Source organism: Delphinus delphis, chromosome 10 (assembly GCF_949987515.2).
Source record: "Delphinus delphis chromosome 10, mDelDel1.2, whole genome shotgun sequence".
In the NCBI taxonomy this organism is placed as follows: Eukaryota; Metazoa; Chordata; class Mammalia; order Artiodactyla; family Delphinidae; genus Delphinus; species Delphinus delphis.
The window spans coordinates 51,775,092-52,351,807 of NC_082692.2; the positions used below are offsets into that span (position 1 = coordinate 51,775,092).

Sequence of the window (576,716 nt, forward strand, 5' to 3'; positions counted from 1 at the left end):
ATACATCCAGATATACTTTTAATATAAAAAAAGATTAATATATTTTAATCTTTTTTTCTTTTTCCTTTTTATTTAACTTTTATTTTATATTGCAGTATAGTTGATTTACAATGTTGTGTTAGTTTCAGGTGTACAGCAAAGTGATTCAGTTATACATATATTCATTCTTTTTCAGATTCTCTTCCCAGATAGGTTATTTTAAACTTTGGTTTTTCAGTAGCAGATCTTGTTAAATAAAAAGATTCTGAGATAACAAGGTCCTACTGTATAGCACAGGGAACGACATTCAGTATTCTGTAATAGACTATAATGGAAAAGAATATATCTGTATATCTATATATCTATATATACATATATATACACATACATACATACATATATATACACACACACATACGAATCACTTTGCTGTACACCAGAAACTAACACAACATTGTAAATCAACTATACTTCAATTAAAAGGAAAAACAGATTCTGGGGTCATTTCTATATTTAGAACACTCCCTGGCTTTTGCTCATGTTCATCTCCTTTGTTTTCCACTGCCTGGTATATTGTTGTAACTCTATCATTTATTTTTTTCTTTTCCCAGCATGCTAATGGCCAGTTGCTGGTTAGCTAATGGGCTCCAGCACAATTCAGTAAATAGAATGAAATCATTAACACTGGGCTTAGTCCATCTACCTCAGTAGGAAATATCAGTCCTTTGGTGACTGGAAGTTAATCATTCAGTAAACAATTGATAGTCTTTGTAGGGAGACACCTTTACCAAACATGACCTGCAGTAGAATTAGGGTGACCAGGTAAGTTATCCTCAAGGTGGGACAGTTCTGAGAGTCAGAGAAGACACTTTTTTTTCTTTTTTTTTGGCTGCGCAGCTTGTGAGATCTCAGTTCCCCGACCAGGGATTGAACTCGGGCCGAAGCAGTGAAAGCCCAGAATCCTAACCACTAGGCCACCAGGGAACTCCCAGAGAAGATACTATTGGGTTGGCCAGAAAGTTCCTTCGGTTTTTAAAAAAATATTTATTTATTTATTTTGTCTGCGCTGGGTCTTTGTTGTAGCACGCGGGATCTTTAGTTGTGGCATGCGGACTTCTTAGTTGCGGCATGCGAACTCTTAGTTGCAGCATGTATTTGGGATCTAGTTCCCCAACCAGGGATCGAACCCAGGCCCCCTGCATTGGGGGCTCAGAGTCTTAGACACTACACCACCAGGGAAGTCCCCCTTCGGTTTTTGAGTAAAAATAAAAGACACAATTTTCATTTTCTCCAAGAACTTTATTGAACAACGTATTCATTGTTTTGTTCCACTACCTTCTGCCATTTTTCAGGCAACTTCATAGCTCCATCTTCCCAAAACTTTTTGAGCAAAGAACTCTTCCAGTTGCCTTTTACAGTCTTCCAGGGAATTGAAATTTTTTCCAGTAAGAGAATTTTGTAAAGACTGAAATAAATGGAAATCCTAAGGTGCAATGTCTGGTGCCTAAGGTGTATGAATCAGAACTTCCCAGCCAAGCTGTAACAGTTTTTGCCTGTTACAAAGGCAAAGAAACATGTGGTCTTGCGTTATCCTGATCGAAGATTATGCGTTTTCTGTTGTCGCTTTTTGTCGAGTGCTGCTTTCAGTGGGTCTAATTTGGAGCAGTACTTGTTGGAATTAATCATTTGGTTTTCCGGAAGGAGCTCATACTAGACGACTACCTTCCAATCCCACCATATACACAACATCACCTTCTTTGGATGAAGACTGGCCTTTGGTGTGGTCGGTGGTGGTTCCTTTCGCTTGCCCCATGATCTCTTCGGTTCGACATTGTTGTATAGTATCCACTTTCATCACCCGTCACAATTTGTTTTAAAAACAGAACGTTTGGGTTTCCCTGGTGGTGCAGTGGTTGATAGTCTGCCTGCCGATGCAGGAGACACGGGTTCGTGCCCCGGTCCGGGAAGATCCCACATGCCGCGGAGTGGCTAGGCCCGTGAGTCATGGCCGCTGAGCCTGCGTGTCCGGAGCCTGTGCTCTGCAACGGGAGAGGCCACAACAGTGAGAGGCCCGCGTGCCGCAAAAAAAACAAAAAATACAAAAAAAAACCCAGAACGTGTTTGTTATGCTTCAGTAGAGAATCGCATGCGGAAATATGGTCAAGGAGGCTGTATTCACTTAACTTATGTGGAACCCAAACATCAAAGCGATTCACATAACAGAGCTGGTGCAAATGATTTTCAGCGATTGATTTGGATATTTTGAGTATGTCGGTCGTGTGGTATAACGTTGATTGGTCTCAGTGAATGTCTCGATTTGATCGCTATCGAACTGGATTGATCAAATCCAACTGATTTGATCAATTTCAACTGGTCTACCTGACCCTGGAGCATCGTCCAGCGAGAAATCTCTAGCATGAAACTTCGCAAACCACTTTTGACATGTTCGATCAGTCATAGCACCTTCTCCATACACTGCACAAATCTTTTTTTTTTTTTGCGTTTCACTTGCGTTTTTACCTTTCTTGAAATAATAAAGCATAATATGCCAAAAATGTTGCTTTTTTTCTTCTGTCCTCAATATTAAAATGGCTACACAAAAATTCACCAATTGATAAGTTTTTTTTCTAAATGCACGCTAATATGACAGCTGTCACAATACAATCTAACAAAATTGTTTCGAATGAAGTTAAAGACAACTAAGTGCTACTAGAGCCATCGTAGGGGAAAAAACGAACGAACTTTTTGGCCAACCAATATTACCGTGAGACCTAGACAAGATACGTAAACTCACACGGGCTGAAAAAACAAAACAACTGAAATAAAAATTACCATCCATTTCAGATCCCTTAGTACTTTAAAGTTATGCTTTGAAAAATCATGTGCAATTAAGTTATTTAACTTGTGAAGAACTTTTTTTTTTTTTTAATAAATTTACTTATTTATCCTTGGCTGTATTCGGTCTTCGTTGCTGCCCGTGGGCTTTCTCTAGTTGTGGCGAGCAGAGGCTATTCTTCGTTGTGGTGTGCGGGTTTCTCATTGCGGTGGCTCCTCTTGTTGAGAAGCATGGGCTCTAGGCACGTGAGCTTCAGTAGTTGCAGCATGCAGGGTCAGTAGTTGTGGCTCTCGGGCTCTAGAGCACAGGCTCAGTAGTTGTGGTGCACGGGCTTAGTTGCTCCACGCCATGTGGAATCTTCCCAGACCAGGGCTCGAACCTATGTCCCCTGCATTGGCAGGCGGATTCTTAACCTCTGTGCCACCAGGGAAGCCCCGAATTTTTATTCAAAAGACTATTGTATAAAAGGCAGTGGGTTTTTTTGCCTCACCACAGGACATGTGGGATCTTAGCTCCCCAACCAGGGATGAAACCCATGCCCCCTGCAGTGGAAGCGAGGATTCCTAACCACTGGACTACCAGCACATGGGCTCGTTAGTTGTGGCTCATGGGCTCTGGAGCACGGGCCCAGTAGTTGTGGCGCACGGGCTTTGTTGTTCCATGGCATGTGGGATCTTCCTGGACCAGGGCTCGAACCCGTGTCTCCTGCATCGGCAGGCGGATTCTTAACCATTGCGCCACCAGGAAGTCTCTCAAGACATTTTGTTTTTGTTTTTGTTTTTTTGCGGTACGCGGGCCTCTCACTGTTGTGGCCTCTCCCGTTGCAGAGCACAGGCTCCGGATGCACAGGCTCGGCGGCCATGGCTCACGGGCCTAGCCGCTCCGCGGCACGTGAGATCTTCCCAGACCGGGGCACGAACCCGTGTCCCCTGCATCGGCAGGCGGACTCTCAACCATTGCGCCAGCAGGGAAGCCCCCTTCAAGGCATTTTTAAAAGCAAAATTGCCCAGCATAATTTTTGAAAGTTCTGTGGGCATTTGGATACATGGAGAAGGTTAAAGAAAATTTGTTCCTGGAACGAGTATGCCATTGATATATTAATTTAATACCAAAGTTAATAAACCAGCTCTAATGGAATAATTATTTGAAAGCTCCTATCCAAATCTTTCCTTTTTCACCCACTGCTATTCCCAGCACTCTTTAAAACTGCAATCCTAGCCACAGCAGATAATTATATATGCTGTCTGGCTTAAGGAGTAAATTAATTTTGCATGTAATTCCCCCCAGAATCTACATGACAGGCAATTCTATTTTATACGTTTTTTTTTCAGAATGGCAATAAATAGCACAAGATAACTGATATGAAACCAACCATTTAAAATCTACTTCCTTAGATATTCCCAGTCCAAAAAGCAAAAGTTTTTCTAGAGGGACTTAGAACCTGTAAAATAAAATTCCTGCATGGGTCTTTAATGGCCGTGACCATTGATAAATATGTTTGTTTTCCCAAGTCAGCTGCGTGGGGTGAGGTGGGCTGCACACACTCTGTGTACAGAGGCATTTAAAGGGAGCAAAGTCTTGTTTGCCATCCAAAGAGGCCACTCCCTAGGGGCCGGTTAGAAATTATATTTGCATGTGTATTGCAGATACCTGAGCAGTAGGTACATTGTGAAAAAAACACCTGAATACTTGTTACATGATATTTTGACAAATATGGGTTGTCCCCTCTCTGGATGCTGGATCCAGGCCGCTATAGGGAAGAGTATTGAATTCAGGTCCTAGTTTTGAGCACCCTGGGTTGCTCTTGTGTGTGTGAAATGAGGGTTTGGAGCCCTATGGTCTCCAGGCCCCCTTCTCACCAAAAGAGTCCAAGCCCAGTCCACAGCCTTAAGGGAATGAATCAGGTGGAGCAGCTGATGCAAACAATTTTCTTTTTGACAGCTTTTAGGCTTAACTAGATGGCACAGTGTGCCAAAGGGGATGGGGGAGGTGACAAAGGAAGAGATGCTCTAATTCCTATTTGGATCCACAAGGCTCTGCACCTGGCCTGTGAGTCCACCAGGGATGGCCTTCTTTGGGATACTTAAAGGAATAGATATTCAGAGTAATAACATAAGACCTCAGAAGTCTTATTCAAGTCTACAACATTGCCTCATTTCCCAACAAATGATAATGATTATTATCACCCAAATAATAATTATTACTAGTAATAAACAGTAAGAAGGCAGACTTGGGACTTCCCTGGTGGTCCAGTGGCTAAGACTCCGTGCTCCCAGTGCAGGGTTCGATCCCTGGTCAGGGAAGTAGATCCCACATGCCACAACTAAAGATCCTGCATGCCTCAACTGAAAGATCCCGCATGCCGCACCTAAAGATCCCACCTGCCACAACGAAGATCCCACACGCAGCAATGAATATCGCGTGTGCTGCAACTCAGAGCCAGTGCAGCCAAATAAATAAATAAATATTTTTTAAAGAAGAAAAAAAAGAAGGCAGACTCAGGTTTTGTGGGGTTTTCAGGCTCAGGCTTCTGCAGTTTTGAGGGCCCTCTTGAAGAAAGAGAATACACAATTATGAGCACAAAATTAGGCAAGAAATGAAAAGGCATTGGTAGGGGCCCCCATAGAGCCTTTGGAAGGGCCTGTGCAGTTGAGGGGCCTGTAGCCTTGAACTTCATGGTAAGTCTACCTTTGATGTCTACGACCAACAGTGTTAGAATGTCAGCTCCAGAGGGTCAGGGATTTTTTTTCTTTATTGACATATAGTTGATTTACAGTATTTCAAGCGAACAGCAAAGTGATTCAGTCATATATATATATATATATATATATATATATATATATATATATGACTAAATATATTCCTTATATATATATAAGTAATCCAAGGCGCAGAGAGGTTAAGTTAGTTGCCAATGGTCACACAGCTAGAAATGGCAGACCTGCGTGTTCTGGCTTTAGGATCTGTGCTTCTGGCTACACTCCTGCCTCCCAGATACGGCTCAGAGAGATCCAGGGACCAGCAATAGTTAAAAACGAGCCGGCTTTTATTCATGCCTGAAGTAGTTCCAAGCCTCTGGCATTTGCCTATGGTATGCAGTCCTTAGATACCGCAAATAATGACTGCTCACTAGCAAGGGAGACCAACGTGTCTCAGTTTAGTCTTTATTAGAACCCAGACTTAGCTGAAACATATGAGAAAAGGAAGAACGGAGTTAAGTCACACTGTAAACCTAGTTGGAAAAATGGGAAAAATGTTGGGTGCCTTTCCATTCAAAACCAGTGATTTCCAGGGTTCGAGGGAGTTACCGAATCACTGTCACCCTGCTGTCAGCCCAGCCCTAGACCCAGCCCAGTGAGAGAAACATTTTCCCAAGGAGACTACCTGATATTGGGGAATTCCCTGGCAGTCCAGTGATTAGCGCTGCATGCTTTCACTGCAAGGCCACAGGTTCAATCCCTGGTTGGGGAACTAGGATCCCACAAGCCTTGCTGTACGGCAAAAAAAAAACAAAGCAAAAAAACCAACCTAATTGACATAAATATGATTTAAAAGAAGATTCAAATATATTTAGGTTGCATCCCATTCCCTCCACCACCAAAACAATTTTAAAAATCTTGCTCTGATATTAGCAAGGAACTTGCATTCAAAGACATATTTATAAGGAGAATAACTAGGCCATCCCTCCAGGGAGCGCCATCCATTTCCTTGTATCCTTGGGAAAGTGATTTAATCTTTTTTGAGCCTTTATGGTTTTTCCCCTGAAAATTCAATCAAGACACTGATGCTGAGCTGGAGGACTTCCATTTGCCCCTGTAGTCTCCTCTCTACCCTTTCCCATCCTGCTCTGGTACCAAACTGCCCTGGAGGCTGCTCTCTTTAGCCACTCGGGAGCCTCAGCAGGAGATTGGAGGGAGGGGAGGGGAGGCCCTTGCAAGGCTGGCACAGGCTGATTGCTTCATCTTCTGTACGATGGCAGCAGAATGTTGTGAGAATCAGGGATTAAGGGAATTGGGAAGCCTGTTTCCCCTACTGGCAGTTAAAGTGAGCCCCCTGGCCTTGGATGAGGCCAGGGAAAGGGTTGGGGAATGGGTACCCATCTGCCACAAGCCCCTGCCTCCCAAAGCCCAAAAAAATACCACCTGTGGCAGGTGAAGAACTAAACCTCTGGGAGAGGAATTAGTCTCAGAACTGAAACTGCTTAAAAGGACCCTGTTGGAAAGCCAGCTGTGTTGGTTATTAAACATCTCTTTAAGATCACAAGTTCAGTGCTTGGCCCTGCCAGTAAGAACTCTAGAGAAAGTATTCCTTGGGCAATTACTACGTGCCAGGCACAAATCCCTTAACTTACACTCACAAAAACCCAGCTAGACCGCATGTACGACTATTATCATCCCCATTTTTCAGGTAAGCGATCTGAAAGTTCAAGTAGCATGCACAAGGTAAAAAAGTTAATCATGGCTGTTCTGGTTAGCTACTACTATGCAGCAAACCATCCCAAAACTTAGTGATGTAAAACAACCACCATGTTATCATGTCAGGGATTCACACATGGACTCAACAAATATTTATTGAATGACAGCTGTGTGCCACCTTCTGTGCAAGTCCATGGGGAAGAGGAGCTTGACTCGGTTTGGAAGAAAGACTGCCAGGTAAATGCCCGTCTCCAATAAGGTCATTCCAACAGTGGAAGGTTGTTCACAGTCCAGTGATGGCACGAGGGAGGCCATAACTAAGTCTTCTAGGAAGAACCCACAGAGAAGGACAAGTCTGAATTGGGTCTTTTAAAATAATTTTTTTTTTTCAGATGTTGGGGGTAGGAGTTTTATTAATTAATTTATTTATTTTTGCTGTGTTGGGTCTTCGTTTCTGCGTGAGGACTTTCTCTAGTCGTGGCAAGTGGGGGCCACTCTTCATCGCGGTGCGCGGGCGTCTCACTATCGCGGGCTCTCTTGTTGCGGAGCACAGGCTCCAGATGCGCAGGCTCAGTAGATGTGGCTCATGGGCCTAGCTGCTCCGCGGCATGTGGGATCCTCCCAGACCAGGGCTCGAACCCGTGTCCCCTGCATTAAGCAGGCAGATTCTCAACCACTGCGCCACCAGGGAAGCTCTGAATTGGGTCTTGAAGCGCGAGTAGGAGTTTGTCTAGCAGAGACCAGGGAGAAGGGGCAATCAATCCAGGCAGAGGATCAAAAAGCTCCACAGCATCCACAAAGAGAAAGCTACCTATTTGTTCTAAAAGTTCGACTTGAACAAAACTGTCTTAGCTTAGATTTCCCCCAGAAGCAGACATGAGATGAGGATTTGAGTACAAGTAGTTTATTCTGGGATCTGAAGGGAACACGAGAAAAGCGCTGGGAAGTGATAAGGGGAAGGGAAGGCGGCCAATAAAGGGAGCATTGTTAAGTCAGTTACAGACTCTGGGCCCCTAAGCTTAATCCCTCGGGAAGCTCTCAGAAGTGGGGTGGAACACACGCCGCAGATTTCTCCCGACCCAGGGATGAGGACGCTGGGCTGCATATGCGCTGACTCCTCAGGGCCACGTTGAGGGGCGCATCTCTGCTTTTTAGCTCAGTGATCCTCCCTCGTGTAGGCTTGGTCCTCAGTCCAGCTTCCCTTCACAGTATTGAGAAAGGCTTCTCTTTCAACCAATCAGGATGCAGGGGTAGGAGTATCCCGACAGCCTTGAACCAATCAGGGACCAGCCAAGGGGCTGGGGGTGGGGTCAGGCTCATTCTCCCACCTTGTCAACCCCACAATGATGGAGGGGTATGATTGATGTTAGAGAGGCAAACTCAAAGTCCAACAAACCCATCCTGTCACACTGGAAGTTACCCTTCGACTTCAAGACCTGGTTCAGGAAGATCTAAGGAACCGTGGCATATTTTCATAGTTCCAGGTGGCTGCTTCTTGGAGCCAGGTATCGGGGAGATGACCCAGTTCCCTGTTCGTTCAGTTTTGTCTCTACTCTGCCGTATTTCATCGGTCACTAGTGCTCCTGAAATCCTACAGATTTAAGTTCTTTGGTTTTGAGTTTCAACATCTGCCTCAACCCTTTTTAGGAAACGTGATTCTTTCCCAAGAAAAGAAAAACTACGGAGTTGGGGAGATTGAAAGATGACAAAGAAAAGCCCAGGATTGGGGAGATGGGCATTCGGGGGAGAGCACAGACCCTTTCCTGTGAGGCTAATTTGGAGAATAATAAAACAAAAGAGTCCCCTCCCCCAGCGAAGGTCACCTTGTATAAAAGGACAATTGTTCTGCTATGGTTTTCCATTATTTCCCTCCCAAGCTGTCTGCCCCGCTTGATGGACTCTGGAGTGCTTTTCAGTTCAGCTGCTCAGAGCAGGGCAAAGCATAAACTGAGCAGCCCACTTAAAAAAAAAAAGAAAGAAAGAAAGAAAAAAACTCTCTCCTGTGTTGTGGACACCAAAGTGTTTGGAAGCCTAATATTTATTCCCCCTTCCCCTGCCCTCAAGCAGTGGCTTGGAGAGAACTCCAGGCTGACACCTAGGGGTACGGCTCTGGAGAGGGAAAGGGTAGAGAGTTGGACAGGCATACGGTCTCCAAATCAATTCTTGTAAAAGTTTAAGTCGAATCTTTAGGGCTGTATTTTTGCCTGGAGCTGTTTACCATCCTTAAGCCTACAGCAAATTGTACAAAGCAGGAAAACTGCTTTCTTGGAATTCAGCATCCTAACAGAGTAGGATCTTCAGTACTGACTCCCCTACTTGTTTTTTGGCGGGGCGGGTGCGGGGTTGGGAAACAGGGCGAGAAGCGGGGTGGGGAATGTGGGAAGGGAAGACTCTTAAGGCCATAGTTCTCAAATTTTGCTGCCTATTACCGTCATCTGGGGAGCTCTTCAAAATCCCAATACCCAGGCTGTTCTTCAGCCCAGTTAAATCAGAATCCCTGGGGGTAGGGCCTGGCCTCAGTAGTTTTTAATATTCCCCAGGTGACTCCAATGTGCAGCCAGGTTTGAGAACCAGGGGCTTAAAGCAGTGCTTCTAATATGCACGGAAGCAACCAGGATTTTGTTAAAATGCAGAGTCTAGTCCAGCAGGTCTGAGCAGGGCCCGAGGTTCTGCAGTGCCACTGCTGCAGCGGCTGGTCTAGGGACCACTCTTCACGTAGCAAGATCTTCCGACGTTTCTTTAACGTAAGAGAGGAATGGAGCCACTGACAAATCAAAGCAAACAGCTTTTCAGAACACACAGCTTCCTGCTTAAAAATCTTCCTGAAAATGTTCCTCTTTGCTGTTAAGATACATTGCAAATGCCCTACTATGGCTACAAAGAGTCACCTGGGGAACTTTCCCCAAAACACTGATGCCAGGATTCCATACTCCATCTCATTCAGACCAGTTAAATCAAAGTTTCTGGAGGTGGGGATTGGACTTGGACAGTTTTTTAAGTTCCTCAGATGACTGATGTGCAGCTAGATTTGAGGACCCCTTGTACTAAGTCATCTGGCCACTGCTGTTTCCATGGGAATGCCCCCCCACTCCCAATCCACAGGGTTGTGGTGCATCGGCCATCGTTGATTGTATGAGGGGGCAGGCAGTGGGCTTAAACTACACTCTTGGACCCCTTCCCTGGGAATTTGGGTGGGAGATGCAGATTCCAGCGTGGTCTGGCTGCCCTTGTTAACCCAGGAGAAATGGAGTAGAGAAGTTTTGGCTACCATATCCCCACAGACAGACCAGGAACAGAGAAAGCTGGTTTCCTGCACGAAACAGGAGAAGAGGCAAAGTGGTACTGAGGACCCCGGGGTCCCCAGGTCTCCCATCTTGAGGCTCTCTATGACCAGAATGAGTGAGACCCTCGGTGACCACCTCCTTTGTCTCTAGAAGAGGGCCAGCTTCTGGGTTGGGGGGTCTTTATGTAATTGTCCCCCGCAACTCAGAAGGTCTGATGTGACCAACAAACCTTGAATAGTCAAATAGGAAAAAATCTGTAAAACTCATACTAAACACAGCACTTCTGTATCATCAGCAACTGACCTTCTATCCCCCACCATTAAAATTCCTGAAAAATGAGAAGACACTTCACAAGTTTAAAAATAAGGACTGCTAGCTTCTCAAATTTGTTCTCTTTATAGAGGAATCATCAGCCTTGAATTTCTGCAGCTGTGGCTTCTAAATCTAGCCCTCTGTGGATGTTGGGGGTATAATTGCTTGTCTTGCCTGTTTTCTCATCTACAGCATGGAACTAAGAGCACCAATCTGATCAGATTGCTTTGAGGAGTAACTCATAAAAGGGTATTGATCACATTACAGATGTTGTAGAAATGCATCTTATAAATGAGTCAACTTTTCCCAGAGCATCACTGTGGAACAGTGGAAAGAGGCCTTTGGAGAAGGTTTCTTGAAATCTCAGCCCATCCATCTATGAGCTGTGTGGTCTTAGGCAAGTTTCTTACCTACTCTGAGCCTCAGATTCCTCGTTCCAAATATGGGCTAACAATGCCTATTTGCAGAACTTCTGTGGGGAATGAATGAGACAATGTGTGAAGACAGTAGGTGCTCCAAGACATGTTTCCCTTCCCTCCATGACTTCACTCTTGACCTAAGGTGGATTCGTTAGGTTATGTTCTTACAGTGTTACTGTAACGAAGACTACCTAACCCTAACCCTTCTCTCCCCAAATAGCAATGGTTAAAATCAGATAAAGATTTCTTTCTCTCTCCTCTAACACGCAGAGCATAAGGCATCAGGCTGATGGGTTCTGTGGTGTTGGGTACCCATCCTTTCATCTTGTCCCGCCATCTTCAACAGGTGGCTTCCATCTTGTGGCTTAAGATGGCAATTTCCCACTGGTAGGAAGGAGAGACAGGGCGATGGGGAGTGAGCCTCTCCCCTTTGAAGGCAGGCCTGGAAGTTCTACTCACATTCCACTGGGCTGAATGTGAGCTAGATTTTGGGGTTGAAATCCCAGTTCTACCACTTACCATCTGTGGTCTTGGCCAAGCCAGTTAATTTCTTTGCACCTCTGTTTCCTAATCCTTCATGGGGTTATTGTGAAAATTAAATGGGTTGGTATATCTAAAGCACTTAGAATAGTTACCTGAAACATATGAGACTGTAAGTTGTTATTGTTATTATTATTATTTGTTTAGCTACATGGCCACACTTAACTTTGAGGGAGGCTGGGAAATGTCCTTAACTAGGTGACAGTGTGCCCTGCTAAAACTCTAGAGTTCTATTATTAAAGGAAGGAGGGGACATCTGAAGACAGCTAGAGTCTCTGTCATGTCAGAGTTGCTAAAATCAGTCCTGTAAAAAGACTTCTGATGAGAAGCGACTGTAATCTCCAATTTGGGCCTAGAAACCCTATGTCAACTCTTCCTTGTGTGATGGGGTGGACATGATCCATTCCTAGAGATGGAGACAATCATCATAACAATAATAACGTGAGAATTCCCTGGTGGTCCAGTGGTTAGGATTTGGCGCTTTCACTGCCCTGGTCTGGGTTCAGTCCCTGGTCAGGGAACTGAGATTCTGCAAGCTGTGCGGCGAGGCCAAAATAATAATAATTAAAAATAAGAATAACGTATGAGGCTCTGTGCCGAGCGCTGTCTCAACTGTCTGTGACAACCTGTTTAGAGGTCCCACAGTACTGTGGTTTTATGAAAAGTACTTCTTTTTACTCTATTCCCGCCTCAGATCTTGTTGCGTGCTTATCAGCTTCCACGCACGAGGCTAGGAGTCCGTGGTGAATTCCATTCTCGAGGTCAGTGAGTTTATAATACATTCCGAAGCTCTCACAGGATGCTCCCCTCTGAAAAGCACAGATCCCACAGTCAGCCCCCACCCCTGACTGTGCCAGGAGACCTAACTGGCTTTTCTGGTTACAGATTCACCAGGTCGAGGGAGGGGAGAAACCCAAGTGCAGTTTGTCATCCATCCGTTAATAAGCCTGATGCTAATATGACTTGGGCTTGTGCAAATGTGGACGTGCTACCCAGGCTTGGAGCCTCTCCCCCACCATCCAAGGCAAGTACATGCTGCGGGCAAAGAAATAGCAACTTACCTGTGAACAAAGTGGATTTGACGTGGGAATTCCAAGACAAATACACAAGGGGGTGATTCTTGGCATTATAAACAGGCAACCCCATAATACATTTTACCTTTTATTTGCCAGCAACTCTTCAAGAATGCATTTAAATGTATCTCTTTGTACAAATGGGGTGTTTCATTGGTGCTTCTCGGACTCTTTGGCTAAAGATCCTAGCTGCCTTTAAATTTCTCAGCATCCTCTCTCTTCAGTCAAACAGTTAATCATCTATAAACAAACCCTCCAATTAATTCTTTCTAAAGCAAAGGTAGTTGGTAAGCAAACACCCACTCCGTAAATTGCTTGCTTAATGTGTACCTCTCCAGAGTCTTCTGGAGAGACACTTGTGGGTATAATGGCTCTGATCTTTATCTCTGCCATCCAGTTTTTGGATGTGCTTCTGATTTCATTTGGGAAGGTTCCTGGTGCTTCTTTGGGTGTGGTCAGCTATGTGGGGACAGGTCTTTGCTCATCCAGTACCTGGGTCAGAGGAATTTGCTCGTGGGCACCTAATTAACGCTATTCATTAGCATTAATTAACTTTTATTCATTAAAAGGTGTTGGCAACAGGACCCTCAAATTCACCTCTGTTTCCGATTGTTATAAGAGCCTAGAATTTTTTTCAGTCCTACAAAGCAAAGTCTGTAGGTGAGGCCCATGGAGCCTCCGCAAAGCGATATTCACAAGCACAGGGCATTTTTAGCAGCGGCTGCTTCCGATTTCCCACCGCTTTTGGAACTTCTAGGGCGGCTCCTCCAAACGCACTGGGTCTCCTTTCTGAATCCAGTGCCCAGCCGCGTGGGCCTCATTCTGACACGTTCCAGAGTTTCCATTTGCTTGTGATTGATGCTGTTATATTGTTTGAATGTGATAAATGGGCCCCTGCAAGGTGCTGCAGGAAAACTTGCCCTTCCTTCCACAAACCTCAGTCATTTTCCACTCTAGGACCTGGTGTGAGGGGTCAACTAAGCTGCCCCTCGGGAGGGAGTGAACGGTACCCACCCCCCCACCTCCCAGTCCTCTTCTTTTTTTTTTTTTTTTGCGGTACGCGGGCCTCTCACTGTTGTGGCCTCTCCCGTTGCGGAGCACAGGCTCCGGACGCGCAGGCTCAGCGGCCATGGCTCACGGGCCCAGCCGCTCCGCGACATGTGTGATCTTCCCGGACCGGGGCATGAACCCGTGTCCCCTGCATCGGCAGGCGGACTCTCAACCACTGCGCCACCAGGGAAGCCCCCAGTCCTCTTCTTGAGCTTTGGTTTGGTGGAAATGTTATATGTATCGTCAATTGAATTTTCTACTTGCTTGTAAAGTACTTGCAGAAAAAGTAAAAAGCTTGACGATCACGAGAGCCTCAAGTACCTGACCTTGACTTTATTCACTCCTCTAGGAAGATGATAACATACACACACACACATGCACCCCTGCAGCTCTCAGTGGCTCGAACAGGAGCCGGTATGGTATGATAACGAGTTTCATAAATGCTCATTGATGGAATTTCTCCCCATCTCCCCCTTTGACCAAGCACAGTGTAATTAATGTTTATGGACCAAATGGAGAGGGAGCAGGCCCATTGCTTTTTACCCTGGACAGCCAGGTGGGCTGAAAACCCAACTCACCATATATCTCAGCAAACACACCGATCCAGTGCTTCCTGATGGGGGAATTGTGTCCTTCCTCTGGAATTTCCTCCTCTATCCGATTCTTTGCTTAGTTAACTTCGAATGGCCCTTGAAAACAGTTAAATGTCTGCTGCTGGAAGAAACAGTCCCTGGTCCCCAGGATGACCATGCTGCCTTCCCACTGTGCAGGCTGACCTTGGGCCCACCCCTGGCCTGGCAGGGATCCCACTCATCACTCATTTACTGCTCTCTCCCCGTTTCTGATGACATATTCAGTAAAGGAAGGGACAGTCGTACAGAGCTGTGTAGTCCAATAGAGCACAGCACATTGTAGATATTAGATCAATGTTTTTTGAGCCAATGGCTGCAGCTAAGAACTCTGGGGAGCCCATCTTTTTCATTGAGATCAAGACCCTTAAGATTTTTATTTTTTATTTTTATTTTTCATTTTATTTTATTTTGGCTCTGCCCAGCTTGTGGGATCTTAGTTCCTTGACCAGGGATCGAACCCGGGCCCTCAGCAGTGAAAGCGCCGAGTCCTAACCACTGGACTGTCAGGGAAGTCCCAAGAAGATTTTTAAAAAATCAAATAGAATTCAACTTAAGGCAGTGCTTGACCCAAAATAAGCCAATGATAAATTAATTACTACTTAGTTATTATTATTACACCTTCTAAACACCTAGTTCTAAATCAGCTGACTCTTAACCCCTCTAAATTTTCCCACTCTTAACCTTCCTCGGCTCCAGAGAACCCTGGTCAACCCTAAGTACCCCTCCACTGATTTCACGTTTCACTCACCTCTCTCTCCTCAGTAGTTCCTCCAGCCCCTCCACCCTCAGAGTCACCCTCAGAGTCACCCTCTCAGACTTCTAGAGGGCCTCCCAGGGGGAGGGAGAGGGAGAGGGGGCTGGGAAGGGAGAAGAGAGCCTTCCCCCTTTGCCTGAATCAGGTGATGCCAACTGATGGTTTCTCAGATTCGTTGTTCAGCCCACAAAGGTGACACATACAGTCTTTTAAAATAATGGACGTTAACTGGCAATATTTAAAAACTGGTATTTTAGTGGTTAGGACTCCAAGCTGTCACTGCCGAGGGCCTAGGGTCGATCTCTGGTCGGGGAACTAAGATCCCACAAGCTGCGCTGTGTGGCTGAAAAGAAATAAACTGGGATTTCTAGCAATACTAGGCCCAAAGTTTTGCAAGGTAGCAATCAGGTGGGGTAGAAAGCCAGGTGGCCATTTTAGAGCATTCGTGCTCTTGTTCACCACAGACCCCACCATTCTCTATTACATGTCCCTCAACTGAGTTTGAATGTTGGGCTGATTTCACTGCATTTCCAGGTTCCCAAATGTGGATTTATGGTAAGAGGAAAGTGAAATATTTCTGGTCCCTGTTTCTAAAACTAAAACACAAAAATAAAGTGTGACCCAGGTGATCATATGTTTCAAGAAAATGGGAGTGAATGGACTCCTTCGTGTGAGGTAAGAACCTTCTACAAAGTTAATATTTTAAGCCCAAGTGTATCTGGTTAGAAGACCACAATTCAAGAAGCCGTTCTGAAACAAAACTGGCTGATACATTTACTTGTTTGACCTTATCTGCTAACCCCAGAGGACTTAAGGCCTCTGGTCAAACTGAGAGAGCATCTTGGAACACAAACAAACAAACCTACAGCTTCATTGGTGAATGGATTTGGGCCTCATGTCTGCCTGTTTTCAAGTTGAGGACAGACCAGACTGACTGGTAGCTTTCAGGACTGAGTGAAAGAACATTCTCACTTCTAAGTCAAACTCCTGCTTTCCCTACAAGACACATTAATAACAAGAGGAGGGGAGACAGGAAGTTCTGGGGTGGATAAACTACAAAATCAAATGTGCTTGGAGAATCTGAACTACAGTTGGAACTAGAGAACCCTATTTGTGATCAACTATAAATAATTATTTTTATTTTCTTAACTTTTGGAAATAATTTCAGACTAACCAAAAAAATTGCAAAAAAAAAAAAAAAAGATTTTCTGTAAACTTTCACCCAGATGCCACAAATATTAACATTTTACATAACAAGAGTATCAAGATTGAAATCATGGGATTAACACTGATACAATGCTGTTATCTAATCTACAAAATTTATTCAGATTTCCCCCACTGTCTCACTGAGGTGTTTTTTTTTTTTAATTGTATATTTTTGAATTCACATGTATTTTATTCTATTTTTTAATTTTTTGGCCGAGCGGCATGTGGGATCTTAGTTCCCCAACCAGGAATCGAACCCGAACCCTCTGCATTGGAAGCATGGAGTCTTAACCACCGGACGCCAGGGAAGTCCCCTGAGGTTCTTTTTCCAACTCATCTAGGATTTTACCTTGCACTTGGCTCTCAAGTGTGGAACAATTCCTCAGTGTTTCTTTGTCTTTTATGACCTTGATACTTAACAAAATGTCCTTTGATTTTGGTCTGTCTATTCTTTCCTTATGACTGAAGTCAGGTTATTCATTTTGATAAGAAGACCACAGAAGTGATGTTGCCTTCTCCTTGATGCGTCAGATCAGGAGGTACACGCTATCTGATAATACTGACTTTGACATCTGGTGGTGTCTCACAGGTCTCCCTACTGCAGAGTTACTTATGAATTCATAAGTATTCAAAGGGAAAACTGTATCTTCTGGGGAGACACTTAGAGATGATGTAAATATCCTTTTTTCTCATCATACTTCCACTCACTAATTCTAACATCCATTGATGATTCTTGCCTGAAATTAATTAATTTTAAACTAGAATAATAATGAAGAGAAACGAGTGTTAGAGGAATCTATAAAAAATTCTTATAAATGAGAATGTCCCTTGGTCCTCTTTCAGATAGTAGGTAAAAGTCACAAGGTGTCCACTTTTTCACTGAATTACTGATGAGCCTTGGGTCCCTATGGAATGGCCTGGGCTCCACGGATTCTTGGCAATGCTACATCTCATAGCTTTTTTCTTGGGTAATATGGCCTAGTGGAAACCATATTTCAGACTCTGTATAAACCCTCAACAACCCACACGAGAACCTTCTTCCATGCAAACAGATCTCCTTAGATTTCTCTGTATCTGTTTGTACCTGGCCTACTCATGCTGGCACTTGTGGTGTCGCTTCGCCTGTTCCTATAGGCTGGGTGATGTCTTTCTTACCTGTCCACCTTCTCCTCCCTTTTAGTGAATTAGATACCTCCTACAAGTCTAAGCTCAAGGCTCTGTTCTGCTTGAAGTCTTTTATAGGAGGGCAGGGCCTACCTTTTCTTCCTCTGATATTTTTCTGCATTTAAGAATAAAGTTTGGGGGACTTCCCTGGTAGGGCAGTGGTTAAGAATCCACCTGCCAATGCAGGGGACATGGGTTCGAGCCCTGGTCTGGGAAGATCCCACATGCCACAGAGCAACTGAGCCTGTGCGCCACAACTACTGAAGCCAGTGCGCCTAAAGCCTGTGCTCAGCAACAGGAGAAGCCACCACAATGAGAAGCCTGCGCACTGCAACGAAGAGTGGCCCTGCTCACAACTAGAGAGGGCCCGCACGCAGCAACGAAGACCCAATGCAGCCAAAAATAAATTAATTAATCAACTAAAAAAAAAACACAGGTGTGAATTTTCATGACTTTGGATTTGGCAATGGAGTCTTAGATATAAAATCCAAAGCATGAGCAACAAAAGAAAATAAGCTAGACTTCATCATTAAAAAAAAAGAATAAAGTTGGGGTTTCAGCATTCATTCAATACCTCCTCTGGTGGGGAGGGAGATAAAGAAGGGTAGTTCATAGTCCCTCAAGAAGTGGTAAAGAGAGGTGCATAAAATGAATGAATTCTAAAGCAAAGAAGAAAAGAATAAGCTTTATGGAAATCTAATGGAAATCACAGAAAAGGTGGCTTTTGAAATGGGCCCAAAGGATGTAGATTTGAGCTGTGGGTGAAGGTAGGAGGCTTTCTAGGCTGAGAAGAGCTGGTTATGGACATAAAGTGGTCACACCTACAGAGACATGTGAAAATGTATTTGGAGTTGGAATGGGAAGCATTCTAGAGCAGTTTGGGAAAAGGGCTGGAAGCATGAGGTGTGCCACCTCCTAGTGGCTTTTATAGTGTTCATAGTGGGACATTAACCCAGATCTGAGCCTGGGGTTTCAGGACAATAATTCTTGCAAGTAGATGAAGGGTGGACTGTATAAACATGTCATTGGAGGAATGGACATCCCATCAGGAGGCTTCCAGGCAGAAGATGAGCACCTGAATTTAGGCAGCAGTTGGAAAGGAGCAGCCCATTTGTCAACAACCAGTGTATAATTGCTTCTTTGTAATTCTGAAATCTAAGAAGCTGAAAACCAAAAGTTTCAAGTTTGCAGAAAATGTATTTGGTAGAAACATACGACTTAACCTGGTGTGAAGTTATGCTGTGAAGTTATTCATTGTCTTTTTTTATCCCACTTAATGGATTAAAAAATGAAAGGCCGTGGATTAAAAGCAAAGGCCACAGTCCTTTGCTGCTTCTCTCATCCAGACATGGTGTCTGTTTCCTCTCTGTTTGAATCAGGCTGCCCTTATCACTGGCTTTGACCAATAGAATGCGGCAGAAATGATGCTCTGTAGATTTCAAGGCTGGATCTTAAGAGATCTGCAGCTTCTGCTTATTTTTTCCCCTCTTGGAAGCCAACTACTGTGTAGAAGTCCAACTACTCTGAACCCACCATGCTATGAGGAAGCCTAATAAGCTTCATGGAGAGAGAGAGAGGCCAGGTAGAGGGGCACTGAAGTGCCAGAAAGGGAGTGAACAGAATGTGAGTGAAGGCTTTTCAGCCTTTCCACACCTGCCCTGCCGCCGGCGGAAAACAGCTGAGTTAATGACTCCAACCAACACCCTGCGGAGCAGAAGACTCTGCCAGCCAAACCCCGCCCAAATTCCTGACCCACAGATTCATGAGTAAGATGGTTGCTATTTTATTATTTTTATTTTTTTTGCGGTACGCGGGCCTCTCACTGCTGTGGCCTCTCCTGTTGCGGAGCACAGGCTCCGGACGCGCAGGCTCAGCGGCCATGGCTCACGGGCCCAGCCGCTCCGCGGCATGTGGGATCCTCCCAGACCGGGGCACGAACCCGTGTCCCCTGCATCGGCAGGTGGACTGTCAACCACTGCGCCACCAGGGAAGCCCTAGATGGTTGTTAGTTTAAACCACTGATGTTTGGGAGCATTTATCACACTGCAGTAGATAAGCCAAACACACACTTAATTCATTCACGTATTTTCATTGCCGAAAACTAGTGTATTTGATGAAAGTACCACTCCAGACCTCACTGAAGGTGTTATATGGTGTATGGTATATGTACTTTTTTTTTTTTTTTTTTTTTTTTTTTTTTTTTTTTTGCGGTACGTGGGCCTCTCACTGTTGTGGCCTCTCCCGTTGTGGAGCACAGGCTCCAGACGCGCAGGCTCAGCGGCCATGGCTCACAAGCCTAGCCGCTCCGCAGCATGTAGGATCCTCCTGGACCGGGGCACGAACCCGTGTCCCCTGCATCGGCAGGCGGACTCTCAACCACTGCGCCACCAGGGAAGCCCTATATGTACATTTTTACCTTTCTAAATTAAAGATCTGAGTTTTGAAATCCATTTGGCCTCTGAGAAGGGCTTGCCCTTTGTAATACAGAAATAGAGCTGTTTCGACTTCCTTCCTGCCTTCGTTAAATGTCCTGCATGATGCCACAGACAGCTTCTCCAGCCATTCCATGTGTGTATCTTATTTCCACAGCTGCAAAATTGGTTTCTCTAAACCAGTAGCTCTCAAACTTCAGTATGTATCAGAGTCTCCTGGAAGGCTGGTTCAAAAACAGCTTCCTGGCGTCTGCCCTCAGAGTTTCTGATTCAGTGGGTCTAGGGGCTTGAGAACTTGCATTTCTGAGAGTTCCTGGTTGATACTGATGCTGCTGGTCCGGGTACCACACGTTGGGAACCGCTGCTCTCGGAGAAAGGGCTATATTTCTTATTCTCTTTACCCACCAGCCCAAGATGCTTAGCAAATGCTCATAGATGGAATTTCTCTAAATCGTCGTCTTTGTAATGCTTTTGAAGCCTTAACTTTTTACTCCCTGAGGTCCTCCTGAGTAGGCCCTAGACTAAAAGAAACGAATTCCTTGTTTTGTTTTATTAGATCGTATGCAATAGTTTTTGCTTTCTCTGCTCAGCTGATAGGACATTGTGGCAAAAAATGTCCCTTCTGATCTTTTTTAAACGTGTCTTGGGACGGATAAGACAGATGCGGTGACTCCAGAGCGACGCTTTATTTGTGAACAAGGATTATTTCCTTTCCTTTTAGGGGTTTCTGAATAAAATAGAACGTTTCTTGCCATCCTTTCACAATACAAAAGGAGAGAGCGCCATGAAGATGCTTTTGTTGGCAAGGCGCCCATGTACGCATTTTACAGATGGCACCACTGAGGCACAGAGAGGTGGAGGCCCTTGCTCCTGGTCACACAGCTGAGAAATGCAAGTGCCGGTGTTGGAGCTCGGGTCAGCCCGACCAGAGCTAACAAGCTGCCTCACTGTGTGGGGCTCCCTCATCCTCTCCCGCACCCCAGGAAAATACAGCCCGTTAGTCAGAAACTTCAGTTTGCACAACACACACACCGTTCAAGCTTTCCTCCAACATTTCCTCCCGAGGGTTATGGGACACTGATTCATCATGACCAGGGATCCCAAATATCTCCCCGCTCTTATCTCCGGGCCAGGTGCCGGCCCCGAGGCTCCACGGATCCCGGCGATCGAGCCACTGCGAGCGCCAAGAAGCATCTCGCTTTCCAAACCCGGCGAAAAAGTTGGTTCCTCAAATTTGTTCCTGGCAGGAGGGGCAAGAAATCACGCCGGGCTTCGGCAGCGGAAGCGGCGGCAGGGGGAGAAGCTCTGGTTGGACCGTCCCGGCGGCCTCGCATCGATCTCGGGTCTAAGGTCCGGCCGGATCGTAATTCCAGCCGCTCTTACGCCCCTAGAGTCACCGCCCCTCCCCACACCCTCCATTCCCGGAGCCGCAGGGCCCGGAGGCCTGGCTCTCCCCGGGGTCCAAGGACCCAGGGCTGGCCGCCGCCAGGTGGAAGGAGACAGGTTAACGGCAGCCCGCCCCCGGGAGGCGGGGCCTGGCGGAGCGGCCGCGACCCCCGCCCTCCCTTCCCCCACTCCCCGCGCCCTCCCTCCCTCCCGCAACTCCCCGCGCCCTCCTGCCCCAACTCTCCGTGCAGCCTGCCGCCCCGCGCGCGCTAGCGCGCCCTCCGTCCGTGAGCCCCGCAACAGGTGAAGCGGCCGCCGCTCCTCGGCGCCTCCGCGGGGCGGTCTCTCCCCGCCACCGCGCGCCCGCCCCTCTCCACGCCCCCTCCCCTCCGCCCGGCCTTCGCCGCCTCCCTTGGCTGCAGGCGGCCTCCCCTCGCCCGGTCTCCTGCTCCGGGGCCCCCGCGCAGGCCGAGAGCCCGCGCGCCTAGGAGCAGGGGAGGCCGCGCACTCTACGGACACGCACTGCGGCCGGACGGATCCAGGCGGTGCCCCCTGCGCGCCCTGGGCCCCGCGCCGCCGCGCTCCCCTCCCCCCCCCCCCGCCGGTGTCCCGGGCTCAGGGCCGCGCGGCCAGCCCCGACGCGCCGGGGGTCCCCGAGGCGGGGCCGGCCCGGCCGGGGCGCGACGATGGAGGAGCCGCAGCGCGCCCGCTCGCACACTGTCACCACCACCGCCAGCTCCTTCGCGGAGAACTTCTCCACCACCAGCAGCAGCTTCGCCTACGACCGCGAGTTCCTCCGCACCCTGCCCGGACTCCTCATCGTGGCGGAGATCGTGAGTGCCTCCGGGCGGGCTGGGCTGGGGGCAGGGGCGCAGGTGGGCCCCGCGCCGTGCTCCTCGCCAGGGAGCTTGTTCACATGCTCGGGAGGGCTTCGAAGGAATCATTTTTGCTCAGCCTCTTCTTCATCCCCAGGTGCCGAACTCAGAGACCCCCTCTCTGAACGAGGTCTCATCACCTTGGGCTCTTTTGGGGGAGACGGTCGTGACCCTTGGGAGGTCCGTTGGAGAGAAACTCGACTTGCTGGGTCCTCTTTGTGGTCGTGGTGTGTTCTGAGAGCAGGATGCTTGGTGGGCATTGAGTTTGTGTTAATGAGTGTCAGGGACACCTGGCGCCTCCCTTATCTGCTCTCTACCTGGGTGGCCTTTTCCCTAAAAGAAAAACTTTACGAAGATCAGAGGAGAGGAGAAGACTTTTTCTTTTTTTAAATTTATCTCCCTGGTAGTAAAATCGAGGTGAATCAGGAGACATTTACTGAATAAAATCTGAGGGTCTCCTGTCTGGTGCTCTTTGAAGAGCAAAGGGTCTCCTGTTTGGTGCTGTGCACATCCTGGTTTAAGACTCAGAACGTTCCTGGGGAGGAGGCCGGACATGTGCCTTCTCCTCTCCATAGGAAGACATGGAGGCTGAGAGGTCGAGTGATCGCCCCTTAGGTCCCATCGTGGCTGAGAAAGGACGCCGGCCGTGTTAACAGCTAGTGGTTGCCACTATTGTCTTCATCCTGTGCCAGGGTCTCGCTTTAGATGCCTTCGTGCTCTCATGTACCACACAACAACCCTATCCTGTGAATGTAGCTTTAATTATTATCTCATTTTACATGTGAAGAGACTGAGACTCGTAGGTCGCACCTGGGGGTGGTGGAGGTGGGATTCAAACCCAGGCCTGCCTTACTCCAGAGTCCTGCTCTTAACTGCCAAGGGGCATCCCTTGCAGCTGTCTAAGCAGCGCCCCTTTTGCTGTATCTCGTATACTTTCACTTAAACATTTGTGGGATTGAAATCTAGCCTATATGGGGCCATGATGGTGCCGAAGTGACTGAGGACCCCAGTGGTTCCTCTGAGAAACCTTCAGCAAAACCTGTGCACATCAAGTAGCTTGCTTGCTCCTCCGGAGCCTCAGAGCCCAACCCAGACCAACTGAATCAATCCCAGGTGTATCCAGTGCACGAGGAGTTTGAAGTGTTGGCTTAGCCCATGCCCCAGCTGGTTCCCCCAGCTGGCATTGAGGCCTTCAGGAGATCCAAAAAAAAGCTGGGTATTGGAATCACTGTGCAGGGCCTGGCTTATAGGAATTCAACAAATATTTGCTGTGTGAATGAAGGAGTTGGCAGGCTCCCCTGCTCCAGCAGAAAGAGCAGAAGCTAAAATGACAGAGATGGGGCTTCTACCCTGTGGTGGATGTGGACCAGGCTTAAAGTAAAACACCTCTTGTTTTCTGATTTATGGTCAATAAACTCCATGTTACATACTTTTTCCGAAAGTTGGAAAGTGAAAGAAAAAATGTAAATGGTCCACAATCGCGTTACTAGAAATAACCACTGTTGATATGTTGGCATGTATACTTTACGATTTCAATACTTTTTTTAAAATTTGTTTGTTTTTTGCGGTACGCGGGCCTCTCACTGTTGTGGGCTCTCCCGTTGCGGAGCACAGGCTCCGGACACGCAGGCCCAGTGGCCATGGCTCACGGGCCCAGCCGCTCCGCGGGATGTGGGATCTTCCCGGACCGGGGCACGAACCCGTGTCCCCTGCATCGGCAGGCGGACTCTCAACCACTGCGCCACCAGGGAAGCCCCTCAATACGTTTTTTGAAAAAAATGGAAAAATATGTAAGAAAAATTGTCCTTATTACTACTAGAGTTGGGTTTTTATTTTTTTTTATTTTTTTATTTTTTATTTTTTTTGCGGTACGCGGGCCTCTCACTGCTGTGGCCTCTCCTGTTGAGGAGCACAAGCTCCGGACGCGCAAGCTCAGCGGCCATGGCTCACGGGCCCAGCCACTCCGCGGCATGTGGGATCTTCCCGGACCGGGGCACGAACCCGTGTCCCCAGCATCGGCAGGCGGACTCTCAACCACTGCGCCACCAGGGAAGCCCGGGTTTTTATTTTTAACACGTCTATATATGCACAAGTTTTAAAGAGTCATGGTTCTACGGGTAAAAATGTAAGTTTCCCCCACCATCGCTGGTTCTTGATTCCCCCCGCCCCCCCCCCAAATTGTAGATGTTATTCAGTGGCTTCCCATTCTGAAAGATGAGGCTTTAGCTCTCTTGGACCACCTCTTCCCCACCCCCATTATACATACACCTTTCCTGTCTTTGGGTTACATCACTAACCAGTGCTACCTTAGGATACAGGAAACACTGTTCACGGAGCCACTGAGTGGTCTGTGAGTGCTTTTCCTTTTCTGCCCAATTTCTTGTTTTCCCTGCAGTTTGTAATTCTATTTCCGTGTTTTAGTTCTCTAGATATTTAGACACTAACTTTACCTTAGTTGTTTGAATCCCCTCTCTGGAACCTGAGACACAGCAGGTACTCAGTCAGGGTCATCCTTCTGACCAATCCTCTCTGGGAGCTACTCACCTCCTCCCACCCAGCCTGCTCACCTGGGCACAGCTAATGGCCTGGGATCTCCTGCGTGTCACCCTGGAGATTCTCTTCCCCTCTCTCCTGGGTTGGACCCCCTCCTTCCCATGACCTGTGCCCTTCTCTGTCTTGACTCGCTGCCGCTGGGGGAATACACAGCCTCTGGTAGTCTCCTGAGAAAGGATGCGTGTGTAAATCGAGATTTGCATCTTTCAAAATATCTTGATTCCACTGTTACACATAATTAATAGGTTGACTATGTAAAGAATGGTAGATTGGAAATTGTTTTCCCTCAGAATTTTGAAAGTATTCCTCTGTTATCTTCTAGCTCTTATACTTCTTTAAAAAAAATTCCAATTCTTGATCCCCAGCCCCCCACCCTTTCTGGAAGCTTGTAGAATCTTCTTTCTCCCCAGAGATCTGTAACATAATGATGTGCCTTCATAGGAGGCACTAAGGACCTGGTGTGTTCTCTCAATCAGGAAAACTCATGGACGTTTAAGGAGATTTTTTTAAATTTGATTTTTTATCTTTCCATTTTCTTAGTTTTTTTTCTGAAATTCCTTTTATACTTTTTTTCCCCTACGCATGTATTTTCTTATAATTTTTCTCATGGATTTGTTAACTGCTGTGTTTACTTACCATGAACATTTTTCAGGGTCTTGGATCTCTTGCATTATTACAGTTTTCTGTCATATAGAAGTACTATATTTGATTTCCTCAGCTTTCTGTTTTAAAACTAACATGTTCTAGGTTTTACTAGTATAGCCAGTGGTGTAGCAATCTTCCCGTTTTTCCCTCTCTTTCCACACCTTTCCAGTGACTTTCTTTTCTTTTTTTTAATTAATTAATTTTATTTATGTATTTATTTTTGGCTGTGTTGGATCTTCGTTGCTGCGCACGGGCTTTCTCTAGCTGCAGCGAGCGGTTGCTACTCTTCATTGTGGTCCGTGGGCTTCTCACCGCGGTGGCTTCTCGTTGCAGAGCATGGGCTCTAGGCACGCAGGCTTCAGTAGTTGTGGCACATGGGCTCAGTAGTTGTGGCTCGCGGGCTCTAGAGTTCAGGCTCAGTAGTTGTGATGCACAGGTTAGCTGCTCCGCGGCATGTGGGATCTTCCCAGACCAGGGCTCAAACCCTTGTCCCCTGCATTGGCAGGCGGATTCTTAACCACTGTGCCACCAGGGAAACCCTCCAGTTGACTTTATTGAGGGAAAGTTCCTTAAAGTATATATTGATGTGTCAAAGGGTATACAAATTTACATATTCTGTTTTGATATATATCCTGAAGTTATCTTTCCCCAAAGCTGTATTAATTTAAACTGTCATCAGTAATGTGAGCCCATTAAACTAAAAATATTTTTTTACGTTAGAAGAACTTTTAAAATTAAAAATGCTAAGGATCACCCTAAATGGTATACTATGTTTTATTGACCCAAGATCGTTTTTTGTTCATCTTTTAATATCTGGGTCAGGATGCAGCTTACAATGGATGGTTTCTTGAACTTAGTGAAAAATTGTACCACTGCTTCTTTATCCCAGGATGGCGGCAGGGCGGTTTCAAACTATTACTCTTCCAGCCCTGAGATTAAGTTAGACCTGCCCCCAGAAGAATGCTACTTTCTGCCTTGAAAATACAAAATACTGAGACAAAGAATTGCTAAGAACCTGACTCCCTGCTTGAGCCTGGGGGAAGTAATAGAGAACAAAACACAATGTTTCCCCAAATCTGTTGTCAAAATCCCTTGCCCTGGCTTTCTCACAGGGGTGAGTGGTAATAGGTAAACCTGCTAAAATACTCTAGGCTGTGCCAATGTAGCATCGTGTAGAAACCAAATTGTAATGGTTTCCTTCCTTTTAAAGTTTTATAACAAGCTGGAAGCAATCTAGTACTTGACCTGTGACTCGTAGGACGCTGTGATCTCATAACAGTTATGAGTATATGAAGAAAAAAGTGATTTGTCAGAAGGTGAGTTAATCTCACCCTTCCTATTATTGGTGACTTCAAAATGAGTTATGTCATCCGTGTAATAATGTCAGATCGCCTTTCATTTACTTACTGTCATGAGCAAAGTTAGGGGAAGGACAAAATAGGGTTTCCCGAGAGCTGGAATCTAAATTATTCTATCCTGTTGAGTTCTTTTTAAAGAATAGTGAACATATTTTTTTCTGCTTCACAAAAACAATACCTAGTCTTGGTAGAAAAATTATAAAAATGCAGGTAAGAAAAAAAAACACCCTTTAATTCTCGCCCTCACGGTGGTTACTATCAGGCATGGTACCAACCCATGTCTGGGAGGGGGGAGGCTTTTCAAAAATTTTTGGTTATTGTAATGCCTGAGGTTTCTATTGGTGTTTAGTGCCCTGGGGGCCAGGGAGGCTAATGTCCTAAAGTGCCTGGGGCAGTACCCAACCATGAAGAATTGCTTTGCCAGCTGCCAACAGCACCACCGTTGAGGAACTCTGGGTGAACCACTGTTTACCCCTTGGAGTAAGCCATTCTAGAGTTTCTTAAGTGGTTGTATGTTACTTATCTTTATTTTTTTTTAAAGGTAGTCACTTGTAAACTACTCCTTGTTTACTGCTGTGACCATCTGTGCTGGACATCTTCCATTTGTCACTTGGATGCACTCTCCACCCGGCTCTCCACCCTGCAGGCTGACTTGCACAGATCGTGTCCAGGGTCCCCTCTGATGTCCCACTGGATTCCGATGTCCTCCGGGCACCCGCAGGAGGCTGTAAGGTGGGAGGGGAGCAGGTTCCTGGGATTCCTCCCTGCTGGGGCTCAGCAGCCTGGCTGTGTCCCTCCGTGCTGGGCGGGCCGTCTGGCAGCCCTCTGCACTCGGCTGTTTTCCCTGGCTCTGATGACTGGTCACTCCCAGCCGCTTCCTCTTGCCAGGCACTGCGCTATGGCTTGTGGTCTTCTGCACCCTGCTTTCTAAATAAGACCTTTATTAAACTCTGCTCAGATTACCCAATCTAAATGTGCCAGTTTCTGGGGAGACCTGATAAGTTACCTTTCCCCATCAGTGATTAATTTCTTCTGGCATTCTTTTTTTTTTTTTTTAATTTATTTATTTTTGGCTGATTGGGTCTTTGTTGCTGCACCGCAGACTTTCTTCTAGTTGCGGCGAGTGGGGGCTGCTCTTCATTGCGGTGCACGGGCTTCTCTTGTTGTGGAACATGGGTTGTAGGCGCGCAGGCTTCAGTAGTTGTGGCGCACGGACTTAGTTTCTCTGCGGCATGTGGGATCTTCCTGGACCAGGGCTCAAACCTGTGTCCCCTGCATTGGCAGGTGAATTCTTAACCATTGCGCCACCAGGGAAGCTCTCTTCTAGCATTCTTAAAGACCACCTAGTATTCCATAAATATCCAGGTTCCTGCTGCTCAGTTTAGGTTTCTTTCTTTTCTGTGACAGTGTTGTAACAAACATTCTTTAAGCTACATCTTTCTGGGTGGTCTTTAATATTTTCTACAGATGAGTACTTAGAATTGAGTAACAGGGTATATGAATCTTCTTTAAAGTCAAATTTATAGAGGTATACAGTAACATTTACCTTTTTTAGTGTAGAGTTCTATGAGTTTGGGCATAGCCGTGTTTAAAAAGCAGCTTTTTATTTTTCTTTTTTTTGACGATGTTGGGGGTAGGAGTTAATTAATTAATTAATTAATTAATTATTGCTGTGTTGGGTCTTCGTTTCTGTGCGAGGGCTTTCTGTAGTTGTGGCAAGCAGGGGCCACTCTTCATCGCCATGCGCGGGCCTCTCACTATCGCGGCCTCTCTTGTTTCGGAGCACAGGCTCCAGACGCGCAGGCTCAGTAGTTGTGGCTCACGGGCCTTGTGGCTCACGGGCCTAGTTGCTCCGCAGCATGTGGGATCCTCCCAGACCAGGGCTCGAACCCGTGTCCCCTGCATTAGCAGGCAGATTCTCAACCACTGCGCCACCAGGGAAGCCCTAAAAAGCAGCTTTATTGAGATATCATTCACAAAAAGTTGATCTTTTAAAAGTGTACAGTTTAGGGATTTTTAGGATATTCACATTTGTACAGCTTTCACTTCTGATTTTAGAACATTTCTGTCACTGCAAAAAGAAACCTCTACCTGTTAGCAGTCACTCCTTGGTCTCCCCTGGCCTCAGCCCTTGGTGACCACTAATCTACTTTCTACCTCTATGGATTTGTCTATCCTGGTCATTTCTTTATAAATGGAATCCTACAATATGTGGCCCTTTCTGTCTGGCTTCTTTTACTTAGCATAATGTTTTCAAGGGTCATCCAGGCTGTAGTATGTCTCGGTACTTCATTCCTTTAGTTGCCAAATAATATTTCATTGTATTATATATATATAACATTTTCTTTATTCATTTGTCAGTTGATGGACATTTGGGTTGTTTCCACATTTTGACTATTACGAATATGCTACTGTGAACCTTCACGTGTAAGTTTTTCTGTGGACATAGTTTTCAGTTCTCTTGGGCATTTACCTAGGAAGGGATGGCTGGATCATATGGTAACTCTTTGTTTAATATTTCGAGGCACTGCTAGACTGCTTCCAAAGTGGCTGCACTGATTTACAATCCCAACAGCAATATGAGTGTTCCAGTTTCTCCACATCCTCACCAAGATTTAGTTTCTTTTTGATTCTAATCATCCTACAAGGTATGAAGTGGTATCTCATAGTGGTTTTGGTTTGTATTTCCAAATACAAGCCCTTGAATTTTAGTATCACGTTGCCAATTTCTGCAAAAAGGGCGGCTGGGATTTTTTTTTAACAAATTTTTCTTTTTTTATATATATAAATTTATTTTATTTATTTATTTTTGGCTGCATTGGGTCTTTGTTGCTGTGCACGGGCTTTCTCTAGTTGTGGTGAGTGAGGGCTACTCTTTGTTGAGGTGCGTAGGCTTCTTATTGCGGTGGCTTCTCTTTTTGTGGAGCGTGGACTCTAGGCGTGCGGGCTTCGGTAGTTGTGGCACACAGGCTCAGTAGTTGTGGCTCGCAGGCTTTAGAGCACAGGCTCAGTAGTTGTGGCACACGGGCTTAGTTGCTCCGCGGCATGTGGGATCATCCCGGACCAGGGCTCAAACCCGTGTCCCCTGCATTGGCAGGCAGATTCTTAACCACTGCGCCACCAGGGAAGCCCTGGCAGCTGGGATTTTAATACAGATTGTGTTCAACCTGTAGATCAATTTGAGGAGTATTGCCGCCTTAAAAAAATTGTTTTCCGATTCATGAACATGGGATGTCTTTCCATTTATTCAGATCTACTCTAATTTCTTTGCCAATGTTTTATAGTCTTCTGCATACATGTCTTGCATTTCTTTTGTTAAATTTATTCCTAAGTATTTTATTCTTTTTGATGCTATTGAAGATGGAATTATTTTCTTAATTTCATTTTCAAATTGTTCATTGCTAGATCATAGAAATCCAACTGAGTTCTGTATCCTTGACCTTGTATCCTACAACTTTGCTGACCTCATTTATTAGTTCTAATAGTTTTGTGTGTGTTTGTGTGTGTGTAGGGGGTGGGGTGGGGTTGGCCTATGTGTGTTTAAGGCTTTTGTTATTACTGCCAAGTTGTACAGAAAGGTTTAAACTGATTTGCATTCCCTCTAGTGGTGTTTCAGTGTTTGACAGGGTTTGTTTCTGCAAATGCTCAAACTTTTAATATTTGCCCGTTTTCTTGGGGTGGGAGATGTTCAGATTCATAAAAACTGACTTGGCATAAACACCCACCAGGCAGACCATCAGCTAATATTCAGGGGAGCCCTGCACATGTGTAAAAAAGCAAACTTTAAAAAAAAATTTTATTGGAGTAGAGTTGATTTACAATGTTGTGTTAATTTCAGGTGTACAACCAAGTGAATCAGTTATACATATCTCCACTCTTTTTTAGATTCTTTTCCCATATAGGTCATTAGAGAGTATTGAGTAGAGTTGGCTGTGCTACACAGTAGGTCCTTATTAGTTACCTATTTTATATATAGTAGTGCATATATGTCAATCCCAAACTCCCAATTTATACCCCACCCCAACCATAAGTTTGTTTTCTACATCTGTGACTCTATTTCTGTTTTGTAAATAAGTTCATTTGTACTATTTTTTTAGATTCCACATATAAGTGATATCATATATTTGTCTTTGTCTGATTTCACACAGAAAGCAAATGGTTTTTGTTTGTGTCCCTGTGATTATTAAAATTGAACATTTTAAATATGCTTATTAGCCATTTATTTTTTCTTTTAGTAACTACCTGTTGTTGTTTTTTTTTCCTTCACCCATTTAAAAAAATAGGGCTTTTTTTTTTTTTTGGCCGGCTGCATGGCTTCTGGGATCTTAGTTTCCTGACCAGGGATTGAACCCAGCCCCTTGGCAGTGAAAGCCTGGAGTCCTAACTACTGGACCACCAGGGAAATCCCGGGGCTCTTTCTTTCTTTAAAAAATGTTTTTAGAGGGCTTCTCTGGTGGCACAGTGGTTGGGAGTCCGCCTGCCGATGCAGGGGACACGGGTTCGTGCCCCGGTCTGGGAGGATCCCACATGCCACGGAGCGGCTGGGCCCGTGAGCCATGGCCACTGAGCCTGCGCGTCCGGAGCCTGTGCTCCGCAACGGGAGAGGCCACAACAGTGAGGGGCCCACGTACCGCAAAAAAAAAAAATGTTTTAGAGATATAAAAGGGAGCAAAGACGTTAATGAAAATTATTTCCAGGAGGGAAATAAGATTGGTTTGGGGGATGTGTTTGAATAGGGAGTTTTGCTTTTTAACTCCTTATCTTTTGTATGGTTTAAATTTTTTATAGTGAATATATTTATACATTAATGTAATTAGAGAAGCTTAAAGCAGTGTGTTCGTTGTACAAATAAATTTAAAATCATGTATCTATAAAGTGAAAACTGAATGTCTCTGGTCTCCGCCCACCTACCTCCTTCACTCCACATTTCTTTCTTTTTCTTTTTTTTGGCTGCGCCCTGCGGCGTGCAGGATCTTAGTTCCCTGACCAGGGATAGAATCCGGGCCCCCTGCAGTGGAAGCACCAAGTCCTAACCACTGGACTGCCAGGGAAGTCCCTACCATTCACATTTTTGTGTACACTTGTTCTGTACACTTGCAAATACACATGTAGTATAAAACAAATACACACGAATGAGTGTATTACATATTCTGCAATTTATTTTTCATTTAATAATATCTTGATATTTTTCCATATCGCTTTTTGTTGATTTATGTTTCCTGTGTGTTATGAGTATTAATTTTCTTTAGTCATTTGTTATTAGTATCATTCATGACATTTTTCCTCAAAATAAGTTTCTAATTTGCATGAAATCTAGAGTGTTACCTTTATTTAGCCTTGCGGGGTTTAGTTTGCTTAAACACGGCTTCCTTATCCCCAGGATTATACAAATATTTGAAGAAAATATAGTTTCTTTAAATGCTAAAAATATTTACCAGTGGGAGTTCTCTGGTGCTCCAGTGGTTAGGATTCAGTGCTTTCACTGCCATGGCCTGGGTTCAATCCCTGGTTGGGGAACTGAGATCCCGCACGCCGCACAGGGTGTATTGATAAATACAAATTATACAATAAATACATAAATTAAAAAAATATTTTTTTAAAAAAGTTTCCATCTAAAGCTGTAAGTTCTTTCTGTGTGGATAAGAATGTAATCTCACTGTTTTCCCCCAAATGCATAGCTAGTTGTCTCACCATTAATCATATTATATTCCCACATACGTGAAACTATTTCTTGACCCTGTTCTATTTCTGAGTCATTCCAAATTGACTATAGCTTTATCATGCATTTTAATATTCAGTAGGGTAAATCATACAAATTTTTCTCTTTCTTGCTGTGCTTGTATACTTACACTAACACTTAGAGGTGTTTTTTTTTTTAAACATCTTTATTGGGGTATAATTGCTTTACAATGGTGTGTTAGTTTCTGCTTTATAACAAAGTGAATCAGTTATACATATACATATGTTCCCATATCTCTTCCCTCTTGCGTCTCCCTCCCTCCCACCCAGAGGTGATTTTTAAAATCAGTGTTCCTTACATTCCACTACAACTTTGATTGAGATTGCATTAAATTTATAAATTAATTTGAAGAGATGTCCTTATAATATTGACTCTTATCACCTAGGGATATTGTATCTCTCTATTTATTTAAGGTCATTTTATGCTCTTGAAGTCGTAAGTTTTTTCCAGATGAGTTGTATGTACTTCTTACTATATTTGATAAATAGGATTTATAAAAAATGAATTGGATTTGGCAATTTCTGACTATTTGTGGTTTGTAAGAAAGCTGTTGATTATCTTGTTTTACTCTTGTGTGTAGCCATTTTGTTTGAGTAATTAGTTCTAATAGTTTTATTATTTAATAAGTAAATTATAGTAATATCTGTGAAACAATGATGATCTTCTTTTCCTTTTTATATTTATACTTTTTTTTTTCATTATTACATAGGTTAGGACTGCCGGTGTAATGTTGAATGATTGGGATGAGATGGGTATCCTTGGTGGACTCATAACTTTAATTGTGGTGTTTCTAATGCTTTAATGATAATACAGGTTTTACTGTAGGTTCTGGTAGATATTCTTTATTGAATTAAGGAAGGTAGGTTTAACGGTGTAACTAGTTTAATCAGGAATGGTTGTTGAATTGGGGAGATAGGATTTGGCTGGGGGGGTGCCTTTTTATTAGGTGATCATATAGGTTTTTGTTTTTTTCTATTTGCTAATGGAGTGAGTTGTATTAGGAGATCTAATGTTGAATCATTCTTGTACTCCTAGGATAATCTCTATTTAGTTATAAGGTATTCTTTTAATAAACTAGTGGATTTTAAGACTTTTTTTTAACTCTTGGGTTTGATTTGTTAGTATCATATCTGAGGGTTTTGTGTCTATGTTCATATGTAAGACCAGCCTTGTAGATCACTTTGCTGTGTTCTATTTTGTCTGATTTTAATACTGCCACTCACCGCAGCTTTTTTTGGCTAGCATTTATCTGATGTGTTCTTGTCCTTTTTTAATTGAAGTGAGATTCACATAACATACCTCAGAGATATTGTGGTTTCAGACCACCACAATAAAGCAAATATCAAAGCTACTCACATGAATTCTTGAGTTTCCAAGTGCATATAAAAGTTATGTTTACATTATACTGTATGCTATTATGTGTATAATAACATTACATCTCAAAAAACAAATGTACATACCTTAACTAAAAATACCTTGTTGCTAAAAAATGCTACCCATCACCTGAGCCTTCAGTGAGTCCTAATCTTTTCGCTGGTGGAGGGTCTTGCCTGGATGTTGATGCTGCTGACTGATCAGGGCGGTGGCTGCTGAAGGTTGGGGAGGCTGCGGCAGTTTCCTAAAACAAGACAGCAGTGAAGTCTGCCACCCAAATTGACTCTTCCTTTCATGAATGATTTCTCTATAGCATGCAGTGCTGTTTGATAGCATTTGACCCGCAGTAGAACTTCTTTCAAAATTGGAGTCAGTCCTCACAAACACCGCCACTGCTTTATCAACTAAGTTTATGTAATATTCTAAATCCTCTGTTGTCATTTCAGCAGTCGATTAAGTTCACCATCTTACATGGACCAGGTTCATGGCGCCCCAAAGCAATTAAAATAGTATCATCAGAGATCACTGATCACAGATGACCATAACAAATGTAGTAATAATGAAAAAGATTGGGACTTCCCTGGTGGTGCAGTGGTTAAGAATATGCCTGCCAATGCAGGGGACACGGGTTCGAACCCTGGTCTGGGAAGATCCCACATGCCATGGAGCAGCTAAGCCCGTGTGCCACAACTACTGAGCCTGCGCTCTAGAGCCCGCGAGCCACAACTACTGAGCCCACATGCTGCAACTACTGAAGCCTGCGTACCTACAGCCCATGCTCCACAACAAGAGAAGCCACCACAATGAGAAGTCCGCGCACTGCAATGAAGAGTATCCCCTGCTCGCCACAACTAGAAAAAAGCCCTCGCGCAGCAACAAAGATCCAATGCAGCCAAAAAAATAAAATTAATTAATTAATTAAAAAAAAAACCAGAAAATACCCTACTTAACATAATGAAAAAGTTTGAAACATTGTGAGAATTAACAAATGTGACAGACACGAAGTGAGCAAATGCTATTAGAAAAATGGTGCCAATAAGACTTTTTTGATGCAGGGTTGCCCCAAGCCTTCAATTTGTAAAAAACACAATATCTTTGAAGTGCATTAAATCAAAGTGCAATGAAATGAGGTATGTCTATAAAATTAACTATTTTAAAATGAACAATTGAATGGCATTTAGTACATTCACAATGTTGTGTGATCACTTCTTTCTAGTTCTGGAACATTTTTATCTCCTCAAAGGAAACCCTACCTTTAATTTTCTTCCTTTTTGTCATCTGGTTATATCTTCTGTATTGATCATATAACTAGATTTTAGTTCTATACTGAGTCTGAGAATTTGTCTTTCGATGTGGAAATTTTTAACACATATTTATTGTGATAACTTATTTAGAATTTTTGGTTTTCCTTATTTTTTCCTCTAGTGATTGAAAGTTATAAATTCCATTTCTATTTTGTTTGGAGTTACTTTTAAAAATCTACCCAAAATATTTATACATATTTTTCTAACTACCCAGAGAATTAAGATGTGTAACCACATTCCATTCAAGAGATAACACTTAACCTATTCCTCACCATGCACTTTGTGTTAGACAATTTTTTGTTTTTTTTAATAACCTTTATTGAGATATAATTCGTATACCATACAGTTTACCCACTTAAAGTGTACAACTCAGTGGCTTTTGGAATATTCACAGAGTTGTGCAACCATCACCATAATCAATTTTAGAATATTTTCATTGTCCCAGAAAGAAACCCCATACCCATTAGCAGTCATTCTCCATTTCCCCACAACTCTCCCTATGCTATCACTAATTCTGCATTCTGTCTCTATAAAATTTGCCTATTTTGGACATCTCATATAAATGGAATCCCACAATATGTGATCTTTTCTGACTCTCTTCTTTCACTTAGCCTAATATTTTCAAGGTTCATCCATGTTGAAGCATGAATCAGTACTTCATTTCTTTTTATTGACAAATATTATTTCATTGTATGGCTTCATTTTATCTATCCATTCATGAGTTCATGGACATTTGGGTTGTTTTCACCTTTTAGCTATTGGTAATGCTGTTAAGAACATTTATGTACAAGTTTTTATGTAGACATATATTTTCGTTTCTCTTGGATGTATTCCTAGGAGTGGAATTGCTGGATTGTGTGATAACTTTATATTTAACTGTACGAGGAACTACCAGACTGGTTTCCAAAGTGAATGCATCATTTTACAATCCCTGGGCTACTTTTTTAAAAAATGATTTCTTAGGAGTAATTACTTGCCAGCTGTCTGAAGCTTTCCACCCATATTACCAAACAACTATTTTGACGACTACAGGTTTAATTTTTTTCATGCCGTTTTTTGTGTTATTTGCTTTCTTGGTTTATTTTTCACTTTTGAAGTACCTCCTTGAGTAATTCTTTTAGCAAGTGTTTGAAGGTGTTGAATTTTTTGAATCCTTGCACATCTAATAACATCTTTCTTTTACCTTTATACTTGAATAATTTGGTTGGTATAAAATTGTAGGTCTTAAAATTTCTTTTCATTAATTCTTTGAAGATGTTGCTTCACTGTCTTCTAGCATCCAGTGGTGTTAATAAGAGACCTGATGGTCTGGTAGTCCCTGGACAGGCCTGTAAGGTTCAGTCCCCCCCCACCCCCCTTGGTCTCATGATTGCCATTCCCACAGATTTAGTTGCAGTACAACCTTACATGAATGATGCCTTGCACATTAAATTACCTATGAGAATGTAGAAAGCTGGTGTTGATGGTGTAGCAAGAAATTGTAGGTGGAATGTGGTTACTGTATCAGGGTGAAATGGCTCATGAAAGGCAGTTTTGCAACCATATGAGGTAATTATACTGGAGCATCAGGTTGATGTGGTTGGGAGTAAAAGATTGTTAAGCTTCCACCTGGAGTTTCCTGAGTCCTGGTGGGATCTGTGCCTGGGCAGGCTGAACGCCCTCATTCCAGCCTGGGAGAAATCAGGAAGACCTTGAAACCCCTCTCTCAGGACAGCTCTAGCCAGATGTTCCCGGCTGAGAACATGTCCTTTGCATCAGTTGCAGTAAACTGTGAGCTTTATAGTATTTAAGTCAAAGGCTTGTTTTACTAGGCTTCAAACCCACTCTTCTGGGGGAATTAGGTTCTCACTTCCTTTTTTTTTTTTTTTTAATTTCCTTTTAAGTAACCAAATTAAAAAAAAAAATCTCCCTGAATGCTTTTGGAATTTTCTCCCCTTCCTTAGATGCTTTACCACTATGAATCCAGAAGGGCATTTTAAAATTCATCTTTCCCAGTACTCGTTGGGCCCTTTATAACTAATATTCAAATCTGTCTTCAGTGCAGGGAAATTCCTTGTATTTCCTGCATCTTTTTTTTTTCTGTTTTTTCTTTCAAAAAATAATCTTCATTCAAAAGAAGTCCCAGAAGAGATTAAAATGTCTTCAATATCTCCTAACTTTTCTTTTATACTTTCCGTTTCTTTGTTCTTTTGCAGAGTTCCAGGACAATAACACTTCCAGCCCAAATTCAGGTGGTTTTCAGTTGAGTATGTTCTGCTCTTCAGCCCAACTGCTGAATTTTTATTTTGGCTTTGATAGTTTTTTTTTTTTTTTTTTTTTCCGGTACGCGGGCTTCTTACTGTTGTGGCATCCCCTGTTGCAGAGCACAGGCTCCGGACGCGCAGGCTTAGCGGCCATGGCTCACGGGCCTAACCGCTCCGCGGTATGTGGGATCTTCCCGGACCGGGGCACGAACCCGTGTCCCCTGCATCGGCAGGCGGACTCTCAACCACTGCACCACCAGGGAAGCCTGGCTTTGATAGTTTTAATTCCCAACATTTTGTCATTCTTTTACTTTGTAGTCTGATTGCTTTTTTACTGAACCACTTTAAGACTCTTGGGTATACAGTTGACCCTTGAACAACACAGGTTTGAATTGCCTGGTTCCATTTACAGGTGGGTTATTTTCAATAGCAAATACTGCAGTATCACATGATCCGAGTTTGGCTGACTATAAGTTATACTCGGATTTTCAACCGCAGAGGTTCAGAGGTGGTCCTAACCCCTGTGTTGTTCAGAGGTCAATCGTATTTAAGCTTCTCTTAGTTTACAAAGGGACCACTTCTGCTTGTTGAGTCTGTTGCTTCTGTACGGCTGTTTTCCTCAGTCATTTGGTGATTCATGATTGTCGATTTGTAATTGTAGATGAGATGGTTGGAGACTGTTTGCTCAGCTTAAGTGAGAGTCCCTGTGCCCCCAGCAGCGAATGCAGGTTTTCACCACATGACCTGCATCTAGTGTCTTTTACTCAGAGGAAAGGAATTATTAATGGGGTAGAAGGGGCACTGGGGGCAGTGTGGCTGCTCGGGCGTTGTTATGAGGTGTCCACATAGCTTGTTGAAGCATCTGGAAGTCTTGAGGCTTTATCTTGGAGACTGTTTCCAGAAGTAACTGCTAGAGGGGATGTGGAGAGAATGACTGACAGCTCTCTAAGTATTTAAATTTAGTCCTTATCAGATTACCCTTGGCTCATTCCTTTTCCCACTTCTGCTGTTACCTTTAATCTTTGAATTTTTCTGAGCGTCTGCTTGGAAATTTCCCTTTTTGATGGTCCTCTGTTTTCCTCTCCAGGGCTGAAGACTGGAAAGCCCATTGCTTACCCTTAGTTTGTTCCCACATGCCTCCCAGGAATCCCTCATGGCTACAGATTGCTGCTGTTGCTCTTTGCAGCTTCTCAGCACTACTGTGTATTTTAAAATTATTTGCATGTGTGTGGTGTTTTTTGTTTTTGGTCATTTCAGTGGAATTTGGGAAGGATGGAGAGATAAACATACAGGTCTGGTCAGCTGCCTTGAGAGAGAAGTTCTGCTATTTTGTTATTCATATAAAGGCATTTTTTATGTATATAGAGTATTGACCTCTTTTCTGTGTTGCAGACATTTTTTCTAGCTTTTCATGCCTTGACTTTATTTACACAATGTAAAGCTTATCTTTAAATTTATCCGTCATGTTTTTTCCTCATGTCTGGTTCATTAGAAAATTCTACTTCTCTAACAAAACTAAATATAATTAATTATACATTAATTTTTAACCTGTGTTTTTCTTATAGTACTTTTTAATGTTTAACCTTAATTATTTTAGCTGAAGGTAGAAAGTTGGGCTTTAACTTTGCTTTTAGATATTTTCTCGGTCGTCCCAATATGATATAATGATAATCTATAAATCTATTTTTCATTCAGTCATCTGGGTTGCTCTCTTTTTTCATTTATTTGGTTCTTGTATCGACTTGGGCTCAATTCTGTACTTTCTAGTCTATTTCCAGTCTTTGTTCCCAAGTTTTAAAATCTGTCATTCTAGGATACATTTTACCATCTGATAACGTAAACCACCCCAGCCATAAGTTTTAGAATTTTTTAAAGAGTCATTCACTGCTGTGTCCCCTCTCCTCTGTCAAATTATCTTGGCTTTTGATTGGGCTATTATGTAATACATAGATTAATTTTTGGAAAAGGGATTTATACTACTTTATAGTTCCTAAGAAGAAGACTCCTCAGCTGTTCCCTTGTCTTCTGTTACATCTTCTTATTGATTCTTAAGCTCCTCAAGGTCTTTTCCAGTCTATAATGCTGTGAGTTTTACAGTGTAAATTAATAATGCTTATCTTATTTATTCAGTCATCAAATATGTGTTGAATAGTTATTGTGTTCCAGAAGCTTTGTCTAGCATTTAAAATATAGTGGTATAGCACCTTTTTTTTTTTTTTTTTTTTTGCGTTTCGCGGACCTCTCACTGTTGTGGCCTCTCCCGTCGCGGAGCACAGGCTCTGGACGCGCAGACTCAGTGGCCATGGCTCACGGGTCCAGCCGCTCCGCGGCATGTGGGATCTTCCCGGACCGGGGCACGAACCCGTGTCCCCTGTATCGGCAGGCGGACTCTCAACCACTGCACCACCAGGGAAGCCCGCACCTTTCTATTTTTATTTAAAGGAATGATCAATGATAGGATGTAAGACATGAAAAGAAAAATATGCTTAGGATGATATCGAAGGGTAGTTTTTTAAAAATCCTCAAATTTTCAAATTTGAGCAGAAACTCAAGAGGCATTTATTCCTTGCTGGCCTTTGGTCTTTTATTCGTCTCAAGGACTTAAATCTGAAATTTAACACATGCAGAATACAATTTATTTCCTTTTTTTGCTAAGATTTATGGCTAGAGTTATTCCCAGGAAGGTAGTAGTACTTTTCCTTAGATGAGCATTTTACCATTCATTTTCATTTAAAAGTAAATGAATTTCCATGTTTATTATCTCACTTGATATGAAGCCAGCCCCAGGTTTTGGGGAATCCGTTCTTTCATTCCCATTTCTAGTTGAGCCATGATTTGAGGAAACAGTTCTCAAATTATATGTGAATGAGTCAACCACACCTTTGTGGGATGCAAGGTGAAACAGTTCCATTGGTTGCTTCTCCCTCTTCCATACCTACCCATGAGATTCATGGTAACCAGCCCAGTGGAATCTCCCTTCTGCGGGAACGTACTATATGCACTGTCTCAGTCAAGGTTCAGTTGCAGACGACAGCATCCACTTTAGCTAGTGGGAGCATCAGGAGACTTATTATAAATCACTAGATGGCTTCCAAGGTTTTTGATAGGGCTGGGGGAGCAGGCTCTAGGCTGAGCTTCCAGCAACACCTCCCAGTATAACACCACAGAACTGGCCTATCCTAGGAAGGCAAGGAAGCAGGATCTCCTCACTGCTGCTGGATCTTGGACCTCCATTGTGACACACGGCCCCACGTGCCCCCTGACTTATCTGTCAACACTCTGAAGCTAGGGATGGGACACTGGGGTTTCAGTTACGGCTGCCACCAAAAAACAAACGCTGCCTCGGCTGCGTCTGCCAGTGGGAATGCAGAAGTTGCTGAATCCTGTCTCCTGGCCCCACGATGTGGTCTTTGGCTTCTAAATCCTGCATGGGTGTGTCTGCCAGAGCTCCATCATGTGTGGGACCTGAGCTGCAGCGGTCTGGCTTTCCAGCATCTCGTGAGAGTAAGCAGCGCTGCGAGGGGAGGGGAGGGGAGTGGAGCTGAGTGGCTCCACGTGCAGTGCTTGCTACAGCCACCTTCACTGGATTCTACCAGGGTCACTGTGTTGGAGGTGGAAGACCTCCTGTGATTTATCACACTTCTAGAAGATTCTAAGGACTTGCCCTTTTTCCATTTAGATGTGCATTTTCTTTTCTTTTTTTTTCTTTTTTTGGACATGCGGCTTGCGGGATCTTTGTTCCCCGACCAGGGATTGAACCTGTCCGTTCTGCCAGAGAATTCCCTCTAGATGTGCGTTTGATTTCTAGCTCTGTGACCTTGCATGACCAACCTAAGATTTCTTAAACTTCCATTTATAATAATGAGAAGGGTGATGATGACTTCACAGGTTAGCAGATGAAGTGAGCTAAAATATACGTAAGCCCTGTCTCAGATGGAAATATTAGTTTATTTCTTGGGTAAATGTAGGTTCATTTCTTCCCTCAGTAGGTCCAGACTCTGTAGATTAATCCTCCTTGAACAGGGCTGCGTTTAGAATGAGTGGCCGAATCTTAGTTTCTTGTGAGTTCTCATGCACCCAGCAATGAGCATGAATATAGAATTTAGCCTCTGTGGTGTGTAGTGGGGTTAGGGTTAGGATTAGAATTTTAACTAAAGAAAGCTTAAAAGTTACATTGAGAACCACAAAGACCTGCTTATTTTAACTTTCAACACAATTAGTTCATTTAGACTGTGAAAGATCAGTAGAGTGATCTAGCCACAATTATGAGTGATGCCAGGTTTGTAGGTGCAGTGGAAAGATTTCATCTATTTGTGTTCCTGTGTAGACTTTACTCAGAGAAGGTCTAAAAAGCCACGGGGCGGGTCTGTTTTCCAAAAGTCTGAGTTTAGTGCGGTGTTTTGGAAAACATGCAAGGCATTGACCTTGCTTCTTCTCTTGCCTCCCCCTTTTCCTTCATCTATCCCACATCTAATTATCAGAAGTGCCACTTTCTGGGGGAAAAATAATTCAGAGGAGAAAGACATGTTTATCGTTGATTTATAACCTGCCTTGTTTCCAGAAAGGACTTGAGGCAGGACAAAAATCTTTGAATTGAGGTTTTTAAAGGATGCAACAAGAAATCTATATCAGTCATGGATTGGTAGGCATCAAAGATCACTTTAGAAAAAGAAACACTTTATCTGAAGCACTAAACTTTGAACAGACTCTAAGGGACATTCTTGAATAAGACTTTTGGAGGCACAAAGCCACTGTGTTGCCTGACACCGTGTGCGGCCGTCGAGGGGAGAAAGTATGGAAGATTTGTCAGCCAATCTTCCTTCAGCTTTAGGTTTACTTTAGGGAGAACAAAGTCTGTGTGCTTTGAGGCCCTGCCTTTCTTCGGATTTCACAGGCCCAGAAGTTTCTTTAGAGATGGATGTTTGAGGAGATCTAAAGTAGCTGTATTTAATATTCTCCTAGCTTATAGTTTGGAAGTCATGGCTAAGGTTCCTTTAACTGTGACATGAATCTTGAGCGGTTTCCTTTTCATTCACATTTCAAATCATGAGCTGATGTTCACACTGCCCTGGGAGGCAAATGTTGGATTTTTTAACTTCCCTTTATGTGATTAGGTTGATTTAGCGACAGGTGCAAGACCAGAGCTCAGGTTAACTAGGCCACTCGTTAAGATCAGGCTGGCTTAAATGCCAGCTGTGGAACGAAGCTCGGGTGGGAGTTGGCGCTCGCATTTCCCAGCTCCCGAGGCACTTAAAAAAGGTGGAGCCACAGTCTTTTCATGGCTGACATATAATTGAGAAGTGGGGAGGTGTGTCCTCTGCAGACTTTATCATGCCCCCAGAACTAAGATTCCTTCAAACTTTTTTGTGTGAAATAACATACATCACTAAACCCATATATAATTTAAAGAATAATAAAACAAGTAATCATATGCTATCCACTCAGTGTAAGAAATAGAACATGACCTTATCTTAGAGGCTCCTGGTGTGCCCTGCCCACTTCCCCAGAGGTAACCCACCGTCCTGGCTTTGTATTCTGTAAAGTTCATGGTCCGGCCATTCTTTAGCCTTGACTTATTTTGACCGTTAACAGAATATAGTATCACGTGATATTTTCTTCTACGACTTGCTACTTTCATTCATCACTCAGCATCTTCCACGTTGCTACATGTGTATTCACTCGCTTTCCAAGTTGTAGTCCATTATATCAATGTACTGTCATCTGCCTCTTCTGTGTTGGTGGCCGCCTGGACTGCCATGTTTTAGACGGATTAAATTCTCTTTTTTGTGTTTCTCTTTTTTTTTTCCTTTCTCCTGTTTGTTTGGAAGTTATGCTGTGTCTGTTAGTTAGGTAGATTCTCTACCTATTGCAACAAGCAGGCTTAGTCTGTCATCCAGGTTAAAATGAATCTGTATTTTCCCCTTTTTCTTACACAGAAACAGAGACCTTGGAACTCTAACTCAGATGACGTCCCTCACAATTTAAAATATGGTTTAGCCATTTAGTTCTGTCCTCTTTTCTACCTACAAGATAGGCATGACACTTGTTGTATGTAATCAACAATTTAGTTTTATCCACAGCCCACGTGGTTGCCTGACATCTTTGCTCACTGTTCCTTCTTCCATCTCAGACCTCCCATCTGTTTTTGTTTTTCTGAAAATCTTTTTCTTCCTCATTCTTGAAAGATTATTAGGCCAAATTCCAAACTGACGGTCATTTTTGTCTCAGTCCATTGAAGGTATTGTTATTTTGTCTTACTGGTTTCCATGGTTGCTGTCAGAGTTGGCAGTCAAAGCGTAATTCATCATTCCTTTTTTTTTTTAAATGAATTTATTTATTTATTTATTTTTGGCTGCGTTGGGTCTTCGTTGCTGCATGTGGGCTTTTCTCTAGCTGCGGCGAGCAGGGGCTACTCTTTGTTGTGGTGCGCAAGCTTCTCATTGCAGTGGCTTCTTTTGTTGCGGAGCACGGGATCTAGGCATGCGGGCTTCAGTACTTGTGGCACGTGGCCTCAGTAGTTGTGGCTCGTGGGCTCTAGAGCATAGGCTCCGTAGCTGTGGCACACGCACTTAGTTGCTCCGTGGCATGTGGGATCTTCCCGGACCAGGGCTCGAACCCGTGTTCCCTGCATTGGCAGGCGGATTCTTAACCACTGCGCCACCAGGGAAGTCCCCATCATTCCTTTTTAACTGAACTGCTTTTGCTTTTAAACTTGTCTTTGTATGTACAGCAATCTCATTATAATAGGTCAAGCTGAGGATTTCTTTTTATATATCTTTGGGTTTAATTGGGATTCGTGAATCCAGTGATTGATCTTTCAACAATATTGGAAAACCCTCAGCCATTATCTCTTGAAATGTTGAAAGTATTACCTTTCTCATTTTATTTCATCTCCTTCTGAAACTCTAACTAAATATGTGTTAGATCCTCAGACTCTATCTGCCATGTCTTTTATTTATTTATTTATTTTTTCTGGCCACACTGCGAGGCTTGTGGGATTTCAGTTCCCTGACCAGGGATTGAACTCAGGCCCTCGGCGGTGAGAGTGCCGAGTCCTAACCCAGGACCACCAGGGAATTCCTTGCCATGTCTTTTAAATTAATAATTTCCAACTCTGTGTTCTGATATACATATGTATCAATGTTATTGCTGTATCTTCCATTTTAATAATTCTTTCTTTAGTTTAATTCATATACTCAAATTTTAATTTCAATTCTCTTACGTTTCTAGAAATTCTTTACCTTTTTCCTATCTACTATGCCTATCACAGTCTTCACAGACTCGGACCCAACCCAAAGGAGAGACTGCATATGGCTCTAAATTGAAAGGCAGATTTTCCCCCTCTACCATTGCCAAGGGTATTGGTGAAATGGCTCAGAACCTCAGTATCCCTGTAGATGGAGCCTAAAGGCCCCCTGCCAGTGTTCTCTTGGTCTCCTGCTTCCTCCCCCATCTCCCCTGCCCTTCGTTGTTGCCCGTCTCCCGTGTCCATAAGAAGCCCACCCGCCCAAGTGCTGGGTTTTGGGCACTGACCAGTGATGGGGGCTGGAGCTTGGCCAGTGCAAACTGACCTCTGCCTCCATTCTAGTGTTCTTGTGTCACCCTTCCTTCCTGGTTTAGTCGCCCTCCTCGACTCCAAATCCGTCTGCCTCTGTTATGCATCTTAATCCGGTGAGGGCGCCACAGAACAAGGGTTCTGCAGCAAGCTAGGAACCAGCTCCCCAGAGGGCAGATGGCACTATAAATAGGAACTACTTCTTCTATAACGTGATTGGTTTTGTTTTGTTCATTGTGCTCCTTGAGCAACAGTAATGCCCTGGTATTTCTCCTGTCGTTACATCGGCTCGCGAGGATGTCACGTGGTCTGCACCTGTCTGAGCACCTTGATGGGCGTCATCGCCTCTGGGCAGTGAGAGGAGTTGCCTCTGGTTAACCGTGGACCTTTGCGTGGGTGATTCCCCTGCATTCCTGGGCAGAAGGAGGGCTCAACTGAAGTTGCGTCACCAGGAGATTACTTTTTAGAAGGATCACTTGGGGCCCTGCCCGGCGCCGATACCACTCAGTTGGTGGATGAGCAGTGGATGTCATACCTTCTAGGTCTTCTGCCACCTCCCACTCCTTCTCCAGGGAGCTGTCTGTCTGGGTGAACCTGTTCGGTGAGGCTCCCAGCCCTTCCATAAGAAACTGAGGGATGCCTTTCTCACCACCTATTTTTTTTTTGCACAAATGGGTGACATCTCCAGACACTGCTGTCAATCCCTGTCTCATGAGAAATTGTTTAATCTTGAAAAGAAGGGGGAAGGGAGAGAAAGAAAGGGAAGCGTTCACCCTGGCAGAGGCCACTGGTATCCAGGGAGGCCCTGCATGGTGGGCTGCAGGCGGCCCTGCATGGTGGGCTGCTGCTGCTGCTCTGGGGCTTGGACAGCTGGTGCTCTGGAGGCGGAGTTGCCCTGAGGCCTGTACTGAGTGATAAGAGCTTGTACGAACTCTCTTGTGTGGCCCAAACATTCAGGACTCTGAATGTCTTGTCACTGTTGTCACCCTAAATTGTTATTTATTCTAATGACAAGTCTTTGTTTCAGAGAAGCCCGTGGAACAGAAATGAGCCTGTATAGTGTTGAAAATGAGAATTCATTGCCAATATGTAAAAATCAGCTATTTTAAGAAAATTTAGATTTCCCAGGACTTCCCTGGTGATCCAGTGGTTAGGACTCTGCGCTTCCACTGCAGGGGGCATGGGTTTGATCCCTGGTCGGGGCACTAAGATCCCGCATGCCACACAGCAGCATGGCCAAAAAAAGAAAGAAAGAAAAAAGGAAAAGAAAATCTAGATTTCCCTGTTCTCTTGGAAAATTGGATCAAGGCACAACCTGGGGCCTACAGCCCCTCATGGCAGTCATCCTCTGGAACCAAAAGGTGGCTGGGCTCTAAGAGTACTGGTTAAATGCATGTTTGACTGTTGTGACAAAGACCAAGATACGGAGCTTAAACCAGGCAGGAATGTGTTATTCTTGCATTCAGCAGCCAAAAGGCTAGTTTCCCAGAGCAGATAGGACGGCTCCAAGGTGCCAGGGATCCAGCTGCTTCTGTCTTGTTTTCTCCCTGCCCTGAACAGTGGGTCCATCTGTGGTCCCAGATCCTACTTTGTTTCCCACCGTCACGTCTGCACCAGGCTCCGGTAGGAGGGCAAAGTGGAGGCTGCACCCCTTCAAGACCCAACCTGGAAGTTGCATGTGTCATTTCTTCTCTGTTGGCATGTCCTGTTGGTTTAGCCACATCTGGCTGCAGCTAAGGCTGGGGAAATGTGGTTTCTGTCTCTATGGCCGTGTGAATAACTAAAACCCATTTCTTCATAAAGAGAGAAGGTGAGAGTGGGTCCTGTTTTATGCTACTGCAGGCCCTGTGTTCACCTCGATGCAGCCCTCCACCCCATCCAGATTGCTCACAGCTGAGCCCAAGAGTCATAGCTGTTCATTGCCTTATACGTCATGGGTTTCACTCATTTTGTTACCTGCTTGGTCCCAGTAGACATTTGAGGTTGCTTGCTCAGCTGTACCCTGATCATATCTTTCAACACACCTTCAGGCTTTTATACTTCCGTTACCTCTGTTTAGAGTTCCCTTCCCTCCCTTTCAGGCCTGGCAAACTCCTTCTCAGGATAACTCAACCCCTTCTTCCTTTCCCAAGTTGAGTTCTCTCTGCTTTGTCCCATCCTAATACACAAACTGCTAATTCTACACGATACCTGTTACTTACCTTTATATCCTCGATGCCTGGCAAAGCACCTAGTGCATAACAGGGTAATGATCAGTACCATTTATTGAGTGTTTACTCAGAGAAAGACACTTCGTAGAACTTGTATAAACATTTTTAATGTACCACAATGAAATAGCATGTTAATCGTGGCCTTTCTAGTTGGAGATGATGGAAACTTGACCCAAACCGACTTGAACAACAGCAGAAAGGAGAAGTGCTTATTGGTTCATGTATCTGAGAAATGGAGGTATGGGTTTAGCTTCAGGTATGGCTGGACCTAGGAGCACAAATGATAGCAGAACTCAGTCTTTCTGCATCTCTTGGCCATGCTTTTCTCTGTGTAGAATTTGTTCTCAGGAAGGCTTTCTTTACATGATGACAAAGATGCCACCCACAGTTCAGTATTATTTTTATAGTTACGGATTCCAGGGAAAAAAAAAGAACATGAATCTTTTTCTTCATAGTGGTAACCAAGTGCTGGAGGAGGTCTCGCATTGGCCTACCTTAAGTCGTATGGCCATTCCTGGTCCAGTCAGTATGGACAAGGAGATAGAACACACTGGCCACACCTGGGTCATCTGTCTACTTCTGGTACCAGGAGATGGAGTCATCCCCTCTCAAATTACATTGCAGAAAAGGTAGCTCTCCAAGGAGAGAGAAAACAGGCAAAAGCATGAGCCCACTATATCTGGAACTACCCTTATCCCGTTTCACAGTTGAGGCTAAAAGAAGTTATGGGGATCTGAGATCACAACCAGGAAGTGGCAGAAGTGGGATTCAAACCAGGTCTTTCTGACTCCAAATGGTGGGTGCCTAGTTCACTGCACCCAACTGTTTGGAGAGTGAATGACCCTGGAACTCCTGTCTTTGTTTGGGGAAAACTGAGGTTTGATGCCTTTATGTATGACTGTCAGAATATGGAATTATCTAGTATCCCCACCATGGGAGGATTTTGTGTAGAAGTACACATGTAGCTAGCTATAAGCTCTGCTTTCCCTGGAATACATCTGGTGGCTATACCTGAAAACACTTTCCTTGGCTAGCAAAGAACTCATTTTACATTAATGGAAGTAGGAGGAGTCAGGTAGCTGGATTCTTCTCTTGGAACATTTTGGTTACTTTAGCACATGCATTCCCAACGGAGGCAATATTATCTGCAAGGGAGCGAAAACTGGTTCCCAGTGGGGGGGAACAAAAAAAAAATCTTACTCTTTTCATGTATAAGTGCATATATACGTACAGTACACAAATAGATATATGGTTTATCTGTGGTATTTTAAAAAATAGTTTTATTTAGGTATAATTTACATACCATAAAATTCACCTGTTTTGGGCTTCCCTGGTGGCACAGTGGTTGAGAGTCCACCTGCTGATGCAGGGGACACGGGTTCGTGCCCTGGTCCGGGAAGATCCATCCCACATGCCGCAGAGCGGCTGGGCCCGTGAGCCATGGCTGCTGAGCCTGCGCGTCCGGAGCCTGTGCTCCGCAACGGGACAGGCCACAACAGTGAGAGGCCCGCGTACCGCCAAAAAAAAATAAAATAATAAAATTCACCTGTTTTTAAGTGTACAGTTCATTGTTTTTTAGTAAGTTTACAGTTTTTTAAAAATAAATATAGTTAATTTGCAGTATTGTGTTAGTTTCAGGTATACAGTAATGTGATTCGTATATGTGTGTATATATATACACATATATATATTAGATTCTGTTCCATTATAGATTATTATAAGTTATTAAATATGGCCCCCTATGCTGTACAGTAGGTCCTTGTTGGTTATCTGTTTTGTGTACAGTATATACATATGTGTATATGTTAGTCCCAAACTCCTAATTTCTCCCTGCCCCCCATTTCCCCTTTGCTTACCGTAAGTTTGTTTTCTATGTCTGGGAGTGATTTGTCTGTGCTATTAAAATTGCATGAGGAGACTGTGCTCTCGTGGGACCCCTCTCGAAAACAACAGCAAATTTCTTCAAGATCATATGCACCTCGCGTTATCACTCTTTTCTCTGTTCCTCTTTGCAGTAAAACTTTCTTGCGGATCTCAGTTCCCCGACCAGGGATCAGACCCAGGCCACGGCAGTGACAGCGCTGAATACTAACCACTAGACCACTAGCGAACTCTGCAGCAAAACTTCTTGAAAGACTTGTCTTTATTTCCTAATTCCTCTCATCCCCTTTGCTCTTTTTAAAAACTGAATTATAATTGATACGCAGTATTATATTAGCTTCAGGTGTACGCATAGTGATCACCACCGTAAGTCTAGTAACCATCTGTCACTGTACAAAGTTATTACATTATTATTGACTGTATTCCCTGTGCTGTACATTACATCCCTGTGACTTATTTATTTTATAACTGGAAGTTTATACTTCTTAATCCCCTTTGCCTATTTTGCCCGTCGCCTCTGGCAACCACCAGGTTGTTCTCTGTATCTGTGAGTCTTTTTCTGTTTTGTTTTGTACGTTCATTTGTTTTGTTTGTTATTCCACATATGAGTGAAGTCATATGGCATTTGTATTTCTCTGTCTGACTTATTTCACTTAGCATAACGCTATCTAGATCCATCCATATTGTCACAAAGGGCAAGATTTCATTATTTTATTTATTTTATTTTTTATAAATTTATTTATTTTTATTATTTATTTTTGGCTGCATTGGGTCTTCGTTGCTGCGCATGGGCTTTCTTTACTTGCGGCGAGTAGGGGCTACTCTTCGTTGCAGTGCACGGGCTTCTCATTGCGGTGGCTTCTGTTGTTGTGGATCCCGGGCTCTAGGTGCTCAGGCTTCAGTAGTTGTGGCATGCGGGCTCAGTAGTTGTGGCTCGCAGGCTCTAGAGCACAGGCTCAGTAGTTGTGGCTCACGGGCTTAGTTGCTACATGGCATGTGAGATCTTCCTGGACCAGGGCTCAAACCCGTGTCCCCTGCATTGGCAGGCAGATTCTTAACCACTGTGTCACCAGGGAAGCCCTATTTTATTTTATTTTAAATTCAATTTAATTTATCGCCATGCTGCGCGGCTTGTGGGATCTCAGTTCCCAGACGAGAGGTTGAACCTGGGCCATGGCAGTGAAAGCGCCGAATCCTAACCGCTAAGCCACTAGGGAACTCCCAAGATTTCATTCTTTGTATGGCTAATACTCCACTGTATATGTGTGTATATATGTATATAGACACCACATTTTCTTTATCCATTCATCTGTTGATGGACACTTAGGTTGCTTCCATATGTTGACTATTTTTTAAAAAATCTATCTATTTATTTATGGCTGTGTTGGGTCTTTGTTGCTGCTCACGGACTTTCTCTAGTTGCAGAAAGTGGGGGATACTCTTCATTGCAGTGCACGGGCTTCTTATTGCAGTGGCTTCTCTTGTTGCAGAGCACGGGCTCTAGGCGCGCAGGCTTCAGTAGTTGTGGCGTGCAGGCTCAGTAGTTGTGGTGCGCAGGCTCTAGAGTGCAGGCTCAGTAGTTGTGGCGCATGGGCTTAGTTGCTCCGCGGCATGTGAGATCTTCCTGGGCCAGGGATCGAACCCATGTCCTCTGCATTGGCAGGCAGATTCTTAACCACTGCACCAGTGAAGTCCCTATATGTTGGCTATTGCAATGAACGTAGGGGTACATATATCTTTTCTAATTAGTGTTTTTATTTTTCTTTGCTTAAATACCCATAATTTGAATGCTGGACCATGTGGTAACTCTATTTTTAATTTTTTGGGAAACCTCCATACTATTTTCCACAGTAGCTGCACCAATTTACATTCCCACCAACAGTGCACAGGGGTTCCTTTTTCTCCATATCCTGGCCAACACTTGTTATTGCTTGTCCTTTTGATGATGGCCATTCTGACAGGTGTGAGGTGATATCTCATTGTGGTTTTGATTTGCATTTCCCTGATGGTTAGTGATGTTGAGCATCTTTTCATGTGCCTATTGGTATTCCATATGTCCTCTTTGCAAAAATGTCTATTCAGGTCTTAGCTCATTTTTAAAATTGTTTGTTTGTTTTTTTGATGTTCAGTTGTATGAGTTCTTTGTATATTTTGGGTATCAACCCCTTACTGGATACATCATTTGTAAATACCTTCTCCCATTCAGTAGATTGCCTTTCCATTTTGTTGGTGGTTTCCTGTGCTGTGCAAAAGCTTTTTAGTTCAGTTTAGACCCCCCCCCCTTTTTTTTTTTGTATTTTTGCTTTTGTTGTCCTTGCCTGAGGAGACATATCCAAAAAGATATTGCTAAGACTGATGTCAAAGAGCTTTATTGAGAGTTATCATAAATGGATGTTGAATTTTGTCAAATGCTTCTTCTGCATCTACTGACATGATTTTTATCCTTCATCATAATGTGGTATATCATGTTGATTGATTTGCAGATGTTAAACCATCCTTGCATCCCTGAAATGAATCCTACTAGATCATGGTGTATGATCCCTTTTGTGTATTCTTGAATTTGGTTTGCTAATATTTTATTGAGGATTTTTTGCATCTGTGTTCATCAGGGATCTTGGCCTGTACTTTTCTCATCCCATTCACTCTTGAACCCACTCCAGTCAGCCTGTCACTACCCCACCCAGCCAGCTGTGGTCACCACTGGCATCCACTTTGCCAAACCCAACAGTAAACTTTCAGTCCTCATCTTACTGAAGCTGTGTAATACATTGACACAGTTGACTACTCCTTTTTTCTTTAAATACCTTCTTTTCTTGGATTTGGGGTCATTGTCCTAAATTCATTCTCTTTTATCTCCTTGGATGTGCTCCTCATCTCCCCAACTCTAAACATGGGAGTGCGGGGATTCAGGCCTTACAACATTTTTCTTGTCTGTCTGTGCTTATTGATCTCCAGAATCATGCTTTAAACGCTCTCTCTCAATGTCTGTGACTCCCACTTCCTTTTTTTCTTTTTTGGCCGCACCACGCGGCATGCAGGATCTTAGTTCCCTGACCAGGGATCAAACCCCGTGCCCCCTGCAGTGAAGCGCAGATTCTTAACCACTGTACCGCCAGGGAAGTCCCTATGATTCCCAATTTCTGTCTCCAGCTTGGACCTCTCCCCTGAATCTTCCCAGATTTGTATAGGTCTCTTCTTGTATGTTTCATTGGCAACTCAGTGCTAAGTACCAATTTTCGGGAAATATGGGGGTCAGAGAAACATGTTAAAAGAACTCACAAGAATGCAGTTAGTGGGGGCTTCCCTGGTGGCGCAGTGGTTAAGAATCTGCCTGCCAGTGCAGGGGACACGGGTTCAATCCTTGGTCTGGGAAGATCCCACGTGCCGTGGAGCAACTAAGCCCGTCCGCCACAACTACTGAGCCTGTGCTCTAGAGCCCGCGAGCCACAACTACTGAAGCCCGCGTGCCTAGAGTCCGTGCTCCGCAACAAGAGAAGCCACCGCAATGAGAAGCTTGCGCAGTGCAACGAAGAGTAGCCCCCGCTCGCCACAACTAGAGAAAGCTTGTGCGCAGCAACGAAGACCCAACGCAGCCAAAAATATACAAATAAATTAATTAATTTAAAAAAAAAAAGGGGGGCTTCCCTGGTGGCACAGTGGTTGAGAATCTGCCTGCTAATGCAGGAGACATGAGTTCGAGCCCTGGTCTGGGAGGATCCCACATGCCGTGGAGCAACTAGGCCCGTGAGCCACAACTACTGAGCCTGCGTGTCTGGATCCTATGCTCCGCAACAAGAGAGCCCACGATAGTGAGAGGCCCGCGCACCGCGATGAAGAGTGGCCCCCGTTTGCCACAACTAGAGAAAGCCCTCGCACAGAAACGAAGACGCAACACGGCAAAAATAAAAATTAATTAATTAATAAACTCCTACCCCCAACATCTGAAAAAAAAAAAGAATGCAGTTAGCAAAATCCAGACTGTGTTTATAGGACAAATTACCCAATTTCTTCAAAATACAAATTTTAAAGAAAAAATAAAGTGAGTAATGGGAGAGAAACCTTATAGATTAAGAAAGACTTAAGAGGTAAATGTTCGTGAGTTACATTATAGGGACCTTATTTGGATACTGATTAAACAAGCCAATGGTAAAAACAATTATGAGATAATCAGGGATATTTGAATATTGACTGAGTATTGGTATTAAATAATCACTGTTAATTTTTTTAGCTGTGATGATGGTGATTTGGTTATACTAGAAAAGAAAGTTAAAATCTACCCAGAATGTTACCAGTTCTCCCCACCTCCAGTATTACCACCCTCAGCCAAACCAGCATCCTTTCTTGTCTTATTTTTACAGTTGCCTCTTAACTGATCTCCTTGCTTCTGCCACCCCAGCCCCAGTCTGTTTTCAGCAAAGCAGCCACGGAGATCCTGCTAAGATGTGTCATGTTATGCCCCGTCCATTTCATTTGGAGTAAGAGCCAAAATCTGTTCAGTCTACAAGACCCCACGTCCCACTCCGCTCCCGGGTCAGCCTCTCCAGCTACTCGGCTTCCTTGTACCTGCCTTATTTTTCTCCATAACATGTATCACCATCTGACGATCTGACGTACGTACTTTTGTGGGGCTGATACTCCCACTAGAATGAGCGCGATGTGAGAGTAGGGACTGTTTATATTGCTCACTGCTATACCCCCAGGGCTTGAAATATCTCGTTACACATCATAGGCACTAAATAAATGTTTGTTAAAAGAAAAATGTGTTAGGGAAAAAACGTTTACAAAGGTTCCTTGGGAATGAGGGACAATCATGAAAAAAGGTTGAGAAATGGGCCTTAGCCCAGGTCGTGGGAAAGCTCGTGATGACCTAGGAACTGCCATTACCCTCCTTACTGTATTGTTCTTTGCTCTTTTCCCATGTGGGACAATCTGTGTCATTTTATCCGTGACAGCTACATGTCATGGAGCAGAACTTGGCTCTAATTGACTCTAACAGGGAAAAGCCCACTTGAATTTCTTCTTTCTGGACTGAACCACAATCTCTTGAGCTCATCCTATGTGGCTAATGTTGACCATTGCTTGGGACTCTTCCCCCGTGATAAGATGTTTACTGCCTCTGGCTCCCAGGATTGATCTTGACACCAAAACCATCTTCAGTACATTTCACACACGTGCACATACCCCCATTTGAGAACTGGGGCACAGAGAGCCTTTGAGGAGGAATAACAAAGAAATGAGGCAATCCATGCAGAGACTCCAGTGCACTGTTAGTTTCTGGCCAGAAAATGATGCTCTGGATATTCAGAATGCCTTTGGTGTCTTCTCTGAAACTCCGTTTATAATTATCCACTGGGTATTTTATTTGTAGCCCACTTGTTTCTAAAGAGGATTTGAAGTAGCTTTAGGAGTATATATAAACCCCCACGCAAATATACACTTAAATTTAACAAAAGAAAATGGGAAAAACTCTAGCCCGGGAGAGCAGGAGGAAGCAGGTGAGTGAGCACTGTGGTGGTGGCGGGTAGGAGGGACCCACTATAGGTGGGGGTGTCACCTGCGCCCCGTGCTCTCTGCTGCCCACCCACCAGGAGCTGGGGAGGTGCGCTGCCCCCCACGACTGCCGCACTCTGCTTTGTCACTCATAATTTTTTATTCCTTTTAGTCATCATGTTGTGTTTTTAATTGAAAAATCTAAGTAACTGATTCTATAGCATCATCGAAAAAAGTGTATTTAGGACTTAGAGTAGACATTCTAGATGATTCGTGTGTGCCTCCACCTCTGGCCAAGATCACAGCTCAGAGAGGTCGTGAACTGTGCCTGTTCATCTTGGAACTCTGGTACCTGGAAAGCAGGAGGAACTCGATAAATATTTTATTGAGTAAATGAATGGTACTACAGTTCTCCTTACTGGAACAGAAGCAGCCAGTCAATTGTTTGAGGGATAGTTTGTTTGGTTGCTTGGTTTTCTTCCTGGCTCATTTTGTTTTGTTTCTCTCTTTTTATAAAATTAATTAATTTATTTATTTTTGGCTGCATTGGGTCTTTGTTGCTATATTTTGTCCTCTCCCGTTGCGGAGCACAGACTCCGGACAAGCAGGCTCAGCGGCCGTGGCTCACGGGCCCAGCCACTCCGCGGCATGTAGGATCTTCCCGAACCGGGGCACGAACCCGCGTCCCCTGCATCAGCAGGCGGACTCTCAACCACTGTGCCACCAGGGAAGCCCTTCTTTTCTTTTTTTAATTGAAGTATACTTGATTTACAGTGTCGTGTTAGTTTCAGGTATACAGCACAGTGATTCAGTTATACATATATATATTCTTTTTTTCAGATTCTTTCCCCTTATGAATTATTACAAAGCATTGAATATAGCTCCCTGTGCTGTACAATAAGTTCTTGTTGGTTATCTACTTTATATATACTAGTGTGTATATGTTAATCCCAAACTCCTAATTTATCCCTGCCCCCCTTCCTGGCTCTTTTTGAGAGTTCTCTCATGTGGGCAGTTATATCAGGAATGTTGAGTGGTGTCCTGGATCTTGTCCTCAGAGAAGCTTGGGAGAAACTTCTGACGCAGGGTCCATGCGGCCTTTCCTCGTAGAGGGAAGTTGCAGGTCTGGCATCACAGGGCATTTGAATGAGGGAGCGTTTCAGAGTCTCCAGCGATGCAGTCTAGGCACATCTGACCTGACCCAAGAAGGAAGCTTAGGACCCTCAGGGCACATGGAGAGCAGCCCCTAAATGTTACTGCTTCCGGGGCAGCAGCGGGTACATGCTGGAGGCGGTTCGGTTGGAAGTTAGGTAATATAGTAGTAAAAAGCAGGGACTTTGCACAGAATTATACATAAGCGTATACCCCAAAAAAGTATTTGCAGAAATGGATGAAATCCACATAATTTCTGTAGACTAGTTAAATGTATTGTGCCTGTCTCAATGTATCAGTGTCCTGGTTTTAATAAAGTACTACAGTTAATGTAAGATGGCACTATTGGGAGAAGCTGGGTGATGGGTACCCAAGACCTTTCTGTACTGTTTATGAGTCTATAATTTAAAATAAAAGGTTTGTGTTTTTGGGGTTTTTTTTTTTTGGTTTTTATAGCAGGGACTGGCAACAGAACTGGCTTCCGCCTCACACTACCCTGTGCTGATCGGTGACTTTTCCGTATCCCTTATCCCGACTGATAACTACATACTGCTCTTTGCCTTTCACCCCTTGCGAATATAAAGTCCTTGAAAGCAGAAGCTGCATCCGTTTTGTTCACTGCTAAATTCCCCCCTACTTAGCACAGTGCCTGGCACCTGTTTTTTGTACTCAAATGTTTGAATGAAGGTAGCACAGGTGACTTTGAAGTTGAGGCTGTTCTGGTTTTCTGACAAGGAGAACAATGCCACCTCCTTCGGGCATTGGGAGAATTAAATGTCTGTGATGTGGGTGGAACTCAGGGCCTGCCTGAGAGCAAACACTCAACTCAGGGCTTGGCGCACTTTCCATAAAGAGCCAGAGAAAATGTTTGGGGCTTTGCAGGCCATGCAGCTCTGCACTGCAGTGAGGCAGCCATGGGCAGCCTGTAGCTGAGTGAGCCTGCGTGTGCTCCAGTGCAATTTTATTTGCAGACATTGAAACTTGAATTTCTTTTTTTTTTTTAATTTTATTTATTTTTATTTTTGGCTGTGTTAGTCTTTGTTACTGTGCACAGGCTTTCTCTAGTTTTGGCGAGCAGGGGCTACTCTTCATTGTGGTGCATGGGCTTCTCATTGCGGTGGCTTCTCTTGCTGTGGAGCACAGGCTCTAGGCGCACGGGCTTCAGTAGTTGTGGCACGTGGACTCAGTAGTTGTGGCACGTGGACTCAGTAGTTGTGGCTCGTGGGCTCTAGAGCTCAGGCTCAGTAGTTGTGGTGCATGGGCTTAGTTGCTCCGCGGCATGTGGGATCTTCCCGGACCAGGGCTCGAACCTATATCCCCTGCATTGGCAGGCGGATTCTTAACCAGTGTGCCACCAGGGAAGCCCTGAAACTTGAATTTCATGTAGTTTTCACTTTATGAAGTATTTGTCTTCTTATTTTCCCCCAACCATTTAAAAATACAGAAATCACCCTTAGCTCATGGGCCTGTGGGCCCTGCCTTTTTCCCAAGCTCATTCTCCATGTCACTGGCTACAGGCACACACAGAAACTCTGGAAACTCGAGCCTTTGGGGCAGAGTCAGTGTTCCCCCACACAAGGGGTTAAGTGTAACCGTCCCTCTCTGGGATGGGAGGAAGGCCGCTCCTGGGGCCTCAGCCTGCATTGTCCAGGAAGCCCCATTTCCCGTGTGCAGATTTCACAAAAATCCCGTCAGCCCCAGGCACCTCGCTGTGGACTGTTCTCCAGGTGAACTTGTCTCCTGGAAGGTCAGATTTGAGCTCAGCCTGCCTGAAGAGCCTCTCAGCTCCGGGAGGGCGGCAGGTCCCTCAGTCCCTCTGAAACCCAGTTGCCTCCACGTTAGAATTGGAGTTGTGATGTGCAGTGGAGTCAGATTTGTGGTGCTTCCCATCTTTTATTTTGAGCTGGCTAACATCCACTGAATCCCCTTTTCTGCTTAAGTAGTTACCCTCACCCAATAAATAACGTCAACATGTTGCTTTGAGAACTGACACACAACAATATGTAAGATCCCCAGCACGTAACCACTGTATTTTTTTTCAGTTTTAATATTTTTTTATTGAAGTAGAATTGATTTAGAATGCTGTGTTAATTTCTATTGTCCAGCAAAGTGATTTCAGTTATACGTATATACCTACATTCTTTTTTTTCAAACAATTTCGAGTTGGGTTTTTTTTCTATTAGTGCATTTTTAAAATATTTATCTTTGCCTGTTATTTGATTTTATTATTTATTTATTTATTTATGGCTGCATTGGGTCTTTTTTGCTGTGCACAGGCTTTCTTTAGTTGCGGCAAGCAGGGGCTTCTCTTCGATGCGATGTGCGGGCTTCTCATTGCGGTGACTTCTCTTGTTGTGGAGCATGGGCTCTAGGCATGCGGGCTTCAGTAGTTGTGGCATGTGGGCTCAGTAGTTGTGGCTTGCGGGCTCTAGAGCGCAGGCTCAGTAGTTGTGGCACATGGGCTTAGTTGCTCCACGCCATGTGGGGCCTTCCCGGACCAGGGCTCGAACCCGTGTCCCCTGCATTTGCAGGCGGGTTCTTAACCACTGCACCACCAGGGAAGTCCCAACCTTCTTGTTTACTATTTTATATATATTAGTGTGTATGTGTTAATCTCAACCTCCTAATTTATCCTTCTCCCCCCACCTTTCCCCTTTAGTAACCATAAGTTTTCTAAGTCTGTTTCTGTTTTGTAAATTAGTTCATTTGAATAGATTTTTAGAAAGTGATATCATGATATTTGTCTTTGCCTGACTTTCTTCATTTAGTGTCATAATCTCTAGTTCTATCCGCGTTGCTACAAATGGCATTATTTCATTATTTTTTATGGCTGAGTACTATTCCATTGTATATAGGTACCACATCTTCTTTATCCACTCCTCTGTTGATGGACATTTGGGTTGCTTCCATGACCTGGCTATTGTAAATAGTGCTGCAGTGAACATTGGGGTGCATGTGTCCTTTTGAGTTATGTTTTTCTCAGGGTATTCGCCCAGGAGTGGGATTGCTGGATTATATGGTAATCCTATTTTTAGTTTTCTGAGGAACCTCCGTACTGTTTTCCATGGTGGCTCCACCAATTTACATTCCCACCAACAACATAAGAGGGTTCCCTTTTCTCCATACCCTCTCCAGCACTTGTTATTTGTAGACTTTTTAATGATGGCCATTCTGACCAGGGTGAGGCGGTACCTCATTGTAGTTTTGATTTGCATTTCTCCAGTAATTAGCAATGTTGAGCATCTTTTCATGTGCCTGTTGGCCATCTGTTTTTCTTCTTTGAGGAAATGTCTGTTTAGGTCTTCTGCCCATTTTTGGATTGGGTTGTTTGTTTTTTTTGTCCTTGAGTTGTATGAGCTGTTTGCATATTTTAGAAATTAATCCCTTGCGCATAACTACCATTTTTATTGGGTACCTTCTGTGATATTTGAACCCAGATGAGATAAGGAAGTTCCCAGCTAGAAAGGAATACAGTAAGATTGCCACGATTTTCTTAGACACACACACACACACACACACACACACACCTGCTCAGTTCTCTCGATTTGAAGTTTTTCTTCAATATTTTATCTTTATCAGAATTAGCATGACACATAGTCATGAATTTTTTTTTTCAAAGTTTTACTTAAACTTCCCAGATATTTTGTTCCTAACCAGGTTGAGGACCAATGTGATCATTACTTTTACTCTTAAAATCATGAAATACTTCAGCTGCTAATACTATTAAACTATTACTAGGTGAATTATTTTCTTAGTGTTCAAATAAATTTCAGTGTTAGATTTATTGGGTGCTAGTAAAGTTTTATATTTTGTCATTGTGTATGATAGGAACTACAGTTATTCTACCAAATCAGAATACACTTAAATTAGAACATTGGATTTAGTGTGATATGTTTAGTAGAATATATAATGCATCTTGGGAGGCTTTTAAAGGTTGATTAGATTGATAGAATCTGAATAAATACTTAAGAAAATTAGTCTTTGTATAGAAATCCTCATTGGGCTTCCCTGGTGGTGCAGTGGTTGGGAGTCCGCCTGCCGATGCGGGGGACACGGGTTCGTGCCCTGGTCCGGGAGGATCCCACATGCCGTGGAGCGGCTGGGCCCGTGAGCCATGGCCGCTGAGCCTGCACGTCCGGAGCCTGTGCTCCGCAACGGGACAGGCCACAACAGTGAGAGGCCCCTGTACCGCAAAAAAAAAAATCCTCATTATTTCATGTATCCTCCAACTGTATAGAGATGGCCAAGTCAATTCCATTTCTGTACACAAGCAATAAACAGTTTGCAAATATAATTTTTAAAACTTACTATGTATGACCTTTATAGAACAGAGCTATGAAAGATGAAGATCTAAAAAAATGGAAAGCTATACTGTGTTCGTGAATGGGGAAGCATCAGTATTGTACAGATGTCAACTCTTTCCCAAATAAATTCATTCAAAATAATTACAGTCCAAATCACAAAACCTTTGTGTGGGTAAGTGTAAGGTATGTGTAACTTAAGCTGCTTTTAAAATGTGTTCCTATGTGAAGCAGGATAGTCTGGGGCTAAATTTCGAGTACTTTGGTGCTAGATTATGGAGTTTAGATGTGATCTAATATGGCAGTGTTTCTTAGGCTGGAGTCAGTGTTTGTGTTTTCAGAAATTAAAAAAATGTTTGAGTAACTGTAGTGTTACAAGCAAATTCTGGACATTCTGAGTTTGCCCAAGGGTTGCCAGGCATCTTCAGGGCAGACACTTGTGTTTGTGTTTGCATCACCTTGATGCTGAGCTGTAGTCATCCATCATGGGCTAATGACAAAAGAACAAACAGACTGATTATATAAGGGTCTGATTAGACCAAGTGAGGCCAAGTAATGCCACAGTTCATGAAGGGGCTTGCAGCAGCTGGAGTAAAGTGACTGGAGAATTGTATGTCCACACAGGATATGACATGGCTAGTAAACACAAAACAACTGACACACTTTCAGTACCGTATCTCAGTTACAAAGAGTGTCTGGTTTCATAAAATGTTGCTACTGAAAAATAACTAGTGTTGTTGATTAGAAGTTTATTGGATTTATGGTTTTGTATTCTATTTAATTGCAAGTTTGGTTTGGTTTATCAGTGTGGAGGAACCTACAAGTAAAAGATGTGTGTTTGGGAATTCCCTGGCGGTCCAGTGGTTAGGACTCCATGCTGTCACTGCTGGGGCCCAGGTTCAATCCCTGGTCAGGGAACTAAAATCCTACAAGCCGCGAGGTGTGGCCAAAAAGAAGAAAGAAAGGATGTACGATTAGTTCTCATTTATAGTGACATTACATGGCTTAGCCGTCACTGAGGGTTGTTGTAAGAATTATGTTCACTTTAAAGAGGCCCATGGACTATTGAAGAATGAGAAATACTAAAACAGGCTGAGTAGGGCTGGAATATGATGTAGATCTTATTTTCTTTCTCTGCTGGCAATCTCATGGGACATGAGAGGCAAGGATGAGTTTGGGTGGAGAAGCGTATTTGTTGTAGGTCAACTGTTGACAAGTCTTTAGGCGTTTCACTTAATCACATGAAGAAATGGAGAAAAGTTAAGTGACTTATCGAAAGCCACGTAGCTGGAAGTGAAACAGGGAGGACACCAGTTCAGCCCGCATCCCCTTCTACCAAGCTGTCATGCAGGGATGAGTGGTGGCCTCACTGGGATGGTCACAGTTGGATCCAGGAAAGGAAGAAATCTGGAAACCTTATTTCTTGAATTTTCCTTTTCCCACCTAAAGGTCTGAGGTACCTGGCACCCACCTGGTTTGTGATGAGTTAAGCCAGTGACCTGGGCACAAGTCCTGGGCCCTACATCCTGCCCCCTTACACCTAGTTCCTCCCGTGTGAATTTATTTTTTAGAGGAGGAGGTGGCCTTTGCCGCCACTCTGTGGATGGCTAGTGGGATTTATTTTCCCAGCCTGTATGACTTGGTAATTGAACATATAGGCTATGAATTAGGTGAGATTATATCTCCTTAAATCCCTCCCATGATCTGTAGCTCTCATTTTCTTCTGTCCAGGCTTACCTCGTGGCTTGATTTTTAACAACGTGCTCTGGAAACAGAGAATGTTTCGTGTTTTTCAAGGCGATTATTGGAGAAAATATTCAGAAAAAAAGATCTGAGCATTCCTGAGTTTGAGTTTGTGTGTGGGAGAAATGTCTGCCCCGTCATTCAACCCACATCACCTTGGGTCGTGACCTCCTTGTGGTGCAGGGCAGCTTGGAATTGGAGGAGATTCCCAAGGGACGTGGAGCTCCTCTTACAGAGGTGCCTCGTTTCACAGATGAGGAGACTGGGGTGTGGCAGAGCTGGGCCCCGAGTCCCAGTGTGGAGCCTCTCTTGTTTCACACACATCATGACTTTGTGTTTCTGTTTTCTTAATTGCACTTAGTTTCCAAACAGGCATATACTAGGTAATATGTCTACATGGTTCAAAAGGCAAAATTACGAAAAGCTGTGCACAGAAATATTGCCCCACACCCCGTCATTAACCCCGCCTCTTACACAGGACAGCCTTAGGCTTCTTATTTATCCTTCTGTCATTTCTTTAGGCTGGGGTTCCTCAGCCTCAGCACTGTTGACGTCTGGGGCTGGGTAGTTCCTTGTTGGGGGGCAGGGGGCTGTCCTGTGCATATGCACTAGATGCCAGAAGCACCCACCTGCCTCATGACAATCAGGAATGTCTCCAGACGTCATCAAATGCCTCCGGGGGCAAAACTGTTTCAAAGTTGAGAACTGCTTCTTCAGGCAAATACGAGCAAGTATCTTTATTTCCTACCCCTTTTTACCTTAACAAGCTCTATGCACAGCTCCTCTTCCTGTGATATCTGTCTGCCTGTCTTTCTGTCTGTCTGCCTATTTTTACTTTTCTGTGTACAGACATCCCAGCCACCCCCCGGGTCCGCACACCTGGGCAGCTGCTCGCATCCTTGGTGGTGGCGCCGTGGTGGAGTCAGCGAGTCCCCTGTCGTTGGGCCCTGGCTTGTAGGCTGCTGCTGGTCAGCCGCTTGTTCATGGCCATGGTCCCCTTGTGCAGGTGTATCTGTGGGATAGGTCCCCAGAAGTGGGGCTCCTGGATCAGGGGTAAACTCCTCTCATTTTGGTGGCTCTTGCCAGCTTTCCCCTCCACGAGGGCCGTGCCCTTTGGCAGTCCTGTCAGCTCTTTCCCCACTGCCACACCATCGGTGTTGTAGAAACTTCGGATTCTTGCTGGCTCTGTAGGTGAGCAACGCCACGTGTTTCCTCATCAGCCGGCATTACATCTGTTTAAAAAAATTTTTTTTTAATTTTCTATTTTTTTGGCTGCGCCGCACAGCACGTGGGATCTTAGTTCCCCGACCAGGGATGGTACACGTGCCCCCTGCAGTGGAAGCTCGGAGTGTTAACCGCTGGACCGCCAGGGAAGTCCCAACATCTATTTTAATAACCTTACTCATGTTGAACAAGGCGCTCAGTGAAATGCAGCCTCATCTGCTCTCCCGAGTGGCACGTGTCCTGCACTTGTCCATTTCTGGGTCTTTGCTCTTGCCGTTCCTCCCCCAAGAATGCTATTCCTCCTCGCTTTCAGAATTTTCACTGTCCTTTGAGGCTTCCAAACGCCATCTCCTCTGAGGTAGTTGAAGCATAGGACAGACTGTGGACGCTTGTTCTTGTGTGGCTTTATTCAACCTGGCCCAGTTGGAACCTGTTTTCCTTTGTAGGAATCTGGTTTCCCTTTGCCACTCCCTTGAGACAAGCCTCGTGTTCTGCTTCTGGCCCCATTACTGGCCCAATGACCCTGGGGAGATCACTTGTTCTTCTAGAGCATTTATTAAATGACCTGCTGGGGCTGCAGTGTTGCTTCACTCTGAGGGCTCTGTCGACGTTATTCCATGGGAATGGCGCCCGTAGGGTTGCATAATGTGCTGTGTTGCTTCAGATGTTCCTGCTGGATTTGAGATTCCGTGGGTTGCAGCCTCCGCCTTGCTTACCCAGGTTTTTCTTGGGAAGAGCAGTGCCTCATTCGACCCCAGAGGCACAGGAGGGGTGTGTGTGTGCTCACGTTTGCGTGGGTGCCTTTGTGTGTTGTTGATCCTTGGCCCCGCCGGTACAGGGCAGCAGAGCAGCCCACCTAATGTCCATGTTTTTATCATTTTAATAAGCCTCAGGAGGTTACCTTTTCAGCTCATTCCCTATGTGGTTGCTCTCAAAAGATGGTTGTTTTTCTGGGAGATGGGTGTCCTAGCCCCTGGACAAAGAATCAATCCCCGTATTACGTGTTAGTGTAGAAAGATGGTTTTAGGGAAATTGCCCTCTACTTTGGAAGAGGGATCACACCATTTCCTTGCCTTGAATGGACACAGTCTGAGCTTGAACTTTTAACCAGGCTCTTCTCTTCTATGAAGCAACATTTGTGACTCAAACTCCCCTTGTGGAATAAATGGTTGCCTCACCCAGACAACCCCACAGCTGGTCTCAGCCCTGTCACTGCTGGAGTGGGTGCTCCAGGTTGCTTTGTCTGCCTGAAGTCCCAGTAGTGTCGTTACAGCATCTTGCACAAAATGGTGGTTAAAGATCACTTCTTCTATTGTTCACCGGCCTTATCTGGAGGAATATTTCATTACCAGCTTGTGGTAGTTAAAGAAAATAAAGTTCTTAAACTCAGGGGGCCTTGGCAGTTTAAGATAGGAAAAGAAGATCTGTATGTGGGAAGAATTTGGGGGATAGTTTCGGTACTAATTTAAGGACTTGGAGTGTTTGCTTATGAGGGAGCCCTGGATGAGAATAGCCAGGGAGAAGTCAGAGATGCCAAGGAACCCCAGGGCGAAGGCAAGGAGGCCTGGTCTGTGTTCCCCAGCACATTTCATGGTCATTGGCAGTGTTCCTTGTTCATAGAATCCCACACACTCTCGATAATCTCCTAACTAAAAACTTTGAGTATTGGAAGATCTAAAATATGAGACATGCAATTGGCATGTGACTCATTGCTTTTTGAAATCTTTCCTTAAAAATTTTTTTCAGAATTCTTAGCCTCTTTCCAGAGAAACCTGAGCGGGAATTTTTCTTTACATCCAGCTTTGCTTATAAAATGAAAACAGTCCTGATTTTATATTTCATTTGCTGTCCCCTATCAGCCAGCCCCTCATCACATGGCTAGTTTAAACCCATCGTGGTTGGGTTCATTTTTCAAAGAGTCTGGTGTATTTCCACGGAGAACAGTCCGAAGTCCTAGACAAACAGCCCGAGGTCAGAGGATGTTGCGGCACCATTTTCAAATGTGAGTGTCTCTTCCTTCTACTCCTCCTTTTGGAGATGTGTTCAAAAGGGAGCATTGGTTTAAATCAATGAAAACGTTGGCTTAGGTTACCCTGTATTTTGTAAACACGTTGGAGTACTTCGGTTTAACCATAAGAATGCCAGGATTCTATCTAGCTTGGCTGTTCCTACACTAGACATAGGTTTTTCTTCTACAGGAGTCATTTACTCAAGGGGAGAAACATCAAAAACTGGTGGAAAGATTTAAGAAAAATTTATCCAGAACTTAAAAATACGGCGAAAAGAGATGACCGAGTGCCCTTTCTGTATCCTACTAGAATGTTGTCTAACAAGCCTCCTGAAGATCATCTGATGTTCTAGGGCAGAAGTCAGCAATTTTTTTCTGTAAAGTGCCACATAGTAAATAGTTTAGGCTTTACAGGCTGTTTGATCTCTGTGGTAACTATTGAACTCGTTGTATTGTGAACACAGCCATAAACAATGCATTCAACTGTGTTCCAATAAACCTTTATTTATGAGTGTTGATATTTGAATTTCATGTAATTTTCATGTGTCATAAAATATTTTTCTTTTGATTTTTTTCAATCATTTGAAAATATAAAAATCATTTTTCACTCACAAGCCCTATAAAAACAGGCTGATGTTAATAAGTTGCAAATGATTTTTGTCCAATTAAGATGTGAATGATTTCTCCCAGGTAGGAAAGGCCCATCAAGGCTAAAGCTTTATGCCCTGTAGGACATTAATCAGTTTTTGGGTTTTTTGTTTTGTTTTGTTTTGTTTGGCCACGCCACGCAACTTGTGGGATGTTAGTTCCCTGACCAGGGATCGAAACTGGGACGTCAATAGTGAAAGTACGGAGTCCTAACCACTGGACAGCCAGGGAATTTCCTAACTAGTTTTGTATCAGAATTTCTAGTCTATTCCAGAGTTCGTTTTTTCCATAGATTTTTTTCCTCCACTTCGTTTTTGTGCCCTCCTTTGAGCCAGCTTTGTCATCCTACTGATTCCTTCATCAATGAGTTAAATCTTTGGCATGTCTCCTCTATATTTACATGAGAGGCAAGTGTTTAACTTTTCAAAAAGTATACTTTGACAGCCACATGGATAAAAAGCAGCATGGTACCTTTTAAATAACAATGTAGAAATTTCTGTTCATTTCTGTTTAAAACTAAGAACAAGGCAATTCAATAAATCATTCAATATAAGAGTAAAAGATTTATGCCTTATCTTCCAACCTGCCAGCTGAGTGCAGGAAATGGTCAAGGTAGGGCGGAGGTGGGTGAAGAGGGGCAGAGGGGAGACACAGCTGGGGGGGAATCTCTTGTGCCCACTTGGGCTCAGGGGAGCTGTAGCATTGCTTCTCCAGGCACAGTGGTGACATTGTACTGGAGATTCCTGACAGCTCACACAGTTTTCCAAGAATGCTTTTTGGCTCCAGCCAGAGGTTCTTATTATTGATAGTCTAAAACAAAGAAGGAGGAAAAATATTTTTTTCAGGAGGCATTAATGTGGAGAAGCCAGGTGGTATTCCAGAGAACATTGGACTGGCTTTAGAGGTTCTGAGTTTTGAGTTTGTAGCCAGCTAGCTGTGTGACATTGGATAAATCAGGGTACTTTTGTTTTTGCATATCATATGTAAAATGGAAACCTGGGACTCTCTAGTCATTAATATTCCTTCTGGTGCTGAAAATTTTGTCACAAAAATAGACTCATTCCTTTGGTGGAATTAAGAGTAGTCACTAATTTCTAATTTTTTTCCTACATAAGAATAACATACTCTGTAAACGACAAGGACCTACTGTATAGCACAGGAAACTATACTCAATATCTTATAATAACGTATAATGGAAAAGAATCTGAAAAAGAATATATATATGTGTGTGTGTGTATATATATATATACACACACACACATATATAAAATGAATCACTTTGCTCTGAACACTTGAAACTAACACAACATTGTAAACTAACTATACTTCAATTTAAAAATCAATTAAAAAGAGAATAGCATAGTCTATTTAGAATCTAGACTTCTAGTTTAGACTTCTTATATACAGCATAAAATAATCACTTATAATAAAATAACCTATAAAAGATAAAGATAACCACTTTCAAGTTAATTCTCTCCTTGGAACAAATAATGGTGGAAAAGTACAAAGTGGAATTGTGTTGCCTTTGTTTGCTGTTCAGTTTATGGTGCCAAGTGCCTTTAACAGGATCTTTCTGTTCCCTATACCTTAGGGCCACTTCTGTGTTCAAAGTCAGTTTTTAAGTCTGAGAGCAAAGATTTCCTGGGCCAAGGGAGGAAAAGATGAAACAAAGCTTCAAAAAGGCAGTTTGGCATCCTGACAAGCCAGAACCTTGGGGAGAGAGATGGAAACAGAAAATAAGGAATCAGAGGCTCTTTTGAATTAAAAAGTACTCTTGTGGGGTGCTTGAAGCTCCTTGGGTATTTCAAGCCCAGAGAAGGGATTATAGCAGATCTCAGAAGGCGTTGGCCCTTAACCTTTTGCGGAGGTCAGGGGTCTGTGGAGAACCAGGGAAATCTAAGCTTCCTTTCCTCATAAATGTGTGCACACACACACCAAGTTTTGCCTGTAGCTTCAGGGTCTTTTGAGATCCCAGACAGGAAGATATTGACTCGCTAAGTTTGAACAAAGGAACCAGGGCATTTGGTGCAGAAATTTGTCATCTTTGAAGAAGGAGTTGGTCTTAATATCCAAGCGGCCCTATTAAACGATTTAAAGTAGGGACTTCCCTGGTGGTCCAGGGGTTAAGACTCTGCGCTTCCACTGCAGGGGGCACGGGTTCGATCCCTGGTTGGGGAACTAAGATCCCATATCCCGTGTGCAGGGGTGCGACCAAAAAAAAAATGATTAATTTTCTCTCTCTAACCCCCAACCCTTACAAACAACCATGTGCCCAACTGGGCAGCCTCCTCCTTTTCTCAGCAAATTGTTCTTGGTCACCATTATATGAACTCTCTACTGACTGTCCAAACTGTACGGGTCTCAGAGTCCAAAGTAAATAAATTTGGGTTGTAAATAAGTGAGGTTTTTTAAAGAAAATCTTCGTTGACTTATTCTAAGTTGCTGAGAGTGCACTGCTTGATGGGAAGTGGAGGCCTTTCCTGGCAAGATTTCTATATATTCAGTTTGTTAACATGTTACAAAGATTACTTTAATCTTTGCTTGGGATTCACAATCTTGAAGCCCATTATTGTATCCATGAGAAATTTCTAGGCTTTTTGAGAACTCTGATGCATCAAAACTACTGATTTCAGATCATTCTTTTTGTTTTTTTTGCGGTACGCGGGCCTCTCACTGTTGTGGCTTCTCCCGTTGCGGAGCACAGGCTCCGGACGCGCAGGCTCAGCGGCCATGGCTCATGGGCCCAGCCGCTCCGCGGCATGTGGGATCTTCCCAGACCGGGGCACGAACCCGTGTCCCCTGCATCGGCAGGCGGACTCTCAACCACTGCGCCACCAGAGAAGCCCCAGATCATTCTTTTTATTTATTGATTGATTGATTGATTTCTGCATTGGGTTTTCGTTGCTGCGCGCGGGCTTTCTCTAGTTGCGGTGAGCAGGGGCTACTCTTTATTGTGGTGCGTGTGCTTCTCGTTGTGGTGGCTTCTCTTGTTGTGGAGCACAGGCTCCAGGCACGCTGTAGTTGTGGCACGCATGCTCAGTAGTTGTGGCTCACGGGGCTCTAGAGTGCAGGCTCAGTAGCTGTGGCACTTGGGCTTAGTTGCTCCGTGGCATGTGGGATCTTTCTAGACCAGAGATCAAACCCGTGTCCCCTGCATTGGCAGGCGGATTCTTAACCACTGCACCACCAGGGAAGTCCCTAGACTCCTTCATTTAAATTTCCCATTTAACATTTTGCCACACTTGCTGTATCTCTTTGTGTGTGTGTTTTTTTAAAAAAATACATCTTTTTTGGAATATAATTGCTTTACAATGATGTGTTAGTTTCTGCTTGTGTATTTTATTTTTTGTTCAGTCACCCTGAAGTTGCAGATACGACAGTCCCTAAATACTCCAGTGTATCTCCCAAGAACAAAGATGCTCTTTTCTATAATTGCAATCCCTTTATCACACTGAAGGAATTTAGCATCAGTTCAATACTATATAGTTAATGCAGCCCATATTCGCATTCCCAAGATGTTCTTTAATGTCCCAGTATGTCCCTCTAATGTCCTTTCCCTCCACGTTTTCTGTTCAAGGATTCAATCAGGATCACAAATTGCATTTGGTGGCCATGTCTCTTTAGTCACTTTTAATCTAGGAACGTCCTCAGCCTTTTGTTGTCTTAGGACACTGACATTTTAGGAGTCCAGGCCATTTTCTTCTGGAGTGTTCCACGGCCTGGTTTGTCTGTTTCCTCATGATAAGGTTCAGGTTAAACCGTGTGGGCAAGAATACAAGGTAGGTGGTGCTGTATGTTTCTGACCAGGTCACATCAGGAGGCACATGATCATGGCTTGTTTCCACAGCAGCGTTGCTGAGTGTGGTCTCTGGGTTACAGGGGTATCTGCCAGATCTTGTAAAATGGGGCGCTCTTGTCATAAGTCTGTAGGGGCCTCTTCTGAGACCATGTGAGTGTACTCCTCCCCAAAAGACTTTCACCCACTGATGTTCTTCTTAGCCCTGTTTGATTTGTTGTTGGAGGCTGCAAGGGAAAAAGAAGTAAAAGGAAGGGCGTCCAGTCAGATCTTTGTAGAACCATCCCTGTTGCTCCTTTATTTGTATAATTGCAAGAAATGAATGATGTGAGTGCTCTGTAGTTTCCAGATTGTTTCACTCAGTCTATATGAACAAAAGAAGCTTAGTTGAGCTCTGTCTCCCCATAGAGAGGCCTCCAAGGCAAATATTTGTCTGGAGTCAGTAGCCTGCAGTGATTTCTGAAGGTCTGGGTGAGGTTATTGAAATGCCTGGTGTTTGCCCTGGTGGCGCACACAAGACAAATGAGGCAGAATTATGTGAGCGTGGTTACGCATTGGTTTTCATGTTTAGTTAATAGGACAGAACAGGGATGTCTGCTTCAGCAGCGCTGGCTTAGATAAACAGCCTCTGCAGTGTCATGAGAAAAATCTGCAGCATCTACCGCTGGCTTAAAGGGACATTTAAACTTTGTAAATAAAAAGTTTGACTGTAAAATGGATAACCAACAAGGACCTACTGTATAGCACAGGGAACTACACTCAATATTTTGTAATAACCTATAAGGGAAAAGAATCTGAAAAAAATACGTATAACTGAATCAGTGTGCTGTACACCTAAAACTAACATGATACTATAAATCAACTATACTTTAATTAAAAAGAAAAGAAAAGGTTTGACTAAAAACTTAGAAATATTTCTGCATGGACATGAAAACTCAAGTGCATTTTGTATTGAATATTTCATCTCTCCCCTTAGGGTAGTAAGCGAAGACACTAGTTTTGGGCTACTGGATGAGAACCATCTAAGAAGGAAAAATGTTGGCAATCTGAATCCTCCTGGAGAAGTATTCTGTAGAGTGTGGTATAATTTAGTCATCTTAGACGTTATTTATTTCAAACATGTTCACTGTTTGTAAAGTGCCGGCTCAGAATCGTAGCATCGTGTAGCCCAATCCTTTATGGCAGTGGTCCTCAACCAGGGGGTGGTTTTGATCTGTAAGGAATGTATAGCAACATCTGGAGACTTTCTTTTTTTTTTTCTTTGGCTGCACCTCATGGTTTGAGGGATCTTAGTTCCCCAACCAGGGATGGAACCTGTGCCCCCTGCATTGGGAGCGTGGAGTCTTAACCACTGGACCACCAGGGAAGTCCCTGGAGACATTTTTGATTGTCACAACCGGGAGGGTGCTATTTGGCATCTACTAAGTAGAAGCAGGGGTGCTGCTAAAATATCCTGCAGTAAACAGGACACCGTCCACCACCACACATACATACTACCAACAACAAAGAAATATCAGGTCCAAAATGTCAGTAGTACCAAGGTGGAAAAGCTCCTTTTTACAGGATAAAAGAGTTCTGTTATCAACAAATGTTTGCAGTATGTGAGGCACTGGGTGTTCCAAGAAAATTAAGAGACTGCGCTCAAAGCTGATCATCTCATTAGGAAAACAGACCAGTAGACAATCACCAAACTCTGGTAAATGCACGTTCTTAGTTTACAGGCCACCTTAACTGTTGGAGAGGAACTGGTGCATTAGGCTGAGAACAGGCGCTTCCTCCGAGCTGGAGTTTACAGGATGAGTCAGCGTGGAGGGTTGCAAAATCACTCTTCTGTTCCTACATTAGCATTGACCTCTGCGAGGCCTCTTATTGTTTCCCCTTTATCCTCCTTTTCCTCTACACCATGGCAACCATACTTAGGGTTTAAATATAAGTCTTTGATTTTGCATGTCTTCTTTTTTTGCATAAAATGCGTTTTATTGACTTGTGTGAATATCTTAACACAATTGCATTTGCACAAATCATCTCACTCACCTTTTTTTCCAGTTAGCTCTATGCTGTTAGAGTCAGTTCATTTTGCTACACACCCATCTGTTCTGTTGCTTCTAGTTGCTGCGTAGTACTGCTTGGAGTGTGTGTTATCAGTTAGTTATGCTTAGCGCCAATCCACCACAAACTTAGTGACTTGAAACAACAGTCGTTGAGTTTTCCTGAGTCTGAGTGATTGGTTGAGTGGTTTGGCTGATCTGTGCCTGGCCCTGCCCCTCTCAGCTGGGATCACTCATTCATCTGGGGTCTGCTGGGGACTGGGTAGTTTCAGAGGTCTTGGGTATATTGTGGTCGTCCTCTGTGAGGCTAGCCCAAGCTTGGTCACATGGTGGCAGGACAGGAGTCCAAGAGAGGGAAATGCACAAGGCCTAGACTTGGAACTTGCACACACTCATTGCCATCATATTCTGTTGGCTAAACCAAGTTGCAAGTTCAACCCGTATTCAAAGTGTGGGGAAATGCTCTACCTCTTGAAGGAAGGAGCGGAAAAGTCATATTGCAAAGGGCATGGTAATAGGTTAATTGGGGCCATCAATGCGATTAGTCAACCAGAGTGTGCGTCCATTACCTTTTACCTATCCTGTCTCCCAGGGATGCTTGGCCAAGTTGCTTCCAACCCTGGATGCTGTGATAACCATCCTTGTATATGTCACCCGTGGACCTATGTGAGAATATGGGGGACACAGTCCCAGGAATAAGATTGCTGAGACACAGCATATGCCTACACTTAGTTTGACTACATGCAGACATTCTTCAAGACGCTTGCTTTAGGCCTCACTCAGACCAGCCGTGCTCAGTGTTCTTGTAGTCCCACGCTGCCGCCAACTCTTTGGAAGCACCCCGGGTTAGGCCAGCTGAGACATGATAGGACCAGATGTGAGGCCCTAGAAATGGAGAGAAGAGGTAGAATTGACCTGGCCTGGTAGCCGATTGGATGGGGAAGGTGAGGGAACAGCAGGAGTCTGCGGTGTCACCTGCCCGGCTTGTCCAGGCAGGTGGGGATGTGGTATTGGGGTATGGGAAGAAGGGACCCTGGGGGAGAGAAGAAGTCCTTGGGGTCAGTGTTAGCACACCTGCATGTGTGGATGTGCAGCTGGAAAGAAGTTGAGGTTAGAGGTGAGGATCTGGGCACACACGATGAGGGGAGGTGACTGTGGGCTGGAATTGTCGGGGGCAGCGGCTCTCAAACCTTAGGACCACCAGGAAGATCGCTAAATCTCAACTCGCTGATCCCCCCGCAGGGTTTCTGACTCAGTATGTCTGGAGTGGAGCTTCCAGGTGATGCTGCTCCTGGTCTGGGGACCGCCAGTGTAGGACAAGAGGACAAGTGGAGAAGGCCCTGGAGGACCACGTTCAGGGAATGAGCAAAGGAAAACAAAGCAGCACAAGAATCTGGCAGAGCGTAAGCTCTTAGAAGACAAGATGATACTGCTTTAAGAAGAAACCGAGGTGCAAGTTAAGGCCATTCCCGTTAGGAGCACAATGCAGAAAGAAAAGAGAAAAAAGGGAGATGGAGAGAAGCATATTTTTTTTCTTTTATTATTAGTAGTACTATTATTAACATTAGTATTATTACTATTATTATTATTCCTAATGTTACTACTTCAGGATGGAAGAGACATAAGCTTCCTTTTCAGAAAAATAGAAGAGGAGCCATGGCTCCCTCAGACTCCACCCACCGCTTGTCTCTAATTTGGCCTGGGTAGGAGGATGCCTTCAGGCTAAAGGGTCCTGCTCTCGGCAGCATCAGACAACACAGAAGCAGGTTCATGTCTACAGACTGTTAGGGACCTTAGTGATGTGAAGAAAAAAACAAGCAAGCTGCAGAGTAATCTGTTGAGTTTTCTATATGGGGAGAAACAAACGTATAAAGTTGTCTGCCCATCTCTGTGTGTATATGTGCTCGGAAGAAAACAGACGATTGGCAGGAATGCCCCTTAGCACACACCTGGGCCCCTCCACTGCCCAGGTCCTTCTCCAGAGCCTTGGAGTGTTGGGTGGGACAGTGGGAAGGACACTGATATAGGACACAAGGAGATTGGGCTCTGTCTTTGTTCACGACCTTGGCGTTACTTAACCTCTCTGTGCCTTGGTTCTCCCGTCTGCAGAGCCCGGGCCCCCTGCATTGGGAGTGTGGAGGCTTATCCGCTGTGCCACCAGGGAAATCCCCTAAGTTCAATTCTTATTTATTTATTTATTTATTTGGCTGCGTTGGGTCTTCGTTGCTGCACGCGGGCTTTCTCTAGTTGCGGCGAGCGGGAGCTACTCTTCGTTGTGGTGCTCAGGCTTCTCACTGTGGTGGCTTCTCTTGTTGCGGAGCACGGGCTCTAGGCGCACGGGCTTCAGTAGTTGTGGCTCGTGGGCTCCAGAGCGCAGGCTCAGTAGTTGTGGCGCACGGGCTTAGTTGGCTCCGCGGCATGTGGGATCTTCCTGGATCAGGGCTCAAACCCATGTCCCCTGCATTGACAGGCGATTCTTAACCACTGTGCCACTAGGGAAGTCCCAATTCTCTCTCTCTCTCTTTTTTTTTTCCCCCTAAGTCATAGAATATATGGACTGCTGTGGTTTTTTTTTTTTAATGTCAAACATTTTCCATTTATAAATATTTCAGGGCTCCACGCTCAGCTCACATCCGACTGGTTGTGAGCACAGATTTGGAAGTCTGTTTGCCAATATGGTGGACATTTTCCTCTGATAAGAAAATGCTTTTGTGTATAATTTATTCCCAAAAATGCAGGACAAGCCACTGTTTGAAAACGGAACACCAGACTTACATGTTACTGTTAGAGACCTGGATATTGGGAAGTGGCCTGGAATCTGAATTTATAAGTTTTTCTAACCATCAGAGTGGTGGAGGGAGAGGTGGGGGACCCCTGACATCACCTGTCACTCCCAAGCTGTGTGACCTGGGACGGTCACTCAGTCCGGGCTTCTCTCCTCATCTGAACTGAGACTGGTGATAGAATTGACCTCAAAACTATACAGTGTCTAAGTGTGTGGGTCCACGGAAAGGGCTCGAAGCACCTCCTGGCTCTTAGGGGCTGCTCAGTAAATGTTAGCTTATTTTTATGTAAGGACTTAAAACATAGATTAAACAGTAAGCATGGACAATTGTGATTACTTCTTTAAAGTAAACTCTTCACATCTGGCCTGGTCCATCTCAACTGAAATGACATTTAGTAGGAAAACAAGCATTCATGTCGGAGGAAAGACAATGCTAAAGGGAAGGAGGAAAGAGATGCTCGGAACTTTGTCTGGGTTTTATTTTGAAATTCACATATTGTTGGTGGGAAAGTAACTAAAAGTAAATGGAAGTCTAACCTTTATGAAGGGCAGTTTAACAGCAGGTATTGTAAGGACAGGCACAGGTACTCTTTGACTCAGGAGTTACACTGCTGTATAAATCTACCCCACAGCGAACCCTAACACATACAAAATGGTATTTGTACAAGGTGAGCCTTTGCAGCACTGTTTGCAGAGCAGGAGACCAGAAACAAACCGAAATGTCCACCAATATGGAACTAGCAGAGACACTACACTCGGGAACATTATTTAGCAGTTTAATGAGACATAAGGATGCTTTCTAAGTTCTTGGAAAAGAGCTCCAAAACATATTAAGTCAGGACAGCAAGGGGAGGCGGAGGGGGAGGGTTAAGTTGTAATTTCGGAAGGATGCGCAAGAAACTAATAACAACGTTTGCCTCTGGGCGGAGGGAGGGAGTGGGTGAAGCTGTGGTAGGAGAGACCCAAGAGGGATCCGGTGACCTGGAGACGCCTTGCTCTCTGACTCTTTATACTTTTCCATTTCCGAGCCATGTCAGTATATTACCTGTTTGATGAATTAAAATAATCAGAAGGAATTTCCACCACAACCTTCCACTTTTGATAAAGGTGACAGCAAACTGTTGCCGAACAGTGCTGAGACCCTGGGAATTTCTCTCCGTATTTAGGTCTCGGGAATGTGTAGTTTTATTTTAATTTTATTATGGGAAATTTCAAACTAAGGGTAATAAACTCCCATCTACCCACCGCACAGCTCCAGTCCTTTTTTTTCCTTGCTTTTTATTTATTTTATTCTTTTATACAGCAGGTTCTTATTAGTCATCCATTTTATACACATCAGTGTATACATGTCAATCCCAATCTCCCAATTCATCCCACCGCCACCCCCAGCACCCGCCACTTTCCCCACTTGATGTCCATACGTTTGTTCTCTACACCTGTGTCTCAGTTTCTGCCCTGCAAACCGGTTCATCTGTACCATTTTTCTAGGTTCCACATATATGCGTTAATATACGATATTTGTTTCTCTTTTTCTGACTTACTTCACTCTGTATGACAGTCTCTGGATCCATCCACGTCTCTACAAGTGACCCAATTTCGTTCCTTTTTATGGCTGAGTAATATTACATTGTATATAGGTACCACATCTTCTTTATCCATTCGTCTGTTGATGGGCATTTAGGTTGCTTCCATGACGTGGCTATTGTAAATAGTGCTGCAGTGAACACTGGGGTGCATGTGTCTTTTTGAATTATGGTTTTCTCTGGGTATATGCCCAGTAATGGGATTGCTGGGTCATATGGTAATTCTATTTTTAGTTTTTTAAGGAACCTCTATAGTATTCTCCATAGTGGCTGTATTAATCTACATTCCCACCAACAGTGCAAGAGGGTTCCCTTTTCTCCACACCCTCTCCAGCATTTGTTGTTTGTAGAGTTTCTGATGATGTCCATTCTAACTGGTGTGAGGTGATACCTCATTGTACTTTTGATTTGCATTTTATCTAATGATTAGTGATGTTGAGCATCTTTTCATGTGCCTCTTGGCCATCTGTATATCTTCTTTGGAGAAATGTCTATTTAGGTCTTCTGCCCGTTTTTGGATTGGCTTGTTTGTTTTTTTAATATTGAGCTGCATGAACTATTTATAGATTTTCGAGATTAATCCTTTGTCCGTTGATTCATTTGCAAATATTTTCTCCCATTCTGAGGGTTTTTTCGTCTTGTTTATGGTTTCCTTTGCTGTGCAAAAGAATTTAAGTTTCATTAGGTCCCAGTTGTTTATTTTTGTTTTTATTTCCATTTCTCTAGGAGGTGGATCAAAAAATATCTTGCTGTGATTTATGTCATAGAGTGTTCTTCCTATGTTTTCCTCTAAGAGTTTTATAGTGTCCGGCCTTACATTTAGTTCTCTAATCCATTTTGAGGGTTTTTTGAGGGTTTTGGTGTTAGGGAGTGTTCTAATTTCATTCTTTTACATGTAGCTGTCCAGTTTTCCCAACACCACTTATTGAAGAGACTGTCTTTTCTCCATTGTATATCCTTGCCTCCTTTGTCATAGATTAGTTGACCATAGATGCGTGGGTTTATCTCTGGGCTTTCTATCTTGTTCCATTGATCTATATTTCTGTTTTTGTGCCAGTACCATATTGTCTTGATTACTGTAGCTTTGTAGTATAGTCTGAAGTCAGGGAGTCAGATTCCTCAAGCTCTGTTTTTTTCGCTCAAGACTGCTTTGGCTATTTGGGGTCTTTTGTGTCTGCATACAAATTTTAAGATTTTTTGTTCTAGTTCTGTAAAAAATGTCATTGGTAATTTGATAGGGATTGCATTGAATCTGTAGATTGCTTTGGGTAGTGTAGTCATTTTCACAATGTTGATTCTTCCAATCCAAGAACATGGTATATGTCTCCATCTGTTGGTATCTTTAATTTCTTTCATCACTGTCTTACAGTTTTCTGCATACAGGTCTTTTGTCTCCCTAAGTAGGTTTATTCCTAGGTATTTTATTCTTTTTGTTGCAGTGGTAAATGTTTCCTTAATTTCTCTTTCAGATTTTTCATCATTAGTGTATAGGAATGCCAGAGATTTCTGTGCATTAATTTTGTATCCTGCAACTTTACCAGATTCATTGATTAGCTCTAGTAGTTTTCTGCTGGCATCTTTCGGATTCTCTGTGTATAGTATCATGTCATCTGCAAACAGTGACAGTTTTACTTCTTCTTTTCCGATTTGGATTCCTTTTATTTCTTTTTCTTCTCTGGTTGCCGTGGTTAGGACTTCCAACACTATGTTGAATAACAGTGGTGAGAGTGGACATCTTTGTCTTGTTCCTGATCTTAGAGGAAATGCTTTCAGTTTTTCACCACTGAGAATGATGTTTGCTGTGGGTTTGTCATATATGGCCTTTATTATGTTGAGGTAGGTTCCCTCTATGCCCACTTTCTGGAGAGTTTTTATTATAAATGGGTGTTGAATTTTGTTAAAAGCTTTTTCTGCATCTATTGAGATGATCATATGGTTTTGCTTCTTCAATTTGTTAATATGGTGTATCACATTGATTTATTTGCGTATATTGAAGAATCCTTGCATCCCTGGGATAAATCCCACTTGATCATGGTGTATGATCCTTTTAATGTGTTGTTGGATTCTGTTTGCTAGTATTTTGTTGAGGATTTTTGCATCTATATTCATGAGTGATATTGGTCTGTAATTTTCTTTCTTTGTAGTATCTTTGTCTGGTTTTGGTATCAGGGTGATGGTGGCCTTATAGAATGAGTTTGGGAGTGTTCCTTCCTCTGCAATTTTTTGGAAGAGTTTGAGAAGGATGGGTGTTAGCTCTTCTCTAAATGTTTGATAGAATTCACCTGTGAAGCCATCTGGTCCTGGACTTCTGTTTGTTGGAAGATTTTCAGTCACAGTTTCAATTTCATTACTTGTGATTGGTCTGTTCATATTTTCTATTTCTTCCTGGTTCAGTCTTGGAAGGTTATACCTCCCTACGAATTTGTCCATTTCTTCCAGGTTGTCAATTTTTTTGGCATAGAGTTGCTTGTATAGTCTCTTAGGATGCTTTTGTATTTCTGCGGTGTCTGTTGTAACTTCTTTTTCATTTCTAATTTTATTGATTTGAGTCCTCTCCCTCTTTTCTTGATGAGTCTGGCTAATGGTGTATCAATTTTGTTTATTTCCTCAAAGAACCAGCTTTTAGTTTTATTGATCTTTGCTGTTGTTTTATTGTTTCCATTTCATTTATTTCTGCTCTGATCTCTATGATTTCTTTCCTTCTGCTAACTTTGGGTTTTGTTTGTTCTTCTTTCTCTAGTTCCTTTAGGTGTAAGGTTAGATTGTTTACTTGAGATTTTTCTTGTTTTTGAGGTAGGCTTGTATAGCTATAAACTTCCCTCTTAGAACTTTAGCTGTACTTTAGCTGCACCCCATAGGTTTGGATCATCGTGTTTTCACTGTCAATTGTCTCTAGGTATTTTTTGATTTCCTCTTTGATTTCTTCAGTGATCTCTTGGTTATTTAGTAACGTAGTGTTTAGCCTCCATGTGTTTGTGTTTTTTATGTTTTTTTCCTTGTAATTGATTTCTAATCTCATAGCATTGTCGTCAGAAAAGATGCTTGATATGATTTCAGTTTTCTTAAATTTACTGAGGCTTGATTTGTGACCCAAGATGTGATCTATCCTGGAGAATGTTCTGTGCGCACTTAAGAAGAAAGTGTAATCTGCTGTTTTGGATGGAATGTCCTATAAATATCAATTAAATCTATCTGGTCTATTATGTCATTTAAAGCTTGTGTTTCCTTGTTAATTTTCTCTCTGGATGATCTGTCCATTGGTGTAAGTGAGGTGTTAAAATCCCCCAGTATTATCGTGTTACTGTCGATTTCCCCGTTTATAGCTGTTAGCAGTTGCCTTATGTATTGAGGCGCTCCTATATTGTGTGCATATATATTTAGAATTGTTATATGTTCTTCTTGGATTGATCCCTTGATCATTATGTAGTGTCCTTCCTTGTCTCTTTTAACATTCTTTATTTTAAAGTCTATTTTATCTGCTATGAGTATTGCTACTCCAGCTTTCTTTTGATATCCATTTGCATGGGATATCTTTTTCCATCCCTTTACTTTCAGTCTGCATGTGTCCCTAGGTTTGAAGTGGGTCTCTTGTAGATAGCATATATATGGGTCTTGTTTTTGTATCCATTCAGCAAGCCTGTGTCTTTTGGTTGGAGCATTTAACCCATTCACGTTTAAGGTAATTATCAATATGTATGTTCCTATTACAATTTTCTTAATTGTTTTGGGTTTGTTTTTGTAGATCCTTTTCTTCTCTTGTGTTTCCCACTTAGAGAAGTTAGCATTTGTTGTAGAGCTGGTTTGGTGATGCTGATTCTCTTAGCTTGTGCTTGTCTGTAAAACTTCTGATTTCTCCATTGATTCTGAATGAGATCCTTGCTGGGTAGAGTAACCTTGGTTGTAGGTTCTTCCCTTTCATTACTTTAAGTATATCATGCCATTCCCTTCTGGGTTGTAGAGTTTCTGCTGAGAAATCAGCTGTTAACCTTATGGGAGTTCCTTGTATGTTATTTGTCATTTTTCCCTTGCTGCTTTCAGTAATTTTTCTTTGTCTTTAATTTTTGCCAATTTGATTACTGTGTGTCTTGGTGTGTTTCTCCTTGGGTTTATCCTGTATGGGACTCACTGCGCTTCCTGGACTTGGGTGGCTATTTCCTTTCCCGTGTTAGGGAAGTTTTCGAGTATAATCTCTTCATATATTTTCTCTGGTCCTTTCTCTCTCTCTTCTCCTTCTGGGACTGCTATAATGCAAATGTTTTTGTGTTTAATGTTGTCCCAGAGGTCTCTTAGGTTGTCTTCATTTCTTTTCATTCTTTTTTCTTTATTCTGTTCTGCAGCAGTGAATTCCACTATTCTGTCTTCCAGGTGTCTTATCCATTCTTCTGCCTCAGTTATTCTGCTATTGATTCCTTCTGTTTGTTTGTTCTTTAATTCTTCTAGGTCTTTGTTAAACATTTGTTGCATCTTGTCAATCTTTGACTCCATTCTTTTTCCGAGGTCCTGGATCATCTTCACTATCATTATTCTGAATTATTTTTCTGGAAGGTTGCCTATCTCCACTTCATTTAGTTGTTTTTCTGGGGTTTTATCTTGTTCCTTCATCTGGTACATAGTCCTCTGCCTTTTCATCTTGTCTGTCTTTCTGTGAATGTGGTTTTTGTTCCACAGGCTGAAGGATTGTAGTTCTTGCTTCTGCTGTCTGCCCTCTGGTGGATTAGGCTATCTAAGAAGCTTTTGCAAGTTTCCTGATGGGAGGAGCTGGTGGTGGGTAGAGCTGGCTGTTGCTCTGGTGGGCAGAGCTCAGTAAAACTTTAATCCTCTTGTCTGCTGATGTGTGGGGCTGGGTTCCCTCCCTGTTGGTTGTTTTGCCTGAGGCGACCCAATGCTGGAGCCTACTCGGGCTCTTTGGTGGGGCTAATGACGGACTCTGGGAGGCCATGCCAAGGAATACTTCCCAGAACTTCTGCTGCCAGTGTCTTTGTCCTTACGGTGAGACAAAGCCACCCCTTGTCTCTACAGCTGACCCTCCAACACTATCAGGTAGGTCTGGCTTATTCTCCCATGGGGTCACCACTCCTTCCCCTGGGTCCCGATGCACACACTACTCTGCGTGTACCCTCCAAGAGTGGAGTCTCTGTTTCCCCCATTCCTGTCGACGTCCTGCAATCAAATGCTGCCAGCCTTCAAAGTCTGATTCTCTAGGAATTCCTCCTCCTGTTGCCGGACCCCCAGGTTTGGAAGCCTGACGTGGGGCTCAGAACCTTCACTCCAGTGGGTGGACTTCTGTGGTATAAGTGTTCTCCAGTTTGTGAGTCACCCACCCAGATGTTATGGGATTTGATTTTATTGTGATTGCACCCCTCCTACTGTCTCATTGTGGCTTCTCCTTTGTCTTTGGATGTGGGGTATCTTTTTTGGTGAGTTCCAGTGTCTTCCTGTCGATGATTGTTCAGCAGTTAGTTGTGATTCTGGTGTTCTCGCAAGAGGGAGTGAGAACACGTCCTTCTACTCCATCAACTTGAACCAATCCCAGTCATTATTAATTTATGGTCAGTATTGTTTCCTCCGTATTCCTACCCATTCTTCCTCCAGGAAGATGTTGAAGGAAATGTCATTTCATCCATAAACATTGTGGTGAGTAGCTCTAAAAGATAGGAATTAACTCAATATTTTTTGAAAATATTATATTTTAAAATAGAAAAAAAATTTAAGTCAGCTTCTCTCTACTCCCCCACCCACCATCACAATACTGTCTCATTTGAAAATTGACCATGGTGGGGTTTTTTTGAAATGTTAATTCTCAGTTCATACTTTAAAAGGTTTTACCACTTCACCCATCACTTCACCTTGCGTTTTAGGTGCTCTCCAGAGAGCTACTTCCAGCATTTTCTATGTGTGAAGTTTGTTCTTCTCAGTTGGATGGTCTACTGACTTCCATCCTGTGAACACATAGTTAACGATGCTGTTGCCTGCATCGGTGCTTCCACTGTTCCATTTAACACTCGCTCTAATGAGCTAAGAAGGGGAAAACGCCACAAAATATTCAGATATTGGTGCAAACTAGCTCTGCTGAGAAGGGAGGCATGGCAGAGCTGTCAAAACCATCCTCGAAAAAAACAACCCTTGGTGGAAATAGTGGTTTGTCAGTTCACGTTGGGATACTTGATATAAAAGGCTTTGGGAGCTGCAATCAGCAATGTGCAGAGTGGACTTGAAAGTCAAGGCCCCTGTGGACGTCCTCCTGCACGCGTGCTCTGCTGGAGCAGCTGTGTCGGAGAGGGAGTGCCCCGAGAAACTTCTTCTTCTCACCCGAGATCTGTGAGTCTGTTGTTGAAAACCTAAACTGACCCCAAACGGTGCCACTCCCTCAGGTCCTTAGTCGGTTTCCCTCGTACATCTGAAATCAAATCAGACTTCAAAGAAATGAAAATGTATGTCCACACAAACATTATGATAGTGAATCATAAAAGCCAAAAAGTGGAAAGAACCCAAATTTCCATCAGCTGATAAACAGACAAACACCATGTGGTGTGGTATACAATGGAATGTTATTCAGCCATTGAAAAAAATACATGCTGCAACAAGGAAGCCAGACACAAGGGCTGGGTATCGCATGATTCCATTTATATGAAATGTCCAGAGTAGGCAGCTGTGTAGAGACAGTAGATCAGTGCTTGCTCAGGGCTGAGGGTGGTGATGGTGGGAGGAAAGGGGGAGGGATTGCTGATGGGGAGGGGGTTTCTTTAGGGTGATGAAAATGTTCGAAAATGATGGTGACAGGTATACAGTTCTGTGAATACACTAAAATGCATTCATTGCATTGTGCACTTTAAATGGGTGGGGTTTATAGTATGTAAATTACATCTCAATAAAACTGTTATTAAATAGCATTGGATTAACTTACAATGCCTCAAGATGTACCTGAACCTCTTCCTTGGCATCTGTTTTTGCTTTTTGTCCTGGACTTGGGGTGTGGTGGGTGAGATGAGGGAGGAAGGCGATGTGGTTTCCTTTCATCTCTGAAACTCCACGTAAACTTAGTTTCTCTCCCCGCAAAATCATTGGAAAACAGAAGTGACTTTATTTGACCCTGTGATCTTATTTTACTTCCCGTCCTTCATTCGGGGTTAGGACAGTGGTTCCTTTAGCAGCTAATGGCTTCCTTCCTTCTCTACCCAAGACCCCCCCCAAACTTATTTTAAAGCATTGTTGTACTTCTTGGGCAATAGTCGGTGACTTTCCTTTTCTGGAGTTTTCCTATGTCGGCAGTTACTTTGGTCTTGAGAAGTCAGTGCTGGTATCGGCTAACGACCAGCTGTTTTATTTATATGACCCACAAGGAGACAGGGTTTAAATACAACACCCAAGGGGATTCCCTGGCGGTCCAGTGGTTAGGACTCTGCATTTCTCCTGCTGGGGGCCTGGGTTCAATCCCTGGTCGGGAAACTAAGGTCCCGAAAGCCAAGTGGTGGGGCCAAAACATTAAAAAAATAAATATAAATAAAAGCAACACCCAAGTCAGAGGTGTATTTTCCTGCTGGTGTAAAAGCCATGCCAGCATGCCTCCCAGGGAAACGTGGTGCTATTTAAACGGCATTGGGGACCTAAGTGAGGCTTGGGTCTTGCACCAGCTTGTTCACTTGACAATCTGCTGAAAATAGAAAATTGTATGGGGAGAGGGGGAGGACCACACAGTTGGTGAAAGTGTGCCTGTGGGCCTGCGTGTGCGTGTGTGTGGACTGACTCCTCGGGCCTCCCTCCTGGGACACAAGAGGGAGAGGCACATCCTGTCCTGACATCTTCAGGGGGATGTTCTGGTGAGCAGCAGCGTGCCTCACAGGTAGGGGAGCCCCACCATAGTATCCCAAACTGCTTTTTAGGTGCAGGGAAATTGTGTCTGTCATCTGCTAGATCAGGAGTTGGCAGACTACAGCCTGGGGGCCAAATCTGTGCTGCTGCCAGTTTTCAGGAATCTTGGTTCAAACACAGCCGTGCCTATTTGTTTGCGTATCAGCTGCTCCCAGGCCTCAGCCATAGAGATGAGCTACTGCAACTGTCTGTCCTGCAAAGCCTAAAATATTTACTCTCTGGCCCTTTACAGAAAACGTTTGCTGACTTCAGTGCTCAGTGATGAATTCCCTTCCCATGGGAGTCCGGAAACAGGCCTATATCCATGGTACTTGGAACTTGAGCACTATGTGTGTTTGAGAGGAAAAACCACAGGTCCCAGAGCTAAACTACAGAACCCAAGTTAGCAGGCAGTTCAATCCAGATTATTCTGCACGGCATGTTAGCTCTGTCTTAATCAGATGGCTCGCTCTTTTTTTTTTCCCTTGGAGTTATCAGGTAGGTCATTATTTTTGGTCATCTTGCAAGTGTTCTTTAGTGGTGGGTTTATAACTTATTAGGAGCATTTAAAGTCATTGAGGAGCTGGCATGAAGCTAATTTACATTTTGCATGACATTAAGTTTAATATTTTATCCATGAGGGTTTTAATGTCCTCGTGGATTGGTAACCCAGGTAGCTTGCTTACTGGGCCACTTTTAATGCTGTCCTGGTCCCAGACACCTGTTGAGTTCTTTGCTGACAGGGTTTCTAGGAATTTCCTTCTCTCTACAAATGGTGGCAGTGGAAGAGGCAATGGTGGCAGCCACCTCCCCCCCAACCCAGCCATGGCTACAGTTGGGTGGTCTGGGGATAGGCAGCTGACCCAAGTCGGCCCATCAGTGGTGTTGCCGGATTAGTTTCTTTAAAAAAAATATTTATTTATTTTGGTTGCGCCGGGTATTAGTTGCGGCACGCAGGATCTTCACTGCGGCATGCAAACTCTTAGTTGTGGCATGCATGAGGGATCTAGTTCCCCAACCAGGGATCGAACCCTGGCCCTCTGCATTGGGAGCGGGGAGTCTTACCCACTTGACCACCAAGGAAGTCCCTCCCCAGGAAGTTAGACTTGAGACTTGAGTTGCTGTCATCTCTCCCTAAGTGGCCAGAGCACTGACACTGGCAACATGGGTGGCCTTTTTCTTCTTCGTGGCTGGGTTACAGAGAAATCCAGAGGTGGAGACAGCAGAGGGAGCTTCTTGCCTTCCCCACGGCATCTTGGTTGATCTCGGTTCCAGTTTCTGCCAAGTGGGTGTTTTAGGGGCGGGTGGGGTTGGACCTCCTGGAGAACCACTTGAGCTCTCACCATAAACGCTGGCCCAGGTGCCAGCCCTGGGGCCTGACCTTTCCCATAAGCAGGGAGGCAGTGAGGTCCAGCATAGTGGTTGTCAAACAGCCTGAGGTTGCTGGAGCAGATTCAGGCGGTTTGGTTGGAAGAGGTTTGGTCCTCCCGACTGCACTCTGACAGCTGCTAAGCTCCCGAGGCCGGCAGGGCTGGGGGCAGAGACGGGACTGCGGGCTGGATGTTGTGGACCTGCCCAAGTTCGCTTCCTTGGGATGCATTCATGGGTTTCTGGGAGCGAGCATCAGCAGTAAAACAGCCATTTCCGCTTCTTCCCCTGACTCTCCATCTTCGTCTTAAGTCGTTTACACACACAAGCTCTATGTATAAAAAGTGTGTTTTAAAATTTACACCAGCAGGGCCAGACTTTGACTCTCAAACTTGGTCACTTTCACCCATAATGTAGCTCTGTGGTTTCTACCCCTAATAATCCTCCCACATAAATAGTTCCCCGTAGCTCCTGAACCAGAGGCCGAGTCATCACAAGCTTTTCCTGGTATCCGAGAGACTCCCAAGAGCTCTGAGGCTCTGTCACAGAGCGGTGTCTGTCATCCAAGGGGTCTGACCTGCTACATCCCTTTCCGGCTTTTTGAGCATAACTCCAAAGAGGCGGCCCAAGATCTTCTAAGTGACCACAGCCTCTAGAATCAGAAAAGCAGGTGCAGATCCTACACCTGCTGCTGGCTTTGGGCAGATTGCCATCCTCACTTCTGTCTCTGCATTTTAAAATGTGGACAAAATTGGGCTTCCCTGGTGGCGCAGTGGTTGAGAGTCCGCCTGCCGATGCAGGGGACACGGGTTCGTGCCCCGGTCCGGGAGGATCCCACATGCCGCGGAGCGACTGGGTCCGTGAGCCATGGCCACAGAGCCTGCGCGTCCAGAGCCTGTGCTCAGCAACGGGAGAGGCCCCAACAGTGAGAGGCCCGCGTACCACCAAAAAAAAAAAAAAAAAAAAAAAAAAAAATATGGACAAAATTACCAACATTGTCAAGTTGTTGCCTTGATAGGTGGTGATACTTAGGAATCCCCTAGCCCATAATATGGACTCAAGGAATGCTAGTTGTTTCTTTTTTTTCCCCCCGTGTAAAATGATGCAGACCCAGCCCAAGGCCGATCAGTTCTGCTAGTTGCCAACACATTTGGGTAGACGCAGCAATGAATGGCTTTGAAACTGGCCAAGTGAATTTGGGGTATTTCTGGTGAACTTTGACTCGGATGCCAGCCCCACGTTTCTACAACTCAGTTGGCTGGGCTTTATTTTGCCATCAGGGCCCTTCCCTTCATTTCTGTGTGTTCACTATGATGAGACTTTTCACTGGTGGCTTGCAACACGATCTGTTGGATCATTTACTTAAGAACAGTAAAGTGTGGTGTCGGGGTCCTGGTCGTGAAGCTGTTTGCTTGTAACGTGAAAACATTTCTCCCGTCTAGGAGCCCTACCTTGTGAGTGGTGGAAACGTTCTTCCATCCACAAATACCTTCTAGTTATCCCCTGTGAAAGATGTTCTCTAGGCTCTCCTTTCCAAAAACAACATGGACTTGTTATAAATATTATAAATGCCTATTTGTTAAAATGTTCTGCCCCCAGTGGGCTGCTGCCAATTTAGTGTAATCATCTCAGGTTTATTGGCCTGTGTGTCCTCCTCTTAATGCGAAGCTCTGCCAGGCCTCTCTGCGAGAGCACAGGAAATAGCGGGTGGATGTTTTTTTCTCATTTAAGGAATTATTACTGTTAAGCTCGTCTAAGGGAAAAGGAGGCTGGGGTCTGTCACATCATCTTGCCCAGGAAGGAGCTTGGTGAACTGTTTAAAATTTCAGCTCCTTTGGCAGCAGCATCTTATTCCAGTTTTAATGGGAGCACTGGTTTGTGACCATGCCCGGTGGAGCATCGCCTGCCTAGTTAAATTGTGAAATAAACTAAGGGGTTTCTAGGTGTAACTCAGCTGCAGGGAAGAAGTTCCAGTAATAGAGATGCATTGTTATTGGCAGCCTTAAAAAAACCTCCATGGTCGCCTGTTCTTCAGAGAAAAGTCCAAGCTGAGCCACGGATAATTAGCTTCTCCCAGGGGAGGGGAGGGGAGGGGACTTGTCATTTTTAGACGCTCAGTGGAAGGAAAATGTGACAGTAAGTATGCAAATTAACAAGTCTTGTTTCTATAAGCCTGGGCTTATCAAATTTTTCAACCAAAAATCTCCCCAACCTCTGAGAGTGAACTCAGGGATCTGAGGGTGAGGCTTGATGCTGCCCAGGTGGATTTTTCTTTTTTTTTGGAGTTTTATATTGTATTTTTAAAATTCCTGTGAGCCTTCTCCTCTGTGATATTTCTGGTTTTGATTTTCAGTGGAAAGGTACTGTCTTAGTCCGTTCGGCTGCTTTAACAGCATACCGTAGACTGGGTGGCTTGTAAACCTCAGAGATTTCTCTGTCACGGTTCTGGAGGCGGGAGGTCCAAGGTCAAGGTGCTGGCAGATTTGGTGTCTGGTGAGAGCCTATTTCCTAGTTCATAATTGGCTGATTTCTCACTGTGTCCTCGATGGCAGAAGGGAAGAGGGAACTTTCTGATGACTTTTTTATTTATTTATTTATTTATTTATTTTTATTTATTTATTTATTTATTTATTTATTTTCAGTACGCGGGCCCCTCACTGCTGTGGTCTCTCCAGTTGCAGAGCACAGGCTCCGGACGCGCAGCAGCCATGGCTCATGGGCCCAGCCGCTCCGCGGCATGCGGGATCCTCCCGGACCGGGGCACGAACCCATGTCCCCTGCATCGGCAGGCTGACTCTCAACCACTGCACCACCAGGGAAGCCCCCTGATGACTTTTTTAGAAGGGGCCTAACCCCATTCATGCACTGGCCTCGTGCAAGCTCCACCCTCATGACCTAATCATCTGCCAAAGGCCCCACCTCCAAATACCGTCACATTGGGGGTTAGGTTTCAGCATATGAATTTGGAGGGGACACAAACTTTCAGTCTATAGCAGGTATTAAGTTATTTATCTGTGATAGCACTTTTGCCCTAACTTACCCCCAAATCTTTGGATAAAATTGATGCTAAGATAATGTGGCTTCCCATACAACTGTGCTGCAGTGTTGTTTTCTGTTTGTTTCATCTCCCTGGCCACACTGAGCATTCTTCAAGGGAAAGAGCTGTATCTTTTTTCTTGCATGCGCTGGCCTCGTGTAAGCCCATCTCTTTGGTTGTCCTGGTGTACGGTAACCTTAGTGCCCCTCATTCAGCTGGTGGAAGAAGGAATGTGGCAAAGTGCCATGTCCTCCCCAAGATTAGTCATGTGTACAGTATTCCTGGACAGTCACAAAGGAAGTCCCCAGGGGCCAGTGGCTGACTGTAAAATGCCGGGTTGAGCATCTGAACCCACTGAGTGGAGGGACATTACCCTCCCAGGAGCAGTGGTAGGTGATGTCATCACCTAGGATGCAGACACTTAATGGGAGCCGTGAATAAGCCGGCTCAGGACAGCTGGCTTAGAAACTTCCCTCAGGAACTCAGGTCTGCTCCTAAGATGAAGCAGACGCAGCCAGGTGGTGCAGAGGCCAGCCCGGCAGGGGCCCCGGCACTCCCCCGACCTGCTGGCCGTCCAGGCAACATTACGTTGAAACAGATCCTCCCAATGACGAGCCGTGCTCGATTACATGACCCGTTCACCCCATGCAGCCATTGCCAAAGGAGATTTTGAAGGTGTGCCAACTCAGAAATGCTGATGCCAGAAATATCTGTTTCCAAAAGTGCCTCTGGTCCTGTCATGCCCTCCTGGTGAATAAAATCTGAACTCCTTAACCTGCCATCCTGAACTCTCCACAGTGTGGCCCCAACCACTCTGTCCCTCCCGGTCTCTCGCTACCAACCCTCTGTTTTTGCCCACATCCTTAAAGCGGGTGGGTGCCAAGCCCCCACCTCACCACTGCCTGCCATCCTGGCCTTCCTGAGGCTGTTAGTCCTCTCCGAGCACCCAGAGTCATTTTTTGCTCCTTCTGAATGAACCTCTCAGCATTTCTTGACCTGATTGCACTTCCTAGGCCCTTACCCTGGGCTGTGCTGCAGTTGTTTTCTGTTTGTTTCATCTCCCTGGCCACACTGAGCATTCTTCAAGGGAAAGAGCTGTGTCTTTTCTCTTGCATGCACTGGCCTCGTGCAAGCCCATCTCTTTGGTTGTCCTGGTGTACGGTAATATTAGTGCCCCTCCTTCAGCTGGTGGAAGGAGGAAAAAATGGAGTTTCACACAGATGTGCTATAAATAGATGCAGTCTAGGAAAACTCAAGTTTACGTGGAGTTAGAAGGTAATTATGCTCCCAAACAGAATTTTATGCATCCCCTTGTGAATGGCCCTTCTCTAAGGCTTTTAAAATAAATTTTGATTTACAGCAACTTGATAACATCTTTTAGGAAAAAAGCTAGAGTGAAGTTTGAATTTGAGACTCCGAAACAAGATTGCCAAAATAATCCCATTGCATTTTTCTTAATTACAAAATATCAGATTCAGCACATGAGGGGTTTTTGGAAGGCAATTGGAAGGGTCCATTCCAAATGACCAAATTGTATAAGCTGTGCTGCAGCCTCTCCTTGTCCTTAATGTAGAGAGAACTTTCATTTTTTATATGACAGGTCAAAAAGACTGGCGTGTAGAATATACTGATAATGGAAACTGCCTGGACAGTCTTCAGTAATATGGCAAATCAGCCTCCTTCTCTGTGGATTCTTTTCTGTTGCAGTAATAGGTGAACCTTCAATCAGTGAATATTAAAACCCATGAATATATACCTATATGTGTGCTATAGAGGTATGTGATCCTCACCATCAAGAAAGAAACACTTAATTGGTTTTTTGAAAAGATTCAACAAAATTGACAAATCCTTAGGTAGGCTAACTAAGAAAAGAGAAAAAAAGACTGAAACAAAATAAGAAATGAAAGAGGAAACATTACAACTGACGCCACAGAAATTAAAATGCTCACAAGAGACTGTTGTAAACAATTATACGTCAACAGATTGGGCAATCCAGAAGAAACAGATTAATTTCTAGGAACATATAATCTTCTAAGACTGAATTGTGAAGAAATTAAAAACTTGAACAGACGTATAACTTAGAAAGAGATTAAATCAGTAATCAAAAACCTCCCAAAAAAAGAACCAAGGACAAGATGGCTTCACTGGAGAATTCTACCAAACATTTAAAAGAGAATTAACACCAGTCCTCTCAGACTTCCCAGAAATTGAAGAGGAGGGAGCACTGCCAGACTTATTCTATGAGGTGAGCTGATACCAAAATGAGACAAAGATACTATAAGAAACCTGCAGACCAATATCCCTAATGAACGTAGATGAAAAAATCCTCAACAAAATACTAAGAAACCCAATTCAATGACACATTAAAAAGATTATACATCATAATCAGGTGGAATTTATTACTGGAATGCAAGGATGGTTCACTATATGAAGGTTAATGTATAACACACCACATTAACACATGAGGGACAAAAGCTGCATGATCATTTCAATTGATGCAGAAAAAGCACGTGACAAGATTCTACACCCTTTCAAGATAAAAATGCTCAACAAACTAGGAACAAACTCAACATAAGTAAGGCTATATATGAAAGCCCATAGTTAACAATGTACTCAATGGTGAAAAACTGAAAGCTTTCCCTCTGAGATGAGGAAAAAGGCAAGATGTCCATTCTTACCACTTCTTTCAAAATAGTACTGGAAGTCCTAACCAAACTAAGTAAGCAAGAAAAAGAAATAAATGCAGATAGGAAATGAAGAAGTAAAATTCGCTCTCTTCCCAGATGATACGATCTTGTATGTAGAAAACCCTAAATATTTCACCAAACAAAGCTCCTGTTAGAACAAGTAAATGAATTTAACAAAGTTGCAGGATACAAAATCCACACACAAAAATTAGTTGCATTTCTATACACTGGCAGTGAATAATCTGAAAAGGAAATTAAAAAACAATCCCATTTACAATAGCATCAAAAAGAATAAAATACTTTGGAATAAACTTAAGGAGGCAAAAGACTTGTACAATGAAAACTACAAAGCACTTCTGAAAGAAATTAAAGAAGACAAATAAATGGAAAGACATCTGTGTTTGTGGATTGGAAGACTTAGTGTTGTTAAAATGTCCATACTACACAGAGCAGTCTACAGATTCAATGCAATACTATCAAAATTCCAATGGCATTTTTTGCAAAAGCAGAGAAAAAAAATTTTTTTAATAACATCTTTATTGGAGTATAACTGCTTTAAAATGCTGTGTTAGTTTCTACTTTATAACAAAGTGAATCAGCTATACATATATCCCCATATCTCCTCCCTCTTGCGTCTCCCTCCCTCCCCCGCACCCTATCCCACCCCTCTAGGGGTGGTCACAAAGTACTGAGCTGATCACCCTATGCTATGCGGCTGCTTCCCACTAGCTATCTATTTTACATTTGGTAGTATATATAAGTCCATGCCACTCTGACTTCGTCCCAGCTTACCCTTCCCTCAAGTCCATTCTCTACGTCTGCATCTTTATTCCTGTCCTGCCCCTAGGTTCTTCAGAACCATTTTTTTTTTTTTTAGATTCCATATATATGTGTTACCATATGGTATTTGTTTTTCTCTTTCTGACTTACTTCACTCTGTATGACAGACTCTGTGTCCATCCACGTCACTACAAATAACTCAATTTCATTCCTTTTTATGGCTGAGTAATATTCCATTGTATATATGTGCCACATCTTCTTTATCCATTCATCTGTCGATGGACACTTAGGTTGCTTCCATGACCTGGCTATTGTAAATAGAGCTGCAGTGAACATTGTGGTACATGACTCTTTTTGAATTATGGTTTTCTCAGGGTATATGCCCAGTAGTGGGATTGCTGGGTCATATGGTAGTTCTATTTTTTTTTAGTATTTTAAGGAACCTCCATACTGTTCTCCACAGTGGCTGTATCAATTTACATTCCCACCAACAGTGCAAAAGAGTTCCCTTTTCTCCACACCCTCTCCAGCATTTATTATTTGTAGATTTTTTGATGATGGCCATTCTGACTGGTGTGAGGTGATAACCTCATTGTAGTTTTGATTTGCATTTCTCTAATGATTAATGATGTTGAGCATTCTTTCGTGTGTTTGTTGGCAATCTGTATATCTTTGGAGAAATGTCTATTTAGGTCTTCTGCCCATTTTTGGATTGGGTTGTTTGTTTTTTTGGTATTGAGCTGCATGAGCTGCTTGTAAATTTTGGAGATTAATCCTTTGTCCCGTTGCTTCCTTTGCAAATATTTTCTCTCATTCTGAGGGTTGTCTTTTCGTCTTGTTTATGGTTGCCTTTGCTGTGCAAAAGCTTTTAAGTTTCATTAGGTCCCGTTTGTTTATTTTTGTTTTTATTTCCATTTCTCTAGGAGGTGGGTCAAAAAGGATCTTGCTGTGATTTATGTCATAGAGTGTCCTGCCTATGTTTTCCTCTAAGAGTTTGATAGTGTCTGGCCTTACATTTAGGTCTTTAATCCATTTTGAGTTTATTTTTGTGTATGGTGTTAGAGAGTGTTCTAATTTCATTCTTTTACATGTAGCTGTCCAGTTTTCCCAGCACCAAAGCACAGAAAAATTTTAAAATTCATATAGAATTTCAGAGGATCATGAACATCCAAAAAATCTTGAGAAAGAAAAGTAAAGCTAGAGGCCTCACACTTCCTGATTTCAAAACTCGTTATAAAGTTGCAGTAATCAAAGCAGTATGGAAATGACATAAAGACAGATGTCAAGCTGAGTACCATCACTAGTTTTCAATCCCAAGGGACGCGAACATCTTGAACTGATCACCAATCTCAGGCAGCACTTCAAACACTTCTGCCACTGCACCTTGGAATTGGAGTTACCAAGACAAACACAACTGGATGGGACATCGCTTTACCTAAGTAGAGAAGAGACATCAGTTTCAATAGTAGACATCAGTCCCTCCTCACTAGGCAGCCCCCCTGGTGGCCAACATAGGGCAGTTGGCCTGTGAACACCCTTCTTAAGCCACAGCAGAAAGCCCCCAACGCTTCCCGTTTGGAGTCTGAAAGCTGGGGACATGCCTGAGGGCCATTGTGTACATACTAAAGCAGAACAAAGGAACACTCGTTGCGATTGAAACAGGGAAAGATATTCCCACACAAGGTGATGAACCCTGCACAGGCTCTCTTGGTAATGCTGTGTTCCAGGCCCGAGGCCCATTCTTTTCTTTAAGGGAACTTTATTTTTATTTATTTATTTATTTATTTATTGCTGTGTTGGGTCTTCATTGCTGTGCGGGCTTTCTTTAGTTGTGGTGAGTGGGGGCTACTCTTCATTGCGGTGCGTGGGCTTCTCATTAAAGTGGCTTCTCTTGTTGCGGAGCATGGGCTCTAGGCACATGGGCTTCAGCAGTTGTGGCACGAGGGCTCAGTAGTTGTGGCTCGCAGGCTCTAGAGCGCAGGCTCCACAGTTGTGGCACACAGGCTTAGTTGCTCTGTGGCATGTGAGATCTTCCTGGACCAGGGCTTGAACCTGTGTACCCTGTATTAGCAGGCGGATTCTCAACCACTGCGCTACCAGGGAAGTCCCTGCAAGACGGATTCTTAACCGCTGGACCAGCAGGGGAGCACGTCGCTGGTGCCTTTTCAGCTCCGTGGAAGCAAGACCTGACTGCTGAGGGATCCGAGCCCTCGGCTAAAGATGAAGCACAACCTTATTTCCTGCACTCAGAGTCCCTTAGACACCCAAAGGGCGCGTGGACCGAGGGAAGGACAGACTGCATAGATCAGCAGCCTGGACAGAGAGCTGCAGAGCCCCAAACGTCCAGCACATTGATCCTGCTTCCTCAATGTGAGGGTTCGGCTTTTCACACCGCAGCTGTGGGTCGAGCGCTCGGCATCTTTGGTGGAGGAAAGCGGTTCATGATCCTCCTTGCTTGGTTTTTATTACAGTGCTTTTAAGGTTGACATTAAAGAGCGGCCGTGTGACTTCTGATACTGTACTGTTTACAGTGTCTGAACTGCTTTGTCTGACCTCCTCCTTCTCCTGGTGCCTCAAGGGTGGAGGACAGAGGTGGACCCCCACCCCTGGGGGGATGTGCCCACAGGGGGCCTGCGATGCAGTAGAGTCAGTACACAGGAAGGCTCGTCAGTGTGAGATGCTTCCTTGACCTCAAGCAGAGCTGTGCTCCTGTGGGCGGTGCTGGGAGGTTCTATAGCAGAAATGAGTCCTCAGACCCGGCTTTGTAGACTGTGGATTTGGACCTGACCTTACACTGGGGAGCATGACTCTCTACACCATGCGGCTGTGAGTGGCTGAATGAGATGAGTGATGTAACTGGCAATACCATAGGCAGACACTGATGCTGATGAGAGAGCAAGACAGTTACGTTGTGATGGGATGGAGGGTCTCCCCAGGTCGAAGAGGAAGGTGCTGCTTTGTAGTGATCCCCACTCCCCATAATTCCTTTTTTCTCCTCCTTCATATTGCTTCTTCCCTATAAGCCTTTCATCTCTCTTCTGTTCCTTAAAAAGTATCCCTTTTCCTTCCGCCCTTTGCCTTTTATACCCCAGCGCTTCTCCAAAACGGAAGGAAGCCAGCATTCAAAGAACGTTGCTGAAAGAAGCAAGCAGGGCTGGGAGCCGGGCCGGCGTCTGACCACAAAGGGCTCCCTCAGCCTCAGGGACTGAGGAGGCCTTTGGGTGTCACTGAACCCAATCCTTTCACCCTGAGAGTGCTGCTACCACACAGTTTGTTCTGTTTTCTTGAAGACTCTAAGCTATTTGACCAGGACTGACTGCTCCTTTGCTTACTGGTGACCCAGGACCATGAATCCAGTGTTGTTCACTGATTCATGGAGAATATTGAGATGATGTGTGTCCTTTGTGAGGCCTGAAATCTTTGATCAGGTCATTGTCACCCAAGATCCCTCGTAAGCCCCTGGTGTATGGGGTTTGGGGGAAAGGAGGGAAGGAAGGTGGGCCTTCTCAGAGCTGAGCTGCTGGAGGCTTTCAGAACACGTGGCTGCACCCCTCCCCCAGGGACGTCGATTCAGTGCTGGGTGGCCTGAGAATCTGCGTTTCTTCTTCTTTTTAAAAATATTTATTTATTTGGCTGCGCTGGATCATAGTTGCGGCATGCGGGATCTTTAGTTGCAGCATGCGAACTCTTAGTTGCGGCATGTGGGATCTAGTTCCCTGACCAGGGATCGAGCCCGGGCCCCCTGCATCGGGAGCGTGGAGTCTAAGCCACTGGGCCACCAGGGAAGTCCCAGAGTCTGCATTTCTAACAAGCTCCTTGGAGGTGTGCCTGTTGCTCTGGGGACCACACACTCGGAGAAGCAAGGCTCGAGGGCAGAGGTTGGCAGATGATAGCCTGCCAGCCAATCCAGCCAGCCACTTGTGTTTGTAAATAGTTTTCGTGGAACACGGTTACTCCCATCCTTTTGCATATTGTCTGTGGCTGTTTTCATGCCACAGGGGCAGAATGGAATAGTTGTGATGGAGACCATATGGCCCAGAAAGCCCGAAATACTTACTACGTGGCCCTTCACAGGAAAAGTGTGCCAGCGTGTCCTCTAGCACATCCTTAATGCCCTGAGCCCCATGGTTCTAACTACAGGAATAGACCCCACTTTATTTCCAGGACCCTTACTGCCAAGATGCCAGCTCTGCTAAGCATTGCCTCATGTTTCCTAGAGGAGAAAAGCATGAGACCAGTAATCACTGCTGTTTATGTAGCTCTTTGCAGGTCACAAAACACCTTCAGACCCTGCAGCAACCTAGATGGTGCCACGCCCATCTCATGGAGGCACAGACTGAGGCTTAGAGGGGCCAGAAAGTTAGTGACGAACTTAGGTCTTCGGTCCTCCCTCCCTACCACTCTGCCTCTTGGACACAAGCCCACATTGGATGAACTTCGTGTATTAGTCATCTATAACTGCGTAACAGATTACCCCCAAGCATAACACTTTTAAACAGCAGTAAATATGTATTGTCACTCGCAGTGTCTGTGGATCAGGAATTCAAGATCAATTTAACTGGGCATTTCTGGGTCAGGCATTTTCCTGGGGCTCAGTCAGGTGTCTTCTGGGGCTGCAGTCAGTTAAGGCTTGACTGAGCCTGGAGATCCATTTCACCAAGGCAGTCACTCGCCTGCTGGCAAGTTGGTGGGAGGGCTCTGTTCCTCTCTGTGTGGGCCTCCCCGCAAGACTGCTTGAGTGTCCTCACAAAGTGGCTGCCAGCTTCCCCAGAGCCCAGGAGAAGCTGGATCCTTTTTATGACCTAGCCTCCCAAATCACGTAGCATCATTTCTGCCGCACTCCGTTCAACAGAAATATTTGAGAGGCGCCTGTACTCAAGAGGTGTGTCAAAGAATTTGTAAATATATTTGAAAACCAGCCCAGTATGCAGATTTCCATTCAGTCGCCTGCTGGGACTGTTGAGGTTCTGTGGTTTCCCTGAGAGCAGGCCTTTAATTGATCATAGATGTCACACTAAAGTTCCAAGCGAGAGCAAGGTTAAGTCACAAACTACTAGCATCACGTAGGCCTCAAGCTTTGTTCTGCTCTGCAGCACCCAAAGGTCTCCTGTAATGGTACTTGAGGAGCGGTCAAGCAGGGCCAGAGGGAGACACCCACCCTCATGGTGTGTGAAAGTGGGAAGACGACCAAGAAGAAAGTGGTTTGAAATACCCCTGGGTGACTCACATATGCATCTCCCAGGTGCTGGTCCCCCCACTCCCATTTGAAAACTACTTTCCTAACTCTGTCTTCCCCATTTCCCAGATTGGGAAGCAGAGGCCTGAAGAGGCACAGTTTCTTGTTGAAGAAAGCAGCAGGTATTAAGCATACTTCAGTAAAGCTTAGTCGGGGCACATGGATTAAATTTGCCCTTCCAAGTCTTTGTATTAATTAATCCTTATCGCAAGCCAGCCGAGTACATTTCTTGTCAGATCTGTTTCCAGGCAACATCTGGGTCTAATGGGTGGGTCCCAGACCGAGTTTATTCTTCCACATCCTGCCACCTCTGTGGAATGTGCTTCAAGTGTAGGAACTTATCCAGACAGATGGTAAACTCTGATCTCATTCCACCTTAGAGGGACCGTAGCTCCTAAATCTTTCGTAAGCAGTGTTTGGTCACCCCCTAGTGGGTAAATGGAAAAGTTCGCCATGCTTGCTGAACAGAAGCACTACTGATCTGGAAGGGGCGTGGAGGTGACTCGACAGCACTCAGCAGGTGTAGGGAGCTGTCATCTTGAGTATGATGCAGTTCCTCGGTGGTGCAGGGAAAGGGTGCAGGCTTTTTCCCTATCATCTCCTCTGGCTCAATGTGTTAATAATCTGGTTTATTTGAAACAATGCAGGAAACAAAAATATAACAACTATATGTGCATGTGTGTATATTTCCTGATGCAGAGAGTAAGTGTGACGGTTAACAGGATTGGCTAAATTTTTTCTGTAAAGGTCCAGATAGTAGATATTTTAGGCTTTGCAGCCAAAGGCCATGCATTCTGCTGTTGTAGCATGAAAACAGCCTTAGATAACGCTTAAATGGATGAGCATTGGCCATGTTTGTGGATTGTACATAACAGGCAGCGGGGCTGCGGGTGACCATGGCCCACAGTTGTCAACCCCCATGAAAAAGAAGGAAGTGGATTGTGTTCATCTCTCACACGAGGTGGTAGAGTCCTCAGGGGTGGGGACTCGTGCCCTGCTCACGTTTGGAGCCTGAGCACCCAGCACTGTGTCTGGCTTGTAGCAGGTGCTCACGGCGTGGTTGCTGACCTGAGGTGGCTCTGATGTCAACCTCTGTAATATATCAGCTTTCTTCCAGGATTTCTTGGTCTTCATTGAGTTAAAAACAGCAACTCTCTGAATCGGATGTTTAAAGCATCAGAGCAGATAGGATTTGCAGCCATCCCTGTTTTCTTTCTATTTGTCTCTATTTTAAAGGAACCAAGGTGCCACGTGAAAGGCCAGCAGATAATAGGCTTTGTAACGATGAGCTCGAGCACTGCCTGGTGGCCCAGCATCAGTGGGCAGCTCTGAGGAATTTTGTTTCGCAGAACCAGGCATGGGTTTGCATCAAGGCATCTGCTCATTTTACCAGAGCTTATTTCTGCCCAGAGACTTGCACTTGGGAGGGGTTGGCTGGTGGCATTCTAGGTGATGCTCCGAACCAGCACAGAAAGAAAACAGAGCAGGTGCTGGCCTCTTCAGCCTTGCATGTGGCTGGCCCTCAGGGCAGGTTTGTGGTCTGCCAAACGCTCTGTTTTTGCCATTATTAATCACAATAGTAGTTATCATTTATAGAGCATCTTGTCTCATGTGAATTCTAGAAGATACATTTTATCCCTGGGTACAGATGAAGAAACTGAGGCACAGAGAAATTAACTGATTTGGGGCATGTTATTGATATTTTGTGGCAGCATAGTTAAAAGTCTGGGCTAAGTTATGTAACACTTAGTGCCTGTTTCTCCATTTGTAAAACGGTCCTGATGAAAGTTATTCAGAGGGCAGCTGTGTGGGTTAAAGCGAGGTGAGGCATGTCAAGCTCTTCCTTACTCTCTAGGACATAATATGCTATTACTATTACCTGGGGCCTGGCCACATAGTAAGTGCTCAAAAAATATTGGTTAAGGCTTCCCTGGTGGCGCAGTGGTTGGGAGTCCGCCTGCCGATGCAGGGGACACGGGTTCGTGCCCTGGTCCGGGAAGATCCCACATGCCGCGGAGCGGCTGGGCCCGTGAGCCATGGCCGCTGAGCCTGCGCGTCCGGAGCCTGTGCTCCGCAACGGGAGAGGCCACAACAGTGAGAGGCCCGCGTACCGCAAAAAAAAAAAAAAAAAAAAAATATTGGTTAAAGAGAGAAATGTTATTTGCCCAGTCACACAGCTGGTAAGAATTCAAAGCCTGAATCTTTCTACCAGGCCAGATGGCCTTGGCATTGTACCATTTAACCAAATAGGAACGGAGGACATGGTAACCATGATATTGAGGGTGTCCGCACAGGCAGAGAGGACAGAGCTGAAGGGTCAAACGCTCCTGGTTCACTTAGCCTGGCATCTTGGGCATCTTGCCCATAGGAGAGGCCTCAAGTTCAGTCCATATGTCCGGGAGCTGGACATAGGTAAGACTCCTTGGCTCCATACAGGTGTAAAAATCTTGAAATATAGAGAAGAGGATACTGGGAAAGGAGGAGGGGATGGATTCCCGGGAGTCACTGTCAACCCTGATAATGATACTAGCATAATAGTAATAACTGACCCAGCACCCAGCTGATCCCAGGCACTGCTGTGCATATATTAACTCCCTTTGTCTTCCAACAACCCTATGAGGAAAGTTTCTGTATCCCCATTTTACAGATAAGGAAACAGGCTCAGGTTGGTAACTTGGCCAAGGACAGGTGGAATCTGGAGTACCTGATTTCCCCACTGAGCCAGCTCTGCTTCTCAGTCTGACGTTACCGCGAGTGCTAGCATCGCCCCAGCCAAAGAATGGGGAAGTGGAGAAGGGGAGGAAGACACCAAGATCCAATGCTACCAATTAAAATAACATCAGACTAGATGTTTGGTTCTGCTCTGACCACTAACTAGCTCTAAGCTTGTTGATCCCAAACATCTCCTGAACTTCTCTTCCAACATTCACATTCTTTGGCCCTTGAACCGCTATGGAATGAATCTTGACTTTGAGAAAAGGTGCTCTCTGGAGACTGACATCCGATGCCAAGCCATGGGTCAGTCTCCTCTGGAACTGAACTTCCATCTGACCTTCGTGTGTTAGGTCAGAGCCTGTGGGAGACTCACGTCATCAGATGGGATGTCTTTGAGATCTCAGAGTCTTGGCTTTCCCTCCATCACCCAAATGTTGCCTGGCTAACTCCCATTCACCTACTTAATCTTAAACTGCCTCTGACCATCCAGACCTGGTTGGGTCCTTGTGCTTTACATTCTTGTATCAGCCTGGTTTCCTTTCATAGGACTTAACCACAGTTCATAGTCGAATATCCATTGACGGACCTTTTCCAGAGGCAGAGACCATGTCCGTTTTCCCACATCATTGCACCACCAGTGCACACTCAGTGAGTTTCTTTTTAAATAAATTATTTATTTATTTTTGGCTGCATTGGGTCTTCGTTGCTGCTTGTGGGCTTTCTTTTTAATTGCAGCGAGCAGGGGCTACTCTTTGTTGCGGTGCGCGGGCTTTTCTCATTGCGGTGGCTTCTCTTGTTGCGGAGCACAGGCTCTAGGTGCGTGGGCTTCAGTAGTTGTGGCACACGGGCTTAGTAGTTGTGGCTTGCGGGCTTTAGAACGCAGGCTCAGTAGTTGTGGCGCACGGGCTTAGTTGCTCCGCGGCATGTGAGATCTTCCTGGACTAGGGCTTGAACCCCTTGTCCCCTGAGTTGGCATGAGGATTCTTAACCACTGTGCCACCAGGGAAGCCCTCAGTGAGGTTTTTGAATGTTTGAATGTTGTCACGTGTGTGTGGTATTAAACATGGCAGGAGGAGACAGCCTGGCATGGTCATATTGTTTGGTTCTCTCCTTGCAGGACACAAAAGAGTAAGTCTACAGTAGCCAGTTTTCAACGCCACTTTATTGCAAGGAGTTAATATGGTCAATGATCTAAAGCCCAATGAGGTATCTTGGAGGTGCGCTGAGCTCACACCTGGATCAACACAACTCCTCCGGGGCAAAGCCAGCTGGAAACAGCTGGTGCGTTGTTCCCAGGGTAGCCTAGTTCATTGTCAGTAGTCACCTGTTTTCAAGGCTGAAGGACAGATGGTGCCCATCCCGGTTCCAGGCTATAAAGTCAGAAAGAAATCAGCTAACCCGTAGTGCCTTGAAAAAGCCCTGGCTCATAAGAGATGCTCAGTGTACATTTGAATAAATGAGACCCTTTAAACTCCTCTGAGCAGCAGAACAGCTGTCACAAAGTTCAGAGGCAGGAGAGAACTCACAGACAAACTCAGTGTGTCTTTCAGTGTGATTTTTAAAAATCTAAGGCATCTGTTTCCTTGGTCCACAGGACCCTAGAATAAGGAAGCTGCGTGGGGGCATGTGCATGCGGAGGGTCCAGCAGGGCTGTTGGAATCAGCTCGCTGACGGTCTCAAGACCTTCACGGCGTTGAAGGTTTTCAGTTTTAAAAAACTTTCTTCATAGAAAAAACACAGATATCTGGTACCATTCAGGAAGTGGGGTGGGTGGGGCAATCAATCTCATTCCACAAGGCAGTTAATTGAAATATTCAGTCCATTGCATCATCCCTATTGCTTTCCTCTCCTTGTTATCATTTGTTCAGGTCAATATTCAGTATTTATTATCTCTGTGTAAATATTAGAGTCGTGTTACAGCGAACACTTAACTACAAACAGCTGCTAATAGTTTCTTCTGGTATTTAGTGACATTAATAACGTACATATTTTTTAAGAATTTGCTCACTTTTCTTTGTAGCTAATTCACCTCGTGTTTTTCTAATAGCCTTTCAGTAAAGTTTCCCACAAGCCGTTCCCATCAGATAATGAGTTCTCGTTTTTATCTTGGATGCATTTCTCCTGGGGATCTCCCTTCACCTTGGAATTCCCTTTACCTTTCTGTTGGGCTGACTTTCTGGTTTCCTGGATCCCTTGTCTTCCCCTTTCTTGGCTTCCTCCCTCACTTGGGGTGAAGCAGATTCCCTAATCGACTCACCAGGTTAAGAAGGTAAAGTGACAAAAGGCACGGTGGTGATGGCCTTCACCATGCCTGTCTTTTGTTTTGGGTTTTTTTAAATTATTATTTATTTGGCTGTGCTGGGTCTTAGTTGTGGCACGCAGGATCTTTTAGTTGCGACATGGGGGGGATCTTCCCAGACCAGGGATGGAACCGGGGCCCCCTGCATTGGGAGTGTGAAGTCTTAACCACTGGACCACCAGGGAAGTCCCTGTCTTTTGAGTCACTCGGCTCCGATCTGACCGGGTTATACCTTCTGTGCCTGGATCGTTTGTCATGCCTGGATTTCCCCTCCTTCTGGGGATTACCCTCACCCTTTCTCCCACAGCGTTCTGTTGGTTTACTCAATAGTTCCTCTTTTAGAGTTTATACCCTCATTTTGTTGGGTCATATCCTTCAGTAGATTACTGAGAGAGAATGTGTGGAAGGTGGATTCTTTTTAGATGTTGCATATCTGAAAAAAAAAAAAAGTCTGCCTCTTGCTCTTCACTGATTATTTTCCTGGGTAATTTCTGGGTTAGAAACCACTTTCCAGTTTGAAGGCATTTGCCATTATTTTCTAACATTCTGTCTGCTTCTGGAAAAGGTTAAAAGCCTTTCTGTTTTCTGATCCTTGGTGGTTCTTTGATTGTTCAAAACATCTTCTCTTTGCACCTGAGGTTCTGAGATTTCTGAACCTCCGCTGGGTCTGTTTTCATCCATTATGCTGGGTACTCAGGGGAGCCCCTTCCAAAAATGTGTCACTTTTGTCTCCTTTCCTATTCATCTCATTCTGATGATAATTTTAGAAGGGTTTGGGAAAGGAACAAAGTTAGATTCATGTGTCCATTTTGACATCTTTACCTAAAAGCCTAAAATACATGCTGAAGCTACAGGAATTGGTGCTAACACAGCAGTCAACACAGATGAGTGGAATAAAGGTTCCAGAAACTGACCCAAAATGTGAGACGTCATCAGTAAGTGATAACAGATCACCTGACCGTCTGCTGGAAAAAAATAAAGTTGGACTTTCTTCACCCCATATATAGAATTCAGTTCTAGTTTGTTTAAAGATTTAAGCATACACACAAAACTATCAGAAAATACAGGAGAATATTTTTATAATCTTGTGCTGAGAAAGCCCTTCCTAAGCACATAGGAATAGAAGAAGGCTCAAAGAGCTACCAGTTAACTGTGTAAAAATGTTAAACTCCCATGTGACTAAAGACTGAATTTAAAAAAGCTGGATGGGAAAATATTGCCTCATATGTAGTTTGTTACCATCCCTGTTATGTAAAGATTTCTACAGATCAGTAAGAAAGTGATTTTTTTAAAACGTCAATAAATCAGAACTAGAAGTGGCTAATAAATATTTGAAAAGATGCTCTTCCATCCTCAGGACTGATCAGGAAAATGCAAACTAAAATAAACAAGAAGGATACAGTACATCTGTTCTTAGTGTGTGGTCCCTGAACCAGCGGCATCCCCTGGGAACTTAGAAATGCAGATTCTCAGATCCCTTCCTAGACCTACTGCTAATCACAAACTCTAGGGGGAAGCCTATCCACCTGTAGGTTAACAAGCCCTTCAGTTGATTCTGATGTTTGAGAACCATTGCTGGGCAGCTGAGAGAGTGAACAAATGACGTTCAGTGTCGTGGATGAAACTCACAATGTTGAGTGAGAGAAATCAGACATGGGAGCATGGACGATAGGATTCCATGTCTCTGAAGTTCCAAAACAGGATGACAGAAACCAGGGGGGTTGGGACCCTCAGAGGCGGGAAGGAGTAACTAGGCGTGATGGAACCCCCCGCTCCGCCACAGCAGTGCTAGTCATGTTCTCTTTCTTGAGTGGATGCTGGTGACACAAGTTGGTCCAGTTTGTGAAAATTCATTGAGCTGTTCACTTAGGATTTGTACACTTTTCTCTGTGCTGTACTTCAGTCAAGCAGTGAAGGGCAAAACATGAGATCTCTTTTGTTTTGTTTTTTAGTCAGGTTTTTAATCCTTTAAAACCTGGGCATTTAATGAGGTTGGAAGGGAAGAGCAAACATACTCAGATGAGAGGATGAGTTAGCACAAGTTTTTTGATGAGTAATTTGACATACCTCTAAAGCTTAAAATATTCTAGAAATTCTACTTCTAGAAATCTATCCTGGAATTCATGTTTGCAGAGGTATACATTATATAAGAATGTTCCCTGGGTATTTTTTGTACAAACATAAAGGAGACAACTTAAATTTTTCTCCATAGGGAACTGGTTACATGAATTATGGAAAACTGGGCAGCTGTTAAAATCGACATAGATCTGGTGGCATGGCTGACTGAAAGAAACAAGTTATAGGCACCATATACTGAGTGATCCATATTTTTAAAGGAGAAAGAAAAGGATTTGCAGGTGGTAGTTATAAATGCAAGCGAAAGAAGTTAGGAAGGCTCAATGTAAAATTTTTATATTGGTTTCTCGAGAATTTACAACTGGTGTTTGTAACTTCTTTGTGTGTTTTATGTATAGTTTTTATACTGCTGTGCTTATTTTTACCTGCACTTATCACTTTCGTAAACTTTAAGTCTTAGATTTACCATTCAAAAAAAGGGTTGGCTTAAAATAATGTTTATCAGTGAAAAAACAAACTATTTTTGTAGTCTGAACAAAGATCTACTTACACACACACACACACACAGAGCTGAGTAACATTTTTGTAGAGTGCTTTTCATCAGTATTGGTTATAGTGAGAGACAAAAAGTGTGCTTCTGGATATATTTCACTTACCTAGGAAATTCACTTAGGCAGAGTAATTCTTTTCTTGACAGTTCTTTTCCTGTGTTTGCTGGTAAGATCTTGGGTCAAGGATTCCTGTTTTTTGAGAGACAGCTCAGTTAGCAATATCATGTCTGTGTGTAAAAGATGACTGCCGCTAGCACATTAGACAGCGTCTCTGGATAGTGGACTCCGCTTGCTTTAATAATGAAAACCATTTTCACGTTCAGAGCCAAGAGCTGTTAGCTGAGCCTGTTTAGCTGGCACAGGCTTATGCCGGCAGCTCTTAAACTCTTGCACACTCCTGGAGAGACAGCTGCCACGTTGCCGTGGCTCTTCCTGTGGTTATTTCCTGTGTGAATCAACAGAGGGCCCTTCTGACCTCTTCAGTTTGAATCAGGAAGCCCTTCTTGTTGTTTCAGACCCTGCCATGCTGGATGAGGTGTGTTACCTGTCTTACTGATCCAATGGAATAGCACACCTGTGTGTGTAGATGACCTGTCAGTTGTGATGAATTCCGACCAAAACCCCATGGGTGTTGAGGCTTAGCACTTTCTGGGATTTTATCCTGTTTTGTGCTGCTTCACTTCCAGTCAATTCCGTTGCCACAGATGTAAACACAAAAGTACATCTCCATTAAATGTTCCTTCGGAATTCGTATACGACATCAAGCAGATAAAAGAACATCAACTTTCAGCTCTAAGGAGGGGAAGCAACAGCACTTAGAGTCTGTTCCCTGTTCCCCAGCACAGACATCCAGACCTCGCCAGGGAGGTGGGTTTGTCTCAGTGAACAGTTTAAAAGTTCCCCTGGAAGCCTGTCTGAGGGCTAAGTGATCCTAACACGAAGTCTTTCCTAAAGAGGGGCCTGAACTCTTCCTCCTGGACTGTCCACTTCTAACCCCATCCTGAGGTCTCTGGCTCCCCTAGACTGGATAGGTTGTAAACTGAGCCCAGGTCAGCCCTTTAACCTGTTCCTCTTTCATCTTTCCAGCTGAGGAAGTGACACCCTAATCCACTGGGGAGTCTTTCCAGAAACCTGGGGGTAATTCCACTTTATCCTAATCTAATCTGTCAAATCTGTGAAGGTTCTGTCTCCTTCTGAAATTTCCCTTGAATCACTCACTTCCTAGTATCCACCAGCATCTTGGTGTTGGATGCATCATCTTCTTCCACTTGGATTATTACAGCAGTCTCTGAACTGTTTCCCTACCCCTACCCCCGACTCTGCTTGCCTGTTCTCGCCATGCAGTCAGAGTGATCTTGCAAAAACTTAACCTGATCTTATCATTGTCTGGCTCAGGATCCTCCTGTAGCTCTTAGGATAAAGTACAAAATCCTTAGGTGTCCTGGGCCCACGTAATCTGACCCTCCCCAAGCCCTCTAACATCTTGTACCCATGTCCTAATGTCCTCCACTCTCCTACAGGTTCTAGAAGGCCCCTCCCCTGCAGCCCTCTGCCCATGCCATGCTCTCTGCCTGGGACGGTGTCTTCTGCCCGTCTTACTAGCTCCCAGAGGGTCTTCAGGCCCTTCCTCAGCACGGCCCCCTCGGACATTTGTTGTTCCTGCCTAAAAGGTCACAGCCCCTGTCACAGACCCTTGTCACACCCTTTATTTCCTTCAGAGCATTTTCACAACTGTAACTATTCAGATATTTCCCCCCATGAGACTCTAAGTCATGCATGAGCAGGTCTGTTTGGTTTCTGCCCTGCTGTATCCTCGGGGCCCACGGAGCAGGAAGCCCAGCCTGTGGCATGTGCTCAGGGCAGGTGCTCAGGTGTCAATGCCAAATGACCAGCTTTGTGATCAGAGTCACTTTCATGTCTTGTCCCACATCCCATGGAGAGAGCTGAGACAGGAAGGCAGTCACTTGCCCCGAGTTACACAGCAGCCAGATCTGCTGCCAGAGTCCGTCCCACATGCCTGATGCTGTCTCCTGGGAATAGAGTTTCGATGCCAACTTTCCTGAGTTAGAAATAAAGTCCTCCTGGGCCCTGGAAGGCACACCTCGCCGTGGCCTCCCTCCTTGAGGACCAGAGACTCACACAGCGTAGACCAGCATCCTTCCTTCACTCAGTGGTGATGTGATGGGGCTTCGGGCTTGTCTTGCTCTGTAGCAGCAGTGAAGTTGGGCGACCGTTGTTGGAATAAATGCATAACTTATATCTTGTTCCCTTCACAGGTATCGGGAGCAGATTCCAGCCACAGATGTGTGTTGTTTTGCCCCTCTTTATTAGTGCTGACATTTAAAAATCGAGATCATCATGTACAAACTTGAGTTTCTGTGTTCTCCTGGGGGTGGGGGTGGGAGAAATACCGAGAAAACCAGCCCACAACTGGCCAGAGCTGGGCAGAGACTTACCCCGGAAACAAGGCTTGGGTTTCTTGTTTGTCCTCGTCTCTGCCCTGCCTGTTCTGTTCATTCATTTTACCTTCCTAGCATTTGCAAGAATGTGAGCTTGCGGCCAGATTACATTTGGTACATGTACCCATATATATGAGTAAAAATTGTAATTGACACTTTGTATAATTACTTTTTTCTCTGTCCCCACTTCCTCCTCCTTCTTCATTTTCCCTTCCGCCTCCCTTTTCTTTTCTCTTTTACAGGTTCTGGGACTGCTGGTATGGACACTGATCGCTGGAACTGAGTACTTCCGGGTCCCTGCGTTTGGCTGGGTCATGTTTGTAGCTGTGTTTTACTGGGTCCTCACTGTCTTCTTCCTCATCATCTACATAACGATGACCTACACCAGGATTCCCCAGGTGCCTTGGACCACGGTGGTAAGGAAACCATGGATGTTCTTCCTGTCCACTGCCCATTAGGTAGGACGGAACTTAGTCCTTCTCCAGACAATTCGGGATTGTCTCTGCCAACAAAGCAGAGGGCAAAGCCAGGGAGAACCCAGCACAGGTGTTTTAAACCTGAGTGTGAAACAGCATTGTTGGAAGGTCCAGGAATTCCTTTTAGGCAAAGTAGCAAACCGGTCCTCAGAAGACTGAATCAAGAGATACACTGCGTACACTCTTGTTTTATTAATTCCCTATGAACAGTGTCATCTAGGAACAGGTGTGTCAGGGCATAGCCCCTGCAGATCTTCTGTCCTCCAAACCCCTCCTGGGGCCGTGGCTTTAACCCTTTTTGTACCAGAGTTCTTTGATGTTGAGAGGTGAAGAGTTAGAATGAAAAATGAAAGTCACTGTTAGAGCAACTAGGTGACCTCACATGGGGGAGCAGGAGTGATCAAGAGCGACTGGATTCCTGGGCTTCCCTGGTGGCGCAGTGGTTGAGAGTCCGCCTGCCGATGCAGGGGACACGGGTTCGTGCCCCAGTCCGGGAGGATCCCACATGCCGCAGAGCGGCTGGGCCCGTGAGCCATGGCCGCTGAGCCTGCGCGTCTGGAGCTCCGCGACGGGAGAGGCCTGCATACCGCAAAAAAAAAAAAAAGAGTGACTGGATTCTTGTCCTGACTCCATGCTGGGTGCATGATTACAAAGGAAGTCACAGCCTGGGGGTGGGGCAGGGGGAATAGATAAGAAAATATGTAGATTACAGAACCTGTCTTTGTCTGCTTGGGTGCCAAAACAGAATACTCTAGACGGGAAGCTTCAATGACTGAAATTTCTCTCAGTTCTAGAGGCCAGAAGTCTAAGATCAGGTGTCAGTATAGTTGGTTTCTGGTGAAAGCTCTCCTCCTGGCTTGCAGATGCCTGCTGATCTTGCTGTGTCCTCATATGGCAGAGAGAGAAAGAGAGGATGTGAGCTCCCTTTCGTCTCAGAAGGGTACTAACCCTCTCGGGGGACCCCACTCTCATGAGCTCCTCTAACCCTAATTACCTCAAAGGCCCCGTATCCAAATACTATCATGTTGAGGGTTAGGGCTTCAACATATGAATTTGGGAGGACACATTCAGTCCATAATATTCTGCCCTGGGCCTCCCTGGTGGTGCAGTGGTTAAGAATCCGCCTGTCAATGCTGGGGACACGGGTTCGAGCCCTGGTCCGGGAAGATCCCACGTGCCACGGAGCAACTAAGCCCGTGTGCCACAACTACTGAGCCTGCACTCTAGAGCCCACGAGCCACAACTACTGAGCCCACGCGCCGCATCTACTGAAGCCCACGCACTCTAGAGCCTGTGCTCCTCAACAAGAGAAGCCACCGCAATGAGAAGCCCGCACACCACAACGAAGAGTAGCCCCCACTTGACTCAACTAGAGAAAGCCTGTGTGCAGCAACGAAGACCCAACACAGTCAAAAATAATAAGTAAATAAAAATAAATAAATGTATAAAAAAATACTATACTAATATCAATAAAAATAATAATATATTTTTAAAAATTCTGGCCCCCCCCCAATCTTGACCATCTCACGTGCAAATACATTCGTTCCATCTCAACATCCCCCAAACTCATTCCAGCATCAACTAAAGTCTTGATCCAAAGTCTCCTTTAAGTATCATCTATGTCAGATATGGGTGGGGCTTGAGGTACAGTTCATCCCGAGGCAGAATTCCTCTCCAGCTATGAACCTGTGAAACCAGACAAGTTGAGTGCTTCCAAAATACAGCGGTGAGACGGGTACAGATAGACACTCCCATTTCAAAAGGGAGAAACAGGAAAGAAGGAAGGGGTGACAGGTCCCCAGCAAGCCCAAAAGTTACGAGGCAAATTCCATCTGATCTTAAGGCTCCAGAACAATCCTTTTTTTGGTTCAGTGCTCTGCCTTCCTGGTGCATTGGGGCGGCGTTGTCACCCTAGTGTCTCTGCAGGGCAGCCCTGCCCCTGGGACACTGGGTGGGGACATCCTGACTCAGAAAACCCACCCTTTGAAACTGAGGAGGAACCAGCCTGCCCACTGGGTGGCAGCCCTGATGATCTCGGAATCACCTTCGGGTGATTCATTCTTTTCCTGAAAGATAAAGCTATTTCGCAGTCAAATAGTTCTGTGGTTCATTCTGTCCCATAGAATCCAAGAAGTTCCACAGCCCTCCTTCATTTTGGCCCGTCTGCATCCCCTTCAGTTCAAACTTGTAAAGTTTCTACTGGTATAATCCCTTACCTATTCCTGGCTTCTGCTGAGACTGTCGATTAGATCTGTGGTTTGTACCTGTAATCTCTTTTTCAAAAGGCTGTTTGGCCACACCCTGAGCGTTCTCTTCTGAAAGAGCTTTCTCATTTTTCGCAATATGGCTGAGCTGAGAATTTTTCAAATCTTCAAGTTCTGGTTCTTTTTGGTTTTGTTATTTTTATTTTTTTGGCTGCGCTGCGCGGCATGTGGGATCTTAGTTCCCTGAGCAGGGATCGAACCCATACCCCCTGCATTGGAAGTGCAGAGTCTTAACCACTGGACTGCCAGGGAAGTCCCACTTCTGGTTCTTTTTTGCTTAACAATTCCTTCTTCAGTTCATCTCTCTCCTTTTGCATTTTCCTCCAAGCTGTCGGGGGAACCAGGCCACTCCTTTGGCACTTTGCTAAAAAAACACTAGAACACCTTTCAGACAAGTTCTTTGCCACTTTATAGCAAGGATCACCTTTCGTCCAGTTTCCAATAACATATATTCCTCATTTCCATCTGAGACCTCACCAGAATCTCCTTAAACATCCATGTTTCTAGCATGTGCCTCAGAACTCTGCAGCCGCTCTTCATTAGCCAGTGCCAAAGCCACTTCCATATTTTTAGCTATTTTGTGACAGTTCTGAAGGGACTCGAAGTCTTGGTCTCCTGACTGCTGGTCGGGGTTCTTATTTTGCTGACCTCTGGCCTAGAGCATCTATTAGTCTGTCTCTCCTCCAAACCTAAGCCTCCTTCATTGATTTATTACATTAAGAACTTAAAATATTGCCTTTCATGTTACTTTTTTTTTTTTCTTGTTTCACACTGCTCCCTTCCGAAACTCCCTGGTTTTAAAATGCTCTGATTTGCATTTTCAGAATTTATCATCATGAGCTGTGTCCCCATTTTATAGCTAAGGAAACTGAGGTTTGGAGCCTCCTGACTTTGCACAGGTTCACGCACAATTGGGCCCATGTCTCTCGACTTCCATCCAGCAGTTTTTTCTGATGTCATCCTGCTCTGGGTGCTCCTCTGCCTGAGTAGTGAGTAGAGCCCTGGCCAGCAGTCAGGAGACCCCTCCATGTTGGGGTTCCACACTCACGCGTGTGAAGAGACCAGAAAGTCATGCAAGTGAGCGTAAACTGTTGAATCCTTGCCACCCATATGCACTGACTTAAACAACAGCAGGATATTCTTCACAGAGAAGTAAGCTGGAAATGTGCTCCCAGGATCGCTAGATCTTCTGTTGTTGTTGTTTTTTTCCCTTCCTAAGGGAATCCAGAAATCTGGGTTTCTGTGTAAACTCCCCCAGTTTTAAGATGTTTACAGACAAATTTTGAAAATTTTGCTTGCTGCTGGCAGATGCTAAACGTCAGACGCGTCTGCCTTCTGGTTGGGATATTTTATTTGCTGCTCCAACTGAGGAGCCCCTTTGCAACCCCTCAAAGCGTTGGTAAGCGAGGAAGCAGCGTGCACTGAGTACCCCCAAGGCGCCGAGGAGCTGCCTTCTCATCGCCCTTGTCCCCTGCCCCGCTCACGAGTCCAGGTGGGCCTCTTGGCACAGCCGGGGTGCGCTTCTGGCCGCTTCTGAGGTCCGGGTATGCCCGGACCTTCCCAGGCTCCCTAAACACTCTGCGCCTCTGTCTCCCAGGGTCTGTGCTTTAATGGCAGTGCCTTCGTCTTATACCTCTCAGCCGCTATTGTGGATGCGTCTTCTGTCTCCCCGGAGAGGGACAGTCACAACTTCAACAGCTGGGCAGCCTCGTCGGTGAGTGAGCATTTCATCCCCACGGTCTCCTCCTCCCTCCCCAAGGCCGGCTGAGGATCTGGGCGAGGAGGACAAAGTTATCTGCAGGGCAAAGCATCACCTGTGGGGAGGGACACCTTGGCAGTGAACTTCCTGGTTTGAGCATCATGGGGCCTCCCGATGGCCTGGAGCACAAAGAGGCTGAAAGAGTCCGCTCGAGTGAAAGCCAAATGCTAGAACAAAATAAATGTTTGAGGGAGAAAAAACATTTGAGGGATTCTAAGAATAATTCTGCTGCCTACAGTGTCAGTGGGAGAGGAGGCAGAAAATGAGCACACTAGGATTCTGTTTGTTGAAGTAGAAATGTTTATTCATGCTCTGAGGATGCCTAGGAAGATAGACACCAGCAGAGGCTCCTTCCAGGGACTGTGATGGACCATGAGGAGTGTGGGATGAGGGGCTTCTACTTTTTAATTTATGCGTTTATGTACTGTTTGCATTTTTAAACCATAAGTGTGTATTTTTCAAATTTAAAAAACTAATTTTAAAAGTTTCTCTGAGATGGGCCTTATAATATTCCATCCGCAGTAGAAGTGATGGGGGCGGGAGGCAGGTAGTTAGACAGGAAGACCAACAGTATGATGTTAAAGCTGGTGGGTGATCCATGGGTGTTCATCATATTCTTGACCTATATCTCAATATCTCTATTTAAGGGTAAAGAGCGTGGGTCCACGTGAGATTAAAAGTCACAGGGCTCAAGTTAGCACACAGCAAGGATCAGCTGGGCAGATGCAAACTAGTATATATAGGATGGATAAACAGCAAGGTCCTACTGTATAGCACTGGGAACTATATTCAATATCCTGTGATAAACCATCATGGAAAAGAATATGAAAAGGAACGTACATAGATGTATAACTGAGTCACTTTGCTATACAGCAGAAATTAGCACAACACTGTAAATCAACTGGACATCAATAAAATTTTTTTAAAAATGAAGAATCAGGTGGAACTGGGCTGTGGTTGCCCCAGGAGAGGGCCTGGCGTTTTCCCGCCTCTGCACTCACACCCCATGTGGGCCCCTGGCTTCCTTCCGCCCACTCAGCTTGTTTGTGTAAACTGAGCCTGTGACAGTGTGAGGTTAAGCTTTGGTCTAAAATCACCGATACTAAATTAGAAATACACGGGCTTTTCTCAGATGCACACCACCATATTCACCCCTACGTGAACACCCTGGGCTTATTGGAGTAAGACTACAGGCTTTCCAGATAGGTTCCGAAAAAGAAAAACAGCCTAGCCTGAAATTGTTTCAGAAGGAAGGAAATTGAACCAATAAAGCAGGTTTAGATGAGAAAGCTTGGAGTCAAGGGATGCCATAAGTGCATTATTCAGTAAAGGTGAAATGACAACTTTTGCTAATTAGGATGTGCCCTAAACCCCCTTTCTATTATGCTTTGTTTTCTCCAGTTCTTCGCCTTCCTGGTCACCATCTGCTATGCTGGAAACACATATTTCAGTTTTATAGCTTGGAGATCCAGGACCATACAGTGATTCGCCATTTTGAGAATTAAAAGGGAAAAAAAAAGGAAGAATCTCACTGTAAAAACAGCTGTAGGTATAATGTATATTTCCAGAGAATTGTATTTAACTAATGTTTTTATATACTTAGTTAAATTTGCTCACAGTGGTTTGTTATAATTAAACTGGATACTTATTTGCAAAGTGCTGTAGCTTATAATGAATCTTAAATATCTTGTTGATGTCTTCATAGACCTTATTTTCTTAGGCAATGTATTAGAAATAGATAAATTGCTAATATTAAGAACGCATCAAGTTTGTAAACCTAACTTTTAAAAATGCCAGATTCTTTTGTCATTAAATGTTTCGCAATCCAGGGTAATGTGGCGTCTGACTCAGGAAAGGAGACTTATTGCTGAAGGCTGAAGCTGGGGGCTGTGCGGAATTCTTCATCCTCATGGGGTTGCCTGGGGTGATATTGCCAGGAGACAGTGTCCACAGCCCCCAGGCCAGCGTGGTCAGAGAGACCCATCTCCCCAAGTCTGGGGATTGCTGGCGGCGTGAGTCCCACATGCCAACGGGTTGGCACAGAAAGCATCTAATGAGACACTAGCCTTAGAACTTAGTAATGAGCTCGCCTTGAGTGGTGCTCTGAGCACAGTGGCTGATGTGCTGGTGGTATTTTTTTCTAATACAGATTAAAATAAGCTCATAACCATTAAAAGGATAAATACTTGCATGTTCCTTAAAAACCATCTTGCTGACCATAGAGACACAGGTACCATATTAGGTGGAACATATTGGACCAAAAGGCTCCAAATCTCCAAGCCCTAATATTTTGTAACATTGTTATTAGATATTATGAGACCATGGGAAGAACTGTGTTCCGAAGGCAGATGTGCACTTAGAGGAAGTGTTTTTAGGCAAGATGGTTCTTGCTGGAATGGCAGTGTATCTTGGGTGATTTTTCAAACTGAAAAACAAAAAACCACTGAAACGTTAGTATAGTTGATGATAGGGAGAGGGTTCAGCCGTGCACTCTGTGGACATGGCCCCGTGGCCTCCTCTTTTCTGCTCGTGTGGCAGTGCTGTTTTCTTTCTGTTGTGTGTTGTTTGCGTTGGTTTTCCTGTTCAGCTAATTCCTTAGCCAACAAGCTCTGTTTCCCCCTATAAAGGAGAGTTGGGAGTTCTTCAGTGTCTGATGACACCCACCCCAGACCTTTGAAAGGAACAATGAAGAATGTTCTTGGGCTGTGTGTCCAAAAAGGTAGGGGGGAGGGAACACCAAGAGGGAGAGGTGGGGTGGAGGGTGGGAGTGGGTGGGCGTGGGGAACACGAGAGGCCTCTTTGGGTCCCGCATGTAGCCATGAAGCTTCAGCTTCAGTGACGCAGACCTGCAGGTGACCGGGGCTGCGATCTTTCTGGAGCGGTGTTCCCAGTCATCACCCGGACAGCCTCCGACTTGCTGATTTTGCAAGAAGAGCTGAAATAACTAGTCAGGGTTTGTGTGTTCTGCCTCTCTGTCTATCTCTCCCTTTCACACTCCCAGAAGCATGTTCACCTTGCACGCACCTGGTGGATTTTTTTTTTAATTGAAATATAGTTGATTTACAATGTTGTGTTAGTTTCAGGTGTACAGCAAAGTGATTTAGTTATATATATATGTAGGTACACATATATTCTTTTTTACATTCTCTTTCATTACCTGGTAGATTTTTAAAGTACTTTATATTGCAATCAAGTCTCCATAAGAGGCAGAAAAACTGTAACCTAAGAGGTCTGTTTCTGGAAACAGTCATAAAGAAAGAAGCCTGCTTTTAGGATTGTGTGGGGGTGTGTGTGTGTGAGTGTGATTTCTATAATCATGGACACATATATAGCAAGTAACTTCCGGAATAAAAGATTTCATAAGCCACTTTGAAATGTCTTCCAAATAGACCACAACCAGCCATAGGCCTTTCCTGAACCGGTAGCGCCAAAGAGACCTATTTCAAGAGATCAGTGGTTCATTTGCATCCATGCGGAGGGGACTTGCTGTCGTGTTTTTATATGTGGCTTTTCAAGAGCATGACCCTTTGTGTTGCCTTAAAAGGTCACCCCAAAAAACCACCAAAAAGCCAAAAAACATTTATTTTTGGCTGAAAGGAAATTATTTCTTCTTTTGAATGCTGAGAGACTTTGTTCATGAATAATTTTTAAGTGTGTGTTTTTAGACAACAAAATGATTCTCTGTTATTCAGCTAAAGCTATAAGTTTTGAACTGGGTTTAATTTTTCTCTCGAGAAAGAAGAAAAAAACAAAAGCAAAGCCACATGCAACACAGCCAGCATAACAAGAAGAATAGGTTTCTGGGGTTGAAAAATGTTGTTACAGGGATAGTATAGAGTGTGCTTACGCTCTGCTGTCTGTGCTCGCTGTCTGCATTCACCTCTCAGCCCTTCCAGAACCATCACGTTCTCTTTGATAGAGCCGGGTGGGTTTTAATTTGATGTATTTCCACACTCATGGCAAATCAATGAAATGCTTTAGGCATTTAATCTCTCACCATTGCTATTTCCAACTCATAGCCCCCAAAGGTAAATATTTAGCCAATATTTTAAAACTATAAGAAAATCTAGAGACAAGAATGTTCAGTGTCAGTTGCTTTTGTACATTTTTAAATTGCTCCCTTCATAGGAAAATCCCTTCAGGGTATCAGCACACAAAAGATTTTAAATACATAAAATATCTCTGCGTAGAGGACAGACATTTAAAACCACTAACTGAAGATGCAGCCCTGGGTAGAAAATCAATTTAAAAGTCTGTATTTCTGTTCCCTAGACAATTATTAAATTGAAAAGAGAGATTTTCACAGAAAAAAACAATCCAGGCATACAGGCAGACCTCATTTCATTGCGCTTCACCTTACTGCACTTCACAGATACTGTGTTTTATACAAATTGAAGGTTTGTGGCAACCCTATGTGGAGCAAGGTGCCATTTTTCCAGCAGCATTTTCTCATGTCATGCCTCTGTGTCACATTTTTGTAATTCTCCCAATATTTCAAACTTTCTCATGTTTCTTATGGTGATCTGTGATCAGTGATCTTTGATGTTACTATTGTTCATTGTTTGGGAGCATCACAGGCCATGCCCATACAAGATGACAGACTTAATCAGTAAATGTGTGTGCTCTGACTGCTCCACCAACCAGCCATTCTCCGTCTCTCTCCCTCTCCTCAGGCCTCCCTATTCCCTGAGACATAACAATGTTGAAATTAGGCCAATTAATAACCCAACAATGACCTCGAAGTGTTCAAGTGAAAGGAAGACTCACATGTCTCTCAGTTTAAATCAAAAGCTAGGAATGATTAAACTTAGTGAAGAAGGCATGTCAAAAGCCCAGACAGGCTCAAAGCTCAGCCTTTTGTGCCAAACAGCCAAGCTGTGAATGCAAAGGAAAAGTTCTTGGAGGAAATTAAAAGTGCTCCTCCAGTGAATACACGAATGATAAGAAAGCAAAACAGACTCATTGCTGATATGTAGAAAGTTTTAGGGGTCTGGATGAAAAGAAGATCAAACCAGCTTCAACATTTCCTTAAGCCAAAAAAAAAAAAAAAGCCTAACCTAGAGCCAGGTCCTAAATCTCAATTCTGTGATGGCTAAGGGAGATGAGGAAGGTGCAGAAGAGAAGTTTAAAGCTAGCAGAGGTTGGTTCATGACGTTTAAAGAAAAAAGCCGTCTCAACATAAAAGTGCAAGGTGAAGCAGCAAGTGCTGATGTAGAAGCTTCAGCAAGTTGTGCAGAAGATCAGATAATTCATGAAGGTGGCTACACTAAACAATAGATTTTCAGTGTAGACAAAACAGGCTTCTGGAAGAAGATGCCATCTAGGACTTTCATAGCTAGAGAGGAGAAGTCAGTGCCTGGCTTCAAAGCTTCAAGGGACAGGCTGACTCTGTTGTTAGGGGCTAATGCAGCTGGTGATTTTAAGTTGAATCTAGTGCTCATTTACCATTCTGAAAATCCTAGGGACCTTAAGGGTTAGGCTAAGTCCACCCTGCCTGTGCTCTGTAAGTCGAACAACGAAGCCTGGATGGCAGCACATCTGTTGACAACATGGTTTACTGACTATTTTAAGCCCACTGTTGAGACCTACTGCCCAGAATAAGATTCCTTTCCAAATATTACTGCTCATTGACAAGGCACCAGATCACCCAAGAGCGCTGATGGAGATGTACAATAAGATAATGTTGTTGTCATGCCTGCTAACACGACATCCATTCTGCAGCCCATGGATAAAGGAGTCATTTCAGCTTATTATTTAAGAAATAACGTTTTTCATAAGACTTTGACTGCCATAGATAGTGACTACTCTGACGGATCTGGGCAAAGTCAATTGAAAATCTTCTGGAAGGATTGACTGTTGTAGATACCATTAAGTACATTCTTGATTTATGAGAAGAGGTAAAAAATATCAGCATTGACAGGAGTTTGCAAGAAGTTGATTCCAGCCCTCAGACTTTAGCGGAGGAAGTCACTGCAGATGTGGTGGAAACAGCAAGAGAACTAGAATTAAATATGGAGCCTGAAGATGGGAGTGAATTGCTGCATCTCCTGGTAAAACTTGAACGGAAGAGAGTTTGCTTCTTATAGATGAGCAAAGACAGTGGTTTCTTGAGATGGAGTCTGCTCCTGGTGAAGATGCTGTGAAGCTTGTTGAAATGACAACCGAGGGTTCAGACTGTTAGTTGATAAAACAGTGGCAGGGTTTGAGAGGATTGACTCCAGTTTGGAAAGAAGGTCTATGGGTCAGATGCTATCAAACAGCACTGCAGGCTGCAGAGAAGTCATTTGTGAAAGGCAGAGTCAATTGATGAAGCAGACTTCACTGTTGTCCTATTTTAAGAAACTGCCACAGACGCCCTGGCCTTCAGCAACCGCCTGATCAGCAGCATCAACATCCAGGCAAGACCCTCCACCAGCAAAAAGATTAGGACTCACTGAAGGCTCAGGTGATGGGTAGGATTTTTATTTTTTGCGGTACGCGGGCCTCTCACTGTTGTGGCCTCTCCCGTTGCGGAGCACAGGCTCCGGACGCACAGGCTCAGCGGCCATGGCTCACGGGCCCAGCCGCTCCGCGGCATGTGGGATCTTCCCGGACCGGGGTACGAACCCGTGTCCCCTGCATCGGCAGGCGGACTCTCAACCACTGCGCCACCAGGGAAGCCCTAAACAGAACTTTTATATGCACCAGGAAACCAAAAGATTTTTGTGACTCGCCTTATCGTGGTGGTCTGGGACCAGACCTGCCGTATTTCCGAGGAAAGCCCATATAAGCCTGGGGCAGACGTGTGCACACTTATGCTGAAAAAGGGCAACCTGAGAAGTATTTCCTAACTTGGCCTTACATAAATGTTCTGGCTATGTTCTTGCTGCCAGTTGTAAGCAGACAGCTGTAAAGGAAGGTGAGGTAACTGTTCCAGTGCTGATGACCTAGGATAATGGGGAAGATTAGAATATGTGTTGTTATAAGTAAACTTAGGTGTTCGGTGTATATAAAAGAGGATCAGGTTAGGGGGAAAGTGCTTGGCAATCTAGAGGTGATAATTTTTCAGAAACTTAGGAAGGTGAGTGGCAAGAAAGTTGAAGAGACATTCCATTTGGAAGGTGTGTTTTGAGAAAACTTGTGTCAATGGCAAACTTTTTTCTAGAATATTCGGAATACCTCATCCAGGATGTAGCCGACCTTGTTGCTGCCTCAGCATCCCTTCTCCCCGCCTCTTGTTATCCGACTACCCTAGTTTTTATTGCACATCCATACCACCCGCTTACACCCCAGCAACTTCGGGGAAAGCCAGCTCCACTGTGCTCTAGGGATGGCCTAAGCCAGTCCCACCTCAGCCACAGCGACTGGTTCAGGCAGGGGCACGTGACCAGGCTTGCTGGGGAGTTCTGGGAAAGGAGTTCTGAGGAAATGCGTAGGCAGGAAGTTGTTGGCAAATATCTTGCGACCACGAGGAGAAGCCAGTCGCGGGATGAAGGTGACTGGAAGAGAGATGGAGGGGGAAAGAAACTTCTTAATGATGACATCATTGAGCTTCCAGCTCCTCCAGCGTAGTGGATAGAGAACATCTGTACTGTGAGGAAAGGAACCAGGTGAACACTACATAGGCTGTAGGGATGAAGTGGTACATTTCCAGAAATCTATTTCACTATACATATGAAGAGCCTTAAAAATGATCCATTCCCTTGAACTTGGGGATGTTTCTCTTAGGAGTAAGAGAAGCTCCTTACTCCTGATTCATGCACAAAGATGCTAATCCTGGTCTTATGTATAATACGGGGGGAAAAGAACTAAATTAGCCTAAAACCCTAACAGTAGGAGAATGATTCAATAATTAATTAAATCCATTGAATGAGACTTCAGAAATGAATGCACTACAACCCAAGTTTATTCAGAGTCACCATCATTAATGGTTTAACTTTGTATTTTTAACACATTTTTCAAGCTGTGCTTGAACTGTGGTTGCTAGATTGGTTATTAAAACGAAGAGCAGTTGTTAAAGTGCTGTCTTCCTAAAAATATATAATGGAGAAAAATAAGTTGTACACACACAAAAAATCAATGCTGCCACTAAAAACCCTTTGTGAGTAATTTTTAACAGGAAATGTTTGTGGTATAACTTGCAGTTTACAAAAGGCAGAACAAACCAAACTGTAAAAGGTGGTGGGATCATGGGGTGATTTCAGTTTTCTTTGTTTTTTCTGAATTTCCCCCAATTTTCTACAATGAGCAGGAAATACCTTCATCATCAGGAAATAAATATTTTTAAAAGACAAGAGAAGGCAGTGGTTTCAGCAGGTCAAAAACAGAAAAAGGATCCTTACTATTTGTGGAAAAAATAACATCTTCAAGTTCTCTTATAAAGGTGGGCAGGTGACCAGAGCCATTGCATAAAAACCATTCAGAGGACTATGCCCATTCCTTGGTCTCCTTTTGAAGGGAAGTGTAGTCATCTTTGGTCATCATTTATTTCATTTATGAAAGATTTCATGGATAAAGAAGGAAAAAGAGCCTCCTCTCCTCTCCTCCCTCTCCCCTTCCTTCCCTCCCCTGTCCTGATAACTTCATAGGAATACTGATGCTGATAGAAAACGTTAGCACAAAAAGCTAATTATTCCTTACATTTGTATGTTGCTTTGTTACCTTTGTTAACATTTTCAGATTCATTTGTTTGAACCTCAAAAATGAGCGCTATCAGCCCATTTCACAAATAAGAACCCTGAGGTCCAGATAACTTCACTTGTGGGCAGACCAGCAACCAAAGTCCCATCTCCTCATTCCAAAGGTCAAGCAGATAAAACCAGGACCTTTATGCAGATTGTCCCACTGCTAAAGGAGTTAGGGGTCCTCCATTGCCCCACTCTTGCAAATGTACAGCCCCAAAGCATAGCAAGTCGCAGCCAGTGGAGAGCATTCACAAAGCAGATGGTCTACAGGGAGCCTACAGTCTACTTGGGGAGTCACGGCAACACACAGGAAATTATCAGAAAATGAGAGAAAATTGTCCAAGGTCAGCCCCGCTGCTGATCCATCCAGTGTCACCATGCTCTCATCAACCACTGCCAGACATCAGTCTGCAACGTGACATCCACCATATAGGGTGGGCTTTCCAGAGACACATTGGGCGGGGGGTGGGGTGGTAATTCGGGGACCACCTGTGTGAGTCAGCGCCAAATTCTCAAGTGTAGGCAGGAACCAAGTACAAACATCCTGAGCGGGGCAGCAAGCGTTAGCAATGTTTCGTGTCCCTCAGTTGTTTACAGACGTTTCTTGGGGGTATCGGAGGGACATGGTACAAGGCGTGTAAGCTGGTCAAGGTTTATGAACAAAAAGGGCAGGTCTGAACCAAGGGCAGCCCAGAGGTTTTTGCTTTGTTTGCTTGCTTGGTTTTTGCTAGGTCGTGGCTCAGAATGCTGTTTGCCCGTCTGCCAGTGCCCCAACCTGCCAGACACAGCCGTCCTCCATCCCAGCCTATTTCAGGGTCCACTAACGTGTACCAAATGCCTGAACACGTGTAATCTCATTCACTCCTCACAGCAGCCCTGTGAGTAAGCAGCGCCGCCCCCTGCTTTGCAGATCTGGAGATTCCTGCTCCGAGGCACCTGGATTCCCAGCCAGGTCTTCTAACTCTGAATCCAGTGCTCTTTCCACGCTACTCTTTTCTTGAATCTCCAGATAGGTTTCCCCCCCATTTTCAAGTAGAAGATTATTCCTTATGCAAAACAAATAATGCAAAGTGAGCATTCATGTTCAGACTTAGTTTTAATTTAATAGACCAGTGAAATTGATGTGACCTGTTAGTCACACCTGATAGTCACGATTATTCTTGGGCTTCATGGCAATTAAGCATAAATAAATGGTTCTTCCACTATCAAATTGAAAAGTAATAAAGATGCACCGTTGTGTTCCAGGCATTGTGATTGGTGCCATGGATGTCAGGATAAAGGCCCAGAAGAGCCTGCACACTGTTGAGGACTTGCTATATGCCAGGCACTGTGCTGAGGACTTTCCAGGCCTTAATTTATCTAATCCTCATAGGAGTCATGGCAGGTGGTATTTTCCAAAGATGACTTGACAGTATCACCATGCAACTTCCTAATCAAATGATGGGAGCCCACCAGGGTCACCTTACCCTTACTGGGAAGTGGTGGGAAGTCAGGGAAGGCTTCCTGGAGGAGGAGGGGCCACCTCAACCACACACACTGAAGGATAAAGAGCTGTTAACCAGCCGTCAGTGAGTGGAGAAGGGAGTTCAGACAAACGCTCAGAAGCGTGATATAGCAGAGGGCGTGACGTTCATTCAGGCTTGAGCATGGGGTCCAAAGGAGTGGAAGCTGCTAGATGTGGCTGGAGAGGTGGCAAGACAAGATGGCAAAGGTGGGTGGGCCCCCTCACTCTTTTGAGTGCACCCAGCCCTGCACCCACCAAAGCCCTTCCTCCCCAGGGGGCAGCCCTTCCCGCCAAGAAGTCATCACCCCGTGTAGACACCTCCGTGTACTTGGCCGCAGGTCTGGTCTGTGGAACCTCTTCTTGCACTCCGGGCCAGCACACAGCTCTTGTGCTGCCAAGCCTCTCGCTCGGGCTTTTAAGTGATCATGATAAAATGATTAACACAGAGTGGCCACCAGCAGTGATTATTTCCGATCTAAGCTGGGTGGCACGTGGGCCAACGGCAGTCCGAGAAACCCAGCCAAGTCTCAGCTCCAGTGGACTCCGGACATGCCAGTGGTTCTCAAACTCCGTCATGCATCTGCATCACGTGGGAGGTGGAGGGCCGACCTTGCCAAAACACAGATTGCTGAGCCTCACCCCCAGAGGTTCTGATTCAGCAGGTCTGGGGCGGATGGGGGGGTGGGGCTAAGAATTTGCATTTCTCACTAGTTCCGGGGTGATGCTGGTGCTGCTGGGCTGGGGACCATACATTGAAAATCACTGATTTAGAAGATTGCTGGAGAATTGGATGAAGGCCCCTGGAAGGAGGGGAAATTATCCACTGCTGGGTTTTTCTGCTTTCCTGAAGCCTTCACTTCAACAAAGACCCCCTGTCATCTCCATGATGGGTTCCGAAGCCTTGGAAAAGTACAAAAGTGAAGATGTAAATCTGTATGGAAAACGACATGCATCAGGAGCTGTCACAGAGCGCCTGCACGGCTATCACATTGTCACAGGAGCCCCGAGATGCAATTATCTTTGTTTTATAGAGAACGAAATGGAAGGCACCGTGACTATTATCTAAACAGAAAACATATTAGAGGCAATTTTTTTTGGTCATGAAAACTTTCAAATGTACACACAAGTAGAGAACATGGCATTACGATTCCTGAAATGCCTCAACTTTGGCAATGATGGTGCTCAACTTGAGTGGTCATCAGAATCACCTGGGAGACTTGTCAAAACAGAGATTGCATGATTATCTCCACATTCTGAATTATCAAGACTTTGCCACATTGACAGTCTTCTGATGACAGGACAGCAGTGGCATCCAATGATGTCATGAGGTAGATTTTTTGTGTTATTTCGAAACATTTGGAGATATATCAAGTTTGGCCACAGGGACACTCTGCTCAGAGAGAACACTGATAACATTTCATTTCTGTAGTCCTGCTTGCTCATTTTAAAAGTAACCCGGAAGGAGTGCAATGTAGCATCTCTAACTGTTTGACAGCTTCTACTAGAAGTAAACCTATGTTCACCTTGTGACCCAGCAAACCCACTCATTAAGTATTTTCCCGGGAGAAATGAGAGCTGCTGTCCACCAAAAAAATCTCACCAGAATGTTCACCACAGCTTTATTGGGATTAATCTCGATGCATCTTGTTGAGTGAAAGAAGCCAGACACAAAAGAGAATATTCTGTATTATTTCAAGTACATCAAGTCTGAGAAGAGGCAGAACGAATCTATAGTGACAGAAAGAGGGAAGGAGCACGAGGGAACTTTTTTGGGGGTATCGGCCGGTATTTGTTGCTGTGGGCGGTGGTTACACAGGTGTACATACACATACAGAACAATTAACGGAGCTGAACACGGAAGGTTTGGGCATTTCAGTGTATGTGAGTTATACTTCAATCAAGTACCCTTAGCACATACCCGCAGCCGCACCCAAACCAGATCCCAGGAGGCTGAGACCCAGCTGTGCCCTGGCCTCGCCCATCTCGGAAAGGCCACGGCCCAGGGCGTCCGTTTCCCTCCTCCCTCCAGCCCAACTTTCGCGCCTCCCAGAGGGCGGGGGCTGCCGCCACCTTTCCGGAGAACGCGGGCCAGGCCCTCCTCCGCGCGTCCGGCGGCGGCTGGGTGGGCGTCCTCAGCGCGGGCCGGGGGCGCGGGCCCCGCCCCACCCCAGGACCCCGCCCCTGCGCCACGCCCCCGAGGCCCCACCCAGCCTCTCCGCTTCTGGCCTTCGGCCTCGGCAGCTGCAGGCTGCCGGCCGGCGAGGGCCGCGCGATGTCGCACGGGCCCGGGCTCGTCCGCACCACGTGCAGCAGCGGCAGCGCCCCGGGAGCCGGGGCCGGCGCGGGGCCGCTGGGCGCGAGCTCTTCGGAGGGGCTGCTGGACCCCGTCTACCCCCGCACCCACGCAGCGCTGCTGAAAGTGGCGCAGATGGTAAGAGAGGCCCGGGCGCGAACCACACGGGGTGGCCGCGGAGGGGCCGCTCCCGCGGCGGGAGCATCGCGCCCCGGGCGGGGGTCTCGCCGCCCAAGTCAAGTTGGAGGGGGCTTCCTCGGGCGAGTTGCGCGTGCAGCCGCCGCGCTGGAACTCGGCGCACCCGGCAGGCCTGTTCGCGCCGCCCCCGCTCGGAGGTCCCAAGTTTTTCCAGCCACTCTGCGGAGCCTGCGAGCTGGTGACCGAAACCACGGCCAAAGTTCCTGTGTGTCTTCCTTCCTCTTCTCGGGCAGCGCCGCTTCGGACCCGGGCCGGGGGTGGAGAGCGGCCGGGCGGCGGCGCTCAGGCCGCGGAAGCCGACCTTCTCCCGCCGCCTCTTTCCCCGGACCCCGCGCCGCAGGGCTTCCTGCTCGGGGCTCACCCTCGCCCGAGCGCGGGGTCCGAAGGCCAGGCGTTCACGGGGGTAGAAAGCCCTGGGACCCTTGGGGCAGCCGTCCCCGGCCCTGCCCCTCAAGTTAGGGCGGGCCAGTTCTCGGGGCCGTTGGACGGCAGCGGTCAATGGGGAAGGCCTTTTGGGGAGCCGGTACTTATCTGGGGAGAGCGGGAGTCGCCGGAATGGGGTCACTGTGGAGCGGGCAGGACGAAGGCCTGGGCGCCGAGTGCCACCGGCGCTGCAGGGACCTCCAGCAGCGCAGACCTTGCCCGGCCTGTTCTCCTGTTCCCCACTCTTCTCTGCCTTCCCATGTTTTTCTTCCTTACAATTTTAAAATTTTAAACACCTTTCCCGTTTGTTCGGTAAGTTTTGAAACTGGGCTGGGCTCTTTGTGACTCCACTCCTTGTCATGTTTGCAGCCAGAATGGTGAGGGGGAAGTGGTAGTTTTGAAAGGGGGGTTGAAGGAAGGAATGTGGGTTAGACGCAAGGTCACAGATCCAGAGGCAGGGCCTACCAGGGTGGGCCAGCCCCAGGCCTGGACACGGGGTGAGGGCTACCCAGGCATCCACAGCTCTGTTACTCTGGGTGCTGAGTGTGTGTAGAGGGGGCTCTGGTTTCCTGCTTGGGCCAGACCTGAAGGAAAGAGGGACTTAGTTCCCTTTTCTCAAAGAAGAGCTTCTAGATGGACTAAAAATTAGGAAGTAGAGGCATTTTAGTTACTAACAAAAAAAATCATGCTGAGCTGTGTTGGTTTTGAGCAAGGCATTTTTGGGGTTCAGGCTAAGAGATCTGATCAGCCAAATAGAGGGGACCAGCCTACCTCCCCATCCTTAAAAAAAAATGGGTGGGAGTGGGTCAGGCCTTAACTGAGCATTGGAAAATGTTATCAGGAGCTGAATGATGAGTTTGGTGGAGAAAAATCACGGTCAGATCCTCCGTTTCGGTCCATGAGTTTAATGGACAAAGATTATGGAGAAGAGAAACCTCCGTTTCACTCTAAGCTCCTAAGCTAGCCTCTTACATCAGGCTCTTGTGCCAAGTTGCAGGTGACACTGATGGGCCACTTGTTCCAAAGAGAACAAAGACTTGGAGGATTGCTTCTCTTTGTGCCCAGAGACTCTCACATCTTCCTTCCCTGGGGACTGCCGTGTGGCTGCAGGCTGGTTTGAGCAGAGCCCCTGGGAATGAAGTTGCCCTTGCTGGATGGTCATATTACAACAGCGAGACCACTTAGGACTCTCTGCGTGGGCCCCTTGTCCATCTCTTCCCCATCCACCTCCTTCTCCTCTTTTCTGGGAGTCTCCCCAAGTCCACTACTCGAGGAAGGAATGTCCATCTGGAACTTCACAGAGTGTAAGCTGGAGCTGGGTCTCCTGGCATCACCTGGATCCCTGAGGGGCCTGAGCTGCAGGGATCCAGAGGGCCTTGCTCAGGGCTCCACCAGCACTCCTCGTCAGTTTGTTTGTTCAGCAGACATTTGTGAGTGCCGTGTTCATCTCCATTTCTGCAGAAACAGATGGATTTGACAAAGCCCTTGCCCTCAAGGAATCTTTGGTTCTGAGGAGACACACAAGTCCCCAAACTCCCTGGTTGGGGAGATGAAAGCTCTGTGGTTGACCACATAAGGGAGGAAGGAGGGAGGGAAGACGAAGGTGACATTTGAGTTGAATCTTGAGAGATAAATGTGGGTGTGTCGGGCTGGGCGTGCCCCGTTGGCCTCTCCTTATTCAGTGTGCGTAAGTCAGAGCTGGGTGATGCTGGGGTGGTGGAAAGGAAGGAGGTAGGGCGAGACATGGGCCAGTATTGGGCAGTTCTTCCCCTTCCCACCCTGACACGTAGAAAGAGGCTTCTCTCACTTCTTGAGCATCTGCTCTCTTCTTACCTCTGTGCAAGCGAGGCATGTGGAATACAGCCGTTAACAAGACAGATCCTTTCGGCAGTGACTGGGACATTTGCAGAACCGTAATAGGGAAGGAGAATCAGTGTGTAGTTTCATAAGCAGTAAAGATGGAAATTTAACCTTCCAGGAGGTTCCTTTATTTTATTTTTATTTTTTGGCTGCACCACGGGGCTTGTGGGATCTTAGTTCCTCGACCAGGTATTGAATCCAGGCCCTTGCAGTGAGAGCATGGAGTCCTAACCACTGGACCACCGGGGAATTCCAAGAAGGTTCCTTTACTTAGTAAATATTGAGCACCTACTATATGCTAGGGCAGTGTGGAAAGCAGAGTAAACCAGACAGGTCAGCTCCTGTTCTCTTTATACTGTAATAGGGAAAGTATTAATCAAATGATTTTAAATATAAAATATAAACTGGGACAAAAGCTATGAAAGAGAGGTCCTCAGTGTCATAGAGAATTAACTAGGGGGGTCTTCCCTGTCTGGGAGGTAAGGATGGGCTTCTCTGAGGAAAGGATATTTGAAGGATGAGGGAACAGTGTTACCAAAAGCAGGAAGAGCACAGACAATGGCTCTGAGGCTGGAGGAAGGAGTAGTGATAATGGTTGGAGGGAAGGAGCAAGGCTGGGAGTGATGTGGGTGAGTCTGGAGAAGTATTCCAAGACTAGACCATCTAGGGTCTGCCAGATAGTGCTGAGGATATGGTCCTTATTCTGAGACTATCCCAGAAGTAATCATGTCGATATCAACCCACCATTGAAGTGATGGTTCTCAACCTGGGGCTGTACAGCCCCCTAGGGGTCATTTTGGAACTTTGTGGAAGCTTTGTTTGGTTGTCACAGGGATTAGGCTCATATTCAGGATGCATCTTATTCATTTCAGTATAGAACGAAGGCACTGCAAGTACTTATTTTTGATTCTAAAGAGGTGAATTGTCAGAAATACGATTGAAGGAGCCTAAGTGGGTGTGTGAGTCGGGGGAGAGTGCCTGAGTTTTCTGGCCAGAGAGAGCATCCTAAAGACTTTCTAGGAGGTCGGAGCAAGTATGGTCTTCCCTTGGACATTCACAGCCGGGATTCCAAATGGAGTTAGACTTTGGAGGATCGCAGCCTCCGATATAACCGTGAATAGACCTGTGAGTGGAGAATGAGCTAGCATAGCCCAGAATGGCCCACCCCTCCGTGTTCTGTTTCAGATCATTTGGTTCCCAAATGCAGCCTGCACTCCCATGCCCTGTTTCCTGGAAGCTGCAGAGTTAAGGGCAGCAAAGAACCTCACTGTCTAGAGTCTTTGACCCCAACCCAATCCCGATCCAAGAACAAGAAACTGCTGTCCATCAATGGTCAAACAAATAAAAATGATAAGACATAAGTTATGGACTTTATTCCCAATAACAGAAGTAATACTTGCTCATTGTAGAAACTTTGAGAAACACAGGGAAGAAACTAGAGTCTCCCACTCCCTCTCCCCCAAGATTGATATTTAAAGTAAGATTTTCTACTATTTCATAGGAGAGAGATAATTTGTGGTTGTTGGTTTTGTTTTGGTTTTACAAAAGAAGGGTGATCCTCTACAGTTTGTAAAATGCTTTTTTTGCTTAATACGTGATGAATGATTTCTCGTGTCACTTAAGATTTGTTTGCAATTAGGTTTTCAGTAGCGTTTTTATAGCCAGTCACAAATGTCCCTTAATCTGTGTGACCAGCCCCCTCCCCCTTTTTGTGGCTCAAGAAGCTTCCAGTTCTGCCCATTCACGAACAAGACAGTGATGAACTCCCCTGTAGAGAAGTTTTGGTGTGCAAAGCCGTAAATACTTCCCAGGGATAAATGGCCCTCACCTTTCACAGAGAGAGGAATGGAGCGCCTCTTGCCCTGCTGGGCATGCTGGCATTAAACAACTGTCTAGACTTGTTAACATCTAGAAATCAGTGGTTGTCCCTTTATAGCCAAATGTGATAGTAGTAACATTTTAAGTCATAGTAGTATTTTTGGTGTCTGATGGTTTGGAAAAGGAACAGTGACATGGGTGGACTGGGAAATTTCGTAATGCTTTTATTTTATTTTTTTAGAGGTTAATAAGAAAAGATTTATTTCTTCAGAGTTTATATCAGTCATTGGTTGCTGGTGTGAAAATATATCTTTTTCACAAGTCACATGGTGCAAGGCTGATGGAGTCACCACTGTGACTTTGGGACACCTTCTATGACACATGCCTTCTTCAACTGAAATCAAAGAAGATAATAAGCACATAAGGATCTTACAGGTTCTCTTTTATTCTTTGGCTCAAAGGTGATACCATTGGTCAGAAGCAGCCGCATGTCCTTTCCAAAAGCAAGGGGTCTTGGAGAAATCATCTTCTGTATGTCCAGTATGAAATGAGAACTGTATAACGTCTACTGCAGCCTTTCTTTTCATCAAACACTTTTTTTTTTTGTGGTACGCGGGCCTCTCACTGTTGTGGCCTCTCCCGTTGCGGAGCACAGGCTCCAGACTCGCAGGCTCAGCGGCCATGGCTCACGGGCCCAGCCGCTCCACGGCATGTGGGATCTTCCCAGACCGGGGCACGAACCCGTGTCCCCTGCATCGGCAGGCGGACTCCCAACCACTGCGCCACCAGGGAAGCCCATCATCAAACACTTTTAAAGGCACTTGTATTTAAGCTATGACAATAGCCACGTACACTGGAAGGATGATAGTACCACGCGGGTATGAGGCATTATTTATTCAGGCTGCAGAGTATGTGGATTTCCTAACTGCTGGCAAGAATTCCCCTCCAGGGCACCCCAAATAACTGCCTGTCCCCTCCACCCCCGATTGGGAACCACTGGCCAGAGAAGATGGTCCTGATGCAAACAGCAGCTGAGGGTCCATGAGGCTGGGGGACCAGGGTGGGGATGGGGCTGGTGCATGGTCCCGCCTGAGTCTGGACAGAGTTGCACAGGGTTTCTGGTATTACAGTGCGTCCTGGAGACCCTCCAGGACATTGCAAGGCCTCCCTGTGTGGGTCAGTGCATTGATTTCAGTTCTGTACCAGGGAAGGCCTTCTCTCTGCTCCCTTCCTCCCATCCCTCATCCCCCACTCTCAGTGCTGGCGCTTCCTGCCCGGGCCCCTGGCTGTCCATCTGTTTCCTCCCCCTGCCATCTGCCCGAGGTGCTGCCCCAGGCCTGCTGCCTGGGAGCCTCCCTCTGACCCGCCGCCTGCCAGATGCTCTCCTTCTTTGTCACCAGTTTGGCTCAGCAGTTCCTTTGCCCACTGCTCACTCCCGGGCATTCCTCTCTGGGGTCCTTAGCAACTCCTGGCATCTGTGGCCTGGCTCAGGGCCTGGTGCTGGCGGCTGGTCCTCCAGCCCCGGGTCTTCCTGAGAGATGAGGGCTGGCAAGGAGAACAGGGCCTCTCCCCAGCGCAGCCCTGTCCTGCTCCCTGGCGGAAATCAGCACCGTGAAGCTTCTCAGCGTCCTGCTGAGAAAGCCTTTCACCTGGTTTGTGTTTTACTTCGCAGCGGCAGTGACAAGGCTCTTCCTTTCCCTTGAACAGCCTTTTACTTTACATAAATAGAAGGATAGATTGATTGATAGAGAAAGAGAAATTGTCTATAAAATGATTGCCACACATTACTCACGGAAGGGGTTGCTGTGAAATTTAAGAGTAAAGAGGGTGTCATTTTCATTTTTTAGAGATGGAGAAAGTGAAGGGAATTCAGAAGGGAATGAGAAGGAGGGGGGAGAAATTAAAGGCTTTCGGGTACAGAGTAAATTGGACCTTCTGGAAGGCAGAGGGAGCGATTAAATATAGCATGACCCTCCATATCTCTTTACTCACTTCTTCCTCTTAGGTTTTCTTTATTCCCCTAAGGAGGTGGCAACAATGCTAATATTGTTTATAAAGAAGTCTTTTTTAAACTTTTCCTCTCCAATGATGAAAGTGATACTTAACTAATTGTAATAGCATCTATCACACATTGAGTTCCTGTTAGGTGACAGCCACTGGGCTAGGTGTTTTACATGTGTGACCTCATTTAATCCTCATGATAGGTAGGTCCGATCATTATCTGCACCTTACAGATGAGGAAACACAGAGAAATTAGGTAACTTGCCCAAAGTCACAAAGCCATAAATAGCGAAGCAGTTTGAGTCCAAATCTTGAGCTCATAAAAGGACAATTTGGGGTTATTTTTTTTATTATCAATATGCCATGAGAATTTTTCCATGTGATTAAACCTTATTTGAAAAGGATGCTGTGATAACTACACATGGTAGTTGGTCGGACCATAACTTATCCATTTGTCTCCTCATTGGTGGGCAGACGGTAGCAGAGCTAAAAGGAGGTGCTCTGAGATGTGACAGCAGGTACTAATGACAGTTTCACCTTTTGCCAGAGATGAACTCAGCCAGAGTGGGGAAAACCCCTCACTGGGGTATAGGCCAGACAGTGGGCGTCGTATTTTATAAAGCGTTTCACATGTTACTCTCTGGGCTGCTGGAAGGCTTAAGAGGAAGCCATTAGTATCATCTTTGTGTTTAAGTCCTAAGTTCCTCCTGAGAGGAGAACTAAGGTTCGGGTGTCTGCTTCATTATGTCAGGCAATTTTACATGCAGTTTCCCTTTGTTTAACCCTTAATGACTATTATTTATTTTCCCTTTCTGTTGGTTGAATGAAGGCTGAGAGGGTTTGTAACTTGCCCAAGTTTCAAAAATTCCATTAAATTCTGGAGCCAGCATTTGAGCCTAGGTGTGGCCAAGGCCCAACCCTTCCCCCAATGGTGTGCTGTCTGTCTGTCTGTCTGTGTATGGCAGACAGGCTCCCAGGCTAGCCCACTGTGGCAGACACACCCTAGGGGGACCTCCAATGAGTCACAACCTTATGTAATTCCATCCTCTTGAGTGTGGGCAGGACCTGTGACTTGTTCTAACCAGTAAGAAATAGCAAAGATGATGGGATGTCATTCCCATGGTTATGTCATATGCCAAGGTGAAGGGATGCTGCAGATGTAATTAAGGTTCTAAATCACATGATTCTGAGTTGATCAAAAGGACATTATCTCCAGGTAGGCCTGATCTAATCAGGTGACAGCCCTCAAAAGAGGTACAGTTAAGTCCCCCACATATGAACGAATTCCATTCCGAAAGTGCGTTCGTAAGTCCAGTTTGTTCGTAAGTCCAACAAAGTTAGCCTAGGTACCCAACTAACACAGTCGGCTATATAGTACTATAATGTAATAGGTTTATAATACTTTTCACACAAATAATACATAAAAAACAAACACAAAAAATAAAACATTTTTAATCTTACAGTCCAGTACCTTGAAAAGTACAGTAGTACAGTACAAGAGCTGGTATACAGGGGCTGGCATCAAATGAACAGGCAAGAAGAGTTACTGACTGGAGGAGGGAGAGGAGGTGGGAGATGGTAGAGCTGAGGGATCGTCACCAATAGGAGGAGGGCAAGCTGCAGTTTCACTCACGCCTGACATTGATGGCACAGGTTCTGGTTCCTTGCTGGATTCAATTCTATCTACCCTCTTGAAAAATGATCCAGTGATAGTAGTAGCTATCACTGCTAGTAGCTCCTTTTGTCTCGTCATGGATGACACGGTAGCACTGGATTGCATTTTGAATGGCCGCTGCAACCTTTATGTACCATTCTATGTTCAGGTCCTGTGCTTCAAAAACTAACAGTGCCTCCTCAAATAAAGAAAATCCCCTTGCCATTTCCTGCATTGTGAATCTCTGTGGGTATCCTGGGCTTGAATTAAAGATACTGTACTACTGTACTCTCTACAGTACTGTATAGTAAAGTACACAAAAGCACAACCACTTGTAGAGGATGCACGCACGTGTACGCCAGACATGTGAACTAACTTACGTGATTGGACTTGCGAACACACGTTCGCATCTTTGAAAGTTCGCAACTTGAAGGTTCGTACATAGGGGACCTGCTGTACTGGTTTCTTCCCAAAGGAGAGATGCTCCGGCTGGCCCTGGAGAAGTAAACTGCCTTGCTGGGAGATGGCCTGGCAGAGGAGCATGTGGCGAGCATCTGTAGGTTCTGTCTAGAAGCTGAGAACAACCCTCTGCTGACAGCCAGCCAGAAAACAGAGACCTCATTCCTATAGCTGCAGTAGCATATGAGCTTGGGTGAGGACCCCAAGCCTCAGACGAAACCCCAGTCTGGCCACCACCTACACTGCAGCCTTGAGCAGAAGTCTCTTGCCAGGGCTCCTGACTGGTGGGAACTGTGAGATGATAAGTGAGTACTGTTTTAAGCTACCAACTTGGGATAATGTGTTATGCAGCCGTAGACATCTCACACACCCACAGAAGCCCGGGCCTCCTGCATCAAATCCGGTGGTCTCACGGCTGCTCCTTAGCAAGAAAACATGGGGCAACAGCCGTGCAGGAGACAGGAGGTACAGTGGCCATTTTTACAATAACAGTTATACAAGTTTTTATCTGGGCTGGGGTCACATGTCATTGAATTCCTGTGGAGTAAATCTTTTGGCTGAGTTCTTGCTCTTGGCATTATGCTGAATGCTTTAAATGCAAGAACTCACTCGTCATTACAACATCCCTCAGAGGTGTCAGTACTTCCACTTTACAGATGAGGAAACCGTGTGGGGAATTTAAATACCTTCTGTGCAACTACTAGACATGTTAGAACGGCCTCTACCGCCCAGTGGTCCCACTGTCCTCCAGGGTCACTTCCCAGAGCCACTCTAAAAAATAAAATCCTGATGCAAACAGTAATTATGGTTGTACAGTTGTTAAAATTGTATTTGGTTTTTTTGAACAGATAACATTCACATGATCAAGATTTTAAAAGTTCAAAAAGTCCTCCAATTCTTGCTTTCCCTTCCTGGAGGCTACCAGTGATACTGGTTTCTTGTATATCCTTCAGGAGTTATTTTATGTTTTGATGTGTGTGTGTGTGTGTTTGTGTGTTTGTCCATCTTCTTTCCATCTTGGGGATAATTCCGTACATGTTCAGTGTATTCTCATTCTCCTCATTTTCCTTAACAGCTGCGTTGTGTTCCAGAGAATAGATGTACCATAATTTATTTAATCAGTCCCCTCTCAACAGGCATTTAGGTTATTTCCCATCTTTTGTTATGTCGTAGTGCTGTTGTGGATACCCTTGTACATATCATAGTTCTGTGTGTGTACAAGGTAATCAGAAGGAGAAACTCCTAAAAGTAGAATTCCTGGACCAGATGTTGCCTGCTCTTGGAAATTTGTTCATCTGTCCTGTAATTTAGATTCTCACACATCTCCTGTGATCTTCTCCCAGAGGGTTTCAGGGGTCTTCCACATTCATTGCCATTGAGAGACTCTACTTCGTGTTCAGGGTTCAGAGTTCCACTGCTCTAGACTCCCACTGAACTTTATTTAAGATGTTAAGAACCAGAAAAGTCTAGGGAACAAGAAGACCTGCGTGACCAGCATTTTTCTTAGAATTTCCCAACATCCATCACAGGGAGTGTTGAAGTCAGCTTCCCTAAAAGGAGATCTAGAGATGGGCATTCTTGTGCATCTGGTCCTTGAGTGAGGGCAGCAGTCAAGGGCAAGAGGAGGACTAGACAGATGGGTTTGAGAAGTCTCGCCTCAGCCTGATCCTGCGGGGAGCTCTGGAGAGTGAGGTGCACCACAGAGATGCTCCTCTAGCCGTTAGCGAGTCATAATCTTTTGGCTGGTGGAGGGTCTGGCCTTGGTGTTTGATGGCTGCTGACTGATCAGGGTGGTGAATGCTGGAGGTCGGGGCTGCTGTGGCAATTTCTTAAAATAGGACAACTGAAGTTTGCCGCATAGATCGACTCTTCCTTTCACAAATGATTTCTCTGCGGCCTGCAGTGCTGCTTGATAGCATTTGACCCAGTGGAGAACTTCTTTCAAAATTGGAGTCAATCCTCTCAAACCCTGCTGCCGCTTTATCAACCCAAGTTTTTGTAATATTCTAAATCCTTTGTTGTCATTTCAACACGCTTTATAGCATCTTCACCAGGAGCAGATTCCATCTTAAGAAACAACTTTTTTGCTCATCCATAAGAAGTGACCTCTGTTCTGTTCTAGTTTTATCAGGAGATGCAGCAATTCAGTCCCATCTTCAGGCTTCACGTCTGATTCTAATTCTCTTGCTGTTTCCACCACATCTGCAGTGACTTCCTCCACTGAAGTCTTGAACCCCTCAAGGTCATCCATGAGGGCTGAATCAACTTCTTTCAAACTCCTGTTAATGTTGCTATTTTGACCTCCTCCCATGAATCATGAATGTTCTTCATGGCAGCTAGAATGGTGAATCCTTTGCAGAGGTTTTCAGTTGACTTTGCCCAGATCCATCAGAGGAATTCCTATCTATGGCAGCTATATAGTCTTAACAAAATGTATTTCTTAAATAATAAGACTTGAAGTCAAAATGACTCCTTGATCCACAGGCTGCAGAATGTTGTGTTAGCAGGCTTAAAAACAACATTCACTTTGTACATCTCCGTCAGAGATGTTGGGCGACCACGTGCCTTGTCAACGAGTGGTCATATTTTGAAAGGAATCTTTTTTTCTGAGCAATAGGTCTTACCAGTGGGCTTAACGTGTTCAGTAAACCATGTTGTAAACAGATGTGCTGTCATCCAGGCTTTGTTGTTCCATTTAGAGAGCATAGGCAGGGTAGATTTAGCATAATTCTTAAGGGCCCAGGATTTTCGGAATGTAAGTGAGTATTGGCTTCAACTTAACGTTGCAGTAGCCCCAAACAAGAAAATCAGCCTGTCCTTTGAGGCTTTGAAGCCAGGCATTGACTTCTCTCCAGCTATGAAAGTCCTGGATGGCATCTTCTTCCAATAGAAGGTTGTTTCGTCTACATTGAAAATCTGTGGTTTAGCGTAGCCACCTTCGTCAATTATCTTAGATCTTTTACATAACTTGCTGCAGCTTCTACATCAGCACTTGCTGCTTCACCTTGCACTTTGATGTTATGGACACAGCTTCTTTCCTTAAACCTCATGAACCAACCTCTGCTCGTTTCAGACTTTTCTTCTGCAGCTTCCTCATCTCACTCAGCCTTCATAGAATTGAAGAGAGTTAGGACCTGGATCTGGATTAGGTTTTGACTTAAGGGAATGTTGAGGCTGGTTTGATCCTCTAACCAGGCCCCTAAAACTTCCTGTATATCAGCATTAAGTCTGTTTTGCTTTCTTATCATTCGTGTATTCACTGGAGGAGCACTTTTAATTTCCTCCAAGAACTTTTCCTTTGCATTCACAGCTTGGCTGCTTGGCACAAGAGGCCGAGCTTTCAGCCTGTTGGGGCTTTCGACATGCCTTGCTCACTAAGTTTAATCATTTCTAGCTTTTGATTTAAACTGAGAGACATGTGAGTCTTCCTTTCACTTGAACACTTAGAGGTCGTTGTAGGGTTATTAATTGGCCTAATTTTAATATTGTTGTGTCTCAGAGAATAGGGACACTAGAGAAGAGGGAGAGAGATGGGGAACAGCTGGTCAGTGGAGCAGTCAGAACACACACAACAGGGACTTCCCTGGTGGTCCAGTGGTTAAGTCTCCACGTTTCTGCTGCAGGGGGCATGGGGTCAATCCTGGTCGGGAAACTAAAATCCCACATGCTGTGGGGTGCGGCCAAAAAAACCCCCAGCAAACAAACAAAACCCCACAACACTTACTGGTTAAGCTCACCATCTTTTTATTATTATTATTATTTATCTATTTTTGGCTGTGTTGGGTCTTCGTTGCTGCGTGCGGGCTTTCTCTGGTGTGGCGAGCGGGGGCTACTCTTCGTTGTGGTGCGTGGGCTTCTCATTGTGGCGGCTTCTCTTGTTGCAGAGCACGGGCTCTAGGTGTACAGGCTTCGGTAGTTGTGGCATGCAGGCTCAGTAGTTGTGGCGCACGGGCTCAGTTGCTCCACGGCATGTGGGATCTTCCCGGACCGGGGCTTGAATCTATGTCCCCTGCATTGGCAGGCGGATTCTTAACCTCTGCGCCACCAGGAAACTCCCAGGCTCACCGTCTTTCACGGGCATGGTTTGTGGTGCCCTGAAAGAATTGCGATAGTAACATCACTGATCACTGATCACAGATCACTATAACAAATATAATAATAATGAAAAAGTTTGAAATACTGCAAGGATTACCAAAGTGTGACACAGACATGACATGAGCAAATGCTGCAGGCACCAATAGATACTCCAGGAGGTCAGTGACGCCAGTGCTATTGTAAAAAATGCAATAAAGCAAAATGCAGTAAAACAAGATATGCCTGTATTTAGCGCTGTGATCACCATTTCAACATATAATTGTCTTAGTGTCATTTAGGGATAAAAAATTGATTTCCAGATGTAGTGGGTCATCTGGTCCCCCTCCCCTCAAATTTATATCCCCGTCCTAAACCCAGGGAGCTGTGAATGTTACCTTATTTGGAACAAGGGTCTTTCCAGATTTAATCACGTTAAGGGTCTTTAAATGATTATCTAGATTTTCTGGGTGGGCCCTACATCCCACGACAAGTGTTTTTATAAGAGACTCAACAGCAGGGTTGTGGGGAAGGCGATGGTGATGTGAAGGTGGGGCAGAGCTTGAGTGATGCAGCCATGAGCCAGCACGGCCAGAGCAGCCGTGGAAGCTGGGAGAAGTAAGGAACACACCCTCCTGAAGTCTCCAGAGAGAGCTCAGCCCCGCCAACTCCTTGATTGCAGCCCAGTGATACTGATTTTGGACTTCCGGTCTCCAGAACTGTGAAAGAATACATTTCTGTTGTTCTAAGCCACCAATTTTGTGGTAACTTGTAACAGCAGCCACAGGACACTAATAAACCAATGAAAGGCTGTCAGTTGTGGGCAGACTTTTCAGAGTTTGTCCTTTTAATTGATTATTTATTTTTAATATTTATTTATTTGGCTGTGCCGGGTCTTAGTTACAGCACATAGGATCTTTAGTTGCGGCATGCGTGTGGGATCTAGTTCCCCGACCAGGGATCGAACCCAGGCCCCCTGCATTGGGAGTGTGGAGCCTCAGCCGCTGAACCACCAGGGAAGTCCCTAGTTTGTCCTTTTAGAAGCATGAAGTTTTGGAGAGGTGATGGCCACCCTCTGCCGCTCTGGCTGGCAGTTACGCCTCCATCTTCTTTATTTCAGCACATTTTTTTCCTTAATAGCTTCTTCAGAGAGAGAAGCGGTCCTTGAATTTTTGCTGAGAAAAGCAGAACCATAAAGACAGAGCAGACTTGAAGGGAGAGAGCATGAGAGTCATTCTCAGATGGCAGGGTGGAGGCAAAAGATGAAAAGTGGGTTCCAGAGATGTGCTGTCTGGCCTTCCACAGACAGTAAATGAAGTGTCCCCAATTCCCGCAAACTGTTAGAATGCCAAATAAATTTTACCGCATTCTAGTAGAATCTTTACAGATAAGAGACTGCAGCTCAAATACATCTTAAAATGGTCGAGTGAACCCTGCTTAATTTACTGCTTGTGAAATAGTTGCTGTTTTAAATGTTTGTTGAAGTGCCCAATGATTTGTCTCTAAACTATATATGCTTTTGTAACTTTTTATTTATAAACAATTCCAGATATACAGAAACTTTGCAGGAACAGCACAAGGAACTCCCCACATACCCTTCCCTCAGGTTCTCCGGTCGTTAACATTTTGCCACATTTGTTTAATCATTTTTAATTTATATACACGTTATTACTTTTCTCTGGACCATTTGAGAGTAAGTTGCAGACATGATGCCCTTTTGTCCCCAGTGCTTCAGTGAGCATTTCCTAAGAAGGACCTTCTCTTACAAACTGCATTATGGCTCCCTCCATCTGGAGATCAGTGACACCAGTGCTGTCGTGTCTAATCTATCAGCCTTATTCGGGTTTCACCAGTTGACCCACTAACGTCCTTTTTCTGGTCTAATGTTGCATTCGGTGGTTGTGTCTCTGTAATCTCTTCAACCTGGAAAGGTCTCTCTTATCTTTCGTGACTTTGACATTTGTGAAGAGTCCAGGACAGAGCAGCCCCAGCATTGGATATTGAAGTTGGTTTGGAGGGACCCTCTGATTCTCGTGTTTTGTGGCTACAGCAGAGGGAAAAGAGAAAGAAAGGAAAGAAAAGTGTTTGGATCATGGTGACTTATCTCCCTTTTAGTGCTTTTGTTTTCACAAAAGTCCCTTTTGCAGACTTCCTATCTGGAGGTAATAGCTCAAGTTGAGCTTAACTGCATGTCCTGTTAATAAAAAGAAAAAACAAAAATGGCTTAGCTCAAAGGTAACATCCTTAGGGGACTCCCCTGGTGGTCTAGTGGTTAAGATTCCACGCTTCCACTTCAGGGGGCACAGGTTCGATCCCTGGTCGGGAAACTAAGATCCTGCATGCCGCATGGCTTGACCAAAAAAAAAAAAAAAAAAGGTAATATCCTTGGGACAATGGCTAAAATTGCTTGGGGGATTCCTCACAACAGCCTCTATCATTTAGTTACTGTTATTTTCCTTTCTTTTTTTTTTTTTTTTTTTGCCATGCACCCTAGTTCACAGTAATTTATGCCATCAGATACAGAGTTCAGCTGAAGTATTTAGCTGTTGACCAAAAACCTGTGCTCCCTCTCCCAGGGTGCAGGCTTGTTTCTAGTGGACAGCTGTGCAGCCATGCAGCTAGTTCCCACCCATGGAATGAGCGTAGAAGTGTTATTTGTTGCTTCCTGTTTGAGGCTTTTAAGAGGCAGGATTCTCTACTCTTTTTTCTGTCAGCTGTGTGCAGAGGACTCCAAGGCCGTATTTTTCATATTTATGGTTTTGTTTTGTTTTTTTTGGGCCGCGCCACACGGCTTACAGGATCTTTGTTCCCCGACCAGAGATCAAACCTGGGCCCTCGGCAGTGAAAGCGCTGGGTCCTAACCACTGGACCATGTGGTTTTCCCCTTTTTTTCCTATTTAAAGATAAGGAAACAGAAACAATCCCAGGTCTAGAGACTGCCTGCTTCCCCGTTCTGCCTCTGAAGGACCCCCCCATCTAAAGTAGTCCCCCACAACTCCACCCAGCCACCCCCCCATCACCCTGTTCTGTTGCCCAGTTCTGCTTTCTTCCCAGCACCTCTTTAGCTGAAATCCCCTTGCTCACACCTTCATTACCTGTTGGTGGTGGGTCTTCTCTACCAGGACCTGAACCTGCGTAGGGGCAGTGACCGTCCTGTCTGGGTTCACCACAGGGTGCCTGGAATTTAGAAAGCACTCAGGATCTTTTTTTCTTGTTGTCGTTTTTGTTTGTTTTTGCTTTTTTTAAAATTTATTTTTTATTGAATGTGGTTGATTTACAGTGTTGTGTTAATTACTGCTGTACAGCAGAATGATTCAATTATACATATATATATATATATACGTTCTTTTTAAAAAATATTCTTTTCCATTATGGTTTATCACAGGATACTGAATATAGTTCCCTGTGCTATACAGTAGGACCTTGTTGTTTATCCATTCTGTGTATAATAGTTTGCATCTGCTAACCCCAGCCTCCCTCTCCATCCTTACCCCCGACCCCCTCCCCCTTGGCAACCACCAGTCTGTTCTCTGTGTCCGTGCAGAATCTTTTTTTTTTTTTTTTTTGAATGAAATGAAAGATTTTCTTTGCCAAAGCCTCTGGTAACAGCACTCCTTTCAGAAAAGTCAGCTTGGGTGAAGTGCTTGAGAGACGTGGACCTCCTCAGAAGACCCAGTAATGATAATTATTAATCATGGTCATTAATAGGGATAATGAGGGAGAGGGGAGTGGCCCAGCTGTGGAAGGGCCCGGGGCAGTCGCTTCAGGCCTGCAGGCCAGGAGGCAGGAGCCTGCGGGGAGAAGCTGGATGCTCAATTTTATTTAATTGGGTCAACAGCTTTCCACTGACTTACACACGCAAAACGGGGTTCCAACGCCAAAGCAAGCAGAGATGAGCTGAGGGATGAGAGAAGTGTCTGCTGGTTTGTCAAGCTGTCAGGACGGGGCTCCTAATTTAAAGCAACACCAGCAAACACTGAACAATGGCATCGCTGTAGTGGATTAAAGGCTGAGAGAATAGAAGACCTGACGCAGCCAGCTCACTTTCAGATTTCTAGTTCTGGCTCGAGTGATAAACCTTCGTGTGGTCCTAGTCGTGGCTCTTTGTCGGGCAGAGGCTCTGCTTCAGGTCAGTGCACCAGGTATTTATTTGATGCTTCCTCTGTCCCAGCCCTGTGCCAGATGTTGAGGGGGACAGCGGTGAACAAGGCTGATCAGACCTTTCCCCTTGGGCAGAAGATCTGGACACTATACAGGTGTTGTGTTTCATCACCTCCAAGGCCACATTGTTTTAGGCACTGCTAGGAAAGGAAGCCAATGTTAACTATATGAGGATGCAAATGTCTTTATCATTTAGAAATTTTATTTTATGCTCCTTGAAAGAGTTCCTTTAGACTTAACTAAATGGAGATTTTATATATTCTTGTGAATACATAAAAAGGAAACTTGATGAAGGAAAGTAAATTGGTTAAGATATTCCTAAAGTAGCCCCCTTTTAAATTTTTTTTTTAAGGACTCTTTTTAAAGAAATCCTTTTTAAATATCTTTGCATACTCGGGTCCTCTGTGCCATCCAAAGTGTGAGCAGTGCAGCATTCTTTAGAAGAATCCATGAAAGAACTAACAGCTACTGGTGCTGGGCTCGTAAGCTGGCTTTTGACTCCTGCTTCTGGAAATGATGCTAAATGTGCCTGTTTCACCATCTCACCATCTCAGCGCCACAACCTCTGGTTCCCAGGGCTTCGAAGAGTGCTCCACTCTGGCCTCTGGGATTTTCTTCCACGTGCTGACATCCATTCGCAAGTTTTGATGCTGGCACGTGGCAGGCAATGGTAACTGCTCCACAGGTGCTGTCTGGGCTGGCCAGCAGCAGGCGTAGCTCCGCCTCCGGCTGGAGGGAAGGGATGGTGTGAAAAGACGGGGTGTCTTTGAAGCCTTGAAGTGTGATTAGCATAGGGACCCAGGGTTTTGCAGGAGGGGGCAGAGGGTGCTCTGGGTCCTCCCAGCCTGTGCTCAGACCTTGCCGGCAAAGGCGCCTCCAGGCTGAGACTTGAGCGTGGGATGATGGCGAGGCAGGAGGTAAAGGCGGGAAGAGCGTTCTGGAGGAGGGAACGGCCTGTGCAAAGGCGTAGAGTTTGGAAGAATTCTTGATTGGTTCACAGAATGGGCGTTTTGGTAGTGGTGAGGTATGGAAGCGCTGTCAGCCATAGAAATCAGTTTGCCATGGTTCTATTAGGCTTTGACAGCTTCCCCATCAACTCCCCCTTGTCAGCTTCCCCATCAACTCCCCCTTGTCAACTGCCTCATCAAAATTGCTGGGGGAATTAATCAAGCAGTGAGGGTGTTAATTTACCTGTTTCATCTGGGTCTTTCATTGAAAGTCTAAAGTTTTTATAATGGGGAATTTTCAACATAAAAATATTGAGAATATTATAATGACCCTGCATCCATCATCCAACTAAAACAATTATCAACACACCGTCAATCTTGTTTTATGTCTGTCTCCCATCTACCCCATGGATTGTCTTGAAGCAAATCCTAGATTCCATATTTCAGTATGTATACTTTTTAATAGAGACCACTATTACTATATTATATTGTTATATTACTGTTGTCATAGCTTAAAAAACAAGCCATATCAAATATCCAGTCTGTTAAGGTTTCCCCAGTTGTATGTGTATGTGTCTAAACAGTTGGTTTGTTCAAATCAGGATCCAGATAAAAACCACACACTGTATTTTGTTCATGTGTCTCTCAAGTCTCTTAATCTACGGCTTCCTCCTCTTCCTTCTTTTTCATTACAGTTTATTTCTCGAATAAAGCTGTTCATTCATTCCTGTGGTTCACTCCCATTGAGTAGCTGCGTCTGAGTGCGTCCCTGCAGTGTCCTTAACCAGTTCTTCAGTCCCCAGTATTTCTTACCAGTTGGCAATTAGATCTGCAGGTTCAGTTGATTGTGGTATTGACCTTGAAACCTGTGACATTGCTAAACCCATTTATTAGTTCTAGAATCCTTTTCTGTAGATTCTGTTGGCATTTTCCACATAAATAATCATGTTGTTTACAAATAAAGAAGTTTTGTTTCTTCCTTTTCAATCTACATGCCTTTTATTTCCTTTTCTTACTGCAACCTTGGGAAATACGTTGAATAAGCGTGGTGAGAGAGGACATCCTTGTTCCCTATTTTAGGGGGAAACATGCAGTCTCTCATCACTAAGTACATTGTTAGCTTTAGATTATTTCGTAGATGCCTTTTATCAGGTTAAGGAAGTTCCCTGCTATCCTAGTTTGCTGAAAGCTTTTATCATAAATGGATATTGAATTCTGTCAAATGCTTTTTCTGTATCAGTTGATATGAGTATTTGGGTTTTCTTCTTCTGTCTGTTAATACGGTACATACATTGATTTTCAAATGTTGAACCAGCCGTGCATTCCTGGGACAAACTTTAGTTAATTCTTGAGCATTTATGTTTTTTTATAGATTGTTGGATTCAATATGCCAATATTTTGTTGAGGGTTTTGATAGCCTGGAAAGAGTTGATCCAGCAGCTTACTAATGACCCAGCCCACTTCCAGACCTTCTCTTTGAGACATTCACATACTGATAAGCCAGCGCGGGTTGTTCTGAATCCTTGTCTCTCATTCCTCTTCCTGTGGTTGCTGCTCTTTTGGGCTTTAGCTGTGTCTCACTTCTGCCCACGTGTTAGAACAGCATAATGTAGTGAAACTCAATTCAGAAACAGGATGTAAAAAGAAGCATTTGATTCCAGATCCAAGGTGACTTGTCTCACCTTACTGAGGTCCTGCTCTGTGCCCGGCCCCAGTGCAGCCCTGGGGACAGTGTATTTGTGCTGCATTTATCTGAGTGGTCTGGTTCCCTCTTAGCAGGTGCACGAGAGGGGGCTTTGTTTAGGATGAACCTTATGTCCGTGTCTCTGTCCTTCCTGCTTCCTCCACAGGCATCTAGACCAGGGCAGAGGCAGGGCTGCTCCGTGGGGACCGAAAGGCCCTGTGTCTTACCACCAGGCAGGTTTTACAGCAGCGAGGAGGCTCAGGGTGACCCTGCAGGCCTGGTGAGGGGAAGTGTAGGGAGGGGCCACGTTCTAGCCTTACCCGTTATTTTGTAAGTGAAGGTCAAGGGGGTGGGGAACTTTCTGAAGGAAAGTCTTTGTTTTCACCGGGCACACAGGTGACTCGAAAGTGAGAGAGCAAAGGAGAGCGAGGCATCAGAGAAGGGCCTGCTTTTGGGAGTGATGTCACTGAAGCTAGGGGCGCAGGTCACAGTAACTGTGCCCTTGAACCGAGGACATGGTGGCTGGAGAGGGAAGAAGACAGGGGCGAGGTGTCCATGCCAGCCCCATGGTCTTGTCCTCTCTGGGGAGTTGTTCTCTAGAATTGGGCCAGAGAGCAAGAGAGGGGGCACTGGTGGCCCGCAGGAGGGGGAGCCTGGCACATTTTTCTTTCATGAGTGGCTTTGTGCCAAGGTCTGGACAGATGGGACTGCCGGCTCATTTGGAGCCTGTGGTCAGCAGTCAGGAATCCGAGGCAGCCCCCTCCCGAATGGGCTCGCAGGGGGAGTTTCCTGTTGGCCTCCGCCTGCTGTGATGCGGGGGCTGCTCCCCACGCCACCCCCAAGGGTCCCCGGAACATCTGTGCCGCCTGCCGTCCCCCTGCCACCCACCTTCCCTGCCCACTCCTCTGGCTGAATGTCTGCTTCCGCTCCTTGTCCCCTGCAAGGATGGACAGCCTCCTCCTAACTGACCCCGCACCCCTTCTCCCCCAGCTCCACTAGATTCGTTTTCCAAGCCTGCAGTTCTGTTGTGGTTCTTCCCTGCTCAGTAACCTTCACTGGCTCCCCATTGCCTGCCCGGAATATCTACTTCCTCAGCTTGGAATCAGACGCCCCCCACGCCCCTGCCAGCTTTGCTCCCGTCGCGCACATGTGCGGTTTGCTTACAATGGAGAACAACTCACCTGTCCCCAAATACGCCCCGTGCTTTTCCACCCTACGCCTTCCCACCAGGTTCCCTCAGCTGGAAGCCTCCTTTTCCCTTCCCTGCGTGTTCAGATCCTGCCTCCCGTGGGTCCATGCTGGGCCACACCCGTTCTTCACAGAGGACGTCCCTGGCCTTCCTCTCCTCCAGCATCCTTCCTCACAAATGGTACCTCCCTGATGGCACTCGTCCCCTATTTTCTTTTTAGGTACCTGTGTCTGGGTCTGAGGCTCCTCGCCCTTTGGACAGCATGGATGTCTAAACTGTCCTTACGTTGTGCTCATCTCCTGGTGACAACTGGCTGCACTTAGATGAACCACCACTTAAGTGCTGCTCTGTGCTAAGAGCTTCTTAAACATCATCCTGTTTATTCTTCCCAAAATACCTCTGCAAGGACTTTTTAAAAATTAATTAATTAATTTATTTTTGGCTGCGTTGGGTCTTCATTGCTGCGCGCAGGCTTTCTCTGGTTGGGTGAGCGGGGGCTGCTCTTTGTTGTGGTGCGCGGGCTTCTCATCGCAGTGGCTTGTTGCAGAGCAGGGCTCTAGGCGCACAAGCTTCAGTAGTTGTGGCACGCAGACTCAGTAGGTGTGGCTTGCGGGCTCTAGAGTGCAGGCTCAGTAGTCACGGTGCACAGGCTTAGTCGCTCTGCGGCATGTGGGATCTTCCCAGACCGGGGCTCGAACCCATGTCCCCTGCATTGGCAGGCAGATTCTTAACCACTGCACCACCAGGGAAACCCTATCCCCATTTTAAAGATGAGGAAACTGAGGCCCAGCGAGGTTAACTGGCCCATTAGTAATTGTGTTTGTTAAGTGACTATTTGACCTATCATGGTTGCTGGCCGTTCTTTACTGTTCTCCTTCAGCCTCACTCGTTCTGATTGGAGGTGGCCTTTGGCCAACACTCAGGCGTCCTTCTCCACTCCTCACAGGATACCAGACGACAATCATGCATCCTTAACCACTGTGGTTTTCCATCAGTGACACATGCTTACAATCCTTTAATGGTGCTTAGGTACTTGCTTTGTCATTTTTTAGCCCAGACTAATTTCTTTTTCCCCCAGGCTGGCACTGATTTGGCATCATGCTGCGTGGGTTTTTAATCAAGGTGTCCCACACCCACATTCTCAAATTCAGCAGGCGCTTACTTCTGGCACGTGCCCAGGGCTGGATACCAGGCCTCCTGCTGGGGCCGGCCGCACAGCTTCTTCAAATATTTACTTCCCCAGGATCTGGCCAAAGTACTGAGTGGCATAACCCTTTCTTCTGCATCAAGGTTTCCGTAGGATTGTCTTTGGCAAAGTGGAAACCAGTGTAGCCTTGTGTCCCTCAGCAGGGCTGGGAACATGGTTAGGACTCAATAAATAATCACTGAAAAAATAATTTATTCTTCTTTCCACTTTAAAAACGGGGGTTGCCTGAATGGGAAACCAGGGAAATTCTGAAAACAGATGCATCGGTTAGCTTTTGCTGCATGACAAACAGTCATAAAATCTTGGTGGCATCAACAATGAGTGTTTGTTGCTCACATGACGGAGGTCAGCTGGGGTTGACCCTGCTAATCATGACCCGGGCTGGCTTCCATGTCTCGAGGTTAGTTTCTAGTCTGATCTGAGCTGGGTTCAGCACTATCCACATGTCTGTCACCCTCTGGGAGCCTAGCAGCTTGAGTCTCGTGACATGGTGGGAGGTGGCGTTGTCACAGAGCTCATGGTGGGCAGTACCCGCTCCCCAGACTTAAGGAGCTGCCTGTGCTCAGCACTGTGTAGACAGTTGCCGCCCTGAATTTAAAGAAAATGAATACGTAGATGTATTTGGTAGGAGGATCTTCTTTTCAAGTGAAATCTTACCAGGAAGCATAAATAAGTGGTTCTCACCAGCTGAGCCACTCGGGGTGGGCCGAGAGGATGCTAAGGCAGCTGTCCTGGGCTCCTGCTTTTCCCTCTTAGATGCCACGGCTGCAGGGAAGCCCAGACCGAGAGCTCGAGGATGTAGCCTCTGACTGTCACTGGTATTTTTCATTTTTCTCAATCGAACCCGGAGCCTCCAGGCCCAGCAGTTTTTGCCCCATCAGAGCCTCTCGTCGAGGACGATCCAGGACAAGCATCCTCTCAGATGCGATGTGGGATGGCGGTGGGGATCTATCGAGCCATCCTCTGCCGTCCTCTTTACAGCGGCTTCGTTATGTAATAGTCAGTGACAACGTTCTCGGAGGCGACAGCTGCCTTCCAGCTGAGCTGCCCCAAGAGCATCTCCACAGAGGGGACGTGTCTAAGCCAGAGTGCCAGGTGCGAGACGCAGATGTGATCTCTCACCTGGGCACACCACTGCCCTCTGAGCGGACCTCAACTTCCCCTTGCAAAGAATCAAAACACGAAACCCAGAACAATGCATATGCAACTTTCAAAACAGACCAAGCGGGACCTTTTTTTTTGTTTAAGCGCCTGCTCCAGCTGCTGTGCTTGCACAGCAAATCACGCCCAAGGTTAGTAGCTGTAAAACAGCCACTTACTACGCTCACAGTCTGTGGGTCAGGAGCTTGGGCAGGATGCAGTGAACAGGGCTTGTCTTTGCTCCAGGATGACTGGGCTGCATCTGGGAGACCTCGAGAGCTGGGGCTGGAATGACTTGAAGACTAGCTTTCTCACGTGTGGTGGTTGACACTGGCTGGTGACCAGCCCTTAGCTAGGGTTTTGGCCAGACGCCCACCCGTGACCTCACCAAGTGACCTCTGGTGGGAGAGTTCCAGGGATGTGTCTGCATATGGGGGGGCCACAGGGAAGCTATGTCGGGGCCCCTAACCCAGCTGTGGGAGGCCTGCCCTGTCAATCCCACCACATGCCAGGCGGTGCCAAGGCTGCCCAGATTCAAGGGGAGCGGTTGGATTCTGCTTCTTGGTGGGGAGCAGCAAGGTTCTGGAAGAGCACAGGAGCCTGGAAATGTTGCTGTGGCCGTTTTTGGAAAACATAGTCAGCCACAGTGTGCTAACGGGGGGTCGGATGTTCCCTTTACCCGGCACTGCTGAGGCCGAAGGAATCAGAATATCTGGTTGTAGAGAGTTTAAGCTTCTTGTGCAGCCCGGTCCGGTCCGGTCCCGTCTCCTACCACAGCCCGTTGAGTCTTCAGGGAAAGCTTTACAGTTAAAGCTTTGCTGATGAAGTCATCTGCCCAGTCCCACAGCTTGGGGGAAAAAAAACACATAGAAGAGGCAGGAAGCAGGGTACTGTGGTTAAGAACCGCATTTGGGAACCAGATGGAAAAGACTGAATCCCATCTCTGTGCAAATAGCTCTATGGCCCGGGGCAGGCACCTCTCCACATCTGTTTCCTCATCTGTAGAAGGGGAGTCATAATAGCACAACCCTGTGCCGGGCACGTGGGAGGTACCTAATGAGTAGTAGCCATTCGTGAGAATAATCATCATTATTTCAGCACTTTGTAAAAAGCTCATGTCCCAGCAAGGGCTGTGGACCCTGCCCCTGCTCCCCCTGTCCTGGAGAAGATTCTTGTCAGTCACCCTCTTTTATTTTATTTTTATTATTCATCAGGGAACCTCTGGGAAACACTGGCTCCTACTGAGTCGGACCCTGGCTGCACACAGGGGTCTCATCATCTGATTTTATCCTGATCTTAGAATCTTAAAAAAGAGCATTTAATGTATTTTCTATGTTTCCCCCTGTCCTAAATTAATATTGTGTTTCCTCAATGGAAAACCCACCACTGGGGAATTCCCTGGCGGTGCAATGGTAAGGACTCAGCGCTTTCACTGCCGAGGCCCGGGTTCAGTCCCTGGTTGGGGAACTAAGATTCTGCAAGACTAGAAGACAAACAAAAAAAAAACCCACCACTGTTTCAATAGGATGATTTACTAGAGATGGCATTACTGGGTCAAAGAATACGCATTTTAAAAGATATTTGACGATTTGGTGTTGAGCCCAGCAGTGCCTCCCAAGCCCATGCTCAGTTTGTTTTTTTTTTAATTAATTAATTTTTGGCTACGTCGGGTCTTCGTTGCGGTGCGTGGGCTTCTCACTGCGGTGGCTTCTCCTGTTGCGGAGCACGGGCTCTAGGCGCGCGGGCTTCAGTAGTTGTGGCTCACAGGCTCAGTAATTGTGATGCATGGGCTTAGTTGCTCTGCGGCATGTGGGATCTTCCCGGACCAGGGCTCGAACCCATGTCCCCTGCATTGGCAGGCAGATTCTTAACCACTGCGCCACCAGGGAAGTCCCGCATGCTCAATATTAACCCTCACATGTTAGTTCACTGTTAATATTATTTCATGGTTCATTGCATACTTATTTGGGGTGAAGCACCAGGACTTTCCATGTGTTAACTGAAGTTTCTCATCGCATCCTTAGAGGGTGTACTGTCACCTTCATCACCTGCTGTAACAGTCACCAATTCATGCCCAGTCCCCCTTGAAATACATCCTCATCCCCTTACTCTTCCCATGTTATTTTTAACAGCTTTATTGAGGCATAATGTACATATTGAAAAAGCTACTCATTTTAAGCATACTATTACGTGATTTTGAGTAAACTGACAGGGTTGTGCAGCCATCACTGTAATCCAGTTTTAGAACATTTCCATCATCCCCCAGAGACCCCTCATGCCCACTTGCTCCCATATTATTGTGAAGCAGCTCCTATACTATGTTTTGGCTCATCCATAAATATTTCAGGGTGTGTCTCAATTGCTGGGCACTCCATCTGCTTGTTGTGGTGGCCCCTGCTAAGGCAGCCCCCCTCCTGCTTGTGCCCCCAAAGCAAACCCCTGCGTCCAGTGCTGCCTCCTGTAACCTGAGGGCCAAGGGGACGTGATTGCGGAGCAGAGGCTGCAGTCCACCCACAGGCCATGTTTACTACGGGGTCCCGGTGAGAATCCAGTTTCACCCCAAATGCAGTTCTGCACACGGCACTGAAGGCCTCCTCTGTGCTGGGCCCTGGGAGTACAGCAGGGAATTCGCTCTGGGCCCTGCCCGTGTGCCCACAGCTGACCCATCTCCAATGAGGAACGCAGTGGCCAGCGGTGGCCTCGGCTGGGGTGGCCAGCTTGTCAAAGCGTCACTCTGGCCTGATCCACACCTGAACGTGTGCATGTGTATTTTGCACAGCTTCCCTGGTGACCCCTTGCTTCTGGGGTTAAAGCTCGCAGTTGTTTCAGATGCACAGGAGAACCGCAAACGTACTGGTCTCCTCCCGCGCGTAAAAGGCAGGGCCTGTCCAGGGCGATGCTTTTTCCTTTCTCTATCCCCCTCTCAGCACGAGGCAGCAGGAGCGTGGCCTTGCCCAGTGCCTGGAACGTGGAAGGCCTCACGGGTGCACCGTAAACTATATTCATTCATTCCAGCCACAAATAACTATGGAGAACCCACGCACCATTCAGGGTTCCTGGCTCTGGGGCAACAACAGTGAGCAAAACAGAGCAAAGCCCCCATCATCGGGGGCTCATGTTCGGGAGGTGACAACAAAAATAAACAGGTGAAATACACAGCTTGCTGCGGCTCTAAAGCAGAATAACCGAGTGAGGAGAGACTACAAATGATAAAATCCTTAATCTTTTTACAAAGCAGAGTATAAAACTGTATAGCATGTAATCCAATCTTCAAAAAGGAAAAATAATACATATGTGCTCATAACATCCATATGTGGAAAGAAATACCCCGAAATACCAGGGGTGGTGGTTACCTCTGAGAAGTGGGATTATTGGTGATTTTTGTTTTCTTAAATAGACACCTGTATGAATTAATTTTCTATACTGAATAAGTATTGATTATGTAATTAGAGTAACCCTGTTGTTTGAGCAGGACACTTGACATGACCGCCATTTTTAACGGGCCCACCTTTCTGAGTTGGAGCCCCAGAGCCCTGCCTCCGAGTGTGTGGGACTCTGAATCAGGGTAGGATTCCCTTCTTTTATCTGGGGTCCCACAGGCTGTTCCGTGCCCGCCCCTAGTGGGAACTGGACAGAGAGTTCAAGCCCCTGGCTGAAAACAGAGGCAAGAGCCAGGAAACGGTCCTGGAGAGAAACAAACAGGTCCTGTAGGCAGGGCAGCAGCATGGTGGGGAGCAAGGACATGCAGTCGCATGCCGGGGGCCCAGCGGGCTCTACTTCCCTGCTGTGTGACTTTCAGCAAGTCAGTTAACCTTTCTGTGCCTCATTTTCCTTGTAAAATGATGACAGTAGTATTTACCTTCTAGGACTGCTGTGTGAGGATGAACTTGGTTAAAAATTGTAGAGCACTTAGCCCTGGGCTTGGGTATAGTAAGTGCTCACGAAGGGCTGTCCTTTGTGGAGCATCAAGTCAAGGAGGGCCAGTGTGACAGAAAGGAAATCCACATGTGAAACAAGAGACCGGATGGCAGCTAGGCATTTTGCAGGGCAGCCCCCCACGACAGTGCATCCTCCTGGTCAGTGTCAGTGGTGCCAAGGTTGAGAGACCCTGAGTCCAGTGAAGCCGCAGCTGATTAAAAGGAAAGGGTAGATCTATATATGTGCCATTAAAGAGCTCCAAGACGTGTCATAAGGTGCTTTTTACAACTTGACATGTGATCTTTGTATACAAGAAAGCAAAATAAGTGGATTTTAATAACCAATGAACAATCCTGTGGCACGTGGCTGTTCATGAGATTGCACGGGGCCATTTCCTGGTCCCTAGAGGGGGCTTCACCAGCAGACAGGTGCGTCTCCCCGTGCCCCAGGGCAGAGCTCAGCTGGAACACTGCAGAGTCTCCTGCCTGCCTGCCTGCTGCCAAGCAGAGTCACTAGGGGCCTGCTCGAATCTACAAATGCAGTTTCCCAGCCCTGCATCATCGTCCACATCTCTGACTTTTTGAACAAGCTTGGCTTTCATCTCCTGGGCTTTTCCAGAAAAGCCTCTTAGAGTTGGTCTGAGGCCTTTTGATGTTGCCTTTTATCAGTTACTTTCTCTCCTCCTGCCTGTGTCTCTCACTGAGACATTATCCCAAGGTCAGAATAAAAACGCTGCGAGAGGGTGGGGTGGGTGACCTGCTGGCATCCAGCTCCGGGCTCTCAAACAAAGGTGTCTGGTGCCATCTGCAGCCAGACACAGGCACACTCAGTGCCCCAGACGTGGCAGGGCATCGGGGGACATGCCTGCCGAGGGAGTGTCCCTGGGCACAGGCAGCCGGGACCCTGAGACCACCAGAGGTCATCTCCTGAGCACTGCCTCTGGAGGCTTCTCCAGAACTTGTCCATCTTAGACTTCAAAATTCCATTTCCTCCTTGAGGGAGACCCACCCAGGCCTGGGCCTGCTGCCTGGCACCTGGCCGTGGACTTAGGAACCAGCCTGTTTTAGTTCCAAAATTCTCAGGGGTCGATCGTCTCTTTCAGGTAACATTCAGTGTGCTTCGTCTGCTGTGAAATTGAAACACACTGCTGCTTTCACAAAAATTTTCTCTTCCTTTCACAAAAATTATCTCTTCTTTCTGGTAAGAATTCTGATAGCATGGAGTCAGAAAGGACACAGTTTGAGGGAGAGGAAGTGGTTTCTAGTCTGAGGGAAAGCCAGTGTCTGTAGACAGCGCCACGGGGCGTCTGAGACCCGGCTTTGAGTTGAGGGTTCTTGCAACATGACTTTTAAACCCCTGGACATTTATGTTAGATACCTTATCTTCAACTTTCATGACAGTTCATTATAAAAGAACAGACCTGGGGCTTCCCTGATGGTCCAGTGGTTAAGACTCCTCACTTCCACTGCAGGGGGCATGGGTTTGATCCCTGGTCGGGGCACTAAGCTCCTACAGGCCGCGCAGTGAGGCCAAAAATGATAATAATAAATAAAAAAAGAACAGACCTTTATGAGAGGAGCTAGGAAGCACCCAGAGAAACAATTGAGTCCTTTTAGGTGGTATCACACTGACGTTACTCTAAACAGAGCCAGAACTTCCTTGGTGGTCCAGTGGGTAAGACTCCATGCTCCCAAATGCAGGGGGCTCGGCTTCAATCCCGCATGCATGCTGCAACTAAGAAATCTGCATGCCGCAACTAAAAGATCCCACATGCCACAACGAGGATCCTGAGTACCTCAACGAAGACCCAGCACAGCCAAAAACTAATAATAAATTTTTAAGAAAAAATAAATGAATAAACAGAACCGTATGTGTCTTCCAAAAGCCGCCCAGCCTTCTTCACTTCAGTTTCTCTGAATTCAGGCTTTTCTCACTGAGAACAAGAAAAGGTCCTAATAGATAAACAACAGTGTCCTACTGTACAGCACAGGGAACTATATTCAATGTCTTGTAATATTGAATAATAGAAAAAGAATCTGAAAAAGAACATATATGTATAACTGATATATAGATATGTATACACACATACACACACACACGCACACACACACATAACTGAATTATTTTGCTGTACACCTGAAACTAACACAATATTGTAAATCAACTCTACTTCAAATTTTTAAAAAGGGTGGGGGAAGAAGAGGTCATGAGAGGGCTGGTTGCAGGGGGCGGGGCAGTCACCCACATCCCCGGCCTTTTCTCTCCATTGTCTGTTCTTTCTTCTGCTTCACCTTCCTGGCTGCCCCCTGAGTATTGATCTAGAGGATTCAGGGCACTTGCAGAGGTTACCCACTGGCCCTGGAGGAGTTCTTGGAAAGTTTAGAGTCAATCAAGTCTCTCTTTTTTTCTTAAGTGCACTAGCTAAGATGCTGGCTAGCTAACGTAGTAATAAATGACTGCTTCGGCAAAAGGGACACTTTTGGTAATGTGCACAAGTACACAGCATCCGCTGTCTAAACGAGATTGTCCAAAATTGGGCTCTGCTGGAGAAGAGCACGTGGTAGGCGGCCTGAGACCCAGGGGTCAGAATTCAGGAAGTCTTATTTCACAGTCAGATTTCCCAGAGAGGTCTGAGACAGTTTGGGGTAGAGCAATAATGTACTTCCTGCTGCACGGCGCTCAGCCCCGGGGCTCGGAGGGGAAGACCTGCCCGGGCCCCTTTCGTTGGTTGGGGAAACTCTCACCCACGTGTCTGCAGACTTTGTCACAGATGAAGACTTATAAAAATTATTCTAAGTCTTTGAATCAGGTGCAAAACAGCTTCTCCACCTAGAAATCCACTGCATAATCCTGGGTTATTTGCATTTTAAGGCAGGCCTTGAATTAAAATGCCCCAGTGTGTGTGAGAGGGTCAGTGAAAGGCTGGGGAGACCCCCCAGACTCCCCAGAGAGACGAGGCCTGGAAATGGGGGCTTATAGGGCAGCAGAGCTCTGACCGTCATGCTCACTCCTGAGTGAAGCAAAGCCTCCCTTTGAGGCTTTAAAACAACCTCAAGGTGTGAATCATTGTATCACTGTGGCCGGCTGGCTGGAGAGGAACTGAGAAAATGAAAATCCTCATGCTGCTCATTAGCAAAGGGAAATACGCAAATGTTGAGGGTCCCTGTGTGTCAGGGCCACAGTCTTCTGCTTTGATCTGTTGAGCAGAACACTCTTCACGCCCACTTTAGGCTTAAGCTCAGTGTTCTTTGCTAGCTGGTGTCCCTGTACCCGAGGACCTTGGTAGAATGCTAGCAATGAGGGGCTTTGGAAAATAGAGTTTTTAGCGTTAGCCTCTTTAACCAGCGTTAGATGCATTTCGTGATCTAATTCTCATTGTAGACTCAATTTTCTACAGCGGGGTTTCTCCACAGTAGGACAGTAGTTTGAAGGCTACACTTGAGGCCAGATAGTTCTGTTTTACGGGGCCTGTCCTGTGCATTGTGGAGGGTGGGTAGCATCCCCCCTGCAACTGTGACAACCAGGAGTGTCTCCAGACATTGCCAAATGTCCCATAGGACACGAAATCACACACACACACACCCTTGGAGAATCAGTGTTCTGTAGGAAAGAGGCAGTGTGAAATATTTAACCTTTGTCCTAAATTAGTTGTGCTTTTAAAATAGACCCTGAGACTTTACATACGTTTAACACCTGTGTGTTATTGGTTTATCCCCTGTGTGGGGTGAACAAGACTTTGTTCTCTGTGAGTGGCCTTCCCAGAAACTCAGAATCTTCTCTCCCCTCTTCCAGTCTGCCCTTCCATGGTATTCTTATGTTGCTAATAATTGACCTGATCGTTCGTTCATTACTAGGTGATTAGTTTATTAATTCTGCACACTCATTCATTCATGTAACAGTATGCTTAGCAAGCTCTCACCGCAGGCCCAGGGGGGAGCAAGCACCACCTTGTAGCCAGGATTCCCACACATTTGATGGCGCATCTGATGTGGAGGAACACGATCCCTGGAATCAGATAGACTAAGGTTCAAATCGTGCCTCCGCAGCTTACCGTGGACGTAGCCTTAAGCTGATTATGGAGGCTTGTGTGCCTCCATTTCCCCTTATGAGCATGGGGGTGATCTTGTTGACCTGGCAGAGTTGTGGGGAGTCTCAAGGAGATCATGTACATCAAGCATCAGTAAGTGGTAACGACGAGGAAAACCGTAAATTTTCTATAGCAGGACAAACAAACAGAAAAAAACAAACGAAAACAGCAACAACAAATGACATGCCCCCTTTGTGGTAGGCCTTACCCCATGGGCAGTGTGCATCTGCATTACACATTAACCAGACCTCCTCAAAGCAGGAGGATGAGATCAACCTTTGAGAAAAAGTTGGCCCCTTTCTTCACATGCCAGCATTGTAATTCTATGATGAATATATTTCTTTTTCATCTTCTATAAGGGGTTGCATTGACTAAAAAGATTGTCTCTACATGCATAATTGAAAAAAAAACAAACACTTGAGGAACTGTGTACACAATGCTAACCTGTCAATATGATACATAATTTCTTTGTCTCAAAAATATATAAAACTGGGACTTTCCTGGTGGCACAGTGGTTAAGAATCCGCCTGCCAATGCAGGGGACACAGGTTCGAGCCCTGGTCCGGGAAGATCCCACATGCTGTGGAGCAACTAAGCCCGTGCGCCACAACTACTGAGCCTGCACGCCTAGAGCCCATGCTCCGCGACAAGAGAAGCCACCGCAGTGAGAAGCCCACGCACTGCAACGAAGAGTAGCCCCCGCTCGCCACAACTAGAGAAAGCCCATGGGCAGCAACGAAGACCCAATGCAGCCAAAAAGAAATAAATAAATTTATTTAAAATATATATAAAACTGCATTTCTAACGCCTGATCAATGGAGCAGTTCTCAGAGCTTCTGATAATTTGTTTCCCAGGTTATAGTACTCAGTTTGGCGCGAATACAATTCTCTTTTCTTTCTTCTTAGCTTGCTGGTTATTTGATTTTTCGTTGACAGTAACTTACTGTCTGCCAGCTGGTAGGTTATACGTATGAACTGACATCTTGGTGGGTCAAAAACAATCAAATATTGGCAACTTCCTTCAGTTCAACCTAACATGGAAACCTGGGGTTCAATATCACGCTGACTCAGTGGAGGTCCAGCAAATAAGGGAGGTGGTCCTGCCTGGTTATTTCCAGAATTCCTGCCCTCTCCCTGAGCATGCATCCTGCCGGCACATGGACCTCAGAGAACAGAGAGAACAGACCACTCCCTGCCGTCCTCAGCGTTCACAATGGCTTGTGTTTCAAAAGCTTGTACTGTGGGAAATTGCACTGTTCCAGCCAGTTTGTGATGGGGTAACCTGGATTGTGGCAGCTCCTCGGTCCCCTGTGGTTGTCTGTGTTTCTGTTGTGTTGTTCGTTCCCTGGGTGCCCATCTTGGGTGGGCATTTCTCTGATGTCTCTGTGTTCACGTCCCAGGTCTCGCTGCTGATTGCCTTCATCTGCGTGAGGAGCTCTCTGTGGACCAGCTACAGTGCCTACAGCTACTTTGAAGTGGTCACCATTTGCAACTTGATCATGATTCTCGCCTTTTACCTGGTCCACCTCTTCCGCCTGTACCGCGTGCTCACCTGTATCAGCTGGCCCCTGTCGGTAAGGGAGTGGCCGGGCCTGCTCTCGGCTTGCACGAGTCAGGATGCAGGCTGGGCACTGAGACCTGACGGAGTCCTTCCTGTCTGCCTACCCCGCCTCCTGCACCATCCTTGGCTGCTTCAGCTCTGAATTTCCCACTGTTGGGTGCACGTCTATGCCTCATGTCCCACTGGTTTCTAAAACTCACCTTCCAGCTACTAGAAGGCTGTGCCTCTCACCTCAGTGCTTGTTTTCTCAAGTGACAGAAAATGGGCTGTGTGTGTGTGTGACTTGGAGGAGGAACATAGAAGGAAGAAGCTGATAGGGGTAATGGGTATTTACACTGTGTGAGTATTGATAAGATTTGTCAGCTAAAGTGGACTGGCAGAGTCTGAGGAAACATGTCAGAAGTTGCTAGGGTTTTTTCTTCCCACTATGTTCTTTTTAAAAACAGCTTTATTGATATATAGTTCACATGTCATACAATTACCCATTGAAGTGTACAATTCAATGAATTTTAGTGTATTCCCAGACTTGTGTAACCATTACCTCAGTTATTTTTAGAATGTTTTCATCACCTCAAAAAGAAACTCTGTACCCTTTAGCTGTTACCTACTATCCCTCATCACCTCCAGCCCTGAGCAACTACTAATTGGCTTCCTGCCTCTGTAACTTTTCCTGTTCTGGACATATCATATAAATGGACACATATATTTGGTCTTCTGTGACTAGCTTCTTTCATTTAGTAGAGGGTTTTCATGGTTGATCTATGTTGTAGCATATATCAGTACTTCATTTCGTTTTATAGCTAATATTCCATGGAAAGGATATACCACATTTTGTTTATTCATTCATCATTGATGGACATGTGGCAATTATGAATTTCCACCTTTTGTCAATTATGAATCATGTTGCTATGAACATTTTGTGTACAAATTTTGTGTGTGGACATATTTTCATTTTGCTTGGGAATATACCTAAGAGTGGAATTGCTGGGTCACATGGTAACTATGTTTAATTGTTTGAGGAACTGCCAGACTGTTTTCCAAAGTGGATGTACCACTTTACATTCCTAGCAGTGGTGTATAAAGGTTCGAATTTTTCCACATCCTTGTCAACATTTGTTATTTCGGACTTTGAGATTTTATTCCAGTGAGTGTGAAGTTACAGCTTGTGGTTTTGATTTGCATTTCTCTGATGACTAACGGTGTTAGTCATCTTTCATGTGCTTTTTGGCCATTTGTATATTTTCTTTAGAGAAATGTCTTTTCAGATCCTTTGCCAATTTTTTGATTAAGTTATCTTTTTATTATTGAGTTGTAAGAGTTCTTTGTATATTCTAGTTAAATGTCCTTTATCAGATATTTTCTCCCATAATTTTTTCTTTTTCTTTTCTTTTTGTCTTTACTTTCTTGATAGTATCTGTTAAAGGACAAGTTTTTTATTTTGATGAAATCTAATTTATATTTTTCTTTTGTTGTTTATGGTTTTGGTATAATATCTAAAAAGCCATTGCCAATTCAAGATCATGAAGATTCACCTCTGTGTTTTCTTTTAAGCCTTCCATACTTTTAACTCTTACATTTAGGTGTTGGATCCATTTTGAGTTAATTTTTGCGTATAGTATGAAGCAAGGATTCAGCTTCATTCTTTTGCATGTGAATATCCTGTTGTCCCAGTTATCTGTTGGGAAGGCTGTTCTTTCTCCCGTTGAGTGGTCTTGGCAGCTTGTTGAAAATTAGTTGGCCATAAACGCATGGATTTATTCTTGGACTCTCAACTCTGTTGCACTGATCTTATTATACCACCTTGATCACTATGGATTTGCAGTAAGTTTTGAAATTAGGAAGTGTGACTCTTCCCATTTGTCCTCTTTTTTCAGGATTGTTTTGGATTTTTGCCATTCCATATGAACTTTAGAATCAGCTTTTCAGTTTCTACAAAGAAGTCACCTGGGATTCTAATACGAATTGCATTGAATCGGTAGATAAGTTTGGAGAGTATTACCATTTTAACAATATTAAGTCATGATCCATGAACATGGGAGGTTTTCCCATTTGTTTAGATCTTTTAAAATTTCTTGGGCTTCCCTGGTGGCGCAGTGGTTGAGAGTCCGCCTGCCGATGCAGGGGAAGCGAGTTTGTGCCCCGGTCCGGGAAGATCCCACATGCCGTGGAGCGGCTGGGCCCGTGAGCCATGGCCGCTGAGCCTGCGCGTCCGGAGCCTGTGCTCCGCAACGGGAGAGGCCGCAACAGTGAGAGGCCCGCGTACCGCAAAAAAAAAAAAAAAGAAAAAGAAAAATTCTTTCAACAATGTTTTGTAGTTTTCAGAGTATGAGTTTTATACTATTTTTGTTTAGTGTGTTCCTAAGTATCTTATCCTTTTTATACTATTTCAACTGTAATTATTAATTTCATTTTTGGAGTGTTCATTGCAAGTGGATAGAAATACAATTGATTTCTGTATATTGATCTTGTAGCCTCAATCTTGTTGAAATCATTTATTAGATCTAATAGATTGTTAGTGGATTCCTTAGGATTTTCAAATCTATCTATAAGAGCATACCATCTGTGAATGGAGACAGTTTTACATTCCTTTCCAATCTAGATGCTTTTTGCTTCATTTTCTTGGCTCATTGCAAGAAATTAGTTGAATGTTGCATTAAAGTGGCAAGAGCAGATATCATTATCTTGTTCCTGATTTTAGGAGGAAAGCACTCATCTTTTATCATTAAATATGATGTTAGGTGGGGGTTTTGTAGGAGGTTTATCAAATAGAAAAACTTACCTTCTAGTCCTACTTTGTTGTTTCCATCATGAAAGGGTGTTAGAATCTGTCAAAGGCTTTTTCTTTGTCTATTGAGATAGTCATGTAGGTTTTCCCCCCAGGATTCTGTTAATATGGCATATTACATTGATATTCACATGTGTAACTAACTTTGCATTCCCGGGACAAATTCTGATTGGCTGTGGTGTATAATTCAGTTTATGTGTAGCTGGATTTGGTTTGCTAGGATTTTTGCGTTTGTATTCATAAGATATATTATTGGTCTTTAGTTTTCCTGTGATGTCTTTGGTTTTGTTACTAGGGTAATATTGCCCTCATAGAATGATCTGGGAAGTGTTCCCTCCTCTTGTGTTCTTTAGAAGAGTTTGGGAAGAGTTGGAATTGATTCTTCTCTAAATGTTTGGTAGAATTCTGCAGTGAAGCCACCTGGTCCTGAGCTTTTCTTGTGGGTAGTGTTTTTATTATTAATTCAAATTCTACTTATTATAAATTTTATTCAGATTATTCCTACTTGAGTCATTTTCAGTAGCATGTCTTTCTAGGAATATCTCCATTTCATCTAAGTTATCTAACTTATTGGCATATGATTGATCATAATATTCTTTTAAAATCCTTTTTATCTCTAACACCAGTAGTGATGTCCCCGCTTTTATTTATTTATTTGTGGCCACACCTCTTTGCTTGTGGGACCTTAGTTTTGAGATCAGGGATTGAACCCAGGCCCCAGCAGTGAAAGCACTGAGTCCTAACCACTGGATCACCAGGGGATTCCCGTCTGTCTTTCATTTCTGATTCTGGTCATTTGAATGTTTTCTTTTTTTTTCTTGATCAGTCTAGCTAAAGGTTTCTCTATTCTGTTGACCTTTTCAACGAACCAGCTATTGATTTCATTCATTTCCTCTATTTTTCTTCCGTTCTCTGTATCATTCATTTGTGCTCCAATCTTTATTTCCTTCTTTCTTCTTGCTTTAGGTTTAGTTTGCTTTCCTTTTTCCAGTGTCTTAAGGTAAAGGTTAGGTTATTAATTTGAAACCTTTCTTCATTTTTAATATAAGCCTTGACAGCTATAAATTTCTCTCGGGGGCGCACCCCACTGTCAGTGGCCCTAAGCCCCAGTTCTCCTCTGATCTGGCGTTCGTGGGGAGGGGAAAGGATGAGGCGAAGCATTCCTTTGTTGTCGAATGATAGAGGCCTCGCCTCATCCAGGGCCTGCAAAGACCCCATTTTATCATGGAGAGTGAATGGGGCAGAAATGGATGCCCCTGTGGACCCAAGGGAAGCAAAGGCAGCATCAGCCCTTCCTGCAGACCCCTCAGCAGTCTGGCCTGAGGGCACACTTCCAACAGAAAAGAAGAGGGAAGACAGAATGAGGACAAAACTGGGAGGACTTTTGTTCACGGAATGGGGAGACCCTCCAGGCAGCCACCAAAACCAGCACATTGCTAGCCCAGAACTTTCTCTGAAGCAGAAGAAAGGCACACATCTTTTTAAGGGGCTTTGCTTCTCAGAGCTGGAGCTTCATTTAAACTCTCCATCCTTGGAGTTAGAAGCAGCTCATTTGCTTGTTAGTAGCTTTGGCCGGAGGTCAAGGTACCGTGGACAGATTGACCTCAGGAGTGGAGTGGTCCTTAGGGGACATCTCTCCTCACCCGAGAAGCATCCTTTCTCTTTGTCGCCTCTCTTCCTGCCTGCCTGGCGTCTTTTCTCTCTTGTGTGGCCTCATCCTGGCTGGCCTTCCTTTCTCGTTGCCAGTGAGCTTCGCTGCTCCTGTCAGGGTGTTACAGGGAGAAGGGGAAGTGTCACTCCCTCCCCTCCATTCATCTCTCCTAACGCCCAGGTGCCTCTGAGAACCAGGAATGGAGCTCCCTACCCACTGCTCTGCTTTGTTTTTGCCCCCAGGAACTCCTGCACTATTTAATCGGTACCCTGCTTCTCCTAATCGCGTCCATCGTGGCAGCTTCCAAGAGTTACAACCAGAGCCGACTGGTGGCTGGAGCGGTGAGGACATTCTCCGGGAAGCGGCAGGAGTGAATTCCTGTTCCGAATGCTCATTTTCTTCCTCTCAGGGCAGCAAAGGGGTTGTTCTCTGGGGCCTTTCTTTCTCAGAATCAGTCCGGACCTTGATCCACCAGCAGTGGTCTCCAAATAGCCTTAAACTTGGGCCCACGGTGGAGGGTGTCAGAAGGTGGATGGGCAGGGCTGTTACGAACTCAAATGGCCCCAGCGGCCCAGGCCTCTTTCTCTTACAGCCACTCCTTAAATCACGGGCAAGTAGGTTTTAATTCTCATGTTCACGCTGGTCATTTGCTCATGGCTGTCTCAGCCCCGTTCAGGGAAAGGTTCTGAGGCCTTTTTCCAGCCCAGGGGAACATTTTTGTGATCAGCTAGTGATAATCTGCCGTGAGTCCTAGCTTTGCCCTTCCTGACTTTTAACAGTATTCAGGCCAGGAAATAACACTCCTATACCTTTCATAGGTGAAAATTGACCCATCTGCTAACATGAATAGAAGTAGCATGGAAATGGACAAAACATAGTGCTATGGGAGCTATATATATTTATCACACAGATACACATATGTGTATATACATTATTGTAAAAAGATCTATAGATTGCTGTCATCTGATTTCTGATTTAGCTAATTGTTTACAGTTTGGAAGTCTGTAGGCCAGAACTGATTTGCCTCACTTTTCAAATGAGTTTTAAGAAAAGCTCTCTGTGTGGTAGTCACTCACTTCCGCACGGTACCAAAATTCTCTGGACTTTGGGCCAAGAGTGGGTGAGTGCCTGGAATTCCACGGAGGGGTGGAGTCTGCATGGGGCAGAAGGTCACCGCGGAGGGGCAGCCAAACCCCTGAGCACTCTTGCCCCCTAAGCACCTTCCCCCCCTCCCCAGGCAGTTTCCAAGAAGAGGAATGGTTGCCCCCTGCCCAGCTGCAGGCAGGCTGGCGGAGGGGGGGACAGAAGAGCTTGGCGCCCGCTGTGTTTCAGGACCACGCGGGGAGATTCCCACTGGGTTTCCTCATTGAGGTGGCACATGACAATGTTAGCCCTGGAATCCCAGTAAACCCCATTTGTCGTACACGATCTCTGTGCCTAGGACCAAGCATGGGCCGGGCGAGGGGCCAGGAGAAATGAAAAGACATGGTCCCTGCTGATGAGAAAGTGGTGATCTAGCTTAGGAGGCCAGGGCACATGAAACAATGAGCACACAAGGCACTGTCATCCAGAGGAGCATTGTGTAGCCTGATAATAAACTGTTCAGTTATGCAGTGTGGACAGTTGGAGACTGGGATGGTGTATAATGTGCTAATTGTGCGGAACAGACAATGAGAGGCCAGGACAGGCTCTAATAGGCTGATTATGTGGTGCAGACAATTGGTACAAAAGGAGGCACGGCAGTGGACGGGGTCGGGGGTGGGGTGACGGGCAGCCATGTGTGGAAACCAGCAGCTAGGTTGGATGATCCCGCGCTTGGTCTGGCTGCTCCTGGGCTGGACCTCAGGGAGCTCCCAGCCGTGCACTTGGAGGGCCCGAGGACACCTGGGCAACAGGCAAGCAGAGGTGGACTCTGGGCTCAGATCTCTGGTCTGGCCCTTGCTGGCTCCACATTCCTGGGCTGAAGAGTTGACCTCCTGTCCCTGGTTTCTTGAGCTGAAAAATGAGGGGGGAGAGGTAACAGCCGTGCCCACCTGGCAGAGCTGTGCGGGTTCCTTTAAAGGGCTTAGAACACTGCCTGGTACGAAGTAAGTGCTCAGTCAGTGTTAGCTGCTGCAGCTGCCAGTGTTGTTGACAAGTCAGGAGAGGCTGCAGGCTTCCAAGTTCCAGGCAGAGACACCTGAGTCCCTGTCTGCTTCTTGCTCCATCATTTAATGAGCCACCGTGAGGCCCTTTCCTTATCACAAATGAGGCGGCTGCTCTGGGCTAGGTGCTCACAGCTGAGCACAGAAAGGAAAGGAGCGCTGCCTGAACTTATTTCAGCCTAATGTTACTTAAATACATGCAAACCTAAGACTAGGTATTGGGGTCTCAGCTTCTGGCTCCGACACAGCTGTAAAGCCAGCCAGACAGAAAGCCTTTCTGGATGAAGTGCAGATGATGCTACCACACCCAAGAAAATCCATTTGAACGTTAATGTGTTAAAAACCCAAATTAAAATGTACCGTTCCTCCTTTTTCTGTCTTATTAGCCCAGGATAATTAAAGTCCGGTGGCTTGGCCCCAGCTCGGTTGTAAACATAAATCCGAGCGTGGGCAGGTAGCTGCCTAGAGAAGAGGCGAGGGGTGGCAACCGGAGGCCTGACTGTGTCCCAGCTGTGGGCCCGGCCAGGGCCCGGGCGTCACCTCCACACCTGAGCGAGGACAGGTGGCCGGGTCACTTGAGTCCCTGAGCTCCCTCCCAGCCACAGCTGGTGTAGGAAACAGGCCCAGGGATGAGCAGGGTGATGAAGGGTGACTGCCCGAGTGACTGCCCTTGGCCTGGGCGCCCGCTGCCCCCTTTCTCCCGTGCAGATCTTCGGCTTCCTGGCCACCTTCCTCTGCCTGGCGAGTGTGTGGCTGTCCTACAAGATCTCGTGCGTGACCCAGTCAACAGGTGAGTTCTGGTCTGAAAACAGATGACCAAGAAGGTTCCCTCTGCTCAGGCACGGGAGGACACAGGCTCTGGAGGTCGGCAGTAGGGGACCACCCTGCTGCAGAGGACCCTCTGCTCCGTCTCGTCTCCACAGCGCCCAGGGGCACCCTGACATCTACGTCTCTGATGGACAAGCGTTTTCTTTAAATGAGTTTCCTAATGACAAAAATAAAATGTAGTACATTTAGAAAATCGAAATAAGAAAAAGAAATTTAAAAAAATAAAAACCATTATCACAGTACCCAGAAATAGCACCTGCTGGGTGTCTCTCCCTCCTGCATTTCCTCTCTGAGTATATATATATATATAGAGAGAGATGTGCTTGTTTTGTTTGTTTGGCTGCCCCGTGCGGCTGGCAGGATCTTAGTTCCCCCACCAGGGAGCGAAACCATGCTCCCTGCAGTGGAAGCACGGAGTCTTAACCACTGGACCTCCAGGGAAGTCCCAACACCTGTGCATTTATTAAAGGATCAGAGTTCATGTATTATTTTGTAACCTTCTCTTCTGCTCCTACCTAGCCTCCTGTCAGGCACTTTCCCCACATCATTAGGTGTCCTTCTCTGGCATCCTTCGTGGCTCCACGGTGTTGCACTGGCTCCATTGCATGTCAGTGCCGTAGTTTACTTGTCTCCTATTTGGGGGCATTATGCTTGTTTTTTTTTTTTTTTTTAAATTCTTTCCTACTAAACAGTGCTGTAATGAATATCCTTGTAAATATATGCCTATACACACACTTAATATATTTTATCTTTAGAATAAATTTCTAGAAATAGAACTGCTGAAAATCAAACCAGCTATTTCAGTTAATTTACTTCTTTCTTTGATCCAGCACTTCCTTTCTTCTTTTTCTTTGTTTTTTAAAAATACATTTAAAATATCGAAGCACCTTACCTTGCCCAGCAGAGAGGTTGCCAACAGCAGCGCTTCAATCTTAATGGTCCCACTGGCAAAAAGCTAACAGAAGGCTAGGTGAAAGGAGCCAGTCACCAAAGACCGCATATTGTAGGATTCCATTTAGGAAAAATGTCCAAAATAGACAAATCCACAGAGACAGAGAGTAGGGTAGTGGTTGCTTAGGGCTGGCGGGAGGGTATACAGGGGTGACTGCGCATGCCTGTGGTGCTTCTTTTGGAAGTGATGAGAATGTTCTAAAATTGGGGTAGCTGCACAATTCTGTGAATATAGGGCAAACGGCGGAATTGAACACTTTAAATGGGTGAACTGTATGGTATATGAATTATATGTCTGTGAAGCTGTTTAAGAAAAATTGATGAAAAAAGAATGCGAAAAAGTTAATAGGTAATGTCTAAAAGTAATCTGTAAGTATACATATACTAGGTAAAATTACGGAGGAAGAGCCAAAACAAACAGCTGAAGAAGTTACAGTACCTCTGAGGAAGAGGCCTGGGGTGGAGAGGAGCAGGGAGAGGAATCATCGTTCCCACGGGAAGTGGTGCGGACGGGGGGGGGGGGGGGGGGGAGGCAGCGCATGCGCAGCCGTGGGGCGAGCTCTCCCAACTCTGCCGCTTCCTTCCCCAGATGCCGCCGTCTGATGCCCTAACAGCCCGCCAGCCCTGTAGGAGGCGCTGCAGGACGTGTGACCCACGCTGATGGAGGGGCTTGAGCCGGCGGCCGCAGGAGAGACCGGGGTTTGGGTCCCTGGGCCGGTGGGTGCGGGACGGGCCCTTCCTCCGGCTCCTGAGCGGGTCCAGCCTCTCTCGCCAGCCTTCTTCACTTCCTCAGAGAATATTCCTCCCCTTCCGGGAAAGAAAAGCAGCCTCCAGGGAAATCTGATCTCTCCCTCCTGCTTTAGAACAGCCTCAGGGACTGATGCCCCCCTCCCCCCGTTAAGGTGAAGGGGTGGTGTTTGAATACTCTGCCGAACCCTTCCCCTCTCCCCAGACCTCCAAGGGGCGTCTTGTGAAAACACAGCCACCTCCTAATTTATCTCGCTTGGAAATCTGGTCTTGAAGGTACCCTCTTTCTTAAAGTGAGGCTTACGGGAACACCATGCTGTCAGCCTGCCCCCAAATAGGAGATCTTGGCTCCCTTCCTGTTGTTACCATTGTGTACGTGTTTATGTGTTTTTAAATAAAATGTTGACTTGGCTAATTGCAGAAGGATTTCTTATTAAGTTAGAAGAAGGCTGTGAAGTGAGCGCTACCTGGAGGCCCACTGGAGGTAAGAGGAGCAGAGGGTGCAGATGGTCCTGGCCTCTCAAGATTTGAGTATTTTCTTTCTTTTTTTATAAATTATTTAATTTTGGCTGCGTTGGGTCTTCGTTGCTGGGCGCGGGCTTCCTCTAGTTGCGGAGAGCAGGGGCTACTCTTCCATGCGGTGCGCGGGCTTCTCGTTGCGGTGGCTTCTCTTGTTGCGGAGCACTGGCTCTAGGCGCGCAGGCTTCGGTAGTTGTGGCGCACAGGCTTAATTGCTCCGCGGCATGTGGGATCTTCCCGGACCAGGGGTCGAACCTGTGTCCCCTGCATTGGCACGCGGATTCTTAACCACTGCGCCACTAGGGAAGTCCTTGTGTATTTTCAAAGTAAATTGATATAAAGGGTGGAAACCAGTACTGTTTACACAAGACTCAAAAGCAACACAGGCAGCCTTTAAAAAGAGGGCAGTTCTGACACATGCTACCCCATGGATGAATAAGCCAGACACAAAAGGACAAATACTGTATGATTTTAGTTACACGAGGTGCATACCGTAGGCAGAATTCAGAGAGACAGGAAGTAAAATGGTGGTTGGTTGCCAGGGTCTGGAGGGAGGGGGCCCTGGTGTGAATGTTTAATGCGTACAGTTTCCATTTGGGAAGATGAAAACATTCTGGTTGGGACTTCCATGGTGGTCCAGTGGTTAGGACTCTGTGCTTCCACTGCAGGGGATACAGGTTTGATCCCTGGTCGGGGAACTAAGATCCCACATGCCGAGAAGCCAAAAAAAAAACCAAAGCATTCTGGAGATGGACGGTGGTGATGGCTGCATAATAATCTAAATGTAATTAACGCCACTGCGCTGTATAACTAAAAATTGTTAAAACGGTTAACTTTTATGTTACGTATATTTTACCACAATTTTTTCTTTTTTTAAAGCAATGCAGGACCTTCTGTGTAAGGCACCTAAGTAGCTGCAAAGCTACTTGGGAAATGGAGGAAGGCAGAGGTCCAATTACGCACACCCCACAGCAGGCACCACAGTCCAGCAGAGGCCAGCGCCGTGTTCTAACAGCTAAGCGTCGCAGGTCTAAAGGATACAGGCTGCAGGACGTGTGTGTCTTCTCTACACCAGGTGCTCTCTGGGGCTGCTCACCCAGGGGGAGTGCCCAGGCGTAAGCCAAACTCTGTCCCAGCACGGGGAGGTGACCCACTGAGCAGACGGCTGGGCAGGACCAAGCCAAGGTGTGAGAGGAGGGAAGACTGGACCCATGGGGGGAGGATGGGAGTCAGGTACCTGCCCCAAGGACCAAGAGCCAGCCTTGGCTCGTTGTGGCCACCGCAGGCCCAGGATAGGGTGTTGGCACCTGGGGCACTTGGGACACTGGGAGATGAGACCAGAGTGGGTCTGCCCACATCATCTCCCACGAGCGGGCAGCTCCTGGCCAGCAGAGACCTGGGTAGGAGGGCTGGACAGTGGGCTTGGTGCCCTTTGTCCTGCAGGCCTCTGCACAGGCGTTTTCTCACTACCCACAAGAAAGACTGCTGCTCAGAGAGGCTCTGGAAAACAGCTTAGCTGTGCTTCTCTCTGCAGGAGGTGGCGTGCAGCCATAGTACTGCCTCTTTCTCTGAGGGCCCCTCTAGGAAGCACATCTATCCTGAAGGTCGGGCCGTGGAGTAGGGTGACCCAAGGAGACAGCCGAGGGGAAGTGAGGTTAGGGCTAGAGCTGGGATTTGAGTCCAGGTCCTCTGGGGGGGCAGGCAGGGCGGGGCCAGAGCCAGCCTGTGCCAGCTGGTTTCCTCCACAGGTGGGTAGCCCTGGTGTCTGCAGGAGGCCCAGAGAAGGAAACAAGTGTGTTCTTTTTTTTTTTTAAATAAATTTATTTATTTATTTTTGGCTGTGTTGGGTCTTTGTTTCTGTGCGAGGGCTTTCTCTAGTTGCGGCGAGCGGGGGCCACTCTTCATCGCGGTGCGCGGGCCTCTCACTATCGTGGCCTCTCTTGTTGCGGAGCACAGGCTCCAGATACGCAGGCTCAGTAGTTGTGGCTCACGGGCCCAGTTGTTCCACGGCATGTGGGATCTTCCCAGGCCAGGGCTCGAACCCGTGTCCCCTGCATTGGCAGGCGGATTCTCAACCACTGCGCCGCCAGGGAAGCCCCACAAGTGTGTTCTTGACGGAGGCCCTGGCCTGACACAGCCCTTGTGCTGCAGTGGGCCTGGCGGCTTCTCTTCCAGACATGGTGACCTGCTCGGCCCTTAGCCTGGGCCTCCAGCCAGGATGCTCAGGTGACCCAGAGCTGTCCCACTCCCTGTGCCACCACCTCCCAGGCCTCTTCCTTAGCAAGGATAGCTAACTTCTGTTGCCATGGAGACACCGCAGACCTTTGGGCCCCTTCTCAGTCCCATCTTTTTCCCACTGTAGTGGTTTCTGAACTGCAGCCTGTGAACTCTCACAGGTGCTCCGAGGAGCTCACAGATGTCGATTTTATGTGCAAAATAATGTTAACATCTTAAAACGCACACTCTTCGTTATCAGTGGCAAACACTGAAAGGTGGGAACCCCTGGGCCGGCCGTGCTCCAGCACAGACTTCCTGGTTTCATGCAGCCCTCGGGGAAGGCTGGCCTTGCACCTGGACTGGTCCAGGGAGACGCCAGGAGTGGGAGGTGAGTGGCTGAGAACCTTCCACGACGTCCTGGGCGAGCCAGGCTTCCTCCAACTCCTGCCACCAGCACCAAGCAGTGGAATGAATGGAAGATGAGGCTACAGCCCCAGTTAGCTCCTTCCTCCAAATCATACGCTTTTCAAATTAATCCCATTACTCTTCTAGACTCACTTCATAATAAGTCAATGTTACAAACGTAAATGAGTAATTTATATGAACACTATATTTCCTGTTTTATATAGTGGAATTTCATGGGGGATTTTGATTGAGAAAGGGGATTTCTCTGCTTTAAAAAAGAAAAAAAAGTCAGGCACCCCCTGCACTGAAGGGAGCTGCTAGGCTGCCCACGGGGCACCAGACAAATGGACACAGCGACCGGCCCAGGTTGGAGGGGGCAGGACACCGGGAGAAACTTCCTCAGGAGACCGCGGTGAGAATACCTGGTGCCTCTGGACCTTGTAAGGAGACTGAGGCCACTGGTGGCTTGTTGAGGATTTACTGTAATTTTCTGTATAGATAAGTAATTATGCCCAAAAAAAGACCATGATTAATATATAAAATTGTGCAAAAGAGGAAATGCTATGGTATGAAGCGTTGCGCAGGGCTCAGTTCTGAAGAGTGATAGCCGCCAGGAAAATGGGCACTCTATTGATCTGACCAAAACTGTAAAAAGGAAAAAGAAACCCTCATGCTCCAAGTGACTGAGCGAAGTGGAAATCTGGATTTTTAGGCCAAACAAAACTTGCGTGGGGCTGGCTGCGGCCTGCGGGCCCCAGGTTTACTACCCCGCCCCGGGGCGGCGGTGCTGGGGCGGGTGGGCGCGGGGGGCGGGGCGAGGGGAGACGCAGGAAGTCAGCTGCTTCCTCCCGACCGCTGGGCCGGGGCGGGTCCTCCCCGGGGAGCGGGAGCGGGGTCCCCAGCCCGAGGCGCGCTGCCCGGCGCCGCCGCGGCTCCCCGGGGGCTCGGCCTGCCTTTCAACGGGAAACTCACCGGGCCCCGCAGGTGGCCGCCCGCGCCCGCAGCGCCGCCTTTTGGTGGCCGCGGGGAGCCCAGTTCGTCCGACTCCAGGGTTCGGGAACAGAAGCACAACTTGCACGTTTTATTTGGACTTCAGGCGCTCAGATGAATCATAATCCTCTGGTTCGTGACCGCAGCCTCCATTTAACTGTAACTACACGCTTCCCATTCCCCCGCCCTGGTCCTCTTCTCTTCCGAATCTACCATCCACCACACCTTTGCTTTTCTTATTACGTAATTCTAGCGTCGCTTGATGTATTGCCTAAGAAGTGCAGCTAAGCATGGCATTTATGAAACCCCAAGCTGTATGTCATCCTTCACGCAGTGTTGCTGTAACAGACACCGCCTTTTAGGAAGCACTGGACATCCTCTTGCCCCCCCATCTCTTAATCCCCCCTGCGTGCCTGCCCTGCAAGAGCTGTGACCAGTTTCACTCCAGCGCAACCACGGAGCTGGGCTGCACGCTTCACTGACAGTTCTTGACTGTCACACCAGAGCTTTACTGTGGTCGCCGCCAGGGGTGTCCAGCCCGCAGGTGCAGGAGTTCCTGCCCCGTGGGGTGATGCTGGCTAATGGGACATAGGAGTCAGTGGATACATTTGTCCTCCTTCTCTCCCGGGACAGACTGTCCTGAGGCAGGTTTTATACAGTGTCTCCAAGGACAGTCCCGTGGGACCATGCAAATGATCACACAGGGTGGTCCACTCGGCAGCGCATCCTCCTACTGGCTGGTTCTCTCTACTTCCCGGCTTCACTGCCCACGTAGATGGTTCATCTGGATCTGTGGTTACAAGCCGACAATATGCGGCAGCTGCACCGACAGCCTTACTCAGGGGCAGCCTCAGAAGGCGGTAGTGGAGATTGGCGGCCCCAGTGGCCAGAGCTCTGAGCATCTGACTCATCCAAGGAAAGAAAATACACAGCCTCAAGGGGGCAGTGAACGGCCAGGGACCCCAAGAAGTGGGTTGACAGAAAGCCACTAAGATTCTCAGATGATCGAGTCGTTTGAACAAGAGGTGAGTCACCTACCAAATAAAAATCCTGGGTAATGAGGCCACTGAATGCCGGGAAGAAGGCAGCCCAGGAAAACTCCTGCACAGATGCATCTATTTTACGACTAAAAGCCAAGTCAGGTGATTGACAGCCTTAAAGGGGCGGGCGGAGCGGACCAGCAGAGGCAGAAACCTGGAGCGAGCCCACGGCTCCTGTGCAGCAAAGAACTACTCAGCGGATAAACTATCTCAGGCCGGATAAACTACAGCCACGAGACAAGCAGGGACAAGACTCAGGTACAGGATCGGGTGGCGGGATTCATCCCCACCCAAGGGGAAGCCCTACTATTCCTAAACTCTATTATAGATACTGCCTGTAGTTTCGTGGGGTTTTGGTTGGTTGGTTTGGGTCTGGACTGTGCTTGCTGCTCTTCTGTAAGAACCTGCTCACGGGATCCGTTCATTGCATCCACTGTTGGTGGCTCATGTAAGGGGGTCAGAGGCAGAGCCGAGGACAGGGTTTCCCCATCAAGCTCGCCGAGCATTTGAAACAGTGCCTTTTCCTGGGAGAAGAAAAGGTACAAGGTCTTTTCACCCAAGGTTTCGGATGGCCAGGGGTGCTTCGCGTAGCTTCCAAGCTTCCTTAGAAGTTGCACCCTGCTGTCTGGCCGATGGAAGCTGGGAGTTTTACTGTGGACTCTGGGCGCTTAAATAAGAAGGTGGCCAATTTCATTTCCACAGTGCCTGACGTCTCCAAGGTGGATGGAGGTGCTGCTGCCATCATACCTGGCCCTTAGTTTGCAGCCTGGGGTACTGCTAACACTTTATTTTTTAAATGGGGGTGTTGGGGGTGAGGGACAGATGGAATCAGTTTGCCTTCACCTAGCACAGCACACAGCAGCACACTTATTGCCCTGAATTCTCCAGTGAGAGAGCATCAGTGGTTTGGACACACCTGGTATCATGTGAACTGTTGGTGGGTATGCAGGCATTGTAATGGCCCCACAGAGAAAACTACTTTGCTGCATCACCCAAGCACAGCTGATGAAAGACAGGTGGGCCTCTCAATGAGGACCAAATCCAAGTGACCTGCCTTCCAACTAACCATCTTGGGAGCTGCGTCACAGCCAAAGAGACATTTCACAATCGATTAAGGACAAACTTTGTCGTAGCCACTGCTTACCAAAAAAGGGGCCCCACCCCCAAACTGGCCACTCTGCATATTGGCTGTTGGAGACAGTAGTACATCCCCAACCTGGAAATATTCCCACAGCCTCCACCCCAAGTCGTCAGACATGTGGCCACCTTTGAATGAGGGCCCCAAATAAGCAACAATCTTGGAAGCCGTTTGGGCAGCAATGAAAGACGCCTTACCCTAGCACCTCTGTCTCCTTCAGACCTAGAGGAAGTACAGGTGTCTGTGACCAGCCGCACAGCTGAAGGGGGCCTTTGGTAATGCCCACTCCTCCAGTTCTCCTGGGACTCTGAGCTTTTGAACTTGAGAACTTTCTCCTACCGCTGAGAAGTGCCTGTGAGAATGACTGAGCTCTAATCAAAACAGCCTCCAACTTGACATCCTGCAATTCTGAACTAAATTCCATAGGTGGGAAAGTTCTATCATGAAAATATCATGGATCTTCCAATGAAGGCCGGCCCCTAAGCCTTTAACTAACTTTACAAACAGGTGTCTTCCCTACTGGGCTGCTGGTTTCATGAAGGCCAGCTGACAAGAATCAGTGACAAAGGAGCCCACCGACCTCCAAGGTGAGCAGGTCCTCTATGATGCTAGAGCCTTTCAGTGAGAGCAAACGGCCGATGGCCCACAGCAATGGATGCCCCTTGTGATGAGCTGAACTTAAGGTAGGACTTCTAGCCAGAGTGCACCCCCCCAGGATTTAATGAACAGTATCTGTATATAAGCTCATGGGCTGTCACTAATGGCCTAGCTGTAATGGTCAGGTCTTTGGGCCACCCAGGACTGGACTTGTAAAGACATACCACATATTGGGCGCATCCCCCTTGGAAACATAACTAATTACAGACTCAATATTTACATTATATGTATGCTTAGATGAAGCAACCACATCTAGAGAAAAGTGTTGAGACAAACATACGTGGAAAAAGCCAACATGTGTGGCCATCACCTCCACCACAGACCAGTGGACTGTGCTCAAGTCCACAATGAGTAAGCAACCACCATAAAGCTTGAGATGCCCAGTGAGAAATCATGCAAGCAACTCTTCACTGCAAAGACTTGTATTATTTGCCAACTATACCAGAGTCCTCAGTGATGACTTCCCCAGGGCCAGCTGGTCTGCTTCACCTATTTACAACTTGCACAAGGTGATTACCGCCTCTGTCTACCTGAGCTCCTAGGTACTCAAGGACTTTTGCGCCTGCTTTGACCTCAACAGATGAATGGGTGGATGTTTCATTTCATTCAAATCTATGTAGACAAACTTGGACACTTTGTCCCAGGTATTCTATGGCCACCTTCCTCTGCCCACTGTCTACTTACATTGGAAAATGGCAACTCCTGAGTCCAGAAAGGAGGAGGATGTGGCTCATCCCTGACGGGGGATGACAGATCTCAACTGATCAGGTGTGAACATGTCTGACCCCAGAAATACACGGAGGCCAAGGGGACATGAGTAACTTTTTTTTTGCCCCCTTTTACAAGTATGGACCAACAGTTTAAAATGTCCTTCCCCTAATCTTCTAGTTCTCGTGATGTTGAATATGTCACCCTCATCTAACCCAGCTGCAGGGCCCCAGGGCCAGGGGTGGATTAAGACAAATTTGGATGGCCCTGGAGGTTCGCTTCCTCCCTCATTTTGGTAGCTTATTGGAGAGATGACTCTAAAGGTCTGAGTTAGCCCAGTGGAAAAACATACTGATTCCAGCCTTTGAGTTTTTTTTTTTTAATTTTTATTGGAGTATAGTTGTTTTACAATGTTCTGTTAGTTTCTGCTGTGCAGCAAAGTGAATCAGTTATACATTTACATATATCCACTCTCTTTTAGATTTCCTTCCCATTTAGGTCACCACAGAGCACTGAGTTACCTGTGCTATACAGTAGTTTCTTATTAGTTATCTATTTTATACATAGTAGTGTATATATGTCAAGCCCAATCTCCCAGTTCATCCCACCTCCCCTTCCCCACTTGGTAACCATAAGTTTGTTTTCTACATCTGTGATTCTTTCTGCTTTGCAAATAAGTTCATTTGTACCATTTTTCTAGATTCCACATATAAGTGATATTATACGATGTTTGTCTTTCTCTTTCTGACTTACTTTGTATGACAATCTCTAGGTCCATCCATGTCACTGCAAATGGCATTATTTTGTTCTTTTTTATGGCTGAGTAATATTGCATTGTATATACCACACCTTCTTTATCCATTCCTCTGTCAATGGACATTTAGGTTGCTTCCATATCCTGGCTATTGTAAATAGCTGCAATGAACATAGGGGTGCATACATCCTTTTGAATTATGGTTTTCTCTGGATATATGCCCAGGAGTGGGATTGTCCAGCCCCTGAGCTCTTGAGGGTCTCCTTTTCCAATAAGGCCGCTCTTCCAGAGAGCTTCCATTCTTTGAGAGTTGAATGATTACTCGAGTGCTCCCTGTACCTTCTGTACATACACATGGGAGCACTGTGGGGTGGGGTCCCCCTCTGCCTGTAGTCTGTTCATGTCCCGAACAAACTATAGGCTAATGAAAGCTTAGGGAACTGCACACACTCAACTTCTAACCTGCTTGATCCCCCCCAATATGCCTTACTTATATCTGTACCAAGAGGCACAGTGTCATATTAAATTGGATATCTTTCCATATCAGTAGAGAATTTCTGTATTCCATTCAGTGAACGTATTCCCCTATAGATTCACATTTGAGGGAAAATAGCTTTTAATCAGAGGATGCCCATCAGGGTGGCAGCTACCATTCTTCGTTGTGAGGGCATGTGCCCAAGGAAGTAGAGACATGGGTGGGATGTTAAAACAGGATAAAACAGGGACCTGAAAAGCACTTTCCCTTTGGGGCTTGTCCCTCTTGCTTCTCCCACTGCCATGAGAACATGTTTGGGCCAGCCTGCTGGCAGGATGTGAGAGGCACATGGAGGAGGACCGGTTTCCCCTGTTGACAGGGAGATGACCCAGAAGCATGAGCTTCCAGCCAACAGCAAGCCTATGCCCAGACTTCAAGTCAGCCCTGCCAAGGAAAGAAAAGCCACGCAACCTAAACTATGACCCACAGACTCATGAGCTAAATACATAGTGTTAAGTCACTAAATTTGGGAGTTACTTAGTATGCATTATTATTTGTGGAGATAGTTACAGAAGGCACCAAGGCGGGGTTTAGAACTTCAGGATCTCCAACTATACCTCCTGCTCCATAGAGGTTGGTTTTATTAAGAGCTGGCTTCTGGGAATTCCCTGTTGGTCCAGTGATTAGGGCTCCGGGTTTCCACTGCAGGGGGCATGGGTTCGATCCCTGATCAGAGAACTAATATCCCACATGCCTTGCAGTGTGGCCAAAAAAAAAGATCTGGCTTCTTCTCTGTTGCCCATGTAGATTTTAGGTTAAACCCTAACTTGAGAGGATTTCAAAGGCAGAAGCAATGGGTTGACATTGGTTTGTCCAGAGCCAGGATTAGGTTCCAACTGGCTACTGGCTTCTGGTGGAACAATCTTTTTGTAGCTGTTAAATATTCTGACTGTGAGGGAAGGGGGGTAACTGGTGGCTGGGAAAGGTATTCAGAACCTAGGCCAAGTGTACAGGTGGTTGAGTCGAACTTGAGGATCAAATAATAAGGGCTGAGCCATTGGAAACCTAGAGTTTGCACTTCCAAAGGATACAGTGGAACCAATGTGAGGAAGATTCAGTAAGTCCAACAAATAGGAGAATTAGCATCAAAAGAACTTAGCATCTTTGTAGAATAATCTGAAAGAAAATAAAGTAAATGAAGTTAAAAACTCAATGGAGCTGCTATACTGTAACTTAGAGTTAAAATTCAAAGAATAAGTGAAGTACAGCTTAAGAAAAATATTAGTGTTTGAGGCTACCATCCAGAATGTAGCACAGAGAGATAAAGAATTAGAAAATATTAAAGAGTTCATTGTTATAGAAGATGGGACTTCCCTGGTGGTCCAGTGGTTAAGAATACATCTTGCAATGCAGGGGATGCTGGTTCAATCCCTGGTTGGGGCACTAAGATCCCACACGCCATGGGGCAACTAAGCCCACACGCCACAACTAGAGGGCCCGTGTGCCGCAACTACAGAGCCCATGCACTCTGGAGCCTGCACGCCACAACTAGAGAGAAGCCCACACACTGCAACGAAGAGCCCATGTGCTGCAACTAAGACCCGATGCAGCCAAAAAATAAATATATTTTTTAAAAACCCACACATTTCTCAAAAAAAAAAATTTACAGAGGATGGGATGAGAAGGTCCCACACATGTCTGATGCAGAATCTAATCCAGAGGGAGAATAAGGAGAGCTTCTTTCAAAGTGGAAAACAAATGAGAATTTTCTAGAAATGAAGAACATCAATCCTCAGACTAAGGAAGCATACCACATCCCTCTCAAGTTACATGAAAATAAATCCACCTAGATGTCTTCCAGTGAAACTCAATACCAAATGCAAAGATAAAATCTTAGAAGAACCAAAGATGACCTACTATCAATGTAGGCTCACAGCAGATTTTTTTTTGCAATGTTAGAGCCCAGATGACAATGGAATAATATCTCTGAAGGATTGAGATTTTAAAAAAAACAAAAACTGTCAATCTAGAATTCACCATCCAGCTTAGCTATTTTTTAAGTGTAAGGGCACTCTTGCTGAAAGGACAACTAACCCTTGAGTCAGAAGAAAATGGAATCCAAAAATAAGTAGAATGTAAAGAGGCAACGGTGAGGAAAAAATAAAATATATTGGCAAGTCTAAAAAAGCAATGGTTGCATAAAACAACAATAATAGCTAACTTGAGGGAGATGTTAAAACAAGATAAATTTAAACGACTAGGCAACAACAATGCAGTAGATGGGAAGAACTGATGGGCATTCATTCTAAGGTCAGTTTTGTTTGGGAGATGGGTAGGAACACTGATTAAATTTATACGTTTGTATAAAATCAAATATGCATTCTAAAAATGTAACAGTATTACTGAAGAATTTTAGTTAATAAAAGTGGCAGGAATTACAGAATTATAAAGTCACCATTTTGCAACCCTTACTAAAATAACAGATTTAGACAAAGGTCAATGGATGAAACTTTTCAGCTGAAAAGGTGATGGGAAACTTTGCGGTGGGAGGAGTCAGGCTGTCAGCACCTGAACCCACTGATTAAGTGTGCATTAAGAGTGGCACTGCGTCAGGGTACACACTGCCTTTTGAAGTACACAGCATCACCTACAAGAAACGCTTAAAACAAGAAGCGGCCTAACCTGAATTTAAGCAAGACTTTAGAGCTTGCTTTCTGTTTTGAGGAAATATTAGGAATAGAGGAACAAGATAAATTACACAAGAACACAAACAGATAAATCCAGAATGTGAGATGTCTTACAGGAATCCAAATTATTAGAGGGAAAAAAAGATGCCAGCAACATTGCTGAATACAAAGTAATCAAAATTAACCCCATCCTTGTTCCACAATTCTAATCAGAATATGGAATTTTTAAATAAAGATCCCATTCTGGGGAATTTCCTGGTGGTCCAGTGGTTAGGATTCTGTACTCTCACTGCCGAGGGCCCAGGTTCAATCCCCGGTCAGGGAACTAAGATCCCACAAGCCGCATTGCGCAGCCAAAAAAAGAAAAAGATCCCATTCTGGGTAGCTACAAAAATTAGGATGAACCTGACGGAATATGGGCAAGACTTTTATGAAGAAAACCATGAAACTGTACTGAAAATCAATACAGGACCTAAATCAGTGAAGATCCTATGTTCGTGACTGTGAGGTTCAATAATAAATCATTTTTCCACAAATGAATCTATTAATGCAATTCCAAGAAAAAAATCAAGAAGGTTTTTTTCATTTTTTAATGAAACTTGCCAAATCTGTCTTAAGAATTCATAATAAAAACTAAAGTGCCTCTGTAATCTTCCTCTCCGTTTCATTGTAAACCATAACTTCTCTAAAAAGTCTTTAAAATTAAAAAAAGTGCCAAGAATAAAACAATTTAGAACTTGCCATATCAGATATTAAGATGTTTATCAAGACTGTGGTATGAGCAAGCGGAAAATTAGCCCAAGAAAGTTAGCACGAGACCCAGGCATATACTTAAACCTGGTAAATGACAAGGGCAATATTGTGTATTAGAGGAGCAGAGTCACTCACTGAAATAATAATCAGAGGGAATGAGAGGCACATACCACACACAAAAATCAAGGCAGAAGCAAGTACTAAATATAAGATGCAAATCCTTAAACATTTTAGAAAGTAGAGAACATCTCTGACCTTGAGGTAACTACAGAAGCAAAGTTAAAATATAATTCATAGAATATGAGAAGATATTTCCAAGGCATGTTACAAAGGGTAATATCTATAATATGTCAAGAACTCTCAAATGAAGAAAAAGGCAAAGGAACACTGCTATATATAAAGTAGGTAACTAATAAGGACCTACTGGAACTCTATTCAGTATGCTGTAATGACGTATATGGGAAAAGAATCTAAAAAAGAGTAGATATATGTATATGTATAACTGATTCACTTTGCTGTACAGTAGAAAGTAATGCAACATTGTAAATCAACTATACTTCAATAAATTTTTTTTTTAAAAAACGATGAGGCTGATTTTTGGCTCACTGATAAATTTAAGTATGGTGAGAGGCAGTGCATGAGAGTTGGAAAATATCCTAAGAGGTAAGAGAATTTGAAGAGGTTTGAAGGATAATTCAATTTTAGATTTTGTGTAGTCAGGTTGATTTCAAGGGCCAGAATAAAACCTGACACAGTCACGGCCGGGGCAGTTCATTTCCAATAATGAGGCATAGTTATTTGTGGAATTGTTGGTGGGGGAATATTGTTTGAGAGAAGGAATCCAGTGAAGTTGCTTCTGGCTAATAGACATTTGATGGAATTGATTAAGAGCGGGTGTTTTCACTGATGAGAATTAATGTAGAGAAGCGAGGTTGCCCTGGGAGCTGGAAGAAAAGAATTCCAGTGCTGTAGACAGCTGGGAGCGATGCGGTGATGAGAGTGACTAACAGGGCTCAGGCGTTGGTATATGACGCGTCAGGAGTTTCCATCATTAGGTCTTTGGAATGAAAACCTGTGAGGCAGGGTCTTCCTGTTCCCGCGAGGCTTCCGATGACCAGAGATGTTGCGGTAAAAGATACGGCTTTCCATAAACTTCCTATTGTTCGAATGTCTTGTTCATCGTTTGAATTGTGGATCATGGATCCGGAGCATAGAAACAATATGGCTTTGAAGAAGGCGCGTGTACAAATGTGCAGGAAGGCTCAATGAAGTTGATTCATGCCATTGTTACTATGATGAGGCCTATTTGGCTGGAAGTGGAGAAAACAACCATTTTTTGGATGTCGTTTTGGGTGAGAACACCCGTTGCTGTAAAGGGTGTGGTGATTGCTCCTAAGCGTAATGCTGTTGTTTGAAGGAACTTGTTATTTTCTACTAGGGGGTAAACGTGAATAAGTAGAAAAATGCTGTTACCAGTCTTGCGTTTTCGTACTTGAGTGGAGTAGGGCTGGGGCGGGGGAGGGGGTGGGAGGGGTAGGTCCTTTGCTTGCTGAGGGAATTCAAGGGGGGAGGCCAAATAGGGCGGGTTTTTCAGTTGCAGCTGGAAAAGAAGTCCTATGAAGGGTAAGTTTGGGTAGTCTAGGTTATGTATAAAAATTTGTTGTAGGGCTTCCCTGGTGGCGCAGTGGTTGAGAGTCTGCCTGCCGATGCAGGGGACACGGGTTCGTGCCCCGGTCCGGGAAGATCCCACATGCCGCGGAGCGGCTGGGCCCGTGAGCCATGGCCGCTGAGCCTGCGCGTCCGGAGCCTGTGCTCCGCAACGGGAGAGGCCACAGCAGTGAGAAGTCCGCGTACCGCAAAAAAAAAAAAAAAAAAAAAAAAAAAAAAGGTTGTAAATCCCATGCATTTAAGTTGAATAAGAATCATGCTATCGATATAAGAAATCCAGTATCTCCCATGCGGTTATAAAAGATTGCTTGGGGTGGGGGGAGTTCCCTGGTGGCCTAGTGGTTAGGATTCCATGCTTTCACTGACAGGGCTGCTTGGATCCCTTGGTGGGGAACTAAGATCCCATGAGCTCCACGGCGTGGCCGCAGGAAAAAAAAATTGTTTGAAGGGCAGCTGGATTTGCAGCTGCTCGGCCATGTCATCATCCAATCAGTAAAAAAAGATATAATTCCAACTCCTCCTCTGATGAAAAGTTGGAAGAGATTGTTGGCAGTACCAAGAATTAGTATCGTAATTAGAAAGAGGAGTAAGTATTTGAAAAATCAGTTAATATTCAGGTCTGTGTATATATATATCACATTGAGAATTCTCTAATAGATCATGTAACAAATAGTGCTACTGGTACAAATATTACTGAGAAGTCATCTATTTTGAGGCTAACTGATCATTTGAAGGTTTGGGGGGTGACTCAATGTCAGTTTGAAATCATTATTTCTTGGCTTGAGTGAATGAATAGTATTGTGGGGATTAGACTGGTAATACAGCCTCTGAGATAGTGGTTTTTATGTAGGATGGATATATGTTACTTTCATAGATGTTAGAGTTTGTCGTTATAATTGGTGGTGTTAAAATAAATCATGTAACTAGTGTGAAAGAGGCAAATAAGTTTATTCCATTTATTTGGAGTTGCACCACTGTTCTGGCTCCTAAGATCAAGGGATGACTACTATCCTTTAAAAGTCTGAAAAAGCCATCATGTTAGGTATGGAGGAGTGAATTAGCAGTTCTTGCATGCTTTTTTGGTAAATAAGAAGGTTTGAGCTTCTGTTACTAGATGCACAATCTAGTGGGGTTTTTAAAACTATATTTACGGTAGAGGGGCCCCCAAATAATTTTGGGATTAAGTGACAGGAGTAAAAGAGGTAAGAGGTGGAGAGTTATAAGGGCATTTTCTCATATCGGTGATGGTTTGATGTTATTAACGTAATGTATATATTTACCTCGTTGTGTTATGATTAGCATTTATAGGGAGTCTAAAGCAGTCATTACTATTTTAATTCCTATGAGGATAATGGTAATGTTTGATCATGAGAAAGATGACATTACTACAAATAGTACTCTGGGAACCCTCCTACACTGTTGGTAGGAATGTAAATTGGTACAAGCACTATGGAGAACAGTATGGAGGTTCCTTAAAAAACTAAAAATAGAATTACCATATGATCCAGCAATCCCACTCCTGGTCATGTATCTGGAGAAAACCATAATCCAAAAGGATACATGCACCCCAGTGTTCAGTGCAGCACTACTTACAATAGCTAACATGGAAGCAACCAAAATGTCCATCAATGGAGGAATGGATAAAGATATATATTTATGTACCATTATATATACCAATATATATAATGGAATATTATATATATATTATGGAATATATATAATAATGTATATTATAATATATATTATATAATATATACATAATTATATATAATATATAATATATATTATATTATAATGTATTATATATAATATATATTTTATATACATTATTATAATATATAATTATATATATTATATATAATTATATATATACATTATATAATTATATATATACACATAATAATATATATTATGGAATATTACTCAGCCATTAAAAAGAATAAAATAATGCCATCTGCAGCAACATGGATGGACCTAGAGATGATCATACTAAGTGAAGTAAGTCAGACAAAGACAAACATCATATGATATCACTTATATGTGGAATCTAAAAAAAGGTACACATGAACTTATTTACAAAACAGAAATAGAGTCACAGATGTAGAAAATAAATTTTTGGTTACCGGAGGATAAATTGGGAGATTGGGATTGACATATACACACTACTATATATAAAATAGATAACTAATAAGGACCTACTGGATAGCACAGGGAACTCTACTCAATACTCTGTAATGATCTATATGGGAAAAGAATCTAAAAAGAGTGGACATATGTATAACTGATTCACTTGGCTGCACAGCAGAAACTAACACAACATTGTAAATCAACTATAGTCCAATTAAAAAAATTCTCCAATTAGAATGAGAGTTGGGGGTAGGGCTAAATCTGTAAGGCTTGCTGGTCGTCATCATGTTGCTGTGAATGGGAGGAGTGTTTGTGGGCCTCTGTGCTGGGACGATTGTTTGGCTGTGAATGCGTTGGTGGTGTGAGTTTGCTGGGAGAAGAGTATACATGATGTGAGGCGGTGGTAATTGTTAGGGCGGCAGCTCCTCTATAGCTTCAAAGAGTTTGCATGAGAATGGCTACGACGACTGGTCCTGTGCAGCTGACTGATGAATATGTGGTGAGTGACCGTAAGTCTGTTTGTGTGAAGAAATGGAGCGAGTGAGAACTATTCCTCGTCAGGAAAGGATGAGAAAGGGATATGCTCTGAAATCTGTGCGTGGATTTAGAATTGTTGTGACCATAGCACGCTGTAGCCTCCACGTGTTGGTAGTACGGCTGCAAGGACTACGGATCCTGCACTGGGGGCTTCTACCTTCTACTATGGATCCTGTACTTTGGGCGATCAGAGGTGAAGGCTGTCGAGAAGTACTTTTACATTGAAGGCTATTATGCCTGCTAGTCCCATGAAAATGTTAGATCAGGAGTCGGGTATTATTTGTGTTTGATGTTGAATTATTAAGAAGTTTAAAAAAATTTTTTAATTGAAGTATAGTTGATTTACAGTGTTGTATTACCTTCTGCTGTACAGCAAAGTGACTCAGTTATGCATATATATACATTCTTTTTTATATTCTTTTCCATTATGGTTTGTCACAGGATATTGAATATAGTTCTCTGTATTATACAGTAGGACCTTGTTGCTTATCCATTCTGTATGTAAAAGCTTACATCTGCTAATCCCAGCCTCCCTCTCCATCCCTCCCCCACCCCCCTCCCCCACCCCCTCCCCCTTGGCAACCACCTGTCTGTTCTCTGTGTCCGTGAATTATTAAGAATTATTAAGTTTAATGAGCCTGTAGTACTGTGGATGTGTCCTAGTGCTGCTAAGAGTGGGTGGGATCCTGCTAGCGTGCAGAATGAGAAAGTCCTGTGTGAAGTCGTTCTGTTTCATTATCTCATTGGGTAATGACAGTGAGTGTTGGAACTAGTGTTGCTTCAAATAAAATATAAACTAGGATTCCTCCTACAGCAGGCAATGTTATGTAGAAATATTTGTAGTATTACTAGTATGGTGATGTAGAGGTTTTTTTTTTCAGATTAGGGATTCTTGGACAGGTGGGATTGGCTGGCTAGAAGTAGGAGTGGCAAAAGTCGTGTTGTTAAAACGAATAGTGGTGCTGATATGGAGTCAGAGAAAAAAACTAGTGAAGAGTTGAGGCTATTATCATTAAATTGGCTGAGAAGAAGTAGGCTTATTCAACTAATCAGTAAGCTGTGGGCTATAGGGTTAATTCAGATTATATTATTCTTTGAAAATCCTGTTAGTGGTATTAATGTACTTGTAGGGATAATGATTTTTGACATTGGAGAAGGTTAAGATTTTGTACCTAGTTGGTTCCATACATGTTTGATTATTATTATTACTCTTATTATTAGATCCCTATTATTACGAACAGGGATAATCCAAGTGCAGCTTTGTAAGCTGCAAATACTAGTAGGAAAATGGGTATTCTGCTGGCTAGAGTGAAATGTGTGTTTAGAATTATTAGGGTTGCTATCATGAATTGTAATAATATTATTCCTTCTCATCATAATATCTAGTGAGGATATTAGGTGAGATTAGTATATTAATAATCCTACAAGAGATACTGTACATGCTAAAATAATATTTATACATACTAAAGGCACTTGCTAATTATGAACTTAATCATAATCTAGTGAGTTAAAATCATTCATTTTAGCTTAAACTAATGATCATATTCAGTTAATTCTAGTCCTTTTTAGATTCATTCATAGGCCAGGCTTGTCGCTAGTAGTATGATTAGAAACAGAGCTAAAATGAGCATTAAAAAAAAATTGGGGGGCTTCCCTGGTGGCGCAGTGTTTGAGAGTCCGCCTGCCGATGCAGGGGACACGGGTTCGTGCCCCGGTCCGGGAAGATCCCACATGCCGCGGAGCAGCTGGGCCTGTGAGCCATGGCCGCTGAGCCTGCGCGTCCGGAGCCTGTGCTCCACAACGGGAGAGGCCACAACAGTGAGAGGCCCGCGTACCACCAAAAAAAAAAAAAAAAAAAATTTATTGGAGTAGAGTTGATTTACAATGTTGTTTCAGGTGTACAGGAAAGTGATTCCAGTTATTCATATACATATATTCATTCTTTTCCAGATTTTTTTATCATATAGGTTATCACAGAATATTGAGTAGAGTTCCCTTTGCTATACGGTAGGTCCTTGTTGGTTATCTATCTTATATATAGCAGTGTGTGTATGTTAATCCCAAACTCCTGATTTGTCCCTCCCCGAACATTTCTCCTTTGGTAACTAAAAGTTTGCTTTCGGTATCTGTAAATCTGTTTCTGTTTTGTAAATAAGTTCATTTGTGTCCGTTTTTTAAAAAATTAGATTCCACGTATGAGTGATATATGATATTTGTCTTTGTCTGACTTCACTTAGTATGATCATCTCTAGGTCCATCCATGTTGCTGCACATGGCATTATTTCATTCTTTTTTATGGCTAATATTCCATTGTATGTATGTACCACATCTTCTTTATCCATTCCACCGTTGATGGACATTTAGGTTGCTTCCATGTCCTCGCTATTGTAAATAGTGCTGCAGTGAACATTGGGGTGCATGTATCTTTTCGAATTATGGTTTTCTCTAGGTATATACCCAGGAATGGGATTGCTGGATCATATGGTAGCTCTGTTTATAGTATTTTAAGGAACCTCCATACTGTTCTCCATAATGGTTGTACCAATTTACATTCCCACCAACTATGTAAGAGGGTTCCCTTTTCTCCACACCTTATTGTTTGTAAACTTTTTTAAAAAATTTATTTATTTTTGGCTGTGTTGGGTCTTTGTTGCTGTGAGCGGGCTTTCTCTAGTTGTGGCGAGCGGGGGCTACTCTTCGTTGCGGTGCGCGGGCTTCTCAATGCGGTGGCTTCTCTTGTTGCAGAGCACGGGCTCTAGGTGCACAGGCTTCAGTAGTTGTGGCTCGCGGGCTCTAGAGCGCAGCCTCAGTAGTTGTGGCGCATGGGTTTAGTTGCTCCACAGCATGTGGGATCTTCCCGGACCAGGGCTCAAACCCGTGTTGCCTGCATTGGCAGGCAGATTCTTAACCACTGCGCCACCAGGGAAGCCCACTGTTTGTAGACTTTTTGATGATGGCCATTCTGACTGGTGTGAGGCGATACCGCATTGTAGCTTTGATTTGCATCTCTCTGGTAATTAGTGATGTTGAACATCTTTTCGTGGAGCATTGTCTTTAGGCTATTTGTTTGGGATGCTCAGGGTAAAGGTACAATAAAAGGAGAGCAAACTCTAAGTTGAAGAGAAGAAATATCATAGCCACTAAGAAATTTTATGGAACACGGTAAGCGTGCCAGTCCTATGGGGTCAAATCCGCAGTGATAGACACTTGTTTTTTCTGTGTAAATATTTAATGGAGGGGGTCAGAATGCGATATATACAAGTAGTGAGGCTAGTGCTCTATTTGTGATTCATGTCAGTATAAGATTTCTTCTTTTTTGAATTATACTGACACTGATTGGGAGTCAGTTGTACAATTTAATACTAAGAGTAAGATCCTCAATAATAAATAGATACGCAAAGGAATGGTCATACTATGTCTACAGAATGTCAGTATCAGGCCGCAAAGTCTAAGTGCTGATTGGATGTAAAGTGAAATTTTAATTGGTGTAAGAAGCAGACGATTAGGAAAGTAGAATCAATCATTCCATGTCGGCCATGGAATCCTGTAGCCATGAAGAAAGTTGATCCATATACCCCATCTAAATTGTAAAAGACGTTTCGTACTATTCTGAGGCTTGTAGAAGTGTGAAGTAAACACGCAACGCAATTGTCATAGAAAGGGCTTGGAGCGTATGTGTTTGGTTTCCTTCTATGAGGTTGTGGCAGGCTCAGGTGATGGGTACCCCGGAGGCTAATAGGACTGAGGTGTTGAGAAGTGGTCCTTCTAGTGGGTTTAGAGGGCAGATGCCTGGGATGGTCAGCATCCGCCTAGTTCAGGGGTGGGGTGAGGCTCGAGTGATGGAAGGCTCAGAAAAAGCTGGTAAGAAAGAGGGCTTCTGAAATCATGAAGAGAATGAGTCCATATCGAAGTCTTTTTTTGAACAATTGGTAACAGGATGACCTTGGAAGATGCTTTCTCAGATGATGTTTCATCATCACTGATATATTATTAGAGTATTAGTAAGCTTTGTGCTATCAATAATATTGAATTAAACTGAAATCCTGTGATGAGGCCAGATGTTATTAGGAGGGCTGGAAGAGCTCCTGTAAGGGGTCAGGGACTAGGATTTACTCGATGACATGCAGGGGTTTGGTGGGTCTGTGTGTTGTCATTTAAGTGGAGACTTAAAGTCAGTACTTACTTAAAGTAAGTCCCCTACATACGGACCTCCAAGTTGCGAACTTTCAAAGATGCGAATGTGCATTTGCATTTGCATGTCCAATCACGTAAGTTAGTTCACGTGTCTGGCGTACACTGTCACATGCCTGCATCCTCTACAGTTGTGTTTTTGTGTACTTTACTGTACAGTAATGTATAGAGTACAGTAGTACAGTATCTTTATTTCAAGCCCAGGATGTCTGGAAGCAAGAGGGTGGGTAGAGTTGAATCCAGCAAGGAACCAGAACCTATGCCATCAATGTCAGGCGTGAGTGAAATTGCAGCTTGCCCTCCGTCTCCTATTGCTGACGATCCTTCAGCTCTACCATCTCCCACCTCCTCTCCCTCCTACAGTTAGTAACTCTTCTTGCCTGTTCACTCGATGCCAGCCCCTGTATGCCAGCTGTTTTACTGTACTACTGTACTTTTCAAGGTACTGTACTGTAAGATTAAAAATGTTTTCTTTATTTTCTGTTTGTTTTTTATGTATTATTTGTGTGAAAAGTATTACAAACATATTACAGTACTGTATAGCCGATTGTGTTAGTTGGGTACCAAGGCTAACTTTGGACTTATGAACAAATTGAACTTACGAACGTGCTCCTGGATCAGAACTTGTTCATATGTAGGGGACTAACTGTACTATTAGGGTGAATATGTAAGCTTGAATTACGGGGAGAGCAAATTCGAGGATCGTGAGATAAGAATAATGACTGTCGGGCTTCCCTGGTGGCGCAGTGGTTGAGAGTCCGCCTGCCGATGCAGGGGACGCGAGTTTGTGCCCCCGTCCGGGAAGATCCCACATGCCGCGGAGCGGCTAGGCCCGTGAGCCATGGCCACTGAGCCTGTGCGTCCGGAGCCTGTGCTCCGCAACGGGAGAGGCCACAACAGTGAGAGTCCCGCGTATTGCAAAAAAAAAAAAAAAAAAAAAAAGAATAATGACTGTCATAAGGGCTCTGGTGGTCCTAATATGAAATACTGCTAGAGTTGCCCCTCTGATTCAATGAATTATTAAGTGACCTGCTTTAATATTGGCTGTTACATATGGCTAAGGCTATTGGTTGCCTAAATAGGCTTATAGTTTTGATGATGACTAGCACAGGTATAAGAGGCACTGGGGATTCCTTGTGGTAGAAAATAGGGAAGGGGACTTCCCTGGTAGCTCAGTGGTTAAGAATCTGCCTGCCGAAGCAGGGGACATGGGTTGGATCCCTGGTCCGCGAAGATCCCACATGCTGCAGAGCAGCTAAGCCAATGCGCCACAACTACCGAGCCTGTACTCTAAAGCCCGTGAGCCACAACTACTGAGCCTGGGTGCCACAACTACTGAAGCCCGTGTGCCTAGAGTCCGTGCCCTGCAACAAGAGAAGCCACCGCAATGAGAAGCCCGTGCCACAACGAAGACCCAACGCAGCCATACATACATACATAAATAAATTAATTAATTTAATTTTTTAAAAAGAAAAGAAAATAGGCCAAGGATGCTTTTGTTTTGTGGGGAAAACAAGTCATTACATTTCCTGCTCATAGAGGGATTGCTAGACCTGAATGCATTGAGAATTGTGTCATGGGTATAAATGAAGGTGGTAGGGGTCTTAGTGAATTTGTTGACCCAATAAATAGAATAAGTGATCAAATGATTTGTGTTCAGGTCTGTCCACTGTGATTATGAATGTCTGTTATTTGTTTCGATGTTCATTGGACTCGTCACTGTTGAGTAGAAATTATGCGGTTGGGCTTCCCTGGTGGTACAGTGGTTAAGAATCCGCCTGCCAATGCAGGGGACATGGGTTCAAGCCCTGGCCCGTGAAGATCCCACATGCTGCGGAGTAACTAAGCCCGTGCACCATAACTACTGAGGCTGCGCTCTAGAGCCCGTGCGCCTAGAGATCGTGCTCTGCAACAAGAGGAGCCACCACAATGAGAAGCCCGCACACTGCAACGAAGAGTAGCCCCTGCTTACTGCAACTAGAGAAAGCCCACGTGCAGCAATCAGGACCCAACGCAGCCTAAAAAAATAAATTAAATAAATAAATTTGTAGTTAAAAAAAAATGATGCGGTTGTGGATTCGTGGGTTAGGAGTGAGGAATAAAATGCTTGGGACTAGAGCAATGAAGATAGCAATAGGAAGTCCTGTTATTCTTGGGGTAATGAAAGAGGCCAATACATTTTCATTCATTTTGTTTCTCAAGGGATGGATTGTTTTTGTATTTTTTTTTTACATCTTTATTGAGGTATAATTGTTTTACAATGGTGTGTTAGTTTCTGCTTTATAACAAAGTGAATTAATTATACATATACATATGTTCCCATATCTCTTCCCTCTTGCGTCTCCCTCACTCCCATCCTCCCTATCCCACCCCTCTAGGTGGTCACAAAGCACCGAGTTGATCTCCCTGTGCTATGCGGCTGCTTCCCACTAGCTATCTACCTTACGTTTGGTAGTGTATATGTGTCCATGCCATTCTCTTGCTTTGTCACAGCTTACCCTTCCCCCTCCCCATATCCTCAAGTCCATTCTCTAGTAGGTCTGTGTGTTTATTCTTGTCTTAACCCTAGATTCTTCATGACATTTTTTTTCTTAGATTCCCTATATATGTGTTAGCATACGGTATTTGTCTTTCTCTTTCTGACTTACTTCACTCTGTATGACAGACTCTAGGTCCATCCACCTCATTACAAATAGCTCAATTTCGTTTATTTTTATGGCTGAGTAATATTCCATTGTATACATGTGCCACATCTTCTTTATCCATACATCCGATGATGGACACTTAGGTTGTTTCCGTCTCCTGGCTATTGTAAATAGAGCTGCAGTGAACATTGTGGTACATGACTCTTTTTTGAATTTTGGTTTCCTCAGGGTATATGCCCAGTAGTGGGATTGCTGGGTCATATGGTAGTTCTATTTGTAGTTTTTTAAGGAACCTCCATACTGTTCTCCATAGTGGCTGAACCAATTCACATTCCCACCTGCAAGGCAAGAGTGTTCCCTTTTCTCCACACCCTCTCCAGCATTTATTGTTTCTAGATTTTTTGATGATGGCCATTCTGACTGGTGTGAGATGATATCTCATTGTAGTTTTGATTTGCATTTCTCTAATGATTAATGATGTTGAGCATTCTTGCATGTGTTTGTTGGCAGTCTGTATATCTTCTTTGGAGAGATGTCTATTTCGGTCCTCTGCCCATTTTTGGATTGGGTTGTTTGTTTTTTTGATATTGAGCTGCATGAGCTGCTTGTAAATTTTGGAAATTAATCCTTTGTCAGTTGCTTCATTTGCAAATATTTTCTCCCATTCTGAGGGTTGTCTTTTCGTCTTGTTTATGGTTTCCTTTGCTGTGCAAAGCTGTGAAGTTTCATTAGGTCCCATTTGTTTATTTTTGTTTTTAATTTCCATTTCTCTAGGAGGTGGGTCAAAAAGGATCTTGCTGTGATTTATGTCATAGAGTGTTCTGCCTATGTTTCCCTCTAAGAGTTTGATAGTTTCTGGCCTTACATTTAGGTCTTTAATCCATTTTGAGCTTATTTTTGTGTATGGTGTTAGGGAGTGATCTAATCTCATACTTTTACATGCACCTGTCCAGTTTTCCCAGCACCACTTATTGAAGAGGCTGTCCTTTCTCCACTGTACATTCCTGCCTCCTTTATCAAAGATAAGGTGACCATATGTGCATGGATTTATCTCTGGGCTTTCTATCCTGTTCCATTGATCTCTATTTCTGTTTTTGTGCCAATACCATACTGTCTTGATTACTGTAGTTTTGTAGTATAGTCTGAAGTCAGGGAGCCTGATTCCTCCAGCTCTGTTTTTCGTTCTCAAGATTGCTTTGGCTATTCGGGGTCTTTTGTGTTTCCATACAAATTGTGAAATTTTTTGTTCTAGTTCTGTGAAAAACGCCAGTGGTAGTTTGATAGGGATTGCATTGAATCTGTAGATTGCTTTCGGTAGTAGAGTCATTTTCACAATGTTGATTCTTCCAATCCAAGAACATGGTATATCTCTCCATCTATTTGTATCATATTTAATTTCTTTCATCAGTGGCTTATAATTTTCTGCATATAGGTCTTTTGTCTCCTTTGGTAGGTTTATTCCTAGATATTTTATTCTTTTTGTTGCAGTGGTAAATGGGAACATTTTCTTGATTTCACTTTCAAATTTTTCATCATTAGTGTATAGGGATGCCAGAGATTTCTGTGCATTAATTTTGTATCCTGCTACTTTACCAAATTCATTGATTAGCTCTAGCAGTTTTCTGGTAGCATCTTTAGGATTCTCTATGTATAGTATCATGTCATCTGCAAACAGTGACAGCTTTACTTCTTTGCTGATTTGGATTCCTTTTATTTCCTTTTCTTCTCTGATTGCTGTGGCTAAAACTTCCAAAACTACATTGAATAAGAGTGGGCAACCTTGTCTGTTCCTGATCTTAGTGGAAATGCTTTCAGTTTTTCACCATTGAGGATGATGTTGGCTGTGGGCTTGTCATATAAGGCCTTTATTATGTTGAGGAAAGTTCCCTCTATGCCTACTTTCTGCAGGGTTTTTATCATAAATTGGTGTTGAATTTTGTCGAAAGCTTTCTCTGCATCTATTGAGATGATCATATGTTTTTTCTCCTTCAATTTGTTAATATGGTGTATAATGTTGATAGATTTGCGTATATTGAAGAATCCTTGCATTCCTGGAATAAACCCCACTTGTTCATGGTGTATGATCCTTTTAGTGTACTGTTGGATTCTGTTTGCTAGTATTTTGTTGAGGATTTTTGCATCTATGTTCATCAGTGATATTGGCCTGCAGTTTTCTTTCTTTGTGACATCCTTGTCTTGTTTTGGTATCAGGGTGATGGTGGCCTCGTAGAAGGAGTTTGGGAGTGTTCCTCCCTCTGCTGTATTTTGGAAGAGTTTGAGAAGGATAGGTGTTAGCTCTTCTCTAAATGTTTGATAGAATTCGCCTGTGAAGCCATCTGGTCCTGGGCTTTTGTTTATTGGAAGATATTTAATTACAGTTTCAATTTCAGTGCTTGTGATTAGTCTGTTCATATTTTCTATTTCTTCCTGATTCAGTCTTGGCAGGTTGTGCATTTCTAAGTATTTCTCCATTTCTTCCAGGTTGTCCATTTTATTGGCATAGAGTTTCTTGTAGTATCTCTCATGATCTTTTGTACTTCTGCAGTGTCAGTTGTTACTTCTCCTTTTTCATTTCTAATTCTATTGATTTGAGTCTTCTCCCTTTTTTTCTTGATGAGTCTGGCTAATGCTTTACCTATTTTGTTTATCTTCTCAAAGAACCAGCTTTTAGTGTTATTGATCTTTGCTATCGTTTCCTTCATTTCTTTTTCATTTATTTCTGATCTGATTTTTATGATTTCTTTCCTTCTGCTAACTTGGGGGTTTTCTTGTTCTTCTTTCTCTAATTGCTTTAGGTGCAAGGTTAGCTTGTTTATTCGAGATGTTTCCTGTTTCTTAAGGTAGGATTGTATTGCTATAAACTTCCCTCTTAGAACTGCTTTTGCTGCATCCCATAGGTTTTGGGTTGTCGTGTCTCCATTGTCATTTGTTTCTAGGTATTTTTTTATTTCCTCTTTGATTACTTCAGTGATCACTTCGTTATTAAGTAGTGTATTGTTTAGCCTCCATGTGTTTGTATTTTTTAACAGATCTTTTCCTGTAATTGATATCTAGTCTCATGGCATTGTGGTTGGAAAAGATACTTGATACTATTTCAGTTTTCTTAAATTTACCGAGGCTTGCTTTGTGACCCAAGATATGATCTATCCTGGAGAATGTTCCATGAGCACTTGAGAAAAATGTGTATTCTGTTGTTTTTGAATGGAATGTCCTAGAAATATCAATTAAGTTCATCTTGTTTAATGTATCATTTAAAGCCTGTGTTTCCTTATTTATTTTCATTTTGGATGATCTGTCCATTGGTGAAAGTGGGGTGTTAAATTCCCCTAATATAGAAAGTGTTACTGTCGACTTCCCCTTTTATGGCTGTTAGTATTTGCCTTATGTATTGAGGTGCTCCTATGTTGGGTGCATAAATATTTACAATTGTTATATCTTCTTCTTGGATCGATCCCTTGATCATTATGTAGTTTCCTTCTTTGTCTCTTCTAATAGTCTTTATTTTAAAGTCTATTTTGTCTGATATGAGAATTGCTGCTCCAGCTTTCTTTTGGTTTCCCTTTGCGTGGAATATCTTTTTCCATCCCCTTACTTATAGTCTGTATGTGCCTCTAGGTCTGAAGTGGGTCTCTTGTAGACAGCATATATATGGGTCTTGTTTTTGTATCCATTCAGCCAATCTGTGTCTTTTGGTGGGAGCATTTAGTCCATTTACATTTAAGGTAATTATCGATATGTATGTTCCTAGTCCCATTTTCTTAATTGTTTTGGGTTTGTTATTGTAGGTCTTTTCCTTCTCTTGTGTTTCTTGCCTGGAGAAGTTCCTTTAGTATTTGTTGTAAAGCTTGTTTGGTGGTGCTGAACTCTGTCAGCTTTTGTTTTCTGTAAAGCTTTTAATTTCTCCATCAAATCTGAATGAGATCCTTGCTGGGTAGAGTAATCTTGGTTGCAGGTTTTTCTCCTTCATCACTTTCAATATGTTCTGCCAGTCCCTTCTGGCTTGCAGAGTTTCAGCTGAAAGATCAGGTGTTATCCTTATGGGGTTTTCCTTGTGTGTTATTTGTTGTTTTTCCCTTGCTGCTTTTAATATGTTTTCTTTGTATTTAATTTTTTTTTTTTTTTTTTGGTACACGGGCCTCTCACTGTTGTGGCCTCTCCCATTGCAGAGCACAGGCTCCGGACGCCCAGGCCCAGCGGCCATGGCTCACGGGCCCAGCCGCTCCGCGGCATATGGGATCCTCCCGGGCCAGGGCACGAACCCATGCCCCCTGCATTGTCAGGCGGACTCTCAACCACTGTGCCACCAGGGAAGCCCTGTATTTAATTTTTGACAGTTTGATTAATATGTGTCTTGACATGTTTCTCCTTGAGTTTATCCTGTATGGGACTCTCTGTGCTTCCTGGACTTGATTAACTATTTCCTTTCCCATATAAGGGAAGTTTTCAACTATAATCTCTTCAAATATTTTCTCAGTCCCTTTCTTTTTATCTTCTTCTTCTGGGATGCCTATAATTCGAATGTTGGTGCATTTAATGTTGTCCCAGAGGTCTCTGAGACTGTCCTCAGTTCTTTTCATTCTTTTTTCTTTATTCTGCTCTGCAGTAGTTATTTCCACTATTTTATCTTCTAGGTCACTTATCCGTTCTTCTGCCTCAGTTATTCTGCTATTGATCCCATCTAGAGTATTTTTAATTTCATTTATTGTGTTGTTCATCATTGTTTGTTTCATCTGTAGTTCTTCTAGGTCCTTGTTAAATGTTTCTTGCATTTTGTCTCTTCTATTTCCAAGATTTTGGATGATCTTTACTATCATTATTCTGAATTCTTTTTCAGGTAGACTGCCTATTTCATTTTCATTTGTTAGGTCTGGTGGGTTTTTATCTTGCTCCTTCATCTGCTGTGTGTTTTTCTGTCTTCTCTTTTTGCTTATCTTACTGTGTTTGGGGTCTCCTTTTTGCAGGTTGCAGGTTCGTAGTTCCCATTGTTTTTGGTGTCTGTCCCCAGTGGCTAAAGGTGGTTCAGTGGGTTGTGTAGTCTTCCTGATGGGGGGGACTAGTGCCTGTGTTCTGGTGGATGAGGGTGGATCTTGTCTTTCTGGTGGGCAGGTCCACGTCTGGTGGTGTGTTTTGGCGTGTCTGTGGAGTTATTGTGATTTTAGGCAGCCTCTCTGCTAATGGGTGGGTCTGTGTTCCTGTCTTGCTAGTTGTTTGGCATAGGGTGTCCAGCACTGTAGCTTGCTGGTCGTTGAGTGAAGCTGGGTGCTGGTGTTGAGATGGAGATCTCTGGGAGATTTTCACCGTTTGATATTATGTGGAGCTGGGAGGTCTCTTGTGGACCAGTGTCCTGAAGTTGGCTCTCCCACCTCAGAGACACAGCACTGACTCCTGGCTACAGCACCAAGAGCCTTTCATCCACACGGCTCAGAATAAAAGAGAGAAAACGTAGAAAGAAAGAATTAGTAGAAGTAGAAATAAAGAAAGAAAGAAAGAAGGGAGCAAGAGAGGGAGGAAGGAAGGAAGCAAGGAGGGAAGGAAGGAAAAAAAGAAAGAAGATAAAGTAAAATAAAATAAAGTAAGATCAAATATAATAAAGTTTTTAAAATAAAAAATAATTATTAAGAAAAAAACGGATAGAACCCTAGGACAAATGGTGGAAGCAAAGCTATACAGACAAAATCTCACACAGAAGCATACACATACACACTCACAAAAAGAGGAAAAGGGGAAAAAAAATCATAAATCTTGCTCTCAAGGTCCACCTCCTCAATTTGGGATGATTCCTTGTCTATTCATGTGTTCCTTAGATGCAGGGTACATCAAGTTGATTGTGGAGCTTTAATCCGCTGCTTCTGAGGCTGCTGGGAGAGATTTCCCTTTCTCTTCTTTGTTACCACAGCTCCCAGGGGCTCAGCTTTGCATTTGGCCCCGCCTCTGAGTGTAGGTCGCCGGAGGGCGTCTGTTCTTCTCTCAGACAGGACCGGGTTAAAGGAGCCACTGATTCGGGGGCTCTGGCTCACTCAGGCCAGGGGGAGGGAGCGGCATGGAGTGCGGGGCGCACCTGCGGCGGCAGAGGCCAGTGTGACATTGCACTAGCCTGAGGCACTCCGTGCGCTCTCCCGGGGAAGTTGTCCCTGGATCCCGGGACCCTGGCAGTGGCGGGCTGCACAGGCTCCCCGGAAGGGCGGTGTGGATAGTGACCTGTGCTCGCACACAGGCTTCTTGGTGGCAGCAGCAGCAGCCTTAGCGTCTCATGCACAGCTCTAGGGTCCGTGCTTTTAGCCGTGGCTCACGCCCGTCTCTGGAGCTCCTTTTAGCAGCGTTCTTAATCCCCTCTCCTCTCGCACCAGGAAACAAAGAGGGAAGAAAAAGTCTCTTGCCTCTTCGGCAGGTCCAGACTTTTCCCCAGACTCCCTCCCGGCTAGCCGTGGTGTACTAACCCCTTGCAGGTGTGTTCACGCCGCCAACACCAGTCCTCTCCCTGCGCTCCGACGGAAGCCCGAGCCTCAGCTCCCGGCACCGCCCGCCCCAGCGGGTGAGCAGACAAGCCTCTTGGGCTGGTGAGTGCCGGTCAGCACCGATCCTCTGTGCGGGAATCTCTCCTCTTTGCCCTCCGCACCCCTGTTGCTGTGCTCTCCTTCGCGGTCCCGAAGCTCTCCCCATCCGCCACCCGCAGTCTCTGCCCGCGAAGGGGCTTCCTAGTGGGTGGAAACGTTTCTTCCTTCACAGCTCCCTCCCACAGGTGCAGGTCCTGTCCCTATTCTTTTGTCTCTGTTTATTCTTTTTTCTTGTGCCCTACCCAGGTACGTGGGGACTTTCTTGCCTTTTGGGAGGTCTGAGGTCTTCTGCCAGCATTCAGTAGGTGTTCTGTAGGAGTTGTTCCACATGTAGATTTATTTCTGGTGTATCTGTGGGGAGGAAGGTGATCTCCGCGTCTTACTCTTCTGCCATCTTCCCAATCCCCCGTTTTTGTGTTTGAGTGAGTTTTAGTTCTGGGTTTAAGTGATAAACATAGTTTGAAATGTTTTATTGAAATATAATAAATACAGCTAGAATGATTGATGAAATAGTAATGAATCATGCTGATGTCTCTAGTTGTAGCGTATCATTAAGGGGAGGTTTAAACTCCCGTCTTTAACTTAAAAGTTTCATGCAGTTTAGCTTCTTAATGAATTTATGATATTGTTGCAAGTTAATTTCTTGAAATACTTTAGTGGAAGTAATTCGAAGATGATAGGTATGAAGGTATGATTTGCTTCACAGATTCCTGAGCACTGTCTGGCTGTGTTGATATAAGGGTTGTTTGGTTTCAGCATCCTGGAGTAGCATCTCTTTTTAGGCCCAATGAAGGGCCAGCTCATGAGTGTAAAACCTCTTCAGAAGAGGTTAATGTTCGCATTGTCACTTCTATGGGTAGAACTACTCGGTTATCTCCTTCTAACAATCGCAGTTCTCCTGGCTTTAGGTCTGAAGCAGGGATTACAGAGGAGTCAGAATTTAAAGCTTCATAATCTGTGTAGTCGTAACTCCAGTCTCATTGGTGCCCTAGAGTTTTTACAGTCAGAGAAGGATGATTGATGTAAAGAAGTCATAAGGATGTGAAGGCAATTAAGATTGTGACGATGGCTGTTAAATTATTCAGATTGTTTTGACTTCTTGTGCATCTCTTGTGTTTGTATGTGTTAGTTTAGTCGTTAGTATGAGTGAAATAATATAAAGAACCAAAGAGCCAATGAAAAATATGATGATTTGGGACTTCCGTGGTGGTCCAGTGGCCAAGACTCAGCACTCCCAATGCTGACGGCTGGGGTTCGATCCCTGGTCAGGGAACTAGATCCCGCATGCTACAACCAAGAAGTCCGCATGCCGCAACTAATGTCCTGAATGCCGCAAGTAACATCCCGCATGCAACAACTAAGACTCGGTGCAGCCTATGTAAATAAGTAAATTAAAAAAAAAAGATGATTCATGTGTGATCATGGAAATGTAGGAAGCTCTTCTATCATGGGTGATGTTGCATCTTGAAAGCCTAGTTGAAAAGGATATGCCATGGAGAGGGATAGGGCTTTCACCTATAATTTAACTTGGACAAAGTTATGTACTTTTTATTAATATCTCATTTATTGAGAAAGACATAATGGTTATGGTATTGGCTTGAAACAGTATAAGAGGGTTTGGTTCCTTCCTTTCCTAGTTTTTTCTTTTCTTTTCTTTCTGGGTGCATTGGGTCTTAGTTGCAGCACACGCGATCTTTGAGGCATGTGGGATCTTTTCATTATGGTGCGCAGTATGCTCAGGTTTCTCTCTAGTTGTGGCATGTGGGTTTTCTCTTCTCTAGTTGTGGTGCGCAGGCTCCAGAGCGCATGGGCTCTGTAGTCCGCGGCACACAGGCTCTCTCGTTGAGGCTCGCGAGCTAAATAGCTGTGGCTTAGTTGCCCCGGGGCATGTGGGATCTTAGTTCCCCAACCGGGGATTGAACCCGTGTCCCCTGCACTGGAAGGTGGATTCTTTATCACTGGACCACCAGGGGAGTCCCCTAGTTACTTTATTTATTTGGCCGTGCCATACATCATGTGGGATCTTAGTTCCCCAACCAGGGATCAAACCCGCACCCCCTGCATCGGAAGGGCAGAGTCTTGACCACTGGACTGCCAGGGAAGTCCTTTTCCTACTTATTTTAGACTGACATAAGTGGGTTCTTCAAATGTGTGATATGGTGGAGGGCATCCATGTAATCACTCTAAGTTTGCAGTGGTTACATCTACTGCTGAGACCGCTCTTTGTGATGCAAGTGCTTCTCAGATGATGAAAAGTATTAGTATGACTGCTGTACCTGAAATGCAGGAACCTATTGATGAAATGGTATTTCACGTCGTATATGCGTCAGGGTAGTCAGTATATCATTGTGGTATTCCAGATAAACCGAGGAAATGTTGTGGGCAGAAGGTTATATTTATGCCTACAAATATAAGTACACAATGGATTTTTGCTCCTGCTGAATTGAGTGTATAAGCTGAGAATAGTGGGAATCAGTTGCACAAAGCCTCCTATGGTGGTAAAGACCGCTCTTAATGCACAGTGGAAAAGTGCAACTCCGTAGTGTGTGTCAAGAAGGACAGTATCTAGGGATGAGTGGGCTCTAACAATTCCTGTTAAACCACCTGTAAAAGGAAAAGAAATCCTAGGGCTCATAATATAGCGGGGGATCATTTGATGTTACCTCCGTGAAGAGTGGCTAATCAGCTAAATTCTTTTACTCCTGTGGGAATAGCGATAATTGAAGTAGCTGATGTAAAGTATGATCGTGTATCAGCATCTGTACCTACTGGTATAGATGGGCTCATGACCTAAAAGGTCAACAAACATATTAAAAGATGCTCAAGCTTGGGCTTCCCTGGTGGCACAGTGGTTGAGAGTCGGCCTGCCGATGCAGGGGACATGGGTTCGTGCCCCGGTCTGGGAAGATCCCACATGCCGCGGAGTGGCTGGGCCCGTGAGCCATGGCCGCTGAGCCTGCGCATCCAGAGCCTGTGCTCTGCAACAGGAGAGACCACAACAGTGAGAGGCACATGTACCGCAAAAAAAAAAAAAAAAAAAAAAGATGCTGAAGCTCAAATGTACATGTATTTGACTGTGTTAGGGCCTCAGATGCCATAGCTGAGGTGAAGCATCCCCCAAATTTAAAAAATAATGGGGGGACTTCCCTGGTGGTCCAGTGGTTAGGACTCAGCACTTTCACTGTCGTGCCACAGGTTCAGTCCCTGGTCGGGGAACTAAGATCCCACAAGCTGCAAGGTGTGGCCAAAAAAAAAAAAAAACTAAAGTGGGAGGGATCCTACTAGTGTGTAGAATAAGAAATAAAGTCCTGCATCAGTCGTTCTGTTGGACTATATAATCGGGTAATGATAATAAGTGTTGCAACTAGTGTTTCAAATAAAATGTAAACTAGGATTCGTTCTATGGCAGTCATTTTTTTTTCTTCTAGGAAACATTTTATATTATTAATTTTTATTGCAGTACAGTTGCTTTACAATGTTGTGTTAGTTTCTACTGTACAGCAAAGTGAATCTGCTATAGGTATACATATATCCCCTCTTTTTTGGATTTCCTTCCCATTTAGGTCACCACAGAGCATTGAGTAGAGAGAGTTCCCTGTGCTATACAATACATTCTCATTAGTTATCTATTTTATACATAGTATCAGTAGTATGTATATGTCAATCCCAATCTCCCAATTCATCCCACCCCTCCTTCCCCCTTGGTATCCATGTTTGTTCTCTACATCTGTGTCTCTATTTCTGCTTTGCAAATAAGACCATCTATACCATTTTTCTAGATTCCACATATATGCATTAATATATATTTGTTTTTCTCTCTCTGACTTACTTCATTCTGTATGACAGTCTATAGGTACAACCACATCTCTACAAATGACCCAATTTCATTCCTTTTTACAGTTGAGTAATATTCCATTGTATATATGTACCACACCTTCTTTATCCATTCCTCTGCTGATGGACATTTAAGTTGCTTCCATGTCCTGGCTATTGTAAATAGTGCTGCAGTGAACATCGGGTGCATGTGTCTTTTTGAATTGTTTTTCTCTGGTTATATGACCAGTAGTGGGATTGGTGGGTCATATGGTAGTTCTGTTTTTAGTTTTTTAAGGAACCTCCATAGTGGCTGTATCAATTTACATTCCCACCAACAGTACAAAAGGGTTCCCTTTTCTCCACACCCTCTCCAGCATTTATTGCCTGTAGATTTTTTGATGGTGGCCATTTGACCGGTGTGAGGCGATACCTCATAGTTTTGATTTGCATTTCTCTAATAATTAGTGATGTTGAGCATCTTTTCATGTGTTTGTTGGCTATCTGTATGTCTTCTTTGAAGAAATGTCTATTTAGGTCTTCCACCCATTTTTTGATTGGATTGTTTGTTTTTTTGATATTGAGCTGCATGAGCTGTTTGTATATATTTGGAGATTAGTCCTTTGTCAGTTGCTTCGTTTGCAAATGTTTTCTCCCATTCTGAGGGTTGTCTTTTCATCTTGTTTATGGTTTCCTTTGCTTTGCAGAAGCTTTTAAGTTTAATTAGGTCCCATTTGTTTATTTTTGTTTTTATTTTCATTATTCTAGGAGGTGGGTCAAAAAAGATCTTGCTGTGATTTATGTCGAAGAGTGTTCTATGTTTTCCTCTAAGAGTATTATAGTGTCTGGTCTTATATTTAGGTTGTTAATCCATTTTGAGTTTATTTCTGTGTATGGTGTTAGAGAGTGTTCTAATTTCATTCTTTTACATGTAGCTGTCCAGTTTTCCCAGCACCACTTATTGAAGAGGCTGTCTTTTCTCCATTGTATATTCTTGTCACCTTTGTCATAGATTGGGTGACCATAGGTGTGTGGGTTTATCTCTGGGCTTTCTATCCTGTTCCATTGATCTATGCTTCTGTTTTTGTGCCAGTACCATACTCTCTTGATTACTGTAGCTTTGTAGTATAGTCTGAAGTTGGGCAGCCTTATTCCTCTAGCTCTGTTTTTCTTTCTCAAGATTGCTTTGGCTATTCAGGGTCTTTTGTGTTTCCATATATGGTAGTCAATGTTAAGATTAGAAATATTTGTCATTTTACTAGTATGGTGATGTACAGTTTTTTCTGGGTTAGGGATTCTTTGGACAGGTGGAATTGGCTGGCTAGAAGTATGAGTGGCAAAAGTTGTGTTGATAAAGCTAATGGTGGTGCTGATAGGGAGTCAGAGAAAAAAACTAGTGAAGAGTTGAGGCTATAATCATTAAATTGGCTGAGTAGGCTTATTCAACTAATCAGAAAGCTATGGGCTATAGGGTTACTTCCTATTCTATTATTCTTTGATAATCCTGTTAGTGGTATTAATATAATTGTAAGGATAATGATTTTTGACACTGGAAAACGTTAAGATTTTGTACCTCGTCAGTGCCATGTATGTGTGATACTATTACTAATAGGGATAGTCCAAGTGCAGCTTTGTAAGCTGCAAATACTAGTAGCACAATGGGTATTCTGCTAGAGTGAAATGTGTTTAGAATTATTAGGGTTGCAAATAATTATTAGGTTGCTATAATGAATAGTGATAATATATTCCTTCTTGGCATAGTATCTAGTGAGGATATTAGGTAATATTGGTACATTAGTAATCCTACAAGAGATACTGAACATGCTATAATAATATATATATTAAAGGCACTTGATAATTATGAACTTAATCATAATCTAATGAGTTTAAGTCCTTTATTGTAGCTTAAACTAATGATCATTTTCAGTTCATTCTAGTGCTTTTTGGGTTCATTCATAGGCCAGCCTTGTTGCTAGTAGTAAGGTTAGAAACAGAGCTATAATGAGCATTGTTTTTTAGGTTGTTTAGATGCTCAGGGTAAAGGTAAAAGGAGAGCAATCTCTAAGTCGAAGAGAAGAAACGTCAGAGCCACTAAGAAAACCTTTCTGGAACAGGGTAAGCGTGCCGACCATATGGGGTCAAATCCACGCTCGTAGAGACTTGTTTTTTCTAAATATTTAATGGAAGGAGTCAGAATGTGATACATACAAGCAGTGAGGATAGTACTCTATTTGTGATTAATATCAGTATAAGATTTATTATTTTTCAGATTATATCAACAGTAATTGATTGAAAGTCAATTTACGATTTAATACTAAAGAAAAAGATCCTCATCAATAAATAGATATGTAAAGGAATCGTCATACTATGTCTACGAAATGTCAATATCAGGCTGCAAAGTCCAAGTGGTGACTGGATGTAAAGTGAAATTTTAATTGGTGTAAGAAGCAGACGATTAGTAAAGTAGAATCAATCATTCCATGTCGGCTGTGGAATCCTGTAGCCATGAAGAAAGTTGATCCATATACCCCATCTAAATTGTAAAAGATGTTTCGTACTATTCTGAGGCTTGTAGAAGTGTGAAGTAAACACGCAACGCAATTGTCATAGAAAGGGCTTGGAGCGTATGTGTTTGGTTTCCTTCTATGAGGTTGTGGCAGGCTCAGGTGATGGGTACCCCGGAGGCTAATAGGACTGAGGTGTTGAGAAGTGGTCCTTCTAGTGGGTTTAGAGGGCAGATGCCTGGGATGGTCAGCATCCGCCTAGTTCAGGGGTGGGGTGAGGCTCGAGTGATGGAAGGCTCAGAAAAAGCTGGTAAGAAAGAGGGCTTCTGAAATCATGAAAAGAATGAGTTCATATTGAAGTCCTTCTTGAACAACTGGTACAGGATGGCCTTGGAAGGTGCTTTCTTGGATGATGTCTTGTCATCACTGTTATATTGAGTATTAGTAAGCCTGGTGCTAATAATAGTACTGAATTAAACTGAAATCCTATGACAAGGCCGGATGTTATTAGGAGGGCTGGAAGAGCTCCTGTAAGGGGTCAGGGACTAGGATTTACTCTGACATGCAGGGGTTTCGTGGGTCTTTGTGTGTTGTCATATACGTAGAGACTTACTAGTAGGGTGAATATTTAAGTGTGAATTAGGGGGACAGCGAATTCGAAGATTGTGAGTAGGATAAGAATAATGACTGTCAGGACGTCCCTGGTGGTCCAGTGGTTAAGAATCCTCCTTTCAATTCAGGGGACGCAGGTTTGATCCCTGGTCAGGGAACTAAGATCTGACATGCCGAGGGGCGACTAAACCTGCGAGCTCTAGAGCCTGCATGCCGCAACTAAGACCCGATGCAGCCAAATAAATATTAAAAAAAAAAAGAATAATGACTGTCATAAGGGCTGTGGCGGTACTAATATGTAGTAGTGCTAGAGTTGCCCCTCCGATTCAATGAATTAATCAGTGACCTGCTCTAATACTGGCTGTTAATCGAATGGCTAAGGCTATTGGTTGACTAAATAGTCTCATAGTTTCAATGATGACTAGCACAGGGATAAGAGACACTGGGGTCCTTGTGGTAGAAAATAGGCCAAGGATGCTTTTGTTTTGTGGGAAAAACCAGTCATTACAGTTCCTGCTCATAGAGGGATTGCTAGACCTGAATGCATTGAGAGTTGTGTGGTGGGTATAAATGAAGGTGGTAGGGGTCTTAGTAAATTTGTTGACCCAGTAAATAGAATGAGTGATTGAAGTATTCGTATTCAGGTCTGTCCTCTGTGATTATGAATGGCCATTATTTGTTTTGATGTGCATTGGACTCATCACTGTTGAGTAAAAATGATGCGGTTGTGGATTCGTGGGCTAGGAGTGGGGAATACAATGCTTGGGACTAGAGCAATGAAGATAGCAATAGGAAGTCCTGTTATTGTTGGGGTAATGAAAGAGGCCAATAAATTTTCATTCATTTTGTTTCTCAAAGGGTGGATTGTTTTTGCATTTGAGTTTTAATTCTGGGTTTAAGTGATAAACATAGTTTGAAATTTTTCATTGGACTATAATAAGTAGGGCTAGAATGATTGATGAAATAGTAATGAATCTTGTTTATGTCTCTGGTTGTGCCATATCATTAAGGGGAGATTTAAACTCCCATTTTCTTTTTTTTTTTTTAATTTTTGGCTGCATTGGGTCTTCGTTGCTGTGCGTGGGCTTTTCTCTGGTTGTGGCAAGTGGGGCCTACTCTTCGCTGTGGTGCGCGGGCTTCTCATTGCGGTGGCTTCTCTTGTTGCAGAGCGTGGGTTCTAGGCACGTGGGCTTCAGTAGTTCTGGCACGCAGGCTCAGTAGTTGTGGCTCGCAGGCTCTAGAGCGCAGGCTCAGTAGTTGTGGCGCACGGGCTTAGTGGGAACATACGGTATTTCTCTGTGTCAGACTTATTTCACTTAGCACAATGCCCTCATGGTCCATGCTGTCACAAAAGGCAGGATCTCCTTCTTTTTATGGTTGAATTATATAAATAAATATTCCACATTTTCTTTATCCATTTGTCTTTTAATGGATACCTAGGTTGTTTCCATATCTTTCTATCTATTGTGAATAATGCTGCAATGAACATGAGTTGCAGATATCTCTTCAAGACAGTGGTTTCATTTCCTTTGGAGTTATACTCAGAAATGGAATTGTTGGATAATATTATATATTAGTTCTACTTTTAATTTTTTGAGGAAACTCCATACTATTTTCCATAATGGTTGTACCAGTTCACATTCCCATCAACAGTGCACAGGGATTCCCTTTTCTCCACATCTTTACCAACTCTTGTTATCACTTGTCTTTTTGATAGCCATTCTAACCGGTGTGACCCATAGTGGTTCTTTAATGAATAATTTGACTGCGTCCACAATAGGTTGTAATCGGCCATATGGTCCAATGATGTTTGGTCCTTTTCAAAGTTGTATATAACCTAGTACTTTTTGTTCAATTAATGTAAGGAATGCTACGGCTAGAAGAATTGCAATGAGTATTAAGATATTAATTATAAACATTGTGTTAGGGAGAGGAGTGGAACCTCTGATTATAAAGGTTTAAGTTTTATGAAGTTACCGGGCTCTGTCACCCTAACAAACCCTTTTCTTGAGTAATTAGGAATTATTATATAATTTTTTTTTTTTTTTTTTTTGGGCTGTGCCACACAGCATGTGGGATCTTAGTTCCCTAACCAGGGATCAAACCCATGCCCCCTGCACTGGAAGCACAGTGTTAACCACTGGACCACCAGGGAAGTCCCTATATCATTAATTATTTTAAGGCATTTTTATAAAGTAGGCTTTATTTCTCTTGCCCTTTCAAACTGGGAAAAATATAGAGTAGATAGAAACCGACCTGGATGACTCCTGTCTGAACTGGGATCAAGTAGGACTTTAATCGTTGAACAAACAAATCTTTAATAGAGGTTACACAATTGGGGTGTCCTGATCCAACATCGAGGTTGTAAACCCTGTTGTCGATATGAACCCTAGAATAGGGTTGTGCTGTTAGCCCTAGGGTTACTTGTTCTATTGATCAATATTTTTGGATCAATAAATGATAAATTATTTTGACTAGCAGGTCTAGATTTTAATCACTCGGAGGTTGTTTTGTTCTCTGAGGTCACCCGGACCAAAATTGTTAACCCACATGAAATTTTTGTTGTCCCTTAATCGTTTATATTTTGGGTTAATTAATTAAAGCTCCATAGGGTCGTCTCATCTTATTTTGTCATTGCCACCTCTTCACGGGAAGGTCAATTTCACTGATCGAAAGTAAGTGACAATAAAACCCTCGTGTGGTCATTCATACAAGTCCTCATTTAGAGAACAAATGGTGATGTTACCTTTGCATGGTCAGGATACCTCGGTCGTTTAACAGATGTCACTGGGCAGGCAGTGCCTCTAATACTTCTTATGCTAGAGGTGATGTTTTTGGTAAATAGGTGGGGTTTGTGTTTGCAGAGTTCCTTTTACTTTTTAAAAATCTTCCTTAGGTGCGTAACTGTATAAAGGTTAACGGTGTATTTGATAAATAGTTTATCGTTGGTTTTGTTTATTTACTGTTAATTATCAGTATAGCATTGGTCACTGATGTAAGCTTATGCAAGGAGAAATATTTCTTGTTACTCATTAACATTACTGCTTCTATTAATAAGTCCAGTATTAAACTAGGAGTTAATTTGTTGTTGGTATTAAGATAATTATTTTGTTGGTAATTCCATGGCAGTCCAGTGGTTAGGACTCTGCGCTTCCACTGCAAGGGGCACGGGTTCAATCCCTGGTCGGGGAACTAAGATCCTGCAAGCCACATGGTGTGGCCAAAAAACAAAACAAAAAAAAAAGAGAGAAGATAATTATATTGTTGAGCTTGAATGCCTTCTTAATTGGTGGCTGCTTTTATATTTACTCTCTAGATAAGGTTGTATCCTGTTTCTAAAAAGCTGTACCTTTTTAGATGAACATTTAGAAATACATTAAAATTTATAGTTTTTTTGGTAATTTTTAAAGTTGAACTAAGTTTCTGGACAACCAGCTATCACCAGGCTCATTAGGCTTATCACCTCTACTTATAAATCTTCTCACTGTTTTGCTACATAGGTGAGTTTATTCTGGTAAACTGTTCGTAAGTAGCTCGTCTGGCTTTGGGATATTTAACTTAAATTCTCTTTGTTAAATATTTACTAGTTAAATCACTATGCAAAAGGTAAAAGGGATAAACTTTGCTTTTTATTACTTTTAATATTTCTTTCATCATTACCTTATGGTACTTTATAATGTCAAAAAATTTTGGGGGGACTTCCCTGGTGCTGCAGTGGTTAAGAATCTGTGTGGCAATGCAGGGGACATGGGTTTGAGCCCTGGTCCGGGAAGCTTCCACATGCCGCAGAGCAACTAAGGCCGTGCACCACAACTACTGAGCCTGTGCTCTAGAGCCCACGAGCCACAACTGCTGAGCCTGCGTGCCACAACTACTGAAACCTGAGTGCCTCGAGCCCATGCTCTGCAATGAGAAGCCACCGCAATGAGAAGCCTGCACACCACAACGAAGAGTAGCCCCTGCTCACCTCAACTAGAGAAGGCCTGCGCACAGCAACAAAGACCCAATGCAGCCAAAAATAATAAATAAAATTTAAAAAATACTACTGACTAAAAAAAGCAAACTATACCACGCTGTACATTGTTTATGGATACATCTATATATATGTCAGCCAAGAAAAACAGGAAAGATATCCACCAAATTCAAGACAGTGTTTACCTTTGGAAAAGGAAAGAGAATAAGATTAGAGGTGGTGGTACTTTAAAAGTATAACTTCATTTTCTCTTTAAACAAGGGCCCTTAAAGCAAATACAGCAAAATGTTATGATCCACTAAAGCTGGGTGGTATCTACAACAAGCATTATCCTCTGTACTTCAGTGCTTGACATATTTCAAAAATTTTTGAAGTAGCTAAATGCAAAGATATCAGGGGAAGAACAATACTTCCCACTTTTGTTAAACCAATTTTCTATGGTAGACGTTATTTGTAGAATTATAATTTAGTGTAAGAAATAAAACAAGTTTTTCTATTTTAAATTGTTTTGGGGTAGTCAGGCCTACAGAAATTTTTTGCTTTTAATTTTAATTGAAGTACAGTTGACTTACAATGTTGTAGGAATTTCTTAAACTGGAAATTTTATTTCTCCTAGCTAGGTCACAATCCTTTACATGCTTATGACAGACACTGTTGATCCCTAACCCATGACGCTTTCTCTTGCTAACAGACCAATTTTGTTCAGGTATCAGAAGGCTATAGGCTTCAAAGGATATTCACAACCTAAGGGGAGGAATCTTGATTACTTTAAGCCAATCACAGCAATTCTAGTCTCCATGTTAAAAATTGATTTGGAAACAGTCATTTAATATCTCCTAGTAAGATAAGTAGGTGAAGTCCACCAAGGGGCTTCTGTGAAAAAGGAACACCTTGAAAGGACATGGAAGAATCAACAACCTCTTCTGGCCTTTGGACATTGTTGTACAAGCAGATGATGCCTGGAGATGTTGCCACCATCTTGCGAAACCATAAAGGGTCAATCCAGAAGACAAAAACTCTCACAGCAGAAGGTGGATGGACAAGGACCTCCCTGGTGGCCCAGGGGAAAGACTCCGTGCTGCCAATGCAGGGGGCCTGGGTTTGATCCCCAGTCGGGGAACTAGATCCCACATGCATGCCACAACTATGACCCAGCATGGCCAAAATAAATAATAAATTAAAAAAAAAAAAAAAAGGTGGATGGGCAGAAAAACATGGAAAGAGCCTGGGTCCCTGGTGAGCCACTGAATTTACCAGTTGTGGAACTGCCCTACCCAGACTTCTTGTGAAATAAATTTTCCTTACTGTTTAAGACCCACTTACTTAATTAGGTTTCTGCTCCTTGCAGTTGACTGCACATTGATAAAATCACACTCTTTATCAAAAGGAAATACAAAACTGAAGAATGTACAAATTCCAGTGAGTTCTTGACGACTATAAAGACCTTGTTATTCTGTATGTCTGGAGGCAGGAATTTTGCAAACTACACAAATAGTTGTAGCTTTACCAGAACCACCACCTCAGTTTTGCTTCACACTTTCCCAATCATTGAACAGCTTGAGAGAGAATGTACCTATTTTGTTTTTAGGATTGTTGGCCACACTGAGAAATGTGATCGAGTCCAAATTTGCTTCTTTGGGAGTATTTAAAGCCATATTTAGTCCATAACATTCCTTTGTAACTTTTTTTTTTTTTTTTTTTGGCGGTACGCGGGCCTCTCACTGTTGTGGCCTCTCCCGTTGCGGAGTACAGGCTCCAGACGCACAGGCTCAGCGGCCACGGCTCACGGGCCCAGCCGCTCCGCGGCATGTGGGATCTTCCCAGACTGGGGCACGAACCCGTGTCCCCTGCATCGGCAGGTGGACTCTCAACCACGTGGCGCCACCAGGTAAGCCCATTTCTTTGTAACTCTTCACACAGGGCTCCCTAAAAACGTTGTTTCAATGTGTATTCCAACTTTCCAAGAAGAGGGTCAGCCCATGGGTAGGAGTTGGACGTGTTTCTTTTCTACCCATGCCCCACGCCCAAGCAGATCCAAAGTCCAGTATTCTTACCAAGGTTGTAGAGCCAACTCCTAGAACTCTGGAGAAAGCTTTCATTTAAACACCATGTTTTTATAATAATTAAACAAACAACTGCAAAGGTGTGAACAATAAAGTGGGTTTATTTAAAAAGAAGACTACAAAATTTGACACAGAGATATATAAAAGACTCAGGATTTAAAATTATTAAATACAAAAATGATTGGCTATAAACAATGTAAAAAATACATTTCCCAGTCCCCAAACAGAAGTATAGCAATTATAAAATTTTTGTACTGTATGTGCATTTCCCTTATCATTTTTAAGAACCATTCTTTCTAAACAGTCTATTTGTGTAAATATAAATTTACCATAAATGTTAATAAAAAATTATTTTACATTTTAATTTACTGAGTGTGCCCTTTTCTGTAAGTAACAGTATCTTTGGTTTCAAGTTCACCTTGAAATTTTTATTTACCACAAAGACCTTTTTACTCCTAACTCCTTCTACAATAGAAGACGTAGGCTAATCAGTCATGGGTCCTGTAAAAAACAATGTGAAGAAAGGTTCTAGAGTGACCCAAAATACCAGTGAAGATATTACCTTTTGGTGGCCAGCTAAGAGGTCCATTCTGCGCCAATGAAACAAATGGAAGTGAAACCTCAAAACAAGCAGAGCTTAAGTTCCACGCCAACATGCTGTGGATGTGAGGCCAGCAGAGGACATTCCATCAAACTCAACTGAGCCCAGTGCATGACTGGGGACCCTGAGGTAGCCCAGATGGTCTGCTCTGAATCCCAGCTGGGTACAGATGATACTTAAAAGGACAACGGTATAGCTGGATGTGAAATTTGAGAACCTGCCTATCATAAGCTGCTTATCTTTGAACCCAAGACCCAGGCTATTTCTCCTCTCTCAGACAGCACACCTAGTAAAAACAGCATCCAAGATTGGTTTCATTATCTCCCAAGCAGGTAGTGGTGACATCACCACTAGCACTAGCATCCAAGCTCTGATACAAATGGATAAGGTTCTAAGTCAGTAAGAGCAGAAGCTGTGTCCGGCCATCTGCGTCTGAAAACCATCTACAACACACAATTGGCAGATGAGAAATTTAAAAAGGATGAGGTCATTAAACTGTCTCACTGGAAACATGATTCCACTCTTTCAGACAGAAAACCGACTTGCCCAGGAGACTTTCACCAAAGTACTGAAGGATCTGATGCATGGGCTCATTGCCTGAGCCCTACAGTCTTGAGTCAAAAAAATCTACCAGGAGGACAAGAAAGGTCTAGTCTGTGAACCACTTGGTCAGAAAGGTCCCGTTTTAAAAAAAAAAAAAAAAAAGGACCCACTTTAAGAAAGGTCTTGCTCAAAGTGCCCTGGCTGGCTGGCTCTAAGACAGACTGCCAGCAACAGACAGTTCTTCCAAATTATCAGAACTGGGTATGAAGTGTCTTCTGAGAATGGTTTGACTACTCCCTTACACCATCAGCAGTATTAAACTGGGCAGGAATCTCTGGATATTCACTTTCTTAAGAAGGTCTCCTGGGCTTCCCTGGTGGCACAGTGGTTGAGAGTCCGCCTGCCGGTGCAGGGGACACGGGTTCGTGCCCTGGTCTGGGAGGATCCCACATGCCATGGAGTGGCGGGACCTGTGAGCCATGGCTGCTGAGCCTGCGCGTCCGGAGCCTGTGCTCTGCAGCGGGAGAGGCCACAACAGTGAGAGGCCCGTGTACCGCAAAAAAAAAAAAAAAGAAAAAGAAGGTCTCCTTTGAAGAGAAACCAGAGCAATGCCTATGTGGGAACAAGAACCCTAAAGATCCTGCTCTATACTCTATGCAATTAAAAGGGCCCAAGATTCCGGAGAATCTGCCATCAAGGAAGCCAGAGCCAGAGGCCCAGCTATGCCTGATGAAGTAGTACATGGACCATTCTTATAAGGAGACAGAAGAGGGAGGCTCTCAAATCAAAAATCAAAGATCGGGGTTTTAAAAGAAGATTGGCTCCAAAGAAAACACTGAACAGAACCTGCAGAGCTGTATTAACTTCAGTAGAAATAATCATATGGCAAAAGGGAGCAAACCATTTTCTGTCTTCTAGTATGAACTCATCTCTTCAGGCATCTGGAAGTGGTTGAGGCCTACTTTTATAACTACTTTCACTGCATTGTGCAAAAGTGTATCTTATCTTTCTTTGGTCCTTAGTCATGATAGCAGTTTCTTCCATTTTTCTATCTTTCTATATAAAGATCTTTTTTTTACAAGATATTGACAAGCAAAGTACAGTATGAACATGGGGTTACTGATGCTATTGCTTTTGTAACATGTAAAATATCAACATCTCCCATACATTTTCTATTAGGCTATAAAAGGTCTCAGAAAGAGTCAATTATTATTATCCTAAAATGTTACAGTATAATTTTAAGTCTGAGTGAGATACAGTAAAGACTGGGTTTTACATTTTAAGGAAAAAAACCTAGACCAACATTTAAAATATTGATCTCTTAAATATACATTAAATTTTATCAAGTCATCGAAAAGCAAAGTTATAGTTAAGCAAGTTAATTTAAAAATGAAACCATTTCTAAATGGATAAACTTAATCATGCTGCTTATACAGCTATAAAGCATAATTTGAAAGCTAAGCCTAGTAACAATGACAGAATAATTTATCATCAGTTGAGCTATGTGATTTAAACAAACGATTGCCCTCACCTCCAAACAAAACTTCATCTGACAGAAGTTTCAACTGTTACCAAAAAATATACATATATTTTTTAAAACAAAAAGCCCTCTGGCCCAATTTGTGGTGACTGACACACAGTCCAATCAATACTGATCAAACTGCCTTTCTGCCTTGCGCTCCAAAAGAAGTGGTTTAATGATGACAGACTCTACAAGAGCTTCTGCCAGGGCTCAGGCACCACGCAGTGGCAACGTAACACCTGTTCCCTAGAGTCCCTGAGCATTAAGTGGTTCATTAACAGTAGCCTCAGGTTTTCTTGGCTGGGGCTCCTTACGTTTTTCATAGACCATAAGGAAAAAGTCAGACAGGAACACAAAACTTGCTAGAAATCCAAACACCTGAGGAGGGAAAAGGGGCAAAGATTATATGAGGAATGCTGCAATATACTCTCACATTTCCTACTTGGCTCTGATCGTGTTTTATACAAGCAAGACAATTCATCAATTTATCTTATACACATCATTCTTAACATCAGTGGTTAAAAATCTTTTAAGATCAAAAAATGGAAAGAAGTTACAAAAAAAGAATTCCAGAATAATGGCCATTAGTCAAGGTCACAATATATTAATGTCCTGTCTTGTGTGTGTGTGTATGTGTGAGGTGCCAATCTATGAAGCTAAGGTTAATAGATGAAAAACAAAATCCTATAACATGACACAAAACACTGGATTGTTAGCAATGGTTTAGACTGACAGATGAGAAGAGCAGGCAGCCACGCCTAGGTAAAAATGGAAAAGGTTATTTGTATCAAAACAGAAATTCTATTTTGAAGATACTTTTAGGTTAAATGGTTCAATTACCTAAAAAATATTTTCCAGCTCACTGTCACACTGTAATGACACAGCAACATGACGCCACTACCTACTACCTCTTCCTTAAATCACTTCCTCATTATACTCTTCTAACATCTAATCAAACATTCTGAGAATTCTGTCAAGAGACAGAAGCCCATGGTGCAAATTTAGCTTCTTCACTAGAAAAACCCTTAAGGAAGGGGGCCAAAGAAGTGCTCTGTAAAAAGAGAAAATCGATGTAGGTTACGGCTAAAGTCCCAATTCTAAGGCTCCAGCTCCATGAAGTTTAACATTTTGTTGTCATTTGCTGCAGTCTCTTGCCCTTCACACCCCATCCCTCTATTCTGCCTCATTTCACTGTAAAGCAAACGGAGCTCCCTATTCATTAATTCACCTGGATGTCCCCAACACATCCAACCAAAATGTAATTATCAATTCCACCCCTCGAAACCCAAGTCCCTTCTCCACTCTGGAGTCTGTATTTTGGCTTGATGGCATCTGTCCCCTTATTTGACTGGCAAATTTATTTGACACTTTAAAGGCAGATCAGATGTCATCTTGTCTACGAAGACATCTCTGACCACCTTAGAAAGCTCCGGTCCGTACAGGACCCTCTATGCATATAACCCAAATGATCTTCTAGCTCTTCTGCTCACATCACAATTTTTAAAAAAATGGACTCCTCACCCATTTCAGTCTGTATAACTTTCATAATTTACATAGTTGCAAAAGGTTAATTTCCAGCAGATTATAAATACTGAGCTTTTAAACCACCAGTCACTCTTAAATATATCTAATGAAATCTGAATACTGTAACATTCTGACATACCACCTAATTAAAACACATAAATAAGCTTTTTTTTAATAGCTGGTAATTTTAGGACATGCTTTCTTTCCCCCCACGAACTCAACATTTCCTCAACTTTATTTTACTTCCTCCACAGGATTTTACAGCAATACATTTTTATACTAGAAAGTATTTTACTGATTCACCCTATCATACTCTTCTGCAACAAAAATATGATTACAAACAAATTAAGCATAAGGCTTTTTTTCTCTTCAACTGGTTCATGTATCCATGACTAAATATTACTTATTGCTAGAATGCATCAAGGTTCGGCATTAATTTTATTGTTTTGTTTTTATACATGTAAGTACTAAGAAACCGTGTTCACATAAATAGGTAGATACGTTATAGCCATCTAATTCTCTGAACTCCTTTTGAGTTGTTCTATCATAAAAAGCAGTTTTAATGATCTATTAGCCGACAGTTCAATTAATTACAACTTCAATTTTCTTATGAACAAAGCATTAATTGGAAATCAGCTGACTAGTAAGAGGACTTGTTAACCAGTTGTTAGTTGTTCATGTTCACAGCACTGGCACCAATTAAGTCCATGATCCTTGATTTGCAATTCTGAAGTCCAAAAAGCAACAAAAACTCGAAGTTTCATGATTTACTTGGCTGAAAATTGACACAAGGTAAAACTCTTTACAGTCTTTATCTATCTCTTTAACTGTGAATATTCAGATGCTTCAGAAAAATTAATATGTTGGATTACAAGGTGCTGCCCAGGCCCTCTGAAGGTGTGTAATACAGTATATGCACAGTATTACCTTTCTAAAGTGCAGAATATTCTGAATTCTAAAAAACATTTGGTCCCTCAAGGATTTCAGATAAAAACATTTACTTATCTATCTCTTATACTAGGCTGAACTTTGGGGTCATTTCTCCTGTCTATTCTCTACACCTAAAACAGCATGTGATATGTAGGTGTGTTTCTGTTGAACCAAAAAGGGGAGAAATATAAGATAATCAAGTCAATTTTACCACTTCCATTAGCAATAAAGTTCATATGTGGCTTCAATGGATTTTTGTTAACAAAACTCAAATTCTAAAGACAGGTTCTAGGTTTTTAAGGCTATCATATTTATTTGCTTTTAGGCCTCTAATCAAATTACACTAAAAAATAAGTTAAAAGACAAACCACTCTCCCTTATTGTATAACCTGTCAAGTACTTTCCAAATTCCATATTTCTAAGCAAATAAAAATAAGCGAAGATAAAAGGTACTTACAATTGCAGCAAGTTCAGCCGGGGTACTGTCATGTGTCAAAGCGAATAAGATGGATGCCACCAAAAACACCAATCCTGTTCCCACAGTAATATAAAAATCCTATACATACACATAAAACATAAGGAATACAGCATGGTTAGGGTGGCTGAAAACAAATGTTTTAATTTTTAACTTTTAAAAAACTTCAGTGACTTTTTTTCTTGACTCAAACTTACATACTTCAACTTCTAACTTTTCAATAAGCCTGGTATTTGATAAATACCCTGTAAAGGAACACTATGCACACTCTGGACAGGGCATATTCAGAGAGTACATCACAAGATAATGTTTTAATAAAAATAGTTCTCCATTATTACTTATTTGTGGAATCTAAAAAGTAAACAAATGAGTAACAAAGACCCACAGACACAGAGAATAAACTAGTGGTGACCAGTGGGGAAAGGGAAAGGGGAGGGGCAAGATAGGGGAAGGGGATTAAGAAGTACCAACTATCATGTATAAAATAAATAAGCAACAAGGATATATTGTACAGCACAGGAAAATCTAGCCGTTATTTGCTAATGAACTTTAAATGGAGTATAATCTATAAAAATATTGAATTGCTACGTTGTTCACCTGAAACTAATACAATATTGTAAAATCAATTATATTCTATTACAAATAAATAAAAATGAAATAAAATAAAAACAGTTCCCCAAAGGTCATGCATGTGTGTGCTTATCTTTTTCTCTAGGATGTATTAATTTTTAAAAAATATTCATTTATTTATTTAGCTGCGCTGGGTCTTAGTTGCAGCACGTGGGGACTTCGTTGCTGCGTGCAGGATCTTTAGTTGTGGCATGTGGGATCTAGTTCCCTGACCAGGGATCGAACCCAGGTCCCCTGCATTGGGAACACGGAGTCTTAGCCACTGGACCACCAGGGAAGTCCCCTTTCTAGGACATATGAAGATCAAAGCCAAAGGATTTATTAAATCCCACATTACTTCCAGCAAAGAACAGCATTTTTCTTCCCTTTCAACATAATCCATGCTAGGATGGCCTCTCTGAGAGTACTTCAGTGCTTTTAAAGCACTTTGGAAAAGAGAGACTCAAAAGGATCACCCATCATTAACTAAAGACACTTAGGCTTTCTTGGAATAGCATGTTGTTTTTCAATTGTGCCAAGTGGGTAATCAAACATGAGCTTGTATGATGAGATTATCTACTACATAAAAGCATCCACATCTCATCATAGTGCAGCTTACAGCAATGGAATTCTTCATCGTTTCCAAGTGTTCTCTCAGGCATCAACTCATGAGGCTCGCTCTCAAATGCCAAGTGAAAACAGAGCTTGACATATACATACTTGATTCAGAGGAGAAATGGGAAAAATGATAGCCACTCCAAAGTGTTTTAAGTCTGATATTTTTTGAGTTTTCTTAAATGCAACCTCCACTAAACCTACTATCAGTAAAACTACCCAAAACAGAATTAACTATTTTGTTAGTTCACTTAACACTTATAAGAAATTTCAGAGATTTCCTCTTTGCTTCTAAATGAGGTGTTTTTCTGCAGCACTTTCTCTTTTTTTCTATTCCTTTGAAATGAATATTATTTAAATCTCTTACATACAAATATAAAACTCTATTTACTAATATTTGGAGTACACTCAAGGAGGTAATAAAACTCTATTTACTAATATTTGGAGTACACTCAAGGAGGTATTAAAACAAGACAATCATTTTGAGACAGAACAATGTAGTATTCAATAAACATGGGTTCTAGAGCGAGACTACCTGAGTTCACATTCCAGTAATATTACTTCTTAGCTACATGATTGAATTAGTTACCTAATGTCTGTGTGCCTTTGTTTCTTCATCTGCAAAATGAGAGTAGTAACAATATCGTATTCATAGGTGATTCTATAGATTAGAGTTAATCCATGGAAAGTGCTCAGATCAGTGCCAGAAACACAATAAATGTTCCATAAACATTGGCTATTGTTATTCTTGATACAATGGGACCCGCAAGAGCATGGGATAGAAAAGATTCTCTTTCCAAAAAGATTACTGTTCCTCCCTAGACACTACCACCACCACACACTCAAAACATTTTCTCTAAAACAGAAAACTCCTTACATAAAGATTTTTTTAATTTAAGTATATTAATAAGCAGACAGTAAAAGTAATTTTTAAACCATTCAAACAAACATGACTTCCTTACGATGTTAGGTGAAAAGTAGAACATACATACTCTACAATTACAACTATGTTTAAAACTTTCTATAAGACCCAAAAGGCATACAGTAAAATATTTACAAAAGCTATTTTAGGATGAAATGACTAATTTTTCTTTTTTTCCCCAGTATTTTTTTGTTTTTGTTTTTTTTTGCGGTATGCGGGCCTCTCACTGTTGTGGCCTCTCGCGTTGCGGAGCACAGGCTCCGGACGCGCAGGCTCAGCAGCCATGGCTCACGGGCCCAGCCGCTCAGTGGCATGTGGGATCTTCCCAGACTGGGGCACGAACCCGTGTCCCCTGCATCAGCAGGCGGACTCTCAACCACTGTGCCACCAGGGAAGCCCTCCTCAGTATTTTAAAATTAGTATTTACTCTAAAATAACTTTTTAAATGCTCAAGTTTGATGTAATAAGTGCTTTACATTTTGCTTAGTTTGACCATTATACTAAACTGGAAAATATTATATTGTTTCTTGTCAAAAAGATCAATGTTCTTAAACACTACAGATGCAGCACTAAAAAACTATAAACATTTCTAAAAATATTTTTATGGACAGTAGTGCTATTTGCTGTTGAGATAAGAAATGAAAAAAATATTTTCAATCTTTAATGTTTAAAATATAAATTTACACATTCAAGCTACAAATCAACCAGCTCAGATGCTAGTGAATTTTTCCCTTGTTCAAATCTTATCACATACTAATCTGTAAAAAGGACTTTTCAAAGATTAAGAATATAATTAACAAAAATTCTAAGATATTCTCTGCATCCTCTTCTTAATACGTATTTCATAAAACAAATGGGTTCTGTTGTCATTGCTATACAAAGACTCTTGTGGTGACGATATTTGCCACGATAGCATCTAAAGTTACTAGGGCAGTGGTTCTAGCAGCATTCTGCCTAGGCCACATGACAGACTGCAGAGTGTGAGAACTTTCCTGGGTTCAAATCTGTTTATTTTCACCCTCACTGTGTAACTTTGGACAAGTTACTTAACCACTCTCAACCTAAGTTTCTTCAACAGAAAAATGGAGCACTGAGGTGTGAAGATTCTAAATCACAGCACATAAAGTGCCTGGCACACAGTAAACACTGACAGCAGCTATTATCGGGTAAGATAACGGGAACTGTCATATATTGGCCATACCAAGAACTGCACGTATGTGTTCATCAAAGGCTTAATGGATTTGATTCAGACTCTACCTGTTTTTCAAAGTTATTTTTTTAGCTGTTTGGTATCAACTTTTTGTTTTTTAATTTTTCAAACTTAAAAGAATCATTATATATATATGTATTTTTTATTAAAGTACAGTTGATTTACAATATTGTGTTAGCTTCAGGTGTACAGCAAAGTGATTCAGTTATATTTTTTCAGATTATATTCATTATAGGTTATTACAAGATATTGAATATTGTTCCCTGTGCTACACAGTAATTCCTTTTTGCTTATCTATTTTATGTATAGTAGTTTGTATCTGTTAATCCCACAACCCTAATTTGTCCCCTCCTCCCTTCCCTCTCCACTTTGGTAACCATAAGTTTGTTTTCTATGTCTGTTAAGTCTGTTTCTGTTTTGTATACAGATTCTTTTTTAAGATTCCACATATAAGTGATATCATATAGTATTTGTCTTTCTCTGACTTACTTCACTAAGTTTAATATTCTCTAGGTCCAGTAACTAACATATTACTGCAAATGGCAATATTTCATGCTTAAAGAATTAAAAGAAGGGGATAGGAGCTCCAGTCAAGACAGCAGAGTAGAAGGATGTGGAACTCACATCCTCCCACAAATACACCAAAAATACCCCTACAAATGGAACAGTTCCCACAGAACACCTACTGAACACCAGCAGAAGACCTCAAATACCTGAAAGGACAGGAAAAATCTCCATGTGACCAGGTAGGACGAAAGGGAAAAAAAAAAAGGGAAAGCAGGACGGGATCTGCGGCCATGGGAGGGAGCTGGAAAAAGGAAAGGTTCCCACACCGTGGGATACCCCCTCACTGGCAGGGAGATCAACCAGGACAGAAAGGGAGCTTCAGGTCTGTGGCAGGCAGAACAAACAGAGACCTGCACAGACAGCCGTGCCACCGCCCTGCGCATTCCAGCCTGAGATGCACATCTGCTGGTAGGGGAAGGGGCTGGGTACTGAAACTCAGCGTTTAGAGGACAGAACAGGGAGAGGGCTGCTGTTGGCTGTGTGGAAACAGCCTGAAGGGGCTGGAATGTGGTGTGGTCGCAACTGGGGATGTTTGCGGAAGAAGCCCAGGCCCGTCACAGAAGTGAAGCGCCATCGTTAAGTGGCGTATGAGGAGGCAATGGAGGCCGCCATAGCAGCCTCTTTCTCACGTGCCAGCCCCCACCTTGGCAGGCTCCAGGCGAGCGCACCCCAGCCACCGCCTTGGGGGCTCCTGCCTTGACAGGCTCCGGCGAACCAGCCGCTGCCTCGGCGGGCTCCGGGAGCAAACGCCAGTGGGTTGCCCACACACAGAGGCAGAGCTGAAACCACAGCTGGACCCCAGCGGCCACGAGACTTAGGAGGTAGGGCTGAAATCTCTCCCTGCAGCTGTGCAAGCCTCAGACTTACACCTCCACTGCCAGCCGTGTAAGTTCAGCACCTGCAGGACATCCGAGGGACAACGGGTCCTCCCATGGCTTGGACAGATCTGGCCTTAGCAGCTGTGGGCTTTGTGGGCACATGCATGTGGGGACTGGGCTGGGCCAGGGTCTGAGCTGCCTCTATAGCCCCCATAGCGGGTCCAGGTGCACAACTACTATAGTCCTGGAACCTGACTTCAGTGGATCTGCGTTGGTGGCCTTGTGAAAACAAGGCCAGGGGGACACCAGGGCTGACTGATGGCATTCCCAAGGTTGAGACAGGGGCAAGGGCAGTGCCAGCAGCAGTGTACTTTGTGAGCCTGCACAACGGGTGACAGGTGAGCACACTCACATGTGAACAGATCTAGCAGAGAAATAGTCAGTGGCTCCTCTCCCAATGGGAGCACGCCAATCCCACCTACCTTGCACCATCACTCAGAAATGCATCTGGGGGCTTCTACTCCAACAGCTAGGGAACAAACCCAGCCTCTGATAGAGCAGTGAAAACCACAGAGCAAGGAGGAGGCCCCACTCAATATCCAGTGCAGGTTCTGGTCACCACAACACCAGTCACACCTAGCAAGGGGATAATAACAGCTAGCATACACCGAGGAAAGAGGTGGCAGGCATCCAAGCTAAAAACAGCCCTCACACCAAAGAATATCAAACCCACAAAGGCTACACAGGAACACCCCCACATAAAAACAGCCCTCCAAACCACAGTAGATAATTGTTTGTCCTCAACTCATAAAGAGAAATATAAGTAAAATGAAAAAGCAGAGGAACCATTCCCAATTAAAAGATCAAGAGAATTCCCCTGAAAGAACAAACAAATCAGACCTCTTCAGTCTAATAGACATCAAGTTCAAAAAGGAGATAATGAAAACACTGAAGAAGTTAAGGAGTATTGATAGAAATGCAGATTACTATAAAAAGGAACCAAGAAAAATTAGAGAACTCATTCACTGAAAGTTGAGCTAAAGGCAATGAATAGTAGAACGAATAATGCAGAAGAACAAGTGACCTGGAAGATAGAATAATGGAAATCACCCAATCAGAACAGCAGACAGAAAGGCAAATGAAAAAACAAAATGAAAGCAACATAAGAGACCTGTGGGATAATACAAAGCATGCCAATCTATGCATAACTGGGATCCTAGAAGGAGAAGAAAGAGAAAAGGGAATTGAAGATGTGATGGCTGAAAACTTCCCAAACCTAGAGAAGATAGCAGATATCCCGGTACAGGAAGCACAGAGAGTCCAGAACAAGATAAACCCAAACAGACCTACACCAAGACATATATCTCTACAGAAATGTTGCAGGCCAGGGACTTCCCTGGTGGTCCAATGGTAAAGAATCTGCCTTCCAATGCAGGAGACACAGGTTCGATCCCTGGTTGGGGAACTAAGATCCCACATGCTGTGGGGCAACTAAGCCTATGCACCACAACTACTGAGCCCATGCACCTCAACTAGAGAGAGAAAACTCGCACACCACAACTAGAGAGAAGCCCATGCACTGCAACGAAGAGCCCACACACTACAACAAAAGAAGATCCTGCACGCCGCAATGAAGATCCCACAGGCCACAACGAAGACCCAATGTAGCCTCCCCCGCCCCCCCCCCCCCCCAAAAAGGTGCCTATGGAAAAAAAACAAAGAAATGTTGCAGGCCAGAAGGAAGTGGCAAGATACATTCAAAGTCCTGAGAGGGAAAAATGTGCAACCTAGGATACTCTACCCAGCAAGATTATCATTTAGAATAGAAGGAGAGATAAAGAATTTCTCAGACAAGCAAAAACTAAAAGAATACAGCAATACCAAACCCATCCTAAGGGAAATATTGAAAGGTCTTCTCTAAATAGAAAAGAAAAATCTATAGAAAAGAGAAAATCCTAATCAGAAAGTAAATCACTTAAGTAAGCTCATATATAGATTTAAAAAAAGACAATCAAAAATTTCTGTGGAAGTGATGATAACCACAATGAACAGCAAAAGGAAGAACATGAAGATGTAAAAGAAGACATCAAAATCATCAAATGTGGGGGAGGAGAGTAAGAAAATGTAATTTCCTAGAATGTGTTCGAACCCATATGATTATCAGTCTAAAGCAAGTGGGAAGGGTTAATATACTTGAAAAACAGGGCAACCACAAATCAAAAACACACAATAGGTTCACAAACACCAAAAAGAAGAGAACATAAGCATAATACCAAAGAAAGTCTTCAAACCACAAAAGGAAAAACAAAAAGGGACAAAAAAGATATATAAAATCAACGGGAAAACAAGGTTTAAAATGGCAATAAATACATATCTATCAATAATTACTTTAAATGTCAATGGACTAAATGCTCCCATCAAAAGACACAGAGTGGCAGACTGGATGAAACGAGCCTACATACACTATGCTACCTACAAGAGACCAACTTTAGGGACTTCCCTGGTGGTGCAGTGGTTAAGAATCCGCCTGCCAATGCAGGGGACCCGGGTTCGAGCCCTGGTCCAGGAAGATCCCAGATGCTGCGAAGCAACTAAGCCTGTGTGCCACAACTACTGAGCCTACACTCTAGAGCCTGCAAGCCACAACTACTGAGCCTGTGTGCTACAACAACTGAAGCCCACGTACCTAGAGCCTGTGCTCCGCAACCAAAGAAGCCACTGCAATGAGAAGCCCACGCACCGCAACAAAGAGTAGCCCCCGCTTGCCGCAACTAGAGAAAGCCCATGCACAGCAACGAAGACCTAACACAGCCCCAAAAAATAAATAAATAATTAAAAAAACAAAAAAGACCCACTTTAGGACAAAGGCCACATATAGATTTAGAGTGAGGAGTTGGAAAAAGATGTTTCATGCAAACAAAAACGACAAGTGGGGGTCGCAATACTCCTATCAGACAAAATAGACTTTAAAACAAAGGCTATAAAGAAAGATAAAGAACACTATATAATAACAGGATCAACACAAGGAGAGGATATTACACTTGTCAACATGTATGTACCCAATATAGGAGCACCCAAATACATAAAACAAACACACACATAAAGGGAGAAACTGACAGGAGTACAGTAATAGTAGATTTTAACACCCCACTCACATCAATGGACAGATCTTCTACACAGAAAATCAATAAGGCAACAGAGATCCTAAGTGATACAACAGAACAGACTTAGTTGATATTTTCAGGACATTACACCCCCAAAAAGCAGAATACATATTCTTTTCAAGCGCACATGGAACGTTCTCTAGGATTGACCACATACTAGGGCACAAAACAAGCCTCAACAAATTTAAGGGTATAGGAATTATTTCAAGCATCATTTCTGACCACAACAGCATGAAACCAGAAATCAACAACAGAAAAAGAAACAAGAAAAAAAACAATTACATGGAGACTAAACAACGTGCTCCTAAAATAACCAATGGGTCAATGGTGAAATCAAAGAAGAAATTAAAAAATACCTCGAGGCAAATGACAATGAAAACACAACCATACAAAATCTATGGGGAAATTCCCTGGTGGTCCAGTGATTAGGACTCCATGCTCTCACTGCTGAGGATCCAGGTTCAATCCCTGATCAGGGAAGTAAGATTCCACAAGTCATGTAGCGCAGCCAAAAAAGATAAACAAAATCTATGGGATGCAACAAAAGCAGTTCTTAGAAGGAAGTTCATAGTGACACAGGCCTTCTTTAGGAAACAAGAAAAATCTCAAGTAACTTAACCCACCACCTAAAATAATCAGAAAAAGAAGAACAAACAAAACCTAAAGTCAGCAGAAGAAAGGAGATAATAATGATCAGAGAGGAAATAAATAAAATAGAGATTAAAAAAATAGGAAAAAAAATCAATAAAACCAAGAGTTGGTTCTTTAAAAGGGTAAACAGAATTGATAAGCCTCTGGCCAGGTGCACCAAGAAGAAAAGAGACAAGACCCAAATAAGCAAAATAAGAAATGAAAGGGGAAAAATCACAACTGATACTGCAGAAATACAAAAAAAAAACGTAAGAGAATACTATGAACAATTATATGCCAACATATTTGACAATCTAGAAGAAATGGACAACTTTCTAGAAACATACAGCCCACCAAAATTGAATCAAGAAGAAATAATTTGAACAGACCAATCACCAGAAGTGAAACAGAATCTATAGTAAAAAAAAAAAAAAAAAATCAAACCAAAAAAACTCCCTACAGGGACTTCCCTGGCTGTCCAGTGGTTAAGACTCCATGCTTCCAATGCAAGGGGCAAGAGCTTGATCCCTGGTCAGGGAACTAAGATCCCATATGCTGCATGGTGTGATCAAAAAAAAGAAACCAAAACTCCCTACAAACAGAAGTCCAGGACCAGATGACTTCACAGGCAAATTCTACCAAACATACAAAGAAGAACTTCTACCAATTCTTCTCAAACTCTTCCAAAAGACTGAAGACGAGGGAACACTCGCAAAGACATTCTATGAAGACACCATCACTCTGATACCAAAATCAAACAAAGATACCACCAAGAAAGAAAATTACAGGCCAATATCTTTGATAAATATAGAGGCAAAAATTATCAACAAAATATTAGCAAACTGAATCCAACAACACATAAAAAAGATCATACACCATGACCAAGTGGGATTCATCCCAAGTTCACAAGGATGGTTCAACATATGCATATCAATGTAATACACATTAACAAAAGTCAAAAACCACATGGTCGGGCTTCCCTGGAGGCGCAGTGGTTAAGAATCCGCCTGCCAACGCAGGGGACACGGGTTCAAGCCCTGGTCCGGGAAGATCCCACATGCCACAGGGCAACTAAGCCCATGTGACACAACTACTGGGCCTGTGCTCTAGAGCCCAAGAGCCACAACTACTGAGCCCTCATGCTACAATTACTGAAGCCCATGCTCCTAGAGCCTGTGCTCCACAACAAGAGAAGCCACCACAATGAGAAGCCCGTGCACCACAACTAAGGGTAGCCTCCACTCACTGCAACTAGAGAAAGCCCACGTGCAGTAGGCTTTATAATATAGCCAAAAATAAATAAATCAATTAAAAAAAAGAGAAAAAATAACATGATCATCTCAATAGATGAGAAAAAGCATTTGACAAAATTCAACATCCATTCATGATAAAAACTCTTACCAAAGTGGATATACAGGAACATATCTCATCATAATGAAAGCTGTTTATGACAAACCCACAGCCAATATAATACCCAACAGTGAAAAGCTGAAAGTCTTCCTGCTAACATCTGGAATAAGGATGCCCATTCTCACCACTTCTATTCAACACGGTATTGGGAAGTCCTAGCCACAGCAATCAGACAAGAAAAATAAATAAAAGGTATCCAAATTGGAAGGAAAGAGGTAAAATTTTCACTATATGTAGATGACATGATACTAAACATAGAAAACCCTAAGGACTCCACACAAAAACTACTAGATCTAATACATGAATTCAGCAAAGTAGGCAGGATACAAGATTAGTATTTAGAAAACAGTTGCGTTTCTTTACACTAACAATGAAATATCAGACAGGGAATGTAAAAAAACAATACCTTTTAAAATAGCACCACTACCAACAACAACAACAAAAAACCCCTAGGAATAAACCTGACTAAGGAAGTGACACACTTACATGCTGAGAACTATAAAACATTAATAAAGGAAATTAAAGAGGATTCAAGGAAATGGAAAGATATCCCATGCTCTTGGATTGGGAGAATACTGTTAAAATGGCCATGCTACCCAAAGCAATCTACAGATTTAATGCAATCGCTATAAAATTATCCATGACATTTTTCACAGAACTAGGACAAATAATCCTAAAATTTATATGGAACCATAAAAGACCCAGAATTGCCAAAGCAATCCTTAGGAAAAAGAACAAAGCAGGAGGTATAATCCCCCTAGACGTCAGACAATACTACAAAGCTACAATAATCAAAACAGCATGGTTGGGCTTCCCTGGTGGTGCAGTGGTTAAGAGTCCGCCTGCCAATGCAGGGGACACAGGTTCAAGCCCTGGTCTGGGAAGATCCCACATGCCACGGAGCAACTAAGCCACAACTACTGAGCCTGTGCTCTAGAGCCCATGAGCCACAACTACTGAGTCCATGTGCCACAACTACTGAAGCCCACGTGCCTAGAGCCCGTGCTCCACAACAAGAGAAGCCACCACAATGAAGAGTAGCTCCCGCTTGCAGCAACCAGAGAAAGCCTGCGCGCAGCAGTTAAGACCCAACAAGAGCCATAAATAAATAAATAAATAAATTTTTTAAAAATTAAAAAAACAGCATGGTTTTGGCCCCAAAACATGTGGATCAATGGAACAGAGTGGAGAGCCCAGAAATAAACCCAAACACCTATGGACAATTAATCTTCAACAAAGGAGGCAAGAATATACAATGGGGAAAAGACACTCTCTTTAGCAAGTGGTATTGGAAAAGTTGGACAGCCACATGCAAATCAATGAAGTTAGAACACACCATCACACCATACACAAAAATAAATCCAAAATGGCTTAAACACTTAAATATGAGACATGACACCATAAAACTCCTTGAACATAGACAAAACATTCTCTGACATAAGTTGTACCAATCATACCAGTCACCCAAGGCAATAGAAATAAAAGCAAAAATAAACATATGGGACCTAATCAAACTTATAAGCTTTTGTAAAGCAAAGGAAACCATAAACAAAACGAAAAGACTATACCTATGGACTGGGAGAAAATATCTGCAAATGATGCGACTGACAAGGGCTTAATTTCCAAAATATACAAACAACTCAAACAACTCAATAACAAAAAAAGCCCAATTAAAAAATGGTCAGAAGACCTAAATAGACATTTCTGCAAAGAAGATATACAGATGGCCAATAGGCACAAGAAAACATGCTCATCATCGCTAATTATTAGAGAAACGCAAATCGAAACTACAATGAGGTACACCACCTCACAATGGTCAAAATAACCATCATTAAAAAGTCTACAAATAATAAATGTTGGAGTAGGTGTGAAAAAAAGGGAACCCTCTTACACTGCTGGTGGGAATGTAAATTGGTATAGCCACTATGCAAAACAGTATGGAGGCTCCTCAAAAAACTAAAAATAGAGTCACCATATGATCCAGCAATTCCACTCCTGGGAATATACCCAGACAAAACTGTAATTCAAAAATATACATGCACCCCAATATTCACAGCAGCACTATTTCCAAAGCCAAGACATGGAAACTACCTAAATGTCCATCAACAAATGACTGGATAAAGAAAATGTGGTGTATATATGTGTGTGTGTGTGTGTATACACACACACAAATACATACACACAATGGAATATTACTCAGCCATAAAAAATGAAATCACACCATTTGCAGCAACATAGTATGATGACCTCTAGGTCCATCTAAGTGAAGTAGGTTAGACAGAGAAAGACAAATACCATATGATATCACTTATATGTGGAATCTAAAATACAACACAAATGAACTTATTTACTAAACAAACAGACTCGTGGACTTAGAGAACAGACTTGTGGTTGCCAAAGGGGAGGGAGGGTGGGAAAGGGAAGGATTGACAGTTTGGGATTAGCGGATGCAAACTAGTATATACAGGATGGATAAACAGCAAGGCCCTACTGTGTAGCACAGGGAACTATACTCAATATCTGTGATAAACCATAGTGAAAAAGGATATATATATGTATAACTGAATCACTTTGCTGTACAGCAGAAATTAACACAACACTGTAAATTAACTATATTTCAATAAAATTTTTTAAATGCAAAAAAATAAATAAGTGAAAGAAGGCAATAGATTCTTATGGTACAAAACTTAAGAGGTACAAAAGAGTATACAGAAAAAAGTAAATCTTAGGTGTATGATCAATATAGGACCCAACGCTTGGTTCTCATTAATTTAAAACAATAAAATCTTACTGCTTTGTATTTATCCAGTTCTCTCTCTATTTTTGTTGCACTGGGTCTTTGTTGCTGCACACGGGCTTTCTCTAGTTGCAGCAAGCAGGGGCTACTCTTCACTGTGGTGCAGAGGCTTCTCATTGCAGTGGCTTCTCTTGTTGTGGAGGATGGGCTCTAGGCGTGCGGGCTTCGTAGTTGTGGCTCACGGGCTCTAGAGCACAGAGCTGAGTAGTTGTGGCACGCGGGCTTAGCTGCTTCGTGGCATGTGGGAATCTTGCCAGACCAGGGATTGAACCCGTGTCCCCTACACTGGTAGGCGGATTGTTCTTGTTTTTTATTTTTTTAAGATCTTTATTGGAGTATAATTGCTTTACAATGGTGTGTTAGTCTCTGCTTTATAACAAAGTGAATCAGCTATACATATAAATATATCCCCATATCTCCTTCGTGTTGCATCTCCCTCCCACCCTCCCTATCCCACCCCTATAGGTGGTCACAAAGCACCAAGCTGATCCCTCTGTGCTATGAGGCTGCTTCCCACTAGCTATGTATTTTGGTAGTATATATAAGTCCATGCCTCTCTCTCACTTCGTCCCAGCTTACCCTTCCCCTCCCCATGTCCTCAAGTCCATTCTCTACATCTGCGTCTTTATTCCTTTCCTACCCCTAGGTTCTTCATGACCATCTTTTTTTCTTTAGATTCCATACACATGTGTTAGCATACGGTATTTGTTTTTCTCTTTCTGACTGACTTCATTCTGTATGACACATGCTAGGTCCATCCACCTCACTACAAATAACTCAATTTCATTTCTTTTTATGGCTGAGTAATATTCCATTGTATATATGTGTCACATCTTCTTTATCCATTCATCTGTTGATGGACACTTAGGTTGCTTCCATGTCCTGGCTATTGTAAATAGAGCTGCAGTGAACATTGTGGTACATGACTCTTTTTGAATTATGGTTTTCTCAGGGTATATGCCCAGTAGTGGGATTTGCTGGGTCGTATGGTAGTTCAATTTTTAGTTTTTTTAAGGAACCCCCATACTGTTCTCCATAGTGGCTGTATCAATTTATATTCCCACCAACAGTGCAAGGGGGTTCCCTTTTCTCCACACCCTCTCCAGGATTTACTGCTTGTAGATTTTTTTGATGATGGCCATTCAGACTGGTGTGAGGTGAAACCTCATTGTAGTTTTGATTTGCATTTCTCTAATGGTTAGTGATGTTCAGCATACTTTCATGTGTTTGTTGGCAATCTGTATATCTTCTTAGGAGAAATGTCTATTTAGGTCTTCTGCCCATTTTTGGATTGGGTTGTTTTCTTGATATTGAGCTGCATGAACTGCTTGTAAATTTTGGAGATTAATTCTTTGTCAGTTGCTACATTTGCAAGTATTTTCTCCCATTCTGAGGGCTGTCTTTTCATCTTGTTTATGGTTTCCTTTGCTGTGCAAAAGCTTTTAAGTTTCATTAGGTCCCATTTGTTTATTTTTGTTTTTATTTCCATTTCTCTAGGAGGTGGGTCAAAAACGATCTTGCTGTGATTTATGTCAAGGAGTGTTTTTTCTATGTTTTCCTCTAGGAGTTTTATAGTTTCCAGTCTTACATTTAGGTCTCTAATCCATTTTGAGTTTATTTTTGTGTATGGTGTTAGGGAGTGTTCTAATTTCATTCTTTTAAATGTAGCTGTCCAGTTTTCCCAGCAGCACTTACTGAAGAGGCTGTCTTTTCTCCACTGTATAGTCTTGCCTCCTTTATCAAAAATAAGGTGACCATATGTGCATGGGTTTATCTCTGGGCTTTCTATCCTGTTCCATTGATCTGTATTTCTGTTTTTGTGTCAGTACCATACTGTCTTGATTACTGTAGCCTTATAGTATAGCCTGAAGGCAGGGAGCCTGATTCCTCTACCTCCATTTTTCTTTCTGAAGATTGCTTTGGCTACTCAGGGTCTCTTGTGTTGCCATATAAATTGTGAAATTTTCTGTTCTACTTCTGTGAAAAATGCCATTGGTAGTTTGATAGGGATTCCACTGAATCTGTAGATTGCTTGGGGTAGTATAGTCCTTTCCACAAAGTTGATTCCTCCAATCCAAGAACACGGTATATCTCTCAATCTGTTTGTATCACCTTTAATTTCTTTCATCAGTGTCTTATAGTTTTCTGCATACAGGTCTTTTGTCTCCTTAGTTAGGTTTATTCCTAGGTATTTTATTCTTTTTGTTGCAATAGTAAATGGGAGTGTTTCCTTAATTTCTCCTTCTGATCTTTCGTTCTTAGTGTATAGGGATGCAAGAGATTTCTGTGCATTAATTTTGTATCCTGCTACTTTACCAAATTCATTGATTAGCTCTAGCAGTTTTCTGGTAGATACTTTAGGATTCTCTATGGATAGCATCACGTCATCTGCAAAGAGTGACAGCTTTACTTCTTTTCCGATTTGAATTCCTTTTATTTCTTTTTCTTCTCTGACTGCCGTGGCTAAAACTTCCAAAACTATGTTGAATAACAGTGGTGAGGGGCTTCCCTGGTCGCGCAGTGGTTAAGAATCTGCCTGCCAATGCAGGGGACACGGGTTCGAGCCCTGGTCCAGGAAGATCCCACATGCCGTGGAGCTACTAAGCCTGTGAGCCCGTGTGCCACAACTAGTGAGCCTGCGCTCTAGAGCCTGTGAGCCACAACTACTGAGCCCACGAGAAACAACTACTAAAACCCGCATGCCTAAAGCCCATGCTCTGCAACAAGAGAAGCCACCGCAATGAGAAGCCCGCGCACCGCAACGAAGAGTAGACCCCACTTGCCGCAATTAGAGAAAGCCCGCGTGCAAGAACAAAGACCTAATTCAGCCACAAATAAATAAATAAATTTTTAAAAATAAATAAATAAATAATAATGGTGAGAGTGCACAACCTTGTCTTGTTCCTGATCTTAGTGGAAATGGTTTCAGTTGTTCACCGTTGAGAATGATGCTGGCTGTGGCTTTGTCATATATGGCCTTTATTATGTAGAGGTAAGTTCCCTCTATCCCTACTTCTGGAGGGTTTTTATCATAAATGGGGATTGAATTTTGTCAAAAGCTTTTTCTGCATCTACTGAGATGATAATATGATGGCTCTCCTTTAATTTGGTAACATGGTGTATCACATTGATTGGTTTGCGTATATTGAAGAATCCTCGCGTTCCCACTTGATCATGGTGTATGATCCTTTCAATGTGCTGTTGGATTCTGTTTCCTAGTATTTTGTTGAGGAGTTTTGCATCTACGTTAATCAGTGATATTGGCCTGTAGTTTTCTTTCTTTGTGACATCTTTGGTTTTGGTATCAGGGTGATGGTGGCCTCGTAGAATAAGTTTGGGAGTGTTCCCCCCTCTGCTATATTTTGGAAGAGTGTGAGAAGGCTAGGTGTTAGCTCTTCTCTAAATGTTTGATAGAATTCGCTTGTGAAGCCATCTGGTCCTGGGCTTTTGTTTGTTGGAAGATTTTTAATCACAGTTTCAATTTCAGTGCTTGTGACTGGTCTGTTTGTATTTTCTATTTTTTCCAGGTTCAGTCTCGGAAGGTTGTGCTTTTCTAAGAATTTGTCCATTTCTTCCAGGTTGTCTGTATTGGCATATAGTTGCTTGTAGTAATCTCTCATGGACCTTTGTGTTTCTGCAGTGTCAGTTGTTACTTCTTTTTCATTTCTAATTCTATTGATTTGAGTCTTCTCCCTTTTTTTCTTGATGAGTCTGGCTAATGGTTCATCAATTTTGTTTATCTTCTCAAAGAACCAGCTTTTAGTTTTATTGATCTTTGCTATCATTTCCTTCATTTCTTTTTCATTTATTTCTGATCTGATTTTTATGATTTCTTTCTTTCTGCTACTTTGGGGCTCTTTTGTTCTTCTTTCTCTAATTGCTTTAGGTGTAAGGTTAGGTTGTTTGAGATGTTTCTTGTTTCTTGAGGTAGGATTGTATTGCTATAAAGTTCCCTCTTAGAACTGCTTTTGTTGCATCCCATAGGTTTTGGGGCGTCGTGTTTTCATTGTCATTTGTTTCTAGGTATTTTTTGATTTCCTCTTTGATTTCTTCAGTGATATCTTGGTTATTAAGTAGTGTACTGTTTAGCCTCCACGTGCTTGTATTTTTAACAGAGTTTTTCCTGTAATTGATATCTAATAGAGCATTGTGGTCGGAAAAGATACTTGATATGATTTCAATTTTCTTAAATTTATCGAGGCTTGACTGGTGACCCAAGATATGATCTATCCTGGAAAATGTTCCATGAGCACTTGAGAGAAATGTGTATTCTGTTGTTTTTGGATGGAATGTCCTATAAATGTCAATAAAGTCCATCTTGTTTAATGTATCATTTAAAGCTTGTGTTTCCTTATTTATTTTCATTTTGGATGATCTGTCCATTGGTGAAAGTGGGGTGTTAAAGTCCCCTACTATGATTGTATTACTGTCGATTTCCCCTTTTATGGCTGTTAGCATTTGCCTTATGTTTTGAGGTGCTCCTATGTTGGGTGCATAAATATTTACAATTGTTATATCTTCTTCCTGGATTGATCCCTTGGTGTCCTTCTTTGTCTCCTATAATAGTCTTTATTTTAAAGTCTATTTCGTCTGATATGAGAATTGCTACTTCAGCTTTCTTTTGATTTCCATTTGCATGATGTATCTTTTTCCATCCCCTCACTTTCAGTCTGTATGTGTCCCAAGGTCTGAAGTGGGTCTCTTGTAGACAGCATATAGATGGGTCTTGTTTATGTATGCATTCAGCCAGTGTATGTCTTTTCATGGGAGCATTTAATCCTTTATATTTAAGGTAGTTATCAATATGTATGTTCCTATTACCATTTTCTTAATTGTTTAGGGTTTGTTATTGTAGGTCTTTTCCTTCTCTTGTGTTTCCTGCCTAGAGAAGTTCCTTTAGAATTTCTTGTAAAGCTGGTTTTGTAGTGCTGAATTCTCTTAGCTTTCGCTTCTCTGTCAAGGTTTTAATTTCTCTGTCTAATCTGAGTGAGATCCTTGCTGGGTAGACTAATCTTGGTTGTAGGTTTTTCCCTTTCATCCCTTTAAATATGTCCTGCCATTCCCTTCTGGCTTGCAGAGTTTCTGCCGAAAGATCAGCTGTTAACCTTATGGGGATTCCCTTGTATGTTATTTTTCCCTCGCTGCTTTTAGTATTTTTTCTGTGTATTTAATTTTTGATAGTTTGATTAATATGTGTCTTGGTGTGTTTCTCATTGGATTTATCCTGTATGGGAATCTCTACGCTTCCTGGACTTTATTAACTATTTCCTTTCCCATATTAGGGAAGTTTTCAACTATAATCTCTTCACATATTTTCTCAGTCCCTTTCTTCTTCTCTTCCTCTTCTGGGACCCCTATAATTCCAATGTTGGTGCGTTTACTGTTATCTCGTGGGTCTCTAAGACTGTCCTCAATTCTTTTCATTCTTTTTTCTTTATTCTGCTCTGCAGTAGTTATTTCCAATAATTTATCTTCCAGGTCACTTATCCGTTCTTCTGTCTCAGTCATTCTACTATGGGATTCCTTCTAGAGAAGTTTTAATTTCATTTTTTGTGTTGTTCATCATTGTTTCTTTGCTCTTTAGTTCTACTAGGTCCTTGTTAAAAGTTTCTTATATTTTCTCCATTCTAGTTCCAAGATTTGGGATCATCTTCACTATCATTACTCTGAATTCTTTTTCAGGTAGACTGCCTATTTCCTCTTCAATTGTTTGGTCTGCTGGGTTTTTACCTTGCTCCTTCATCTGCTGTGTGTTTCTCTGCTTATCATTTTGCCTAACTTACTGTGTTTGGGGTCTCCTTTTCACAGGCTGCAGTATGTAGTTCCCGTTGTTTTTGGTGTCTGCCTCCAGTGGCTAAGGTTGGTTCAGTGGGTTGTGTAGGCTTCCTGGTGGAGGGGACTAGTGCCTGTGTTCTGGTGGATGAGGCTGGATCTTGTCTTTCTGGTGGGCAGGACCGCGTCCGGTGGTGTGTTTGGGGGTGTCTGTGACCTTATTATGATTTTAGGCAGCCTCTCTGCTAATGGGTGGGGTTGTGTTCCTGTCTTCCTAGTTGTTTGACATAGGGTGTCCAGCACTGTAGGTTGCTGGTTGTTGAGTGGAGCTGGGTCTTAGCGTTGAGATGGAGATCTCTGGGAGAGCTTTCGCCGTTTGATATTACGTGGAGCCGGGAGGTCTCTGGTGGACCAGTGTCCTGAAGTTGGCTCTCCCACCTCAGAGGAACAGGCCTGACACCCGGCCTGAGCACCAAGATCCTGTCAGCCATAGGGCTCCATCTGTTATTTCTCTCTTTTTTCTGTTTTTTTCCTCAAGAAAAAACCCTCTTTCTCCTGTTTTCTGTTTATCTCCTGTCTTCTTTGTACATTTTTTCTTGATTGATCTCCCTTTCACTTTCACCCTGTAGCTCTCTCTGGGCTTCTATTTCTACAGCAACAATGGGACTCTGGATGTTGTGGGCCACTTTTTTTGCCAATTGGCCGAGGAGAAGTGTTTGTAGGCGGATTGTTAACCACTGTGCCACCAGGAAAGTCCCTCTCTTTTTTTAATAGTTAAAATTTACCTTAATTTTGATCTCTTCCCTCAAAACTGTGAATTCTTTCATAAAGCAACCCTGATAGTTACAATTCCTCATAAACCACTCCTGATAACTTGAATGCTATTGAAGAAGTAAACTGCTCAATTCTTTCTTTCTTAAATGCAGTAACTATATAAATTATCTCATCTGTTATCTCAAAAATCCATATTATACTCAAATAAAAAGAGGGTCAGCAGACTAAGTCTTTAGAAAGTTATACATCTCTAATTTTGTGAGTATAAAATTCTCACATAGACTTTTATTAAAAGGGAAATTTTTGCACAATGAATTTAACAAATACCTTCTAAATTCACTTATAGAGAACTTTCTTTCATAAAATAAAATCAAAACAAAATAGGTAGAATTACATGCTCTTTTGTTTAGAGGCTTTAGAAATATCAATATATCACATTAGTTCATTACTCCATCTCTTACGTCCGGCATAACACCTGGCCTACAACAGGCACACAGTGAATAACTGTAGAACCAGTGAGTGACAGTCTGAAATGTGAGAAATCAAAAGTGACAAAATCCTAGTTTTTACAAAATACCTCATGTGAATTAGATTAAACCACCAATAACTGTAAATTATCAGCAGTGTCTGTCACTCTCATTCTAATTTCACCTTCCCCCTCTACCATACCATCTGGCAGGGAAAAACTGAGTTGCTTAGAGGCAGAGCTGGAACAATGGATAGAGTCTTTTCCTGTTACTGAGTTATGAAAGCATTACTACTGTGAACAATACAACTACACAAGATCCAAAAATATATAAATTCTTGTTATAGGGATTATATTTTTTCATGCTTACCGATGACTTGACTTTTGCGGGATCAACTTTGTCATAAACTGGAGTGCAGTACACAATCAGCGTAAGGAGACTCAGCAGAAAGGCACTGCAGCTTACAAATTCGAAAAAGTAAAGGCCTCCACACAAAGTACATTGTGACACAACTTCCTCACAGATAAAGGCCAACAGAGACAGCACCTACAAAAGAAACAAAACATTTTGCTTAAGTGTTTTTCAGGGAAACCTATAGTATTCAGAAAACACCACCTGTTCACTCAAATATTTATCAAGTGGAGACTCGGCAAACAAGATTACTGAATGAACCTGATCTACACATAATTTACACTCCAGTTGCCTTGAAGGGAATATAGGTACACAGATAATTAACTACCTACTGTGTGCTAAATGCTAGAATACGAGAAATCCGGGGTGTTGTTATAAAAGCACACAGAAAAAGCACTCAATCTGGAGGTTGGGAAAGGCTTCCTGAAGGAAAGCTGAGACCAGAAGGACAGTAGAGTCAGTTGTGGGGTGAAAGATAGGGGAAAAAGTTCCAGGCAGAGAAGCAGTGCACAGAAAGACCTAGAAGTGAGAGAGCTCGGTACCTTCCCACGCCAACCACACACAGATATCCCACAAGCCCCACTCAACTGTGAAAGTGAGTTGAGTCAACATGGCTAACATGTCAGAGGGGAGGGGATGGCAGCACTGAAATCATGAAATGAGACCAGGTAATAAGCAGAGGCCAGATCTAAATGCCTCCTTTTACTAGTTTAAGGAATCTGGATTTTAAGCGTTTTTAAAGCAAAGAGGTAGGGACTTCCCTGGTGGCACAGTGGTTAAGAATCCGCCTGCCAATGCAAGAGACATGGGTTTGAGCCCTGGTCTGGGAGGATCCCACATGCCATGGAGCAACTAAGCCTGAGCGCCACAACTACTGAGCCTGTGCTCTGGAGCCCGCGAGCCACAACGAGTGTGCCCACGGGCCACAAGTACTGACGCCCGCGCGCCTAGAGCCCGTGCTCTGCAACAAAGAGAAGTCACTGCAATGAGAAGCCCGCGCACTGCAACGAAGAGTAGCCCCCGCTCGTCGCAACTAGAGAAAGCCTGCATGCAGCAACGAAGACCCAATGCAGCCAAAAATAAATTTTAAAATAATAATAAATAAATAAGTGTATAAAGCAAAGGGGTAACATGATCAGGTTTATGCTTTTAGTAGTTCTTTATAGCTACAATATAAAGAAGGGATGGGGAGGAGAGCCGGGGTGGGGCTGGAGACGGGGAGGGGGAGACAGTGGGGGAGGGCAAAACTGGGGCTGGACATCCAGTTGGGGAAGCTGATGTCAGAAATCAGAGGAAAGACAGTGAGCAGGGTAGTAGTAATGGACAAGAGTGAAATCACTGGAAGATGCAGTAGAAGCCCTCATCAGACAGGATGAATACAAATGGAATAGGAAAGAAGTTAATACATATATGCTTAAACCATTTTATTTTCATTTAAAACAAAAGGCACATTTATTTATTCAGTCTTTTGAAGTGGGCCTTTTCTTTGAGAATGCACCTGACTGGAATTCCTCATCATGTTTTCTGCATTAATCACTTCCATCATTTATGACTACCACTTCCAGACTGATGTTATTTGAAGTGGAGCAAGATCTGGGACACCTGAGAAGCAGCGCACAGAATCCTTCTAGAGTCGGACTAGTTTTACTAGCCTTTCACAGTTGCCTTGCTCTTACTTAATTCCACTGCAAGTATTTTAGTAGCTTTTTTCGTCTTTCCAAAGCATTCAATTTATTTTCATAGAAACAATTCCTTTTCACATTCAATTTTAGTCTTGCAGTTATTTAACTGGCCATAAAAAGTATAATTTTGGGGAGTTCCCTGGTGGTCCAGTGGCTAAGACTGCACTCCCAATGCAGGGGGCCGGGGTTCAATCCCTAGTCAGGGAACTAGATCCCCCATACTGCAACTAAGAGTTTGCATGCTGCAATGAAGATCCCGTACGTGGCAGTGAAGATCCCACGTGCCACAACTACGACGCGGCGCAGCTAAATAAATAATTTTTTTTAAGTATAATTTTTATGCATTTGTATTTAATGGAGAACAGTTATCTCTGGCTAATTTGGCAACTCAATTAAATGCAGGTGGTTTTAACAGCGCTCCCACTGTTGTGTGATGTGGTATTAACACACTGGTGCCTCACTGAAGAAAGAAGAGTTTTTCTTCTTCTTTTTAAGAGGCAAGGGTGCTGGGAAGAGAATAAATTCCAGAAGAGTTAGGTGGAGCTGGCTAGGAGGCAAAAGGATATATGGGTCTGGAGCTCAGGGGACAGGTCTGAGGTGGAGACTAAGATGTGGGAGATTACCCAGAATGAGGAAAGTCGGCCCTCTGCAGAACTGTGAGGAACCCCAAGATTTAAGGGATGAGCAGAGGGGGAGACAACAGCAAAGGACAATTAGGAGCAGCAGTCCAAGGGGTAGTCGATCAAGAAAAAAGTATTTCTACTCAGAGCAAGTAATCAAGAGTGCTGAATGCTACTCACAGTACTGAAACGCTTACATGAGACTGAGCTACAGGGTTGCTGGTGACATCAACAGGACCATTTCAGTGTGCTCAGGGAGGCAACCTAGATTACTATACTGTACACTGGAAGTGAGGGCTGGACAAGGCAGTGCAATAGAGACAGCCCAGTCACCCAGTGCAGCTTTGAGTGGCCAGATAAAGGGTAGTAGTGGATGAGGTCAAAGGGAAAGGAATTTCAAGACAGGAGAGAACTGAGCATGTTTAAATGCTTAGACAGAAACCTGTAAGATGTCTAAAGACAGAGAAAGAAAAGAGGATCTCTAAAGGCAAGATTCAGGGCTCAAGGTGTGAGGCTAACTCTTCTCTAGAAATAGGAAGGAAGAGAGAGAAGAGATTCACTTGTGCAGTTTGTGTGGGTTTTGTAGAAGCTAAGGGAATTTCCTTCTGGGTATTAAACCATCAAAATGACTGATGACCCAAGTCAAAGCCTTTTGGGAAATGCCGTCTCACACAAGTCAGGCCAGCAGGAGCTACCAGATATATTAATGGCAATAAAACTGCTACCAAAATCAACACATACGTTAAGTAGGCAATCAAAATTTTATCCTACGAAACACTTTCATCAAATCAGAGGTCAATGGTACAGCCACTCTGGAAAACAGTTTAGCAGTTTCTTTAAAAACTAAGCATGCAACTGCCATATGACCCAGCAACTGCATTCCTACATTCTGTATATGACCAAGAGAAATGAAAACTTACGTTCCTGCAAAAACTGATACATGAAAGTTCGTAACATTTTACTCATCAGAGACCCAAACTCTAAACACTACAGATGTCCTTCAATGGTTATACAAACTGTGGTAATCCATACCATGGAATACTACTTAGCAATAAAAAGGAACAAACTTGGTATATGCAACAATCTGGATGAGTCTCCAGAGAACTATGCAAAGTGAAAAAAATCCAATCTCCAAAGGTTACATACTGCATGACTCCATTTATATAATAACAAAGCTTATAGAGATAGAGAACTAATTAGTGGGTGGCCAGGGGAGAGGGGAGAGGTGTGGCTATAAAGGGGTGGCACGAGGGAACCACATGGTGATGGAACAGTTTTGTTTTTTCTTTTTTAATTTTTATTCATTTATTTATTTATTTTTTGGCTGCAATATTTCTTCGTTGCCGTGTGTGGGTTTTCTCTAGTGGCGGCGAGCAGGGGTTACTCTTCATTGCGGTGTGCAGGCTTCTCGTTGCGGTGGCTTCTCGTTGCGAAGCATGGGCTCTAGATGCGCGGGCTCACTAGCTGTGGTGCACGGGCTTAGTTGCTCCGCGGCATGTGGGATCTTCCCGGACCAGGAATTGAACCCATGTCCCCTGCACTGGCAGGTGGATTCTTAACCACTGCGCCACCAGGGAAGTCTGATGGAAAAGTTCTGATTCTTGATTGCAGCAGTGATTAAGGAAGCTACACTTGATAAAAGAGCATAGAGGTACACACACACACACACACACACACACACACACACACACACACACACACATGGATGCAAAGGACCTCCCTTTACATTTTGTTCTTGCAAGTTCCTGTGATTCTATAATTATTTCAAAATAAAAAGTTAAAAAAGTCAAATCCAAATTGGCATCTAAACCTCTAAGGGATTTCCCCCTTCCTGTTGGCAATACAAAATTCATATATTCCCACAACTGAAAAAGAATGCATGTAAGGACGAAAATAGGTCCTATTGCTGTGATTTCCTGTAAGTTAATGAGGCATAAAATGGTCCAGAATATCCCAAACAACTTCCTCACATCAGACAGATGTTAGGCGAGGCGTTCCCAGTCACCGCACCACAGGATAAAGCGACACACCAAGCCAAGTCCCAAAAGGTCATTGTGTAAAAGTACTTCTTCACCTGTAATTATAATTACAAGAGGAGTTTTTATAAGTCTACAGTATAATAAGATACCAAATGTCTTAATATTCCATTTGCTTTATTCTTGACTCTATGTTAAATCTTGTCCAAGTTTTAGGAGTTTCTCTATGAGACATTTGCAAAATACACCTGAGGTGTATGAAAGTCAATTAACTATGAGAAGATATGAGCCTAAAACTCTAATAGGGGTGTGAGAATAGTTGATCTTGAACCATTCTTCTCTACAATAATGAGATTATGAGGAACACTCATCAGTGCAGGCTATAAGACAATAAAATCTTATCTGTAGTAGAGAGACAGACTGCTTATCTACTCTCCCTAAGAAAAGGGCAGGATCCAGCTGGGCCAGAAGCAATCAGTGACAAGTCATTACAAGACCTATTCCAAACTTATTAAAGGAGTCATTCTTACTGACCTTAAGCCCTAAAGCAGTATCAAGAGGAGGGTTCTGCATGGACATCTTAGAGAATGAAGGGGTAGTAGATCAAGTTTGGAATTTACTAGTTCCTATTCCCAGATAAAGGCCATGAAATTAACACGACAAGCTATATTCAGTATGAAAATTTCTCTTGACTCCCCATCTCTGATGCTACTAACCTTCCTTTAAAATCTCCCACAGCACTGTACAGTCTCTAATACCAAATAAAGGGATCATTTCACAATATATACAAATATCACATTATTATGTTGTACATCTGAAACTGTTACATGTCAATTATACCTCAATTTAAAAAATAAGTTAGAGGGAGACCTTCAAGATGGCAGAGGAGTAAGATGTGGAGATCACCATCCTCCCCACAAATACATCAGAAATACATCTACATGTGGAACAACTCCTACAGAACACCTACTGAACTCTGGCAGAAGACCTCAGACCTCCCAAAAGGGTGCACGAGGAGAGGGGATTCAGAGCACTGCCTAAAGGAGCTCCAGAGATGGGCGTGAGCCATGGCTATCAGCACGGACACCAGAGACGGGCATGAAACGTTAAGGCTGCTGCTGCAGCCACCAAAAAGCCTGTGTGCAAGCACAGGTCACTCTCCACACCAGGCTCCACACACGGGAGCCTGTGCAGCCCGCCACTGCCGGGGTCCTGTGATTCAGGGACAACTTCCCTGGGAGAACACACGTGCAACTCAGGGACTGTTGCAATGTCACGCCAGCCTCTTGCTGCTGCAGGCTCACCCCACATTCCACACCCCTCCTTCCCCCCGGCCTGAGACAGCCAAAGCCCCCTAATCAGCTGCTACTTTAACCCCATCCCATCTTGGTAGGGAACAGACGCCCTCAGGCGTGGTGGGCGCAGAGGTGGGCCCAAATCTAAAGCTGAACCCCAGGAGCTGTGCGAACAGAGAAGAGAAAGGGAAACCTCTCCCAGCAGCCTCATGAGCAGCGGATTAAATCTCCACAATCAACTTAATGTACGCTACATCTCTGGAATACCTGAATAGACAACAAATCATCCCAAAATTGAGGCGGTGGACTTTGGGAGCAACTTTGGACTTGAGGTTTGCTTTCTGCATCGGATTTATTTCTGGTTTTATGTTTATCTTAGTTTAGTGTTTAGAGTTTGTTATCATTGGTAGATTTGTTTATTGATTTGGTAGCTCTCTTCCTCCTTTTTTTTTGAGATATATTTTTTTCCTTTTTCTCTTTTTGAGAGTGTGTACGTGTATGCTTCTTTGTGTGATTCTGTCTGAATAGCTTTGCTTTTACCATTTGTCCTACGGATCTGCCAGTCCGTTTTTTGTTTTTGTTTTTTTTTAGTATACTTTTTAGCACTTGTTATCATTGGTGGATTTGTTTTTTTGGTCTGGTTGCTCTCTTCTTTCTTTTTTTTTTTTCGTTTTTTACTACTTTTTAACTTTTTAAATAATTTATTTACTATTATCATTTTTTTGCAGTATGCGGGCCTCTCACTGTTGTGGCCTCTCCCATTGCAGAGCACAGGCTCCAGACGCACAGGCTTCAGCGGTCATGCGCACGGGCCAGCCAGTACGCGGCATGTGGGATCTTCCCGGACAGGGGAACGATCCCATGTCCCCTGCATCGGCAGGCGGACTCTCAACCACTGCGCCACCAGGGAAGCACAATAATTATTTTTAATTTTAGTAACTTTATTTTATTTATTTTTTCTTTCTTCCTTTCTTTTTTTCCTCCCTTTTCTTCTGATCCATGTGGCTGACAGGGTCTTGGTGCTCCGGTCAGGTGTCAGGCCGGTACCTGTGAGGTGGGACAGCCAAGTTCAGGACACTGGTCCACCAGAGACCTCCTGGCTCCATGTAATATCAAATGGCGAAAGCTCTCCCAGAGATCTCCATCTCAACGCTAAGACCCAGCTCCACTCAACAACCAGCAACCTACAGTGCAGGACACCCTATGCCAAACAACTAGCAAGACAGGAACACAACCCCACCCATTAGCAGAGAGGCTGCCTAAAATCATAATAAGGTCACAGACACCCCCAAACACACCACCAGACACGGTCCTGCCCACCAGAAAGACAAGATCCAGCCTCATCCACCAGAACACAGGCACTAGTCCCCTCCACCAGGAAGCCTACACAACCCACTGAACCAACCTTAGCCACTGGAGGCAGACACCAAAAACAACGGGAACTAGGATCCTGCAGCCTGCAAAAAGGAGACCCCATACACAGTAAGAAAAGCAAAATGAGAAGACAGAAAAACACACAGCAGATGAAGGAGCAAGGTAAAAACCCAGCAGACCAAACAATTGAAGAGGAAATAGGCAGTCTACCTGAAAAAGAATTCAGAGTAATGATAGTGAAGATGATCCCAAATCTTGGAACTAGAATGGAGAAAATATAAGAAACGTTTAACAAAGACCTAGAACAACTAAAGAGCAAACAAACAATGATGAACAACACAATAAATGAAATTTAAAAGTCTCTAGAAGGAATCCACAGCAGAAAAACTGAGGCAGAGGAACGGAGAAGTGACCTGGAAGACAAAATATTGGAAATAACTACTGCAGAGCAGAATAAAGAAAAAAGAATTGAGGACAGTCTTAGAGACCTCTGGGACAACAGTAAACGCACCAACACTGGAATTACAGGGGTCCCAGAAGAAGAAGAGAAAAAAAAAGGGACTGAGAAAGTATTTGAAGAGATTATAGTTGAAAACTTCCCTAACATGGGAAAGGAAAAGTTAATTCAAGTCCAGGAAGTGCAGAGAGTCCCATACAGTATAAATCCAAAGAGAAACACGCCAAGCCACATATTAATCAAACTATCAAAAATTAAATATAAAGAAAAAATATTAAAAGCACAAGGGAAAAACAACAAATAACATACAAGGAAACCCCGTAACGTTAACAGCTGATCTTTCAGCAGAAACTCTGCAAACCAGAAGAGAGTGGCAGGACATACTTAAAGTGATGAAAGGGAAAAACCTACAACCAAGATTAGTCTACCCAGCAAGGATCTCACTCAGATTAGACAGAGAAATTAAAACCTTTACAGAAAAGCAAAAGCTAAGAGAATTCAGCACTACCAAACCAGCTTTACAACAAATGCTAAAAAAACTTTTCTAGGCAGGAAACACAAGGAAAAGACCTACAATAACAAACCCCAAACAATTAGGAAAATGGTAATAGGAAAATACATATCGATAATTACCTTAAATGTAAATGGATTAAATGCTCCCACCAAAAGACACAGACTGGCTGAATGGATACAAAAACAAGACCCACCAACATGCTGTCTACAAGAGATCCACTTCAGATGTAGGGACACATTCAGACTGAAAGTGAGGGGATGGAAAAAGATATTCCATGCTAATGGAAATCAAAAGAAAGCTGGAGTAGCAATTCTCATATCAGACAAAATAGACTTTAAAATAAAGACGATTACAGGAGACAAAAAGGACACTACATAATGATCAAGGGATCAATCCAAGAAAAAGATACAACAATTTTAAATATTTATGCACCCAACAGATGAGCACCTCAATACATAAGGCAAATGCTAACAGCCATAAAAGGGGAAATAGACAGTAACACAATCATAGTAGGGGACTTTAACACCCCACTTTCACCAATGGACAGATCATCCAAAATAAAAATAAATAAGAAAACACAAACTTTAAATGATACATTAAACAAGATGGACTTAATTCATATTTATAGGACATTCCATCCAAAAACAACAGAATACACTTTCTTCCCAAGTGCTCATGGAACATTCTCCAGGATAGATCATATCTTGGGTCACAAATCAAGCCTCAGTAAATTCAAGAAAATTGAAATCGTATCAAGTATCTTTTCCGACCACAACGCTATGAGACTAGATATCAATTACAGGAAAAACTCTAAAAAAAAAAAAAAACACATGGAGGCTAAACAATACACTACTTAATAACCAAGCTATCACTGAAGAAATCAAAGAGGAAATTAAAAAATACCTAGAAACAAATGACAATGAAAGCACGATGACCCAAAACCTATGGGATGCAGTAAAAGTAGTTCTAAGAGGGAGTTTACAGCAATACAATCCTACCTCAAGAAACAAGAAATATCTCAAGCAACCAAAAGTTACACCTAAAGCAATTAAAGAAAGAAGAACAAAAAAGCCCAAAATTAGCAGAAAGAAAGAAATCATAAAGATCAGATAAGAAATAAATGAAAAAGAAATGAAGGAAACAATAGCAAAGATCAACAAAACTAAAAGCTGGTTCTTAGAGAAGATAAACAAAATTGATAAACCATTAGCCAGACTCATCAAGAAAAAAGGGAGAAGACCCAAATCAATAGAATTAGAAATGAAAAAGGATAAGCAACAATTGACACTGCAGAAATACAAAGGATCATGAGAGATTACTATAAGCAACTATATGCCAATAAAACGGACAACCTGGAAGAAATGGACAAATTCTTAGAAAAGCACAACCTTCCGAGACTGAACCAGGAAGAAACAGAACATATAAACAGACCAGTCACAAGCACTGAAATTGAAACTGTGATTAAAAATCTTCCAACAAACAAAAGCCCAGGACCAGATGGCTTCACAGGTGAATTCTATCAAACATTTAGAGAAGAGCTAACACCTAGCCTTCTCAAACTCTCCCAAAATATAGCAGAGGGAGGAACACTCCCAAACTCATTCTATGAGGCCACCATCACCCTGACACCAAAACGAGACAAAGACGTCACAAAGAAAACTACAGGCCAGGGACGTCCCTGGTGGCGCAGTGGTTAAGAATCCGATTGCCAATGAGGCTGACACGGGTTTGAGCCCTGGACTGGGAAGATCCCACATGCCACAGAGCAACTAAGCCCATGCACCACAACTACTGAGCCTGTGCTCTAGAGCCTGTAAGCCACAACTCTTGAGCCCACGAGCCACTACTGAGCCCACATGCTACAACTACTGAAGCCCACGAGCCTAGAGCCCGTGCTCTGCAATAAGAGAATCCACCACAATGAGAAGCCTGAGCACCACAAGGAAGAGTAGCCCCTGCTTGCCATGACTAGAGAAAGCCCACAGGCAGCAACAAAAACCCAATGCAGCCAAAAAAAAAAAAGAAAAGTACAGGCCAACATCACTGATGAAAACAAAGGCAAAAATCCTCAACAAAATACTAGGAAACAGAATCCAACAGCACATTAAAAAGATCATACACCATGATCAAATGGGGTTTATCCCAGGAATGCAAGGATTCTTCAATATACACAAATCAATCAATGTGAAAAACCATATTAACAAACTGAAGGAGAAACACCATATGATAATCTCAACAGATGCAGAAAAAGCTTGTAACATTATTCAACCCCCATTTATGATAAAAACACTACAGAAAGTAGGCATAGAGGGAACTTACCTCAACATAATAAAGGCCATATATGACAAAACTACAGCCAACATCATTCTGAATGGTGAACAACTGAAACCATTTCCACTAAGATCAGCAACAAGACAAGGTTGCCCACTCTCACCACTATTATTCAACATAGTTTTGGAGGTTTCAGCCACGGCAGTCAGAGAAGAAAAAGAAATATAAGGAATCCAAATCGGAACAGAAATAAAGCTGTCACTGTTTGCAGATGACATGATACTACACACAAAGACTCCAAAAGATGCTACCAGAAAACTACTAGACCTAATCAATGAATTTGGTAAAGTTGCAGGATACAAAATTAATGCACAGAAATCTCTTGCATCCCTATACACTAAGAATGAAAGATCAGAAAGAGAAATTAAGGAAACAACAAAAAGAAAAAAATACCTAGGAATAAACCTACCTAAGGAGACAAAAGACCTGTATGCAGAAAACTATAAGACACTGATGAAAGAAATTAAAGGTGATACAAACAGATTGAGAGATATAACATGTTCTTGGATTGGAGGAATCAACATTGTGAAAATGACTATACTACCCCAAGCAATCTACAGATTCAGTGGAATCCCTATCAAACTACCAATGGCATTTTTCACAGAAGTAGAACAGAAAATTTCACAATTTGTATGGAAACACAAAAGACCCTGAGTAGCCAAAGCAATCTTCAGAAAGAAAAATGGAGGTAGAGGAATCAGGCTCCCTGTCTTCAGAATATACTACAAGGCTACAGTAATCAACAGTATGGTACTGACACAAAAACAGAAATACAGATCAATGGAACAGGATAGAAAGCCCAGAGATAAACCCACGCACATATGGTCACCTTATTTTGATAAAGGAGGCAAGACTATACAGTGGAGAAAAGACATCCTCTTCAGTAAGTGGTGCTGGGAAAACTGGACAGCTACATGTAAAAAAATGAAATTAGAACACTCCCTAACACCATACACAAAAATAAACTCAAAAAGGATTAAAGACCTAAATGTAAGACTGGAAACTATAAAACTCCTAGAGGAAAACACAGAAAGGACACTCCCTGACATAAATCACAGCAAGATTGTTTTTGACCCACCTCCTAGAGAAATGGAAATAAAAATAAAAATAAACAAATGGGGGCTTTGCTGGTGGCGTAGTGGCTGAGAGTACGCCTGCCGATGCAGGGGACACGGGTTCGTGTCCCGGTCCGGGAAGATCCCACATGCCGCAGAGCAGCTAGGCCCGTGAGCCATGGCCGCTGAGCCTGCGCGTCCAGAGCCTCTGCTCCGCAACGGGAGAGGCCAGAACAGTGAGAGGCCCGCGTACTGCAAAAAACAAACAAACGAAAAACAAATGGGACGTAATGAAACTTCAAAGCTCCTGCACAGCAAAGGAAACCATAAACAAGATGAAAAGACAACCTTCAGAATGGGAGAAAATACTTGCAAATGAAGCAACTGACAAAGGATTAATCTCCAAAATTAACAAGCAGCTCATGCAGCTCAATATCAAAAAAACAAACAACCCAAGAATGGGCAGAAGACCTAAATAAACATTTCTCCAAAGAAGATATACAGACAGCCAAGAAACACATGAAAGCATGTTCAACATCACTAATCATTAGAGAAATGCAAATCAAAACTACAATGAGGTATCACCTCACACCAGTTAGAACGGATATCTTCAAAAAATTTACAAACAAATGCTGGAGAGGGTGTGGAGAAAAGGGAACCCTCTTGCACTGTTGATGGGAATGTAAATTGATGCAGCCACTATGGAGAACAGTATGGAGGTTCCTTAAAAAACTAAAAATAGAACTACCATATGACCCAGCAATCCCACTACTGGGCATATACCCTAAGAAAACCGTAATTCAAAAAGAGTCATGGGGATGAGGGGAAGATGGTGGAAGAGTAAGACGCGGAGATGACCTTCCTCCCCACAACTACACCAGAAATACATCTACACGTGGAACAACTCCTACAGAACACCTACTGAACGCTGGCAGAAGACCTCAGATGCCCAAAAGGCAAGAAAGTCCCCACGTACCTGGGTAGGGCAAAAGAAAAAAGAATAAACAGAGACAAAAGGATAGGGATGGGCCCTGCACCAGTGGGAGGGAGCTGTGAAAGAGGAAAGGTTTCCACCCACTAGGAAGCCCCTTCACGGGCAGAGACTGCGAGTGGCGGACGGGGAAAGCTTCGGGGCCGCGAAGGAGAGCACAGCAACAGGGGTGCAGAGGGCAAAGCAGAGAGATTCCCGCACAGAGGATCAGTGCCAACCGGCACTCACCAGCCCAAGAGGATTGTCTGCTCACACGCAGGGGCGGGCGGCGCTGGGAGCTGAGGTTTGGGCTTCAGTCGGAGCGCAGGGAGAGGACTGGGGTTGGTGGCGTGAACACACCTGCAAGGGGTTAGTACACCACGGCTAGCCGGGAGGGAGTCTGGGGAAAAGTCTGGACCTGCCGAAGAGGCAAGAGACTTTCTCTTCCCTCTTTGTTTCCTGGTGTGCGAGGAGAGGGGATTAAGAGCGCTGCTTAAAGGAGCTCCAGAGACGGGCGTGAGCCGCGGCTAAAAGCACGGACCCAAGAGATGGGCATGAGACGCTAAGGCTGCTGCTGCCGCCACCAAGAAGCCTGTGTGCGAGCACAGGTCACTATCCACAGCCCCCTTCCGGGGAGCCTGTGCAGCCCGCCACTGCCAGGGTCCCGGGATCCAGCAACAACTTCCCCAGGAGAACGCACGGCGCACCTCAGGCTGCTGCAATGACACGCCGGCCTTTGCCGCCGCAGGTGTGCCCCGCACTCCATGCCGCTCCCTCCCCCTGGCCTGAGTGAGCCACAGCCCCCGAATCAGTGGCTCCTTTAACCCGGTCCTGTCTGAGAGAAGGACAGACGCCCTCCGGCGACCTACACTCAGAGGCGGGGCGAAATTCAAAGCTGAGCCCCGGGAGATGTGAGAACAAAGAAGAGAAAGGGAAATCTCTCCCAGCAGCCTCAGGAGCAGCAGATTAAAGCTCCACAATCAACTTGATGTACCCTGCATCTGTGGAATACATGAATAGACAATGAATCATCCCAAATTGAGGAGGTGGACTTTGAGAGCAAGATTTATGATTTTTTCCCCTTTTCCTCTTTTTGTGAGTGTGTATGTGTATGCTTCTGTGTGAGATTTTGTCTGTAGAGCTTTGCTTTCACCATTTGTCCTAGGGTTCTATCCGTCTTGTTTTTTTTTCTTTTTTAAAAAAATTTTTTTTCTTAATAATTATTTTATCTTACTTTACCTTCTTTCTTTCTTTCTTTCCTTCCCTCCTTCCATCCTCCCTCCCTCCCTCCCTCCCTCCCTCCCTTTCTTCCTTCCTTCCTTTCTTTCTTTTTCTACTCTTTCTCCCTTTTATTCTGCACTGTGTGGATGAAAGGCTCTTGGTGCTGCAGCCAGGAGTCAGTGCTGTGCCTCTGAGGTGGGAGAGCCAACTTCAGGACACTGGTCAACAAGAGACCTCCCAGCTCCACATAATATCAAATGGCAAAAATATCTCCCAGAGACCTCCATCTCAACACCAGCACCCAGCTTCACTCAACGACCAGCAAGCTACAGTGCTGGACACCCTATGCCAAACAACTAGCAAGACAGGAACACAACCCCACTCGTTAGCAGAGAGGCTGCCTAAAATCATAATAAGTTCACAGACACCCCAAAACACACAACCAGACGTGGACCTGCCCAACAGAAAGACAAGATCCAGCCTCATCCACCAGAACCAGGCACTAGTCCCCTCCACCAGGAAGCCTACACAACCCACTGAACCACCTTCAGACACTGGGGACAGACACCAAAAACAGCGGGAACTACAAACCTGCAGCCTGCAAAAAGGAGACCCCATACACAGTAAGATAAGCAAAAGGAGAAGACAGAAAAACACACAGCAGATGAAGGAGCAAGATAAAAACCCACCAGACCTAACAGATGAAGAGGAAATAGGCAGTCCACCTGAAAAAGAATTCAGAATAATGATAGTAAAGATCATCCAAAATCTTGGAAATAGACAAAATGCAAGAAACATTTAACAAGGACCGAGAAGAACTAAAGATGAAACAAGCAATGATGAACAACACAATAAATGAAATTAAAAATACTCTAGATGGGATCAATAGCAGAATAACTGAGGCAGAAGAACGGATAAGTGACCTGGAAGATAAAATACTGGAAGTAACTACTGCAGAGCAGAATAAAGAAAAAATAATGAAAAGAACTGAGGACAGTCTCAGAGACCTCGGGGACAACATTAAACGCACCAACATTCGAATTATAGGGGTTCCAGAAGACGAAGAGAAAAAGAAAGGGACTGAGAAAATATTTGAAGAGATTATAGTTGAAAACTTCCCTAATACGGGGAAGGAAATAGTTAATCAAGTCCAGGAAGCACAGAGAGTCCCATACAGGATAAATCCAAGGAGAAATACGCCAAGACACATATTAATCAAACTATCAAAAATTAAAAACACAGAAAACATATTAAAAGCCACAAAGGAAAAAAAACAAATAACACAAGGGAATCCCCATAAGGTTAACAGCTGATCTTTCAGCAGAAACTCTGCAAGCCAGAAGGAACTGGCAGGACATATTTATAGTGATGAAGGAGAAAAACCTGCAACCAAGATTACTCTACCCAGCAAGGATCTCATTCAGATTTGATGGAGAAATTAAAACCTTTACAGACAAGCAAAAGCTGAGAGAGTTCAGCACCACCAAACCAGCTTTACAACAAATGCTAAAGGAACTTCTCTAGGCAAGAAACACAAGAGAAGGAAAAGACCTACAATAACAAACCCAAAACAATTAAGAAAATGGGAATAGGAACATACATATCGATAATTACCTTAACTGTAAACGGACTAAATGCTCCCACCGAAAGAGACAGATTGGCTGAATGGATACAAAAACAAGACCCATATATATGCTGTCTACAAGAGACCCACTTCAGACCTAGAGACACATACAGACTGAAAGTAAGGGGATGGAAAAAGATATTCCATGCAAACGGAAACCAAAAGAAAGCTGAAGTAGCAATTCTCATATCAGACAAAACAGACTTTAAAATAAGGACTATTACAAGAGACAAAGAAGGACACTACATAATGATCAAGGGATCAATTCAAGAAGAAGATATAACAATTGTAAATATTTATGCACCCAACATAGGAGCACCTCAATACATAAGGCAAATACTAACAGCCATAAAAGGGGATATCAACAGTAACACATTCATAGTAGGGGACTTCAACACCCCACTTTCACCAATGGACAGATCATCCAAAATGAAAATAAATAAGGAAACACAAGCTTTAAATGATACATTAAACAAGATGGACTTAATTGATATTTATAGAACATTCCATCCAAAAACAACAGAATACACATTTTTCTCAAGTGCTCATGGAACATTCTCCAGGATAGAGCATATCTTGGGTCACAAATCAAGCCTTGGTAAATTTAAAAAAATCGAAATTGTATCAAGTATCTTTTCCGACCACAATGCTATGAGACTAGATATCAATTACAGGAAAAGATCTGTAAAAAATACAAACATATGGAGGCTAAACAATACACTACTTAATAACGAAGTGATCACTGAAGAAATCAAAGAGGAAATTAAAAAATACCTAGAAACAAATGACAATGGAGACACGACAACCCAAAATCTATGGGATGCAGCAAAAGCAGTTCTAAGAGGGAACTTTATAGCAATACAATCCTACCTTAAGAAACAGGAAGCATCTTGAATAAACAACCTAACCTTGCACCTAAAGCAATTAGAGAAAGAAGAACAAAAAACCCCCAAAGTTAGCAGAAGGAAAGAAATCATAAAAATCAGATCAGAAATAAATGAAAAAGAAATGAAGGAAACGATAGCAAAGATCAATAACGCTAAAAGCTGGTTCTTTGAGAAGATAAACAAAATAGATAAACCATTAGCCAGACTCATCAAGGAAAAAAGGGAGAAGACTCAAATCAATAGAATTAGAAATGAAAAAGGAGAAATAACAACTGACACTGCAGAAATACCAAAGATCATGAGAGATTACTACAAGCAACTCTATGCCAATAAAATGGACAACCTGGAAGAAATGGACAAATTCTTAGAAATGCACAACCTGCCAAGACTGAATCAGGAAGAAACAGAAATATGAACAGACCAATTACTAGCACTGAAATTGAAACTGTGATTAAAAACCTTCCAACAGGACTTCCCTGGTGGCGCAGTGGTTGGGAGTCCGCCTGCCGTTGCAGGGGACACGGGTTCGTGCCCCCGTCCGGGAGGATCCCACATGCCACGAAGCGGCTGGGCCCGTGAGACATGGCTGCTGGGCCTGCGTGTCCGGAGCCTGTGCTCCCCAATGGGAGAGGCCGCAACAGTGAGAGGTCCGTGTACCGCAAAAAAAAAAAAAAAAATTCTTCCAACAAACAAAAGCCCAGGACCAGATGGCTTCACAGGCGAATTCTATCAAACATTTAGAGAAGAGCTAACACCTAGCCTTCTCAAACTCTTCCAAAATACAGCAGAGGGAGGAACACTCCCAAACTCATTCTACGAGGCCACAATCACCCTGATACCAAAACCAGACAAGGATGTCACAAAGAAAGAAAAATACAGGCCAATATCACTGATGAACACAGATGCAATAATCCTCAACAAAATACTAGCAAACAGAATCCGACAGCACATTAAACGGATCATACACCATGATCAAGTGGGGTTTATTCCAGGAATGCAAGGATTCTTCAATATACGCAAATCAATCAACGTGATACACCATATTAACAAAGTGAAGGAGAAAAACCACATGATCATCTCAATAGATGCAGAGAAAGCTTTCGACAAAATTCAACACCCATTTATTATAAAAACCCTGCAGAAAGTAGGCATAGAGGGAACTTTCGTCAACATGATCAAGGCCATATATGACAAACCCACAGCCAACATCGTCCTCAGTGAAAAACTGAAAGCATTTGCACTAAGATCAGGAACAAGACAAGGTTGCCCACACTCACCACTCCTATTCAACATAGTTTTGGAAGTTTTAGCCACAAAAATCAGAAGAAGAGGAAATAAAGGGAATCCAAATCGGAAAAGAAGAAGTAAAGCTGTCACTGTTTGCAGATGACATGATACTATACATAGCAAATCCTAAAGATGCTACCAGAAAACTGCTAGAGCTAATCGATGAATTTGGTAAAGTAGCAGGATACAAAATTAATGCACAGAAATCTCTGGCATTCCTATACACTAATGATGAAAAATCTGAAAGTGAAATCAAGAAAACACTCCCATTTACCATTGCAACAAGAATAAAATATCTAGGAATAAACTTAACTAAGGAGACAAAAGACCTGTATGCAGAAAATTATAAGCCACTGATGAAAGAAATTAAAGATGATACAAATAGATGGAGAGATATACCATGTTCTTGGATGGGAAGAATCAACATTGTGAAAATGACTCTACTACCAAAAGCAATCTACAGATTCAATGCAATCCCTATCAAACTACCACTGGCATTTTTCACAGAACTAGAACAAAAAATTTCACAATTTGTATGGAAACACAAAGGACCCTGAGTAGCAAAGCAATCTTGAGAAAGAAAAACGGAGCTGGAGGAATCAGGCTCCCTGACTTCAGACTATACTACAAAACTACAGTAATCAAGACAGTATGGTACTGGCACAAAAACAGAAAGATAGATCAATGGAACAGGATAGAAAGCCCAGAGATAAACCCATGCACATATGGTCACCTTATCTTTGATAAAGGAGGCAGGAATGTACAGTGGAGAAAAGACAGCCTCTTCAATAAGTGGTGCTGGGAAAACTGGACAGGTACATGTAAAAGTATGAAATTAGATCACTCCCTAACACCATACACAAAAATAAGCTCAAAATGGATTAAAGACCTAAATGTAAGGCCAGAAACTATCAAACTCTTAGAGGAAAACATAGGCAGGACACTCTATGACATAAATCACAGCAAGATCCTTTTTGACCCACCTCCTAGAGAAATGGAAATAAAAACAAAAATAAACAAATGGGACCTAATGAAACTTCAAAGCTTTTGCACAGCAAAGGAAACCATAAACAAGACGAAAAGACAACCCTCAGAATGGGAGAAAATATTTGCAAATGAAGCAACTGACAAAGAATTAATCTCCAAAATTTATAAGCAGCTCATGCAGCTTAATAACAAAAAAACAAACAACCCAATCCAAAAATGGGCAGAAGACCTAAACAGACATTTCTCCAAAGAAGATATACAGACTACCAACAAACACATGAAAGAATGCTCAACATCACTAATCATTAGAGAAATGCAAATCAAAACTACAATGAGGTTATCACCTCACACCAGTCAGAATGGCCATCATCAAAAAATCTACAAATAATAAATGCTGGAGAGGGTGTGGAGAAAAGGGAACCCTTTTGCACTGTTGGTGGGAATGTAAATTGATACAGCCACTGTGGAGAACAGTATGGAGGTTCCTTAAAATACTAAAAAAAAATAGAACTACCACATGACCCAGCAATCCCACTACTGGGCATATACCCTGAGAAAACGATAATTCAAAAAGAGTCATGTACCAAAATGTTCACTGCAGCTCTATTTACAATAGCCCAGAGATGGAAACAACCTAAGTGTCCATCATCAGATGAATGGATAAAGAAGATGTGGCACATATATACAGTGGAATATTACTCAGCCATAAAAAGAAACTAAGTTGAGCTATTTGTAATGAGGTGGATAGACCTAGAGTCTGTCATACAGAGTGAAGTAAGTCAGAAAGAGAAAGACAAATACCGTATGCTAACACATACATATGGAATTTAAGAAAAAAAAATGTCATGAAGAATCTAGGGGTAAGACAGGAATAAAGACACAGACCTACTAGAGAATGGTCTTGAGGATATGGGGAGGGGGAAGGGTAAGCTGTGACAAAGCGAGAGAGTGTCATGGACATATATACACTACCAAACATAAAATAGATAGCTAGTGGGAAGCAGCCGCATAGCACAGGGAGATCAGCTCAGTGCTTTGTGACCACCTAGAGGGGTGGGATAGGGAGGGTGGGAGGGAGGGAGACGCCAGAGGGAAGAGATATGGGATCATATGTATATGTATAACTGATTCACTTTGTTATAAAGCAGAAACTAACACACCATTGTAAAGCAATTATACTCCAATAAAGATGTAAAAAAGAGTCATGTACCACAATGTTCACTGCAGCTCTATTTACAATAGCCAGGACATGGAAGCAATGTAAGTGTCCACTGACAGATGAATGGATAAAGAAGATGTGGCACATATATACAGTGGAATATTACTCAGCCATAAAAAGAAATGAAATTGAGTTATTTGTAGTGAGGTGGATGGACCTAGAATCTGTCATGCAGATTGAAGTAAGTCAGAAAGATAAAAACAAATACCATATGCTAACACATGTATGTGGAATTAAAAAAAAAAAAATGTTTCTGAAGAACCTAGGGCCAGCACAGGAATAAAGACGCAGAGATAGAGAATGGACTTGAGGACACAGGGAGGGGGAAGGGTAAGCTGGGACTAAGTGAGAGAGTGGCGTGGACTTATATATACTACCGAATGTAAAATAGATAGCTAGTGGGAAGCAGCCACATAGCACAGGGAGATCAGCTCGGTGCTTTGTGACCACCTATAGGGGTGGGATAGGGAGGGTGGGAGGGAGACGCGAGAGGGAGGAGATATGGGGATATATGTATATGTATAGCCGATTCACTTTATTATGCAGCACAAACTAACACACCACTGTAAAGCAATTATACTCCAATAGGGCTTCCCTGGTGGCGCAGTGCCTAAGAATCTGCCTGCCAACGCAGCAGACACGGGTTCGAGCCCTGGTCGGGAAGATCCCACATGCCGTGGGAGCAACTAAGCCCATGCGCCACAACTACTGAGCCTGCGCTCTGGAGCCCGTGAGCCACAACTACTGAAGCCCACGCTCCTAGAGCCTGTGCTCCGCAACAAGAGAAGCCACCGCAATGAGAAGCCCACATGCCGCAACTGGAGAAAAGCCCTCACGCAGCGATGAAAACCCAATATAGCCATAAATAAATAAATAAATAAAAATTTTAAACAAAATTATACTCCAATAAAGATGCTGGAAAAAAAAGTTAAAAAAATACAGTGTATTGAGTATTATGTATCCAACATTGTAATATATATAGGAATATGTAATAACAGAGCAACAAGATCAATGTATAAGAAAACAATAATTTTATATCTCATAATTGAGCATTTGTTATACATAAATTCAGGAAATATCAGGAAAATGTTCAGATCCACCTGCACTAATAATAGCTGGAGAAAGATGAGTGGGAAAGCAAGACTCAAATCAGGGCCAAGAGACACACAGGATCAGGATAGGCAGAGGGCATTCCAGGTGCAGCACAAAAGGAACAGATTCATGCCAGCAAGGATTTGCACAGTAGCCCAAAAGGGATAATAAGGCAACCAACCTAACTGGACGGGAAATGATGAGGAAAATGGTTAAGGAGTTGAGTGACAGTGATGATCGTGTCAGGGAGTATGGACTTCTAGATGCAGGCACTGCCTGTCTGGTTTAGTTGGTTAGCAGACAGGAGGAGCGGAGGTCCGGATGAGGCCTGAAGGAACATCAACAGTTCAAGGGGAGGAGAGAACAGGGCAACTTGCACCAGACAAGCAAGTCACAGGAAGTTTAACACTTCTTTCCTAAACTGCTTAAGAAGCAAGGACTTCCGGGACTTCCCTGGTGGCGCAGTGGTTAAGAATCCACCTGCCAATGCAGGGAACATGGATTCGATCCCTGGTCCGGGAAGATCCCACATGCCACGGAGCAACTAAGCCCGTGTGCCACAACTACTGAGCTGCGCACCTAGAGCCCGTGCTCCACAATGAGAAGCCCGCGCACCACAACGAAGAGTAGCCCCCGCTCGCCGCAACTAGAGAAAATCCGTATGCAGCAACAAAGACCCAATGCAGCCATAAGTAAATAAACAAACAAATAAATTCAAAAAATTTTAAAAGCAAGGACTTCACTAGTGGTCCAACGGTTGGGACTCCGCGTTTCCGATGTAGGGGGCTGCACGGTGCAGCCAAAAAAAAGAAAGGAAGTAAACACACTCCTCCAAATTGTAAATCTAACAATGATGCTGCGGAGTGTGTGAGTGGTGTGAGGGCTGAAATGTGGCTTATTTTATTAATCATATATATGTAAGTAATCATATATATTTATATTTGTAAGCAGACACTTTTTTGTATTAAAAAAGAAAAAAGATGTGAAAGTTAAGGGAAGAAGTTTGAGAAATGTGTGGTCACCAGCATTAAATACCAAAGTGGTTAAAGATTGGAAAAGAGATAAAGTCACTGAATTGCATAAGGAAATAATGGTGAATGCAACCCATAAATTTAGAGGCTCACTGATTACTTTCTGGCAAACAGTTTTGCTCTCAATGGCATGAAGGCATGTACTAAAGATTGCTTACTGGATATTAGGCTAAGTATCTAACAACAGTACGTACACCCAATGCGGCTCCTTCTAATGACGAAATTTTACCCAAACATAATTAAGGGAATTATCAAGCTCTTAGAGTTGGGAGAGCCCTTGGAGAGCACAGTCTCCCAGCCTCATGCTTACAGTTGATGGACTTAATCTCTGACAGACTAAATCCCAAGTGAGCCAGGCACAGACAAGAACCCGGGTCTCCTAACTCCTACTCTGTACTTGTTTCCCCCCATAAAGCACTGTTTGTTAAGTTCATTTTACGACTATGTATGTTTGTGTAGGTTTTCCCTGTAAGTTGGGTTTTTGAAGTTACAACCATAGTTTTGTGCATTTCCCCTTTTGCTGGTAAATCATACATTAAAACCAATGTGCTAGGGTCAACACATTTGGGAAGTCTTAGTGACTAAAGATGGTCTTACACTTCTGGTGACTTAAATATTCAGATAATGACTACCCTGTGTCTCCATTTCAGTTTCACTACCTTTTCTGAAACTTCAGTCTTCCCTAAAATTAACAGTCATCATACTACATACTAATTCTCCATCATTTAGCAGTCTACCACCAAAAAACTTCCCATGAAAAGAACTTTTTAACATTTGCTATTGATTATAAGGCTCCATCTACACAATTATATTAGTCTGTGAATTTCTGAATTTGCTATTAAAAACCTTGTAGTGATACATAAGGTTCAAGTAAACAAATCAGTCAGCCTGAAATCAGGTAAGCCTCCCTTGCCTTTGGCAAACATTTATTCTCCCAAACATTCGAAGATATAATTTGCTGACATTACAGATCTTCTTCAAGGTAAAAACAGAGCATTTCAATTTAGTACCTAACAGTTTTCACATTTAAATCATGAAAAGAGCACCAACATAATACAAACTGTTTCTAAGTGATCTGTTTCTTGGCACTTACAGAGTAACAATATTTATAATTTAATAAATTTAAATGACTGGTGAATTCTAAATCAAACTGCTTGCCTGAAGAGCCATTATGGGGACTTCCCTGGTGTCGCAGTGGTTAAGAATCCACCTGCCAATGCAGGGGACGTGGGTTCAATCCCTGGTCCAGGAAGACCCCACATGCCACGAAGCAACTAAGCCCGTGCACTGCAACTACTGAGCCTGCGCTCTACAGCCCGCGAGCCACAGCTACTGAGCCCACGTGCCACAAATACCAAAGACCGCGCACTCTAGGGCCCACCTGCCGCAACTACTAAGCCAGCATGCCCCAACCACTGAAGCCCGCGTGCCTAGAGCCTGCCCACCGCAATGAGAAGCCCTGGCTCGCCGCAACTAGAGAAAGCTCGTGCTCAGCAACGAAGACCCAACACAGCCAAAAAAAAAAGAAGTCATTATAATCATAGTACTATGCAACCTTCAGGACATTCAATTGGTACCATAAACACAATGCTGGCTTGCGGCAGAGAGAATATCACACATACTTAGATGACTGCACCAGTTTACTAGCAAGGAATTAGGTTGCCAAAGGTCAGTTCTTCCCTTAAAACAAAAACAAACTCCCTCAAAAATAACAATAACAAGAACGTCACAAAATAAAATATGGGCATAAGGACCAGTCTAAGGGTACAATAAATAAAGTGCATCAATTTAGACCTGCAATGACTCCTTATGGTAAATTCTCAGCTGAGTCTCTATTTTTTCTTCAGCTCTGGAAGGGTGCATGGACAAGCCTTTGAAAAAATTAAGGTCACATCTGAATGGTAGACAGAGCCATGTAACTCCCAGAGTATGTTAACTCAAGAACTGGTTATTCTCTTTTCTCTCTAACCTCCCCTTCTGTTTGCAGGCTCCGTTCTCTGTCTACCCTTTGGTGTTCAGCTCTGTACCAGCAAGCACATCCCACAGAGCCTCAGAGATTTCTAAAAATCTTAAGAGTGGAAAGAACCTCAGAGGAAATCCAATGCAACTTCCTAGGACTCTAAGAATTTCCTAAGTACACAGTGTTTTTTAAGTTTTAGAATAAGATTCATTTCCCTTTTGGGGTCTTTGAGAATCTGATAAGATTTATGGGTCTAGAATAATGTACCCAAACACAGAAATGCACTATATTTTGAATAAAATGTCATAGGGCTTGCAGGTCTTATTAAAGTACCTCCTCTTTTTTTTTTTTTTTTCGGTACGCGGGCCTCTCACTGCTGTGGCCTCTCCCGTTGCGGAGCACAGGCTCCGGACGCGCAGGCTCAGCGGCCATGGCTCACGGGCCCAGCCGCTCTGTGGCATGTGGGATCTTCCCGGACCGGGGCACGAACCCGTGTCCCCGCATCGGCAGGCAGACTCTCAACCACTGCGCCACCAGGGAAGCCCAAAGTACCTCCTCTTTTGATTATGGGTTTCTCCACTATGGTTGTTTCCTTCTTGGAGCTTTCCAATTCTATTTAATTAAAAAATAAGTTATCTAAAGTAAAACAACTTAAAGGCAGAGTTTGAGTTAAGGCAAAGAAGACTTTGCCTGTTGCCCCTGGCTGGATGACAGTTTTCATTTATTCTATATATAACTTCCTTGGGACTTTCTGGGTAACTCCTATAATATACTGTTGTGAAGAGGCAAGACATTAAAACAGACAAAGCAGGAACAAAAAGAAAACCATCAAAATGAAAGGCAATAATAAAATTTTTTTTTATCTATATTAAAGAAAGTGTTCTTGTAACATTACAAGTTCCCCATAAACAGAGGGAATTCCCTGGCGGTCCAGTGGTTAGGACTCCGAGCTTTCACTGCAGAGGGCACAGGTTCGATCCCGAGTCAGGAAACTAAGATCCCGCAAGCTGTGCAGTGGCAGTTTTTATTCTCTCACTCTTTCTCCTACGGATGATGGAGAACAAGCAGGAATAGTCTAACAACCCTCGAAAGGCAAACTCATCTTCCTCTCCTCTCCACATCCAAGTAAAAAGTCTATCCAAACTTCTGGCTGTATTCTATTCTGAAGATATGGAACTACAGTTTACTAAACTATAAACAAGGTAATGGGAAATTTTACTTTAGATTTGCCAGTTCTGATTAGAAAGGAAACATAAAGGCAACTAAAAGCAGATTTAATGGGCAACAGACCAGAATTGATGATGTCTTTTGAGCAGCAAGAGTGCTTCAGATGAATATTACCCCTTTTCTGTTCTAAAGAGTTCTATTTATGTAGAAACATTTTAGCTCTAAGGCAGAGAAACATGGCTGATATCTAAAAGTCAAGTGAGAGCTGACAAGAGGAAGAGCAGAAGGAAGCCCTTCTGGGTAGAAGGAACCGCCCATGCAAAGGAACAATGGCAGGAGGGAGCTGATGACACCTGGTAAGAACAGAAAGGTTGCCAGTATGGAATTAAAAGGAGACAGAGCCAGACCCTTGGGTTCCACAGGCCACAGTGTCACTTGCTTCCAAATGACTCCCCAATTATTCTCAGAAGTGATCTTTTTGGTGGCTAAAAAGTACTGTTTGTTTTCTGACTACTATTTTTCTATCCAATAAAAGCAGGTCATCTGAGTTCTAAGAATACAAGTTCTGGTTACCTGATTTCTAAGAACTTAAGATTTTTCCAAGGAAACTAACTGGCTATTTTCACTTGGTTGGTTCAAAAAACCAACCCAACCCATAAACACTCTATAAACAATCTGAGTTTTCCTCTTGCAGAAAATGTTACCCATCATTGGTTAAAACAAAACATAGGAACTTAATATGTGTGTAATCTGAATTAAAATTTAAATCTCAAAGATGTTTTGATATTTTCAGTAGTAGGTTTAAGGTCCTTAACCAATGCCCAAAGTAAACTGAAACTCAGCGACATTGAAAAAGAATGCCCTCGCTCTGCTACGTACACATAACACACACAAAAAGCTGTCCTTTTGACTTCGTATTTGGTACACACATATTGCTCATTCAGAAGTAATTCTTTTCCAGTCAATATAAAACTTTTGGGAGACAATTTATTGGACACACACATCTCTATGCCTCGTGTAGTATCGGAAGACTTTGTCCAACAAATTAAACTGCCCCCTTGGGCTCGCACCAGGAAACCCGCAAGAACCAGAGAAAGATAAACAAAAAGCGTTTCATAGTCTAAATACAGGCACTTTGGGAGATAATGCACAGTTACAGCTGGGAGAAGAGCCGAAGTCCTACAGAGGAGGAGAGAAAGTCTACGCGGCTGACTTGGGTCTCTGACGCATTTCCTGCGCCCGCCAAACACGCTCGGTGGTCCTAGGTAGCCGTCGGGGACCCAGCGGGGGAGGGAGCCGGGATGAGGGGGCGCCGGCAGGAAGGGGGAGCCCCGAGGGGAACGGACCCTCCCCAGGCGGAGAGGGAAGGAACTGGAGATGTGGAAACGGCCGCTTCTTAACTGCCAGCTGAGAGCCGCTCGACTGTCTCCTCTCGCCCGGGAGCCCCGGCCGCGGACTCACCAGCTGAAGGAGTTTGATGATTAGCCGGGTCCCCTTGAGCCGGCGCAGGTTGAAGTAGGCGACGAGGCCGCTCCGGGCGCCTCTGGCGGGCCCCGGGTGCGCCTCGGTCGTGGATCTGTAGACCGCTCCGTTCTCCATCGCCCACGGTCCGGGAACGCAAGGCCGCAACTGGCGTCGCAGACTTCGCCGACTCCGCTACCAGGACCTTCACTTCCTGGGCCTCCGCCCCACTTCCGGCCGACTCCGCCCCTGCCCCGCCTCCTCCAGAGCCCCGCCCCCTGCCGCGAGGCCTTACCTCTTTTCTAACTTGTAAAGATCTGCGGAGAGACCCAAGGAAAGGGAACAGCAGGTGCAAATGTCCTGGGGATCCAATGAGCTCGGGTCCTTATGAAACGGCTGGTGTGGCTAGGTTAAATAAGGGAGAAAGAGAGGCGGTGAAGTTGGAGATGTAGGCAGAGGCCAGATAATGTAGGGGCCTTGCAGAGCAAGGGAAAAAATTGGATTTCATTTTAAGTGCTATGGGTTTTCTTGAAGGACTTTCAGGATTTCTCCCTCCTGCTTCTCTCTGAATTCCTTCTAGGCTTAACTATCAAAATTGTTTCATTTACTTGTCTCTTTTTTGTTCACCAGCTGCTACAGCCCTATATGTTAATTTTGTGTGAACTTAAAGGTACTCATCAAGGAAGGTAATTATATTTTAGCAACCGAAGTTGATCAAGTTACATGCTAGGCACACATATTTTCTCCACAACAATATAATGTAGGTACTGTAATTACTTTCATTTTACAGATGAGAAAACTGAGGCTGGAACCCAGTCCTCCCAGGTACAAAAGCCCCTCCATGTCCCCCAGTTCTTGTTTTTAATAAAAGGCTTTAGTCTTCCTAGGCCTTCCCTGAGTTCCCAAGAGCAGAGTCAAGCAATTACTAATTATGGAAGTGAGGAATGCAGAAACAAAAGAAAAGCAGTCAAGAAATGATAGCTCAGGGATTAAACAGAGTCCTAGTTCTTCCTCAGGGGATATATACACATAATCTGACCACAGATCTTTGAGTTGTTCTGCAGGAACTAAGACCCCCATGCTGGTGGAGGATAGTGACTACATGCTGACCACAAGCACATAGACCCCAGACTGGTTGGAACCAGAAGGTTGGTGATTAATATTCCTGAAACAGAGCTTCCCTGGTGGCGCAGTGGTTGAGAGTCCGCCTGCCGATGCAGGGGACATGGGTTCGTGCTCCGGTCCAGGAAGATCCCACATGCCGCAGAGCGGCTGGGCCCATGAGCCTGCGCGTCCGGAGCCTGTGCTCCGTAGCGGGAGAGGCCACAACAGTGAGAGGCCCGTATACCACAAAAAAAATATATTCCTGAAACACCACCCTGTTACCTCAACACCAACCAATCAGAAGAAAGTCATGCCCTCTGCAACTCTCACCCCAAATGTTGCCTTTAAGACCCTTCCCTGAAAACCATCAAGGAGCTCGGGTCTTTTGAGCATGAGCTGTCCATTCTCCTTGCTGGGTCCTCCGATAAATGCAGTACTTTCCTTTACTACAACCCAGTGTCAGTAAACTGGCTTTGCTGCATGCTGGGCAAGAGGACCCAAGTTCGGTTCAGAAACAAGACCAAGAGGCTGAGTATCACATCCGAGGTCGAACACCCAGGGACAAGTAGAATGTAGGCCTAGGCAGTATGATGCATGGCCTTGCTGCTAACCACTAAGCCAGCAACCTCAGCCTGTAACCCATCTCTCTATTAGGGCCTTGAAACAGTGTTAAAGGGAGGGGTTACTGCTGCCCTCTGCTTTCACATTTATCTTCTGTTCTCCACAGCCCCAAACCTCCCTTTCTTCTCCCAGTAACAAAACAAAAGCTCCCATTCAAATGAATAGAGACAAACAGAAACTACTCTGCTGCAGGGGATGAGGGTGGCAGGCAGGGAGATAATCTACAGTCAGCCCAAACTATCCTTCTGTCTTTGATTAAACACATTCTTAACCTCTTGCTGAGGTCAAGCAGCCACCAATCCTGGCCAATAAAGCCACTGTGCTTTCACAAGGGCTACAAGAATTCATTGCCTTGTTATTCTTCAAGTCAGCATCATCCCAAATTAGATACTACCTGTGTCTGAAATTTACTTTGAAATTCATGAAAAAAAAAAAAAGATGAGTTGATGAATAGAGAGATGGATGAAAGGAGAGATTTGTGATAAAGCGACTGTGATAACATGTTAATGGTGTAGTACATAGGTGTCCACTGCACAATTATTTCAACTTCTGTGTTTGGATATTTTCAAAATAAAATATTAAGGGAAAGTTACAAAGAAGGACACTTAGAGAGAGGAGAAAAAATGGACGACTCTCAACGCTCTTGGTTTGTTTACGGTGCACTTGGGAAAGTCTAAAAAGGTTCTCTGCTTCTCTTTGAACTTAGAAGAGGATAGAATGTAGCCTGTGATTCGCAAACTTCAGGGTGCCGAAGAATCATCTGCGAAGTTAAAAATAAAGCTCCTTGGGGCTTCCCTGGTGGCACAGTGGTTGAGAGTCCGCCTGCCGATGCAGGGGACACGGGTTCGTGCCCCGGTCCGGGAAGATCCCACATGCCGCGGAGCGGCTGGGCCCGTGAGCCATGGCCGCTGAGCCTGTGCGTCCGGAGCCTGTGCTCCACAACGGGAGAGGCCACAACAGTGAGAGGCCCGCGTACCACAAAAAAAATAAAAAATAAAATAAAATAAAGCTCCTTGGAGATCCAGCCCCAAAGTGTCTGGATTTGGGTGGGTCTTGGGAATATAATTTTGTAAGAAGCTCTCCAGATACTACCGGTGAGAAATCCATCCAAATGTGGAGGAACACTGTTTCATAACACGATGGGAATGAAAGCTATTAGGTAGGAGACAGCAGATGTGCCATAACCTCCTTTGCTCTGATTGATTTGGGGGTGCCTAGCATTTGGACACTAATACCCTGCCAGTTTAAAAAAATGTGCATTGCTTATTGTTTCTTAATAAATTAAAAGACCAACTGAAGATTTTAGGTCTTCATGAACAAACACTTGTACAGTTGGCCCTCTGTATCCATGGGTTCTGCATCTGCAGACTCAACCAACCACAGATAGAAAATACTTTTTTAAAATTCCATAAAGTTCCATAAAGCAAAACTTGAATTTGCTGTATGTCAGCAACTACTTACATAGCATTTACATTGTATTAGGTATTATAAATTATCTAGAAATGATTTAAAATGTATGGGAGGATGTGCATATGTTATATACAAATACATGTTTTTATATAAAGGACTAGAGCATCTGAGGATCTTGGTATCCAGGGAGGGTCCTGGAACCAGTCCCCCCGCCGGACACCATAGGATGACTGTACTAGGGAGTCTTTTGGATGTAGAAACGGCAGCCACATAGGAAACTTTCGCTTCATTAATGAATAAAGAACACTGGATAGTTAAATGCTGGGACTTGCTGCATTGAAATGAGAAATCTTATTTATAGAGAAAAGATACACTAAATAGAAGAAAGGAAGATTCATTTACGTTTTGGAGAGTATTCAGTTTTCTCCTTTAATATAGTTAATATTTTTTAAATGAAGGAAAGAAAAGATTCACAAAAAGAGATAGTTTGGGAAAATATAATTTGAGGAGATTTTCAACATTAAAAAAATAATTTGGTGCTACCTTTTCAGTTGAAATTTTAAGTTTCCAGCAGCTCCTACTGAAAAAACTTCATGGCTCTCTTATCTATGTTAGCACAGTTAGGCAGTAATGTGGATACAAATTTGGACCACAGACACTGTCCTACAAAGAGGCCACAGAAGGCTTCCCTGGTGGCACAGTGGTTGAGAGTCTGCCTGCTGATGTAGGGGACACGGGTTCATGCCCCGGTCCGGGAAGATCCACATGCCACGGAGCGGCTGGGCCCGTGAGCCATGGCCGCTGAGCCTGCGCGTCCGGAGCCTGTGCTCCGCAACGGGAGAGGCCACACAGTGAGAGGCCCGCGAATCGCAAAAAAAACAACAACAAAGAGGCCACAGAAACAACAAACATACATAACAGACCAGGTCACAAAACAAAGTGTATGTGCCATAAAAGAGATACAAAGTAAATGTTTTGGGAACTCAGAGTAGAGGGAAATGACTTTCAGCTAAAAGGATCTACGTGGTAGAGCTTCAAGCTGGGGGTTAAAGAATACTGAGCTTTGGACATGCAGAAAACGGACAGAGGGCACTGCAGGCAGAGGGGCAACGGGATGGAAAGCAAAGAGACTGCACATAGAACAGAGGTTGGAAGGACAAAGGGTTGTCAAGGAGGATAAACTGAGGGTCAGATTTTGGAGGGCCTTAGAAATCAGGCTAAGGAACTAGGGCTTTCCTTTACTGTTGAACAATGAGGAACCACCAAAGTAGGGAAGTGAAATGACCAGAGCTCTTGCTTGAGGATATTTTTCTAGCAGCCTTGTGTAGACTGGGCTGGTTACAAACAGCCAGGTAGGGGCTGTTGTAGAAGTTCTGGAAGTAGGAAGGAGAGGCTCAAATTCAGACAGTGGTCATGGAAAGAGAGCAGAAGGGGTGGCTTGAAAAGACCCTGCGGGAGGGAAAACCAGAGCGATTTGGCGATTGATGTGTTTGAAGAAAAAGGGAGGAATTGGAACAGGTGCTAAAATTTCAAGCCATATAACAAAGATTGACAGAGACAAGGAACATGGGAGGAATTAACTCTTGTCAGGATCAAAGTATAAACTTCAAAAAGTGAAAAACATGACGGTCCTCCAAGTATGTCAGCATGCTTCAAAGAATTATTTAACTTACTAGCAATCAAAAGAATGCAAAATGGTTCAGAGAATTATATGAAAGATCGTGGTATGTGTGTATATGTCTGTGAGTGTGTCTATGTATGAAAAAAAGCTGGAATAAGATTACTAGGTTAGATCCGAAACTGGCTAATGTTTAGCCATTAGCTAAATGGCTAATTTGTAATAATCACAAATTATTGCCTTTGTGATTAACTCTAGCAGAGAAATCATTTTCACTTCTATCAGAAAAGAGTGAAGTAAGTCAGACAAAGACAAACATCATATCATTTATAGGTAGAATCTAAAAATGGACACAAATGAACTAATTTATAAAACAGAAACAGACTCACAGACAGAAAACAAACTTATGGTTGCCAAAGGCGAAAGGTGGGGGGGAGGGATAAATTAGGAGATTGGGATTAACATAGACACACTAATATATATAAAATAATCAACAGGGATAACTGGATACTGGATAACACAGGGAACTCTACTCAACGCTCTGTAATAACCTATATGGGAAAAGAATCCGAAAAATAATAGATATATGTCTATGTATAACTGAATCAAGTCGCTGAGACTTGAGACTTACACAACACTGTAAATCAACAATACCCCAATATAAAATAAAAATTAAATTTAAATTAAAAAGAAAAAAAAAGAAACACCTACTATATTCCCCTCAGGCCTTGGTGACCCAAGCTGGTGTCCCATCCCTGGAGCCTGAGTAGGCTTGGGTCTCAAGGCTGGACTACCCTGGGATTCAGGGAGTTAGAAAGGATGTACCATCAAATAAGCCCCCCTTGGCTCTCTAGTGCCTGGTCCCCTCTGGGTGGGACCACAATCTCCAGATTCAGGCGGGCCCTCTTACAGCTAAACCAAGCCCAGTGCACGCAAAGAAGGGTGGACCCTCTGGGCTGGAAGAGTTTTGAAAACTCACCTGGTCTCCACGTCTCCTGGTGGTGGGGTTCTCACCTCCAGCCTCCTTCCTTAGAATCGCCCCACCTCCAGACGAAAGCACCCTCAGTGTAGCGGTTTTCTAGGGGTTGGGGTTTGTCTGGGGAAAGGTGAAAAGTAAAGGGTAAGAAGTAATGAGACACAAGTCCTTGGGCCTTTGTTCTGGCACATTCCACTCTAACTGACAACCCAGGAACACCACTTTCGCTAAGGCTCTGGTTGCCTGAGTAATCAGACCTGGGCATGAAGAAATCCTGCCACCTTGTGGCTATTTCCCACAACAACAACTTTAAAACCTCGACTTACGGGCACTTCCATCTTCACAAGGCCTGAGGGGCTGTATATGACACCTGCCCTCAAGAAATGTCCTGGGGTAGGTCATCAAAAAACAATTCAAGGGACATCCCTTGTGGTCCAGTGGCTAAGACTCCAAGCTCCCAATGCAGGGGACCTGAGTTCGGGCCCCGGTCAGTGAACTAGACCCTACATGCCACAACTAAGAGTTCGCATGCCGTAACTAAAAGATTCTGCATCCTGAAACTAAAAAAAAAATCTCACATACTGCAACTAAAGATCCCGCACCGGCAACAAAGATCCCACGTGCCGCAACTAAGACCCGGCACAGTCAAATAAATAAATAAATATTTTTAAAAAAAGAAAAAAAAATTCAAAACCGGGCACTTTCAAGAGGTAAATTTTACTCACACTGTTTAAAAAGAGAAAACCACACAAAAAGATGCTCAACATTGCTAATTAGAGAAACGCAAATCAAAAATACAACGAGGTATCACCTCGCACCAGTCAGAATGGCCAACCATCAAAAAGTCTACAAACGATAAGTGCAGGAGAGGGCATGGAGAAAAGGGAACCCTCCTATACCGTTTGGTGGGAATGTAAATTGGTAATGGCCACTATGGAGAACCCTATGGAGGTTCCTTAAAAAACTGAAAATAGAGCTACCACATAATCCAGCAATCCCACTCCTGGGCATATATCAGGATAAACCATAATTCGAAAAGACACATGCACCCCAATGTTCACTGCAGCACTAGTTACAATAGCCAAGACATGGAAGCAACCACAATGTCCATCAACAGATGAATGGATAAAGAAGATGTGGTACATATACACAATGGAATATTACTCAGCCATAAAAAGGAATTAAATAATGCCATTTGCAGCAACACAGATGGACCTAGAGATTATCATACTAAGGGAAGTAAGTCAGACAGAGAAAGACAAATATAATGGTATCACTTATAGGTGGAATCTAAAAACTGATACAAATGAACTAATTTACAAAACAGAAAGAGACTCACAGACTTAGAAAACAAACTTATGGTTGCCAAAGGAGAAAGGTAGGGGTGGAGAGATAAATTAGCAATTGGGATTAACATAGACACACTAATATATATAAAATAGATCAGGGGTCCCCAAGCCCCGGGCCACGGACCCGTGCTGGTCCCGGCCTGTTAGGAACTGGGTCGCACAGCAGGAGGTGAGTGGTGGGCAAAAGAGTGAAGCTTCATCTGCCGCTCCCCATCACTCACATTACCACCTGAACCATACCCCCTCGCCCGCCCCGTGGGTCACTGGCGGCAGGGGGGAGGTCAGTGGAAAAATTGTCTTCCATGAACCTGGTCCCTGGTGCCAAAAAGGTTGGGGACCACTGAAATAGGTAATCAACAAGGGCTTATTGGATAGCACAGGGAACTCAACACTGTAATAACCTATATGGGGAAAAGAATCTGAAAAAAATTGATATACGTCTCACTGATCAAGTTGCTGTATACCTGAAACTAACACAATGTAAATCAACTATACTTCAATGTTTAAAATTAAAATAAATAAAGACAAAAAATTATTTGTAGCTTATACATCTTCTATAATTAACACCTAACGTTATAGACTCTGGGCCCAATTCAATAATAAATAGTAAGTAAAATTATCTTTCCCTAGACCACTGATGACCCTTCAGAGGGTATGGGGGACAATGCTGTAGTTTAGGGGTTTGTAAACTTTTTTCTGTAAAGGGCCAGATGGTAAATGTCTTAGGCCATGAGGGCAATGCAGTCTCTGTCGTAAGTACTCAATTCTGTTGTTGTAGAGTGAAAGCAGCCATAAATGATACATAAATAAATGCTATATTGCAACCATATCCCCATAAAACTTTATAAAAACAGGCACTGGGCCGGATTGGCCCACAAGCCACAGTCTGACAATCCCACTCTAGTTCAGTAGTTCTTACCTCAGATTCTCAGCAGAATCACCAGGAATGCCTGTTGAATCATAGATTTCTAGGGCTCCACCCCGACAGTTTCTGACTCAGGAGATCTTGAGTGGAACTTGGGAGTTTGTATTTATATCAAGTTCCAACGTGCTGCTGCTGCTGCTAGCCCAGGGCCACCTTTTGAAAAGCACTGCTCTAGTCTGATATATGGCATCGAAAGGGCACTTGGTAATCCTTCGGCCTTATTTTCAGGTTTTGGATCTTTTGTCTAAACAAAGCCAAGGTGAAGAACTCAGACTAGGACACACCAAGGTTTCCGTGCCAGAAGTAAGTTCAAGTGGAGTTCTTAGTACCTAGTTTCAAATATGGATCTGGAGGAGATAAAACATTTGGGAAACTCATCAAACTGACAGAACTGTACAAATGTTCAAGGAAAGGGAGTTCCCTGGTGGCCTAATGGTTAGGATTCCGGGCTCTCATTGCCATGGCCTGGGTTCAATCCCTAGTCAGGGAACTGAGATCCCCCAAGCTGCACGGCCAGAAAAAAAAAAAAAAGAAAAAAAAATTCAAGGGAAGAACCTACAGAGAGAAGGATTTAGGCTAGGACTTTGGCAGGAGTGCGAGAGAAGGTGAACAGGAGTCGCAGAAATAAAGGCATGTTTAGAGAGCAGGAGAACACAGAAGTAGTGTCACAGAGGCAAAGAAAAAGGTCTCAAGTTTTCCTCGTCAACGTTTCCAAACACTTCAGTGTTTGGTGCTGTGTTGTGCCAAGTAAGCAAAGAAAAGTTTGGATCAGAAATCTCCTAGGGATGATAGTTTATCAACAAGATTAGAGGATAAGCAAGTAACTTCCTCAATCTCCACATTTTATGTATACCAGCAGAGGGCTGCGATGGCAAAGGAATGCTAGTGATGCCTTTCGTTCTAGGCTTTCTGCACTCCTGTGTGCGGAGTTAATTCCTCAGAGGTATTTGGGGGAAAAGACTCTAGATAACTTAGCCTCCTTCCTTAATATCAGTTGGGTATTTTACTTCAGGACAGTCTGATTGCTTGGGTGGGAGATGTGATGGAGCAAGGTGGAATCTTTTGACTGCTTTGGGAAAAGAGGGTGGGGTCCAGTTTGGGATTTAGATTACAGGGTGTCTCTGTCATTAGAAGGCCACTCTTAACACAGGGTGCCTCACACTGAGCGTCATTAAAGATTCCAGAAAACAATCTGTTTTCCCTTCATCATCAATTAAGTATTAGTGTTTGAAAATGTGAAGCATAAACAAAAGTTCCATAAGTAAAAACATACAAGAAGGTACACTTCGGTGTTCAGTCTATCTGTTCTGTCTCATTTTGCTCAATCACCCTCTGCAGGTAACATTTTGTTTGCTTCTGGTTATCTCCCCTGTGTTTCTTTAGTGGAAAGAGACATACACTGTTCTGAAGTTCCTGCATGTCAGTTCATAGAAATCAGCTTCGTTTTTTGGTTTTGTTTTTTTTTGAATAATTACATTGAGTGGCCATACCTCAGTTTATTCACCCAATTTCCTATGAATAGGCATTTAGCTTGTTTCCAATATTTTGCAATTACAAATAATGTCACAATGAATAACTGTGTGAATATTATTTTTGTATTGTCAGATATGTATCTTTGGGGTAAATTCCTAGGTAGGTGAGTATTAAGTTTGTGTAGTTGTGTTAAATACTGTGAATTGCCCTTGCGAGAGGTTACACTGTTTTGCACTCCCAGGAATAGTGAACACAGCTGTTTCTCCAACATCTCCACATCTCCTACAAAGTGTAGAATCAAGCTTTGAATTTTCTTCGTTCAGATGGGGAGAAATAGTATTTTGGTGTAATTTTAATTTGCACTTCTCCCTGAGGAAAACTGAACATACTTACATATGTTCAAGGGCTATTTTTATGTTTTACTTGTCTGTTCAGTTTTTTGCCTATTTATATTCTATAAGGATTTTAGTTCCCCCACCTCTATTTTAAGAGTTCTTCAAATATTAGGTACATCAGCTCTTTATCTGTGATACAACTACTATCTCTCAAACTTTTTGCTTGTCTTTTGGCTCTGCTTACGGTGCTTTTTGCCATCATGCTTTTTTTTCCCCAATTATTTTTAGGTAGGTGAATATAAAATTTTTCTTTCATTGCATGTGCATTGAGTTAAAGTTAGAAAGCCTTTCCCCACTCAGACACAAAACAATTTTATGTCTTCGTTTAGTAATTCTATGGTTTCATATTTTATATTTAGATCTGATACATTTGGAGTTGATTCCTGTGACTGATGTCAGGTATGGATCTAATTTTATCTTTACAAATAGCTATCAGTTGGTATAATCCCATTTTATACATATATGTATAAATATATACACACATGTATAAATATATATAACTTTTCTTATAGAAACAAGCATACAAGGCAGTAGGTGTTTCAGAAGTGGTCTAATTACACAAATATATTTAGAGCAGATAGCTAAACATACTTGAATAATCATGGGACTAGTATTTAAGGAATTTATGTAAATTAAAACTCCTTCCCAGCGGCTATGAAAATTTTATCTGTGCAACGATTCAGTTTAGAAAGGACTCCACAGCCTCAATTTCATTTACCACGTTTGTAACTCTACACCTAAGCAGGTTGTCCTTGACACCACACAGACGATGGAACTAAGGCTACCGGAACAATAAATGACTTACAGAGTCAAGGGATTAATAAATGGAGTAATCCAGCTCTTCTGCCTCTTTCCACGGTCTTCCATAGCATCCTGGCACCGCAGTTCTTGCATATGAAGTTAAAGAGCAGCAAAAGCTTTGGGAGTACAGCAAAAGATGTGGCCATCCCCAGCAATTCCACTCCTGGGTGCATACCCGAAAAAAATAAAAACACTAATTCGGAAAGATACATGCACCCAAATGTTCATAGCAGCATTATTTACAATTGCCAGATATGGAAGCAACCTAAGAATCCATCAACAGATGAATGGATAAAGATGATGTGGTACATATATACAATGGACTACTACTTAGCCATTAAAAAGAACGAAATTTTGACCTTTGCAGCAACGTGGATGGACTTGGAGGGCATTATGCTCAGTGAAATAAGTCAGACAGAGAAAGACAAATACTAGGGGATTAACCAGGGGGAATTCAAGGAGAGTGGACCAGGGCAGCACACAGACACAGGGAGACAGGAACACAAGGTGCAGGTGGCTGCTCCAGGCTCAGATATGATATCATTTATATGTGGAATCTAAAAAATACAACAAACTAGTGAATATAACCAAAAATGAGGCAGACTCATAAATATAGAGAACTAATGGTTACAGGGGTTGGGGAGTGGGAGGCACAAACTTCTGGGTGTAAGATAAGCTCAAGAATACACTGTACAACATGGGGAATAGAGCCAATATTTTGTAATCACTATTAATGGAAAGTAACCTTTAAAAATTGTATAAAATTTGGTTATCACCTTTTTTTTTTTTTTGCGGTACGCGGGCCTCTCACTATTGTGGCCTCTCCCATTGCAGAGCACAGGCTCCGGATGTGCAGGCTCAGTGGCCATGGCTCACGGGCCCAGCCACTTCGCGTCATGTGGGATCTTCCTGGACCGGGGCACGAACCCATGTCCCCTGCATCGGCAGGCGGACTCTCAACCACTGTGCCACCAGGGAAGCCCTCACCTGTCATTTTAATAGTATTTCCCATCTGAGTAGAACTTGAAAAGACCAGAGTGCACATGCACAAAACACAGAATAATAGGAGACTAACCCAGGTAACTATTGGCAAAGTTGTAGCATTAAAGACAGAACACACTTTAATAGAAAATGTTTAGAAGAGTCACATCCTACAGGACGTCAACCAAAATTTCTGAACCAAAGCCTTGTTTTAAATTCTAAGGCAACACAGGACAAAATCAAATGACTGATTTTGGCTACTGGGTTATAATGGCAGTTCTGAGTGTGCTCAGAGGACCCCTAGAGGTCTTGAGAACTTTTCTGGGATTCCATAAAGTCAAAACTATTCTCATACAACTACTAAGAGGTCATCTGCCTTTTTCACTGTGTGAACATTTGTTTGCACCGCAGGTGGAGTAAAACTGCTAGCACTCTAGCACAAGGCAAGGCAGTGGCACCAAACTGAACTTGTAGTCAGCGTATTCTTCACCACTCTACCACTCTGTGGGAAAATATAAAGCCAAGTTCACTTAAGAATTCCCTTGATGAAGTAAAAATTAATTTCACTAAGTTGCAACCATTTAGTACCAGTTCTTCTAAAATTCTGTGTGAGGAAATGGAAGGACACGTGTACCACTTCTGCTGCTTACAGAAGTGTTTTTGTGCTATTGAGTGGTAAGCTGAACTGGCCACTTCTTCCACCAGGCTTACTTGAAAGAACTACTTGCAGCCCAACTGGTTTTTCAGATGTATTTGGCAGACATTTTCTCAGAAATAAGCGAAGTGAGCCTGTCAGTACAAGGAATAAAACTGACAGTATCTGTTACACTGATAAAAGTTGAACTTTCAAAAAATCAGAATCTTGGAAAATTTGTATCCATCACTCAGCCTGACAGTTTCCCACCACTTAATCTTTTCTAATGAGATCTGATAATAACTAAAAATATGTGATTTGGGGAGACATTTTATAGTGGGACATGTCAATATTTGGAAGAACCCTGTAGTTCAGTGAACTGATATTTTCTAAACCCAGTGAATAATGTTACAAAATCACATAGGGGTAAAAATCCACTCAAAGGGCAAGAAAGACCAATGGATTCCACACTGCAATTAACCTTTAAAAAACTAACACTTGTCAAGCTTTAGTATCAGAAAAGGAAATTCACAATTATCTGGAAAAGCTATTAAAATACTCCTCCTTTTTCCACCTATGTATTTGTGAGGCTGGATTTTCTTCCTGGAATTCAAATAGCACATCAGATCAGACGGAATATAGCAGATGACAGAACCCAGTTGTCTTCCATTAAGCCAGGCATCAGAGCTTGTAAAAATGTAAAACAACAGTACCCTTCTACATACTTTTAGTTTTGTAAAGTTGTTTTCTATAAAAAGTTACTTTAACATGTAATGGAATTACTATTGTTATTTATAAATGAATATTTTAAAATTTTCAGCTTTTATTTATTACATGGCAAATACAGATAAGTGACCACATTAACAATAATTCTTTGGGGTTCTTAATAAGTACAAATATAAAGGAGTCTTGGGAATTCCCTGGTGGTCCAGTGGTTAGGACTCAGCACTTTCACTGCTGAGGTCCCAGGTTCAATCCCTGGTTGGGGAACTAAGACCCCCCATCAAGCCTCACGCAGGGGGTGGGGGAAGGAGTCTTGTGACCAAAAGTTTTAAGAATCACCCATATTTGAATTTTAGAAAAAAATCTTAACCCAACATAAGACAGAAAAGAATTGTCACCAACTAATTCTAAACAGATTTTGGTGATACAATGAGATCAAGGTACTACTCTGCCCCAAACGTGTGTGTCTGTATATATTACTCTCCCTCCCTCTCTCTATATATATATAGTCATATTTTGAGAAATTGGAAGCATCATTATTTTATGGTTATTTCTCAAAGTATAACTCTATCCATATATTCTCTAATTACCTGATTGAGAAATACCTTTTAAAAATCCTTGAATTTGGGCTTCCCTGGTGGTGCAGTGGTTGGGAGTCTGCCTGCCGATGCAGGGGACGCGGGTTCGTGCCCCGGTCCGGGAGGATCCCACATGCTGTGGAGCGGCTGGGCCCGTGAGCCATGGCCGCTGAGCCTGCGCGCCCAGAGCCTGTGCTCCGCAACAGGAGAGGCCACAGCAGTGAGAGGCCCGCGTAGCACTAAAATAAATAAATAAATCCTTGAATTTCATATACCTCTTCACATTAATTACTTCATGTATTTTTTATTGTATGTATGGACTACAATTTTTCCTATAAGTCTCTGAAGTGATCATGATCACAGGATAACTCTTACACATATAGTGAGAATTCCCTGATATCATTGTCTACAATCCTATTTCAGCATGGGGAACCACTATTTGATAAAGACATTAATAAGGTGCTACATGAAAGAGGAATTCCCGTATTCTGGCATTTTACCAGTTTAAAAAGCAAGTACTTTCTCTAAAACGAAAGCCCACATACGAAAACTGTAACAGATATTACCATTTGGGCTACTGTTAAGTTCCACAACAGGCCTTATAAATTGATATCTGATAGTTTTAAAGAAGCAAAACTAACAAGTATTACACCAATCTTACACAAACTGTTTGTTTGTTTTAATATTTATTTATTTATTTGGCTGAGCCGGGTGTTAGCTGTGGCATGTGGGATCTAGTTCCGTGACCAGGGATCGAACCAGTGCATTAGGAGAGCAGAGTCTTCGCCACTGGACCACCAGGGAAGTCCCACAAACTCTTTACAAAGAGGGAATACTTTCCAACTTGATTTATGATTTCAACATAATCTTGATATCAAACACTGACAAAACCATGAAAATTACAGGACAATTTTTCTCAGGAGCATGATGTAAAATCCTAATAAAATATTAGCAAACCAAATCCAGCAATATAATAAAATACATCAAGATCAAGTTAATTTCAGGGATACAAAGTTGGCTTAATATTTCTAAAAGGTAATGTAACTGATACCATTAACAGAAAAATTATCTAATAAAAAACATTTTATAAAATTCAACACCCATTCATAAAACTTATGATATAAAGTAACTAGGAAAGAAGAGAACTTTCTTTCTGATAGAGTATCTACAAAAAGCATGCAGCAAATATACTCAATAGTGAAATTTAAAGCTTTCATTCTGGGATGGGGAACAAGATAAAGATGCTTCCTCTCTTCGGTTCTATAGAATCCTATACTGGAGCATAGGCGTCACAAAGCAAGATAACACTAGAAAAGACTAAAACTCGTTATTTGCAGATGACATAATTATATGTAGAAAAATATAAAATAAATTACAGATGGTGCACCTTTCAATAGCTCAGCTGGGAGAGCAGAGGACTGTAGACAGGACACATGTAAAATAAACTACGGATGAACATTAACAAATGAATCTGAGTAAGGTTGCTGGATAAGATCAATATGAAAAAAGTGTATTTCTACATACCAGCAACAAAGAAAATAACATTTTAAAAGGATGCCATTTAAAACAGCATCAAAAAGGGAGTTCCCTGGTGGTCCAGTGGTTAGAACGCTGAGCTTTCACTGCTGAGAGCCCGGGTTTAATCCCTGGTCAGGGAACCAAGATCCCGAAAGCTGCACGGCGTGGCCAAAAAAATAAATAAATAATAAAATAGCCTAAAAAAATTAGCTGGAAAAAAATCTACCAAAAGAAGGTGCAAGATGATACACTGAAAAATACAAACACTGCGAGGAGAGACTGAAGGCCTATCTAAATGGAAGGATATTCCTGTGCATAGTTTGGAAGATACTGTAAATATGATAATTATCCCCAAATTGATCCATAAATTCAATCTCAATCAAAAGGCCACTTCTGGGCTTTCCTGGTGGCACAGTGGTTGAGAGCCCACCTGTCAAGGCAGGGGACATGGGTTCGTGCCCTGGTCCGGGAAGATCCCATATGCCGCGGAGCGGCTGGGCCCCGTGAGCCATGGTCGCTGAGCCTGCACATCCGGAGCCTGTGCTCCGCAACGGGAGAGGCCACAACAGGGAGAGGCCCGCAAACCGCAAAAAGGCCACTTCTTTGGTGTGGCAACTGACCACTTGCTTCTAAAGTTTATATGGAAATGCAAAGGGTCAAGAATAGCAAAAACAATCTTAAGGAAAAACAATAGGGGAGGGCTTAGGCTGCCAGATAAAGGCTTTTTTTTTTTTTAACTACAGAAATTGAGACTGTAGTACTGGTACAGGGTAGAGAAACTGGCAAATGGAAAAGAACAAAAAGTCCAGAAACAGATGCATGCATAAATGGACAAATTATGACCCAGGTGACACTGCAGTTCAGAAGGATGATACCCCCCCCCAACAGAGTGGTAATGAATTAATTGAACACCACACTAAAAAAAAACAAAAAACCTTTATCCCCTATTTCATACCATGCACAGAAATCAATCCCAGATGAATTGATGAATTGTAGAAAAGTAAAACAATAAAGCTTCTAGAAAAAAAAAAACTTAGACTATCTTCATGACCTTGAGAGCAAGCAAAGACTTCTTCAAAACAGGTAAAAAAAAAAAAATCAATAACCATAAAGAAAAGCTAGCAAATGGAACATTAAAATCAATTTCTATTCATCAAAAGATAGCAATGAGAGTGAAAAGGCCAAACCACAGAATGAGAGAAGATATTTGCAATACGTATCTGACAAGGACTAGTATTCTGAACACGTAAAGAATGAGATAGTAAGAAAAAGTCAAATATCTCCCTATTTTTCTGAGGGGGATAAAAAAAAAGAAGACTCTTAAGATTCTTAAACAGGTACTTTATAAAAGAGGATATCCAAATGGCCAATAAACATGAAACATGCTTAATTGCATTAGTTATTAGGGAAATACAATTAAAACCACAATGAGATCCTATTGTATAAATAAAAAACCTGCCAGAATGATAGACAATAGCAAGTGTATGCAAAGATGCAGAGCAACTGGAACACATATACTGCTGGTAGTAATGCGAATTCCTTTTAAAAAATTGATATGTAATTCACCCTTCTGAAGCGACGTCAAGTTTTTAGTATATTCACAAGACTGTGCACTGTATAATTCCAGAACATTTTCATCACCCTCAAAAGAAACCCTATACCTATTAGCAGTCACTCCTCATTGCCCTCTCCTCTTGCAACCACTAATTTACTTTATGTCTCAACGCATTTGCCTATTCTGGACATTCCATATAAATGGAATCATACATTCTGACTTTTTGACTAGCTTCTTTCACTTAACATGCTTTCAAAGTACATCCATGTTGTAGCATGTATCAATACTTCACTCCTTTTTCTTTTTTGGCCACTCTGTGTGGCTTGCAGGATCCTAGTTCCCTCGGCAGTGAAGCACAGAGTCCTAACCACTAGACCACCAGGGAACTCCCATTCCTTTTTATAGCTGAAAAATACTCCATTGTATGGATATGTCACATTCTGTTTACCCATTTGTCTGCTGATGGATGTTTTGTTTGTTTCCACCTTTTAGCTATTATACATAATGCTGCTATAAACATTTGTATACAAGTTTCTGTGAGGACATACGTTCTCATTTCTGTTGGGTATATATCCAGGAGTGGAAATGCTAGGTCATGTGGTAACTATATGTTTAACCATACTGTTTTCCAAAGTGGTTGCACCATTTTACATTCCCACCAGCAATGTACAGGAGTTCTCATTTCTTCACATCTTCACCAACACTTATTTTTTATTTCAGCTGTGAAGTGGTATCTCATTGTGGCTTTGACTTGCATTTCACCAATTACTAATGACATCAAGCAACTTTTCATGTGCTTGTCATTCATATATCTCCTCTGAATTAATATCTATTCAAATACTTTGTCCATTTCAACATTGGGCTGTCTTCCTATTGTTTTAAGAGTTTTTATATATTCTGAATACCATACTCTTATCAGATATAAAATTTGCAAATATTTTCTCCCAGGAATGGGACCTCTTATAACTTTGGAAAAACTTTTGCTAAACATTTAACACCTGCTAATGCTGAATATACACATAGCCTTTGAAGCCAGCAATCCATGTCTACATATACACCCAACAGAGAGGAGAACATGTTTTCCACAAGACACATTCAAGACTGTTCATAACAACACAATTTGTAACAGCAATTGGAAAACTGAAACCACCCAAACATCTTGTGGTAGGTTGACTATTGGCCCCCCAAGGATGTTCACATCCTAATCCCTGGAACCTGTGAATGCTACCTTATTCGGCAAAGGGACTCTGCAGGTGTGATTAGGATTTTGAGAGGGGGAAATTAGACTTTGGGATTCTGGTCCACCAAGTAAGGAGTTTGGAAGTCATCTCTCCATCCTAACAAGTAAAAAGCTGAACTGAAAAATCAACAATTCTTCTTAGATCTGTCAGAGGAGTGAGGTCACAGGGCCAACTGCAGTCCTTCATATTGGAGAGGCAGGCAGGTGGACACAGAGAACCACAACTTACTGAAGCAGAAACTTCCAAGCAGAAACCTCTAAGGGAGACAGTGCTGGGGTAAGAAAGCTGGAACTGTAACTGACAAATTGCTAGAGGCTCAGAGTAGACAAGTCTGAGTTAAAAACCTCCAGTTAGAAGGGGATCCCCACTGCTTTGTGAGTTTTACCTCCTGGAGCCCTACCAGGGTCTCAAAGGGAAAATCAGAGAAAAATCCCCTGGTGCTTCCAGTAGGGGAAGGAAGAAAGTAACCGTCTTGAAATAAGTCAGAGTATTCTGTTCTTAACAAGGCCTGTCCTCAAGAGAAGCCATTTTATCAGAGCCTCCTTAATTGGGGTTTATCAGAGCCTAAACAACCTGGTAGAAGGGAAATACCCAGCTCCAGCTCCCTCTAGCCATCCTGTCTCACCTATGGTGTGTAAGGGGGCAGGGGGGATGGAGAAGCACTTATGAAGTTCACAGCCCAGGGACACAGGTTCACTGAGACCTAATTATAGGACTACAGAATGCCTCCCCTCCCCAACACCTCACCACCACAGTGCTAAAAGGTCTATTCACTGGAGTTCCTTTTACCTAGTACATCATGTCCAGCTATCAACAGAAAGTTACAAGGCATAAGTAAAAGGCAAAAAAACACAGTTTGAAGAGACAGAGCAAGCATCAGATTCAGACACGGCAGAGATGTTGGAATTATCAGACCATGAATTTAAAACAACTCTGATTAATATGTTAAGGGCTTTAACAGAAAAAGTAGACACACCAAAACAGATGGCTAATGTAAGCAGAGAGATGGAAATTCTAAGAAATAATTCTTTTTTTTTGCGGTACGCGGGCCTCTCACTGTTGTGGCCTCTCCCGTTGCGGAGCACAGGCTCCGGACGCACAGGCTCAGCGGCCATGGCTCACGGGCCCAGCCGCTCCGCGGCATGTGGGATCCTCCCAGCCCGGGGCACGAACCCATGTCCCCTGCATCGGCAGGCGGACTCTCCACCACTGCGCCACCAGGGAAACCCGAAATAATTCTTTTTTAAAGGTAGAGATTAAAAAAAAACCTAACAAATGATGCATGCTTTCCATGGGCTCATTAGTTGATTAGACATGGCTAAGGAAAGCATCTCTGAGGCTGGAGGACCTGTCAACAGAAACTTCCAAAACTAAGAAGCAAAGAGAAAAAAGACTGGGGAAGAAAAAGAGGGAACAGAATACCCAACAACTGTGAGACAACTACAAAAGCTGTAACATATACATAAAAATGCCTGAGAGAAGACAGAAAATGACAGAAAAAGTATGTGAAGCAATAATGACCGAGAATTTCCCCCAAGTTAATGTCAGATACTAAACCACAGATCCAGGAAGTTCAGAGAACACTAAGAAGGATAACCACCTCCCCAAAAAAACTACACCTAGGCATATCATATTCAAACTGCATAAAATCAAAGACTTAAAAAATCTTAAAAGAAGCCAAAGGGAAAAAACACCTATGGAGGAGCAAAGGTTAAGAATAACATCCAATTTCTTTACAGAAACCATGCAAGCAAGACGAGTGACGTGCTGAGGGAGCTTATACTGGATTACTTACGTGGGCCAAAGTTTAATCCCATGGATCCTGATACGCGGGAAGCAGCAGGGTCAGAGTGAGAAGCAATGTGATGGAAGCAGAGAGTAGAAGATGCTATGCTGTTGGCTTTGAAGATGGAGAGGGGGCCAGGAACCAAGGAATTCAGGCAGCCCCTAGAAGCTGGAAAGGAAGGAAACAGATGCTCCCTGGAGCCTCCAAAAGAAACCAGCCCTGCTGACAGTTTAATTTAACCTAGTACAGCTGATTTTGGATTTCTGACCTCGAGAATGGTATGATAATAAAACTGTATTAAGCCACTAAAATTTGGTAAATTGTTACAGCAGCAATAGGAAACTAATATACACCCATCAATAGCAAACTGCAAAAATTACAGTGTATTTGCACAATGAAATACTATGGTGCAATGAGAATGGGTAACTACTGCTATAGGCAACAAAATGGAGGAACCACAGAATACTAAGAAGCCTGACACAAAAGAATATAAATGTTAAGATTCCATTTATATAAAGCTTAAAAATAAGTAAAACTTATCTACAGCTTTGGAAAAAAGGGCAGTAGTTACTTGGTGGGTGGGAGGACTGACAAGGGGCACAAGGGAAGCGCCTGGGGTGCAAATAACACCGTCTTTCTTGATCCTGATGCTGGTTATATGTGGTCACTTTGTGATATTTCAAACCATACACCTGTAACTTGTACACTTTTCTGTACTGTATACTTCAATAAAAAGTGCTAAAAAAAACAAACAAAAAAGATTAAGTAGTTTAAAAACAAATTTCCTTGCAAAAATAGGGACAGGGCTTCCCTGGTGGCACAGTGGTTGAGAGTCCGCCTGCTGATGCAGGGGACACGGGTTCGTGCCCCGGTCCGGGAAGATCCCACATGCCGCGGAGCGCCTAGGCCTGTGAGCCATGGCCGCTCAGCCTGTGCGTTCAGAGCCTGTGCTCTGCAACGGGAGAGGCCACAACAGTGAGAGGCCCTCATACCGCAAAAAAAAAAAAAAAAAAAATAGGGACAAAAATAGGTTTAAACGCAGTAAACACAAGATTTTTGATTAGTTAAAACTGAATCCCATATAAAGTGAACAATTACAATTACTTCAGGTAACAATGTAATTCTGAGGATTTTCTAGTACATCTCCAATGTCACACAGAAAAAAACATGAGTTGGTCTAGACATGCAAACACAGGAGACATACCAAAGTATACCATAATGCACAGTCTGCAATGCTCTTCATTAGTTTCACTTACTTCATCAAGTACTACTAGTTTAGAAAAACTGGTCTTTACAACACCAGGACTGCAGAACCCCTTCCGGACTGAAGATTTTATCAATGGCATTTTTCATCTCATATTTTATTAAACAAAATGTTTTTGCAAATTAATTTTTCCATGCCCACAAACATCCTAAGTTTTTCCCACACTGAAACAAATTATAACCCTCTCATATATTTTTAGTATTTACATTCAACCATTAGGAGCCAAATACTATTATAAAACCAAACAGATTTTAAAGTTCTAATGAAAGAATTATGTTTGATAGTAGAGGTACTGTCCTCAAATATTTTGTTGAAAAAAAAATCTTTGGAATATATATTTTAAAGTTATAACAAAGATCAATGCAAATGGTAGTAACCATTGTCCCCCAATTATCTGAAATTACACAATAGGTCAAATGTACATGTGTTCTTTAGTTGAACTTCAGTAGGAAAATCAAACTGTTCTCATGAAGGTTCCAAAACAAGGACTAAAATCTGAGTATTGAAAAGGTGGAACTATTACCAGGTGATCTCACCTGTAAGGGAGTAGCTATGTTTCAGTGCACTTGCCAAACTTTTAAAACAGCTTGTGTCCATTAAATAATGATATAAGGCTCTATTTTTACTACTAGGAATGCTGATGTAAGATTCTGTAGTTCAAGACATGTTTATGGGGAAGATGTACTGATCAAGGTAAATTCCTTTGACAAGGCAGTGAATCTCATGTACTCATCTCTTAGAAAGAAGATCAGAAAGCTTAATAATCCTATTAAGTCAAAACACTTTAAAATACTAACAAATCTTATTCATTATATGATAAATACAAATTTAAATATAAGAGAATGCAACAAGTTATTTGAACCTGAATGCAGAGAATAAATACTTTATTAACTGATTATAGTTGAAAGTCACAAACAAAAAAGGGGTATATTAAGGCAGAGCCATATATATATATATCAATATATATAGATATATAGATATAGATATATATATATATGTAGATATATATATATATAGACAAATCCAAAGACTGTTACCTCTTTACATTTTAACAACCTCTGCATTTTTCTTTTACACATTTAGGCAGTGTGCTTTCTTTTCTTCTCAGTTAAAGAAACAAATCTTGACCAATATTTCTAAATCATATTTTGATGACAACTTACAGGATCATGGATTGAGACAATGACTAGTGTATGAAATGCTATCTGATCATTTTCTCAGCATATTCCATGTGTGGTGGTATATTTACGTTGGTGTGGAAAATCTGACAACTGATCTTCTTTTCCAGCAAAACTAACACATAATTTTTTTTAATGATTTTTTAATAGTCTTAACTAAAGTAAGCTTGGACTTCCTTCCAAGTAAGTCGAATGCCCAAAGCATATTATTTTCTGCCCTTCTCAAACCCTCCTATATGTTTTAAGTAGCCTTTAGAATATGATCACATGGCTGTATTTCAGATCTATAAATTTGAGTTTTTCAAAATCCAAAATTACTTCCTTACGCAAAGTGGCAATGCAAATAGCAATCCTACATAGTGTAGGATAATTTTTCTTCTGTATACTTCCCTTTTATAAAATGGGCAACCACATACACAAAAAAGACATGAATTTATTAGTCCATCTGAAAAAGCACTCCAGCTCCCTAATTCCACTTTTGAAGGAGAAGGCAGAGGCAAGTTTACATTATCCCAGAAAACTGAATAAATGGCTTTATTTGGTATCTTCAAGAAGCTTCTCCTTCCGTAGGAGATGCGGGTGTTGCAGGAGAAGCTGTAACTGGTTTTCGTGCAATTCTGTCTAGTTCCGCGTGAACATCTGATAGGACAGGCTTCTGGCCTATTTAAAGGAAAAGAAACCAAGATTTAGACATAAGTCAAAATATCCTTAACACCAATGTGTCTTCATTTAACAATTGCCAACAGTTTCATTAACTTTATCTAAAACACAGTTATATAAACATCCTTAATTTAAAAATAAATTCCCTTTTTTTTTTTTCTTTTTTGGCCTCACCACGCAACATGCAGGATCTTAGTTCCCTGACTAGGGAGCGAACCTGCACCCCCTGCAGTGGAAGCACAGTCTTAACCACTGGACTGCCAGGGAAGCCCCTAAATTCCCTCATTTTAAATTGTGGGGTCTGTTATCAAATAGAAGTAAAACTAGCACCTACCATTTAATCTCATAAAGGTATACTTTTTTAAAGGCATAGAATAAGAACAGTAAAAGAGAAAAATAGCAACAAAATTTCAGAATTTGGAAAGATGAGTGAGTGGTAATTAAATCAGCAGTACTGAGAAAGGTAATCTTCAATACTGAGAGTGTGAGAAGCCAGAAAATAATTCAATTTATACCCAGAAACCTGTAAAATGTTCAAAAATGGTAGCTGCAGGTACTTGTGAAAAAGGTGGCAAGAAGGTGTGATTAAAAAAGGAGAATGGGTTAAAAAGTCTGCTTGAGGAGCAATTATAAAAACAACAAAAGGAAAAGACTTCATCAAAATTCAAAACTTTTGTGCTTCATAGGACACTCAAGAAAGTGAAGGGATAACCAACATGGGGAGAAAACATTTGCAAATTCTATATCTGATAAGGGTCTAGTAAAGAGAATATATAAAAAACACTTAGAACTCAACAATAAGAGAAATAACCCGATTTTAAAATGGGCAAAGGATTTGAATAGACATTTCACCAAAGAAGATATACAAATGGTTATTAAACACATGAAAAGATTCTCAACATAATTAACTATCAGGGAAATGCAAATCAAAACCACAATGAGATACAACTTCACAGCCAAAATGATGGCTCTAACCAAAAAGATGGACAAGTGGTGATCATTTTATAATGTATAAAAATATCAAATCACTGTGTTGTACACCTGAAACTAATATATTATAAATCAATTATATTTCAATTAAAACACACACACACACACACACACACACACACACACACAAATAGAGAGACATTTTTGACTTGGTTAAGCAAAACCAAAAAAACAAAACAACTAAAACACAAAGATGAACAATAACAACTGTTGGAAGGGATGGAGAAAAACTGGGGCCCTCATAAACTGCTGGTGGGAATGTAGAATGGTATAGCATTTTGGAAAACACTTTGGCGTTTCTTTAAAAATTTAAACGTAGAGTTACCACATGACCCAGCAATTCCACTCCTAGATATATACCCAGGAGAAATGAAAACATATGTCCATCAACTGATAAATGGATAAATAAAGTATGTATGCATATCTATACAATGGAATTTTTTCAGCAGTAAAAAAAAACAAAATATTGATACATATGCTACAACATGGATGAACCTCGGAAACATTATTTTAAAGAAGGCATATACTATATGACTCCATTTATATGAACTCTCCAGATAGGCAAATACAAAGAGACAGAAAACATTGTTTGTTGCCTAGGAGGACTTCAGGGGAGGGAAGAATAACTGCTAATAGGCTGGACGTTAGGCAAGGATAACTGCTAATAGGTTGGATGTTTCTTTTTAGTGAGAAGAAAATGTTCTAAAATTAGATTATGGTAATGGTTTACGTATGTCTGTAAATATACTAAAACTTTGAATTGTACACTTTAAATGAGCAAAGTTCATGGTATGTAAATTATATCTCAATAAAACTGTTTTAAAAAAAAAAAGCTCCAGGTAACTATACCTGACTTTTTGGCAGATGGTGGCAAACCACTGCTTCCACCTCCAGCCCCACCTCCAGGGCTACCACCACCAACACCAGGGCCTCCTGGGGAACCAGTCTTTTTACTCAGCAAACTATTGAAGAAATTTGCCAGGACACCTTCACTTGTAGCTCCAGCTACAAAAAAAAAAGGTTAAGATAAAAAACTTGTACTCAAAGCATTCAACTTTTCTATAAATTATTATTGTAGAATTATACACAGAAAATGTTCCAAATTCAAGTTTAATCTTTTGAGGCTGGGTAACTTCTCTAATCTACTCATATATAAAACAAAATATGAGTGTTAAGAGCGTAAGATAATTATTAAAAAATTAGAGAGTTATTTTTAAAAGGCAAAAGGCATTTAAAACAGATTGTTAGATGCAAATATATCTCTCTTTTGAAAGGCGTTCTTCAAAAATATAACTGTTGAGAAATATTTCCTTCAAGTATTACAAAAAGTTACCCAATGCTATATGAAAACCAGTAGGAGTTCTAAGATATTAATGGGCAAAGGATAGCAATAAACAATTCACAGAAGAAAAATACAAACAGAAAGGAAATACTAGGGGGGAAAGCTCTTATTAGTTAGTACTTAGAGAATGCTGATTAGATTGTGGGCAAACTGCAACACTCAATGTTGATGACATGTAAATTGAAAAATCCATTTGAGAAACATCACCAAAAGGCATAAAAAGGTACAAACTCTCACCTACTAATCCCACTTATGGCAATTATTCCTATAGAAATAACTATAATGCATATAGTTTTTTCCTTTATGTTAACTGCAGATAACCCATTATAGGAAAAACATGAATTTCTTCAATGACCTACCATAGCAGAATGATTAAATATAACACAAAGCTTTCATAAAGCTCACAGCACAGAGCTGATATGTTAAGACTACACCATAAAATGGTTCACAGTCTGACTGACTATGAGATTGTATTGACAGACACAAAGATTAGAAGCTATTGAATAAAAATGAAAATAGCTAAAGCAAAATGTGGAATGACTCTAGGTAGATTTCTATTGTTAAATGTATTGTGTTGCTTTCTCTAAGAAAGAGAGAAATGTACCTTTCATGTTTGGATCAATTTTTTTTGACCCAGCAGGGATGGGTGACACACTGGCAACATTGGACGACACAGATCTATTTGGTGTTCGAGGGGAGCCTCCTGGGACTCTTGGCGAGGCATCCTAAGTAAAAATAGGAAAGCCATAATTACAGAACCCTGGAACTTTCAACTTCACAGAAATTATCACAAAAAGAAACTACTTTGCAACTGTCCCCCATATCTTCTACTGGTCCCTTTACGCTGCAAGCCCTGGGCAGAAGTGTTTAGCAATTGTGCCTTCATTATTAGAATACCAGAGACCCACTGCATTTTAGAATACTAACTTTCCCTTCAACGGAAAAAGAAGAACATATTGAATATGAGGTGTGGTTATGAGTATAAGCTTGGGAGTCAGATCTGGACTCCAATCTGGACTTGCATCCCATCCCACCAGCTGTAAAACCTCAGGCAAGCCATGATGTCCTCCAAAGTCTCCATTTCCCCACCAGCAAAATGGGGGACCTGCCTCATCTGGCTGTTGTGAGGATTTATAAAATAGCACATATAAACGGTTTGGCACAGTAACTCATGTGGGACAAATGTTGCAAAATAGATATTTATGATTTCAATATTCTAAAGGGAGTGAAGTTTTATCTTTTAAAATCTCACAAATTCCAGGAGAATCCTTAATTCAAGCTTATATCAAAGCATACCCATTTGAGACAGGTATATAATTAAGAAAAAAAGAACTAAAACAATATGCACTGCATTTTAGTAATTTTGTCAAAATCTGTAATACTGACCACAGGCCTTCCAGCTGCAGTTGGTGGTTGCTTTGCTAAAAGGGACTGAAAAACACACAAAAACTCTAGGTTAGATATTCAGGCATGTATTGCTGTATTTTTAAAGAAAATATGTACAAGAATAGTTTAACCATTAATCATACTAAGTCTGTTTCTGATGTAATTTCATACCTGTAGCTTCATAAGAAACACTTGGTCATCTTCTGCCACAATTTCCTTCTCATGCACAAACTGAAATGAGCAACGCATAAATGAGCAAGTCTCAATATATTATGTTAATGTCATTCACAACTTACTCTCTAGATTAGAATAATTTTTTTAAAAAACACCAAGAATATGAACATTACCTAAACCATATTTACATGGGTGAGCTGCCCTCCCCAAGGCCCTACAGCAGAGTTGTCCGATACCTATCTGCAATAATATAAATATCCTATATCTGTGCTGTGCAATACGTTAGCCTGTAGCTACTGAGCAGCTGAAATGTGGCTACTGTAACTGAGAAACTGAATTTTTAATTTTATTTAGTTTTACTTAATTTATATTTAAAAGCTGTATGTGACTAGTAGCTACTGTATTAGACAGCACAACCTGAGAGCCACAGGCGTATCAGTCATGCTTATAAAATCTGCTAAGCAACAGTTAGGTGTTTTAAAAGGGCCAATAATATCCCAGCTGAGTGAAAATCAACTTGTCCCTGGTTTCCCTGAAATAAAAACATAATGCCTCTTCTACCGGCTGAATAATAAGAAAAAAAAAGGAGTTGCAAATGTCTCCTGCTCCTCCTATTTCTGTACAAGGCACGCCATAGTCTATTTTCCACCCAGTAGCCAGAGCGATCCTTTGAAAGGTTAGGTCAGATTATATCACTCCTGTGCTCAAACTCGCCCCCCCACCCCCATCACTTTCCATCCCACTCAGCATGAAATCCAAAGTCCTGACTGCGGCCTAATGATGAGGCCTTTCTCTCCTACCACTCTGGCCCTCTGGGGCTCTTTTCCAGCCTCTCTGGCCCCCTCACACACTCCTGCCTCAGGGCATGTGCACTTCCTGCTCCCTGTGCCTTCAACATTCTCCCCTCTCATCAGAGACATGCCCTCATCATTTCTAAAACTGCAGCCCTCCCCACCTCGGTCCTCTCATTCACCCTTCCCTCACTCGGCTTCATTTCCATAGCACTGATCACCACTTGAGAGGTGGCATATATACTGATTCACTACTGCATCACCCTCCTATTCAGCACCTAGTGCCTAAACAGCGGCTCAATAAATATTTGCAAAATGAATAAAAGACAACTTAGAGCACAATTTTGCTGGTAAAAGAGAGAATGGGAAAAATTGGGTTTTTTTTTTTGATGTGTGCATTTCTTTTAACAGACATCCAAACCAAGTAACACACCAACTGATTTTTCATTTGACATTACTGTTCTTATTTCTAACTACTTAATGTAAATATTTGAGTTCTTAATTAAGAACTTTATTATATGTTAAATCAAAATTACTTTTTCCTGAAACACGTTCAAATTAGCCAGTGAGAAGTACTACATGCAAACGCTCATTTTTATACAACTTTTCATAAGCATCTATACTATCTAACCATAAATCACCATATACTGCTTAGCAAAATCAAGATATATAAAAGAAGAATACCTCCTGAAACGAGATTTAATAGTTATAAGAATGACATGTAACAGTAAAGACTAAAATTAAATCTAGGAACCTGGCACCCCTGGACAGCTGTGGGCTAGTATGAATAACTAATGACCATGAAGATGCAAGATCTGCCTAGACAGACAGAAGCCAATACAATTATTCTAACAAGGTATTCTCGGCTTTTGGTTGAGCTCTAGGTTGTAAAGTACACAACTTGATAGAAAAGGACCCCCTTACCTTTCTACCTACAATCTTAAAATTATGGACTTCCCTCTCAGTTTAAAAGCCTAAATATTAAGACTACATACTAAAACTGTTACCTTTCGGACAGGTGGTTTAGTTATGATGTCTTCAAAATTATCTTCTGCTTTTAACATTTGAAAATTTTCATGTAATATTCCTATCTTCTTATCATTATCCCACCCTGCTGGACTAGAAAGAAATGCACATGACAAATTCTCAAGCGTTTATATAGTCATTCTTTCATTCAATCCATGATCATATTAAGGGGAATATTTTTATGAAGTTAAATTTGACAAATTATGGAAAATTAATCAGTTTTATTATAATACTCAAGTTTACTAATTTCTACTTAAAATTATTATCAATCTTCCTGATTTTAAAACTGTCATTACAGGTTTCTTGGGGAGAAGGTGGTAATTATTTTTACCTCCCAATTTATTCAGATAACTTTTCAAAGCATGTCTAGATTATACATTGGGTCCTTTATGTATCATAACCAATTAGTGAGTAGATACATTGATATATGCACCCAATAGATAGTTTAGTTATAATAGCAAGCCTTTCAAAAGGGTTCAGGCCAGCAGTAAAACTAAAAGGCAAAGATAAATAAATCAAGGCAGGTTATAAATAAAACAATCTAGGAACAGATTCTCACCTACTCATCATGGAAAAGTCTACTGGTCTCACTTCAAATGAAAATGAGATGATGATGATGATACACCATCGAACTGGAGCAACAACACATGATAAAACAATACATTTAAGAGTATACTTACATAAATACTGCATCTTTTTCCACAACAATAGCAGGAATCTTATAGGGAAATCCATAGAGTTTCTGAACAATGTATTTATATACTAAATCTATATTTTTGTTTTCTTTTACTGAAGTGTAAATAAGTGCTGCACCATCTGAATGAACACCGTTAAAGAAATTTTTGGACAAACTCCATCAACAGGTACCATAAAATTTTGTGTTCTCAGCTTAGCATTTATACATATTGGTTTCAAAAATAATTTCCAAAGGTATAATTACATGGTAATCAAGGCTTTCAAAACTATAAAATACTTATATACAGGCTAAGATGCAAATAAAACTATCTCTACATAATTGATTTAACTTAGGAGGGCAAAAATCTCATTAGCCAAGAAAGTAAAGGTAAATTTAATAACTGACACCACTACTACCTCTACATTTAAAGCATATGAAGAGGCAATGTATTTTTGTCTTTAACCTTCCTAAACTTCATGAAGGAGGGATATTATTTATCAAAAACTGTTTTGCCTTTTCAACAAAAGTGGTTTGCACTAGTGTCTCTTATAGTTTTTACTAGTCCAGGAATTAGGACTTTGGGGAGAAAGCTCAGGAGATCCACTGAACAGAGAAGATGAACCATCAAGAACCATCAGGAAGCTTTCAGGAACAATCCAAGGCAAAAGTAGACTTCATGACCAAAATGCTAGCACTAGCCATTGGGTCTCAAGAGAGATGGTGACTCAGGCCAAGAGGAAATGATGAGACTAGTCTAACTTCTGAATTAGGATACTCGTATTTTCTAGGACACAAACCAAGGCTTATGAACCTTAAAATGGTATTGGCTAAATACTACTTGTCGTAATTTGGTAAAAACAAACATCATAATCTTAAGTAAATGCTTAATTGTGTGAACTTTTCATGAATGATCTTTCTCACAAGAGCCAATTTATAATTTGGAAGATTTACACAGCTGGAAATTTTACAATGCAATTAAAATTTTTTAATTTTTAAAATACAGATGATTTTGAATTGTAGTCCTCACTGACACACACACACACACACAACCCTCTCACTATCTTTTTTTTTTTTTAACTTATTTATTTATTTTTGGCTGTGTTGGGTCTTTGTTGTTGCATACAGGCTTTCTCTAGTTGTGGTGAGCTGGGGGCTACTCTTCGTTGCAGTGCACAGGCTTCTCACTGCAGTGGCCTCTCTTGTTGCAGAACATGGGCTCTATGCTCATGGGCTTCAGTAGTTGTGGCTCACAGGCTCTAGAGTGCAGGCTCAGTAGTTGTGGCGCATGGGCTTAGTTGCTCCACGGCATGTGGGATCTTCCTGGCAGGGCTTGAACCCATGTCCCCTGCATTGGCAGGCGGATTCTTAACCACTGCGCCACCAGGGCAGCCCCCCTCTCACTATCTTGAAGTGATTTCTTGTTTTGTATTCTTTTAAAATCAACCAGCTCTACTAAAGGTCTGTAATTATTGTAGTGGACAGTCTCCTTCCTGATTACATCTCTATATGTACATTTCCAAGTGTAGCTTTAAATAAATGTTTAAAGAGACTGTTTGTTCTCAAATTTTCTAATCTGCAAAGATAACAAAAAGGGCTATCAACACCTACTTCAATTATTTCTTTTTGTTTTCTTTTGCAGACAAATGCCCTTTAATTCAATCCAACTAATCATTATGTGACATGAGAAGAGAAAGTGCCATGGAGGACAAAGTACTGAAGGAAAAAGGGAAAAGGGAAACTCCCAGTGTCAAGTGATCTTATTCATTATTCAACGAGGCTCTTGCCAAGTGGTCCTTAAATTAAACGTCCATTAATGACGATGAAAAACTACAGATACTATAAACATGTGTACATTACTTATTCCTGTCTACTCCTACTATCTATCATTTCTTCACTTTTCAGACCCAAAAGCTTTGATTGGTGAATGCAACTGCAAAACATCTGATCCAAGGGGGCAAGTGAGAACACCTCTCTTTGGTGCTCTCAAGCTGTCTGAAGTTTTCAACACGAAATTCTCTTAAAAGCATTCACTCATTTTATCCTTTGTTTAGTTGTAAATGTTATTCACTGGCTCATATAATCCTTGCAACCTAGACTACACAAGATTCCTTATGCTAGGTTTTTTAACCTTGTGATCATCAGAATTACCCAGAAAGCTTTTTTAAAATTCAGCATAGATTCTCCAGCCTCCCCTTGGAATGTTCCAATTCAGTAAGTCTTAGATGGGCACCGCCAGATTTAAAAACCATTGCATTAGACTATAGTGGAGATAACAGTAAACAAATTAAAAACAAGAACACACAAACCCAAATATTGATCTTTCCCTACCACCCACCCCCAAGAAATGAATACCAGTTTTCTGCGAGAATGTTTTCAATGCCAACTCATTAGAATTTTCTACATAAGTCTGATCATTATTTTTCTTAATCACAGTAGTTTAAAAACAGCAAATCAAAGTTACATATTTCAATACTTGCTTTTATATCATTAAAAACAAGAACACACAAACCCAAATATTGATCTTTCCCTACCACCCACCCCCAAGAAATGAATACCAGTTTTCTGCGAGAATGTTTTCAATGCCAACTCATTAGAATTTTCTACATAAGTCTGATCATTATTTTTCTTAATCACAGTAGTTTAAAAACAGCAAATCAAAGTTACATATTTCAATACTTGCTTTTATATCTCAAAATACCTAGATATAAATGATTTGGGAATTGAAATTTCCAACCAGAGGCAGGAGGAAAAAAGTTTATGGAATTTCTGAAGTCATCGATTTATTCCTTTACTTAAACAAACAAACAAGCAAACAGCTAAGGAACACTGCACCAATCAATGTATTAAAAGGATACACTGTAAACAAAACTTCCGGATATGAGACTGAATAAAATCGAAATGCTCATCTCTGTAGTCATGTTCTTTCTCCAACACACTAATGGCATCACACTAATGGGTTAAAATAATTTAAAAAACAATATTAACTTTAAATAATAATATAATGATTTAAACAGTTCAATGTTGGGTGAGGGAATATCACAAAACTACCACTCTGATACAGTGACTCATCAGTAGAACCTAGAATATTAATTACTCCTATATGTCTAGAGACTTTTAGTTGGAGTCGTAAGACTAATGAATACTTTTATTTCTTTAAAAAGCTCTGATTTCTATGATATATTGAATGAGATGAGAACACCAAAGAGAAAGTTTTAGTACATAAAGGAATGAAGAATAACAGGACAAGCTTATAATGGGCGGTCATACTTGCTAACTCAACGACTTATGTCCTAGAACAAAGTTTTTAAGATCTAAAATCTATTCTAGTTCTATAAAACACTCTGTATATCCAGGGAGTCTGCACCTCTCACTATTTCCCCTTTGTTCCTCTGCTTATTTGATAGCTCTTAATTGACCTTTATTTCTTTTCTGGTGCTTTTATTCACTCTCACTTCAATTTCACCAACAGCAAAAAAGGGGAATTACAGGCTATTTCTGAAATGTCACCTGTACAATCAATGAAACAATTCTGAATTCTGCTTGCTACAAAAAAAATGTTAGAAAAAAATTAAGGCATGTTCAAACATCATGATATCCAAATAACTTCATCAAAACTTTTGTGAATTGAAGGTTATGAAATTTAAAAATAAACAATGTCCATCATACCTAATATTAGTTTGGGGGCAAATTTGATGTCATTTTTTTTGATATGTAATTTTTTGTTATGCATATATATAACATAGGACAGTCTCCTTAAATAAACATGATATAGCATACTGTCTATGTTATAGAACACTGAGTAATTATTTCAAAGTATTAAAGATACTTATATTATTATATTGTTGACTTATGACATTTTTGGTGAAGCATGATAGTTTAGTAAACTTTTTAAAACATTTTTAACTGAAATATGAGGATCTGGCAAGAAACCTAGTCTCTCTGTCTCAATTTCAAGCGTCTTTAAACTGAGTTGAACTACCATTCTTCATCTACCCTGAGACACACATTCCCCCATCCCCCCACACACTTTAAAAGCTCTTAAACTGAAGCAGAACTGACAGTGTCTTTGATTCTGTGAAATACTGTAGATGATCTCTTTTGGCTTGAAAATTTTAAGAATCTATGACTCATCTGATACTGATTCAGGTCCCCTGAAAGCTTGACATTTTTTCTTTGAAAAATAAAGGGCTTTTTATAAGGCAAGTTGTGGTGTAAAAACAGGAAAATATCTGCCAATAAACAGCTCTTTGCCAAACAAAATAAAACCCAAACAAACCACAGACAAAAGGATTCTATTGTAAGAGTTTAAGCACAATTTTATGCAAAAGATATAAGTAACAATTAACTACACCTGAATCACCATTTGAAAAGCAGACAATAGACTTTGACTTAATTATTTTAAATGCTCCCCCCACATTCCTTTGTTATTGATAATTTTTGTAGTGTTTAAAGTAAAACTTAAGCTATATTTAAAACTTTTTATATTTTTATTCCAAAGGTGAACAAATTCCACACCCTCCTTCACTCAGTTGTGAAAATTTTACATTACAAAAAGCATAATAATTTTAGATCTCAAAAGCGTTTATATGTTCTGTAATTATCTTAACTATTCCATGGCTTACACAGTAAAGACATACTACTTAGGACCAAATAGGAAGAAGGTGAACTTTAAATTATTTTTTAAAGGAAATTTGATTGTATTATAAAGTGTATACAGTGACAGAACTAAATTAACAGAATTTTTATAATAGTAATCCTACCAGAATCTCTTAAATAAAGGCCTTTGATAACTGCATATCAACTTTACATAATGAGTATTGATACATCTTTAAAATTAAGTCTATTTTAAGTACATTTTCTAATATCAAGATATTAGTATATAAAACTTACTGTGGAAAAATATTTTATTTTATGAAGTTGATAGTTTTCATCTTACCTGTAACTATCTCTACTAAACTGACTATACAATTTGAAGTCTAACTGGAATTAGGAAAATGAAATTTGATCACAAATTTTAGAATATCTGAAGTAACATTTTCTTTCAAAGAAAACTATGATTAAGTTCACAAAACAAACATGTGAATATCATTCAATATTTTAAACTATTATATCTTCTTATTAAGAAAAGTTACCTAGGAAAACTAATGTGTCAACTCCAAAAGGAGCCTAGAAAATAAAACAGTTGTTCATCCTTGGTTAGTATCAGTAGTAGAATCTGTAGGAAGCAAACTAACCTTTGTGCAAACTACTAGTACTGGAATGCCCAAGTTCTGTGTAAGTGTATCTGCACCCAGAGGTAAAACCACACTGTCGTCTTTGTCTTCCTGTGATGCGGTAGTTCTTCTCTGAGGAGAAGCTGGGAAATCTTCTCCTGGCTCTACATATTCTTGAAAGTCTCTAATCACTGAAAATCAAAGTAAATAATTTAATACATAGTTTAGAAATGGCTTTTCATTTCGGCAGGTAGCTTTTCTGCCGTCTAAATACATATGTTACTAGAGTTCACACTTAGTCTTGTGTAAGAAACAAAAAGGTTTTGAGAAATCCAATTCAAAGACAGTACAGAAACTCTGGACCCACATTAATTATCAGGAGGCAGAATAAAACACTGAGTGGCTCCAAAGAGTGGGGTTCAATGCAGGCCTGGTTCAATCTGTGCAAATTACTGTGGGCAAGTCACAACTGAGCTCTGTTCCTCTACCCTCTCTAATTCACAAAGAGCACTGAAAGGATAGAAGAAAAAATAAATACGTGGGGGGGGAAGGTTTCCACAATCTAAAAGAGAGTTCCAGATGGCTTTCTAATATTAACTTCCTTTCTCAAAACCCTTTATTCAGGTCTCCTCCTCTTTACCTAGGTGCAATCTTGAGCCATGTTTACCCTATAACCCCCATAAAAACTAGGGAGATATTATCAATACTAGTAAGTTTTTAGAAATCGTTTGCAAAATTGTCAAAACCTTCACTTAAAAAAAGTTAATGTGGGAGAGGAACCAAGATGGCAGAGTAGAAGGACGTGCTCTCACTCCCTCTTGCAAGAACACCAGAATCACGACTAGCTGCTGTACAATCATCGACAGGAAGGCACTGGAACTCACCAAAAAAGATACCCCACATCCAAAGACAAAGAAGAAGCCACAATGAGATGGTAGGAGGGGCCCAATCACAGTAAAATCAAACCCCATAACTGCTGGGTGGGTGACTCACAGACTGGAGAACACTTATACCACAGAAGTCCACCCACTGGAGTGAAGGTTCTGAGCCCCACATCAGGCTTCCCAACCTGGCGGCCCGGCAATGGGAGGAGGAATTCCTAGAGAATCAGACTTTGAAGCCTAGTGGGAATTGATGGCAGGACTTCGAAGGACTGGGGGAAACAGAGACTCCACTCTTGGAGGGCACACACAAAGTAGTGTGTGCATCAGGACCCAGGGGAAGGAGCAGTGACCCCAGGGGAGACTGAACCAGACCTACCTGCTAGTGTTGGAGGGTCTCCTGCAGAGGCAGAGGGTGGCTGTGGCTCACTGTGGGGACAAGGACACTGGCAGCAGAAGTTCTGGGAAGTACTCCTTGGCGTGAGCCCTTCCAGAGTCTGGCATTAGCCCCACCAAAGAGCCCAGGTAGGCTCCAGTGTTTGGTTGCCTCGGGCCAAACAACCAACAGGGAGGGAACCCAGCCCGACCTATCAACACTCAAGTGGATTAAAGTTTTACTGAGCTCTGCCCACCAGAGCAAGAGTCAGCTCTACCCACCACCAGTCCCTCCCATCAAGCCTCTTAGATAGCCTCATCCACCAGAGGGCAGACAGCAGAAGTAAGAAGAACTACAATCCTTCAGCCTGTGGAACAAAAACCACATTCACAGAAAGATAGACAAGATGAAAAGGCAGAGGGCTATGTACCAGATGAAGGAACAAGATAAAACCCCAGAAAAACAACTAAATGAAGTGGAGATAGGCAACCTTCCAGAAAAAGAATTCAGAATAATGATAGTGAAGATGATCCAGGAACTTGGAAAAAGAATGGAGGCAAAGATCGAGAAGATGCAAGAAATGTTTAATAAAGATCTAGAAGAATTAAGGAACAAACAGAGATTAACAATACAATAACTGAAATGAAAACTACACTAGAAGGAACCAACAGCAGGATAACTGAGGCAGAAGAACAGATAAGTGACCTGGAAGACAGAATAGTGGAATTCACTGCTGCGGAACAGAATAAAGAAAAAGAATGAAAATAAATGAAGACAGCCTAAGAGACCTCTGGGACAACATTAAACGCAACAACATTCGCATTATAGGGTTCCCAGAAGGAGAAGAGAGACAGAAAGGAGCAGAGAAAATATCTGAAGAGATTATAGTCAACAACTTCCCTAACATGGGAAAAGAAATAGCCACCCAAGTCCAGGAAGCACAGCAAGTCCCATACAGGATAAACTCAAGGAGAAAAATGCCGAGACACATAGTAATCAAATTGGCAAAAATTAAAGACAAAGAAAATTATTGAAAGCAGCAAGGGAAAAATGAAAAATAACATACAAGGGAACTCCCATAAGGTTAACAGCTGATTTCTCAGCAGAAACTCTACAAGCCAGAAGGGAGTGGCATTATATACTTAAAGTGATGAAAGGCAAGAACCTACAACCAAGATTACTCTACCTGGCAAAGATCTCATTCAGATTTGATGGAGAAATCAAAAGCTTTACAGACAACCAAAAGCTAAGAGAATTCAGCACCACCAAACCAGCTCTACAAAAAATGCTAAAAGAACTTCTCTAAGTGGGAAACACAAGAGAAGAAAAGGATCTACAAAAACAAACCCAAAACAATTAAGAAAATGGTCATAGGAACATACATATCGATAACTATGTTAAACGTGAATGGATTAAATGCCCCAACCAAAAGACACAGGCTCGCTGAATGGATACAAAAACAAGAGCCATCTATATGCTGTCTACAAGAGACCCACTTCAGACCTAGGGACACATACAGACTGAAAGTGACGGGATGGCAAAAGATATTCCATGCAAATGGAAATCAAAAGAAAGCTGGACTAGCAACACTCATATCAGATATAATAGACTTTAAAATAAAGAATGTTACAAGAGACAAGGAAGGACACTGCATAATGATCAAGGGATCAATCCAAGAAGAAGATATAACAATTATAAATATATATGCACCCAACATAGGAACACCTCAATACATAAGGCAACTGCTAACAGCTATAAAAGAGGAAATAGACAGTAGCACAATAATAGTGGGGGACTTTAACACCTCACTTACACCAGATCATCCAAAATGAAAATAAATAAGGAAACACAAGCTTTAAATGACACAAGAGACCAGATAGATTTAATTGACATTTATAGGACATTCCATCCGAAAACAGCAGATTACACTTTCTTCTCAAGTGCGCACGGAACATTCTCCAGGATAGATCACATCTTGGGTCACAAATCAAGCCTCAGTAAATTTAAGAGAATTGAAATCATATCAAGCATCTTTTCTGACCACAACACTATGAGATGAGAAATGAATTACAAGGAAAAAAACGTAAACAACACAAACACATGGAGGCTAAACAATACGTTACTAAATAACCAAGAGATCACTGAAGAAATCAAACAGGAAATCAAAAAATACCTAGAGACAAATGACAATGAAAACACGATGATCCAAAACCTATGGGATGCAGCAAAAGCAGTTCTAACAGGGAAGTTTATAGCTATACAAGCTTACCTCAAGAAACAAGAAAAATCTCAAATAAACAATCTAACCTTACACCTAAAGGAACTAGAGAAAGAAGAATAAACAAAATCCAAAGTTGGCAGAAGGAAAGAAATCATAAAGATCAGAGCAGAAATAAATGAAATAGAAACAAAGAAAACAATAGCAAAGATCAACAAAACTAAAAGCTGGTTCTTTGAGAAGATAAACAAAATTGATAAACAATTAGCCAGACTCATCAAGAAAAAGAGGGAGAGGACTCAAATCAATAAAATTAGAAATGAAAAAGGAGAAGTTACAACAGACACCGCAGAACTAAAAAGCATCCTAAGAGACTACTAAAAGCAACTCTATGCCAATAAAATGGACAACCTGGAAGAAATGGACAAATTCTTAGAAAGGTATAACCTTCCAAGACTGAACCAGGAAGAAACAGAAAATATGACAGACCAATCACAAGGAATGAAATTGAAACTGGGATTAAAAATCTTCCAAAAAATAAAAGTCCAGGACCAGATGGCTTCACAGGTGAATTCTATCAAACATTTAGAGAAGAGCTAACACCCGTCCTTCTCAAACTCTTCCAAAAATTGCAGAGGAAGGAACACTCCCAAACTCATTCTTTGAGGCCACAATCACCCTGATACCAAAACCAGACAAACATACTACAAAAAAAGAAAATTACAGACCAATATCACTGATGAATATAGAGGCAAAAATCCTTCACAAAATACTAGCAAACAGAATCCAACAACACATTAAAAGGATCATACACCATGATCAAGTGGGATTTATCCCAGGGATGCAAGGATTCTTCAATATATGCAAATCAATCAATGTGATACACCATATTAACAAACTGAAGAATAAAAACCATATGATCATCTCAACAGATGCAGAAAAGCTTTTGAAAAAATTCAACACCCATTTATGATAAAAACTCTGGAGGAAGTGGGCATAGAGGGAACCTACCTCAACACAATAAAGGCCATATACAACAAAGCCACAGCCAACATCATTCTCAATAGTGAAAAACTGAAAGCATTTCCTCTAATATCAGGAATGAGACAAGGATGTCCACTCTCACCACTATTATTCAACATAGTTTTGGAAGTCCTAGCCATGGCAATCAGAGAAGAAAACGAAATAAAAGGAATATAAATTGGAAAGGAAGAAGGAAAACTGTCACTGTTTGTAGATGACATGATACTACACATAGAGAATCCTAAAAATGCCACCAGAAAACTACTAGAGGTAATCAATGAATTTGGTAAAGATGCAGAATACAAAATTAATGAACAGAAATCTCTTGTGTTCCTATACACTAATGATGAAAAATTTGAAAGAGAAATTATGGGAACACTCCCATTTACCACTGCAACAAAAAGAATAAAATACCTAGCAATAAACCTACCTAGGGGAGCAAAAGACCTGTATGCAGAAAACTATAAGACACTCATGAAAGAAAGTAATGATGATACCAACAGTTGGAGAGATATACCATGTTCTTGGATTGGAAGAATCAATATTGTGAAAATGACTATACTACCCAAAGCAATCTACAGAGTCAATGCAATCCCTATCAAATTAACAATGGCATATTTTACAGAACTAGAACAAATCATCTTAAAATTTGTATGGAGGGCTTCCCTGGTGGCGCAGTGGTTGAGAGTCCGCCTGCCGATGCGGGGGACGTGGGTTCGTGCCCCGGTCCGGGAGGATCCCGCATGCCGTGAAGCGGCTAGGCCCGTGAGCCATGGCCGCTGGGCCTGGGTGTCCAGAGCCTGTGCTCCGCAACGGGAGAGGCCACGGCGGTGAGAGGCCCGCGTACCGCAAAAAAAAAAAACAAAAACAAAAACAAAAACAAAATTTGTATGGAGACACAAAAGACCCCGAATAGCCAAAGCAGTCTTGAGGGAAAAAAACAGAGCTGGAGGAATCAGACTCCCTGACTTCAGACTATACTACAAAGCTACAGTAATCAAGACAATATGGTACTGGCACAAAAACAGAAACACAGATCAATGGAACAAGATAGAAAGTCCAGAGATTAACCCACGCACCTATGGTCAACTAATCTATGACAAAGAAGGCAAAGATATTCAATGGAGAAAAGACAGTCTCTTCAATAAGTGGTGCTGGGAAAACTGGACAGCTACATGTAAAAGAATGAAATTAGAACACTCCCTAACACCACACACAAAAATAAACTCAAGAGATGGATTTGAGACCTAAATGTAAGACCGGACACTATAAAACTCTTAGAGGAAAACATAGGAAGAACACTCTTTGACAAAAATCACAGCAAGATCTTTTTTGATCCACCTCCTAGAGTTATGGAAATAAAAACAAAAATAAACAAATGGGACCTAATGAAACTTCAAAGCTTTTGCACAGCAAAGGAAACCATAAACAAGATGAAAAGAGAACCCTCAGAATGGGAGAAAATATTCGCAACGAATCCACGGACAAAGGATTAATCTCCAAAATATATAAACAGCTCATGCAGCTCAATATTAAAGAAACAAACAACCCAATCCAAAAATGGGCAGAAGACCTAAATAGACATTTCTCCTAAGAAGACATAAAGATGGCCAAGAAACACATGAAAAGCTGCTCAACATCACTAATAATTAGAGAAATGCAAATCAAAACTACAATGAGGTATCACCTCACACCAGTTAGAATGGGCATCATCAGAAAATCTACAAACAACAAATGCTGGAGAGGGTGTGGAGAAAAGGGAACCCTCTTGCACTGTTGGTGGGAATGTAATTGATACAGCCACTATGGAGAACAGTATGGAGGTTCCTTAAAAAACTAAAAATAAGGCTTCCCTGGTGGCGCAGTGGTTGAGAGTTCGCCTGCCGATGCAGGGGACACGGGTTCATGCCCCGGTCCGGGAAGATCCCACAGGCCACGAACAGCTGGGCCCGTGAGCCATGGCCGCTGAGCCTGCGTATCCAGAGCCTGTGCTCCGCAACGGGAGAGGCCACAACAGTGAGAGGCCCGTGTACCGCCAAAAAAAAAAAAAAAACTAAAAATAGAATTACCATATGATCCAGCAATCCCACTACTGGGCATATACCCAGAGAAAACCATAATTCAAAAAGACACATGCACCCCAATGTTCATTGCAGCACTATTTACAACAGCCAGGTCATGGAAGCAACCTAAATACCAAATGGATAAAGAAGATGATACAATGGAATATTACATATATACAATGGTACATATATACAATGGAATATTACTCAGCCATAAAAAGAACGAAATTGAGTCATTTGTTGAGACGTGGATGGATCTAGAGACTGTCATACAGAGTGAAGTAAGTCAGAAAGGTAAAAACAAATATTGTATATTAACGCATGTATGTGGAACCTAGAAAGACGGTACAGATGAACTGGTTTGCAGGGCAGAAGTTGAGACACAGATGTAGAGAACAAACGTATGGACACCGAGGGGGTAAAACCATGGTGGGTGGGGATGGTGGTGTGCTGAATTGGGCGATTGGGATTGACATGTATACACTGATGTGTATAAAATTGATGACTAATAAGAACCTGCAGTATAAAAAACCAAAAACAAATAAAAAAACTAACACTAAACTTTCTTTGGGTTATTTGTATGGAAATATGTTAATATAAATGTTTCAGACACTACATGAAATTTCTAAAAATCTTATATGTTCTGGTATAATGTTATAAGTCATAATTCTAGTTATTTAAAATGTATATCTCAGAAATAACTGAATTTCCTTGTCAATTGCATTATTATGAACTTTCATCAAATCTTTTTTTTTCTTTTTTTTCTTTTTAAGGATCCTCCAGTAGGAGCTGGGGCCTCAAGGATGCCTGCCTCTTTCAGAGTTTTGTTGTCTAGGGGATTGTCAGCCTCATGACTGCTCCTCTTTTTTTTTTTTGGCAGTACGCGGGCCTCTCACTGCTGTGGCCTCTCCCGTTGCGGAGCACAGGCTCCGGATGCACAGGCTTAGCGGCCATGGCTCACGGGCCCAGCCGCTCTGTGGCATGTGGGATCTTCCCGGACCGGGGCACGAACCCACATCCCCTGCATCGGCAGGCGGACTCTCAACCACTACGCCACCAGGGAAGCCCTCATCAAATCTTTAACCGTGGTCATTTTTAAGTCTTTTGTCATTTACGGAGCGTTCCGGGTGTACTCTGATGCTTTTGCAAAAATGTTCTTATAAAAGGGTTTCATCTTCAAGGAATTCATGGAAAAGACTCTGACAATACAGGTTTCTGGTAACTGACTATACTGCTGAACTGAATGAATGAGCATTTTCAGAACTCTAATGGAAAACTGATGGATTCATAAAAGTGCTAACAAAAGATCAAGATGAAAAAAAATTAATTACATGGGACTGAGTGAACTGATGAGGATGATTATAATTTTTGTGATTTTCTGTTTGAATAAAAAAAAGTTAATGTGAATACACCAAGAGCGTTAACAATGTATACTTTGATTTAGTAATTACTCTTCAAGGAATTCTTAAAGGACCAGTGACAGATACACACACACAGCGATTTCCATACAACTGATTTTCATGTTTAAAGGCAAAACAACCAATTTGGAAACAAATTATCCACAGCACAGGATTAAAACAGTATATGGGGGAATATTATACAGAGCCACAAAGAAGGAAAACTGTCCTGAACTTACATGGGGTCAGGAGGAGGGAATCTTGAACAGTTGAGCATGATTCCACCAGGAACAGAGGGGCATGCGTATACCTTTAGCAGCTCTGGTAGCTATTACCCTTCAAATCAGAGGCTGAAATCTAATTGGTTCTCAAGTTACAGCATGCACCAGATTTCAGCAGTTTCTGATTCAGCAGTCTGGGAAAGGGCCTGAGAATGTGTATTTCTCACAAGCTCTCAACTGTACTGATACTGATGCTGCTGGTCTTAGGACCACACACTGAAAACCACTGACTGCTATAGAATAAATTTTGAGAGGGGGGAGAAAAGCCCCAGAGGTAATGGCCAACAAGGAAAAAAAGGTATAGATTAAAAGCAGTTAGACATCCTTTTCAATAATTTAGGACATACATTCTCTTAAGTTTTTACTGTTTCCGTGCATATAAATTCCAGTAAGCTGTCAAATTTCCCCTAAAAGTTATCAGCTAACAATAGCAAAGAACAGCAGCATACCATCTGTATATTTTCTTAAGCAAAGTGCAACACTGACATATGAAGAGCTCTCAGTGAAATTAAGAACTGTGACAAGTGGCTTACAACTTGTTAGAAATGACCCGTATCATTTTCATAATTTCCATGAAAATTTCCAACTTACATGGGCACGTACAAAATATATTATGTACTTTGTAAATCATAAAACCAGCTTAACATCTTTATATTTATGTTGTTACTCAACATCTTTATGGACATACTTCATTTTGACAAGGTTAATAAAGATTGCTCTACTTATCAAGAAACGAGACTACTGAAAATGAGCAGCTGAAGAAAGATTCAGATTTTTTTATCCTGAAAACCCGCTTTCCAAAATGAACACATACGGCCTTTTGGCAAAGAAGAAAAGGCGCCTCTACTAAAGAGTCTGCCGTTATGTGTATGTTTCCAATGTAAAACTATATTAAAACAGCACATCATTCAAACTGAATTTCAAAAGCAGTACTCTCACTGAGTTTCCTTCATTAAACCTTATTCAAAGTCAAAAGTTCCTGACAATTCTGATAGTCAGCTAGGATATTTTGTCTTTGAAATCTATTTTCTAGACTACTCACACTTTTGTTCCATTTCTTTCATTTCTTCAGGAGGAATTTTCAATTTGTCAATATGTTCTCTAACAACACTTGCCCATTTCTGTAAAGAATCCAAAGCAGTCCAAGGCTTTGACATATCAACAACCAACGTAACTAGAGTGTCCTTCAGAGAAATGGCATCCAGTGAAAATTTAAGGAGGCCTTTGTGATACGGGTCTCCATCCAAGATCCATACATTACATCTTGTTTGATCTACAACAGACAAAAGAAAGTTACCAAGGCAACAGGATAAAGTCATTTCATCATCCAACTAACAATACTACTTGGTATTTTAAGGCATCTCCACAGGAGATGTCTCCTTTGGCAAGGTTCACCTACTTGGGTTACATCTACCAATTCAGTAAAGTCCTAATGAATACTCAAGAAAATGATTTAACTGCCAACACAGAAAATCAGCATCCTCTACTTCATATTTCTCAATCCCAAACCACAGACTGAATAACATGTTTCTATTCTTACCATCAGCAGATAGAGCCATGCATATTCAAGATATTATATACGAAAATGAGAAGGCAAGTGATCTATAGAAGAAAAAAATGGCTGATCAGATAAGAAAAGCTGGGGAGTAAATGACACTTTCATGTCGAAAAATGAGACGATGGTAAAAAGAGGGCAAAACAATCATAGGATACTACTATTTCACTATCGGAGGGAAAATGAACTGAAAATTTGAGATTCTTCAAGGTTAGCAAGAAAGCTAAAGTCTGCACACCAATACCTTAAGACGTTTAAAAATACCACTATATGAATCCCAATCTCAAACCAATAAAAGTATGCCCTAACATAACTATTTACTGACTGGCATGACACAGTAGGTCTCCTAGTAAAAAATGACACACTAAGAAAAGTCAAAGACTAATATTAATATGGACAGCAGTGCAACTTGGAAAGACTTCAGTAAACTTACATTACAAATAAACGACACTCACCATCCCTGTCTTCATCATGAACATTTAAGTACAAATATTCCAATCCTCTTCCTTTCTTGTACTCCTCTATTCCCTGAATTTTTCTTATTAAGCTTGTTTTTCCAGCTCCATCTTCACCTGTAAAAAAGGACAAATCTTTAAAATTATAATATGGATTATTAAAGAATGCTTTCTAGTGTGCCAAGAGAAAACCCAACTGGAACGAGCTTCAACCAAAAGGGTAATTTGCTGGAAAATAACTAGGTAATTATACAGGTGAAGATGCAGACTTCACCTCCAGGATTCTCTCTCCCTTGGTATCTCTGCTCCTCTTGTTAAGTCTCATTTTATCCTATTACAAATGGCTTCCTCTATGGGTATTTTTCAGGAGGCTCAACTCTTGTGCCATCCTCATTTAATCTACAAGGAACAAAAGACTCTCTGTCAGTTTTCAGTCTGAAGACTCTCAGGTAAAGACTCTTAGTTGACCCAGCTGGGGTTATGTGCATACCTAAGGGCCACTCATGGAGGAAGGATAATACATAAAAACTGACCTGGGCAGGGAACTGTGACTGTAGCCTCACCAAAACCATGAAGCCGTAAGAAATATGCGCAAAGGAGAGGAGTGAGGATTGGGGATAGTGAGTTGGGCAAAAACAAGGGCAGAGAGAATGCAGAATAGACAAAAATAAAATGTAGACTTAAAAAATATTAATAGCAAGAAATCATGTGATTTAAACTTGGCACAAATTTTAAAAGTTTAAAACTAGGCTAGCTAGTCAATGTTTTGGTGAGTTTCTTTTATATTGTGAATTTATTTAAATACTACATGTTACTATTTCATGGACTTATTTTGTTATTGGCAATATTGTGTTATTGGTACTTAATAAAGATGAGTTTCTTGGATCTAAGGACTTATTTCTGAAGACTCATGAGTTCTCTGAGAATTTAAAAGTTATTTTCATTTTCATGTTAAGCACTTAAAAAATTCTATATGTCCTGGATCTTCTGAATAACTATCTTTATATCTAAACGCTGTCAGAAAATTGCAGTACCCACCTCTGCAATGGTGTTTATCAACCTTCTGGTACCAAGCTGAGGCCAAGTGATGCAGACGGAACAGAGAAGAGAGTGGCCACATAGGTATGCCAAACTCAAAAGAAAGTGTCCCAGAGCAGTCAGTGCTATTTTCAACTGTACTGGTCAGAATGGTTCTGAACCATTTCCAACATTTCACAGCAGTAAGTATAGACTTAACTAAGCAATAAAGAACTTGCCATTAAATGAGTATTTACTTTTCAGTACTATTTTTGCAGTGAACCATTAAAATGGTCCATCAAAATACAGACTGGGTTGAAAACAGGAATATCTATGATAATGACATGAGTTCCATTATGATCATGCTTAAAATGGACATCATAAGGTTAACCAGTGAAAAATAAAATACATAAATACTTTTTTTTAATTCATTTTATTTATTCATTTAGGCTGCGTTGGGTCTTCGTTGCTGCGCATGGGCTTTCTCTAGTTGTGGCAAGTGGGGGCTACTCTTTGATGCGGTGCGCGGGCTTTTCACCGTGGTGGAAACTCCTCCCCAGTGAATGCTGACCATCATTCATTTCACTGGAGTAATGGTTCTCAAAAATGCATCAGGAGGGCTTCCCTGGTGGCGCAGTGGTTGAGAGTCCGCCTGCCGATGCAGGGGACACGGGTTCGTGCCCCGGTCCGGGAAGATCCCACATGCCGCGGAGCGGCTGGGCCCGTGAGCCATGGCCACTGAGCCTGCGTGTCCGGAGCCTGTGCTCTGCAACCGGAGAGGCCACAACAGTGAGAGGCCTGCGTACCGCAAAAAAAAAAAAAAAAAAAAAAAAAAAGCATCAGGATAACCTGGGGGGCTTGTTAAAACACACTGCTGGGCCTCACCTCCTGGCTTTCTGAGTCAGTAAATCTGGGGTGGGGCCCATGCATCTGCATTTCTAACAAGTTTCCGGTGTTGCTGATGCAGCTGGTCCAAGGACCACACTTTGAGAACTCAGACGTTTAGATGTCACTTAGACGTTTACTACACTAAGCCAAGCGCTAGGATTACAAAGACCCACGGGTCAAAGTTGCTGTCCTAGGAGCTCATAAATTGGAGAGGGAAAACAAACAGAAGACAATTTCAAGATACTGTCATTAGGACTGCACTAGAGATGTGCAACAAGCAGGAAACCAGACCAAAGGGAAGATCCTGGATTTGCTTGGAAGTCAAAAAGGGCTTTGCACAGAAAGTGACACTTCAGCCAGATCTTGTAGTGTTAATGAACCACAGAGAGTTAGTCATTCCAGGAAGTAGGAAAGCATATACAGAGGCCTGGAGACAAAGAAGTGTCCTTCTAGAAGGGACAGATAATTTGAATGCATGAAATTTAGAATGTAAGGGGGAAAAGGAGCCAGAAAGTGAGAATAAAAAGGGAATGCCAGATCACAAAGGGCATCCTATGCCAGGCTGAGATGGTTAGGCTTTATCCTGAAGAGTCACTGGCAGTAGTTAGGTATTTTAGGAAGATTGCTATCACAGAGGTGTGGAAGAGTGACTGACAAGGGTAGGTTTGGGAGTAAGGAGACTAGATAATAGACAATTACTGGAGTCCTAGCAAGAAATGAGGTAGGCCTTAACTAAAGTATTAGTGGTGTGATGCGACAGCTGAACTCAAAGGCTGATTTGGCTGGGAGCTGGCAGCGAGGTTAAGGGAAACACAGAGGGCAGAGAAGACCCTCCCTTGCCACAGCTACAGTCGCGCCACCCCTCCTGTTCTACCACTTACCTTTAGGGGGTTGGTCCTAAGTCTTCCTTGCAAGCTTCCACCCCCACCCCCAACATTTGTGTCTCCCAGGGTTCCTTCTTCAGACCTCTATTCTTCTCGCTCTACATGTAATTCTAGGGGAATCTCCACACAAGACTTCAATACCACCTATAATCTGGTGACTCACAGACTTCTTTCCAGCCTCAGTCTCTCCTGAACTACTTACTAGTAGTCATTATTTGGATGTCCCATAAATAACTCACATTTCAATATGCACAGAAGTATTAATATCATTATCTTGCATTTTCCCCCCAAACATTCACTTACATAATTATTAATAAAAGAGTCCCACATCAAGGCCCTTATCCACTGTTCCCTCTATTTAGAACATACTCTTCTATGTGTTACCTAAGCTTCTTCGTAACTTCCCTCAAATATCACTTCCTCAGGTAGGCTGTTGTCCCTAATCACCTCATTTAAAATCACAACCTCAATCAATCAATCAATAAAATCACAACCTCCCAACACCCCTACTGCTTCTTGTTTTTTCTCCATTGAACTTACTAACATAATACAGCTTTTTCTTTTTTTTGCTTAGTCACTCCCTACCCCCCAAAACTCCAGAGGAACAGGCATTTTTGTGTTTTGATAACTGCTGCATCTCCAGTGCCTATTAACTCTTCATAGTGAAAAGTATATTCCTAATCCTCCTACACAGTAGCCACTGATAGATGTCTCAAACAACAAAAAAATATGCCAAGATATTAATACAAGTTTCACAAATCCCTGAATGAACAAATACAAATTCTGTCCCCTTACCCACTTAGGGAGGGTTCTTTTTTTTTTTTTTTGGCCGTGCCCTGCGGCATACGGGATCTTAGTTCCCCGATCAGGGGTTAAACCCATGCCCCCTGCAGTGGAAGCACGGAGTCTTTTTTTTTTTTTTTTAATAAATTTTATTTATTTATTTATTTTTGGCTGCGTTGGTCCTTTGTTGCTGCACGTGGGCTTTCTCTAGTTGCAGCGAGCAGGGGCCACTCTTCGTTGCAGCGCACGGGCTTCTCTTGTTGTGGAGCATGGGTTCTAGGCGCACATGCTTCAGTAGTTGTGGCATGTGGGCTCAGTAGTTGTGGCTTGTGGGCTCTAGAGTGCAGGCTCAGCAGCTGTGGCACACAGGTTTAGCTGCTCCATGGCATGTGGGATCTTTCCAGACCAGAGCTAGAACCCGTGTCCCCTGCACTGGCAGGCGGGTTCTTAACCACTGTGCCACCAGGGAAGTCCCAGCACGGAGTCTTAAGCACTGGACTGCTAGGGAAGTCCTGGGAGGGTTTTTAAACTTTAGTGTGCATTAATGCAAAAGCCTCAGAAGTCAGGACAGAAAAGGGATGAAATTTCAAGTCCATCAATGTGCTTCTATATAAGAAAAATTAAAGGACTGTAGTTTACCTCCCTTTGCCCACAGCCTAGTCAAACAGAGCCATCATTGGCTTCTGCTTCCATCTCTATGGAAGCAGCAGGAGCAGCAAACACACAGTGCCTACCGTATGCATCTAACCAGCAGTAATTCCAACACAACCACAACTCTAGCGGAATGATGATTACCTCCCATTTGAGGATACCTGGGGCTCAGAATTGTTAAAGTATCTTATCCAAAGTCTCAAACAGGTAGGAAATGACAAGGCCAGAATCTGAATTCATATGAATTGAACTCCAAAGCACCCTCTTTCCAATATACAACAAATAAACAATAATTAAATCTTTAGAAGACTATTAAACATACTGCTTATTATTTTTGTATTATGACAAAAGAATAAGACATTTCTGCTTCCAGGGGTCACTTATTTTCAGAAGAAAAAGAAAAATGATTTAATGCATTCCTCTCTGGGGGCAGCCTCTGAGTGATGGATGGTTATGTTCCCATTCTCCTGATTCTACCTCTAAGGATTGGGAAAGAAGTTTGTTTTACTATACTAATTTCTTCTCTCCTGGAATTTTAAACCTTGGGGACCCTTTTTGGGTTTTTTGCGGTACGTGGGCCTCTCACTGTTGTGGCCTCTCCCGTTGCGGAGCACAGGCTCCGGACGCGCAGGCTCAGTGGTCATGGCTCACGGGCCCAGCCGCTCCACGGCATGTGGGATCTTCCCGGACTGGGGCACGAACCCATGTCCCCTGCATCGGCAGGCGGTCTCTCAACCACTGCACCACCAGGGAAGCCCTTGGGGACCCATTTTAAGAAAAATTTTACAACATTAAATTTGGAAAAAAAGAGTATACTATCAAATAAATGGAATACGGTAAATATGGTAGTTAGAGATTTTTATATGGTAAATATGGTAGTTAGAGATTTTTTCCTCCCATTCTGTGATTTGAAATTTCTCATTTCTGGTAACAAATTACAAGTGTTCACAATGAGAATAAAGAACATTTCATAAACACACACAGGTTATAAGGAACTCTAACGACATCCTCTCTACTTAGAGATGAGGAAACTGAGGCCAGGCCACAGTCAACAAGACTGTGGGAACATGGTGACAGTAATCCAAATCTCCCAAGAGAATCCAAGTCAACCTTCTCAAGAGTGCAACTCCCCTTTGTCCTCAGAAGAAAATACAACGAGGGAAGAAAAACAGAAGAATATCTTATTCTCAAGAATATTCTAAACCTAACTAACAAAGAAGATTCTCAAGATGCTTGAAGACGCACTTTGCTTGCCGAAACAAAGTCTTTCTGGGAACAAAATTTCTCCCGTCTTCAACTTTAATGACATTTGGAAGTTACAGATGGTTGAAAATTAAACATTCATATTCTACACATTTTAAAATAAGTCTTAAGCCTCAATTATAATGACCATTTTCTGTTGCTGTCACCTTTTTTTTTTTTTTACACCTAAATGAACTCTGACATGATTTGTCTTGATGGCAAATGCAGACATCTGAAAACAGATTTCCTGAAAGGTCTACAGAGGCCAATGAAGACATACTCTGTAAACAAAATCTCATTTGTTACCTACTATTTCCAGAAATCTCATCTGAGGTATTTGCAAAGATATAGTCTTGTTCTAGGGTTATACACATCTTCCAACCACATTATTTGTTAGACTGCTTTTTCTCTCTGTCTTAACCCATCGGCCTCCCAGTTCTCTTCTCTCACTATATAAACATACCACTCAAAAGTGAACATTCACCAAGTTCACACCACGCTCTCATCCATTCCGTACCCTGCAGCTGAGTGATCTTCCTGAATCATGCCACTCTCCCTCTTAAGACCCTGAAAGGGATTCTAGTTAATGATATTCATGCTGAAGTATTTAAAGGGAAATATACCAACATCTGCAATTTACTTTGAAATGCACTTTTTTCATAGTTGCATGGTGGGACACATATGATAAGGCAAAAATAGTTAAATGTTAATGGAAGAATCTGGGTTTGGGTATATGAATATTAACTGTAAAATTCCTTCAACTTTTCCATATGTTGGGAATTTTCATAAAATGTCAGAAAAAAAACCCTACGGTCTTCCTGCTGTTCTCGCAGTAAAGGGCAAACTGTAAAGGCCAATGTCCCTTGCAAAGGCTCCCTCACCTTTCCTGCCCATCTCTCACCATGTCCCACCACCTGCACGCTAGGCTCCAGCCACTCACAACCTCTTCCAGTGCAGCAGAGAGGCCTTGCTCTCTCAAGTCTAAATCTTCACACATGCTTTCACTTCTTTCTGGAACATTCTTCCCCTCCCCTCACTGCACGTGCGAGAACCCTACCTTATCCTTCCTGTCTCAGTTTAGTCTCCTCTAAGAAGCTTTCTCTTATTGAAGTCTGGTTAAGCACCCTCCTTTGTACTTCCACAACATACCACACACTTCATATACTTCACTGTAGTGTGTCAGCTTATTTGTGTGTTTCCTTCAGTGTGTCACGTCTGTCCCCTTCTTTCAACAAATATTCTCTGGGCAAGTAATCTTAACAGTAAGCAGGATATAAAGTCCTTGCTTCTAAGATGCTTACATTAAAGAAATTATCCCATTCTTAACGGGTACTTGCTTGCTTGCTCGCCAAAACCAGAAACCGTATCTTAGTCTCTCTGGGCTGCTATAACAAAAACACCATAGGCTGGGTGGCTTTAAACAACAGACATGTATTTCTAACAGTTCTGGAGGCTGCGAAGTCCAAGATCAAAGTGCTGGCAGGTTTGGTGTCTAGTAAGGGCTGGCTTCCTGGGTCAGGGACAGTTTTCTCACTGTGTCCTCACATGGCAGAAAGGGTGAGAGAGCTCTCTGGAATCTCTTTTGTAAGGGCCCTAACCCCATTCATGAGGGTTCCACCTTCATGGCCTGATCATCTGCCAAAGACCCCACCTCCTAATGCCATCATATTGGGGGTTAGAATTTTAACATGAATTTGAGGGGACTCATTCACTCTATAGCACCTGTCCTATACACAGAAGATCCTTTACCAACATTCTTATCTCTTAATCACAACCACATGGAGTCTCTGTTTTCATAACTATACCTCATCTGTCATTGCTTATCCTGGGCCTTTACCACAATCTACTATAATAATTCATCACTCATACCTATGAAATTCAAGCGACTCCCTCTCATCAATAACAGATCATAAAACATACCTCCTTCACTAAACTTAGGAAAACTTTCTAGTCACTGTACCGAGTTGTCGGTATTCAGCTGCCTTGCCACAGCCAAGCTGAACTAAGTTTGAAGATACTAAAAAGTCTGTCATGAACCTTCTCTTTATTCTACTATACAATTAGAAGGATTGAAAAATGTTAAAATTCAGGATGCCTATGTTTTGAATTGATGGACATTTAAAAATCATCTTTAATGGCCTAACCATTCAATAAACAAAAGCCATTAAATTCCAAGTCATTTTTGGAAAACACAACACAGAGCCTAATAGTATGAGTAAAATAAAGTAAAAATTACATACATACTTCATTCTATCCAATTAATATACCTTTAAGAGTGGCAAGTAGGACAATGGGGCCTGTGTGGCTTCAAACAATGCTGAAAGAATGCACCTACGTAACATCTATGAACTTTAAGAAAGTTTTATCTTCAATTCCTCAGCCTTCAGCTGGCAGCGAAACAGACACACCAGCATTAAGGGTGCCAGCCAAATAGTTAATGATCTGTAAACATATACCTGTACAAGCAGAGAGTTCCTGTTTAAACAGACTAAGATGAAAGCCCTTCTACAAAGCACTCTTTAGTGATGATGTTAAAATTATTCTCTAAATAGTTCATCTAAATGTGCATTTCTATATTAGGTTTTCTTAAAGAGGGCATATTTTAAAGGTGTTTTAAAAACAAATCAGGGAACTTTCTGGTGGTGCAGCAGTTAGCATCCCATGCTTTCACTGCTGATGGCCAAGGTTCAATCCCTGGTCGGGGAACTAGGATCCCACAAGCCATGGGGCACAGCAAAAAAAAAAAAAAAAAAACCCATAACTAGAGCTTCCAAGACAAGATGGCAGAGTAGAAAAATGTGAGCCCACCTTTTCTTACAAAAACACCAAAATCACAACTAACTGCTGAACAATCATCAACAAAAAAACTCTGGAACCTACCAAAAAAGATATCCTACATCCAAAGACAAAGAATAAGTCACAATGAGACAGTAAGAGGGGGCACAATCACGATAAAATCAAATCCCATACCCACCGGATGGGCGACCCACAAACTGAAAAATAATTATACCACAGAAGTTCTCCTACAGGAGTGAAAGTTCTGAGCCCCACATCAGGCTCCCCAGCCTGCAGGTCTGGCAATGGGAGTTAAAGCTCCCAGAGAATCTGGCTTTGAAGGCCATCAGGGTTTGTTTTTTTTTTTTTTTTTTTTCCAGTACGCGGGCCTCTCACTGTTGTGGCCTCTCCCGTTGCGGAGCACAGGCTCCGGACGCGCAGGCTCAGCGGCCATGGCTCATGGGCCCAGCCGCTTGGCGGCATGTGGGATCTTCCCGGACCCGGGCACGAACCCGTGTCCCCTGCATCGGCAGGCAGACTCTCAACCACTGCACCACCAGGGAAGCCCGGCCATCAGGGTTTGATTGCAGCAATTCCACAGGGCTGGGGGAAACAGAAACTCCGCTCTTGGAGGGCGCACACAAGGTTTCATGCACATCAGGACCCAGGGAAAAGAGCAGTAGCCTCATAAGAACCTGGACCAGACCTACCTGCTGGTATTACAGGGTCTCCTGCAGAGGCGGGGGGCAGCTGTGGCTCATTGCGGGGACAAAGACACTGGCAGCAGTAGTTCTGGGGAGTACTCAGGGGCGTGAGCCCTCCTGGAGGCGGCCATTTTCTCACCAACACATGGCCCCTCCCCACAGCCTGTAGGCTCCAGTGTTGGGATGCTTCAGGCCAAACAACCAACAGGGTGGGAACACAGCCCCCCCCATCAGCAGACAGACTAATACTTAAAGTTTTCCTGAGCACACAGCTCCCCACTAAACACACTCCCTGACACAACCCTGCACACCAGAGGGACAACACCCACCTCCACCCACCAAGGCAGCAGCCAGTCCCTCTGACCAGGAAGCCTCCACAAGCCTCGTAGACAGCTTCATCCACCAGGAGGCAGACAGCAGAAGCAAGAAGAACTACAACCCTGCAGGCTGCAGAATGGAAACCACAATCACAGTACGGTAGAGAAAATGAGATGGCAGAGGGAACTGTTCCAGATGAAGGAACAAGATAACACCCCAAAAGAACTAAGTGAAGTGGAGATAGGCCATCTACCTGAAAAAGAATTCAGAGTAATAATAGTAAAGATGAGCCGAGATCTTGGAAAAAGAATGGAGGGACAGATGGAGAAGATACAAGAAATGTTTAACGAAGACCTAGAAGAACTAACAAACAAACAGAAATAAACGGTAAATAACTGAAATAAAAAACACACTAGAAAGAAACAATAGTAGAATAAATGAGACAGAAGAACAGATAAGAAGACAGAATGGTGGAAATCACTGCCGCAGAACAGAATAAAGAAAAAAAGAATGAAAAAAAATGAAGACAGTCTAAGAGACCTCTGGGACAACACTAAACACACCAACATTCACATTATAGGGGTCCCAGAAGGAGAAGAGAGAGAGAAAGGACCTGAGAAAACATTTGAAGAGATAATAGCTGAAAATTTTCCTAACATGGGAAAGAAAGGAAACAGTCACCCAAGTCCAGGAAGCACAGAGAGTCCCAGGCAGGATAAACCCAAGGTGGAACATGCTGAGACACATAGCAATCAAACTGACAAAAATTAAAAACAAAGAAAAAATATTAAAAATAATAAATAATATACAAGGCAATTCCCATAAGGTTATCAGCTGATTTCTCAACAGAAACTCCACAGGCCAGAAGGGGGTGGCATAATATATTGAAAGTGATGAAAGGAAAGAACCTACTACCAAGAATACTCAGCAAGGGGCTTCCCTGGTGGTGCAGTGGTTGAGAGTCGCCTGCCGATGCAGGGGACACGGGTTCGTGCCCCGGTCTGGGAGGACCCCACATGCCGCAGAGCGGCTGGGCCCGTGAGCCATGGCTGCTGGGCCTGTGCGTCCAGAGCCTGTGCTCCGCAATGGGAGAGGCCACAGCAGTGGGAGGCCCACGTACTGCAAAAAAAAAAAAAAAAAAAAAAGAACAGTCAGCAAGGTTCTCATTCAGATTTGACAAGCAAAAGCTAAGAAAATTCAGCATTTCCTCTAACATCAGGAACAAGACAAGGATGTCCACTCCCGCCACTTTTATACAACACCGTTTTTAAGTCCTAGCCACGGCAATCAGAGAAGAAAAAGAAATAAAAGGAATCCAAATTGGAAAAGAAGTGAAACTGTCACTGTTTGCAGATGACACGATACTATACATATAAAATCCTAAAGATGCTACCAGAAAACTACTAGAGCTCATCAATGAATTCAGTAAATTTGCAGGATACAAAATAAATACGCAGAAATCTATTATGTTTCTATACACTAACAACAAAAGACCAGAAAGAGAAATTAAAGAAACAATCCTATTTACCACTGCATCAAATAGAATAAAACACCTAGGAATAAACCTACGTAAGGAGGCAAAAGACCTGTACTCGGAAAACTAAGACACTGATGAAAGAAATCAAAGATGACACAAACAGATGCAAAGATATGATATACCACGCTCTTGTATTGAAAGAATCAATACTGTCAAAATGACTATACTACCCAAGGCAATCTACAGATTCAGTGCAATCCCTATCAAATTACCAAAGGCATTTTTCACAGAACTAGAACAAAAAAAATTTTAATTTGTATGGAGACACAAAAGCCCCAAACAGCCAAAGCAATCTTGATAAAGAAAAACAGAGCTGGATGAATCAGCCTCCCTGACTTAGACTATACTACAAAGCTCCAGTCATCAAAACAGTTTGATACTGGCACAAAAACAGAAATATAGATCAATGGAACAGGATAGACAGCCCAGAAATAAACCCACACACCTATGGTCAATTAATCTACAACAAAGGAGGCAAGACTATACAGTGGAGAAAAGACAGTCCCTTGAATAAGTGGTGCTGAGAAAACTGGACAGCTATCTGTAAAAGAATGAAATTAGAATATCCTTTAACACCATACACACAAAAAAACCCAAAATGGATTAAAGAGCTAAATGTAAGAGCTGACACTATAAAACTCTTAGAGGAAAACATAGGAAAAGCACTCTGACATAAATGGCAGCAATATCTTTTTTGATCCATTTCCTAGAGTAATAGAAATAAAAACAAATGGGACCTAATTAAACTCAAAAGCTTTTGCACAGCAAAGGAAACCATAAACAAAATGAAAAGACAACCCATAGAATGGGAGAAAATATTTGCAAATGATGCAAGGGATTAATCTCCAAAATCTACAAACAGCTCATGCAGCTCAAAGAAGCAACCCAATCAAAAAATGGGCAGAAAACCTAAATAGACATTTCTCCAAAGAAAACATACAGATGGCCAAGAGGCACATGGAAAGATGTTCAACATAGCTAATTATTAGAGAAACGCAAATCGAACCTACAACGAGGGACTTCCCTGTGGCGCAGTGGTTAAGAATCCGCCTGCCAATGCAAGGGACATGGGTTCGAGCCCTGGCCCAGGAAGATCCCACATGCCGTGGAGCAACTAAGCCCACGTGCCACAACTACTGAGCCTGTGCTCAGTAGTTGTGAGCCACAACTACTGAAGCCCGCACACCTAGAACCTGTGCTCTGCAATAAGAAAAGCCACCACAATGAGAAGCCCGCGCACTGCAACAAAGCGTAGCCCCCGCTTGCCACAACTAGAGTAAAGCCCACGCGCAGCAACGAAGACCCAATGCAGCCAAAGGGGAAAAAAAATGCAATGAGATATCACTTTACACCACTCAGAATGGCCATCATCAAAAAGTCTACAAACAATAAATGCTGGAGAGGGTATGCAGAAAAAGGAACCCTCCTACGTTGGTGGGAATATAAATTGGTACAGTCACTATGGAGAACAGTATGGAGGTTCCTTAAAAAACTAAGAATAGAGCCACCATATGATCCAGCAATCCCACTCCTGGGTATATATCCAGAGAAGACCAAGGTTCAAAAGGATACATGCACCCCAGTGTTCATTGCAGCACTGTTTACAATACCCAGGAAATGGAAGCAACCTAAATGTCCATCAACAGAGGAATGGATAAAAAGGATGTAGTACATATATACAATGGAATATTACTCAGCCATTAAAAAGAATGAAATAGTGCCATTTGCAGCAACATGGATGGAGCTGGAGATGATCATACTAAGTGAAGTAAGTCAAACAGATAAAGACAAATATCATATGATACCACTTATATGCGGAATCTATAAAAATGATACAGTGGGGCTTCCCTGGTGGCGCAGTGGTTAAGAATCTGCCTGCCAATGCAGGGGACACAGGTTTGAGCCCTGGTCCAGGAAGATCCCACATGCTGCGGAGCAACTAAGCCCACGCGCTACAACTACTGAGCCTGTGCTCTAGAGCCCGCAAGCCACAACTACTGAAGCCCGCACACCTACAGCCCGTGCTCCACAACAAGAGAAGCCACTACAATGAGAAGCCCGCACACCGCAAAGAGTGGCCCCTGCTCGCCACAACTAGCGAGAGCCTGCACGCAGCAACGAAGACCCAATGCAGCCATAAATAAATAAATAAATTTTTAAAAATGATACAAATGAACTTATTTACAAAACAGAAACAGACTCACAGAATGAAACAAACTTATGGTTACCAAAGGGGAAAGGCAGGCGGTGGCGGGGGTGGGGGGTGGAGATAAATTGGGAGTTTGGGATTGACATGTACAAACAATTATTTTTAAAATAACCAACAAGGACCTACTGTACAGCACAGGGAACTCTGCTCAATATTCTATAATAACCTAAATGGGAAAAGTATTTGGAAAAGAATAGATACATGTATATGCATAACTGATTCATTTTGCTGTACACCTGAAACTAACACAACATTGTTAATCAACTATACCCCAACATAAAATAAAAATTTAAAAAAACCGTAACTTCTCATTAGATCAAATTCTATTATAATAAAGTTATTTTCATGTCCTCATCCAGGCACTGGGCAACTTTTTCTGTAAGGGACTAGATAGCAATATTGTAGGCTTTGCAGGTCACATAAGGTCTCTGTCACATATTTATCTTTAGTCCCCCCCCCCAACTCTTTAAAAATGTAAAAAACAAACGAACCCCATTCTTAGCTTGCTGGCCATACTAAAACAGTCTATAGGCCAAACTCTGTCCTAGTGGATGGACCAAAAGGAGGAAAGATTTGTTGATCCAATTACAATGAAATTCTCCATAGCAAATAAGCCTGTATTTCAAATTACTTGTCTGAACCCTATTCAAATAAGTCACTCTCTGTGAGTGAACCAAGTAGAGGATCCAAGCACTTAAAAGAACTTCGGTTTTACCATAAAGCAGTAACAGCCATCAACTCTCACTTCTCAGCTCAAATTTGAAAACCGAATTGATTACAAAAGAAAAACTCCACACAAAGTCACCAAAACAGTATAGAGGTAAAGGTGTGCTCATGATATTGTTTTATGTCCTCAAAAGATCTAATTCAACAATACAATGTACTGTCCGTAAACTTTATAATGATAATTTAATTAATGAATTAAACATGTGAAGATCTAGGAGATGTGATTTCCAACTATAACACTGTCACCATACGATGTGTGAACCCGGACAAGTCAGGTATTTCCATTTGCTCCCCGTCTTCTAAACAGAGGGGGAGGTAAATCCAGACAAATCTCTGAAGTGATGGATTTAAAATTCTTTGACTATTACAATTCATACCTCCTTGATCAGTGATACACTCGAAAAAAATTTTTATAAGACCTCAACAGTGTTTTAAAAAGATAACATAAAAACATGAATCATGAAAATGAGCAGTCAGAACACTAAGTACACACAATACGTTAGCAACAGCTATCTTGAACACTTCCCATGTATGCCACTGATTGAAGTGTTTTACAAACATTACCTCATACAATCCTCAGGATAATCCTAAAAGGCAAACAGTATAATCTGAAAGATTAAGCAATTTGCTAAAGAAGGGTCGGTCAGGATTTAAATCCAGCAATGCTCCTCCACACTATTATCACTGTCACTGATCAGGAGCAGCTTCCAGTCTTCTCCCCCACAGCTCAAGACAGACAGGGATGACAAAAGGTAAAATTAAGCAACACTCTGCCTCCCTTTCCACCCAGTTTCCTTTCCTGCTACTGTGGAAAGCTGAAGCACTGTACTCTTCTTGCTCAGCACAGGTTTGTGTGCCTGATGCCTGCTTTCTATACAGACCTTTGATTCACACTTCCACACTTCTGTAGGAAACTTTATGGTCCACAGCATCATGACAGAGAGAATTCTAACTTGCCATATTCCTTCTTTACCCAAGTAAGATACCAACATTGTAAAATTAACATTTTTGATTTGGCTTTGTATGATATAAAATCAATCATCCTATTTTACCTGAAAGCTCTGGTGACAAGAGCCATGAGGAGCCATCACTGGAGGTACTTTTGGGCTTGGGCCCTCTCCATGGCCTTCCATAAATTATCTCATGACCCAGATAGGGTGGGGGGTTTTGATCTGCTGTCCATCTCACAAAGAGCATCTCCTCCCTTTCCTCAGCCGGCAAGAGCAGGGAGAAACTTAACCAGCTGTAGCATCTGCACCCGGTGACTCAAGACTACCTCCCTCCAATACGTCAAGGAGTGCACATACAGTGGAAAGTTAGACAAACCCAACCCTGAATCCTAGCTCAGCTGTGTAACCTGGGGTTCAAAGCCCTCTTCTCCAAAACAGTGAACATGCTACACAGTAAAGCACCTAGCAGAACACTCAAGTAACAAGCATAATATATGATACTCCCACCCCATAATATATGATACTCCCACCCCATCAGCTTTGAATATCATCATTCAGCAATCCACATCACATTGAAATCATTTCTCTCACTCTTGCAGCCTGACTAGACATGAACTGAAAACCACTGAGTTTAATTCAATAAACATTCACCAAAGCCAACAAGTGCTGATCCAATGGTTATTAACAGTTCCTATGCTCCAGAAGGTCAAAGTCACACTAATGCAATAGTTCTTAATTAATAAACATGATATATATTGTACAATAAAACTGCCTTTAAATTAACATGCCAATTTTTAACCTACCTACTAGATAGGCAAAGATTAAAATGAATAATCCTTGATGTCAGCAATAGTGCTAGACAAACAAGTACTTTCACATACTGATGGTGGGAATGTAGAATGGTACAGCTTTCCAAAAATACTGTTTAGTAATATACAAAAAGACTTAAAATATATATACTTTTGACCCAGCAATTCAACTTAAAAGAATTTACCCCAAAGATAATATCTGGCAAGCGGAAAACGGGGTATAACAATAATAATCTGTTTACCAATCTTATAATTATGATAGAGCCATATATTTTATTCAGTCATTAAAAGGGAAGAAATCTATATCTACTGCCACACAAAAAAAACCCCTCTGATACATAAAGAAAAAAATCTGACTTCAAAACACAAGGTATGAGCCTATTTTGTTTAAAAAACAAATATACACATAGAAAAAATGAACATTCCTATCCTCATAAATTTTTTTCTCTCTCTCTCTGGCAAGAAACACGTATTACTTTTATAATTTAAAATAGTGAACACTAATTTTAAGAGGACGGTATGTTACACATAATTTCTTTCAGTTCTTTTAATCCCAGGAACTATGAAAGAATCTCAGTTAGGAGGCTGTAATTTGCGCCACAATCCCACAGCTTTGAATGGTAGGAAGGGCTGACTCCCACACCTGGGGGCCTCTAGTTAAGGACTCTTCCACACCTGAGCGCCCCGGGTCTTTTCACCAGGTTTTTAGCTACAGCAACACGTTCCCTTAGTCCTGCAGTGTCCTCCTCCCCACCCTACTTAGCAAAATTTTACTCAGATACCACCTTTTCCATAATAACTTATGTAAGCTATTTAGCAATTATTTCAGACTGACATTTGATTTTTTTTTACTATATACTTTGAGTCTTTCCCCACAGAAGGTTATAAGCTCCTGGAGGGCAGGGACCTAGTGAGCCCCGTTTCCTCCTGATGACCCAGCAGAGCATTTTATGCACAGCACATTCTAATAAATGCTTGATGAACAAATAAATAAAGAGGTTACCTGTGCAGTCTAACAGCCACTGCCCTGACTTTACAAATAAGGCCCCAAAATGTTAGTCCATGGTCACTCAATAGTAACAGTCCCATGCTGAACTTGGGTCTTTTCTTTTTCCTAACTCAAAGCTCCTGTGTGTTTTGCATTTTCAAAGTACTTTTGCTGACCTTCTCTCACATGGACTTCACACCAGCTGACTTACCACTGTATTGGCCGACATCTGTAGTTCTTCCAGCTGTTTTCTGTTTTTGACAGCAGCACTAAGGGGAAATATATGAACCACTCTTGACATTTCTTAAACCTGCATTGAAACTATACCTCTAGCTGGAATAAAGTAAAAGCTGGTCATCAATCATCCAATGTTTATTTACTGAGCACCTATTAGGGGCCAAACATCATATTCCATTAACCAGAAACCTCTATTAACTGGCACCTGTGCTTACTGATAAAATTGATGCCCATAATAGCCTAAAGCAAGGGCCTACAAAGAGCCCACAGGCTAAATCTGGTCTGCTGCCTGTTTTTGCAAATAAAATTTTACTAAATACTGCCACACCCATCCACTTATGGATTATCTATGGCTCTTTGGGGGCTACAAGGGCAGAGTTGAGTAGTTACAACAGAGACCATTATGGCTCACAGAGCCTGGATTATTTACTATGTGGCCTTAATCAATTGCTGACCATCATAAAATATCAATATGCCACTGGACTCCCAAAAACATATTTTTTAGCAGTAGTGACACATAACAGGCAATAGTTTCCTTAATCCTTTGAAAATTACCAGTCCAGTATCATATATGTGGTAACACTATTCCTTGCATCACATGCCCATAACCAATCATGCCAGAAAACAGCATCAACTGATAAAAATCTGTGTTTCCCACAAGTCATATAACCTTGGGGATCTTTAATCTCAGCTTCTCCCAAAATTAAGTTTCTGACTGAACAATCTCATTATTTTTAGAGTAAGTCCTCACACAGAAAACCATTCACTTACTTGACAAGTTACTTCTCTTAACAACATCTCTAGTCCAGTGTATATCTTGAGGTTTCCTACTTGCAATAATTCAAACATAATAGAAACCAGTTTTACTCCTGATGATGCTCAGTATTTTGTGGGGGTTTTTTTGGCTGCACACTATCCTGAATTATCACCTTCGGGGAAAAATGCAGACTCGAGATTTCTTCCCTGAGTGGAATCAAACAGCCCACATATACAAAGAAATACTTTACTAATTTAAATCCAATTGCAATATGTTCTCAAAACATTTCTTTAAAAATATACAACAATTCAAAAAAAAAAAATATACAACTGACAAGCTTTACAATTAGAAATAATTACAGAATGTCAGAAGAGATAAGACTTAAGAGATGACTAAATCCAAATACCTTAATTTACAGATGAGAAAAATGAGGCTTACATGATTTACCGGAAGGGCCAACTAGTTTTCATTAATTCATGCTGGCCTTAAATCAGGAAGTTATACTGATGTCTTATCTGTAAGCCAGGCACTGTGCTGGGGTCCAGGGCTACATATGTATCTTCACCGACAATGAATTCAGTTAATCTTTTATCAGTGAGATTTTTTTGCAGTGAGACAGATTACATCACGGAGAATCAGATAAAATTCCTTAATAACTGCTAGACATCTTTTTGCTTTTCCTACAAAGAAAGATCTCTTCCTGCAGAGACAGTCCAGTGGAGCCAGGCTGCACAATTCAGAATCTTGATGTTGCCCCTTTCTGGCTATGTAACCTCACAGCAATTTACTTAACAGCTCTGTGTTTGTTTCCTGATCTTTAAGGGGATAATCACGGTATGTAAACAATCCTTATGTGGCTGGTACAGGTAAGTGCTCTATAAATTTTAAGTACCGTTGTTGTTATTTTCCTTAGGTAGTTTTCTTATCAAAACATGGTTAAGTAACCAAGGTATGGAGAAAGTGCCCTCAAAAACAGCTATTGAAATACATGTAATTACAATCACTGTAGTAAAGTTTCATTAAATATAAAGGGTAAAGAGAAAAAAACACATCTTAAAAGGTCCATTTATAAGTTAAATCCTACTTAAAATATATGCACAAGAAATTTTGCCTTTTAGGGACTTCCCTGGTGGTCCAGTGGTTACGAATCCACCTTCCAATGCAGGGGACACAGGTTTGATCCCTGGTCGGAACTAAGATCCCACATGCAGTGGGGCAACTAAGCCAGCGCACCACAACTACTGAGCCCGCGTGCTCCAGAGCCCACAAGCCCTCGCGCCACAGCGAAAGACCCTACGTGCCACAACTAAGACCCAATGCAGCCAAATGAATAAATATTTAAAAAAAAAGATTTTCCTTTTAATATTACGAACAAACAAGTTCATTCGCAAAATCTTTCATGAAACAATGGTTAAATGCTAATGCCATAGTGTTTCTGGGTTTCACTAGGGGTCAGGTCCGGGTAGAGTAAATGACTGCTTCAACACAAATGCCATGGCAACAGACATGTCCCTCATTAAGCTACATCCTAGAATCCAACAAATATTTGGATTTTACTTTAAAATAATCATTAGTATTTTTACTCAAAGATGGCCTTTTAAAAAAAGTTATGCAGTAGGAAGAGTACGTGGCACTTCCTCCCTTGAAGGGACTTCTATCAAGTTGGAAAACCTGGCCAGAGTCACAGAAGGCAGGGTCTTTACAGCTGTGTGACCTCGGAAAACTCACTGAACAGGTCTCCAAGATTCAGTACCTCATCTATAATTGGTGTTAACATCTATCTCCCAGGTTTTGGGGGGGATGGGGAAAGGGGGACAGAGGAGGCAAACTAAGATTCGTATGAAAATGCTTTGAGGATGGCTAACACACATGCACACATTGCTAGTTCTGACCCCTTTCACCCACAGGCAGTGGGAGGGGAGGCCGTGTAGCAAGGTAAAGTTAAACTGCAATTTGTGTTTGGGGTACTTAAGTCTTGATCAATGTTCCTATCCTATACAGTTGCTGGAAATGTAAAACCTTGTTATAGTCTCAGATTTGGTTTTTTAAATATGAGACTCCAGAGATCACCGTAATTCATGAAAGACATATTAGGGCCAAGCATCCTCCTGCCTAGCACCTTCAAACTCATAACAAAGAAAACCACAATCCCTATTTCTCTATTTCTCCCCTCTACCAGCATAAACTGAATGCGGCCGTAATATGTGATGGTAAAATGTCTTTAAGAAATCTTTAGAGGTATTCTAGAAAAATTAATCCTATTTATGTAATCAGTATAAAAATCTGGTACCAGCTTTTTCCAAAGCTGAAAAGGACTTTGATGAAAATCCCTATAGTAACAGTACTCAAAAATTTTTTTTAATTTTAAGCTTGTATAACTTGATACTAGATGGAGCTTTATGAACTATTAAGCTCATATAAGAGACTTCCCTGGTGGTCCAGTGGTTAAGACTCTGCACTTTCACTGCAAGGGGCACACGTCTGATCCCCGGTTGGGGAATTAAGATCCTGCATGCCGCATGGTGTGGCCAAAAAATAAAATAAATTAAAAAAAAAAAAAGCTTATATAAAAGGAAATTTAGGGCTTCCCTGGTGGCGCAGTGGTTGAGAGTCCGCCTGCCGATGCAGGGGACACGGGTTCGTGCCCCGGTCTGGGAAGATCCCACAAAAAAAAAAAAAAGCATGGTGCAACCTCAGTGCAAATTAGGAACGTTAAGAAATGAACATCTATTTAAAAAAAAAAAAGAAATGAACAAAACTGTCACTTTTGTTTCACTAAAAACAGAACCATGTAACTAACATCTAATGCACAGGAATAATTGGAAGGAACTTATAAAATGAAAACAAAATTCAGGAATCTTATCTTTACAATGGCAGTATTTGATTTTTTTTTTGTTTTTTTTTCTGCGGTACACGGGCCTCTCACTGTTGTGGCCTCTCCCCTTGCGGAGCACAGGCTCCGGACGCGCAGGCTCAGCGGCCATGGCTCACGGGCCCAGCCGCTCTGCAGCATGTGGGATCTTCCCGGACCGGGGCATGAACCCGTGTCCCCTGCATTGGCAGGCGGCCTCTCAACCACTACGCCACCAGGGAAGCCCTACAATGGCAGTATTTGAAAAGAAGTCTTATTTAACTTAGAGTATTTGAAATATAACCCACTTCAATGAGGTCACTTTGTGTTAGGTCCATTTTAGTTTAGCACTTAATAGTAATTTGTTTAAACTAGTAATCTGAAAACATTTTCTGAATTTTTTTTTGCTCTTGGATCCTAACCTATATCTGCCCTATAAATATCAGTTACATAGGCACTAACTCAAATTTTTAAAAAGAGTTCTGATAAAATATTTTCTAATCCAGTTAAGAGACTCATCACAAAAAGTCACTGTGCTGTTATCACTTCATAAACATTATCTCATTCAGTTGTCCCCATAACACTAGGAAGTAGGCATTATTATTTCTGTAACATCCATTTTAAGGAAGAAGAAATTGAGGGTCATATAAGTCAAAGAACTTGCTTAAGATCATAGGACTAGTATGTGACAGGGTCATGAATGAACCCAGGTGAATCCGCAGTAGGTACTTTCAATCACATTAAAAACAAAGGTAGGGACTTCCCTGGTGGCACAATGGTAAAGGATCCGCCTGCCAATGCAGGGGACCCGGGTTCGAGCCCTGGTCCGGGAAGATCTCACATGCCGTGGAGCAACTAAGCCCGTGTGTCACAACTACTGAGCCCACGTGCCACAACTACTGAGGCCCGCACGCCTAGAGCCCGTGCTCTGCAACAAGAGAAGCCACCGCAATGAGAAGCCCACGCTCGCCGGCACTAGAGAAAGCCGGAGCGCAGCACCGAAGACCCAACACGGCCAAAAATATAAATAAATAAATAAATAAAGTGATATATATTTTAAAAAAAAAAAGGTAACACTAATTTTTCAACTAGCTCCAGTAACTTTAAATAACGCCAAGAATCATATACTGTAGACTGTCAAGAGTTCATGAAAAATGATTTGTTTCTATCTAAACATTCCCATTAAAAGCGGACCCTGACAAGTATCATTTGACTTCTTTGTTTCCCTTCCTGTTTTTAAATGAACATTACTCAGCCATAAAAAGAGATGAAATTGAGCTATTTGTAATGAGGTGGATAGACCTAGAGTCTGTCATACAGAGTGAAGTAAGTCAGAAAGAGAGAGACAAATACCGTATGCTAACACATATATATGGAATTTAAAAAAAAAAATGTCATGAAAAACCTAGGGGTGAAACAGGAATAAAGACACAGACTTACTAGAGAATGGACTTGAGGCTATGGGGAGGGGGAAGTGTAAACGGTGACAAAGCGATAAAGAGGCATGGACATATATACACTACCAAACGTAAGGTAGATAGCTAGTGGGAAGCAGCCGCATAGCACAGGGAGATCAGCTCGGTGCTTTTGACCGCCTGGAGGGGTGGGATAGGGAGGGTGGGAGGGAGGGAGACGCAAGCGGGAAGAGATATGGGAATATATGTATATATATAACTGATTCATTTTGTTGTGAAGCTGAAACTAACATACCATTGTAAAGCAATTATACTCCAATAAAGATGTTAAAAAAAAAAAAAGTTAAATATGCAAAGTTAAAAAAAAAAAAAAAAGTCTTGAGACATCAAAACCAAAGTTTTAAAATTCAACGATCATCCTATAAGCCAAACTTCAAATTTTCACATCTAAAGAATATGAAAGAAATCTCTAAGTTACTTTGGAGCTAAGCCTGCAAAAATGTGAACCTGTGAATTGTTCTCCACGTCCACCCCCAGAGTCAGTAAAGAAACAAAATACATAACTTCCAGAGAGCAGAGGGAATATAGATCAGGAGATTTGAGACGTTAGACCATTTCTCATTATTACACCCATCAGGCCGAAGGGACTGAACGAGAAAGGTAAACGTTTACTGCACTTTACAAATTTCAGAATTATAAGTGACAGTGAAAAAGACAGCTGCAACACGAGCCCACTGTACCCGTAAAAGCTGAATCAAATAATTACATTTATCACGACTACACCAGGCCTCATTTCTAGCTTCTGTAAATTATACAAAGAGCCGGCTATTAAATATTGATGGCATGCCATTTGCACTGGAGCTGTCGCGAAGAGCCTTCTGCTACCAATTTTTGTCATGAAAGAAAAAACGTCCTTATTTTCTAGGTAAACCCCAAGCCACTAGAATCTCTCAGATGGGGCTATCGCATTGTCCTTCCCGGAGGAAGCTGTCAGGGCCAACCCCACACACCCAGGGGAGGAGAAACTTTCAGGGGAGGGCGGGTCCCTGCAGGTCCCGGGGCAGGGGTCCCTGTTCTCCTTCTCCCCCAGCTGTCAGCCACAGGTCGGGCGGCGGGGCGGGGCCAGCCCCGGCTGTCCGCACAAAGCGAGCCAGAGAGCGGCGGGCGGACCCAGACCCAGGCCACGCTGGGGGGCCGCGCAGTGGGGAGCAGGTGGGGGCACTTACCCAGCAGCAGCACGTTCTTCCCCGCGGGGAGCTTGGAGCGCGAGCGGGTGGAGACCTCGCTGAGGATGCAGGACCTGGCGGGGAACAAGACGCACGCTCAGGCTGGAGCCCCGCGCGGGAGGAACGGCACCGGCCTCGCGCGCCCGGGCGGGGGCGGCCGAGAACGCGGCGGCCTGGGCAGGGCGCCGAGCTCCGGCGGGCACGCGACCCCGGGGCGTCCCCGGCCCGGGGGTGCCGGCGGGGACCGGGGAAGGGTGCGGTCCTTACCAAAGGTTCTGCCCGTCCTCGTCGTCCCCTGCCGCGGCGCCGCCGTTGCCCGAGGTTAGCTCGTTGGCCAAGGGACCGCCCGTGTAAGTCGAGGTTAATCCCGCCGGAGAGGAACCGAAAGAGCCTACTCGCCCCACAGCCGCCATCTTAGTCGGGAACACACCGGTCCCAGCAAAGCTGAATGAGCCAGGCGGAGGCGGCGGCGGCGGCGGCGGCGGAGGCGGAGGCGAGAACCCGGATATGCAGCGTTCGGCGCACGGCAGCGGGGCGGGGCCTGCGGGGGTGGGGCCCAGGCACTGCAGGGACTGACGGAGCGAGAGACGGCGAGCTGCGCGTGCGCAGCAGGCCGCCGGCGGGCGAAGGGGGAAATGCGCGTGCGCAGGTGGCTCGGCGGGACGCCGTCCTGCAGCCCCAGTCTTTCTGAGCTCAGCGGGCTGAAGCGCTTCTGGCCACCGCCTCCGCAGCCCTAGGCTGCAGCTGGGCGCGCTGGGGTGTGTCAGGTGAACAGTGCTCCCTCCCACTCTTCAGTCGGGTCCACAAACCCCGCAGCGGGTGTGGAATTCCTGCACTGTCACTGCTGCAATTGGAATTGGTGGTTCTTTGTACGTAATACAAAAGAGATTCCTAATTTCATCCTGAAATCTCCTTTCACCATTGTTCTGCAGATTCTCTTTGCCTCATTCCTGTGTTGTCTTCTTTCTTATCTTAGTGGAGAACTTTCTCCATTAGTTTTATGAGAAAAAAGTGTATGGCTACATTTTTGGAGACCTGTGTATTAAATCAAGGCCCAGATGAAAGCTTAATGAAGGAACTATTTACAAAGGTGTGACTGATCCGAGGAGATGCGGCTAGCAACAGCAGGAAGATTTAGGGCTGAAGGGGAAAAAGGAAGGGATGTTTGCTAGAATCCAGAGAGCTGCAGCTATAGGAAAAGCGTTGATCAGCAAGATCTTTGGCTTTGAGTAAAGGAACACAGCAGTAACCGCTCTTTCTGCCCTGCGGTATCCTGCCAGTGTCTCACATTTGCAACCCTACCAGAAGCCAGAGGGCAATCAGTGATAGTTTGCCTGGGTGTAGAATTCTTAAGTGGCAAATTATCTTCCCTTAGGTTTTTCAAGGCCTTGACCCCTTGTCTGCTAGATTTTAGTGTTGTCCCTGAGAAATCCAAAGTCATTCTGACTGCTAATCCTTTGTTACGTGTTCTTTTTTTTCCCCCCTACTTGGAGACTTTTAGAACTTCCACAGATTTCCACTAACCCATATACCCCCTTCCAGTGCCTGCACTGTCATAATAATTATCCTACCAGTTATCATAGACAAATAATCCATACCCTTACACTAAAGCAATCTCTCCACTTGTGCAGTAGATTTCATTTCCTCTCCTCCACTCAAGGACATTGCTCCAACAATTCTCCCCCCTCTTTCGCTATATAATCATTTATTGATTTCAACTGGATCATTTTCTCTTAACCCTGCTCCTTCACCAGCTACTGCTATATTTCTTTCCTCCCTTTTACAGCAAAACTCTTTAAAATATTTGTCTTTATATGCTGTCTTCGATTCCTCTTCCCCTTTGCCCTTAGAAGCCACTTCAATCAGACTTTTACCCCATGACTCCACAGAAACTGCTCTTATTCTTCTTATCAATGATCTCCTTGTTGCTAAATCCAATGGTAAGTTCGCCTTCCTCATCTTTCTTGACCTTTCAGCAGCATATGGTACAGCTGATCACCCCTTCTAAATATCCTTCTTCACATAGCTTCCGAGTCACAATGTTCTCTTGGTTTTTTTTGCTGCCTCACTAGCTCAGTCTCCTCCACCATTTCCTCATTTTCCCGACCACTTAATGTTACAGGACTTCTGGGCTCAGCCTTTGTTCCTCTTATCTATGCTCACTCCTTTGGTGATCTCATGCAGTCTTGTTGCTTTCAATTCCATCTGTATGATAAAAACTCCCAGGTTTCTCTCTGCAGCCCAGAGCTCCATCTAGAACTCCAGATTAATACATCCAACTGCTTTTTTTTTTTTTTTTGGCTGCATTGGGTCTTCGTTGCTGTACACGGGCTTTCTCTAGTTACTCTTCATTGAGCAGGGGCCACTCTTTGTTGCACCGCGTGGGCTTCTCATTGTGGTGGCTTCTCTTGTTGCGAAGCACAGGCTCTAGGTGCACAGGCTTCAGTAGTTGTGGCACGCAGGCTCAGTAGTTGTGGCACATGGGCTTACTTGCTCCGCGGTTGCTCCGCGGCATGTGGGATCTTCCCAGACCAGGGATCAAACCCATGTCCCCTGCACTGGCAGGTGGATTCTTAACCACTGAGCCACCAGGGAAGTCCCCCAACTGCTTCTTCCACATCACCATTTGGATGTCTAACAGCACGTTTCAAACTCAACATGCTCCACATTGAGCTGCTGACCTCTCCCTTCAAATCCCACTTTACCCATCACCTTCTCCACTAGGTAGCAGCTCCTTGTTGCCTGAGCTATTCTTGACTCCTCCATTCCTTTCACACTCCACAATTGAATCCATTAGGAATCCTGGAGTCTCTAACTTCACAATATACCCACAATCCAACTTCTTATCACTCATTCTCTGATACCACTTTGAGCTATCATCTCTTGCCTGAATTGCTGTAAAAGGCTCTTCAACATGATAGCTGGAGAGATACTTTAAAAAGGAGTTCCCTGGTGGACCAGAAGGGAGTTCACTGGTGGTCCAGTGTTTAGGACTTGGTGCTTTCACTGCCGAGGCCTGGGTTCAATCCCTAGTTGGAGATCTAAGAGCCCATAAGCCAGCGTCACCCCCACACACCAGAAAAAAAAATCAGATCATGTTACTCCTCTACTCAAAACCCCACAGTCACTGCTCATTTCAATCAGAGTAAATGCCAAAGTCCTTACAATTACCCACAAGGCTCTACAGAATCTGGCCTCCACTGCCTCTCTGGACTTTTCTGCTCCACCCTGTCCCTCAGTTTCTCCCATCCAGCAACACTGGCTCCACTGCTGTTCCTTAAACATATTGTGTATCCTTTTGTATGTTTCTTTTTTTTTTTTTCTTTTGCGGTACGCGGGCCTCTCACTGTTGTGGCCTCTCCCGTTGCGGAGCACAGGCTCCGGACGCGCAGGCTCGGCGGCCATGGCTCACGGGCCCAGCCGCTCCTCGGCATGTGGGATCTTCCCGGACCGGGGCATGAACCCGTGTCCCCTGCCTCGGCAGGCGGACTCTCAACCACTGCGCCACCAGGGAAGCCCTGTGTATCCTTTTGATTTAGCTGTTCCTTCCGGCTTGAAGGAGATAAGGAGCTGCCCAAACCAATATCTTCCCCCAGATAGCTACTTGGCTAACTCCCTCTCCTCCTCCAATGTCTTTGCTCAGTTCTCAGCTTCTCAATGAGGTCTACCCTTACCACCTCATTCAACGCTGCAACTTAAATCTTCACCCCTGCAATTCCAGGTTCTTCTTACCTTGCTTGCCTTTTTGTTTCCCATAACATTTACTACCTTCTAACATAGTATAAAATGTACTGATTATTACCTCCTAACATAGTACAGTCATCCCTCGATATCTGCAGGTGATTGGTTCAGGACCCACCCACAGATACCAAAATCCATGGATGCTCAACTGTATATAATGGGGTAGTATTTGCATTTAACCTATGCACATCCTCTCATATACTTTAAATCATCTCTAGATTTCTTATAATACCTAATACAATGTAAATGCTGTGAAAATAGTTGTAAATACAATGTAAATGCTATATAACTAGTTGCCTGCACGTGGCAAATTCAAGTTTTGCTTTTTGGAACTTTCTGGAATTTTTTTCAAATATTTTTAATCTGAGGCTAGCTGAATCTGTGGGCGTGGAACCCGCAGATACAGAGGGCTGACCGTAGAATTTACTTATTTATTGGAACTTAAGCTCTTGAGAGCTTCACTAACGTACCCCAAGCACTTTGTGGCTAGAACATAGCAGACGTTCAGTGAATATTTGTTGAAGGTATGAATAAAGGAACAGACTTACTGCTTGTCACCAGGTTTCTAAAATTTCAGAATGATGATGATGATGATGATGATGAAGACGATGTGTGTGTGTGTTTCAGAGGAGAAGGGGATACAAAAAAATTCTTCAACACCGGAAAGCAGGAGCTCTCTTTTACAATATTTTAACCACTTTTTGATATAAAAGTATTCCACGTACTCTTGCTACTTTAACAGGTTGCCTGAGTACTGATTTACCTATTCTTGAAGGCTGTGGGCCTCTTTAGGTTTCTCAATAATACCCAATAGTATCCTGCTGTTGTATGGGGAAGTCTTAGATCCTGCTGGGATACCCCAGGGTGTACCCCAGATATCCTTTTTGGTTTCGTTTCAGCTGAGCCTGGGCGCCTGGAAGTGGGAAATGGAACACTAGTCAGAGAAGGGACAGCTCCTCTCTCCATCTTACCATCTCTCGGGAGCTACGTCTCTCCTCTCTGTCTGTCAACCATCATCCTCTGCTTACTCATCAGCTTCCTCAAGGCCACAGTTAGGTATTTCTGTATCTCAAGAAAAGCAATCATTTGTCAGGCACAAGAGCTCTGCAGAAAACTGCTTAGGGAGGGGAACCTTCTGGAGGGCTGAGGTGGGGGATGCAGGCCACTTCCTTTCTGCCAGGGATGCCTCCCTCTGAGTTTGAGAACTGAGACAAAGCAGCCACCCCTCAAGCTGCTTCCTGACGTGCCAACTTCCACAGGCCGCCTCTGGCAGATTTTCAAACAAGACTTGCTTCACCCACTGCGCCAAATGCTGGCAATCACACTTGATAGAAATGCCAGCTGAAAAGCCAAAACCAAAAGAAAAAGGAAATAAACAAGGCGATGAGTGGCCCCTTAAAATTTGACTTTGTGAACAACTTGAAAAATAAAAGTGTCAGAACGAACTTCAGAGTTTAAAGAGTGCCCTCCCCTACATGGTATGAATTTTTTGTTGTTGTTGTTAACATCCCTGACATTTGAGACAAAACGGTAATGCTAGAATTGGCAGAGTCCTTGCTTACAAGTAAGAGTAAGTCCTTTCTTACTCTCCAGCAGGAGATCCAGGGATCCAATTAGAGAGAAAAGAGACACCGAATCTTGGTTTCTTTGCTTTCCTTTGAGTCGTTTTTATCTCACTCTAAGTACCTCCTTAGAATGAATACAATGATGGGTATTAATTCACTTTTCAGTCACCAGTCCCTCTAAATTACAGATCTAACCTCTCTCCTACCACTCACCTAGGATTTTTATCAGGTGAGCCCTGACAGAACTTCATATCTTAGACAAAGAAAGAGATGGAGAAATACCTGACAGGAGAAGATGGAAATAGACATTTTTAGGGGCTTTTTTTTTTCCCCTTCATAGGAAACAGCAGAAGAGAATCTCCTCTATTTCTGGGTCTAAAATGAAATCCATGCCCCTCCTTTTTAAAAAAACAAATGCTTGTGTATGCATTTGTGTGTGTTTGTGTACAAGCATATTTGAGGATTACAGTTTGCAAAGAAAAAATGTTTCATTTGCTTATAAATGTATCACTGAAAAATAATATGCCCTGAATAGTTTTTAAAATTCCAGAATAAGACAATAATTAGAATTGTCTTTTCATTTTTGACTGAGCTCCTCACCACAATATCCATGTTCATTCCTGGAAAATGGGTGATGAATAAAAGGGTAACAACCTGTAAATCAATCCACATTCATATGGAGTAGATGCTCTGTGAGACACAGGGAAAACAAAGAGACTTATCTTTTAGGCCAGAAGAATGTTTCTTCATTTTTAATACAGAACAATTAGGATTTTTAGAATGCTTAGTTGTCATTGTTGTTTTAATCTGTTCTTTCCCACTAAAAAGAAGAAAGAAAAAGCTTCACTGATTAATATATTCTTAGCTGGATACTTCTTACATATGTTTTTGGAGGATCTCATTTCCTTGTAATCAGATACTCTGAAGTTCAAGTCCATTACCTTTTCAAAAGAATAGTGATTTTAATGCCGCTTACTTCTTAGATTTCCAGAATTACACTCTGCCAGCCTCTTTACTTCCTAAAGGAGAAGATATCTAATAACTGACTTTATAGATTGAGATCTGCCAACACTAGATCATCAAGGTCATTAAGTTTTTCTGCTCTGGGGGCTCTACATGAGGCAAAAAATATGAAATTCCATGGCATTTTTAGAAATGCACTGTCTTTTGGAGCTGCAGGTGATTTCATGTTCATAACAATTTAGTCTACTTTAGTCTAGAGCTAATTATGGTCTCTTATTGCTTTTACTAAAAGTAAGCCTAGAATATAACCTATTATATTCTGCACCAACAAAAACATAACATTTTCCCCACGTGGGAAAGAGGATGAATGAATTGCCCAGTGGGAAGTTTCTTATAAGCAAAATGAATCAGTTATTTTACATCATGTAAGATTAAAGAGTTGTTTATTCGAAGGTGTTTAAGGAGATTCTAATGATCTTCAACTTTTTACTATAAGGAAACAGAAAGTTAGAGTTGCCAAGTACTGTAAAGGTGAAATCGGGAAAGAGAATGTCCTATCTGATTCTTCCTCAGAAAATCTCAGGATTGTGTTGAAGAATCAACCTCATCTTTTATTTCAGTTCATTGGTAAATGATGACAGGTAACCTAATAGAATTTTCACCCTAGTACATATATATTTTTTAATACACCGGCTCTAGCCTAAGGAGTATATTGTCATGTGGCCTCATGGTTTAAAATTTTGCTTTTATTTTTTAATTTAATTTTATTTTTTTGCAGTACGCGGGCCTCTCGCTGTTGTGGCCTCTCCCGTTGCAGAGCACAGGCTCCGGACACGCAGGCTCAGTGGCCATGGCTCACGGGCCCAGCCGCTCCGCGGCATGTGGGATCTTCCCGGACCGGGGCACGAACCCGTGTCCCCTGCATCGGCAGGCGGACTCTTAACCACTGCGCCACCAGGGAAGCCCTAAAATTTTACTTTTAAATAGCAGCAATATTATATTGAGTCTGACATTTTAGACTCTGTCCACACCATCAAACCTAAGTATTGGATTAAACAATGTTAATGATAAATAAAGAGATAAAACAGCTGATTTGCAGGGACTTCCCTGGTGGCACAGTGGTTAAGAATCTGCCTGCTAATGCAGGGGACACGGGTTTGATCCCTGGTCCAGGAAGATTCCACATGCTGTGGAGCTACTGAGCCCATACTCAGCAACTACTGAAGCCCTATATAGCTCTAGGGCCCATGTGCTGCAACTACTGAGCCCGCATGCTGCAACTACTGAAGCCCGCATGCCTAGAGCCCGTGCTCTGCAACAAGAGAGAAGCCACCACAATGAGAAGCCCACACACCGAAACAAAGAGTAGCCCCCCCTCGTCACAACTAGGGAAAGCCCGCACAGCAATGAAGACCCAATGCAGCCAAAAAAAAAAGAGAAAAGAAAAGAAAGAAAGAAAAAGATAGCTGATTTGCATCATTTAGATGAAATAAAGTGTTTGGATTCAGTGTCTGCAGTGAGGTGCATGGGGTCATGGGTACAGCCCGGGCTCCAGAATCAGACCAATTTGAGTTCAAATCTAGACTCTGCCACTTATTATGTGACCCTGGAGTTGTTTAAACTGTAAAGCCTGTTTCCTCACCTCTAATAGAGTTGTGAGGTAAACAAATGGAATCTGACATATAGTGAGGACTCAGCAGAAATATTTACTGTTATTCTTATTTGAAATAAGTTTATTAGGTGTTTTGTAGAGCAGGGTTTCTCAACGTTGAAATGGTTTGAATGTGCACATGAATTCCTTAGAACCTTGTTAAAATGCAGATTCTGATTTAGTAGAACTGGCATGGAGCCTGAGAGTGCATCTCTAACAAGCTTCCAAGTGGGTATCTATACTGCTGGACCACAAAGCAAGGATATGCGGCAGAAAGAACTCAGGCTTTGGATTTATCCATCTGCAGACTGAGATCCTGGCTCCAAACATGTTAGCAGTATGACCTGGGCAAGGTCAAGCTTTCTCATCTCTAAGATGGAGATAATAATATGTATTTCTAATTAAATCAATCTTTGTTAAATAAAAAATAGTGAACTCAAATAATACCTGACATATTGTAAGTACTTAACAAATCTGAGTTCAGTTTTTCTATAAGAAATGCTTTACTGGTCCATCCAGTATGGGAGACTTATGGTAGTTTTGAGACTATAGTAGTTTTCCTCCGTGGAAAAGCTGAAAATTCCAATCTTTGAAAATTTCTTAGAATTCGATCATTATGAAATCCACTTCAACGTTGATTTAAAAGTTTGTCATTGCATGGCAAGCAAATGTTGTGGGAACAGATTGGGAAAATGCGCCAGGCAAGTGATAGCACCTAAAGTCAGAGTGGGTAGAATTTCTACAAGTAACTGAGATAACTGAGGAGAGAAGCTAGCTTGTGAAGCATTTTATTTTACCGACAGTATTTTTACCTTTTATAGTATGGAAAATGTCACACATATATCACAGTAGAGAGGAGGTATAATGAGCCCATCACTCAGCTTCAGTAGTTACCAGCACATGGCCAGTCTTATTTTAGTTTGATTCTCACCCTCTTCTTTCATCTCTGAATTAGGTTAAATCAAATCCAAGACATAGTATTATTTCACCCATAAATATTTCAATACATATTTTTAAAAACCAAGGACTCTTTTTCTTTAAAAACATAACCATTATTGGGGACTTCCCTGACCATCCAGTGGTTAAGACTCCAAGCTTCCAAGTGCAGGGGGCACAGGTTCGATCCCTGGTCAGGGAACTAAGATCTGGCATGCTGCACAGCACGGCCAAAAAAACAAACAAAAACCATAACCATTATACCATTATAGTAATTATTTCAAACATACTGCAACTATTGAATTTATAGCATATATTTAAATTACCATCCAATTTTTACTATAGTTAATGAGATGAATGTATACATGTTAAAGTAGAATTCAAAATAGCCCCACACTTAAGAACAAAGTAAATATTGCTTGTTTCCTAAACATAGCTGTTGTCAAAGAGGGCAGGGCAGTCATTGTCTTACCTGCAGGACTGACATCCTCAGCATCCTTCCCCTCACTGCCAGTTCTTAATTGATCTGCCAAGTCTAGGTGTTGATTTCCTCTCCACATTGTCCTCTGTATTCTGAGCCTTCCCTGTTTGATTCTCTCCAGCTGACAGAAAAGAGACTGCTTTTAACTTTTGCCAGGAGCAGGCCCTTCCAGGCAAGCTGATCTGAGTTCGAACCTCACATGAAGAGCGTAGGGTTCTAGGATCTCATAAAATGTTAGACCTGGATGGGACTTCTTAGTTCAGCCACTAGATCTGAAAACTGAGGTGCAGGATTGTTAAGTGACTTGCCCTGTTTCAGGATTACCTAAAAACCTCTCAAAATAAGGGCAAGTTATTGCACATCTGATCTGATCTTTCCATAATGGTAAAATTTCAATCAGGGAGTTTGATCTCTTATTTTACAACATTTGGTTAGCCTCTCTAGCTTCCTGCTAAGGACCAAATTTTCGTTTTCCTTTTTTTGTCTTGGACATTTAGAAATATACATGATTAGAGCAAAATAAATTAATTAAAGAAGATGAAAGGTTTTTCAGCGTTATCTCATTGAAATCCTTTTTTGAACCCATATAAAATTTCCATTTCAATTTCTAATTATAAAATATTTCAAACGTATAAACACCAAAAAGTAATATATATCTATTGTTATATTAATATGCATTAATAATATGCACATTATATAAAAGTAACATATCACCATAGAACGTCTTTCCCTCTTAGAAATTATTTTTATCGAATATATTTGACATATAACACTGTATAAATTTGAGGTATACAATCCTCTTAGAATTTTTTAAAGGAAGTCCACTTTTCCAGTCCTTTCTTTCTTAGAGGTAGGCTCATCCTGAAAATAGGTGAATTTTGGGACTTCCCTGGCAGTCCAGTGGTTGAGACTTCTCCTTCCAAAGCAGAGTGCGGGTTTGATCCCTGGTCTGGGAGTTAAGATCCCACATGCCTCATGGCCAAAAAACCAAAACAAAAAACAAAAGCAATATTGTAATAAATTCAATAAAGACAAAAAAAGTCCACATCAAAAACAAAATCTTTAAAAAAAAAATAGGTGAATTTTATTCTCATGCAGATGTATATTTGTATATTCAATTGTAGGTTTTAAATTTTTACATAAATTTTATTTTATTTTAATAAATTTATTTATTTTATTTAGTTTTGGCTGCATTGGGTCTTCATTGCTGCGCGCGGGCTTTCTCTGGTTGCGGCGAGCTGGGGTGGGTGGGCTACACTTCGCTGCGGTCGGTGCGTCTGCTTCTCATTGCGGTGGCTTCTCTTGTTGTGGAGCACGGGATCCAGGCATGCGGGCTTCAGTAGTTGTGGCTCGAGGGCTCTAGAGCTCAGGCTCAGTAGTTGTGGCACACGGGCTTAGTTGCTCTGCGGCATGTGGGATCTTCCCGGACCAGGGATTGGACCCATGTCGCCTGCATTGGCATGCGGATTCTTAACAACTGTGCCACCAGGTAAGTCCCTACAGGAATTTTATACTATGTGTACATTTTACAAATTGCTTTTTTCACTCAATATTATATTTTCAAGATTGAGCCATGTAGATATATAGGAGGGTCTTGGATCTTTCATTTTAGTTGCTATACAGAATTCTGCTGTATGAATAATCCAGTTTATTTAATCCACTCTCCCTCAAAGGAAGAGTTAAATTGTTCTATTAGATATCTTCTGTTAGACTTATCACTAGGTACCCTATAGTTCTGGTAAATAGGCTAAATGGCATTGATTCATTTGTTATTTATTAATGGAATAATAATAAATTAAGGTTATGTAATTGTTGGTTTCTGGTATATCAGCATGCTATTGCTGTTTGTATATTGATCCTTTATCCACCAATTTTGCTGAACTATTTTATTCATTTCAAGTAGATTTTCTTGTTGGGGAATGGTATCATAGCCCACCACTTTCCTTAGTACTTCTTACAGTAACAAGATAGAGAAATTTGGATTTATCAGAATTTTAGGGGAAAGGGTAGCTGAAAGCTAGAGAAACAGATGGCTTGGTGGGCCTGATCCTCTTGAGAGAAGCAGCCAAAGCTTGGGGACTGCACACCCAAGGCTCTGTGTACAGAGGGTGTCGTGGTTTTGGAAAGAGGGAGGTGACCTGAGGTGCTGGATGGGGCCTCGCGAGATGGCAGAGACTGTGTGATCTGCGATGTGATCCCCTCCTCTGTGTCTTAACATGTTTTCAGTAAAAATAGAAAACAATCGTATGCTTAGTCTCATTGATATTCTTGCAGGAACCACCAAGGAGATGGAGTTTTGTATCCGGACACGATGCAGGAACGATAGAACCGAAGCTGCCAGGATCCAGACAAGCATGAGGAGGCGGAGTCTGAAATCCTGGGGAGGCACCTGGTAGGAGGGCCCCCCTCCGCGACACTCAGGTGTGCATTGACAGTCATGTGATTTGCATGTGGAGAACGCACTGTCCAAAGACAAGAGTCACTTCCTTTTTTTGCCAAAATTTCTTCTTTCAAAGTCTGAGTTTGCTAATTCTTTGGCCCTCTTGAAATTAGAGTATGATCCGAGGGACATGGGAAAAAAATCTCCTTCAAATTATCTACTTAGTGGCATGTCACAGGGCGAAATTCCATCATTAGATTCATTTCTTCAGGGCGCCCTTTGCACACGTAATGAGTTATGGCCTTATGGTTTTGGGGGGTTTATTCGGCCCCACAGCACGCGGTTCCCCAACCAGGGATTGAACCCGCGCCGCCTGCACTGCCAGCATGGAGTCTTGACCACTGGACCACCAGGGAAGTCCCTGACATTATGGTATCTGAGGAAATAATAAACCAATACTGGATACCTAATTAATGTTAATGTAGATTAGCTGATTCATTTAACCCACCACTAAAAAGGAAAGGACAACGGCAAAGAGCTTGGAGTGGAGGGTCAAATTACCCGGCTTGAATCCTCACTCATCCACTTACTAACCCTGTGCTATTTGGAGCCATTACTTAATTTCTGTTGCCATAGTTCTTCATCTGCAGAATGGAAATTAATAAATAGTACTTACCACATAGACGGCTGTGAAAATTAAATGAGTTAAACTTTGTCAAGCACTTAAAACATTCCCTACCTCGTAGAAAGCACTATTTATTATTAGCTTTAATTAATATCATCATTGGATAGGAAGTAAAACTCTGAGGAATGGCCCAAAGGACAGCTCATTTTGAGGAAATAAGGAGATGGGGAAAATCTACCCACAGGGTATGACTGAAACCAAACAATCGGGGGCAATGGAGGGAGGGGACATCGAGAATGAGAGTGGAGGCTTTAAAGAAGAGGGACCAGATAGAAATGGTTTCTCTTTTGAAGTTTCACACAAAACACTGTCTAGATGCCTGGTCCTTGCATTTAGGAAATTATAAAAGTTTGTCACCAGATATACCGGGTGATCAGCTTTCGCTGCAATAATGCTGCATAAAAGGGCACCCCGCAACTCAGCAGCATACCACACTAAGCATGTATTTATGGCTGTGGGTCTGCAGGTCAGCTGGAATTGGTTTCAGACTGTGGGTCTGCTTCACAGGGCTCCTTCTGTGGTCCAGGATGAGGGCTAGTGGCTACCCGGGTCACGTTCTTCTCCTGGTGGAGGTCAGAATCTTCCAGAGGCCCGGGTGCAGAGCTCACAAACACACACACAGAATTGACAGCGTGTCGGCTCTGCCCACATTCCATTGGCCAAAACAAACCACATGGCCAAGCCCAGCATCCATGGGATGTGGAGGTACTGTTTTCCCATGCAGGTGGGGCAGAGAAGGAAGGAATATATCCTGAACAAAATTCTCACTTTTCACACCTTCTGTCTAAGATTTTATAGTTGTTTTTCTTTTTTAACTTATTTATTTATTTATTTTTTGGCTGCGTTGGGTCTTCGTTGCTGCGCACGGGCTTTCTCTAGCTGTGGCGAGCGGGGGCTACTCTTCATTGCGGTGCGTGGGCTTCTCATTGCGGTGGCTTCTCTTGTTGCGGAGCACGGGCTCTAGGCGCGCAGGTTTCAGTAGTTGTGGCACATAGGCTCAGTAGTTGTGGCTCGCGGGGGTCTAGTGCACAGGCTCAGCAGTTGTGGCTCCTGGGCTTAGTTACTCCGCGGCATGTGGGATCTTCCCGGACCAGGGCTCGAACCCATGTCCCCTGCATTGGCAGGCAGATTCTTAACCACTGTGCCACCAGAGAAGTCCAAGATTTTATGGGTTTGATTGTGTCTCCTCTCGGCCTTTATTTTCTTAGACTGAAGAGTTTCAGTCTCTTTCTTCTCCCCTGATTTGCTTTCATATTTTGGTCTCCTCACCTTGTTAGATGTGACCCATTTTGTTGGCCATCTCAATTATATCCCTTCTCGATTATATGTACACATTGAACAACTGAGCATAAGGGTAAAGTTGGAAATAGATGCCAACGTCCTTTTCTGGGATCAAGATGAATAAACAGAGTGAAAGGAAACTAACATTTTTGGAATCAACTGCATGCCAAGCACCAAGCTAGATATTCTTCCTTCCATGTTAGGGATTCTTCATACACTGTCTCTTTCAATCCTCACAGATCAAACACCTGTAGGGGTGAGGCAGGCACATGAGTGAAGTGAGTGGGATGTTCTCAACCTTGAGTGAGCATGAGAATCAGCTGGAGAGCCTGTCCAGACACAGAGTGCTGAGCCCCACCCCAGAGTTTCTGATTCAGGAGGTGGGGGTGGGGCTACGTAAGAATTTGCATTTATAGCCAGTTCCCACATAATGCCGTTGCTTCTGGTCTGGGGGACACACATTAAGAACCGCTGGACTAGAATTGGGTTCTGGCTCCTAGAAGCAGCCCAGACAACAAATTGACAACTTTGGGAGGGTCACTTGGCCTCTAAGTTTCCATTGCCTCGTCAGTACAATAAGCATTTTGGATGAATTCTACCATTTTATGAGCCTGTGATTAAGAATTATCTTTAGAAAAACAACAACAAACATTAAAATACCTGGGGCAGGGAATTCCCTGGCGGTCCAGTGGTTAGGACTTGGCACTCTCACTGCCAAGGGCCCGGTTTCAATCCCTGGACCGGGGCCTAAGATCCCATAAGACGTGCAGCACAGACAAAAAATAATAATAATAATAATAATAAAAAAATACCTGGGACAGGTGGCCGGGGCGGTGTGGGGGTGTGTGTGAGCAGGGCACATATTGACTGGGAAGGAGCATAAGGAAGACTTCTGGGATGCTGGAAATGTTCTAGGTCTTGATCTGGGTGTTAGTCGTGTGTGTATACCTAGGTAAAAATTCCTTAAGCTGTACATTTAAGATTAATGTGCATCATACACTTTAATATATGTACATTGACCTTAATAAAAAGGTCAAGAATATGATTCTTGCCAAAAAAAATTTTAATGCTTTTATACTAATTCTAATTTTTTATTTTTAGTGGGATACAGCTAATGTACTTTCTTTTTATTACCTTGCATAAATAATATCCACCAACATAACAAAAAGTGATGGAAAATAAAGTTTCAACATCCACACATCCGTGGACGTAGGGGCTATCAAAGTTGCTGCCAGCATGAAGCTGGCTCCTCATTCTGTTTGCCTGGAGAGACCAAGGCAGATAGGAATCTGGGGGTATTGCTGAGACTGAGGTAGAGATGGAAGAACACATTCTTCGGTGTTTTGTAAATTCAGCCCGGCCATCACAGGGACCTTTGGTTCCCAAGTGACCACAGTATCATCTAAGTGATCCACTTTATCTGAGCATGAAAGAATTTACCTGTTTCTCAACTAAAGGTGAGACAGACATCAGAGCTACAATTCATTTGCATTGACTCCATTAAATGCATTTGACCAAAAAAACAAAACACAGAAAAGAACAAAAATATTCAATCATGCAGCTAATTATGTCTGATATTCAGGACATATGCTCTGGAATTCTGAAATGAGAGGAAAGTGGGAGATAGAATCCACTGATCTCTGAGTCAGGCAAGTCAGTCCTCGGCTCTCAGTCGGGTACTGGAGCAAATGTGCACATCTCTTCCCAACTCTGTGTTCAGTGACATCATGTTGGCAGCTTGAAATTGGCTATGGTGGGAGTATTCACCCCATAGATGTCACAAATACTACAAATCAGGATGCTTTATTTCAGAGAGCCAGCTAACTGGCACATCACTGCTCACCTGCCTCTCGTAGGGCGCTGGCTGGCCACACTGAATGTGCTTCTAGTAAAGGTACGGGTTTTTTCATACAACATGAAGCCTAACTGCAAATCAGCTACTTCATCTGGTGCTCAGTGGAAGAAACAGCTCCTGCATTGCAAAAAAAGCTGGCTGCTTGGGGCTTACATATAAAACTGGTTTTGTGTCTACAGCCCTGTAGAGTAATACTTAGTCTAAAGCTATGTAGTGATTGATTTCAGGCTTTTTTCAAATATCATTTCAGGGTAGTTCAAAGGTAATCACGTGGGCTTCCCTGGTGGCGCAGTGGTTGAGAGTCCGCCTGCCGATGCAGGGGACGTGGGTTCGTGCCCCCGTCCGGGAAGATCCCACATGCCGCGGAGTGGCTGGGCCCATGAGCCATAGCTGCTGAGCCTGCGTGTCCGGAGCCTGTGCTCCGCAACGGGAGAGGCCACAACAGTGATAGGCCCGCGTACCGCAAAAAAAAAAAAAAAAAAAAAAAGGTAATCACGTGCTGATTTAAGACAGTAGCTGCTGTGCAAGCTCTGGCTTCTAGGTGGACTCATTCCTGTACTAATATGCGGGTCCTAGAGCAGCCAGTGATTCATTTTGGTGTTAATCAGTGGAAGTCTGGGCCAGATCTAACTAGCATCCAGTGTTGCATCTTGATACACAAACCAAGGATGTTTTAGGAGGAGCGTTCACTCTGCCAGAGGTAAGGGGTTTGGGGGTTTAGTCTAGGACTTGTATCTAACTAACTGAGATCTTGGATTACATTGTTTCACTTCTTTGGGCTTTGGAGACTTTACCTGAGGGATGGGGGTACGTAATAGTGGATAACCTCATGTCCTTTCTACCTCAGAAAGAAACGAAGAATTTAAACCAGCTTGCAGCCTGTGTGTAACCTGCAGCTGTAAAAAGACAGTTGCACTAAGAGTCCATTGACAGATGAATGGATAAAGAAGATGTGGCACATATATACAATGGAATATTACTCAGCAATAAAAAGAAACGAAATTGAGTTATTTGTAGTGAGGTGTATGGACCTAGAGTCTGTCATACAGAGTGAAGTAAGTCAGAAAGAGAAAAACAAATACTGTTTGCTAACACAGATATATGGAATCTGAAAAAAAAAGGTTATGAAGAACCTAGGGGCAGGACAGGAATAAAGACACAGACGTAGAGAATAGACTTGAGGACATGGGGAGGCGGAAGGGTAAACTGGGACGAAGTGAGCGAGTGGCATGGACTTATATACACTACCAAATGTAAAATAGATAGCTAGTGGGAAGCAGCCGCATACCACAGGGAAATCAGCTCAGTGCTTTGTGACCACCTAGAGGGGTGGGATAGGGAGGGTGGGAGGGAGATGCAAGAGGGAGAAGATATGGGATATATGTATATGTATAGCTGATTCACTTTGTTATAAAGCAGAAACTAACACACCATTGTAAAGCAATTATGCTCCAATAAAGATGTTTTTAAAAATAGCAATAATAAAAAATAAAAATATAAAAACATAAAAAAGACAGTTGCACACGTAAATATGCAAAGGCTATATGATGTGATGGAAGAGGACACTATGTGCCACTTCCCCAGTATATCCTCTCTGGCCTCATTAAGTGAGGCCCTGCAAAAGATTAGAGCCGTGTGGCACTGTGGCCAGGAGCCTGGTGAAATTACTACTACTTTCTGGCTGTGTGACTTTGGGCACATTACTTAACCTCTCTGAATCTTAGTTCCCTTATCTATAAGTTGATGGGTTGAATACCTACTCACAGGGCTGTAGAGAATTAAATAAAACTAAGTATGTGAAGGGGCTTTGTAAGGTAGAAAGCATACAACAAATATTACCACTAGTAACTGTAGTTTGGAAAATAATTTAAGATGTCAGAATTACAGTGAAATTCTCCATGCTTAATAATAAGAATAGAACAATAGTCTTCAAAAGAGATGTTCTGTCTAGAATATTGATGTGTTTATAAAGACAAATTAACTCTTCATAACTCAGAAAACAGTTTACAAATAAGTTGATTAGAGATTGAACAATGGATTATTCTGTTTGAAATTATTAGGCTTTTTATTTCTCCTTCTTCTTGCTAATAGTATGTACTAACATTAGAAGAAAATGAAAGGCAAGAGAGAGGGGTGCTGCCTGGAAAGGGACCAGCTGGCCACCTGGTGGTCCTCCCGGCTGACACCCTTATTGCCCTTCCCCCAACACTTAGTCACCAGGTCATTTCTCAGGGACAGATTCACATTACCAGAGTTCAGAGAGACCGATGTATAAACCAGAATCTCAATCTCATTAATGTACAAAGAGAGATTTAACTGCTAAGGGGCTGAATATTTGCTCTCTTTTTTGCCAATAAGTTCTAGACACTTACCTAAATAACAACTACATATGACAGAAAACCCAAAATTACAGTGGCTTAAACAAGATAGAAGTTTCCCATAAAAGAAGTCTGGACATACACAACATATGATATAATATATGACACTATATCGGCATATCCAGACTGATACAGTAATTTCACTGTGTCTTCTGGGACATAAGCTTTCCTCTTTCTATTCTGCCATTCTCAGCCTGTGACTTCTATTCCCAAGGTCACCTCATGTCCCAAGATGACTTCTAAAGGCCAGCCGTGATGTCCATATCACAGGCAGCAATTAGGAGGAAAGAAGAAAGAAGGCTATACCACTTGGTTTTCAGAGAGTTTCCATTAGTCCCATAAACACTTCCACCTATATGTCATTGGTGAGAATCTCACAGCCTCATCTAGCTGCAAGGGTACTTGGGAAATGTGGTCATTTAGGCAGGCATATTGCTTGCCCAAATAAAATTGAAGTCTATTATCAAGAAGGCAAGGAGGGGCTTCCCTGGTGGCGCAGTGGTTAAGAATCTGCCTGCCAATGCAGGAGTCACAGGTTCCAGCCCTGGTCCGGGAAGATCCCACATGCCGTGGAGCAACTAAGCCCGTGCGTCACAACTACTGAGCCTGCGCTCTAGAGCCTTTGAGCCACAGCTACTGAAGCCTGCGCACCGCAACAAAGAGTAGCCCCCGCTCGCCGCAGCTAGAGAAAGCCCGCGCACAGCAACGAAGACCCAATGCAGCCAAAAATAAATAAATAAATTTACAAATAAAATAAATAAATAAAAAGAAGGCAAGGAGGGAACTTCCCTGGTGGTCCAGTGGCTCAGACTCTGCACTCCCAATGCAGGGGGCCTAGGTTAGATCCCTGGTCAGGGAACTAGATCCCACATGCCGCAACTAAGAGCCTGCATGCCACAACTAAAGATTCTGCATGCCGCAATGAAGATCCCACATGCCACAACTAAGACCCGATGCAGGCAAATAAATAAACATTAAAAAAAAAAAAGAAGGCAAGGAAAAGGACGTTGGGTCGGGCATTTCTGCTGCAGCAGTCAAATTATAATCGTTAGATGGCTGAATGAATGAGCAAAGAGAGCTAGATTTATGATTCATGATTTAAGGAGCTAACATTTAAGGCTGACCTTCCAAACTTCAGTATGCATTTGAATCACCAGCGATCTTGTTAAAATGAAGATTCTTATTCAGAATATCAGAGGTAAGGATGGAAATTCTGCATTTCCAACAAGCTCCCAGATGATGTGGGTGTGTGGTCCACACTTTGAGTAGAAGCATCTAAAGCATCATTCTTAACATTATTGGTGTTTTCTCCAACAACTGGAGGAAAACAGCTGATGCAGCTGGAGTAGTACACGGGAACCCAAAGGCTAGGGGTGCTTTGGTGTCTGAATTTGGAGTAAGTAGAAACTGGCTAAAGTGGAACGCACAGTTTGCTTCAACTGAACCTAATACAGCAACTTTTCCCTTAGAGCATCTGCCCTGTCTGCAGACAGACTGAAATTCCTTACAGGAGAGAGCTGAGAAACAGGGAGAACAGGGAGCAGTTCGGGGAAAGCGGGTGCCCTGGATGTCATGGTCTTGACTCAGAATTCTTGTCTATTGTCCTGCCTAAGAGAACAGACCTTGGCTGTACTGAGGCAGGAGTTTAATTTTGCACTGCCTTGGGAAGTGTCTATGGAAGCCCCTTGGGTAGGGTCAAGACCATCCAAAGGCCTATGGCCCTAAGATATCCACCTTCTACCACACATGGGTAGAATCAAAATTACAGCATCACACATCTCTTGCTTTGCTTTGCTCCCACCTAGCCTGCAGACTTCCCTGGATCACAGAGAGCTTTTGTTGTATGTGAGGGCCCATATGTCCATCCACTGCCCATGATTACTAGTTAAGTCATTGCAACAGAGCCAGAAAATGAGCGACAGCTAGGATATATTTTAAACTCCTGGGAAAATTTTTTAGTGAAGAAAAGTCAAAAGAGAATTGTGGGGAAAAAAAGATACTATATATCTCAAATATTTATTTACTTAGTCTTTTTATTTTTAAAAAAAGATTTAAAAAAAAAAATTTTGGCTGCACTGCATGGCGTGCGGGATCTTAGTTCCCCAACCAGGGATCGAACCTGCGCCCCCTGCAGTGGAAGGCAGAGTCTTAACTACTGGACCGCCAGGGAAGTCCCCCCAAATATTTATTTTTAATAAGTTTATAATTTAACATATACACAAAATGCAATGATTGAACATATATATAAGGTCAAAGGACAAAATCTGAGGCCCTTTGTGACGTTGAGGACAAAGCCAGTGGCCCTGTCTGCTCCCTGCGATAAGCCTTGGGAAGCTTGGGGCCAGACGCCTGCTCCACCGCCCCATTCCCAATGTGCTTCAGTGGGCTCAATGGCATGAGTTAACAATTGTTTATCCAATGTTTACTCTTGTCTTCTTTCTCACTCACAAAACTGCAATTTTGTCTTGGGGCAATGTGCCAGTTAAAATATGTCGTCTCCCAGTCTCCCATACAGGTTAGGGCAGACCAGGTGACCCATTCCTAGCCAATGGGATTTGGTCAGCAGTCTATTGGATGGGGCTTCCGCAAAATTATTATTTCAGTGATAGAGAAGGAAAGACTCAGCTGACATATGGATTTTGCCCTTCTGGCTTCCTTCTTTGAATATAGATGTGATGCCTGAAGGTAGTAGTATTTGTAGTCAAGAGAATGAAAGTCAAATGCTAAGGATGAAAGAGCAGAAAAGTGCAAGAGATCTGGGTTCCTAAGGGCACTGTGAATTTGCTATATTAGGCCTGAACAACCTACCTCTGGACTTCTCGATATATGAGATAAATAATTCTTTATTTGGGACTTACTGTCACTTCCCAAGGAGGTGTTGGGCTGGTCTGGTACTCCAGTCATGATAAACACCAGTGATATCTGTATAATCTTCACTGAAAAAGCTCTCTGTGTAAATTGAGTTGTAATCAAGTGTGGCCTCAGTGGCTTCTTCCAGGAAGCTGGGAGTGTCTGACTCCATTGGAAAGCCTGTGTGTTCTCCAAGGACCTGTCAGGAATGGAGTTTAGGTCAGTAGTGAATTCTAGACCAGTGGTCAAGTCCAGGGGTGGTGTGCGGAAAGTCACAGCCAGGGCGAATAAGGCAGAGAGGATCAGGGCTTCCCTGGGCGAGGTGCAGAGGGCAAGTGCAGGGTGCTCTCCAAGGTAAGCAGGAAGGCAGGCAGGCCCTGCGTGTGACCCCCTTTCTAATCCTCTCTTCGTTCTCCCCACTCTTCACCCCTTTCCTTCCCTCCTTGCATGGATCCTCACACGTCCTATTGCATTACCTTGAAAGCCCATCACAGTGATTTACTTTGCCAAGCGGAAGACAGTGGCAAGTCATTGCATAATCCCCTCCGACGTTCAGAGTTCCTGAGCAGCTGTCTGGAGGTGGATGAAAATAACCCACCGTTTCAGTTTTTATAACGCATTCAGGAGTGAGAATGTTATTTTTAGGGCACAATCATTTCAAAGCTCTTGCTGGCCTGGGAGGAAATGTCTCCAGTGCTTTAGGGAAATGACGTAGGTTCTCTTTTCTTTTCCAGCCACTGTCCAGAATGAGTTCTTTCTTTGTAGTAACAGGAAACGATTAATTGCTCATATCCAACTGAGAGTGTTTCAAACCATTGGAATTTAGGGTACTTTCCTGCTTTATGGCCTATGCAGTAAGTGAACTTGATACCCCTAATTCCACCTTGGTTTGGGGAGGATAAAGGTGATGTCTTTTATTCCAAATGGCCCAGAGCATTGTCAGGTATGCATGGAGTGAGGCAAGGATTTTGGTGCACGAGGTTTATTGAGGACCACAGTGAGGGAGAGGAGAAAGGAGGGTGGAGAAACAATGAAGCAGATGCTCATCAACAGGTCTCTGTCATGGCCCCTGCGGCTTCATCCTCTGAGGACTCTGAAGGTCCTGGAACATGCCTCAAAACCATCCCACTGAGGGCGGAGAGGTGGAGTGTATATACACCCACTCCCATCCCTCAGGGACTAAGGGCTGAATGTGGGGCATTAATTATGTGACGCCTCTGGTCTGCCCTAGAGTGGACTGAGCAGCCCCACTTCCCAGGGTCAGAGACTGTCTTGGACAGAGAGACTAGGAAGTTCTCCACAAAGCCGAAGGACATATGGGTGGGACACTGACAGCACCTGTGACAAGGGTCAGGGTCTGATTCGTAAATGAGCCATGTGACCCACATTTAAAATATACAGTATGGGGACTTCCCTGGAGGTCCAGTGGTTGGGACTCTGTGCTTTCACTGCTGAGGGCCCGGGTTTGATCCCTGGCTGGTGAACTAAGACCCCACAAGCCTCTCAGCCAAATACACACACACATACACACACACACACACAGTATGGACTTCTGAACAACTATTTTTGCCTTCCAAGGTCTATTTGCTTTTTTTAAAAATTTTTGGCTGCATTGGGTCTCCGTTGCTGCCTGCGAGCTTTCTCTAGCTGTGGCAAGCGGGGCCTACTCTTCACAGCGGTGCGCGGGCTTCTCATTGTGGTGGCTTCTCTGGTCGCGGAGCACAGGCTCTAGGCACGCAGGCTTCAGTAGTTGTGGCACTCAGGCACAGTAGTTGTGGCTCGCAGGCTCTAGAGCACAGGCTCAGTGGTTGCGGCGCACGGGCTTAGCTGCTCCGCGGCATGTGGGATCTTCTTGGACCAGGGCTTGAACCCGTGTCCCCTGCATTGACAGGCGGATTCTTAACCACTGTGCCACCAGGGAAGCCCTGGTCTATTTGCTTTTAAGTAAAGAAGCAGAGAATCCAGCTGTAGGTATAGGCTGTGGAGCAAAAGCAAATCGGAATTGAAGCCTTTACCATCTGCAGTTCCCATCCCCCTTCTCCAGCTCCACCCAAAGTAAATGAGGTCACCCTCCCCCTGTAGAGTCAGCACAAGTCTGGGCAGAAGATGACGCCATTGACTCTCAGCTGAAAACCGAGACAGCAGCATTTGCAAGAGTCAGGAAAGAACAGGGCTCAGACTCTATCATCCGAATCTAGAGAATGCAGGGAACAATGCTAAATACCTGTGATGGCCATGACGATGAAGCCCACCGAGACAAAGATGTCCAGCGGATGCTTGGTGCCTACACTAGAGCTCCTGCAGACAAATAAGAAATCCCAGATATGTACTGTTTTAAATACTTTTGTTTTCTTTTTGTTCATAAAAATAATACATACTTCCAGTAATTTTACAAAACTTAGAAAATATAGAATAAGGTAAAGAAGGGAAAAAATCAACTGTAATTCATGTTCTGATCTTGTATAAATACATAAACAAGATAGATAAATCTATATATAAAGAAAATTCAGATCTTTTATAATATAATCATATATTAGAGCCTGTTGGGATCCTTTTACATACACGGTTCTATATCCTGTTTTTCATAAAGCATATCACGGGCTGTGTGAATCTGTATGCCTTTGACAAATTCACAATGTCTCTGTCATCTGAATCTTATTCCATCACCTGGATATGCCATAAACCATCTGGCCATTCTTCTATGAATGTGTGGTGAACACCTTTGTGCTGACAATCTGACCTCTGGGTATTTTGTTGGGATGTACTCTCAGGTGTGGGATTACAGAGTCAAAGGGAATGAGGCCAAGAGTCTGGGGACCGAGTGAAGGGGCGGCCTCCACTCAGCAGTCCCTAGAGAGAATCTGTGACAGAGATGACAGAGTTGCAGGAGTTTAAAGGACCCCCAGGCAGGGTCCTCAAGTTTGAGGGAACCCTAGAGATAGCCTCCTCCCACACCCTCTTTGTTGTCTTTCAGATAGGAAACTGAGTCCCCAAGAGGTTAAGTCATTTGCAATTTTGGGGCGTTGTCTACCACTTCTGGCCTATGTGTAAGCTCTCAACAAGCCTCTCTGAGAGCAGCCCAGATGGACCAGACTTGGCCAGGCCATCAGGCTCCAGACTTGGGTTGTTTTTAGAAATTAAATTACATCATGACACAGAAGATGGAATGGCCAGGCGGCTGGCTGCCCAGCTAGAAGGAAGGCTATGTTCTTCTGGTGCTTGAGAGCCTGAAAGGGTACCTCCTTCCCCATCAGCTGACTACATATAATAGGATAAAATATCTCTTCCTTCATTTGGAAAAACCACAAGGCTTGGTGAAGTGCCTAGGAGCAAAAATAAATCAGGAGGAACACCATGCATTGGGTCAGAGTGAGTCAATGAAACCCACACTGGGAAAGGCAAAGACCTTCATGAAGGCAGCTCATTCTTTGGTTGTTTGTTGAATGAAGATTTGGACTCCAGGTATGGTGTGTATTGCAGACACTGTCAGAGTCCTGCTCATATACCCTCAGCACACACCGTTCCCAGATATAGCAACCACTTCCTACAACAAGCACCTGAGAAGCGTGACTTGAGGGCTTTCTCTGGCTGCAGGAGTCTTGCTCAGGCCCATCTGAACAGGCAGGCTAGAAGGGCAGGAAGCCATCTCCTGGAGCAACCATCAACCAATGACCAATGGGAGTTGGTGTTTAAAAATCCCTGTTTCCTTGCCTTGTGGGTAGGACATCTTTGTTCTCTACCATCTCACACAGGTCCCAGTGTAAGTGGGTCACAGATGCGTGGAGCAGTAACCTGCTCATTAACATACCCTGCATTGGTTGGTTTTCCTTCTGTCTTACTTTCCTACTCCCCTACCAGTTCTCCTGGCATCACCCCCAACTCAAATCCTTGTGTCCATGTCTCCTTCTAGGGGAACCCAACCTAAGAGAATGTAGCCCCTTGAGAATTAACTGTAGGAAACCTTGATATGAGAAACTTCAATCAGCGGAGTAGACACAAACTGATACAGATGTTAAAATTGGCAGACAAGGACATTAAAATCATTATTATAATTATGTTCTGTATTTTCAAAAAGTTAGAGCATAATAAGATGAGATATGGAAAATATTCTAAAGTCCAATGGAACTGCTAGAGATGAAATAGAGAGAGGAAAGCAACCAAGATAAACATCGACAGTAGATGAAGATTCCAGGCTGACAGGCAGAGGTCAAATTATAATAGCTAGGATTAGGTTCAGTTACATAAAACAGGGTAGGGGGTGGTAATTAGCAGTACCTTAAACAGGAGAGAAGCTTATTCCTCTCTCATGTAAAAGAAATCTGGAGGTAAGCACTGCATAACTAAAAGGGCAGCTGCACTCTGCCATCGGATTCAGTCTGGTCTTTCAACCCTACCATCCTTTGTGTATAGCTTTCATCCTCTCATGGCCCAAGGTGGCAACTAGAGCTCCAGCCATTACATCCACATTCTAGGCAGCAGAAAGAAGGAAGAGCAGAAGAGCAAAAGGAACCCTTCCTAGCAGGTCAATTCCATTTAAGCAGTCTGCCTGGAAACCTCATAGAACTCTTCCACTTAGATCCCATTGTCTAGAACTTCATATGGCAGCCTCAAGCTACAAAAGAGCCCTAGAATTATACAGTCTTACCTGCTAATATCAGAGTGGTGCTATTAAGTAGGGAACAAAAGAATGGGCTGTTGGGTCAGATAACCAGCCCTCTCTGCCTTACCAAGAAAGATCCAAGGCTTAGAGATGTTTGGTACAGAGGGCTGCAAGGTGAAGGACAGAAAACAGGGGTTAGTTGAATGTTTGTTTTCAGAATAACTGGACCATTTAGAGCTCCACTTTGCATCTACCTCGCACATGTGGAACACAGGCAATCCAGACAAAAAAAATTTTAAAGCTCTGTATCAGTTATCACGGCTGTATAACAAACCACTCCAGATTTTAGAGGCATAAAATAACATTCATGTATTATTTCTCACAATTTTATGGGTTGGCTACAGTCAATTGGCAGCTTCACCAGGTCTGGGGGGTCTACGATGGCCTGGAGCCTTGGTTCTGGCTGTCATTTGGCCCCCTCTCTGCATGGTCTCTCATCACTTCAGTAGTCTAGCTCATGCTTCCAAGAGAGAGAACCTGGAGGCTGCAAGGCTTTTTGAGACTGAGGCCCCAGAACATGCATAGCATTACTTCTGCTGCATTCAGTTAGCCAGAGCAAGTCACAAGGCCAGACCAGGTTTAATAGGTAAGAAACAGACTTCATCTTTTGATGGAAGAGCTGCAAAGCCGTTGTTAAAGAGGCATGGACACAGGGAGGTTTGATTCATTGGGAACCATCCTGTTAACGATCTGGCAGAGACTCTAAAGAAACTGACTAAACTGCCTGGAGGGCTCCCAGAATGAAGCTGTCCTCATTCTGGAATCTTGAGATCTTATCATCTCAAGGCCTACTCCCTTCTTGTTCATTCTAGAGCAAAGTCTGCCCATAAATAAGCCCTGCCCACTTCACCTCTCAGTTGAGGACCAAAAGAAAGAGCGTGACATATACACCAGCAGAAGGATTCAGTACCAAATACCTTGAAAAATCTATCCAGTCTCTTACTCTTGGGTATGTACAGTTAACAAAGGGCTACCAAAAACATTAAGAAAATTTGAAACATGAAAAAGAAAGACCGCGTCAAAGGTACAATTAACCCCAGAGCAAATGGAGATAAACTAGAGAACAGATGGAAGCATAATTTAAAAACAAAAAAACTTAAGTGACTTCAAAGAGATTTGAGAAGCTATTATATTTATAAAACAAGAACAGAATACTGTGGGGGGGAAAAAACAGTCAACAGCACAAGAAAAATCTTTGGAAGTATAATGGCAGATACAAAAAATTCAACAGGGCTTCCCTGGTGGCGCAGTGGTTGAGAGTCCGCCTGCCGATTCAGGGGACATGGGTTCGTGCCCCGGTCTGGGAAGATCCCACATGCCGCGGAGCGGCTGGGCCCGTGAGCCATGGCCGCTGAGCCTGCGCGTCCGGAGCCTGTGCTCCGCAACGGGAGAGGCCACAACAGTGAGAGGCCCGCGTACCGCAAAAAAAAAAAAAAAAAAAAAATTCAACAGAGTTTGAAAGAAAAGGAACTCTTCCAGGAAATGGAACAAAATCAAAGAAATGGAAAATAGAAGAGGTAATGAAGATAGAAGACCACCCTAGGAAGTTCAACATCTAAATAGTAGGAAGTCAGTAAACAGAGAAAGTGGAAACCAAAGGAAGGAAATTATTAAAGAACTATGGAACAAAATTTCCTACAAAGATATATGCCCTTACTTTGAAAGAGCCTTCTGAGTTCCTGGTCTAATAAGTTGTTTTGTTTTTTTTTAAACCCAAGTCTAGGTACCAAAGGGAAACTTCAGAACATCATGGATTAAGAGAAGACCCTCAATCTTCCTAGGAAGGTAAGAAACAACAGGTCACAAATAAAGGAAAAAATTAAAGCATCCAGGGACTTTCCTGGTGGTCCAGTGGTTAAGAATCCGCCTTCCAATGCAGGGACTCAGGTTTGACCCCTGGTCGGGGAACTAAGAGCCCACATGCCGTGGGGCAACTAAGCCCGCGCGCCACAACAAAGAAGAACCCGTGCACCACAACTGAAGACCCAGCGCAGACAGAAAAAAAAAAAGAAAAAGATTAAGGCATCCAACTTATTATCAGACATGAAAGAGCTTAGAAATTTTGCCTCTCAAGTATCCTTTCTGCCAAAGGAAGATGTGGTATATAGGACACAGTGGAACTCCCCAAGGAGTGCTATGAAAAGAAACTCCAGCTTCTCAGCTGTTCAAGCAGCCTGAACACAACCAGTTCACCTTAGATCAAAGACTCAGTGAGCTCTCACAAGAATATTTTTAAGAAACATGGAATACATTTCAAACAATAGGAAAAGGAAGAAGAAGCTAAATGATATTAGTCATGTAGTAAAGAAAGCATATATTTCTTCTTTCAACAGCAAAAGAGAACCAATTAGAAACATTAGAAAACAAATGTACAAGATGTATGAAGCAACGAAAAATCGCAGCATGATTTTGAGGAACTGGGAATGTAAGTGTAGTAAACTGATTGCTTTAACGACCCAATGGTACTCCATTGTATGATTAATACCAGTTTATTCATTTTTCTGTTGATGTACTTTTGGGTTGTTTCCAGTTTGGGGCTATTGTGAATAAAGTTAATGTGGAAATTCTTGTCTTTGTCTTTTGGTGTGAATCTCATTCTTAACTCGGGTCTTTTTAACTTGCTGTTTCCTCTGCCTGGACCACTTCACCTCTAGATCTTTCCAAGGCTGGCTCTCTCTCACCGTTCAGGCTAGCTATCAGATGGTGGCTGGGGGGGACAGGCTGTGGGCTGGAACACTTGGGGGCTGGCTGGGCACCTCTTTCTCTTACAGTTTCAGCACCTCTCCATGTGGTTTCTCTTTGTGGGCTGGTTTGAGCTTCCTCATAGTGTGGCAGCTTCAGGGCAGTTGGACTGCTCCCATGGCAGCTGACAGTCTCAAGAAAGTATTCCAGCAAACAGGGGAAACTTCATTGCCTTTTACAACCTAGTCTTGGAAATTACATGGCATTGTTTCTGCTGTGTTCTGTTGGTTACAGGTAAATCACCAATCCACCTCAATTCAAGGGTAAGGAATATACACTCTACCTCTTGATAGGTGAATGATAAGAATCTAGATGAGCCATGTGGAATGGAAGATATTACTGCAGCCAATTTTTGGAAAATACACTCAGCCGTACTGTCCATACCCTATGTGGTTTTTTTCCATAGTACTGTTTATTATTGCATATTATTTTATTTCTTTCTTTGTTTTTGATCAACCATCGCCCTTTACTAGAATGTGTGCTCTAAAAAGGGCAGGAACCCTCTCTTTGTTATTCTCTGTCCTCTTACCAGTACTTGAATTGTGGCTGTGAAACTGAGTCCCCCTAAAACCGAGTTCTCTTGAGTTTATGATTAATCTCTCTATCCAAAACCCTGTTCCTTTGGGATTGAGGGATAGCAAAGAAAATGGAGGACTGAAACCAAGCAGGACCCTGTGGGGCCTTCCCAGGTAAAAATTCCTTCCATATGTCCCCCATTTCTTGTTCATAGAAAAAAAGGCTTTAGTCTCCTAGGCGTTCCCCAAGTTCCAAAGAACAAGCTCAAGCAATTAATGATCAGGACAACAGAGTCATAGGACTCCTAGCTCCTCCTAAAGGGATATACTTAACAACCTGGTGCATATCTTGGAGTTCTTCTGCAGAAATTAAGACCCCTATGCAAGTGGAGGATGGTGACACTACATGCTGACCACAAGCACACAGATACTAGACTGGTTGGAACCAGAAGCCTTAGATTCCTGAAACATCACCCTGTTACTTCACCACCAACCAATCAGAAAAAACTCCACGAGCTGATCATGCATCCTCCCACCCTCTTCCCTAACACTGTCTTTAAAAACCCTTGCCTGGAAGCCATTGGGGAATTTGGGTCTTTTGAGCATGTGCTGACCTTTCTCCTTGCTTGGCACCTGAAGTAAACCCTTACTTCACTGAAAACACTTGCTGTCAGAGTTTGGCTTTCTGCGCTGCAGGCACAAGAGCCCTTGCTTGGTAACACCTGCACATCATATTCAACATGTTTATTGAATAAAATAATAAGACTTTTGAGACAGGGAACCATAGATGCCTGTTAATAAACCAAGTAACAGAAGCACAAGCACATTATTTAGGGATGTGGACTTAACCACTCAAAGAAGTAAACTAGAAATAGTTAAAGGAGTTGCCTGTAGGGTTCAAGATGGGAAAGAAAGGATGGGACAGAGGGCAAATACTTTACTGCAGCACTTGTGTATATGGAAAATTTTTAAATGCATGTACTTTTTTTTCCATTTTATTATTATTTTTTAACATCTTTATTGGAGTATAATTGATTTACAATGTTGTGCTAGTTTCTGCTGTATAACAAAGTGAATCAGCTACATGTACACATATAGCCCCATATCCCCTCCCTCTTGTTTCTCCCTCCCACCCGCCCTATCCCACTCCTCTAGGTAGTCACAAAGCACTAAGCTGATCTCCCTGTGCTATGCAGCTGCTTCCCACTAGCCATCCATTTTACATTTGGTAGTGTTTATATGTCAGTGCTACTCTCTCACTCTGTCCCAGCTTACCCTTCCCCCTCCATGTGTCCTCAAGTCCATTCCCTATATACAAGCAGCTCATGAAGCTCAATATCAAAAAAACAAACAACCCAATCCAAAAATGGGCAGAAGACCTAAATAGACATTTCTCCAAAGAAGATATACAGATGGCCAACAAACACATGAAAGGATGCTCAACATCACTAAACATTAGAGAAATGCAAATCAAAACTACAATGAGGTATCACTTCACACCGGTCAGAATGGCCAGCATCAAAAAATCTACAAACAGGGCTTCCCTGGTGGCGCAGTGGTTGAGAGTCTGCCTGCCGATGCAGGGGACACGGGTTCGTGCCCCGGTCCGGGAAGGTCCCGCATGCCGTGGAGTGGCTGGGCCCGTGAGCCATGGCCATTGAGCCTGAACGTCCAGAGCCTGTGCTCCGCAACAGGAGAGGCCACAACAGTGAGAGGCCCACATACCGAAAAAAATAAATAAATAAATAAATCTACAAACAGTAAATGCTGGAGAGGGTGTGGAGAAAAGAGAACGCTCTTGCACTGTTGGCGGGAATGTAAACTGATACAGCCACTATGGAGAACAGTATGGAGGTTCCTTAAAACACTAAACATAGAACTACCATATGACCCAGCAATCCCACTACTGGGCATATACCCTGGAAAACCATAATTCAAAGAGAGACATGTATCACAATGTTCATTGCAGCACTATTTATAATAGCCAGGACATGGAAGCAACCTAAGTGTCCATTGACAGATGAATGGTTAAAGAAGATGTGGCACATATATGCAATGAAATATTACTCAGGCATAAAAAGAAATTAAATTGAACTATTTGTAGTGAGGTGGATGGACCTAGAGTCTGTCATACAGAGTGAAGTAAGTCAGAAAGAGAAAAACAAATACCATATGCTAACACATGTATATGGAATCTGGAAAAAAAAAAAGGTTCTAATGAACCTAGGGGCAGGACAGGAATAAATGCATGTACTTTTGCTTGTTTGATATTAAAATTTTTTAAGTTAAATTTTAAGAGGTTATTGTAGAAAATAGGGAAAAATTGGAAAATATGCAAGACTAATAACAAAGCATTATTTGCAATCCCACCACCCAGAGACAGCCACTCTAAACACTTTGGTCTATTACCTTCCGGTTGAAAATAGTCTGTATCTTGCCTTTTTATTTTCTTTGCATGAATTCTATCATGAGGATTTGCTCTAGAGCAGAAATGCCGGCTGGTAAAGGTAACCTAAGGATTCCTTTACTTCTTGTTTCCCCTACTTAAAGGTCTGCCTATTTATGCCCTTTCTTTTCCTCTCTCCACCCTGACAATCGTGTTTAACCCACTCTTGCCCCGCCTCTCCTTGCCTCTTATTCAAAGACCTCGTGAGTTCATCACTGGCTCTTTCTCCTCAGCCACAGGACAGCAGCGTGTGTCTTGGTGACTTATTGCTACACAACAAACTACCCAAAACTCACTGACTTAAGGCAACCATTTTTAGCATTTTTCAACAGTTCTGTGGGTCAGGGATTTGAGCAGGCTCAGCCCCATCATCTCTGCTCCACCTGATGTCTGTCGAAGCATAATGTCCACCACGTCCAATGCCTCAGCTCAGAGCACTGGCAAGGCTGGTGGCGAACAGGAATGGTTACATTGGGATCACATGTCTGGGGCTTTAGCTTACTCTGGCCCCCAGGTGCCTGGCTTCTCTTCCATGTGGTCTCAGGGCTTTTCCCTCTCAACATGGTCTCTCCAGCAGGGTGGTCAGTCTTCCTGCATGACCGCAGGGCTCCCAGGAGCTTGCGTCTGAAACTCTGCCTGCATGCTGTTGGCTACAGCAAGTCACAGGCCCAGCCCAGACGCAAGGGGAAGGGAACACACAGGGCATGAACACCAGGAGGCATGGGTTACTGGTGGCCACCAGTGAGTCACATGGATATGAATTCAAATCCTGGCTCCTCAGCTTGCTAGCTGTATTTCTTTGGCCTAATTTCTATACTTCTCTGAACCACCATTACCTTCTTTATCCATAAAATAATCAGGATATAATTCCTTCTGGGCAAAATCATTTTATGCAATGAATAAGAAAAACATGTATTATGCTGCACATAATCACTGCATGCAGTTTCATAGAAGGGACTTAAGCATTAGAAAGATGTGCAAACCATAAACTTGATAGAACCATAAGAAAATAAGCTCCTGGTAATCTGAAGAAATCTTTGGGAGGGCTTTAGACTTCCAAGGAACCAGAAGTTGGAATCTCAAAAAAATCGCAAAATACGGTGATTCCAGTATGGTTCCATGGGTGAAGAATTTCTTCTCTCTCTTCTGTCTGGAATTACTCCTTTCTTCTATTTGCCAACCTCTTGGCTGTATTTTAAGTTTAGTCCTTCTCTTCTTATCTCTCTTGCTGACTAATTTCCTTTGCCTAGTAACCCCTTGTTCTATCCAAAAACCTGGAGCCACAAGAAGCCCTTCCCATGGTCATCCACCCTCCCCTCTAGAAGAGAAATCCCTTTAAGCCTCGTCCCCATAACTGTGCCCTTTCTCCTGGCCTCCTGCCTTGTCACTTCCACTGTGAGGCTCCTCCCCAGCAAGAGATTTGAGAGCAAATGACCTTTAACCCAATGAGAGTCCCCCTCCTGCAATCTCCACTAATCTTCTTAGGTGTTAATATTTAGCCTTACCTGGTAATACCCAGGTACTGGTAAATGCAGCTGCCCACAGCCTTAGCAGAGAACCTTCTGGAATGCTTCCCTTGCTTCTTTCCCCTGCCTGTTTGATGGAGATTTCTGTTCTGGCAAGAGATCAGCAGAAGTGATACCCCTTTTTCAGCTGAAGGAACACACTTTGAAAGTCAAAGATTTGTTGAAGCACATAGAAACTGTTTCTCAGAGTTGCTCTGAGGTAACTCACAGGATAATTAGCACATTATCAAAGGCCTGAAATGAATGTACAGTGAGGAAGGTGATCAGTTCTCCTCCCACTTTGGAGGGCAGGTCTGGCGTTGGGGGGAAGCCTTAGTTTCTGCCTGTCTAAGATGCGTCCAGAAGATGCTGATGCTGCTGGTCTGGGGACCACACTTAGCCAGGAAATGCTACTAAGTAGCAAAGAAGGCGAGAGAGAAGTGATGGACATCTTCCTGCAACTCTGAGAGGCAGCAAGCAACCCTCAGTTTTTCCAGGCATTTGCATGCAGCAAAGATCCTGGGCTTTGGGGACAGATAGAGCTCTCCACCCACTGGGTGGTCCTGGGCAAGTCACTTTACTTCTCTGAGACTCAGTTCCCTCATTTGTAAAGAAGGGGGTGGGGTTCATACCTGCCCCACTGAATTGTCCGGGAGATTTTGAGACACAGGGTGTAGGATGGCTCAGCTGAGTGCCCAGCACATCTAAGCCCTCAGTAACCGGTACCTGGTCTCACTATTGCAAGGGTGGAATCAAGAGACCTAAGCAAGAGTCCAATGTCTTCAGCTTTTCCATGTTGCAAGTGAGGACGTTGCTTTGTCTTCACAGGTGCCAAGTTAATAAACAGCAGTGTTCGTGGGTGTGCTCCCAGCGTTCAGATGGCTGCTCTGCTTTGATGGGTACACTTGAGCCACCCCAGGGCAAAATGAGGTAATGCTCTGGAGTCATGAAGAGAAGGCTTCTTTCTCATGAGCTGTCACACCCTCTGATGTGAAGGTGTCTTTCATAGCCTGTTTTCTATTATTAAGTTCATGTGACACCTTTGCCACACACAGATCCTTCTCCAATGGCAGAAAATGAAAACATTTCACAGTTCTTATTGGTTCAAGTCCATTTTCTGCTCCTACACACACAAAGCATTTTCTTTGAGTCTACGTGCCCCATTTCCAAGCCTCTGGTTTTCCCAGACATCCTCATTAAGCAGCAATACCTGCAAGTCCTTCAAAGGACTTATTCTGTTTGCTCAAACCTTCAAATTGCTTTGCAATAACTAGAGACTGCTCTGCTGACAGGCAGGAGGGAGAACAACCCAGATTTCTTTCTCTGGGTTTCTGCTTGTTTTGACTGTTGCAATTTACACCCACATTTTGTCTAACTTTTATTGATGATTCAAGAGAAGCCACCACCAGCAAAACCAGTTGTTTTGTGTCAGAGAACAGCCTTTGACTGAGGTGATTTTCTATGATGATGGCGACAACCTCATTTCTGGAAATGAAATTTCTAGAATTCTCTCTCAAGATGCCTGGGAAGAGCATACAGCTGTATTGTTCATTCATTACCTTATATCCCCAAATTTATTTCTCCTTACTTACAGAGCTAGTTTGTTTTACCAGTGTAAAAAAAGACTTTATCATGAGCACACTTTCTCTTCATTCAAGCAAAATTCCTAAACTGCAGTTGCTACCCTTTCTAACTTAAGAGATCAAAACTGGGCAGCGGGAGGTGTAGAGTTTAGAGCTGTTAAAGAAAGGCAATCAATGGAGTAAGTAATAGTGACATAGGGACATCAAAGATGGTGCCCAGGGCTTCCCTGGTGGCGCAGTGGTTGAGAGTCCGCCTGCCGATGCAGGGGACACAGGTTCGTGCCCCAGTCCGGGAAGATCCCACATGCCGCGTAGCGGCTGGGCCCATGAGCCATGGCCGCTGAGCCTGCGCGTCCGGAGCCTGTGCTCCGCAACGGGAGAGGCCACAACAGTGAGAGGCCCGCGTACCGTAAAAAAAAAAAAAAAAAAAAAAAAAAAAAAAATGGTGCCCAAATGGTTTACTTCACTAGCTGGGAATATGTATTCACCAACATGATATGTATTTCAGAAACCTCCTAAATTCATGTTGAATTAAGATTTTTACCTTAGGGATTTCCCTGGTAGTCCAGTGGTTAAGAATCCACCTTCCAATGCAGGGGACATGGGTTCGATCCCTGGTGGAGGAACTAAGATCCCACATGCCGTGGGGCAACTAAGCCCACGTGCCACAACTACTGAGCATGCAAGCCACAACTAGAGAGAAGCCCATGCACTGCAACGAAGATCCTGCATGCTGCAACTAAGACCCGATGCAGCCGAAAAATAAAAATAAAAATTATAAAAAGATTTTTACCTTAAAGCTATGTGACACTAATTAGCATATTAAATGTTTTCCATTTAAGAAATAAAGATAGACCATGAGATAGGCTAATTAGTTAGGAGGAAACTTTAATGAAGAAAAAAATACGAGCAAAAGCAAGAGGCATGCAGATTTGTTTTTCCTCCAGAGACCATACATACTCAAGCAATGTGGATGAAATTTCCTCATTTTCAACCCTATATATTTATCCAAATCAGATAGATAGATAGATAGATAGATAGATAGATAGATAGATAGATTCAAGGTGCTCTTCTCCTTCCTACAGAAAGCTGTTTATTGAGGCAGCAAATATTTCTTGAGTGTCTAACCCATGCTGGGCACCATGCTAGGTGCTGGAGGCTGTGAACAAGACAAACGAGTAGTAGTCATTCCACATGCTAATATAGGATATTAGTTAAGAGTCTTCTGGTTATAAGAAACAGCTACTCCAGCAAAGGTAAGCAAAAATGGGAACTTATTGGAAAGCTATTACTGGAAGAGTTAAACATCCAAACCCTGGATAGGGCAGAACCAGGAATTCATGGACCTTCCTCTTTGGGCAATGATGTCATTATGGTGACTCAGCCCCAACAAGTCCCAACTGCTGTGTCTTTCAGGTCAAGTTTCTGAAGAGAGAAACTCATTGGCTCAGCTTGGGTGCAGTGTCTATCCCTGGTCCAATTAGCCATGGCCAGAATGGCCAGCTCATGTGGCTTGAACCTGCCCTGACATATTTGAGTCTTCCCAGAAACTGAAAGATTTTGTGAGTAGAGCAGACACTCATTAGCTTCTATATTTTGTAGCCGTAACATTTCAATAGGTTCAGGGTTATATTCAAAATATTTAACAACTGCTATGACCCAGGCAGTGCTAGTCCAACCAATGTTGGTTGTAGGCTAGAAATAAGGTCCAGGAGGGTCCTTGCTGGGTCAGGCATTAACCCTGTAGTTACTAGGTCATGGGGAGGTATGGGGCATACTATGGAAGGGGCCAGAGTGGCCCTGGAGAGGTGGGGCTTTGGGGAATTTTCCTAGAAGGTCAGGTGCCCTGGAAGTAGATTCCGAGATGCAGATTTACATGGAAGTGATTTATTAAGGAAATGTTCCCAGGGAAGGCCATTAAGAAAGTGGATGAAGCAAGACAGGGGAGGAGAGGAAGCCAAGCAAGGGTGCTATATTGGGGTTCTCCAGAGAAACAGAACCAATGGAATACACAGGTACAGCTGACCCTTGAACAACATGGGTTTGAATTGCATGGGTCCACTTATATGCAGATTTTTTTTTGATAAATATATATAGTACTACACAATCAGGGGTTGGGTGAATCCACAGATGCAGAAACACAGGGCTGTCTATGGGACTTGAGAATCTTCAGATTTTGGTATATGCGAGGGCTCCTGGATACTGAGGGAGGAATGAATATATATACACATATATGATTCCATATATATAGATATGGAATTGGCTAACATGATTATGGAAACTGAGAAGTCCCACCACCTGCTGCCTGCAAGCTGGAGACCCAGAAAAGACAGTTGCAGTCAATCTGAAGACCTGAGATTCAGGAGAATGGGTGATATAACTTCTAGTCAAAATCTGGAGGCCTGAAAGCAAAGACCACTGATGGTGTAAGACGCAGTCCTTGACAGGAGAAGACTGATATCTTAGCTCCAGCAATCAGACAGAGATAGAATTCTCCCTTCCTCTGTCTCTTTGTTCGCCCTTCCTTTGTTCTATTCAGATCCTCAGCAGATTGTGTGAGGTGCACTCACATTGGGGAGGGCCATCTGCTTTGCTCAGTCTACCTATTCAAATCCTAATCTCATCTGGACACACCCAGGATAAGGTTCAACCAAATATCTGGGCACCCTGTGTCTCAGTCAAGTTGACGCTTAAAATTAACCATCACAGACGCCCTCAGTGATGCTTCATCCCAGGTGCCACAGCCTGGGAATGTGGACTCTTTCACTGGAATAGACTCAATGTCTAGCAGAGAACCTTGCACAGTTTAGGCTTTCACTAATAAACAAATGAAGTTCTGGATTGAAGCTATGCTGCAGATTTCTCCCAACCAAAGGCAAGGGAGCCAGCCGCTTGTTATCTCAGCACTTCTTGGTCACTGTTTCATGGCCACGTTGGGCAGGGATCTCCTCCCCAAGCACGTCTGGCTCTCTGTGCCCTGGCTGAGCAGCTGCTGCAGAGTAACAGGTGCTGGACGTGAAACCACCCAGAGAGTCAGGTGGAGGATGGAGCCCTGACATTGTCTGTACCAGTGGGAGCAGGGCAGTGGCTGCTTACCAACTTGTTCAGAAGTATTTCAACATTTCGACAACCAGTACAGCCAATCAAGTGTGTGCCAGGTGGATGTCAGCCCTAAAAACAATGCAGGGTATGGCAACCGGAGAGTGAGACATTGAATAGCAATCCAGTCTCTTCAACTGGCTCGATGTCAGTAGGCCACATTCATCTAAGGCATTAGTTCCCTTAACTCTAAAATAAAAGGGTTGGGGTAGATGATTTTACTTCCAATCTTCTATAGACAATTTCTCCCCTAATAACATTAAGAACTGTCTTCACTGTGTCTAGACTCTGCCTAGATTTTGAGATTCAAAGATAAATAATATATGCCGTGGACGCTTGGATCTTTCCCTTTGTTTCTAGACTGTAACCTCACCTTCCTATTTGCTGCTCTCTGTTTGGGGGACGCCCCACATGTGTGGTCTTAGTGGAAAGTCTCGGCAGCTTCCTAAAAGGAAGGTCCTCCCTGATTAGCCCAACACAGACAGAGGGCTTGGACCTCCGGATCAGCTGGCTGCTTTCTCCTAGAGTTTGGAATTTGGAGTGAATGACACCTGGAGGAGGGGATGGTTTGCAGGTCACTCCTTGCAGACAGCAGGGACGTGCTGACTACACTCTTCTAAAGTGTGGTCTCTGCTGGGGTTCCCAATGCATGGTCTCCTGGAGCCCCTTAGGCTGCACCTTTTCAAGCCTAGCTGTACACACTTAGTTTCCATTCTGTATCATTGCTCAAGAGTTGTTGGCCTGTCTCTTCCCATTTCTAGACAGTAGATGCCTTGAAGCCTGGGACTGTGGACTCTTCCACTGGAGTCACTCATGTCCAGCAGAGACCTTTGCACAATTTAGGCTTTCACTAAGAAACAAATGAATAAAAAGTAACAAATCATGGTACAGACAAAAAGAAACTGGAAAATTAGCCATGGAAATTTTTAGAAAACTCTATTCTGAGATTAATACACAAGTACCTGAACAAACAACTGTGTTTCTGCAAAGATTTTTTTTTCAAATACTGATGAAAAGACTCATCTATGTGCCTGTTTCTTTGTCCAGCTCTTTATCCAATAATAGTTTGTTTACCTGTGTGCAACGACCTTGCTTCTAGGCCTAAGGCTGAGCTTCCCAGGACTATTGTTTTAGGCAATGTTTATGTGCAATTTTTTCTTTTGTTCCTTGTGGGTAAAACAACTTAGTAACCATAAAATGAGAATCTGAAGCATCTAAAAATCAACATCTTGAGTGGTCTTCCATCCATGTCCACTCTCAGCAGGACCCAACAAAAACATCCCAAACAGACTAGCAGATACAAACTATCATATACAGAATGGATAAACAACAAGGTCCTACTGTATAGCACAGGGAACTATACTCAACATCCCATGATAAACCATAATGGAAAGGAATATGAAAAAGAATGTGTGTGTGTATATATATATATACACATACATGAGTCACTTTGCTGTACAGCAGAAATTAACACAACATTGTAAATCAACTATACTTAAATAAAATAAATTTTTTTAAAATCCCAAACAGATGAAAACCTGTTTGCTTTGAGGACACACAACAAAGAAACTGGAAGAAAAAAGAGTGAAACGTGTGCCAAGCAAGAGAGAGATTTCTCCTTATACTTTCTTTTAAATAATAAAAGATGAACTCATTATTATCCCAAAATCTCTTGAGGCAGAAATTCAGGCACCCTATTATTCTATAAAATCAAAATGACAGCATCCTTGGAGAAACAGTTGCCTGGTAACTCAGAACAGAGGGTTGTCTTTAGATTCCTCTGGAATCAAGTGTATCTATTTTGGTTTTTCTGTTGAGCTCATTTCCTTCCCTACAATCCCAGAACTGAACAATTTAGGGGGAAGAATTCCACTCATAAGAAAGTCTCTTTTCCTACAGAAGATATTTTTAAGAAGTACAGCTCTCTTCATGAAGTTGAATTGTTCTGTTTTTAGGACTGTTACATGAACATATAAGAAAAGAAAAGGAAAAATGCATTAACATGTAAGAAAAGGAAAAATGCCAACTGAGAGGAGGTTTCAGACAGAGATGTATGTTTTGTGGCTGAAAGCCAGACACCAGTTTTTTTCTTTTTTTCTTTTTTTTTGGCCGCGTTGGGTCTTCGTTGCTGCGAGCACGCTTTCTCTAGTTGCGGTGAGCGGGGGCTACACTTCGTTGTGGTGCGCGGGCTTCTCATTGCGGTAGCTTCTCTTGTTGCGGAGCACGGGCTCTAGGCACACGGGCTTCAGTAGTTGTGGCATGTGGGCTCAGTAGTTGTGGCTCGCGGGCTCTAGAACGCAGGCTCAGTAGTTGTGGCGCATGGGCTTAGTTGCTCTGTGGCATGTGGGATCTTCCTGGACCAGGGCTCAAACCAGTGTCCCCTACATTGGCAGGTGGATTCTTAACCACTGCACCACCAGGGAAGTCCCCAGACACCAGCTTTCTAAGAGAATAAATTAATTCAGAATCTCACCTAAGATGAAAGTATAATTTACTCAGTTGAAAGATGCTTTGCAAACACCTACCTCTTCGTTGGAGCAAGAAGGTTTGTCCAGGTAGGCTCTTACTCACCAAGCTCAGAAGCCCTAAGTCTCCCCTCTTCTGAATTAGTGATGTGGGCCCAGATCCTTTTCCTCTCTGCACTTAGATAAAAGTGAATGAGGTAATTGCATCGCTAATGATTCTTTTGCTTATAAGCAAGAGAACCTGAGTGAGAGACCTTACACAAGAGGGAAACTACTGGAAGGATTGGGATAACTCACAAAAGGATAACCAAATAGCTTGGGAGTGGGCGGGAATCAAGGTGCTGGAAGTTAAGAGTCAGGAACTACAGAAAGGTCGAGAAGGAGAAACAGGCTAGCAGGAGCCCATGATGAGAAAAATGAACTTCAATATCTTTGTATTGCTCACTCAAGATTCATAATCCCTGGAGAGAATGTCACATTGGTGGAGTTTAGGTCAAAAGCCTGAGCCTGCTGTCCCGAGGCAGTGAGAGGAAGAATCTACTGGAAGGATGCTCCACAAACCCCTTCAGTTTCCAAGATGGAAGGTCAGGTACCTAGTTTTAGTCACGTCAAGACTGTCCACGATAGGGTGATGGGAAAGTCATTTCCCAAGAAGAAACTCTGGTGCTATTAAGAAGGGAGGATGAATGCTAAAAAGCCAGAAAACGTTCACCATTGTCTTAGGCTGGGTTCCCAGAAGCAGAGACGGAGGCAGAGATTCTTACACAAGTGATACCCTGAAGTCATGCTTTCAGGAGAAACTTGTAAAAAGATAAGGGAAGCAGGGGAAGAGGCTAAACAAGGATGAGGTTTCAGCTGAGGTCTAATTTCAGCCTGATCCCAGTTCTGGAGTGTGAATGCCACCACAGTGTTGTCCCCTTTGAGGCAAGGGGACAGTTTTTGTATCCTTGTATGAGTCAGTCATTGGCTGCCTGATGCCCTGAGGGGAAATAGCACTTCCCAGGCATTTCCCAATAAGGTGGCTCCCCGTGGCCAAGGATAAATCTCCAGAGACCGGTATAAGCTTGAGCCAGTATCAGCAACACTTAGAATAGCTGGGAAGAGGGGAGCTAGCACAGTAAACGGGATCAGGGCAGGGCACCAGCAGTGTCTACTACAACCATAAATGTAAAGGCAAGGTAGTTGGATTTGATTCACTAAATCCAGGGTTTCCCATCTGTAGACTGATGTAATAATCCTGGGACTGCTATTAATTCTGAAACAGATCAGATGAAAGGGATCAATTATTGTGTGACTGTCTCATTGGGGAAAATAATGTAATGAACAGAGAGACACCAACAGACAGAGTAAGAAGAGGTAAAAAATTATTTAAAAGAAACAGATAATGACAACCGAATCAAAAACTGGGCAGAAGATCTAAACAGACATTTCTCCAAAGACATACAGATGGCCCAAAAGCACATGAAAAGATGCTCAACATTACTAATTATCAGAGAAATGCAAATCAAAACTACAATGAGGGGACTTCCCAGGTGGTCGAGTGGCTGAGATTATGCACTTCCATTGCAGGGGACACGGATTTGATCCCTGATCAGGGAACTAAGATCCCACATGCCACATGGCACAGCCAAAAATAAATAAATAAATAATAAAGATCTTAACACTCTTAAAAAGAAAGTTATTTAAAAAAAAACTACAGGGCTTCCCTGGTGGCGCAGTGGTTGAGAGTCCGCCTGTCAATGCAGGGGGCACGGGTTCGTGCCCTGGTCCGGGAAGATCCCACATGCCGTGGAGCGGCTGGGCCCATGAGTCATGGCCTCTGATCCTGCGCATCCGGAGCCTGTGCTCCGCAACGAGAGAGGCCACAACAGTGAGAGGCCCGCGTACTGCAAAAAAAAAACCCAAAAAACAAAAAACGAAAAGTAGAGCTACCGTATGATCCATCAATCTCACTCCTGGGTATATATCCAGAGAAAATAATTCGAAAAGACACATGCACCCCAATGTTCACTGCAGCACTATTTACAATAGCCAAGTCCTGGAAGCAACCAAAATGTCCATCGACAGAGGAATGGATAAAGAAGATGTGATACATATACACAGTGGAATATGACTTCGCCATAAAAAAGAATGAAATAATGCCACTGGCCGCATCATCATGGATAGACCTACAGATGATCATACTAAGTGAAGAAAGTCAGACAGAGAAAGACAAATATATGATGAACTCACATGTGGAATCTGATTTTTTTTTAATGATATAATGAACTTATTTACAAAACAGAAACAGATTCATAGATTTCAAAAAAAACTTATGGTTACCAAAGGGGAAACATGGTGGGGAGGGATAAATTAGGAGCTTGGGATTAACCTACATACACTATTATATATAAGGACCTACTGGATAGCACACGGAACTCAACACTCTGTAATAACCTATATGGGAAAAGAATCTGGAAAAAAATGAATATATGTATATGTATAACTGAATCACTTTGCTGTACACCTGAAACTAACACATTGTAAATGAACACTGTAAATCAACTATACTCCAATAAAATTAAAAAATAAAGTATCAGCCTTCACCAGTGAATGATGCAGCTTGCCCCAAGATCCAGCACATGAATTATCAGAATGAAACAGAAATGTACCTCAAGCCTCTTATATGCTTTCCTACAAAAACATAACTCTCTGTCAATATAACTAGCAGTTCTTAATTATGAGATAAAATAAGGCGGAACAATATAGAACAATATTAAGAGAAATAAAAATGCCTTCAAATTAAGTACCTTTTCATCTCATCCTCTTAGGTCATTAATTACCACTTTAACTTTATCTTGGCCTCCCTACTCAACTACAAGGAGAATACTTAACTTTCTTTTGGTGGTTCAAGTGTCAAAAATGTCCTTAGCCTGGTATAGAATTTTTTTTTTTTTTTTTGCGGTATGCGGGCCTCTCACTGTTGTGGCCTCTCCCGTGGTGGAGCACAGGCTCCGGATGCGCAGGCTCAGTGGCCATGGCTCAGGAGCCCAGCCGCTCCGCGGTATGTGGGATCTTCCCGGACAAGGGCACGAACCCGCGTCCCCTGCATCGGCAGGCGGACTCTCAAACACTGCACCACCAGGGAAGCCCAGCCTGGTAGAGAATTTTTTCAGAAAATCACTTCTAACTCTTCCCCTGCTGATCCATCTAATAACCCTACTTAGGTTTTATTGGAGGAGGCAAAGTGTTAAGAGTTTCATCACTTCTCTGATTAGTTCCAGAGGATAATAACAGCTCCTTTACAAAAGTAAACCATTTTTCAAAAAGAAAAAGGTAATGAAACTTACGGATATAGTCAAAGGACTGACACTAAAGGAGAAAGATTTACAGGAAGGAGATCACTGAAAAAAAAAAAGAAAAGAAACTAATAGACTTTCTAATGCACTTGAAGGAATGCATAAAAAAAAACATATATCAAAGAAGTCTTATAGACCTAATGGGGAATTTGAGAATAATTAGTGATAAATGCACAGAAAACTAAGCAAACAAAAAAAGAGGCTATTGTTAATTCCAAGAAAGAACAGAAAGTTGTACAAAAAAAGAAATATAACTATGATTAACATTTACAACGTGAATAAACAACACTGCTCATTAAATTATGATTGACAGCATCAATGAGTAAAGATATCTAGTCTCAGTGACCTAAATATAAATGTAACTAAAATCTGGCAGACACCTCTCCCTCTCTCTCTCTCTCTCTCTCTCTCTATATATATATAACATTATATATATATATTTATATATAGTGTATAATTTATATTATATAATATATATTTATATAAGATATATTACATTATATATCTATATATTATATATACAAGAATATTCTATATAATATTCTTATGAGAATAAGTATTTTGAGTCTCTCTCTTGATTATACCTGGTAATAGAATGGCCAAATACATATATATATGTATATATATATACCCACATACATATACCCATTAGATACCAGTAGCCTCCACACAGTTTTGACAACAAAAATTTCTCCAGACATTGTCAGAACATTGTCAGATGTTCCCTGGCGAGCAAGATCACCCTCAGTTGAGAACTACTGTTCCAACCTTTTTATTACATTTTCTCTACTAAATGGTGAGGGTTTTATTTCTCTGACTTAAAACTGATTCAGAAAGCCATAAATTATGTCAAAATTTGATAAATAAAATATTAATGTAATTATTTAGAAACCTGAACCAATAAAAGAATAAACAAATTAAAGTATTAAATGCAGTTGCTCCTAGAGAGTAGGACAGGACAAGGAAGGGTGATTTTGAACTTTTTAATATGATTTTATTTTTTTGATGTGTATATATATATAGCTGACCAGGCCAGGTAGAAAGTTCCAGAGAGAGGCTTGAAATTCTTATTCTCATAAGAGATTAAAGAAGTGCTTATTCTGATCTTTTGTTTCTAACCTCATCTAAGCCATATTCTCTTATATTTCACCCAGAGGCAAGTATGGCTCTCATCTAGCTTGAATCATATATTTATTTCTTTTCCAAGATGACTCGAGGCTGCCTCGTCCCTAATGGTTCTGGGTGGAGAACTGGCTTACCTGGTTATACTTATGTAGTAGTCAGAGAAAACAGGAAAAAAACACTCTGGTAAAGATTATATGAACATTGGGACGTCCCTGGTGGTCCACTGGTAAAGAATCCACCTTACAATGCAGGGGATGTGGGCTCGATTCCTGGTCAGGGAACTAAGATCCCACATGCCGTGGGGCAACTAAGCCCACGTGCCACAACTACTGAGCTTGCACGCCTCAACTAGAGAGCCTGTGTGCTGCAAACTACAGAGCCCATGCACTATGGAACCCACACGCCACAACTACAGAGCCCACGTGCCCTGGAGCCTGCATGCCACAACTAGAGAGAAGCCCGTGCGCTGCAACGAAAGATCCCACATGCCACAACTAAGACCCAACACAGCCAAAAATAAATAAAATAAACAAATTTTTAAGAAAAGATTATATGAACATTAAAATAACATTAGAGTCCCTGGATCTGCATGGGTTGCCTCCCTCCAAAAATGAGGCAGAGGAGGGAGTGGGGGAGGTTGAGACCTTGCTTTGCTGATGTGTGTCAATGCTCTTTATTTTATTAGGCTGTCTTTCCTCAATCTCCATCCATCCGTATCTCCCTCATCTTGTAATCTCCAGCACTACCTCTAACTCATCTTTGCTCCCCCAACCATAGCAATTGAAACAAAGTCTTAGGACTGAATTTCTTCATTTGCTTGATTGACTAGTTGTGATTGTGCTCCAGCTGTTTTGGAAATGCATTCATCTGACATATGAACAAATAATAGAAGACAGTTTTCAACCCTCCAAAACATAAAGAGATGGAAATGTGTATTTATACATTTTTTTTGATTTGCATTTCCCAGATTACTAATAAGCATCATTTCATGTGCTTGTTGGCTGTTTGTACATCTTCTTTGGAGGAATGTCTACCCAAGTCCTTTGCCCATTTCAGAATTGGATGGTCTTCTTATTGTTGAATTGTAAGAATTCTTTATATATTCTGGATACTAACCCCTTATCACAAAATATTTTCTCCTGGGACTTCCCTGGTGGTGCAGTGGTTAAGAATCCGCCTGCCAATGCAGGAGACATGGGTTCAAGCCCTGGTCCAGGAAGATCTCACATGCTGTGGAGCAACTAAGCCCATGCGCCACAACTACTGAAGCCCATGTGCCTAGAGCCCGTGCTCTGCAACAAGAAAAGCCTTTCAATGAGAAGCCCCCGCTCACCGCAACTAGAGAAAGCCCATGTGCATCAACAAAGACCCAATGCAGCCAAAAATAAATAAATAAATAATTTCCCCCATTCTCTAGGTTGTCTTTTCATTTTCTTGATAACGTCCTTTGATGCACACTGTTTTTACTTTTGATGAATCCAATTTATCTATTTTGTTGTTGTTGCTCATGCTTTTGATGTCATATTTAAGAATCCATTACCAGGGACTTCCCTGGTGGCGCAGTGGTTAATTAAGAATCTGCCTGCCAATGCAGGGGACACAGGTTCGATCCCTGATCCAGGAAGATTCCACATGCTGTGGAACAACTAAGTCCATGAGCCACAACTACTGAGCCCACGTGCCACAACTACTGAAGCCCTCAAGCTCTAGGGCCTGTGTGCCACAACTACTGAAGCCTGTGTGCCTAGAGCCCATGCTCCACAACAAGAGAAGCCACCACAATGAGAAGTCTGCACACTGCAATGAAGAGTAGCCCCCACTCGCCACAAATAGAGAAAGCCCACGCGCAGCAACGAAGACCCAATGCAGCCAAAAAAAAAAAAAAAAAGAATCCATTGCCTATGTTTTCTTTTAAGGGTGTTAAAGTTTAGCTCTTATATTTAGATTGTGGATTCATTTTGAGATAATTTTGCATATGGTGTGAGGTAGGGACCCAGAGTCATTCTTTTGCATGTGGATATCCAGTTGTCCCAGCACGCTTTGTTTTATTTTTTGTTTTGTTTTGTTTTGGCCATGCTTCATCTTGCAGGATCTTAGTTCCCTGATTAGGGATTGAACCTAGGCCCCAGCAGTGAAAGCACTGAGACCTAACCACTGCACCTCCAGGGAACTCCCCCCAGCACCCTTTGTTGAAGAGACTATTCTTTCCTCCACTGAATGGTCTTTATACCTTTGTCAAAAATCAGTTGGCCATAAATATGTAGATTTACTTCTGGACTCTCTTTTCCGTTGGCCTATTGTCTATCCTTATACCAATACCACACTACTTTGGTTACTGTAGCTTTGTAGTTTGTTTTGAAATCAGGAAGTTTGAATCCTTCAACTTTGTCTTTCTTTTTCAAGATGATTCTGGCTCTCCAGGGCAAGTATTTCCTTTTAGCTCTAAAGTCAATTTCTGCTTATAGCCAGGTTTGTGACTGTTTCCGGACCACTATGGGTGCCTCCAGCCATGATGACATTATTTGGAATAATGCCATTTTTCCAAACAAGGCATTATTCCTCTCAACAGAAAGAGATGTATCTGGGTATTTGTGGAACCACATTTAGTTCCTGAGAAAAAAATTAAGTCAAACAAGATTTTAGTTTTAGTTTTTTGGCATCATACAAGTGAAAACAATACATTTATGGGCTGAAATATTTGTCTAAATAGAAGACACAGAAATCTATTTTCTATAGTTTAGACATAATTCTAGACACTATGGCAAGTCTAACATGGTGGACACAAAGTCAAGGTTTGAATGATATTCTTGCTGTGTGAGGGTTGTAAGGCAGGTCCATTTGAACAAAAACCTTGTGTGTACACTTTTCTTCTTTCGCCCCTCCCTTTCCATTGCCCATCTTGCCTTTTCTTCTTCCTAACTTCCTTCCTGGTCCTATTCTCACACCTCCTTCTCTGAAGATCTTTCTACGCCCTGCCTTCTCTTTTCCTTGCCCTGCCTTCTCTTCCTTGCCCTGCCTTCTCTTCCTTGACCTTTAAAACTCCCACCCCCTGACTGAATCCCAACTCAACTTTAGGAAAACAAGTTAGTCAAACTGATCCTCAGAAAGTGGTGTCAACGGCTAACTCACCAACACTCAGCCTTCAGTGTTCATCTGTTAGCCCAAGGAGAAGCCAGTAGGTAGAATAATTGCAGATTGTCTAGGAAAGCCATTTGAGTCCCTCTGGATCTTTCATAAAATCACTCCAGTGAGCCTATGATGCGTATATTTTGAGACAACCTAGTACTCTGTCTCAGTTTTCTGTTTTTCTTTAGAGCGGAACCTGGACCATCACATGTGGCGGGGAGTGTTGTAGAGGGAGATCTAGGGCTGGTTCCTTCTGGTCCCACCTTAGTCAAGTCCTGAGCCCTTCCTTTTACTCCATCAGTGGATCCCTCTGGACATCCAAGTTTTCACTTTCTGCTCTGGGCTATTGTGCCATGTGTTGTTCACACAGGGTCATTCTTCTTGAATGACCAGCGTGTTTTGTGTTGCCTGCTGCCTGTGACTGGCCTTCACTGACTCCCATAAGAAGGACTCTGAGCTTGATGTAGATTCCCCTTACTCGTGGCTTCCCAGTGGTCAGGAGGGCTACCTGCAGTTGGAGGTTCTCTTCTTGGAACTTCCTCTCCCCAAAGTACTGTGGTTCATAGCCAGCTGCCTGGGCTGGTATTAGACCACCTCTCCTTTTCATTCCACAGGGACAGGACCCCTCACACAACTTCTTGGATTCCATTTTGTTTGTTTGTTTTGTTTTGTTTTTTTAGTTCATGTATATTTCTAATAGGTATATTGGATCCTGTGTCCCAGTCAGCATAACTCTCCCCAGTTTTGAAACAGTTCAGATAATTATCTGACCTCACCTTCGAAACATCACTTAACTCTAACATGAGACAAACGTCTTCAGTTTGTCAGGAGCAGAACTTGACTGGAGAAGAGAAAAACAAAGCCCATAATTATAATAAATATGCAAGAGCACAGCAGCAGCATTTAGGATCTTTAAAATTATATTCAGGTCCTTTTATGTCTCACTTATTTCACTTAGCATAATGTCCTCAAAGTTCATCTGCAGCATGTATCAGAACTTCCTTCCTTTTTAAGGCTGAATAATAATTCTGTGGTATGTACATACCACGTTTTGTTTATCCATTCATCTGTTGACGGATATTGGGTTGTTTCCACCTTTTGGCTATTGTGAACAATGCTGCTATGAACTTTGGTGTGCAAGTATTTGTTCAAGTCCTAAGTTTTGATTATTTGGGGTATATACCATAGAAATAGATCATATGCTTTATCATACCTCCCTATGCTATTCCATTTAGCTGCCTATTCTTTCATCAGAACGATACCTTTCTTTTTTATCCTGCATGGTTTTTTGTTTGTTTTGTTTTGTTTTTTAACATCTTTATTGGAGCATAATTGCTTTACAATGGTGTGTTAGTTTCTGCTTTATAACAAAGTGAATCAGTTATACATACACATATGTTCCCATATCTTTTCCCTCTTGCATCACCCTCCCTCCTACCCTCCCTATCCCACCCCTCTAGGTGGTCACAAAGCACTGAGCTGATCTCCCTGTGCTATGCGGCTGCTTCCCACTAGCTATCTATTTTACGTTTGGTTATCCTGCATGTTTTAATAAATTTTTTTTTGTATCCAAAATGTGTTTATTGGGATGGTTTCCCATTCATCTTGATTCAGGGTGATTTTAGTGCTGCTTCTGTCTGAAGGAGCAACCTTCTGTAAGCCTTGCTTTTCCTCCTGTAGGCTGGCAGAGGACAGTAGAGCAGCCAACACACAAAGCTACTGTTTGTGCATGGCTAAAGACAGTGGTGATTTTATAGCATCCCGGGCATTTCACATCCATGAAATAAGAACTGGGGCTCTGCACCAGGCACTTCTTCTTGTGTTTCATCTTCTCTTCTGAAGAGGGATGAAGGAAATCCTTTGCAAGAGGCAAGTTCTCATGGGAAGGTCATCACTGCCGGACAGGCTGTATGTTTTAATACCTGATAGGACTGGTCTCTGAACTCCACCCTCCCTCCATTTCCTTTACTTCTTCTGAATTACATTGAGTATTTTCTCTTATTAATTTATTGGGAAGAACTTTAGAAACTGATACATTACCATGCTAACAAAAGAGACACCTTTGTTTACAGCCATTCTTTTTTTATTTTTTGGCCATACCGCGCAGCTTGCGGGATCTTAGTTCCCCGACCAGGGATTCAACCTGGGCCTATGGCAGTGAAAGTGCCAAGTCCTAACCACTGGACTGCCAGGGAATTCCCTGTTTACAACCATTCTTTATATATTCCTTACTGTATTCTGATGTAGTTCATATGCGCTCCAAACATCCATGGTGATTTATACTGGAAGTGGTGTGCATGCAATTTGTGATTTTGTTGAAATATTATTGCAATAGCTTTAGAAAAGCAGTTGACACACATGCAAGTGTTAATTTGAGTCAACTGATACCAAGGGATAATGCTTGATTTATGGTAAGAGGTTTCATCGAAATATTTCTCCTAGTTGTCACTTAGCAAAGGTAATTGCTTACTAAGCTAGTCTCTTTGCATAAATTTCAATTTTCCAGCATTTGATTAAACTTGACAATTGGGATTCTCCATGGAAACAGCGGAGCAAGATGCTACACCTTCCAAAAAACATAAAAATAGTGCTCTCTCATTTGTTGCCTGGCAGCAATACTCCTTGTTTTTACTCACAGGAGAATTTATTTTTGCTGATTGGCGTAACGTTGGCAGGGAAAGGACAAAATAGTTCTCTCAGCAATCAAAAATTGATAGGGCAGTTTAACCTTTTCCTTCTTTTTAAAGACCCAGGTGAGGTCTTCATAACTTTAAATAGCATAAAAAGCATATACTATACAGAAGCATAAAGCATATAAAATATAAAGGCAGAGTGAGTATGATCAGAGAGGAGCCTTCAGTAAGAGTCTTTGAGGACAAAGGTTCTTTGATTAAGGGACACACTAGATGAAGCAGTTGCGGTTCTCAAGCCGTGTGGGTTCAAACTGCATTTATAAGGCTTAACAATAGGTCTTAGTCTAAATTTCATTTTGTCTCCCATCTTGGTTGGTCCCTGTGGTAGATAATATTTTTGTTCATGACTCTTTCTTCCCTCCCCATCCTCGCCATTGCTTACTACAGACGGAGCACACTTCTCTAACTCACTCACTTTGGGTTTGGTCTAGAGAATGTGGGTGAATGTAACAAACGTCATGTCTGACCAGAGGCTCTACATGAATTTGTGAAATTTGGCTTGACCTCCTGCACATGTGTTATGAGGAGAGAATGCCCTGCATAGCCATTGCCCCTTCAGCCTGGGTCCTGGAATGAGAAACACGTGGAGCAGACCCAAGTCTAAGGTCAGGGGAAGCCTGGCCACCCACATGCTGTGTGCAGACCAGCAAGAGAAAAATAAACATTTGTAGTTATAAATCACTGACATTTGGGAGCTGATTACTATGTAATATTATTACAGCAAAAACCTGACTAATATGGTCATCAAAAAAAAAAAAAGTGGTTCTGAAGAACCTAGGGGCAGAACAGGAATAAAGATGCAGATGTAGAGAATGGACTTGAGGACACGGGGTGGGGGAAGGGTAAGCTGGGATGAAGTGAGAGAGTGGCATGGACATATATACACTACCAAATGTAAAGTAGATAGCTAGTGGGAAGCAGCAGCATGGCACAGGGAGATCAGCTTGGTGCTCTGTGACCACCTATAGGGGTGGGATAGGGAGGGTGGGAGGGAGGAGATATGGGGATATATGTATATGAATAGCTGATTCACTTTGTTATACAGCAGAAACTAACACACCATTGTAAAGCAAATATACTCCAATAAAGATGTTAAAAAAAAAGATTGTTCCTATTAGTGCCTACTGTGAGCAATCATACAGACTTTAGAATGTGCACGCTGGGTTCTGATTAGCTGTTCCCCATCTTTCCAGTCATCAGTCAGATGGAGCAGTCTGATTAAATGACTGGCTTGGCCTGACGACGCTGAGGGTGTTCTTCTTTTTTTAATTAATTAATTTATTTTATTTTTATTTTTGTCTGCATTGCATCTTCATTGCTGCTCGCGGGCTTTCTCTAGTTGCAACGAACGGGGGCTACTCTTCGTTGCGGTGCGCGGGCTTCTCACTGTGGTGGCTTCTCTTGTTGTGGAGCACGGGCTCTAGGCGCACGGGCTTCAGTAGTTGTGGCACGTGGGCTCAGTAGTTGTGGCTTGCAGGCTCTAGAGCACAGGCTCAGTAGTTGTGGCACACAGGCTTAGTTGCTCTGCGGCATGTGGGATCTTCCTGGACCGGGGCTTGAACCCGTGTATCCTGCATTGGCAGGCGGATTCTTAACCACTGCACCACCAGGGAAGTCCGCTGAGGGTGTTCTTGAAGGTGAGATTTATTTATTCATTTCTAAAGTCTGTATTTATAAACTAGGGACAGATATTCTAGGAATTCTATTGGTGGAAAAATCAGTTTACAAAACAACTTGTATGTTCTCATTTAGGAAAATTTGAAACATGCACTGGCAGCTCCAGAATTTCTATATAGAATTTCTATATAGGTGGGCTGGATAGCAATCTGATTGGAAGAGAGTTGGGGGTGAGCATAAAGTTTTGACATTTCATTTTTATACCACTTTAATATAATTGAAAAAACTCCCAATGGGCCATATCAAAGAATTACTTGGAGGGAAGCTGATGAAGATGGTGTGGGAACTTTAAGGTCCCATACTCCCAGATACTCCTTGGCCCTGACAGTGCCTATATTAAGTGTATCTATAAATACACAGAGAGAGGGCTGGAAGCATAGACACCAAAATGAATGGGAGTTATAAATGGAAAGTGGAATTTGGGGAAATGTTTACCCTCTTCTTTGTATCTTTCTGTATTGTTTGAATGTTTTGCACTAAACATATATTATTTCCCCCAAAACCAATGAAGTTGTTTTGCACAAAGAAAAGAAAAAGAATCCTACTGACCTCTACTTTTTCCCACATCTTATTTTTTTAATTAATTGATTTATTAATTGATTTTGGCTGCGTTGGGTCTTCGCTGCTATATGCGGGCTTTCTCTAGATGCGGTGAGCCAGGGCTACTCTTCTTCATTGTGGTGCGTGGGTTTCTCATCGCGGTGGCTTCTCTTGTTGCAGAGCATGGGCTCTAGGTGCATGGGCTTCAGTAGTTGTGGCTCCTGGGCTCTAGAGCACAGGCTCAGTAGTTGTGGCACACGGGCTTAGTTGCTCCACCGCGTGTGGGATCTTCCTAAACCAGGGCTCGAACCCGTGTCCCCTGCATTGGCAGGCGGATTCTTAACCACTGCGCCACCGGGGAAGTCCCCACACACGTTATTTTAATCATCTAACTGGTGCCCCTAAATTCCCAAATTTCAGTTCTTCCACAACGTCTTACCCACTTTTTAGCTTCAGTCAGTCTCTGAAAACAACCAAGTGTAAAAGAAACAACATGGGTATAAAAAAGAGCCCTGGGGACTTCCCTGGTGGTCCAGTGGTTAAGACTCCATGCTTTCACTGATGGGCCCGGGTTCAAGCCCTGGTTAGGGAACTAAGATCACACAAGCCTTGAGAGACAGCCAGAAAAAAAAACAAAAAGAGCCCTGCTCTGTCGGGTAAGATTCCAGTTCTAGCCCTTCCCTTCTCTGTAGGACCTCAGCCTCCAATATGCAAAGGGAAGGATTGGGATAAGTAGGGGTTAGAAACTCAAATGCCTAGAGGAGCCAGGGAGGGACAAATGACAGGAACAAATGGGGCTGTGCTGGACTGGAAGAGCCCACCCACCCTCAAGGAAGCATCGCTGCAGGTCCGAGGTTGTCAGGCTTTCCTATGTATCCAGGCACTGGAAGTCGGGTTTTTATATGGAATCTCCTGATTTTTGAATATTAGCAGATGCACTTTAAAACGTTTTGTGAATTCCTTGCAGGCCAAATTAACCTCACCTATGAATCCCTCTGGCACATGGTGAGCTGACCCTGGCTCAGATGCTCTTTAAGGCAGGGGTCCTCAACCCCCGGGCCGCGGACCGGTACCTGTTAGGAACCCGGCCACACAGCAGGAGGTGAGAGGCGGGGGGAGCGAGCAAAGCTTCATCTGCCGCTCCCCGCTGCTCCCCATCGGTCTTACTGCCTGAACCATCGCTCGTATCACCGTCGGAACCATCCCCCACACACACCCGGGACTGTGGAAAAACTGTCTTCCACGAAACCTGTCTCTGGTGCCAAAAAACTGGGGACTGCTGCTTTAAGGCCCACTGTTTCACGCTCCCGTAATCCACTCAGGCGCCACCTAGTGACGGCGACTGTCACAGTTCCCAAGAAGGCAGTGCAGGAAAAGGACTTTCATTTTTTTGGCCTCGCTTGGTGTAGCATGCGGGATCCCAGTTCCCCCACCCCGAACCCCAACCAGGAATCACACCCACGCCCCCTGCAGCGGAAGTGCGGAACCTTAACCACTGGATCACCAGGGAATTCCTGAAAAGGACTTTTCAAATAGATCCATTAGGAGGTAATTTATTTGTATGCCCCCAAAATTAATTTTCTAAATGACTTCCTAAATGGCCTCTCAGGTGTAATTAGAATATAACCAGATAGATCAAAATCATACACAATTTACTCACAGCTAATTGGGAACATAGGATTATGCAAGTGAATAACATTTATTATTTCATTCCAGGCGCTGTTCTGCTTTAAAGTATTATTTCATCTAATCCTCACCATAATCCTATGAATTAAGTACTGTTACTACCCTGATTTTATCAGATGGAGAAACTGATGCCCAGAAAGATCCTGTAACTTGTAACAAAGTCACACAACCGATACCCCTTCCTTTCCAGCTCCGACCCCGGACACAGCAGCTGTCGCGAAACGTTGATGCCCAAGAGGAACCGGATTGCCATTTATGAACTCCTTTTTAAGGAGGGAGTGATGGTAGCCAAGAAGGACAACCACATGCCTAAGCACCCCGAGCTGGCAGACAAGAATGTGCCCAATCTTCACGTCATGAAGGCCATGCAGTCTCTCAAATCATAAGGGTACATGAAGGAACAGTTTGCCTGGAGACATTTCTACTGGTACCTAACCAACGAGGGTACCCATTATCTCCGGGATTACCTCCAACTGCCCCCTGAGATCGTGCCTGCTAACCTGCGCCACAGTCGTCCTGAGACTGGCAGGCCACGGCCCAAAGGTCTGGAGGGAGAGCGACCTGCAAGACTCACAAGAGGGGAAGGCGACAGAGTCACCTACAGATGAAGCGCTGCGCCCTCTGGTGCCGACAAGAAAGCCGAGGCCGGGGCTGGGTCAGCAACTAAATTCCAGTTTAGAGGCAGATTTGGTCGTGGACGTACGTGGTCAGCCACCTCAGTAAAGTCTGGAAGAGATTGTTTTGTGTTGAATTAACGTGTAGTCAGAAAAGATTAAAAAAAAAAAAAGTCACACAGCCACTTAGTAGTGGAGCTGGGATTGGAACCCAGGCAGCCTTAGTCAAGAGGGTATGCTCTCCTAGATAGAAGCTAGATTAAGGCATCATGGTTGTAATAGTCACTTCAGTTGCAAATGACAAAAAGTAAAGCAAAAACAAGGCAGGGTTAGGGTTTCTGGATGTAGAAATACCTGGAGTCCAAACAGCGGCATCTCTCCCCTCTGTCCCCCACTAGGTTCTGCCTTCTTCTGGTTTGTCTAATCTCAAGAAGGCACAGGACAAACATGGTACCTTCTGGCACCACAAAGCAATAGGAAAAGAGCAGTTGTTTAGTGAAAGGTCCTGAAAAAAAAGGCTCACGTTTTAGAGAAAAAAAACTGGATCCCCACCTAACACCACGCACAAAAGTGAGCTCCAGACAGATTAAAGACCTACATGGGAAGATAAACATATAAATTTAAAATGAGAAAATGTGAGAGACTGTCTATGTTGAAAAGGACTACAGTGAAACTCAAAAGCACACGCCATGGGCTTCCCTGGTGGCGCAGTGGTTGAGAGTCCGCCTGCCGATGCAGGGGACACGGGTTCGTGCCCCGGTCCGGGAAGATCCCACATGCCGTGAAGCAGCTGGGCCCGTGAGCCATGGCCGCTGAACCTGCGTATACAGAGCCTGTGCTCCACAACGGGAGAGGCCACAACAGTGAGAGGCCCGCCTACCACAAAAAAAAAAAAAAAAAAAAAAAAAAAAGAAGAAACCACCTGCCAATGCAGGGGACATGGGTTTGAGCCTTGGTCCAGGAAGATCCCACATGCTGTGGAGCAACTAAGCCCATGCACCACAACTACTGAGCCTGTGCTCTAGAGCCTGCAAGCCACAGCTACTGAGCCCACGTGCCACAACTACTGAAGCCTGCACGCCTAGAGCCTGTGCCCCGCAACCGTAATGAGAAGCACGCGCACCACAACAAAGCCCGCTGAAGCTGAAGCCTGCTTGCTGCAACTAGAGAAAGCCCGCATGCAGCAACAAAGACCCAACGCAGCCAAAAATAAATAAATAAATAAATCTATTTTTTTTTTAAAGTCTACAAATAATAAATGCTGGAGAGGATGTGGAGAGAAGGGAACCCTCCTACACTGTTGGTGGGAATGTAAGTTGGTGCAGCCACTATGGAGAGCAGTATGGAGGTTCCTCAGAAAACTAGAGTTACCATATGACCCAGCAATCCCAGGATATATATAATCTTGGGCATTTATCCAGACAAAACTATAATTCAAAAAGATACATGCACCCCTATGTTCATAGCAGCACTATTTGCAATAGCCAACACATGGAAACAACCTAAATGTCCATCGACAGATGAATGGATAAAGAAGATGTGGTACATATATACAATAGAATACTACTCAGCCATAAAAAAGAACAAAGTAATGCCATTTGCAGCAACATGGATGCAAGTAGAGATTATCATACTAAGTTAAGTAAGTCAGAAAGAGAAAGACAAGTGCCATATGATATCACTTATATGTGGAATCTAAAATATGACACTAATGAACCTATCTACGAAGCAGAAACAGACTCACAGACATAGAGAACAGACTTGTGGTTGCCAAGAGGGAGGGGGTGTCGGGGAGGGAAGGACTGGGAGTTTGGGATTAGCAGATGCAAACTATTATACATAGAACGGATAAACAAGGTCCTACTGCATAGCACAGGGAACTATATTCAATGTCCTGGGATAAACCATATGGAAAAGAATATGAAAACATACACACACACACACACACATATGGCCATGACTGTCTCCTGAGCCACTAGCTTCATATATATATATATATATATATATATATATATCTGAGTCACTGTGCTGTGCAGAAGAAATTAACACAACATTGTAAATCAACTATACTCCAGTAAAAAATATAAACAGTAATGAAACTCACACCACTCATTCCCAGGAGGTGAGATTTAAACCCAGATATTTTGATGCTACAGACACTCCCTTACCATCCTTCTAGAGCTGGAGCTCTCCTGCCTGCATTTTTGTCCCTCCCAGGGCTCTGCTCTCTAAGGCAGCACAGAAGGTGAACATGTCCTCAGGCCTTTGCCTTTTAATTGGCAACACCTGGAGCTACAAAGCCCTTCGAAGCCCAAACAGGCTGAGGCTACACTGATGGAATTAGTAGGCAGTGGTATTAGGATTTTAGGATTGAGCATCCAGCCTGGCAACTTAGTCTTCCTCCTAAAGCAGTCACTGCAATAACCCCTGCCCAGTTAAGACCACTGAATAATGATAATAATAACAAACATTACAGAGTACTTAATTAGGTGCCAACCCCATACCGAGTGCTTCACGTGTATTATCTCATTTAATCAGCTAAACAATTAGTTGGGTACTATTATTATCCCCTCCTACTTTTCAGATAAGGAAACTGGGGCTTAGAAAACTGAAGTTAAGATTGTCTGTAGCCAGGAAGCAGTGTGTTGAGACATGATCAGTGAAGTCTGATCACTTGTTCTTGTAGCATTTTATTTCCAGAATGTCTCCTGAGCCACTGGCTTCCCCAATATCTGCACCCACCATCACCAGGACTACCAAAAAAGGAAATCAAATGATGGGCTTAATAAGACATCGAAAACATTATTTTACGTTTCCAAAGCTGTACTTGTTCCAATGGGTGCTGAGTGGGAAGGAAAAAATAGTGTTAACCTCTTCATTAGTGAGTCCTCCCCACCAGCCTGATTCAGCCCCCTAAACAATAGATACAATTACACTGAACAACTGTGTGTTTATTTCCATGTCTAGACACAGAGGTTGCATTTGAAAACAAAAGAGAAGAGAAAAAGGAAAGCACCCTGCTGTTTTTTTAATTCTTTTTGTCAAACTTTTTCTCTGCCTGGATGCCCTTCTTGTGATCAGGAGAATATCAAGACTTTTAAAAACAAACAAACCCTTTCGTAGAGGAATTGGTATTAATTTAGGAGTAAAACAACAATTATTTAAACAGCCTCTAGTCTGAGTAGAAACAAGTCATTTTAAACCTTAGCGGATTCACCACCTGCCAATGCAGGGGTCACGGGTTCAATCCCTGGTCCGGGAAGATCCCACATGCCACGGAGCAACTAAGCACGTGAGCCACAACTACTGAGCCTGCACACCACGACTACTGAAGCCCCCGCACCCTAGAGCCCATGCTCTGCAACAAGAGAAGCCACCACAATGAGAAGCCTGCGCACCACAACGAAGAGTAGCCCCCACTCGCTGCAACTAGAGAAAGCCCACACGCAGCAACAAAGACCCAACACAGCCAAAATTAAATTAAATTAAATTAAAAAACACAACCAAAAAAACCCTTAGAGGATTCAGAAAATCATGAATGGATGCTAAAGCTAGTGATATAGTTTCACGAGGAATAGGTTTTTTACATAGTGTCAGAGTACCTCCCCACAAATTACATATTGATTGTAAAGGGGCAAATAGTAACTTGACAGTGGCAAGACCTGCCAGACAGCAGCTTTAGCACCCAATCCAAGTTCACATCACCAGTATTGAGACAAAGTGACACCAGGAAAATTGACAGCAGGTCTCTCCTGAAATAAGGCTCTGAGAAAGACAACATCATTTCTGCCCCAAAATGCACGACCTGAATCTAAACACGAAGGAACTGCAGACAAGCTCAAATGGAGGACAGTTTACAAAATAACTGGCCTATATTCTTCAAAGGCATCAATGTCATGAAAGACAAAGACAGATTGAAGAACTGTTTTCAGATTAAAGAAGAACGAAGTACAATTGAGTGGATTTTAGTTTATTCTCAGAGGTTTGCAATCCTCATTACTCTCTGATTCCAGGACATTTTCATCATCCCCCAAAGAAACTCTCAAACTCATTAGCAGTCACTCCCCATCCCCCTCCTCCCAGCCCTGCAACCACTGATCTACTTTCTGTATCTATGGATTTGCCTATTCTGGACATTTCGTATGAACAGAATCATAGAATATGTGGTCTTTTGCGACTGGCTTCTTTCACTTAGCGTGTTTTCATGTTGTAGCATGTGTCAGTATTTTTCTCCTTTTTATGGCCAAGTGACGTTACATTGTATAAAATACACCACATTTTGTTTATCCATGCATCAGTTGACAGGCTGTTTCCTTTTTTTTTGGATATTATGAATAATGCTGCTATGAACATTTATGTATAAGTATTTGTGGGAACATTTGTTTGCCCTTCTCTTGGGTGATCTGTCTAGGAGCGGAACTGCTGGGTTTTAAGTTTTTGAACTGCTTTTGGAAGTGGCTACACTATTTTACATTTCCAACAACAATGTATGTTCCAATTTCTCCACATCCTCACCAACATTTTCTATTGCCCATCTTTTTTATTATAGCCATCCTAGTGGGTGTGAAATGGTATCTCATTATGGTTTGACTTGCATCTCTAATGACTGATGACATTGAGCATCTTTTCATGTGCTTATTGGCCATTTGGATATCTTTGGAGGAACTTCTGTTCAGATCCTTTGTCCATTTTTAAATTGGGTTGTCTTTTTTTTTTTTAACATCTTTATTGGGGTATAATTGCTTTACAATGGTGTGTTAGTTTCTGCTTTATAACAAAGTGAATCAGTTATACATATACATATGTTCCCATATGGGTTGTCTTTTTATGGTTGAGTTGTAAGCGTTCTTTTTATATTCTGGATACTAGACTTTTACCAGATACGTAATTGCAAATATTTCCTCCCACTCTGTGAGTGATCTTTTAATTTTCTTGATAGTGTCTTTTGATGCACAAAAGTTTTTAATTTTGATGAAGTCCAACGTATCTGTTTATTCTTTGGTTGCTGTGCTTTAAGTATCATATCTTAAACCACATATCTATGTAAGACACCATTGCCTAATCCAAGGTCACAAAGATTTATACCAATGTTTTCTCCTAAGAGTTTTATAGTTTTAGCTTCTTTGGATTTTGAAGGCAAAATTATACCACCTTTGAATGTGCTGCTCCAGACCACTTGCCTTAAAGAAGCCAGTTTTAAGTGGGGTCCCAGAGCAATAAAACTCTGCAGTGAATCCAGGCTGCGGTACAAGCCACCCTGCCACTTGGGCCTTTTGACACAGCATAGCACTTGAATGTTTTTGGTAAATAAAAGTACCAGACAAAGCCCCAGTAGGAAAATCATAGTCTAAATAGGTACAATTTTGGAGCAAAGCCATGCCCTCTTCTGCTATTAACTATTCTACTTTTGAGAAAAAGTTTCTGGTTTGTTACTAAGCCCTGATAGGACCAGATGCTTGGCTGTGAGAAATCTGGTAACTCTACAGACTGGGTGCTCTCTGACCTGCCAAGCCATGAGGTCAGGTGTGTGCAGCAGCATTGCATCCTCAGATGGTGGTGGTACACGTACACACGAGAGCAGATTGGAGCAGGTCTAAAAGGCATATGCAAGGTGTACACGCATATGGCTAGGACTTATTCAACACCTATTTCTCCTTTGACACCCACTCCTGTTGCATTGCCGCCCCTCCATCAAGCCACACCATGACCTCATGGAGAGTTTCCTAGGACCAGGTTTGGATAAAGAAAAAGCTCATACCTGGTTTACAGATAGATCTGTACAAGTGTTGACTGATTTGTGAAGATCCCTTCAGAATTCCTTCTCCCGTATGTACATTTCCTCTCAAGGCTGCCCACCCCGAATCTTACTCCACTATCATTTCTTGCACAGTGGTCTTGCTTGAAACCACCCCAGCGTAGTAAGCTGTAGCTGCATCTGTCAACAGAAAGCCCCAAGTGGACATAGATGGCACATGACAAAGGCATATTTACCAAAGTATAGCCGAGGCAAAGGCTGGAAGAGTCTCTACTCTGAATGATCTCAGGTACGAGCCTGGCCAATAAAATTTCTGTTAAGAAAACACCTTGAACCAATTAGCTTCTACATGACTCAGGCATACACCTGGGGTATTTGGTAAATCCATTACTCTCTAGTATTTGATCTTTTTTTAAAAATTGAAGTATAGGGCTTCCCTGGTGGTGCAGTGGTTGAGAATCTGCCTGCCGATGCAGGGGACGCGGGTTCGTGCCCCGGTCTGGGAAGATCCCACATGCCGCGGAGCGGCTAGGCCCGTGGGCCATGGCTGCTGAGCCTGCGCGTCCGGAGCCTGTGCTCCACAATGGGAGAGGCCAACAGTGAGAGGCCCGCATACCGCAAAAAAAAAAAAAAAAAAAAAATTGAAGTATAGTTGATTTACAATGTTGTGTTAGTTTCAGGTGTATAGCAAGCATTTGATCTTTTTAATCTATATCTTTCTGGTGTATAATTATAACCACAGGCTAAATTAAGCAATTTTGGAAGCAATTCATCACTTTCACCACAGTATTCTCCTAAAAAAACTATGGTTTTCTACCAAATAGTTTTGTGATCATTGGATTTTTGAGCAATTGTTGTAAAGGATAGTTTTTTAAACATGGTAAAATTGTGACACTCATCAAAATATAAAATAATAATAGGTCAAAGATTTTATTTAACTCGTTAACAAATTAGAGGACTAATAAGATATTATAACTGGGTCAAAGGATAATACAAAGAACCACATATATAAGCAATTGGTAATAATGAACTTACAAATTGATACACAATTGTAATAACGCAGGGAAAGAAAGAATTCAATTGCATTTCCACCTATCAAACTTTAGTTGCATGCCTATGGACAAGAATCATTTGCATTGCCATCAGTTATCTACAATTTATGAATTTACAAAAGAGCTCAAAGACAAGAAAAGGCGCAGATACTCCTTAGAATTAGATGACCCAGCAGGGTGTGTTCAGATAATGTCTGCCTATTTTTCCACTGAAGACACCCAGTAATCATTTTGCTCCATTTCAATGATTTTCACGGTTTCCCCTACATTCTCTAGTTTAACCTCCTTATTTCACAGATAAAGAAAACGAGGCCCAAACAGACTCGCAGATATGGAGAACGAACTAGTGGTTACCAGTGGAGAGAGGGAAGTGGGGAGGGGCAAGATACGGGTATGGGGATTAAGAGATACAAACTACTGTGTTTAAAATAAATAAGCTTCAAGGATATATCGTACAGCACAGGGAACATAGCCAATATTCTATAATAACTATAAATGGAACATAACCTGTAAAAATTGTGAATCACTATGTTGTAGACCTGAAACTTATTTAATATCGTATATCAACTACGCCTCAGTGGAGTTCCCTGGTGGTCCAGTGGTTAGGACCTGGCGCTTTCACTGCCGTGGCCCAGGTTCAGTCCCTGGTTGGGGAACTAAGATCCTACAAGCTGTGCCGTGCAGCCAAAAATTAAAAAAAAAATTTTTTAATTAAAAATATTATGCCTCAATAAAATATAAATAGGGGCTTCCCTGGTGGCGCAGTGGTTGAGAGTCCGCCTGCCGATGCAGGGGACGCGGGTTCATGCCCCGGTCCGGGAAGATCCCACGTGCCGCAGAGCTGCTGGGTCCCTGATATATATATATATATATATATATTTATTTATTTATATATATATTTATATTTATATATATTTTTTATATATATATATTTTTATATATATATATATTTTTTTTTTTTTTTTTTTTTTTTTTTTGCGGTACTTGGGCCTCTCACTGTTGTGGCCTCTCCCGTTGCAGAGCACAGGCTCCGGACGCGCAGGCTCAGCAGCCATGGCTCACGGGCCTAGCCGCTCCGCGGCACGTGGGATCTTCCCGGACCGGGGCACGAACCCGCGTCCCCTGCATCGGCAGGCGGACTCTCAACCACTGCGCCACCAGGGAAGCCCAATAAATGATTTTGAAAAAGAAAAAGAAAAGGAAGACTCGATAAAAATAGCAGTCATTATAATATATTTGCCACAAAGAATGGCAATCATGTTGGAAGCACTGGCTTCTCCAGACAGTGCTGGACCTGTGCTTCTGACCTTCTCATAGCCTCCTTCTGTTACTGTGTTCGTTTATTTCTACATGGACTCTAACCCCTCCCATTGACCTCTTCCTTTTCATTTCTTAATATCATCAATTAACCAGCCTCCATCTTACCCTGGGTCAGGGTGACTGTCTAGTTTGCCTGGTGACTTCACATAGCTAAGCTCAACCACTGTCATTTTATTTGCCAACTCTGGATAAAGCCAAAGCCTTATATCGTTGCTGCATTGTGTATATGAATTACTATCTACAGATAAACCTGAGGTTTATGATCAGAAAACAAGAATTGTTTTTAATCCCACAAACCAAAAGTAGGTTAGCCCTCAGTATCTTTTCACACCTTGCTGGTTTCTCACTTTCTGTTTTCTCTCAAAATAGTTAAACAGAATACAAACAAGCAGGGGTTGCCCACAGTTGTTAGCAGGACTGCTATCTCTCACTGAAACTGACCTGTCAATCCTTCCCTCCCCTTTCCCTCCTTTAAAGTCCTCTGCCTCCTATAATACCCTGCTGGGGTCAAAGTCCTTCACAGAGTGGCCAGTGTACAGTATAAACAGAGCCTTGACACATACTGCGGGCTGAAATCAAGAATGGTAGGGACATGGAATGCAAATCAAAACCACAATGAGATATCACCTCATACCTGTCAGAACAGCTATCATCAAAAAGACCATAAATAACAAATGTTGGCAAGGATGTACAATAAACTTGAAAATCTTGTACACTGTTGGTGGGAATGTAAATTGGTGCAGCCACTGCGGAAAACAGCATGGAGGTTCCTCAAAAGCTAAAAATATAACTACCAGGGACTTCCCTGGCAGTCCAGTGGCTAAGACTCCGAGCTTCCATTGCAGGGGACATGGGTTCGATCCCTGGTCAGGGAACTAAGATCCTGCATGGTGCACAGTGCGGCCTAAATAAATAAATAAATAAGAACTACCATACGATCCAGCAATTCCACTCCTGAGTATATATCCAAAAAAAATGAAAACACTAATTCGAAAAGATGCATGCACCGCAATGTTCATAGCAGCAGTATAGCCAAGATATGGAAGCAACACAAGTGTCTATAAACAGATGAATTGGTAAAGAAGATCTGGTATATATATATATATATATATATACATACAATAGAATACTACTCAGCCATAAAAAAGAATGAATTTCTGCCATTTGCAACAATATGAATGGATCTGGAGGACATTATGCTCAGTGAAATAAGTCAGACAGAGAAAGACAAATACTGTATGTCATCACGTATATGTGAAATCTAAAAAATAAAACAAACACATCAATATAACTAAACAGAAGCAGACTCACAGATACAGAGAACAAACTAGTGGTTTACCAGTGGGGAGAGGTGAGAGGGAGGGAGGCAACAAGGGGTAAGAGATTAAGAGATACAAACTACTATTTATAAAATACATAAACCACAAGGATATATTGTATAGCACAGGGATTATAGCCAGTATTTTATAATAACTTTAAGTAGAGTATAAGCTATAAAAAGTTCAAATCACTCTATTGTACACGTGAAACTAATATAATATTGTAAATCAACTATACTTCAATTAAAAAAATTTTTTAATGGTAAGGACATGAAGTAAAGCAAAATTGTCAGGACAGGAAATCACATAGCAAGCCTTGTCCGTTTGCAAGTGCACAGGACAAAGTATATATAGAGAGAGCTGGGTCTGATTTCCCAGGATTTGCTGCAGTTGAGCGAGGTCCAGCTGTGGCAGGGTTTATAAAATATGGCTACAATCACCAAAGGAAGTTAAACAGTAGCCAGAAGCCAGAACAAAGTTACCCACAGGAGAAAATATCTTGATTTATTTCCGTTTGCATTACTTGCTATAAATAGCATGGCCTTGGCCTCCTTGTACTGCCTAAGGAAAGGGATTTGTGGCCCTATTGTTCTTCCTCCTGTTTTATTGATAAAAGAAAGGGCAAAGGTGGAAGACATACTCCCAGTTGGCAAAGCTGTGAGACTAAACCAGTTGGACTGAGGAGGAGAGACTTGAGATGGGCGGGCACCAGGGTCTCCGGTACTCCGGAGAGAAACAAGTCATAGAGGAGACGTTTCTGTATAAAGACAGTGGCTAATCCATGCAACAGATACGTCCTTTCAACAGATACAGACTGAATGGAGGAGCAGAGTGAGAGATCACAACCAGTCCCTCTATATGGTTACTTGTGTATATCATTCAGTCAAGCTCTTGAAATTCATATTGGAACTGGACCCGCCATGTTTAAACTTGACAGTCCAAAGGGAGGTATTTTCTTGGTCAGATCACATATTCTCAAAGCAAGCAGTCTTAAAATGCTGAGCCTAAATGTATAACTTGTAATGGGATGTCACCTGGCAGATGTGGGAAATTTATGTTTCCAAGTTAGGGGGTGTAGGTATGTACACCAATCCCAAAGGTCTAAACTCACGCTAATACACGTGTAATGAGAGCCACATATGTGGGATGTGTGTAGAGAGCCGGGGACCATGAAGGCCATGTCCAAGGCCAATTCTGAGGCTTAGTATGATGAGGTCTTGGAAAAGGTGCAGCAGTGGCTGTGGAAATGGGCAAAGGTTGTAAGAGGCATTTTCCAAGAATGGATGGTGAAAGATGCTTCTAGCTTTTGAACCTGTATGCGTGCAGCCAGGCCATTCATCTGGTCTAAGGATCTGCTGGACGATCCCAGAGACTCCAATGCACTGAGCCACGTCCTGTGTCCACAACTCTGAGTTCAGGAACTTTGTAGACCAGGCAGCTTACCTGAGGTCGGGCAGGGTGATGATCAGCCATGCTGAGGGTATGTAAATGGTGCCCCACAGTGAAACCCCATAGTGTTTAGCCCCAGGACTGGGGAGGGTCACCTGGCCCAGCACATACCAGGTTGATACATACACACAGCAGTCTGGGCCCAGGAGGGGTCAGTTGAGCTTCCTGGAGGCTGAATGTGACCCTGGAGACTCAGATGTTCCCATCTGCACCTCACCCCACCACCAGCACACGCACATTTATGGTGAGATTGTTTAGGTTCTGAAGCTTGCACTTCTGTCCATCCCAAAGATTGCTGCTGATTGATTTGTTTTCTGACTGCTCGCTTCCTTATGGATCCCCTAGGTATGTAAAACCTGTCTGATTTACCCAAGGGGGTGACTGGGCTTGGCTTTCCTTCCCTTGGAGCCAGCTACTGACATTCATCAATACAGCTGATAAACCCGGGTGAGGAAGTGAGGCTCTAGAAACTCCTATGTGCTGTGGTCAGAACGGCCTCCTCTTCATCATAGCAGGTTCAGGGATATTTAAAACAGTTGCCTAGGGACTTCCCTGGTGGTCCAGTGGTTAGGGTTCTGCCTTCTAATGCAGGGGGCGCGGGTTCGATCCCTGGTTTGGGAATTAAGATTCCCAAAGATTCCACATGCCTCGCGGTGTGGCCAAAAAATTTAAAAATAAAATATAAATAAATAAAACAGTTGCCTAACTTTACCTCTTAAGTGGCAATGGCCAAGCAGTCCTACACACAAAGAAGGAACTTGAAACAATTCATAACAGGGGTTTACAGGTACCTACCTAGTAAACTGGGCATTCCTGAAGGCGGCTGGCCTGGAGTGAGAGACAGCAGGTTCTGGAAAGGAAAATGACCATAAGAGAGAAGTCTTGTTTAATTTACCTAAAGGGTGTCTGCATTTGACTTTTCTTCCATCAGCCCCTTCTATTGACAAATTGTGTCTGCACAGCTATCATGCAATGGAAGAGAAGGTGCATGTGTAAAGATGTTGGTTGTAACACTTTGAAACAGCAAAAAATTAGAAAATATCTCAATGATCACCGTGGAGGATTGGTTGTATAAATCAAGACACATCTATACCATGAAATACTAAGTAACCATTAGAGGAAAAGGTAGAGAAAATATATTTCAAAAACATATGAAAAATAATGGTTTTCGAAACATTGGACACCAGGTGATAAAAAACAGTGATCCTTGTGGGACAAGAAACAAACAGGACTCTTTAACATGGCCTGTGTGACCAGGAACAGTCTGGCTCCTCCCTGCTCCGGGGACCTCGCCTTGCCCCTCGTTCTCTCTGCTCAAGCCACACTGAACATATGTTCATCCCTCACACTCAGCAGGATCCCTCTCACCACAGGGCCTTTGAACCTGCTCTTCCCTTTACCTTGCTAATTTCTACCTTCAGATCTAGCTTCTTCAGGCCTTCTCTGAGCCTCCTGACTCCTGGGCTAGGTCCCACAAAAAACACTCTCAGAATCGCATCTTTCTGCTCCTTCTACCTCTCATTTGTCATAACATATTATATAACATAACAAATATATACAATCAAATGTATATACATACATATGACTCTTCGTTAATATCTATAGCCTTATTGGTTTGTAAATAGACAGGGTCTGTGTTCATTTTCATTCTCCATTGAATTGACACTTTAGCACAGTACATTCCATAACTATTTGTTAAATGTGCAAATCAGTGAATGCAATTCTTATTTGGGGTGATTTTTGAAATATTTAGTAGCAAATATGGCATAGGCACTTTTCATTCAGTACTGGAGTCATCTGTAAACAACCAGCATAACCATACGCATGAACACTAACCATATATCAATATTAGCCCTGACGACATCACAATACCAAAATTTCTAATGCAAACTTATGGTTTTCATTCTGAGTTATTACAGGATTTACGTGGGACCATAAATAATGAAATAATAAATTTAAATGACACAAGCAAAAATAAAATCAGATCTATTTGCTTAATTTCATTTAGAAACTGAAGCAGTTAAGATTAGTTTCAGGGACTTCCCTGGTGGCGCAGTGGTTAAGACTCTGCGCTCCGAATGCAGGGGGCCTGGGTTCGATCCCTGGTCAGGGAACTAGATCCCACATGCATGCTGCAACTAAGAGTTCGCATGCCAGAATTAAGGAGCCTGCATGCCGCAACTAAGGAGCCCTCGAGCTGCAACTAAGGAGCCCAAGAGCTGCAACTAAGGAGCCCGTTTGCCACAACCAAGACCCGGCACAAGCAAATAAATAAATTAATTAAAAAAAGATTAGTTTCAGCTTTATGTGATAGAACACCCAAATTAACAATGAATAGGGGCTGCCCTGGTGGTGCAGTGGTTAAGAATCCGCCTGCCAATGCAGGGAACAAGGGTTCAAGCCCTTGCTGGGAAGATCCCACATGCCATGGAACAACTAAGCCTGTGCGCCACAACTACTGAGCCTGTGCTCTAGAGCCCGCGAGCCACAACTACTGAGCCCACTTGCCACAAGTACCGAAGCCCGCGTGCCTAGAGCCTGTGCTCTGCAACAAGAGAAGCCACCACAATGAGAAGCCTGCCCACCGCAACAAAAAGTAGCCCCCGCTCGCCGCAACTAGAGAAAGCCCGTGTGCAGCAGCGAAGACCCAACGCAGCCAAAAATAAATAAATTAAATAAATAAATTTTTAAAAAAACCAAAAAACAATGAATAAGCCTTGCATGCAACACACACACAAATGCAGTCTGGAACTGGTATGGAGCGTCTATGATATCATCAGGAATGCAAGCTCTTTAAGCTTTCCACTCCTCTATCCCTTGGACTCTTGGCTTCAAGATCTAAGATAGCTGTTAGAGTTCCAGCCATCACATTTACATTCTAGGCAGCAGGATGGAGAATTGGAAGAAAAAGAAAAAAGAGGAAAAGAAGACATGCAAAAACCTTTTAAAGCAGTAGTCCTGTGACTACACCTAGCTGCCAGGGAGAGTAGGAGAAGGGAGCCTTTGATGAGTGAAAATTATAGATTGTATGACTTTTTAAAAATATTCAATGCTTTATTTTTTTTATTGGACTATAGTTGATTTACAATGTTGTGTTACCTTCTGCTGTTCAGCAAAGTGAATCAGTTATACATACACAAATATCCACTCTTTTTTAAAATTCTATTCCCATACAGGTCATTACATTGTATTGAGCAGAGTTCCCTGTGCTATACAGTAGGTCCTTTTTAGTTATCTATTTTATACATATCAGTATGTATATGTCAATACCAATTTCCCACTTTATCCCTCCCCCCACCACTGACTGTATGACTTTGGAGGATGAACTCATCTGGGGTAGGTGACTAAGAGTCTCTACTTCAGAAATGTTCACATTTTACATATTTCTAAAAGGTGGGGGGTAACTGAAGTTCTCAGGAACTTAAGTTGATTACCAGGGGTGGGTGGGTGGAAAAGGGTAAAAAGAGAAGATAATGGGAATGGGAAGTGCAGGTGAGGATAGGGCTACAGTTCTCTGAGAATGCCTTTTTTTTTTTAAAGTTTTGGCTGCATTGGGTCTTCCTTTCTGCACGCGGGCTTTTCTCTAGTTGCCGAGAGCGGGGGCTACTCTTCGGTGCGGTGCGCGGGTTTCTCATTGCGGTGGCTTCTCCTGTTGCGGAGCACGGGCTCTAGGCGCACAGGTTTCGGTAGTTGTGTCACTCGGGCTCAGTATTTGTGGCTCACGGGCTCTAGAGCACAGGCTCAGTAGTTGTGGTGCACAGGTTTAGCTGCTCCGTGGCATGTGGGATCTTCCCCGACCAGGGCTCGAACCTGTGTCCCCTGCGTTGGCAGGTGGATTTTTAACCACTGCGCCACCAGGGAAGTCCACACATGGACTTTAATTTCAAAAAGATTAAGGACTGCAGTTGATTAAAACATATTGAACATATAAAAAATATATGAGTTCAGAATAATTTTTTAGAAAAGAAATAGTCCTAGAGATTGTTGGGACATCAACTTACTCCTCGGAACATCAATAATTATAGGGGAAAGAACTAAGCATTCATCCTACCTTTCTGATATAAACTGAATTTCAGTGTAAACAAATATCACTGTGGACAAGGGAAAGTTTTTCACTGCAGAAGAATTCTAGCTAGGGCTAGGACTAAGGTAAGGCAAGGGAGATGCCTAGTGTATAAAATTCACAGAGGCTCTCAGCCCTGATTCTAGTTAACGGAGGCAGGAGTGTCAAAAGTCGAAAATTGTTTCAACTATTAGTGAAATAACTGATTAAGGCAGTGATCATTAGTGCTTCAGAAACCACTAGGAGAAAGGCTGGTAGGAAATGTATAAAAATCAGACTGTCAGGGACTTCCCTGGTGGTGCAGTGGTTAACAATCCACCTGCCAATGCAGGGGACACGGGTTCAAGCCCTGGTCCGGGAAGATCCCACATGCCACAGAGCAACTAAGCCCGTGTGCCACAACTACTGAGCCTGTGCTCTAGAGCCCGTGAGCCACAACTACTGAGCCCAGGTGCTGCAACTACTGAAGCCCACATGCCTAGAGCCCGTGCTCTGCAACAAGAGAAGCCACTACAATGAGAAACCCGTGCACCGCAATGAAGAGTAGCCCCCCGTTCGCCCCAACTAGAGAAAAGCCTGCGCACAGCAATGAAGACCCAACGCAGCAAAAAAAAAAAAAAAAAAAAAAAATCAGACTGTCACTATCTGAACCCAAGGATCAATCTAAATGTCACCAAAAATGAGACAGAAAGTATAACATGCCTCCAGACAGTGATGCAAAAAGTACACAGCACCACCTAGGAGATTCTCAGGGAAAAGTTTTTTTGAATCATAATATAATCAAGCCTTTAAAGCTGATCTCCAGTCCACAGGAAATATTGAGCATAAAGGATGTAGTCCACAAGGAAGCAATATACCAGATCTCAAAGGAGGGATCTTATATTGGACTCTAATTTCATCAACCAGTCAATGAAAGAAAAAATAAAAGGGTAGGGGACTGTTCTAGATTAAGAGAAACATAGGACTTAAAAGACTTATAAGAAACACAAGAGACATAACCAAATAAAAGAGATCTTGTTTGATCCTGATTCTAAACAGAAATTACAGAAAGAGTATTTTTATACAATAGAGGAAATTTGAGTATGGCTTGGTAATTGAATGATATTAAGGAATTATTTTGAATTGTGTTAGATGTGATAATGGCATTGTGGCTATGCAAGAAAGTATTTGGATATTCCTTTTGGGGTGCATACTGAAGTGTTTAGAAGTGAATGGTATGATGTCTGGGACTTGCTTTAAAATATTCCTGCAACAAAAACATAAGAAGGGGACAGGGGAGATGAAATAAGTCTATGATGAAATGAGGCTAGGGGATAGACACATAGGATTCGTTATACTTTCAAATAAATTCCACCTTATAGTATGTATCCTAGAGAAGCTCTGGTAACAGTGCACATGTCCAAGGGCGGTTCTGCAGCTGTGTTTGTAAAATGAAAATTGGAAATGAGTCTGTCAATAAGAGAAAAACAGTGATAAAGTGATAAGGGACTGTCCTTTCAGCAGTCCGTTCCTGCTCCTCCTGTTTAATAAAATCCTGATTTTACTTATCCCCCACATAAATGTTTTATGGATGCATTGTGATGAATCCAAGGCATAAGATGGAATCTCTTTTGCCAGTAATTGATCCAGTGGTGGGCAGGCTACCAACTTCACCGAGGAGAACTAAGGGGAGATTTTGGTGAGAGACTTCTGAGAAAGATTCACTGTACTTCATTGATTCTAAGACACACACTCTTTCTTTTGTTTCTGAAATTATCAGGCTTCTCACAATCTCTGTCAGATGGCTGCTATGGTGTGATTGTCATTCCCCGTGTGTGTGCAAACGATCTGAAAACCTACCATTCGTGACTTCTGGTAAGATCCAGAAAGTGCCAGAACTGAAACCTGCAGAATGGGCCTTCTTGAGACAACAGTGGTGATTCTGTGAGGAGACTGCTGTCCTGCCAGTGTTCCTGAGGGCACAGAGGGTGATGAACACAGACAGGGAAGGCACTGAATTGAAAAGTAATTTAGAGTGGAACTCTGGCGGGAAGACGTTCTGAAAATACCTTAAACAATTTGGTTCATTTCTATTTTCTTGTTTTGTATACTCAGGAGTAATATATAATTTTAAAAATTTTATGTCTAGGTCTCAAAGAGCTATTTATTTAAACATAAATTCTAAGGGATAAGAAAGCATTAAGTCAGTTTAATTGTCAGCACTCTTTATTTTTAGTAGTAAATTGATAGGATCTTGGGTTTGATGAAATGTGGTACCTATTTGTTAGAGAATAAGGCTGGAAAAGGAAAATTCTTTTCCCCCTTCCTCCACTTCCTTTGGATACCGCGACAGGCAAGCGTATGATGCTCAGAGCTATGGCCATTATCTTGGGACCACAAGAGGAAGATAGAACCCCAGGGATGCCCAACTGCATCTTGACACTGCTGAGTCACTGATTTAGCAATGGAACAGTCTACCTGCAGATTTCTCATCAGTGAGATATTTAATGCCTTTATTATTTATGAGACTTTTCTTTTTTGGCTACACTGCGAGGCATGTGGGATCTTAGTTCCCCGACCGGGACTGAACCCAAGCCCCGTGCGTTGGAAGTGCAGAGTGTTAACCACTGAACTGCCAGGGAAGTCCCTATGAGACTTCTATGTAAGGATCATGCTACAAAAGTATACCTAAGTGATCATCATTTAGTGGAATACTATAAACTATATATGTTGTTTAATATATATAATACATTTATAATGTTTATATAAATATATTATATATTTTAAATGAATATTATATATTATGAATATATATTTCAATCTCAAAAATGTAGCATTGAGTTGAAAAAGCAAGTTTCAGGGAATTCCCAGGCAGTCCAGGGGTTAGGACTAGGCGCTTTCACTGCGTGGTCCGGGTTCAATCCCTGGTTGGGGAACTAAGATCCCACAAGCCCCATGGTGTGGCAAAAAAAAAAAAAATTTTAATTTAAAAATTATTTTAAAACATTTTATTTTATTTTAAAAATATTTATTTATTTACTTACTTATTTGGCTGTGCCAGGTCTTAGCTGCAGCACGCGGGATCTTTGTTGCCATGTGCAGGATCTTTTAGTTGCAGTATGCAGGCTCTTAGTTGCGGCATACGGGATCTAGTTCCCTGACCAGGAATCAAACCCAGGCCCCCTGCATTGGGAGTGCAGAGTCTTAACCACTGTACCACCAGGGAAGTCCCTTTTTAATTTTTTTAAATAAAAGAAATTAAAAAGCAAGTTTCAGAATGATACTGTCAGTGTGATATTTAAAGTTGAATGAATAATAATAAATGTTGTTTATGGGTATATCATGTTTTAAACATGGACTACAAGGACACATAGCATCTTCAAAGAAGTGCCTACCTCTGGGAAGAGAGTAAGGGAAATGCAATCAGGAAGGGAATATAAATTGAACTCATCTGTACCAGTAACGGTTTTCAAAAGAAAGATCTGAAGGAAACGTGGTGAACGTTGACATTTGTCAAATCTGAGTGGTAAATAAACTTGTCATAATATATCTGTACTTTTCTGTGTTCTGAAATATCTCATCATGATGATGATAAAATTTTAACTACTCAATTTTCCCATTATTTATAGTTGAATAATCTTTCTGAATTCAGGTTTTAGAGAGTAATAAAAATATGTTTAACATACATATTTTTTTCTTCACTTGTAAATTGGAAATGTCCTCAAGGAGAAGGCACCAATGAGTCATTAAAAAAAACAAAAAAACAAAAAACAGGACCGGTGGTCCAGTGGTTAAGACTCCGTGCTTCCACGGCAGGGGGCACCGGTTTGATCCCTGGTGGGGAAAGATCCTGCATGCCACAAGGTATGGCCAAAAAAAAAAAACCCCGAAAAACCCCACTCTACCTTGCTGGTTTGACACAGAATTAGATATTGGTAATGTCTGCACAACTTTGTGAATATACTAAAAACCATGGAATTATATACTTTAAAATGGTGAATTGCATGGTATGTGCTTATATCTCAATTTTTTAAATTAGTCATTGTCCAATAACAATAACTTATTATTTTTCACCATTCTGGGGGTTGACTGAGCAGTTTTTCTTTTCTTTTTTTTTTTTTTTTTTGGCTGCATTGGGTCTTCATTGCTGCGTGCAGGCTTTCTCTAGTTCTGGCCAGTGGGGGCTACTTCTCATTATGGTGGTTTCTCTTGTTGTGGAGCACAGGTTCTAGGTGCGCGAGCTTCAGTAGCTGCAGCACGTGGGCTCAGTAGTTGTGGTGCATGGGCTTAGTTGCTCTGCAGCACGTGGGATCCTCCCGGACCACGGATCGAACCTGTGTCCCCTGCACTGGCAGGTGGACTCCCAACCACTGCACCACCAGGGAAGCCCCTGAGCAGTTTTTCTGCTTCATATGATGTTAGCTAGGATCACTCATGTGACTGCATTGAGCTGGCAGCTGGATTGGGCTAGAAGGTTCAAGAAGGCTTCATTCTTATGTCTGGAACCTTGGTGCTGGTTGTCACTTGGGACATCTTGGCTCCCCTTCTCATGGTCTCGCTCCAGCAGGACAGTCTTATAGCCTTACAGCATGGTAGCTGAGTACAAGGGAGGAAAAGTGGACACTGCCATGCCTTTCAAGGGCTAGAACCAAAACTGGCTCAGCATCACTTCTGCATTCTGTTGGTTGGAGCAAGTCACAACTCATATTCAAAGGGAGGGGAAGAGCAGCAATGTTCATATTGGGATGGGAGGGACTGGTGACAACCATTCTTGGAGACAGTCTTCCATAAATGGCAAGGACCACATCGGGTTTGAGGCACTGTGGGTACACAGTGGTACCATCACTAGCTGGATGCGAACTGACTCACCATGGCTGGTGACCAAGCAGAGTCCCACTGAGATTTTTTACCTCCCACTTTTTTTTTAAATAAATTTTTATTTATTTATCTATTTATTTTTGGCTGCGTTGGGTCTTCGTTGCTGCGTGCGGGCTTCCTCTAGTTGCGGCAAGAGGGGACTACTCTTTGTTGCGGTGCATGGGCTTCTCATTGCAGTGGCTTCTCTTGTTGCAGAGCAAGGGCTCTAGGCCTGCAGGCTTCAGTAGTTGTGGTGCACGGGCTTAGTTGCTCCGCGGTATGCGGGATCTTCCCGGACCAGGGCTCGAACCCGTGTCCCCTGCATTGGCAGGCGGATTCTTAATCAATGCGCCACTGGGGAAGTCCCACACCTCCCACGTCTGAATTAACTCTTCTTCCTCCCTGTAAACGAGGGAGAGCTGCCAATATGGAAAGGTGAGAGAAGAGACCCAAGACGTTTTCCACATAGGCGAATTCTAGAACCTTTAAAGCTGAATGTAACAGTTAAGATAATAGTTGTTTACTAGTCTTGTTACTTGAGAAAGTGGGTTAACACCTCATTTTCCATATCTGTGAAATGGATAAGGTCCAAGAGGTGGGACCACATGTGAGAAAGTGAAAAATGGCTCTGCTGACAAGCCTGGAGACTTAAGAGAAAAACAATTCTTCTAGCAGAACACTCCCAGCGGGACATACACTACACTCACAGAATATGAACATGTTCAGAGAAGGTTACACCATAATTGTGTTTGGGACAAGACAGAAATGAAGCCCTCCATAAGCACAAAAACGAGGGAACACCTCCTTCTTCTAACATGACTGATGCAGCTCCCTGACCAATGACAACTCTCTAGCCTTGCTTTAATCCTCCTGCCTCCTAGATAAAAACTACTAGATAAAAACTAAGACACTCAATCACTGAATTGTCTGTTTCCTGACTGCCTCCAATCCAAAACTGCCAACCCCTCAACTTCCCTAATACCTCTTTAAAATCATCCAGCAAAAGCCCAAATTCTCTCAATTTCCTTTTAATTCCTTTTTTATTGAGAGGCTCCCTACAGTGGCTAGATCAGTAAACACTGCAGGTGTCTTTTTATGTGGGCTCTAACATACTCATCAAAAGACATACTAGGGCTTCCCTGGTGGCGCAGTGGTTGAGAGTCCGCCTGCCGATGCAGGGGACACGGGTTCGTGCCCTGGTCCGGGAAGATCCCACATGCCGCGGAGCGGCTGGGCCCGTGAGCCATGGCCGCTGAGCCTGAGCGTCCGGAGCCTGTGCTCCGCAACGGGACAGGCTACAACAGTGAGAGGCCCGCGTACCGCAAAAAAAAAAAAAAAAAAAAAAAATCTTGACCAGTATTCTTCAAAGCTGTTAAAGTCATCAGGAACAAGAAAAATCTGAGAAGTGATTACAGACGAGAATAGCCTAAGGAGGGAATTCCCTAGCGGTCCAGTGGTTAGGACTTGGATGCTGGCCCAGGTTCGATCCCTGGTCGGAGAACTAAGACTGCGATTCTGCAAGCGGCGCAGCAGAGCGGGGAAAAAAAAAAAAAAAAAGCCTAAGGAGACATGAATAATTTAATGTGGTATCTTGGACAATATCCTGGAACAGAAAATCGACATTGACTAAAAAAAGTTTTTTTTCATTTTTTTAAATGTTGAATTTAGTTAATAGTAATGTACCAACCAAAGTTGTTTCTTAGATGTGACGGATGTACCATAGTAATGTAATAATTATTCAAGAGGATCACAACAGGGGGAACTAGGTGAAGAGTATACAAGAGCTCCATGTATCATTTTGCAATTTTCTTGTAAATCTAAAACCTCTAAAATAAAATGTTTCGTTTTGTTTCCAAACGGGGAATCGCAACTGTGCCTTCTCACAGAGCTGAGAGAAATCATTAAAAGTGTACAAGCCAAGTGCAAGGCTCAATGCTTACCATATAGATGTCAGGTGCAGTTACTCTGGTTTTATGTAAAATGAGGGACAAGAGCTCGGATACTCGAGAATTCTAACCAGGATAAGCACACAGCAGCGGCCCGCAGCTCCCATCCGGCACACCCAACACACGCGCAGACGCGCGGGTGAGCGCACGTCCGGCCGGGCGCGCGCGCTCACGCCGCAGGGGGCGGGCCGCCGGGGACGCCAGCGTGGGGCGGGGCCAGCCGCAGTTCCCACGCCGGCCGCGGCCCCCGGAAGTAGTGTGTCAGGGGACGCGGCGGGGCGGAAACCGTGCATGGCTGGAGGTAGTGGCACTGCCCGGGGCGGAGACGCTGCTGCTGTTGCTAGACGACGCAAACTAGTCTTCGTCACTTCCTCAGCCCGCCGTCTGCCCACTCCCCAGGCCGGAACCCAGGGGCCCGGAGCCGGAGTGGGCGCAGGGTCGTCCTCCGAGGTCCAGGATAGCGGTAAGCCGGGCAGCTGGTGTGGAGGCCACGCCACCTGCGGGGAACCCGAGCCGAGGCGGGAAGATGGCCGCAGACAAGCCTGCAGGTGAGGCGCCCGCGCCTCGCGCGCTGGGGCGGCGGGACCCGCGGGGGCGGGCAGACCCTATGCTGCGGTGGCGGGGCCCCGGGTGGGGACGAGGGATGGGGACTCCGGGGCGACTCTAATTGGAGCGTGCATTTCTCTCCCCCATCTCCTCCCTTGGCCGTCGCTACTGTGAGTCTTTGGGCCCAAGGTCCGATAGTTTCTTACCAAGTGCAGTATGAAGCCGCTTCTGGCCGCCTTTGCCCGGCTCTCCGGAATATCTCAGATTTAAAAAGCTTAAATCTAGGTGGCCGCTTCACAGACTTTTCGAATTCCCACTGAGGAAGGCAGAGCAAGGAAAGTTCACCCCGGAGATGCGGCTACCTTGATGCCCCCGGCTCGGGCTAGGACTCATCTGGGTGGTTTCCGCCACATCAGCCTGCCTATGGTCAGCGACGTCTTGTGTAATTAGCTTTGTAAAAACAACTTATTGAAATAGGCATAACATTATCGTGTCTCACTTCGAGCTGTGCTCTCTATAATATCTTGCGTTTAGAACCTCTTTTCCCCTTAAGTTTAATCTCGACGATTTTCTTTATGGATTACTGCTCCATTCCTAGAATCTTCTCCATTGAGGAATATAAAATTCTTTCCTGCCTACTCTGGGACGGTCTGGCGTATATTTCCTGTAAGAAAATAATGTTCTCTGTGGCATCCATCCAGGTTTTGTTGGAAGGAACTTAAATGACAGGACTTAGAAGTGGTCAACAGTTAGACTTTTTACAGTAAAATTAATTTTTTTAAAAAAGGAAAAGAGGGCTTCCCTGGTGGCGCAGTGGTTGAGAGTGCGCCTGCCGATGCAGGGGACACGGGTTCGTACCCCGGTCCGGGAAGATCCCACGTGCCGCGGAGCGGCTGGGCCCGTGAGCCATGACCGCTGAGCCTGCGCGTCCGGAGCCTGTGCTCCGCAATGGGAGAGGCCACAACAGTGAGAGGCCCGCGTACCGCAAAAAAAAAAAAAAAAAAAAAGGAAAAAATCTCAATGTGCTGTAATTTTTTTTATTAGGTCCTGATCTCAATAACTGACGAACTTGATTTGAAATTAAAGTGAGCCAAGCCTAATATAGGTACAGATGAATGAAATTGTCAGAGCATGTCTTCAGTAATCTACTAAGAAGAAAAACAAGAGAAAAGGTTTAGAGAGTGAGGCTAAACCTTTAGAGGGCGCTAGAGAATTTTAGGTAGGCTGGTCAGGGAAGGCCTCTGGTGAGGTGATATTTGAGCAGACACCCCAACGAAATGAAGGGGTGAGCCATACGGAATGAGGAGGGGTGGGTGGGAGAAAGTTCCAGGCAGGGAATAAGCATGGCCTATGCAAGCCTGGACCAAGAGGACCAACATATTCCATCTTAGTTTAGGACATTGTCTCTCCCCCAGGTTTACCATTTCTATTCACCCATACCATTGCACTTGCCTGGAATGACCTTTTTAGGCCTAAAACCTATGTTGTTTTCAAGTCCTGTTTCAGTCATAAAGCATTCTTCTACTTATTCATTCATTCGTTCATAAAAATTGAGTGCCAGGCACTGCCGTGGATATTAAAGAAATGGATATGACACACTCCCTGCTTTTGAAGACCTGCTATTCAGTCTGTTAGAGTCAGCCCTATTATAGTGGCACTCCCATTTGGGAAGAGCTATGTAATATATGTAGTAGAAGAATAAGGTCCAGAGTGATTTGGGGCCTTTCTTTGATTGGTTTAAGCTTATAGGCCACAGTGTAGGAAACTTCCTACCTAGATAATAAGGTTGAATTTGTATTAAGTAGATGAGTGTTTAGTGTGGCCCCATGAATCTCTCCGCTCCTCCTCTCCATCCCCATTTCAAGTGCGGTTGTTCTGGCCTTTATCTCTCTCTTTTTTAAAAAAAAATTGGAGTACAGTTACTTTACAATGTTGTGTTAGTTTCTGCTGTACAGCAAAGTGAATCAGCTATACGTATACATCTGGCCTTTATCTCTTGATGTGGTCTGTTTCACATTGAGCATCCTTCTGAATGGTTTTGTCTCTTCCTATCCAGTCCATTCTCACTGCTGCGTTTTCACTTTATTTCTAAAACACTATTTAGATCATACCATTCCTTGCCTATAAACTTTCTAAGACTGTGCCATTTTTTGTGCATCAGATCCTCACTCCTTAATGTCATTTGTGAGGCTCTTCACAATCTTTTCCCATCTGATACTTCTATATCATCACATCTAGCTCTTCACACCAGAAATGATTCTTAGAAAGTATCATGTTCTTTTGAGTTTCTGAGCGGTAATGCCCTTCTTTCTCTTCTCTATCTGGTGAACATGCTTCTCATTCAAAATCTAGTTTATATGCTGCTTCAACTCTGAGCTCCTGAGCCCAAGACCCTTTTCATGGAGATTGTTCTTCATTAGGTAAGAAAGAGGCCCATGAAAGGATTTAAGGAGGTAAGTGACCTGATCACACTGACTGTGGTAGAGAATGGATTTTTTTTTTTTTTTTTTTTTTTTTGGCCTCACCTCTCGACCTTTAGATCTTAGTTCCCCGATCAGGGATCAAACCTGTGCCCCCTGCAGTGGAAGCGTGGAGCCTTAACCATTGGACCACCAGGGAAGTCCAAGGATGGATTTAAATGAAATAAGACTGGAAGCTCAGAAACTAGCTGAGACCAGCTAATGTTGTGATATTAATTTATTCATTAAATATTCACCAATAGCCTGCTCTGCCAGACACTGCGAAGTCTCTGTCCATGAGGAGCTTGTAATGTAGTAAGAAAGGCAGATAAACATGTAAACAAAGTAAGAAATAATTCGGATTTCAAGCTGTGATAAATATTGTGAAGAAAAGAAAAAATGAGTAAAAGGATAGAGGATAACTGAGAGCAGGGACCCTACTTTGAGTGGATTGGTTAGAGAAGGAAGGGCTGGCTCTCTTAGAGGTGACATTTGAACAATGTCCTTGCTCCTTGGGAAAGGTTCTGAGTTAAGCCTCAGTTTCTTCATTTGTAAAATGGGGGTCCTAATAATCTTCTAATTTATTCCTAATAGCTTTCTAATTTATTTACCTCCCCAGGTTACAGCTTGTGAGGATCAGCTGAGGTGAGGTGTATGTTTTAGCCCACATCCTCTGGGAAGCAGAACCCGATTAAGGTGTTCACTTTTTGGAAGGTGCAAGCCCAGGATAGTGAAGGTGAGGGAGAGAAGGAAGGAAGGCAAAGGAAGATGAACTACATTACAGCCCTAGCTACTGTTCCATCGTGACCTGTGAAGACACGTAGCAGGTCATTTGCATATGGGACTTTTCTGTAAGGTTTTCGAGGAGAAATTACACTTCAGAATAGTCCATATGAGAGAGAAAGAAGGGATGATTTATTTGTCCAGCTTTCTCCCATTTCCTGTTTCCAGCTGGTCAAGACTCACCTCCTGGAGAATTAATTTACCTGTGCTTCTAGGTTACGTGGCTTCTTAGTGATTAATCAGCCAGCAGTTCTCACACCCTGATTTGTATTTCAACCAAATCATGAAGGGAGGGGGTTCCCATCCACCCTGATCCCATCCTCCCTTTATGATTCAAAGATAAACATTGAAGGGGCAGTTGAAAGTCCTAAGGTTCATGTCCCTATGTAACAGAAAAGCGGTGTGAAACACCAGCAATATTTTAGGGTGATTTATTTGACTTTTGATAGTTATTTGAAAGGAGAAAGTGGCTGGAGTTAGGATGCAAAATCCTAGATTTGAATTTATCTGAGAATTTGGACTATGAGGATGGCAGTAGTAGGCTTAATAGGAAAAGGTTGATGACATTATGAATATGGGAAAGACAGGACCAGATGAGTAATATGAAATCGGGAGAAGAGTACTTGAAGATGGCTTTGAAATTTTGAGCCAGGATGACTGTAAAAATGGTAGGAAGGGGCTTCCCTGGTGGCGCAGTGGTTGAGAGTCCGCCTGCCGATGCAGGGTACACGGGTTCGTGCCCTGGTCCGGGAAGATCCCACATGCCGCAGAGCGGCTGGGCCCGTGAGCCATGGCCGCTGAGCCTGCGCGTCCGGAGCCTGTGCTCCCCAACGGGAGAGGCCACAACAGTGAGCGGCCAGCATACCGCAAAAAAAAAAAAAAAATGTTTTAAGGTTGTAGTTAAAATGGAATATATTAAATTATTTAAGGTAGTTATAATTTTGTTTGAAGGTATAAGTGAAATCAAACATTCATCACGGCCCTTTAAAATGAAAACTCCAAACAGAGTAAGATGTCGACGTTAAATGTAAAAGTTTGAGGAAAATCTAGTCATTCTGAACTTGTAAATTAATAACTGTTAATATTTGAAAACTAGAGTAAATCTCTTCTCCATGCATAAAAACTACTATTTTTTTAAACTAGTATTTATGAAAATAAAAACAGTCATCAGCACTGGTAGCGTTCTGCTTTGCCTGTCTTTCCCAAAGTGTGCTGATATTCTTGAAGCTTGGTATTCTGTTCTTTGTTTCTGCACTGCTGGACAGGGTGCTCAAGTCTATAGCATTGCTGGTCACGTGTTAGTCCTCTGAGCTGTGGAGAAATCAGCCATTGTATGTAGGGCTTTGCTAAGGCAGGTGTACTTGGTCATGTGATAGAAAACCACACGTGAGGTGTGTGAACATTAGCTGGATGGTGGCTTTAGTAAACCTGAATTCTTTTTCTTTGAAATGGCATCCTCATTTAAACTTTTCCTTCACAAAAGCATCAACACTATTTTGCGAGAGTAGCAGTAGATTTCCTTAGGCCTGCATTTCTTTTTACTTTGGGGAAATTTTTCTTTTCTTGAACATCATTGGAGCTGTATTTTGAAAAGTGTAGCTTGTGTGGAAGATCCTCCGATCAGATTTTTTTTTAATAAATTTATTTGTTTTATTTATTTATTTTTGGCTGTGTTGGGTCTTCCTTGCTGTGCGTTGCTTTCTCTAGTTGCAGCGAGAGGGGGCTACTCTTCATTGTGGTGTGTGGGCTTCTCATTGCAGTGGCTTCTCTTGTTGTGGAGCACAGGCTGTAGGGGCGTGGGCTTCAGTAGTTGTGGCTCACAGGCTCAGTAGTCGTGGCTCACGGGCTCAATAGTCATGGCTCACGGGCTCAGTAGTCGTGGCTCACAGGCTCTAGAGCGCAGGCTCAGTAGTTGTGACGCACGGGCCTAGTTGCTCCCCGGCACGTGAGATCTTCCCGGACCGGGGCTCAAAACCATGTTCCCCACATTGGTAGGCGGATTCTTAACCACTGTGCCACCAGGGAAGCCCCTCCAATCAGATTTTTTTCTTTTTTCTTTTTTTTTTTTTTTGCTGTACGCGGGCCTCTCACTGTTGTGGCCTCACCCGTTACGGAGCACAGGCTCCGGACGCGCAGGCTCAGCGGCCATGGCTCACGGGCCTAGAAGCTCCACGGTATGTGGGATCTTCCCGGACCGGGGCACGAACCCGTGTGCCCTATATCGGCAGGCGGACTCTCAACCACTACGCCACCAGGGAAGCCCCTCCAATCAGATTTGAATTGTTAACATTCTGTGTTGGAATGTGTCTGGGCTTTCCGTTAACTGACTTTTTCCAGTTTTGGAAAAGCAGTGTGTTTCTTTTCTACTTAGTTTAAACCTAATTGGTTAGAAATGAAGCCCGTTGGCTTAAAAAGCATCAAAGTCTGTGCGCCGAAGAGCTCTGTTCGCCTAGATGGTCAGCCCTGTTCATTAGGCCAGAGTAGAAGGAAGGTCAGGCTTATGGATGAACGGTCATATACTCTTTCAATTGGCAATAGAGACTATTTTGGGACAAATAAAGACACGTTGTGGAATTACGTGCAGCCTCTTTCTGGTAAGAAGTCAGTAGTTACCAAGAAATTGAATGTTTTAAAGACTGATTGTCAAAATAATACCTGTTCCTTGCAGAAAACTTGAAAAGTGCAGAAAGATAAGGAAAATAGGAATAGGAATCGTATTGGAGTGGGGTTTTTTCCCCCTAGTTTTATCTTGAAGTAAAAGAATGTAGGTAAAATAATAGCTGGTTAACATGTAAAAGTCTGTTTACTGAGCTCAGTTCTCTAAAATGTCTATTTCAGAGACTCTTGTCATCCTTAGAGTCTAGCTTATTAAAGTTGGCTTCTTTCCTTATTTGGAAGATTTTAGGAGACTTTTACAGTTCCTAGAGAATAATGATAGCAGTGGCCACATAAGCCAATCTGCTTCTGGTGGGAAGTAGAAGCTTAAACTCTTCAGTGCCTTGGTGAATTGTTGGGTGTTTCCCTCTGCCTTGTATTTATAATCACAATTTATAAATGACAGTTGGGCCAAAAAGTCCCATTAAAGAATGTCATCTAATTTAGAGAGGCTATATTTTAGAAGAAGCTATGGAGATAACTTGATGGCAAACTAAGAATTTTGGGCATTTGGTTTAAATTTAGTGTACTTCTTTATGAGGGGAGATAAAGTTTTTAAACACTTTAGGTTTCCTAAAAAATTTCAAAGTATTTACGTTCATTGTTAAAATTTTACGGTGAATATACCTAGAGTTGAGGTTCTGTCTCAATCTAAACTCATACCTGGCTTTCTGGGGTCCTGAAATCCTGTGTCCCCATTTTTACACATTTTAAAGAAAATGGTCCTTACTGGTATTGTGCACCTGAAAGTTTTGCAAAGCAGGTGTATTGTGTAAACAGTTGAGTTAACAGTAACTCACTGTTACTGGCTTTCTAAAGAAAAAGCTGTTTGACAGGGTCCTCTTAAACCAGTGAGCTCTCTCACTGGTTTAAACTGTTAAACTATTAGTTTTTGTCCTCCCTGTTACGAATCAATTCTTATTTATTTGTATGCAAAAGTGGAAATGCAATACTAATTTATCTAACTTTAATTATCAGAGGTAATACTTCTAATAAACCCCAATGCCAGGGACTTCGCTGGTGGTCCAGTGGTAAAGAATCCATCCTGCAATGCAAGGGACACAGGTTTGATCCCTGGTCAGGAAACTAAGATCCCACATGCCGTGGGGCAACTAAGCCCATGTGCCATAACTACTGAGCCTGCACACCTCAACTAGAGAGCCCGTGTGCCTCAAACTACAGAGCACTCGTGCTCTGGAGCCCGCGCGCCACAACTACAGAGCTCATGCACCCTAGAGGCCGTGCACCACAACTAGAGAAAAGAAAACCCGCACACCACAACTAGAGAGGAGCTCACATGCTGCAGTGAAAGATCCCACATACCACAATAAATATCTTGCATGCTGCAACTGAGACCCAACACAGGCAAAAATAAAAATAAATAAATAAAATAAATATTTTTTAAAAAACACTGTGAATAAAATTTACCTCTAAAAAAACAAAAACACCCCAAAAAGCCCCAAATACCAGAATACCTTTTTTTGTAGGGCAGATCTAAGTCTTAGATAAGTTCACTTAAGCACAGGTTATATTTTGTTTCTAAGTGTAAGTGGGGATTCTCAAGAGTATTGTAATAATAGGGGTTTTGCAGTGATCTATGGAGCTGTTCACACTAAATCTAATTTCATTGTTTATTTGTATGTTTAAATAAGTATTAAGAAATAAGTATTTTATAAAAAAACAAACAAAAAACCACAATGGAATCCTTAGTTGTTCTGTCAAAGGGAAAGGGGGAAGGAATCCTTAGTTGTTCTGTCAAAAGGAAAGGGGGAAGGAATCCTTAGTTGTTCTGTCAAAAGGAAAGGGGGAAGGAAGCTAATATCTAGTTAAGAGAGTTAGATGGTCAAGGGGAGACCAGACTGAAGATATGACTGATTCCAAGACGTATGTTTTCATTATACCATGATGTCATCTTGACAGAGGGAAATCGGGGGTCTTTGCTTACTGCTTATATGTGCCACGCCAGGGCTTCCAAAAGTCAGCTCTACTGAGGACTCATTTGTTGAAATGATCCTGGAAAACAGGTTTCTAGGCAGTTATCAAAAAGTGCTCACATCATAAGTGTACATACAGTTTAATGAATTCTCACACACCCAGAAGCACCCCCCACTCTCCACCCCATGCATCTTGCAGTCACTAGACTCCTGGAGGTAACCCCTTATCTGAATTCTAAAACCTTGTATTAGTTTTAGGCAGGCATTTAAAAATAAAACTTAAAAAAAAAAGTAACCCATGTAAATTATAAAAATTTAAACAAGTGTTGTCAAATGCAAGTTTATGTGCCTGAAGCACAGTGAGGCCAAACAAACCAAAATGTCAGAGTTTCGAGCAGGGAAAGGTTTACTGCAAGGCCAAACAAGGAGATTGGGTGGCTTGTATTTAAAAAACCCAAACTCCCTGATGGTTTTTGGAAAAAAGTTTTTAATAGGCAAAATTTGGGGTGAGGGCTGCAGGGTGTGTGGCTTTCTTCTGATTGGTTGGTAGTGAGGTAACAGGGTGGTGTCCAGGAATCTTGTACTCAGCCTGAAGTTACTATCCTCCACCTGTGTGGGGGCCTTAGTTCCTGCAGAAGAACTCAAGAGATGTGTTATATATATTCCTTGAGGAGGAACCAGTACTCTGCACTATTGTTTCTTGACTGCTCTACCTTTGTTTCTGCATTCCCTCCCTTCTCTAATTACTGTTTGAATCTGCCCTTTGGTACTCAGGAAAGGTCTAGGAGCCTGAAGCTTTTTTCTACAAAGAAGAAAACGGGGTGGGAGGGGTGTTCGGAAGGGTTTTTGTATCCAGGAGGGCCCCACAGACAGGGTCCTGCTCTGTTTCACAATTGAGAGGAATAGGAAGGGAAGTAAAATCTCTCACTCTTCCATCCCACTCCCTGAAGGTAATCACTGAGTTTGATGTATATCCTTCCAAAGTTTATTCTGTACATATTCAGAAGTACATATCTATGTATATATCTTTACAAAACATGAAGTTCAGTTGTATAATACTGTTTGCAGGACTTCCCTGGTGGCGCAGTGGTTAAGAATCCATCTGCCGGGCTTCCCTGGTGGCGCAGTGGTTAAGCATCCACCTGCCAATGCAGGGGACACGGCTTCGAGCCCTGGTCTAGGAAGATCCTACATGCCACGGAGCAAATAAGCCCGTGCGCCACAACTACTGAGCTGCACTCTAGAGTCCATGAGCCCCAACTACTGAAGCCCTCATGCTTAGAGCCTGTGCTCCACAGCAAGAGAAGCTACTGCAATGAGAAGCCCGCACACCTCAACGAAGAGTAGCCCGCACTCGCCACAACTAGAGAAAGCCCCTGCGCAGCAACAAAGACCCAACTCAGCCAAAAATAAATAAGGAAGGAAGGAATCCACCTGCCAATGCAGGGGACACGGGTTCGATCCCTGGTCCGGGAAGATCCCACATGCCACGGAGCAACTAAGCCCGTGCACCACAGCTACTGAGCCCACTAGCCACAACTACTGAGCCCACACTCCTAGAGCCCATGCCCCACAACAAGAGAAGCCACTGCAATGAGAAGCCCGCGCACCGCAATGAAGAGTAGCCCCCGCTTCCCACAACTAGAGAAAGCCTGCCTGCAGCAACGAAGACCCAATGCAGACAAAAATTAATTAATTTTTTAAAAAAAACTGTTTGCAATCTGTTCCTTTAAGATGTTGAAGATATTTTTCCATGTCAACACAAGTAGACTCAACTTCTTTAACAGTTGTTTAGTGTGCCATTGTATTCCTATACCATGCTTCAGTTAGCAATTTGTTTTTAATTGGAATATATAGTTAGCAATTTCTTAACTGAGGGATATTTAAGGATATCTCTAGTTGTGTTATTTCTAGACATTCACTTTTATAAATAGTGCTGCAGTGAGCATCTTTGTGTATTTGTAGAGTGAATACCTAGAAGTGGGATTGTTTGGTCAAGGCTATGTACATAGACAGGTATTGGCAATTCCTTACCAGGAGGTCTTAACCAGTTTACGCTCAGACCCAACAGGTGTTGTCCTTGAGTAGTTTAAGACTTGGTTCAGCTGAGATTTTTATGTTTATTTTTTAAATTAAAAAAATCTAATTTTTAAAAGAGTAAATTGGGTAGAAATTGTGAATAGTAGAATGTACATGGACAGTTCTGTTAAGGAAGCTTTTTAAAAAAAATTTTTTTTTGGCTGTGTCAGGTCTTAGTTGTAGCACACAGGATCTTTTCATTGTGGTGCACCGGGCTCTTCGTTGGGCGCATGGGCTTCTCTCTAGTTGTGGCACGCAGGCTTCTCTAGTTGTGGCACACAGGCTCCAGAGCACGTGGGTTCAGTAGTTGCAGCGTACGGGATCTCTAGTTGTGGGGTGCAGGCTTAGTTGCCCTGCGGCATGTGAGATCTTAGTTCCCGAACCAGGGATTGAACCCACGTCCCCTGCATTGGAAGGTGGTTTCTTAACCACTGGACCACCAGGGAAGTCCCAACGAGGCTTTTTAAATGTATTAATCTTGGCTTTTGGATTTCTTTGCCTGGAAATTACCTATGAGTTCTTATCAATGTAGTTTTCTTATTGTTAAATGTTGCTGTGTTCCAACTGGATTATAAACTTTTTGAAGGCATTGTATATGTATTTATAATCTCCTTGTGTCTGCAGGGCCTGGCATATTTTCTTGAATATGTGGGATTTTTGGTATATGGCTGGGGGACAGATCTAATATTTTTAAGAGAACACAATATTCTCAGCCTGAATGACCTGACAGACAAAACTGTAATCCGTACATAAGGATTTCCACAGCAAAAGGAAACATTTCTTAAGTTTTCGAAGGAATGGCTTCTTCCTCACTTATGACACTAATAGCCATTGTGGTTGAGAGAGGTCTAACTTTGGCAACTTCATTAGAAAGAAGACAATTAAGAAGAAAACTAGGGATACATTCACTGCATTACTGTTGTTTCTAAAGAACTATAAAACTTGTGTGTTTGCAGATCAGGGAGCAGAGAAACATGAAGGGACAGGTCAGTCCTCTGGGATTACTGATCAAGAGAAGGAGTTGTCCACCAGTGCTTTCCAGGCTTTCACAGTAAGAAGTGGTTTCTCTTAATCTGTTCCATTTTTAGTAACTGTCAAGCATGAATATTTTCACAGTGAATTTTTTAATTTATAATTTTTGTTCCGTACTAATTCAAGAGTTTAAGTTTATAGAGTAGGTTTAGGTTTAAAATTTTTTTTTTAATTTTAGAGTTTAAATATGGTGAAAGGAATGAGAGTAATTTGAGCCATTCCCAAATTTTTGTGTTTCCATAAACATATTTTAACTGTCAATGTTGTTTTTAAGTCTCTTAAATTTAGATTTGTAGTATGTGAGTCAGTCTTTTCATTTTACTACTCTCTTCAGTTCTCTTCCTTGACTGTACTTTAAAGTGGAACCCCAAAAGTTTATTGTCAGAATTTTAACTTTTCTGACATTAAACGATATGAAAGAAAACATTATTTGATTATCAAGTTACATACATGTAAGTGGAAGAACTTGATACTTGGGTATTCCAAGTATACTAGAAATTAAAATTTGGAGTAATTAATCATATTACTTTTCTTGGGTAGCCTTGGCTATTATACCTTGCTAGCAATATGTACTAATATATATTATATCTGATTATAATATATACTATATATAGGTATATTACATACCCATATATGTGTGTGTGTCTTGTAGATATAATGCACATGTATCACTGTTAGAGTTTCATTCTTTGGAAATAAATAGCCACATTTTTTTTTCAGTTTTATTGAGATATAATTGACATATCACAGTTTCTTAATTGGCATGACTCTTACTTCAACTAGTGACTTTAATTAGTATATTTAGGGGAATTATATCTGTCTTTGTAAGAATTTTTAAATAAAGATCACTGAAATATATTTGGAAATGAATGTATAGTTCTTAAAGTTGGTATGTAATTTTGTTTGTTTGTTTTTGTTTTAGGCTGGAAATTATGATGTCTGTCTGCAACATCTTGCCTGCCTACAAGATATAAACAAAGACGATTATAAAATAATTTTGAATATAGCAGTAGCTGAGTTTTTCAAAAGTAACCAGACAACAACAGATAGTTTAAGACAGACACTTAATCAGCTGAAGAATCAGGTGATACATAAATGAATTTCATTATAAAAATATTGTGGTGCTCTCTAGATTGTGAAATAAAGTTAGTTAAGTAAAATTAATTTCACTTCCTATCTGATATTAATAGCATAATTTCTAATATAAAACATTTGTTGGTATTAATTTTATTTGTATAAAATTCTTATTCTAGGAAATGAAAGGTATGTTGTGTGATTTTATTTTGTATTGGTTTTTTTTTTTTTTGGCTGCATTGGGTCTTCGTTGCTGCGCACAGGCTTTCTCTAGTTGCGGCGAGTGGGGGCTACTCTTCGTTGCAGTGCAGGCTTCTTCTCATTGTCGTGGCTTCTCTTGTTGCAGAGCACAGGCTCTAGGCGCTCAGCCTTCAGTAGTTGTGGCACACGGGCTCAGTAGTTGTGGTTTGCGGGCTCTAGAACGCAGGCTCAGTAGTTGTGGCGCACGGGCTTAGTTGCTCCGTGGCATGTGGGATCTTCCCAGACCAGGGCTCGAACCCATGTCCCCTGCATTGGCAGGCGGATTCTTAACCACTGCACCACCCGGGAAGTCTTTCTATGGGGTTTTGAACTTGAACAGAATAAGCTAATACACAAAATTTGAATGAGCTTTGGAGTTTTGAGAAAGAATTAAAATAGAAATATGTGAGAAGAGTAGCTGCCGAGATTTTATCTTATTTGTAACTGCAAAGATCTGATTATTAATAATAATGTCAAACTGTTTTAGCATTTTGGATTAGGAGATGATTAACTGATCAAATAGAAGATATTCTGATTTATATATGGTTTGGGACTTGCCTTGGTCATTAGGCATAACAGTCACAAGGGTAGACCTTTGATATTCAAGAGGGCTAATAGCAGACCTTTAGTGCTTACTGTGTAACAAGACCTTACGTAACTAAGAACCTCATATAGGACATCTCACTTATTCTTCCCAGTAGTCCTGTGAAGTAGCTACTATATTTTTTCTCATTTTACAGATGGGAAAGCTGAGGTACAGATGGCTTGGATAAATTGTCAAAAGACACAAAGCTTTTAAGTAATAAGAGCTACATGAACCCAGTTCTGTTTGTGTTTTTAGTTACTGCTTCATGCTGTACAAGGTCTTGAGACCTTTTTGAGCCCCCGTCCTGGATTCATGAGTACCACCATACTGTGGAAGCATCACCTAAAATGTGACATGGTTAGAAATAAGAGACCCCTTCAGGCTTTTCATGACTTTATAGGAGTAAAGTAATTATTCAACCCTATTAAAATTCGTCAATGAAAAGGAGAATAATAGCCAACATTTATTAAATGGTTATTACTTGATTCCATATTTCATATTAAGTGTTTTTTATGTCATATCTCATATAATCCTCACATTCAACCCTTGTGGTAGGTATTTGTTATCTCAATTTTTAATTTTTTTTATATTTTATTTATTTATTGGGCTGCACTGGGTCTTAGTTGTGGCATGCAGGATCTTCGTTGCAGTATGCGGGATCTTTCCTTGCGGCACACAGGCTTTCTACTTGCAGCACATGGGCTCTCTCGTTGTGGTGCACAGGCTCCAGAGCGCGCGGCCTCAGTAGTTGCAGCGTGAAGTCTTAGTTGCCCCTCGGCATGTGGGATCTTAGTTCCCCGACCAGGGATCGAACCCGTTTCCCTTGTGCTGGAAGGCTGATTCTTAACCACTGGACCAGCAGGGAAGTCCCCTATCTCAATTTTAAATTGAGGTTTAGAGGACCTACTAATTTTTTTTTTTTTTTTTTTTTTTTTTGCGGTACGCGGGCGTCTCACTGTTGTGGCCTCTCCCGTTGCGGAGCACAGGCTCCGGAAGCGCAGGCTCAGCGGCGTGGCTCACGGGCCCAGCCGCTCCGCGGCACGTGGCATCTTCCCAGACCGGGGCACGAACCCGCGTCCCCTGCATCGGCAGGCGGACTCCCAACCACTGTGCCACCAGGGAAGCCTGGACCTACTAATTTTAATTTTTACAGCTAGGAAGGGGAGAAGCAGGATTTGAACCAGACCCTCTGACTCTTGAGCCTGTTCTCATAACTGCCTCAGTCTTTGTAAATGTGTATGTCATCACGTTACATCATTGCTCTAGTCTTATTAACCATGATTTATCTGGAGCTCCAGAATCAGAGGAAAGATGATGTTTGCTGATGTCTAGTACTTGTGCCCTACAACCCCATAGACAGTTTCTTGCAGGGAACATTAATTTGGGCTTTGAGTACAAGTTCATCCTGAAAACTTTTTTTAGAATAAGAGGCTCCTGGGGACTTCCCTGGTGGCACAGTGGTTAAGAATCCACCTGCCAGTGTAGGGGACACGGGTTCAATCCCTGGTCCAGGAAGATCCCACATCCCACAGAGCAACTAAGCCCGTGTGCCACAACTACTGAGCCTGCTCTCTAGAGCCCGAGAGCCACAACTTACTAAGCCTGTGTGCCACAACTACTGAAGCCCATGCGCCTAGAGCCCATGCTCCACTATAAGAGAAGCCACCGCAATGAGAAACCCATGCACCACAACAAAGAGTAGCCCCCACTTGCCACAACTAGAGAAACCCCACACGCAGCAATGGAGACCCAGTGCGTCCAAAAATAAATAAAATAATTAATTAATTAAAAAAAAATAAAGAATAAGAGGCTCCTGCAAACTTCCTGTAATTTAATTTTTGGCTGCATTTGTTGCTGCTTGTGGGCTTTCTCCAGTTGCACCAGGCAGGGGCTACTCTTTGTTGTGGTGTGCGGGCTTCTCACTGCAGTGGCTTCCCTTGTTGCGGAGCACGTGCTCTAGGCGTGTGGCCTCAGTAGTTAATTAACTCAGTAGTAGTTAATAAGATTGGTTCAGTAACTAACACACAGACACACACACACCCAGTGCCTTCCAACTCTTGAGTTTCCTACAAGTGTTTGTACTTGTGTCTCCTTGCTTTCTCTAAATCATACTTCTGTTCAGTCACATGTCCTGGGCATAGTGACACACCTTGTCAGTCTATTCCACTTTCAGTGACTTTTTATCTCATTTAGTGAGTAGTTTTTGTTCTGGCTGGAGCAATTACTAGATTATTTTGGTGAATCATAGAAAATGTGGCAAAGTTATTCATATCGTAAGTTCAACCTTTGCTGAAACCAAAACTCCTTAATTTGTCCAAAACCCCTTTTTCTGGCTGAGAATTATCCCTTCTTAGCTTATTCTCTCTTCATTGCATAACTACCTAGAAGTGTTACCTTTCTTTGGAAATTGAGTTTTCTCTATTTAAAGAGACTACTTTTAATCACTTGAAGATAGAGACTTGATAAGTGAACACTATAAAGACCCCAAACTCATTGAGATGCACATGCTATTAGCTAGCTAGGACCAATTGTTAACAATTGAATCCTCCTGTCAGGCTCACCACATGGGTGATTGAAATCTGCAGAAGTCTGATTACAAATCACTATGTATCATGAACTTTCTGTTTCTTATCATTAGCTAGACCAAGGTTGTTAAGTCCCTGTACAGTTGAACCTGGAGGTCCACAGGGGTTTGATTCCAGGGACCGCCCCCCACAACCGCGGTAGCAAAATCCACAGTTCAAGTCCCTTATATAAAATGGCATAATATTTTGATATAACCTACACACATCTTCCTATCTTCCTGTATACTTTATTCATTTATATTTTTTTTGCGTTACGCGGGCCTCTCACTGTTGTGGCCTCTCCTGTTGCGGAGCACAAGCTCCGGAAGCGCAGGCCCAGTGGCCATGGCTCACGGGCCCAGCCGCTCCGCAGCATGTGGGATCTTCCCGGACTGGGGCACGAACCCATGTCCCCTGCATCGGCAGGCAGACTCTCAACCACTGCGCCACCAGGGAAGCCCTTCCTGTATACTTTAAATCATCTCTAGATTATTTATAATACCTAATACAATGTAAATGCTATGTAAATAGATGCCAGCGCACAGCAAATTCAAATTTTGCTTTTAGGAACTTTATGGAATTTTTTCCCCCAAGTGTTTTCAATCTGTGGTTGGTTGAATCCACAGATGTGGAACCTGTGGATACAGAGGGCCAACTGTATGTCAAAATTCCACTGCTTAATTTAGGAAAATGTCAGTCTTAGAATTAATTACTTAACATTCCTCAGTAATTTATTGCAGTCGTTGTGGTGGCAAAGAAAGATAAATTTTAATACAGGTAGAATTCCATTTTAATGTGTTCCATGGGATTATAGAATGGTTGTAAAACTTGATAAAAATTTAAAAGCCTATTACAGAAAGTGGGTATACAGATCGTCATTAGCTTTAAAATGCTAAGTGTTGTGACTTTTCTTCTTTTGGTATCAGATGTGGATGTTAGGGTTCTAGTAAAGCCATTAAAAGCCGATTTTCACCACCATGTGTGACAAAGTGTATTTTTGTTGTTCATTACTTTGAAAAATCTTTTTTTTTTAATTGTGAGAATAAAACCGGAACATAATAGGAAAATCAGAAAATATACTTTCTAGTCATATGACCTCAGGCAAGATAATTAAGCTTTTTTTCGTTTGTTTCCTTATTTATAAAAAGGAAATGATAATATCTGTGTCCTTGAGGTATGAGAAGGATTAAATGAGGTATTCTCTGTAAAGGGTTTAATGTAGCAGGCCTGGCACATAGTTAAATAGTATTATTTGTTAATGTTTAAATTTACTTTGGTTTTTACAAAATGGAATCAAGTTTATGTATATGTACCTCATAACATCCTCATAGGAAAGGTCGTTTTGAGTTTTGCCCACTCCCTATGTAGCCTCTTGCTACGTGAGGCTGGAAAGTGGGAATCTAACTCAGAAGCCACACTGGCTTTTAGAAAGCATTGAGGATACCTTCACAGTGGCAAGGAAGAGACTCGCCTTGCCTTGGGCAAGGTACTTAATAAAGTCCCATCAGAATGTTTTACTTAGCAGAATTTTATATGAATGAAATAATTTTTAGTATGTGAGAGTAATTAAAATCTAGAGGTCCTATTAAAAATGTGGAAAATTTTAGAGTAAGAAATGTTGGTCTGTGTTCCTGTTTATTCATTTAGAGTCTTTCACTTTTGCTCTTTAGTACTGTTAGAACATAATCCCTATTGATTGTTTAAATAGGTGCACTCGGCTGTTGAAGAAATGGATGGATTAGATGATGTTGAAAACAGTATGTTGTATTACAATCAAGCAGTCATCCTGTATCATCTCCGGCAGTATACAGAAGCCATATCCGTTGGTGAAAAACTTTATCAGTTCATAGAACCTTTTGGTATGTTATCTGTCAAATCAGAAATTTGCCTATCTTCTCATACCTGTGAAGGTTTCTGATACTTTCATCTAGATAATAACCTGAATCAGAATTACATGTGAGTGTTTAAAGAAAGAAAAAAAGCTGTGTCGAGTTTTCTTAATGGTTAGAAAAAATAAAAATTATATCACTTTTAGATGAATCCAGGTTTTCCTTTAATATCCCAGTTACCCCCACCCCAGTTTTTGATGATAACTGTTAGAAATGCTATTTCTAATTGAAAAGATTTACTGATTTTTTTTTCTTTGATGTTTAAACACCACCTCAGTGTACCTGATCCTTTCTTTCTTAAGTAGTATATTAAGGAAGGAGTGTTTTGGAATGTTAGGGGACAATGTAGTATTTTATTTTGTATATTGCCTAATTGAAATTTCTGTGGGCAATCATAGAGTAGATAGTATAGAACACAATTAGCTTTTTTGTTAACTAGCTTACAATTACTAGCCTCAAGTGAGAGTAGTGAGACAAGTAAGGGCAAAGAAAGAAGAGGGAGCAAATAAAGCAGCAAAGCTGGACCCAGGAAATGTTTGAGAGGGCCGTTAGTTTCCAGCCTGCAAGCAATCAGATTTCAACTGTCTTTTTCTCCATGGCTCCTTTCTTTTAAATTCAAAACACTGGGGCGAATTCCTGATTTATAAACCCCTTATTGCTGTTATGGTCACCACAGGACGGGTGGTGGTCTGTACTTGCTCTGGTACTTTGGGAAGGTTCCAGGGTCCCTTGTGCTGACGGCTGGCTGGAGAGCTCTCACTGTGGCTCCAGGGAGGCCTTTTCCAGGTGCTCTTCTGCCCCTCAGCCCTGAAGATGCAGTGGTTGACAGACTAGGCAGGAGACATCAGTGGTGAAGGATTGTGTGCTAGGGACCAGTTCCTTTCCCCTGTAAAGCTGGAAATCAGTTACACTTCTAGGATGGCACAGGTGTGCTTTTGCTAGAAAGCTGGTTTTTAGAATTTCCAGAACAGTTAATGAAATGATGTTCATCTTTACTATGGCTGAGCAGAATATAGCAACCAACTAGTCAGTTTTTAGATCCACTTTTCCTCCTTCTTTGAAAACTTTTTTTTTTAACTTAATTACTTGGCTCTTCATACAACATAAATTATTGAGCATACCCTATGGAGCAGACACTATTCTAGGGTCTGAAGATAATACAGTGAATGAAAGAGAGGAAGTCTTTACCGTCATTAAGCTTATGTTCTAATGGCAGAGAGAGGCAATACGATAAATACATCTGGCGAGGTAGTTAAATGCTGCAAAGAAAGGCTAAAATTGGGTAAGAGGATTGACTGGGGATGTTATTTTTAGATAAGATAATTGAGGAAGGCCTGGGATAAGACAGTATTTGAGAGACGCTTGAATGAAGAGAAGAGGTGAGCCATGCAGCTGGGGGAAAGCATCACAGCCAGAGGTAATAGTGTGTGCAGAGGCCCTGCTGTGAGCGTGGTCCTGGCAAGTGAGAGAAGCAGCAGGAGCGCCGTGGTGACTGGAGCGAGGTAGGAGCACAGGGTTAGCATTTTAGCCTAGGGAAGGACTCACTCTTTTTCAGGTGTGGTGGGCAGCCCTTGGAGATGTGTGACCTTTGCACACCAACTGCACTGACTTTAGTTCTAAATGGATTCTACTCTGGCCGCTGTGTAAGAGCAAGAATGGAATCAGGAAGACTTGTTAGGAGGCTCTTAAGGGCTTTTGAAATGTTCAGTTCTTGATTATAGCAGCCTTCTTTTAGACGCTTTCCATTTATCTTCTCTTTTGAAAGGAAAGGAAAATAGTGTTATGTCATATACCAGATTAACCCTCCTCTCTTCGCTGGGCTCTTCTTCCTTTGAAGTTCTTGTCTTTATATTTTCCTCTGGGCTGTTTCAATTTTCTGGTATACTCCAGTCCACACCTTGTTTCTTTTATGTCTGTAATCGCCCTGTTTCTTTTCCCCATCTCTGTGCCTAGAAAGGAAGTCTTTTTCCTAGAGTCATAGACCTTTTTAGAGTTAGAAGGAACCTCGGGATCGCCTGGTCCACCCCCTGCCTTCAGGCATGTGAAGTATTCTCCCCATTTTACAGGTCAGCCAGCTGAGGTCTAAGTAGTTCAGTGATGTGCAGAGGCTGCACATCTATTAAGTAGCCAAGCAGGCACTGGAACTAGGGTTTCCTTCCACCTAAAGTAATACTCCTCATTTCATGTGCTGGTATTTGGTAGATATTTTGCCAAAGGAATTTCAGACAGTAGAATCCCTGATATGAGAGGCCTTGAGATGCCTAATAGAATGACACTGTGGCTTCCATCCACAGCTCTAGGTAATAAATATTCCTTTAAGTCAAGACTCAGGCTTTGCTTTTAGAGCTTTTTCTGTGGGGAATGGTCTGAGATGCTTGCTTCACTTTGGATTGTGACTTTTCTTTTCATGTTTTTTTCCCCCCCCAGAAGAAAAATTTGCCCAAGCAGTGTGTTTTTTGCTCGTAGACCTGTATATATTAACCTACCAAGCTGAGAAAGCTTTACATCTTCTTGCTGTTCTAGAAAAAATGATTTCACAGGGCAACAATAACAAAAATGGAAAGAATGAGGTGAGTGTTCTGAGGTGATCAGACTAAAATGTAAAGTATGATTAATATTTATGGTTATTAAATATTTTAACAGCTTTATTAAAATATAATTTACATACACAAAATTTATCGTTTTAAAGTATACCATTCAGTGGTTTTTAGTATACTCACAGAATTGTGCAACCATTACCACTATATAATTTCATCACTCTGGAAAGAAACCCTGTACCTGTTAGCAGTGATTCCCTTTCCCTCCTTCCCTCGGCCTCTGGTCACCACTAGTTTACTTTTCTATCTCTGTGGATTTGCCTCTTGTGGACGTTTCATATAAATGCAATCATACACTATGTGACCTTTTGTGATTGGCCTCTGGTATATTATTTTCAGTTTACCATGTGTAGCCTGTAGCATTCCTTTTTCATGTATTTCATTCCTTTTTATGGCCAAATAGTATTCCGTTATGTAGATATGCCACATTTTTTAATCCATTCATCAGCTGATGAACGTTGGGTTGTTTTCCTCTTTTGGCTGTTATAAGTAATGCTTCTATGAACACTGATGTACAAATTTTTGTGGGGGCATGTTTTCAATTCTCTTGGGTGTGTATTTAAGAGTGGAATTGCTGGATCATTTGGTAACTCTATGTTTAACTTTCGGAGGAACTACCAGACTGTTTTCCAAAGTAGCTGCACTATTTTATATTCCTACCAGCAACTTTTGAGGGTTCCAGTTTCTCCACATTCTCACTAGCCCTTACCTGTCTTTTAAAAATTGTAACCAACCTAATGGGTATGAAGTAGTATCTCATAATAGTTTTGATTTCCCTAATGACCAAGGATATATGTTCACATCTTTTCATGTGTGAGATATTAGTTTTACAGAATGTGAAGATTAGAATGAAGACCACAAAATTCCATTATCTGGGAAAATTTCATCATTAAAGTTCTTCAAAAAGAGGACATACTTATGACAATTAAGCTTCACCACGTTCTGGAGACACTTGGTGTAAATTAAGAACACATCTTCGTTCTTGTGTTTTTCATTTTGCTTGTGCTTCTGGCTGCCAAGGGATGATCCTTCTTTCTTCCTCTTCCTGCTTCTTTGTTGAAAAAGGAGTGTTTGTAGAAAACAGATTATCAATACATTTCTTTCTGCCTGTATAAGTTCTTGAGGTTTAAAAATAAACATTTAGCGTTACTTTTTACAGGCGTGTATATCTGAGAGTTCAGTTAAATAATCTTAGCATTATTCCCAAACACTGTCTGTCGTGTAGTAAAACATTTCGTTTTTATATTCAGTACTTGTAATAGTTGATGAAATATAACTCATTTCAGCAGATGCTGTGTCCTCTATGAGGTGGTACTAAGGTGACAAAAATGAAAACACTGCAGTTGTTGCTTTTCAAGGAACTCACATCTGTGGGAAGAGAAAGATGGAGCAAAATCTGTTCATGACAAGGAGCAAGGAGGTTAGGGAACGTTTCAGAGCAGTTTGGATGTTTGACTTGAGCCTTGAAAGATGTAACAGTTCAACAAGTCAGAAGAGGAAAGATGGAGCAGGATGACCATCCTGGCAGAGTAGAGAGTACAGAAGGAGTGAGAGTGGTGTGTGGGAGGATTTCTGGTCATCTGACCTGGGGAGTACCTGAGGGATGTGATGGAGATCATTGGGGTGAGATTGGCATCTCAAATATGGGTCAGATCGTGAAGGACTTTGAATACTTTGCTAGGTATTTAGGGTATGATGTTGGCAGTGTTGATACCAGAGAAAGTTTTGTTTTGTTTTGTTTTTTAATTTATTTACTTATTTGGCTGCACCGGGTCTTAGTTGCAGCACGCATTATCTTCGTTGCTGCGTGCGAATTCCTAGTTGTAGCATGTGGGATCTAGTTCCCTGACCAGGGATCGAACCCAGGCACCCTGCATTGGGAGCGTGGAGTCTTAGCCACTGGACCAGCAGGGAATTCCCCAGAGAATGTTTTTAAAGAGGGAATGACATGATCTATTGTGGGTTGCAGAAAGACAATCTGAGTTCTGACCAAGTAATATCCAGGCTTTTTTTTTTTCTTTTTAATAAATTTATTTATTTATTTTTGGCTGCATTGGGTCTTCGTTGCAGTGCTTGGCCTTCTCACTGAGGTGGCTTCTCTCGTTGCGGAGCACGGGCCGTAGAGCACGTGGGCTTCAGTAGTTGTGGCATGCAGGCTCTAGAGCACAGGCTCAGCAGTTGTGGCACACAGGCTTAGTTGCTCCACCGCATGTGGGATCTTCCCAGACCAGGGATCGAACCTGTGTCCCCTGCATCGGCAGGCGGACTCTCAACCACTTCGCCACCAGGGAAGCCCTATCCAGGCTTTTTAAACCTAGCCCATCACTATACTAAACTATGAGCTTCTTATAAGTAGAGTTTCTTGTCATCCACTCCAAACTATTTTTGTTTTTTAATTTTTATTGGAGTATAGTTGCTTTACAGTGTTGTGTTAGTTTCTGCTGTACCGTAAAGTGAATCAGTTATACGTGTACATATATCCACTCTTTTTTAGATTTCCTTCCCATTTAGGTCACCACAGAGCACTGAGTAGCGTTCCCTGTGCTAAACAGTAGGTTCTCATTAGTTATCTATTTTATATATAGTGGTGTATATATGTCAATCCCAGTCTCCCAATTCGTCCCAACCCCTCCCCCCTTCCCTGCTTGGTAACCATAAATTTGTTCTCTACACCTGTGACCCACTCCAAACAATTAAACCTGAATCTCTGGGACCTGGGATTCAGAATTTTGAAAATGTTCTCTAGGTGATTCAGATTAGCTCACTTGGAAATCAGTGATTTCAGTTATGGTTAAAAATATTTAATTTTGGTTAACTTTGTTTCACCACCCTACAGACTGGTAATAACAGCAACAAAGATGGGTCTAATCATAAAGCTGAAAGTGGAGCTCTAATAGAAGCTGCGAAGTCAAAGATACATCAGGTAGCATAAATTTTAAGAGAAGTTATATGTGACATGTATTTACTAGTAGTTAATGAATGATGAAGAATGTGATAGATCATTGAGAGCAGTAAATAATTCAAGGCATGTATGCTTATTTGGCTTTGAAGTATTACAGTTTAGAAGCATGTTTATCCTTCTAAATATATTTTGCTCAAGATGATAATGCAATGTTATTTCTTTTACTTCTCTATAGAAAATTGAGAGAAATGGCCTGGGAATGTATTGGATGATAAAAATCAGTTTGTAGAATTTTAAAATTCATTGTTAGTTAGCCATATGCAGTTAAGAATTAATAGGATTTTTGCTTGGAACTTAGTTATAAATTTCATCCTGCCATGTTTTAGTTTTTAAAAGTATATTCCAAGAGTACAATAAAAATAGATTATTTAAGATAATTTTAAACTCGCTTTTGCAAGTAACTGGTGTAACTGTTGTGAACAGATTGGGCTTAATTTTCTTGACTAGAAAGTAAAATTGCTTCAGCATCTGTAAATCCACTACAGTTCCTACATACTAGCGTTTTTCCTTTGACAGTATAAAGTAAGAGCGTATATCCAAATGAAGTCCCTGAAGGCATGCAAAAGGGAAATCAAGTCTGTCATGAACACAGCTGGGAATGTAAGTTTCTTCTTAAGTTTTCTCTTTTTTTTTTCAATTAGCAGCTTTTATGTCGTAAATTTTCTTATTTGGACAATAGGTATTATCAGTTTTAAATAATTTATCACAGTCTATTATAGTGTATATATACTGCCAGCTGTAACCCTTTATACTGAGTTGTGAAGTAGTGATCATACTGTGTCTATAATTTAACATCATACTTTTCTCACTTAAAATTATAACAAGCATTTCCCTTTGGTATATAGCCTTCAAAACCACCATTTTGAATAGCTGTCCAGAATTCTTTGAGTGGTTTATCACAATTCACGTAAACATTTACTGTTATTAGACACTTTAGGATTTTTTTAGATTATACTCAAAACATTTATTAAAGATAAACAGTTTGGTTGTAGCCCAAACCTGCCCCTTCCAAATGATCTTTGGCTGGACAATACCTTCAGTTTGATTAGTGCCAGAGTACTTGAGTTATAATTACTCCTTCATTTCCCTCCACCCCATCCCTCCACTAATAAGTAATTTTTTTAAAGACAGTAGAGGGAAAGTTTAGGAAAACTGTTAATTAAAAGTGTGAAATCATAAAGAGATACGGTTTATAGAAGGAATAGTTCAGGAAAATTGACTCTAGAAATCTCAGGCAGGATCTAGATTGGCCACTGGGTCAGTTTTACTCAGGTGATTTTTGAGAACACTTGTAGCCTAGACCTGAAGGGTAGACTTGAGGCTAAGAGGGAAAGGCTTAAGTATAAGTAGCCAGCCAGCCGTTATCAAACCTTTTTTGGGAGAAAAGACATGATTCCCTTCCTTAAAGTATACCATCATCAGAGGGGAGAGACAAACAGGAAAATAAATAATTGTTAGTCATACCCAAATCAGGGAAAACTTCAGGAGGAAGTTTTAGGAGAAGCAAAAGGTGGTCTGTGATCTAAAGCATGATTTTTGTAACAGCAAGATTAGCCCTTGAAAATAAGGAATTCTGTTAGGGAATTTTTCCATTCATAAAATGACACTTTTTTCCCCCACTTGGAAAAGCATTTGATTATTTGTACTTCTTTGGGTTCTAATGGAGGTGTATTTATATCCTAAAAAATAAGGGAGATCACCAGTCTCTGTAATAACCATTAAAATGAAGGACTTAGTTTCTGCTGTTACATTGGCTTTCAATTAATAGTGTAATAGATGAAGACAGTCAGTGGATATTTTGCAGACTGTATTCTTACTCATATATGTTATATGTATTTTTTTTAGGTAGACCTTTAATAATTCAGTTTGTAAAGTGCTCTCTGCCAGGTTTCATTGTTTTAGATTGTGAGAGCAATGGAAAGCTCAGAGACCATAGTTTTTGTGACCGTGGCTTAAGTGACTCATGTATGCCCTTGACCACATGCCAGTGCAACAGTCTGATTATGATCTCACATTAGGCATCTGAGTACAAACTGTAAGAAACTTATGTTTTCTTTACAGTCTGCACCCTCCCTGTTTCTTAAAAGCAATTTTGAGTACTTAAGAGGCAATTATCGAAAAGCTGTGAAGCTGTTGAATAGTTCAAACATTGCTGAGCATCCAGGATTCATGAAAACAGGTAAAAGAAAATTGTGAAGTTTGGGTATTTTCTTCCTGACTCTTATGCCTTGTTTCTTGGTTTTTTTCCCTAGACTGCTGTTCAGAGTGATTTTTGCTAATTTTTTAAATGAAAATGTTTTATTATTGCTGCTTCAGAAAATTCCTGGTATTTTATTACTCATTTCCATTTTAAAAGAAACCTCCCTTCTTATTTTACTTTTCTTTCACTTCATATGCTCTTTATATCATTTTGGTTTTAATACCAGCTTAGAAATTCTGTCCAGGGCATAAGGTCCTTGGTCTTTTGCTTTGTGAAATGAGTCCTTTTAAGGAAATGAGATCATAATGTTTTTACTTTTCCCTTCTCTCCCATAAAAGCAGTGAATAATATGATACTAAAATGAAAGGTAGAATTTGTAGCTGTCATTTAAGTTCATATCATTGCTGTTTTATGGGGAAGAAGGAAAATCAGTTTATTCAAGAAATGAGGTTAAACTATTTTTTTTAAGATTTTTTTTTTTAATGGGGCCCATTTTAAAAATCTCTATTGGGACTTCCCTGGTGGCACAGTTGTTAGGAATCTGCCTGCCAATTCAGGGGACACGGGTTCAAGCCCTAGTCTGGGAAGATCCCACATGCCGCAGAGCAGCTAAGCCCGTGTGCCACAAATATTGAGCCTGTGCTCTAGAGCCCGCGTGCCACAACTACTGAAGTCCGCGTGCCCTAGAGCCTGTGCTCTGCAACAAGAGAAGCCACCACAATGAAAAGCCCGCGCACCACAATGAAGAGTAACCCTCGCTCGCCGCAACTAGAGAAAGCCCGCACACAGCAACAAAGACCCAACACAGCCAAAAATAAATAAATAAAAATTTTAAAAACACATAAATAAATAAATTTATTTTTTTAAAAAAAGAAATCTAATTAAAGTCTCTATTGAATTTGCTACAGTATTGCTTCTGTTTTATGTTTTGGTTTTTGGCCACGAGGCATGTGGGATCTTAGCTCCCCAACCAGGGATCGAACCCACACCGCCTGCATTAGAAGGCGAAGTCTTTAACCACTGGACCACCAGGGAAGTCCCAAGGTTAAACTATTGAAAATATTTTGTACCAAGTTCAGAATGCAAAGGATGAATATAGTGTTTGTTTCGTTTGAGATTCTATTCAGACCAATGCACAGAACACACATGCAAACATACTCAAACCTTCCCGCATTCACCCCTTCAGTTCAGTGGAGTCATAGAGGATGGAGAAAGTCAGTTTTTTCCATTATAATTCTCTTGGGTACTCCATTTGTTCTGAGTACCCATTTCTGATTCTGTTAAATTTTTATTTTTCATGTTTTTATTGTCATAGTTTCTCCTCAGAGACCCTGTAATACCCAAACTGGAACGGTCTCTCAGACTAAAAAGGTAATATACATTGCAGAAATTTTACTTAGAATTGTCTTGACACAGATTTCAGAATTTCAGATATTGTCAGTCTTTAAAATGGAGCAGGACATGTAGTCGACTAGTCAACAGTTATGATAATCTAATAGGATAGATTTTATATATAGTTATATACTTTAATGTATTGATATTTTTCATAGTATTAATTTTAAAATCTTTAATTTGCTTCCCACACATAAAATTCAGTGTTTGCTGCTGATAAAATAGGCTTATTAGAGAAGATTTGGGAATAGAATTTCTCCTAAATTGTTCATAATGCCACTCGCCAGAAGCAACCTCCTTTAAAACATATTAATGTATTTCTTACTCTTTTTTCCTCCGCCTAGTTTTTTTTTCTTTCTTAAATATTCTCATTGTTTAATTTTAAAACATATCAGAGGCCAACCTTTAATTTTTAGCATTCAATGAATATTCTGATTATTAATTTTATCAATCTAGTTGGGTGTTTTACATCATTGAGGAAAAGACAGACTATCAGTAAATTGTTTTGGAATGTTTGGGAAACCATTTAGAAAAAAACAATTTAGAGGGCTTCCCTGGTGGCGCAGTGGTTGAGAGTCCGCCTGCCGATGCAGGGGACACGGGTTCGTGCCCCAGTCTGAGAAGATCCCACATGCTGCAGAGCAGCTGGGCCCGTGAGCCATGGCCGTTGAGCCTGCGTGTCTGGAGCCTGTGCTCTGCAACGGGAGAGGCCACAACAGTGAGAGGCCTGCATACCAAAAAAAAACAAAAAAAAACATTTTATAAAAACCTGGATTGCTTTCATTATACCAAAATAAAATCTAGAGAGATGCAGGATTATAATGTAAAAATAAAATCATAAAAACAGCAAAAGAAAACTTGGATGAATATTTTGTTTTTGTGGTGGGGAAGCCTCGATTAAACATTATCCAAAATCTAAGAACCATACAATTTAGAAAAGATTACCAAATTTGACCACATAAAAATGTAAAACTTTTTATGATTGAAAACATAAGCATACACACACACTCTGAACCAAGTCACAAGACAGATGACAAACTGGCAGTGGAGGGAAATAATTGAAACAGATGTGACAGAAGGTTTCTATAACATACACACTAGCAGGTAACCAATAGGAAAAACATCTGTAACCAAATTTTTTAAATGGGTAAAGAGCAGGAAGAGCCAAGTGTACAGGATAAGAAATACAAATGCCCAACACACATGGGAAGATAGATGCTCAGCCATAGTCATACTTAAAGGAGTGTGAATGGAAAGAAGAGTGGAGACTTAAGAGTTGAACAAAGCAAAGCAGGATTTTCCATGTTCTGTTTATATACTCTTGCTATTCTTCATTTAACATATTTTGACTGTTTCTGTAGCTTGCTGCATTTCTTCCAGTTTGTACATAATATTTTGTTGTGCGGATGCAGTGCATACATATGTTACTAATAAATACTTCTTGTCCTTTGCATTTTTGTATTATTTGCCTATGATTATTAAAAGTTAAATCAGAAGAAAAAACTAAACAGGCTAACAAAATCAATATGCAGGATTGATTTATCACCTTTAATAAGAGATTTTAAGAGAAAAGGAATTTACAAAATTTTCATGTTTCCTAAATTTCAAATGCCTTGTAAACTGTTCTGTAAGGACTGAGTAGAATTGCATATATAATTAACTCTTGCTTGCTAAGCCTGATTTTTGTATGATATGTAGCAGCAGTAAAATTTGTGGATAAACTTATGTATGTTTTTCTCAGGTGAATGCTTGAGGTGCATGTTCTGGAATAATCTTGGTTGTATCCATTTTGCCATGAGCAAGCACAATTTGGGAATTTTCTACTTTAAAAAGGCTCTGCAGGAGAATGACAACGTCTGTGCACAGCTCAGTGCAGGTAGCACTGATCCAGGTAAGCCCATTAAAGGGGGACAGTTTATATTTTACTACTTGAGGAAAATATGATTTTAAAGAGCAAGCATCTGGTTATAAAATGCATGCCATGTGTTCTTACATACACTTAACACCGATCCTGCCCAAAAGTTTGACTCGGGATTTTTAGTAGATGTTGCTCCTTTGAGTAATAATTAAAGAAGTTTAAGCTACATTCATTTTTTCATGGATTTGAAAGTCAGTAATCCCATATGGTAATGCTATAAAGCAAAATATTTTGCTAAGATTTCTTGACTGTGCCAAACTAGTTTTATTCTAGCTTCCTTTCAGAGTTTCAAATGTGATACTGTTGACAGCACCTGACAATCTTTAAGCAAATTCCTAGAGTTTATTCCTTTAATATTCATAGGATGTGGATCCTTGATCTGAAATGCTTAAAATCAGGCAATTATTTAGCTTTTTAAAATATTTAAAAATTTTTTAATTTTTAAAAAATTATTTTTTAAAATATTTATGTATTTATTTATTTGGCTGCACCTGGTCTTAGTTGCAGCACACGGGATCTTTGCTGCCTCGTGTGGGCTCTCAGTTGCAGCATGCAGGACCTAGTTCCCTGCCCAGGGATCGAACCCAGGCCCCCTGCATTGGGAGCATGGAGTCTTAACCACTGGACCACCAGGGAAGTCCCGCTTTTTAAAATATTTTAAAGACTATTTAATTGATGGAAAATGTATCCCAAAAATCACAGTCTCTTTTTTTCTTTCTTTTTTTTTTTTTTTTGTGGCCACGCCACTCGGCTTGTGGGATCTTAGTTCCCCAACCAGGGATCAAACCTGGGCCCTGACAGTGAAAGTGCCAGGTCCTAACCACTGGACTGCCAGGGAATTCCCTAGTCTCATTTTATTATGGCCTGCAAAAGTTAGAATAAGTGAGTGGGACTTCCCTGGTGGTACAGTGGTTAAGAATCTGCCTGCCAATGCAGGGGACACGGGTTCAATCCCTGGTCCGAGAAGATCCCACATGCGGCGGATCAACTAAGCCCGTGCACCACAACTACTGAGCCTGCACTCTAGAGCCCGCGAGCCACAACTACTGAGCCTACGAGCCACAACAACTGAGTCTGTGCACCTAGAGCCTGTGCTCCTTAACAAGAGAAGCCACCGCAGTGAGAAGCCCGCGCGCCGCAACGAAGAGTAGCTCCTGCTCGCCGCAACTAGGGAAAGCCCGTGTGCAGCAACCAAGACCCAACGCAGCCAAAAATAAATAATTAATTTAAAAAAAAAAAAGAATAAGTGAGTGAACAATAGTCACTGTAGGTATATAGTACATTAATTTTTTATTTCCATGGTAAAGTTCCCTAACACCTAAGATTAACTGAATGTTTCTGGTTAAGAAAACACATAATGATAACATGGCTAACTGAACTGAAAGTGAAAAGGAGTGGAATCTTCTTGCAGGCTCTAAAAGTGTGCAAAGGTAGTGTAAGGTTCAGTGGAGTGAGAGTGGGTCTTTGCCTTCCTGGAACATTGTTGCCTGAGGAGCTGGTAATGAAAAGACACATCTCTGGCCCCACAAGCACAGACAACTGAGATGCCTCTGGAGGATATTTGTGGGGTTGGGGATGGAGATCATCACTGTGGTGAGAGCTGTTTACAACTTCAGATTGGGGATTGGGGTCATTGGTGTCAAAAAGGCAGTAGTTGAGTACTTAGTGGAATAAATGTTTTCAGTGGAGCTGTTATTTAAAATCTGATGATTCTCATCTGCTTTTTATCATCAGGCAAAAAATTTTCAGGAAGACCCATGTGTACATTACTAACCAACAAGAGGTATGAGTTGCTGTATAACTGTGGGATTCAGCTGCTTCACATTGGAAGGCCTCTTGCTGCATTTGAGTGTCTGATTGAAGCTGTTCAGGTTTACCATGCAAACCCCCGCCTCTGGCTGAGGCTGGCTGAGTGCTGCATTGCTGCCAATAAGGGGGTGAGTCTCTGTCTTTTTGAACCCCCACCCCACCCCCACTTGTTGCATAGAGAGCAATAAATACTTGGTAACATAAAGACCTCCTCCCCTTTTTAACTCTCAGGAAATTTGTAAAGATAGTCTTCTGTTCTTTATCAATTGGACAAAATTTAGTTTCATGAAGTCATGTGTTCACTTTCTGACTCTTGGTGAGCACGGCAACATGTGTCAGCAGTCATGTTGAAAAGTTGAAGCCATTAAGAAGGTCATATCTGTTGAAACAGTGGTCTGCGAGCTGCTGGGGCAGGGGCCACGCCATCAGCTGGCGTGAGAGTGGTGTGTGCGCCCAGTGATTAAAGGAGGGCTGCTGATAACACAGTGAGTGTGGAAAGAACCGCATTATGCTGTGCTTCCTCCAGTGCCTGCAGGGTTTACTTTTGATTCAGTAAATGTTGTCGAGTTAGTGGATTACCAGGCTGTTTCTCTCTGACACGTGTTCATCCACGGTGGCCGTGAGAAATAGGCCAGTTTACACTAGTGTCCATGCCTAGATTATCTCCAAACGGCAGTTGGTGAAAGCCTTTTGAATCTCAAGTGGGGAGGGGTCAGTGGGAGGTAGGGGAAAGACAGGTTGTATCAGAATCACCAGACACCCCATTTCCTAGCCACCCCCTACCCCCCGCCGTTGCTGTGCTCAGGCTCATCAGGTCTGTGGAGGTGGGGGGTATGGCATCCTGAGGTTTTGCTTGGCATGCTTGCCATAGGTGATAACGCTTCCTGAAAAGCAACTACAGGAACTAAAGGGATTAAAGAGGTGTGTTTGCCTGGCAGTTTTCACACTTGATACTTAAAGTAGCTTATGATTTGAGTATGCCACTGGGGGAAGAGATGAATGTTGTCTTTGAGGCTTTAATGGTTTATTTCATTGTCTCTTTTAAGGGACAACATTCTTATTAGATAATTCTTAAATTAGCTGATAAACAACTCAAGGCAGAATTTACACTTTTTTAAAACAAAAGAATCTGTAGAAATTGCTTATTCTCTTTAATGTGATGAATTTAATCAGTGTTGGAGGCCTTAGTAAGGTTTAACATTTTCTTTTAAAATTACTTATTTTTAGAAATAGTACTTTTAGGATTGTCTTTCTTCTATGGATTTCATTCTGACGGTTTTTTCCTCCCATTTTTTCTGGAAAGTTCTAAATTTGTAACTTTTTTTTTTTTTTTTTGCGGTGCGCGGGCCTCTCACTGTTGTGGCTTCTCCTGTTGTGGAGCACAGGCTCCAGATGCGCAAGCTCAGTGGCCATGGCTTACGGGCCCAGCCGCTCCGCGGCATGTGGGATCTTCCCAGACCGGGGCACGAACCCGTGTCCCCTGCATCGGCAGGCGGACTCTCAACCACTGCGCCACCAGGGAAGCCCTAAATTTGTAACTTTTAAACAATGGTAAAGATGACTTGGTTGCCATAGCTTGGTGGATACCAGAACACTCACAGTCTGTGCTACTAATAGGAAATTTGCTATAAACAATTATGTTTATCTTTGTGCTTCTCCTCTTTCTAAAACCTGAGGTGGGGAACTCCCTGGCTGTCCAGTGCTTTCACTACCAAGGGCCCACTTTCAGTCCCTGGTTGGGAAACTAAGATCCTGCAAGCTGCGCACAGCACGGCCAAAACCAAAAAAAGGACAGAAAAATAAAGTAAAATAAAACCTGAGGTGACCGAAAAGACAGTAAAAACCACCCCAAAATACACTTGAGGAAAATCCCAACAGGAGAAATTATGAACTCCAAATAAAATTTCATAACATTTATTTACTCAGGACAAAAGGGATGCTGAACAGAGCACTTTGTACCTTCCAAAATAAATTCATTTTTTAATAAACAGAACCAATTTAATTATTAAATTGGTGATGCCAAAGAGGTCATTTTGTCCTCATTATCTGATGCATGTTGTTTCAGACCTCTCCTGGCAGATGCAGAGTTTATGTTTACCTGGGCAGTGTATGATATATAAGAAAAGATTTGCTAGATAAAAAACATAGACTCAGGGACTTCCCTGGTGGCGCAGTGGTGAAGAATCCATCTACCAATGCAGGGGACCACGGGTTCAATCCCTGGTCGGGGAAGATCCCACGTGCCGCAGAGCATTTAAGCCCGTGTGCCACAACTACTAAGCCTGTGCTCTCGAGCCCGCGAGCCACAGCTACTGAGTCCGCACACCACAGCTACTGAAGCCCACATGCCTAGGGCCCGTGCTCCACAACAAGAGAAGCCACCACAATGAGAAGCTCGCATACTGCAATGAAGAGTAACCCCTGCTCGCCGCAACTAGAGGAAGCCTACACGCAGCAACGAAGACCCAACGCAAGGCTACTTAGGACTTCCCTGGTGGTCCAGTGGTTAAGAATCCACCTTCCAATGCAGGGAACACAGGTTCAGTTCCTGGTCGGGGAACTAAGATCTCACATGCAGGGCAACTAAGCCCACGTGCCGCAACTACGCCGCAGCAGAAATCCCACGTGCCACAGCTAAGACCCGATGCAGCCAAATTCATTCATTCATTCATTCAAAATGGTAGAATTTCCTTCTTTCTAAAAAAAAGAGAGAAGGCTACTTAAAAAATCACTATGAACCATTTACTTTTCTGAAACTGCCGTTTATTTTTCTGAGTTCTGAAACTCGTATTTCTTGAGTGCAGTTCCTACTGCCAAGACACTATAAAATTGCAAATACTTTAATTACATATCATTATTTTACATTAAGACTGTTCTGGGGGCTTCCCTGGTGGCGCAGTGGTTAAGAATCTGCCTGCCAATACAAGGGACACGGGTTCGAGCCCTGGCCCTGGAAGATCCCACATGCCGCGGAGCAACTAAGCCTATGTGCCACAACTACTGAGCCTGAGCTGTAGAGCCCACATGCCACAACTACTGAAGCCTGCGCGCCTAGAGCCCGTGCTCTGAAACAAGAGAAGCCACGACAACGAGAAGCCCACGCGCCTCAACGAAGACCCAACGCAACAATAAATAAATAAATAGATAGATAGATAAATAAATAAAGACTGTTCTGGCACACTTTTTTGGCTACTGATCTATTATTGAAGCTATGGTATATTATTGTGGAATTTTAGTTCCATCCAGATCTAGCCATCTGATCAGCTTCTACAGCCTTAAGGATCAGGGAAGAGAGTATGGACAAACCATCACAAATTTATCACCCCACCAGGAAAAAAGGTCAGAAGAGAAGGCCTTCCAATCATGGTTCAGAATATCCACTCTTTCTTATTTTTCACTAATGTTCCTTAGCCACCTCCTCAAGACAAAATAGTTCCAGTCAGTTTTATTGTATTTTTTTGTGTTACGTAATACTTTCTTTCTAAAATGAATCTACAAGTGAATCCTTGTTTTGCTTAAAGTCATACATATATGGAAGTACAACTATAAGAAAGTTCGGTTACGGAGCAAGAAGTAATAAGTAGTACAGAAACATTTGTATTTAGAGATGGACTTTTTGCAGGGCAGAGTTTATCTCTGCAAGTTCCTATGAATTGGCTCCATTTTGTTCCTGTGTATGAGAATCTGCAGGACTTTACAAAATGCAGGTAAATCAGAGACTTAGAGTGAAGGGGGAAGATAAAGGAAATTGGCATCACCAGGCTCCTGTAGTGAGATGATATACTGTAGTGAAATATCAAAAAAAAAAAAAAAAAAACTATATGTATAAGTAGCTTTTACTATTTTCAGTTTAATGTTACAGGGCTTTAGAATTTTAATTTTCTAGAAGGTAAGAATTGTGCCCACGTAAATTTTGACATATATAGCTTGTTAGTATGTATATGTTGTTGACACTTATAATTAAAACTTTCAATTAAGAAGGAAAAGATCTGTGTTTTAGGAAGTGTAGCTGCTTCCCTTCTCTTGTTCACTGTGTTTTTGTGGCTTTTATTTTCCTTACTCTGACATCGACGTGCCCATCACATGCAGCATGGTGCCTGGGGCACAGAATGGTCCAAATAAATGATTCTAAATAAATGCTTGAGTCATTCTTTTTTTTCTTTAATACATTCTTTTTTTATATATATTCTTTTCCATTATGGTTTATCATAGGATACTGAATGTAGTTCTCTGTGCTGTGCTATATAGTAGGACCTTGTTAGTTGAGTCATTCTTTTTTTTTTGGACGCACCTTGTGGCATGTGGGATCTTAGTTCCCTGACAGGGGATCAAACCCGCACCCCCTGCAGTGGGAGCACAGAGTCCCACTTGAGTCACTCTTTTTTTTTTTTTTTTTTTGCTGTACACGGGCCCCTCACTGCTGTGGCCTCTCCCATCGCAGAGCACAGGCTCCGGACGGGCAGGCCCAGCAGCCATGGCTCACGGGCCCAGCTGCTCCGCAGCATGCGGGATCCTCCTGGACCGGGGCACGAACCCGCGTCCCCTGCATCGACAGGCGGACTCCCAACCACTGTGCCACCAGGGAAGCCCTTGAGTCATTCTTGAATTCCTTTTTTCCTCAGAATTACCTCAGACCTTATACTAATAAAGTGTAGTGTATATTGCAGATTTTCAGACTCATGTACTCATCTCTTCACTACCAGACATTTCCTGTATCACCCAAAACTCCACATTGATCTTAAGAATCTTAAGGATCTTAAGAATTTTCTTAGAGTAATTGTAAAAGGTACTGGATTATTTTTCATACCCCATCTTACAATTCCATTAAATTAATTGGAAATTATTTGTATTTTGTAGACTTCTGAACAAGAAACTAAAGGTCTTCCAAGTAAAAAAGGAATTGTACAGTCTATTGTTGGTCAAGGCTATCATCGTAAAATAGTTCTGGCATCACAGTCCATACAAAATACTGTATATAAGTAAGTATTTTGCTAAGAGAAAGTGTATAATAATATTTCATTGTAATGTTATGTATAAAAAATATGCTTAGGAATTACTTCATAGGAGGAGCCACTTTGTAATTAGATTTTATTGCTACTTCAAGAAATAGACTCCTATACGTAGGTATGTGGTGAATGTTATTTGACATATGATTTTGGTTTATTACATCCACGGGTGCTGAAATTGTTGACGCCCTAAGAAACGCTGGTCTATTCAGTGCCATTATTCAGAATGTCCAGAAGAGGGCATCTTGATGTTTCCTTTTTATATCGTTTATCATTGATACTTTTCATTTAGTTATTTTTATTTTCTCATAGTCCCTAAAGCTAATTCTTAATATCAGGATAAAAAAGTACTAACACATATATAAACAAAAGTATTATAAAGCTGTCACTTGTAGAACTACTTTTCAATTGAACAACTTTTAAATATGAACATCTTTATCTTTTACATAGATTCCAATTTGGCGTTGCTCTTATTTCTAAAGGAGTAGGCTTTGTAAGAAACTTGCTCCTTTTCTTCTTTTCCCAAAAATAAAATTGTTCACTACCATTAAAAAGTTTTCCCAAAGTTTTAAAAAAGTATCTGGCACACAATATTTTGCTCTTAATTTATTTCAACAATAATGCAGATTTCGTTCAAAAGACAAGTTAAAGCATCACTTTCCTACAGTTTCAAAATTGTTACTACTTTTCACTTTTTTCCCCCTAATAAAGCTGACTTAGTTTGATATATAAAACCAATAGGAAGTTATATAAAATCTCAACAAAGTTATAACGCTGCTTTTTCAAAATGTGTAAATAAGGTATTTCCAAAAGCAAACATCAACCAAAACAAGGCTCAAATGTGAAAAATCTACTTTCTTCCCTTCTTTCCAGTTCTGACTGTACCTGTCCTGGCCTTCACTACAATTTTCCTTGTCTATAACTCCTTTGTTAGTTTAACGTTGATGTTGCAGATATCCTTCAGGTTGTCTCCTAGCCTCAGTCCCATTCCTATAGACACAATGTGGTGTCTAATGTATATACTTGCAATCTATTATTTATACTTTTTATATCTTATATACAGACATACCTCCTTTTACTGCACTTTGCTATATTGAGCTTTGCAGATGTTGCTTTTTTTGTGTTTTACAAACTGAAGGTTTGTGGCAACCCTGCATAGAGCAAGTCTGTTGGTGCCATTTTTCCAACAACAACTGCTCACTTTGTGTCTCTGTGTCACATTCTGGTAATTCTTGGAATATTTCAAACATTTTCATAATTATTTGTTATGGTAATCTGTGATCAGTGGTCATCAATGGTACTATTGCAAAAAAAAAAATATTATGACTCGCTGAAGGCTCATGATGGTTAGCATTTTTTTTAACAAGTATTTTTTAAGGTATGTACATTGTTTTTTTAGACATAATGCTATTGCAGACTTAATAGACCACAGGGTAGTGTTTTATTGCAATCTTTGCTTTATTGTTTTATTGCAATCTTTGCTTTATTGTGGTGGTCTGGAACCAAACCTGTGATATCTCCAAGGTATGCCCGTATAATATTTAGGATTTGGGTTCTTTAGCATTCTCTTATAACTGCTTATATTCAAATTTCTACCTCTTAGATGGCAAAGTTTTTATTTACAGTTATATTGGTTTTATTCCTGATAATAGAAAAGTTTTATTTATTGTTTTTGTTTTCTTAGCTAACTTGGTTTTGTTCTTTTAGTGATGGACAGTCTTCAGCCATTCCTGTAGCCAGTATGGAGTTTGCAGCCATTTGTCTCAGAAATGCCTTGTTGCTGTTACCTGAAGAACAGCAAGATCCAAAGCAGGAAAATGGGTCTAAAAATAGTAATCAATTAGGTGGCAACACAGAGAGCAGCGAAAGCAGTGACACTTGCAGGTATTCTGACCCCTTTGACCTCCCTTGGTGAAATCTTTAGGACTTCATTAGTCAGCCTCTGTCTTGTAGGTGAATTCCTGAAATCTGCAGCCTGAATTTCCAAAGTTCTCTGTTTTGAGTAATAAGAAAGGAAAGTATGAATGTTTAAGTATTTCTGGAAGAGAGAAATAAGGTGAAGCCTAAGTGAGGAAAGAACCTTAAACGAGACAAGTTGAAAGTCACAGCTTTTCACTGCCAGGAGGAATCACTGCAAGAAATCCGGTTGCTGTCAGAAATGGCTTTTTTTTCTTTAACTTTTATTAAAATAAATACTTAAGTCCCTAAAACTTCTCTTTTCTTACTATCTTCTGCCTTTTCTCTTAACATACTGTAAACCACTGACCTCCAGAACATTTCTATACATTTCTGGTTTCCTACTATCAATTAAATATTATGCCAATCTATAGAAATAGGGAGAGTTTATCTAGTAATAAAACAAACACCATTATATGTAGAGAGTTCTTTTTTCACATGGCACCTTTAAACTCAAGTCTTCCATCTCAGCATTTTTTCTTGATTATAGTAGAAAAACATGTTTATTATAGAAAATTTGAAGCAAAATTGTGGAATGGTTTTTCCTCCATTAAGGGGTTATGCTTTACTATACTTAGTAAAAGACAGAAGAATGAGAAATGTGTGAAAATACTGGAGTGGTTTCCTTTGTATAGTAGAGATATTTGTTCTGTTAAGAGACTTTTTTTTTTTTTTTTGTGGTACGCGGGCCTCTCACTGTTGTGGCCTCTCCCGTTGCGGAGCACAGGCTCCAGAAGTGCAGGCTCCGGACGCGCAGGCTCAACGGCCATGGCTCATGGGCCCAGCCGCTCCGCAGCATGTGGGATCTTCCCGGACTGGGGCACAAACCCGTGTCCCCTGCATCGGCAGGCGGACTCTCAACCACTGCGCTACCAGGGAAGCCCTGTTAGAGACTTTTTAAAGCGGTATCATGTACTGGGAAAAAGAAACTCAATATGCAGTGTAGCTTTAACATGTTAGTGATACCAAGTTACTACGCATTTTTCAATGTTTTGGTTCTTTTACACTTTTTTCATAAAAAGTTGCATGGGAGTGGGTATAGGGAAACAAAATTTTACATTTAATTGTTTATTCATGTGCTTCATAATTAGCAGTCTATCTTTATTTTAGCAGTAAAAGCCACGATGGAGATAAATGCATTCCAGCTCCACCTTCTTCCCCATTGAGAAAACAGGAATTAGAAAACTTAAAGTGAGTATCTAAACAAAATTAGCATTGTATCTACTAAGTAAGCACATTGTTTATCTCCTTTATTTTGTTAATGTTATGAATTATGATGATTAAATGTCAAATATTAAACCAACCTTTCAATCTTGTGACTAAACCATACTAGTCAGGATTTATTACCTTTTTTATAAATTGTTAGATTGGATCTGTTAATATTTTGTGAGGAATATTTGCTTCCATGTTCACAAGTAAGGGTGGTCCATGCTTTTCTTTCTTAAGGTGTCTTGGTTAGGTTTTAGTTTCAGAGTTATGCTGAACATATGAGTGAGTTGGGAAGTGCTTCCTCTGTTTTCTGAAAGAGTTTATATAAGATAGGTATTGCTCCTTCCTCAAACGTTTGATAGAATTCATCAGTGAAACCATCTGGCATAGGTTTTCTTTGCGGGAAAGTATCGATAATGAATTCAAGTTCTTCAATCGATGAGTGCTCTTCAGATTTTCTATTTCATCTGTGTCAGTTTGGTTAAGTTATATTTTTGTCTGTGTAGATTATAAGCCCCATTATTTTTGCTTTGAACAGTCATATATATGTTAAAAGGAACAGAGTAGTCTTTTATGTTTAGCCACATGAGTACCATTTCCTGATGATTCTAGTTTTCATATAAGATAGCAAGCATTTCCCTTCAGTCTGAAGATCTCCCTTCTGCATTTCTAATAGTACAGGTCTTTGTTTTTCTAAGGTTTTGTGTTTTTTTGTTTGTTTTTTCTTTTTTAAATCTAGAATTGTCTTTATTTCATCTTCATTCTTGCAGGATGTTTTCACTGAATACAGTATTTTAGGTTTTGTTTTTGTTTTCTTTTTAGTCAGCTCTTTCAGGATGTCACTGCATTATCTTCTGGCCTCCACTGTCTGATCACAGCCATTGTATTGTAGGTGCCATTTTTCTGTCAACATAGATTGTCTTTGTTTTTCAGCAGTTAGACTATGATGAGTCTAAGTGTGATTTTCTTTGTTTTTACTCTTCCTTGGGGTTATCTTTCTTAAGTCTATAAATTTATCTTTCAACAAATTTGGAATATTTTGACCATGATTTTTTCATATATTGGAAGTAGGATTGATTGGTTCAGCATTACTTTTAAGAATGATTTCAATAATGGGACTGCAAATTAAAATGGAAAGAAAACCATCATTGCTTATTTTTTCACCTATTAAGTTGCAAAAAGTGAGAAGAGTATAGTTAAGACATTTATATATTGCAGGTAGCATTGCAGGTAGTTCATTCACGTTTTTTCCAACAAACATTCTTGTGCTAGTTGCAGGGGATTCAGAGGTAAAAGAAAAAGCACTGCCCTCAAAAGCAGATGGCAAACGCTTAGGAGAAAATTATATTACTTAGTAGATTAGCTACTAGGTGGTGAGATCGGGGCATCTTTTCTTCTTATGATAATTTGATCACCCTGATAAGTGGAAAACAACCTCACTTTAAAATTTTGCATTTCTTTCAGTCCATTCAAGGTGCTTAGTCTGATGCCAAGGTTTATTGATCACCTATATTACTTTTTCTGTGAACCTTCTGTTTGTAGGATTTACCATTTTCGTATTGGGTTTTTCATCCTTTTTGTTTTTATAAGAGTTTTTCTATATTAAAGAAATTGGCCTTTATCATTTGTCTTGTAACATTGTTTCTGGTATTTAGTTTTGTTTTGTTTTGGCTGCACTGGATCTTCATTGCGGCACACGGGCTCAGTAGTTGCAGTGCACAGGCTTAGTTGCAGTATATAGGATCTTAGTTCCCTGACCAGGGATTGAACCTGGGCCCCCCGCATTGGGAGGACAGAGTCTTAACCACTGGACCACCAGGGAAGTCCCTCCGGTATTTTGTAAAGCAGAGTTTCATTTATTATCATATTTATCAATCTTCTTTACTTTTTTTTCCATTTTGTGCAATGTTTGGAAAGGCCTTCTTGCCTCCAAGATTTAAAAAATAATTTAGCCATGTTTTCTAGCACTTTTACTGATACACTATCACAACCACCAATCTAAATTTTTGTTTCATCTAGAATTTATTTTATATAAACAAATAAGGTATGGCTCTATCCATAATTGTGTAATTTTTCATAATAGTACATTTGATTAACGTCATTTAACTTTCCAAATAAATCTTGGAACAGAGCTATAAAATGCTAAGATTTGTGTCTAAACAGTTTTAAATTACATTTTTATAAAATAACGTACATATATTTTTTTAACGTCTGTTTGCATAAAAAAAGTCTGGAGGGATCTATGTCAGAACCTTCCTAGTAGTGGGATAACTGATGATTTTTATCTTCTTACTGGATATCTGTTTCTTCCAACTTTTAAAAAATGAAGTTACTTCATTAATCTTAGTGAATCCCTTTGGAGGAAAGACTGGCCAGCAGATGTGCCCTTTTCTGGTCATGTATTGTCAGGTCAGTGTGTTCATGGCACTGCATTACTGTCAACGAGCTCAGGGCTCCACGCACCCTGTTCAACAAAACAGCAGCTTTTTAATCTCTTTATTTTATTCTGTCAGATTCCTACTTTGCAGTAATAACCTTTCTTTCCTGGGTTTTATGTATGTGTATATTCCCCCTGTATCCTATTGTCAGGAGGAAAGCATTAATCTTCTGATTATATAGAGGGAAATCTAAAAATCTCAAATTTAGTTAGAAATGAGGAGTTGGTAATATAAGGTTTTGAAAGCAGTGTTTTGATTTTTTAAAACTTGACAACGGTAATTGTTTTTTTCAGTAATCTTCAGTTACATTAAAATTTCTTGAATTCTTATTTCTTGTATGAGTCATAAGATAGCAGGAAAATAAAAAAATACTATGACAAATTACTGGTGAAACAATGGCAAAAACAAAACATACAAAAGAATATTGTGGGACTTCCCTGGTGACACAGTGGTTATGAATCCGCCTGCCAATGCAGGGGACGCAGGTTCAATCCCTGGTCCAGAAAGATCCCACATGCCACAGAGCAACTAAACCCATGCACCACAACTACTGAGTCTGTGTTCTAGAGCCCGCGAGCCACAACTACTGAAGCCCACACGCCCTAGAGCCTGCGCACCGCAACTTCTGAGCCCACATGCTGCAACTACTGAAGCCTGGGTGCCTAGAGCTGGTGCTCTGCAACAAGAGAAGCCACCACAATGAGAAGCTTGCGCACGGCAACAAAGAGTAGCCCCCACTCGCCACAACTAGAGAAAGCCTGCATACAGCAACGAAGACCCAATGCAGCCAAAAATAAATTAAAAAAAATTTTTTTAATTCCATTTTATTTCACTCCACAGCAATATTTTTTTTCTTTTTTTTTTTTTTGGTTGCATTGGGTCCTCATTGCTGCCCACAGGCTTTCTCTAGTTGTGGCGAGTGGGGGCTACTCTTTGTTGCGGTGCACAGGCTTCTCGTGGTAGCTTCTCTTGTTGCGGAGCACGGGCTTTAGGCGTGCAGGCTTCAGTAGTTGCGGCATGAGGGCTCTAGGGTGCGCGGGCTTCAGTAGTTGTGGCACGTGGGCTCAGTAGCTGTGGCTCGTGGGCTCTATAGCATAAGCTCAGTAGTTGTGGCGCACGAGCTTAGTTGCTCTGCGGCATGTGGGATCTTCCCGGACCATAGCTTGAACCCGTGTCCCCCTGCATTGGCAGGAGGATTCTAAACCACTGCACCACAGGGGAAGTCCCTAAAATGGAATTTTAAAAAAGAAAAAAAACAGTCAAATTTGGGGATTCCCTGGCTGTCCAGTGATTAGGTATCTGCCCTTCCACTGCAGGGGGCACAGGTTCGATCCCTGGTCATGGGACTAACATCCCACATGGCGCGGCCAAAAAAAAAAAAAAAAATTAAATTCCAACCATATAACTAAAATAAACTCACTATGCTAGATTTTCATCTGAGTGGAAATGTGTAAAAACAGAGCAAGTTAAGTAAAGCTAAACTGGGTTTGGTATAGTGAGCTGATGAGAAGGGGTGGATTGTAAATTTCAGCCAGGACCATATTTGGGAAAATGCTTTAATTTGCCCAAAAAATGTACCATTTCTTCCCCAATATGCCTAATATTTTCTATACATTTCTCTGTTTATGGAGCCACCTGCATTTTATAGCTATCTCAAGGTTCATCTATCTTTAATAGGTTATTTTATATGGTAAAAATACAAGTAAGACAAAAGGTTCTGCAGTGTAAAGTGAATATTGGCCAATCCCAGTCCTCTGCTTCCTCTCCCTTGAGGGGCAACTGCTGACCAGTTTCCTGTGTATCCTTCCAGTGAGATTTCTCATTATCATCCCAGTATATGTATATATGGGAATTTTAGACTACAGCTGCAGAGTTCCACACTGCTCTATACCTTACTTTTTGCATTTGACAATATGTCTTTAGAGATTGTTCTATATCAGTACAGAGCTCTGTTTCATTCTTTCTAATGGGTGCATAGAATTGCATTATATGGATATGACAGTTTATTTAACACTGATTTATATTTAGCTATTTATAATGTTTTCAGTCTCTGCTATTACAAATAATGCTGCAGTGAATACCATTGTGCACAGTTTTTTTAAGGGGAATCCTTAATGATGAAGGTATTTGAAACGATGTTTAAGTTTAACTTAATTTTTACAAATATATTTGAATGAATACTAATCTTAGGGTTGCTTTATGTATGCATATGCAATTTAAGAAGTTTATGATTCCACACTGGTTGAACAGCTGCAGAGTTGTGTAATTTAACTTTACCTTCTGTAAGTGGCATTAAAGAGAAGGGTATGTGTAGGGTGGCATACCTCCTCTCAAAGAGTTTTGTGCCTTTCACAACTGTTTTCTTTCCACACACCCTAGTAGGAGGATTGGTGGTTTTCAGAGAAAACTACTTCCCTATTTTTGTGGAAAGGGGCAAAGGGTCTCCATAGGGAATTCCGTCATCATAAAGTGAGGTAAAGATGGGTTTGCTGATATATATTAACCTTTTTTTCTTATGGAGCAGATGGGAGAAGGGAAATGGAACAAGACAGAAGGAGCCTTAGGGTAGATTTATAAAAAGAACCGCTCCACAGGACAGTAGTAACGGTAATGTGGAGACAAATGGTGTGGGGGAAGGAGTCGTAAAAGATTTGTGTGGTAATTTTCAAAGCTATAAAAGCTCCCAGCGCAGTTGGGTGTGTTAAAGGGCAGTTCCGTGGCAGGAGCCAGCTGTCTTCTACAGAAAGGGGTCTGAGCACAGTGGTTCTCCGTTGAGATCCTGGAATTCTTAGAGATTTCATCCATTTCTGACCTGAATTCTTTTATGTGATTGGAAATGTGTGTGACTAGTGTATAGTTTAGTTTTTATGGACTATTATATTTGACCCCTCTGTTCTATAATACCCAAGACACCAGTGCAAAACCTCATTTCCTATTTCCAGCATAACTAATATGCTGTAAATTATCATGACTGTTCTAATGGCCACTTCTTAGCATATGGTTCAGAGCTTCTTGACTATTTTCTTTTTTTTTTCATTTGTATGTAAAAGAAGATGGGGCCAAAAAAATTCATTCTAACCGAGTTACAAGTATGTTTTCAGAAGGCATAGGACACCTGAAGCAATTGTGAGATTCCATATTAAAATCAAGGTAGCTTTCAGGGCTTCCCTGGTGGCGCAGTGGTTGGGAGTCCGCCTGCCGATGCAGAGGGTGCAGGTTCGTGCCCCGGTCCGGGAGGATCCCGCGTGCCGCGGAGTGGCTGGGCCCGTGAGCCATGGCCGCTGGGCCTGCGTGTCCGGAGCCTGTGCTCCGCAAGGGGAGAGGCCGTGGTGGTGAGAGGCCCGTGTACCGCAAAAAAATTAAAAATAAAAAGTAAAATAAAATCAAGGTAGCTTTCAGAAAAATATTCTCACAATTAAAACAGAAATTTGTCCTCCAAACAGGAAAATGTCTCAGAAATCAACTAAATAGTTTAATTGTGAGGCTCAGATGAACTTAGAGATACCAATATAATGGATGAAGAAAAGCATATATATAATGACACTGTGAGAATATTGCTTCAGTTCCTTAACCACCTAAAGCTCTGCAAAGCCATTGGTTTCATTCAATTAAGAAAACACACACAGGGACTTGCCTGGTGGCGCAGTGGTTAAGAATCCGCCTGCCGATGCAGGGGACACGGGTTTGAGCCCTGGTCCAGGAAGATCCCACATGCCGCGGAGCAACTAAGCCTGTGTGCCACAACTACTGAGCTTGTGTGCCACAACTACGGGAGCCCACGTGCCTAGAGCCTGTGCTCTGCAACAAGAGAAGCCACTGCAATGAGAAGCCCACGCACTACAACAAAGAGTAGCCCCCGCGCACCATAACTAAAGGCTGTGCACAGCAACGAAGACCCAACACAGCCAAACATTAAATAAATTAATTTATTTTTTAAAAAAAAGAAAAGAAAACACACATACACTCTGTAGCCTTGAGTTAAATAAATGCGATGACTTTAAATTTTTAAAATAGAAGATTCTAGGTTCTGAGAGAAATGAGAACTTGTCCATGCAAAAATTCCATAGCAGCTTTACTTGTGATAGACAAAAAGTAGAAATAGCCCAGTCATGCATCAGTGGGAGAATGGATAACTAAATTACAGGCCAGGAATTCCCTGGCAGTCCAGTGGTCAGGACTTCACGCTTCCACTGCAGGAGGCACAGGTTCAATCCCTGGTCAGGGAACTAAATCCCACATGCCCCGCAGTGCAACCAAAATTTTTTTAAAAAGAGTTTAAAAAAATAAAAAATATATTGCAGGCAACTCTGTGTATTGGAGTGCTACTCAGCTGTAAATAGGAACAAGCTGCTGATGCACAAGTCAACATATGAAACTCAAAACATTTCGTGTTTCTTCTTTTACTCAATATAAGGCACATGCTGTATGATTTTATTTATACTATTTATACGACAGGCAAAACTATACAAAACTAACTTATGTTCATAGAAATCAGAACAGTGGTTAGGGAACTGACTGGAAGGAATCTTTCTCGGGTGAAAGAAATATTCTGTATCTTAATTGGGCTGGTGGCTACTTGTGTATATTCAAACTTATCAAACTGTGCAGTTAAAATGATGTATTTTAAGGTATAAAAATTATACCTAACTTAAAATTTTTAAGGTATTTTGAAATTTTTCAAAATTAATATAATTTTAAATATATTATTTGGGGAAATATAATTTAACCACTAATGATTGATAAATGGTCAGTTTCTCTTACATATATATCACTTATGGGGTGATATGACATGGAAAACTTAGTTTCTTGACAACAGCAAAAAAACCCTTTCTTTGTATTTTACGTGTATTCCTTAGACCCTAAGACTGCAGTGTCCGGTACCAGAACCACTCATCACATGTGGCCCCTGAGCACATGAGATGTGGCTGGTGAAAGGTCAGATGTAGGACACACACTGGATTTCAAAACTTTAAAAAATGTAATATATGTCAGTAATTTTTTATATTGACTGTATGTTGAAATGATATATTGGATTAATTTAAATCTATTAAAATTAATTTCACCTGTTTCTGCTTTTTTTAATGTGTCTACTAGAAAATATAAAATTACACTCATGGCCCCAATTATATTTCTGTTGGACAATGCTGCCTCTAAGGTTTTAGAACTGTTTGAAGTGTTTATATTTGTTGATACATGGTTTCTACAAATGTATAATATTGTTCCTATGCCAGTTTTCTCACATGCCACAAAATTTAGCTGAATATCTCTTCTGAAAAATTTGTCTTTAAAAGGCCTAAGGTCCAAATAAATCTTAGAATGTAGAAGCATGTGTGGGATTGATATGTTGGCCATTTGCTTTGATTTAAATATTAATGTTGCCACGTGCATTTGGGAGATAATGATTGTCATATAGTGATTGGTTATAAGGATGTACTTTTTAAAATAAATTTATTTATTTTTGGCTGCATTGGGTCTTCGTTGCTGCACCCGGGCTTTCTCTAGTTGCGGCGAGCGGGGGCTACTCTTCCTTGCAGTGTGCAGGCTTCTCATTGCAGTGGCTTCTCTTGTTGTGGAGCATGGGCTCTAGGCACGTGAGCTTCAGTAGTTGTGGCACGCAGGCTCAGTAGTTGTGGCTCATGGGCTCTAGAGCGCAGGCTCAGTAGTTATAGCGCACGGGCTTTAGTTGCTCCACGGCATGTGGGATCTTCCCGGACCAGGGATCAAACCCATGTCTCCTGCATTAGCAGGTGGATTCTTAACCACTGTGCCACCAGGGAAGTCCCAAGGATGTACTTTTAATTTTTTTTTAAGTCAAACATTTATTGACTGTATCACTCATATCTTATATTTTTAAAACAGCTTTATTGAGATATAATTCACACATACCATACAATTCACCCATTTAAAGTGTACCATCCAGTGTTTTTTAGTATATTCACAGCATTGTGCAGTCATCAGCACAGTCAATTTTAGAACATTTTCATCACCTCAAAATGAAACCCTGCACCCTTTAGCTGTGACCCCTTTATCCCCAATCTACTCGCCAGCCTTAATCTACTTTCTTTCTCTATAGATTTCACTGTTTGGGACTTTCCTATGAATGGGATCATACAATACATGGGCTTTTATGACTGACCTCTTCCACTTAGGATAGTGTTTTCAAGATTTACCCAAGTTGTAGTCTGTATCAGTACTTCGTTCCTTTTTATTGCTGAATAATATTCCATTGTATGTATATACTACATTTTGTCTATCCATTCATTGATAGACATCTGGATTGTTTCCATCCTTAGGCTATTAAGAATAATGCTGCTATAAACATTCATGTACAAGTTTTTGTGTAGACATATGTTTTTCTTTTTCTTGGGTGTATACCTAGAAGTAGAATTGCTGGGTCCTATGGTAACTGTTTAATCATTTGAGGAATTACCAGGCTGTTTTGTAAAGTGGCTGCACCATTTTACAGTCCCACCAGCAGTGTAGGAGGGTTGCAGTTTCTTCACATCCTCACCAACACTTGTTATTCATCTTTTTGAATATACATTGTAGTGGATATGAAGTGGTATCTCACTGTGGCTTTGATTTGCATTTCCCTGAAGACTAATGATGTCAAGCATCTTTTCCTGTGCTTATTGGACATTTGTATCTCTTCCTTTAGAGAAATGTGTATTGAGATCCAAGACCCTTATCAGATATATGACTTGCAAATATTTTCTCCCATTCTGTCGGTTGTCTTTTCACTTTTTTGGAGGTGTCCTTGAATCGCAAATATTTTTCATTTTGATGAAGTTCAATTTATGTTTTATTCTTTTATTGGTCGTGCTTTTTGTGTCATATCTGAGAATCCTCTGCCAAATTCAAGGTCATGAGGTTTACCCCTATATTTTCATCTAAGAGTTTTATAATTTTAGCACTTAAGTTGAGGTCTTTGATTCATTTTGAGTTAATTTTTGTATACAGTATGAGGTAAGAGTTCAACTTATTAATTCTTTTGCATACTAGTGGTATCTTATGATAAAGAAAAAAGTTCATAGGATTAGTCACATATTAACATTTTAGGGAATTCCCTGGTGGTCCAGTGCTTAGGACTCGGTGCTTTCACTGCGTGGCCCGGGTTCAATCCCCAGTTGGGGAACTATGACCCTGCAAGCCAAGTGGCGCAACCAAAAAAAAAAAATTTCATTGTCGCATAGTGTTTTAATAACTGTCATGGATATGTACGAAGTCTTATATGTTGCATAATAATAGGACATCTTTGTTATTCATTCTGAGATTGTGATATTAGCGAACTTTTAGTTTCTAAAACTAAATCGGAGGCTTCTCTAGAACCTGGAAAAGAGTATAACAACTAGAAAAGGGTAGCAAATAACACTGAGGGCAGACTTAAAGCATACAAGATAAAAATGAAATTTCAATTTGTCTTTTTTTTTAATAAGAGGCTCAAAATGGATAAAAGGAAATGTTCAGACCAAATTTAATTAGGCCCAGTTATTCCACAGGTATAAATTATGGAACCTTAATTAGTTCTTTTAGACTCTGATGTGACACTCAGTGAATTATTTCCCATTCAGTTAAAAGGGACCTCCCTTGGGCCAGTGTTTATAAAAGAAGATGAGTCAAACAAGTGGTTGATAACATTAATATTACAGGCAGTTTTAGTGTACTTAAGGAATCATATTTCTTTTGGTCTTACACAAGTGGTTGTTATAGCTCATGCGACATTCCTAAAACAGGTTTATAGCTAATAATCTTTTGAATCTCATATTGCTCTTGCTAGAGACTTGACCCCATTTCAGTCTTACAGCTGGGTCTGGTCCTACTGAAACTTTTTTATCTAATAAACTCTGCCAAAGCGGGAACCTGCCTGTGTGACATATCCTTCACCTTATCAGCAGTTTGTGTTCACATCAGCATGATTCACACCTGAGTCCCAGGACCCCATTCAGCTGAACTGATGATCACATTGATCACAAGCGGGGGTTAGAATAATTCTTCAGTGGTCTCCCACTCTGGAGAAACCCCACAGGGCTCCTGCTGACATTGAACAAATCATTTAACCCCTTTGGGCCTTTCATTCCTCTTCTGTCAAATTGGATTGCATTGTCTTAAGGTCCTGTCCATGTATAAAATGCAATGTCTGTGACTGTTGCATTTTATTTGCCACCAGGGGTAAGACTGGGTTCCTTGAGATGCTAGATTTGGTTGAGGAGGAAAACTTCTTCAGCTTCTTTGAGCTGGGCTTATATTAGTGTTGGATTTGGAGTGTGTTTGTCAGTAAGATTCTTTTTGCACAGAACTGTTATTAGAAAGCAAAATGTTAAAAAAAAAAAGAAAGCAAAGTGTTTACAGAAGACATGAAGTGAAAAACTTATCTAATTTAACTTTTTAATTTTCTTGAATGGGAAGTTGACAGGTTTAACATTTTCTAGATTTTTGTAGCTAAATGGGAACAGCTTGTATATTTTTTAAAATTTTAAAATCCAGTACCATGTTCAGTTTATTGGAAGAAATTATTTATAGGATTTTTTAAGCCAGTTTTTCAAATAACATTTGCCATGAAGTTACTTTGTGAATTTATTTTCCTTTGACCGATGGTGACTGACTGGATTTACCCCCATTTTAGCCTCTTTTGATATGGGTTGAGCTATTTCAGACACTTGGTTCATTTTACTCACAGAATATATGGCTTGACAAATTTTAATGCCCAGTCTTAACATAGCTTGTTGCTGTAGTTTGGTCCTTTAAGGAAAATTATTTCCCCATTTCTCTTTCTTCTTCTTCATCCTTTTGTTCCTTTCTTTTCCAAGGGTTGGCATTCTGTAGACCTAAAGCCAGCTCCTCCAGCATGTGGAGGAGAGGGTGGGGCTGTGTCAGATCCGCCACAGTGGGGGGGAGAGGCTAGCGTGTCCTTTCCCTTGAGGTATAGTTCTTCCAGTCTAATGAACTGTCAGATCCACTGAGTGGCTGGTAAAGCAGATTGGACAGTGACTCAAGGAAGTAAGAAAGTAGTGGGGCAGGCTGGTGGGTGGGGGGTCAATATTTTAAGTAGCAGCTATCAGAAGTAAAGTGATTTCTCCAGAGGCTCAGTAGAGAGAGCTGTGCGTGTTTCTAGTGTGACTGGTCTGCAGGAATTATGTAGAGTTGAGTGTTGTTTTCTAAGAGGAAAAGGAAGATGAGTGAGAGGGTGGTGAGAGATGAGTTAGGGTGGGTTGGAAGGCACTCTGACAAGAGGAGCATAAATGCCCCAAAGTTTTGCATTCACATATTCAAGTATTTTTTAATAGGAGGCTTGTATTATTAGTATAAATCTTTCACCCTGTTCTAATTTGATATGGTATCTTATGGGGAAAGAGGTAAAAGCTAAGGAAAACAAGATTTTTACCTTATACATAATTATAGTTTGGGAAACAGAATCCTGCTGCAAATCTTACATGACTGATTTCTGGACCCAAAGTGGGCTTGACAGTGGGCTGGAGCAGTAATAGCCCCCCTACTGTCAGGAGAGGCCAGGGCAGGCTTTTCCCAGCAAGCCTGCCTGAGGTGAGGCCTGTCCTAGACTCTAGGACCTAGAGCGTGCAGGGTGACTCCCCTGTGTTTGGGAGCTGGGAAGGAGCTGGCCTGGTCAGCAAGGTGGCCTGCCAGCAGGACAGGTGGGGGTCTGGGTGCCTGGAGAAGTAAATCTAAAATGTTGAAAGCTGTGGTCTTCAGTGATTACCTATTAAACACCTACTGCAGATGGTGAGAAATTGCTCTCGTCTTTGTGTAGGAAACAAAAGATGCAGGCTTCTGCTTTTAAGGAGCTGTGTTTTACCCTGGCCTTTGGCAAAGTCACAGATGAAAACGGATATTAAATTGTATGACTGCCATGAGCTGATGGTGGTCTTGGGCCTCTGGAGACTTAGGCCTTTAAACGTCATTCTTTGTCTTCATAATGCATATCTGGCTGATGAATGAATGTTTATTGCCATTTAAAAATAAAACTACAAATAAACCAAAAGAGGAAATTAAGTCACCTAATCTTACCACACAGAGCTTAACCACTGAAGTGCTCCTGAAAATGGGAGATAATTAGCCAGTGCCTCCGTCCTGTGGGCCCTGGAGTCTTCCATCAGGGAGAGGACTTCCCCCACGGGCCGTGGCTACAGGGTAGCCTTGCTAAGTGAAGACAGCTCTTGGAGACACAAGGATGACAGTCGGCTTGTTAGGAAAATCCCTTTGGAAATAACACTACTTGCCTGCTCTTAAATTACTCTCTTCTATGAACAGGGTTCAGATTTTACATTAGGTGCTCAGTAACAAAATTTAAACTTGTAATGTTTCAATTAAATTCTGTTTTCTTCCTTTTTAAAAAGACATTACATATGCGTGCATAGTTATATATGCATTAGGAAAATCATAATGTAATCTTTTCTTTCTGCTTTATTTTTAGGGCAATCTTATGAATTGACAGAGAAGCAGTGTGATAGGATGGGAAGAACTGTGAATTGAGAGTCCACAGTGTTGCCCGTTAGTTAGTCCAGACTTTAATCACATACTCTAAGCTAGTGAATATATATTTAATCACTTTGGATCTCAGTTTCTACACTGATATAAAACAAGGACCCACAGTGGGCAGTCTTCTAGCCCTTATCATCATAACCTAAGGCCATAAATACAATTTCCTCGTGCCAGTCTACTTTTCTGTGTTGTTAGGAGTTGAGGGGCTGCTTTTCGTTTAGTAGATAATTTTATAAGGTTCCAGCAACCAGGAGTGAGCCAGTAAGGAGGAAACGGCAGGCTGCTTCTGAATTTGCCTGGCTGTGCTTTTACCAGAGGGGCATTTCTGGTCAGAGGATTTCAGAGTGTTAGAAAACTCTGTGTTGCCAGGATGGTTACATTCTTCCTCAGACTAAAATTACAACCCAAGTCCACTTCATGATATACATATGTATTGTAATTTGTAAACATAATTCAAAACCCTGTATCTAAGTCAGGTCATTTGTGGTCGGCCATTCAGACCTCATTTCTATTTGACAAGGGTTTATTTTAAGATTGCTTTGTGGAGCGGTTGTTTAACATTCAAATGATCTATTAGTGTCAAGTCTTTGGCTAGACTTGTTTTAAATGAGCTGCCCCTTAAGTAGAAAACAAAACAGAAATTTAGGTTTCCAACCCAACCTAGCAAAATCGGTGTAACTTAAATTTTTACCTTCACATGTATTTATTCAGCCTGTTTTTTTCTTGAATATTCATTTAGGATAATAGTACCTATGTGAATGAAATTCTTTTAGTTACTCTTGATACTGTTGCTTAGCAAGACCTATAGACTTCTTAATAGTTTCAGAGAACACTTTACAGTAAGCTGAGCTAAATGGATTTTTTAGTAAGTTAATTGTGTTTCTTAGCAGAGTCGCAAATGTGCTTCCATAGCGTTTCTAGGATATTAAAAGAAATGTTCTATGGAAGTAAGTTCTCACTAGGCCATTAACTATATTATTTTTTTACAGGCTAAATATATATTGTAACTCCATTTGGTTATTTTGTTGGAGATGGGATGGAAGCTAAAGATGATCTAGGTAAATAGCTAAACTGAACCTCAGACGGTAGTTTACACATCATTCTAATTCTTACCATTAGTACCGTGGCTTCCTCTCTCCTTTCCTGGTGTCCAGATTGCCACAGCTATAATTAGGGAGCTCTTTCCTGTTTAACAAATATCATCATTGTCACTTTGTAACTCAGGTCTTCAGCCCTTGCCTTTTGTGTTCCAGGTGCTCCATACTCGCCTGTAGTGCTTACGTGGCTCTGGCTTTGGGTGATAACCTTATGGCTTTGAATCATGCAGATAAACTTCTTCAGCAGCCCAAGCTGTCAGGATCCCTGAAGTAAGTGTGACTTGCCCTGTGTGTCCCTGGTTTGTTTTCTTTGGAGGGTTTCAGTTAGTTTGTGGTGCATATTGCTTCTTTCACTCCCCCAGTGGAAAATTATCTTAGGGAAAGCAAAAAGTTTCTTTCTTAATTTGGTAATTGTGTGTTTGGTAGTGAAATTTTTTTCACTTGCTGCACCTCAAGGGTTATTGGAAATGGCATTTGCCGTTCTGAGCATTAGGAAGCAGAATCTTTGGGCTCTGTAGTTTCCACTGCTGGGTCTGACTGGAGCATGTTATCATATATTAGCTCCCAAACAAGCTTAGTCCTCAAGCAGAAGACCCACACAAAAAGGAGTTTGGTCAACAGGATAAATCTGCTTTGAAGAATTAAATTAAAGTAGACAAATAAGAATTTTAAAATATTTTTCCAGACTACTGTACCATTTCCTGAGTACATGAGTTTTATTTAAACTCTTCAGATGCCTCTTCAATATTAGTGTCATTGTCATGCTAAAATTTTTCTAAAGCACATCATCTTTTCTTTTATGGAAATTGAGGAAGATGCAGCATTCTTTGAATCTTTGTATGATGCTGATGCTAGAAATTTTACCCAAGACCACAAGTACTCTGCATAGCATTAGGACAGTTGTTTTTTCATTCATCCTGTGGGTATATAGTTATAATTTCCAAAATATGTTCTTTTGCCTTTCAGCGCCCTTTGTGTGTAACATGCAACATTTAGAACTGTGAGATCGTACTCTGAGGAACAATTCTATAAATGTTTAATTATTTTTGTCTTTTAAAAAAGTATTACTTTATATAATCATCTAAAATTTACATTGATTAAGGTTGTTTCAGGTCAGTGTTCCCCAACCATGCCTTGTGTTTTATTATTTTTTGTTGTTTTTCATGCTTTGTGTTAAAAAAAAAACAACAAAATTAAAAGAGCATCCAGGAACATAGGAGAATTTGTCACAATTCAAGTGTGAGCGTTCCTGCTTGCCTGTGAGAAAACCTTATCTAATATCCAGGCCTGGAGGGTCCTGAGCTCGAGGTCAGGGCGGTCGGTCGCGTTACCTCTAAGGCGCCTTCCCTCCTTCCCGTGGCCCAGCCCCATGAAATACCAATCAGGAACGTCGGCCTGCACCGCCCCACTGGACATGCGCTGCTCAGATGTGGTGTGTGTGGTCGTCAGTAGAGCAGAGTTGTGTGTGTTTTTTTTCTTTTTAACAAAAATGAAACACGAATCCTGTCTGCTTTTTTTAATTCTCTGGCTGACATTGTGATCACTATTCTAAAACAATCCCCATTAGATTCTTTACTTGGCATTTACTGGAAGGTTTTTAACCTCATTTATCAACTTCTTCCCTCTGAACGTCAAAACAATAAAATTCTTAGATTTTATGATTTCTTAGCCAACCCTGAGGGGTTGGCCAAGCCATGTCTGATAACTTCATCTTTAATTCTCTTAACTATTCTATCCTAAGCATTGGTTTCTAATTACTGGCCAGACCACTATCTTTCCAGTGAGGATGAGCATTTTCTGCCCGTGGCAGCCCAGATACCACAGCAGCTTTACCCAGCTGCTTGTTGCCTTCCGTACACCTCATCTGGAGTTCTGGGCTCTGAGTGTCATGAAGGCATTTAATTTGATTTAAAAAAAATTTTAAGTAAATTCACAGAAAACAATTTGAAGTCGTTCTTTGAATTTGTGTGTTTGTGTTTTATAATGATTATTGGCTTATAGATACTGCTTTAATCACGTTTTTTAAAATATCTTATTTCAAAATACATTTGAGGTTACTGATTTTTTTAAAAGCTGTCATTTCTTTTAGGGTATTTGGTGGGGAAGCAAAATAGAAGGGCATTACAGCTCCTGCTAGTTAGAAGAAAGAAATTGCTTAATAAAGAAATAGCTCTTGAGTGATTAATGTGCATAAATCCCAGAAAATGGTCAAACTGAAAAGAGCCTAAGATTTGAGGACCCAAGATCCATGTGGACAGATTCAGTTGGGACAGGCCAACTAAAGGAGGTGAGAACTGAGCTGGCCTTTAAAAGGAGTTGGATTTTGGCCTGGCTTTGCACCCCAGGAGGCAAGGCCACAGGGAGCACAGTGGGGTGTCCCGCCCAGGACGCTGTGTCTGGTGGGAACAGAAGAATCTTTGGGGGAGTGAGAATGTTGACTGAATACAGGAAACTGGGACCAAATTGTGGAGAGCTTTAAATCTATAAGTTTAGCTTTGTTTGTCTTATTTTGTTCTCAAGTAGAAAAAGTCATTAAGATTTTGAGCAAGGTGTAATATGGCTGAGGCTGTTTTAATTTTGAAAAATCAATCAGATGATCATGGGGAAAATGGCTCAAAGTAAGACTGGAAGAAGCAGGCTGTTGTAAACCTGGGGAAAGCACATCTGCCCAACATCAGTGGACAAAAAATAGATGATGTGAAAAGGAGGACACCTTTGGAATAGAAGTAAAGGTGATCCAACCCAGATCTGGTCTGGCGTCCTGGTGCCTTTTGACTGTTCCAGCAGCAGAGGCTGGAGGACCCTAATTCTTTTTTTTTTCTTTCCCTCTTTCTTTTCTTTTGCTGTGCTGCACAGCTTTCGGGATCTCAGTTCACCGACCAGGGATTGAACCCTGGTATAGCAGTGAAAGCCCAGAATCCTAACCACTAGGCCACCAGGGAACTCCCTGGAGGACCCTAATTCTGATCCTCCGCTCCCGGGGAATCCATCCTCAGATCTGCCTCTTATTTTAGAACTTCATTACCTTCTTATGTTATTTTCTGTATAAACAGAACAGCGTAAATTTGCCAACTTTATTTTATTTTAAATTTTTATTGAAATATAGTTGATTTACTGCCAACTTTAAACTGCTTTTTTTTTTTAAATTAATTTATTTTGGCTGTGTTCGGTCTTTGTTGCTGTGTGCGGGCTTTCTCTAGTTGCAGTGAGCGGGGGCTACTCTTCGTTCTGGTGCGCGGGCTTCTTATTGTCGTGGCTTCTCTTGTTGCGGAGCACAGGCTCTAGGCACGCAGGCTTCAGTAGTTGTGGCACGTGGGCTCAGTAGTTGTGGCTTGTGGGCTCTAGAGCTCAGGCTCAGTAGTTGTGGCACACAGGCTTAGTTGCTCCACAGCATGTGGGATCTTCCCAGGCCAGGGCTCAAACCTGTGTCCCTTGCATTGGCAGGCAGATTCTTAACTGCTGTGCCACTAGGGAAGCCCCTAAACTGCTCTCTTAATTGATATGTCATTTGTTCCTACTTAGCGAACATAAAAATTATTGTATATTTAAGATATTTTTAAAGAGATAAAATTTAAATGACTCAATCAACCCATTTATAAACTTAGATTTCAATTCAAAGACTTGAAATATGTGAAACACACATACACCAAATTCTATTATACTTGAGTATTTTTGTGATGACCTACTTTTCAGTTTGGAATCTGGTTGGTTTTTTTTTTTTCATTTTAGGTTTCTGGGCCATTTATATGCTGCAGAAGCCCTCATCTCTCTGGACAGAATCTCTGATGCTATTACTCATTTGAACCCGGAGAATGTCACTGATGTCTCCTTAGGGATCTCTTCAAATGAGCAGGACCAAGGTTAATGAGGACACATTTGATCAGAACTCTTCACCATTTCCACTGCCTTTCCGTTGTAACTCAGGATGTGTGGAAATTTAACGGCACGGTTGTAAAGGGAAGGGAGTTTTAGGTCGGCACTGTACGGTTTTGGCTGTACTTACTTTATGCTAATTGTTTGCTGAGGAGACCTAGGAGTTGATTATCACATGGTCTAAATTCTAACTTTTGAAAGGCTGATAGTGTTAGAACAGTTTGTTTTGATTCTTATATTTTTCTCTTCAGAGGGATTCCACAATCCAGGGGAGGGTAAAAGTATCGCATTCAAAAGTCAGTTTTAAATCATGGCTAAGTTTTTGAGGGAGTGAGACTAGTTTTCACTTTATTCAGGGTTATTTCTCAGGCCATGGTGGTGGTGGTGGTAGGTAGCATTCTCATATCTTTTATTAGAACCTCTACTACATGAAAAGGAAATACTGTGGTAGATTGCTTTAATATTAGATTTCCATTTCATAAAGAAAATTAGGTTTTTAGAAAATATACTCTGTTGTCCGACCCCCTCAGATTTACTTTCATGTCTTTGTAGGATCAGACAAAGGTGAAAATGAAGCAATGGAATCCTGTAAGTAAGACGTTTTGTAAAGACTTAAGTAGCCTGGCCTGCTTCCCAAAGACTCACCCTCGAGCCTCTGTGTCCTTCCTTTGTCCGCCTGAGGAGTAGAGCTAGGCTTTATTCTGAGCAGCTCTTCAGGCAGTAGAGGGGGTTGCTCCCTGGCCCTTGGCCTGGCCTCTTCACATGTGTCTGGTCTTCTCCCCAGCTGGGAAGCGGGCACCTCAATGCTACCCCAGTTCCGTCAACTCAGCCCGGACCGTGATGCTGTTCAACCTGGGCAGCGCCTACTGCCTGAGGAGCGAGTATGACAAAGCACGGAAGTGTCTCCACCAGGTGAGGCTGGGCCAGTGCCAGACCATCTTGTGAGGCAGCCAGCAGAGGGTTTGGAGTTTCTAGGCTCTGTTATTTTGTTTGAGGCTTCTGATCAGTTTGTTAAACATTGGAATATTACTCCTCCAGACATATTCTTGGAAGGTACACAACTGATTGTTGTTGCAAATGAACCTAGGCACCTAATGGAGAGTTTTCCTGAAGATTTTAATCATTGAAATTTCAAAAGATTGGAAACCATCTAAATAAGGGCTCACAAAAATCAATAATGGTGTGTCCATATAGTTGAACACAATGCAGCTGTAAACCCTATATACTAAAATGGTAACATATCCAAGACATATTAAGTGAAAAGAACAAGATGCAAAACAGTTTTTATATAATCCTGTATATGCAGAAAAGATCTCCAAATGAACACGCCACAAACTGTTAACACTGGCTGCAGGGCTGGCAAGATAAGTACTGTGTAGATGGAGCACTGAACTGGGAGACTTTTCACTGGATAGTCATAGGCTTTTTAGCTTTGAATTGTATAAATCTCTGTCCACTCAAAAAGTTAAATTACAAATACGTCTTTTAAGAAGAAGGGTTCACAAAGTCAGTACCAAAGAAACTCTGTATACAATAAAGAAAGCTCCTGACAATGTGTAACTAAAACAGACCCCTGACTTCTACCACTGAGAGGGGCCTCATCAGCAGGTCTCAAGGAAGGTTCTGATTGGGTCTCTTTAGGTCACCTGCCCATCCCTGGACTGATCATGGGCAGGGACCCATACCTGTAGTAGGAGAACAGGTACTGCCATTGGCAGCCCCAGAGGAGTTTCCCAGAATTGGAAAGGGATAATTCCTCAGAAGAATATTAATTCAGGACCTCCCTGGCAGTCCAGTGGTTAAGACTCCATGCTTCCAATGCAAGGGGCGTGGGCTCGATCCCTGGTAGGGGAACTAAGATCCCACATGCTGTGCAGCACAGCCAAAAGAGTTAAAAAAAAAAAAAAAATTAGGGGGAAGAAAAGGGTATTAATTCAGCACATGTGCTTCTGGGCTAAGCCAAGGGAATAAGACAGTAGTAAATAAGTGGACATGATACAACCTTGCCCCCATGGACCTTACAGTTAGGAGATGTCTTCCTAAAAAGGGAATTACAAGATCAGGGGTTATGCAGAATTTTCAGACTTCTAATATAGAAAGTTTGTGCCAGGGACTCCCCTGGTGGCACAGTGGTTAAGAATCCACCTGCCAATGCAGGGGACACAGGTTCGAGCCCTGGTCTGGGAAGATCCCACATGCCGCGGAGCAACTAAGTTCATGTGCCACAACTGCTGAGCCTGCACTCTAGAGCCCATGAGCCACAACTACTGAAGCCCGTGTGCCTAGAGCCTGTGCTCCGCCACAAGAGAAGCCACGGCAGTGAGAAGCCTGCACACCGCAACGAAGAGTAGCCCCCACTCGCCATAACTAGAGAAAGCCTGCATGCAGCAATGAAGACCCAACGCAGCCATAAATAAATAAACAAATAAATTTATTAAAAATGAAGGAAAAAAAAAGAAAGTTTGTGCCAGATGGTGTATTCACCAGCAGCACATAAGAGAACCCACATCCCCATATGTTTGCCAGAGTAACTGAAACTGAAATTAAACCTATTCTCAGAAGGTAAGGCAGCTTCCTATGAAGGTGACCTTGTTGTGTCTAGAAGTGAAGATTTACCATGTGGAAAATAACCATGAGTGATATTTAGTCGACTTAGTGGCATCTGGTCAGCATTTCTGATCCAAAATCAGTAAAGTGAAGTGATGGACTGTCCAGGGAACACGTTTGATCTTATCTAGGAGTTGAGTGCAGGAGTTAAACGGGAAGAGTTAAAACGTTGTGCTGTTCTCCGTAGCAAGGCTGGGCTATTGAACAGCCCTTTGGAAAGTGCCCGTGGACCTCAAGGCCTGCAGCACACAGGCTTTGGATGTGAAGTTGCAGTGTGTACACTCTAGCTCAGGTTCTTGTGCAGCAGGTGGCCATGGCGGCAGCCACGCTGGGAGAGACAGATGGTGTCAGGCCTGGTTTGGGGTCTGAAGGGGGTTTTGTTTTGGTCCCTTGGTTTTTAGGTTAATCCAGTGGCTGGACCTTGTTAATGGGGAGGCCCACCGTGCCTGGGAGGGAGAACAATGATGTGTGAAGAGTTGGATAGGGCTCAAGTAGAGGTTTCCGAGGTTGCCTGCCCACCACTAACTATTATGAACAGCCAGTAAGCAAAATACCATTCTCTCATAAAGTTGTTGCCATGAGTTCTTGTATTTTAGAAAAGGCTGCAGTCAGTGCAAAGGACAATAGATGACCTGTGTTAACTAGCCAGTTGGAAGGAAAATGGAGATTTTAATATCCACAAAATGATGTAAAGGTGGTCTTGCCTATTTAAAGCTAGGCCAAAGGTATAAAATCTCATTTTCTGAACTGAGCTGTGGTACATCAGTGATGTGGTAGGAGGAATGAAAAGCCTCCTTGCTTCATTCACGAGGAACCTGGGAGCATGTGCTCTGGATGAGAACCCCCACTAGTCTGAGATTTCTTCTAATGCTGCCCGAACCTGACCTTGTGCCCGTTTCTGGTCCCCCAGATGTCTCCCACACTCACCCCGTGGCCTGCACTGCCGTGCCTCCCCGCTTTCTGCCTCTCAGGTATCCACCCTTGGAGGACAGAGATAGGCTTCCCTTGCCCAAAAGCTCTGCACTCGAAGAAACTCTTCTCTCTTCGTATTCATACTACGTTCACTTTCCTCTCCCTAACAGTAAATTTGTTTGGATTACTGTTAGTTATTTGCATGCTGTTTATTATCAGGGTAAATCCCTGTCTTACACCCACCTCTGGTCAATAAATATTTGTAAAGGACACTTTCTGATTAGATTAAGGGAAGACGCAAAGCGGTCTGGAAGCATGAACACCTGAACCTGGATGAGGGAATACCAGTTGATGGTAAGACGAGGAAGAGGCTGCGGCCCAGAGGGGCCCAGAATGAGGGAATAAACCTACAATCTCAGCACCTTCAACCAGAACAGGACTAAATCAGAAAACTGCAGGCTGGTGTTATGGCTCTCAGATCCAGGAAAGGACAGCATGTTGCCTAAACAAATAATTTTATTTGACTAAATTGTACTATTTCAGTCCTTAAGAATGGAGACATTGAACATGCTTTTTTTTGGCTGCGATGGGTCTTCGTTGCTGCACGCGGGCTTTCTCTAGTTGTGGAGAGCGGGGGCTGTTCTTTGTTGTGGTGCGCGGGCTGCTCTGCGGCATGTGGGATCTTTCCGGACCAGGGATCGAACCAGCATTCCCTGCATTGGCAGGCGGATTCTTAACCACTGCGCCACCAGGGATGTCCTGAACATGCTTAGTGGTATATTTTTTTTATATTTCCAGCCTTTTAAGTTTGAATTCTTATTCCTGACATTGGGAGTTTGCAGCTTACAATACTAAGCTGTTACTTAGGGGAAAAAAATAGACATGCAGATTTGGATAGAGGTGCAACTGTGTGTGTCTGGTGAAGAACTACCAGCAGACCTGGATGGGTGACTGGAGTGTAGAGTCAGGAGTGTCTGATCACCCATCTCAAAACCAAATACAGCCAAGAGATAGAAGAAAACCAAGAGGGAAGGAAAGCTTTCTCCTATTAAGAACTCATTATGGATTAGGCAAGGGAAGATAAATATTTAACTAAAAATAACATGTCTAGTTTAATGGGGAGGGATCAAGACAAAGACAGCTGGACTTCCCTGGTGGTCTAGTGGTTAAGAATCCACCTGCCAGTGCAGGGGATACGGGTTCGATCCCTGGTCTGGGAAGATCCCACATGCCGCAGGGCAACTACTGAGCCTGCGCCACAACTACTGAGCCTGTGCTCTAAGGCCCGCATTCCGCAACTACTGAAGCCTGTGCGCCTACAGCCCATGCTCTGCCACAAGAGAAGCCACTGCAATAAGAAGCCCATGCACTGCAACGAAGAGTAGCCCCCACTCGCCACAACCAGAGAAAGACCGCTTGCAGCAATGAAGACCCAGCGCAGCCGAAAACATAAATATTTAAATTAGATTACATAAAAAATAAGAGTTATAATGAAGTAGCTTTAAAAAAAAAAAGACAAAGACAGCTGAGGACAATCCAAGCAGAACTGTAGTGTCCCAGTGAGGTTGAGTAAGTTTGCTAATTTGTCATTGGTAGGTTGACATTCCTTTTTTTTTTTTTTGACACTACTTGGAGTTATCTTACGCTGTCAGTTTCTCATGGGTCTCTTTTTTGTTTTGAGCAAAGGCGGCCTCAATGATCCATCCTAAAGAGGTGCCCCCTGAAGCCATCCTGCTGGCTGTCTACCTTGAGCTGCAGAATGGTGAGTGATTCTTCTCTTGAGTTAGGACTGGAGCCCTGCAAAGAGCCCGAGATTTTTGGTGTCTGCTTTTTCTCTTTGAAATTTAAGGGGTATTACCCATCAAGTTCTTCTAGACAAAAATATAGCGAGGGAGTTTTTGGTATCTTGCAAATTCCTACTTCTTGCAGGTTAAGCATATTTCCTTTTATCTGTGAAAATGGAGAATAGCATAACTTCTGACAATTATAATTCATCTCTACTAATTAACCTTTCTCTTAGGCATCCAAATGACTCTAATTGAGAACCTGAGTCAGAATGCAGTGGGTTTGAGTTGTATACCTTGGTGTTTTAAACATAGGTGTCGTTAATGAGTTTTACAGTAAGCCAGTTCCTGCTGAGAATTTTTTATTCAGACCTAAATCCAGGTCATGCCTTTGGGGCATATACAACCTCCAGGATGTAGCTTACTGGAAGAAAGGCTGTGGGCCCTACATAAGAGAAGGCGTGAAGTAGAAAAGGAGAGCTGAATGGGGGAAATGAGAGGGGACCAAAGTTTTAAGAGTTCTTAGTCATATCCCCTTGCTGAAATCCTTCCAAGGCTCCCCTCTTTTTATAGCTGAAGAAGGAGCATTAAGTGCCTGGCACCCAGCAGGCCTTGTCCTCCTAAAAGCTGTAGTAGGGTTAGTGCATGGTCTTAGAGCCCTTCTTTTGCGCAGTCCACCTGTAGACAAGTTATCAAACTGGGCTCCACCTTAGAATCAGTGCAAAGCTTTTAAAAATCCCATCACCCAGGTCACACACGAAATTTCTTAAATCAGAATTTCTGGGAATGGTGCAGCGGCCATTACATGATTCCAGTGTACAGCAAAGGTTGCAGACCACTGCTCTTCTCCATCACCTTTTACCCCCTTGCGGGATTCTGACGGCTTGCTTTGTATGTGGTGGTATTGTTATATGCTTTTTTTGTGATGGGAAGTGTTTTTATAGGTAATACCCAGCTGGCCTTACAGATCATCAAAAGGAATCAGCTGCTCCCTGCAGTGAAAACACTCTCTGAAATGAGAAAGAAGCCAGTGTTCCAGCCTGTCCACCCGATCCAGCCCATCCAAATGCCGGCGTTCACTGTACAGAGAAAGTGATATTTTGCGCTTGGAAAACTGTTACCTGAGACCCAGGGGAGTATTTGCAGGCCTTTTTAGTTGTATCACAGCAAAATGAATAAAAGACAGATGGTAAAGGATACTAGTTTTGAAGACACAATTTTGAAATGATTCTAATCCCTGAATTTTTTTGCCGGAAGCTTACATCAAATTAAGGATTCACAGCTCATTTTCATCGGTTTTCCTTTAATCTTTGCTAGACTACTATTTTTGAGCCATTATGTGATATATATGTGTCATAGGCAATTAAAACACAGTCTTACCAGAACAGTCTCGTATAATACATTTTGTCTTTCTTGCAACGGTTAGAGTATTTTGGCATCTGAGATTTAGTGTTAAAGTTTTAAAAATGGAGAGAACGGTATGAGCAGATGAGTAGCCAGTCCAGAAGCCGATCAGAGGGGAGGGGAGGGGAGGTTGGTGTGTTGTACACCTAGTTAGGACTAAAAGGGCCAGAAAATGCATAATAAAACTCATGGGCTAGTCAAATTGGGTTAAGAAGAGATGACTGATCTGATAGGAATCAATCATTTGCTTAAAAACTACAGATGAAGACAAACAGAGTTGAGGGCACTGGTCTCGTTCACCCTCCTGTACCCATAGGCAGAAGCACCGGTTCTGGACCCTGTTAGCAGGGAGTTCAAGGTTCATTGCTAACCCCTTTGGAAATGCAAACAGGAACTTAAAAGCTTCTTTCCAAGACAGGTATGTGTTGCAGGATTGACATGGCCAAAATTTGTCCATAGGGTCGATACACTAACTGTAAGTAGGAAAAACAAAACACACTACATACAGGCTTGCTTTAGAAAAACTGGGTGACCCCTAGTCAAGAGCACATTTGGTAGATTCATCAGAGCTTGCCGTTTAGGATCATCCCTTGCTGTCAACATCTCTTCAGTTCCCAACTTTGGAGAACAAGTTCAGATAGGGAAACATACTAGCTGAATCTACATGGTTACTCGGTTTCACAACTGGAGAGGGGAGTGTTTGGATAAGCACATGAATTTATCTGAAACTTTATCTGAATTATTCTGTTGCTGATATCAGTTTAGTTAGGGATCTACACAAGAACTGAGTATTTGTGATGTGACTAGACATTGCCCACAGATGACTCAGAGAAAGGGAGCAATTCTTCTTTCACTTGAACACGGGACGGATGTGCACAAGGGCTCGACTGCTCTTTTGCCACGTTGCAGTTGTTTATATACAGAGCAGATTCTTTCCAGGAGGATGCAGGAAACAGAGGTGGCCTAGCTCCCTTGGGCCTCTCGAAGGCTTTTCCAAATGGGATGGGATTAGGACCCGTAAGCTGCACTGGTGCTGCTCCAAGTCTGCAGGTGCTGCTTTCCCAAGCCCCAGACAAGCAGCAGCACCGTGGGACCCCCTTGTGTGCTGCAGGGTGGTAGCGTTGCTTAGCCAGGGCATTTCCTGGACAGAGTCCACATGCTTCATAAACTGCTGGGAACCCACAGGGTCTTGGGTAGTGTATGGTGGTAGAAGGCCTGTAATTGTACTCGAGGGCAGTACATCTTTGGAGAAATCTCAAAAAAATTAGAACTTTCCCTGCTTGCAGGTTGGTTTTGGGGGGAAAGCAGTAATAGCTATGAGGCAGATTAGGCCCCACGTTGCTGTGTTAAATAATACTCTTGGCTGCAAGTAGCACAAAATGGATCCATGATTTAAACAAAGGTAGTTTTTCTCTCAGTTGAGAAGGTGGTATGTAGGCAGCTGGTGGCCTTTGCTCTAGTGCTCAGTGATGCCATCAGGGACTCAGCCCTGTTTTTCTCACACCACTGTCTTTAGCATTTGGGCTTTTGTCCCCGTGGTCACAGGATGTTCCAGCATTACATCTGCACTGAGGGCAAGAAGAAGAGGGCAAAGGCAGCCTATCGTGACAGGAGACCATTAGGAACAAAGTTTTCCCAGAAACCCCCAGCAGACCTCGGCTTCCCTCTCCTTTGTAGGGCAAGTCATGTAGCTATCCTTAGCTGCCGCTGCTGGGACAGCCCTGCACATCTTACGGGGAAGCCAGTGAAGTGTTTTCCCAACTGGAGAACTCTATATATGATGTGTTGTCAAATTATGATCCCAGCAGCCCAGCTTTGCCTTCCACTGTGGCCCTTGGCAGATCTGAACACAGTACATGTAAGCTTTTCACCTCTGTGACTTGTCATATGGAGTCCATCAGCCAGCTGGCTTCTCCCACCTGTTTTTCCTGCCCCAATCCTTTAGCACCACGTCTGCTAACAGAGATAATCCTAACTGTGCTGAGAAGGTTTAGGTTCCACGTCCCTGAAGTTTTTCCTAGCTGTCCCAGTTTCTCCCCCGCCTTTGTGTCCCTTGATCATACCTTTTCTTCTATGGTAGAGGGTATTCTGTAGTTTAACAGGTGCAGGTGCTCAAACGGTGGTGTCATATCTGATGGGGTTGTGAATTCTGAGACGAGCCTCGTTAGCTTCTGTTCAGGCTCGATCACCAGCAAAATGGGGCAAAATTCACTGCATGGGTCCCTTCACAGACCCAGAGAGAACGTGATTGTGAGTGTCCCCAGAACTGCAAGCCATGAACTCTCAGAAGAGCTGGAGTAGTCTTTCATTTTGCCCAGGCCCTTACTCCACAAGACAACACCCCTGCGGAGCCAGCGCCTTCAGGGGCCTCTCCTGCCCCGCCTGCACCCCAACCCCACTCTCAGAACAACACAACTGCTGTTCTCACCACGCAGAACCCCTTATCGACTAAAGCTGGGAGCTCTGCCCCTCACCCAACCCAAATGACTTGATTACTCTCGAGGCTTTTGATGGGTTTGCACAACGAGGCTAACTTTCCTCAGGGCCTCGTGTGAAGATTAAGATGAGATGATGAATGCAAAGGGCACTGGGTGGGCATTCACTACAGGTGAGTTCACTTACCCTCCTGTTGCCCAGAGGATCTGCTCAGCCCAGTCACCCTCGACACTGCCTTCCTTTCAGCCTTGCCTCTCTCAGGCTCCCATCCAGCCCCCTACTTGGAAGCCACCTGGAGAAAGGTGACCGACGACATTGTGGACCCTGGAGACAGGTTCTTGGACTGGCTTCAAATCTCAGCTCTCTCACTGGGACAAGCTTGATCTGGAACAAGTTATTTTGCTTCTTTGTGCCTCAGTTTCTTCATCTGTAAAAGGAGGACACTGACAGTACCTACCTCACAGGCTTGGAGTGAGGTTTAAGGTCCTGGACATTGTTGCTGGATATGAACTCCAAATGTACAAAGGGGAACTCTATAATTTTTTACTGTATAATATAAGGGATAACCAAAGCAGAAACTGTTTTCTGAGCCACTGACACTGTGGAGTTGGGTGGCAGAGAGCAGGGGGACTCCTCCAGGTAAATGGCTGTCTCCTTCACTCTGGATACATCCAGTGTCTGGGCTGTAGTTGTTGTTCAGTAGATACTGGCATCCTGTGTTCTCATCCCATTCTTACCTGCCTCACCCAGGCCCTCATCCTTGGATGACAAGAGGTCTCTTTCCCACCCTTTCCTCCTCACCTCGGCCTGTGGCCTGTGACTGCCTGCAGCACAGCCCTGACTCCCGCTGGGGGCCTCTTCATGGTAACTGCTCCCCTTTTCCTACTGAGCTTCCGTTGATCCCTCCCTTACACTCCATGTGTTATCCAAACTGGAATCTGCTGTCTCCCAAAAGTGGTCACCATTTCCCATCCCTAGGACTTTGCTTCAGTCTCCTCCACTCCCTAGAACTTCGTTCCAGTTTCAGTGTGTACACATCCTGGCTGTCTCACACTAACTCCCAAGGAGATACCTGTTACAAACCAAGTCTTCATTCATTCCACATGTGCTTACTGGAGGCGTGTTCCGGGTTGGTGAGCTTTTCACAGAGCCCTGTGGTCTTCAGGCTCAGTCTATGTTCTGTTCTTTGTCATCTGTTTCCTTCCCCTTCCTGGACTGTGAGTACTTTGAAGACAGGGCTGTGCATTATACAGTGTGTGGATTGTTCTAGATAAACAATAAAGTCTGCAGAACAGAACTTTGGGTGCTTGCTTTCTAGGTCTGGCAGTGTCACAGGAACTACTTCTTTCAAGGTGGGATGGCTTATTAACATAATCCCAGGGTTCACGGGGCCTCAGCATCCTTGACCCTCTGAGCCTCATCAAGTGAGTTAAATACTGACCCAGGATGGGTGGGTTACTGGTGAAACTCAGCTGGCCCAGCCTAAAGTAACCAAACCTATACCTACACACAACAAGCAGTTTACACACTCGGCTTCCCTTCCTCCCTGGGAAGAACCGGGCCGAAATGCAGGCCCTGGGGTGGGAGTGGGAGTGCCCCGGGGCGGGGGGGAGGCAGCGAAGTTCATTAGTCCCCTCATTTGGGGCAAAGGGGATCCGTGTGGTGACAAACAATCGTCCTGGAGGATTTAGGCGGATTTGGCCAAGTGTCCCTGTGGGCCCCAAGCCTCATCCTAATCCCGTCCACATTTCTGGCTACTTAGGATCGCATTAAATGTCAAAGCCAGCGTTTAGGGAAATATCTACATTTCGTATGCATCGCCCTAGTCAAAAGAAAAGCTGGAGCGAACCTTCGAGCAATTGGCGCGAGAGCCGCTCTGTGTGGTCCGGAGGGTGAATGGGGAGAGGGGGGCGGCGCCCTCGCGGCCTCCCCGCCCAGGAATGCGGGCTTTTCACATGTAGAAAATGCTAACGCTTTGTTCCAGCCTCGGCCTCCCGGAGGTACCGAGGCGCCCGACCGGATTGTCACTGCTGCATTTGCATGTGGGCGCCCCGGTCCAGTCCCCACCCCCAACGCTCCCCTCCCCTCCCCCCAGCACGGCTTTCCTGGGGGCTTCTGAGACTGAGGGTGAGGGAAGGCCGCCTGCAAATGTCCTCTGCCATCACTGAGTCCCCGCTAAAGCCACAGGTAGCTATTCTGGAATTCTCTGAATGAATATCCTTTCCCCTGAGGCACCAGGCAGGTGAATTTTTTGACTCCAATTTCACGATGTTATTTTACATTTTAAGTTATATGACACAATTTATTCCATCGAGGAAGATCAAGGGGTTGCATGAACCATCCTGCAGTCCCGTTTCACACTAATGTTCTTGTGGCAAGAACCCTGCGTTTGATGTGACACTGCATGGGGTCCAAAGTAACCACTGTGCGGCTCATCCTCCGAGGGAGCAGCCGAGAGCCCTCAGGTGGCTGGGGGAGGGAAGAGTCCAAAGGGTTAAGCAGGGCCGGTGGTCCCGCGGACGGGCCTCGGGGCCCGGAGCGCCACCTGCCGGTAGCACTGTCGGCGCAGTGAACCAGCCCCCGAGGAGCTGAGACAGTGCCAACCCGGGGGACCCCTCGTCCCCGGCGAGACTCCACGTTTACCACCTCGTAAAGCCACCCCACCCGAGGGCGCCGCGCGTTAGCTCTGGCTGACACCCAGGGCCCCAGAGATGCAGGCAGAAAAACGAGATCTGGCTCAACATACTGTTTCCTCCGATCCTACGGTGTTTCTTTAATTACATTCCTTTTCATTTTACTAATTTTCTTATATTTATTGTATTAGCTTTATTTATTTTTATTTTAGTTATTTCCTTTTATTTCGTTCTTATTTCGCTTATTCCACTTCGTTATTTTACTTGATTATTTCATTTCATATTCATTTTGTTTTACTACTTTTATTTCATTACTTAATTTCGTTTATTTTGCTTTGTTTTTATATTCTGTATTATTTTATTCATTTTATCTCATTGATTCATTTCATTTGTTTTTATTTTCTCTTATTTTACTTATTTGTGGTTGAAGGGAAAGATGGATACCTTTTTCATCCTATTCTAAGGTTTATGTACTTTCCTGCCTCTGAGTTTTGAGAAATAGTGAAAATGAATACAATCTCAGCTAATTATTCAGGGTGTTTGCCTAATCTCCACAACTAAATTGGAAGCACCTGAAAGTCAGGGGCAAGGTTTGATATCATAATTGGACCAGGGAAATGTGTTCACCAAAAGCCATTAATAAATATTTCTCCAGTTGACACAATGTGAAACGCTCGTTGCATGTCCAGTCAATCAGATATTTAAACTGCATCAAGGTACCTTCTCTGGATAGCTGCCTCTAGAGCTCCAAGCCAACATGAGGATGGGAGACAAGGACCCAAGAATTCGAACAAACTTCATGGAGGAAGTGTCACTTCAGGTGGGCAGGTAGAGGGGGCAGGAGACAACTACAGGTGACTGGACCATAGGGGGCATGTTACAGATAAAACTAGGAAAGAAGTTCCTGTGGTGTTTTTTTTTTTTTTTTTCCTGTCACACTGCGGTGGGTCTCAGCTGCTAGAGGGAGAGTGGTCTGTAATTTGAGGTAGGCAAGGGGTCATTTGTCAGGGAAGTCTCAGCTCTCAGACGCTATGGTTCTTTGGGTTCCATGGAGGCCATAGCGCTTGTGACCCACCCACCCCCAAAGACCCTGTGCATATGGTGTATGTAATTTCAGAGAAGGGGAGAATGAGTCACTATTTATTTGCTATTAATTGTCTGGAAAGCACTACGAATTGCATTTCTGAATTTTCACCTTATCATCCCTCAACCTTTTATTCTGAAAAAGATTAAATTTATGGAAAAGATGAAAAAGTGGTTCTGTGAACACCTTTATACCCTAGATCCACCAGTTAGCACTTTGCTAACATTTGCTTTACCTTTCTTCCTCTCTTACTCTCTCTCCCCTACACACACTACACACACATACACCTCTCCCCTCTCTCTCTCTCTCTGTCTCCCTCTCTCTCTATTTTTCAAATGAACTTTTGAGAGTAAACTGCAGACATGATGATACTTCACTACTGAATACTGTATCTCTAAGAAGAGGGCCATTCTCTGCAAAACCATAATAATTTTATTATAATAATTGTCTTTAATAAGACACAGTACATATTTCAATTTTCTCAGTTGTCCTCAAAATGCCCTTTGTTGCTGTTTTTCCACGTCAGGATCCTGCATTTCATTTGGTTGTCCTAAGTCCTCTTTAATTCAGAACATTCCCCCAACCTTTATGGTCACTCATGACATTGAAGGCTTTGAGGGTTCCAGGCCATGCACGGTCTTGGAGAAGATTCCTCCATCTGGATTTATCTGATTATTTGTTGATGACTACATGCATCTTTATGAGGAGGGGGCCCATTGCTTCCGTTCCTGACACCTCCTCCCCCCAGCTGAAGGACGTCTCCTCAGAAGCCTAGACCCTGGTTTCTTAATGTTCTGCTCTTGCTACCCTGTCTGTTGAGATTCCAATACCCCTATTCTTACACCACGCCCAAAACAACCCAAAAAGGAAAGCACCAAGACATCCAAGTTTCCCTTTCTAAAAATGGCACTCTTCCTGGATTGAGAAACTCAACTTTGTATTGCCGTTTAATGATTGTGGCTTTCATTAGCACTGAGCACTGGAAAGGGAAGGATCTGGGAGGTATGGGAAGTGGTTGCAGACCCAGAGCTGTGGCCAAGACGCTGGTTGGAGGAAACCTACTGGAATCAGAAGAAGTACCACGGTGGTAAGAAGGGGTTGGCCCGGCTTCCCACAATGGTTAAGAATCCGCCTGCCAGTGCAGGGGACACAGGTTCGAGCCCTGGTCCGGGAAGATCCCACATGCCACAGAGCAACTAAGCCCGTGAGCCACAACTACTGAGCCTGTGCTCTAGAGCCCGTGCTCTGCAACAAGAAGTCACTGCAATGAGAAGCCCGCACACCACGACGAAGGGTAGCCCCTGCTCGCCACAACTAGAGAAAGCCCGCAGGCAGCAACAAAGACCCAACGCAGCCAAAAATAATAAATAAACAAATAAATAAGTTGAAAAGAGAAAAAAAAAGAAGGGGTTGGCCATGGCTATTCATGCCTGACCCGCATATGGTGAAACACAGGGTGGACAGCAGTCCTGAGTTGGGGGTTAATCCATCTGCAGGTGGGAACAGGTCTTTGGGGACCTCCACTCACATACGGCTTTTAGAACTGGCATGGATGGGAGGGGCAGAAAGAAAGAAGCCTCCTTTCAGCCCTTGGACCTCGTGGCTCCCGTTGCCACAGTCAGTAGTAGGGCCAAGAGGCCTGCGTGGACAAGAAAAAACAAACAAACAAACACAAATTCCAGTCTTGTACCAGCTTACTATTAGTAACAAAGTTTATTTACCTAATTAAATCCAATCTAATCTTAATCGCTCCTGACAACTTACAAAATTCTTTTCTCAAAGTTCCCTTTTTTCACAAACGTTTTATCACTTTTTGTGTCCGTATGATTTATCCCTTATTTTTCCCCCATCCAGAAACAAACAGCTCTAGGACAAAATTATTATCATCATTTTTCCTCAACAAAAATATCTCCTTTCTTTATACCTTCCCTCGCCGACGACATATATCCTACTTGCTTTACACACTGAAATGCTTCCCTTATCATTTTTAGTAGCTTTAATTACATATTACAATTTTTAACCCTTAAAAGCCTTAACAAAACCAAGAAACAAGTAATTGAAGTATTATACCAGCATTTACTGACTGGCAAACTTATGAATATATTCTATAACCTCTAAAAACTCACATTTTTCTCGTATCATAATTTCTCTTTAATGTGGTACAAGATACATATTTAATAAACCCAAACATCTTTTGAAATTCTACTAATTAACCCAAGGCTGAAGTATCAGTCAAAGTGGGCTTTGTTAATATTTTAAGGACATGATGAGAGTTAACTTCAAGCTTTCTCCTAGGCATATTTTTGTTCTCTCAGGGTCAGAATTCTGAAAACAGTATTTTATCAAACCAGCTTTCTCTAAGTGTACTTCCCAACACAAACGGTCCTCAACGTCAGACACACATCAGAACCAACTGGCAAAATGCCCAAATAGCACTTCGTGCTCAAAAGAGAAGTTTGCCGGGTGCGCACCACTGGACTTACTTGGTCTTGGAGGTCGTCAGCTCGTTCGGAGGCATCTTTCCGTTTCACCAAGGAAAAGCGTACATTGGCAGCCAGTGCCAAGCAGGGGAGAAACAGGGAGGAGCCCCAAAACAAATGGTTTGGGCAGCCGCTAGGGATCCCCGCCAAACCCCTTTCAGGGCAGGGCCAGGGAGCCACGACCAGGAGTCTCCTCTCAGCCATCCCAACGCGTCTTCACGGCGGCCGCCCTGCTCAGGAAAACGCGGGAGCCAGATATCGCGAGAGCCCAGCCTCACGCTGGGAACCAAAATCTGTTAGCAAAAGTAGGTCCAGCTGCCCGCTGCTCAAAAGCAAATAGACAAGGCTGGTGGAAAGGAAAGCTTGCTTTATTTTGGAGGCCGGAAACCTAGGGGGATAGGCGGACTCCTGTCCAAAGGCCACTCCCCCCACTGACAATCAGTGGGCAAGAGCTTTTATAGAGTGAGGGAGGGGGCTACATGCAGAAACAGCACAGTCAGCTCTGACCATCATCTTGAAATTGGTCATCGGTGGTCTGAACACCATCATCTTTTTTTTTTTGAATTTTATTTATTTTTAATACAGCAGGTTCTTATTAGTTATCTGTTTTATATATGTTAGTGTATATATGTCAATCCCCATCTCCCAATTCATCCCACCACAACCACCACCACCCCACCACCACCACTCTCCCCCCTTGGTATCCATACATTTGTTCTCTACACCTGTGTCTCTATTTCTGCCCTGCAAACCGGTTCATCTGTACCATTTTTCTAGGTTCCACATATATGCGTTAATATACGATATTTGTTTTTCTCTTTCTGACTTACTTCACTCTGTGTGACAGTCTCTAGATCCATCCATGTCTCTACAAATGACCCAGTTTCGTTCCTTTTTATGACTGAGTAATATTCCACTGTATATATGTACCACATCTTCTTTATCCATTCACCTGCTGATGGGCATTTAGGTTGCTTCCACGACCTGGCTATTGTAAATAGTGCTGCAATGAACATTGGGGTGCATGTGTCTTTGAATTATGGTTTTCTCAGGGTATATGCCCAGTAGTGGGATTGCTGGGTCATATGGTAATTCTATTTTTAGTTTTTTAAGGAACCTCCATACTGTTCTCCATAGTGGCTGTATCAATTTACATTCCCACCAACAGTGCAAGAGGGCTCCCTTTTCTCCACACCCTCTCCAGCATTTATTGTTTGTAGATTTTCTGATGATGGCCACTCTGATGGGTGTGAGGTGATACCTCATGGCAGTTTTGATTTGCATTTCTCTAATAATTAGTGATGTTGAGCAGCTTTTCATGTGCTTCTTGGCCATCTATATATCTTCTTTGGAGAAATGTCTCTTTAAGTCTTCTGCCCATTTTTGGATTGGGTTGTTTGTTTTTTTAATATTGAGCTGCATGAGCTGTTTACATATTTTGGAGATTAATCCTTTGTCTGTTGATTCGTTTGCAAATATTTTCTCCCATTCTGAGGGTTGTCTTTTCATCTTGTTTATGGTTTCCTTTGCTGTGCAGTAGCTTTTAAGTTTACTTAGGTCCCATTTGTTTCTTTTTGTTTTTATTTTCATTATTCTAGGAGGTGGGTCAAAAAAGATCTTGCTGTGATTTATGTCAAAGAGTGTTCTGACTATGTTTTCCTCTAAGAGTTTTATAGTATCTGGTCTTATATTTAGGTCGTTAATCCATTTTGAGTTTATTTTTGTGTATGGTGTTAGGGAGTGTTCTAATTTCGTTCTTTTACATGTAGCTGTCCAGTTCTCCCAGCACCACTTATTAAAGAGACTGTCTTTTCTCCATTGTATATCCTTGCCTCCTTTGTCATAGATTAGTTGACCATAGGTGCGTTGACCACCATCATCTTGATTGTTTTAAGTACAGTTAATTTTCAGCTCCAGGGTCTGTTTGTTGCCATTTCCTTGAGGCCAATTCTTGGAATTGTGGCAGCTTATGTCATGGCTACAGTCTGGTCATCATGTAGTTAGCTTCTTCCACCTGGTGGGGGTTTCAGTATCTATAAGGCAGCTATAGATAATATTCTGAGCCGTATCTTATAGATATGGCTCAGAATATTATCTATAGCTCCTTGAGAAGGAACTAAAAGTCCTTGACTCTGCTTAATGACTAATCTTATTATTTAGACTTGCTGGACTGTTTTCCTTTGTTTCTGCATTTTCTCACTTCTCAGATTAAACTTATTCTTTGGCTAAAGTTTTTCCATAGACAAAAGGCAGGCGGGGGAATTCCCTGGCAGTCCAGTGGTAAGGACTCCATGCTTCCAATGCAGGGGGCGCAGTTTCAGTCACTGGTCGGGGAACTAAGATCCCACACACTGTGCAGTGCAGCCAAAAAAAAAAAAAAGGCAGCCTGAGGACATGGGGGGCAAGGATCATAGGGTCCTGCTCTGGTTTAGGACCGTCCTTTCAGGGAAAGGGCCTCACCTGGCTGCCCCTTGCTTGGAGCCTCTGACTTTTCCAGGCCTTCTCTCTCAGAGAAGGAAATAGGTGTTTTCTTCCTTTCTGGGCTTTCCCAAGAACAGTGTGAAAACCCCTGAAAAACCCAACAGGAATTCCCTGGTGGTCCAGTGGTTAGGACTCAGTGCTTTCACTGCTGTTTCCTGGGTTGGATCCCTGGTCAGGGACCTAAGATCCCACAAGCTGCACGGCATGGCAAAAAACAAAAACAGGGCTTCCCTGGTGGCGCAGTGGTTGAGAGTCCGCCTGCCGATGCAGGGGACACAGGTTCGTGTCCCAATGAGGGAAGATCCCACATGCCGCGGAGCGACTGGGCCCGTGAGCCATGGCCGCTGAGCCTGTGTGTCCGGAGCCTGTGCTCCACAATGGGAGAAACCACAACAGTGAGGGGCCCGCGTACCAAAAAAAAAAAAGATAAAACAAATACAAAAAGAATAGAGTGGCTTTGTGGATCAGGAATCTGAGGTCACTAGCAGCCCCTCATTTGGCCTCAGTCAGCCCCTCAGAGGCCATAGAAGCAGAGTGGCTGTTGGCTAGCCTGGTACTTCTGTGATAATTGTCCTCTCCACTTGATGTCACAATGTTTTACAGAACTCTGAGTATGGGTTGTCTTACCCATCTGTCTCTCTGTCTATTCATCTATCTATGTATCTATCTATCTTTAACTCAAGTCCAGACCAGGCTGATGAGGAAAATAATAGGCAGGATTCTTCTGGGAGGAAATAACAAGCTTTGGTCCCTCATCCATGGATTCATGCAGTAAAATTCATACAGCAAACGGGTTCAAGTCCTCTGGAAACTGGCTTAAGCCAGAGACAGCTATGGACGGTTGGGATTGAGGCCAGAATTCGGGAGAGAAAGTCTAGACTTTTCTTGTTATGGTCTTTTGTATTTTGGGAATTTCAACTATGTTTAGTTGTTCAAAAAAATTTTTAAAGGAAACAAGGGGACTAATAAGAGGAGCCCCGGGGCTTCCCTGGTGGCGCAGTGGTTGGGAGTCCGCCTGCTGATTCAGGGGACACGGGTTCGTGCCCCGGTCTGGGAGGATCCCACATACGGCGGAGCGGCTGGGCCCGTGAGCCATGGCCACTGAGCCTGTGCGTCCAGAGCCTGTGCTCCGCAATGGGAGAGGCTGCAACAGTGAGAGGCCTGCGTACCAACAACAACAAAAAAAAAGAGGAGCCCCCCCCCACCCATTGAAGGCGGGAGCCTTAAATATGAGAGGCAACCAGATGGAGCCCAGAAAGCCCTGGTTGTTGGCTTCCCTTCATAGGCCATCCAGGTTTTCCTTAGCTGAGAAGGAAAAGGGAATTTCATTTTCTTTGTCTTTCCTTTTTTTTTTTCTTGGCCGCACTGCACAGCATACAGGATCTTGTTTCCCCAACCAGGGATCCAATCCATGCCCCCCCAGCTGTGGAAGCACGGAGTCCTAACCACTGGACCGCCCGGGAATTCTTAAGGGATTTCTTCATTATGATCCAAAATAGAGATGAGTTTAGGGTGCTGCATGGCTGGACTTTCTAACCTTCAGAATCCCACTCCGCTCAAGAAAGGTCTTAATTAGGTCGAGCGGCCCTAACTTGACCTGCAGAGCCAGTGTCGCCCTTTTTAGAGGGTGATCCTACTGAATTAAAATTCAATTAATCCAACTTTAAGGGCAAGAAGGACGATTTGTGAAAAATCATTAAACAGCACATAAAACCCTTTGAGGAAGGGGGAATACAAGTACAGCCTGGCTTTTGTTAAGATACTTTGGGGCCAATGAGTTAACTTTTTGGAGGAATTTTAACAAGATAGCGGTCAAAGTGGAATTTGTTCGTGTCGTTTATTTAAGGTTTTACAAGGCCCTGCAAAGAGTCCTCCCCTGAGTCTGGACAAGAAGAGGGTTTGGTAACAATGTGGTGAGAGGTGAAATCTTAGGGGGCATTTTGAAACCTGTGAGGAAACCAAACAACTGGCCTGACTGCCTCAAAAATGTCAGGTCCTAGGAATACCTGGCAGTCCATTGGTTAGGACTCCAGGTTTCCATTGCAGGGGGTATGGGTTCGATCCCTGGTCTGGGAACTAAGATCCCCCATGCTGCACGGCGTGGCCAAAAAAAAGAAAAAGAAAAAAAGTCAGGTCCCGAAAAACAAAGGAGGGCTAGGGGTCTGCCCTGATTAAAGAGGATTGGAGAGACAGGACCATGGACGGCGGCCTGTGATCCCAGACTGGGTCCTGGGAAGGGAAAAACAAATGTGCCTGCAAAGGACATAATTGAGACAACTGGTGAAATGTGAATACAGTCTGTGGATTAGATAGTAGTCTTGTAGCAATGCTAAACTTCCTGATTTAGATACTGTACTTTGGTTACATAAGATAATGTTTGTATTCTTAGGAAAGGCACAGGAAGTGATTAGGAATAGAGAAGGGCATTGTACCCCCTCCCAAATGGTTCAGAAAAACAATTTTTAATCTATATATGTATTTTATTTAATAGATATCTGGGGCTTCCCTGGTGGCGCAGTGGTTGAGAGTCCGCCTGCCGATGCAGGGGACACAGGTTCTTACCCCGGTCCGGGAAGATTCCCACATGCCGCGGAGCGGCTGGGCCCGTGAGCCATGGCCGCTGAGCCTGCGCGTCCGGAGCCTGTGCTCCGCGGCGCGAGAGGCCACAGTAGTGAGAGGCCCGCGTACCGGAAAAAAAAAAAAAAAAAAAAAAAAAGCTAAGAAAGAAAGGAAGGAAGGAAGGAAGGAAAAAGGAAGGAAGAGAGGAAAAGAAGGAAGGAAAGAAGAAAAGGTGTGGTACTAAAGGAAATAGACAAAATGTTCATGTCTGATGGCAACATTTATTGGTTTCCTCCTGCCTGAAAAAAGCCCTAAAATAGGTACCAACAGGCTGCACAAGAAATAGGAACCTCCTAAGAGAGGCTTGTAACTAGACTGGGAAGACTGAAGGCATTTGCCTACAATCACTGAAAATACATGGTCATCCATGCATCCAGAGCCAGCATTTAACCAAGAGTCCCTGAGGGCCACCGGTGCCCAGACCAGAGCTGATGACTTAGCCTCGCCTCCAAGGAGCTAGCAGTTGTATATGGGAGACAGACATGTAAAATGACTGCAGTGTGGTTTGCCAGGAACCGGGACAGCAGCAGGAATGTGGGAGTTTGCTTCTCTTCTCGGTCTGGGGAGGAAACCAGCCAGAAATTACTTACTCCCCAGGTGGGACACTTGAAGTAGGTTTTGAAGACTGAGTAAGAATTTTTCAGTAAAGGGAAATTGTGAGCAATGGTAGAGGGGCCATTCTGCTGAGCACAGAGGTGGGAGACAGGATGCAATACTGAGCGATTTGTCAGCAAGTGATTTTTTATTGAGCCAAGGCCACAGGCTGGAGGCTGGACAGGTGAGTCATTGGTGACAGGCTTAGAGGAGGCCACGGGTTCTGAGCTGGGGTTGGAGCAGGGATTGCCTCGGATATGCAGAAACCGCATTTTGCACACAGATGGAGGGAATGTCTGGTACAAAAGTGCAGAGGTCAGGAATGAGCAAATCCCAAGGTGAAGGTCTGGTAAACACCTTGGAGCCTGGGAGTCTGCCCCAGGTGGGGCTGAGCAAGGTGTTTGCCGCTCACTGGAGCCTGCACACTTGCACTTGAGTCCTCAGCCTAGAGTGCCACGGTCAGGGGCAACCCAGCAAAACAGAAATGACTTTACCTATTTATAACAGAGGGAATTGAATGGAGAGTTTTGATTGGACAGGTGATAGAACCCAGAGGTCAGCTAGAGCAGGAAGCTGCTACCATACCTCGGCTGGGTGGAGGATCAAAGGAGGGGATGGAGTTATCAGAACCCAGGAGTCCCCTGCTGGAAGCTGAAATCACAGCAGGCCTGGAGATGGAGCGAGGAAGAGATGCAATCATGGCTGGAGACTGGAGTTGCCACCCAAAGCAGAGAGCGTGATGGGGAGAAACCCCTGGCCTTTCCCTCCTTCCAGTTCTCTAATCAGCTGCCAGCCTCCTATTGGCCAAACCCAGCCAGAAGCCAGCTGACTTAGGAACCTGGGGAGTTAGGGCTGCAAAGATCAGGCCCTCTGAGACTCAGAACGGAGCTGGGAAGGGCAGGGAACAGATCTGAGGGCACACAGGTCCCAAAGCAGCCCGGTCAGGACTTCTCCAGGAATTGTTTTCTGTCCTACACGTAAGTTGCACATTTTTAGTGCCATGATCAGCTTAAACTCATTCAATCCCCCAGCATTCTGTAGCTCAAGAAATGGTTTCACCATGTATCCAACTGCCCAGGCCAAAAATTTTGGAATCATCCCCAATCCCACCTCTTGATTTTTATCATTCTCTCATCCAAGCCATCAGCACATCTTACTGGCTCTACTTTCAAAATACAGTGTATTTCATTAATTTGAATAGGCACATTTTTTCATATGGTAATAATGGTATATGCTCCAGTCATCCACTGCTGCTTTACAAATGATTCCAAAATGTAGTTGTGTAAACAACGACCATTTTACTATGCTCACAGATTACATAGGTCTGGAATTCAGACAAGGTACAGCAGAGGTTGTTTGTGTCAGCTTCACGATGTCTGAAATCTCAGCTGGGAAGACCTGAATGGCTGGGGTGACTCTAAGGGTGTGAGGGTAGAATCATCTAGAGATGACTTCACACACGTGTCTGGTTCCTTGGCTGGGATGATGCGAATAGTTGGAGCTCTCTGGATTTCTATCTATCTATCCATCCATCCAGCTATCTATCATTCATCATCTACCATCTATCTGTCTGTCTATCTATCCATCCATCTATCTATCATCTACCATCTGTCTACCTATCTGTCTCTCCATCCATCATTATAAATGTTCAGGACCTCTCCACATGGCCCCTCTATTACAGCAGCTCAGGGTTTCCGGGGTGAGTGTCCCACTGAGCAAGGTCTTGTCACAATGTTGTGTTAGTTTCAGGTGTACAGCAAAGTAATTCAGTCATATATATATATATATATATATATATATATATATACACACATATTCTTTATATATATTCTTTTTCAGATTCATTTCCATTATAGGTTATTACAAGATATTGAATATAAATTTACTAGCATCTATTTTTATCCCAATTTTATAGAAAAGGAAAACAAGGCCTAGAGAAAGACTTTTTAGATACAATAACAAAAGCACAATCCCTAGAAGAATAAACTGACATGGCTATAGCTTCTTCAGCATTCTACTACTAAATTCAAGCACTGGTCCTTGGGTGTCTGACCTCGACGTTCTAGTTTACACAGTGTCTTTAGAGAATTCTGTGCGCTGGCCACTGTGATGCAACCATTGGGCCAGGAATGCTCTGAGTTTATTAGTAGTGATTCTGACAAAGTTGATGCTGTAACATGAGTATGTAAATGTCAGAAAATTAGCAAAAGTCTTAGTCTACATATCGCAGACAGTTTTGTCAGCATATTTTTAGCCTTGAAGTCCTCAGTGGCAAGTTTCTTCTGATGTGTTCTAATTCCAGTGTTTTAACCCTTTGCATCTTTAATGTTAAGACTTGTCTGCTAGAGGGCTTTATTCTTTAAAACTCCTTTTGTTTTCTGCAGAACTATCTGTGGTTTACAAAACAGATACTTCTTCCGCTTTAATATTTGATAGCTTACATCTAAAGGGAATTTTCAGGCTTCCCTGGTGGCACAGTGGTTGAGAGTCCGCCTGCCGATGCAGGGGACACGGGTTCGTGCTCTGGTTTGGGAAGATCCCACATGCCGCAGAGCGGCTGGGCCCGTGAGCCATGGCCGCTGGTCCTGCGTGTCCGGAGCCTGTGCTCCACAACAGGAGAGGCCACAACAGTGAGAGGCCCACATAGCGCAAAAAAAAAGTAGAATCCGCCTGCCAGTGCAGGGGACATGGGTTCAAGCCCTGGTCCGGGAAGATCTCACATGCTGTGGAGCAACTAAGCCCGTGTGCCACAACTACTGAACCCACAAGCCACAGCTACTGAAGCCTGCGCACCTAGAGCCCATGCTCTGCAACAAGAGAAGCCATGACAATGAGAAGCCCACGCACCACAATGAAGAGTAGCCCCCACACACCGCAACTAAAAGAAAGCCCATGCACAGCAACGAAGACGCAACACAGCCAAAAATAAATAAATAAATAAATTTATTTTTAAAAAAATAAATAAATAAAATAAGCTGTGTCTTAATGTATGTGATGAACACATGAAACTTTAATCCATGAGGTCCCATTTTTTGCTCTGTATGTCAAACATGCTAGTTCTTTGGTGCATGTGTAAGATTTAATGGTTCCATTGTGTTACTTGACCGTGACATTTTGGAGAAAAATTCCCAGCTGTAATGTTGTGGATGGTAGTTCTCACCGGATGCTAGACTTTTCAGAACCACTCTTCTTTTAATAAATTTTGCTGTGAAAACTGTTAAAAAAACAATAAATTGATAAACTGAACTTCATCAAAATATAAAATTCATTCAAAAGGAAATGAAAACACAGGCTACAGACTGAGAGAAAAATCTTCGCAAAGCATGTATCTGAAAAAGGACTCATATCCAAAATATATAAAGAACTCTCAAATAGTAAGACAGCAAACAACCCAATTTAAAAAAGGCAAAATCTATGAACAGACACTGCACCAGGGACTTCCCTGGTGGTCCAGTGGTTAAGAATCCTCCTTCCAATGCAAGGGATACAAGTTCGATCCCTGGTCAGGGAACTAAGATCCCACATGCCGCAGGGTAACTAAGCCCAGGCACTCTGGAGCCCACGTGTCACAACTAGAAAGAAGCCCGTGCGCTGCAAGAAAGACCCCGCCTGCTGCAACTAAGACCCGATGCAGCCAAATAAATAAATATTTTTTAAAAAGACACTACATCAAAGAAGATCTATGATTTGTAAATAAACACGTGAAAAGAAGGTTAGACATCAGAGAAATGAAAATTAAAACCACGATGAGAGGGCTTCCCTGGTGGCGCAGTGGTTGAGAGTCCGCCTGCCGATGCAGGGGACACGGGTTCGTGCCCCGGTCCAGGAAGATCCCACATGCCGCGGAGTGGCTAGGCCCATGAGCCATGGCCGCTGAGCCTGTGCGTCCGGAGCCTGTGCTCCGCGGCAGGAGAGGCCACAACAGTGAGAGGCCCGCGTACTGCAAAACAAACAAACAAACAAACAAAACACAATGAGATACCACCATGCACCTATAAGAATGGCTAAAATTAAATAAAAAAAATAACTGTCTATACAAAGTTTGGTGAGGATGTAGACAAAACTGAACTCTCATACGCTGCTAGTAGGAATGTAAAATGGTACAACCACTATATAAAACCACACCTGCCATGTGATCCAGCCATTTCATGAATAGGTATTTTTCCAAGAGAAAAGATATACGTGTCCAAGGAAAGATTTGTACATGAATGGTCAGAGCAACCTTATTTTTCTTTTTTAAAATCTTTATTGGATTTGTTACAATATTGCTTCTGTTTTATGTTTTGGTTTTTCGGCTGCAAGGCATGTGGAATCTTAGCTCCCCGACCAGGGATCAAACCTGTACCCGCTGCATTGGAAGGCAAAGTCTTAACCACTAGACCACCAGGGAAGTTCCAGAGCAACCTTATTTGTAATAGCCAAAACTTGAAAACAAACCCAAATGACCCATCAACCCAAATGATCCCTCAAACAGGTAAATCAGCAAATTGCATATATCCATACCATGGAATACTACTCAGCAATATGAAGAAAGGAATTACTGCTCTACGCAACACCATGGATTAATCACAAAGTAATTATGCTGAGTGAAAGAAGCCAGAGCCCCACCACCCGAAAAAAAGTACATATTGTACAAAAGAATACGTATTATATGGTTCCATTTATGAAAAACTCTAGAAAATGAAAACTGATCTATAGTGACAGAAAGCAATGGGCGGTTGCCTGGGGAGAGGTTACATGGAGGGTTTATCAAGGGGTCCAGGAAAATTTTGGGGGTGAGATGTATTCATTCTCTTGGTGTGGTGATATCCATATATCCAAACTTATCAAACTGTATACTTTATTATTTATTTATTTATTTATTTATTTTTGGCTGCACTGGATCTTCGTTGCTGCGCGCGGGCTTTCTCTAGTTGTGGCAAGCGGGGGCTACTCTTCATTGTGGTGCGCAGGCTTTTCGTTGCGATGGCTTCTCTTGTTGCAGAGCAGGGGCTCTAGGCGTGTGGGCTTCAGTAGTTGCGGCACGTGGGCTCAGTAGTGGCGGCTCGCGGGCTCTAGAGCACAGCTCAGTAGTTGTGGTGCGTGGGATTTGTTGCTCTGTGGCATGTGGGATCTTCCCGGACCAGAGCTTGAACCCGTGTCCCCTGCATTGGCAGGCGGATTCTTAACCACTGAACCACCAGGGAAGTCCTCAAACTGTATACTTTAAATGTGTGTAGCTTATTTATTGTATGTCAATTGTACCTCAATAAAACTGTCTTATTTATTTTGGCTGCATTGGGTCTTCATTGCTGCGCGCGGGCTTTCTCTAGTTGCAGTGAGTGGGGGCTACTCTTTGTTGCGGTGCGCAGGCTTCTCATTGTGGTGGCTCCTCTTGTGGAGCACAGGCTCTCGGTGTGCGGGCTTCAGTTGTTGCAGCACGTGGGCTCAGTAGTTGTGGCATGCGGGCACTACAGCACGCAGGCTTCAGTAGCTGTGGTGCATGGGCTCAGTAGTTGTGGCGCATGGGTCTAGTTGCTCCATGCCATGTGGGATCTTCCCAGACCAGGGATCGAACTGTGTCTCCTGCATTGGCAGGTGGATTCTTAACCACTTTAACCACTGCGCCACCAGGGAAGTCCAAAGCTGTTTATTTTATTTTATTTTTTATTTTTTTGCCGTGGGGCTTGTGTGATCTTAGTTCCCCGACAGGGATCGAAGCCAGGCCCTCGGCAGTGTAAGTGCAGAGTGCTAACCACCGTATTGCCTGGGAATTCCCTAAAGCTGTTATGAAAGAAAGGAAGGAGAGAAGTAAGGGAGGGAGGGAGGAAGGGGAGAGAGACAGAGAGAGAGAGAGAGAGAGAGAGAGAGAGAGAGAGAGAGAAGAAATTTAGGGATGTTAATCTGGCAGAAAATATGGGGCAGGTGGGGGTGGAGTGTCCCAATTATCTACTGCTGTGTAACAAATGACCCCAAAATTTAGTGGCTTATAACAACAAGCATTTTATTATATTTCACAATTTTGTGGGTCAGGAATTTAGACTGGCTCAGTTGAGTGAAGCCTTGTGGAACCAACTGGGTTATATTCAGGCTGGGATTGTCTAGGGGATCCAAGGTGGCTTCACCCACATGCCTGGTACCTTGATGGGGATGGCTGGGAGGCTGGGCTAAAATGGGCCCCTTTCCCTTTCCATATAGACTCAGGACCCCCCCCACGGGGTCTCTCCAGAGGGAATGAGAAGCTGGTCGGGCTTAACGGTATGTACCGATTTATGTATCTTTTGATTTTCTGCTATATTTATTTAAAAAACAACTTTTATAGTTTTTTTGCCCTTTATTATGAAAGATACACATTTCACTTTAGAAAATGTAGGCTGAGGGACTTCCCTGGCAGTCCAGAGGTTAAGACTCTGCACTTCCAATGCAGGGAGCACAGGTTCAATCCCTGGTAGGGGAACTAAGATCCCACATGCCACATGGTGAGGCCAAAAAAAAAAAAAAATGTAGGCTGAGAGCTTAGCTTTAACGTGGCAGGCCACAGGCAGCCACTACGAGGTCTTGAGCTGTGAGTGACAGGAGATGAGACCACAACTCTCTATTATGGAGGGGAAAGAGGACATGATTGGTTGCCTGAAATGCTGAGGTCCAGGGGAGGGTAGTGATTAGGCAATGACAAATTTAAGGGATAGGCAGGCAGTAAACCACTCTGCTGAATAACCATAACGAAAACAAAAAGCTAATATTTAACTGTGTGCTTGAGCACTTACACGTGATCTGTACTATATTAAGCCCTGTACATTTAGTAGCTCATTTAACCCTGATTGGCTAGGTACTTGCACCAGTCCCCTGCTATACGCATGAGAAATCGGAGGCACAGAGAGGTTAAGTAACTTGCCCAAGGTCACACAGTTAAGAGTGTTGAGCTGGGATATAAGCCTGGCTGAGCTCTGAACTAATTTAACTAACCAAGCTGGATGTTGACTTTTACCACTCCTATGTGCAATTCAAGCTTCTTTACTATAGTCTCTGAAGTTCTAGGTGACTAGAGCTTATATGATATCCTCTTACTTGTTGCTATTCTGAACTCTGGGTTGTTGAAAGCAGCTGACACACTTCTCATAATGACCCCAAGGCCGGAGTCAGGGCAGAGTTAAGAGTTGGCCTGGTGTGTCGAATGCCATTCCCCTTCAGCTGGCAGAATGCAGACAATGATTCACGGGTAGTCTATTCGGCTGGTACCCCCCCCACCCCCGGCCCTAACCCCCACTGGTTTAAAAGAGTTATTGTGGTGTAATGTTTGTTTAATGTTTAAAAGGAATACTCTGGTGATTTATGTATTTAAAAATTATGTGAAAGCACCCTTAGGATGGTGGTGAAAGGTGCAACTTTGACATCAAAACAAGCGGGTGCATCAAATATTTAATTAAAGGATCAGATGCAAAAAGCAGATGCAGATTGACTTCGATGGAAATGTGGCGGAACCTCAACCCCAGGCCTGAGAGAGCAGCAGGGGCCAGTGTCATCTTTGAAAACAAAATATGGTTATGGATGAATTCGAGAAAGACTGCAAATTCACTGCCTACATCATTTTAGGGCTGGTTTCTTTTAATAAGTAGTTACTGATTAAAATACAAATGATTTATTTTCAGGATTAGGAAAGATATACACATACTCTCTTTCTAATGTTAGGGAAAACTGGACGGCTGCTTGCTCCTCCCTTTGCTAAAAATGGGTGTTTATTAGCTAGGATGGCAGTGAAAAATTTAATACTAGTTTACAGCAGGGGACTGTCTTTGGCCTTTCATTTGGATATACGGCTCCTGTTCCTCTCATGGATAAGCTATAGTCTTATTAAAATCTCATCCTAATTTGTTCTTTATCACTATACCATATTTTAAAAAATCATAACTGTATTTCTATACAATTGGGATTAAATTAGTTGCTTTAGAAATTTCCCTCTTTCCCACCTATGGTAAATTAAGTCTTAATGGAAATTAGAAAAGTGCTAATTTAACAATTTACACTGCAGCCCTGTTTCCTGGCAATGTCCTGTCAATTCAAGAAAGGAAGGGGAAGCTACTTCATGAATAGAAATCAAGACCTTTTTTTCTCCTCCTCTTTCTTTTTTTCTTTTCTTTTTGGCTTATTCTGAGCAATTGTCCCCAGGAAACTAACCCACCAACTGCTGTCGAGTTTGATTCCTCTTTCTGGAGTTACAGCCTTCCTGCTCCTCCACAAGGTCTCAGCTGACTTTCCATCTCTGCCATCCACTTGCAAGATATTTAGAGTCATAGGACCAGGAGGACTGCTAATTCTCCCCTCCCCCTCTCTGGTCATCTTTTTTAAACCTTTTTAGATGCTGGTGGGTGGGGCCAACCATGAGGGAGACAGCAGGTCTGGCCCATCCCTTTTCTGACCCTCTGGGGCCATCTTCCTTCTGGCAATTCTCTTCCCCCATCTGTTTTCCTCTTGTTTTTGTTTAAAAAAAAAAAAAAAGAAAGAAAGAAAGAAAGAAAAGGAAAGAAATTAAAAACAATCAAAGAAAGGAAAAGAAACAAAACCAAAGAATACATACAACACCTCTGCTGAAGCAAGGCCAGCACGGTACAAAATTCTGTAGGAAAATTCATGTGTGAGCATGTACCTGTTTACACGCTGGTCTCAAACTATGGAAGAAACACAAACACATATTGGCAATAGATAGTTGCGTGAAAAGCTCCTAATATTTATTTAAATTTTAATTTTGGAGTACAGTTGACATACAATGTTGTGTTAGTTCTAATATTTAAAGTATAAAGTGTTTACTTCTCTTTCATTGGTCAAAGAAGGAAATCTGTTCTTTTTCCCCCCGGTTTTATTGAGATACAATTGCCATGTTCTGGGTTTATTTGATAATAATTTTTGCACTCCTCACACATTTCGGTGAATGTTCACTGAGCTTAGATTTGCTCCAGGTGCTGAGGAGAGCCCTCCTGACAGCAGCTGAGGACTTTGGCTGCTAGCTTGTCCTAGAATTCTTCCCATCTCAGGACAGCACCGGGCCCCACAATGGCTTTCTCCCTTTAGGGTGGTGTTTCTGCAGCCTGCGGCCTTCAGCATGTTTGTCCAGCAGGTTGATCTAAGGGTTCTTTCCCGGTTGATATTTCCCCCAGAAACCTCCCTGAATTCTGGTGAGCAAGTTCAGAGAAGGAGCTGGAATTGTGTATAAAGTGTTTTTTCTTTTTTCTTTCACTTTTATGATACAGGCATGATTATTAGGTTGGACACCAAATTATTTTTTTTCAATTTAAGTATAATTTACATAGTGAAATTTTGCACAGATCTTAAATGGCAGATCTATAAGTTTTGACAAATGTACACACATATTTCTACTTCACGACCCTAGAAGATTCTCTCCTATTCCCCTTCCCAGTCAATACTCCCTCACCCACAAGGGTTCTTTTCCTATCCTCAAAGCTTAGTTTTGCCTGTTCTAGAATTTCCTGTATCTGGAATCACACACTACGAACTTGTGTTTGGCTTCTTTCTTCTAACATGATGTTTTTGAGATTCATCCAGGTTGTTGCTTGTAGAAGTGGGACCCAAGATGTCAGTCACAGCTTGATGGTGTTAAGACAGGGACAATTGTTCCACCCGCTGGCCTCCACACCAAATACTCTCTAAATCCTGGTATGTGGCCCTCTCCACTCCTCCAAGTTAGTCTCTCTCCAGGGCCCAGCGAGTTCCTTTCCCAGAACCGCCCAGGCAGCCTCGGGCACCACCCAGATGGCCGCGGGGCCTTCACCGGGAACCTCCCCAGAACAGCTGCCCTCTGCCCCCCACGTCCCCCCAGTAAAACTCAAAAAAGAAACCGGCCCCTCCGCAGATCAAAATTCAGATTCGTTTAATTCCAACTGCGTGATGTTTTGGTGTTGATCACAGATATGCAGTCTTTCAGAAAACGTAAAAAGGAAAAAAAAAAAAAAAGGTCTTGGTGGGGGGACCCCAGATCTCACGGGCAGCCTCTGCAGAACCGGGATTCAGAATGAAATCTTTTCTTTTTTAAATAAACGGAAGAGTCGCTCTCCACTCCTCGCTCGGAAGGTTTCAAAGGTCGTCACACTGAAGCCCGGGGGCGTTCATCTCCCCTGCGGCCCGGAGAAGGGAGGAGGTTGGAGGGAGGAGGGAGGGAGCACACAAAAGCGAGCCGTGCCGAGAGGGCTAATGTTTCCTGTTTGCCTGGAACCCCCTCCCCTGTGTCCCCTCCCCCAGCCCCCTCCCAGCACTCGGGCGGAAGTGAGTTTGCTCCTTTGGAGATTAAAAGGATTCCGAATTCCGATCAGTCCCAATATCCAGCGTACTGAGAGGAGGAGGAGGAAGAGGCGGCAAAGCAGAGAAAGAGGGGGCACGCGCGCGCGTGCACGCAGGCAACCCGAATTGGGGAGTTGTTCAAAGCCCCAGGAGGCCAGGGCGCAAGGCGCGAGCAAAGCCCGGTAGGCGCAGCAGCGCTGCCGGGGCCACCCGAGTCTTGCTCGGCGACTCGTTTCAGAAAGAAGATGACGCGGGAGCGGGCCGGCGGCGTTGACCACGCGGCTCCCGAGCTCACCGCGCTGGGCCATTGCCGGTTCCACTGATTCCGGCGCGCCCCGGTGGAGGCTCCGTCCCCGCGGCTCGGGATCGGAGGGGGGGGACCAACGCGAGGGCGAAATGGCCCGATGACAAAGGAAATGTGATCCCCCTTCGCTGCCAAGGTTTCAGAGAGAACGGACGCGAGGAGGAGGAGGGGCGCGGGGCGCGCGCGGAGCTCGGATAGCATTGCACGACGGCTCGCGCGGAGCGGGCAGCGGGTACATCTAATATCTTCCTGCCGATGAATAATTCACGACGGCCCGCGGGGACCTGTGGTCCCGCGTTACGGCGCGGCTAAACCGGAGAAGGAGCTCGCTGGAGGCGCCCAGGCCCGGCGAGGCGGGGGCAAGAGGGCCCAGGGCCGCGTGGGGCGCGCGTGCGTGTTAAGCGCCGGCAGCGCGGCCGGGCTCGGCGGGCGCGCGGGAGACTCGAGGCGCGTGGGGCGCGCGTGCGTACTACACGCGTGCGGCCGCAGCGGGCTCCCACTAGCTGCAGCTGCGGCGGGGCCGACCGCCCTGCAGGGAGGCCGCGCCGGGCCGTGCGCAAGCCCGGAGCGCCGCACGCCGGGCCACCCAGGAGCCCCTGGCCGCCGCGTCATGCGGCGGGGCGGTCGGCGTCGCGCGGGGGGACACGGGCTCGGCATCGCGCCGCTCCCGCCTCTACTAGTTTGGGGAGCTTTCCTGTCCCAAGAAGAGACTAAATCCGTTTAAAGAAAAGCCACGCACCAAATACTCGTCGAACCAAATTCAGCTTCTCCCGCCGGGACTGGGATTGCACAGCGGACTCGACTTGGGGGGGACTCCCCTCGGCTGGCGAGAAGCTAAGCTACAGCTGCTCCAGGGAGTCCTCTGACCTCCCTGCCCCCGCTCGCCCCTCGCGTGTCGGGACTTGTTCCGGCGCTCCCGCTTCGGGAAGGCACGCGGCCCCCGCGTCCTTTTCCGGGAGGAATCTGTGTCGCCTCCGGAGAGTGGCATTTAATGCCCGCAGCGTCGGGGGTGGCAGCGCGCGGGCCGGACGCGGCGAGGCCGAGCGGGCCGCGCCGCTCTGGTGCCGGCTCCTGGATCGCAGGCCTAATTGATGCCTTTTTCTGAGTGAGTCGGCGGCTCCCCCACCCTCCTTGTCCGCGCTCTCCTCTCCTCCTCCTCTTCCTCTCTGGTCTCCTCCCTCCTCCGGGCTTGGTTGCAAATGGCTTCGTTCTCCGAGACCGACTTCCAGATCTGCCTGCTGTGCAAGGAGATGTGCGGCTCGCCGGCGCCGCTCTCCTCCAACTCGTCGGCGTCGTCGTCGTCCTCGCAGACGTCCACGTCGTCGGGGGGCGGCGGCGGGGGCCCCGGGGCTGCGGCGCGCCGCCTACACGTCCTGCCCTGCCTGCACGCCTTCTGCCGCCCGTGCCTCGAGGCGCACCGGCTGCCGGCGGCGGGCGGCGGCGCGCCGGGAGAGCCGCTCAAGTTGCGCTGCCCTGTGTGCGACCAGAAGGTCGTGCTGGCCGAGGCGGCGGGCATGGACGCGCTGCCCTCGTCCGCCTTCCTGCTCAGTAACTTGCTCGACGCCGTGGTGGCCACGGCTGACGAGCCGCCGCCCAAGAACGGGCGGGCCGGCGCCGCGGCGGGCGCGGGCGGCCACAGCAACCACCGACACCACGCGCACCACGCGCACCCGCGCGCTTCTGCCTCGGCGCCGCCGCCACTCCCGCCAGCGCCGCAGCCGCCCGCGCCGCCCCGCTCAGCGCCCGGCGGCCCCGCGGCTTCCCCGTCGGCGCTGCTGCTGCGCCGGCCTCACGGCTGCAGCTCCTGCGACGAGGGTAACGCGGCTTCGTCGCGCTGCCTCGACTGCCAAGAGCACCTGTGCGACAACTGCGTCCGCGCGCACCAGCGCGTGCGCCTTACCAAGGACCACTACATCGAACGCGGCCCGCCTGGCCCCACAGCCGCCGCCGCCGCCGCCGCGGCGCAGCAGCTCGGGCTCGGGCCGCCCTTCCCCGGCGCGCCCTTCTCCATCCTCTCGGTCTTCCCCGAGCGCCTCGGCTTCTGCCAGCACCACGACGACGAGGTGAGTTCGGGGGCCGCTCCCGCGGGGGCTGCGGCCGGGCGGCGTGGGGCGCGGGTCTGGCACCCGGGGAGCCGCGTGGGTGCTCGTGCGGGCATCCGGGCAGGCCCCCCAGCAAGGAGAGGGGGTCCTCTCCCTTCCGGATTTCTCGTTTTTCTTTTGGCTACGCGGCAGCCGCTGCCCCAAGCAGATCCTGACCCGGAAAGTGTGTGTGGAGAAGACCTGGCCTCTGTGCGGGCTGCGAGGGGTCCCAAAACGCAGAGTCCCCCGCTTCCGTATCCAATTTTCTGTTCGGCAAAATGTGGCAGCCGCTGTCTCCAGTTAGGCATGAGCTGGGAAGAGGTAGTTGTGTGCGACTGTGTAGACCTGGCCTTCGTGTGCGAGGGTCCCTCCTCTGCCCTCCGACGGCTCCCGAGGTTGGAGACACCCCCTCTTCTTTAGGGACTTTGATTTCCTCATTCCTGTTTGACAAAGCGTGCAGGCTATTGTTTTAAGTAAGACATGAGATGGAAACGTGTGTATGTGTAGACGTGGTCTCCTTGTGCGGGCACACCAGAGGCCTCCCAGCATGCTGAGGGTTCTCCTTTAGTTTTTTTTCCCAACCTTATTTTTGTTTGTAAAACTCGTCGATTGTTGCTTTTAAGTAGGGCATGAGCCAGGAGGAGATGGTCGTGTGGGTGAGTGTGGGGTGCGCTTGCGCGTGTAGACCTGGTTTCCACGTGCGCGCTTGTGAGGGGACGACTGTGCTTTTTGTTGGGACACCGTGGCAGTTGTTGCCTCCTTGTATAGAGTAAGAACAGCCTTCCGCGGTTCTATTCCCGCACCGTGGAAAAAGCGTGTTCTGGCCCCTGAACCTCCCTTGTATGGAATCGCCCTTCGGCCTCGTGGGCCCACCGCTGCACCGGGAGCAGCGGAATCGGGGGGCCTTGCCCATTGCCCTCACCCAGCTGGAAGTCCTTGGGCCGCCCCCGCCTGCCCCGGCTTCGATCTCTGCGGGAACCGGTTTCCCTGGTTGGGAGGTGTTCCCACCCCGTTCAACCTGGGGCTCGACTTTTCATGGAAAACAAGCCGACCCAAGCTGCACGCGGCTCGAACCGGGTGCGCAGAGTCCGCGGGCTGCACGGCAGCCTTTGAGCTTATTTGGCTCTTTTGGCTGTTTGTTGAATAAACCGTTCTTGCTTATTTTTCACATCTTGTGCCACCTTCCACTCACCCGAACCCACTGGAGGACGGGGCCAGAAGCTTTGAGGCGCAGACTCTGCTGAGAGGGTCGGCGACTTAATGCGATCTACCTGTAGCCCCTTTGTGAGACTTGGTGCTAGCCTTGCCCTGGGCGCGGGCAGGAGACGGATCCTGGTGCGAGTTGGCTGCGTGCTAGGTGGAGTGGGCGTGCTGGTTCCGAACGCGGCTGAGGCTTGCTGAGCGCAGCCTTTTCCACGCCTAACCTGTTATTTGGGGAGGAGGGCGGAGCTATTGCCTGCTGGCCTTAAGCCGGCTTCTCCTATTGGAAAAAAGTTGAAATTCTAATCTACTTGTTGTGGACGCCTCATTTTAAAAGTTTCTTTCTCGGTATGAAGCCTAAGGGGCAGCTATTCTTTTCCTTCCTTTTTTAAGCTTTGAATGGACTCATCTTTAAAGTTTTCCCACATTCATGGCTGAATGTGTCTAGTAGGTTCTTTCAAAAATGGATTGAGTTAAATACTGATCCGAATCCCGGGGATGGAAAGAGGGAGCCAATTCGCCGGGAAGATTAGCGTCGAGGGGGAGGAGAAGGGGGGGAGGGAGAGGGCGGCTTGAATCCGCCACAATTTCCCTCCTGGCAGGGGCGTTGATTGAACCCTCCCTCCCAGCAGTTGAGTTTAAATGTCAGGTTTTATTTATATTCCCAGTTAAAGATCCACATACGTTTTATTTGGGTTAAAACAGTAGATGCTCAGTGTTGCCACACTTGTAAAAGGTTTATACACTTTTTAAATTATTAAACCATTCAAACGGTATGGGAGCGTGTGAAGTGTCGCACCCCTCACCCTGGGAGGTACCTGGATGCCCTGAACATTTAGATTTTTTTTTAACGTGTGCAATACTAGGTTGAAGTTGTTTGGCAAAGGCACTAAGATATTACACTGTTAGACCAACTATCCTTTTAAAACGTGACATTTGCTCAGTTTTGAGCAAAATTCTACTTCCCCTTCTTGGTTTTTCATTAAAAGAAGAAAACTTGGAAAACGGTTGTTAGATCTCTTTAATCGTTCCTGCATTTGGAATGTTAGGGAATTTAAGTTTAAAGGGACAAACCAATGCTGTGAATGGAGAAGTCAAGTGTTGGGAGGGAAAGCACCAGGTTCACAGACGTGATCCCACCCACGGCCTGAATTCTTCGTTTCCTTCCAAGGGAGTGATCCTTCACAGTTTAGTAATATTGTTCCTTTAAAAAACCATTCTTCGGATTGGGAAAAGGAGACTGAGGGCAATGTGGAGGACTGTCGTCCTGTCCTCTATTCGATTGTGACGGACTGGATGCCTAAATCCATGTGTTTTACAGTAGGTACACTACTTCAGTTTTTGAAACGTGCTCCTTCACTGAGTTGCCTCCCGGGTCAACAGGCTCAATTAAATAATTCAGGGAGCCCTTGCCTGATGGTGACTAATGCCACCTGACCTTGGGAAGAGGGCCCCGACGCCTGGCTCTTCCCCTTTAATTTTAAGGAGGGTGCCTCCGACAGTTGGCCACCTAGGGGTGCGGGAAGCAGCCGGTAGGGTCTCTTCCCAGACTGCTTTCCTAAGCATTCCCCGCACCCCCCCGGAAATGGCCCCTCAGGACTGACAAGGTGGTGTTCTGAGCACTGGTTTAAAACTTAATTTTAAAATCTAAAAGGAGGGTTTTCCAACGGAATGGTGAGGGTTTGCTGCCACTCTGTATTTGGTCCATTTAAAAAACAGAGTTTGGGTTTTTCGCTTTGGTGGTCAGTCCGAAAGGCCTGCAGGCGCCGAGGCCGGCGGTTAGCCAGGCCGGGAATTGGGGGCCCGCGCTCCTGACCGCTGGCCGCGCGCCTCCCGCGGGGCCTGGGAGAGGCGGACGGAGGCGCCGCGGCGGTGGGTCAGCCCCAGCCCGGCCGGCCCGGAGCCCGCCTCGGCGAGCGGGAGGCGGCGGGGCCGGGACGGGGTCTGCACGCATCTGGGGGGGAGAGTTAGGTAGTTGAGTGGGACTGGAGCGCGCTGCTCCCACCTTCACGAGGTGCCTTTTAATGTGTTAATTGCACGTGGGATGTGAGCCCTTGGCTGCCTTGGAGGCGACACTGGAAGCAGAAAGGGTGTGTGAGTGTGTTTAGAGGTCGGGCGGTAGGATTCGTAAATGGCGAGAAGCCGAGTGGGGTCTGAGCCTGTTCCGGTCCCCGGGAAAGGCCCTGTCAACTGGCGGGGGTGGCCGAGGGGGGCGGTGGTGACCCAGTTGCCATCTTGAGCCGAGGGATATTTTGTAGCTCGAGGATGGCAGTATTGTTCCCCGTTATGAAGGTGGGGGTGGGGGTGGATTTTCCTGAGTGTCCTGTATGGAAAATGGGGTGTAGGCTGATACAATTTATTTTCACTCCCTGGAAATATAGGTTCTAGAATTCCAATCCAGTGTGACCCTAAGTATTGAGCCATCCTAGGCTTGCGGGGGAGACTATCTTTCCCCAGGAAACCACTCTCAAAAAATCAGCCTCAAACCGCTGAGGAAGACGGTTTGCTGCCTAAAATAATTGGTTGTGGAATGAATTCTTGTATCTTATTTTGAATAAGTTCCTGTAAATGGGGATTGTACCAGTATTGGCACCAATGTATTTTATTTTGCATTCCCAGAGTGTAAGCTTTTTCGGGCATGCATACTCAGTGTATGTTTTAAAATAATAGGTGTGTGTTTTGTACATTGTAAAATTTATAGCAAGAGCCTTTTTTTTTTAAGGACAAGAGAGAAAAAGTGAGTAGAAATGTGCATTCTAGTTGTTTCTGTGCCCCATCTTCAACCCGTTCTGTAGGACTAGGTAGATGTGTGTCTGCATAGCACACACATCTCACCTATTCACCAGAAAACCAAATTTTCCATACCTTGGAAATAATTGGAGGTTCCTGCTTTGAATCTAGTTCAGCAGGTGGATGTTTGTAGATTGAAAGCTGTTGAATTAAGAAAATGCTTGATGAATGGGGAATTCCCTGGCAGTCCAGTGGTTAGGACTCCATGCTCTCACTGTTGAGGGCCCAGGTTCAATCCCTGGTTGGGGAACTAAGATCCCACAAGCTGCGAGGCATAGCCAATTAAAAAAAAAGAAGAAAATGCACACGTATGTAATTTTAAAACGTATTTCAGGTCACTAAAACCAACATTAAAATGTGTAGTTTTCTAATTTCTCCTAACATGTAAAATTTTGAACACAACTGTTTGGCTTTTTATGTTTTCATTTAAAAAATTCTGTGCATATATAGAAAGGGAGTTAGTTTTGGAGGAAGCCTTAAATGAGGAGGTGAAATGGTTAAAATGCTTTTGTTGTTGAGGTAGTTTGCCAGAAGAAAGGGTTTTATAAGTTTTTCTGATTATGAGGAATTTTAATTTACTTGATAATTCTATATAGCTCTGAAATTTAATCCCCTCCAAATTTTATTTCCTTTGGTGCTAACTGAAGTCACATGGGTTGCTTACTCGCCAGCTCCTCACACAGGGCAAGGTTTATTTCAGATGTATTCATTCTTAGCTAATAAAGGACCATTTCGATGTCATTCTTCTTGACACTTAAGCGAAAGGTTGAGAAGAATTCTACCATGCAGGCGGTTTCAAAGTAGCGTTTCCTCCCCCTTTTCCCCATAACACTGACAAAGAGTTGAAGGCTTGACTCACTAAGGCTGTTTGTGCCATCTCTCTTATTTTGGAAGAGAGCGGATAAAGAATTACAGTTGCCTGAAGGGAGCAAAAGGTGCCACCACTGCAGCCCACTCTGTTCCTCGTTCTTTGACCTTTCAAGCTTTGTGACTTACAGGATGAGGCTTGAGCCATCTTTCCTCTTCAGTTGATGTGACCTCCTGCTTCTTCAATACTAAATTATTCTTCTTCCTTTGAGGTTTTGTCTGTACCCACAAACCTAGTTGACTGAAACCAGATTGACTGTTTTGATTGACAAGACTCTGCCTTGTTAACAGAAAAATTGGGAGGGGTGGGGGGGTGAGCGTGGGCAATTTACATCTGAAACTTCGGCTTAAACCCTATTCCAGTGTAATTCCTTGCCTCTTCAGATTGCATCTCCAGTTTCCTTCATGTTTTAGATAGTTGGCTTACAGTTGGCTTTGAAGGTATGGTGGAATGAAACAGGGGAAGACCCCTAATGCCTGGGTTTAATCTCCCACTAACACCCACCTGAAATTTTGAGAGATTCATGTTTAATCCGAAGACATCAGGCCAATTTTTAAAAATTAATTAATTAATTTATTTTTGGCTGCGTTGGGTCTTCCGTGCTGCGAGTGGGCTCTTTTTCTAGTTGTGGTGAGCGGGGGCTACTCTGTTGCGGTGCGTGGGCTTCTCATTGCAGTGGCTTCTCTTGTTGCAAGCATGGGCTCTAGGTGCGTGGGCTTCAGTAGTTGTGTCATGTGGCCTCAGTAGTTGTGGCTCGCGGGCTCTAGAGCGGCAGACTCAGTAGTTGTGGCGCACGGGTTTAGTTGCTCCGTGGCATTTGGGATCTTCCCGGACCAGGGCTTGAACCCGTGTCCCTGCATTGGCAGGCAGATTCTTAACCACTGCGCCACCAGGGAAGTCCCAAGGGTGCAATTCTTGATTGTGATTATTTATCTGACAGGCTTTTCTTGATTGTGATTGTTTATCCAACAGGCTTGTGCAAAATTGCACATTCTGTCATCGTTAATGGGATTTATATATATATATATATATTAATGGGATTTGAATGAAACCGAGCAGTGGGCGCAAGACAGTGAAGTGGGTCAGGTCAGTTGTGTCAACTGAGGGCTCCCTTCATGGCTCCCACATCTTGTGAATTTTGAGGGTCCCTGTGTGGGCTTTGGAAACCCCCCTGCCCAGCCTCTGTCAAACATCTGTCAGCAACTGTATCCTTAGTTGTTATTGTTGCTTCTGGAAAGTTCGGGCAGCCATTTCCTTCTATCTAGCCTTGTTGAAATGCCAGTGGAGTTTGCAGATTTCTTTAATGTCTTTGGCTAATTGGGATAGTTATAAAGATGTTCTTCTACTAAAAAGTCTGCACACGGAGATTTTGCTGCTGAATATGGATCTGATAGAACATCTTCAGCACAGGTGTTTAAAAAATGAGAATTGTGAATAGGTTGTGTCAACACTCCTGATTATGGTGTGTTTATATAGACCACATCCGCAGATTTTGTTCAGTGCCGTCAGCCTCTCTTTGAGGTCAATGTCAGAGGGAGATCTTTCTCTTAGGAATCTGTAGGCTTGTACTGGGTAAGTGTTGAGCAGAAAAGTGGATATGGTAAAGGAAGTTTTAGTAGGAGTTGGGATAATGTTTTTGTGATATTTCTTATTAAAGCTGTCTGTTTATATAGCTTTATTTTTACTTAAGCATTTAGGCAGTGTGGTTTTAGGTTGAGATTTCTTGCTCTGCGTTAGTTTTCTCATCTGTAACACTTTGCATTGTTAAGGATTCCAGTTAACATATTTAGAGAGTCTGTAGCACAGTAGAAGCCAATTGTAAGCACTTATAATAGCTTTGCTTTGTTTTATTATAAATTTATTTATTTATCTTTGGCTGTGTTGGGCTCTCGTTGCATCGAGCAGGGGCTACTCTTTGTTGTGGTGTGCAATTTTCTCATTGCGGTGGCTTCTCTTGTTGCGGAGCACAGGCTCTAGGCGCACCGGCTTCAGTAGTTGTGGCGCACGGGCTTAGTTGCTCCGTGGCATGTGACATCTTCCGGGACCAGGTCTTGAACCCGTGTCTCCTACATTGGCAGGCGGATTCTTAACCACTGCGGCACCAGGGAAGTCCCAGGTTTTTTTTTTTTTTTTAATTAAGAATTTTTAAAATTGAAGTATAGTTGATTTACAACGTGTTAATTTTTGCTGTACAGCCAAGTGATTCAGTTATACATATATATATATTCTTTTTAAAATATATTTTCCATTATGGTTTATCATAGGATACTGAATATGGTTCTCTGTGCTATACAGTAGGACCTTGTGGTTTGTAATAGCTTTTATTAATAAACTGTTGAGTATTGCAGCAGACTCCTCACCCCACCCCTCTTCCCTCCAGAGGGGATGCTGTAGAAGAAAACTAATGTCAGTGTTGGAAATTGTGGCTTCTGTCAGTTTACTATGATCTAAACGGAAGGATGTAGTGATTCTTTCAGGTGATGCAAAGTGAACTGGAGAAACATGCATAAAACTTGTTTCACCTTAGAAAAACTGGACCTCAACTTTAACTTCTGGTCTAGACCATCTTAGGGTTATAGGGCTCCCCGAGCCTATGGGAAAAGATGGGCACAACTGTGTTTAGAGGCTACATCAATGCCCTCAGCTTTTTTTTTTTTTTAGAGATGGAAGGCCACTGTTTCTGTTCACATTTTATATGATGTATTTGACAACCATTAATCTTTAAAGACTTGATCTTTTTTGGCACCATGACATTTCAAGGAAATGGATCAACTTGCTCAAGGGAACAGTCTGATTTCAGGGACTGGAATATTTTATAAGCTTTAATTTCACGGTGTTGTCAGGTGTGTGTTTAGGTGTTCCTGAAGAGGAAACTTCAGTTATCACAAGAAAGGCCTTAAATCATCATAGAAAAACTGCTACTTTACAAATGGGGAGACAGGCTGGGATGATGAAATGACTTAAGCAGGAACTTGCCTAGTCTAGCACTCTTTTCACACTGCTAGTTATTTTTTATTTTTTAAAATTTTTAATTAAAACAAAAAATTTTTTTTCGGCTGTGCTGTGCAGCTTGTGGAATCTCAGTTCCCCGACCAGGGATTGAACCCAGGCCATGGCAGTGAAAGCCTGGAATCCTAATCACTAGAGCACCAGGGAACTCCCCACACTACTATTTATGTACAATATTTGGCAAATTTATTATTTTTTTTGAAACTAGTTCATAGAAGTCTGATTTTAAAAAATTAATTAATTAATTAATTTATTTATTTTTGGTTGCGTTGGGTCTTCCTTGCTGCACGCAGGCTTTCTCTAGTTGCGGCGAGTGGGGGCTACACTTCATTGCGGTGCGCGGGCTTCTCGTTGTGGAGCACGGACTCTAGTCACGCGGACTTCAGTAGTTGTGGTGCACGGGCTTTGTTGCTCTGTGGCATGTGGGAACTTCCCGGACCAGGGCTTGAAGCTGTGTCCCTTGCATTGGCAGGCAGATTCCTAACCACCGCGCCACCACGGAAGCCCAAGTCTGATGTTTAATATTAAATTTCTTGCTTGAATCTTTAGCTTCTTGTGTTTTATCTTGTTTTTGGTCTTTTTAAGTTATTAAGGAGAAAATTAAATAGCACACAGGTAATTACAAATGGACCACAGTATGGTCTCTTGGCAAAAGTGAGTGTGACCGTCATTACCGTGACTGCTTCTCCTTCCAGAATGAACTTAATGCGAAGTATTATCAGAACAATGATTTAGCAAGGAAGAGGCCTTGAGGTTTGTTTTTTTTTTTTGGATATATATATATATATTTATTTATTTGGCTGCATTAGGTCTTTGTTGCTGCGCGCGGGCTTTCTCTGGTTGTGAGCAGGGGCTACTCTTTGTTGCGGTGCACGGGCTTCTTATTGTGGTGGCTTCTCTTGTTGCAGAGCATGGGCTCCCGGGGCGCTGGCTTCAGTAGTTGTGGCTCACGGGCTCTAGAGCACAGGCTCAGTAGTTGCGGCTCATGGGCTTAGTTGCTCCATGGCATGTGGGATCTTCCCGGACCAGGGCTTGAACCTGTGTCCCCTGCATCGGCAGGTGGATTCTTCACCACTGCGCCACCAGGGAGAAGTCCGAGGCTTTGAGTTTTAATTAGTCTCTTGAAATAATGTCTGTCTCATAGCAGATCTCTACAGTATCAAAGTGAGAAGGGTACTTCCTCTGTCAGCCAACCTCTAACGTAGGCCTGTTCTTCCGTGATCTCAGGCAGTGGAGACTCCCATCCGCCCTTGCCCCAGTACTCTTGCCCTGTGGCCCCAGCACATCAGAGAAGCTACTCTGGCACTGGTGGGGCTCTTACACCAGATCTGGCCTTGGTTGATGTTAGTGGACTTAAGGACCAATTCGAGAAAGATGTTGCCAGGTTGCTGGTTCTCAGTGGTGATGCAAGTTGGGTTTAATTAGAACATGCTCAGTGATGCTGCCTTGATCCCTTTGCCAGAAACAAAGGAGATCTCTTCCTTTTCAAGCCACAGAATGCCCCGAAAATGTTCTCTCTCACATTATGTAGTTGGGGGATTAAAAGGGGAACAGTAAGTGGGAAAATGCTTGTAGCTTCTTGATGTAAAGACAAGAGCATGAGCTTTAGAGTAAGAAGACCTGGGTTCACAGCCTGGTGTTACACGGAAGTAGCTGTGTGACCTTGGACAAGTCACTTAACCTTTCAGGTGGAAATGGTAGGAGTAGTATTAGAGACCTATTTGTGGAGGGGAGTTATGATTTATACGAAGATGCTTGGAAGAAGGAGTTAGAAAAATTTGTTTCAATATATGTGTACATAACTGTGTGAGTCTCCTGAAAAAAAAATTTGGCTTCAATTTTTCCCGCAAGTTGCAGCCAAACGGGTAAAATTCCTTCTTCCTGAAATTAAATATGTTGCTTATCCTTCTTAAAAAAATACTTCCTGGTTGATGGCCAAGCGATATTTGATACCATGAAATAATTCGGGCGGTTTCTCATTGCTGACAGGACTTGATGTGTTAAGATTTGTCATCAAAATATTTGAATGTCTGTTTTCTGCTAGGAATTATGCTCCTTGCTGAGGATGCTGGAGCCTTGTGGTTAGCCTACTGGGAAGACAGAACTGGAAGAAAGTAGTTGATGGGGAAGGGGGATTCTTACCTTCCTGGGTGGCTACTTTATATATGGTCGCATTTACATTACCAGAGGAAATATAAGTGTTAAAAGCTTGTGGCATCTAAACAGAGGTTCTGACTGGGAGATGAGTTTGGGTTGAAAGAGAGGAGTTTAAGATGAATCTTGGAGAATGGTGGGATTTTAGGTAGAAGATGGAAGAAAGGCAGGAGTGGTTTCAAGGAGCCTGCATTGGATTGACTCTAGAGGAGGGTGTGCAGTCTTGATCTTTTATCTAGTTTTTCCTTTCAGCACCCCTAAGAAAGGTGTTAGGGTCCCCTCACCCCCTTTTAAATTGAAGGATAGTTGATTTACAATATTATATTAGTTTCAGGTGTATAGCATAGTGATTCAGTATTTTAGGTTATATTCCATTAAAAGTTATTGCAAAATAAAGGCTATAATTCTCTCTACTGTACAGTATATCCTTGTTGCTTATCTATTTTATACATAGTACTTTGTACCTCTTAATCCCATGCCCCTATCTTGCCCCTACCCACTTCCCTCTCCCCACAGGTAACCACTAGTTTGTGTTCTTTTTTTTTTTTTTTTTTTTTTTGCCTCACTGCTGTGGGAGGGATCTTAGTTGCCCCACCAGGGATCGAACTTGTGCCCCCTGCAGTGGAAGCATGAAGTCTCTAACCATTGGACTGGCCAGGGAAGTCCCTAGTTTGTGTTCTATGTCTGTAAGTCTGTTTCTGTTTTGCTATTCACTTGTTTTATATTTTAGATTCCACGAATAACGGATGTCTTTTACTTATTTCACTAAGCATAGTATTCTCTAGGTCCATCTACATTGCTGCAAGTGGCAAAATTTCCTTTTTTGCGGCAGAGTAGTATTCCATTGTATATTTATTCCACATCTTTATCCATTCATCTGTTCACAGACACTTAGGTTGCTTCCATATCTTGGGTATTGTAAATAGTGCTGCTGTGAACATAAGGGTGGACATATCTTTTCGAATTAGCATTTTCATTTTTTCCAAATATCTACCCAGGAGTGGAATTGCTGGGTCATTTCGTAGTTCTGTTTTTTAGGGATCCCCTCCTTTTTTATCCTCCTTAGCGGGGGTGGTTACTGATACATAGAAGAAATAAATATCAGTCTGGAGCCAGAGCCACTTTAGTTACTTTAACAGGTCATTTAATGTAAAGAATTGTCAGTGTTATTTGAGTTAACTGAGAAGCTGCAGTGCAAGGAGAGAGCAGAGCACTCGGGTACCTGGGAAGTAGCAGCTGTGGGAAGCGGCTACCACCCAAGGGCTGGGAGATCGGAAGAGAAAAGGTTGGAGTTGTTAAGACATAGGAGGGTACCTGTGGGTCTGGCCAGGGACCCATGACGCTGGAGTAAGAAGTCTGTTGAGGGTACCACCCAGGAAGCAGGACAGCAGAGAGCGAAGCCTTTCTCCCCCTCACATCCCCTATTGTCTGAGTCACAGGGATTCAGCGGGCAAAGCAGAGATGTGGTTTACTCGGGAGGGTGGGTTCGAGCTGAGAGACAATAAGAATTCAGTAAGCAGCACAGCTGGGAAGATGGAATCGCACTTGGGCCACTCCTCCGGCAGCACCACTTGGTGCTTGATTCCATTTGAAAATTTCATGAAAATACGGGGGGAGACCTCAGGCTAAGGAGGACCAGAACGTGTCCAAAGTTAGCAGTGCCGTTCCTGTCAGTGTGTTTCCAGTCTTCGACTAACCCAGCTTGCTGTTGACTTGCTAGCAGGCTGCACCAGCCACGGATAGCCCACGCCCTGCTTCCAGCTCCCTGAGTCATGTATGTGCTTACCAAGAGAGGCTGCTGCTTTTGTTCCCAGACCTATGTATGTTCTTCGTACTTGTTTGTGTAATTAACACAGTTTAAATAAAAATGAAACAAGTGCAGAGAATTTCTAGGTAAGCAGACCTGAATTTCTATGAAATCGGATTTGGTGTAAAGCAGGAGGCCCTGGGGAAAGAGCAGTGAGCAAAATAGCCCCGAATCCCTTTCTTTGTGGAGCTTACACAACCAGTTTGGGATTGGGGGATTCTCCTTGCCTTCCGCAAAGGCTGGTGCACCGGGGCATCCGTGGGTACCTCCCTGGTGTGAGCTAGACCCGTGCAGCCCATTATGGTTATAATCTTGAGTGAGGGGAGGAGCCTCGGCCCTGCAGGAAGGAGCTCCGTTCCCTGCTTCCCCTTCCTCTCCTCGGCCTTTGGGACGACCTGCCCCCACCCCACCCCCCTGGCTTTGTCCTGCAGTTCAGGGGGCAGTTTGTGCTGCAGAACCTTAGGCCGAGAGGGAAGGCCTCACTTCTTACTAAGTCTGGTGATTTCCTATTTTGATTTTTTGGTATTCGTTTTTGTGTATTGAGGTAGATACGCACATTGTAAGATTCACCTTTTTCTCGTGTACAATTCTGCACCTTTTGACAAGAGCATAGCGTGCAGTCACCACCATGCTCAGTACAGAGCATCCCATCACCTCAAATGCTCCGACCCCCAGTCTCAGGTAGCCCTCTACCTGTTCTCCAGCCCTATGGTTTTGTCTTCTCCAGAAGATCATGAATCTGACAGTGTTGACTCCTTGAGTCGGGCTTTTTCCACTTGCCAAGCTGCATTCGCTGGAATCAGTGGTGCCTCCCTATTTGTTGCTGAGTAGTTTTCCATTGTATAAATGTACCACAGTTTATACATTCGCCAGTTGGAGGGCACTCGTGTTTCCTGTTTTTGGCGATGGTGACTGTTTATGTTAATGCCTGGAATATGAGCAGTGCAGTGTTGAGTGTTGGCGGTCACTGTCTTCTGCTGGAGCCTCCATTTTGATCAGGAACATTTGTCAGCAAAAGTGTGTGGCTTTGTGCCTCCTGTTTCCTCATCACTCTATAGGATGGTAACATGTGCATTCGTCTGCCTAGGGCTGTCTTTTTTTGAGAATCAAATGAGGTATTTTCTGATGAAAAATTGCAATGTGTGCTATATATAAATATAAGTGAACAACAAGGACCTACTGTATAGCACTCAATATTTTGTAATAACCTATAAGGGAAAAGAATCTGAAAAGGAGTATATATACATACATAACTGAATCCTTGCGCTGAATACCTGAAACTAACATGATACTGTAAATCAACTCCACTTCAATAAAAGAATTTCTAAAGTAATAAATATAAGTGAAGACAGAAATTCAAAGGGAAGGAATTGCTTTGGGGACAGTGCTGCAAGGGGCAGTGGAAGCACCTGCCAGCCACCCACCAGTCTTGCCCTTTATTTTTAATAACTTCTCAGAAAAATTCCCTTTGGTTTTTTCTTTCTTTTATAAATTTATTTATTGACATTTATTTTTGGCTGCGTTGGGTCTTCGTTGCTGCGCGTGGGCCTTCTCTAGTTGCGGTGAGGGGGCGCTCGTCTTCGTTGCGGTGTGCGGGCAGCCTCCCCTGTTGCTGAGCATGGGCTCTAGGCGCACAGGCTTCAGTAGTTGTGGTGCGCAGACTCCGCAGTTGTGGCGCACGGGCTTAGTTGCTCCGCAGCATGTGGGATCCTTGCAGACCAGGGCTCGAAACCGTGTCCCCTGCACTGGCAGGTGGATTCTTAACCAACCACTGTGCCACCAGGGAAGCCCCCCTTTGGTTTTTATTTCCCTTTTTGTTGTTGTTGTTAGCTTTATCAGAGCTTTCAGAGATTTAGAGGAATATGCGAAGAGGAAAATTTATTTTACCAATTTAACCAGATTTTTAAAAAGCCACATGGGTGCAAATAAAAAAAGCATAGCTCTCATCAGCGATGGACCAACCCAAATATCTGGAACTTTGAGGGAATTTTGGAAAGAATCGCCTCCAGGGAGTGTAAATGAAGTTAGGTTTGTGTCTCCACTTTAAACTGAAGGTTAGTTGGGGAAAAGTGGGTTTTGTGTTTAAGTTTATATTTATGGTGATGAGTGGAAACCAAGTTATGAAGGCATAGCAAAATCCTCTCTTAGCAAGAGATAGCGGTTAATTGTGGACAACATTTGGGGTTCACAACATCTATTAATTTTGTAATCTTATTCATCCTTAAGTATATTGTGCAGTAAAAAGACAGACGTACCTTGAGATCCAAGAACTGAGGTATAGTTGTTAATTGTATTGAAATGTTAGTAACATACAGAAACATGCAAAGAAAAGCACTGAATATATCTGGGCATCTCAGACTGTGAAAATGCTTCTAGTGCAGCTAGTTTTGAAGTTGGAAAGCAAACATTTTGCTTGCTCATAAAAGGACGGATGGTGTTTCACATTTGCTGTTTTCAGCATTCATATCAGTGGTCCTTTTTTTTTTTTTTCCTGTATTGGTTGTATCGTGTTTACTGCAGAACCAAGCACAGAATTTGTCTGAAGTTAATGTTCATCAGTGCCTATTTGTTCTAGCCCCACAGAATTTATTTTCAAGGTTTTTTCCATTTCTTTGCTTGTTGGGATGCAAAACCAATTCTCTTCTTCTCCACCAGAAACAAAACAAAACAACAACAACAACAAAAAAACGCATGAAAAGCAATAGATAAATAAATGGGAATAAAATCTAAAAGCATGTAAGATCAGATGATGAAGATGAGGAGGGGATATTGGGCCTTAGTTTGGGAGAAAAGATTGAGTTTCAGGCTCTGTTGAGTCCTCGATGTTGGCTTGTATAACATGATGGAGGGGGTGTTGCATGGGGGGAGCCAGAGTATCCAAGGCATAACATTCTATGGTTTCAGCAGATGAGGGGGTGTTGCATGGGGGGAGCCCAGAGTATCCAGAGCATAACATTCTGTGGTTTCAGCAGATTAAGAAAAAAAAAATCTAAAAAACTAACTGGGGGAGGTATCCCTGTCCTGTCTGCCTGGTCCTTCTTATTTCAGCTCCTCGACTTTCAGTGGGCACTTGTAAATGTTGTCACTCACTGTGGGAGGGTCTCACCCCTTCTTGGTGCTAAATGCGGATAGGTTTGCCACAGTGAACACAAAAGAGGAACACGGATGAATGAGTGCTTAATACAAACCATAGAACATTTGCAAACACTTGACAGGGGCTATAAAGGGGGAAGAGGTAGCAATTTTGTTTTAAATTTGTGTTCTTTTAACAACATTGAGAAGTTTTTTTTTTCCTTAACTGACTTTTGTTTTTTCCTTAACTGACTTGTTTAGACTTCACAGCACTTGTCATTTTGGGTGGTAATTTTTCTGAATATGTATGTCTCTGTGACTTTATTTATTTGACCTTTCCTTCCTTCCTTCACCATCTTCAGTTTGTAGTTGCTGGATGAATGGAAAATTGAGATTTTTCTCAGGGCTACCTGTATTCCCTCCCAGGAAGTAACTTGGACCACTTAACTCTAATCCTTATTTAATTATGCAAGTAATAAATATCTTTGTTCAGATTATCTGTAAAAAAATTTTTAAAGTGTACCCCCAGTCCTACTTCTTCCCAAAGTGTGTGATCTGAGTGTGTTTTCTTCCAAACCATAACAGCCATTCACACACACACAGAGTATAGACATACAGTCTTTAAAAACATGTAGTACTTTTTCCTGTACTTACTTTGCTAGTCATTACTGCTCCAAACTTGGCATTCATGGTGTGAAATTAATTTAGCTGTTCCCTTATGTGGGATTTTCTCTACATCGGCCATTGCCATCAATTTGTGTACTTGTTGCTTCCGGAGGGAAGATCCCCCTGGCTCCCCCTTCTCCCCCAGCCGGGGACTTGCTAAGATGCTGGAGAGGCACATTTGAAATGTTAATTTGCCTCCTCGCCAGCCACATTTCCTCCCACCCCACCCGGCCTTGTTGCCATCAATCTAATGGGAGAAAAAATGGCTCGTCCTGTTGGCTTACTTTGCATTTCTGCGATGACTGTGGGGTGGGCGTCTTTTTGTTTATTGACCATTTGGGTTTCCTCCTCAAATTGCCTCGGTTCCCGGGCCTCTCCCTCCTGGTTTTTTTTTTTTTTTTTTGCGGTACGCGGGCCTCTCACTTGCTGTGGCCTCTCCCGTTGCAGAGCACAGGCTCCGGACGCGCAGGCTCAGCGGCCATGGCTCACGGGCCCAGCCGCTCTGCGGCATGTGGGATCCTCCCGGACAAGGGCACGAACCCGTGTCTCCTGCATCGGCAGGCAGACTCTCAACCACTGCGCCACCAGGGAAGCCCCTTCCTGGGTTTTTAAAAAATCAATTTGTAGGCATTTTATCCAAAATATTGAGTACTGGCTCTTTGTTGCAGTGGATTTCTCAGAGTCCTGGGCTTGCCTCAGTTTAGTTTAACTTGTTATACATTTTAAATTTTACTGCCACTTATGATCGTCTTCTGCTGTCTCTACATATTTTGTCTTTAATCCTACCTTAGAATACATTCTTAGTGTATCATAGGAGGTGGGGTCTAATTTTATCTAGAACAAATGATGAGCCTGGTGTCCTGACTGTTAGTGAATGGTCTCATTTCCCCTTTTTCTCTGAACCCATACAATTCTGGGAAACAGTTATGAATATAGCTGTTAGCTGGGGGTGAAGAGAAGGGTGTGTTAAGGCCTGTACTCAGTGAATGCCGACTGGGTTGCAGTTTAATGTATGTATATTGAGTGTTCATGCTTTGTGGTCATATACCGGTGATCTCTGAAAAATCTCTTTGATGTTTGGTGGCTACTAAGGAAATAGATAACAGATAAGTGGCAGTGCTTGATTTGGTGTAGGCCTGTTACACATCAGTCAGTGTTTAAGCATGTGTTGCTGTGTTGCCTACTGTGTACCAATTACTGGGCAGGGCCCTACAGACCTGCCGTTTCTCCGCTTGGTTTTTATCTTCATTGGGCTTTTTAACTGGAAGAGAAGTAAGTAGTCATTTTAACACAGGCAAGTGCTAAGTAGCTAAAAATACACAACTTGCTGATTCCACTCCCCAGATGTAACTACTGGTAAGAGGTTGGAGTGTATCATTGGTCTCATTTCCTATGCTTCTGCAACATTACCTTTATGACTGTATTTATCATTTAATAATCTTTTCTTTTTTACATTAAAAAATATTTATTTATTTATTTGGCTGCACCGGGTCTTAGTTGTGGCACGTGGGGTCTTCATTGCTGCGTGCGGGATCTAGTTCCCTGACCAGGGATTGGACCCAGGTCCCCTGCATTGGGAGCGCGGAGCCTTAGCCACTGGACCACCAGGGAAGTCCCTATTATTTAATCTTTAATTGTGCACACACTGATGTTAATGAACTTGTTGGGAAAATATTTGTATACTGCATCTGTAGTTCTACATCTTGCTTTGTTTTTTTAGATCTAATAGTCTAGCACATCCTTGCATGACAATATACAGTTTGTTCCTTCATTATCTTTATTGCAGTGTAGTGTAGGCACAACCAAATGCACTCATTTTTATGCATGCATTTTGATGGTGACTTCTGACAAAGTTATACATCTATACTACCACCATCAAAATCAAGACACCCTAGAAAGTTCCCTTGCAGTAGTACCTTTCAGTGCTAATCTCTGGAGAATTTGGTCTGCTGCTCTGGTCATGGGTGTTGGGGAGGATTTATGGAAACTAGAGTGAGACATGGGCCTTTGGATGTGAATGAGTCTCTGATGACGGAAAGTTGCCATGTCTGATGTCCTGGTTTATTGCTGAGGTGGAGGTAGCTGTAAAACGCCCTAAAATCTTTACCTTTGAGGCATTTTGGCCTCTGCAAAGGCCCAGATTTCACCAGCCCCCCCCCCCCTTTCTTTTCCTGTTTTAAACATTTGCTGTTTCAGGGCCACAATGCAAATGGTCAGGGAACATTGTTTTCCAGCAAGCACTTGCCTGCTGGGAGGCAAATTCCTCAAGGATTGCTCGGAAAATGTGGAAGTGAATTCCGTTCAATCAACACACTTCTCATTGAACACCGGCCATGTGCCTGCTCTCTCCGGGTGTTTGAGGACACAAAGGACCAGAACAGAGGTTGCCTTCTGGGGACCCTTACATCACTATACAGGGAAATAGAGTGCCCGGGGATTTGGGGGTATTCTGGTGAATGATGTACATGTAAAGTACTAAATTGTTTTTGATTAGGTATTACATGCTTATGTGTAAAAAAAAAAAAAAATTTCCAGGGCTCAGGAAAGGGTAACTCGGTAGAGGAGTGAAGTCCTACGAGCAGAGTGCCAGCGTCCTGGGTGTCCTTCAGAGGGTTCTTATCCTTGAGTCTAGGCTTGTGGTCCTGAGCGTTTCTGAGAAACTTCATAGCTTCCCAGGTCTGCCAACTCAACTGGAGGTGACAGGTTGGTGGCTTCCATTCCCAAAGACCCTTCCTTTTCAGAAAATTTTGGTTTTGAGCTTCTTAGAAACTTTTGAGTTGTTACCAGAGGATGCTTCACTTAGGGGTTAGGGGTGGGGGCAGTTCCTTGCCCTGAACCAGCTGTTTTAAGTGTCATTCAGAACCACCTTCCCCTGGTTTTAAGGCTGTATCCCGTGTGCAGAACTGTTGAGTCCTTTGATCATTGACTGCTGCTGTGGGGGGAGGGGTCCTCAACTGCCCTGACTCTGTCAGGATCCAGAGTTGGTTTCTGCCCTCTTCCTCCTCTTTCCTGGTGTTTGGCGTCTGCCCCCAGTGAGAACTGGGCTGCTGAAGGAAGTAGTAGGTTGCCGAGCTGGGACGGAGTAAGGATAGGATACTTCGAGAACCGGCTACAAGGCGTGAAAATGATTTTTTTTTTTTTTTTTTGCAGCGAGAGTGAAGTGAGGGTGGGGAGGGGACTCAGGTGGAGGGCAAGGACTGGTCGTGGTCTCCAGGAAGAAAGGCCTGGGAGCGTTTGAGGGCATCTGAAAAACTGGAAAGCACTTTGCTGAGGACCCCTTGGTGATTAGAACTTTATCTGCAAAGCAAATGTTCAACCAATGTTTACGGAGTTAATTCAGACAGGCTCCAGGGAGCTGTTGGGCCCCCTTTAAAACCTGTGGTTGGGGATGGTGAAAGGGGACTTCCACGGGAGCGGTGTCACCCTCGGAAAACCTGCCCTCAAAGCAAAAGAGAACCTCGCAGTCGTCAGTCTGTCCTCAGACTTCGTTACCGAGGCCCTGGAGTGCCCAAGTCTCCCATCTCCCCTCAAGCTGTTTGAAGATCCTGTCCACTGGGGTCCCCAGAGGTGGGTGCCCCCCGTACGTGGGTCAGAGACAAGGCTGATTCCCCCAGTTCTCACCCGCACCTGCTCCCCGAAGTTCCTTTGTGCTGGGGATCTGCGATTAGAATCTGCCTGGGAGATCATCTGTGGTGACGCGGGAGCTGTAGTTTAAAAAACAAGCCCGCGAATCCCACCCTCTCTGAAGGACAGTGAAATGTTCGCATTGGTTACTTTAAGTAAAAGCCAGCCGGTAGCAAGAATACAAAGAAGACCCTCAAGGTAAAGTTAATGATTAAATTCGGAACTTTTGGCCTGTTTCCTTTAGATTTTTTTCTCTCTTGAACTTTACTCCATCGCGGATAGAGACTTAGCCCCCAGATTGCATTTCGTGTTTGTAGGGCTGAATTTTAATATCCGTGCTGGAGGCTTTCCTTGGACCTTCTCATTCCTCTTGGAGGGAATGGGCTTCTTCCTAGCGCCTCTTGCTGGGGGTACTCTTTTCTGCCCAGTTTTCTTTGGATACTACCCCACCCCCATGCTTGGGGCAGCAGGAATTCCTCCCCAGGCCCTTTGTTCCTCCTGAAGGGCGGGAATGCTGCCTCCTGGAATGTTGATGCTTTGGCTGAGTGGCCAGCACCATTGAAGCCTCTGTCTCTGCTCTTGGGCGGGGGGTGGGGTGGGGTGAGGTTTGCATCTCCCAGCTTAGTCACCCCTGGGCTGGATTAAGTGCCCCAGCTTTAGTCCTGACCACAGTCACACTAAAGACCCCTCCCCTCATTAAAAAATAAAATAAAATAAAAACAAACCAACAAACCTTGTCACAAAGCCAATGAGGAGTAATCTCAAAAGTTCTGGCAAGAGATTTGCCTCACTCCACTGGAAACCCCCCCCATAACTCAGCAGGAAGCCTCCTGACCAGGATTGCCAGCTCTAGCTCCCTCCTAGACACCCCCCCCCCAGGATGCCTAGTTCATAAACAGTAAGCAATTTTTTAGTACAAGTATGTCTCATACAATACTTGGGACACACTTACACAAAAAATTGTCTGTTAGAATTTAAAATTTAACTGGGCTGTAGTGCTGTAGTTTATATGGCAGTTCTCCTGCCACTCCTTAAAGCTATTGGAGGGGCTGAAATCCCCAACCTGAAAGGCTCTCCCCACCCGCTGCAGGATCCACCCCTCCCCTACTCTGCATTTGGGTCCTACAGACCCTTTTGTTGCAGAGTTCCTCATAGGTGACTAGTTTTTCACAGGACAGAATACCTAGAACAGGACCCCTCTGACCTCCTCACCCCCACCCCAATCACTGCAGGTTCTGGCAAAGGAAGGGGGTCCTGGAGATGGAAAGTTAGCTTGGAAACCAAACGCCAGCTCAGAGGTGGGAAAAAGCTTAGCTCTTTCCCGCACTCCTGGTCCATTGCTGCCAAACACTCTGGGGTCAGTGACCGCCCCCCTAGGCCCTCATGGGGGTGGGGTAGATTGCACTCCTGTTTGAAGGGTTAGGGCAGTAGTTTGGGAAGAGTAGTTTTTGAGATTTCTAGAAGAGGATTTTTGGGGAAGCTCTCCTGTACCTGCTTTTCTCTAGCAAGAAAAAGAAAGACTGTCCCTGGAGGATTTCAGCAGGGATTTCTGTAACTCGGGGGAAGGGAAACCCAGAGAGCAGGTTACACGAGTGTGTTTCCAGCTGTGTATTTGTTTCACGTACAGACCTTAAAGTGTTTCCCGGAGGAGGGGATTTACAGGTTCGCTGCTGTGTCTGAATCTGCTGCCAGGAGAACTATTGGCCCTCTCAAGCGGATGGTTTGACAATGACATAGTTGTGGCGTATTGCCCGTTTTGCTCTGACTGCCAGGAAGCTCAGAGCCAAACTCCTGGTTTCAGTCCAGGATGGCTTATTGACATGCTTCTCCTTTGCTGACTCAGGCTTGGTTCTGCATGTTGTTGGCTTTCTTTGTAAGCTGCTCTTCTTAGATTTGGGTAAGAGCTGCTGAAATAAGTTTCAATAAAAGTTGAGTGAAAGATGAGGGGGTTGTAAACTGCCCAGGATAGGGACAGTTTTCAACCCAATAAATCTGGCTGATGTGTATGTAAAAGAATTAAGCCATTGTACCAGCATAGTACTTGTCAAATAAACATGTAATCCTCGTGTACGCCCTGTCCCTCCCTGGACAGAGTCCAGACCCGTGCCAGGGGTGGTGAGGAGACTTGCTAGAATGTGCCCCACTGAACTGCAGGGGCAACAGGACCCCAGAAGCCCTCATCTGTAAAAATCAAAGCAACTTGAGAGACCCCAGGGTTAGTCGTGTCCCCTGGTAGAGGCCGTGGCCCGGGTATGGGATCTTTTGACCCACGTCCCCCATTTCTCCTGCCCTGGGAACCCTTCTATTCTGCAATTTGGTAGAGCTTGGAACCCCTTCTTGAGGGGTGGGAGGAAGTGGTTAATCCCCACTTCCTCCCCTGGGAGTTTTATGGGCCTCTGGGAGCCTGCCTTACTCTGGGCTTAATGCTCATAAATGACCCTCTCCCAGGGCAGGGGCCAGGCTCCTGTGCATCTTTGCCCGGGCTTTAGGCAGTTAGGTGCTTAATTGATGGGTGATGCCCTTGGTTTTCTGTAATTGGGAGGTGGAGTGGAGAACCTTTTAGGATTACTGGGGTGGTGGCTTGAGCCCTTCCCAGCGGGGCCTGGGCTGGAAAGTTTGTGACGGAGCAAGGGCCCCCTGGGTGCTGGAGCTAGGTGTGACTGGCCGGGACAGCAGGGGAATCCTGGTGGGCGGGACAGGGTGGGGCGGGGAGAGATGGGAAGGGCTGAGTGATTATTGCACTTCAGAGGATCCTTCCCCACCTAGTTCCCTCCCTTATTTTCATTCTTCCGCATTTTAAGATAAAGCAGTAAACTCCTCGGTAAGCTTCATTTTTGATGAAGAAGGCATTTGAGGTTGCCCAGCTCTTGGGACAGGCTTTACAGAGTGGCCCTTAAGTAAGGGATGCTGGGTCTTGTCAAATGGAGTGATGGCTGGTGGGGTGCACATTGGATCTTGATTAGGGAGAGAGCTCTGGGTAGGCAGGCATCACCTCTCCTGCTAGCAGGCCCCCCCCCCCTTTCCCCCTACGAACTAATCCCCTGCCTCCCTAATCCCCTGCCTCCCATTCTGCAGGGTTTTAATTAACTGTGTTTAAACTTCCCCGGGAAGCAGGCTACCGCCTGCATGTTTATTCTGTTACCTGCTGGATTTTCTGTTCCAGCCTAGCCAAGGACAAGTAACATTCAGGGAAGGAGTCCTTTTTCCCATGGGTGGTTAGAACCTCCCTGAAAACTGTCTTGCTCCCTCTTGGGAAGGTGCAGAGCCAAACCAGAAAGCAACCAGGGTGTGGGCTCTGCCCACAGGACACCAGCCCTCCTTTGTGGAGGAGCTCCTGGATTTAATGTTGTGCAAATAACATCAGATAATGTACTTTTTCTGTTAAGGTGCCTGGAGGTGAAATAAAATGTCCTAAACTATTGGAGCAGAAGAATTAAAATATTTTATGCAAAGAGCATTTTTAGTGAGTGCCTACTATGAGCTCACTTATATTTTTCATTTCATTCTTGTTTAAATCAGCCTTTTCCAGTTTAACAACGACTGGAGTTGATTAACCCCAGGGCTCCCTACCTACCCCACAGAGATTCTGATTCTTTAAAACTGGGGTGGGGTTCCAATTTGCATTTTTAGCTAGCACCTTGGGGTTCTAATGCAGGTGGCCCCTTTGAGAGAGAGGTTTTAAGTGGTGCCCTAGGAGAGGAGATTTAAGGTCACAGCAGAGCCCCAGGCACACTTTTGTTTTTTGCATTAGCATTTTTAACCCCAATTGTCAATACACCTGTTTATCAAAGGATGCCCTGATTTCAGCAGCCCTTGATAAAAATGATGCTTTAACATACTATTTGGTGTTTCACTTCAAGCTATAACATTATTGTCCCCTCCTCTGAGCCACTTTTGAAAAGAGGGTCAAGGGGTCCATTACTTCATATCCCCAAAGTTCTCCAGTCTTACTGACATCGGGATGAAAATCCAATTTCAGCAGGTTAACGAAGTGCTTTGGCCTGTGTTGGAGTGAAATGCCCCACAGTTGCTGCCCGCGGAACTGCGGAACTGCTACGGACAAAAGCAGCTGGAACTAGGTTAGCCCCTCTGGGACGGGGCGCCAGGGCCGGAGTCCCGGTGTCCGCGCAGCTGTCCGGGGCGAGGCTGCGTCTGTTGCCAGGTCTTCAGCTGCTGCTCTTGCTGCCAGTTGGCACCTCCTCTGTCTAAATAGAGCCACATGGGAGCCACCTGGAGGCCTTCCAGGTACCTGTCTGACAGGCACGGGGCCCGCGGGGCCTGGCAGGCACTTAGGCTGCGAGGAGGCCGCAGGAGCATCTCAGGGTGGCTTGTCAGGGAGAGTAAGGGCCATCACACCATGCCCAGTCGGGGAGACCATGTAGCAGCCCCGAGGAAGCCCGGGCCTCCCCCCTCCCTGCCCCCCCTTGGGGGGGGTGCTGCACATTCAGCTTTCATTTTGGGTTAAGAAATAATCATTCTTTTAGAGCTGCACTGCTCTTCCTTGGGAAATTGATCTGTTAATATTATACTATATCCCAATTTTTAAAAATTCCATGTTTCGTTGAAAGACTAAGTCAGTAAGTAAAGCTCTTTCTCTTTCTTCCCTCCTCTGTCTAGTTGTTTCATCCAGACTCTTTACAGTGGCGAAGGCCACCTTGAATTCATCCACTGCCGCCCACCCCCAGGAGAGGAGTCTTAGACGAAGGCAGGGAGGAATGTGCCAAACAGGACACATCTTCCTCAAGTGTCCCTTTCATTTGAAGATTGTATTAAAGCAGCCACCGCTATGTCATGGAGGGGGTACGGTGATTTTTAAGACAAGGCTGAAACAGTGAGCTTGTGGATGTGTCCCCCAGACCCGCCCCCAGGGCTGCCATTTATTGCCCACGGTGAATTCCACTGCTTGGGTGGAGACTCGGGAGATAGTGGCCCATACCCTGCTCCTGATACAGAACGAGACCTTGCGAAAAACCTAGGATTCCCTAGGGGCACAGAGGATGGAAGAATGCAGCTGCTGGCTGCTCTGCTCACAGCTAGTTTTCCGTCCCCATGTCCTTCATCTGGCTGAGCAGCTCCTGCTACTACTCCAGGGTGGCTCCCTCCCTCCCTCCCTCCTTCATTTCATCATTCCTTTCTCTTTAAGTCTTGCCTACAAAGCAGTTAGCTCTTTTATAAACCGATACTTGTGCCTCTGGCACACTCTAGCAGTGTTGTAGGCACTTGTTTAGGGATAGACATACAGACCTTGAAGCAGTGGGCACTAGGTAACTTGAGCTTTACATGCCATCACAAACCAGTTGTGCACATTGTGGATTAATAATATTAACGTGCCCAGCCCCGTGAGGGAATAAAAATAAAGCCCCTTGGTGTCTTTCATGCAATTTCTGGGTCACACCGTGTACCAGCCCTCTGACCCGGGCCAAACGTCAGTTTCCACCATCTGTAAAATGGAGATGGGGCTGTGGCTCATGAGTTGTGCTTTTTAAACCTGTTGAGGCAGGGCAGCATCCAGCCCAGAGCCTGACTTACTATGTCCATCGAGTTGGCAAGTATCCACCGAGTATCTGTGCTCCGTTAAATGCAGCCCCTTCCTCATGTGGCAGAGGAATGTTTTAATAACCAGACAGATCTGACTTAGGGTCTGCCCCTTCCCCACAGCCTCTTGAGTCTCAGCTCAGGTGGCTCTCCATATGGGGCTCTGGTCTTTTCTTTTTCGTTGTGATAGGACACATTGTGAAAGGAATGTGTTGGGGTGTCCTTTATGCGCCACCTACAACTGTGTGACCTTGTGCAGGGTCGTTCCTCTCCCCTTTTGCCCCGGTTTCCTTATTTGTTGAGTAGGGATCAGGGTAGGTGGCATTCCTATATGCACACTCCGAAATGTTTGAGTTTTGACAGTTGTGCACCTCGGGGTAGGGTGCATTTCTCTCTGCCCTCTTGGTCTTACAGGGCGAGGAATCCTGCCAAGGGAGTTCCACAGGTCTGGCCCAAGTCAGCTGGTTTCCTCACTGCTATCCTGGTACTACCCCTCTGCCCCGGGGGGGCATGGGGCCCTGAGTCATCGGGGCATCGGATTGTTGGAAATGTCTCTCTGAAGACACACGGAGGTGGTTTTTGCTGGTGCTTTGCCCCCTCTTCATCATTTCATATTCCTAAGGATTGCTTCTTTTCATGCTCCTTCTGGGAAATGAGGCTCAGGAATACACTACACTGCATCCGTGAACAGGAGTATGAGGTTACTTTCCCTTTGCCGGGCATTTAAACAATGCTGTGTGTTCTTCATTTTTACCCTTTGGCCACCAGTCCTGGCAGCTGGCTGAAGCCTGGGCCAGTAGCCAGGCTGCGGTGGAGCCAGTGGAGGAGCAGCTGGGACCCAAGGTGGCAGGAAGACCCAGGAAGCCAAGCAAAGCCTCCTGTGGCTGCAGCTCGCATTGGTGGATGGGTTGCTTTTCCTTCCCTGACCCTGGCCGACCTCCCTCCGGCCCCTGCCACCCGGGACCCACACCCCCCAACGCCCCCCACCTCCACCTCAGCCAGCGGGCTGGTGTCTGGGGTTGGGGGAGGGTTAAGACACTTTTAAAAATTTCAAGGATTCTCTTGTTTTAGGAAATGGGATCCTGGGGATCCTGGCCCTGGGAGGTCAGAGGGGACCTTAAGCAGAGAGCTGGGGGATGGGCACAGTGACTGCAATTTAAAGTTAAAAGCTGTGCTTTGGGAAATGGGCCTCAGTTTGGACGGATAAGGTCAGAAGGGAGCAAGCAGATCTTTTCTTGTGGGGCTGAGGGAAGGTAGAGCTGAGTCCTCTGGTTGGCTTTGGACTATAAACCTGGCATTGGGATCCCCTACTAGGACGGATTTGTAAACATCCTGGCTAGAGAAAGGAGCCTGGATCGCGGGCCCTGGAGGACCGAGTTCTGATCCTTATTCCTATATTAGCCACGCTTGTTTACCTGGATAAACAAGCCTCCTTCCACTCCGCTCTTTTTGTCTCATGGAAGGGGCAGAGTTGAGCGCATTAACTGGATTCTTTACCTTTTCCTATAAATTTATTTATATTTTTGGCTGCATTGGCTCTTCGTTGCTGCGCACGGGCTTTCTCTAGTTGCAGCGAGCGGGGGCTACTCTTCATTGCGGTGCGCAGGCTTCTCATTGCGGTGGCTTCTCGTGTTGCGGAGCATGGGCTCTAGTAGTTGTGGCACGAGGGCTCAGTAGTTGTGGCTCGCACGCTCAGTAGTTGTGGTGCACGGGCTTAGTTGCTCCGCTGCATATATGATCTTCCCAGATCAGGGCTCGAGTCCGTGCCCCCTGTGTTGGCAGGCCGATTCTTAATTAACCACTGCGCCACCAGGGGAATCCTACCTTTTTCTTTTTAATAGTCAGGGACTTCTGAGAATCTGACACCCATGCACCCTCACAATTGTGGATGCAAATTGAGGGCTCCTCCCCTGTAATGTGTAAGATTTTGTGGCTCAGGGACTTCCCTGGTGGTCCAGTGGTTAAGACTCTGTGCTGCCAATGCAGGGGGTGAGGGTTCGATCCCTAGTCGGGGAACTAAGATCCCACATGCCACGCGGCCAGAAACAAAACAAAACAAACCAAAAAAAAAAAAAAAAGATTTTGTGGCTCAAAGCATTCTTGGGGGATGTCTTGAGTGCCTTTCAATCGAGATAGTCATCTGTTACCATGAAATTTTAAAAGTGGAACAGAACCCCACCCAGCCTGGACAGTGTCAGGATTGAGCCCCTGAGGCCCTTGGTGAGGAAGCCTTCCAGTCTCTGGGTTCTTTGGGGGATGAGGTAGGTAAAGGGAGCAGAAGGGTGTTGAGGCCAGACTGAGCTTGTTTACAGTGCCAGCCCTGTGGCCAATCTGGGGTTTGTTTGAACAGGAGAATGTGGTGATTAGAGCGGGAAAATGTGCATCATTAATTAGAAATATGAATTTTTGCATGTGATGCTCTAAAAGCAAAAAAGCATTAGGGAGGGTGAAAAAAGCTAAGAGGAAAATTGTCTCCCAGAGGATTTTTGTAAGGCATTTCCCTCCCCACTCCTTGTGTTTGACCTATTTATGTACTTTCAGAGTGTTGATGTCATAGCATTTCAAAGGGATATTGTATGTCTGGACTGCTAACTTCTTTTAAGTAGGCCTGAAATATCCCCGTCTCCATTAATGACAGCATGGTTCTCTCCAGTAATGGAAATTGTCATAGAGTGTCTAGTCATCCAGATGACTGGGGTTATTCTCCCCCGATTCTGGACCCCCTTTGGCAACAGCTGGAATGTAATCAGCCAATAAAAATAACCCGAAGGAAAACTGGCTTGTGTCGACTAATGTTCTTTGGATTCTAGAAACTATTTTAGGATGAACTGCTGAGTCTGGGTTGGCGAGGAAACCTTGCTCACCAGAGGTTTTTTTTTTTTTTTTTTTTTTAATCTTTTGACCTATTTATTAGTGAGGCTTTTGTAGGGGAGCCATTCCCTGCCCCATCCGCCTGTTTCTCTTGTGGGATTAATCATTTCCTTTTGACCTTGTGCTCTGCCCCTAACATGTTGCATTGATCAAATCCCGAAATCTCAAGTCATTTCTCCACCCCCACCAGCAACCCCATTCACATTAGAAAACCTGAGGGGGAGAGAGGGGGAGGGGTTTGAGTAGAAAAAGTTACTTGTCAAAATACACAAGATGAGAAAAACATTATTAGTTTTTTAAAACAACCTTCTCCACCTTCCTGTTGTTTTAGGACTTTCATGAACAGGCCATTAAAAAAGCTCCCTTTCCCGAAATGTGACTGGAAACGTCCCTAATTCAACTACTGCATTTTAAAACCTGTTTGACAGTGTTAATTCAGGGGAATTGGAAAAAGTGTGTTCTCTTTTTGATAGGCCTTGGTTTTAATTCCATCCCCACCCCCGCTCCTACTTTAAAAAAAATTCCCAAATCCTGAAATTTAAATTTCAGCCTGCAGTGAGCAAAGAAAGTGAATTCAGTTGATAGGTGAACGCAGTCGGTACTAAGTTGAATGCAAACAATTAGCAGAAGAGCTGAGTCCATAAATAAGAAGCGTGTGCAGAGTTGACTTTGTAGGCCTTCCTCCTCCTCAACTGAATTCACTCGGCCAGCAGAGAGTTGTTTGAATTCTCTTAATCGCTCTTACCTACACCTTTTCTTCTGACTGGTAGTTAGAGCTGGCAGCTTTGAGAGGGATGGGGCGATTCGGATTTAAAAGTAATTACCTCCTGTGGGACAATCCTAGAAATTCCCTTTTTGGAGCTTAACGATTTCAGGGTGGCAAGTACTGAAGTTGCAAAAGAGAATGAAAGGAAACCTCGTTTCACCATCCAGGCATAAACAACTGTCTCTTGGGGGGGAGGTGGGGGAGGAATTTTCTGTCAACTTCCCTCTTGCAGGGCGGGAGGGAGATTGTGACGCGGAGGGAGTCGCTAGGAACAAAGGCTCCGTATTGGACCAGCCGCCATCTTGGACTCAGCTATTTTATGATTGGCCGTAAGCCTTGGACCAAATTGATCACAGATCCCCTTGGGGGCCGGGTAGCCTTTTGGATTGTGGGGCCTGAGTGAAATTAGGGGCAGTGTTGTGGCCTGAACTGGAGCCCTGGGGCACATCCTGGAGAAGGACGTTGAGCCGTGCTCCTTCCCTCGGACCACAGGGCTGTGAGGGCTGGGAGATAGATAAATAGGTTCTTCCAGCACTGCCGCCTGTTCACTAGGTTATGCGTGGCGGGGGGGGGGTGTTGTGTAGCAATTTGATGAGTGGTTGGGATAAACCCTCTGTAGAGGGTAAGGGGCTCCATTACCCAGAGGCGAGCGGTTAGGAGCAGAGGCCAAAGCAAGACAAAAACCTGCCCAGAGAGGTTTCATCATCCTGAGTTCATTTTAGGGTGCCTGGGGAATATGCTCTTAAAGTAAGACGTGTTCAACTTGAGTTTATTCTTGACCCATAGGCAGTGTGGAGCCATCGAGGGTTTTGTTGAGTTGGGGATTCATGAAAAAAAAAAAAATTGAGTCGGAGGATTGATGTTAGCAGTGGTTGTTGGCACGCAGGTTGCCTGTGCCACAGTATTTTAAACCCTGGATGGGTGGTGGGAGATTACAGAGGTGAGTTTTCCAAGGCTGTGGGGGAGGGAGTGTTGTCGCCGTTAATAGAGGCGGCAAACCCCTGTGGTTTCTACATTGACTCTGGAGCCAGGCTCTGCCACTTTCTACTTGTGTCCTTGGGCAAGTCACTATCTACGCCTCAGTTTCTTCATCTGTAAAATGGATACTAATAATACTCGCTAACCAATAAGGCTGTGATGAGGCTTAAACAAGTTTATGTGTGTGCAGCATCTGGTCTAGGGACTGACCCCAGTAAGCACTTCGAGACGTGTTTGCCATTATTAAATTCCTTCTGGCTCTGACGGTGCTTGGGTAAATGAACCTCAGGGGAGGAGCCCTATGCTTCATTCGAGCCCCCTAATAGATGCCCTATGTGGAAACAAAAAAATATAGTAAACTAAGTGGCTGGTCATCCTAACCCATAGTTAGCAGTTTGGTTTATATCATTCTTTCTCTGCCATGCCGTGTGGCTTGTGGGATTTTAGTTCCCTGACCAGGGATTGAACCCGGGCCCACGGCGGTGACAGTACCGAGTCTTCACCACTGGACCACTAGGGAATTCCCTGGTTTATATCATTCTTGATTTCATGGCTTAAAAGAAAGTGGGCACCCCTCCATTCCCCTATGAAGATCATACTGTGCATACGATTTGTATTCTGTTTTTCACTTCACATTATATCATGTTAATATCTGATATTGGTTATTTATTTAGTGTAAACAGTAATTAAACATGTAGCTTATCTCAGCAAATATTTTAGGAATGTGAGGGAATAGCAAAAAGTATTTACAATTTCATTAGGTTCTAAATAACTACATTGGGACTTCCCTGGTGGCACAGTGTAGTTAAGCGTCCACCTGCCAATGCAGGGGACACAGGTTCAAGCCCTGGTCCGGGAAGATCTCACATGCTGCTGAGCAACTAAGCCTGTGTGCCACAGCTAGTGACCCTGCATGCCACAGGCTACGGAAGCCTGCGTGCCTAGAGCCAGTGCTCTGCAACAAGAGAAGCCACCGCAATGCGAAGCCTGTGCACTGCATCAAAGAGTAGCCCCCGCTCACGGCAACTAGAGAAAGCCCACGTGCAACAACGAGATCCAACGCAGCCAAAAATAAATAAATTAATTAAAAATAAATAACTACATCAACACACTGCAGTTGGGCGTGGGGTGAAAAATACTACACAATAGTATCCTATGGCATCTAAGCACATTCAGGTACTCCTGAATTCTTGAACCTATTTTCTACCTTTGCTCGAATAGTAGCACACTGCTCCTTCCTTATTTTCTCCTCGATAGTGTATTTTGGAGTTCATTCCAGGGATCATATTCTTTTTCATGGTTGCCCCAGTAATCAGTCCATATAACAGTTGTTTAACTAGTCTCCTATTGGTGGACATTTAGCTTGCTTCCAATCACAAACATGGTGCTATAAATCATCTTTTTTTTCAAGGAAGTGCCGAATTCCTAGCTGGATGGCTTGAATATAAAGCTTGTAAAGGTTCTTATTGCTGGAGGGGTGATAAGTATGCCCTCTCTTTTTCCTGAGAAGAAATGGAGATTAAGGCTTTTCCTGAGATCCACAGTGGGCTGGGGTTGAGAAATAGGATTATAGATCTAGACCCACAGGAGTGTCAGATCTGGAGTTTGGTTTTGTCAGAAGTGTGTGGGAGACAGTGGCTTAGGGATGACCCCTGGAAAGACATCATTTTGGAAGCTTACTGGGGATTTACACTCTTCTTCCCCCCACTTTAATGGTTTTCTACCACGTTCTGGGTAGTTATTTCTGGAGAACGACCTGTTCATAGACCTGGTCTCGGACATGGAAAGATGCTTATGCGTGGGCTTAGTAGGCTGTTGTGGCTCTGAGAGGTTGTGACCAGCTCTTGGGGTTTTAAGAATCTGCATTTTCCTCAGGCTCTCCCTCTGTGGTTGCTGCCTGATCAGGGTCTGCGGTGGAACCCACGAATTGAATTTTGATGGAATTAGCTGTGGGCAGAGCTGGGAAAGAACCTTGACTATCTTATTCTAACCCTAGGCCTTACTCGAGAAGGGAAGAAGGCGTTATTTTCAGTGAAAAATTGTTCTATCTTTTCTCATGGATAAGATTGAAATGGTGTTTTGATTATTGATTGTTTCTCATGACTCCGCAGTGTGCCTTTTGGCCTTGTTATTGAAGGTGGAAAGTCAGCTGGTCTGAAAGGTCTGCGGGGGCTGGCTCCCCTGGCTGGTGGTCCGCTAGGGCTGGCAGCCTGGGGTGCCTGGGTTCTCTCTGTGGCCTGGGTTTCTCAGGGCACGGCTGCTGGGCTCTGAGAGTGAGTGCTCCAACCAAGCACATCAAGGCTTATAGCGTGACCACCACGCCTTTGACTGGGCAAGGGAAGTTGCAAGACCAGCCCCAATTCAAGCAGAGGGGAAGTAGATTTTATATTTTGATGAGAAAATATGTGCAACCATCTGCAGTTGCACACGAGTGGCTTTTCCTGGAAAAGTTCATAAATTCACCCAGATACTACCTGCTAGTGATGGGAGCTGGATTTCCCTATCATAACCTAGATTTCTGTTCACATTTTAGACCTGCACACCTTGGAACAAATCTCCCACCGTCTCCTTCCCTTTCCACTTTCCTTGTTTTTTGCTTTGTTTTTGTTTTGAAGTGGGGTGTTTTTCATCAGCAGTTAGTGAGATGGCTAAACAAGGTCAAACAGGTGGCCAGAACATCTCAGTTTATCTGGGGACCTGCTGCAGAAGTGCTGGCCGTCACCCCTTTTCTGTGTGTTCTGGTGGATATAGTGCCAACCCCTCACCTAAGTAGAGTTACTCGATTGTTCACTGAGCATCCATGTGCCAGACATGTAGGGACTGGGAAGGAAGTGTTGAACAAGACAGAATTCGCAGCGTTTGCAGTGCGTAAATTCCAGTGAGGAGACAGACCATGAACCAGTGAATAGATACTTTCAGGTAGTGAAAAGTGCTACAAAGAAAATTCAGCAGGGGAAGCCAGTGGTCAGGGGAAGTGTCTTCCTGAGGAAGTGATACTGAGACTTGAATGAACTGGGGAAGGGAACCTTATATGGATGGGCGGCGGGGTGGTGGTGGTGGGCACAGTTCTCAGGCAGAGGGAACAGCAGGTGGAGTCCAGGATAGGTGGCGTCCAGGATGACCCATCCAAACAGTGGCACGATGGGAGCCACTGGAGGGCTTCAAGGAGGGGGTGCTGTCTCTGACTTTAAAAGGTGGAGAAGAGACTGTAGGGCAGCAACGGTGGAATCTCAGGCAGAGTGAGAAGGTGTCTTGGGTTTCCCTGCCAGAGTCTTCCTTGTCTGGACCTTTTATCCCACCCATTCCTGTTTGCACTTTTAGACTAAACTCGGGCTTCCCTTCCTCCAGGAAATGTGCTGAGATTTACATCGAAGCTCCAGTGTTAGCTTTCTTCCCTCAGCCCTGAACTTGTTGGCCTTACTCATCATCCTTCCTGGTGGACTGTCACCTCTTAGAGGGGAAGGGCCTGGTGCCCGGAGCGGGTGCAGTAAGGAAATGTGCCTGCCTCGGGGATTCATGTTGAACATATGACATCTGTTGGGAGGGCCTGAAAGGCTGATCTGACTGATGAGAGTGGAGGAGCAGGCAGGGTGGCTGCATAGGAAGTTGGAGGCATGTGCAAGTCAGAGGTGGTCTTCCAGTATGCCTTTTCCAAGCGTATTTATGGAATCTCTCAACATTCCATTCAGTGGGCAAAGAAAGTCACAGCTCTGGTGAACAACGGCCCCAAAGGCCATTGGAGTGGCTTTACAGCCCTTATCAGTCCTGCCTTGCAAACATATCCAGCCCTGCAAACAGGTTCCTGGAGTTGATTTAACTTGCCTGGCCACTTACCAAGCTGGAGCCCTCACAGGCAGGCCGCCACCCTGCTCTTTGCTGCTGGAACTGCCGGTCAGCATTTGCATTTCACGCACTTCTCTTTATGAATTCTTCACCACTGCCCACGAGATGGAGTGTATTCTCCCCATTTTATGGGTGGAAACAGCTCAGTGAGCCCACTTAACCAAAAGAGCTGGAGAAGGAAGGACCACATCAATATGTGAACCCAGGTTTTTTGACTTAACAAAAAAGGTGACCCCAGGCTGTGCCCTGGCCTCCTTCCATGTTGTCCCCGTGAGGCCACCTACCCCCAACTCCCTCACCCCCCCGCCCCACCCCCCGCCCTTGAGCTCCCAGCTAACTTTCCCCTCCAGTCTACTCCAGATTCTTCCCTGCACTTGGACCAAGAACAGTGTGCTTCTCTGCTAGAGGTGTTCCTTTTGTTTGGACTTGTAAATCTTCCATCCCATCCTTTAAAAAAAAAAAAAATCCCGTTATCCCATTCTTTCTAAGAAGCCATTTCTAACTTGTCTGCCCCACCCCCAGGCCATGCAACCACAGTAAGTCCTATGAAGGGATTTGGTACTTCTCTGGGTGGCAGTTTTTCCTATCTGCCCTCATGTATTTTGGTTAGTTCCCCATTTGTCTTACTGATCCTGTCCAGTGGGTTTCCAAACTGGGTCATTTTTGAGAGTGAAGGAGGGTGTTGTTAATAATTATGCTTAGACAACACAAACAGACTGGACTTCCCCAAACTGACCACCCAAGACTTGTAGGAGATTGGAAACTTGAGTTGTTTTTTAAACCTCCCAAGGCTCTTAGCTGAAAGCCTTGAGTCCAGTGTAAATGGTTTAAAAAAAAATCAGCAAATGTTGCAATGTATCTTTACTAGGACAGCTTTCCCTCTATGTTGGTTTTTTTGTTGTTGAAGTGTGGTTGATGTACAGTTTTATGCTGATTTCTGCTGTGTAGCAAAGTGACTCGGTTATACACATATATACATTCTTTTTTTATATTCTTTTCCATTATGGTTTATTCTCTATGTTTTATCAATAGATCTACAAGTGCCTAAGGAAAACAAGTTTCTGAAAATAAAGGAAAATGTTGTTCAAAAAATCTGCAAACACCGCATACTTGTTAGGGACATCATGGCCTCAGAGACTACAACCTGTATTAAAGCTGTCTCTAAAATAGATGAAGTTAACATCCAGGAGGCAAAGGTTGGGAGAGCCAGGAGGGCCCCACGGCTGACCCAGAAGTGGACAGGCCAGCCGGAGACTCCCAGTGGGCCTCTTGTTTGGGGAAGGCCCTTGGAGTTCGAGGTGCAGTGGGTTCCTGTGTAGAGGGGCTGAGGAAGAGCCACCTGGGGCCAGAACTTCAAAATACAGCAATTTGAGGATCCATCACAGACAAACGTCTGCATCTCCCTGGCCTTGCATCTCACCATTCCTGGTTAGGTGCCAGCCAAAGTTAAGGGCGACTCCCCGCTCGCTCTCCCACAGAGAGCCAAACGAAGCAGGTCAGAAGTTAAAAAACCCAAGGAGAGACCAATTTAAGGGCTGTTCCTTTATCATCCGCCTTGAACTTTAGCTTACATAACACTCCACCTGATTGTTTCCCACCTGATTGTTTCCCAGCTCAGGTGGGGATTTTCTTTCCCCACCCAGTCAGGTCTAGCCTTTGAACTGGAGTTTATCCTTGAGTATCTGCTTGGGGGGTGCTGGGGAGGTTCTGCCCCTCCCCTCCTGTGTCTCCTGGTTGCATTACCTGCTGGGTCAGGGTCAGCGGGCTGTCAAGTTCTATTGAACAGCACGCAGGTGCAGTGCAAAGAGGTGAAGCTCAGGCTTCCTTCGTTGGAATGAAGTGGGATTTCTGACGAAGCTCCATCCGTATCTGAGACCTGAATTTTTTCTCATTACCATTATTTTCTCATTACAACTTCGTTCATGCATGATGAGTGGTCCTGGGAATTCAGGCTTCTCTAAACAGGAGTTTGACTCCAGTGGTTTTACCTGTAGTGTCCCCAGATGTTGATCTTTGTTCAGATTGTATCTTATTCCTGGTTAGTTGGTATTTCCCTGCCTGAAATCGCGCTGCTGGCCTGGTGTTGGGGTTCCCTGACTCCTTGCCAAATCCTGCTGTAATTAGTGCTTTAGGACCGCAGCTATCAGGATCTGTGCACACTGGTGGGAAGAGGGGTGGGTGAACTCCAAGGGTTCAGGGCTTCATTGCTAGCCTGAGGTCTCCACTGCTCGCTGCAGTTTGGATTTTTTCCCCTTGCGATGGGGGAGGGATTAAGACCCACCCTGTAGACTGCCTGGACTACAGAACCGGCCCGGGGCTCCTATTCCTCCCCGTGTCGCCCAGCCCAGCATGGGTGACAGGTGACTCTTTAAATAAAGCTGGTCTCCCGGCCTGGCCTGGCTCTGTTTCATTTGTAGGGGTGTCCGAGGGATTAAGTTTCCTGTTGTTGGAGTTGAAGGAGGGTGTGATTTAAATTAATTGCCTAACAAAGTGCTAACTTGAAAAGGGTTTTAAAAAGAAATCCATTTCTTGATAAGACTGAGGCTTTTCCTTTCACCCTCAGCTGCTGCACTGGAGCTGTGGTTTGAGGCCCCTCTGCTCTTGGTCACAGAGGAAACTGTTGAGAAAGCCTCTGGTGATTCCTCAGGTGTCACAGGGGATAGAGGAGTGTGTCTCTCTGCTCTCTATTTGATGCTCTCCTTGATGGGAGCAGTTTTGAGGAGTGCCGCCAAAGAGCCTAGGCTTAGGGCTCCACAGACACACGGGGAGCCCTCGCCCCAGCCCCACGTCGAGGGGCGGCCCTTAATGGCATTGAGAGAATTCACAGAGTCCATCTACTGCTTTCTTGATGGGGCCCCCCTCCCCAATTTAAATCATTCCTGCCTGTGAATAAGATTCCTACAGCATTAAATATTCGGTTAACCTCCTGATTTTTTTTTTTTTTTCCCGGTACACGGGCCTCTCACTGTTGTGCCCTCTCCCGTTGAGGAGCACAGGCTCCAGAAGTGCAGGCTCAGCTCACGGGTCTAGCCACTCCGCGGCATGTGGGATCTTCCCAGACCGGGGCATGAATCCGTGTCTCCTGCATCGGCAGGCAGACTCTCAACCACTGCGCCACCAGGGAAGCCCTAACCTCCTGATTTGGAGGCAGTGCTTGGTGTGAAGTTAGCTGGCTCTTAAAATTGTCACCGGGGGTGACAGTGTCACACGGGGCCGTCGGGAAGACCAGTGTTGGACCTGTGTTGCCCAAGGCAGCGGACAACTGAGTAACAGGCGCCCAGCTACTCCGGATTATAGAACTTGCCGAATTGGGGAGAGAAAGGAACAGTTATATTGGGTTGTTATCCCTTATTGGAGGGATAAGATACGGCTAGTAATATTTCAAAACCTTTTTTGTTATGAATTTTCTTTTCTTACCTGAGTCTTTATTTCTGCTTCCCTTCTCGAGGTGAGTGCTTTCCTTTGCTTTACATCCACCTGTCCACATGATCTCAGCCATGCAGGCCATTGAGACCCTTTTTGCTACTTCAGGGGGGGTGGTGGTGAAAGGTTTCGGGTGCATGGCGTTGCCCACTGTTTAAGAGGTGAGAACTGAGTTACGTGGCCACCTACAGTCTGGCCATTTTTTACAGTCAGCCTCCCAGTACCACCGATTCTGGTCTAGAACACAACAGATTAAAACTGGGCCTTGCTTTTGCGACAGGAAACTGTGTATCTGTGTCAAAATCCATCTTTTCGTGCCTGATTTGAAAGTCTATAATTTACGTGGGCGGTGATCTCCGTGTTGGAACAAATCTCTTTTATTTGCTGCTGGAAGCTGCCTGGACCACTCACTAGTACATCAGAGGTCAGGTGCAAGCCTGGGCGGCAGCTGGCACACTAATGATTTCGTAGGGCTTTGTGTGACCGCTGGCCGCCTGTGGGGCTGTAAATCGGACTCGGGGTTCTAATTTTTATCAAAACCTCCAGGGAGTTAGTCCGACTTGCCTCTTGTGAGATTAAACTTAAGATAATATTTATAGTGGAGGGCAAAGGAAAAATAATACCTAATGGGAACATTGTGGGAAGAATGGTAGTGACCTATTAGAAGTAAATTATGTGGGGCCATTGGAGTAACTCATTTATGGGCTCAAAGAGTATTTATTAGGTCTTTAGCTGTGAGGAGCCCATGCTGAGGCTGGGCTCCAAGCTTCACCCCACCACCGCTAGGTGGTCGCTGGGAGGGTTTCCCCCTCACTTATTATTTTTTAGGTATAATTTACATAAATAAAAAGTATACATTTTGACAGTTCTTTTTAAATTTTTTGGTCACGCTGCACATCTTGCGGGATCTTAGTTCCCCCACCAGGGATCGAACCTGAGATCCCTGCTGCCGCCATGGAAGCGCTGAGTCTTAACCACTGGACCACCAGGGAGTTCCCCATTTTGACAATTCTATACACCTGTGTACCTACTCCTTCTACCAAGACGACATAACGACACATCCATGGCTCCAGAACATCTCCCTTGAGTTCCTTCCAGTCACGCCTGTTTCCACTTGCAACTTCTTTGATTTTTCTCACCTTAGTTTTGCCTTCATAGAAATAGAATTATGCAGTATATGTTTTTTGATTCTTATTTTTCCATCAGGCATCTGTGTGATAGCACAAAATCAGTAATTAGTTCTCATTGCTAAAAGTATTCTACTGTGTAGACATATACCTGTCTGTTTCTCTGTTGATAGGGAAGTTTGGTTTTTATTTTTGAACTGGAAGAATCCCCACCCCCCCGTACGCGGGCCTCTCACTGTTGTGGCCTCTCCCGTTGCGGAGCACAGGCTCCAGAAGTGCAGGCTCCAGACGCGCAGGCTCAGTGGCCATGGCTCACAGGCCCAGCCGCTCCGCGGCATGTGGGATCTTCTTGGACCGGGGCATGAACCTGTGTCCCCTGCATCGGCAGGCGGACTCTCAACCATTGCGCCACCAGGGAAGCCCCCTGGAAGAATTTTTAAACACCCACATATTATTTAAGTCAACAAGTTTATTTGTGAAAAACCATTTGGTAGGCAGTAACCCCAAACACAGTTCTGGTATGTTCCAGAGTGTCACTGAATGTCATGTGACTTGGATCTGTTGGAGGAAACCCCCCAGCACAGGGGTGTCACCTGCTCTTTTGTGTGGGCCATTGTTAAAGCCTTCCAGGAAGGAGAGAGACTGCAGGCTGTGGGCAGTCAACCCTGCTGGCCTTGGTGGTGGCGGCCAGCCATGACTGTGCCTCAAAGCTGTGTGGTTGGGCAAAGATACCAAGACTCCAGCCTGAAAACCAGAATCCGACCAGCAGGCAAATGAATAGTCCAAAGAGCGAAGGAGCTCTTGCAGGTTGGGTCCCCCCAGAGGTTTGGATGGAGAACTTGTTTATCAGCATCTGGGGAGGAAGCAGGATGGATACAGGCCCACGAGGAGGCTCTCAGTGATACCAGCGTGGCTGCCGGGGGCCTGAGTATAGCTGGGCTGGCATAGGGAGGGCACTCCGGGTACTCAAAGTGAAGGGACAGAGGCATAGCTTGTCTCTGGAGTTCCCATGTGTATTGTCCCCCACTGAGTATTTTGTGACATCCTGATTATACCTTTATAAAACATGCTTCTTTGGGGGACTTTACAAAGGCTCTAAGAAGTGCTGACTGTAGCTCCACGTGGGAAGCGCTGTCTTCTGCCTGCTTTTTTTCTTACCCTCCTTGTCACCTGGACCTCTGCCCTTAGAGCTCCCTTGGAGGATTCTCCTGCCCCGAAAACCCAGCTGCACAGTTCCCGAGTGTCGTCAGGATCCCAGAAAAACACACACACCTCGGTTATATGTCCTTCCTCGCCTCCTAAAGGCCCTATTTGAGTCAGATTTACTGCTGCAGCCTCAGTTTTAGAAAGGGAGCTATGATAAATATTTGTAAGGCTCTTTTGTCTATGACTCTGGCAACACTGGAGGAAGGCGGTGTGTGTCATTGTTCTGTGGGGCTTCAGTGCTACAGGGGAAGTGGTTTCCTTTCTAGGATGAACTCATTTTCATGCTTTTTAATAATTCTGACAGTTTTCTGAGCCAAAAATGGAGGTGTTTTTTTTCTTTCTCTCTCTCTCTTTTTTTTTTTTTTTTACCAAATCTGCAAGTGAGCTCAGCCAAATTCAGTCATTTAACTGTAGAAACAGAACTTACTCCTTCAATTACCTGTGGCTTTTTATAAAAAGGCAATGGTTCTGCTTTTTGCACATGTTAATATTAGAAGCTGTGTGCCCAGGGAGGGTTCTTCCTGGAGGAGGGCCCTGAGACAGGGAATATAAAGTATAAGATATAAATACTGCTGAAATATAAAGTGGGGATCCCGTGTGCCTGGCTCTGGGGTGTTGGGACCTGGTCCCACAAGCAGGGGAGCAGGTGATAGGGAGGAACAGGAGCCTGGAGAAAGCCTCATGGGTTGAGGCACTGGAGGAGCTGGGTCTTGCTGGGTGGTACGTGGTGGTTGGTCGGTGTTGGGAAGCAGTGGTCATTGGGAGTGTGAAAATTTTCTTCTGAAAAATAGGAAAGGGATCATGATGTGGCTTTTGCAGTGGCACAAAAACCTCCGGGGAACAGCATGGGACGTTCAGTCATCATTGAACTATGCCTTCCCTTGGTACCAGCAACCACATTGAGTATAAAGTTGTTAAGAGCTGGGAGTTCCCTGGTGGTCCAGTGGTTAGGACTTGGCGCTGTCACTGCTGTGGCCCAGGGTCGATCCCTGGTCGGGGAACTAAAATCCTGCAAGCCGTGCGGTGCAGCGCAGCCAAAAACAAGAAAAGTTGTTCGAGCTGATGGCATTCCTGTTTCCAACCCTTCCTTTTCAAATTTGCCTTGTCCACAGGAGCCAAAAAATTTGGCCTAGAACTGCTCTGACCCCACTTGTACACCCCCATCCCACTCTACCACCTGGTAGTCTTAACTCCTTCTCTTGCCTGTTGAGCCCAGGAATGACTCTTGTTCAGCTAGCTGGCCTGGCAGGTCTTTTACCCTAGCCCTTGGGATTAGATGTGCCTTGACATTCAACGTTTATGGTTTTGGAAAGTTTATACTGTGAAACAGCACCACAAAGTAATGAATATTAGCAGTTCTTCAGTGGAATATATGAGAACTCACACTAAATGGTATAGATAAAAATCTGAGATCATTTTCACACCAGTTCAGGTTTTGCTGCCAAACAGCTTGTGTAAAAACTTTTGCTTTCCAGATCTGTTGAATTTGGGGATTGCAGAAGGGGGTTCTGGGCTTGTATGGGGCTACCCATGTTTGTTTCACCGGGTGTTTGAATGATGCCCACTGGGACTGCCCTCTTCGTTTACACTGCCTGAGACCACCCTCACTGCCCACCTCGGGAATCATCCCAACAAGCGGCCCCACTCGCCTCTACCCTTGTGTTTTGGAAAATCTAGCAGCCAATCCCGAGCACACAAAACACAAGCCTTGCTTTCTTGCTGCTCCTCTGGGGCTTCTTTTCAGTCTCAGCCTCCACCTTCCACCTTCCAGCCACGCAGAGTGGACCTGGACTCCCAGTCCCACATTGCCTGGCTCCCTGGTGTCCCCGTGCCGGCCTTTCATGTAGGTCTGATCTTGTTTGGGAACAGAAATTGGCACTTGACAACCTTTGTTCTTCACATGAATGGAGGTTGACCTGACATCAAGTTATTAAATTTGAGAAGCCTTACTGTCCACACATGCAAGTAGATTTTTTTCTTCTGATTTGTCAAATGATGTAGCAGTTGAATATATTATCAAATTGACAATTCTGGGCTTTGTAAAGAACAATATAAAAGGATATTCACTGTGGCATTGCTTGTGAGTTTTCAAAAATCAGGAAACGACACTAAAATCCTGTCATCTGCAGGCGACATACCATGCAGCCATTCATAAAACAGGCAGCCCAACTCAAAACATTCTCCCAGTTAATATAATTAAGTGAAAAGGTCTAGTATAATGCTCTCCTATTTGTGTCTTTAAAAAGTTCACCTATGCATAGAATATAGCATATTTTTGGATGATTATGTAAAAAAGTAGAAACAACTGAAAAATTGGGTCAGATTTTTTAAAAATTTATTTATGGCTGCGTTGGGTGTTCGTTGCTGCACGCGGTCTTTGTCTAGTTGCAGCGAGTGGGGGCTACTCTTCCGCGGGCTTCTCATTGCCGTAGCCTCTCTCGTTGCGGAAAATGGGCTCTAGGCACAGGGGCTTCAGTAGTTGCAGCACCTGGGCTCAGTAGTTGTGGCGCACGGGCTTAGTTGCTCCGAGGCATGTGGGATCTTTCTGGACCAGGGATAGAGCCTGTGTCCCCTGCATTGGCAGGCGGATTCTTGACCACTGTGCCACCAGGGAAGTCCCTGGGGCAGATTTTTAAAAAACGACTTGCACCTGTGTATCTTCTTGCATTAAAAATGCATATGTGTTCCCTAACTTGTCTTAAAAAGTTTCCGGCTCCTTTCCCCCAGAAAGAAGTAACTTGTCCACAGCTGGACTCTGCTGTCTTGAGCTGGTGGTGATTGTGTAAGAAGGAGGGTCCAGATTCCTTTCTTTCACCTCTTCGCAGGCCCGCCAAGACCACAGCTCTGGCCAGAGATGTAGGAGGGCTTCTGCGAGTTTGAGAACACTGGCATTCAATGTATTTTCCCTAAATCAAGTAAAGCTTGGTTTTGGTGTTGTTGGATAGACTTAGTTGCGTGGCTGGACTTTACTCCTTGAATTTGGTTTACCAGTTTTTCATAGGAGAGCCTGCCGAGTGTTACATACAGATAAGGCTTCTGGTTGTCACCAGCCCACCTCCCCTTCGTGTCTGTAGTGGTGGGTGGAGACCTCCTTGTGTCTAGGCCTGAGTTTGTGGGAGGCCGCATGTCCCCAGTCATTTTAAGGGATGTCAAAGAAACCTCAAAAAGTAAGTTTATAGCAGTTAATATTTATTATCTCAGTTGGGGGATCTTGACAATGAGAGGCCCCCTCCATACTTTTCTGTTTACACTTCTCACTGATGTGGATAGTTGTATTTTAACCTGGTGCTCCAACGTGAGTGAGTGAGTGAGTGAGTGAGTGAGTGTGTGTGTGTGTGTGTGTGTGTGTGTGTGTTCCTTGTTGGATCACATGTATCAGTAATATAAAATGTAGAACATTCTTGTTCGTTAACGGAGCACTTTATTTAAGCCCTGGCTAAGGTAAACCTGCCTGCTTGGTATTTTTATTTATTTATTTATTTCCTCCAACCCCCCCCCCCCCACCCCCATTCCTCTCCTGCTGGGCTCACATTCCTAGGTCTTTGTCTCCGCTGGTATTTTAGAAATTTTGGGAGAGGAAGGCAGTGGGTGGGGCGTGTTCTGGAAGCTGGGGGCAGGGGAGAGGGTGGTCACTTGCAAGGTCAGAGGTCAGGCCTGCCCCATTCAGCTGGGCAGCCAGATTGTCGCCATGTGGGGGGGGAGGGGGGGCGTGTCCACACATCTGCCCGGGAAGCCCGAACAGGCAGCCTCAGGCCTTGGAATTCCTGCCGCCAGAGGACCGCTCCTTCTCAGAGCCACAGTTCATGGCCTCTGCCACATTTCTTTCTGGCGGTGGGCCCTCTGAACAGTCATCCAGTTTATTCTTTTAAAGTAACCTTAAGTAAGCTGGTTCAGAGAGAGTTGCACCCATGCACACCCGTGTGCACCTTTGCCTATTCACTGAGTTTCATAAGCTATAAAATTGTAAGTTTTTGACCTTAGAAATTGCCAGGTGAGTGAGATGTGGAGCTTCTAAATGGAGTGTGACATCTTCCCAAAGTTTTACTCTGATATTTCACTAGAAAGTTTCCAAAATGTGGGACTTCCCTGGTGGTCCAGTGGTTAAAACTCCATGCTTCCACTGCAAGGGGCCCAGGTTTGATCCCTGGTCGGGGAAACTAAAGTCCCACGTGCTGAATGGTGTGGCCAAAAAAAAATTTTTACAAAATGTGGTCGCATTTTCAGGTTTTAGACAGTGTGTTCTTTTTTTAAAAAAATCAACAGTTAATTAAAAGCACCACTGAGGCTCTACTTTTACCCACTTATACTGTCACCCCCAGCCCCACCCCGTGGTCCTACAGTCAGCCTGGAACTGCAGAAGCAGTGGCGCTTCCAAGATCACAGGGTGTTCTAGGCGATTAGAGCTGTGTCAATCCCACGTGAAACACTGTCAGGTGGGGTCACATCCAAGCACCCCCGTTTGCCCATTTTAGAGGTACCTGGGCTCTCAAGCCTGGACATGCGGGGGCCTGCAGCCTAAGGTTCTTCCCCACTCGCAGGAGCCCCACAGACTCCTAAAGCAGGGGGACACTAGTCAGTCCACACAGTTGTCCAAGAAAAGGTAGCTCCTGAGCAGAGGTAAAGAGAAGATTGCTTAGTTGTTTGGTAAGAACAGGGAGCCTTGTGGCAGGAGATTTTCACACTTCACATTAGCAGGAGTGATCCCTTTATTCCCGTGACAAATGGAGGGAGCAGAGGGGAGGGATGTGGTTGAGTCGTGGAAACTGGCCGGAGAATTGCTTTAGCACCATGTCGTAAAATGAGAGTGTCGGGGCATTTCCCCATATTTACCCAGTTTAGCATTTTTCGGTTAGTATCTAAGCCTGGCTTGGGAATTTTAGATTTATCAAACGAGAAAGATTAGATAGTCTCTAAATGGTGGACCTTCTTCAAAAAGTGATTAGCCTTCACAAAGGAAGGCAGATGCCTCCTGGGTTCCGTCTCCCACGGTACAGCACGGGACAAAAATCGGCACTAAAGTTACAAACCCGATCACGTTTCCCTCCTGTAAAAGAGGGTCCAGAAAACTTGCCGTATCACAACCATTTCTTCAAAGTAGGAACGTGATATCCTAAGTCTTTCCTTTTTCCATTCCTGGATCCCAGAGTTCCCAGAGAAGCAACCTAACCCCTGCTGGATCACACACCCCCTACGTGGAGCAGCCTGTTTGGCTGACAGTCATTTCCTCGTGGACACGCACTACGCCGAGACTTTGGTTGCAATAAAATAAATAACCTGGAGAATGAGAGGAGCCGCGTTCTTGCTCTGCCCCAGGCCCTTTCTGTGTGGGACTTGGAGCCTAATAGGAACTTTCTGGGTCTCTGTGCTTTGTGCTTTGGACAGGGTAACCATCTTCCGTGCGTTGGGACCAGCCCTTGTTCCCTGTGCAGCCTCCTCCCCTGGAGATTGAGTGCTTGTGTATGTGAAAGACACCCCCCCCCCACACACACACACACACACATGGCCCCTTCCCTGCCTGTCGAGTGTTGGCTCGCTTTCCTTCACCCCAGGTGTACCAGAGGCAAACTGAAGCTCTGCTCTTGAAAGCAAGCCAGCAAACATTTATAGACAGCGGCCCTACGTGCCGGCTCTGGGGAGGGATGCAACGGGACTGGCCCCGTTCTGTGCCAAGGAGCTTTGGCTCCTGAGAGCTCGGCTCTCAGGCAGGTTTATCAGCAGGTGGAGGTGGTGCCAAGCCGCTCCCCCCCACCAGCACGCAGGGCCCCAGGGAGGCACAGAGCATCGTATAAACAGCGCTGTCAGCACCGGCTGCCTCCCAGGGTCAGCTCCTTGGAACAACTTGGCAGGAAGAAGAAAGACAAGAAGCTGGCTGACTTTACCATTAGCCTTTGGCCCCTGTTCCAGAAGCTTAAGCCCGCACCTTGCTTGAGTGCCTTGGGTGTGCTCGTGTCCTTGATGGGGGGACGGTGGCAGCCAGCTGCCGTGTGAGGGGGATTGATCCTGGCCCCCAGCCTGGTTTCCACCCCAGAGCGTGGGGTGGCGAGAGGAACTTGTCGATTTATCCTTTCATTCCGGCCACCAATCTCAGACCAGGGAGACAATCTTGGAACCTTTCTGGGTAATTAATCTCAGATACAGGGAAATCTCTTATGGAGGATGATTGTTTTCTTTTGTTTTAAATAGTTTTATTCGTATGACTGTATAATTATTGTCATTTACTAAGGTCAATTGATGAGCAGCACATTTTATTTTTTTAATCTATTTTTTTCGGCCACACTGAGCGGCATGCGGAATCTTAGCTCCCCAAGCAGGGATCGAACCCGTGCCCCTTGTAGTGGAAGCGCAGAGTCTTAAGCACTGGACCCCCAGGGAAGTCTTTGGAGGATCATTTTGTTTCATCTTTGCCTTTGTGGTGTCTCAGTTGTGGTTGTGAATGGAACTGGAGTAGAACGAGGGTGTGGGTTGTTTTTCTTTGGGTGGGGATGGGGGGAGCAAGTTGTCCTCACAGTCGCCTGCGGGTATCCCGCTCCCTATGCGGTGTGCTTGTTTATTGTGGGGTCCTGAGATCCAGAGCACCCCGCCACCACCCCCTTGTCATTAACACCTGGCCCTCTCTGGTCCCCAGGTGCTGCACCTGTACTGTGACACGTGCTCAGTGCCCATCTGCCGAGAGTGTACTGTGGGCCGGCACGGCGGCCACAGCTTCGTCTACCTCCAGGAGGCGCTGCAGGACTCACGGGCGCTCACCATCCAGCTGCTGGCTGATGCCCAGCAGGGCCGCCAGGCCATCCAGGTCAGTCCCTCCCCACCCTTCACCTGTTTCCCTGGTTCTTTCTTGCGTATAAAACCTTTACCACTCCCTTTCAGATGGCATGTGTAGATTATTGGGCAGACTCCAGTGTCTGGAGGCCATGGGACAACGACCCACATGAGCCCATGTGACACCCACGCAGCAGCAGTCACATGGGGGTGGGCAGTGCACGGAGACCTCACAGTATGGTGAAGATGACAGTGATGTGGCTGGAGTTACTGGCTGGTCAGGGCTTCTTCCAGATACCCTGGCTGGACCCCTTCACATCAACTGCCTGTTTGCCATCCAGCCACCTCCCCAAATCCAAGTGGATATTAGGGTGTTCAGTCAGGACTCTAGAAAGACTGGGTGCTCACCTTGCTACTCAGATTTGTTTATAGGTGAGAAATAAGTGAGCATGGGAAATTTTATTTAAGGTTGAATCTCATACTCTTTCTTGGGTGATAAATAAAGGTCATGCCATGGTTATTTACTTATTTATTTTTAATTTAATTTTATTGGAAGCATTAGCTATTGCTGTGCTATGCCATGCTATTTTATTCTATTCTATTGGAAGCATTAGACGTCCTGGTAATTTAGACCCTTGTTTCTGTTGAATTCCCATCCCTTTGGGGCTAGGAAGGGACACGTGTAACTCTGAGATATAGTGAAGTTCTCTTACATAGGCAGGTAATAGTGTGCCTTTATTTTTGAATCTTCTTGCCTGATCCAGGTGACAAGGTTTTAGGAAGACAAAAAAATCATAGGTTGTTTCCCTCATCTGATAGGATAAGCTTGAAAGTCAAGAAACTGCTAGGACTTCCCTGGTGGCGCAATGGTTAAGAATCCACCTGCCAGTATAGGGGACACGGGTTCGATCCCTGGTCCGGGAAGATCCCACATGCTGTGGAGCAACTGAGCCCGCAAGCCACAACTACTGAGCCCACGTGCCACAACTGCTGAAGCCCGTGCTCTGCAAAAAGAGAAGCCACTGCAATGAGAAGCCTGCGCACTGCAATGAAGTATAGCCCCCACTCGCCACAACTAGAGAAAGCCTGCGCACAGCAACGAAGATCCAACACAGCCATAAATAGATAGATAGAAAAATATTTTAAAAAGTAATCGAGTAGGAAACTGTTTAGAACGAGTATTTGAATACATGAATTATTTTTAACATAAGACTTTTTGGAAATGGTAAAGAATCGATCGTGTGTTCTAGGGTGGGCAGATGGTTTAGGATTTTAATAAGTTTCTCAGCAGCTATCAGCATTCCTATGTGTGATACTGAAGTGATCTTTCTGATGAGTCAAGTAATCTGATATCCAAGTCACTTTCACTCTTGATGAAAATACAACATTTTGGTCACTTATGTAATTAGAGGATTTCATAAAGGTGCACAGATTCCCCGGGGGACATCCAGAGTTTGGGTCAGGAATATAGTTGCTCTCCATGTAAGACAGCCTTGATTCGTTACTTTTATTTCTTTCATCACATTTAAGATGCCATTAACTGTAAGATATGCACATTTATTTTATATACAGCTAACAAAGGGAAAAAGCCCACTGACAGTGTTAAGATGAATCATAGTTTCAAAGATATTAAATGTGATAAAAATTACATTTTAGAGTGAACTACAGTAATTCCCCCATCTGGTACCGGTATGGTGGCCTTTGAGCTTATGGGTGACACTTGCATTCTCTAGTATCTTCTATCAGGACACTTTAAATACCTGTCATCAGGGCACCACTGTTCTCCATGGCAGACATCACTAATCACTTTCTGCACCCTTCCCTGTGAAACCCAGATTTGGCCTCAGACTCCTCCTCAGTACTAAGTGGCCACCACTCAGCAGTCAAATGGCATCACTGACTTGCCTCAACTTCGAGTGTTTGATTGAATCTGTTAACATTTGAAGTTAACATTTTTTCTCAAGCCCCCATGCTTGTTAGGTGACCCACCCTCCCTTTTTCCTTCCTTTCTTTCCTTCTCTTTCTTTCTTGCATATGTTTCTGTTCAGAGTTTCCCCAGCCCTTTTACCCACTGCCGTTTTCCCCCAACCCACCTGCCTCTTGGCGTCCTTCAAATGCCCTGCTTAGATAATGGAAACTAGTTAAGCAGGTCCTGGTCTGCACGTCTTGGAATGCAGTGCTTGCTGGGGTGTTGTGTAGGATTTGGAGAGGAAAGCTCCATTTGGTCTCTTCACATAGGACTTTTATGACTAGGAATGGGAATGACTCAAATTATAGCCAGAGCTTTGCTCCCCTTTGACCTATTTGGAAAATGGAAGAAATAGTTCCTGTCATAGATGGGAGTTAACACAGGGCCTGCTAGGGACCTAGGAGGAAACAGTAGGAGCAGCCTGGCTAGGAGGGTAGGCGGCGAGCAGACATTGGCTGTGCATGCAGAGGGGATGGTCATTGCTCTCCGGCCAGTTCTTGCCCTGTAGGCATGTGTACCTGTTATTTCCATATCTTCTGATTTTAATGGAAATTCAGTTTGGTTAAGTAATAGAAGGCAGTTTGTGGCCTTTGCTTTCCATCGAGGAAGCGTTAAAGAAATGTTGTGGACATAGGCTTGGTTGCCTCAGTCAGAATTGATGTGGATACCAGCTCTGTGCTAATTAATAACCAACACATCTGAAAACAGGGTGTACCGGTTAATAACCTACCAACCTACCCTTTCACAGTCGTGCAGTGTGAGGCTGGGGCTGCAGTGTTCATTTCAAACCATGTGCCTGGAAGTGGGGAGAAGGGACTTGCTTCTTCCTTTTGACTTCCTGTTCTTATCAGCAGTATTTTTTTACCCTGGCAGCAGAAGTTGGTTCCAGTTTCTAGCTTTTGTCACTCCCAGAATGAGCTGGGCCTGGGGTGCCCCTCCCCCATACTTCTGGGTCCTGGTAACCCCTACTTTCTTTGTTCTCTGAGCCCAAGGGGTGGTAGCTACTGACTGCAGTTACTGCAGTCTGTCTTAATCATCAGTGTGCCCTTTGCATTAGCAGTTCCCCGCTTCCCGTTTAACCAAATTCCCTGTATTAAATCGTCTCTGCTTAAATGTCTAGTGAGGTTTCTCTTCTTCTGAATTAATCCTGACAGACAGCCCGAGACACCCTGTTATGGTATCTGCTTACATGCACACTTATTTGATCCGTCAGTCTAACTTTTTTTTTTTTTTTTTTTTTGCGGTACACGGACCTCTCACTGTCGTGGCCTCTCCCGTTGCGGAGCACAGGCTCCGGACGCACAGGCTCAGCGGCCATGGCTCACGGGCCCAGCCGCTCCGCGGCATGTGGGATCTTCCCGGACCGGGACACGAACCCGTGTCCCCTGCATCGGCAGGCGGGCTTTCCACCACTGCGCCACCAGGGAAGCCTGTCAGTCTTAACTTTTTGTGTTTCGGGTAATTTGGATACAGCCATCTATTTCAACTTGTTGGCTACTGTATTAGTTTCCTAGGGCTGCTATAAACCGGGTAACTTAAAACAATAGGAATTTGTTTTCTCACGATTCTGGAGGATAGAAGTCAAAAATCAAGGTGTCAGCAGGGCTGTGCTCCATATGAAGCCTCTAAGGAAGAACCTTTCCTTGCTTCTTCTTGCAGGTCGTGGTCTGCACGTCTTGGCTTGTACTTGCCTTACTTCCATTTTCTGCCTCCATCCTCACATGGCCCTATGGGATATCAGTCACTGCATTTAGGACTTACCCTAGTCCAATATGACCTCATCTTAACCACGTTCTGAAGTTGCAGGCACGCCTGGAGTTTGGCAGGACGATATTTAACCCAGTGCAGTTATGTAGTGCTTTGATAGGACACGGTTTATGGCCGTAGACACGAGCAAGTATAAAATGTATAGATTGTCCCTGTTAGAACCCAGTGCTAAGTACTGTGCACTGTGTACCTGGCCCACCTTAGTTCAGTCTGTAATGACACTTGGGACAGGATAGTAAAGATGGAACGGAAACACTGTGGATAGGTGTCCTTTACTTCCGATTTTAGAGAAGAAGTGGCATCTGAGCTAGGTTTTGAGATTTTAGGGTGACTTTGGAAGAGAAAGCATCCCAGGCCAAACTGTGAGCCACCCAGATCGGCCAGGTGCCAGCTCCTATCCGCTCAGTGGATCCTTAGGCCTCACGGGGATGGGGGCAGGGAATGCAGTGAGCAGGTGTCATCAGACTGAGAGCAAGAAAGGTGGTCAGTTAGGGGTCCCAGTTGTAAGTGACTGAATGAGTCATAGCTGATTAGCCGGGAGCATATTCATGAAAATAAGGCTGGTCATGTATTGTTTGATTCCATTTGTGTGAAATATCCAGGATAGACAAGTCTGTAGAGACTGTAGGTTATGCATGCCATGGGGGAGAGGGAGGGGAGATGGAGAACGACTGCTTCACAGGCGTGGGAAGCTTCGTTTTGGGTAGAGAAGGTGTTCTGGAGCCGGACAGTGGTGGTGACTGCACCACATTGCATGTGCTGAATGTCACTCGTGGGACATTTTATGCTGCGTGTATTTTATTACTACAATTTAAAAACAAAACAAGGTAGGAAGTGTGAATAGGCCTATCTGTATGATGCGAGCTAAGTAGGATGAGGGGAGGGGATGACCAGGGGCTGGACTCAGCTCTTCCCATATATTGTCCTGCATTTTTCTCACTTTCACTCCGAAGTTGGAGAAGGGCAGGAGCTTGTCTGAACTGGTAGGAGGTGGAGCTAGGATTTGAACCTGGGTTTCCTGAGCCCTAGGATGACCATCCGGCCTGGCTTGTCCAGGACTGTGCCCGCTTTAGATGTGTCTTGTGTCCCAGAAACCGTTCTCTGCAGGGCACACAGAAGACTGGTCACCTGTAGCTGATTCCTGAACCCAGGCAGGTTCTAAACCCTTGAGGCTTCCCTGAGTCCCTCCTGATCTGGGACACCTGCTCTGAAGCCTGTTGCAGCATTAGCAATCAGTTTGAACTCCCTGATTTAATACCTCAGTGTCTCCAGTCCTTGTGGCTTTTCAAGGCACATCATGTAATATTCATGAAAACACCAGGCCTCTGTCTGGATTAATTTTTTATGAACAATCATACGTCTGATTAAACGGGCTGATTTACGGGGGCTGATGGTACAGGGTTGGGGCCTGGGGGTGCAGAGGTGGTCTCTGGCCATAGGCAGGGCTTCTCAGGTGCATCAGACACTGTTTCCCAGTTTGCACTTGGTGTTGGTTCTGAGCTGGGCTGCAGCCTGTTGCACACCTTCTCCCGAGGGATGTGCCCAGCCTGCGAGATTTCCCCCAGGTGGGGAGCCTGGCCGGAAAGTCTGTGGAAAGTTGCTCGTGCATCTGCAGTAGAACATTTCACATCTGATCCCCAGTCTGTTTTGGGCTGTGACCCAGCTACACTGGTTTCACTGTGTCAGACTATCTCTTAATAGTCCTGACATTCACTTTGTAGGTGCCATTTCTTATACAAAGAAATGCAGCCCTTGCCAAGCAGCTCCTTCAGTTACATGTCAAACAGATGCCCTTCTCTCCCCCAGTGCCTGCTTTCTTTCCAAGGACGTGGACCTCGAGGTCTGGGCTGGGGGCCTAAGGCGTTAGTTTTTCGGGGCTGAAGAAAGCAGCCTTAAGTGCTGCGTGTGAGGAGGGAAGGTACTTCTCTTGCTCTGAGATTGTTTTTGGTTTTCCAGCTGAGCATCGAGCAGGCCCAGACGGTGGCAGAGCAGGTGGAGATGAAGGCAAAAGTGGTACAGTCGGAGGTCAAAGCCGTGACTGCGAGACACAAGAAGGCCCTGGAGGAGCGGGAGTGTGAGCTGCTGTGGAAGGTAATGTGGCGGGGGGGGGGGGGTTGCACGCCCACCCCACCCTTGGGCTCCTCGGTGGCCGGCACGGCCTCTGAACCACAGCATGGTGACAGCATGCTGATGTCACACCCTGGATCCCGGCTCTGAGTTTAGAACACTTGGTAGTTTTCTCCTAAGTTTGTCTGCAGAAAGATGCAGGGGTTCCTCTCCGAGCAGTAAGACGACAAGAAGCCTTTTCAGAAGCGGTCAGGTCCCCGAGACTGGACAGAGTCTCAAGTTTTCTATTGCAGGCACTCAGGTGGAAGCAGAAAGAAGGGAGTACAATGGAGACTGCTGTTAGGAAAGCAGGCTGCTAACACACGTCCTTAGTTTTGGTGTCCCGGCTGTTTGGACTTCCTGACCTCTTGTGGAAAACCAGTTTTCCACTTGTGGGGGCAGTGAGCGAGTGCCCTTTCTTCCTGTTGGAGCCGGAAAGAGCGCTGAGCGTGCTGGTGTGCTGTTTAGATAAAATCAGCTGGAGGGATGACTCGCCCCGCCCCGCCCCCGCAGCATTTTCTTCTCTGATCTTGCGCTCTCGCTCAGGTAGAAGAGGGCAGCGTGCCTAAGAGGGGCCAGTACCTCACGCCAGTTCAACTGGGATCACCTTCTCTGAACCCAGAAGCAAGACTATACAGAGCTGATGTGAACGGGTGTGTTTGAGTGTGTGGTGCTTGTTTGGCTCACTGCAAACTATATGATGGTGGGGACCGCATGTCGATTTCTGAAAGTGATCCTCGCCAATTTCCTGTCCCCTAAAAGAGTAAATTGTATTGGCCTTTGGGAAGGCTGTGTGGGCTTTTGCATTGCCTCTTCCTTTGAGTTAGCTCTGTATCTAGCTGCTTTCTGCTTCTTCTGACTCTCTACTGCCTTTTGACAGAAGAGAAGAGTCCTTGGATGGAAACAGTCCAAGATTTAATTCACATGATTTGTTCAGGCACCTTTGTGGGCCTGACACAGTTTTCAGACCCTCCGATGTCCCCAAGGTCTGCCAGTCCCATGCCACCCACGAATGTTAATTATAACTGAAAGGGGCCCCCTCCTTGCAACCTGAGAGCTCTGTGGTGAACTCTGCCACAAACTTGCTCTGCTGGATCTGCTGATGAAAAGGCCTTTGTGTGCAGGGGTTTCTGCAGATCTCACCTTAGTTACCCTCCCTCCGGTGGGGCTGAGGACCTCTCTCAAGGCAGTTCTCTTTCAGGAGGAATAGAGAGCACGGTTTTTTTTTTTACCGTAGGAGAAGCAAATTCGGAAGGACAGTCAGTCTCTTATTCATGTTATCAATTTTGTTTTTACTTGCCTAAAAACTCATTCTTGGATAAATCCAAAATCAGCCTGCTCATTCTGGACACGCCTCAGTCCCATTTGTGCTTGCTTTTTTTGCTGGGGTACCACGCCCCAGATCCTGTGGGAGTCCCCCTTCTTCTTCACTAATCACTGATTTTTCTGCTCCCTCTTGCCTGGCTCTGTCTGGGCACCTCCTTGTTACACAGTGGTGTTGTTTTTTTTCTTGCATCCTGGTTATTGGAGATAACTTGAGTGCTGGGTGACCTAGTTATAGGTATCTGGATGCATGTCCTTTCTTGTAGCTTGTGCATTTCCAGTGGACATGGCTGCCTCTTGGCGGGTAGCTGCAACTATCCGGTTGAGGGATCAGAATTGAGGCCGAGAGGTTTGGCCCAGTGCAAAACCAAACGACAGAGCTTCTCTTTGATCTGTCCCCACACGGGCTTCTCTGCACACACACGTCCTTCCAGAGTGGACAGATGAATACACATGAATCAGGTCCAGAATCATGTTATCCACCCCCCACGGGAAAATCGGATTAAAATGCAGCCCTTCCAACAGTGGACCCTTATTCTGAAGTAGACTTTCTGTGGCTTTCAAATCGGTCAAGGACTCAGAAGTCATGGTCCTCTCTGCAAAACAGCACGCACTGGCTGGGCGACTGATCTGTTCTTTTCAGAGGAAACCACTTAAACTTAGAGGACTGAGTTATTTCCTGCAAAAGAATGGAGAACTGACTGATCAGGCAGACAGAAATCCCACGTTCCCTAATAGTGTGATCTGAGTCAGAAGCAGGTCAGAACCCATGTCTACATATCACGGTGTTTTAGATTTAGAGGCCCCTTTGGAAATAATACAGACCAACAGTTGCTAAAAAGTTGGTGTCTCCAAATTTGGGGGGTGGGACCTCTCAGGCTCCCTGATGAAGATTTCTAACCCCTGTGAAGAGAGAAAACGGGACAAGGAAAGAGCCGGGTTTGTGATCCTCGCCAAATCCTTCATTTTATTCTCTCCACACACAGGCTTTCTGTCTCTGATCACGTGTGTGTGTGTGTGTGTGTGTGTGTGTGTGTGTGTGTGTGTGTGTGTGTGTGTGTGTGTGTGTGTGTTTATGCTGAAAGAGAGGCTGAGAGAGAAATATCCTTCAGGAGACTTTAGGCCCTCTGTACGTAGGAGCATTTTCGATTCAGTGTGTTCGGAGTGCATGACCAGCCTTGTACTACAGTCCGTTGGTCTGTCCTTCCTCTGGTCCCCTTTCTGCCGCTTTTCTCTCCACGTTCAAGGCCACCTGTCCCTGACAACCCTCTGTCTAAATCAGGCCTCCCTCGTCACTGTCTGTCACACTCTTTTTCTACCCTCTAACCCCAGCACTGTCTGAAATTGTCTTGCAATATTTCTTTGCTTGCTTAGTATCTGTTGCTTTAAACTCTAAGCTCAGTGGGGCGGGGCCCATGTTTTCTATGGGCCACATGTATCTCCGGCACCTGGCACAGTGTAGGTGCTCAGTAAACGTTTCTTTGTTACACGGCTGTTTCTAACTTCTATTTAATTTCTAACTGAGAGAAAATTTGCAGGAATGATAAAAGAGCCCCTTGTATCCTTTACCCAGATTCACTGATTATTTACATCTTGTCCCATTTTCATCATTCTCTTTCAATAGGTGAGTGTGTGTGTGTGATTTGACAGTAAGTTGGAGTGTTGGAGACACTGCCCCTTTACACCTAAATGTTTCAGTTTATTTCCTCTGAGCAAGGATATTCTCTTAATCACAGTTAACCAAAGCCAGGAAGTCGAATCTTGATACAACACCAGTACCTAATCCTGAGTCTGTAGTCACATTTCACCAATAGTGGGTTGGTGTTTTTGTTTGGTTGGTTGGTTGGTTGGTTTGGTTTGCTTTGGTTTGGTTTGCTTTGAGTTTTTTTTGGTCATGCACGGCTTGTAAGATCTTAGTTCCCTGACCAGGGATCGAACCCACACCCCCTGCAGTGGAAGCACAGAGTCCTAACCACTGGACCATCAGGGACATCCCACCAATAGTGTGTTTAATGGCAGTGTCCTCCCAATCCAGGATCAGTTGTTGGCGTTTAGTTGTCAGGTCTCTGTAGTCATCTCCTGTGATCAGGGACAGTTCCCCAGCCTCCTCTGTCTTTGGATTTTGCCACTTTGGGGGAATGCAGACCAGACGTTTCTGCAGACCCTCCCTCGGTGTGAGGTTTCCCTCAGTTATGAGTATGTCAGCCAATGTGTTGTTTTCTGTCTTGGTTCTAAGCCTCTGTGTCCTCTCTCCCGGCTCTCACCTTTCCCTCCAGGTAGAGAAAATCCGCCAGGTGAAAGCCAAGTCCCTGTACCTGCAGGTGGAGAAGCTGCGGCAAAACCTCAACAAGCTGGAGAGCACCATCAGCGCCGTGCAGCAGGTCCTGGAGGAGGGGCGGGCGCTGGACATCCTGCTGGCCCGAGACCGCATGCTGGCGCAGGTGCAGGAGCTCAAGACCGTGCGCAGCCTCCTGCAGCCCCAGGAGGACGACCGGGTCATGTTCACACCCCCTGACCAGGCCCTCTACCTCGCCATCAAGTCCTTCGGCTTTGTCAGCAGCGGGGCCTTCGCGCCGCTCACCAAGGCCACGGGCGACGGCCTCAAGCGGGCCCTCCAGGGCAAGGTGGCCTCCTTCACTGTCATCGGCTACGACCATGACGGGGAGCCCCGCCTCTCAGGAGGCGACCTCATGTCGGCTGTGGTCCTGGGCCCTGACGGCAACCTGTTTGGTGCGGAGGTGAGCGACCAGCAGAACGGGACATACGTCGTGAGCTACCGGCCGCAGCTGGAGGGCGAGCACCTGGTATCGGTCACCCTGTGCAACCAGCACATCGAGAACAGCCCCTTCAAGGTGGTGGTCAAGTCCGGCCGCAGCTACGTGGGCATCGGGCTCCCGGGCCTGAGCTTCGGCAGTGAGGGCGACAGCGATGGCAAGCTGTGCCGGCCCTGGGGCGTGAGCGTGGACAAGGAGGGCTACATCGTGGTCGCTGACCGCAGCAACAATCGCATCCAGGTGTTCAAGCCCTGCGGCGCCTTCCACCACAAGTTCGGCACTCTGGGCTCCCGGCCCGGGCAGTTTGACCGGCCTGCCGGCGTAGCCTGTGACACCTCCCGCAGGATCGTGGTGGCCGACAAGGACAATCATCGCATCCAGATCTTCACCTTTGAGGGCCAGTTCCTCCTCAAGTTCGGTGAGAAGGGCACCAAAAACGGGCAATTTAACTACCCTTGGGATGTGGCGGTGAATTCCGAGGGCAAGATCCTGGTCTCCGACACGCGGAACCACCGGATCCAGCTGTTCGGGCCCGATGGGGTCTTCCTGAATAAGTATGGCTTCGAGGGGGCTCTCTGGAAGCACTTTGACTCCCCGAGGGGGGTGGCTTTCAACCACGAGGGCCACTTGGTGGTCACCGACTTCAACAACCACCGGCTCCTGGTCATTCACCCAGACTGCCAGTCGGCCCGCTTCCTGGGCTCAGAGGGCACCGCCAATGGGCAATTCCTGCGCCCACAGGGCGTGGCCGTGGACCAGGAGGGGCGCATCATCGTGGCCGATTCCAGGAACCACCGGGTGCAGATGTTCGAGTCCAACGGCAGCTTCCTGTGCAAGTTTGGCGCTCAGGGCAGTGGCTTTGGGCAGATGGACCGGCCCTCCGGCATCGCTGTCACGCCGGATGGGATGATTGTCGTGGTGGACTTTGGCAACAATCGAATCCTCATCTTCTAATCACATTCCTAGGCTTCTGTGTTTGGGGTGCGCGTGTGTACGTGTCTCTCTCTCTCCCCCTTTTGAAATTCAAAGAAGAAACCGTCTCAGGGAAATTCCTTTTTTTTTTTTTTTTTTTAATTTTGTTTAAAGACAACAAGAAAAGTACAACATTGCTTATGTCCTACCTCATCTTTATTTTTTTACAGATGAATGTACGTATCTTTTCTGCAGGGATTGAGCCTGTGAAGTGATGATCTCTATCTACCTCAGAAACCTTTACATTTCCTTCTCCAACAGGCCCTCTGCCCTCCCACCCTCGCTCAGTGGAGTTCACGTTTCCTCTCCCCTCCGTGGGGCGTGACACGCACAAGCCTAGCATCTCTCTGGCTGGGAGGGTGCTGGATGTGTGCGGTGGGGTGCATTCTGTAGATTGAGCCAAGCAAACACGAGAAAACTACTAAGTTAAAAAGAAAAAAAAACTATAACACGTGGAAAAATGGGATTTAAGATGCTTAATTGTAGAGTATTTGTGTTCTTGAGAATACTGTGTTTATGGGGTTAGGCTGTGTGGTGATCTTGATCTTTTTGGGAAAAATCTTTTTTTTTTTTTTTTAATGCTGCAACAGTGAACTTCCTGTGTTCTTTTATACCTCAGTGTGTTTCTCAACCCGTTCAACATCAGTATCTTTTCTTATTCCTAGAAGAAGTGGCTGTGGCTTGCTAGCCAAGAAAAGCAGACCATTCCTATCTTAGGGTATGCAATCTTTGTTTCTTCTAAGGGAGTGTGTGTGTGTGTGTGTGCGTGTGTATGTATGTATGTGTGGGTGTGAAGCCACCTTACACCAAAATAGTAAAAATGCTATACCACCTCCCAAAGAACTTTTTCTTTTCACACTTTGGTTTCTGAAAAATAGATGTAGTTCAGGATTTTTGATTAAAAGTATTCTCAGAAGTTGTGTTTTTAGTTTGCTGTTGGTTATAAAGAATTAAGTAGAAGAAGAAAATTACCCTCCTTCTCAGAAAGAGGATTTTCAGGCATGTGGCGTGTGGACATTGAGTGGGTGGATGGGCACGCGTGTGCTGAGTTGGTCAGCAGAGAGCATGAGACACAGGCAAGGGACCCCCAGACTGCAGTTGAATGTTGTTCTCTTAATGTTAGGCATTTCTTTTCCTAAGAAGAGTAGGCAAAGGAATGAACTTTTGTTTTAAAAGCACAATTTTTTCCTGCTTTGGAAGTTCAGGGAAATAGAATGTTTTAAAGTCAAGTTTATGGGAACAGCCCATCCCCACACCCTCTTCTCGGGTCACTTTTACAGAGTGGTCTGCTCCCAAGCCACGGAGCACGGTAAACGTGAATTTTCCCCCTAAAGGCCTTTGAATGTAAAGGATTTGTAAACCACGTTGCCCCAACCGGAAAAACGTATAGGAAATGAAACCTCTTGTTCAACCTGTATCTCGGTACCAAAGAATGAAAATTTATTAATCCAGGCTCCCACTGCAGAAACATGGGATGGCATCCGTCACTTTACAGGGTGGGTTTGTCGTAAGCTGGACTTGGGTGCAGAACCTTGTGCTTCTGGGCGTTAACTGTCTTTCAAATACTGAAATGAGAACCAAATTCCAGAGCACTACAGGAGAAAGAGGTGCTCTCAGATGGCAGTGGCTTCCAGGACACTTCTTGTTTAAACTGGAAGACTAACAGATCAGTTTCTATCCCTGTATTTAAGAGAAATTCCTCTTGCAATATGGATAGAGTTTTTAACGAACAGACTAACAAGTGGATAGATTGTTTTTGTCATCCCCCCGCCCAAAAAAAAAAAGGAGATGATGGGGACCAGTGTAGCAAGCCAATCAAACTGCTTTTCCCATCCAGCTCTTTTGGATATTTAATTTACCACTTCCTGGTCCCCTGTGTCTTCCCATTGCTTTAGTTCTGGGGTTTCTGAGTGACCAAGATGGGGGAAACCTTGTTGCATAAAGGAGAACCACATGCAATAAAGGATCCAAAAACTGGAAAGTAGTTTCAAACTGCTGTTGCCCAGCTGCTGTGTTTCAGGGTGGGAAGGTGCCAGGGGATCTTGTTATGTAAAAGCATTTCTTCTTTTATTGAAGAATTTAATAGTCATTCCCTCTCTAATAGTGAATCCATCTCTAATTCCTATTCAGTTGCCTTTTATGTTGCCCCTAAGTTCGAAGTTCTTTGACTGGTAAAGAGATCACGTAATTAAACATTTTTAATTGTTTTTTATTTTGGAATAACTTGGTGCTGAACCTCCTCCTCTCAATCCCCCTGCCCCCTAAATAATCCCCCTTTAAACACCAAAGACAACTGGTTTTAAATGATTAAAAAAAATTTTTTTTTTTAACATCTTTATTGGGGTATAATTGTTAAAAATTTTTTTAATTGAAAAAAAAAAGTATCTTCAATTCTTTAAAATGTTCTCAGAAACTCAGGTCATGATTATGGCTAAGCTATTTCCAGTAGTCAATACCTTTGATTATTCTGTCTTCATTTTCATCATCTTCACTCTTAACCTTTCCTTCCCAGTTTCCCCATATGTGGGGAAATATTGGAACCTGAGTGAGAAATTTCCTTGGTGAGTAGCAGCAACCAGAGCTGCTTATTTAACATTTTTTTGTGGATTTGGTTGTAAAGCCAGGGTTTCCACATGTGGCTAAAATGATTAGGGCTTAATAGACTATTCAATTTGCCTGCTTAAGGCAACCAGGTCCCCTCCTTGAAATGAACGTGTCTCTGGGTGATAACTGCCGCTTTACTCTCTGTAAAAGGTACGTCTCCTTACATTTTCTGCACGCAAAGTTGTGCATCGCTGCCATTTGAGAAACATGGTCACACTTGGGAAGCTTTTGTTTTTAAAATATTGCCATCTGTGGCTGCCCCAGATTGACTGCTGACCCACAGGGATTGGTGCAAAGCACCTCCAGAGTGTGCTTCTTGTACAGTGTGGAAGAGAGATGAGAAAAGCCAGCATTTGGACCTCCCTAGTGTGAGAGAGAACAAGTGTTTATCAATGCGTGTCTCCTGCCCATTATGGGGTGATGCTAGGGTAGCAGGAATTGGGTCAAAGAGGGTGTCTTTAACGTGGTGAAAAGATAAGGTCCTGGGTGCTGTGAGGGAGGAGGATAAAATGTTTCTCTTGAGGAAATGTGATATTGAGACAATAGTCCCCAGGTATGTCTGATCTGGTCAGGGGGTGGGGTGAGGTGTAAGGTCAGTATATGGTTTGAGATGCCAATTGGATTTGGATGTATAGGTTTGGATATTGAGATGGCTAAAGGAAATCTAAATAACCCACAGATACAAGCCACTTTTGGTTGATACCAACTTAACGTTTCAGAAGTGTTACTGTTTTTCATTATGGTGGTTTTGTTTTTGTTTTTGAAATAATTCCTCTGTGAAATTGGTCACGAGAAGCAATGCTGTCTGAGAACCTGTGCTGTGTGGTGGCTGGCAGGTGGCATGCAAGTTGGCTGGAGCCCAGTGGCCCAAACAGTACCCCCAAGTGCACTAACTCTTTGATGGATGGATGCCCTTTTAAGTCTAACTTATTTGGGGAGTCGGGGAAACACCTACAAGGGTACCATAAATGGAATCTAAATTACGCGCTGGGCCAAAAAAAAGTTGCCAGATGGAAGGCACTTTGTAATGGGGCTGTAAGAGAATAGCATGAGATTGGCTCAGTCTGCTTTATTCTAGTTAAGCCAAAGCTTAATGATCGGAGGCAGGAGGTCTTCTGGGCTTGAAGCAGCAGAATACTGTTGTATGTGTGTCGTCTTCCTCTTTGGAAGATTCTAAGATTGCTGTGTTCTGGTAGATAGTGAAAGATATGCCAAAGTTATAGGCTTGTTTTTCTGTTTAAAAAAAGAAGAAGAAGAAATCCAATGGTGCCAAAAAGTATTTATTTAAAACATCACTCTTACTGAGTTTCCAACAGTCTGGGGCTGTATAAAAGTCATAGTCTTGTACTTGCGTGTGATGGAATCGTGGAGCCTGGCCCTCTTGAGGCGCCCTGGCCTCCCTGGGCCAGGCTGCCTGTGGGCCAGGGCACAGGACACACACACCAACCACTCCATCCCACACCATCTGCTTTTGTTTAGTTTCTACCTCACTTTTGGTGAAAGTCATCTACCTCATGTTAGTATCTGACGGGTCTCTGAATAGTATTAATCCACCGGGGAGTGGGTAGGAGTGGAGAGCTACCTCGAGAAGAAAATGTTTTCATAAATCCAGAACTGACTTCTCACAGGAGAAGCGTCTGATTGACCTTGGAAAAGAAACTTTGAAACCAAATAGTCCTATACAGACAAATGTAGTCATAAATCCAAGTATTTCTTACCAATCTGGCTTTTTTCCCCCACCAGGAGTTATGCACACCGTTACCACGTTGTTCAGTGTTCTGAAACCACGGGTTCATCTGACCTTTTTGAGGACTTATCTGCAAATGAAGACCTTTAGGTCTTTTTTTTTTTTTCTCTTCAAGAGAAAAAATATCTGTATTTTGAATGTCTGAAAATACACCCTTTTAGGAGCAATTCTAAGGGTCTAGTTGGGAACATCACCTATTGGAAAGGAATGAACATCCTTGAGACCTCGTGATTGTATTTGTACCCTTTCTGGACCCAGCAGGATGTCCCTCACCATGGCATTGCAGCAATCACTGTCTTACTGAGCAGTGATGGTGAAGTGTGTGTGTTGCTCTTTTGTGTTTGATTTTTTTTTTTTTTCCCCTACCAAAGGTAACATGTTCTTTGACGGGTTATTCTTTTCCTTTGCCTGTTTATTAAATACTTGATAAAGTTGAGAAGCACATTACCATGATATACTGTATTGCCTCTCCACCTCTCTTCCCCCCTCGCTTAATTTTTGTTTTGGTTGGAAGAGAGCATCCTTAAGACCACTGTCATTATTGTGAATTTGGTTTATAAATGTCATGGTGAAGAAATACCTCAATGATGCCTATTTTAAAAACCGATCTTACGGGTTAACAAGCCAGCCTGGTGGGATGTTTTCCATCATCATTTAACCAGTAATGGTTCTAAAAGTTTTGTGTATCCACATGGTCGTAGACCTCCTTTTAATGATTGTATTAACTTACAAGCTCAGGTAGTATTTTTCTTAAGGCTCTATCTCAGAGCACACTGACTGAATGTTAATGTGTGTAGCAAAGTGTTTACTTTCTTTAAATAACCAGCTCTGGAATAGTTCTTTGTGTTTCTAGCAGTCTGTGTAGTTGTCTTTTCAGAGGAGGATTTTTCACATTTCTGGGGTGTTCTTGTTTCTAGGACAGTAAGATTTCTTTCTTTTCTTCTTTTCCCCTAAATTCAATGCAGGTGAGAGGGTGGGAGGGTAAGGGCTGTTGTTTTTAACTAGCATGTTAGGTATATTCGGGTGGGTGGGAAGGTCGTTTGTATTTTTTTAAATGAATCTTGCTTAATACTGTCCATTAGCTGTCATGCCCGGTCAGCAAAATGTTTTAATTTTAAAGCGTAGAAAATACATGGCTTCATTGAGGGTTTTTTGTTTTTGTGAGAAAAGTAAATGCAAAAATTGGAGAAATTAACATGGGCATGTTGCCTTCATGTTAGAATGACTAAGGTCAGAGTTTTTTTTTTTTTAATTTGTCCAAGGCAGACATGTAAGGGATATGCACCACCAGACTAACTGCCCGGGCCACAGAAACCATGCTGCAAGCCCACCTGGGTGCTGACTGCCTCTTGACACTTTTAAAAATGGGCATCGCGGTGGTGGTGCGGATCCCGTCAATTAAGTGGAGAATGGGGAAACAAAGGTTTTTCCCCCAAACCTTTAAGGTAGGTTTTTGTTTGGGGTGGGTTTTTTTTTTTTCTCCTACCCTCTGGATTTTTACTTTTAAATCTTAAGTGATATACTGCAGGCCTCAGGCATGACAGGCAATGAGCAGGTGAAGAACCAGTGGAAAAGTGTTCAAAAACTCCTGTGTTAGCTAACAGGCTTCTGAATGTATCGCTCTGGTCCACAGAGAAGGCTGGAGAAGGTAGCAAGGAGATGCTGTATCAGCTACTGCAGCCTTAAAACAAAGTTGGTGTCTCTTTGGACTTTAAAATTGTTCCTATGCAGCTTATTTTATTTTTGTTTAATCAAATAAACAAGAGGGTTTTTCCATGGAAAGAGTGTGTCTGTGTCATCCTTTAATTGAGAATAAATAAGGGTGTGTACACTGCCCATCATGAAAGGGAGTCTCTGATGCATGGCCTAGAGGTTGTACCCTGGTCAGTGGGTCAGATTGGGTCCATGCGGTTATTTCAGAACAGGTGGATACCAGCATTTTAAACAAGGACGTGTTAGAGTTTAAATGCTTAAAATCTGGACTTTCGGATTCTTGGGAAGTTTCAGATCTGGCAGCCACAGGCCTGTCTTCTCCCAAGAAGCTGAGTAGCAGATGTCCCTTTAGAGGGACAAGTATGTGATTTCCCAATTACCACAGCCCCCCACCCTGTTTTCCCACAGATGCCACCCCCCAGGTGGGCACTGGCCTAATAACTATTACTCTGTCTGGGTTGGGAGGAACTACTTGGATGTGAACTCCAGCCAAGGGGACGTGAGCAACTTGCCCAAGTGCCTCTTTGCTGGCAGGGTACCATAGATGCCAGGAGGATGAAGAAGACTCTTCTCTGGCGCTCTATGTGTTCACAGCTTACTAGGAGACCTCATTTTTCCCTGGAAAATTCATTTTTCACTGGGAAATTTTCCCCAACTTTGCTCACCTGCTTTCTGTGTCTGATCAGTCTTAGGTTTAACCTCTGAATGGAGTGTCTGGCAAGCCACCACACTGGATTCCACTCTCCACCCCCGGCACGTTTTCCCCTGTTGTATGTCCCTTCCCAGCTGTGATAGCGTGTACAGAAGTTCCAGTGGTGGTAGGTCCTACCCCTGCTGTATAGGACCCTCCTTCCTAAAGTGCCAGGTGTCAGCACCTGGCATAGGGAACCTCTCCACTTCAGCCCATGTTAGCATTGAGCATTTAAAGTGCTTTGTGCCCACTGGTCGCTTCAGCTTCAAAATTGTGACCCATCCTGAGTAGCAGTTTCCTCAGAGACTCAAGATAGGGGTGTATGACTTAATGAACTCTGGACTCCATTCCCCATTTCCTTTTTCAGGCCTCTCGCTTTTATTTCCCTTTTACTCCTAGCTGAACACAATGGGAGACTTTTGAACATAGAAAGCTGGATGGACGCACTTTTGTGTTTTTTTTAACGGAAGAAATCTTTAATCCTCTGAAAGCCCCAGGAGAAGCTGCCAATAAAATGAAGCAGGGCTTCCCTGGGGCACAATGGTTAAGAATCCGCCTGCCAATGCAGGGGACGTGGGTTCGAGCCCTGGTCCGGGAAGATCCCACATGCCACGGAGCAACTCAGCCCGTGCGCCACACCTACTGAGCCTGCGCTCTAGAGCCCACGTTCCACAACTACTGAAGCCCACATGCCTAGAGCCTGTGCTCTGCAACAAGAGAAGCCACCACAATGAGAAGCCCACGCACTGCGATAAAGAGTAGCCCCTGCTCACCGCAGCTGGAGAAGGCCTGTGCACAGCGAAGACCCAATACAGCCAAAAATAAAAACAAATTAAAAAAAAAAATGAGGCAGAACCCACTTAGGAGGGAAGTGCAGAGAAGGAAAATTCTAGAAAGAATCGGTGCTTGATCTTCAGCCCTCCCTGGTTCCTCCAGTCTCTTCCAGGAGATTCAGGACCTAAACCTTCTAAGGGTGACTACAGCCCTCTGCAGCTGGCCGTGGGGCTGCCAGTAATCAGAATATATGGAGTAATGGGAACCCTCATACATTGCTGGTACTACAAACACTTTGAAACACAATTTGGCAGTTCTTCAAGGCTCCTCAGGACACAGCAATGCCATTTCAAGGTATATATCCACAAAAACTGAAGACAGGAAAAAAAAAACAAAACTGAAGACGTGTCCTCACAAAAACTAGTACAGGAATGTTCATAGTAACAATAATAGCCAAAAAGTGGAAACAACCCTTTAAATGTCCCTCACCTGATGACTAAACAAAATGAAATATTATTATTACAGTGGAATATTATTCAGCCTCAAAAAGGAATGGAATAGTGATACATGTGAACCTTGAAAACGTAAGTGAAAGAAGCCAGGTACCATACATGATTTCATATACATGAAATATTCAAAGCAGGCAAATACATAGAGTCAGGAAGTTGTTGCCAAGGGCTGGGAGGTTGGGGGAAATTGGCAATGACTGCTATTAAGTTTACTTTTTCTGGTAAGACTTTTTGTTTTTGTTTTATTCTTGGCCGCACTGTGTGGCTTGCTTAGTTTCCCAACCAGGGATCGAAACGGCCCCAGCAATGAGCCTGCTGAGTCCTAACCACTGGACCGCCACGGAATCCCCAAGAGTTTTTTTTTCTTTTTAAGAGCAGTTTTAAGTTCATAGCAAAATTGAGAGGAAGGTACAGAGATTTTCCATAGGCCTCCTACCTCCACAGGCAAGCATAACCGTCCCCCGTGATCCACATCCTCCTGGGATTTCTTTTGGGGATGCTGGAAATGTTCTAGAATTAGGCAGTGGGGGGATGGTTTTACAACTATGTGGGTGAATTCTATGGTATATGAATAATCTCAATATGAAAAGGCACAGGAAACCAATCAATACATCTGACTACATTGAAAACCTGTTTAAGGAATTCCCTGGCTGTCCAGTGGTTAGGACTCAGTTCTTTCACTGCCAGGGACCGGGTTCTATCCCTGCTCTGGGAACTAAGATACCACAAGATGCGCGGTGAGGCCAAAAAAAAAAAAGAAAAGGTTAAAAAAAAAAAAAAAGAACCAAAAAAACTCTTCTGTTTAAATGAAAAGGTCTGATTGCCTTTTCTGTACTTGCATTGGGAAGGTCATGTGACTAGCCTGTCCCAAAGGTTGTGAGCGGCAGTGATATGGTGCCACTTCCTAAGGGGAGTATTTCATCAGTAGGGTGAGCCCTTGCTGAGCTCTGGTCCCTCTCCCAGGGCCACAGGCAATATCCTAAGGAAGGCAGCATCACCAGCCAGTATCTGGGAGTGAGGCAGACACATCCAGTGAACAACCATGGATGTACATGTGATCAAAATGTGTACAGTTGTTATTTTAAAAATCTTTTTTAAAAATCTGTCCAGGATTGATCCCTGGTTGGTAATTGAAGATCCTACATACTGCATGGCACGCCCAAAAAAAAAAAAAAAATCTATCCAATGAACAACATAAAAAATTGAAAGCATTTTCTTCTGGGAGAAGATATCTATAATGGTGTAAGAGGGTATAGGACTTACCCGGTGGCACAGTGGTTAAGAATCCACCTGCCAATGCAGGGGACACACGTTCGAAGCCTGGTCCAGGAAGATCCCACATGCCGTGGAGCAACTAAGCCCATGTGCCACAACTACTGAGCCTGCACTCTAGAGCCCATGTGCCACAACTACTGAGCCTACATGCAACAACTACTGAAGCCCATGTGCCTAGAGCCCGTGCTCTGCAATGAGAGAAGCCACCACAATGAGAAGCCTGAGCACTGCAATAAAGAGTAGCCCTGCTCGCTGCAACTAGAGAAAGCCAGCGTGCAGCAACAAAGACCCAACACAGCCAAAAATAAATAAAAATTAATTAATTAATTAATAAAAGAAGGTATAAGTAACAACAAATAATATCCAGAATATTTAAAGAACTACAATAAGGAAAATATAGCCCAATTAAAAAAAACAGGCAAAGGATGTGATTAAGTAATTAAGTAATGTATAGGGTTCAGGGACTTCCCTGGTGGTGCAGTGGTTAAGACTCTGCACTCCAAATGCAGAGGGCCACAGTTCAATCCCTGGTCAGGAAACTAGATCCCACATGTGTTCCGCAACTGAGAGTTTGCATGCCGCAGCTAAGGAGCCCACTTGCCAAACTAAGTCCCGGCAGAACCGAATAAATAAATAAATTTTTTTAAAAAAGTAATTTACAGAGTTCAACTGCAGTAGAGCTCAGACAAATAACAAACTAAACAAAAATAAGATACCATTTCACACCCATAACTTTGATAAAAATGTAAAAGTCTCATAGCAAGTGTTGGTGAGAAATAAGAACTACATAGCTGGTGGGAGTGTACAACCCTTACTTAGTAGGGGAATTTGTCAATATCTAGTAAAATGGGAGATGTAGGTGTGCACTAAGACCCAGTACTTTCACCTGCAAGAGTGTGTTGTGGAGAGATTCTAGCACAGAACACGAGAAGAGTACATGCGATATATTTATTCAATGGAAGCCAAAATGAATGACCAGGAGCTAACTGTGGGTATGTTTAAAAGTCAAAGGAGCTAGTTCCAGGGTGACTTTACAGTACACCTTTTACATGTTTGAAAAAAGCTCAAAACAATACTGCATATTCGTTACAGATCTGGTTTTTGTTCAGGCAGCATTATGTGGCTTGGTGGGTTACAACAGGGGCCGCCAACCACCGGGTGTGGACCGGTACTGGTCTGCAGCCTGTTAGGAACCGGGCTGCACAGCAGGAAGTGAGTGGTGGGCGAGTGATCGAAGCTTCATCTGCTTCTTCCCATCTTTTGCATTACCGCCTGAACCACATCCCACCCCTCCCCCACCCCGGTCCCTGGAAAAGTTGTCTTCCACGAAACTGGTCCCTGGTGCCAAAAATATTGGAGACCGCTGGGTTACAAGATGGATTTCTTGCTGGATGAGCAAGTTGTAAAATTGAAAGCAACTAATCCCCTTATGGCTACTAAAAAGGGAGAGTGACCAAGAAGATGAAGAAAACCTCAGAACTTCTGTTTTCCCTTTTCCTCCAGTATAGATCCTGACTTGCTCATAAAACATGACAATAAAAAGCAGAAATAGGGCTTCCCTGGTGGCGCAGTCGTTGAGAGTCCGCCTGCCGATGCAGGGGACACGGGTTCGTGCCCTGGTCCGGGAAGATCCCACATGCCGCGGAGCGGCTGGGCCCGTGAGCCATGGCCGCTGAGCCTGAGCGTCCGGAGCCTGTGCTCCGCAACGGGACAGGCTACAACAGTGAGAGGCCCGCGTACCGCAAAAAAAAAAAAGAAGAAGAAGAAGAAGAAATATGAGAACAATAATGGCAGAACTTTGCATTTCTAGAAAGAATAGAATGGGGTATAAAATGGGGTAAAATGTGGTATATAGGGACTTCCCTGGTGGTCCAGTGGTTAAGAATCTGCCTTCCAATGCAGAGGACGCGGGTTCAATCCCTGGTCAGGGAACTAAGATCCCACATACCGTGGGGCAACTAAGCCCCCATGCAGCAACTACACAGCCCATGTGCTCTGGAGCCCATGTGCCACGACTAGAGAGAAGCCTGCATGCCGAAACGACGAGCCCACATGCCACAATGAAGGATCCTGTGTGCCACAGCTAAGACCCAATGCAGCCAAAAATAAATAAATAAATAGATAGATAAATAAAATGGAGTATATAGCTATTAAGAAATTTCCTTTCCATGAGTGATATATGACTCCCTACCATCCCTCCATTCTCCTCAGACATGTTGTAAGTTTTGTTTTCTCTACCTTTGACATCTATTCTTTCTCCCTAAGTGTATAGTGCTAGACTTACTTGTGCTTAAAAGTGAGTTTTATGTCTCCTAGGCAACAGTACTAGTTATTAAAATTTAATAATGAGCACCAGAACAAATCACAGTAAACATATAATCTGGTGGGATATTTAGAAAATCAAATTTTAGAGACTAGCCTTTTTATTTCAAAAATTGAGGTATAATTTACATATAATAAATTTCACTCTTTTTGGTTTACATTTCTGTGAATTTTGACAAACGTACGTAGTCATGTAACCAACACCACAAGCAAGATAGAGGCCAGTACCATCCCCCCCAAATTCCTCCAGTGTCTCTGTAGTCAACCTCTACAGCACCCTTAGCCCAGCCAGTCACTGGGCTTTTAATTTGTTTTTTTTTTTTTCCTTTTTCAAAATGTCACCTAAATAGAGTCATTTGATTCAGGACTAGCACTTCTGAATTAATGGTAGGCCCACAAGAGTAATGAGAGTTTAGGCGATGGTGACCTAAATTGTTTTCATACTCTTTGAGGATGAACCTACCAAGTATAAATTTTGAAAAGTAAAATGATACACACAATATAGAGTGTGCATGTGTCAAAGACATGTTCAGCTCATCAATGAGGGAATGGCAGTGTTAAAGCTGGTTCAAAGAGGATATGAAGAGGGGCAAACACGTGTCAGCAGAAAAGGGAATGCTGGCATAAGATTGCAAAGTGAGTTACAAATCCACTTAATGTCCTTCAGGGCAGTGAGATCTTTGGGGTTATCTTTCCTATTGGACAGAAATCATTTTCACTCTTCCCCAAGTTAACATCTAACTCTAGAGAGAGAGCTTGGGCCTACTCAATAGTAAATAGTAAGTCAAATTTAAGTTACGGGCTTCCCTGGTGGTGCAGTGGTTGAGAGTCTGCCTGCCGATGCAGGGGACACGGGTTCGTGCCCCGGTCTGGGAAGATCCCACATGCCACGGAGCGGCTGGGCCCGTGAGCCATGGCCGCTGAGCCTGCGCGTCAGAGCCTGTGCTCCGCAACGGGAGAGGCCACAACAGTGAGAGGCCCACGTACTGCAAAAAAAAAAAAAATTTAAGTTATGTTTCTCTAGAGCATCACATGACCCTTAGGGCCTAAAAATTAAAGAAAATCCTTTGAAATACTAAATTCACTTATTATTCTCTTAAAAGGTGCCTCTGTCCTGGGTCCCACACTTCAAAAGTCTCCACTCTGGCTCTCCTCCAGCTGTGTCCCACACCACTGGGCAAGGAGTCCCAGTGGCCAAGGGCTGTCCCTTCTAGACCATGCTGCAAGACCTGGGGCCGCAGCTCAAATTACGTTAATGCTGCTTCTAAGGCCTGCACAGGTCCCTTCCCTAGAACTGCCTTCCTAGGGCAGACGGAGCCAGGTGTGGCCAAGGCATGGCTGTTTGCAGGATTGGGGGATAGGGAGCTAGGATGTGGGCTGAAGCACCCATATATTGTAAGAATATGGCTCATTTTAAAAATATATTTATTTATTTGGCTGTGCTGGGTTTTAGTTGCGGCACGTAGGATCTTCGTTGTCACGTGTGGAATCTTTAGTTGTGGCATGAGGGATTTTTAGTTGCAGCATGTGGGATCTAGTTCCCTGACCAGGGATCTAACCCGGGCCCCCTGCATTGGGAGTGCAGAGTCTTAACCACTGGACCGCAGGGCAGTCCCACAATATGGCTCACTATGGTGGGGACAGCCATTTCTCCAAGAAACCCTGGTTCCTTGTATTGCAAACTGGTATTTAGAAACAAAAATCTGGGTGCAGAGTGGACTCACTTCTGCTGGAGTGTCATTGCTCTTAGGTTCTCTCGGCAGACAGCACTAGGACATATATTTATGTACATAGATGCACCTACACACATATCTATCTGTAATATACTAAAAACCTTGAGTTCATACTGATACTTCTGATTCTAGCCCAACATCACAGGCTTTATTCCAGTCTCCTTCCTTTCATTATTTGTAAGTTTCTTCACAGAGAGAGACCTGGGACTCATTATCTAAAATATACTTACTTATTTGCCCAGTCCTAGAATACATATATACTAGTTTCAGAAATGCTTCACCCATAGTCTTATGTAAAACAAATTTGCTACCTAAAATACCATATTGGTGTACAGTTCTTTTCATCTTTAGCCTTACAACTAAGGACCATGTTCCCTTCTACAAAAGGATTTGGGCTGTGTTGCCTCATTCCTTCTAATTCTTCATATCCAGGGAGTGGTCGTTTAGTTTGGGCATTGTCTAGGATGACTTAAAACCAGTTACAGGGAATTCCCTGGCGGTCCAGTGGTTAGGATTCCACTTCTACTGCAGGGGGCACAGTTTTGATCCCTGGTCGGGGAACTAAAATCCCGCAAGCTGTGTGGCGCAGCCAATAATAAATAAATTTTTTAAATGTGTTGTCTTAAAAAAAAATGACAGTCTTCTCAGTTAGCTCACCATTTCCATTGTTGATCTTTTTTTTTCCCCAACAAGACTGATTTTGGGACTTCCCTGGTGGTTCAGTGGTTAAGAATCCGCCTTCCAATGCAGGAGATGTGGGTTCGATCCCTGGTTGGGGAACTAAGATCCCACATGTCACGGGGCAACTAAGCCCATGTACCACAACTACTGAGCCCACACGCTCTGGAGCCCACGCACCACAACAAAAGATCCCGTGTGCCACAACTAAGACCCAACGCAGCCAAAAAAAAGAAAGAAAAAAAAAGACTTTTTTTTTCTTTTTTTGTTTTAAGGTTGTGTTATGACTTACACTTACTCTTGATCCCCCATGCCTAGTCTAGTGCTGGAATGAAGTCTTTCCTAGAAGAAATGAGGAGGTGGGGAATGTAGCCCTCTGGTGGGGAAGAAGATGTGTGGGTTTTGGAACTGGGTTTGGAGGTGAATATTCCTGCAACACTGACTGACAAATGTGAACATGACCTTGTTAGTCCAGTCAGACAGATGCATGATTTTGGCTGGGTATTCACCCACTTTTACCTCGTGGGTTCCATGACGTGAATGTACTTTCTGCTCAACCAAGCCCTTCTAGGGACTGCTGGGACAGGTGGCCTGACAACAACTTTGTTTCCTTGGGTGGGGTAATTTCCTAGTGTTTTACTCAAAAGATGTCAACTTTGATTTTAGTGACTGGAGACTTATCTTGGCAAATTTTACAGTCAAGCATTCCCAACATTTTTTTAAAAATGTTATTGAAGTGTAGTTGATAACATGTTTTAAGATGGCTATCATATATAACACTCAGAATTCTATTTCTAGTAATATGTGCTATCCTTGCTACAAAAGGCTAAAGACAGAGTATTTTCCCTGGACCGAGCTAACTATCATTGAATTGGAAACTTTTAACTTTTTTTTTTTTTTTTTTTGGCCGCGCCGCTCAGCATGTGGGATCTTATTCCCCGACCAAGGATCAAACCCGTGCCCCTTGCAGTGGAAGTGTGCAGTCCTAACAACTGGACCACCAGGGAATTCCCAAAACTTTTAATTTTTTACACTGTGTTCTCAGTTAGCTCACCATTTCCAGGGAGAGACCCTACTGCCTGAGGAGAGTTCAGCAGCAGCCTGGACCACCTTCTCCCAGATGAGCCAGGGTTATCTTCGAGGAGCTGGCACCAGGACAAATTCTTAGCAAGAATAGGGTGGGCTGGGGACTGCAATACAGTCTCTAATTGGACTGAGAGATCTCATCAGGTTTGGGAACTCAGTTTAGGAATGTGCCTGTAACATTAAGGTCTGGGATGAGAATGAGGAGAGAAAGGGGGAGGGATCCACCCAGAACACGCTGTCCCACTGCCCTCATGCGGAGAGGGCTGGGCAGGTGCCAGAATGTCAAGGTTCCCAGCCAAGTCCGGCAGAATCCCCAGGAAACAGGCTCTGTCGTGACTCCAGCACCACTAGTATTGCTGCACCTTCCACATAGCAACATACTCTCTCCCAACAAGATCTCCCTCCAGGACATTTTTTCTAAAACAAGAGAGACCGAGATGCAGGCAGAAGCCCACTTTGGAGGAGTAGGAAACCACTGGAGACAGAGGAATGGCCTTTTCTGGGTGGGGCAGTTTGCCCATTTGTGACAGAGGCCAGGTAGCACTCTCCAGTGTTAAGGAGCCACTGCTTACTCATTTGGGTTCCTTTCTGCTTTAAATATTTTTATTCTTTTTTTCTTTGTATATATTTTTAAAATATTTTTATTCTTTCTTTTTTTCTTTATATGTATATATTTTTTTCTTAAATCTTTTTATTCTTGATCGTATCAGATATGCAGGTGTGTGTATGTGTGTGTGTGTGTGTGTGTGTGTATAGGTATGACTATGAACCGAAGAGTTCATTTTCATATTTGTCAGTTCTCCAGGAATCTCTGCCAACGCCACCTGTAACAAGCTGTGAAACTGAGCCCATCTTGTGTCTTCCCTGCCAGCTGGCTTCCTTCACCAACTTCCTCACACCTGCCAGGAGGACCTCCGTTGTCACACTCTCAGACTAGAGTTCTGGCAATGCCCTTTCGTTTATTCATTAGTATATTCTATAGTCAAATATTCAAATATTTCAACTCTCTTTGTTTTCTTTCTCATTTTTTACTAGCATTTATGACTAGCTTATTTTACCTTGTTTATTTTTATTTATTTATTTATTTTTTTTGCGGTACTTGGGCCTCTCACTGTTGTGGCCTCTGCCACAACAATTGCGGATCACAGGCTCTGGACACACAGGCTCAGTGGCCATGGCTCACGGGCCCAGCTGCTCCGCGGCATGTGGGATCTTCCCGGACCGGGGCACAAACCCATGTCCCCTGCATCGGCAGGCGGACTTTCAACCACTACGCCACCAGGGAAGCCCTTACCTTGTTTATTGATTTGTCATTTTTATCCCCTCCCTATCTGTTTAGCTCACCTGCTGTTGTATTCCCAGGGCCTAGATAGTGTCCAGCATGGAATAAACACTCAATACATATTTGAAAAATGAATGGGGGACTTGCCTGGTGGCGCAGTGGTTAAGAGTCCGCCTGCCAATGCAGGGGACATGGGTTCGAGCCCTGGTCTGGGAAGATCCCACATGCCACGGAGCAACTAAGCCTGTGCACCACAACTACTGAGCCTGCGCTCTAGAGCCCGTGAGCCACAACTACTGAAGCCTGTGTGCCTAGAGCCCGTGCTCCTCAACGAGAGAAGCCAGGAGTGACGCCACTGCAATGAGAAGCTCGTGCACCGCAACGAATAGTAGCCCCCACTCGCCACAACTAGAGAAAGCCTGCGCGCAGCAAAGAAGACCTAATACAGCCATAAATAAATAAATACATAAATACATTAAAAAAAAGAAAAAGAATGGGGACTTCCCTGGTGGTCCAGTGGTTAGGACTCCGTGCTCCCACTGCCAGGGGCCTGGGTTCGATCTCTGGTCAGGGAGCTAAGATCCCACAAGCCCCACGGTGCGGCAAAAAAAAAAAAAAAAAAGAATGACAGATCTATGTAAGGTATTTAGAATTTTGTAAGCAGTATTAATTCCAACTAATTATGTTTTTTGTTTCATCAGTCATCACTTCACTCTATGAATCATCTGCTCTGGAACACATATTTCTTGGACGCCTCTATGACCCAGGCACTGTTCCAGGTGCTGGGGATACTGCAGTGAACAATGTGGACCAAAGTCCTGCCCTCGTGCAGCTCACATACTGCATGCCCTGCTTCCAATCTCTCACTAGTTCCTGTCATTGCTCCTGAAATGATCCCATTCCTCTTTATTTCCTCTCTCACTGTGCTTCTCCCTTTATATGTAGAACCACAGCTTCTTTGCTCCCTGCTCTCTCTACTCTCCTGGCCTCACAGTCCCAGTGCCCATTTCCTCCTGTGTCCTATTGCCACACTGCCCAGAGGGGAGAGGGGCCTTGGAGCTCAGCTCGGTGGTTTGGCTTTGGTGGGCAGGATGATATGGGTGTAAGGATGGCTGAGACTTGGGGGGCTGGTTCTATGGCAGGTGCAGGAGGCCAGGGGGAGGGATGAGAAGCAAGAGACAAGCCCAGAGTGGGGACTGGAAATAGGTGGGAAGAGCTGAAGCGAAGAAAACTTGAGGGAAAACATGTTAGTGGAGACCTGGAAGGCTTGGTGACAGGTGGGATTGGAGGTTCATTCAGAGGTTCAGTGCCTTCTCCTGTGTCAGACAGGAGCCCAAACCCAGTGAGTGGTTCCAACCCCAGGCTCAAGACCTTTCTATATTTTCGTTCTGGCGAGTAAAGGGAGAGCTTCTCTCTCTTCTCCCCCAGATTTTGTCATCCAGACTTGGGGAAAGACCTTTGTGGGCACCAGACCAGAAATCCCAGATTTCAGAGGCCCCTAATTCAGGCACTGCTGCCTCCCCACAAGTGAAGCTGTCTTACCTTTGGGCTCACATTTCTCATCTCCTCCGTGCTAGGACACTGCACCTTCTTGATCTTTTTCTCCTCCAAATCTTTTTAGAACCAGGAGTGTTTGAGAAAGAGCAGCTGCTCTAGAGAACGTTAGAGAAAAATCAGTGTCCTCAGGGGACGACCAGATTTTAGTATTTAGTACTTAGTATGTTGAACGTGGAGGAAACACTGTGAGAGATGGTAGAGGATATTGGAGTGGTGTGGGAGAAGGCATTCCTGATGAAAGGCCATGAGGTCAAGGATGTACAGTGGAAGGGTTTGGGGGTGGTGGGCTTTTTTCCAAGGTTGAGCTGCCCTCCCTAACCCTAGAGATGTTCAGCCCTGTCCTCTCATTTTTAATTTATTTTAATTTATATTATTTATTTTTGGCTGTGTTGGGTCTTCGTTGCTGCGCACGGGCTTTCTCTAGTTGCTGTGAGCGGGGGCTACTCTTCATTGCGGTGCGCGGGCTTCTCATTGTGGTGGCTTCTCTAGTTGCGGAGCACGGGCTCTAGGTGCATGGGCTTCAGTAGTTGTGGCACATGGGCTCAGTAGTTGTGGCTCGCAGGCTCTAGATCACAGGCTTGGTAGTTGTGGCGCACAGGTTTGGTTGCTCCGCGGCATGTGGGATCCTCCCGGACCAGGGCTTGAACCATTGTCCCCTGCACTGGCAGGCGGATTCTTAACCACTCTCCACCAGGGAAGTCCCAGTCCTCTCATGTTAAAGGCAAGGAGGCTTGGGGTCCAGAGGGGAAAATGCTGCCAAACTTCTTCCTTTCTCAGTCATAGGTTCCAAGGCTGGGGTAAAGTTTGAGGGGTCTTTTGGTCCAGCTCCAGACACAGCCTCTTCCCTCTGGACCCCTCCTTGCAGGGGGACCTCACCCCTAGCCAAGCCATTTTCCTGGGGCTTCCAACTGTTGGACCCAGTCCTGCCGATGTCATCCTGAGGGGCCTCCAATCTAGAAATGCCTTTTCCTAAAGAAGCCTAAATTTAGATACCAGAAGGTGCTACTAATCCCCCTTCCACTCCTCAGCCCCTGAACTCCTCACATTCTTCAGACAACTAGTTAGGGAAATGACGAGAGCCTGCGCTAGGTTTATCTGTCCCTTTACTTACAGTTCTAGTCATCCAACAATTTAAAGGGAGGCTTTTCCATCTTCCTCCCTTTCGTAGATGAGAAAGCTGATCTCAGAGGGGTTAATTCCCTTCCCTGAGGCCACAAAGCTTGGCGGTTGTGAAACCTGCTGTGAGTGAAGTTTGGCCTCGGACTCAGCCCTTGCAAGTTGTTAGTATGCAATCTGCCTCCACTTCCCGGGGCGAGACAAGCTCCTAGTCTGATGGGGTGGGGTGCGGGGTGGGCGGCACAAAGGCAGGGCAGTCTCAGTGCAGGATGACCAGGGCTGGTCTGCCTGAGTAAGATTCTCCCAGGTTGGAGGAAGCTTAGAGGAGAAGATGGCAGTGCGTCGGCCTCTGAAGGAAGAACCGGAGTCAACTGGGAAGGAAAGCGAGAAGGGCATTTATGGCAGAGGAACCAGTGTGAATTCAGGCTTGGATATGCAGTAGCTCTCAGTCTCCTATTACTCACAGCGCTGAGCCTTGACAGCGCAACAGTGAGACGTCTAGATGTTCCCGTGGATCTCGCCCCATAGGAACCCACAAGACATGAGTCCTTTTGTTTGCCTTGACTGGCCGAGAGGCAGCCTCCCCTAGACGGGTTACTCCTACCGGGCTCTTGAGGCCGCCTGGGCGTGGATACACTTCGAGCGTGGAAGGAAAGAACACACTCCTTGGAGCCACAGCCTCTGGGCTCATTTGGCTCTGATTGGCTGCGAGACTCGCGCCTCCAGGCTAGCCACTCAGAGGCGCCCGCCAGTTCCCCCTTGCCTCTGATTGGCTGGGAGAAGCGCATGCTCAGACACGCCCTGGGCCACAACCTCAGAGCTGGGGCGGCCGTTAACCGCTCTGCGCTGCCCTGTCGTTTCTTCACAGACTCGCTGGTCCCTGACAGGTAATTTGACTGGGGAGCGGGGGAGGGACCGGGCGCCAGGAAGTGGGGAAGGGGAGGCTGTGGAACCAGGGAAGCAGCTCCCACCCACCTTGGAGCACTGGAAGGCGGGGGAGCCGCCCAGGTGAGGGCCAGGCTGTGGGGTGACTGGGCCCCATCTCCCCACAAATCTGCCTCAGGGCATAGCAGTCCCCCTGGCCGGCGACCCTGGGCCGTTTCCTCCCCTCAGTGAGCCTCTGTGACATGGGGACAGACTGGGGGGTGAGGACAGGCCGTTGGGGCCAAGGTCTTACTTGGTGTCGAAGGCTCGCGAGGGGCCGGGAGGACGAAAATGATTCATCAACTGTCAGTCCCCTTTGCAGTGACTGGATTTGCTCTTTGATGAACATGTTGGCCTCTTCTTGACTTCACGCTGATACATTTGTTCATAATTAGAAAATAATGCATACTTCGTTCTTTGGAGTTTTCAAAAAAGAGAAAACTAGCTGGTGGCTCCAGTCCTCACTTGACTGGAAGGAAGAATTGTCAGGGCTAAGCCTTAGGAAGGAGCTATAGCAGTTGTAGTGAGCTTGAAAGAAAAGGAAGACTGGTCTTCGGGGTGCAAAACAAAGCAAGGAGATGGGAATTGACCACCTCATGGGGGTATTCCTAAGGTTTACCTATGAGATAAAGCCTTGCACCCAATACCTAGCAACCACTAATCTGTTCTCAATCTCTATAATTTTGTCGAGAATGTTATAAAAATGGAATCTTACAGTTTGTAACCTTTTGAGATTGCATTTTTCATTCAGCATAATTACCTTGCAATCCATCCAAGTTCTTTTTTTTTTTTTTTAATATTTATTTATTTGGCTGCACTGGGTCTTAGTTGCGGCACGTGGGATCTTCGTTGCCGCATGCAGGATCTTCGCTGTGGCATGCGGACTCTCAGTTGCAGCATGCATGTGGGATCTAGTTCCCTGACCAGGGACCAAACCCAGGCCCCCTGCATTGGGAGCACAGAGTCTTAGCCACTGGACCACCAGGGAAATCCCCATCCAAGTTCTTGTGTGTAGTTTGACACTTGTTTTTAGGAAAGGTTGGGGTTCTTTGTGGACCCATGAAGTGATATGGGCTGACTCCTCTTAGCCAGATCTAATGTCAAGAAAAGATGGCTCAGAGCTCTAACACTGGATGTTAATCTAGGCTCCATCACTTACCAACTTTATGATGTTGGCATGGCTACTAATGTGTGTGTATCTCAATTTCCTCATCCACATATGGAAGATAATGAAAAAACCTACTTCATAGAGTAATTGTGAGGATTTAAATGGGTAGATATATATTCAGTAGAGTGTATATTACAAAGTAAACATTCAGTAGTTCATCTTTTAGAGTTCTCTTATTATCCATTTTACTCATGTCCATGTGAGAGAATAAGATTGATTGAATTATGGCTTTTCATATTTGAAAAGGCCCGTGATTACTTCAGCCTATGTCTAATATCCATTACCATTAATGTTATGATCTACCACACTAAACCTTTTACCATCTTCAGACAGCTGGTGGTATAATCCTCCTAGACTTCAGACTATACTACTAAGGTACAGTAATCAAAACAGTGTGGTGCTGGCACAAAAACAGACTCATGGGTCAATGGAACAGAATAGAGAGTCCAGAAATGAACCCATACACCTATGTTCAATTGTCTATGACAAAGGAATCAAGAATATACAATGGAGAAAAGACAGTCTCTTCAACAAGTGGTGCTGTGAAAACTGGATAGCTATATGTAAAACAATGAGATTAGAATAGTCCCTCATACCGTATACAAAAATAAACTCGAAATGATTTAAAGGCCTACATGTAAGACCAGAAACCATAAAACTCCTAGAAGAAAACATAGAACACTCTTTGACATAAGTCATAGCAATATTTTTTTGGATCAGTCTTCTAAGGCAAAAGAAATAAAAGCAAAAATAAATGAATGAGACCTGATTAAACTTAAAAGCTTTTGCACAGCAAAGGAAACCATTGACAAAACTAAAAAAAACCTACGGAATGGGAGAAAATATTTGCAAATGATGTAACAAGGGGTTAATATTCAAAATATATAAATAGCTCATACAACTCAATATCAAAAAACAAACAACCCAATCAAAAATGAACAGAAGACCTAAACAGACATTTTTCCAAAGAAGATGGCTAACGGGTACATGAAAAGGCACATGAAAAGATGCTCAACTTTGCTAATCATCAGAGAAATGCAAATCAAAACCACAACAAGATATCACCTCACATCTGTCAGACTGGCTGTCATCAAAAAGTCTACAAATAACAAATGTTGGAGAGGATGTGGTGAAAAGAGAACCCTTGTACAGTGTTGGTAGGAATGTAAATTGGCACAGTCACTGGAAAACAGTATGGAGGTTCCAAAAAAACTAAAAATTGCACTCTTGGCTATATATCCAGAAAAAACAAAAAGGCTAAATCAAAAAGATACATGCACCCCAATGTTCACAGCCACACTATTTACAATAGCCAAGACATGGAAGCAATCCAAGTGCCCATTAACAGACAATGGATTAGTAAGATGTGGCATATATACACAATGGAATATTATACAGCCATTAAAAAAGAATGAAATTCTGCCATTTGCAGCAATATGGATGGACCTGGAGAATATTATGCTTAGCAAAATGTCAGACAAAGACAAATACTGTATGATATCACTTATATGTGGAATCTAAAAAATAATACCAATGTTTTCAGACTCATAGAAAACAAACTTGTGGTTACCAAACGGGGGAGGAAGGGGAGAAGGGACAAATTAGGGGTACAGGATTAACAGATACAAACTACTATGTATAAAATAGATAAACAACAATGATATACTGTATAGCAAGGGAATTATAGCCATTATCTTATAATAACTTTTAATGGAGTATAATCTTGAAAAATGCTGAATCACTGTGCTGTACACCTGAAACTAATATAATATTGTAAATCAACTTTTGGAATAAAAAATAATAAAGATATAAGAAAAGAAACAAGAAAATAGAATATTTGTTATTTTAGGTAATAGGAAATGCTAGGGAGAAAAAAGCAGAATGGGGATTAAAAGAATATGTCAGAGAGTGTTGAAATTTTCATTTGGATAACAATTGAAGACCTCATTCAGAAAGCAATTTTTTTGGTAAAAACTTGGAAGGAATGGGAGAATTTACTGTACATATCTGAAAGAAGAATATTTGAAGCAGAGGAAAAACCAAATGTAAATGACCTGAGGTGGCAGCATGCCTGGTGGCATCTCTGAGGCAAAGGCTAGTGTTGAGGGAGAAAGGAAGAGATGGTAGGAAATGAGGTTAGAATATTAAGAATATTAAGATCATGTAGTGTCTTAAAGTCATAATAAGGGCACTGACTTATGTAACAGTTTCATTTAGATATAATTCGCATACCATAAAATTCACCTTTTTAAAGGGTACAATCCAGTGGCTTTTTGTATATTCACAGAGTTTTGCAACCATTATCATAATCAATTTTAGAACATTTTCATCACCCCAAAAAGAAACCCCATACTCATTAGTAGTCACTCACCATTCCATTCTCTCATCCTCCTCTCCCCCAGCCCTATGTAACCATTAATCTACGTTCTATCTTTATAGATTTGCCTATTCAGAGCATCTCATGTAAATGAAATAATATCTGTTCTTTGTGACTGGTTTCTTTCACTTACCATAATGTTTCCTAGGTTTATACATGATGTAGCATGTACTAGTACTTCATTCCTTCTTATAGCTGAATAATAGTTCATTGTATGGCTATATTACATTTTATCCAGTCATCAGTCTTCCAAAGTGGCTGCACCACTTTGGAAAACTGTTTTCCAAAGTGGCTGCACCATTTTACATTCCCACAGTAATGTGTGAGGGTTCCAGTTTCTTTATGTTCTTGTCAACACTTGTTACTATCTGTCCTTTGGGTTATAGCCATCCTAGTGGATGTGAAGTTGTATATCATTGGGGTTTTGATTTACATTTCCCTGATAGTTAGTGATGTTCACCATTTTTACATGTGCTTATTAGCTGTTTGTATCTCTTCTTTGAAGAAATGTCTATTCAGCTCCTTTCTTCATTTTAAATTTGGTTATTTGTCTTATTAAGTTGTAAGGGTTTTTATATATTCTGGATACAAGTCACTTATCAGATATATATATATTTTTCCCCCATTTTGTGGGTTGTCTTTTTACTTGATGGTATCCTTTGAAGCATAAAAGTTTTTGTAAGTCTAATTTACTTTTTTTGTTGTTGTTGTGCTTTTGTTGTATATCTAAGAAGGCTTTGCCTAATCCTGGATTACATTTGATAACTCACAATATCTTAACTTGTGGCTAGGATTAATTTGAAGATACTAAACTATACCTTCTGTCACCTGTTGGCAAGATTCATTACCCTAATACTGCAGTTTTCAAAGTGTGGAATGTGGAGCCCTCTGGTGGAAACCAGAGATTCTTTTAGAGTGTTTGCAAGTCCAAAACTATTTTCATAATAATAAGATGTTATTTGCCTTTTTCACTGTGTTGATATTTGCACTAATGGTGCAAAAGCATTGGCAGGTAAAACCACTGGCAGCATCATGACATTGTAGCCTCTGGGAAATTTCATTGTACATTCTTTATTTATTTACAAAAAAGAAAAAAAAAATATATATATGTATTTATTTATTTGGTTGCACCGGGCCTTAGTTGTGGCACGTGGGCTCCTTAGTTGCAGCATACATGTGCGATCTAGTTCCCTGACCAGGGATCAAATCCGGGCCCCCTGCATTGGGAGTGTGGAGTCGTAACCAGTGTGCCACCAGGGAAGTCCCCTCTTTGTACATTCTTTAGGATATAGAAGAAAAAAGTTAAAAACAGATATATAGTTGACCCTTGAACAACATGGGTTTGAACTGCATGGGTCCACTTATAGGTGGATTTTTTTCAATAGTAAATACTACATCACTACACGATCTGATCCGTGGTTGGTTGAATCCACGGACATGGAACTGCATACTTGGAGGGCCAACTTAATTTATAGTCGGATTTTTGACCACATGGACGGTGGGTGTCTCTAACCTCGACGTTGTTCAAGGGTCAACTGTAATTCTAGAAATTCTTTAGAAGTTAAAATTATTTACTTTGGTATTAGTAGTAGTATTACAAAAATAGTTTTGACCTCATAGGCCCCTTGAAACAATCCTGAAGCCCC

At 43.4% G+C, this 576,716-nt stretch overlaps 7 protein-coding genes, 1 long non-coding RNA gene, 1 other non-coding gene and 4 pseudogenes across 12 annotated transcripts; 6 read left to right on the plus strand and 7 right to left on the minus strand.

The window, feature by feature from the left end:
* Positions 1–22,032: 22,032 nt before the first annotated feature.
* On the plus strand, positions 22,033–114,213 carry CMTM8 (CKLF like MARVEL transmembrane domain containing 8). Of its 2 annotated transcripts, none has more exons than XM_060022095.1 (4): positions 22,033–22,315; positions 107,297–107,470; positions 111,392–111,508; positions 112,955–114,212. In XM_060022095.1, the coding sequence occupies exons 1-4, from the start codon at positions 22,169–22,171 to the stop codon at positions 113,036–113,038; spliced, it is 522 nt and encodes a 173-aa protein (XP_059878078.1). In that variant the 5' UTR covers positions 22,033–22,168; the 3' UTR covers positions 113,039–114,212. The 2 variants fall into 2 exon arrangements, with proteins under 2 accessions (XP_059878078.1, XP_069397238.1); XM_069541137.1 differs by lacking the exon at positions 22,033–22,315 and adding an exon at positions 52,980–62,633 and having other exon boundaries at positions 112,955–114,213.
* A 9,675-nt stretch (positions 114,214–123,888) lies between these two features.
* CMTM7 (CKLF like MARVEL transmembrane domain containing 7) lies at positions 123,889–165,931 on the plus strand. Its single transcript, XM_060021372.2, has 5 exons — positions 123,889–124,151; positions 156,231–156,404; positions 161,070–161,168; positions 163,680–163,761; positions 165,340–165,931. The coding sequence occupies exons 1-5, from the start codon at positions 123,993–123,995 to the stop codon at positions 165,351–165,353; spliced, it is 528 nt and encodes a 175-aa protein (XP_059877355.1). The 5' UTR covers positions 123,889–123,992; the 3' UTR covers positions 165,354–165,931.
* Positions 165,932–186,267: 20,336 nt separating this feature from the next.
* On the minus strand, positions 186,268–188,552 carry LOC132431918 (ATP synthase subunit a-like; annotated as a pseudogene).
* Positions 188,553–202,417: 13,865 nt separating this feature from the next.
* Positions 202,418–203,335, minus strand: LOC132431919 (ATP synthase subunit a-like; annotated as a pseudogene).
* Positions 203,336–208,610: 5,275 nt separating this feature from the next.
* CMTM6 (CKLF like MARVEL transmembrane domain containing 6) lies at positions 208,611–260,717 on the minus strand. The gene is made up of 4 exons (XM_060022096.1): positions 260,499–260,717; positions 234,247–234,423; positions 214,105–214,203; positions 208,611–211,571 (listed from the first exon to the last, which is right to left on the minus strand). The coding sequence occupies exons 1-4, from the start codon at positions 260,634–260,636 to the stop codon at positions 211,440–211,442; spliced, it is 546 nt and encodes a 181-aa protein (XP_059878079.1). The 5' UTR covers positions 260,637–260,717; the 3' UTR covers positions 208,611–211,439.
* A 12,985-nt stretch (positions 260,718–273,702) lies between these two features.
* Positions 273,703–273,775, plus strand: TRNAE-UUC (transfer RNA glutamic acid (anticodon UUC)). The gene has a single exon. It is a non-coding gene; the product is annotated as a tRNA-Glu (tRNA).
* A 9,266-nt stretch (positions 273,776–283,041) lies between these two features.
* DYNC1LI1 (dynein cytoplasmic 1 light intermediate chain 1) lies at positions 283,042–328,608 on the minus strand. Its single transcript, XM_060022097.1, has 13 exons — positions 328,370–328,608; positions 328,103–328,176; positions 305,136–305,252; positions 304,168–304,398; positions 294,908–295,077; positions 292,529–292,622; positions 289,678–289,813; positions 288,979–289,090; positions 287,178–287,237; positions 287,007–287,051; positions 286,225–286,345; positions 285,128–285,283; positions 283,042–283,288 (listed from the first exon to the last, which is right to left on the minus strand). Exons 1-13 carry the CDS (start codon positions 328,513–328,515, stop codon positions 283,176–283,178), a joined length of 1,575 nt encoding a protein of 524 aa, XP_059878080.1. The 5' UTR covers positions 328,516–328,608; the 3' UTR covers positions 283,042–283,175.
* A 22,484-nt stretch (positions 328,609–351,092) lies between these two features.
* LOC132431612 (uncharacterized) lies at positions 351,093–404,533 on the minus strand. The gene is made up of 3 exons (XR_009520776.1): positions 404,417–404,533; positions 394,373–394,427; positions 351,093–351,166 (listed from the first exon to the last, which is right to left on the minus strand). It is a non-coding gene; the product is annotated as an uncharacterized lncRNA (long non-coding RNA).
* Positions 377,094–377,339, minus strand: LOC132431848 (small ribosomal subunit protein eS27-like). The gene has a single exon (XM_060021609.2). It carries the CDS (start codon positions 377,298–377,300, stop codon positions 377,094–377,096), a length of 207 nt encoding a protein of 68 aa, XP_059877592.2. The 5' UTR covers positions 377,301–377,339.
* On the plus strand, positions 382,296–382,823 carry LOC132431849 (small ribosomal subunit protein eS10-like; annotated as a pseudogene).
* A 169-nt stretch (positions 404,534–404,702) lies between the features above and the next one.
* CNOT10 (CCR4-NOT transcription complex subunit 10) lies at positions 404,703–467,899 on the plus strand. Of its 3 annotated transcripts, none has more exons than XM_060022100.1 (19): positions 404,703–404,885; positions 415,835–415,929; positions 416,833–416,994; positions 422,083–422,233; positions 424,691–424,833; positions 427,697–427,783; positions 428,339–428,422; positions 429,884–430,001; positions 433,156–433,305; positions 435,067–435,269; positions 439,999–440,120; positions 441,855–442,031; positions 443,214–443,294; positions 457,501–457,614; positions 461,074–461,204; positions 461,770–461,805; positions 462,002–462,129; positions 466,423–466,498; positions 467,465–467,899. In XM_060022100.1, exons 1-19 carry the CDS (start codon positions 404,714–404,716, stop codon positions 467,614–467,616), a joined length of 2,382 nt encoding a protein of 793 aa, XP_059878083.1. In that variant the 5' UTR covers positions 404,703–404,713; the 3' UTR covers positions 467,617–467,899. The 3 variants fall into 3 exon arrangements, with proteins under 3 accessions (XP_059878083.1, XP_059878081.1, XP_059878082.1); XM_060022098.2 differs by having other exon boundaries at positions 404,808–404,970; XM_060022099.1 differs by lacking the exon at positions 404,703–404,885 and adding an exon at positions 410,603–410,804.
* Positions 467,900–492,548: 24,649 nt separating this feature from the next.
* Positions 492,549–493,481, minus strand: LOC138414190 (uncharacterized; annotated as a pseudogene).
* A 542-nt stretch (positions 493,482–494,023) lies between these two features.
* Positions 494,024–551,674, plus strand: TRIM71 (tripartite motif containing 71). The gene is made up of 4 exons (XM_060021373.1): positions 494,024–494,887; positions 540,470–540,637; positions 546,296–546,430; positions 550,045–551,674. Exons 1-4 carry the CDS (start codon positions 494,024–494,026, stop codon positions 551,494–551,496), a joined length of 2,619 nt encoding a protein of 872 aa, XP_059877356.1. The 3' UTR covers positions 551,497–551,674.
* Positions 551,675–576,716: the final 25,042 nt, after the last annotated feature.

Excerpts from the sequence above, each read along its gene's own strand:
- CMTM8 (XM_060022095.1), top strand. The coding sequence starts at position 22,169 with ATGGAGGAGCCGCAGCGCGCCCGCTCGCACACTGTCACCACCACCGCC. Across the intron at positions 22,316-107,296 it reads TCCTCATCGTGGCGGAGATC|GTTCTGGGACTGCTGGTATG; the intron begins GTGAGTGCCTCC and ends TCTCTTTTACAG. Across the intron at positions 111,509-112,954 it reads ACAGCTGGGCAGCCTCGTCG|TTCTTCGCCTTCCTGGTCAC; the intron begins GTGAGTGAGCAT and ends TGTTTTCTCCAG.
- CMTM7 (XM_060021372.2), top strand. The coding sequence starts at position 123,993 with ATGTCGCACGGGCCCGGGCTCGTCCGCACCACGTGCAGCAGCGGCAGC. Across the intron at positions 156,405-161,069 it reads GTATCAGCTGGCCCCTGTCG|GAACTCCTGCACTATTTAAT; the intron begins GTAAGGGAGTGG and ends TTTTGCCCCCAG. Across the intron at positions 161,169-163,679 it reads GCCGACTGGTGGCTGGAGCG|ATCTTCGGCTTCCTGGCCAC; the intron begins GTGAGGACATTC and ends TCTCCCGTGCAG.
- CMTM6 (XM_060022096.1), bottom strand. The coding sequence starts at position 260,636 with ATGGAGAACGGAGCGGTCTACAGATCCACGACCGAGGCGCACCCGGGG. Across the intron at positions 234,424-260,498 it reads TCATCAAACTCCTTCAGCTG|GTGCTGTCTCTGTTGGCCTT; the intron begins GTGAGTCCGCGG and ends TTTCTTTTGTAG. Across the intron at positions 214,204-234,246 it reads CCGCAAAAGTCAAGTCATCG|GATTTTTATATTACTGTGGG; the intron begins GTAAGCATGAAA and ends GTGTATGTATAG.
- DYNC1LI1 (XM_060022097.1), bottom strand. The coding sequence starts at position 328,515 with ATGGCGGCTGTGGGGCGAGTAGGCTCTTTCGGTTCCTCTCCGGCGGGA. Across the intron at positions 285,284-286,224 it reads AATTGATCCAAACATGAAAG|CTGGAGCTACAAGTGAAGGT; the intron begins GTACATTTCTCT and ends TTTTTTTTGTAG. Across the intron at positions 283,289-285,127 it reads ACCATCTGCCAAAAAGTCAG|GCCAGAAGCCTGTCCTATCA; the intron begins GTATAGTTACCT and ends TCCTTTAAATAG.
- LOC132431848 (XM_060021609.2), bottom strand. The coding sequence starts at position 377,300 with ATGAAACACAAGAAGAAGTGCCTGGTGCAGAGCCCCAGTTCTTATTTC.
- CNOT10 (XM_060022099.1), top strand. The coding sequence starts at position 410,603 with ATGAAGCCCGTTGGCTTAAAAAGCATCAAAGTCTGTGCGCCGAAGAGC. Across the intron at positions 461,806-462,001 it reads AAATGAAGCAATGGAATCCT|CTGGGAAGCGGGCACCTCAA; the intron begins GTAAGTAAGACG and ends TCTTCTCCCCAG. Across the intron at positions 462,130-466,422 it reads CACGGAAGTGTCTCCACCAG|GCGGCCTCAATGATCCATCC; the intron begins GTGAGGCTGGGC and ends TTTTGAGCAAAG.
- TRIM71 (XM_060021373.1), top strand. The coding sequence starts at position 494,024 with ATGGCTTCGTTCTCCGAGACCGACTTCCAGATCTGCCTGCTGTGCAAG. Across the intron at positions 494,888-540,469 it reads GCCAGCACCACGACGACGAG|GTGCTGCACCTGTACTGTGA; the intron begins GTGAGTTCGGGG and ends TCTGGTCCCCAG. Across the intron at positions 546,431-550,044 it reads AGTGTGAGCTGCTGTGGAAG|GTAGAGAAAATCCGCCAGGT; the intron begins GTAATGTGGCGG and ends CTTTCCCTCCAG.